We start from the raw sequence: 576,716 nt of genomic DNA, 5'->3' as shown, positions 1-576,716 counted from the left end.
ATGTATATGTGAGAGTTGTCTTGACTCCAGGTTTGAAGAAATTAAAGACACTACACAAGAACTGTAAACTAAAATGTTTGAATTTGAAAATTATTTTCCTGCCTTCCTAAATGTTTACCTGCTATTTTTATTTTGTTCTTTCTTATTGAAGGTGACTTTTTAATAATCTGAATCTCCTCACTGTTTCACTAATATGCTGGGGTAGATGTGTTCAACTTGCAGGAGGCTGCGCTCCTGGCTCTTGGCTATGATTAGTTATGTGGTTGATTTCATAACACACAGTAGTGATGTTAATGTTATAGATGCTAACAAATCTTTGAACCTACACGAGTAGGAAAAGTATAGGTCTGCAATACATTGGACTCTATATTTAACTTGATGAAAATTTTGTCACACAAGAAAATAAAGCAAATAAGACAATTTCTTTGTCTGAAACATTCCATTTTGTAAAAAATTGATTAATGTTAACTCGTTGCAAACACTGGAATTGAGATTCTTTTTATTCTTTTGTATAGTAAAATTATATGAAATTTATAAGCACTGAATCTGTACATTCATACAAACATTAGAATATCTGGCAGTTTTTGTGGTGGTGGTGGTTTTAGCAAATATCAATCTTGTCCTATTCTAGGCATATATGATCTAAAGATAAAAGACATAATTTTTGTTTTCTAAGATTTTATATTCTAGTGAGAAAACAAAAACAACCAACCCTAATATAGTGAGGTGTTTGCTAAATATTAAAATTCTCTGTGGGAGTAGGGTTTGAGTTCCAAATCTCCAGCAGACATAATGCTTGAGATTCCTTTCAAGTAGATTGTATAAAGTGATCTAGGAACCCATGGGAGAAAAATCTCAAAGATGAGGAGACCAGAGAGGTCAGCAGTTGTTCTGATCCCAACAGGCCCTGGGTTCCAAGCCAGGGAGCTTAATATCCTGAATCAGATGGAATCATCAATAAATTTTTAAAGTAAGGGGCTGATATGATAAGCATTGTGTTTTGGGACAATTATTAGTGAAACCACTAAAAAGGTGTGACGGTAAATACCAAGGAAGGAGTATTCAGTGCTTCAGTTAAGAAGGTAGTATTTGCAGAAGATATGCTTTTAAGAAACATGTCAGCATTGTATTAAAAGAAAGTAGTTATTATGTAAACAGCCAGGAGTTTGAGGAATACTGAATCATGATGTTGGGTGTACAGAGACATTCAGACAATGACTTATCTAAAAAGGGCTTCTAATTATCCACTTTGTTTCATGGAGTAGATAGTCACTGGTATCACAAATTTAGGAACTTACAAATTTACTAAATTTTGCTACCTATAAATATTTTTCTCAACTACTTTAGCTCTCAAAGTAATAAAACACATGGAATATACCCTAGTGTCATTTTACTAACTACACACCTAAAATTTCAGAGATTGTGCATCTTTTTCATGCCACTTTTTAAAAAGGAATTTGAATATGAGAGTCTCCTGTCACTTTCCTTGATAAACCAAGGTAGTCATTCCTACTATTTTTTTTGCCTGGGAAAAGGAGTCTCACAAATTATAACTCTTGGTGTTCACCAGAAGCAAAATTCCCTGGGACCTGTTCTTCTGCACTTGCTGTATGATCATCTCAGAATGGAAACTGGATCTTTCATCAGTGCCTCCTGCCTCTCCAGTCTTCCAACAACCAGCAGAATAATAGCCCCCTGTTGATCATCCAATGGTGAGCTGCATAAACGTAAAAGTCTGGAAGGACTGAAGAGCACCTGGTCTAAATCTGTCAATATCATGAATCATGTGAGAGAAAAAAAGCTGAGAAATCCAGATCTTTGAAATGAAGGTGTATCCAGACAACACTGTATTTCTTCTGAGTTAATCCTTTCTGACCTTTCTTCATTTCTCCCACGTGCAAGCACAAACTGGAAAAGCCTCTAAGTTTCAGGTTGATTATGCAATTTCCAGACATGAAGAAGAGATATCTTTTCTGCTTTTCTCCATACTGACATCCTATGTGATTCTCAGATTTGTTCACCTTTCTGTGTTCTTACTTGCCATATTATCTGTATGTATCCGCATTTCACTGCTTTTATATAAAATCTCCTCATATACACTGAGATTAAAAGCACATGCTTTTTCACTCAAGATTTAGGATAACTTGTCCATCTCTTAACACTGTTGGGAAACAGAAAAAGATCCAATTCAGCTGCTTCATATGCAGCTCTGTTGATGCCTGACCATGTTGGTGAGGTGGGAAAAATAGGGGGGACTTCTGATTTCTTCAGCTACAGTTGTCTTCTTGCTTCAGAACCATAATGTATGGCATTAAAGTGATGGTTCTTTCTCAGAGTATTTCATTGGCCTCCTACCCTTTTTCCTTTTTTCTAGTTCTCATATGACAATTAGTTACTTGTTAATAAGACAGATCTTAATCTTGTGGTCAAAATGATATAGGAGAATATAAAAACAATTATAAGTTAATATTTCACATTTGTAATGCATAAGGCCAAACCTGTCAACTCATTTTTATTTCTCATCAGACTATAAGTTTATTGAAAAGCCATCTCTTTTTTTTTTCATTTCTCCGAATGCTCACTTTGTATTTAATATCCCAAAGACATAGAACTAATAAATCATAGAAGTTAGAGAAAGAGTAAATCAACATTAATCAGAGTGGAACTGATGATGGGAAAAATATATATATATATATATATCCAAATATACCCATAGAAATGACTCACAAGTTTCTTATATACCCCAAATCATGCCATCATTCTCTGACAGCTACACTGGTGAACCCACATGGATGGACACTGATATATCCACTCAAACTGTTTCTGCACCTGTGTACCCAAATAAAATTTTCTCTCTTCAACAAAACAGATTCCTATGGATATACCCTGGTCTTGTTGACACGAGAAATATCACTTAAAAGAATCAGTAATTGAAGCATCTCAATTATCCTTTTCTCATTAGCTATTCTCGGGACAGTCTTTTAACCATTACTTTCTCCTTTGCGCTTTTCCTGCTAGTCCAGCAGAGATCTTTTGACTCACAGTTATTATGACAAATTTCCAAATACGATGAATTGACTTCCTTTCTCTTCTTTCTGTCATTCAACAAAACCATTATCTGGTCTTTCCTTACTTAAAATTTTCTAAAATTATCACTATATTTTGAGTAGGAGACACAAAGTCCTTTGTTTTCTTGCTTAGATTAATATGCTACTTATAAATGAACTGAGGTTACAAAAGGTCAGTATAGTTTTAGACTTATGATTCAAGGGGTAGTGTTATATATATATTATAATACAATGTAATATATAAATTGTATATATACATATAATATATAAATTGTAAATATATATATATATATATATATATATAGTGTGTGTGTGTGTGTGTGTGTGTGTATAGCATTATGCCTTAATAGGAAATTAAATTCTGGAGTTGCATAAATTACAAATTTATTGACTAGGACAATAGGCAATGTCAGTAAAGAGAACAAGAGAGATTTTTAAATTACTTAGTAAATGAATATATCCAGTACAGGCCTTAGAAACATTAAGCAAACAAATAAATTGCACTTTAGTTAAAATTATTGACTATACGTGTCAAAAAATATTATTATTTCATATGAAAAGACTTAAGTAAGCATAATGATCAATCTTGATGATTTTTGTTTTCTGGAAACATTTGGTTTTACTGCTTTATATGCAATTCATAAAATTATGTTGTTTTGTGGTTAACTTCCCCCCACACACACATATTTTCTTTCCTCTATACCAATTCTTTCATTCACACACATAATTACATATTGAAAAATTCCAAGCCATAACTAGTGTAAGATTATTAGAGTATACACATGAGTTTTTTTAAAAAATACTCTAGATTGGCCAATTTGTCAAACAGTCACTACTACTTTGCCATTTGCAGATCTCAGCAAAACCATATGCAAATAAGAAATCATCCATTTTCATGAGTAATAACAAAATGCAATGTGATCTCTTAATGTTCACTCCTCCTCCTCATCAACTCAATCTTATCCTTAAGTATTTCAAAGTTTGAAAAATAAATTCCTTTTGGATCACAGAACTCACATCACAGGAAAATAACTAAAGTCTGGGGTAGAATAGAAATAAGCCACAGTCAATGCCAAAGCTGGTTTGTAAGCATCATTTTCAGATTTCAACTGCCTGCTATTCTCTAGTAATTGCTTTTTGTGTTTTTGTTTTTTGTTTTTTAATTGAGGCACTGTTCGCAGAGACTGCTATTAAAATGCATAGGTGATATCTAGATGCTTTTTAATATATATTAATTGATTAAACACATACAGAACATTAAAAGCACATATAAATAAAACCTGCTATACTAGTAGGAAAGTTTTTATAACTTCAAAATTCTCAATTTGTTTACTCTTTCATTCGTTAACAGAGTTTTGAATAAGTGTATGTGCTTGCCATTGTTCTACACTATGCTGACATCAAAATAAATAAGCCATGAATTCTGTCTTCAAGGAGTTGATAGTCAGCGGAGAGAGACGGACAAAGAGACAGCTGTTCATGATACAAATAAAAATCACAACAAAATAAGCATGGAGAATTTAGCAGATGCTTTCCTTGAGTCAAACATGGTTTGCTTCATCTTTATAACACTCCCTTAATTTAAGTTTGATTCTCATTCTCAGATCACAGAGGAGAAATTGAGGCACAGAGATCTATCTTGCTCAGTGTTATATAAGGTCATAAAACAAAACAACAAATGTGAGATTGCAATGCAATTCATGTAAATTTTTAAATGCACGCACGTACACTATATATGTACATATATGCGTGTATATGTACGTATGTGTATATGTACGCATATGCACGCATGGTGGCCTTGGCATGTATGTAGAACTACCTACTAGGAGAGTTTGTGATGGCTGAAGCTAAATTAGGAGCTATTCTCTGAAATATCATAAAATAAGAGAGCTAAGGAGGGAAGAGAGTGGGGGAAGGGTTCCCAAGCTGAAGAAACAACATGAAGTTTGAAAATGTCAACCATTTGGAATTATCAGGGTATAGAAATGAACAAATGAAATAAAGGGAGAAGAAAGGAGAAAATTCCACCACAATCAAACCTAAGAGGCTCCATCTGTCAGAACAAAAAGATGGGATTTTACCTAGAAGAAAATAGGGAGACCTAAGTTGGTTTGTTTCAAGGAATGACAGTGTCACATTGGTATTTTGTTAAAGTAGACATCTTTTCTGAGATATTTTGAGGGGGCCAAGATGAGATGAAAAGAAAAAAGGAGAGCGTTTTGTATATTGTGGTAGACCTGTTGAGTTGCAATACAATGTACACATGGGAAATGTTAATGGAATAGAGATAAATGGATGGAATGTGGATAAATTCATAGGTGGATATTGGAAAATGTAATCGAGGATGTATGTTGGGAGAATAATCATTAAGGATAATTTCTAGGCTTTTCGTTTTGTTCCATGATTCACTGCTTAATTTTCCAATTGAGATTAAAACTAAAAGAGTGATAAACCACATAGGGTTATGAGAGTGATGAATGAAGAATACTTACTTCTGAGATGAAGCATAATGAAAGTAGTGGCACTTCAGGAAAATAAGAAATAACTTACAGGGGAAAAATTGTGACATCATTGTGGGTAAAGGGAATACAGTGTTTGAGCAAACACTGGGAAATGCCATCTTCATTCAAGGAATAGCAAGCAATAAGGTTGGAGTAATGGGAAACAGGAATAAGGAACTGGTGAAGAGAATGCTATAAAGATCATTTGAGGGGCACCTCGGTGGCTCTGTCGATTACGCATCTGGATTGGCTCAGGTCACGATTTCAGGGTCAAGCCCCATGTTGGGCTCTCTGCTCAGTGGCAAGTCTGCTTCTCCCTCTCCCTCTGTGATCTCTCTCACTCTCATTCTCTCTCAAATAAATAAAATCTTTCAAAAAAGATAATTTGAGTAGAATTAATGAAGATTTATCTATCTGGTTAGGGAATGCTTCTATTTAGTTGTGCATTTCAGAGTCTGTATTTTCTAGTTACTAATGTTTAGTCTGGAAACATTTTTCTTTCTTTAAGATTTTATTTATCTATTCATGAGACACACACACACACACACACACACAGAGAGAGAGAGAGGCAGAGACACAGGCAGAGGGAGAAGCAGGCTCCCTACAGGGAGCCTGACGTGGGACTCGATCCCAAGACCCTGGGATCAAGCCCTAAGCCAAAGGTAGACGTTCATCCACTAAGCCATCCAGATGCCCTGGAAACATTTTTCTTTTAAGCCTACAATAGCATAAATAAAGAAAACTTTAAAATAGTTTCCTAGAATGGATAGAGAATTAAGGATAACCCAATAAATTATCACAAAATATCATTTGCATTTTGTGTGGCAGGTTTAATATTTACCATTGATACAATAAAACACTGAACAATACACAGTGTACAAATTAAAGCAAATTAGGGTCTAAGAAGTAAACAAATAAGCAAATTTTTGCTTGTGTGTATCTATCTATATCCCTGTGTAAAAGCACAATTTGTGATGGAAAGATACAATGCACACAGTTAGGGAAGCAGGCTGTAATGATAGAGAATAACAGAGTGTGAAGGAGCCTTCAGTTCTTCGCAACCGGGGAACCCAATGAGATACATTATTCACTGATTGCCTCCCTGGGAAGGTGACATTTCAACTGAACAGTGAAGAAGAAGAAGAAGGTTTCATTCACTTGAAGATTAGAGAGAAAAGTAACCTTCAAGCAGCCATAAGGAGGTGCAAAAATCCTAAAGTGGGACAGAGTTTAGTTTGCCTATAGAATAGCAAGCAGGCCACTGAGCTGAAGCACAGGACTAAAGGGTAGTTAAAAAGAGACAAGGTGGAAAAAACGGGCAGAGTAGGGAAGATGTAGACCCTACATGCTATATAATGATCAAGTTTACCACATAAGGTAGGAAGGGAAGTTAGGCTCCCAGGAGTAACATCTTAGGCTTGAAAGCATCAACGGGACACATGGGATCTCTACGGATAGGAAGGGCCTAAGAAATTCCCAGATCAAAAAGTGCTCAAAGCAGACATTTTCAACATTGACAGTACCTTTTTACTTTTAAAGTACTATCCTTTTTATTTTTAAAAATTGTTTTCCTTTCTTCTGAAGAATTGCATGTCACGTTATCTTCTAAGGTGTGGCTTGTACTCATTGCTGGCCTCAGACCAGGTGGGCAAGGAAAGATTTAAATGCATAGCTACAATAAGGATTGTAGGGGAATTGAAGAGCAATGAGCTTCAGCTAAAAAAGAAAAAAAGAAAAAAATGAAAAAAGAAAAGAAAAAAAGTGATGGAGACATATCATTTTCATTTTTCGAAATTACTAAGTGGTACTTCTACTAAAACCAAAGATAAATGAACACTATAGATATTGTCATTATTCCCCCAGAGAAATACTTTCTCAAAATATTGTTTTAAAGTTTTGATGGGCTCTGATAAAATTGCCAAAACCTACATTTCAAAATCAATATATACTCATAATCTAAAATTTAATAATAACATATTCTATTCATCAATTTTCTCTTTGCAAGTGATGAGCCTTTTGCAGTTTAAAACAGCCATAATTAAATCTCACTTCTCTAATGTACATGAAATTCTACTGCTAGGTATGACAGCCAAAGAATAATTTTTTAAATAGTTTAAATATAATTTTCCTGTGTTTTATTGGAGCTTTAGCCTTGCTAAGATCTTAGTGAAATTTTTCTTTAAATAAAATGGATCATTACGTTAAAAGCATACTTTGCATTGCAAAGACATAATCTTCAGTATATTTTATTCTCATTGATAGCAGTCCTTTTTTGAAGACAACACGCTTCATACAATTTAGTATATTCAATGTGAAAGGTTTATTATATCTATGTCAGTTAGTTAAAGTTTAATTGTAAGTGTGATTAGATAACAAATTGTATCAAGAAAGCACAGGTGAAGACAAAGAGGAATGTTGTTAGCCATATTTTATTCAAAAATCAGCACTTTTTAATTAGGATATTGGATTAAAGTGCTTTACATTGGTTAAACAGTTTCTTAATAAACAGTATAATAAATACTGGAAATGAGTTCAAGGTTCAATAAGAAGTATTTAGGATATGGATTATCTAAAACAGTTTAGGGACACTCTTCCTTCTAATATTTAAGAATAGAGTATAAAAATTCACCTCGATCTATTTTGTGAACTACCAGGGAGTGCATTCATTGATTCTATATCAAGTCTTCTCTTTAAGAGGATTTCAGCTTCTTGCACTAAGAGTGTAGGGGTACCGGTAGCGATCCTTTCTTGCTGGAATTCTAACCTGAACACTTGATTGCCTGATCTTGAGGAAATCACTCATCAAAAAATTTAGAGCAGCTACTGGCAAAGCAATAAATATTAAAATTCTCCTTTGATATTATAATAAATTCTTTGTAGTGATGATTAAAAATAAATTGAATATCACCATGGATTGACATTAGATATTGACGACCTTACTAAAAACAAATTAGAATTTTATTGCAAAAACCAGCAGTCGAATATTCAAACATTATGGAAACACATATAACTTATCTTGAAATTTCTCTTTCTTACATGCATTGAGTACATTTTTTTGTATTTAGTACATGTATTTAACTTTCCTTATGGTCTACTCTCACTCCACTCTTTTGCAGTTACCGTTTTCAAAGAAACAATCAGCCATTGCCCACAAAAGCATGAAGCGAAATTTTGTAGTTGGAATTACTTGGCTTATCTATATTAAATTTAAAAGCTACAATCTAAAACAAACACCATGCAAAAAAAAATAATAAAATTCAGGCAGAGGTGTTTTTTGTTTTGTTTTGTTTTGTTTTTTTGTTTGTTTGTTTTTTGTTTGTTTGTTTTGCAACATATATCAATTTGAAAAACATCAAGGTGATTTAGAAGTCAGAATAACAGTTACTGTTTGGACCAGTGAGTTGTGAATGAAAGGTGACCCCATAAGACTTCTGGGTTTTAGTTAATTTTTTGTGAGGAGCTGCTGGTTACTGAGATGTGTTCTCTTTGTGAAAATCTATCAACCTATACTTTTAGGATTTTCTCTATGTACTTATATTAAACACAGTGTTTAAAATTGAAAAAAATAAAGGTGGAAGTCAAAAAATTTCAACCACTGGGATTGATGTTACAATGTAATTCAGAGAAATAAAAGAATGATTTATAAAGCGTGGGAAACATAGAGCTGTAATGAGGAAAACAAAATTAGAGAGGGAGACAAACCATTAGAGACTCTTAACTCTGGGAAATAAGGAGTTGCAGAAGGGGAGGTAGGCAGGGAGATGGGGTAACTGGGTGCTGGGCACTGAGAAAGACACTTGATGGGATGAGCACCGGGTGTTATATGTTGGCAAATTGAATTTAAATTTTAAAAAAGTAAAAAATAATAAAATAATAAAACTATAAAAACAGAAAACATAATGGAAATCTCAAAGAAACAGAAGTGTGTGTGTGTGTGTGTGTGTGTGTAAGATAATCAAGTGTTCTATGAAGAAATCCAAGTTTTAGTTTTTACATCATTTACTTTTACTTTTCTTGACCACTCTACCTCTAAGTGTCTCTGATTTTCATAACGTACTTGGACATCCTTCTGTCCACTTTTCTCCACCCCGACATCATTTCTCAAGTAGGCTGCTGCAGTTGTCTAGGAATTAAAATCAGACATATCTAAGCATAGAAATGTGTCTAGCCATTTCCTTTTTTTGCACCCTGCTGACTCATCCTGAAAACCCAAACAAAATGACCACTACAAAATTAAAGTCTAATCACATGGCTAAAATATATTTAGTCATATTTACAGTTCTTAGCATAAAGCCATAGCCTTCATGATAATGCACAGGTGCTTCTCACATTCCATCCTATGTTCTATCGGTACTGGCCTTATTTCATCCTCTAGAAGTTACCTCTTTTTACTTTCTTTTTTTAAAGAAAGATTTTATTTATTTATTCATGAGAGACACAGAGAAAGAGGCAGAGACAGAAGCAGGCTCCATGCAGGGAGCCCGATGTGGGACTCGATCCAGAGACCCTGGGATCAGGACCTGAGCCAAAGGCAAATGCTCAACCACTGAGCCACCCAGGCGTCCCCTCTTTTTACTTTCCATACTGCTTCCTTCCTAAGTTTGGATGATTTTCCTACCTTCTCACTTCAAAAGCCTCTACTTTTCACCTAAGAGCTAAATCAATTCCTCACTGGATTATCTTCTTAGTTTTCCTGACTTTTGGGCCAAATCAACAAAAAAGAGAACAAACCCTGACAATTTCTGACCTCAAATATGCTATTTTACAGTAGAAAATGGAGAAATAATTGTAGAATGGGCTTTGGGTTCTTTTGGGATAATCATGATTGTTAGTGATATCAAAACATTATTAGTCATCAAAATTCAATGTCTCTGCAGTCATATTGTGAGTTTCCAGGAATTAATGATAATTTAGAGCTAGTATATGAAATCTCTAGAAAGTTCTGAGCTTTGCTTTCTTCAGTATTCATTCGTTTGTTTATTTTATTTGTTTTAGAGAGAGAAAGAGCGTGCATGCAGGCAAGCAGGGGGAGGGGCAGAGGGACAGGGAGAAAGAGAGAGAATCCCCAGCAAACTCCCTGTCCAGTGTGGAGCCTGACATGGGGCTTGATGCTATGACCCAGAGACTGTGCCCTGAGCCAAAATCAAGGATCAGACACTTAACTTACTTAGCCACTCAGGTGCCACCAGTATATATATAAGTGACTTAGCCAGAGAGCCTTTTAAGTAAGACTGTAAGAAATATACCCATCAACATTATTTGAGTTGTTACTTACACACTCTCTATTCGAGTATACCTGGGCCCCTGTCTGAACTCATCAAACTTTACTAAGTTATGCTTCATTGACATACAAACCCAAAATCTACTAAATATGCACAACAAAAATGTATTTTATTTTTCTCATATTGCATGTTGGCTTTGACTCTACCTCACCTGTTTTCTTCATTCTGGGCTGCATCTTAAGGAAACAGCCCATTTTGAAACATGTCACTTTTGGGTCAGGATGAAAGAGCTATTACCACAAATGCATTTCAAAACTTTTACTTAGAAGTGGCAAATATCACTTCTATTACTATATCACTGGCCAAGCCTGTATAGGCTTCTCAAAGGAAGAGACATCTGGGAGAAGGTGTATAGGCATGGGACCAAGTAGAAGGGAATAGAAAATACATGGACAGAATAATAGAATCTAACATATCTCTTTCTACAAGCTTTTCATCTCTGGTTTGACTCAATTATGGGAGAGAGTTGGGGAAGGAAATCATGGTAGTGTCTATACTTTTACACCATTATAACACTCACTTGCTAGTCTTGAATTGATGGACTTTTAAAGGGAGGTACAAATTTGGGAGTTTAGACTGTTAATCTGTTTATTTCTAAGGAAACCACATAATCACCAAAAATGATTCTATCACCACCACAGACCCCTCTAAATTGCTGCAATTCACATTAGCTTCTCCAGCAGACAGACGTGCCAATAAGATTTCCATGGATGTCAAAACTTCCTCCTACTTAAAGGATGTATAAAACCTTATGTAATGAGACTCTTTTCCACACAATTTCAAAAATCATAGTTAAAGGTTATTTGAACCCAAAATACATGATCCAATAATTCTATCTTTCTAAATATTTATACTTCTTTCCTTCAACATAGGGTGTGGTACTTGTCATACATATGAGCTTATATTTTGTCCCCCACTCCAACTCCAATTCCTAGGAAGGGCCTGGCCCCTGGGTTGGTCTTTTAGAGCTATAAGTAGTCTTTTCTACTTAGGCTGGGATGTCAGATAAATACTAATCTTTATTTTTCAATATGAATTGAAAGTTATTGAGAAAGACTGCTCTTGATGATGTCAGGGCATTTCCACCACCTTTATTTATTTGGACTGTGTTTATTAAAACCAGGCTTGGATTAACCAGTTGAGGTTCTGTGACAACCTACCTTGCCAAATTCTGACTTTGATGTTTGGTTATCTCCGTCCTGAAGGGGTTCATAGTGCCAGACTTTGTTTCTCCACTGCCATAGAATATTCCTGAATTCAGTTTCTGATTTAGGCTAAGAAATTTGAAGTTTATTTGTGGTATGTGTATGTGTGTGTGTGCATGTGTGCTTGGTCTTAAGTTTTTTCTAGCTTGCAGAACACTTTCAAAAACAGCCACTTCCATTCAGAATTCTTGGATTCTCTCAACAATAGATTTTGCAAGAGCTTGTCTCCATGAGCATTTGATTCCAAATGACCAGCTAATTTCCCAGTCTGCTTGTTAACAAGTGTTTATAAACTTCTGCCTAACCTGAGCCACTTAGTTATTTTTCAGTCTTCCACTTTTCCCCACAGTTTTTGTTTTGTTTTGTTGCCGATAAGCCACTTTTCAATAGCAATTTATCTACCAGGAAGGATTCTAAATTGCAAATGATATGACGTGATCTCAGATTTAAAAAAAGATGCATAGAGAGAATTAATTAAAATCAATTGAAAGTAAATTGAAAAGTCTATTTGGGAAGTGTTGGGGGTAGGAGGTAGTGAACCGAGAAGATTCCAGAGATAAAGGCAGTAGCAGCCACAAGCAAATCAGTTAGTCAAATAAGATCAATGTATCCACATGATACAGGACTCTATGCATTCACTGAGAGGTGAGGACTTTAACTTATCACCTCCAATTCCCTCCATGATGGCTTCAAAAATTCTCCTAAATTAACAAAGGTAAAAAGAAAAAGTGATTTGGCGGTGCCCGTGTTACTTAGCCACACTCTGTCAGCACGGGGTGAAGAACGAGATGATCCAGCCATTTGAGCTTATGGAGACAGAGGCGGCGTAGGTATGTTATGACAAGGGATAAACAAACAAAAAAATCAATGTATAAACCAAAATAAAATAGAAGACGTGGGGTCTTAAAAGCAAAATTATTGAATGTACGCTGAGAAGATTTTTTAAATTAAAGTTTATTTAATATTTTGGTAGAGGAAGCATGTAAAATTCATTGAAATTAGGTTTTCTTAGGGGGAAAAAATGTTGAACAGTAGTCAAAGCCAAAATAGTCCTCTAAATCAACACTGAGTTTATTAGTTTATTGGGCCAAGAGAGCCCATGTCACACCAGAATGCATAGAGTGAGTCTTTCTGCGTGTGTAGTCTGGAAGGTAGTCATAATGCAGGAAAGAGGAATTTCATTCTAAATAAGGTTGGATTCAGAAAAATACAATTTGACTAGTTATAGAGGGTGATAGAAAAGTCTCTTTTGTAATTGGTCATTATTGGAGCATGATGTCATTTATTTGGGGATGAAGCCAGGCATGGTTGTCCCATAGATGAGTCTTTTGGGTTCAGGCAGATTTGTGGACCTGAAGCCCTCTAGGCTTTGTGTATATATGCAAGTTTTATTTTTTTATTATTTATTCATGAGAGATACCCAAAGATAGGCAGAGACACAGGCAGAGGGAGAAGCAGGCTCCATGCAGGGAGCCCGATGTGGGACTCAATCCCAGGACCCCCAGATCATGCCCTGAGCCAAAGGCAGACACTCAACCGCTGGGCCACCCAGGTGCCCCTATGTATAAGTTTTAAACAGAACATTTATTGCATATAACAAATCAATAGAAAACTAACACACACATATCTAGGCTTTTTGTCCTACAATATAGCAAACCATTTTAATATTTTTGCAATCCCATATTTCTTTGTTAAGTTTTTGTGGAGCAGATTATATATACAGAAAGTGAGGAGTAGGAGCTCATATTTCAATTATGGAGGCCAGAGTATTATTGAAAAAAATTAATGGAGTCTATGTACTCTGAAATGCATTTCATGTTTCTAAATGTGTTTCTGTTAACAATCTTAAAATATGCAGAGTGTTGAAAAGCATTTTTCTGTATTCAAGAGTATGTAGACAAATTGTATTTGTGTTTTCTTCGAACAAAGAGGAGTCTTATTTTTTAAGTACACTTACTTCTTTGATTGTTCTAAATTCCCTTAGACGATTGCTCTTCATTAAGCAGGTTCATTACTTTTAATTTCAGAGATAGTGAACAATTTTATTGTCTTCTGAGGAATTATAGAATGGTTTCATGTCATCATTGTTTTAAACAAACATTAATTTTTTACTGGCTCTATTTATCTTTATTTCACATTTTCCCCAACTTTTATTAGTGCAATATTGCTTAGTAATATCAGTTTAATACACAAAATTAAAATGTTTAAATAGGCAAATATAAAAATGAAATTTTCCACCATCTACACCCATATCACGAACTATTTTTGTTTAGATGTATAAGTTGTGTATGCATATGTGTGTGTGGTGTGTGTGTGTGCGTGCACACGCACTCACACCCATGCACTACCCTAAACCAGTCAGCTAAACCTGTAAGGGACACAATTCTGGTCTGACTGAGGAGTATGGCTTCTGGTTGAAAACCTGTGAATGACTTTTCAGGCTCACTCATAGGTAATTACAAAAGCCTCAGCAAGAATGTTCCTTACCCTTCCGATTGGTGCATGACCTCCGAAGGCAGCTGTAATCAATGAGTCAAACCCCTCGATAAAGTCCCAATAGTTCATTTTTGCTTTTGTTTCCCTTTCCTCCAAAGACATGTCCAGTAAGAAGTTGCTACAGCAGATGCCAAAGAGATTATTGCCTGTGTTCTCCTCTAGGATTTCAATGGTTTACTGTCTCACATTTAGGTCCTTCATCCATTTTTTTTTTTTAGTTCTTTTTTTTCTTTCTTTCATCCATTTTGAAATTAGTTGTGTGCATGGTGTGAGAAAGTGGTCCAGTTCCATTCTTCTGCTTGTGGCTATCCAGTTTTCCCAACACCATTTGTTGAAGAGCCTGTCCTCTTTCCGTTGACTATTCTTTCCTGCTTTGTCAAAGATTAATTGGCCATATAGTTGTGGGTCCATTTCTGGGTTCTCTCTTCTGTCCCATTGATCTCTGTGTCTGTTTTTGTGCCAGTATCGTACTGTCCTGATGACTGCAGCTTTGTAACAGAGGTTGAAGTCCAGAATTGTGATGCCTCTAGCTTCACTTTTCTTTTTCAGGTTTGCTTTGGCTATTCAGGGTCTTTTGGGGTTCCATGCAAATTTTTGGATTTTTTATTCTAGCTCTGTGAATAATGCTATTGGCATTTTGACAGAGATTGCATTAAACGTGTAGGTTGTTTTGGGTGGTATAGACATTTTTACAATATTTGTTCATCCATTCCATGAGTACGGAATGTTTTTCCATTTCTTTGTGTCATCTTCCGTTTCTTTCATAAGCATTCTACGCTTTTCAGAGTATGGATATTTTACCTCTTTGCTTAGGATTATTCCTAAGTGTCTTATAAGTTTTGGTGCAATTCTAAAAAGGATCAACTCCTTGTTTTCTTTTTCTGCTGCTTTATTATTGGTGTACAGGAATGCAATAGATTTCTGTAACTTGATTTTTTTAAAGATTTTGTTTATTTATTCATGAGAGATACAGAGAAATAGAGAGGCAGAGACATAGGCAGAGAGAGAAGCAGGCTCCATGCAGGGAACCTGATGGGGGACTCAATCCCAGGTCTCCGGGATCATGCCCTAAGCCAAAGGCAGACGCTCAACCACTGAGCCATCCAGGCATCCCTGTAACTTGATTTTGTATCCTGTGACTTTACTGAATTCACGTATCAGTTCTAGGAGAATTTTAGTATAGTCTTTTGGTTTTTCTATGTCGAGTATCATGTCATCTGTGAAGAGTGAATTTTTTACTTTTTCCTTGCCAATTTGGATGCCTTTTCTTTTTGTTCTGTGATTGCCAAGACTAGGAATTCTAGCACTTTGTTAAATAGCAATGGAGAGAGTGGACATCTCTGTCTCATTCCTGACCATAGAAAGAAAGCTCTGTTTTTCCACATTGAGGATGACATTAACCATGGGTCTTTTGTACATGGCCTTTATGATGTTATGTCCCTCTATTCCTACCTTGTCTGATTGATTTGCAAGTATTGAACTACGCTTGTAGTCCAAGAGTAAATCCCATTTGATCATGGTGAATGATTCCTTTGCTATACTCTTGGATTCAGTTTGCTAGTTTTTCACTGAGAATTTTTATCCCCATGTTCTTCAGGGATACTGGCCCGTAACTCTCCTTTTCAATGGGGTCTTTGTCTAGTTTGGGAATCAAGGTAATGCTGGCCCCATAGAATGAGTTTGAAAGTTTTCCTTCCATTTCTATTTTTTTTTTTTTTTTTATCAGCTTGAGAAGAATAGCTATTAGCTCTTCTTTAAATGTTTGGTAGACTTCTCCCGGGAAGCCACCTGGCCCTTGACGTTTGTTTGTTAGGAGATTTTTTGTTACTGATTCAGTTTCTTTGTTGATTATCAGTCTATTCAAGTTTTCGAATTCTTCCTGTTTCAGTTGGGTAGTTTATGTGGTTTGGGGAATTTATCCATTTCTTCCAGATTGCCTAATTTATTGGCATATATTTTTTCATAATATTCTCTTATAATTGTTTCTATTTCAGTCGTGTTGATTGTGATCTCTCCTCTCTCATTCATGATTTTGTTTATTTGAGTCCTTTCTCTGTTCTTTTTGATAAATCTGGCTAGAGGTCTATCAATTTTACTAATTTTTCAAAGAACCACCTTCTGCTTTCATTTCTCTGTTCTACTGGGTTTTGTGTGTTTGTTTCTATATCATTTATTTCTGCTCTAATCATTACTATTCCCCCTCTTCTCTTGGCTTAGGCTTCATTTGTTGTTCTTTTTCTAGTCCTTTTAGGTGTAATTTTAGGTTGTGTATTTGAGATTTTCCTTGCTTCTTGAGGTAGGCTTATATTGCAAAATACTTCCCTCTTATATTGCTGTTACGGCCTCCCAAGGATTTTGGACTATTGTCTTTTTATTTTCATTTATTTCCATGTATTCTTTTTTATTTCTTCTTTAATTTTCTGGTTGATCCATTCTTTCTTTCATAGGATTTTCTTTAACCTCCCTGTATTTGTGGTCTTCCCAAATGTTTTCTTATGGTTGGCTTCAAGTTTCATAGCACTGTGATCTGAAAATATGCATGGTATGATTCCCATCTTTTTGTACTGACTGAGGCCTGATTGTGACCCAGTATATGATCTATTCTGGAAAATGTCTCATGTGCACTTGAAAAGAATGTGTATTGTGCTAGGATGAAATGTTCTGAATATATCGGTTAAGTCCATCTGGTCCAGTTTGTCATTCAAAGACATTGTTTCTTTCCTGATTTTTCTGCTTAGATGATCTGTCCACTGCTGTGAGTGGGGTGTTAATGTCCTCTACTATTATTGTATTATCAGTGAGTTCTTTTATTTTTCTCATTGTTTTATGTATTTAGGTGTTCCCAAATTGGGGGCACAAAATATTTAGAGTTGTTAGGTCTTCTTGTTGGATAGATCCCTTTATTATGATATAGTGTCCATCTTTCTCTCTCATTATAATCTTAGTTTATAAATCTAGTTTGTCTAAGCATCGCTACTCTAGCTTTCTTTTGATGTCCATTTGCATGATAAATGGTTTTCCATCCCCTCTCTTTCATTCTGCAGGTGTCCTTAGGCCTAAAATGAGTCTCTTGTAGGAAGTATATGGAGCACTTGTGTCTTAATTTTGGTCTTTTTATTTGTTTTTATATGTGTGGTAGGTAGAATAAAGATTTTCTAAAGATGTACATGTCCTATTTATCTAAACCTGTGACTGTGTGTACCTTAAATGGCAAAAGGGATATTGCAGATGTGATTAAGTTAATGATTTTGAGATGGGGAAATTATCTTGACTTATTTGAGGGGCCCAATCCAGTCAAATGGTTATATAGAAGAGGGAGGCAGGAATTTCAATATCAGAAGAGGGGTGATGACCAAAATAAATGGCAGATTGGTGCAGACCCAGAAGTCAAGGAAGGTTTCAGCCTCTGGAACCCAGGAAGGCTAAAGAACGGATTCTCTCCTAGTCCCTCCAAAAGGAACATAGCCCTGCCCACCTATTTCAGAGGTCTGAAAGCCAACACTGTGAAATAATGAAGCTGTGTTACTTGAAGCCATTGAGTTTGTGGTATTTTTTTTTTTCCAGAGCAACCGTAAGAAATTGATGTATGTAAATTTGCCTTATATGTAGAAATTATTTGTTTTCTGGTGTGATCTCTTCTTTTTTCCTTTTTAAAATTAACTTCAGCAACTTAGTTTATGTCAATTATTTTTTCTATGTAATTCTCAGTGATTTGATATTCCACTTTCAACATATATTTATAATAGTAGAAATACGTGTATATGCACACATTTTGACATGTGTTGGTACTTTCCTCACCATGTTTTGTCATAAATCCTATAATAGCACCTCATCTCATACCTTTTCTTTCTTCTTTTCTCATAAGAATATATGCACTTCATATTGGGTAGGTCTTAATATTTCTAACTCTATCCCGAAACTACTCCCCATGAGGCAACCTAGGACCTTGTATTATCTGGCTTTATTCTCCATTGTCTCCTTCTTATTAGAATTTAAACTTCTGTAAGTTAATTCTCCATTACCCAATGACTCTTAAAATCAGATATAATTATGATTTTTGGAATTTTTATTGATTTGTATAATAATTGGGAATATTACTGGGTTAATTAATAATGTAATGTTAAATTTTCCTATCAAAATGTTTCTCTTGGATTACAGGACAACAATAATAATTGTACTTGGAAATGGCATTTTAACCATTGATAATCATTCTCTCTTATATTCAGTTTTATAATACTGCATGCGATTGAATAAGTAATATGGTAGTAGCTTCAATCTGTGCTTTAATTTTCATTTAATGGGATTGTTCCTTTCAATAGTGTGGTCTGGCTGTTGCCTTCTGTCAAAGATTCTCAATTTGATATAGTATATGTTCTTATATCATGATTTACTCTTTGGAAAGAAATTGTTATTAAATTTGGCAATAGGGCAGCCCAGGTGGCTCAGCGGTTTAGTGCTGCCTTCAGTCCAGGACCTGATCCTGGAGACCCGGGATTGAGTCCCACGTCAGCCTCCCTGCATGGAGCCTGCTTCTTCCTCTGACTGTGTCTCTGCCTCTCTCTCTCTCTCTCTGTCTCGGTGTCTCTCATGAATAAATAATATTTAAAAAAAATAAAATAAATTTGGTAATAGCTTTTTCATATCTATATATTTTCTCATTACTGTTTTTTTCCTAATTTAAAACATTAATATGAAGACATTTTAAAAGAAACTAAATACTTATTTTTCCTACAATTGATATTCAGCATATTTTATGTAGTCCTTATGCATTATTACTTTAATGTATTTAGAGATTCTATGTATTTATAGAATAATCTATTTTTCCATCTATTTTTATAGATGAGATTCTTTAATTTGATAGGTTGTGGTAATATTTTCATCTTCTCTAAATGGGCAGTAATATTTAGAGGCAAAGAGATTTTGCTGTAAGCTGTATCAATTTTTAATTAATTAATCTTAGTTAAACATAATTTAACCATTAAAATATATTTAAGGGGCACCTGGGTGGCTCAGTGGTTGAGGGTCTGCCTTAGGCTCAGGTGGTGATCCCAGGGTCCTGGGATTGAGTCCACATCAGGCTCCCTGCAGGGAGCCTGCTCCTCCTTCTGCCTATGTCTCTCCTTCTCTCTGTCTCTAATAAATAAATAAAATCTTTTAAAAATAAAATATATTTAAAAATTAATTTATAATTAAATTAAATTTTTATTTTTAAATTTTCCATTTTGTGACGACATCATAAACAGTATACTATAAATTTTAATCTATTGAGGTTGTCATGGTGAAATAAAAGATGATTATGTTTAAATGTTCCATGGATACTTTATATTTCATTGTATATAATATGCATAATATGCCAAATCAAGTTTATCAGTATATCAGTTATGTTCCAGTTATTGTTTTGGGCACATCCTTTAACAAATATTAGGAATACATATTTTTAATTCTTTTTGGCTATCATAATTTTATAAATTTCCTTTTTACTTTAATTTTTTAAAAGCAAGGAATAAATGATTAAAAACATATATATTTGAAATGCACTGGAATTTGGTTATTTTATTTTATTTTGTCTTACTTTTAAAAGACTATAATTATTCTTCTTAACTGCTATTAATATTCAAACATAGTTTCAATATTATGAATACAACTTTTACTTTTTTACTTTCTATTTTAACTTGAAAGGTAACAATGTACACATTTTGCATAAAATTAATATATATATCTGTAATGCTTAAATTTTGACTTAAATTACAATCAGCCGAATACTTTTTGAGCACTGGATTTTAAATACTTCCTCCAATATTCATCAGCTATGTGAGTGTGGGGAAATCTTTTAACACATTGGTTTTGTTTCTCAACTTTATATTCCAAGGTGTATACACAAACACGCATACACACGTATACTCTGAAATATAAGAGGATGTATGTATTCTAATAGATATGTTTATATATACATATATTAGAAGTAATGTACGTAAAATACACATACATATAGGTCAGGAGTTATATTTATACTTTTGAATTCATTCTAATCCTGCAGTGTTCTTTCTCGTATTTCTGACTGATATTTCCCTTCTTCCCCACTGAGGAACCCAGCTGTAAGCAATAATACATTTGTTTATTGCTCAATTCTACAAATTAGAGAATATGGTTTTAACAAATTACTAAACTCATATCATTATCTCAAAATACCAAGCTTTCAGTAGGAGCACCTGTGTGTGTGTGTTTGTAAGTGCGTTTTAACTGAGGGTTTATAGGTAAAGTACTATGTTCAAATGCTACTTGGACAAATTATTTTTATTATTCTCAGTATATATTTTAGTTTATTTGCCTGAAATACCCTTTGATTTATTTGTCTAATTTGCTTTCAGTTTGGGATTATCTCTTCTTATCCCTCTCTCACATGCTCCTCCACCCTTATTAATTACCAGTTTCACTAGTGTCTACTTTTTCATTAAAAAAAAAACATGTGGACAAAAAAAATCCTTCATACATAAAATCTAGAATGCTTGCAAGGTTCCCAATATTTTATAATTATTCCCAGTGTATAGCTTTCTGTAATGTGCATTTTCATAATATCGGAGGTGTATTTCCAAGGTCAATTCCTTAAAGTAGGATTGCTCTGGGAAAGGATAAAGGGAAAACCTAAGGTTTACGAATGCACTAAAAGCCATCTTTGTAGGTGTTGGGTCTTTTTTTCCTCCTCCTAGTAATCTATGCAAATACCTGTTCCCCAATAGCTCCATTAACAGCGTATTGAAGAATATTGGCATTTGGGACAATCGGAGATTTACAAAGTTGTATCTGTGTATGTTTGCATATGCATTTCTCTTGTTATATTTGGGTATCTTTTTCCGTATTTAAGAGCCATCTTGTATCTTTTTTTGTGAAATACGTGTTCTTATGTTTCTCCTATTATTCCTCATGTTATTTTGGTTTTTATATCTTCAACTTTTAAGTCTTTTACTTATTGTGTACTTAGTCCTTTATGGCTGATGACATATTTTACAAATATGTTTTCCCATATCTTTCAGTCGGATTTTTCAATCTGTTCTATTATTGATCATGATCTTCAGTAGTGGTTAGTAAACCTTCCTCTATACCAACATTACAAAAGAATATAAGGGATTCTACCCATGATTTTTCTCTAGTGCTTGTATGATTACATTCTACATTTATATCCATGATCAATTTGAAGTTTCTTATTTTGTGTTGTTTGAATAATGGATCTGTTTGTGGTCTTCTCTCGGATTATTATCCACTTTCTAAATGCTCAATTTTAATTGTGTGTCTTCATGAGTGTATTGCAGATTATAAATTGTGTCTTTGTAAGTTCTACCCCATGTTAACTTTTTAAATCTTTTAAAATCTTATCTATTCTTTGTCCATGTGCCCTGATTTTATCTGAATATCCTGTGTTAATGTGTTCTATTTTCAATGTTTTTTTTTAATTATTTCTACTTACTTTTCTACAGTTTGCTTTACATAGGTGTTCGCTAGGTTTTCGATATACTATGTGGCAACTCTGCAATACAATTTTATTTTATAATTACTATAATTTATGATTATTATACTGCATACTATATTATACTATATTATTCCATGCTATGTACGACACTTTATTATACTACATCACATTATGTATTATAATTTATAATATTCATATGTTGTATTTATTGTATTTCTTTCTCATTGTTTGCAGCTTTTTTTTTTTAAGATTTTATTTATTTATCCATGAGAGACAGACAGAGAGAGAGAGAGAGAGAGAGGCAGAGACACAGGCAGGGGGAGAAGAAGGCTTCACGCAGGGATCCCAATGTGGGACTCCATCCCAGGTCTCTAGGATCCCACCCTGGGCTGAAGGCAGGCACCAAACCACTGAGCCACCCAGGCGTCCCTGCAGCTTTGTTTTTTGTAGCTTGAGGTATTTAGAATGATGAGTGTATTTATTTTGTATCTTGTTTGTATCTTTTATAATGTTCTCAATCCTCTTCTATTAACTATCCTTTGCATATCAAGTTTGTCAAATTACATGATAAAATCTGTCTCCTCTCTATTACCCACACAACAGTAAATGATACTATCCTACCCTTTTTTTCTACCTTATTTTTTCTGGTTTTTTTTTTTAAGCTTTTATTCATCTATTTATGAGAGACAGAGGGAGAAGCAGGCTCCCTGCGGGGACTCTGATATGGGGACTCAATCCCAGAACCCCAGGCTCAAGCCCTGAGCTGAAGGCAGAGGCTCAATCACTGAGCCACCCAGCTGCCCCTCTCTACCTTACTTTTCTACCTTTGTCAGAATATTTCTGTCTTCCATGACACCTCACCTTTATTACTTTTGCCAGTCTTTTTCAATCCTTTCTTGAGTGTATGAGTTTCATTCTCTAGTTTAGGGAACAGCTTGTAAGAAGAGTTTGCCCTGCTAGACAGAATTTGTGCATATATGTGGCTTTTTCATAATAATTGAAGGATACTTTGAATATAAATTTTTTTCTTGCATCAATTTGTATTCAACTGTTGCACTTAAAGTTGAATTTGTTTTTTCTGGAAGTGATTTTGCCTGATTTGTCAAAGACATCTGCTGTTCTATTTTCTTCTCCTCTGACTTTTAAAAGTTCTCTTCCTTTGAGCACCTGGGTGACTCAATGGTTAAGCATCTGCCTTTGGCTCAGGTTGTGATCCCAAGGTCCTGGGAATCAAGTTCCCGCATTGGGCTTCCTGCACGGAGCCTGCTTCTCCCTCTGCCTATGTCTCTGCCTCTCTCTCTGTCTCTCATGAATAAATCAATAAAATCTTTCTAAAAAAATTATTTTTCTCTATTTTCAATATCCAAAGGCTTGCAGCAATGACCTAAGTTCCAGTGGTAACTGTGTTGGAATTTGGCATCTATTTCTATGCCTATGAGTAATTTAAAAGTTGAGATATTCTCTGTCTCCTAGTAATAATGATTAAGGTTTAGATAATGTGGGATTTTTTTTTCTGTCTTGTTGATATCTCATTTGTTATTTTGGATAGAAAGATTTAATTCAAGTGGTCTCCATTTTTTCCAAGCAAATAAGAGCCCTCAATTTTAGAAATTTTAAGTATTTTTTATTAAATCATGCATAAATTTCCAAAATAAATCGTAAAATCAAGTATAATTTATTTTTAGGTAGATTAAATTTGATGTACCTAAGATCTTCATGTCACAAAAATTAACTAATATAATTCTATTTTATATAGCACAAAATATGCAGATCATTTGAAAATGCTTAGTATTATCAAAACTTTTCTTCTTTTGGCTTCTACATTACCTCACTTTACTATTTCCCCTCTACATTTCTGGCCTTTGGTAATCATTTGCAATCTTACTTTTCTGCTTCTCTTTTTCCAGTTGACATCTAAAGGCTGAAATTATCCAAGGTCTAACTCTGGCTCTCACCTCTTCTTTAGTACTTTGTTTTCCTTGAATGATCCCATATTCTCTCAAGACATCAATTATAATGAACATGCCAAGAGTTTCATATCTCTTTGCAGTTGGATATATTTCCCAAGCTCCCTACTAACACATCTCACAACTCACTTAATATTGCTACCATATCTTGTATAATTTGCTGAAGATATCAGTTTTTGGTTAATTAAATTTGAAGTAATATCTAATCCATTAGATTAATATTCCAGTAGGTTAAAATTGTGTACATCAAGCACCCAGCACAATGTCTGGCTAATAGTAGGTGACGTGATTAGCTACTGATAATATAAATTCAATGGGAGTGTTTAGAAACTAAGGGGAAGATAACTGAGAGAGAATGATCTAAGAGAAGAGACAGAGTTGGGAATAGCCTGGACATCTTTGCAGAAGACATAAATAATCTGTCTTGGGTAGAATGAACTCAAATCCAAGCTCTGCTTCTAGCTTTTTCTCTGGTCTTTGAATTTACTACTCTAATGATTTCTACTATTTTATGAACAGCAGAGTCTCAATAATAGCAACTTGAAGACACACAGATTTAAGGAGCCATCCATAACAAAGTCTGGGTAAAAGATCCTTACTATTTGTGTCACATTCTTAGATGCTTCTAAGGTTTCTGTAGTCTCAAACCAGCAAGTGGAAAACCTGAGATTAACTCGAAATCCCCACTCTTTAAATTGTGATATTCTTACTACTTGACACTGTGGAAACTGAGAAGCTCAGCAAGTCACAAGACTTAATTAAATTGTGATCAGCCAGGAAGAAAATGAGATAAAAATGTCCCTCATTATTCCATAGTAGCTAGAATGTGTGTGTATGTTAAGGAAGCTATTTTGTACTATTTGTATCCTTTCTGATTATGTTTACTCCAGTCACCTCTAAATTGTGTTGAAGATCTTTTTCACCCTTGTATCTCACTTATTCAAAGAACATTTATAACAAAAAAGTACTTATTTGTATTTCCATTAGATCAATACTTAATGTTCTCATTGTGTCTTTTATGTGAAAAATTTATTGGAACTTTGACAGTGCATGGTGAGTTCTTGATGTTTTTGAATAGGAGATTAATGTGATTTCAAAATCACTTGCAAGAGTTGAAAACTCACATTTGTACAGATAATATGAGTCCAAGATCAATTGTAATTTTCACAAATGATCAAAATAAAAAAATTAAAGTATAGAAATGGCTTTGATCATAGAAATCAAAATTATGTGATGGTTAAACTAATAGTTGAGACTTAAACTGTAAAGCATTGGTGATTCTTTGAACAAAGGTAGCCATGTATGAAAAAGAAGTGAAGCCAAGATTTCAATTTGCAGATATAGAAACATGATGGTGGATATTTTTTTAAAGATTTTATTTATTTATTTTTGAAAGATGGAGCAAGCAGATGGAGGAGCAGAGGGAGAGGGACAAGCAGACTCCATTCTGAGGCTGAGATCATCACGGGGCTTGATCCCACGACCCTGAGATCATGACCTGAGTCAAAATCAAGAGCTGAAAGCCTAACTGACTAAACCACCAGGTGCTCCTGTGTTGGTGGTTTTAAAAATAAGACAGAAATTAATAATAGTGAAAGGGAAAATAAGGGAAGGGAGAAGAAATGTGTGGGAAATATCAGAAAGGGAGACAGAACGTAAAGACTGCTAACTCTGGGAAACGAACTAGGGGTGGTAGAAGGGGAGGAGGGCGGGGGGTGGGAGTGAATGGGTGACGGGCACTGGGTGTTATTCTGTATGTTAGTAAAAGAAAAAAAAAAGAATTTAAATAAAAATATTTTTAAAAAGAAAAAAAAAAGAAATTAAGAGGAAGTATATTAACTACGTAGGAGAATAAGGATTTTACCCTAAAAAAACATTACATGGCATAGTATACCATGTAAAATAATGAAAGGGAAAGAAATGTATTTTGTTTAGAGTTGCCTCAGTTTTAAAATGAAAGTAAAATACAGGTTCCTTCCTATTTTTCCAAACATCAAATGCTTTCTGCAAGGAAGAAGGCAAGCAATAGGTTTCCAACAATGTGTCAAGAGAATAATTAATTCATAGGACCTTTGGACCACATAGCATCACCACCTACAACAAGAGCAACAGGAGGCCTTCTGTTGAAAAGATCTATGTTGTTTTCTTGTGCCTCTTGTTTTTATCCCAAGATATAAATTTTTATTTGAACCTGACGATTTGTTGTCCTTGCACTTCTATATGAATTCTACACAGAAAAACAGAACAAATGGTGGTATAAAATCAAAAGACAATTGCTCTTTTTTCTTCTATTTTCTTTTATGATTGTAAATATTGGTTTGAGTTGTTTTAAATATCAAAGTTATTTTTATATTCCAAAGTGTGAATTCTATGTTGATTTGCACATTACAGTTCTCTATTTATTTTCATATGGAATAACTAAAAATATTTGTATATTTATAGAATTTATAATTGTATATTCTTAGGGATAACAGGGTTTATCTAATAATCCATGTAGGCAGGAAGAATTAAAGTTAAAAGACAAATAATAAAAAAAAGAATATCATTAAAAATAAGAAGCCATAATTAAAAATTGGTTTGAATAGCAATATATTTCATTGGCACCTAAGTAACCTATTCCTGATTACAATCACTGAATTTGTCAATTATCAAAATGGTGTCTCAAGGAAAATAAAATTGTTAATGCTATTTCAAAAGATTTTTAAATCTATAGGGTAATGTGACTTCTGGGTAAAAGGAAGTATTTTCAAATCATTAATTAATTAAAAAAAAGCCTGGGACAAATGAATTTTATATAAAATCTGACAACACATGATATTGAAATTTTCTCCATTGTCTTCTAAAACATGGTAAACATGTTAATAGTTGATATTGACATAATATTTTTTCCAGGAAGCCTACAAATACTCGAATTCTTTCTGCTCCCAGCCACCATATCCAAAAATTTTCCAAAGACCACATATGAAAAGTATCAAGTGAATGAAGAGCTAATCATCTTTACTAACATGATATTTTGCATCCAAATCCCAACATTAGTGTGGGCTATACATGTCATGAACTCTTCTTTTACTGGAGTACATGCCAGATTAGGTCTCCAAAGCAAATAATCAGCCTTCCTTATTTTCATTTAAAAGATTTATAAGTCAATATATTATTTACCTACTGACAATAAAAATGAGGTAAGAAATATTTTTGATTCAATTTCTATATGTTGATCTTGTCTAGGACTCTTACCAAAATATTCTTCAGGTAGTATCTCCAGTCCAGTGTCAGTTAGTTCTTGTGAGATGAAACAGCATGCAAAGAAAGGGAAAAGGAATCTGTCTGGATAGGCTCCCTAGCAGAAGCACCCTCGATTTCCATACCCCAAGTCACATGGAAACAAATAGAATCAAAAGAATCCCTACAAACTATGTTTAATCTTCTTACTAAATCGTACCCTGAAAAAAACAACAACACAGTTCGATTTATGCCACCAATTCATACCAGCACTTCACTTTTCTAGGAAAGAAATGCATAAACAGGACACTAGAAATTGTGATATATTCCAGGAGAATACAATACCTGAATGAACCCTGAGTGATGCCTGGGAAAGATACCGTATTTCCTGCCTGCATTGTTTTCCCTTACTTTTCAACTTATAAGAAAGATTCCAGAACCCCTTTTCTTAGAGAGAATTGGCTATGCTCCAGGCAAAGCAAATTCTCCCCTTTGGTAAATAGAACCTACTCACTGCCTACACTGCACCTGTATTGTCAATTCTATCCGTATCTGTCGGATCATTTCCATTAAAAAAAAAAAAGTGGCTTCCTACAAATTTTGTAAAATTCTCTGGGGATGTCACTTTTTCCTCCACTTATTGCCCCAGTTTCCTTTTTCAATTTAGAATTAAATTTCTTGGAAAAAAAATCTCTAGTCAATTTTTTCTCATCTAATACTTTTGAACCATTCAAAACTGACTTTTACTCCTGCAGTAAAGGTCAGTAAAGAATTCAGCATGGATGCTAAGCATATTAGTTACTATGCATATTAGTCATTTCTCAGCTTTCCTTGTATTTATCCAGGTTGTTTTTTCCTTTTCTTCAGATAAATGCTTTTTTCATGTAGATTTCAGAATAGTTCACCCTCAAGGTTTTCCCCTATCTCATTGGCCACTTCTCCTTGGTCTTCTTTAAAGTTTCCTCCTTAATTGTTTCTTAATGTAGAAGTGTCCCAGATTCAGCTATCGGAAGACTTATCTTTCATATCTGCATCTTGTGCCTCTCTGGTCTTGTCTAATTTACAGCTTTTTATATACCATTTGTAAACAGAAAATTCCAAATATACATTTCCAGCTAAAAGTCTTGTAAGTTCCCAAATCATACGTCTAACTGCCTGCTTTATGTCTCCTATTAGCTTCTTTGACATATCAAACTTACGTCCAAAAGATCTGGTATTCTAGAGAACACCTGATTTTCCTACAGCCTTTCTGATCACAGTAAATGACAAGCCCACTTTCCCAGTTACACAGATTATAGAAACTTGGAATCGTCTTTGAGTATTCCTATACCATTTTGTCTCACATCCAATGTGTGAGCAAAACCTATCTCTACTTTCAAAATATGTCTAAAACCCACTTAGTTCTTACACATCCACTGACTGACACCCTAGTACAAGCCATCAGCATCACTCTGTTGGGCGATTATAATAGTCTCCCTGCTTTTACTTTTTTCTATTCCTAACTCAAAAGCTAAAAGGACATTGTTAAAATAGAGATCGGATCATGCCAATCACAACTTAGAATCCTCTACTCTATTCACATTTCATTCATAGTAAAAACCAAAAGCTTTAACATTATCTACAATACATGATATATTACTTAATAGTCATTCCTTATGAACTGCAGATATGTACTCACCTCAAGGGCTGTATTCTTACTCCTTCATTAGCCTGAGGGACACCTCTCCAAATATCTACACTGATCATTTATACACTTCCTTGAGGTCTTTATTCAAGTGCCACATTCTCAACAAAAATATATCTTCATAGTACCAAATAATATATCACAAGTTTTGCTAACATAATTTTAAGTTACTTTCTGTAACAAAACATAAACTTCAAGAAGGAAATAATAATAATAATAATATAAAATTTACTTTTATAGTATATAGAATGTTTTCTGGCATTAAACAGACTTTCAGTGTATTTTGCTGAATGAATGAGTGAATGCATTTCTGGCACTTCATATTTCCCCTTACTTCAAGTTAGGAAAGAAATGGTATAGCTCTAGTCTGCATAGAAAGACCTAAAGGAAGATGATCTGATCGTTTAACTTCTAGTCCAATGGCAAGAGAAGACCAATGTCCCAGCTTAAAGACAGACAGAGAGAATGGATCCTATTTTATTTTGATTTTTGTTCTATTCAAGATTTGAATGTATTGGATGAGGCCCATCCACATTATGGAGGAAAATCTGATTTATATAGTTCACCAATTCAAATGTTAATCTTATCCAGAAACTTCCTCACAAAACACACCCAGAGTAATGTTTAATTAAATATCTGTTACTCCGTAGCTCAGTCAGGTTGATAGTAAAATTAACCACCCTGGACATTAAAGTAAAATGTTATATCAGTGTTATGATTAATTTACAATTCAATAGCTCATCAAAACCATTTATCACTTTCCTAACTCTTCAAAGGTAATTTTTATATTCTTCAACATATTAGGAAGGCATTTTCTAAAGCTTTATTCATGTTTTATTTTCTACTTTGTGAAAGTTCATGTGCTCTACGAATGACATTTTATAGTTTCAACAACAGCAGAAAGAAATTATACACATAAATTCTCCTGTTATGCTCATCAATAAGAAAAAAATGAAATGGTAATTGTGATTTCTTAATACAAAAAAGCCTTAGCAAGTAATCCCTGACATTTAAAAGCAGCTGAAAATGAGAAGCTTATTGCTTACAATATGCTTCTAATATTGTAGCATTGTACATCGAAACCATGAGGAAATACCTTTATTTAAACATGCATTTGATTATTTTCCAATAATTTATTTTGAAAATAAATTGAAATTGAATAACAGGAAAAGAATTTTTATACCAAATTAAAAATAAAATAAAGAACAGCATATTTTTCTCCAAGTAGAGCTTTCCTAGAATAACCAATAATTGTTCCAGAATTATTTCCATTGAGTAACTTAAATTCTCACAAATGTTAGGGTTTTAACTTTATTGATGAGTAGAAAATATTTTTTTTTCGCTTTATAGCACTTTGATCTGGAGTTGTATTTAACAATTGAAAGTATGTTTTTAAATAAAAGTATTAAAAACATAATCAACAAAGCAAAGTCAGCTACTTTCAAGATTATAAAAATACCATACCTTATCTTTTGCCCTGATGAAAAAATAGAAAAAGAGTCTTGGGTGATATTTAGTAATCTTTGTCATGCTCCACATTCAAACCATTTTGAAGTCCTCTTGAATTCATCTTCAAAACATATATCAAATAGGTAATTTACTCCACTTCTAATACTTATTCCATGCCAAATTCTTCACTGGCCTCCATTTTCATAACAGGTTTCTAACTGTTCTCCTTGGCAACACTTTTTCCCTACAGTACTAAACTATTAAGAAAAATCAAACTAAACTCCCCCAAAATCTAGTGGCTTAAAGCAAGAATGCTTTTCTTATTGTTCATGAATCTACAGAAAAGCTATATGCTTTTGATAATCTTGACTGGGCTGGGCAAAGAAGTTCTGGGCTTGGCTTAGGCACACTCCCATGTCTGGCAGTCAGCTGGCTGTTGGCTGATGTAAGATAACCTCAGCTTAGTCTATTGGCTCCACTTCATGCATCTCTTCATCCAGCAGACCAGCCTGATCATCTTTTCATGATGATCTAAGAAGTCCAAATGAGAGAAGCGAAGTGTGCCATGCCTCATGAGGCTCAGGCTCAGATCTGAGCACTGTTACTCCTGCCACATTCTATTGGCCAAAAGTTGCAAGGCCAAGCCAGACTAATGGGGTGGAGAAATAAAAATGATGAGAGCTGTTGCAAAGACACATTGCAAGGATTGTGGACATGATACAGGTGCTTGGGGAGATGGCGAGGAAAGAGTGGAGAATTGTAGTTACATTTACAGACAATTTACCAAACACTCTAAAATCTGTTTTTAAAAGCAGTATCCAGAGGCACCTGGATGGCTCAGGCAGTTAAGTGTCCAACTCTTGATTTCAGACAAGGTCATGTTCTCCAGGTCGTGAGATCAACCCCGATGTGGGGTTCTGCGCTGGGTGCACAGCCTGCTTAAGATTCTCTCTCTCCCTATCCCTCTGCCCCTCTCACCTCTTTCTCTCTCTCTCTCTCTCTCTCTAAAATAAATAAATAAACAAACAAACATTTAAAAACTACATATATGAGTGGATAAAATAGTAATGAACTAGATAAATGTTTATATGCATTTTTGCAATATTCCTGCTGTTATAATTTTTCTATAAATTTTATTTTTTTCTGGGACATCTGGGTGGCTTAGTGGTTGGGCATCTACTTTGGCTCAGGTCATGATCCCAGGTTCCTGGGATCAAGTCCTGTATCGGGCTCCCCACAGGGAGCCTGCTTCTCTCTTTGCCTATGTATCTGCCTCTCTCTCTCTGTCTCTCATGAATGAATAAATAAAATCCTTAAAGATTTTTCTATTTTTTCCAAAAAAAAAGGTTTTTTATATACTATAGTAGCAAATCTAGGCAAAATCTCTACTATTATAAATTTGGAGTCCTTCCCCCTAATCTTTTATGCATCATATTAAAATGTTGTTTCTTGCATGCCTTTTGCAAACCATTTACACATATAATTAGAGAGCTATTGTTTTGAGCAGGACTTACTCTTTTTTTTTTTTTTTTTTTTGTAGTGCATCAATAAGGACTAGAATGGGAAAAGTGAGTTGTTTCTTTTTTTTCAATTGCTATCGGAGGGATAATTTACAGTGAGAACTTGATGTAGAGGTGCCTCCTTCCTTGCATCCAATTTTAGTAAATGCTCATATTTCATCTCATTGGAATACACTGTGCTGCTTCTTCCTTTGCCTCTACAAAAACCATTTTACTTGGTATTTTCCTTAGTCTTCTTTATGATATTTTTGTAACCCAGTGGAAGTGCATTTCCACAGTAATACTACAGTATTATATATCTGACCAGACTGAATCCATAGCCTTAAGCTACTTGTAGATCCAGTTAGATTTCATTGAGGAGTATAAAGTGATGTAAATACACTCTGCAAAAGCTTAATAAACTTTAAGCATATGCTGACTTTCTTTAATGTAAGGGCAGATATAAATGTTGGAGTCTTTGAGGAAGTGCTCATTACTATTTTTGAGTATTCTCATCAATTTCTTTTTTTTTAAGATTTTAGTTATTTATTCATGATAGACAGAGAGAGAGAGAGAGAGGCAGAGACAGGCAGAAGGAGAAGCAGGCTCCATGCAGGGAGCCGGACGTGGGACTCGATCTCCAGTCTCCAGGATCACACCCTGGGCTGAAGGCAGGCACCACACTGCTGAGCTGCTCAGGGATCCCTCATCAATTTCTTATTCAAAAAAGTATGTACTTGTTGGCCCCATAAATATATTAGCAATATCATCCTATAATGTATGTCCATGAATCAAAATAATCTGTGCATGCTTAATTTTTCTTTAATATTCCTGGCAAAGTAGAGGGTAGCTGTAGAGCACTCAAACTTTGGAGTCTCTTTTGCTATTTATCATCGGGCTCTTATTTGGACCTAGATCTAGACTTTGGCCTGTTTTTTTTCCCTGACCACTGACTTCAATACAGTCGGCTCCTGTAACAGGGATATCTGTCAGTGGCTATCCTCTTTCTTCTCCTCCAGGTTTATGTTTGTCAGAAAATTGCTTATCCTGTATCATATTATCATCAGTTCTTTTCATCATAAAGTTTCTACTATTTCCCACTATACCCCAAAAATACCTTAGCAGAAGGAACAGTTGGAGAACACAGCTGGGAACAGGAAGCCATGTATCCCTGGCCAGGTTTTTTCTATAGGTGATTAGAGCTAACAGCATGACATAAATGTCCTCTCTATAAGACAATCAAAAGGAAACATTTTTTTGATCCTCAACTGAGGGAACTAGAGCAGAAAAGATTAAGTGGCTAGTTTTCATGCCAAATCAAGATGATCTATAGCTGAGTCAATAATAGAATTGCTGGTATGTAGCATATGTGCCCAAGGCATCCGCTGACCCATAAGAAAAGTTTCAGTTCAGTCTATGACTCCTGCAATAAGGCTAGGCATATGGTTTATTGAAACTATATAATTGAACTGTTTAGAATAGGAAGTGACCTTATGAATCACCCACTCTAATATGTCTGAGATGCATAGATTTAATATATTTACCCGAGGTACTCAATTGTTGAACATGGACTATATGACTATATTGAGCTTAGATCAAATATGCATAAAGTAACTATTTGCGTCCTAATGTAGTGTTTTAAGTTTTCTAATGTTTTGGTGTATAAAATGTATAGTTAGTATTAACATGTAAATATAGATAATTTTCTTCTATAATCTGGCAGCCTTAGTAAGAAATCTTTTATCTTTAAGAAAAAGATCTAGCTAATAGCCTACTCACACAGAAAAAGAAAAAAAAAGTACATTTTAATCATTTTGTTTTATTCTTATAATCTTGGTGCTTTGTACTTTGTATATAGTTGATACATGCTTGTAGTATTAAATTGAATCAACTATTTCAGTCCTATAAATTGATGGTTTTAGTTTTCCAAATGGTAACTACTTCTAATTGTTGAAATGCACAATTACAACTATAAAAGCATTGAAAAGCTAACCAGTTTCTGGAAAAGGGAACATATGTTCTGGAATTTTGACTGTAATTTCATGACATAAATTAATATTTAATCCTTAAGCTAGTAACTATTGAAAACTCACTATATTCAAAATACTGTTTGATTCTATGATACTGATAATTTTTTCCAAAGATTATTACAAGGTAAGCAACATGGAAAGGTGTTTTGTAAGGTCCATTCAAAGATCAGTAACACTTCTAAAAAACTAATTCTTTTCAACCTTTTGAACATGAACTAACAATTTTTAAGACTACCAAACTTAGGATGCCAAAGGACTACAGAAAAAGTAGGTCAGAATAGTGAATACTCTGGATCCATAGTTTCAGATGGTGTTTCCTTTAGAGTGAGTTGGAGAATTTAGACTGATGTAATTATATTATATTCTTTTATTGGCTGGAAAGTGACTGGAGGACTCTAAATACAGAGCCATAGTATGTCGCCATTTTGTCATAGGATTGGTCTAAGTTGAGATTACGAACATTGCCATTGCTCATCAACACCTGGTGTGATTCTCCTTCTAGGAAGCACAGGAGGCTGTTTCCCAGGCCTCTTGCACTTAGGTAGAGGCTAGTTTCTCCTAAAGAACTTTAAACAGAAATAACATGCTTGATTACTGGACTGAATGATATTTTTCTTTCTCTCTCCATGTTAACATGAGTTGGAAGCCACATTTTGAGATGATGGCGCTGTACACTGGACATGGACTAGATCCATGGGTCTCTAAAGAGCCAGCAGGTTCCAGGAGACTTCTCCAGATCAACAAATAATCCTTTGCTATGTTAAATCAATGGGATTTCTTGAGTTCATTGCCATTCCAGGATAATAGATTATCTTGAAAAATCTAAATATTTAAATCTAGTAGGTGGTATTTAAGTAAGATGCTGTAGGTTATGAAGTAGGGAAAACATTTGGAATCTGGGATGTAAGAACTTGGTCCTATGGAGACACACAAAATCAAAAGGCAGATAGACCTAAAGTCTAAAAAAATGGTGAAGGCATGATGCTTGAACATGATAGACGTTTGTTTTTTCAAAAATGATCAAAGAGGAAAATAAGTTTTATTGTATGGCAAAATAATGTTGCTTATACCATAGGTATTTTGTTGATTTGATTGAAAAATGTGTCTAAATGTGCTATTGTCCTTCCTAGGTCAGCTTTCTAGGGTACTTTTTAAATTTCTAAAAACAAGAATCTTTAGGATTTTTTGGAAGCATGCATTATAGATATTTTTATTTGTTTAAATATATGCATTTCTATATTTCATTATCTAAAATGAGATATTAATACTTCTCTAATCAGAAAGTTGTTTTAATATTAAGCAAATTATAAAATGTATTGCTGCTTGGGTGCTTCTTGCAACAAACTCGGGGATAAAATTTAGCCAGCTTGATGTTTGTATTACTTTTAGGATCAACACCTGTGCAAGGAAGGTGATTGAGGTAAAAATGAGCCAAAGGGAGTAGGTCAGCTGAATGCAGGCCTGGCAACAACCTCAACTGATCAGGTAGGGGAACTTTGGAGCAAGAATAGCCTTTCAAAGTTTTCTCTACTTGAGCTGAAATGTCCAGGCCTTTATACCCCATAAAAATCTGTCATTGAATATAATCTGTCAGGGAAGGGAAAAATGGCAGCTGGGACCCACTTTCTTCATTGATCGCCACAACATGTTAAAGTACATGGAACAGACCTAAATATATTGTAATCCCTTATAATTTTTTAAAATTTTTACCATGTAACAGCAAAATTTATATTTCCCATATTAATGCAGTAATTATATTTGAGAACATACATTAAAGTTAAATAAGAATGCTATAAAGATAAATTAGTCACATTTTTTTCAAGTATTGTCTACTAGTGATTCAAAAGTCCTTTAATTATCACTATAAATTAGAAGACGATAGCAGAGGAGGAAGAGGTTATAGTTCATTTCCTTTATCTTTGAAATTCGACACTGTCCTGAAATCAGTAGTTCCTTTTATAGCTCCTTTTCTGTTGGGGTGAGGAGAAAGATATTTTAGAAGAAAAGAGGGGAAAATATATGCACAGTTCATTTACTTTAAAACTGGCTTCAGGACGTCTAAAGCTATTTTTCTCACCTGTGAGGCTCTTTGGTGACCTTGGTTAATTTAAGTCCTTGGGCTCATCCACTGGCAGATATTCACAGCAGGATATGTCTCATCTAGATGGCCATTCCTCTTAGCAATACACCTTTACCCCTGTTTTCTAACATTTTATTCCACAGAAACTTTTTCTGAGCAGTTATCTTGCACCTCCAGGCAAGCCATTGTGGCTACCTTTAAAGTTTAAAACAGCAATGTGTCTCCCTCCACAGACGTTGAGAAAACTCTAACAACCTTACGCTGAAAACCATAGTAGGACAGATCTAAATCCACCTCCTTCTCCCTGTCTCTCACTCTCTAATTCTCTCTCTTACTTTCCCTGTCAGCTACAGGCAACCACTTACTTTTGGAACTTGTCGATTGACAATTTCAGAGATGAAGTCCTCCAAAGTCAGTGATCACATGACACCCTCTTCACTGTGCTTGCAATTGTGGGGAGGAAACTCCCCATCTTCCTCACTGGGCCATTATATGACAAGGATCTTGAAAACTCAACTACCTTTTTATTGATTTCTCACCTACTGTATATCAAATTGGAAAGTGATTTAAGGATGGTAAAACTAAACTGGTTATCAATTTAGTTACTCATTAAAACTGAAGATACAAGGCACATGGTTTTTTTCAATTATGTGTTCTCAACTGAAACACCAAACCAGGAAGAATCACATTTAACCTTCTGCAATCATTTTGTTGTTTTATTTCATTTTGTTTTACTTTGTTTCATGGCTTGAAAGACTGGTAGCTTAAGATATTTGGCTTCTCAGTGCAATATGGAAAGCACACAATGGTTGGGAGAATCTGACATCCTTAAATCTAGAGTAAATCAAATGAAACTACATTACTGAGCACCTTATTACATCTAAAAAGTATATAGACTTTTTAAAAAAGTCTATAGACTTTGATGTAGTAATTCGATTTTTATTAATTTAATCCTATAGAAATAAATGTCATGAAATTTTTAAAATAGTATTTTTTTCTTGGCAAAAAGTGGACAATTGTTTCTAAGCACGGGAGCTTTATTTATTTTAACATATTTTAAATGGAATATTATTTTGTACCTAAAATAAATTAGATATCTATGATATTCAGAAGTAATTGTAAGTGGGTAAGGCAAGATTAACAAATGCAAGGTACAAGTGAATATTTCATTTATTTATAAGTATATACATGCATATGTATAGTACATGTATACATTGCACATATATTTGCATGTAAATGAATTTTCTGAAAAAAAATCGACAAGAAATTGTTAAATAGTGGATAAACCTCAGCAGGTAACATATATTAATAATCAGAAAGAAAGAATATTTTCATGTTATATATATCAGAAGTAGCTTAATATAAATCAATACATATGCTATAATGAATTATTAATCTGCTCAATACTTTATAAAGTTATTAATTGTTGAGATATGCAATAAATATGATTGTAAACAGGTGCAGATTAAATGTACAAAAAATTCTGAAAGATATAATCAGGAAGTATTAGGACTGAGATTGATAGCTAACAAAGAATTTCTTTAGACCTGATTTTTTGCATAATTGGATAAAATTTATGATAAAGCATAAACCATAAAATTAAAACAAATTAAGCCTACATTAACTTTGAATGAAACAATTAGATGACTATAGAAACAGGTTATTGAAGAAAATTACCTTTTTTCCCTTGTATTCAACAAAGAAACAAATTCAATTGCCTAATTTTGATAGTTAAAGGCAACAATAAAAAAATCCTTTCTGAGGGCACCTGTTGTAGCTCAGTCATTTAAGCACCCTACTCTTGATTTCAGCTCAGGTCATGATCTCAGTGTTGAGATAGTGCCCCACATTGGCCCACTGTGGAGCTTAATGATGATTCTCTATCTCTCCGTACTCCCCACCCCACTCACCTTCTTTCTCCCTCTCTCTCTCTAAAAAAAAAAAAAAAAAAAAAAAAAAAAAAAAAAAAAAAAAAAAGAAAGGAAAGGAAAGGAAAGAAAAAGAATACATCCTTTGTGGAAAACTGATCCAGAAAAACATAGGCAAATGCTTAATGAATAGATGAACTGAAAGGACATTTTTTCCTAAAGAGGACATATAAATGGTCAGGGGGTACATAAACAGGAGTTCAAATCACTAATCACTGGGGAAATGCAAGTCAAAACCACAATGAGATACCACTTCACACCTACTGGAATGGCTATCATCAAAAACCAAAAGATAAGAATGTGGAGAAAAGGAAGCCCTTGTACGCTGTTTGCGGAAATGTAAATTAATACAACCACTATGGAACACATTATGGAGGTGCCTCAAAAAATTAAAAATAGAACCAATCCTACTTTGGTATATATCAAAGGAAATAAAATACCTAACTCAAGGAGATACCTAAACTCCTATGTTCATTACAGCATTATTCACAACAGCCAAGATATGGAAACAACCTAAGTATCCAATAGTGGATGACTGAATACACAAACTGTGGTATATATTTACCATGAATTATCAATCATGAAAAACATTCCTAAATTCACAAATTGAGGGCTTCATGCTAAGCAAAATGAGACAAATATTTTGTGATATCCATCATTATATGTGGAATCTTAAAAAAAACTGAACAATGTTAACATTGTGATGGTAATCATAGTGTGATATATAAGTGGATCAAATTAATGTATTGTATAAATTAAACTTACCCAGTGCTATATTTCAATTATATCTCAAAACATGGAAAAAGAAGAAAGGAAGAGATTTGTTTTCTTTATCTATCCTTTCCTTTCTTATTTGTCTTTGGCATAAACTTGTCTACATTTTTAAGGATAAATAAGGATAAACCTTATTTTTTACCTAGGCTATAGCAATGTAGGAAGCCAATAGACTTGAATACAAAATGAAGACTTAAAAACAGATAATTTATGATAGGTACATTTTAGAATGCTATTGAATTGAAATTATAATTTGATAGTTTCTTTGAGACAATAAAAGTACTATGTCAGTGAGTTTTCCTTGATCTCTTCAAGAATAGATCATGTGAACAACTATTCAGTATGACCAAGTATCCTACTAGGATTAAGAATAATTTTTTAAAATACATAAAATAAAAATGAAAAGATAGAACAAAATATTCAGGTCTGTTATATATAAAATATAATTTAATTGAAAAATATCTGGATATAAATAGATGTCAGGCAATGTTTCTCTGGAAAGGTGAATATGGGAGCTAATAATAAAATTAGTAAGTTCTCTATTTTTAAAAACTTAACATGTTATTTATTTGTAATTAAAAATTAAATTACCATGTATGCCACATGCAATTCTATCTTACATAAAGTATCTCTAAACACAGCTATTTCCCATGTATTCCTCCAACCAGCACCTTCAAATAAATGAAAATATGGCAAATATGTATTGACTTTTCAGTCCTTATTTAAGGTTTCTTTCTTTGATAATAGTACTCAGGTTTCAAGTTGGAAAATTAAGTCTCTTCCATTGTTTTAAGTCTTTGTGAGCATAAATATGGGAACTTATCTCCATTTATCTCTTTCTTTGCTTCTCTTCATTTCTTTTTTCTTCCTTTCATTTCTCTTCTCCTTTCCTCTTTTCTTTTTTAATTTTTAAAATTTTTTTCCTTTCCTCTTTTCTTCTCTCCTTCCTCTTCCTCCCTTTTGCTTCCTTTCCTTTTACTTTTTTTCTCAGCCCCCTTTCTCTCAATTCCCCACTCCCTCCCTCTCTCTCCTTCTCTTGCATAATCAATTATAAAAACATAATCTACATATATACATATATGTTAAAGCTGATCTCTAGAGTCCAATAGGAGAAAATAATAATAATAAATAAACTATAAATGAGCATTTACTCCAGTAACTTTGTCTAAACATGACTGTGGAATGGTTATAGTTCTTAAGATGCTGCAGTCCTTGTCCCTTTACTCTTTTTCAGCCTTCCCTTCAATTCAGTGAGTTCTTCACATCTTTACAAAACATCTCAAACATTTTTTAAAAAACTAATCAATGATTTCTGCTTTCAACCAAAATGGAGAGATATACACAATTTATGAGATCATATCTCGATATTTTGGACATCAGACAATGACAGATAATAATCTCTGAGAGCAGGGAAATAAATGAAATAATCCTGGGATTTCTCTAGTTTAATTCCTATATAAATTTGATAGGCCACCTTCAGGGCAGGGAAACCTAGTTGGAGCCAGGCTCCCTGGGATGAGGAGACAGAGCTGGAGAATGTTAAGTCAAAGTAGCTAAAGATATGAAACAAAGTTGGAGATAAGAGAGCTGATTGGAGAGAGAATTCCTAAAATCTGATTCTTCCCTTGAGTTTTCAGCTGATATCAATCAGTACGTGGAGGTGAGGACACTGTTCAAAAATGAGGAAGAAATACCCATAAATGGCAAAAAGAACACACTCAGGAAGGAGAATAGTTCCTGTTCTTTTCAATGAAAATGGATAAAATGGATAAAATTATAAATCATAGGGCAGTGAGTAGAATATTCATGAGTCAGAATTACTTCTAACATATCCACTGCTCTCAACTAAGAAAGTAAGAAATAAAAATAACAGTCATTTAATTTTTTTTCTTAGAAACACCAAGGTAGGGACGTCTGGGTGGTTCAGCAGTTGAGCATCTGCCTTGGGCTCATGGCCTGATCCTGGGGTCCCCCGATCAAGTCCCACACCGGGCTCTCCGCAGGGAGCCTGCTTCTCCCTCTGCCTGTGTTTCTGCCTCTCTCTCTCTCTCTCTCAGGAATAAATACACATAATCTTTAAAAAAAGAAAGAAAGAAGAAAGAAAGAAAGAAGAAAGAAAGAAAGAAAGAAAGAAAGAAAGAAAGAAAGAAAGAAGAAAGAAAGAAAGAGAAAGAAAGAAAGAAAGAAAGAAAGAAAGAAAGAAAGAAAGAAAGAAAGACAGACCAAGGAATACCCAAAGGAATACCCAAAGGAATACAAAAATGTCAACCACAAGATAAAATTCACAGTCAAATATCTAATTAAAACTTGCCAGGCATGCAAAAATAAATGAAAAAATAGTCCATAATGAAAAGAAACATGAGCCTCTTGATGCTTACATATGAATGACACGGATCACATACATAATAAAAAGGACATGATTAGTTTTTATAACTGAATTTCTTATATTCAGAGTCAGAATTAAGATGAACGTATTTAAGGATTTTGAAGATTAAAATAATGGAACTTCTGCTTGATGAGAACTCTAGTGTTTACAGTGAAAAATGAATTGAAGCGATTAGAAATTATGCCAGGAAAGGGTGGTGAACTTGATGATGCGCTAATAGAAACTATCTAAAATAAAGTGAAGAGAGAAATAAATTTTAAAAACTGTAGAGTCACAGTGATATAGGGGATGATTTTAAGTGGGCTAGAGTTATATCAATAAAATTATTGAAGAAGAGCAATAATATGCACTTTCAGAAAAAAATAAAGAAAAAGTGGACAAAAACTTTCCAAATTTGATGAAAGTTATGAACACATATTAAAAGAAGCTCAAAGAACCCCAAGAACAAGAAATGTATCACCAAAATATATTCATAATTAAACAGCTTGAAAACTCTGTTGAGGAGGAAAAAAATACTTAAAAGGAATGAGAAAAGTGACACATTGGGTACAGAAAAAATGAGATTGGCTGCAGATTTCTCATAAAAAACAATGGAAGAAAGGAGTCAGTGTAGCATTACATTTAAAGTACTAGAAGGGAAAAAAAAATCTGCAACTCAAGGTTATTTACCAAGTGAAAACAGATTTCAAAATTTTATGCAGACAAAAGGCATTGACAAATTTAAAAAAATTACCTAAAGAACTGAATTGTAAGAAATACTTAAGATAGTCCTGTAAGCATAAGGCAAATTATGCCAGTGAGACATCTTGTATTTCATAAAGGTATGAAGGGCACTTAAACTTTATGCAGGTGGAATATAACAACTTTTTTCTCTGTAATATAAATCTATTCATGTATCATTTATGTCTGAGAAATTACCACAGCCAAGAGGAAGGAGCCCAGGCCACATGACTATTTAATGTAATATAGTTTCATAGATGGTATCATGGAACAGGAAAAGGTAAAAACTATGAACACCCAAATAAAGTATTACCTTTTTCCAAAAACAATGTATCAACATTAGTTCATTAATTGAACAAATACAGTATAAGGGGACACCTGGGTGGCTCAGTGGTTGAGCATCTGCCTCCAACTCAGGAAGTGAACCCAGAGTTCCCAGATCGAGTCCTGCATTGGGCTCCTGTATGGAGCCTGCTTCTCCCTCTGCCTGTGTCTCTGCCTCTCTCTGTGTGTCTCTCATGAATAAATAAGTATAATCTTAAAAAAACAAGCAAACAAATACAGTACATGAATATAAAAGGTTAATAGAGGAACTATGAAGGGTGGGGACTCTTAGCACTATCTTCTCAATTGTTTTAGAATACTAACAACTGTCCTGCAAAATAACATTTTTTTGGTTTGTTTGAAACAAACAAACAAAAAATGGTATCAAGATTGCAAAAGAGGAAATAAAAATATCTTGGGGAGTTTAGGTGATTCAGTCTGTTAAGCATCCAACTCTTGATTTCAGCTCAGCTCAGGATCTTGGAGTTGTGAGATTAAGCCCTGCATGGGCTCCATGTTCTGTAGGGAGTTGGTTTGAGATTCTCTCTCCTTTCCCCTCCCTCCACCCCCCTTTCCCTTGTTTGCAGCTGCCACCCCTACCCCGCAAACAAACAAATAAATAGTCTTTTTAAAAAAATCTTTATTGTCAGATGCTAATTCCTTAGGGAAAAATATAATGCAATCTACAAAAAAGCTCCTCGAAAGAGGAAGAGAAAGAGAATGAGAATATTAGTTTTGTCAATTTTAGAATAAAAGATTCATACATAAAAGCCACTAATTGCTCCAATACTAGCAATAAAAATTTGTAAGATGAGATTTGGAGAACAATGGCATTAACAATATCACAAAAATATAAAATATTTAAGGACTAAACTGTCAAATTATTTTTCTGAAGAATGGAAACCGTTATGTATGATAAAGAAGACCTAGATAGAAAAAAAAAAAAAAAAAAAAAAAGAAGAAGACCTAGATAGAGAGATTTAACCATGGTTATGGTTGGAGAACTCAACAATTTAAGATATCAGGTTTATTTGAAACTATCTATAGATTTTTTTAAAGGTTTTATTTATTTATTTATGAGAGAGACAGAGCCATAGGCAGTGGAAGGAGAAGTAGGCTCCATGCAAGGAGCCTGATGTGGGACTTGATACCGGAGTGCCGGGATACTCAATCACTGAGCCACTCAGGCATCCCAAAACCACCTATAGATTTAACGCAATCAAAATACTAGCTAGGTTGTAGACATTGAAAATGTGACTCTAAAAACCATTTAAATGCAAAGTCACTAGAGTTACCAAAACCCTTTTGATAAGGAAGTAGGAGGAATTATTCTTCCTTCCTTGACGGGTTACTAAATGCCTGCAGTATTCAAGATAGCATCTTACTGTCAACTCAGACACATCACCCAATGGTTCAGGTGAGTGAGTCCAGGAATAGGCCAACTTGCTCATTTTCAACAAGTTGCAAAGGTAATTCAGTAGAGAGAGTATATAATCTTAAGAAATGACACCTGAACAACAATGAATTTTGCTCCATACCTTGTGTTATACATAACAATTAACTGACCATGGATTGTGGTCCTAAATATAAAACTTAAAACTATTATTTTTCTAAAAGTAAAACTATATCCTTCTAGAAAAAATATTTGTAATCCTAGATTGGGAGAAGATTTTTTTAGTTACAATACCAGAAGCCCATTCCGTAAAAATAAATAGAATTTACACACTGGACTTTGTCAAAATTGAGTATCTGCTCTTTGAAAAACACTGTTAAGAGAATGAAATAGCAATATAGAACTGGGAAAGGTATTTGTGATTCCTATATCTGGTAATGCGGTTATACTCAGAATATAAAGATCTCTCAATACTTAATAATAAGGACAGAAGATTCACATAGACGCATAACAAAGAAGATGTATGGTGGCAAATAAGCACATGGAAAGAAAGTCAACATCATTAAACATTAGAAACATGATAAATTAACACCACAATAAGATGCCATCACCATTAGAATTTCCTAGAAGCAAAGGCACCACACATAGTTTCTTTGTACTGTTTCAACTCCTCACAGCAAGGTGGATTAAGGAAATTAGACTTCTTAAATTGTAGCTCAGCACCCTAAGTGAGCATGTTCCAGTAAAACACAGAAAGCACCTTTTATTTGGAAGTCACACAGGTCACCACTACCGTCCAAGCAGTTACAAGCCCAAACAGATCTAAGGATAATTTTTAGATTCCATCTATTGATGAAGGCCCAGCCAGGGATCATTGTAGAAGAGCACATAGGGCTAGACACATTGCTGTCTCAGTCCTTGGAAAATATAGTATTGAATTAGGGACAACAGGGCTAGGCAGGGCTAGGTAGGGGGTCACAGACGCAGGTTCACAAAAATCCCCAAAATGCTGGGGTGTAAGGAAGCCAGAGATAAAGGAACAAGCCAGACCACCCTGCCCTAAGGTGTGGGTGAGGAGAGTATCTTATTGTAACAGCTACTTGTGACCAACAAAGAATAACCAGTCCCCAAAGAAGAAGTGAGCCATTAAAGATGTTATCACTAGTCCTTACTCCATGGTGACATCAATAGATAATGTTAAAGGGATTTAGGTTCCCTGATTAGGTTCTCAATAAAAGACTGACCCTATAAGCCCTGAGTGGCAACCCTGTGGGGACCCCTCTCATCTCTGACACCTTTCTCTGTATCTTTACTTAATACACTTCTGTCCCTTTACTCACTCTCCTGTGTCCTCAAGATTCATTCTTTGACTCCGTGAGACAAGAACCAAGCTCTTCTGTATCAGTATCTAACATAATGGGAACCACATATTTACAGAGTGTCTAAGAATTTCCCCACCACTTAGTTATTATTGTAAAGGAAAAAACAACAACAACAAAATACCTTTAAACTATCAAGATTAAGAGAGATGCCTAACAATGAGGTGTAATTAAAATGCCAACCTCACCTATGTATGTACATCACAGTCCACCTAGAAAAGATGATTCCTCCTAATTATGTAAATAAGGGAGTTCGGAAAGGCATTCTCCCAGGATTGCCATGTTACTAAGGAATTCAGTCTTCTGTTCTCTGGTATGTATCTGGTATGCAAAGCTTGTCCTTGTAAGATGTGCATCATTTAAGGAGGCTATCTTAAAATATCCAACGCTGACTCCCTACAAATTCCCATTCTCTCGTTCCCCAGTATCACACTATTTTTTCTTTATGGTGCATATATATAAGGTATAAAGCAATATATTACCGCCTCTTCCCTTGAACTCATAATGTTATCTCTTTATTTGAGACAAGCATCCAGTCATTTTCTTCCCTCTTGTCACAAGTGCATATTGTTACTTTCATTCTTTAGATAATTGCCTCTTTCCTTTTTATTACCCTGTTTTTGGCCGACTTCCACATCACAGCCACAATAAGATAACATGAACAACCCTTTAAGTAAGATGATAGTCTTACAGCTGCTGACCAGAAGACTCTACATCTTGATAGGAGTTATAGACGCAGCAATGCCTTTAGGATCTCTCTCAAGAAAGTGGAAAGTGACAATTGTGCCTGGTTATTTGGTGCCTTTTTTTAGACCCTAACTTATACTTGTCCTTATGTCAGGACTCAGAAAGCCATCCTGCTTTCTCTCTGAATGCTAATCAAAGGGTTAATGCCTTAATAGGGTTATGGAATTTTAATAGCTTGGCTATGGAATTTAAGAGCTTGGTTTCTAGTCAATCTGACATTAAATGAGGTATGTTTTGTTTTTGTTTTTGTGACTTCACCTTTCATCTAAATAGGGTAACTAAAACTATTTAAATTTAAAGTTCAATTTATGAATTCCGATCAAAACAAAATACATCTTATCAAATGTAGGAGCTAATATATTATACAAAAATAAAAACTGTATAAGGCAAAAATGCAAAATTAGTTCTATACTTCAGGAGTGATAGTAAAAAGAGATAAAGAAATAAATACTTTTTTCACTAATTCTGAAGAAAATGAAAAATAATCTTCTGTAGTGTATAGAGTTTTTGCAAATTTATCTCTTTGTCACTATAATAGAAAGTTTTGGTGATAGATGAGACCTATTCTCTGAGAAAAAAATAGACTGGACTAATCAATGTGAATCTACATCTTTTATAAGACATTTCCACCAATTCAGTCCACATTATTCACGTCTGAAGAATATCAGAGAACTCTTGCTTCCTACCCAGTCTTGTGCCCATCTCTAGTGCTTTTAATATGTGTCTCATATTACTGATCCCTAAAGGGACACCCTGAGTGTCACTGATCTTCCATGTTCCTGGGAAGCAAGGAAAATGTCAGGTTGGATCTGGTAATACTGTTGTTAGAAAACATGGATGCTATAAAAAAAAAATATATATATATTTTTATATATATATATTTATATATATATATTTTATATATAAAAAAAATATATATATAGATGTAGTACAAAAGAGATCGTTTAAGGGACTCTCATTATCCAATATTTGGACATATTAGTAGTTGCAACGATGATATATGGAATAATAACAATAATAATAATACTGTACCTAGTTAAGTCTGTGAAAGATTGATTTCCTACTGATATTCAAATAAGAAAAGTCCATGTAAAATGCATAAAAAGGAAAATAAATAATTGAAGAAACGTTAAGTAGAATAAGATGTGTTTATATTTAGTTAATTTTCAAAAAGAGAAGGATAAAGTGTTTTCTCTTTTTTACAGAATTTTGGTTTGCAAAATATGAACATGGCTATCACACATATAACAGGGTCAACTTCATGGGCCTGTGACTCGGACAGATGCACAGATCCCAGTATTTGTTGTGACCTTAATGCTCTGATATCACCATCTTGAAATTCTTAGTATTTTTGAAGCTGTGTTTTGCAAGCAAAGTCTGGCATGACCATTGAGCTTGCATGTGAGCAGAGGAGATACACATAATGTGCATTTCCCAGTTCTTTGATGCCTCCTTTGTATATCCAGTAAATACCAGATTCATCAGAATCTGAAATGCAGGGTGGTTCAGTGAGAGTCAAGGCGAGTTTGAGTAAGTTTGTTATGGCAACACACCTTGTGTTCACTTTGAACCTTGCTGAACTACCACACTTTGGACGTCATGTGGATTCTGTGCTCGTTTCATCAATAGCTATGACTGAATAAGCCAGGTCACTAATGGCTCTAAGAGTCTGCACTTTCCATCTGAACTTTTCTGTATTGAACAACCACTTATGCTGAATATCATGTCATAGAAATAAAGGGAAAAACAGAATAACCCATAGTTTTGTTTACTTTTCCATCCATTCATACTCATCAGCAAGCCAAAGGTAGAGAGTTTTGGTAGTATGTACTATAAAGAGGTAAGAGCAACAGTTGAACTAGGATTTCTGAGGTGCTTTAATTTTTTTTTTTTCTGTTAAGAATGAAATTCATATAAATCCACATGTAAGGGTCACAAAATATGAAGTGTGCAATTTTGGTGATTGTACATAAGAGCTAAGTGTTGGGGATCCCTGGGTGGTGCAGTGGTTTGGCGCCTGCCTTTGGCCCAGGGCGCGATCCTGGAGACTCGGGATCGAATCCCACGTCGGGCTCCCGGTGCATGGAGCCTGCTTCTCCCTCTGCCTGTGTCTCTGCCTCTCTCTCTCTCTCTCTCTGTGACTATCATAAATAAAAAAATAAAAAATAAAAAAAATAATTATAAAAAAAGAGCTAAGTGTTGTATCTGCATATAAAGCTGGTATTGTACAGTATAAGTATGATGACAGATATCATGCTAATAATTTAAATTATTAATTTTTCATTATGTGGAACATTAAAGAACAAAGAAAAAAACACCATGATAAGTATTTTGAGAAAGATACAGAAGAAAAAGAAAAGTTGTATCACTTAGTACATGTAAGGCACTCTTTTCCTACTTCATGGGCCTGTTTTTTTATTCTTTTTTTTTTCTTTTATTCTTTCCTTGCTTTTTTGAAGCAAGGGGTCAAATGCTTTCATTTTGCATTGGGTCCCACAAATTATGCAAGTGGCACTGAATGCAGTAAAATGTAAAGATTAAAATATATTGTGATTAAGTGCTGTTCATTCAAGTAATACAGGATTTAATATTCAATAATTAATTGTGGTAATTCACAACATAAAGAGACTTTTAAAAAACATTCTATTATCTCAATACATGCAGAAAATTATGTGAAAGATGAAACTCTCAATTATTAGTATATTAGAAAGAGAACTTCCTTAACATGATTAAGTACATTCATGAGAAAAAAAAATACGCAAGCTAAGATGATATTTAATACTAAAGACTGAATAAATTCTTTTGAGCTCAGGAATAAAAGCGAGGGTATTGGCTCTCATTGCTTTTATTCAACATTGTCTTGGAGAGACCACCAAGTGAAATTAGGTGAGAAGCATGACTACGGGACATAAAAATAGAAAGAATGGTAGAAAGAAAATCCTTTATTGACAAGTTTTTTTTGTGAATAATGTATTAATTTTGTAGCTCATAGCATTGCTAATTTCACTACTTATTTCTAATAGAATTTTTATAAAATCTTTAGAATTTTCTACATAGCTGACCACTGATTTGGGATGATATTTCATCATAGAGTAACTTTCCACATGCATTTAAGTCCATTTCTGGACTTTCTATTTTTCTTCATTGTTCATCAATTTAGTCATGTTGTAGTAGTACATGTTTTTCATCTTTGAGGCTTTATTTTTTTTTCTTTGAGGCTTTAAAATATATTTTAATATTTGGTCAGATTGGTCACACCTCACTATGTTTCTATTTACAAGGTTTCATTGATATGCTTTATTTATTTTTTCTAAGAAACTTATGATCAATAGGTCAGTCTTCCTTCACATTGCATTATATTTCATATAATTTTAATAAAACAATAACTGCTTTATTTCATTTATGTCAAGTTGATTCATTGGAATTTTTCATGGGAATATGGCTGCTAGCCCCAAATAATTCAAACCAAAAGATTAACTATGTTGAGTATTCTTAGAAAAATCTAAAATGTAATATATAAAAAATGGATATTGTCATTAATATAAATAAGTTTATATTCTTAATATACATTTTCTAAAGTAAAATAAATGTTAAACTAGTGACATTTTGCTTTGTTTCTATATATATATGATATTCATCATATATAATATATATGTATATATAATACATCCCAAATTTGGAAGAAATTTGAGATGAAATGGAAAATCTTTTCCTATAAATATAAATTATTCAACAGCAAACAAATTATACTTTTGGTGTAATTGTCAGATTTACGGACTGTCCTAAATTTGAATATCATGTCTGAGTTAGAAATCTTAAGGACAAAAGAATACCTATGAATAATGAGAAACAAACCTGCACACATGAATTATGGCTTAAACCTTGTCATGTTAATAAAGGGTGACAGGAGCATATTATGCTCCTAGATGAAGTTTCAGCCTTTATTACATGATTTGATTTCATTGAGATCCATGGAGATAAACTGAAATGTTTAGTGACAGTCCATTTTTTTAAATCATCCCCTCCTCAGAAACAGATAAAAAAAATGTAGACATAGTTTATTATACTTGGCACCTTAATAAAAATTCTGAATATTTGCACAATTGAATCAGTCCTCAGTTCCTTATCTATCAAAATTAGCAATTCATATACCTAGATAAACAAAACTTCCAACAAATACATAAATATCCTTTTAGTTACAAAGGATATGAGCATGACATTGAAAAGTAAGTAGAACAAATATTTTAATATGTACTGCCTCCAGCACTAATGGAGTTAATATTCTGTCAATATGTCCATTTTACTGTACTTATAATTCAGCTGTAAGAAAATCATTCAAGTGAAAGCATATTAGTCATATTATTTCCCTGCTTTTAACTGGCAATCTTTTATGTTATTTCAACTATTTACAATTCAGTATATATTTAATTCACATTTATATTCATACCTAGAAATATCCTCTATGTCTCCAGGAAAAATAACATGGTTGACAGTATACAAAACTCCTCTATTATCAGAGAAATATTTCATTTTCAATGCTAAAAATTTTTTAATTTAGTATATCAGAGCAAAGACCTCCCTTCCTCCAATTTGTGTGTCATGTATTGCTGAGCATAATAATGATTTACAGAATATGCAGTATAAATAGAATAGTTGGCTCCACAAGCAGATAGTAAATACTTTTCTACTTCTATATTCTCATAAAATTCAATACCTGCTTCATTCTTTTCTACCCTAACGTGTGCATCCCAGACATCCAACAGTGTGACCTTTCTCTTCCAATAGTTCATTGATTTTTGAATTCTTCATGATTTTACTAGTTTCCTTGGGAAAATATTCCATTTTAACTCGAGTGACATATGGTAAATTATGATCTTGATCAAAATCAGTTTTTGTAAAATTAACTGGAATATCTGGGGAAAAAAGAAGAGGCATATTCTTTCCTTTTTTTTTTTAAGATTTTATCTATTTATTCATGAGAGACATAGAGAGAGGGACAGAGACATAGGCAAAGGGAGAAGCAGGTTCCCCCCGGGGAGCCCAATGTGGGACTTGAATCCAGGATGCTGGGACCACAACCTGAGCTGAAGGCTCAACTGACTGAGCCACCCAAGTGCCCCAGGCATATTCTTTCTTAGTATAATTGAAGAGCTGGTGATATGACAGGCCACCAGCGTGACTTCAAACATCCTACAGCTTCAGGTGCCATGCATGTGTTAGTAGCTAGGCCAACCTCTTTACTGATTTTCCTACTTTGCTACATGTCAAATAGAACATGTTAAAAAAACATGTACCATAATTTATTTCCAAGGTACAACCCCCATCCTTGCTTTTTTTGTACATGGGGTCACTATGTGATTGGTGTTTCAAACAAAAAAGGACAAGCATCAATACTTCCTGTTTCTTCACATCTCCTATGTCCATTATTTCATTTTTCTGAGTTTTTAAAAAATTTTATCTAGAATTGAGTAGGAATTTTAAAAATAATTAACAAGTCAACTTATGTTTGTTATAGTTTGTGGTGCTCACAGTGTAAAAATAGCTTTAGCACAACTATAAACTTCAGCAACCTCAGACCTGATTGAGAGTCAATATAAAGGGATCTTGACCTTTTATCCATCCAGTTTCTCCCTAAGTAACCAGGAGTATGAGATGCATATCCCGGTAAGCTGCCAGCGTCCGTGGAGAGAGACTAAAAGATTTAAAACATTATGAAATGCAAAAGGGCTCATCTTATAGGACCCCAATCAGACAATATCTTTGGCATCATGAACTTTTCAATGAGGATTGAAGGGCAGGGAAGCATGTACCAATGCAACTGAGATAAGTCTTTGTGTAGCTAGTCATCTGCTAACAGTGAGCTCTGTCCTCACCAGCTACAAAGAATCTTATACACAATAACTATTCTTTGGTTATGGTGTATGAAAATCAACAACTAAGCTCTCTGCATCATTTTATTTTCCATCCTTTTTGTGACTGAATTCCATAATTTAGTAAAATAAATTAATTTGATCCCTAGAATACTTTTGGTCCTCTTGCACGAGTGTCTTCTTGTCTTTGTTTTAAAAAAATATTTTTTATAAGATGCAATATAGTGTGAGGCATATTCAATTTTTCTTATATAAACAAGATTTGGATGCAAACAGTGGCATAAGTAACGCTTAAAATAATGTTTTACCTTGAGTGTCAGATTCTATCCCAAAAATGGCCACAACATTTCCAGTTTCTATGTCCTTTTTTAGAACTTTAACACACTACTACCAAATGGGAGAAGATATATACCTTCGCACTGAACTATGGCAGGAGTGATAAAATATGACTGTTGAGGTTAAAAGACAATATAGCTTTTCCTGGTTCTCTCTCAGAATGCTCAATTTTGGAACCAAGTCATCATGCTGTGAGGAAGCCAAGCAGGTACATGGAGATGTTCTTGCTAACAGCACTTTGGTGAGGCCCCAGCCAAGAGCCAATGCCAAAGCATCAGACATGTGGGTGAGCGAGCATTCAAATAACTGCATCCCCATAGTCCTTTGATCAACTCCAGGTGATGCTATGTGAAGTAGAGCAAGTCCTTTTCTCCATCCATAACCACCAAAGTTGTAGATCCATGAGTTAATAAAAAAATTATTATTGGCTTATGACCTTACATCTTATGGTGATTTGTATAAAGAGCTAAGTAGTACACGTAAAGTAACATTTTGATAGTCTGTACCATTCACATCCTCTATTTATTCCTGGGGGGAGGAGTTAGATAACACATACTTTACTGAAGTCAACTGTATGGTTATTCCAATTTTTTTGTTGTCTTGCTTCATTCTTTAGCTCTCCCTCTTTTCACCACTCCTATAGACAAAAAAGTGACCAAAATTATAATTTGTCTATAAACAAACACTACCAGGGCTCTTACTCAGGTTTACTCAGGTAAACCTGAGTGCTAAAAAAATAAAAAAATAAATCTTAAATACTAGGATTAAAATAATGTTCAATAGATTTCTTTATCAGACACATAATGCTTTTAACTATTTTTTTTTTACTTTGAAACGAAACAAAAAAAATTAAGTAGTGAAGGGATATTTAAGTAGCACATGTTCATGGTCCTTGGGAAATAGCAAACCATGACGCAAAACAGTGGCTATGTAACATGATGTAGTTCCTTACATTTTTGTTTGTCACAATTCATTTTTACTATATTTTATTATCCCAACATTGAGAAAGCATTCAGATCTACTCCTGATAAAGAATATAATCCAATGTTCACAACTCTCCATTTTAATGATTTTCTATATTGATTTCTCTTGGGAGTCTGTCTATTTGCATATATGGCTTATGACCCCCAGCTTTAATGTTCCACAAATTTCAAGGTAGTCATAGAGTTTTACTCCTTTCCACCTTATACAATTTAACCCTCATCATCTACCAGTATAGCAGTTGGCTATACTTTATCTGTAAAGGGTCAGAGAGGGTCAATATTTTAGCTTTGTGGCCCATATGCCTCTGTCGCAATGATTCAACACTGCTATTAAAACAGAAAAGCAGCCATAGACATACAAAAACTAATGGGTGAGGCTGTGTTCCAGTAAAATATTATTAACAAAAAACAGGTGGCTGACTGGATTTGGTCCATGGACAGTATTTTGCCAAACCCTCTACTAGAATGGAGACTTGATAGCAGTGATTCCTTTTAATATTTGGCAAAAATAAGCCTATTTTTATCTATAATCCAAGTATTCTTCTTTCTAGAAAATGGTTAAATATGTTAATGGATATATTTTAAACGATTTTAACAAGATAGATATTATGTATTTTAAAGTTTAGCAAGTAACACAAATATGCTTTTAACTTGTAACAAAATATGTAAAAACCTTGGGACTTAAAAAAAATGCCTTGATGATGATAATTTGAAGATTATCCTATGAGTGATCTAATGAAAGTCACTTAAATCAAACACCTGGATTAATTAGAGAAAACAGTAACTTCTTCTGGAAGTCACAAAAACGTGTTTCTGTGGGTTTTGTTGTTAATAAAAAAAAAAAATTAGCTTTGGAATTGAAGGCATAGGGAAACACACCCTTACTTTCTAGTCCACAAATAAATATTAAGATGAAATTCAAAATAAAGTTAATGATACTCAAAATATATTTTGTTTCTCCAAATTAAGATTCTTATTTTAAAATATAGTTCAAATTCATAATTATGATTAGCATGCATTTTTAATTTATTTTAGAAATATTCTTAGCTCACTGTTTTAGGAGCCACATATAATATAAGGAACCAATAAACCAAAAATACTTCCTTTATGAAGCTTATATTCTACTAGGGGATACACATAAAAACAGAGATAAACATATGATATGGGGACGATTATAAGACATAAATAAAACAGTATTAAGCTCGTGAGGATTATAGGCATGGAGGATAAAATTTTAGATATTCTAAGAATCGTGAAGAAAATTCCATTTGGCAAATGACCAAGGAAAGAATTGTTACCTGGTTGCGATTATATGGGAGGAAAGATTTACAGCCAGAAACAGGAGTTTGGCTAGTGTATTTTTGGAACACCTTGAATGTTCCACTTGGCCTGTGAGACCAGAGTGGAGTGGGAAACGAGGATGTAGCAAGTTTGTAAGGGTAAAGGAGGATCAGATCCTATGAGAAAGGACAGAAGTCCTTTACAAAGGACTTTGGTATTTACTTTGATTTTGGAAGGTACTGGAGAGTTTGAGGCTGAGATTCACAATAACAGATTTTTTTTTTTTTTTTTTTTTTTTTAAGATTCTTCTAACAAAGCTGAAAAAAAAAGGAGATCAGGTGAAAAGCTATGGGTGTTTAAATGTAATGTCAGCAAGTTGAATGGTAGGAAATAATCAGATTCTTTGATGAGCAGATGCACAATAAACCACATAACAAAAAAAATGTTAGTATAGTAAGATTAACTTAACGCAACTTAAAGCAGCGAGCACAGGATTTGTTTTTAGTATCTGTCTCATTGTGACTGTTAGGTTTTCTGGAGGATATCATTCTAAGTGAAATAAGCTAGTCACAAAAGGACAATACTGTAAGATTCCACTTATAGGAGGTATTTAAAGTAGTCAACTTCACAGAAGCAGAGAATAGAATGATGGTTGCCAAGAGCTGGGAAAAGATGGGAGTGGGGAGTCAGTAGTCAAGGGTAAAAAGTTTGTTATGCAAGAAATCGACTGTACAGTATAGTGCCTACTGCTACCAATACTGAATTGTATACTCGAAATTTACTAAGAGGTTAGATATTACTTTAAATGTTCATTAATAATAATAATAATAATAATAATAATAATAATAATAATAATAAATAAAGGGGGTGGGGGAAACAACTTTGGGAGGTGATAGATATGTCCATAGCCTTGATAGTGGTTATGGTTTTGTGGGTGTATTCTTTCCCTAAACTCATCCAGTTGAATCTTTTCACATGTCAATTATATCTCAATAAAGTGGTTATAAAAGACATTACTAGAAAATGTGAAGGATCCAAATAAGTTCTTCACCTTAGTTAGTAGTATTGTAGTAAGAATGATATCTTAAATTTGATAAATGTTTCATGGTAATGTAAAATGTTACAATAAAGGAAAGCTCTATAAAATGTTAACAGGAGCTCTCTATACTGGTTTTATAATTTTGTAAGTCTAACATAATCTCAATTTTTAAAATGAATATTAAAGAAGATAGACTGCATTGCAGATGCACCTTTTATGAAGAAATGGGTCTGGTGATTTAAATAATTGTTTATGTTCTTTTTTGCATGATTCCCATACCAAAAAAAAAAAAACATTATCCAAATATAAATTTGCATTGACAATACTAACTTTGATAGTAGATAGTAAATTAGGTACATAAAGTCAGACCTGGATTTTAAGATATTGTCCATGGTTTAAAGTTAATATAATAAAATACCAAGAGATATAAAAGTTTTACAGCTCTTTTATTTTTATTAACACCTGAAATTAAACTTTGACAACCTGGGGACACTATATTATTTGATGTTCAGAGAATAATTTTTAGTAAAATATTATCTTAAAATCCTATTTGAATCTCTTTTATGAAGAAGAATGTGAGTGTAGCTCAAATATAAACATTACCAGTGCATAGTAAGAAGATAATGAATATGGAGATACTAATAACAGGATAAATTAGTAACAGATCTATAATATAAAAAATTTTTAAAGTATAAACTTGTTTTGACTATATCTCCTTCTTGTTACTTTTATTAAAATTCTCCATATAAGACTCATAAAGTCTTTAAAGCTGAATTCCACACTTTATTTTCAAGTGACATGGAGTCTTCAGATAACAATATGGATGATATGACTTCAGGATTTTTCCATTTTAAAAACATCGTGGAAATTACCAGGGGGAAAATCCTCAAGCTTGTTCAAATGTATTCAATCTAACAACTATTACCCATAAAAACTGTATCAAGTCATTACTCAGTCTCAGTGATTTCAATTATCCTCAGGTGCTGAATGTAGAATTGATTCTCTATTTCATCTACCTTTCTTGTCACTTTAGTTGTTATTTCTGCTCAGCATCATGGTTTAAACTATGCATTCTCTTCAACATCCAGTTTTTCTTGCAAATCTTTCTACCCTACATTTTATATTTTCAAAGGTTCTGCAAACACTTTTTGCCATGGTTTGAATGAAATGGAATATACACACTAAATTTATTTTTATCTACTCATAACTGTGTTTATGCAGCGAAGAGCACCACTGAGCACACTTAGCTTATACAAACAAGAAATATATAATGGAACATAAATATTTTCAAAGATTCACAGAAGTTTTGTGGATGGAGCCTATACATTGCTGGTTTTTAACAGTTCCCTGGACGATTCTTATGTGCAACTAGGATTAGGTCCAGTGATATTACAAATATGCCTTGACATGTGTCAGCAGTTCTCAAACATTTTGGTCTTGAGAGCCCTTGAATTCTTAAAACTTATTGGGAACACCAAAGTTCTTTCATTTAGATGGGTTATATAGGTCTGTATTTGCTGTATCAGAAATTAAAACAGAAAACTTAAAGCTATTTGTTCAGTTTAAAATTGCAGTAAAAAACCCATTGTATGCTAACAAAATAGCATTTTTAAGAAAAATAACCATAATTTACAATCCAATAAAAATAATGAGGAAAGTAGGCTCATTTTATTTTTTTTCTAATCTCCTTAATGACTGACAATTAGGAGACAGCTGGATTCTTATATCTGCTTCCGTATTTAATCTATTGGGATATTGATGTCATGTAGCCTCTAGTAAACTCCATTATACACTCTTTAGAAAATGAGAAAGAAATGGCAAATATTATCTTATTTTTAGGGAGATAATTTTGATCCTACACATACTTGGTAGTTAAGTGTATAAAGCGATGCCAGAACATGTCAAATAGTATTTGAATAAATATGTTCACATTATTATTTTGATTAGCTGCCAGCATGGTACTTGGAAAGTAGTTACAATACATTTTTAGAAATATATTTATTATATAAAGAGAGGTAACCCCATTCTTTACTATTTTATATATGTATAATTCCCAGTAACTTTTAACTTAAAAATAATTTAATTCACTTTTAAAAGAAGATGTAAAAATTTTTAAAAATAATTTAAAAAATGTATTATGTATGTACTCTGAGTCAGACATTGTACTAGGACCTAAAAAGTTAATGAGTCCTAAAGGAAGATTCTCATGCCCATAAAGAAAAGTTGCTTGGACTGCTGATATGGGCCTTAAAGAATTAATAAAATTTAATGAGGTAAAGAAAACTAGAAAGGCTCCCAAAAGAAAAAAAAAAAAAAAAAAGAAAGAAAGAAAGAAAATTAAGTCTTGGTTACAAGGGAAAAATTTTATGTGTGAAAATAATCACTTTAACATTCCTGATGTGGCAAGAAGTAGGCAACAAGACATAGTAGAAATATCTAATCCCAACAACATGAACACCAGAGAAAGGAGTGAAGGGAAGGTGGTATTAATACTTTCACCCTAGAGAAAAGCAGGGGCAAAAGATTTTGTGATAAATTTAAGAGGCAAAAATTCCGAAAGTATTGACTTAGGACATATTCAGTAAGGATGCTGTGTTAGTTTCTTATTCCTGTGAAAGAAGTAATCACAAACTTAGTGTCTTAAAGCAATACAAGTTTCTTATCTTACAGTTCTGGGCTTCACATATCTAAAAACATCTGCAAGGCGGCATTTTTTTCTAGAAGCTGTAGGGAAGAATTCATTTTCTTGTCTTTTCCAACTCTTGGAGGCTACTGGAATTCCTTGACTTACAACTCTCTTCTCAATCTTCAAAGCTCATGACTATCCAGAGGCCCTGGGATCAGGCCCTGAGCTGAAGGCAGACGCTCAACCACTGAGCCACCCAATTGTCCCTCATCTTAAGATCTTTGATTTAATCATATCTGCAAAGTTCATTTTGTGGTGTAAAGTTATATATTCACAAGTTTAGGGCATTAGGGCATGGACATTTAGGGGATCATTGTTCTGCTATCATTCAAAGGAAATTTTAAATGTTTTCTTAAAAATTCAAAATATAACCACTGAACGCCTATTTTTCAAAAATAACAAGAATGGTCAATGATATCTACTGAGGTTTTAAAAATCTAAATCTAATATTATTCCAATGTGAAAGTTGTATATATAAATAAAATAAATTTAAAAGCCCGTAGTTTGATTTAATGAGGAATGGTGTTTTTCCCACTCAAAACTGCATGTATGTAATGAAACACTGATTATGTCTACTTAAAATTAATTGGATATATCAGTTAATTGCACTGGATTTTACCACATTCCATGCAAGACTAATGCAAATATGTGCATTTTCAGTTTTATTTGCAGCTGATCAAATTGTATTAAATGCAATAATAAATGAAATGCAATTTTACACAATCTTTATCTCACCAGAGAGTGATATTACAACCAACAGCATAAACAATCCACATGTTAAATATTCCAAAATTATTCTACTGACAATGTGTTATCAGTGATTGAAACATTTTATTTTATTAGTATTCTTTCTGTTGAATATGAGTCAGTTTGAATTGTTATTAGTCAGTGGGGAACTTGATGCTCAATTGAATATAATGAAATGCTTCTCTGTTGGTTTTTGTTTTATGACCACCCAGTGGGCAAATTAAAATAAAGTACCATATTCTTGTATACATATGTATAAATAGTAAGCTCAAAGTATTAGTTAAAAAAAATACTACACACTATTTGAGGTCAGCATATCAGATTGTATTTTGAAGATGTTAACCAATTTTATATTTTTTGTAAAATTATATTTCTGTAATTTGGAATTTGATATATGCCCTTGACCATATTGCGATAAAATTTTTTCTTTGAAATTACTTTTTCATGTAATGTTGAACACAAACCTCTTCAGAATAATAGATAAGATTTTTAATATTTTTTTTCTTTTTTTTTGATTTTTAATATTTAAAAACAAGAAAGTAAGGTTATTATGTGTTGAAAATTAAGAATATTTTGGGACACCAGGTTGGCTCAGTATGTTACTCCTGATCTTGGGATCATGAATTCCAACCCCATAATGGGTGTAGAAATTACTTGGAAAAAAAAGAAAATTAAAATATTTAAATGATATGATTATCAAATATTTAATGTAAATGATTAACATAATGCACAGTAAGTTGAAATGATACCATCTACTCAATGTCTTCAGAATCAACATTATGTCCAGCGTAAAATATGTTTTATAAATATATCTTCTCATCCTGGCCTCAGCAGTTAGACAACAAAAAGAAATAAAAGGCATCCAAATCAGCAAGGAAGAAGTCAAACTTTCACTATTTGCAGACGATATTATACTCTATATAGAAAGCCCAAAAGACTCCACCAAAAAATACTTAGAACTACCACATCAATTCAGTAAAGTCACAGGATATAAAATCAGTTTACAGAAATCTGCTGCATTTATATAAACCAACAATGAAGCAGTAGAAAGAAAAATGAAGGAATTGATCCCATTTACTATTGCACCAAACCCCATAAGATATCTAGGGATAAACTTAAAGAAAGAGATATAACAACTCTACTCTGAAAACTATAGAATGCTTATGAAAGAAATGGAAGAGGACATAAGGAATGAAAAAAAAAATCCCATGCTCATGGATTAGAAGAACAAATATGGTTAAAATTCTCTACACCCCAAAGTAATCTACATATTCAATGCAATCCTTATCAAAATAACACTAGTGTTTTTCACAGAGTTGAAGAAACAATCCTAAAATTAGTATGGAACCACGAAAGACCCTGAATAGCCAAAGCAACCTTGAAAACGAAAAGTGAAGCCAGCGGCATCACATTTTGGACTTCAAGCTCAATTACAAAACTGTAGTCATCAAGACATTGTGGTACTGGCACAAAAACAGACACAGAGATCAATGGAACAGAATAGAGAACCCAGAAATGGACCCACAACCATATGGTCAACTAGTCTTTGACAAAGCAGGAAAGAATATCCAATGGGGGGAAAAAAACAGGCTCTTCAACAGATGGTGTTGGAAAAAAATTGTATAGCAACATGCAGAAGAGATAAACTGGACTATTTTCTTGTTCCATACACAAAATTAAATTCAAAATGGGTGAAAGACCTAAATGTGAGCCAAGAAACGATCAAAATTCTAGAGGAGAAAACATGCAGCAACCTCTTTTACATCTGCCAAAGCAATTTCTTCTAGATATGTCTCCTAAGGCAAGGGAAACAAAAGCAAAAACCAACCATTGGGACTTCATACAGACAAAAAGCTTCCGCATAGCAAAGAAAACAGTTAACAAAACTAAAAAGCAGCCTTTGGAATAGGTAAAGATACTTGCAAATGGTATATGTGATAGTATCCAAAATATAAAGAACTTATCAAACTCATCACCCAAAATACAAATAATCCAGTTAAGAAATAGGCAGAAGACATGAATAGATATTTTTCCAAAGACATAGATGGCCAACAGACACATGAAAAGATGCTTCACATCACTCATCATCAGGGAAATACAAATCAAAACTACAATGAGATATCACCTCACACTAGTCAGAATGGCTAAGTTTAACCACACAGAAAACAACAGATGTTGGTGAGGATGCAGAAAAAGGGGAATCCTCTCACACTGTTGGTGAGAATGCAAATTGGAAAACAGTATAGAGGTTCCTCAATAAGTTAAAAATAGAACCAACCTATGATCCAGTAATTGTGCCACTAGGTACTTACCCAAATAATATAAAAATACTGATTTGAAGGGGCACATGCCCCAGATGTTATAGCAGCCTTATCAACAATAGCCAAACTATGGAAAGAGCCCAAATGTGCATTGACTGATGAATGGATAAAGAAGTCATATATATATATATATATATATATATATATATATATATATATAATCTTTATATATATAAAGAGAAAGGCAAACCATAAAACAGATTCTTAGCTACAGAGAATAAACTGAGGGTTGATGGAGGGAAGTGGATGGGGGATGACCTAAATGAGTGATGGGTAATAAGGCGAGCACTTATGATGAACACTGGGTGTTACATGTAAGTGATGGATTACTAAATTCTATTCCAGAAACCAATAATACACTGTATGTTAACTAACTAGAATTTAAATAAAGAATTGGAAACAAATAAACAAATATATAAATGTCTTCTCTACCTATGTTACGTTGAAGATCTTGCAAATTCACTAAAAATAAAAGACAAAAGAGAGCAAAACTCACAATTTAAGAATTTAGAAGAAATTTGATCAGAGAAAAACATACAAACAAAATATTTTAGTTAATAGGGATATCCATGTATAGAATATTTCCAAAGCAGATAAAATATCATGTGGATTAATGATCAGAAGTTCTTGGTGACTTCTGTAAACTTCTCCCTAAATAGACATTTCTTTTTAATATCAATGAGGGGAAGTATTTCCTTACCAAAAAAAAAAAAAAAAAAAAGTGTATTACTGATGGGACGTAGGCAGGACTGAGTACAGCAACAAAATACAAATGGAGAAGGCATATAGAAGTTCATATTGCTTTTCCTCGTAGTTACTTGCTAATTAATTTATCCATTCAATAGCTGTCATTGACTTACAGCCGTAAGCAAACAATCTAAAAATTTTGGATGGATGTAGTTGTTAGGTTTCTGCAGCTTATAAATGAGTACATATTAAGTAAATAATAGAAGTAGTCATTTTAAAATCAATTATAAATAAGTGTTCTGCTTGAAACTAATATTACACTATATGCTAACTAACTGGAACTTAAATTAAAACTTGGGAAAGATAATCAATCCATCAATGCTTGCTCTAGAGGAAAAATATCCATTTTAAGTAATGTTGGTATGTAGTCGTAATGCAGAGATGTCATTTGCAGAGCTAATGTGCGATGATGATGTGTGTTTGTGTGCTGCGTTGGCACATAAGACTTGGTAGAGAGCATATTAAGAATTTAGAATTCTAAATTCTGAATTCTTGTCCAATCTTTGTCACAGTGCATCCTTCTGCATTTATGTATTATTTTATTTCTTTGTGGTTTACTCCCAATTGTTTATACAATGAAGTTCCTGGTGATCTCATGTTTAGATATTTAAACAAATATATTGCCTTGCACAGAGTAAAACTTTGCTCTTATTTTGATTATCTAACAAGTTAGATTAGTGCTATGTAGTATATTTTAAGAACTTGATTTTCGATTCAACATGACTCAATAAGTAAATGAAAGGCACCTTAATGTTACTATGAAACACACTTCAGTAAATCCAAAAAACAAATTCATTACAAGCACAAGATTATCTTTTCAAAAGCACAATTCCTGCCAGAAATAGTGAACTCTGGGAAGAAAATCATCAATGATTACTTATATGGAAATATAAAAGTATAAAAAATAGTAATCATTTTATTATTAAATATTTTTATTTATTTGGCTGTTTGTGAATAATACCATTAAATGCCATTTTTAAATATAGGTTTGATAAAATTAAATTTACTTATAAAATAGCATTAACAAGATTATTAATATATGTTTATATGTCTATGAACACGGATTTTTAATTCTCTCATCTATGCTAACTATGATAAAACAAAATAGAAACTGAGTTTTGATTCCTAGCTAATAATTTTGATCCTGTTTATCATTTGCCAACTCTGACTATCATTTCCAGTGCTACTTATCCATTAATGGTAATTTCACTGACGGGCGAGGGCTACTTCCTTTTAACCACCTCTTTCGTAGAGAGCTTTAAAATTGACTTCAGCCTAAAAACATTTTTGAAGATAATTTGCTTGAATTAATTCTTATGATACCCAGGAACCTGGAGACTACTGTAGTTTATAAGATAAATCCATAGATGCACTTCAGAGTGAGAAAATTTCCAGATCAGAGGCAAGTACCCAGCCCTGATAATCCAATATGGGTTTTTAAGCATCCACATTAATATAAGAACAGTCTATGATTCTTACTTTCATTCCTATATAAAAAAAGCTATCATTTTAATCCATTAATGAAATTCAGATAATTAGCTTTTGACTAGTGGTATATGTATTATATGTGCCTTCAAAATAAAGCTTGTCTGCTTATTAGATGTGAAGCATCTTTACTTACTTAACGTATATGAAAGTGGCAGGAATTTATTTCAGTTACAAATTTAACTGTATAAGAGAAATATCATTATTTACTTTTCTATAACGAAACATATATACTTTTATTCTGATTTCAGTGGGAAAACAAAATATAATTTGTTCTGAGGTTCACATTTATGCTTCATACACCAATACTTATGTGTCAAGTCATGAATATGGGGTAGAAATAAATATTCCTCAATCAATTGTCAATTATTTTTATGTAGTTCTATGCAACATCTTACCTTAAACATGTTTGTTTAAACTTTATTTTTTAAATGTAAAATTATAGAATTACATGATAGCCAAAAATACTTGGTTCAGTCAAATTATTTATCTCTCTATTGAGGAAGCTAACACCTACAGAGGACATCTCATCTCCCTAGGATACATTATTATCCTACTACTCATAGATTTGCAATGACTGATGAAAAAACGTATAGATTGCTTTCAATGTAAGGTTTTTCCATGTTTTGGTTCTTTACTACATGTAGAGAAATTTATACGGCTCAACTTAAGCTTATAAACTTGTATATGGTTTGTGTATAGAGTCCTTAAGAGTAATATAACTTGGTATCAGAGAAGTATGCATATGTCTCACAAAGTTGTGTGCAGGAAATATATGTAGCCTTTTGTTCTACCTTATAATTATACCTTAACAAAGCTGTTTAAAAAATAGAGTAATTGAGCATAAATGATTCATTGCTCTTCTCACTGCATAAGAAAAATATTAATGGTGGTGTGATGTTTATATTTATAATAAGTATTCATTTATTACAATGTGGGATTAATGCCATTAATAACAATAAAACCTAAATTTGTATAACGTTAAAATAGACACAATGGAGTCACTTCATTTCCAGTTTTAAGTAATTATCTGATTTTAGCTTATTTGCTCAAAAATGATGCTTCTGTGTTAGATATGCTATAAATTTGTTAAATTTTATAAATTAAAGAATATTAAAATTGAATTAATGTGTTATGCTGCTTTATTTTATATGAAAATAAAAGCATCCAATGATTTTTAAAAGCCACCTTTTAAAAATATTTGGTGTTTTATTATCACCATCTGCTCTTCATTTTTACTCTGAAATCTAGTACTTTTATAAATTATGCTTGGGAAATCTTGAACTAAATGATTCAAAATAGTCTCTTATGCATTCCTCAGGTGAGTTTAAAATCACTAAGTAAAAACTGTTTTTCTAGTAAAGAAAGATTGAAAGTGAAAGCTTGTTGTATTTTTTTGTTTGTTTTAATTTTAATCAAGGTGAGTGTACATTTCCAGGCACTCAGATTTACTTTTTATTTTTTTTTTCAAGACAATTTCAGCCCCTGAGTCAGTAATGTCAGATTTCTAGTGAAAAAAAAAAAAAGAATAAAATTAATATCACATACTGTCTCAAGCTGTAAGGCATGCACTGCCAAAGAAAATGTCTGGCATATTTAAAAGATATATTTAATATACAGGACACTGAGTCACCCAATAGAAGCACATGTCCTTTTTATATACTTCTTTTGAAGAGCAACAAAATAAAGGTGACCTAAGAATTCTCTTGTAGTTTGCTTTAAAAGGTTTAACTGATTGATGGCAGCTGACAGCAAAAAGACAAAAAGAGGTTAGAAGAGAATTCTCTATAAAAGTAGGTATGCACCAAAATCAATGAGTGCTGTGAATTAGTCATGTTGGATTTCATGACATTGTCCTGAAACTATTAATATATATATTCATCTTCCAAATTATTTTAACAAATTTTACCTCTACTCTATTGCTTTTCTCCCTGATATTTAAATAAGTTCTTAAGTACTCCCACAATGATGCACATGAACATTTTGCATGGTGTATTTTTCAGTGTGAATATATACTTTTTCATTTTTATATGTACTGGGTTTTTTATATATGACTGCCATGTCTATATAATTTTTAGCTTACTTGAAGAACCACAGAAGCCTTTACCCTTGAAAGAATTTAGTATATTAGAGAGTGAAAATTGCTTTCAATATATATTTAAAGCACCACTGTGCATGCAAGTGGTTTTTACCATGATGTTTTTCCTTACCGGTTGGCTAATAAAATCCTCCATTTTAACAAGAGTATTTTATGTAAGAGGACTCTAACAATAGGATATAGGATTTCTTCTTGGTTGTTTTCATAACATGGAATAATTTTTTACTCTTATTATGGGAGGACCTGCTTCATTTTCAAAAAGAATATTCGTTCCTTATTTAGCTCATACCCGATTAGATCAATGTTTATGTCTGTCTGTGTGAGTTTGTAGCCATTTTTGCTACAACCATGCTTGATTGTTTCTCAGGCTGTAGAATTATTGCACACAGTAGGTTTCCAAAGTTTATCCTACTTCTGCAGTTGAGTAGGAATTTTTCCTGTGATACATTATGTCTGATAATCTGGCATCATTATCCCCTTTTGCCTTTCTTGTTGTAAATAGCATATAGTGTCTGTTTTAAAAATGTCAGGTGCACTGTATGAAGGCAAGACACTGAAGAGAAAGTCCTGGACAAAGAGTTTGCAGAGAAGAAATTAAGGAGAATGTTTCTAAGCACAAGCATCACTGTTACCTTTTTAGATTCGAAGAATTTTTCCTCCAACATAAATTCCTTACTCTAAATAATAAGGAGTTATTTAACAAATCTAGGACATGGAGTCTTGTATCTTTTCTTTTTTCAATATAAATATTATTCCTCAAATAATTGGGGAAGTAAATAATGCTATAAGTTATGCTACTGATATTTTGAGAATAAATCGATCATTATCTTATTATAAAAACAAGGTGAACACAGGATCCACCAATTTGGGGATAAAAGTATTTAAGAAACAGGTGGTGGAATCATGTGAGGTTTTAAAGAAATTGTAGGTCATTCTCCATGTGGGTTTTTGTTTGTTTGCTTCTTTTTTGTTTTTTTGTTTGTTTGTTTTTTGTTTTGTTTTGTTTGTTTGTTTGTTTTTTGGTTTTATACATTTGACAGTTTACTACAGGATAGGAACCAACAGCAGGATGAAAAGATACACAGGGCAACATATAGGGGAGGGCACAGGGCTTCCATGGTTCTCCAGGGGCCCCACTCTCCCCCAGATCTCCATGTGTTCAGGAACCTGGAAGCACACTGAACCATGTCCATTCTCTGTGTTTTGACATCATATGATAAGTAGGGAAGGACAGGCGAGGAAAGAGGGCAGACATGACATAAAAATAAATAGGATGGGATAGATAAGGCCTTCTTATATTTACATTTTAATGTAAATTTCCGAGCCACGTACCTCTACTCTCCCGATCTTCAAAGATAGAACCAGTTCCTCAAGAAGTTAGAAAAGGAATATGGAAGATACTAATCTTCTTGATGTAGCTGTCAAGAAAACAATTCCAAAAGATTCATCACAGCTGGGTCCACTTCTGGTAGAGTTATTTGTTGTACACAAATTGGAGTGAACAATTTTTCCAGTTTTCTTTTGCATTCACTCTGGGAACTCTTCTTTAGAAATAAACCTATATTGAAATAAAAATTTGCTAGATACAATCTTCTTTAGTGAGACATCAGAAAGGAAGGAGGTGCCAAGTAAAAACATCTAGGAGGTGGGATAACAGCAAATACAATTCCCATGTTGCAATGATAATCAATTTTCCTGAAACAAAAAAGACTTTATTAAAAAATCTCTCTCTTAGAGAGTTGCAATAAGCTTCAGAATATTAAAACCTACAAAGTTAGCAGTAAGAAAGGAGTTGTGCACTAGAGTCGTACAATTTTTGTAATGCGTGTTATGCTTCAGTACTACAAATAGGTAGAGAGAGATATCTATCTGTATTTTCAACGGGTCATCAATCGTTCCTAACAATTTTCCTTAATATATAATAATAGTATATTACTGTATGTAGTTAAAGTCATAAAAGATGGTTTTCTTTTTAATTATTTTTAAAGTTTGGATATGCAAAATAATTATGTATAGAACAGATAAATTTTTTAAAACCTACTTCAAAAATATGAATAGTTGATTATATCTACCACGCAGTAATTGGTTGTTAATAAATTTGGAAAAAAGGTTGAAATAATAAAGATTTGTCAGTAAGGTCACCAAAATAAGTCACATATACCAACACTCCTGGTGTCCTTTAATTGTGCAGATGCCAAAGTACAAGGCTAAAGAAATATAATTTACGTGCTATAGTAAAATAATGAAAAATGTTAGAGACCATGTTGAAGACATAATGTCCCTCCTCGCGATTTGTAGGAAAAGAAATATTACTACTTAATACTGCCTCCCAGCTGTGACTAAAATGCAAGATATTCCTCCTTGCTATGAAATATTTCTAATTTATTTTTTTTCTTTTTTCTTTTTTTATTTTGAAATATTTCTAATTTAATGCAAAAAGGATATCTACTGTCACTATAAACAACATTAAAATCCCACTAACAATTTAAATACATATTTTACAAAAAATAAGTAAACTGTAAAACTATCACAAAATAAAAACCTCCAAATAAAATATAAAAATAAATAAAAATAAAAATCTCCAATGGTTGCTTTATAAGTCATAATCCTTCTGTTAGTAAGATTGAAGCTATCATGAGAAACTATGTAAGAAATTTAAAAGTCATGTGGGAACACGATATAATATATTTGGAAGTATAAGTGGAAGAAAAATGGAAGGCAAAATATTAGTGGAATATATGCATCTTTACATTTAAAAAATAACTTCACAATTTTGTATGTTCATAAAAGAGATAATATTAAATGCAAATGATAAAAATAATTCTGCCAAAAATATATTGTTTTGTAAAAAATTATTTTTTCAACAAAATGGAAAATAAACACACTTTTGATTGTTCAAGTATGCTAGGAATACTTACCCTATTTTAGGAGAATTAATTATTTTAATTCATTTAATGACTGTCTGATAAGTAGCCCCACTTTGCAGATGAGGATACTAAAGGAAAAAAATTAAGGTACTTCACTAGAATTATATAATCCCTCTTTGGTAGTTCCAGGATTCAAAACCAGGACTATAGCTCCAGAGTCCGACTTCTGCTCACTATGCTGTAATATGCTTCATTGTCTTAAAATGGACATTTTGTAAATCAACATGATTCAAATATCCCAAAAGAAGAAGTAACCAGATCCCTGGTAAGCCTCAGGAATATAGAGGTAATATCATAGAAATACAGAAAACATGGACATTCATAGAACATTAAGTATAAGCTAACTAGCTGATACGTCGAGCAAAAAACTAAATGTAAAACCTAGAGAAACATTAAACTTTGTTTAACTTCAAACTAAATTGTAGAAAGTACACTAAATCTATTACTTTCCTCAGAAACAACTTTTCTAGATACTAATGTCACTGGCTTCAAGCAGCAGTGCATCCTTGAAGGAAAAATGACCATCAGGCAAGAGCACAAATGACCCATGATGGTTTTTAGGGCTCCCCTCTAAAAGCCGATTTTCTCTACCTCTACCTTTTATTTTGTCATCAGTTCGTATTCAGACCTGCATATATGCTAAAGAAATTTAGAAACCCAATGTCAAAAATTTGAAATTTGCAAGGTGGACTAAATGAGGCAGTTAAGGGATGTTTTATAGTTTTTTGTTGCTCTTGTTTCTTTGTATTTTTAATATATATATACATTCACATCACCATCTTTTCCATTGTTTTCACTGCTCTAGAACCCAGCTCTCTGAACAGATGTCCATATTTTTTGGCATTTATGTAAAGTGTTGCTTTTATAAAATGAGAATTCGTATGATATATGAAGCACTGATAAATATTGAAGATATTATCTATGTTTCCTTTACTAGGTCTTGTTTTGCTATCTATTGTTAAAAGCCACTAAAGATTGTGATCTACAGCAGCTTATAGACGATAGTTATTTTTTAGGTGAGATCATTGTGGGGAAAAATCTAAATTAATATAATTATTTTAATCTAAAAACTTAACTTTAAAAATTTTAATCTAAGTTGATTTTAATATTTCATGATCATATTCACTATGTTGTGTCTAAGTATGAAATATGAATTATATTGGCTAAGGGAGATTTTTATTAAAGTAAAGTTTTAAAAAGCAAATACAAGTAATCATGATTTTTAGAAAAGGGATAGAGTAATTGATTAAAATCCACACACACATAAAACCCTTTTTGGCTTCTATATTCCCATGCATTTTTCCAAGAAATACAAATATATGGACGTACTTAAACTTTCACTTCTTTTTGCCCGGCTCAAAACGCTATTTAAGTGATAGCACTAACAAAGATTTAAGATGTACATTCCACAAAAAGCATCCTATCAAATGAAGGTTTGTGTGACTCAAGCAATCATTAGAACATTGCACTAAATATACGTGGTTAGGTTTTCTTCTCATTCTCACCAAATTTCCTTAACATTATAGATGTCTTTAATTCATTTCTCTTTCTTTTTATATCACAAATTATTAGAAAGAAAAAAATTGACGTATTTTTTCTTTTTATTTTTTTCAAGTTTTTACTTAATTTCTAGTTAGTTAACACCTTTGGTTTTGTTTTGTTTTGTTCTTTTTTTTTTTTTTCTCCATCCATTCATTAGAGAGAGAATGAGAGCACAAGCAGAGGCCAGGGGAGAGCCAGAGGAAGAAACAGACTCCCTGCAGATTGAGGAATGCCATGTGGGGCTTGATCTCAGGACCCTGAGATCATGACCTGAGCCAAAGGCAGACAGTTAACTGAGCCACCCAGGTGCCCCAACATAATCTTTTAAAAATTGTTTTAACATATATATTGGAAAATAGTTATAAGCTTGTATACTCTAGGAGTGATGCCAGATTATCTATAGAGACAAACTATGGTCCTTGTTTCCAAAGAAGCCTAGGCTTAAAAAGAACATTTCATTAAAAAGAAACCTTTCAGTTGGAAAAGAAGTAGCCTATGGAATACCAACTTTTACAAGAGATCTAAAGGGTGCAAATAACAGATTTTTTAGGTGGCTGAAACAGACTAAATAAGACAGGATGGTAGACAGCATATAAAAATACCAAGGTAGAAAAGAAAAATACCAAGGTAGATCTGGGGAAGCATTGGGTATCTTGCTAATGTGTCAAACTTTATCTAATAGGCTAGATTTCTGTTCATTTTAATGTTGTTTGGTTTAGAAAACAAATTTTTAAAAACTATTTTATTTATTTATTTATGAGAGACACACAGAGAGAGAAGCAGATACAGGCAGAGGGAGAAGCAGGCTCCATGCAGGGAGCCCAATGTGGGACTTGATCCTGGGATTCCAGGATCACGTCCTGGGCCAAAGGCAGGTGCTAAACCACTGAGCCACCCAGGGATCCCCTAGAAAACAAATTTTATGATTAAATAAATTTAGCTAGGACATCTCAAAATATTCAAGAGGATTAAATTATGCAATTAGATTAGAGGATTAAATTATGCAATTAGATTAGAGAACACTTTAATAGCATCAATTCAAACACACCTTTGTTTAATTGAACATATTTCTGGAAGAGAATAACCAAGTTACGATTTTAAAATATAAACCTTGGGGCACCTGGGTGTTGCAAGAAGTCAGCTTGAAGAATTTCTCCCTTTGCCCCTTTCCCTACTCTCTGTCTCAAATCAATAAATAAATCTTTAAAAAACATATAAACCTCAGTTGAAAGGTAAAAAATAATATCAAATTAAAAACTGAGCAAATGAAGGCACCTCGATGGCTCAGTCAGTTAAATGCCTGACTCTTGATTTCAGCTCAGGGTCATGAGATTAGAGCCCCATCTCCAGCTCGCACTCAGCGCAGGGTCCACTTGAGATCTCTCTCTCTCCCTCTCCGTTTGTCCCACTCTCTCTCTCTGTATCTCAAAATAAATAGATAAATCTTTTTTAAAAATGAGCAAGTAAAATAAAATATAGACCTCAGAAGACTTTGAACAATGAAAAGTATATGAATTAATTATATGTTGCTATTGTTTAACCATTTACACTAGAATTCAATGTTTTCTTTTTACTTCTAAATCTATATTTTGATTATTTTAATTACTAAATACAAATAAATGATATATGTGTCATTTCTAAGTCTTGATGGTTTTAAATATGTAATGATTTAAAAGTTTCTGTATTTCACTATATGAGATATCCCCCGTTAGAGAATAGTTATTTTAGCAAATGATGAATATCAGAATAAAGCAAGGTAGAGGCACAAATAATTACAAATAATTTCCCATTCCTGATTGAAAAACAGCATTTTACTTGTAAGCATCACTGCTGTGTGATTTAAAGAAGCCTTGCAAATACGCCTCTCAAACAACTCTCCCTGACTTGTGAAATAAGTTGGGTTTTTCCTAGAGTACCATTTCTATTTTAACTTTTTGTTTTGAGGCCAAATTGAGCAGTTCAGTTTCAGAATCTATTACACTTTTCAGATATTCCAATGTATAATTTAATTTTGAAGTGCATTTTGATTTTCAAAAAAGCAAATTCAACCTAATTTGAAAACTGACTTACTAAAAAAAAAATTTGGACAGGTAAGGAGCTTCTTGTGGCAGAGTCACTGGTTCAAATCTATGACTATCATTAGCTATTATTATTAGATAGAAATTCATAAAAATATGACATGCACAAGATCCTTACACTTTTAATTCCACCTTTCTACCATCACTTAACCCAGAAACATCTCATGTACTTTTCATTCAGCCAAGACATGTCTAAATGCATTATGTCTGCTAGACTCTTCCAGAAATTTCAATAATTTCTCTCATTAAAAAAAGTTTCTGAGGAATTACATATCTGTTTTAAGTTTAAATGTATTTAAAATGAATTTGTATTATCTTTTTCAGATCTGAAGATTTAAAATAAAAATGTTATTTCTCAGATATGTCATTCCACTTTAACAATTAACATGGATAATACCATGGTATGTAATAAAATTAGTTTTAAAAAATATACAAAATATTAATTCTCTTTCGGCAGAATTTTTCCATAATGTATAATCATAAAAATTTATTTGTCTTTGCTTTATGTATAATTTTATGTTCATTTTCCCTTGATCATTAACTGTATCAACACAGCAATATGTCATTTGTGTTTTTCTAGCATTATCTTAGCATTTAGGAGGGACACGATGTATGTTAATTTATCCACAAACACGACTTAATATTTGCATCAAATTTAGAGATACTTAAAATACTGACGCTTGACAAAAGAAAGAGCATGGCATCACTTTGAAGTAAACCCAAACATGTCTGCTAAGTTTGTGGCCAAATATAATTAATCTTGGAAATGGTCAGCTCCTGAAAGGCACAGCTTCCTATATTTCTGATATTTCAGTCATTTACTCATGAAATAATTCATAACAATTTAGAGTATATATTACCAATCTTGGTAGACCTCTTTCAATATTGCTATCCTCATCAGAAACATACGTCAGAAAACTAAGATAATTTGCTAACTATAGATACACTTGTTCAAATGTCACTCGTCAATTTATAATATTACTACTGTGTGTGGCAAAAATTGGCTGAAATTAAATGCTCATTCTGATTGCTACATAGTGCTCTACAAAGTTAGGTCATAATTTCTGACTTACATAAATTTGTCCTGCAGTTCAGTGTAAACTCTGCTTCTTGGTCACAAATATATATATAAAATTAATAACTCTAGAAATTTCTTCAGGGAGATATGTAGATTATGTATGGACACATATAACAGAGATCTAACTGATCTGCAAGTTTAGGGTAATTTTCCCTGGAAAACTGATGATTCAGAAAAAAAATAATGAAGTATGATTATAGCAGGATATGAAAAGGTCCCCAGGAAATGGCGCATGGCTCAATAAGGAAACATTTCAAAAGTACTGTGTATTTAAGTGATAAAAAGAGCAAAGGAGAGCATACTGTAGAAGAGACAAAATAGGTAGGAGAGGATCTGGGTCCCACCCAGAAAGCAATGGGAAGGCTTGAATGGCAAATAATGGTTGGGGGAGGAGGAGAAGAAACAGTTATTTAGTAGCTATTTTAATAGATTTACTTTGTCTTCATGGACAGAAATGCATTTGGAGGGTGAGAATGTGGGTTTTGTTGGGTCATTTGGAGAGTACTTCAGGTTCCTGAGCTACATAGAGATAAAGGTAATTGGAATCTTGTTGGAGTAAAATAAAGGGAATGGATACATCAACATCTATTTAGAAGATACAATAATAAATAGCTGTTTGACTTTTGGGAGGCTATTTAGACAATGTCTGAATTTAGCTACTTTTAGAAGTTACTGTTCTACTGGCCTGGGTGGCTCAGTTGGTTAAGTGTCTCCCTCCAGCTCAGGTCTTGTCCTCAGGGTCCAGGGATGAGCCGCTAGGCAAGTTCTGTGCTCAGCGGAGAGTCTTCTCTCCCTCCCCCTGCCCCTTGCCCTGCCCATGCTCGCTCTCTCTCTCTGTCCCTCAAATGACATTTTTGGGGAAAAAAATTTGCTGTGCTTATCATCTATAGATTAAGAAAAGTGCCTTTGAATTTTTCACCACAAAGCACCATATATTAAATTGTTTTTAAAAATCTATTTCAGGGGTGCCTGGGTGTTTGAGTCAGTTAAGTGGCCAATTCTTGATCTGGGCTCAGATCATTATCTCAGAGTCCTGGCCTCCAGCCCTGCATCAGGCCCTGTGCTCAGTGGGAGTGGGTTTCAGATTATCTCCCTCTCTCTTCTGCTTCTTACACTCTCCTTCTCTCTCTTTCAAATAAATAAATTTAAATCTATTTTATTTTAGCTGAGTAAAATAACATAATAGACCATCACGAAAATAATGAAGTTGTAAGTTCTTTTTAAAATGTACGTTCTTTTTTTTTTTTTTAAGATTTCATTTATTTATTCACGAGAGACACAGAGAGAGAAAGAGGCAGAGACACAGGCAGAGGAAGAAGCAGGCTCCTTGCAGGGAGCCCAATGTGGGACTCGATCTGGGGTCTCCAGGATCACACCCCAGGCTGAAGGCGGATACTCAACCACTGAGCCACCCAGGCTGCCCTAAAACTTATGTTCTAAAAGACACTCAGTTTTCACAGAAAGTAATCTCATTGTTTCAAAACTTATGCATGAATTTCAGGCTTAACAAAAACATAGTTCTATATGGCATTCTTTCCTTTTATAAGTTAGATTCATACATTATATATGTTAATTTATGATTTTTAAATTGGATTGATACATTGTGAATGAACATATTAAGGGCACTTTTGGGTAGGTAGATTTATTTATGTGCTGTTATTTTTTAAGGGGGCAAAGATGTCATCAAAGGACAGTTTTCCTTTAAATGTGTGTTAGTGTGTATATATGTATATATACATACATCTATATGGGTATAGATACGTATATGGATGTATATATATATATAACTGCATATATAAAACACATACATATGTATTTAAATCTAATTTAAAACCCAGACTGTTATTGTGCTTAAACTTTGTCTAGTGCTGATTTCATCCTAAAGCAGCAAACTTTATGATGATTTAAAAATTAATTAATAATCTAAGTAAGTTCATTATCATTTAAGATCTATTTTAGCTACACATTTTAATATTCTGTTTTTGTTGCAGAGTGATTTAGACAGAGCCATTCATGGATAATAAGTCATTTATTCCTCATTAACTGTTAGGATGGATGTAGATATTCATTACAGCCAGACAACAGACTCATTTAACTGCATACAGGGCATGATTATATACCACACCAATGACTAGAATGCAAATTCTGTTTCACATTAGCTTCATTTTTAACCTAAGTATTTGCCAATAACTCAGATATTCTCCTTTATAGCTGATACTTTCCTTTTAGCTTTTATACCAGAAAATCCCCCAGTTTTTATTTTTAAAAAGGAGAAAAAAAAGTATAGAGAAAAAAGAGGAAGAACCCAAATGTTGTGGACTGAGTAAAGTGTATAATTCAGAATGATAGTTCTCTGTGCTGTGACTCACATGTTCTCTTAAAGTTTGTCTTTGAAACCGTGTTTTCCCTGTTGGAAATTTATGCCCTAGTCAGCTTAACCTTAAACCAGATGAGTTTTAGCTTTTAAAGGCAAAATCTTAGCAAATCTTCACAGTTGCAAACTTTATTTGAGCCTACAGTGAAATTCAGGAATTTACCACCTTTTTTCCCGCAAATAATGGAATACCACTTTACAGTGCATGAAAGTATATTAAACATAAATTCATAATTTTTATGAAATTAACATTTTAAAATTAGTGGCTGGAAAATATGGATTTCTCATGATGTTAGATTTTTTTTTACTGTATAACAATAAATCCACCCTCTAATAATCAACTGCAAATCATTTTGTTAATATACTATGCCTAGTATATGGGCTTTTAACATTAAGGTTACAAAACTTGGATTTGGAAACATCTTACCCATTGTGTAGGATGTACCCTTGCTGGAGAAACACACTATAAAAAGTTTTGGTAAGATATGTATAATTAAATTTTAACTTCTATCATACTGGATATTTAATGCAACCAATGTGTGATTTGCAAAGTCGTCAAAGGAATAATATTTAAGAAAACTTTAGAATGAAAATGATATTAAAATGTTGAAAAAATAAAATACATAAAATAAAATATAGGCTGAAAGATATATAAAATAATCAAGAAATAACAGGAAAATCCAGATAAACCATAGCCACAATATGTGTCAAGTTAAGGATGCACCATAGTTAGGTAAACAAGATAATTGGAAGAACATAATGATAATAATTTGTTTCATGGTAGATTTGGACAAGTCACAAAGAAATACATGGGATTTCAAGATAGCTTCCCCTAACATGATTCCTTTTTAATACAATGGAAACAAATATTTTCAGGCCTAATTATAAATTATAAAAAGGGACATTATATATTTTTAAAAATATCAAGACTCATGTTAAATATAGTTCATCAACAGATCATCTATATGTACTTTACTAACAATTCATTGTATATTGAAACATTATGAAAATGTCTTTTTAAAGTATGCTGCACTAAAATTGAGTAGGCTATAACAGAGTCACCTTATTTAAAAATTCACTTGTTCTACAGAATGATCTCATCAATGTATATTGCATTTCACAATGTTGGCTGATAAAAGAGAGAGGAAGTATGGAGCACATCATTCTACTTCTTTTAACTCCCAAAAGACTGCTAAATTATCCCACTTTCTTTCTTACTGATCCCAGAAACTTTTCAGAGATTTTCTCAACACGAGCTACTAACAGCCATTAACTAAATGAGCAGAATAAACACCTGAATTAAGATCTGTGCACTATGTCTGGTTTTCGACATTTACCTAGACTGGGATATAAAAGTAAATAATCCAAAAAATCATTTTGATTCCAAAATATGAATTGTGATTCTCCATTGTTCTTTATCTTCATGGTTGCATATTATTTGGTCTCGGTATAATCTTTATAGAGCAATTTGAATTTTTTATTTTCATTAAGTAAAATACATATATCAAAATGCAAGTCTAAGTTGACCAGTAAGTGCAAAATTAAAAGTCTTGCAGCCCTCGCATTCTTTGAGGGGTCCTGTCCCCCAGAGCAATAGCCCTCTGCCTATCAATTGGTTGAATATTCACTTCTTTTCTTGTAATATGCTACTACCCTATTTCTTGAATCATCAAATTTAAAACTAATTGAAAAAAAAATAACTAATTGTAATGTCCACCTGAAAAAGTGATGAATTCTCACACCTTCTCTTCTAGCACTTTTTTTTCCCCATTTATCAATTAAATGTTTGGTTCATTATATTTTATACTAGTGTGCAATGTAGGATATAGATATAACTTTATTTTTTCCAACTGGTTAGTCAGCTGCCACATCATACTTCAGAGAATAATCTGTCTTTTCTGCATTGGATAGAGATTCCCTAAATTTCCAAAATAGTTTGTCTAGTTCTGGATTTTTCATTCTATTCCATTGATCTTTGTCTCTACATTCATAAATATCATGCTATTCTAATTATTGATACTTAAAATGTAATATGGCTGAATGCCTTCTCTGTTTATTTCTATTAAAATTCACCTTAAAAATAAAATAATAAATAAAATTAATCTGTCTAGCCCATGGATGCATGATTTTTATATATATGTTTTTAAACTATATATAAACTACATGTAGAAAACTACATACATCTTAAATAAAGAGAATGATTAATTTTCACAAAATAAACATTCCATATAATACCTTCAGATTTAAAAAAAAGGTATATTACCAACCAATCATCTCTTCTACCCTAACCTCTGTTCTCTCAACTATTACCATTAATTTTGCCTGTTTTTAAATAATAAATTAATGCAGAGCTAGAAATGTCTGGCAACTTTTGCTCAACACAATGGTTGCAAAATCCATCCATGCTGTTGTTTCAGGAAGTAGTTCATTCATTTTCATTTTATGAATACACTACGATGTATTTATAAATTATATTGTTTATGAAAATTTGCATAATTTCCACTTTGAGGCTTTTAAAAATATAGCTTCTGAGTTCAATCTTGACATATCTATTTGTGTACAAATATATGCACTTAGGTTCCATATATCTAATTTGTATTTACTTGGTCATAGGTATTTATATGTTTATCTTTAGTGGATATGTAGCCAGTTTTCCAAGTGCATGTGTTGATATGTACTTCTAGCAACATATGAAAAGTGCATTTGCTCAATATCTTTAACATTTAGTATTTACCTTCTTCGTTTCTATCCATTTTTGGATGTGAGCCAAGAATTGTTTGGAGTAATCCTTTATTATTCTCCTAATGCCCATGAGATTAAGTAAACAGGACCTGTTTCATTTCTTTCTTTCTTTTTTTTTTTTTTACATATTTTTTATTGGAGTTCAATTTGCCAACATATAATAGAACACCCAGTGCTCATCCCTTCAAGTGCCCCCCTCAGTGCCCATCACCCGGTCACCCCATCCCTCCGTCCACCTCCTCTTCCACTACCTCTTGTTCATTTCCCAGAGTTAGGAGTGTCTCAGTTAATCATTAATTTCTTTCTTTCTTTTTTTCTTTGTTTAGCCGGGCTAGATATTTACAAATTTTATTGATATCTTGAAAGATACGTATTTTAGTTTCATTAATGTTCACTATTATTGTTCTATTTTCAGTTTTATTCATTAATTCAATTTTTATCATTCATTTACTTTTGCTTGCTTTAGGCTTGAATTTTTTTAACCTAAAATGGGTCATAGATTATTAATTTTAGACATTTCATCATTAACAAAATATGTTTTTAAGTGTTATGTATCTTATAATACTGATTTCACTGCATTGCACAAATTTAGACCTGTTGTATAAGATACTGCTCTTTACAAGTAAGAGCAGTGCATCTTTCCTCTTATAATCCTCACAATGTTTTACTTTTCTTTTTTTTAATTGCAAATTAATGCAAATAATTCATGTAGAGCGGACACTCTTCTTGGTCTCAAAAAATGCATCTGCTATCTCCAATAAGTATATTTGCTGTCAGTTTTTGCTTATAAATATTAATAAGTAAATTTTTTTCTTTGTCTTTATTTGGCAATCATTTTAAATTACAAGTGTTGAATTTATTAAATGATTTGTGTCACCTGAAATGACTGTATGACTGTGCATTATCAATTAATTTTTTGATTTATATTATTAGATTTTCTGATGGGAAAAGTGCCTTACATTTCTGAGATAAATGTTACTTGATCATGATGTTTTATTATTTTATACAATGTCAAATTCAGAATACATAGTTTGTAAATTCAATTGAATTAAGATTCACTTAATGCCTAAGTGAAATGGGCTTCTAATTTTCTTTTATTATAATCTACATAAAACAACTTTTTAATCATATATTTCTAGTTCTCTAGTGTACACTGAATTCATATTAGACTTTCCTACAGCTCTCAAGTTAGAACTTCACATGCTTTGATGCTTTGTGCTCCTAGGTTAATATTTTATTCTACATTTTTTCCCGTGGTTATTTTGGATAGTAGATATATTAAGAATTAATTCACATTGGAACAAACCATGAATTAAATAATGAAACTATTGTTAAATTTAACTAAGGTCAGCCCATAAGCTTTTAACAGTGCATTTTTCCTTTTACATAAATGGATAAGGAAGCTACAGATATCTAACCTTGTTGTGAAAGCAAACAATATTTGAGCTATACATAGTCTTAGGTAGGATTGAAACAAGTAAGGAACAACAGATTTCTCAGGATTAACATTTTAGATTCTCTATAGTATAGCTAAAGTGGAAAATGTCTATAATAAGCATGTCCCATCAACTGAAGGTGCTGGTCAAGTCCTATAGTGATTTGCACTCCCTATCCAAATATTTATTCTTGGATATTTGTACGTCTTTCCTGCACCTGTTTTTTTCTGCCGTACTTTACCCATACAGAAGATAACAGAATCATGCTCTCTAATTGTTTGTAAGTTTATGAAATGATTTGGTTAAGAATGTAATATAAACATAACCTAGATAATCCAATGGGACAAACCCAAAGCTATATACAATACAGCAGTATTGATAACTAAAAAATATTGTCACTGAAAGGCAACAAGAAATGACTAGTACTTCAAATAGCAGTTTTTGTTATAAAGATTATATTTATGCATTAATTTCAGGTGAAGGGGTAAAAAAGTAAAAAGTTGTAAAAACCAACAGTTGACTTTCTAGTAAACATAATCTTAATTTTTTTAAATGCTAGAGGCAATGGAAATAAAGACTCTTGATTGTAATTCTATAGATTACTTGATGCTATGTTGAACTATACAACTCTTATCTGGTAAATACTATCAGGAAATTCAGTGAGAAAAAAATCACCTGATTGTGTGGGAAATAATACATTATGAATGTTAAAAATGTATTTATAATAACAATTTTTACTGAGCCACTATGTTTAAAAAAATGGAAATGGAAACACACACACAAACTAAATTCAATGTGTTATGCTTTAATTAATTCACCTTTTTTCAAAGTTTGCCTTCTATATATTACTTACCCAATTTTCTTTTCAAAATTTGTACTTACATTCTGAAAAAAATGTAAATGTCTTGTTTCTGATTTGCAAATCAAATAAAAATGAGCAAATATTTCATTTGTGTAAATTCATTACTAATAGAAATATTTTAATAGAATTATTAGTACCAAAGTAAAATTTTGACAGAATAATGTATGTTTCATTTACTCCTACCTCAGCAACTCATAGGAAGATGTTAAATTTACTTCGGCTTTGAGACAAACTTTGGAAAAATTCCAACGAGAAGTCAATCCAAGGCTTAGGTCATTGTTGCTATCAACTATAATCTTGTGATGAGCTGCAAAATTGATGCAAGGGAGAGTTTATATGATGAAAATATTTGTTGTCCAGATATTTGTTGGCACTACAAAAATGACAAATCATTTTAGAGGTTTGATTAAGTGCAGTTATATATATATAAATTTGTTATTGTTCTTATTTAACAGTGGGTATAAATAGTGGTTGTGATCAATTTGGTTGTCAAATTTACTATGGAATTTAAATAAGACAGAGAGACATTTTTGTGGCATTGTTTTACAATTATATATCTATTTCTCTCCTAGATCTCATGTTCAAATCTAATGGCATTCCAGCACTATTTAATGCTTATATTAGAGGTACTTCGTGTAAAATATTTAGGACTATTCAAGTCTTACGGTGATCAACAAATACTAACATTATTGTTCATCTTTCTCCTTAAATGTTAGTTGTAGTGGTGATTGGAATAGTCTTATTTGAAGCATAACTATAGTACTAGTACTGTCAAAAGCAAGTTAATACTCAGATTATTTTTATGACAGTTACTTTAGATATAACTATGCATTTTTATTATTGAAAAAAAAGGACAAGTCCCCATTGAATAGATAAGAAAATAACAAGATGATTATAAATGTTCTAACAAAATATGTACTCTTTAGTGTTAATGGAGAAATGACTTCTTGTCTCAGATTTGAATTAACATATTTTATGCTAGGTAAATTATATGCAAGAGTAGAGATCAGGGACGCCTGGGTGGCTCAGTGGTTGAGAGTCTGCCTTTGGCTCAGATCATGATCCTGGGGTCCTGGGAGCGTGTCTCACATTGGATTCCCCACACAGAACCTGCTTCTAACCCTTTGCCTGTGTCTCTGTCTCTCTCTGTGTGTCTCTCATGAATAAATAAATAAAATCTTTAAAAAATAAATCAAATAAAATAAAATTATACAAGAGTGATTACTTGATAGCCTAATGTTCTCTAAATTCTTCCCATTAAGCTATTTAATTATTTCCTATGTTCTCTACTCTTCATTCAGTCTTAAACATTATAAATATTTCTTTTATTACATGTACTTTGCCTTTTTATTGTGGTTTAGGATATTACTTTCTAATTTTTAGATAACCATATTCTGCTGATATTAATATTTAAATATATTTATTATATAAGAATACAGAATAATACAACAGCTATATAGATATGCATGTGTATATATATGTTTTATATATGTACAAATGCATGTATGTATATGTATGCATGTGTATATATATTTTTTCTTTCTAATTCATTTCTAACTAAATAATTGAAAAAAATCCTGAGACAGTTTAATCAGGATCCTACTCTAATAACAGGAAAAACAAGAGTAATATCATATGAACTTTCACCCCTAGTAACAAAAACATCAATGCAAGGATGAAAACGATTTTAACTTATCAGTCATATTTCATTTTTCTCCAATGATAATTTTTTTCTTCCTTCTGCTGACAAGAAAAAAAAGTGCTTGGTTCTAACATTAAAGAACATATTTTATTTATAGCCAGGCAGCCTTGAAATTCTTCATTTTAAATCCCTGCTGAACTTTAGAGAAACCTTTAAAAACTCAATTACATTTATACTAGGCTTTTACCCCAACCTTCAGAGTTCAGAATTCAAATGCTTAGGGAAAAGCAACCAGTGCTAAAAATCTCCAGGACCATATGAGTGTCTTAATGAGAGCTATCCCTAAGCTTTGATTGCAAAAAGCATGGACAGTGTTTCTTCTCCAGGGAGAAAATATTGGGTGGTATTCAAATGAAAATGGTTGCTGGTTGCCACGATTGCCACAAAATAATTCTATACTCAGATATCTTTTTATTGGATTTTTAAAATTTTTCCATTATGGGAATGGTAGTTTATCAGATTAACGTTTTAAGGATACATCCAGAAAATTAGTAATCAAAGTAACATTAAAGCAAACTAACTTCTGAAGTTACTTTTTTTTTTTAGAGAGCATTTTCTAAGAGACAGCTTAGTAGCCATAAGTCCATATGGACACTGAACTTCTATGTTACTTTTAGCTTAATTTAGAGGATGGAGAAAAAGCATATTCCTAATTAATGAAGAAAGTAATTTTTGTGAAATAATTAATCATAGAGTCTCCCAAAAAGTGTAACTCATCATCACAGAAGACATTATTCCTCAAGAGTTCATTTGTTATTTCTTAGAAACTTTAAATGAAGAATTAGTAATGTTTATTTTTGTCTCTAAGGAAAAAAGACAAAACCCATAATTTGATAGGAAAACAAAAAAGTATAAATAAATTGTAATCTTTTTGAAGGTATTTCTCAGTACTAAAGACTTATGTTATGTATACAATATAACTTGAGCATTTAAATAACTGTAATTGTGAAATCTGGTCCTGAAAGTTTATACTGAAAATTTCTAAACCTTTGATTACATTAAAAATAGCATTAAAAAAAATGGCATTTTATGTCACAACAGACATAGAAAAAAAACACGTTATAAATTCAAGATATTAAAGCATATTTAGTTATTTAAGTAACTAATATTTCATGTATGAGTACATATGAATCAATTAAAGAAAGTTGAATTTTTCACTACAGCAACTGCAAGAGATCTTGGTTCTTATTTTTATGAATACAAGTAAATTATTACTTATGTCCAAAGCACGGATTTTAATTACCAAGTTTTTTCCAGTTAATCTTCATGTACAAATAGATCAAACACTCAAATGAAAGATTTTCTTTAAAATTTGTAATCAATATTATTACTAATGGTGGTCTTGATCATTTGATCTTGTTTTCTCTCATAAACATTTATTGATGACTTGCAAGGATCTAGTACTAAGTAATGTGTTGGCAACATACAAGTGAACGAAGTCCATTCCTCAAGTAACTCATAATGTCATAAGAAGACTAGTTTCCCAAACAGGAAATTATTAAATAAAATGTGGTAGGTGCAGTAATAGGTATATTAAAAGCGTATTAAGAAATGTTGCTAAAGGGAAGAAGAGAAAGAAAGAAAAGTGACAAAATATCATGTTAGGGTGGCATCTAGTAGAATGTGATGATGGCACAGCCGTATCTTAAGTAGTGAACAGAATGTAACTGGGGGAAAGTCTAATGTATTTTAGACACATGAAATACTACAGAAGTAAATTTATGGATTCAGGAAACAAAGAACTTTGTGTAGACAACTGTAAGATGTCTACACTTAGAATATAAAAATTCAATAGTTTTGTCAGATGAAACAAGAGATGCTGGTAGTAGTTTTGGAACTCACTGTAAATCCTCTAATGATAAGGAAACACTGGAGAATTTTAAAATTAACATTAAAATTAAATCTCTAAAATCTACCATTTTTTCCTCTCTAGTTACTGCAAGGAGGATGAGTTTGAAGGAAATAAGAAAAGAGACAGGGAATTAATCAGAAGAATGCCCTGGGTGCTCTGGTCTGGCTTTATAAAGGGAAAGAAGGTCGTAGAAATAGATAAAGGTGATTGCTTTATACGTTATTCCTTATGTCACTATGATTTCAGAGAATTATAATGTGATTTTATCTTATATAAAATGTGATTAAATAGCAAGGAATAGAACTCATTGAAATGCAATTTTATTTTTACATGATTATGGCAGACAGGGTCATATATATTGCTGAATATTTTTTCATATTTCTCTCTGTATAATAGAGGCTTAAAATTTTAAAATTACATTTTTGAAGTTCTTTTCAGATAATCTTTATGATGTGTTCTTGGTTCTATCTCATTTGATTCCATATGAGATTTGAATTCAGGACCAGTTCAAGGGAGATGGTTGGAAAATGAGTGACAGCCACCCACTAGAGTTGGAGCAGCGTGATTTTTGGATCTGACATTCATAGCAGTAGATTCTCACTTCCCAGATGATAACTAATAGGGTATGACTCAGAGGTTAACAGTTGGGTTAGCAGTTTTCTGACTGAAGCCAAAGCAGCACATCTTTGGTGGGCTGGTTCTATTGATATAAATATTGTTTAAAAGTAATTCCTAAGGTGGGGGGAGGGCACCTGGGTGGCTCAGTCAGTTAAGCCTCTGCTTTCAGCTCAGGTCATGATTTCAGGGTCCTGAATTTGAGCCCTTAGTCGGGCTTCCTGCTGAGTGGGAAGCCTACTTCTCTCTTTTCCCCCTGCTTGTGCTCTTTCTTGCTCTCACTCTTTCTCTCAAATAAATAAATAAAATATTTAAAAAAATAAAATAATTCCTAGGGGATGCCAGGGATTCTCAGCCAATTAAGCATCTGACTCTTGATTTCAGCTCAAGTCATGATCTCAGGGTCCTAGGATCTAGCTCCACATCAGGCTCTGTGGTCAATAGGGAGTCTGATTGAGATACTCACCCCCTCTCCCTCTGCCCTCTCCATCGCAAATAAATAAATAAATCTTTTTTTTTTTAATGAGTCATTCCTAAAAAAAAAAAAAAAAAAAAAAAAAAAAAAAAAACTATACATGTTCCTCTAGCTTTTGGTGATTACTACAGACATTATATGCTCTGTATTGAATAAGTACTTACTTTTTGGCATAAAATAGTTTGAGGTTTGAGTATAACTATCTGTATTTGATCCTGAATGATATGGTCAGACTAAATTATTTTCTTGAAACCAATCCTAACTAATTTGGGGTAGCAATGTACTCTGCTATAAAACCACAGTCATTGGCCTATATTGCAATTATGGTAACTCTATGATACAATGCGAGTCAATTAGGCACAAGTAGAAGCCTATTAGAAAATTCTGCATGGGCTCTCTGGCCCTAATATGTCTGCTTCCTATTGCCCTTTGCATTATTATCCTTTTAAATTTATTTTACTGCAGGAAATATGTCTTACTGACTGAATCTCTAATAATTATCATGTAGGCCCACAGGAAAAAAGCTAAGAGAAACGCAAAAATCTTGGCCTGTCAGCTTTGAGCCTTAGAATCATTGCAGTAACCTCCTTTTAGACATCTTAGGACATTGGAGGTATGGGAAAGAACCATTTTCAAGTTATTGTTAGGTTTTCTGTCATTTATACCTACAGCAAACACAACACTTTAATGAGTATGAAATTTTTCTATTACATGCAGAAGTTTCAGTTGTAAGCAACAGAAGCTGACTGTCTGTGAATAAGCCCAAATGGATTCAATAAAAAGAATATGAGGTAGTTTCAATAATATTTTTGAGGAATAGAAAACAACCATTAAGAATTGTACCTAAAAATATATATTAAAAATGACCCAAAGACGACACCACTGCTATTTCCCATCTGAAGCTACCTCTTGTTGAAATACTAAATATTTGAAATAAACAGAATACCAGACTGTCATCACTGCTGCCATCAACGCTGATGATTTGGCCATCACTTAAAAGGAATGTTATGAACCTTTATCACACTGCTCATTTCCAAACTTAAATTTGTAGTATTTCTGATTTGAGAGTCTCTTTTCCCAAGTCTGTCCTAGCTGGCAATGATTCTAAGAACTTCTATTTCTGGGATTTCCTTTGGTGTAGAAGGCCATGGGCTGGAAATCTTTCAATTATAACTAAGGATGTTGGGCAGCCTGGGTGGCTCAGCGGTTTAGCACCGCCTTTGGCCCAGGGCATGAACCTGGAGTCCCAGGATCGAGTCCCATGTCAGGCTTTCTTCATGGAGCCTGCTTCTCCCTCTGCCTGTGTCTCTGCCTCTCTCTCTCTCTCTCTCTCTCTTTCTCTCTGTGTGTGTATGTGTGTGTCTCATAAATAAATAAATAAAATGCTTAAAAAATAAAAAAACTAAGGATGTTAAACCTGGTGAGTAATCAGAAGCTTGACAGATTTTTACTACCCTGTATACGATTCTTTGATCTTTAGACCAACATTCATTTACATGATCAAATTTGTGTTTAGATTAAGTATAAAAGAAGTATTGCCATTTCATGATCTTAAAAATATACTATTGATATATTTCAAGTCAGTGTACAGTTTACTAATATTTCAATACTAAAACACTAAGAAACACAGTACCTACATGCAAATATACACATATAATCATGCATGTAAAAATCAAAACCCTGAATTATTAATGTGAAAATTAATTAAAAATGATCTAAACAATATATATGATAATTAAATAGAACCTAAGGTACAACATGGTGACTATAGTAAATCATAATGTATTGTATACTTCAAATTTGCTAAGAATAGATCTCAATTGTTCTTATCACAAAAAAATGGGAGGGGGTAAACATGTGAGTTGATGGTTATGTTAATTAGCTTGATTGTGATAATTGGAAGCAAAGGAGGAAAAAGGAACAATGAAAGGACTTTATTTTTGGATACAGTATCTCTCATAATAAAAAAAATAGATCATACTTTATAGCCTCTAAATAAAATAAAATTATCTAGCTTAAGTGAAATTTTGGCTTAATGCTGAAAGGACCATGAGTTCGTACATTATATGTTTACTTTAAATATAATTGAAATACCTATCCAGTAGCTAAGGATAAAAACTATCCTAGTTTTAGGGTGCCTGGATGCCTCAGTTGGTTAGCACCTGCCTTGGCTCAGGTCATGATTCCGAGGTCCTGGAATGGAGCCCCACATAGGGCTCCCTGCTCAGCAGGAAGTCTGCTTCTCCCTCTCCCTCTGCCCCTCCCCACTGCTTGTGCTTGGTCTTTCTCTCTCTTTTTCTCTCTCATTCTCTCTCTCAAATAAATAAAAAAAAAAATCCTATGCTAAGTTTTAAATTTCTGTGAATATATCTTGGCTTCAGCAATAAGGATATTAGCTTCTAATAGCAATAAAATTTCAATAGGCATTGTTTAGTGTTTCCTTCAGTCTCAGATTAAATCTTAAAGTTTTAGTATCTGAAAACAAGTTCAGGAAATTCATAGAGAATTTTAAAAAGAGAGAAATAACCCAATATTGCATTAGTTAACAGAATTTGACAGTTTCCCGTACTGCCATAAAAACTTATGTCCATAGACTATTCTCTTTAAAGTGTAAATTAGACTCAAATATCTGCAAGAGAAGTCTTCAAGTTTAATCTTAAAAACTTATAAACAAAAAAACAAGTAAACACTAATATTTCACTTCAATAATTTGTTTGGCAAAGAATACCATAAGAACATTTTAAAAATCAAATATTAGACATGGAATGATTAAATGCTAAAATAAAAATTCATTTGTAAGAATAAGCTTCAGTGAACAACAAGGCAAAAAATGGACTTAAGGGATGCCTGGGGGGCTCAGTCCATTAAGCATCTGCCTTCTGCTCATACCATGATCTCCAGGTCCTGGGATTGAGACCCTGCCTAATGGGGAGCCTGCTTCTCCTTTCCCCTGCCCTTCCCCCCTCTGCTCATCCTTTTTCTCTCTCTCTCTCTCATGCGCTCTTTCAAATAAATAAATAAATATATTTTTTTTAATTTTTTAAAAATATTCTTTTATTTACTCATGAGAGACACAGAGAGAGAAATAGAGGCAGAGACACAGGCAGAGGGAGAAACAGGATCCATGCAGGGAGCCCGATGTGGGACTCGATCCTGGGTCTACGGGATCACACCCTGGGCTGAAGGCAGCACTAAAACACTGAGCCACCAGGGCTGCCCAAATAAATCTTTTTAAAAGATGGACTCACATTCCTGAAAACGTGAAGCCTTCATTTTCATATATGGATCACATATTTAGGTTTGTCACAAGTTGTAATTATGTTGAACAGCAGTTAATCCTAATTAGATGTGAAATGCAGCTTTTTTTTTTTTTGATGGGTTAGTTTCTGTAGCTAAAACTGATTATTAATGTCTGATATGTTTTTTCTCTGTGTCTTTTAATTGTTTCTATGCCATACTGATTCTATTTACTTTCTTTGTACTACTAAGAAGTCTTTTTATTGTCTTTTTTAATAATTTTGTTATTTTAATGTTGTCAATATTTTAATATTTTAAAGATTTTTTACTCGGAGCTGAGGATTAATATAGGCTAATTGACTTAGCAGTACACAATGTGTCAGAAAGAATGAGCAACTGGAATGTATGCATTAAACAAAGTCTTATAAAAAATAGTTTATCTATACTCATAGGTGCAGAAATTTGAAATTTATTTGTCCCTTATAAATTTGATGGAGTGGGCTTTTAACATATTCATCAGGAAAATTTCTATTTGATTGAAGATATTTAACTTCACCTTTATAACAGAAGTGAATGGGTTTTTATCCCAGCAAGTATCAAGCTCCTCAATTTTTTAATAAGAAAGGGATATTGAGCTAACTATTTTTATACATGGATACACTTTCAACAAGTAATCAACAATAATGACTCCATATTACTTCCAGAAAATCACATCAAGACTATGTATTTCAGCTTCTATACATGTGTAAAAAATGTATTTGAAAACACTGCATCACAAGAATGGTAAAGTACACTTTAAATTTTACCTTCTAAAGTTACTGCTTGCTAACCTCAAGTATTCTGATTGGGGTGCATGCTCATTTTTAAATATTTTACAAATATGTACATGCTATGAATTAAATACAGTAAATATAGTAAAATAAACTTATGAACCATAGTAAATTGTCAATATTTGATTTATATAAATAGTATCATTTTTTCTTGCTTCTTACTGCTTTTATTGTTTTCACTCAATACTGTGTTTCGATTAATTACTAGTATGCAGCTATTTATTTAGAACTAAATTGGTTAGCAATATGAAATAATTTCAATGATATACAATATATTATTTACTCAGTTTATAATTTATGTTCATTCATGTTATTTTATAATTTACTTTTTATTTTGCAAGCAACTGTGCAATTATTATCTGTATACATGCTAATTTGTGCACATATGTGGAAATGACTCTAGGGTATATACAAAGAGATATAATTGTTATATATACTTATTCCTACTCTAAATTATGTCTTTGAATTTAGTTTCACCACCAGAAGGCTACACATCTGGTCTATATAATTCTAGCACCTTGCAGAATTGCTTCACTGAGTTATGCTTAATGTTTTGTGCCCATCATTAACAGTAGTATATAAAAAACAGTGTCGCGGAATGTACTCAAGCTTCCACTGCAGAAAATGCTGTCACTGCACAATCCTTTAGTGTTTTGCCATACTTTTCACATAAATTATTTCATTTTCTGAATTATCTCTTATGATAATATGAAAGATTTTATAGGACAATGATTATGAATTCAATAATTGAAAGGTATTTATTCCATCATTTTCTACTTTACTTTGTAAATCAAAAGGACAACTGAAGTTTAATTAAAACAATGATGTTGGTTTTTTAGATGTTCATGTTTCCCTAGCCTTACTAATTCTGTCTTATTCTTATCCAAAATATATTAGTCACATGATATATTTATTATTTTATCAAGTATTTAGAAAGCTACAGTGATTTCCAATGATAGGCTTAAATAAAATCAGTCTTAATATCTAATACCTGCCTTTTCTCTTGGTGTGTTGAATAGTATATTTTACACCTAGTGGAATATATATTAATAATTTGAAGGTAAAAGGAAATGCCATTTCTTCTTGATAACAACATGAAGAGCAAACAATATAGATGAGACCGGCTTTCCGCAGGTATAATTTCATTGCAAGTGATGTGTAGTAAATTAGATACTCATGAGGATAGTTTGGCTCCACCAATGTTCTCAAAGGCCCATTAATCTAAATGTAAATTAATATAAAATGAGAAGGATCTCAGAAACCTTTCCAGGTTAATAACAAATGTGCTTGGACATGTTGTGCATTCAGTCTACATAATGGAAAACTCTAGATAACATTTGAGTAATGATTCTTCCAGCATTGTTTAAGGGAAAGAGTGAGAATCTCTGGAAGGCATGGGAATTCTTGAAATTACAAATGACTTTTCCAAAGTATTTTATATATTCTTTAGGAAAATGTATAGTGTCAAATTCAACTGCATATTATGAATACAGGAAAAATCACTTACTAGGGAATGATGTCAATAAGATAGCAGAATAAGAGGTCCTAGACTTCTGTTCCCACACATAAATGATAATCTGGTAGCCATCCACAAAAGTGTACTGATGGGAGCTCTGGAACCCAGATAGGAAGATGCAAAACTTCGGTGAAGCTCAAGAACGAAGAGCGCAGCTTTGAAAGAGCAAGTCTATGATCCAGTGGCAGCCTTGCCAATGTGGTCCCTTCTACGGTTCAAAAGCAGACCTACTTCCTCTATAGACTTGGCTTCAGCCCTACTTGGCTTAGGTTGGCCACCAACCATTAAGGGACCTAAGAACAGTCATATCTATCCATACCCTTGGTGATTGGCCCAGTGGCTGCTGACCTGATTCCAGATCCTGAAATGGCCCTGAGACCTGGCTCTTATACCATCTGTCATAGTCCCACAGGTAGTCCAACATGGCTAGGGACCTGTCCAGGCACTTGGCAGGAACCCACGCAGTGGCCAGAAGGACCCACACCCATCTATTTCCCCAGTAGAAGGTCCACTATCTGTCCACAGCAGCCCCATAACTGGACCTGTTAACCAGCCTGTGGTCTCAGAGGCAGTCTTATCCACCTGGGGATCTTACAGGAACCATGTCTGTCCATGCCCTAGTAACACTTCTGAAACCTGCAGACTGAACTATAGACCTGGGAACAGCCATCGGACCTGACAGACCTACTTGTTTAATATCCCCAGATGCAGGGATCCCTGGGTGGCGCAGTGGTTTGGCTCCTGCCTTTGGCCCAGGGCGCGATCCTGGAGACCCGGGATCGAATCCCACGTCGGGCTCCCGGTGCATGGAGCCTGCTTCTCCCTCTGCCTATGTCTCTGCCTCTCTCTCTCTCTCTCTCTCTCTCTCTTTGTGACTATCATAAATAAATTTTAAAAACTTAAAAAAAAAAAAAAACTTAAAAAAAAAAAAGATCCCCAGATGCAGACCCATCTGTCTGGGGATCTGGCCAACAGGTATGTGAAAAAGTGTTCAATATCACTAATCATCCGGGAAATGCAAATAAAGACCACAAGGAGATATTACCTTATACCTGTTAGAATAGCTATATTAAAAAGACAAGAGATAACAAGGATTGATGACAATGTGGAGAAAAGGGAACCCTTGTGCACTGTTGATGGAAATGAATATTGGTACAGCCACGATAGAAAACAGTATGTATATAATTAAATAATTATAATTACACAATTAAATGAAAATAACCCTTAAAAATGTAATTTTAAAATGCATTTTAAAAAATGTATTTTAATTCCTTAAACAATGTGTTTAACAGCTCCTGTGAGTTCTAAATTCTTGACTTGAGGTAGCTCATAAGAGAAAGGTTATCTTAAACTGCACAGAAGTTTATTTCCTACTAATTCTATTTCTGTTGTCTTTTTCCTACCTTATCAACAGTAGACTGAGTTTTACCACATATTTTCTAAACTCCATTCTTACAAAACTAATAAAATATAAATCAATCTGGCAGTAAAGGAAAAAAAGGACTACCAAATATATGTCAAATATAACATATATTAAAATTATTTGTTGTTTAGTTTCAAATTTAACTGAATGTCCTTTTTTTTTTTCTAAACCTAGAAACCCTAGGAAATATCAACTCAACCAACACAAAAGCAAGTGAAGCTGATATATGACCACTTTCTAATTTGGCAACCAGTACCACATATATAGCCATAAAGTCTAATTTCCATTTTTCCTTTAAAACAACATCCTGTATTAAGAGTGCATCTGCATATATTGTTCCACATGTCTGGAAATCTGTCAAGTACCCAGTGAATTTAGTACTATCCTAAATTTGATCCTATTAAAATGCAGGACTGCTGATATAGTGCTTTTTATTTTAATATGTGAAGCACTACAATATTTACTCCATTGCTTTTAGAATTCCATGAATCTATCTTATGATAACATGAAGCTGATTAATGTATTCACTCAGTAAATACTTATTGAGCATTTACCACATCCCATATTCTTAAAAAAATTCAATATTTCATTCATTGCTTTCTCCTCAAATGTACTTGTTTAACTGACCAGATCCAATTATTTCGGAAGAAAAAGACTCTCCTATATGAACACTGAAGGTTGTTATGGATTGAATTCTATCCCCTAATAAAACTATGTTGAAGTCCAAACCACTTGTACCTCAAAATGTGATCTTATATGGACACAGGATCTTTACAGAGGTTAAAATTAGTCTATTAGGGTGAGCCCTAATCCAATATGGCTGGTGTCCTTTCTAAAGGGGAAATTTGGACACAGACAGACACATAGAGAAGGAAGGCAATGTGAAGAGATACAGGAAGAAAACCATGTGAGGCTGATGGCAAAGGTTGACATTATGCTGCCACAAGCCAAGAAGTGTCTGGGTCAACCAGAAACTGGAGAAGGAAAAATCCTCTACAAATTACAGACAGAACGTTACCCTGTCAATGCCTTGATTTTGTACTTCTAGTCTCTAGAACTGTGAGAAAGTAGGTTTATGTTGTTTTATGCCACTAAGCTGTTGGTACTTTGTTGGCAGTCCTAGGAAACTCGCACAAAGCCCATTTAATAGACAACATAACTTACTCTCCTAGATCTGGCTTTATATATTCTTAGCATTTTACCTCAGGTAATATTTTATAATACTGAATATTATATTTTTTATATAATTGGTTTTATAATTTTATAATTATAAATTATAATTTTATTATATATAATAAATATGACCAATATAATTTTATTGGTCAAGTATTTGCATAACTTGACCAATGAAATATACATAGCTGGGATATTAATCTATAATATTTTTAAATGTTTTTATTTAAAAAAATTATGGAATGCTGATCATATGGCAGTCACTTTAAGGTTTCACAGAGAAAACAGTAATCAACATCACCTCAAGATTTTCAGAATCACGTATCTTTCATTAAAATCAGCACATCAAACAATGGTCCAAAACAAGATTTAGTATAACCAAGATGGGAAGTAAAATTAGACATGTTACTATTTTTGTTACTGCATTTATATCTCTATCCTTATCCTGATCCTTATTTCTATGTCTATATTTATCTCTATCTAAATTGTATCTTTATATCTATTTCTATTTTTTGAGATCTATTACTTATTTTAGAAAGAAAGCATGAGCAGGGGGAGGGGTGGAAGGAGAGGGAGAGTGAGAATCTTGAACAGATTCCCCACTGAATGTGGAGCCCAATGCAGGGCTCCATCCCAGGACCCCGAGATCATGACCTGAGCTTAAACCAAGTCAGACGCTCAAACCGACTGAGCCACCCAGGTGCCCCTGTATCTGTTTCTGTACGCACATCATACAGTATTTAGAAATGGGAGGAAGGCTTTATTTTCAACAGAATAAAATACTATTAATTTGATAGACTTAGAAATCTATGCAAAGATAGTGCCACAATGCATAGTCCTCTAATACTAACACTACAATTTCACTTGTACATTATGCAATGTAAGTGTAACTGTGATTGATTATGTGATTCTTGGGGGAAAATCATAAACTTTGTATTACTATTCAGAAAATTTAATTAAAATGCCAATAGCATTTTAGGATTTACTTTTAGAATAATCAGAAACTAAAATTATTCTATGTTGCATTCAGAGTTGTGCCATAAGAAAATGAAAGCAATTTTAGCAACAAAATAACATCAAGACAATGAGGCATCACAATGTTATGTCATCATGAACTAACTGATTTTATATTAACTTTGTGAATTCCAAAGCGTAAGATATGGCCTCTGTCTAAACAAAAATGTTGATATTGACATAAACATGGTTTCAATTACTTTCATGTATCCAAATATAGGCTTTCTCTTTTAATTAATGAAGTATATCTCTCTTAACCTTAATCATATTAGAAGTTTTATTTTAAACCAAACTTAAACAATATTACTTTTCTAATTTCTGAGGGGTAATATCTCAGTTGGTGGAACTATAGAATATAACAATACATTTTGTAGCACTTATTATGTGCCAGACAGCGTTCCAAACAAAATATATTTATGTAATGTATGTGTTTACATACATGTACCCTCAAATTCTCTTCATTTTTAGGTAGGAATACACCGGTTTTATTATTAATTTTCAAATGAGAAAGCTGTAATTGATGCAACTCAGATTTCAACTTTAGTAATCTGGCTCCAAAACTCATTATTTTAAAAGCCATGCAAGAACTTGCAAAGACATGGGTGGAGCTAGGGAGGGTAATGCTAAGCAAAATAAGTTGGTTAGAGAAAGACAAATACCATATGATTTCACTCATATATGGAATTTAAGAAATAATACAGATAAACATAGGAGGGGAAAAGGAAGAGAGGAGGGCCAGAAAACAGACTCTTACCTATAGAGAACAAACTGAGGTTTACTGGAAGAGAGGTGGGTGGGGAGATGGGTTAAATAGGTGATGGGTACTAGGAGGGCACTTGTGATGAGAGCTCAGTGTTGTACATAAGTGATATAGCACTAAACTCTACACTTGAAACTAAAAAAAAGTTATAGAATTGATACGTATATGCAAATATTTAGCAGATATATATGTATATGTGCACTTATTACATATGTATGTAAAATATTTTAAAACATATCACCTTACTGTTAAACAATGCAAGATAATATATGCTTATCGTAAAACTATTTATATAAAATTACTAAATGTAATAACACAGTGCTGTTAAAATGAATACATGAAAATTTTTTTTTGCAAATATTGAAGCAGATGTATCTGATTTCAGAAAATTATGCCTTTTGAGAGTACAAAAGAACCAATATCAACATGAGCTACTGTCCCCTTAAATTTCTGCTTTTTGTTTTGTTAGTATCTATTTGAATTGACTATAAAAATCATACCTCATTTTATTGCTCTTTTCTTCATAGTACTTTGCAGATAATTGTGGGTTTTTTTTTTAAAGATTTTTACTTATGAGAGACAGAGAGAGAGAGAGGCAGAGACACAGGCAGAGGGAGAAGCAGGCTCCATGCAGGGAGCCCGACGTGGGACTCGATCCCGGGTCTCCAGGATCACGCCCTGGGCTGAAGGTGGCACTAAACCGCTGAGCCACCAGGGCTGCCCCTAATTGTGTGTGTTGTTGTTTTTTTTTTTCACAAATTGAAGGTTTGTGGCAATATCACATTGAGCAAGTCTGTAGGCGCCATTTTTACCAACATTTGCTTACTTTGTGTCTCTGTGTTATATTGGAAACTCTCACAATATTTTAAATTTTGTCATTATATTTGTTGTGATGATCTGTGATCCGTGATCTTTGATGCTATTCTGTTTTGAGAAGCTGTCAACTATACCCATATAAAATAGCAAACTTGATAAATGTTGTGTTCTGACTGCTGTACCCACCACCTGTTCCCTCATCTCTCTCCCTCTCCTCAGGCCTCCCCCTATTGTCTGAGACACAATGGCATTGAAATTAGTCCAGTTAATAACCCTACAATGACCTCTACGTATACAAGTGAAATAAAGAGCGGCACATCTCTCACTTTATTTAAATCAAGAGCTAGAAATGATTAAGCTTAGTGAGGAAGGTACATCACTAGCCAAGAGAGGACAAAAGCTAGGCCTCTTGCACCAGTTATCCAAGTTGTGAATGCAAAGGAGAAACTATTAAAGATTGAACACACAAATGATAGGAAAGTGAAATGGCCTTATTGCTGATTCAGAGGTCAGACGAGCCACAACATTCCTTTTAGCCAAAACCAAATCCAGAGCAAGACTCTAACCCTCCTTGATTATATGGAGCCTAAAAAGGAGATGAATCTGCCGAAGAAAAGTGAAGGCAGCAGACATTGGTTCACGAGGTTTAAGGAAAGAAGTCATCTCTATAACATAAACTGCATGATGAAGCAGCAAGTGCTGATGTAGAAGCTGTACCAAGTTATCTAGAAGATCTAGCTCAGATCATTAATAAAAGTAGATACACTAAACAACAGATTTTCATTGTCCTGAGACTATAGTTTTGGAAGATGATGCCATTCAGGACTTTCACAGTGAGAGAAGAGTCAACACTGCATCAGAGCTTCAAAGGACAAGCTGATTCTCTTGTTAAGAGTGAATGCAGCTCGTGACTTTAAGTTGAAACCGATGCTTCTTTACCATTCTGAAACTTCTAGAGCCCTTAAGAATTATGGTAAATCTATTCTGTGTATGTTCTACAAATGAAATAACAAAGCCTGGATGACAGCCCATCTGTTTCCAACATGGTTTACTTAATATTTTAAGCCCATTGTTGAAATCTATTGCTCAGGAAAAAAAATTATTTCAAAATATTAGTGCTCATTGACAATGCACCTGTTCACCCAGGAGCTCTGATGGAGATGTACAATGAGATTAATGTTGTTTTCATGCTTGTTAACACAATATCCATTCTGCAGCTCAATGATTAAGGAATATTTGTGATTCTCAAGTCTTATTATTTAAGAAGCATACTTTGTAAGGTTATAGCTGGCATACATAGTGATTCCCTGGATGCATCTGGGCAAAGTAAGTTGAAAACCTGGAAACGATCCACCATTTTAGATCCCATTAAGAAAATTTATGATGTATCTGAAAAGGTCAAATAGCAACATTAGTGGAAATTTGGAATATTCCCACTGATGGATTCCCACTTTCGGAAGATTCAACCCTCATGCATGACTTTGAGGGATTCAAGGCTTTAGCTGATGAAGTAACAACAGATAAGGAGGAAATAGCAAGAGAACTAGAAAAAGAAGTGGCTACTGAAGATGTGACCGAATTGCTTCAACCTCATGATAAAACTTGAATGGATGAGGTGTTGTTTCTTATGGATGAGCAATGAAATTGGTTTCCTGAAATAGAATCTACTTCTGGTAAAGATGCTGTGAAGATTGTTAAAATGACAACAAAAGATTTAGAATATTTCATAAACTTAGCTGATAAACTAGTGGCACAGTTTGAGCGGACTGACTCCAATTTTAACAGAGGTTCTACTGTGGGTAAAATGCTATCAAACAACATCACATGCTACGAAGAAGTCATTTGTGAAAGGAAGAGTCAATTTATTTGGCAAACTTTATTGTTGTCCTATTTGAAGAAATTGTCTCAGTCACCCTAACCTTCAGCAAACACCACCCCGATCAGTCAGCAGCCATCAGCATCAAGACAAAACTCTCCATCAGCTCAAAGATTACAATTTGCTAAAAGCTCAGATGGTGGTTAGTAATTTTTAGCAGTAAAGCATTTTTAAATTAAGATATGTACTTTTTAGACATAATGCTATTGCACACTTAATAAATTATAGTCCAATAGTAAACAGAACTTTGGAAAGTACTAAGAAACCAAAAAATCCATTTGACTCTCTTTATTGTCATATTTGCTTTATTGCAATATTCACTTTATTGTGGTAATCTAGAATCAAATTCACAAATGTCTCTAGATATGCCTGCACTGGATGAAATACCTTGATTTTTCTTTCTTCTTGCCTCATTCCCCTCTATGTGTCCTATGCACAGCATAAATCATACCTTCTGGCTATAGAAATTTCTTAAAGAGAATTCTTTCTAATTTCCTCCTAAATAAAGGGAAGTAAGAAATAAATTCTTCTATTGTTCTTCAACTTAAAAAAATGAAAAAATGTTTATATTTGATAGAACTTATGTGTTTTTTTCATAATTTAAGTTTTTTATTTATATCATATAGTAAGACAATTTTAAATTAAAATTGCCTTGAGGATTTTCAATATTTTGTTGAAAAACTACAACTCAGTTTGTGTCTTGAAAAAATTTCTGAAAGGTATCTTGAGATAAATAATAAGTCTTTTTGAAAGGATATTTCTAAAAACCTGACAATAAATTAGAGTATATAAAAGTTAGCCTAAACAGATTTTTTAACAGGCATAAATTTAACCAAAGAATCAGTGATTTTGTTGTTTTGTTTTAAGAATCAGTGATTTTGAACTTAGCAAGGATCTCTAACAAAACCATTTGTTCTAGTCCTCAAGTGCTCAGAGAAAAATTAGATTTTATCAGTATATTGTAAATGAGGCAATAGGAACATTGGAAAAGGGACTCATAGTTTCTGGAGGGGAGTAGTCTGGGAAAATAAAGGGAAAGTTTTACGGTCCTTATTTCTGAACTTCATCTCTGATACAAAATACTTCACTCTATTTTTTATTGAATTAGTGATATTTCAAATTAAATTATGCTCGAAACTCTAGGTACAAACTAGTAGTGCCTTCTTTTAGTAGAATTTGAGTATCTCTCTGTTAAAAATGAATTTATATCTCCAGTAATAAATTAGAAATCTTGCTGTGTTTATTTTATGTATTTAACTGTTATGGTATGAATTAAATTTCAGAACTAATTGCAAGGAAAAATTCAACTTTTTGTTTTGTCAAAATAATTTAGGACTGATCATAGAACACTATTTTTACATTCTAGATTCAGAAAAAGTTTCATAACTTGTGTACTTTAAAGAACAGTAATACTTGGCATTTTTCACTTAAGACAACATAAATATTGAAACTGATTTTTTTTTTTTTAGTTTTTCCCCTCACAGAAATTTAATTCTTGCCAGTGAAAGCAGGCTACATGTACAGGTTAAATGAAACTACATCTAACATGAGGAAATTTATTTAACAAAAAGATATTTTGGCTCACCATACTTTCTTTTTCCTTCTAGTTGCTCCGTAATGTGACCTTCATTTTCATTGTGAGACCTATTTCATTTTTAACTTTTTATTCAAATTTGACTGGATAAGAAATTTAATTTAGTAATTCCAAGGGAAAAAAAGTTTATACAGTGCATGAAAAATATTATACAGATTTTACACTTTACACCAACACTAGAATCCTAGAATTAAGTCAAATGGAATGCCCATATTGGTAGGTCTTCTGGAGTTATATTTTTTTAAGGAATTTTAGAAAAAATTACTTATATAACCACACAATCTTTAAATAGTTACTGGAGACATGGAGTTTTTTAGGCACTGAAGCTGGTGTTCCATGGGAATACAAGGAAGAAACCCATAACGTAGATAACCAAAGCCAGAATGGATAAAATGAAGAATATAATATGATTAGAAAGGAAATTTCTTATTACAGTAAAATTGACTAGTTTATATAGAGGAAAAAAAGGGTTATCAGACTTGAAAACTAAGCAAATGCCTTTTATACAGTAGTTTAAGGCAGAATAAGGGGTAAAACTAATAATACTTTTATAATCACATAAATCAAGGTCTGAGTCTCTCATTTTCATCTGTGTGACTCCAGACAAATCTTTTAATATTTTGATACTTCTAAACCTTGATCTGTTCTGGTTAAGCTCCATGCTAATTTCTAACTGATATTCCATAATCCACAAACCCAGAAAAAAGGGAGTCACTCTCAGTGCTTACTTACATTGAGGAATTAATGCAATTAAATTGCTAAAGTAGATAATATAACCTGGTAGTCATGCATAAAATATCTTAGAATGAAGTGAGAATATTGTTAGAAGGAGTCTGCAATGCTCTGGGTTAAATAAAAAAAAAAAGGTGGGGGTGGGGGGATCCCTGGGTGGCTCAGTGGTTTAGCGCCTGCCTTTACCCAGGGCATGGTCCTGGAGACCTGAGATCGAGTCCCACGTTGGGCTCCCTACATGGAGCCTGCTTCTCCCTCTGCCTGTGTCTCTGCCTCTGTGTGTGTATGTGTGTGTCTCTCATGAATAAATAAATAAAATCTTTTTAAAAAATTGTCTCCTCTCTTTTTGATACTCAGAATAGCAGTACAAAAATATAGTAAAGTCAAAACCCACCCTGATGCTATCCCTATGCTAAGTTTGCTACTTCTATAGCACTGTTCTAAATTAAATATAGGTCATGTTTTTGAATATTCAGCAATTCTCTACGAATCTAGACTCAACACAGCAGCAGGGCAAGAGAGTGAAAACCTATCCGTAGTAAGAGCTTGTGCATAGAGTTAGAGAAGATAAACATTGGAAAAAACTATCAGAAAATCTGACACAATGGAAGGCTGCCACTTCCCATGTTAGAGTAGTCAATGGATACTACTTCCTGTTCTCAGGAGCAGCTTTCTACAGGCTTAGGTTCAGAAGGGGAAGAAGATATGTGGGTGGTGTCTACACCATAGTGCAAAGAAACCCAATTGTGGTATGAATTGCTTTCATTTGCATAGAAAATTCATATTCATTCCTGTTTCAAATCAATGCTATGATTGAAAGACAAATGACTTCGTTTTATTCATGACAAATATTTTATAGTGTAATATTTGTATGATGTTATACCTTGCTGCAAAAGAAATCGTTAAAACAAATACATATTAAAATACTCTTCATATATTTTGGAATTGACAACTTGATTAACGTACATCCATCACAGTGAATGGCAACATAAATGCTATGCCAGGAGTTCTGTAATTACCATGATCTTTCAGAAAATAATTAGAATTAAAGGGAAGGTTGACAGCTTTTCTCTAGAGAAACTTGAAAGTATATGATACATCTTACCAGAGTTTAATTTTGATGGCATGCTTGCTCCTATTTTATTAATGATGGATTTATGCAATGTGAGTCACAAAACAATGATTGACAAAAACCCAAAAGCACAAAAATCAATATGGAGGGGAAGTATGTTTTCACTTGTATCATCTAAGAATGGCTTAACATTCTCACAGGGAACAATATCACATAAAATCAATTTCATTTTTATTCCAAACCCAAATCAAAGGAGGGAACAGTAGCTCTATATATATTGTAGCAGAGATATGAGTAGAAAGTAAAAATTAGTAAAATGAACATTGTAATACCAGAAATAAAATTATTGGTATTATTAGCAACAATAACTACTACATACTGCTCTTATATTGAGTTTGATTGCAATTAATACATAGTAAGTCTAATTTTCAGTATAGATATTTTTCATATTATTTCCTATAGAACTGCAGTCCTAAAAAATATAGTTACAGGGTAACCAACAGCCATATAAATTGGTAGTTAATATTTAGTTCATATGTTTCTAGCTTAAATATGCACATTCTTTCCAGATTAACAAAATGGTCTTAATAAAATGTGAAACTCAAAATTAAGTATGGGGTCGGAGTATTTATAATCGAAAGTGCTTCAATTCTAATTCCCCTAGTACAAACAATGTAAGGAAAATAAGACCAGGCTAACTTAATAACAACCCAATATTTTTTTTCATTTTCTATTTCGCATATGAAATTGAGAAAGGTATTATTTCTGCTCCCCTCTCTAATAATTATGAAATTTTAGATTGATATATGTCCGCTATCCAAATCATTCACTGATGTTTATCAGGAAATCTATGAGAAATAGCTAGAATAATCCAAAACATTATGTTAGTAAGTCTATATTAAATACCAGCAAAGAGATACAGCCCCTATGTTAACAACAAAACATATTAAGTGGAGATAATGAAACTGAGCCTCCATCTCTAAATTATATACATGGCAGAGACGGATTGAGATTATGAATGTGACAAAATTGTTGAAGTCAGAAAAAAATCAACAACCCATTTCCATGAAACAAAATTAGTCACACTAGGAGGCTAGGTTTCTGACCATAACTCAAGCTAATTTGTGGTAGGATATTACTAAATAGTTTTCATGTTTAATTTTAGGTTTTTTGAAAACATTTGAGTAAAAATGAAAATAAAATTTAAGCTAGGAGACTCTAAAAGGGAATTTGGGCTAGAGCTACAAACTTGTGAGTTGTCTGCCAATGGGAAGGAATTAAAGCTGTGTATCCAGGTGGAAGTGCTGCAGAATGAAAGGAAATCAGATCTAGGACTAAGTCTTGATAATGGCCAACATTAAATAGCTGGTGAAGAAGTCTTGTTTTCTGGAAAAAAAAAAAAAAAAAAAAAAACACTGCTATGGAGAAATATCGATGGAAATATTTTGTTTAGTGAATGCAAGGAAAGAAAGTGTTTCAATAGTAGGCTATGATAAACAATATCAGTTGCTGATGAGAACTGCCTAAGTTGAGAAATAAATAATAATTACTTAAAAACAAGGGTTACATCAATATCATTACTAAGAGGAGTTTAAAAGGAGAAGTGTGTGTAAGATCAAGAATAAGTGGGTGAATTTATTGCAGGTAATTAGTTACCTAGGTAGTGGAAAGTCAGAGGTCACACAGGATGATGCTCAAATCAAGATATTATCAACAGCAAAAGCCACTACCATCCTTACACTAGAGAAAAAAAAAAAAAAAAAGGAGGAGGGAGTTACACAAAACACAGAGGGCAGGTTCATAGATAGCAATCTAGAACCATGTGGGCTTTTCTGGTGAGAGTGACAGAGGAGGCCAATCATGGCTAGAGGGCCAGTCTGAGGTTGGGAACGGGACTGTCACTCTTCTCTGACTAGGAATTGTTAAGGATTGCATGGATGATGGTACATGCATGCATACAGGTAGGTAACACTGGTGAATAGGCACCAATGTTTAAGTGTCCCAACCAACAAACTTTGACAGTAACAATTTGAGAGACACTTCAAAATTTTTAGAAGTGCCTGAAAAGTAAAATATTGACTAAAGCAATTATTGTCTTAATAAAGAAAACTGGCTTTTTCCCCTTCTCTGTCTTATTCTGCTTTGTCATCCTTCCTTCCTTCTGGGATAAACTCCCAAATATTTATTTGCTCCGAAATTTACTACTTGGCCCTTGTACCAGACTCAGCTTTAGGGAAAACTCCAAAATAACAGTTTGTGTCAAAAGTAGCCCCACAGAGCAGACTTTTGACGTAGAATTCTTTATCTAGGTCAATGACTAGTCAGATGGCAAGAAATATCTGATTGTTGAAGTGGGTGTTAATAATCCCTGACCTGCTGTGGCATCACAATGATTAGGAACTCACTTGTGGAGGTCTGGAGTGGATTGTATGGAAAACACTGGGTTATGTAGTGCTGTCCCCTGGCATTTGAAAGGTCCAGGGCAAAAGTGATTGTAAGAATTTTTTTTTTTTTTCCTAACTGCCTGTAGCCTTGAAAAATAGAACGGCATGCTCAGGGTAGCCAATTATCAACTCAGTGGAAATGTTGAAATCCAGAACTTCAAAATTATTTAAATAAACCCTCGTCTCCTGCATCTGATTCAGACTGTGGAGAAAATCACATCCAGATGGCAGAGCTGGAAAGAAAACAAAATGAACAATTTTGATAGGTTTCCAATGCTAAGGTTAAAGACCTGAAATGGAGTTTTAGAACCATTATTTTGGGGTTGGAGATTTTTGAATGGACGCATCTAAAAGCCTGTAAATTCCCTACATTAGCATGAACTATCTAGGAGAGCAGAAGGAGCTCCAATTCACTTGCTGGAGGAGATTGGCTTCATCTTGCCTTAAGACTCAGAAAAGATCCAACCTTAAGAAATACATTTCTTGATCTTCATCCATTTCATTTACTCTCATTGCTCTCAGAAGAAAATATTTTATCAACACAGGACTTGGCTCATACTACTGGTAAAAGAAATAATCCATATGGGAGTGGACCTTCAGGTGTTAGAATGAAGAAAGAGTTGATTGAAATTGATAAACAGGAAGCAATATATATATATATATATTTGAACCATAAATTGTCCAAACATAGAAAGTGAGAAAAAGAGCAATAAAAAATTAAAATTACATAAAATTTGAAACCCTAAATTGTTAACTAATAAGTTGGTTCTATTATCTTGCTGAATGTATGAAATAATAACTATTATAAAAATAAATTTCTAGATAAAACAAAATACAACCACACAAATATGTACATTTCAATAAGGTAAAAAAAAACTGTGTTGTTAAATTACAAACAAGATATATCAATCAAATATGAATATTATAAATAAAAAACAAGACATTTAAAATAAATAAGCAGGACATTTATTCTTGATATACATTCGTGTACCATATCTCTACTATACTTTCACTGTAACTTCTGGGGGGAAAAGTGCTTTCCTCAATCTGGCTTTATATGTTAATTTTTAAATTAAAATAATAATAAGCTTCTTGAATTTGCAATTCTTAGTCTTTGACAACTTCAAATGACTCCTCTCTAAGGGAGTAATAGTTTTTTTAATTTACGTTCAACTGACCAACATCTAGTACATCATTAGCCTCAGATGTAGTGTTCAACAATATATCATTTGCATATAACGCCCAGTGCTCATCACATCATGTGCCCCCAGTTACCCCATCCTCCACCCCCCCATCCTCCAGTTACCCCATCCCCCCATCCTCCACCCCCAGCAGCCTCAGTTTGTTTCCTATAGTTAAGAGTCTTTCATGGGCTTTCTCCCTCTCTGATGATTTCCTGTTGAGTTTTCCCTTCCTCCTCCTATGAGCCTCTGTGCTGTTTCCTATATTCCACAAATGAGTGAAATCATAAGCACAATATTTTTTTAAAAATAGAAATATACTTTCCCTGGAGGACAGAGTTACCACATAAACTGAGGGTAAATTTTGCTATGTAGAGCATATTCCCTATTCTGACAGCTTTCATATTAAAATGTATAAATATGCTAGATCCAATATTTTCATGGTATCTCTATTTGTATACTTAAAAAATGTTTTAGGAAAATATTTTTTCCTTTCCTTCTCTTTTTTTATGGGTTCCTTATGCTTTTCATTTGATAGGTCTGTGCATATTATCAAAGTCACCATTCTACAGATTAAAAAAAAAAATGTAGATCTGAGGATAGTTCCAGTGCTAGTGAAGAAAAATTAAAACCCACAGCATCTGACTTCTATCCCCATCACCTTTGATCTTGCTGGCAGAGGTGAAGATTTGTCCTGCCCTGTCACTCTCATACTCCTATGTGAGCTTCTGTGTCCTGTGAACACAGGGTTGGCAGGCCAGGGCCAAGGTCAAGTCTCTGTGTGTGTCTATGAAAGGGAGTGCCCCTCCCACACAATGGCTAAGAGCAGGAGTGAGAGGAACAGGCCCAGGCCGTGGTCTGGCTGGATTGTGTTCTCACCAATCCTACCTTCCACATTGAGTTCCTCACGAGCCTCTGAAGACAAACTTCATATGTTCCTATGCAAAATTTTGAAATATTAAGTCTTACCATAAATGATACACTATCTTTTTCAAAAGAATTTTTCTTATCCCTTAATCCTAAAATAAAGACTTTTGAACTTGAGAATTTAAACACAGAAAGAGGGTGACTGAGCCCAAGTGGATCTGCAACCCTCTAACCCTCTTTCCTGCCCTATGACAGGCAACAGTGGCCTTCATCATGCAGAAGAATCACGAGTGCCCAGGGAGCTCTGTGGTTGCCTGCCCCAGCTGACACTTCCTCGAACGCAGGTGGGCTGTTCTCAAAACTGGAGTCAGTATGGAGAGTTTTGGCACTTTATTATTTCCACTTAAGGCAGAAATATATTTTCCATCTCCACTCTCATTTTCAAGGGTTGGTAAGTTTCTAAGAGTATTACAATCTGGTCTAAGATTTTGTTCTGACCGCAGGGGTGAAGTGTCTAGAAAATTTTCCTCAACAGGTCTGAGTGCTAGAGGGTGCTCTCAAGAGTCATAGCCTAATTTTTTTTTCAATTGAGATATAATTGACATATAGTATAGTATTCGTTTGGGGCATATAAAATAATGATTTGATATTTGTATGTATTGCAAAATGATTATCAGAGTAAGTTTAGTTAACATCCATCACCACACACAATTACATTTTTTTCTCTTATAATGAGAATTTTAAGATCTCTGTCTTAGCAACTAGAAAAAGATTACTATAGGGAAAACTCCTAAAATAAGTTGACTATTATGTTATTTGATTTTAGATACTGAAAAATTATAGGCCTGATATGTTTCATTCAATTGGTATTAAATAAATGTATCCAATTAAAAAGAGCTCCTTCAAAAGATTACTCTCACAAGTTTAAAGCACACTTAAAAAATTTTATAACAAAATCCTATACCGTGTTTAATTTGTTTCTTTTCTTGTTTGATTTAAACTTACATATCAGTTTTTTTCTCATTTGCAAGTCTTATTTTCAGTATTATTTAAAAATTTCAAACCTAAGGTAATGCAACTGTTTTTAATATTTCTCTTTTTTTAGATTTATTTTTTATTGGTGTTCAATTTACTAACATACAGAATAACCCCCAGTGCCCGTCACCCATTCACTCCCACCCCCCGCCCTCCTCCCCTTCTACCACCCCTAGTTCGTTTCCCAGACTTAGCAGTCTTTACGTTCTGTCTCCCTTTCTGATATTTCCCACACATTTCTTCTCCCTTCCCTTATATTCCCTTTCACTATTATTTATATTCCCCAAATGAATGAGAACATATAATGTTTGTCCTTCACCGACTGACTTACTTCACTCAGCATAATACCCTCCAGTTCCATCCACGTTGAAGCAAATGGTGGGTATTTGTCATTTCTAATAGCTGAATAATATTCCATTGTATACATAAACCACATCTTCTTTATCCATTCATCTTTCGTTGGACACCGAGGCTCCTTCCACAGTTTGGCTATTGTGGACATTGCTGCTATAAACATCGGGGGGCAGGTGTCCCGGCGTTTCATTGCATCTGTATCTTTGGGGTAAATCCCCAACAGTGCAATTGCTGGGTCTAGGGCAGCTCTATTTTTAACTCTTTGAGGAACCTCCACACAGTTTTCCAGAGTGGCTGCACCAGTTCACATTCCCACAGTGTAAGAGGGTTCCCTTTTCTCCGCATCCTCTCCAACATTTGTGGTTTCCTGCCTTGTTAATTTTCCCCATTCTCACTGGTGTGAGGTGGTATCTCATTGTGGTTTTGATTTGTATTTCCCTGATGGCAAGTGATGCGGAGCATTTTCTCATATGCATGTTGGCCATGTCTATGTCTTCCTCTGTGAGATTTCTCTTCATGTCTTTTGCCCATTTCATGATTGGATTGTTTGTTTCTTTGGTGTTGAGTTTAATAAGTTCTTTATAGATCTTGGATAGTAGCCCTTTATCTGATAGGTCATTTGCAAATATCTTCTCCCATTCTGTAGGTTGTCTTTTAGTTTTGTTGACTGTATCCTTTGCTGTGCAAAAGCTTCTTATCTTGATGAAGTCCCAATAGTTCATTTTTGCTTTTGTTTCTTTTGCCTTCGTGGATGTATCTTGCAAGAAGTTACTGTGGCCAAGTTCAAAAAGGGTGTTGCCTGTGTTCTCCTCTAGGATTTTGAGGGAATCTTGTCTCACATTTAGATCTTTCATCCATTTTGAGTTTATCTTTGTGTATGGTGCAAGAGAGTGGTCTAGTTTCATTCTTCTGCATGTGGATGTCCAATTTTCCCAGCACCATTTATTGAAGAGACTGTCTTTCTTCCAATGGATAGTCTTTCCTCCTTTATCGAATATTAGTTGACCATAAAGTTCAGGGTCCACTTCTGGGTTCTCTATTCTGTTCCACTGATCTATGTGTCTGTTTTTGTGCCAATACCACACTGTCTTGATGACCACAGCTTTGTAGTACAACCTGAAATCTGGCATTGTGATGCCCCCAGATATGGTTTTCTTTTTTAAAATTCCCCGGGCTATTCGGGGTCTTTTCTGATTCCACACAAATCTTAAAATAATTTGTTCTAACTCTCTGAAGAAAGTCCATGGTATTTTGATAGGGATTGCATTAAACGTGTATATTGCCCTGGGTAACATTGACATTTTCACAATATTAATTCTGCCAATCCATGAGCATGGAATATTTTTCCATCTCCTTGTGTCTTCCTCAATTTCTTTCAGAAGTGTTCTATAGTTTTGAAGGTATAGATCCTTTACATCTTTGGTTAGGTTTATTCCTAGGTATCTTATGCTTTAATATTTCAATTTAAAATGTTTAATGTATTTCTGTAAAAACTTTTTTTACAAAAGAGTCTGTTCAATAGTAATCCAATGCCACTATGGGAACTTAGACTGATTTGATGGTTTTGTGTTTCTTTTATTTTTTTTTTGTTTTGTGTTTTTCTGTGTATTTATTAATATTATTATATTGCACCTGGGCAGCAGAGAGAAAACCGGTTACCATGCTATTTTTTATCCCATTTTGCCTTATCCCAAAATTTAATGTTCCTTTTCTGTAACTAGGTTACATAAGAATAAATCTCTGGTCGAACACAATTTTACCTCAATCAAAAATTTCAGGGTTTTTGCTTTTTGTTTATATTTTTGGTTTTTTTGAAGCAATTATAAACTGTACATTTATATCACTATCAATTCAAAGTACATTTTTGCCTCATAAGTTCTTTAATTTAATAAAAATACTTATTAATATGAATCTGTGTCCAATCAAAATGCAAATTTTCATAGTAACACAAAGTTTGCATTCATATTAGCACAAATAAATTTTTCTTTACTATTAGCTTTTTAGACTGGACCTATAATAACATTTACACAAATGTCAGATTTTTTATTGGTATAATGGATTCCCAAAAGTTTTAATTTGTTTGTATTAACTGGATAGAAAAAATTGCACCATTATTAAATTAATCGGCTTTTCTCATTGAAGTATCTGATAACACTGATATAAAATTAGTATGTTCTCGGAGCTCCTGGGAGGCTTACTCAGTTAAGCAATTGACTCTTGATTTCAGCTCAGGTCATAATCTCAGGCTCCTGAGGTTGAGCACTGTATGGGACTCTGCTCTCAGCAAGGATTCTACTTGAGACTCTCTCTCCCTCTCCCTCTCCCTCTGTCCTTCCCCCCTGCTCTCTCTCTCTCTCAAATAAATATATAAACTCTTTAAACAAATAAATAAATAAAATAAAATTAGTATATTCTTAACTGTTCGTGAAGTATTTCTTATGCTAAGGGAGATAGTGTACAAGAGCTATTGCACATACCTGGATGTTGATTGGGCAGCATTTGGATAAATAACAAAATAAAAATGTATATAAATTATGTTACTATATATTATATTGCCTTAGTGTTCACAAAATCTACTCATTATATTGTGATAAGTTTTTCACATGATTGGGTTAAATCAATGTATCACCAAACTAGAAATGCCTTGAATCACAGTAGTTCTAAAAATTGTCTTATAATTCCAATTTGGAAAAATTTTATATGCTGAGGATTACAATTAGATATGTTAATAGAATTACTGAACAGTCTTTAGATTCAGAAATGAACCCTGAATCTTCATAAAAATGTTTCCTACCATTACCCTTGTTTTAATTTTAGCATACAGAAAATTCACTTTTATCTAACACTGATTTACTTGATTCTAACACTGGTTCTTAAAGTAACATCTAGATCCGTGCAATATTAACTTTCCTTTCAATAGTGGGATGATATAAATACAACTTTCAAAAGATCAGTATGTTGCTCTGTGTTTATATGTCTTACAGTTGAGACTGTACCTTAATTATAGGTTCATTAAATATTTCTTTTAGGTTTAGTTTATGTGAATTTTTCTTTCCATAGTCATGCAAAGGGTTTCATTTATTTGTTCTAATGTATTGGAATACAACGCTGTTGAATCTTTCATAAGCATTTTCTTTCTGCTTTAAATAATTTTTTCTATCTTTTAAAAATATCTAAACCCTAACAAACAAACAAAACATCCATTTGCTTGTCTTATGCAAGTATATGTCATCCTAATATCAAACCATAGTTCACATTAAATGAGAGCCTACTGTGGATATTCAAAGTTTTTCCCAAAAATGGCTATGATTTGCTCCTTTTTATTCTATTTTATTTTTTTTAAAGATTTTATTTATTTATTCATGAGCGACACAGAGAGCAAGAAAGGCAGAGACACAGACAGAGGGAGAAGCAGGCTCCATGCAGGGAGCTCGATGTGCGACTTGATTCCGGGTCTCCAGGATCACACCCCGGGCTAAGGCAGCGCTAAACCACTGAGCCACCCGGGCTGACCAATTTGCTCCTTTTAAAAGGAACTTTTATTTGTCCTGGCAAATCTGTCTAAATTAAATCTAGTTGTTTTGTATTTAGTAATTCTTTCTAAAGTTCAGAAAATAGTTATAAGCAGGTTTTTGAAATATGCTTCATTAAATTATTCCAACTTTTAGAGATTCCAGAAAATATCATAAATGATGTTTGAATATTCTAAAGACTGTCATAGTGATTAGCACAGCTGAGATCATGTTTTCTAGCAATGCATTCAATCACACACCATACATGTTACAAAGAAATCTTAAATTTTAACCAAATTCTGGCTTACATTTTTTTTTTTTTGGCTTACAATTTTTTAAAAGATTTTCTTTATTTATTCATGAGAGACACAGGGAGAGAGGCAGAGACCCAGGCAGAGGGAGAAGCAGGCTCCTTGTAGGGAGCCCAATGCAGGACTCAATCCCAGGACTTGATCCTGAGCCAAAGGCCAATGCTCAACCGCTGAGCCATTCAGATGTCCCGGCTTGTAATTTTTAAAAATTCTTATCAACATATCATTATTACAATTTTAATCAAGGATTCTGAAAACTGATTGCTTCTCAAATTTCATTTAAGTCAAAAGTCTGTGTTTTCACAAATAAATCAATGAAACTGTCATGAGTTTATATTTGTTTTCTTACTCTTATAGTTCTAAAACATATAATATAAATCATAGTTGTTTAACATATTTACCTTGCTACTATCTACCTGGCCTGAGCAACATTTACTTTTAAAACCTTATGTATATTATATTATATAATTTTACTAACCGTTAAACTATAATCTTGTGTGAGTTCTTTATCCTAAAGAGTAGTCATTTGTTTTATCACATTTTTATCTAATATGCTTTGGCATTCAAGCATCAAATTTTGAAATCACTTCTACAAAAGCCAGAAAATTTATATTGTTTCCTGGACATAGTGAATGATTAGTACTATAGGAATTATCATTATGATTGACTGAAGGTTAGACATTATTATATTTTAAGTATAGCATGTCAATGACCTATACCAATATAATTTAAATAACTATGGTGTGTTTTACTCTACCCTTTCTTTTTTTTTTCTTTTTTTGTAGTAATTTTTGTTATATGTTCAAGTAGAAACTGTTACTTCCATTGTTTCTAGTTCTTAAAAATTAATCCAAACCACTTTTAAAATATTTTTCTTTTTGTCGTTTTCTCCCTGTACTTCAATTTCATAATTTCTATATCTATCAAGATTTCACATTTCATTTACTCCCAACCATTCAAACGTTTTAAAAATGTAATCGAATGATATTTATGTGTAAGAAAAGTAAGGCACTGTCTTAAAAGTAAAAGGCTGATTTAACTCTGTGTGGTTTCAGAGTTCCAGAGCCCTTCTATTCTAATGCTAAAACAAATACATGTTGTGATCCAAACAGAAGTATCTACACTAAAAAACAACAGGATGTAGGAGGAAATTTTTAAAATATGGATAAAATGCAAACCCCAGCAGGAAGTTCACACTCTGCACTTTTAATTTCACCCAGAATTTAATTTCATGTCTACTTGTATCTAAAGACTTAGTAGACATGTGGGGGGGGAATTTTTTTAATAGGTTGAGAAGAAAGAAAAGAGAAAGAAGAAAGAAAGGAAAGAAGAAAGAAAAGAAAGAAAGAAAGAAAGAAAGAAAGAAAGAAAGAAAGAAAGAAAGAAAGAAAGAAAGAAAGAAAGAAAGAAAGAAAGAAAGAAAGAAAGAAAGAAAGAAAGAAAGAAAGAAAAAATAATTATAGTATGATTAGTATTCTCTGTAGGTTTAGATCCCCAGATATTTAAAAGTTTAGTTTCAAATACTGTTAAAATGTCTATGCTACCTAGAGCAATCTATATACATTCAATGCAATCCCTATCAAAATACCATCAAGTTTTTTCACAGAGTTGCAACAAATAATCCTAAAATTTGTATGAAACCATAAAAAAGACCCCAAATAGGCAGAGGAATGTTGAAAAAGAAAACCAAAGCTGGTGGCATCATAATGCCAGACTTCAAGCTCCTTTACAAAGCTGTAATCATCAAGACAGTGTGGTACTGACACAAAAACAGACCCATAGATCAATGGAACAGAATAGAGAACCCAGAAATGGATCCTCAGCTCTATGGTCAATTAATCTTTGACAAAGCAAGAAAGAATATGCGATGGGAAAAAGACAGTCTCTTCAACAAATGGCATTGGGAAAATTGGACAGCTAGATGCAGAAGAATAAAACTGGACAATTTTCTTACACCATACACAAAAAATAGATTCAAAATGGATAAAAGGCCTAAATGTGAGACAAGAATCTATCAAAATCCTAGAGAACACAAATAGCAACTTCTATGACCTCAGCTGGAGCAATGCTTGCTAGATGTAACTCCAAAGGCAAGAGAAACAAAGGTAAAAATAAACTATTGGGACTTCATCAAGATAAAAAGGTTTTGCATAGCAAAGGAAACAATCCACATAACCCAAAGACAACTGACAGAATGAGAGAAGATATTTGCAAATGTCTTATCAGATAAAGGGCTTGTTTCCAAAGTCAATAAAGAATTCATCAAACTCAATACCCAAAGTACAAGTAATTCAATCAAGAAATGGGCAGAATACATGAACAGTCATTTCTCCAAAGAAAACATGCAAATAACCAATAGATACATGAACAACTGCTCAATATCTCTCAGCATCAGGAAAATTCAAATCAAAACCACAATGAGATACCACCTCACACCAGTCAGAATGGCTAAAATGAACAAGTCAGGAAATGTCCAATGTTGGCAAGGATGTGGAAAAAGGGAAACCCTCTGACACTGTTGAGAATGCAAGCTGGTGCAGCCACTCTGAAAAACAGTATGGAGGTTCCTCAAAAAGTGGAAAACAGAGCTACCCTACAACCTAACAGCTGCACTACTAGTTATTCATCCCAAAGATACAAATGTAGTGATCTGAAGAGGCACCTGCACCCCAATGTTCATAGCAACAAAGTCCAAAATACCCAAATTATAGAAAGAACCTAGATGTCCATTGATGGATGAATGCATAAATAAGATGTTGCATATATACATATATATACAATGAAATATTATTCAGCCATCAAAAAAAGAAATCTTGTCATTTGCAATGACGTGGATAGAACTAGAGGAAATTATGCTAAGCGAAATAAGTCAATCAGAGAAAGACAATTATCATATGATCTCACTCATGTGAAATTTAAGAAACAAAACAGAGGATCATAGAGGAAGGGAGGAAATATAAAACAAGACAAAATCAGAGAGGGAGACAAACCATAAGAGACTCTTAATCATAGGAAACAAACTGAGGGTTGCTGGTGGGGAAAAGGGTGGAGGAACTGAATGATGGACATTAAGGAGGGCACATGAAGTAATGAGCACTGGGTGTTATACAAGACTGATCATCACTGACCTCTACCTCTCAAAGTAATAATACACTATATGTTAATTAATTGAATTTAAATTTAAAAATACATAAAAATTTTAAAAATAAATATATATTCCTAGAAAATACATTATTACAAAATTAAAATAATTAATTAATTAAAGTTTTGTTACTTTTTAAGTTAAAACCATTGAGTGACATTCACTCAATGTTTGCTCATATACAATTGTATTGAATCTATTACTTTAAACTGTCATATTTAATATTACCTTGATTTTGAAATAGAGATAGGCAGAGGGAGAAGCAGGCTTCCTGTGGGGAGCCCGATGTAGAACTCGATCCCAGGACCCCAGGATCACACCCTGAGCCAAAAGCAGATGCTCAACCACTGAGCCACACAGGCATCCCTGAAGCAGCATTTCTTTTCTGAGATAGAGCCTCAGAATTTGGAGTGAAACATTCTTTTAATTATCTATTAAATTAATTTTCTATGATTTTTATTTAGAATTGTATGTATAGGTATAATGTATGAAGTTATATGTATATCCATAAATATATGAATGTGTAGAGATAAATCTATAATTTAGTTTTATCTATTATCCTTTTCAAGTATTTTCAGAGTTTTGGAATGAAAATTTAGCATTCGTCACAAAATGAATGTCAAATATTCAGTTTTTTTAATCTCAAATATTTTTCACAATTACACACACACGTGCACAAATCATGGCTAACATAGTCTCTGATGTTTTTTGGAACAATTAAAATCGTGTTTAAAAATCAGCTATGGGACACCTGGGTGGCTCAACAGTTAAGCGTCTGCCTTCTGCCCCAGGCGTGGTCCTGGAGCCCCAGATGGGAGTCCCACATCGGGCTCCCTGCATGGAGCCTACTTCTCCCTCTGCCTGTATCTCTGCCATTCTCTCTCTCTCTGGGTCTCTCATGGATAAATAAATAAAATCTTTTTAAAAATCAGCTAGATGGGACCCCTGGGTGGCGCAGCGGTTTGGCGCCTGCCTTTGGCCCAGGGCGCGATCCTGGAGACCCGGGATCGAATCCCACATCAGGCTCCCGGTGCATGGAGCCTGCTTCTCCCTCTGCCTATGTCTCTGCCTCTCTCTCTCTCTGTGTGACTATCATAAATAAATAAAAATTAAAAAAAAATTAAAAAAAAATAAAAAATAAAAATAAAAATCAGCTAGATTGTTGGTGTACTGGCATAGATTGTACTTTGTATTATTTTTTTTTATAGTTTTTCTTCATCATATCACTTGGTATACTGCATTTCTCATTCCAAGTTCTGTTTTCATTTGTAGCTTTGCATTTTTTGTTTATTAGATTGTCAAACACTTATCTATTTTATCTAAAGAAACAAACAAGCTGCTGTATTTTCTTATCAAATCCTATCAAGTTGAGGTTCATATTCATCACTGCTGTGTTGTCAGAGGAAAGAATATGAATCACACACAGAGGACTTTGTGTTGTTTATTTTGTGAGGCTATATGGCACCGGGATAGAAGTCCATGAATACTAGGTAGCATAGACTCTCAACAGATAGAAATGTGCCTCTTTTTGATCCTTATAGAAAGAAATTACAGACGTATTATACAAAAGGTAGGCACTTTTGCAAGGATGCAAAAGACTGGAGAGCTGTGGAAGTATAGCAGAGTAATCTCTTGAGAATGTAAATGCTTTTAAGGTTATTTTGAGTGTTTAGATAAATTTTCAAATAACCACCCTTTCCTGAAGGGTGATGAGGAGGAAGGGAGCTGGATTGTGTTGGATATAACACTGTTATCTGTAGACTATAATTTTTTAGTTTCATTAAACACAATGCTTATAGAATATTTGAACAGAATCCAACGATGTTTCTATAAAGGACTCATTAAGATATAGGTTGGGGCAGGGAGTGGAGGAGAGTAAAATGAAACCAAGATCTATATAGGTCATTCAGGGCACAAAGTAATGTCATTTTGATGTCAATATGATAAGGAGGTGAGTTATGCTTTTTCCATATACAGAACACAAAATAATCTGGTAACTCAAGGAATTGAGAATCAGTAGTAAAGGGTCTAATAATGAACAGCATTGGCAGAGAATTAAGAAAACCCCTTGAATTGATGTAAGAGCAAAGAGTTACTATAAGCAATCTCTAGAGGCAGGATAAAAGCTGGGCAGCACATAGTGACCTTAGGTGAGTGCTATATTACCATACAAGGTAGTAGCAGCAGCAACAGAAACAACTTTCTGGCCACTTTTCCCATAGAAAGTTGGAGTCTTTGTCAGCTCCTCTTGAAGTAGACCTCTGATTTTGGTTAATATAGTGTAGCAGGAGTAGTGCTAGGTGACATCCAAAGCTTCATGTTGGTCTTCTGGCAAACTTGCATGATTAGAATTATCTTTCTGAATGGGCCGCCTCAGATGCTCCTTTTTCTGGCACCTGTTTCAGGCTGTGAGAATTACAAACCACATAAAAATGGCACAAGGTACTTTGATCAACAGTCCCAGCTGAGTCCAGCCTAAGAACAATGCCAGTCCAATCATCAGACATTTTAAAGAAACAAATTTTTAGTTAATTCCATCTCTCATCATTGTGTCACCATCAGGTATTCGAATCCTCTCAGATGAGAACCTATTCACTGAGGAGCAAGAACAAACTATCCCTACTGTGTCCTCCCTGAATTCCAATGCATAGAAACCATAACAGTAATCAAACAAGGTTTCATACCTTAAATCAGGGTCATTTGTTATGTAACAAAAGATAACCAGAACAAAAATCACAAATGTGTATGAGGTTGACAGGCTGGGAGGTTTTGCAATGGGCTGAGAACAGAAAGTACATGTGAGGTAAGAATAGGAAACTGCATTATTAATATATGTATTTATTTACCCTTTTATATTTAGTTTGTAATTTTGTGACAGACACATATATGCATCCATTCACACATAAACATGTAGTGAATACCACCTCTATGCACACTTAAGTTAAAAATAAAATTTGTGATCTAGTAATATATGCCAAATGTTGCCGTAGTTTCTTTTAACAGATATTCTTATTATATTTTCTTGACAAGACTAGAAACCTAGTGAAATATTTCTGTTTAGAAAAAATATGCTATGGTAAAAGTATGTTTCAGCAGAAAAGTTGATAGGTACTTCTTGCAGAAAATCCAATGGGATACATTGAGATTTTGCTATCCTTTAAATAATTTTATCAGTTGTATAATATTCAAATTGTTCAAATATTTAATTTTATTGTTTTTGTTTTCATAAGTTTATGAAAGCATGACAAAAGAAAATATATGTTTCAGTATAAATGACAAAAGGTATTATATACATATTATGTTTCAGTTTCACCAATGTATTAAATTTTAAAGGTTGCAAATACCCTACTACCACCACCAAGATGGAGATCATTTCCATAACCCAGAAAGAGTTCCTTCATTCTTTCCAGTTAAATTTCACCTGCCATTCATTGAACATTGCCACTTACTAATCTTAGCATAACTAAGTTTGCTTGTCCTTTTATTTTATATAAATGGAATCATAGGAGTGATAGATGGTCTCTAACATGACCATTAACAATTCCCACTTCCTAATATCCATGCCCTGATGCATTTCCCCCCGCCCCTTGGTATATGCTGGAGCTAGTTACTGGAATAAGCCAAAAGAAGGTCTCTTCTAACATTAGATTATGAAGAGACTGTGTCTTCTACATTGTGAACTCTTGCTACTTCCCTAGAAGGCCAGCCTTGATGTTCTGAAAGCTCCACACAGCAAAGAACTGAGGGAAGAGTATTGTCCAACAGTCCACGAGGAAACAACTCCTCCCAACATCCGCATGAGTGAGTTTGAAAACAGATCTTCCCACTATTGGGCTGTCAAATACCTCATCCCCAGTCAATATTGACTGCAAAGTTTGAAACTTTAGGTCAGAGGTACCAGTTAAGTTGTGCTCACATTCCTGATGCGCACGGACACTTAAACAGGAAATTGTTGTTTTAACCCATTAGGTTTTCATTTAAATAGAAAAGCAATGACAGATAACTAATATATAGATGACTCATGATTTTTGCCTGTTTTGTTCAACATGATGTTTTCAAGATAGCTTATATTTGAAATTCATTCATGTAACAGCATGTATCAGTAGTTGACATTTATTTATATTGAGGTAGTAGTATATGAAAATATCAGAATTTTTTAATCATCCCCAGTTGTTGGAATGTTTTTTGGTTTATTATGAATAAGGCTGAGTGATATCCTATAGACATGTTTTCATTTCTCCGTGAAAACTGTTCCTTTGTCATGACATATAACTATGTTTCCTTTTTTTTTTTTTTTTTTTTATTTATTTATGATAGTCACAGAGAGAGAGAGAGAGAGAGGCAGAGACATAGGCAGAGGGAGAAGCAGGCTCCATGCACCGGGAGCCCGACGTGGGATTCGATCCCGGGTCTCCAGGATCACTCCCTGGGCCAAAGGCAGGCGCCAAACCGCTGCGCCACCCAGGGATCCCTATGTTTCCTTTTTAAACACAAAAGTTTTAACATTTCACACACCCATTACCAATATATAAGAAGTTAACCTGTTCTACATCCTCTCCAACATTTTCCATTGTAAGTCTATTGAATCGTAGTTGTTCTAGTGGTATTAAAGCATAATCCATTGTGGTTCAGTATGCATATCCTTGATAACTAATGAGGTTCATAATTTTTCATGTGATAATTCAACATTTGTATATGTTCTTTGGTGAAATTATGTTCAAATTTTGTACTGTTTATGTATTTATTTATTTATTAAATTCAGTGGGTATCTTCTAAATACTGATTTATACAAGTTTTTATATATCTTGGCAATAAGTGTTTTTCTCATATATACCTATAATGAATATGTTCTCCCAATGTGTGTCTTATGCATTTATTTTTCTTATGGTGTCTTTCAATGAGCAGATTAGTCATACTTATTCAAGTATTTACCTTTTATTTTTATCTTCATTCCTTCCTATATATTTGGACTTCTGTCTGGTATCATTTAACTTCAGAATAAAGAAATATGGGGATCCCTGGGTGGCGCAGCGGTTTGGCGCCTGCCCTTGGCCCAGGGCGTGATCCTGGAGACACGGGATCGAATCCCACATCAGGCTCCCGGTGCATGGAGCCTGCTTCTCCCTCTGCCTGTGTCTCTGCGCCTCTCTCTTTCTCTCTGTGACTATCATAAATAAAAAAAAAAAAACAAAAAGAAATATGCATCATTAATTCTGCAGTTCTCCTGAGACAAATTAGAGTTCTTCAAATTAATTTTAATATATTTATTTTGCCTCATTTTAAAAATTATTTTCTGCAACTTCTTGCAAGATACATCCTTGAAGGCAAGAGAAACAAAAGCAAATATGAATTATTGGGACTTCATCAAGATAAGAAGCTTCTGCACAGCAAAAGAAACAGTCAACAAAACTAAAAGACAACCTACAGCATGGGAGAAGATATTTGCAAATGATGTATCAGATAAAGGGCTAATATCCAAGACCTATAAAAATTTTTTTAAACTCAACAGCAAAGAAACAAACAATCCAATCATGAAATGGGCAAAAGACATGAACAGAAATTTCACAGAGGAAGACATAGACATGGCCAACAAGCACATGAGAAAATGCTCCGCATCACTGGCCATCAGAGAAATACAAATCAAAACCACAATGAGATACCACCTCACACCAGTGAGAATGGGGAAAATTAACAAGACAGGAAACCACAAATGTTGGAGAGGATGTGGAGAAAGGGGAACCCTCTTGCACTGTTGGTGGGAATGTGAACTGGTGCAGCCACTCTGGAAACTGTGTGGAGGTTCCTCAAAGAGTTAAAAATAGACCTGCCCTAGACCCAGCAATTGCACTGTTGGGGATTTACCCCAAAGATACAGATGCAATGAAATGCCGGGACACCTGCCCCCGATGTTTATAGCAGCAATGGCCACAATAGCCAAACTTTGGAAGGAGCCTCGGTGTCCATCGGAAGATGAATGGATAAAGAAGATGTGGTTTATGTATACAATGGAATATTACTCAGCTATTAGAAACGACAAATACCCACTATTTGCTTCGACGTGGAGGGACCTGGAGGGTATTATGCTGAGTGAAATAAGTCAATCGGAAAAGGACAAACACTATATGGTCTCCTTCATTTGGGGAATATAAAAATTAGTGAAAGGAAATAAAGGGAAAGGAGAGAAAATGAGTGAAAATATCAGTGAGGGTGACAAAACATGAGAGACACCTAACTCTGGGAAATGAACAAGGGGTAGTGGAAAGGGAGGTGGGCGGGGGATTGGGGTGACTGGGTGATGGGCACTGAGGGGGGCATTTGGCGGGATAAGCACTGGGTGTTATGCTATATGTTGGCAAATTGAACTCCAATAAAAAAATAAAACCCCATAAAAAAAGAAAATTATTTTCTAACATCAAGAATTTTGGGTTTACTTGTACCCTGTTAGTGGGAATGAAAACTGCTCCATGTTCTGTGAGAACTCTGTGACCCAGGAATCACACTACTATATATCCAAAGAATACAAAAACACTAATCCGAAGGGACACATTCAGCATCATTTATAGCAGCATTATTTATAATAGCCAAGCTATGGAAGCAGCCCAAGTGTCCACTGGACAGCCCATTCACTGTCCAGCCCAAGTGAATGAATAAGGAAAATGCTATATATATATATATATATATATATATATATATATATATACTCAACAACAACAAATATATATATATATGAAATCTTGACATTTGCAATGACATCAGTGGAGCTAGAGAGAATAATACTAAGTGAAATAAGTCAGAGAAAGACAAATACCGTATAATTTCACTCACATGTGGAATTTAAGAAACAAAACAAATGAGCAAAGGGAAAAGAGAGAGAGAGAGACGAACCAACAAACAGACTCTTAACTGTAGAGAACAAACTGATTTTGGTTACCAGAGTGGAAGTGGGTGAGGAGGGGATGCATGAAATAAGTGATTGGGATTAAGAAGTGCGCTTATCCTCATGAGTACCAGGTGTTGTATGGAACTACCGAATCAGTATATTGTCCACCTGAAACTAATATAACACTGTATATTAACTGTAATTAAAATTTTAAAAAAAGAATTCTAGGTTTATATAATAGGTTATTTTGCCCCTAGCACTTTAAAGATGTAATTCCAATGTCTTCTTTCTCGGATTTCTTTTTTTTTTTTTTTTTTTTTTTCCTGATGAAACTTTAGGCATTAGTTTTCTTTTCTTTTCTTTTTTTTTTTTTTTTATTTGGATTGTGTCCTTCCCCACTTACTAAAGCATTTGTCTTGATTTCCTTTTTATATTTAGTTCACAGCCCTTTGATTGTGATGTGCCTATTTTGATTTCTTTGTATTTATCCTGCTTTGGACAAAGTTCCTTGGATTTCTGAGTTGAGTCACTATGACACTTTGGTAAAATTCTTGGCCTCTGTTTTCTTAAATAGGTCTTGAACCCTGGGACTCCAATTAAAATGTATGCTAGAACATTTGATGTTTTCTACAGATCTCTGTATTCTTTTATAATTTGTATTATTTTTATTCCTCATCTTTGATATTTTATAGATTGGCTTTAAGTTGACCGATTCCTTTTCTTCTATTGCATCTAATTCACTGTGAATTTCAGTAATGATTTTCTAACATTATTATTATATATATATAATATATATGTTATATATTATATATATATATATTCTCCCATTTTCCTTTGTGGTTTTAATAGTTTCCATTTCTGCATTGAAAATTGCCATCTGTTTAAGTATGTAGCAATATTTTCCAAATTTTTTAAAAATATTTTATTTATTTATTCATAGAGACAGAGAAAGAGAGAGAGGCAGAGACACAGGCAGAGGGAGAAGCAGGCTCCATGCAGGGAGCCCGACATGGGACTTGATCTTGGGTCTCCAGGATCATGCCCTGGGCTGAAGGCGGCACTAAACCGCTGAGCCACCCGGGCTGCCAAATTTTCCAAAAATTTTAACTAATATTTTTTCATACTTAATTTTAAGATCTTGTCTGGTTATTTCTAAATCTTCTATTGATTCTTTTCTCTCTTGATTATGGGTATATGTTTGTGCTGTTTTGGAATTTCTTAATCTTACTTATATGTAGGTCATGGTCTATATGAGACAAACCATGGTGGGGGCACCTGAGTGGCTCAGCAGTTGAGTGTCTCCCTTTGGCTGAGGTCATGATCCTGGGATCCTGGGATGGAGTGCCCCATCAGCATCCCCGCAGGGAGCTTGCTTCCCCCTCTGCCTGTGTCTCTGCCTCTCTCATGAATAAATAAATAAAATCTTAAAAAATAAATAGGATGTTTAAAAACTTTAATACTTTCAAAACAATAAATATATAATTTAAGTTCTCAACTATGTTAAGTTTCACCTTGAAGCAATATTTCATTCCCATATTTTCTTCCATGAGATTTAGCCTGTATATAAATCTAGAACTCATATATTAACTTCAGATGGGTAGAGATATCAAAATGCTAAGCCAATTAATTATTATGTTTATAAGGAACTAACTCCAAGGAATAATAATGTAAGAAAAAAGTGAAGTCTTGGTAAAGAAACCAAATATAAGGCCTGGAAGCATATTATGCTTTTTTTTTTTCTTTTTTGCGACCATCATTTACATTTTTATCAACAGGCTAAAATTAGCAAAAAGGACTAATGTAGTTTTACATCTTATCTCTAGTTTTTAATTCTGCATGTTAATTTTCTTTTTTATGTGAGAAATTTTGTATTTACCAGTGAAGTATGTGTGTGTGTGTGTGTGTGTGTGTGTGTGTTTTAGGGATTTTTAAAGTGTGAAATTGTTAGGAAGTTTGTGATGGCAAAATATTGGTTTTAAAGGTTTTTTTTTTTTTTTTTTATTGAATACTTTTCTATCCTTACTACACCTGAAATGAAAAAGCTCTGAAGGGAAAAAATAAGTGTGTGTATGTGTGTGTGTGTACTTTTAATTAAATAATTTATTTTTATTTTATTAAATTTCAAATGCATAGTAAATGCCTATGCAAACGCCCATCCATTTGGCTTCAAACAGATACATAAAATGTTAATTATCTTGCCACACTTGTCCCTCTTCTATCTCTCCTTTTCCCAAATAACTGCGGATGTGAGGACCTTCTACCCCTGAGTCTGTCACCATATAGGTCTCAGGATGAAGGCCATTAGCTTCTATGTAATCTATAAATTACCTATGAAAATCAAGTGATGTTATAATATAACCAAACAAAATATCCTCCTAGTTTTCCTTGGCTGGCTCTGCAATTCCCTTCATTCTTCTAATTTATTAGTCTAGGTTCATTCATTGCATGTTTCTGTGAAGTCTCATTTATCTCCACCAACCTACCTCATTTACATTGCTGCCTCTGTTCTTCATGACAGCAAACTTTTGAAAAGTACCGAGCAGTAGGTACTCTGAGAATAGTGTCCTGCATTGTGAGTCGATCTATTTCCTTTTGACTCAATTCAGTCAATAATTTCTGGAAAGAGCATTAAATGGGTGATGCTGTTTAACACTTGCATACACCATGCATAGCAGATGGCCCCACATTGGTGATGGGAAAATGTAATGTTTAGTTAAGGAGGAGACTGATAGATTTCATTATTATGAGGGTATATTTTTCATTTGTAATTAAGAAGTAAACTATGGGATTATTTCTTGAGACCATGTAAACAATCTGTTCCTTAACATTCATTCACACAATGATTTTTAATAGCTCTAGATTATCTTTGCCTAAATCTTTAAAAAATGGTGATTTTAAAAGGCCACCAATTGTCCATTTGTAAACAGGCCTATCACTACAAAAATAACCCTTCTCCACATTTTCTCTTTCTTCTTATGGTTTCATGTAATTTTTTAGTTAATTCAGGTTGCTATAAACCATTACTGTCATGATTCTTCTTTATACTCAAATTGTCAGCTTTTTCATCCCTCTTCATTTCAGTCTTACATCTTATTTTTTTTGGAAATGTTATTGAAATATGAAACACATAAAGAAAAGAGCATAAGCAATTTTACTCCTTGATACATTTTCACAAAGGGCATGAATATTTTTATCTGCTAATCGGATTAAGGAAATGAACTATATAAAAATCTGAACAACTCTCATGATATTGTTTCCCAATTACAGTCCTCCAGACAGCCACTGTATTGACTTCTAAGCTTTCCAGAAGGGTCAGAAAAAGCCATCCTGTTGGCCCACAGCCCTGGTCCTCATTATTCTTACCATAATAGGCAGGTGCATCAGTACTTGGATCATCCAGACTCTTGCCTCATAATTAATTATTCATAATGCTACCATATGTCACTAGTTGCTAATATCCCATTTCTCATTGGCTGTTACTGATATCAAGTCCAAGTATACCTGGAAATGAATTCCTAAATCTCATTTTTAAGGGTCGTTTTCTGGGACCACTGTTTGAACCTATGCTGAGCGAGCCAGGCCCCATCCGGAAAGCAAAATCTGAGTTAGGTATGTCAAAACAGAGAGGTTAATATGTGGATTTAATGAGCTATTAGAGAAATGGACATGTAACAGGGATATGAGAGAACAATGAAGTAGTAACTTCGGGAAGAAGTTACTGCTTGGAGTAACAAAGAAGAAAGCTTTCGGTTGTTAGTATCTACAACTTGAAGAACGGATATAGTGCTTAATTGTATATGCCAACTTTAGTATGCCAGATATTTACTTCAATAATTTTTGGATGTTTTTGTGAGGATGTTTTTTAATGTGTTTAAGGTTTACATGGTAAGTTGAGTAAATTGGATTGCCTTTCCTAGTGTGGGAGGGACTCATAGAATTAATTAAATATCTGAATAGAACAAAAAAGCTGAATGAGAGGGAACCCCTGTCTGACTGCCTTGAGATGAAGCATTGGTCTTTTCTTGCATTCTGACTCAAACTGAAACACCAATTTTTCCTGGGTGTCTAGTCTATAGGCTTTTGAACTGGAACTACAATTCTGAGTCTTAGGCCTTTGGACTCATTTCTGAGTTTTAGACTCATTTCTGAGTCTCTCTTAGGCCTTTGGACTCATTTCTGAGTTTTAGACTCATTTCTGAGTCTCTCTTAGGCCTTTGGACTCATTTCTGAGTTTTATATTTTATTTTTTTTTTTCATTTCTGAGTTTTAGACTCATTTCTGAGTCTCTCTTAGGCCTTTGGACTCATTTCTGAGTTTTAGACTCATACTGGAAATAGCCCAATAGGTTTTCCCAGGTCTCCAGCTTGTTGAATGCAGATCTTGGGATGTGTTGGACTCTATAATCACATGCATACACAACGTAATGATGCGATTTCTGGAAGTGCCAGAAAAATAACCTGAGGTTATTCAAGTGGTTATTCAATCACTGCTCGGGTAAAGAGCCATTTCTATGGTAAGTCTGTTAGGAAAGCAAAGAAAAAAATTGGAGCAAATAATTTCTCCTTCTTCCTGCTTTCCAGTCTTCCTCTGGTGCCACCATCCTGTACTAAAATCTCACAATAGAGTCAACTGATAAAAGAAAAATACCTTTCGCAAAGATCCAAAACTAGTATCAAAGAGTAGCTTAATAACCCTGACTTCTGAATTGTAGATTAGATTTATGAAAATTTGAACTTCATATAAATGAAATAATTTAGAACAAATAGTATGTACTATTTTACAAACTATCCATGTGTCATTTACAGATAACTCCATCCTATTTAATGTTAGTCAATACCTATATTTTCTTTAACAATATTTATATTTAACTCTTTTAATCAACTTGCTTTTAATTTGCTATCTGTAATTTCTGCAATGGTCAACAAAACTCCAATTTATGCTATCTAACATCATTCTATATGAAAAAGCTTCAAGATCACGCAGCCCAAGGATCAGACTGTGGGTCTTCAGAGTATGAAATGTAGTGGCTGGAATCATAGCAGGACATGTGTTTAGAAGGTTTCTTCCCCTGTTTGACCGAGTTTTAGTTGCAAAGAGTATAGCCTCTACTGTAGCCAAAGAAGGGATTATGCTTCTAGAAAAATCTCAAGGAAAAGTATTGCAAGCAACAGTAGTAGCTGTTGGATTGGGCTTTAAGAGAAAAGAGGAAGAGATTCAACCAGTTAGCATCAAAGTTAGAAATAAAGTACTTCTCCCAAAATATGGAGGCACCAAAGCAATTCTAGATGACAAGGGATATTACTTATTTAGAGATAAGTAGTGGTGACATTCTCAGAAAGTATGTAGACTGAAATAAATCATTATTGAAAGAGCATACATGAAGCTGAGTATTCCACTGAAACAGTGAAATCTTTCATCATGTAGATAATCTCCATGTCTCTCTTTTATAATAAATTAATGGTATTCCCCCCTGCCAAATAAACAAATAAATAAATAACTTCAAATTTCAGTTTTCTGTGGTATGTTATCCTTTTTTTATGAATATATTCCTATTTCGGCAATATTTATTTCAATCTCAAATTGAATTAAAATGACTCAGATTTTAACATTTCAGATTTTACACTGTACTGTAAAGATGGTAAAATTATCCACAGTAAACTTTAATGGACAAATTTTTCATTTGTCAATTTCAAAAGTTTTGATAGATAAAAATAAAAAGTATCAAAAAACATATAAACAATTGTATGTCATTCACAAAAGATAGTGAAATTCATTCTAGATTAACTGCTTAAGATGTTTTATTATCCATGATTGCTTTATATATAATTATATACAGAAAGATAAGATGAATTTCTAATTTTATGTACTTATTAAGTTTATTTATTTTTTTTAGTAATCTCTACACTTAACATGGGGCTACACCCAAGATCAAGAGTCACATGCTCTTCCAATTGAGCCAGCCAGGCACCCCTACACTGTCACCCTAAAGAATGAATCATTAAAAAGTAAATTTCACAATTTCAAGGTAAATTTGCATATCTGATATTCATTATATGGTCATTCAACATGTTTCTGGTACAAAGTAAAGGTATTTTAATTTTCAGAACTAAGTAATATTAATTTAATATCTTAAACACAGGTTACCTAATTTTGTATAATTATAAAATAAAATGACAAAATTTATATATAATATATTCATCAAAACTTTAAGCTATTCAGAAGCTTTATTTAGAAAATACATTTTAAATATTTACTTAATTATTTTAGAGATAGAGGGAGTACACATGGGGGTGGGAAGAGGGAGAGGGAGTGGGAAGGAGTGTCCTAAGCAGACTCCATATGGAGCGTGAACATTGCTTGGGGCTCGATCTCACAACCCTAAAATATAACCTTGAGATCATGACCTGAGCCAAAACCAAGAATCAGATGCATAATCGACTGTGCCACCCAGGTGCCCCTAGAAAATACATTTTAAAAACAAATGGCAATTTCCCCATTATGAGATAGCAAGTATCTTTCATCAATATTTCCATAGTTTTTTCTACATTCATAATCAGGGTATTAATCTGATAATTTGGTAATATAAACAATAAAGCCAGAAAGTGATATTTCTCACTATATATCATCCATTCTATACTAAATTTCCATTGCTTATTAGAGCTAAGAAATTATTTTACCTGAGAGAAAGTTGGTAATTTTATTTGCTTGATTGAAAACCTTTTTATTATTCCTTATTGCCAATAGATTAATGTTAAACTAAAAATCCAGGAATTTTTGTAATAAAAAATTAAAAATAAATTATAGTGTGTTGGTTGCTTATTATCTATTAGAAATTTGAAAGCTATTCCTAGTGTTATTCTACACTTTAGTTAGTAGCTATGATTATTACTTCCATTATATAAATGAGAAAGGAGAAGATTTAAAATGTTTAATGACTTTCCCAAAGACATAGCTGTATCCAGAAATTCACCCATGCTTACCAAATCCAGAGTCCAGGTTGTCCATTTTCAGGACTGCTATATTCAAGGTAAATGTTCTTCCCAAAGCATCCAAGAGTATTTATTTATCTTTTACATTTTATGCCTATTCTCCTTAAAAAATATAAAATCATAAATTCATTCCTGTAGAGACGGCTGTGACCTTTTTTCTACCAATCCAAAATGTTGGTTACCCACCCATTTCAGGTTCTATTACTTTCTAAAACCTTTCTTGCAATTCACTAGCCAAAAGGTTGCTTTCTTTCTTCTTAACACCTAAGAATTTCTTATGCTCACATAATTCAGGTTCAGAAGATTTCCTGTTTCATCAAGTCTGTACTTTGTATACGGAAAATATTTTAAAATGGCTCTTTGTGTCTAGATTTATCTCATTGCCTTCTATTTTCTTTTCCACTGCTTGAGAAAGGAAAGGTTTTCTCTACTTTCAAATTTCATAGCCTTTTCTCTCCCCTCTCTCCTATCCTGCCCAGGCAGACATCTATTTTCTGTCTGGGAATATGTTTCTCCTGTCTAGTGTTTGAGCAGTATGTTTTCCGTGAATTTTCTCCTGCCATGTGAAAATGTTACATAAGGCTGTGTTTGGCATCAAAGTTGTATTTGCCTTCTGCCCATTTACTTTGTGAACTGTGCACACAGGAAACTAAATGTCTCCATGGAAGAGGGAGAAGAAGGAGCCAATGGGAAAGTATTAAAATAACAATGTCTTATGCTAGACACAGTCCCTCAAAACAACCCTATCTAATAAATAAAGTTTAATTACTTTTTATTGTGTCTTCCTTCTGTAGAGAATCTTAATGTATCTTTCCAAACAGTAGTGCTTATCTGCAAAGCACCAGCATGGTAGGAAGGTATTATTCTCCTTCTGGTCCCCAAGTGTTTGAAGAATGGATTTAGATATTGGCTAAATATCTACAATTTTCTATATTTATGTTATTTTCTTTCTCACTGAGATTTCCCTTAGCACAGGTGTAACCACTCCCCAAAACATATGAGCTCCATAGCAAGTACTAGTAGGTGAACAACAGGAAAATGCTTGAAAAGCTGACTAGTTTGGTTTTTAGATATTGCATATAGTCATCTGGTTCTCCAACCGTTATTCTAGCCATACACAATTTCTCTTCTGAGACATTATTCTCCATCTAGTCTCTGGACTTAACAAACAAGATGTTCCCCGCTGATGTATTTCCACAGTGGTTGATTAGACCATGTAGAAAGCTACTATGTGAGCAGTACCTATCTAGTGTAGTCACAAGATGAAATTTCTTGTTCCTCTCTCTTCTCTTCTAGACTGTGCATACCTGGCTGGGGAATGGAGATGGGTGCTGATTGATTACACGTGTTTGCCTGGCCGGAATGGCACCAAACAATTCTACTTGTCTGATTTCCAGGGCTCCTAAGCCTTGTCCCTACTCAGTGCAGTTTTCCTTATCTCCGATCTCCGCAGAACTAGGGGCTCCTTAATGGGCCTCACTTACCATGAACTCTAAAAAAAAAAGAGGGAAATGTTCTTTCCTTGACATACAACAGATAACTTAGAATTCAAACCCATCATTTTCCCGACTAACCAAAGGCTGGACACGCATCTCTTTGAACTGTTTACTCTTCTACAGAGTTTAGTCTTCTTCTCTAAAGCATAGTCTACTTTCACAGTTGTCTATGCTACAGATGATTAATAGACATATGTTCCTGGTGAAATGCCATGGCCCATTCGTGTTGTAATATTGCTCTTGAAATATTGTGTTGTGACATAGCTGGAGAAAGGATGCCAGCATTATTACATCACATAGATCGTTAGCTTGAATACACAAAAGAACCAGTCTAGATTTATAAATTGCATGTGCACTTGTCATGCTTGAGCTTGAGCTGTGCCCTATACTTCTAGGGAGATTTTTACTCAACTGTAAAATTCGGACTCCAAAGTTGGGGTCTTAGAAAACTAATTCTGGGCCTTCAGATAATTTTCCAAGATAACCAGAAAATGTGTTCGTACTAACAAATCTAAACAATTTGCTTTTTCTTGCCTTCACTTTCTCTCCCTCCCTCCCTTCTTTCCTTCCTTCTCTCTCTCCTTTCTTTCCTTGTCTCTTTCTTTCTTTTTTCTTTCTTTCTTTCTCTCTTTCTTTCTTTCTCTCTTTCTTTCTCTCTTTCTTTCTTCTTCTTTCTTCTTTTTCTTTTTTCTTTCTTTCTTTTTTCTTTCTTTCTTTCTTTCTTTTTCTTTCTTTCTTTCTTTCTTTCCTTTCTTTCTTTCTTTCTCTTTCTTTCTCTCTTTCTTTCTCTTTCTTTCTTCTTCTTTCTTCTTTCTTTCTTTTTTCTTTTTTCTTTCTTTCTTTCTTTCTTTCTCTCTCTTTCTTTCTTTCTCTTTCTTTCTTTCTCTCTTTCTTTCTCTCTTTCTTTCTTCTTCTTTCTTCTTTCTTTCTTTTTTTCTTCTTTCTTTCTTTCTTTCTTTCTTTCTTCTTTCTTTCTTTCTTTCTTTCTTTTCTTTCTTTCTTTCTTTCTTTCTTTCTTTCTTTCTTTCTTTCTCTCTTTCTTTCTTCTTTCTTCTTTCTTTCTTTTTCCTTCTTTCTTTCTTTTTCTTTCTTTCTTTCTTTCTTTCTTTCTTTCTTTCTTTCTTTCTTTCTTCTTTCTTTCTTTTTCTTTCTTTCTTTCTTTCTTTCCTTTCTTTTTTTCTTTCTTTTTTTCTTTCCTTTCCTTTCTCTTTTTCTTTTCAAGTCACACTGTACTTATTCAGGGATTTTTAAAACATGATTCATTAGCTCACAACATTGTAAACTCAGTCCCAAAGTGGTTCACTGGTCTCTCCACAATGGCTATAACTTATAATGACCTTATTACAATACATCTGCTATCAAAAAGGCCCTTGACTGTTACATCAAAAGTTATTAGTTGTAATTCTAGATGTTAATATGCTCTTTGTGTATATATGTGATCCTAGAAATTTTTGTCTGTGATGTGCCAAGTCTCCACATGAATTGGGAGTGGAACCCTGATTTCAAATTTAGAATCGCAAGAAGTAAGCTTATATAACATGTGTGTGCAGACGTGCGCGCACACACACATATACATATATATAACAATTGGATTTCTTACTGCATCACCATTCTGATGGAATGGCAGGAAAAACATTAAACCAGTTTTTTCTGTGAACCATCCCTCCCACAGAGGATTTGGAGCCTCTGATGGATGGGTTAGTAATTACCAAGAAAATGAGAATTGATAATCTAGAATGTTTCCTAATACACGTATTCTTATTCAATACATTCTTTAATATCTGTCTCTTCAAATATCTGTTAGATCTTTGAGAATCATACTGTATAATATTTATTTTTAGGATATCTCAGGAAATTTTGGTTGAATGGATTATATCCTTTATTCTGTATTTCTTATCTTTTAAAAAAGAGCATATAATGAGCTATTTGAGGCAAATTATAAAACTGTGCACAGTTTTATAATTTGCCTCAAATAGCTCATTATATAAACATGCAAAATCAGTTATACAGAATGATTTTAATTGTTCTGTCTGAACCAATATATAAATTCTTTAATAATATTTATATAGGATATATTTTTAAACACATTTTGAGGCTAAATTTTGATTAAATTTAGTTTGCTCTATCAAGTTAATTATCCCATTTCAACTTCTCACACTCCTACACATACACATAAACATACATGTGCATATGCAAACATAATTTCAGAAAATTATTTGATGGGTATTAGAGTTGATCAGTTGATGCCCCATATCATGTCCCGTGGGAAATAATATATATTATGTGTGCGAAACTGTGTTTATGTATGTCTGAATTTGTTATTGGTATAGAAAATAGATAAAAATATTTGAAGGAAAATAAGGGTATTACTAATTTGGCTAGTTTTTGCTAACTAAAGTAAATATTTGGATTGTATGAAACTTTGAGATTAATTAGATCAATCTGTGTTTTATGTTATCCACATAAATATATTTGAAAAAACAAAATTGCATATATTCCTATTATAATCAATTACATTTTAACCTCTTTGTTTATACATTTTATGATATCCAAGTGAGTATGCATGTAAACTACTCCTACAAAAAAGAAAACATTGGCTCTGCTTTTAGGAAGATAGAGTGAACTAGCTAATTGAGATATTGCAAAATGCCCAAGACTGTTTTATATATTTTAGAACTAAATTAAAAACAAAAACAAAAAAAAAAGAACTAAACTTAGGCTAATTACCAGGTATAGAAAAAAATAAAAGACAAATAGGAAAAGTCATTAATATATTTATATATTTTGCTTGTGGTTCTTAATATTGAACTGTTAAATAATTTCACATGAAATTGACAATATTAATATTGGTTTCTACCAGAAATAAAACAGTAGATAAAATTTAAAAATGTGTTTCACTCAACATTTTCACACTTGGCCATTCTCATTCATTTAAATTAACATATGGGTATTCTTTAAAATTAAATAAAAATAGTTCTTGCTAATGTCTCAGAATTCCCTCTTGGATGGTATAACCTAGACTTTAAATGACACATAAATCTAACCTTAATCAATAATGAACTAACAGGTATATTTTACAATATAGCTGAAAACATTTTTCCGCTGCTTCACTAATGGTAAAGATAAGAACAGTTGCATTCTTGATTAAGCTAAAAATGTGTCAAGATATCACACTTTATTCATCATTTACATAGAGACTATTGACAGTTCACAACTAAAGAATCATGCGCAAAGATAGTAACATCATGATTCAGTGCTAATTAACTGTTTCTGCTGGAAGTCTTCCTGTTAATATTATCATGTCATGCTTGAATATTCTGAATTATATTTTACAGGGTATGTTTCATATAGTTGCAATTAATCCATCATTTTTGCTTATTATTGGTACTAGATAAACAACCATGAGCCTTTAGCATCTTTCAATTCAAATGTATTTAAGTACAATGTAATATCAATCTAAACATATATGAAATATTCAGATTAATCACTATTATTTAAAATAAACTGTATATTTTTATAGAGAGCAAGATATTCAAATTAGAATTGACCCCTTCTTGGGGACATTATTTCTTTCAGTAAAAAAATAAAAATATAAAAATGCTTCATTTATATACCCAGAATTGGCACCAACATAATAAATACAGTGTTTAAGTTCACCTACCTACCCATAATAGTTGACGTATTTTTCCTTTTAAAATTAAAGGCATTAGCTTTTAAAGTTAAGATGCTGTAAACAATTTCTAAGAATTCTTTGCCTAGAATTCCATACCACTGTTACAATAAGTGTGTGGCCCAGTGTGTGTTATATATGTGGTGGTGTGTGTATTCACATATTACCCATTTATTCCATCATGCATGCTTGCTGAAAAGCCCATTGTGGTGAAGAAAAATAGGTCTTTGATGTTCTTAGCTCATCTCCTGTTTTCATTTCAGTGTGGTGTGTTGATCAGCTTTAGTGTTCTGTTGATAACCTCTTGGTTTCACAGCAGGTGCACTGATAACACAATGTTAGAGCTCTCAATGGCAAATTTGAGTCTCCAGAGTAGGAAATTTCCTCAACTGCATTAAATGTCATATACTTCTAAGCTACTCATAAACCCTTAAAATTAAGTAAACATATATCTCTGCCCCCAAATTATTCTAGTGTGAAGGATCCCAGCATCCTGAGACTTTTCAGGTTCCCAGTATCCTGAGACTTTGAAAGTCCTCTGAATGATAGGATATATAGGAATAATTTTTGTCATTCCACATTACAAGGAAGACAGTCCTTAGTCCACTGCCAGCAATATTTAAGGGCCCCACACTTTATTATTATTTCCAATATCCCAGAGACACAAAATATTAAGTGGATGAATCTATTTGCTACTTAAACACAGTTTAAGTCTTAGCTATTGATGCCAAAATATAGTTAGTAACAGCTATAGCAAAGACTGTAATAAAATTCAGGTCACCTAAGAATTTAAAAATGAAAAAAAAAAAGCATAAAATTAAACATATGCTTACTACACGATTTAGCAATTTAACTCTCACATATATGTCCTAACTAAATGGAAACACATATGCACACAAATACTCACATCAAAGTTCATAGTAGCATTCTTCATGTTAGCTAAAACTTGGTAATAACCCAAATGCTAATCAATAGGTTAATAATGGACAGACACATTGTAATAAATCCAATACATTGGAATACTAATCAGCAATAGAAAATAGTGAACTGCTGATAAATTGAAAAACATTTAAGACTATATAGTATGTGGGGCAAAACAAGCCAGGGACAAAAGCATGTAATGTTCAATGACATTTATGTGATACTGTTGAAGAAGAAATTAATCTACAGTGTCAGAAAGCCTATCAGTTATTACCTGGGACTAGGGAAAAAGAGCATAAGGACACTTTTAGAAGTTAAAAAAATGCTTTCTATTTTAATTAGGGTGGTGAAAACCATGGTATGTGCATTTATCAAATTCTTTAAAAGGATACACTTAAAATGGATGTGGTTTACATGTAAATTATACCTCAATAAAGCAGACTTAAAATTTCAAAAGTACTAGTGTTCATTGCATATGCTTCACTATTTCATAGCTTTGCAAAAGAATGCATATTCTTTTACTTTCATTTGGTGATTCAGAATGGTATTAAAAGTTATTTTAATGTTGCAAATTTTGGTATAATGTTTTTTTAAGGATTTATTTATTTGAGACAAAGAGAGACAGAGAGAATGAGCAGGGCTAAGGGGCAGAGGAAGAAGCAGGCTCCCTCTGAGCAGGCATCTCTATGTGGGGCTTGATTCCAGAACTCCAGCATCATGACCTGAGTCAAAGGCAGATGCTGGCACCTCTGGCATCTTATTTTCAACACGAGTTTTAATTGTTATAAAATGGATGAAGAAAATCACGTAAGTAGGAGTAAAAATGTTCCGGTCAATCCTGTATTCCCACTTTATATTATAGAGTATAAATTTGAAAACTAGGGTAGCCCGGGTGGCTCAGCGATTTAGTGCCACCTTCAGCCCAGGGCGTGACCCTGGAGACACAGGATCGAGTCCCACCTCGGGCTCCCTGCGTGGTGCCTGTGTCTCCCTTTGCCTGTGTCTCTGCCTCTCTCTCTCTCTGTGTCTCTCATGAATAAATAAATAAAATCCTTAAAAAAAGATAAATTTGAAAACTAGTATTTTATTTAATAATGCAATAGTTGGAATAAAGCCCACTCTATTCTATTTCCACCCTGTAGTGTAGTCTTTTTGATATATTTTACAGGTTATTTAATTTGACTGCTATAAGTCTTTGATGAAGGTTCCTGCCTATAAAGTGGAATTTGACCAATTCAAAAGATTTTTAGAATTATTTCAATTAGAATGTTTTCAATATCTGTTTAGCAATTGCATTCTCATGAGAAAGGGTGTATTTCATTTTAGTCAGCAAGTCAACAAGTATTTATTGAGCTCTCACAGGATGTCTTCTATTGCACTAAGCAAATTTATTACTTCCTTACAAGTACCTATGAAACATGGGGATGTTTTCCCAGAGTTGCTGTAAAACATATTTCACAGTATTGATTAAATAAGGATGAAAGAAAAGGGAAGAAATTGGCATTTCCATGTAAGCTTTTTTCTTTTTATGGCATAGTATATGCTTTCAGAGAAATGTCTCCCATTTGAGTATAAAAGACAAATTGTATTGTATTATCATACATACATCAGAAATTGACATGAACTTTAAATACAAAACTCTTTGAGAAAGATTTTTGCTGTCCCTGTGTGTATCCCTATGAACAAAGGGGTGGAAAATGAGATATGGAGATAAATAAAAACTCCCTTGGGCCTATTTATTTCAAATAAGTTGCTGACGTGCAAGATCCTTTCCAATGCTAAATTCTACATTATAATTTTCAAATTATGAACTGGCAACTCCCCTGAGCCTTGATCCTGTGCTTCTTTCCTGTAACAACAGTTGATTCCACATCCGTCAATCACATGCCCACACCAAAACTTAATTTTAGACTGCGCCAGAGAATATCTTCAACCTTAGTTACTTTATAAATTAATGTAATTAGGGCAGCCCGGGTGGCGCAGCGGTTTAGTGCTGCCTTCAGCCCACGACGTGATTCTGGAGACCCGAATTGAGTCCCATATCGGGCTCCCTGCGTGGAGCCTGCTTCTCCCTCTGCCTGTGTCTCTGCCCCTCTCTGTGTGTGTGTATTTCTCATGAATGAATAAATAAAATCTTTTAAAAAATAAATTAATGTAATGAGACATATAACAATGTTTTTTGGAAGATCACATGCTGGTTTGGGAACCAGAAGTGCAATCATTCAGATGTGTGCTAACATATGCACGCAAATCTCAGTGAGATTTTACAAGCATTTTTTTCTTAAATCAGAAATCATTGGCTATTTTCTGAAATCCTAAATACAGTTTTCCCCAAATTATAGGTTTTTTTGTTTTCTTCCTAGTATCCATTCAGAAAGTGATATAAATGTATTCTTGAAAATGTCTCCCCTCCAAAAGTGGACTGGTATAGTTGTCCTTCTCTAAAGTATTCAATTGTTAAACTCTATAAAATGATCTTAGTGAGAAGATGCAATGACTAGCCAGTGGGTATTATTTTAAAAGATATGAACTTTTATATTTTTTATGAATGTTGTGAATAAAAAGATTACAAATACCTATCTTGTTGATCCATATTATACTTAGTCTACCTGTAGAATGAGTACAAAATAACAATTAAAATGAAAACAGCATGCCCACTACTTTTTCTTTTACTTTACACTGGTTTAAATGAAATAATATAGCAAAAAAAAAAGGATACTTAAATGAAAACAATACACATGCTATTTATATAAGATGTTCAGCCCCTTTAGCTCAAAAGAAGGAATAGAACAATGTGATTATTCCTATTAGAAGGAGGACTCCATTCATTTCTATGAGTGGTTGACTTCAGGGTAAGTTACAATTTAAAATTTCCTACTGGGTTAATAGCAAGTACCAAAAGTTCAGAAGAGCATTAGTAATTACTTCTCCTAAAAGCCAAGATTTATTGGGAATATCATGCAGTTTAGCATTACGCATATCCTTTTCTTTTCATTGTGGCTTAAAATACATGCAATTTAATGTTTCTGTTCCTAAGACATTCAAAGACTATGTAATAATCAGAGTAGCTTATTTGACTATTTAAAGTTATTATGTATATATATATATATATATATATATATAATTGTGATTCTTTGTGAAATGCATTAAAACAGTAAAAAGATGATCAATTCTCAACATCTCTGATTTATGATGAATAGGTCATATATTTGAGAGATTTCTCTGAAATGAACTGGTTTGGCTGTAGTAAGGATCATAGGGTGATTCAAATGCTGTCTAAGTTTTTAAGGACCACCATTAAAGGTTCTCTTCCTTTCCTGGAGACCAGGTCCTTAATAACATAAATGGCCTCTTCAACTTCTGAGATCACTTGTGGATTCAATCCACTGACATGCCAGCAAATTCTATATTAGCTTTTTTTGTTTGTTTGTTTTCTTCTTCTTCTTCTTCTTCTTCTTCTTCTTCTTCTTCTTCTTCTTCTTCTCTCTGCTCCTGAGAGCATCTACTTGCCTTGCTGCTCAGATCATTGTCAGTGGTATTGTGGCTTCCGAGTCCACTGTGTCCTCCATCCTTCTCATTGCCCAGCACTCTGCTCCTCTAACATCCTCATTCTGTTCCTACAGTCACTTCACTGAACTAGAGCAAACCCTTTTCTTCCTGGCTTTTATTTCACTCTGTTACAGTGACAACAATTTGGAAATTGCTCTAAGCGCTCATTATCTCACAGTTATTTTAATGATCTATTTATTTATTTCTTGTTAGAGATTTCTCAGGCTTCCTCACAGGACTCAGGAGGTAGGGAGCAAAAGAGAAGCCAAGAGAGAGGATTGCCTCAGCAATTAGCCATGGCGTCCTAAAAGCCAGCCAGTTTGACACGAAGCTCAAGTGCCTCTGTTCTCTCTTCCTAAGACATTAATTCCTCACTTTGAGGTTCCTAGGTTTTCTGTGTGAAGAGATATAAGTGACTTGCTGGCTTTCCACATTATATTGAATAAAATGGCCTTAACAGTCCCCTCAGCTTGACTGAATTTTAGACAGATTTCCTTCCGGTTACAGGCCCCTGACCTCCCTTGTCTTAGAGCACTTACTTTAAAAACAAACAAACAAAAAAACCCAAAAACTCTCAATTGCAATCTTTTCCTCTGCCCCTTTGAAATGTAAATCTTCTCCCAGCCTTTTGGCAGTTTTACAACTGAGGGTTTTTTTGTTTTTGGTTTTTTAAGGACATAGGCACTGTCTCTGTGAAGCCTAATCATCAAGTTAGGGGCCTTACCTCCTCTAAGTCTCTGTCACAAGGCAGGACCCTCACTTTGATCAGCATCAATTAACAAAACACAAAGTAAACTGTAAGATTCAATAACTGCTGACTAATTTCTTTCAGGGAGGATTCCTATTCTGTTTTGTACTAGAAATCAAAATTATATTAATTATAAGGATATACATAATTATATATTCTAATAATTGATAATGTACTGTTATATTAGTATATAATTATTAGTAGCATATTAGAATTATATAAATATAGTATATACTCTACTAGATATATATTATAGTTTTATACTCAAAATTGAGTGTGGTGTTCTTTTAATGTGGCAAACCGAGATAGCATGAGCTGATAGGGAATCAATCTCCAGCACTGAAATAATACATTTGGAAGTTGGGCTGAGAAAAGAACCTACTAATATGGGCAGTGAGAATTTTGTATAAGAAGATTAAATCCTATGTACAGACCTGAGCTGCTTCGAGTGATATCTTCCTTATTTAGAAGACACTAGGGGATCCCTGGGTGGCACAGCGGTTTAGCGCCTGCCTTTGGCCCAGGGCGCGATCCTGGAGACCTGGGATCGAATCCCATGTCGGGCTCCCGGTGCATGGAGCCTGCTTCTGTCTCTGCCTGTGTCTCTGCCTCTCTCTCTCTCTCTCTCTGTGACTATCATAAATAAATAAAAATTAAAAAAATTAATCTTAGAAGACACTAAAACATACCTGGGCTCAAAACAACAACAAAAAAACATATCGTCGCTCTGAATTCTCTGCAGCATCCTAACTCCCCAACATAAATGACCAAAGTGGAGTTTGAGCTAGATTAATCAGAGTTAAAGTAAATGGCCAAACTAAAAAATCCATTATATGAGTGGATGAGTGGCACTATTTATGAATTAATGCACTGTTTCCCCAATAAACGAGTATCTGCCTTAAGAGATTAAAAAATAAGGTGCTTATTTCTCTCAGGTCCTGTACTTTCTTATTAGAGTGTGGGATAAGCCTCCGTTACAAGACATGAACTCAGAACAAGTGAGAATCTTGAGAATCTTATAACTCTCGAGGATTTCAGATGACTTTTGAGAATAATTACCGTATTTGGGGAAATGTTACTTTTGGGATGGAGAAGAGAATAAAATTGAGAATCACAGAAAGAGTTTGGTCTTTACATTTCCTAAGTAATAAAGATAAATGTGGGAAAATGCAATAGAAATAATTTTTGCAGTAAAACCAGAATGAGGCTAAATTATTTCATTTTTTAGAGACTATTAATGAGATGAAGGAGGGAAATGGTGATATAGTTAAGAGAAATATAGACTCCAGGCCATACTCTGGTTCTGATCATGGCTTCTCCATGTACTGTCTGTGGGATTTGGGTAAGTTACCTTTCTTTCATCTCAATGTAGATATTTGGAAAATGGGATAAAATATTACCTAACTCATTATAGTTGTATAAATTTTAAATAAGTTGATATTAATAAGGTCCTTAGAAAAAACACAGCTCTGGCATATAGTAAACATTGTTAAAATTGTTAAACATTGTTAAAATGTTAAATAACATAAAATCTTTTAAAAAAATCACAAAATAAGTTCACCATGAATAACTACAGAAGAAATGATGCTCATTTCTATGTAATATAATTCAGAGACTGGAGATTAAAAGAAAGAAGATGGAACCATCATACTAAGGATCCTAAAAGTGCCTCATATGGAAGTGGCCCTGTGACAAAACCATTAATAATCTTGAATGTAGTGAGAAGCATACTGAGTGGTAAAATGTATACTTTCTCTTCCTTTCCTGGAGACCAGGGGAAAGGTCACTGAAAAGACTGAGATGTGAGCTGGGTGGGTACCTTGGTGGAAACAAGGGTGACCTAGAGAGATAATGTGTAATGCGAAGGAGCAGATTCAAAGCGGACAGTTTCCATTTGGAGATGGGATCAAATACCGTAAATTTAGATTCTCTCACTCACACCCTCAAGTGGGGATCTCAATGGGGGCGGGGGGGGGGACCACTTTCATACAAGGGAAAGAGTAGGAGTTTTCTTACTCTAAATATGTTGTATCAGTTCTTGATTACTAAATAATCAAAAGCACTCTATCTACTTTAAGTGGAAAAAGAAGTCATTAATGATTGTAGGGAACCTGCAGATTTGTTTAGAGGAACAGAGAAATTCTGATTCTGTTTCCCTTCCAGATACCTCACCAGAAGCACTCAGCAAGAACTCACCTGGGGATAAAATGTTACCTCTGCTTTTATGGAGCGTAAAACAGGTGTTCATTAGATGGCAGGCAGTAGCTACCGTCACTAGACAGATAGTATTCTGAAACTTGGTAACCATTAGGAACCTGTGCTGCAGCAGACTCAAAAGCTAACATCATTGCTCACATCTGAAAAAAAAAAAAAAAAAAAAAAGGAGAGAAAGAAAATCCTGTCCTGAGTTTCTTTCTTTATTCATGCTGTTCCTTTCAGGGGAGAAGTCTCACGTGGACACATCTGAGTGATTGAGGACTTAGTTCTAGCTGTAGATGCAACTGAAAATGTTTTCTTGATTCCCTTTGCCAGGATGGTGAGATTCATAGCATAAAGATATAGAAAAAGAGTATTCAAAAGACATCATTTTCCATCCCTTCATTTGCATTAAGCTTCCAATAATCAACATAAATCAACAACAAAATGTGTAACAAAACCTCATTTCATCCAAACAAAAAGACACTTTGATTGATGGCAGGCTGACTGTCCTGGGCCAAGTTACTTTAATTCAATTTTTGAACTTTCAATTCAAAGATCCTTATTGGTAAGGATATCTACTGGGGAGTTTTTGGAGATCAGAAACGGATAATATATGTGAAAGGCTTCTGGGGATAAGTTGATAAGTACATTCAACTTTTAATTTTTTTATTGTATCAGTCTGCAAGAATAAAATCCTATATTCCTCACCTGCTCTTTTTATTTTTTCATTCCAATTTTTAAAAATATAACATAGTTGATTTATTAATTGTACTTAACTTTATTGTCAATTTCCCCTGCTGAAATTTTAGGACTTAGGGACAAAAATTTTTATTTTAGTTGAATGATATTTGGCAAGAGCTTACATGAAAGCATGCAATAAGTGGTATACCCTTAATAAATATTTATTTATGAATACGTTTCTTTCATTTTCTTTTCTCAATGGTTCTTTCTCTTTCATATAAACATAATAACAATTTGTAAAGTATCCAGGACACTCTGAAAGGTTAACTTAACATATAAATGGGTAAATAAAGAAACAAATTATGCACAGAATTAGCTCCCCCTCAAAAAAGAAGAAGAATAATACTTAGCAAATAAATGACCTTCAGTGTGGCTTTCTAGAATAAGCTACAATTTTTTACTTAAAAAAATTCCTGTTATGAAATAAAAGATGGAATATAAAAGATATTGAAACAAGTACCCTCCAGAAGTAGTCTGTAAATATTTTTATAAATTTTTATAATTTTATAAATTTGAATATATTTATTCAGAGAGATATGATTAAGTAGAAAATAAATGGGGTGTCCCAGGCAGTTTTCAAATGTTGCTTTTCACGAATATTATTTGAAGCACAAAATTGTGTTCTTTAGTCCAGTTATATCTGTTCTGAGGGTTTATCCCATTATGAAAAATGGGGTGTAATAGAGCTTGAAACTGAATGAGACTTTGACAACTTGATCTGATATTTTTCATGTTCCTCATTTCTGGAAAAAAAATATTCTCCCGGAGTAAAATGTATATTTAGGCAAAGGTAAGATGAACAGCTTACCTCCTCAAATGAAAGATGGAATTCAACTTGAAATTCTTACCATCATTTATGCTCAACTTTCTTAGAATATTTTATTAAATCTCAAGCAGTTATACACCTTAAAAGTCAGCCAACTGAGGCTTATTTTTCTTAACTATATATATCATTTTTATTGTGTCTCTCAATATAGTAGTAGGCACTGTCGGGATACAGAAGTAAATGGATCAAACATTTTGATGTGTGTGTTATGTATCAGGTTAATCATTTTATTTTATATTTTTCTCTTTCTCTCTCTCTCTTTAAAGATTTATTTAATTATTTGAGAAAGACAAGGTGAGAGATTCTCAAGCAGACTCTGTGCTGAGCATGGAGACCAACATGGTACCTGATCTCATGACCCTGAGGTCATGACCTGAAACCAAACCAAGAGTCTGATACTTAACTGACTGCAGCACTAGGCACCCCTATTTTATATTATCACTTTATCTTCACATTTAACTTTGACATTGATGTTATCATTCTTATTTTACAGATGGAAAAGCAGAAGCTGATTAAGGGTGGAAGCTGATTATTCAAGAGCAAAACATTCATCCTAATTCACCATTCTCGAAAAAGCAGCTAGAAATTAGCTAGAATCTAGTCTTTCAAGCACACTATTTTTTAAAAGCTCTCTGAAATCTATCCATGACTATTCCTTTTTATTCAAAAGGACTCAAATGTCAGTCCAAGATTTCACTAATACACACCCTGTAAACCCCAATAGGTAGTTGGCTTGTCCGTTTCCTTCTACTGTGTGAACTTAGAAAACATGGCTTTCTCTCAAAAATCTTTCCTGCATACAGGCAGATGCTTGATTAAATAATAATAATAATAATAATAATAATATAAAATAAACAATATGACAATATTGTATAGTTTCTTCTCCCAGCTTTCTAGGATTTTTGCTCCCTAATCGACCTGGACTTCAATTGAGAAAGTCCCATCATAGAATAGTAAGTCAGATTATCATCTTCCATATTGAGAAGTATTCTCTAAGAACACTGTATAAATACAAATCAAAGTGTACTATATACTATTTAGTATGTATGTGTATATAAAGCTACAACCATACATCCCCAGATATTATGTAGCTATTTTTTCTGTAGCACATTATAAAAGCAAAGAGATTTCAAGTTATGTAAATATTATATTTTATAGTTCTGGAGGCCAGAAGCCCAAAATGGGTTTTACTGGGGCAAAATCAAGGTGTTTGCAGGACTATGCTCCTTCTGGAAGCTCTAGGGAAGAATCTATTTACTTGCCTGTTCATGCTCACAATCCTCAACTTTATCTTCCATCTTCAAAGTTGGCAGTCACTTTTTTTTTTTTAAAGATTTTATTCATTTATTCATGAGAGAGAGATAGGCAGAGGGAGAAGCAGGCTCCATGCAGGGAGCCTGACATGGGATTCAATCCCAGGTCTCCAGAATCACTCCCTGGGCCGAAGGCAGGTGCCAAACCACTGAGATACCCAGGGATCCCCAAGTCATTTTCTCACATCACATTACTCTGACATTGACTCTTCTGTATCTTACTTCCATTTTTAAGAAGTTTTGTGATTTCATTGGGCCAGCCTGGATAACCCAGGATAATCCCCCTACCTCAAAATTCTTATAATGATCACATTTGTAGTGTAAAGTAATACTGAAGTGGGAGAGCTTGGTTCTTCTCATGGAGTTGAAGAATGAATCTCACAGACAAAGGAGAGCAAATAAAGCGATAGAATTTTATTAAGTGAGAATATAGAAAAGCTCTCAAGAGTGAGAGGGATCCCATCTGGGGTACCATATGATTTAGGAAAGATGTTAGGGTTCAAAGCCAATGGCCAAGAAAGAATTCTTGAGAAATCATTGGTGCAAAAAGGTGACTTTATTAAAGCACGAAGACAGGACCTGTGGGCAGAAAGAGTCACACTGAGGTCATGATGAGTGGCCCATTATAGGTTATAGATTATATTATTATATAGTGGGCCATTATTCAAGTTGGGAGGGGTTTAAATATACAGTAAGCCTCTCAGTCAATTTTGGAAGGAAAGTTTCTAGGACCTTGAGGGGGCTAGCTATTGTTGGGAAAAAGTCATTTATTACTGTCTAATAAAACCTAAGTCATGATGTATGTTGGTGGGCCATGTGCTTGGAAGATGATTGCCAAAATGAATCCTGGGGGTGTAGAGATAAAGGAAATGTCTAAAGGAATTCTTATATGTTAAAGTAGGCTTACAGGATCCAGGGGTAGGGGAGAAAGAAGTCTGGCTAGGACTACCTTTTGCCCTCAGCAAAGTGTCAACATCAAGGCAATTGAGTCCCTAGAGAAATGTTACTCTGCCTGTTTCAAGGACTTGTCAATGGGCTATAGGTAGAAATAATTTTTCTTATGACTTTGTTTCCCACACCAATATATTCACAGATTACAGGTATTAAGGAATCCTACGGTCCTGGAAAACATTTTTCCAAAATTTCTTAGGGCCTTACGCCATCCCTAACTCCCTCCCAACTCGACGCATATAATCACTACCCCTCACAACCCCAATGTAGCTGTTTTTGCCCACAGGTCCTGTCCCCATGCTTTAATAAAACCATCTTTTTGCACCAAAGACGTCTCAAGAATTCTTTCTTGGCCATAGGCTTTGAACCCTAACGTCTTTCCTACATCATTATGATGTGGACATTTTATAAGGCAATATTCTATATGTGTGTGTTTATCTATAATACATTTTAAAAATACAAACCTGCAAATTGGTGGCATTTAATGGGCTACAGTTGTTGTGTGGAGAATCTAATTCTTGCCTGAAAGTAAAAAATTTGGAAGAAGAAGTGTGTTTGGTTTTTAAGTCCACAGGGTGCTATTTTATAAATGACTGCTCCAGTAAACTGGAAGGTCCACCTTTAAATAAGTATTAGTTCTTTCAAACTATTAGAATATTAGAAGATAATTTTAAGAAAAAGTGGTGCTCTGGGGTTGAACATTTGAATAAAATACATATAAAAATATGGCAGTATAAATACTATATTAACCTTAAAGAAAATGTTATACATAAACAAATATTTCATTCACAAATGTTTTTCTACTACAATTTAAACAGATAATCAGATTACTCTTCTAAATTGCTAAGTAAACAAAAGCATCTTGTGTGTATGTGTGTATATTTTTTCCCCAAGAATACTTCAAAGAGCAGATGTACAATGTTCTCTTTTTTAAAAATTTTACTCCTGTGTATGAGAACATATTGTATAATTTTCCCAATGTCTTTAGTAATTCATTATTTCTTTGACAAAATCATACATGAAAAATTTGTAGTCAAGGGCATTTTTATTTCATAAAGGCTATTAAAAACACACCTGGATCAAAAAACAAAAAACAAAAAACAAAAAACAAACAAAAAAAAAACCACACCTGGATCCACCTGGAACAGATAAATACTGAATTAAAATCAGTTTTTAAATCATCAAGACAAATATAGGTGAATAACTTTAGAACATTTTAAAAGGTTAAAAAAAAAAAGGAACCTAAAACTCTACAGGCAGAGAAAGTAACTTAGCTAACCTTCTAATTAAACAATAGAAAATTATAGTTTGCATGCAAAATTACCCATTTTGCATATGTAATTACATGGTGAGTTTTGGGGGGTTTTTTGTTTTGTTTTTGGGGTTTCTTTTTGCATCATTAGACATAACTGGAAATTTAACCTTAGGATTTGCCTTTCTTTTCATCAAAAATATATAAATATATTGGAAGGATTGCACTAATACTTATCATGCCTCAATTTTCCTTCAAAACACACTGCTTCTTGACTATTATTTTCCTTTCAAATATAAGCAATGGAATCGTTTTATTTTCTCTCATTTTTGAAGTTTTATTCTGCCTTTCTTCCCAAGCAGCCTCTTTTCCTCCATTTGTTAAGTATAAAGGTCTTTTTGTGGATGTTGTTGACCTTGTTAAGGGTCATTAGTACTGAATTTGGTATAGTTCTAACTGAAGGGGAGCAGCACATATTTCCCCCAAAATGCCTCTTGGGCGTATTTTTTAAAAATATTTATTTATTCATGAGAGACACACCGAGAGGGACGCAGAGACACAGGCAGAGGGAAAAGCAGGCTCCCTGCAGGAGCCGGATGTGGGACTCGATCCCAAGTCTCCAGGATCACGCCCAGGGCTGAAAGCAGGCGCTAAACTGCTGAGCCACCCAGGGATCCCTCTTGGGCATATTTTGGGTTGGTTGTTTTTTAAGAAACAGCAGACAGTGGAGAAGTTCTGAAGACTGAGTAGATGTTACCCTTTTGTAATAGACATTTACATTTACAAGGGAAATTTCCATTCATAAGGATGTCCTCCTCTACATACCAGGAAGAGAAGGATGACTCTCACTTTCTAGAAACCCAATGAAAAAGAATAACAAATCTGCATGACAACCATACTCTTGTTTACAGTGGTTTTCCCTGGAAACCTTCCCAAACTAGCCTCTTCCCAACCTCAACATCCCTTTTGTCTTTAGCTGGAGATGTTATTTAAGATGGTATCTTGGGCTATTTCACAGAGTTACTCAGCTTTTCTGAGCAATGTATCTCCCATGGATATGGGAGGTATACATGTTATTAAATTTGTATTTGTTTTTCTCCTGTTAATCTTTCTTTTATTAGGTAGGTGTCTCAGCCGAGAATCTAGAAAGGTAGAGGGAAAATTATTTTCTGTTCTTTTACATAACTAAGAAATGACTAGTGCAATGAAGCAACAATACCAATTTGCTTTGCATTAAGTCAGTGATTTTCAAATCTGACTGTAATTTATAATTATTTGAGAACTTTTAAATAGATACCAGTGCTTTAGCTCCTCCCACAGAGATTCTAATTTAATTAGTTTAGGGAATGACATGCTATTTCAACATTTTAAGAGCTCTCAGGTGCTTCTAGTATGCTGCCCAGATATAAAACCATTGAAGGAAGCAGTGACTATCTCAATGCCTAGACATTTTTTAATTCCCTTCTATATCAAGTATATTGTCACTTGTTTAAAATAAATTCTCTTCAATTCTCAAAGTGGCTCAAAAAGAAAGATGTTATTATCCTCACATTACAGATGAAACATATTAAGAAAATCAAAGTGTTCAAAGTCACACATCTAGTACTTTTAAAAACCAGAGTTTAAAAAAGGTGTGTCAGATTATAAAACTCATTCTTTGCAATCTTCTATCCTCTAGAAGCTAGCACAATCTCAGAGATTTAAAAATGCAAGTTAATTATTGCCTGCAAACCTGCTTATGCTAGTATTTTTTTTTAAGTACAGGCAATACATACTTATCACTAAATTCTATACAAAAGGAAAATATTTAAGTTTGGAATAGCATTAAAAATTTAGAATAAAGCTCAGAAGATATTAACTGATTTTCATATATTTAAAGCATGTATATTTATATTTAAAGAGATTGACAAACATTTCTTCAAGAATAAAAACATTACAGAATATACACTTCTACCTTTTGTATGCTTTCCTAACTGAAACATAATCTCCCAGAATCTTTAACGCAAAATATTCTTTTAAAGAGACATGCCGTCTACCATTTCTAATTTATATTTGTAATATTCAATATAAAAATATAACTCCAAAATCATCTCCAATTTTTATTTGAATGCAAAGTTAAAATTTGATGTGCTTCATTTTAAAGAAATATTTGAAAGATTATTGAAAAGAAATATTTTTCTGGAACAATTCCCTGTATTCTCCCCTCTAATTGTTTACAGACTGAAGTCATGGGATGTAAACCTTGAAAATATTTGGTAAGTTAATTTATCATGTTGTATTTCTTTCTTTTTTTTTTTAATTTTTTTTGTTGTATTTATTTCAAGAGAGCCTGAGGATTACCTTCCTAAAATTTTTTCAAAGACATAGTCCAAAATAAATCACAATCACTAAGGTAGTCTGATAAAGGAGCAAACAAAATTCATGACCTGCAGACAGCAAGTTTTAAAATCTGACACGGACACTGTGTTTATGACACCCATGATGTGTCTTTTCATCATTCAAATTCTGCCTTCTTTTTTTCCTGAAGCTAGTGACTCTGCCATAGTTGTATAGACAGAGATTTGTTTTTGTTTTTTTGTTTTTTTTCTTTTCTAACTAAAACCTTTGGAATACTTACAGGCAAATTCATTTAAGCATAACTGGAATAATATTTATTTCAATGCTGAGTACGTGTGGCATGTTAGCTCTTTTGTTAAATTTGATATCCCACTGCACATTCTTTTTTATTTTTATTTTTTGTTCTTCTTGATTTCAATCTCCAAACACAAGAAGTTGGGTCTATATCTTAGACCCAACTATATCTTCTTAGGTTCCCCCCTCCCCCTAATTAAAAAAAAAAAAAAAAAGGAATGGGTATTGTAAAAAAAAAAAAAAAAGGACTGAGGTGTTAAAGAAAATTAGACGATTATCAATAATACTTGGGAGAGAATAACAAAATGAAAAACGTGTCTGATTGTAGGATCGAATTAAAGTTAGTAGCAGTTCAGCTTTTGCTAAGATCATATTTTAAAAGAACACTAAATAGGCATTTTTACTACATGTGGTTTTAATCAGTGTGATATAATTTTCAGTTCCTTTGATTAATGAGTACATTCTCAGCTCTTAGGTGTTACCTATTTGTTCAGAAGCCATAGAAACACTTCGATTTAACTGGCTTAACCACAATTTTTGACTTACTTAATTAGCTTCTCTAGAGTTGCTAATAACCATACAGCCTTGACTGTGAACCATGTAATTATTTTGACATTAATTCTCTCCCTGGGATATCTTATGCTTGATGTCATCATTTCTCCACTTCAATTCCTGGCTAGTAATTTTACGACTGTAATGAAACTACTACTGGAAGATGTGTGTGAATATTGTACCTTAAAATTTCGTGGGATAAATAGGTGTCAATTTTAATCTCACTCTAATAGCAACTGTATGCTCCTTCATACCTGAGAAAACTAGTTATATGCCATGCCTTAAAGGAAGAAGAATCAGTATCAAGTTTACCAAAACATTTTTTAAACATTTGATTCTTTATATTAAATAACCAAGAAGTTGACATAGCAAAATTACAGGTTTAGGCATTTTATCAACCACGAAAAGTTCTCTTTTAAATTATGTTCTTTTTGAATATTGTGAACGCTTGAGAGGGAGAAGAAAGAAAGAGAAAAAAGCGATGGAGCTGAGAAAAAGAAAGAGGAGATAGCTAGTGGTCAAACAAAAGAATGGTAAAAAATGTTAGGTTATCATGTCAGATTGATCCTGCATCACATATTTTGCCTACTCTAAGATATGATAATATGGTAATTTTAAATTAAGAAAAAATAAAATTATTAACACCAACCACACGCACAAAGAAATGAAGCTAGTCAAATGCCAATGAATAAAGATAGACCTACTGGATTTGGAAGTAAATATGCACAACAAAGGTGGTGCTCACTCCCTCTTTTACCACAGTCCTCAGGATCTTTCTATACCCTTGGAATCTCCACTACACTGAGAAACCCAACTTTTTCTCTTCCACAGTTCTGTGGGATCATCTTGTCCCTCCTTATCCCAATCAAAATCTGTGGTCAATCATTACGATTATTTTTCCTTGCTCCTTTTGCTCTATCCCACTTGCTCGGAAAATCACACCATGGGAATATATCACTTCCACTTTTTCTGAACCTCCATTAGTGCAGCTCTTTGGAATGCTGGAAAATACACTTCAAATGTAAAATCTGGTTCCCAGGCATCTTGACTGTATTTTTTATTCCATTAATTTCCTTCTATCTTAGACAACTTTTCCACTCTTTTTTTTTCTCCTCCAGTGATCAATACCACCTTCTCTGCCCTTTGTCTAAATTGATAACCTTACTTTTATTAAGGCAGGTGAAGCACTTGAAAGAGAACTCCAGATTCCTCTGCATATTCGCATATTTCCTACCTCCCAAGTCATGTAATCTGTTTCACGCAGGTTGTTATACATGAACCATTCATGATCCTCCATACAGGTAATGTCCTAACTCAAGCATTAATTTGTGTCTCTTTTTGCCTAATCCAGTATATAGTTCCAGTAATCTCCTATTCTTGCAATGCAGACTGTTTTTCTAAATTTTTTTTTAATTTTTATTTATTTATGATAGTCACAGAGAGAGAGAGAGGCGCAGAGACACAGGCAGAGGGAGAAGCAGGCTCCATGCACCAGGAGCCCGATGTGGGATTCGATCCCGGGTCTCCAGGATCGCGTCCTGGGCCAAAGGCAGGCGCCAAACCGCTGCGCCACCCAGGGATCCCCAGACTGTTTTTCTATCAGATCATTTTCACTGCTATCAAATAAAATATTCTCCTTCCAAATTAAAAGAAGAGGAGGAGGAAAAGAAGAAACAAGAGGAAGCAGTGGAGGGAGGTGGGGGGAGAAGAATTTCCCAGCTGGTACATTTTGTTTTCTTCCTTTCAAACAAAACTTCTCAAATGAATAAACTAAACACATTTTCTCCAGTTTCGTTTTGTTTCTCTCTTCCAACCCTTTTTTCTCACCAAGCCATATGACTTGGTTTTGTCAAGGTTACCAAAACGGTATGTCGCTATTTCCAAAGACCACTTCTCAGTTCTCAGCATCTTTAACCTAAGGGCAATAGTTGTTAGTTACTCACACGCTCCTTAATGAAATTTAATCACTAGGATAATACATAACATCAGTTTTTGTCCTGTTTTTGGCTGCCCTCTTAAAGTCTTCTTTATTGGCTATTCTTCATCTTCCAGATATCTTAAGTTTGGAGTATTTCATGACTTTGTGATGTTCTTTTTCTTATCTATCCACAGTGAGGCCATACATCAGGTGACTGATGTGCTCTTATACTGAAACACCTCTTTATGGAATGCCTCCAAATTTATACCTTCAGTGCAAATTTCTCTCCCAACTTCCACACATATACTCAGCTTCTTTACCTGAATTCTTCTCCTACGTATCAAGTAATTGCTTTTCTAATGTAACACGTCCAAGACAGGGGAACCTGAGTGGTTCAGTTCAGTTGAGCATCTGCCTCTTGATTTCAGCTCAGGTCATGATCTTGGGGTCATGGGACAGAGATTTGTGTTGGGCTCTGTGCTTAGCATGGAGCCTGCTTGAGATTCTCTCCCTCTTCCTCTGCCCCTGCCCACATCCCCTTCCGCTTGCATACACACACTCTTTCTCTGATAAATAAATCTTAAAAAAAAAAAAAGTCCATGATAGAACTCTGATCTTCTGCTCCAAATCTTTTCCACTTATAGATTTTCCTATTACATTAGATGGCAACTCTATTTTTCCAGTTAGAATTCTCCTTGAATCCTTTATTTTTTACATATGAAACTCCATTTTTTAAAACCCCATTTAGCCACTTCCCTTTGTGTTTCGTACCACCCGGCCGGTGTTTGTCACCCTAACCACTCAGATATATAGTTATAGTTGTCTTCTATCTGGTCTTTCTGCTTTTATCTTTGCCCAACTCCCCAAAACTGTTCTCAAAACATCGAGAGTGGTCCTTCTAAATATCTAAGTCTGATGCCATTCACACTTGTATTTAGAATCCTCCTCAGAATCCTCACTTCAGAGTAAAATTACAAATACTTATAGTCACCTAAAAAGGCCTTCCTGATTTTAAAACATGATCCATTTCTGATCGTATCTCCTATCATGTCCCTCCCTTAATCCTTGCTCCAAATCATCCCAGCCTCTTCTTCTCCAACCATGCTTGGCAAATTCCTATTGGGAGCCTTTCCGGCGCCTGTTCCTTCAGCTTGGGATCATCTTCACGAAGGTATCTGCACAGATATCTCCCTCATTTCCCTCATGATATATTTTTTCAATGTCACTTACTCAAAGCAGATCACCCTAACTGCTGCCTTGCCCTGGGTCCCTCCAATCTTACCTGACTTACTCAGTCCCTGACCCACCATCACCTTCCATTAACGGTATCATGTACTTATTATCTCCAAGGACTGTACTCTTTCTTCTTCCCATAGATTAAAGGGTTGGCAGGGAGTAGCCACCTTTCTCTCTACCATTTATATGTCCTACACATTTAGCGAAGTGCCTGACATCGTAAGATTCAACGTTTGCTAGCAACAAGCAAAACTGATTCCCATTTGTTGTATGTAATACACTCTTTATCTTGTAACTCTTAGAGTTTTATGTTTATCCCTAAGATATTGAACTTTCATTACAATACCTAAATATTGTTGCTGGAATTTTCATGTATTATTTTATTGATGTTGCTGTAGCTATTGTGTGTAGTAGTATATAATTCTGAAGACTCCTCCATTTATTATGTAAAACTTGAGACCTTTATTTTTTTATAGGTTGCCTCCCTTCCATACTATTTTTTTCTTTTAAAATTTGAATTAAAAGTATTTTGATGCTTTGGGGTTGACTTTTTGCTGTAGTGTTTTCATAGTCCCCTTCCTTATTTCTTTTGGACTATACCATGATACAAGTCAACACGATTTGGTGTCTACTGTGTCATTTCTACTCCTCCTCTTAATGATTTGTGGCTGCTTTAGTCATTTTCATATTTATTTTTTAATTTCCCAGATCTCTGACTTTTTGTGTTTTATAACAGATGTTCATTTTACACATCTCATATCCTTTTACATTACATTTTAATTCTCTAAGAATTTTAATGATTTATTTATTGGAGAGAGAGGGAGAGAGAGTACATGCTCACAAGAAGGTGGTGGGGAAGGCAGAGGGAGAGAGAGTACATGCTCACAAGAAGGTGGTGGGGAAGGCAAGAGGGAGTACATGCTCACAAGAGGTGGTGGGGAAGGCATGTTATTTTGTTTTTCACCTTCAAGCAAACATCTCACTGAACAGAGTTCTAATGTAAGGCTTGATCTCACAACCCATGATAGTGAGCAGCTGAAACCAAGAGTCAGTCACTTAACTGAATGATCCACCCATCGCCCCTTTCTAAGAGTTTTAAATATAGGAGTTTTACAATTTTCTTTGTAAATATTATCTCTTTTTGCTGGTATTAACCATTTTCTATTTGTTTATATTTAGAAGTAGAACTTCCTTGGATGAATGCTAATTATTCATTGATTTTATATCATTTTTGGTGGGTGGGAGAAATTTCTTCTGCATCAGTTCTGGATTATTTGTGCCTCCTTCCAAGGCGTCAAATAGAACTACATCCAATTCTATATTCATTGTAACCTTAAGTACAGAGTTTCAATTTTCTTATCTGTAACAGAAATATGTACCTACCAGTTTGTGAAATGGATTTAAATGATTTAAATGAGATAATATAAAAAAAATATAAAAAAAAAAAATAAATGAGATAATATATGAACTTTCATATATAGTGAATAATATGTGATTAGTAAGTATTATTAGTAGACTGTGAAATTCTTGAGAACATATTCTGAATCCTGTTTCTTTTTATTCTCAGGAAGTACCTTAATAACGGTCATGCCATATATGAAGTTCCTATTTGTGGAGTGAGTAGATGATGGAGAGGAGGAAAAGTTGCATGTTATTTTGTTTTTCACATTTATTTAGGAGTGTCAGTCTTTCTAACTTCTTGAATTATGATTTTTTTTCCTGCTGTATTTTAAAGGATACTTAAATATCATAGTTGAAAGTATTGATAATTGGTTGTCAACTCCATGTATTAGAATCATGAAAAAAGACAGAAAAACTATTAAATTCTGGTCCTTGACAGTTTTTGATTTAGTTGCTTTCAGGTATATTTAGTTGATTGTATCTAATTCGAGTGGGCAACATTCTTTAAAATAATAAAAAAGATAGGATTAAAAAATTAAAACAAGGGCCACCTAGATGGCTCAGTAGTTGAGCATCTCCTTTTGACTCGGGTCATGATCCTGGGGTCCTGGGATTGAGTCCTGCATCAAGCTCCCATCGAGGAGCTTGCTTCTCCTTTTTGCCTATGTCTTTGCCTCTCTCTCTCTCTCTCTCTCTGTCTCTCAGCAATAAATAAAATCTTAAAAGAAATTAAAACAAGAAAAATACAAAAAGTCTACATATTGATTGTTAATACACATGACCAACATTTATCTGATTATTTCACAGATACATCAGCATAATTTGATCAATATTTAATAGGCTATAGAGCTTAGACTAATTAGATTTTATTTACAATAAGTATAACAAATATACAGCAGTTGTAATATAAAGTTGTTAAACTTACAAATATAAAGTTGTTAAAATGATGAGATAAGAAATACTATGTTAATTATATTGCAGATTTTAGATGGGAAAAATTGTTCTGAAGACGTTTAAATTGGCAATTTATTCTAAAATGTTACATATACCTGCATTTAGAACTTTAATCATTTGAATTTATAATTCTTTATAGTTATCTATTCAATTTTTTTACTTGAAACTTTGTTATTGGACAACTGATAATATAGTACTACAGGCACTATATTATGTGTACTGGTGGCCCGTACTTGAGACTGACACTCCTCTCATACACTTACATACTAAAAGTAATGATAAATGTTCCACACAATTGTAATCAGTCTTACTAATTTTAGGGTTCATGTTTTATCAGTTGTCAATTCTGATAATTATTTGAAAGATACCATAATAAAAGATATAATTATTTGAAGGAACAGAGAAATGATGACAAATTAATTTTCCCTTAATAATAGAAACATCTTATTCAGCGTATGAAATGAAGGGATTAAAGTGGGTTCATTGTTGGTGTGCAACACAGTACATAATTATATATTGTTTTTTATGATAGAGTAAATTTTGTACAATTCAGAAAAAGAGAACTCTGAGAGAATAATCTTACAGTTTCCGATGACATATTTGGATCTTAAATCTGGAGCCAAAAACCAACTAATTTGGGTAACTGGATAGCATTCTCAAAGTGTAAGAGAAAATGATATTTGGAGCAAAGTAAACCTGTGAAATCAGGGATAATTCTGTTTTAATCTAGTTGTATATTCAATTTAACAGATTCTCCTATCATGATTCTTCTATTATGAATCTATATGCCTATGTCTTCAAACAGACCTTAGGATCACCATGGATATAGTTCCACATTATTACACAGTATTTAAGAAATGCTCTCTGATTTCCTAGACTTGGGTGCTGGGATAGAATTCTTTTTTCTTTTTAAAGATTTTATTTATTTATTCATGGGGCGGGAGGGGTGGGGCACAGGCAGAGGGAGAAGCAGGCTCCATGCAGGGAGCCCGACATGGGACTCGATCCCGGGTCTCCAGGATCACACTCTGGGCTGAAAGCAGCGCTAAACCACTGAGCCACCCAGGCTGCATCATAGAGAGAATTCTATGAAACTCCCCCCTTGGCTCTTTCCTTGTATAATTGCCCTTTACCTGTGGGTGGAGGTTATGAATATAACTAGATGTTACTCCATGATCATGTTACGTTCCACGGCAAAAGCAATTGTGCAGATGTGATAAACATGGTTAGTCGACTTTAAAATAGTGAGATTATTTGGGTTGCCCTAATCAAATCACAGAGTCCTTTTTTTTTTTTTTAAGATTTTATTTATTTATTCTTGAGAGAGAGAGAGAGACAGAGACACAGGCAGAGGGAGAAGGAGGCTCCACGCAGGGAGCCCAAAGTGGGAATCCATCCTGGATCTCCAGGATCACTCCCTGGGCTGAAGGCAGGCGCTAAATCACTGAGCCACCCGGGCTGCCCAGGGCCCCTTAAACACAGGGTTTTCTCTGGCTGGTGGCAGAATGAAAATCAGATCGTAGGTATGAGAAGTCTGCTCCACTGCTGCCCTTGAAGGTGGTGAGGGCTGTGTGAGAAGCCTCTAGGAGAGGAGAATGGCCTCTGCAGGCAGCTGGCAAAACAAAATGGGTACTGTGGATTTATAGCCACAAAAAACTGTATTGTCAACGATCTTACTAAGGGTGGAGGCAGACTGCTCTCCAGAGCCTCTAAGCAAGCGCCTGGCATCGCCAATACATAGGTTTTAACCTGACCGTAGGAGAACTCAGTCCCTCTGATCCCATCCCGACCGCACTGCGAGACCATAAACGGGTATCGTGTTTATCCTTTCAATATGTGATAACCAGTTATAGACCAATAGATACCTGATGCAGGTGTCAGTCCAGCGTCTGCCACCACTTGGATGCACAAATAGGGTCACTTAAGGAGGAGAATTCATGACGTCTTGCTAATATATTAGGCAAGAGGGAGGGGGGTGGAATGCAGAGAGGGGACATGCATATGGTGGAGATGCACAGCATAATGTCTGCAACACGATGCTAAATAAAAGGAGCTAAAGAGAAAAACAGGGACCTTTAGTTTGGATGAATCCTTTTTTACTCTTAAGAAGAAATTATTTTAAACTAATGAATCTTGAAACTTGTTTTAATGCCAAACATTTCCTCTTTTTAGCAGTTTATGTATATTTTGAGAGAGCCAGTGCACATGCATCAGAGCTGGGGACAGGGTGGGGAGAGAGTCTAGAGCAGGTTCTGCTCTGCAGGTGGCCGGGCAGGGGCTTTCACCTCAGACTCGACATCATGACCCGAGCTAAAAGCAAGCGGAGGTTTAACCAGCTGAGCTACTCAGGCTCCCCAACATGTCTGCCCCCCACCCTTATTATTATTTTTTTTTTTGGAAACGAAGCAGAGTTTAATGTATGTGAAGGAGTCACATGGAAATGAACTGTAATAGCCAGGAACAAAGAAAATACCCATTTTGCATATTTCCCGTCCTGCTCCAGAAGAGGCTCACCACTCACTCTTGGCTCTCATGGACCACCATCCTGCTGGAGGTGAAGTCGCGGGTCTTGGCGCGAAGCTTACGGACCGGAGATTCTGCAGTATCAGCACATTCTTCTGCCTCTTCCGGCTCATGCTGAGCTTTACCGGGCGGGGATTCGGTGAGGTGAGCGTTGGGTTGTTCACAAGCCTCCTCCGCCTGCCTCGGGTAGGACTTGACTTTCACTCGGAGTTTATCCACCAGGTCCTGCAACCTGGGCACGTTCTGTCCTCTCCACTCTGGTAGGTTAACGCCTTCAGCCGCCGCTCGTCTTTCCTCAGGCCCTTGACAGACTCTGTGCTCTTCTGCTCCCCTTCGAGCTCCAACTCCAGCTCCCGGATCCGCGTCTCTAGTTTCTGGATCTGCTTCTCCCCGCCCTTCAGGGCCCGCTGCTCAGCCTCGTCCAGACTATGCTGCAGGTCCTTCACGGTCCGGTCCAGGTGGGCGCTGGTGTCCTGCTCCTTCTTAGCTCCTTGGCCATGGCGGCCGCGTCTGCGATGACCTTTGCCTTGTCCTCCGCATCCCTCGCATCCCTGCCGGCGTCTTCAACCTCGCTCTGGAGCTGTGTCCAGTCGGCCTCCAGCCAACACTTCCTAGGCCATCGCTAAGCTCATCTACCGTGTGTCAACTTTGACCTCCCATTTAGCCCATCTAACGTGTGTCAACTTTGACCTCCCGTTTAGCCCATCTAACGTGTGTCAACTTTGACCTCCCGTTTACCTCATCTAACGTGTGTCAACTTTGACCTCCCGTTTACCTCATCTAACGTGTGTCAACTTTGACCTCCCGTTTACCTCATCTAACGTGTGTCAACTTTGACCTCCCGTTTACCTCATCTAACGTGTGTCAACTTTGACCTCCCGTTTACCTCATCTAACGTGTGTCACTTTGACCTCCCATTTAGCCCATCTAACGTGTGTCAACTTTGACCTCCCGTTTAGCTCATCTAACGTGTGTCACTTTGACCTCCCGTTTAGCCCATCTACCGTGTGTCAACTTTGACCTCCCGTTTACCTCATCTAACGTGTGTCAACTTTGACCTCCCGTTTAGCTCATCTAACGTGTGTCAACTTTGACCTCCCGTTTAGCGTGGCGATCACAACTTGCTTCAAAATCTCCGAGGAGCCCCTGATTTGGAAAAGTGCACATGGTAATAATACACACAAATAAAACCCACATTAAGAAAAGAGAAAAAACAAACAAAAAAACAAAACAACAAAAAAAAACAGAAGCACGCTTACACCTGCACAGTCAACTTACCTATGTCTTTGCTCCATTATTCGCGCCCTCCACTCATTTCGCGCTTTCTGCGGATCAACAGCTAACAGCTTGCTGGGGTGGTCAACGGTAAACGGCGGCATATTAAACATTTTACTTTTTATTTATTTTTTTAATTTTTTTATATTAAACATTTTAAAGACTCTGGTTACCTATTATTTAAAACTGGCGGTCACCTCCCGGGTCTGACCTCGGGTGGCGGGTACTCGCCCCGGCTGGAGGCGAGATGCCTTCTGAGAGAAAAGGCACGACCGCAGCAAGGACATCGCTGATTGGCTACGGCTTGAAGCCTAGATGGTGGGCTGTGATTGGCCGCCCTCAAGTTCCGGGGGCGTGTCTTTGAGGCGCATGCGTGCAGGGTTGGTTTCTTTACGTCAGCCGCCGAGGTGCCTCAGGTAATGGTCCTGTTTTGTTACCTTGACGGCGGTGAGCGCGCTGAGGCGTGATTTAAGGCGGAGGAACCGAGGCGCTGAGAGCCTTGAGGACGTGAGGCCTGCGCACAGGTGAGGTGCGGGCAGCCCCTGGCGGTTGACCTTTCCAAGGCTTCGTCTCCTCACCTTAAGTTGGGTCTTGGATTGTTTTCCCGGGGCTGAGAGGCACCTACTGGGTTGGAACCGAGTTAAGTCGTTGTAGGCCGCCCAGCTGGGTTTGCAGAATTGCTTGGTTTGGGGGAAAAAAAAATAAATAAATAAATAATAAATAAATAAATAAATAAATAAATAAATAAATAAATATCATCACACATTTGGCCCGAGCAGGGAATTGCTTGGTTTGGGGGAAAAATAAATAAATAAATAAATAATAAATAAATAAATAAATAAATAAATAATAGATAAATAAATAAATAAATAAATAATAAATAAATATCATCACACATTTGGCCCGAGCAGGGACGTGTTGAGCGTGGTCGTGGAGGAGAAGCAAAGAAGGGCATTTTTTCCTCTGTGGTATGTTTGATATTGACCTCGGTGCCTAACAAAGTGTTGGTGCCTTCTAGGTTCCGGTCGGTCATCGAGGCGTTTTAAGGTACGAAGTAGGTGATGTAGTGATTACTATAAAATCACTCTAAAATCGGATGCTTCTACATCGATAGACACTTGATAACACGTATTTCAAATAATGAGATTCTACCTCTGTATATGAACATACACGCTCTGTGTCAAATTTGAAATGGCTTATCCCATTAAAATTCATATTTAAATACAGGAACACGTAAAACACAACAATAATTAAATAGTGACATAGCTTAGAGACCGCCTTTGGCTCTATTTTCACAAGTCCAGAAAAAAAATAAATAAATACTGCACGAGCTGCTTTTTCAGTACTAGTCTTAAAATATAGTACAGGGTGAAATAGTAATGAGAAAGACATTTTCAAGATGAAAATATTTTTTAGCTGACAGACATTGACAGTTTGTAACTGCAGTGTCTGTTTTTTTTTTTTTTTTTTTTAAGAGTTTATTTTTTCTTGAGAGACGCAGAGAGAGGCAGAGACACAGGTAGAGGGAGAAGCAGGCTCCATGCAGGGAGCCCGACGCGGGACTCAGTCCCGGGGTCTCCAGGGTCACGCCCTGGGCCGAAGGCGCCGCTTAACCGCTGAGCTACCTGGGCTGCCCTGCAGTGCCTGCCTATTCTAACTTGGGAAAGAACACCCTGAAATGGTTGGCGTGATGGCGTCACGTGTATGTGCAGGTTAGGCACCATGCGGCCGCTCAACTAGAGGGGTTTCTGATCCTACCTAAAATCTTAGGTCGTATTTTATATTACATGATAGTAATAGATGTTGTAATCCACCTGACTTTTCTAATTATTGCATCTCAAGATAAAACACTCGTGATGTAGTAGTTTTGCTATATGTTGTCATAAATGCTGTTAATACAGAAATCGTTCTAGAGAAAATGTCTAATAGGCTACTTGATGTTTTTTCCTATTATAAGGCATTATGCTTTCCAGATTTGTGATTATGTACTCAGCATGTTTCATAAATGAATTTTGGTGAGCATTTGTGCCAAGTACTGAAGTTCTTCCAAAGCACTTTTTTTTCCTCCCCACATACAGTTTGGAAATCTCTTCATTATTGTTTTCAGTTGCTAAGCAACACCCCCCCTCTTTGCTTGTTGCCATGGTTGCTCATGAATCAGGGATGACACAAAGCCATCTGTTTGAACCAACATCCCAACGTTCTCTAAAGTATGACCCGCTCTGTTCATCTAGAGGCAAGATGGAGCAAGTTAAAAATGACTTAGGGTCTGGGTAGTTGTAGGGGTGAAACTCCTGGAAGGTAATTTTTGTCCTTGTTTGTTTGTTTGTTTGTTTGTTTGAAAAGTAATCATTTCTTAATAGAACATAAAATCAGTATGCTGCCAAAATGCTATATTCACAATAGATTGAAAGTACGCTCTGAAATAATAAAGAAGAAACAAACAGCAAAGCCAAACCAAACAAAATAGCTTCAGGTATTTTAAAGTATTGGTTTTATTTCCTTTAATTTACTGTGATGTTTACTGTCTATAAATGTACTTCCTAGAATAACATTTAAAGAACGTTTGAATATGGAACTAGGACAGCCAACTTGTTTAATCCCATGGAATCTTTGAGAGAGAAATGAACAAATTGTCACTAGGATTATCCTGAATAAAAATTGGAATTTGTCTTTGTTTTTATTTTCCCAAAGCAAAACTAATACTATTGCTTGGACTCCTAAGTAGGTGGTTTCGGAAGGTGCCTGGGGATATGGCTTCATAGAATTTGAAAGTTTTACCAAGTACCCTTTATAGATATATGAACATTTGTAAACAGAATGCTATTCTCAATTATTTGTTCAAAGTCTGTTAAACTAAGTAAAGAAATTAACCCTTCACTTATTTGGGATGTTAATAGTTTTGGAGTTTACCAGAGTATTTTTGAGCACTGTAAATGTAAACAATGCCCTTCATAATATTCTATTAACATATTGCCATAATTATGATACCTTTGTTTTTCAGTTTTGTCTTGTTACTTTTCATTTTAAAATCATTTCAGAAGCTCATTCTTAAAAACAGACTGTTAAAGTGAGGTCTGGTGATTCACCTTTGCATGACTCTCTTTTGAACACTTGGCAAAGTGGGTCAGAAACTCCACTGACTTGGCGCTTGGGGCTACACCTGAAAATGCCTTTCTTCCCTCTAAAAATATTGTAACGTTCAGAACCAAGCAATTTTTGGTTACTAATACCCAACTTGATTATACGAGCATTTTTGGGTGCTTGCAAGAGTAGTAATACTTGCTTTTACTTGGACTTCAAGTGGAGTGTGTCAGTTACTATGCTGCCTTATTAATCCTGAGACAAAAAGTTAAGGTCAGTATTACAATGTTAGAGTTGTATGATGCACAGATGTTTTTAACCTGGTACGCATTTATCAAGGATAAAGAAAGGCATGTATTTCAAGTGAATTAGATAACAACTAAATCTGTAGCATTAGTCCTCTTAACACCTTATGACTTTCCTCATACTTTTTGTAATGCTTTCATGTACTAGTTCTCACAATTAAATTTCCTTAAGCACTTGCAAGTAAGGTAAAATAAAACACTATCTACTGTAAGATCATTTTGATTACACATAATGCTTTAATTAGATAAATTTCCAGTGTTTTAGTGAATATTTCAGATTAATGCTCTGGCCTTTTGAACTATATATTGTATTATTCATTATACAACACGCAATTCCAAATATCTTAAAAAATATTTTTTCTCTGGACTTGAAACCCATTTTAATGTGGGCTTTTCTGCTTGTAGAGGACAATGCAGAGTATGTACCTTTTCAGATTTAGAGATTGTGTTTTCCTCCGTGTTCTGTCACCATTTTGTGGTGAGTATATTATGTGTTTTGTTGACTCTTTATGTATACTTAAATGTTTATGTAAGCCTTTGCATCTTCAGTATAGCCTTTTTTTTTTTTTTGAAAACTCATTACAGATGGGTTTTGGGTATTTTATATGCAAAAGGAATCTGTGGCTAAATATGTCGTTACCTTCATCCTTCAAATGAAAGTGTGCCTTTTTTTTTCTTAAGATTTTATTTATTTATTCATGAGAGACACAGAGCGAGAGAAGAGAAGCAGAGACACAGGCAGAGGGAGAAGTAGGTTCTATGCAGGGAGCCCGATTTGGGACTCGATCCTTGGTCTCCAGGTTCACGCCCTGGGCTGAAGACGGGTGCTAAACCGTGGAGCCACCCGGGCTGCCCCAAAAGTGTACCTAATGAAGAATATAATAATACATAGTATTTCTTCAAGTATTGAAATGAAATGTTTTGACATATGTGATCCCTATGAAATCATCACCAAAATCAGAATAATAAGCATATTCATTAGCTCCCCTAAGTTTCTTCAAACCTGTTGGTACTCCCTTTCTTTTACCTCTCCCTGGCCCAAACTGCTCCTTTGCCTAGCTAACCACTGTTTTCTGTCAATTATACATTAGTTTGCATTTCCTGTAATTTTATACTGAAGTTACAGAGAACATCCTCTTTTTGTTTGGCCTCCTTAACTCACCATAATTATTTTTGGACATTCCTCCATGTTTCCATGTGCATACTTCATTCATTTGTATTGTTGAGCAGCATTCCACTGTATACCACAGTTGTATTCATTGGCCTATGGATGAAGATTTGGGTTATTTTCAATGTGCGCTGTTACAAGCAAAATTTCTATGAACATTTATTTATAAGCCTTGTATGCACATATGCTTTTAAAAAAAAAAAATAAATACCTAGGAGTGGGATGGCTATATTATATAGTAGTCCATGCTTAACTTCTTAGGAACATGACAAAATGTTTTCCAAAGTAGTTGTACTATTTTCATTTCTGTTTCCACCAGAATTATATAAGAGTTTTAGTTCTTATATATCCTCACCAGCTGTAGAATTGTCTTTTTAATTTTAATCATTTCAGTGACTTTGGAGGGGCTTTTTTTTTTTATTTTATTTATTCATAGAGACACACAGAGAGAGAGAGAGTGAGGCAGAGACACAGGCAGAGGGAGAAGCAGGCACCACACAGAGTGCCTTACGTGGGACTTGATCCCGGGTCTCCAGGATCATGACCTGGGCTGCAGGCGGCGCTAAACCGCTGCGCCACCGGGGCTGCCCTGGAGGGGCTTTTGACTTAGTTTTCCTTTTATGTCATTGATGACAAATGATGTGTAGCACCTTTGTGTGTGCTCCCTTGTCATCTATATGTTTTCTTTGATAATCATGTCTAGAATACATATTTTGTCTATTTCATTTGGTTATTTTTTTATTGAGTTTTTAGAATTCTTTTTTTAAGATTTTATTTATTAATTTTAGAGAGAGCAAGAGAGTGAGAGAACACATTCACAAGTGGTGGGGAGGGGAAGATGGAGAGGGAGAGAAGCAGACCCTGTACATTGAGTGCAGAGCCTAGTGGGGCTTAATCTCATGACCCTGAGATCATGACCTGAGCTGAAATCAAGAGTCAGATGCTTAGCTGATGAGCCACCCAGGCACCTCTGAGAATACTTTATATAGTATGGATACAAGTCTTCTATCATGTATGATTTGTAAATATTTTCCTCAAATCTGTGGGTTTGTTCTTTTCATTTTGTTTTTAATTATGATCAGCCCAGTAATCAAATTGGTCTTTTGGGGGCCATTTTTCTTGGTGTTTTGTCTGAGAAATCATTGTTTACTCAAATGTACAAGAGTTTTCTCCTAAAGGTATCTTCTAAAAGTTTTACAGTTTTAGATTTTACATTTAAGTCTATGATACATTTGAGTTCAATTTTGTATATAGTGTTAGGCTAAGTATGGAACACAGTTAATCTTATTACATATGAGTATCCTGAAAGTTGCAGCTCTCTTTGATGAAAATATTTTCTATCCATTTTACACTGAATTGACTTTATGTATTTGTTGAAAATCAATTCTCTATCCATTTCTGTTTCTGAAATCCATATTTTGTTGATGAATTTGGATACGTACTCCAGTACCAGCCTTAAATATTTCTGTTTCATAATGTCTTAAGATCAAGTAGTGTAGTTCATCTTTTTCAAAGTTGTTTGTAGTTTTGTGTCTTTTGTATTTTCATATGCCTTTTAGAGTCAGCTTGTCAATTTCTACAAAGAAAGCAGCTGGGATTTTGGCTGGTTTTATCAAATCCATATAGATAAGTTATGGGAGAATTAACAACACTCTTGAGTGTTCTGATCCATTATGATAAGACACATCTCCATTTATTTTGGTCTTCTTTAAGTTTCTGAGCAGTATTTTGTAGTTTTCCCTGAAAGACTGTCAGAAAAATTTTCACATTTTTGTCAGATATATCTCTTATATATTTTGAATTTCTTAGGTAATATATAAAAATACGGTTGCTCTCCATATATTGATCTTGTTTTCTGCAACCATACTAAATTCTTGTATTACTTCAAATTTTTGTTAATTTTATCAGATTTTTCTACATTCATGGTTTTTCCTCTATAAATAGAAACAATTTTTCTCCTTTCTTTCCAATCTGGTTGTAATAGTCTTTCTTTTTCTTACTCATTTGCACTATTTTGTTCAGTATAGTGTTAACGGGGATGCTAACAACACACATTCTTGTCTTATTCCTGATATTGGGAGAAAGATGCAATCTTCAATCATTAAAAAATAGATAAGCTGTAGATTTTTTAGGAACCCTTTATTGGATTAAGGAAGTTTCCTTCTATTCCTACTGTGCTTAGAATATTTATCAGAAATGGATGTTTGATTTTGTTAATTTTTTTCCTGAATCTGTGAGGATGATTGTATCTTTTTCCCTTTTAAAAACATTTTAATATGGCAAAATATATTGATGGCGTTTTATTTTTTTTTTTTTTTTTTTTTTTTTTTTTTTTTTGATGGCGTTTTAAATGTTGGACCAAACTTATATTTATGACATAAACTCCACTTGGTCATAATATATTTACTACCATTTTTATATGTTGCTGGATTTGACTACCTAAATTTTTGTTTAGAATTTTTGCTTACATGTTCATGAAGGATATAATATATATATATATTTTTTCTTATAATGTCTTTGTCTGGTTTATGGCTATGCTCATAGAATAAGTTAGGAAATAGATGGCCTCCTCACATTTGTGAAAGATTTCTGTAGAATTTTTATTACTCCTTCTGTAAATATTTGCTAGCATTCACTGTGAAGCCATTTGAATCAGAAATTCTCTTTGAAACATAGTTTTTAACTACAAATTCAATTTATTTCATAAATATAGGGCGATTTTCCCCCTATGCTGTTCATATTCTTAAATATGTTCTTAGAAGTTCTCCTCATACCCATTCTCTACTATCTATTCTAGAATTCCCACACCTTAACAAACATCTTTCCTGGTGTCAGTACCTTCACTGGTAGTGTGACCCTGAACTTCTGCTTAGGGTTCTAACCATTGCTAGGCTAAGATTACTGTACTTATCTTTTGACATCAAAGTGGGACAACTGAATATTAACATCCAGGTAACCAGAATGGTACCAAACATATTTCCCCCTGCCTGCAATGTGTAACAGCAGCCTTAAATCTAGTTAATGATCTCTATCAGTTAACCCTTCCTAAATGATGCTTTACTTTCTTGTCTGCTGGTTCCTTGGCACAAGTTGTCCAAAGTATCCCATGATCACCTGTTAGCTTTTGATGAAGATGGGCTGGTCAAGATGCTAGACTTTAAGAATGCTTGTATATTTCCATTTGTATTTTAATGTCTTGGTCTTTGACAGAACTTTCCACGGAGATGTTCCCTGGACCCCAGTCTGAGCCTCACATTATACACATTTGGAGTACACTTGCATCCAGAATCAAAGAAGAGACAAACCCAGGTAATCCGTAGCTTGAAGCAGAGTCTCCATCCTAGGCTGATCCTAGATCATCTGACCCCAGCCAACCCAAAGTTTCATAAGTAGTAAATGTGTTTAATGCTATAGAATTTTGACTTGGCTTGGTAAACAGATAAAGCTAACTTATCCAAAAATTGATATCTGGCAGTGGGGTGCTGAGGTAGCAGAAACCTAAAGTTTGTGGCAATATTTTTGTTTTTTTTGGAGCTGTGTGGAAAAGAGTGGGAAACAAATAGAAGTCCAGAAAACGACCATGAAATTGTTATAAGTGCTTGGAAAAATGGCTAACCAAAACATATGGAAAATTGTCATTATATTTTTAAAAAATTATCATTTTATTATTATTTTTTCCATCATGGTAAGTGTACTCTTTAAGTGTAAGTGTTCCCTCTGGGAACCATCAGTTTGTTCTCTATAGTTAAGAGTCTATTTCTTGATTTTTCTCTTTTTTTCCCACTTGCTTGCTTGTTTTGTTTCTTAAATTCCATGTATGAGTGAAATCATATGGTATTTGTCTTTCTCTGGCTGACTTCTTTTGCTCAGCATTATACTCTAGTTCTATCCATGTCATTGTAAATAGCAAGATTTCATTCTTTTTATGGCTGAGCTATATTTCAATAAATAAGTAAGTAAGTAAGTACACACACACACACACACACACACACACGTACACACCCCACATCTTTATTCATTTATTGATGAACACTCAGGATGCTTTGGTAATTTGGCTATGGTACGTAATGCTGCTATAAACGTAAATATGTATGTGTCCCTTTAAGTTCATGTCTTTGCATTTTTTTGGGGGGGGGGTAAATACCCAGTAGTGTGATTCCTGGATCATAGGGTAGTTCTGTTTTTCAATTTTTGAGGAACCTCCATACTGTTTTCCACAGTGGTTGCCCCAGTTTGCGTTCCTACCACCTGTTGTTGATTTCTAATGTTTTTCCATAGGGATCAGAAAACATAGTTTATCTTCCTAAATTATTTTAAATTTATCAAAGTCTATTTTATGGGTTGCAATATGGTCTTCTCGGTAAGTGCTTTATGTGTGTTTGAGTGTGTATTCCAAACTCCTTTGGGGTGGTGTTTTACAAATGTCTATTAGATTAACTTGAATGTTGACTGTATCCTTTGCTGTGAAAAGCTTCTTATCTTTATGAAGTCCCAATAGTTCATTTTTGCTTTTGTTTCTTTTGGCTTCGTGGATGTATCCTGCAAGAAGTTACTGTGGCCGAGTTCAAAAAGGGTGTTGCCTGTGTTCTCCTCTAGGATTTTGATGGAATCTTGTCTCACATTTAGATCTTTCATCCATTTTGAGTTTATCTTTGTGTATGGTGCAAGAGAGTGGTCTAGTTTCTTTCTTCTGCATGTGGATGTCCAATTTTCCCAGCACCATTTATTGAAGAGACTGTCTTTCTTCTAATGGATAGTCTTTCCTCCTTTATCGAATATTAGTTGACCATAAAGTTGAGAGTCCACTTCTGGATTCTCTGTTCTGTTCCATTCATCTATATGTCTGTTTTTGTGCCAGTACCACACTGTCTTGATGACCACAGCTTTGTAGTACAACCTGAAATCTGGCATTGTGATTCCCCCAGGTATGGTTTTCTTTTTAAAAATTCCCCTGGCTATCCAAGGTCTTTTCAGATTCCACACAAATCTTAAAATAATTTGTTCTAACTCTCTGAAGAAAGTCCATGGTATTTTGATAGGGATTGCATTAAACGTGTATATTGCCCTGGGTAACATTGACATTTTCACAATATTAATTCTGCCAATCCATGAGCATGGAATATTTTTCCATCTCTTTGTGTCTTCCTCAATTTCTTTCAGAAGTGTTCTATAGTTTTTAGGGTATAGATCCTTTACCTCTTTGGTGAGGTTTATTCCTAGGTATCTTATGCTTTTGGGTACAATTGTAAATGGGATTGACTCCTTAATTTCTCTTTCTTCAGTCTCATTGTTAGTGTATAGAAATGCCACTGACTTCTGGGCATTGATTTTGTATCCTGCCACACTGCCAAATTGCTGTATGAGTTCTAGCAATCTTGGGGTGGAGTCTTTTGGGTTTTCTATTTAGAGTATCATGTCATCGGCGAAGAGGGAGAGTTTGACTTCTTCTTTGCCAATTTGAATGCCTTTAATGTCTTTTTGTTGTCTGATTATTGAGGCTAGGACTTCTAGTACTATGTACAACAAAACTAAAAGACAACCTACAGAATGGGAGAAGATATTTGCAAATGACGTATCAGATAAAGGGCTAGTTTCCAAGATCTATAAAGAACTTATTAAACTCAACACCAAAGAAACAAACAATCCAATCGTGAAATGGGCAAAAGACATGAACAGAAATCTCACAGAGGAAGACATAGACATGGCCAACACGCACATGAGAAAATGCTCTGCATCCCTTGTCATCAAGGAAATACAAATCAAAACCACAATGAGATACCACCTCACCCCAGTGAGAATAGGGAAAATTAACAAGACAGGAAACCACAAATGTTGGAGAGGATGTGGAGAAAAGGGAACCCTCTTACACTGTTGGTGGGAATGTGAACTGGTGCAGCCACTCTGGAAAACTGTGTGGAGGTTCCTCAAAGAGTTAAAAATAGAGCTGCCCTACGACCCAACAATTGCACTGCTGAGGATTTACCCCAAAGATGCAGATGCAATGAAACGCCGGGACACCTGCACCCCGATGTTTCTAGCAGCGATGTCCACAATAGCCAAACTTTGGAAGGAGCCTCGGTGTCCATCGAAAGATGAATGGATAAAGAAGATGTGGTTTATGTATACAATGGAATATTACTCAAGCATTAGAAACGACAAATACCCACCATTTGCTTCGACGTGGATGGAACTGGAGGGGATTATGCTGAGTGAATTAAGTCAATCGGAGAAGGACAAACATTATATGGTCTCATTCATTTGGGGGAATATAAATTATAGTGAAAGGGAATAGAAGGGAAGGGAGAATAAATGGGTGGGGAATATCAGAAAGGGAGACAGAACATGAAGACTCCTAACTCTGGGAAACGAACTAGGGATGGTGGAAGGGGAGGAGGGCGGGGGGTGGGGGTGAATGGGTGACGGGCACTGAGGGGGGCACTTGACAGGATGAGCACTGGGTGTTATTCTGTATGTTGGCAAATTGAACACCAATAAAAAATAAATTTATTATTAAAAAAAGATTAACTTGAATGATAGATTTGTTTAAAATAAAAGTTTTCTTTTCTGATTTCCTGTCAATGATTCGAGAACTTTATTTTGAATATAAGTATTCAGTGCTGTAGGACACCCCAAGGACTGTTTTAGTGCATCTCACACATTTTGGTATGTTGTGCTTTCATTTTAGTTACTTTCCAAAACATCCTTCTCTTTTGATTGATTTTTTTGCCCATTGATTTGGTTAAAAGTGTGTATTTACTGTCCACGTGTTAGGGCATTTTGAGATATGTTTATGTTATTGATTTCTAAGTTAATTCCATTAGTCTCAAGGATCATATCTCATATTACATGAAATCTGTTAAATTCATTAAGACATGCTTTGTGGCTCAGAGCATGATCAGTGTTGATTAATATTCAGTGGCCTTTGGAAAAATATGTATTCTTTTATGGAGTATTTTATATATGCCTGCTAGGTCATACTGGTTGATGGTGCTATTCAGGTCTACTCTTCCTTTGCTGACTTAATGGAATATCTGTGGTTGTATTAAGCATGAGAGAAGGATGTTAAAATTCCTCAGTATTATTGTTGATTTGTCTATTTTTTTTTCAGTTTGTTCAACTTTTGGTTCTCTGTTTAGTTCATTTTGAAACTGTGTTATTATGTACATACATATTTTGGGTATGTTAGATGGGGCCTATGGTTAAACATTGAGTCTGGCTAATTCCTCACCACTGTGAATACTCAGTGACATAGGAAATTTGAAGTCTGCTAGTAAGGTTGTGGGGAATCAGCACTATCCTTAGCCCTATTCTCATTCTTCTATATAGTTCCAGCTCTTTAAGATAGTTATTTACCCAGCCTTCAGTCATTTCCACATTTGCTGATCAGAATTTGAACACCCTTTGCATGTCTTTAGGGGTTCTCTTTGTGCACCTTTGTTTCTCTTATTTTGTGAGACTAGTTTCCCTGGTGTTCCAGCGCTCGCGCGCTCTCTCTCTCTCTCTTTAGTTTATCAGATTGACTCCTCTTGTTCCACCTTTATTGAGGCATTATTGATATACAGAAAATTTCACATATATCATATGGGTTTTGATGAGACAGATATATGTACACACCTGTGATTCTTATGTGAGGTATATCAAATAGTCGAACTTATAGAGGCAGATAACATAATGATGGTTGCTGGGGGATGGAGGTTGGGGATACAATAAAAGGCGAACAAGTTACAGAAATTGGCTGTGCAACACAGTGCCATTCTTAATTTCATCTCTTCAGCTGTGGGAGTCTGCTGTTGTCTATGCTGGTTCCCTTCTGTACTGAATTCTAGAAGCCCTCAAGGTATGAGGCTAGACCACTCGTAGGGCTTATCCCATGCATTTCTCATCTTTCAGGAATGTCTTTTGCCTGTTGTCCAATGCACTGAAAAATGTAGTTTTGTATGTATTTCTTCTGTTCCTGTTTGTTTAAGGTAGGAAGGAATATCCAGTCAATATCATCTACTTGCTAAAAGCTTCTCTATTCATTTTGAATTTTTTTGTTTTCCTCTTTGTTTCCCCCTCTTATTTCTATTTGCTCTTTTGTTACTTTTAGTTCATCTTCATTTTTAAAATGATTTTCTTTGTATCTACTTCTTTTTGTCATTTCATTCTGAGCTTAACTAATTCTGATTTGTGTTGTACTTTAATGTTTTTGCTGTTTTCTTATTTTTACTAATTTTGAGAGACTGCTAATCTTTGAAATCATTTTTGTGTGACCATCTTTCTGGCATACTTTTATTGTTTGTAGGGAGGTAATTCTTTTACTCCTTTTCTAGTACTTTAAGATTTTACATCGGTATTATGTTCCTGATTTCCATTTGAAATTAGATTTTCCAACTTTTAGAATGGATAAGGTTCAGGACATTTTTCTGATGTCACAGAGTTTCCTACTTATAGTTTGTGTAGTTTTCAAAAATATTTTTGCTTGTGTGCTCAGATTTTTCTGGGTTTGTTACTTGACCCCATTTGGTCTGGATCTCCTCTTTCCTTCTGTATAGAGAGGAGCCTAGTGGGGTCAGATTTAAGACTTCTAAGGTGTCACAAGTGTCTACTTCCTTCAGTTCTTTTGTGATTCTCTTGGATTCACATAGCATTGGAAAAGGTAAACCTCCTCGTTTTCACCTGCTTTTTAGTGAATATTTACTGGCTATCCTAACATTTTCCTTTTCTCAAGTTCACCAGATTCCATCTGTATGTTTTCTTCTTTAGTCCACAAATGTCGTTGTAATGCACATCTTGTGTGTGTTGACAGTTTATCAACATGTTCTCATTCTTTAGGGAGAGGGCAGAAGGCTGTAATAATATTTCACTTAGTTTTGTTGTAAATGTTGTATAGGCATTTTGGATTTTCCCTTTTTGTTCTGTAAAAAATTCATTGTTTGAAAAAAAATGCTTCTGTGTGGTCTCAGTGTCATCTTTCCCAAATTCCTCTCCAGCAACTTTTAATTTCTGCCTTTACATTTATCTTAGACTTTTCTCCTCCAAAATTTTCCATCTGGAAATAAGTGAGGAAACTTATTCTGCTGACTTCCATGTGCTTTTATATAATTTATGTCATAATTGTGGATATTATCTGGCTTAAAATGCAAGGTTTATTATATTTTATTCCTTTGTCTGTTGTGATCATCTACTTCTGAAGAAGATTGGTGTGTACTTCCTCACAGTGTCAGTAAAGTAAGTCAATAAGCAGAGTGGAGTGTTGAGACAAGGAGGGTCCATCTGTTGTTAGATTTCATATCCTCTCACATCATTAAAGCAATCATATTTGCTTCAGTGTTTTCCTGGTTGCATGAGAAATTGCTCTCAGATTTTTGTGTTTACTTCTTACCCACATTCAATAGAGCCTCCAATCTCATGCTTTCATAGATGTCTGGAGGGTATTCTAACTCCTGTAAACCTTTTTATCCCTCTCATCTTAAATCATTTTGCCTATAAAACCTGATATCAGTTGTTGTAACAATGAAAGTATTAGATTTTAAGGTAAGTGAAATAAAAGTCTGTTCTTATCCTCAAGTAGAACATACTCTACAAGGAAATGAGTCAGGATAGGAACTTAATAGAATGGAATTGAGAATTTTAATGAGAGGTTGAAGCACAGGGTACTATGGGAACAGAGGAATCTTACACAAAACTCCCAATTCCACATAATGCACGAGTCTAGGATAATGGCTTTATCAAAGAACAGAATGGAGAATTCACTTTATATATTTTATATATACTATATATTGATACACAGAGAAGCTGTTACTTAGATCTATCTATGTTACTTTGTAGAAAATACATATAAAGATCAATTAACTAAAATTAAATCTGAAAACGATTTCATCAGAATATTTCATAAGTTTATAGCAATGTAATATACTATTTACATATTGTATTTTTATTTCTTTTAGATAAAGCTCTAGTCTTAAGTAGAGTCAATGTGTTTAAAATTAATTTCCGGGACACCTCGGTGCTCAGTGGTTGAGTATCTGGGTGCTCAGGGCGTGATCCTGAGATCCCGGGATCGAGTCCCACATTGGGTTCCTTGAGGAGCCTGCTTCTCCCTCTGCCTATGTCTCTGCCTCTCCCTCTCTCTCCCTCACATTGTGTCTCTCATGAATAAATAAATAAAATCTTAAAAAAATAAAATTAATTTCCTATAACATACTTGAAAATTTGATAACTTTTTAAAAAATGTGATACTGAAATAAAAATGATCTTATTCTCCCAAATTTACTGATAAATTAAACCAGCCTTATTTTACTTAAATTATACTTAAGTAATTATTTAATTTTGCCCTAAGTTTCTATAGAAGTAGAATGTTAAAATATGAGAGTATAGAATACACCCCAAACCTTTATTTTATTTCAGTGTCTTTCAGGGGAAAGGTAGCCAGAAGGATAGCTTTGATAAGTCATTTTACCCAAAGTTCTTTAAGTGCATTAATGTATTAAAAGTAATGTTGAAATATAAAACCAAACCATATGTAATGATTAAGCAAATTAGCACATGAAGTAAAATCATGTAGTCTTATTTAAGATTCAATCATTCATTCATTTCACAAATATTTATTATGCTTTTACTAAGTAAGAGCAACTACATATAATAAATACATTCCTTGCAGTGATTGACCATACCTAAATGTAAATATAAGGGGTTAGCTAAAAAACCAAACAAGTTTGAGGAAAAACTGTAAAGTGCTGTGAAGGAAATTTTGAATGGATCCTAATCTGAATGGGAGAACAATGTTGACTTTTCTGAGGAAAAGACATTTCAACAAAGCAGTTAGGTGGAGAAGAAAGGTGAAGGCATTCTTATAAATTGAACTACATACACGAAAGCCTCAGACAGAGAGATAGAAGGAGATTACAAGAAGGCAGAAGGCCAGCATAAATGAATCATGTTGAGAAATTCAGGGGGGAAGCAAAAGCCTCTGCTGTATTAGAATTATTAAGAATCAGGCAAATCTAATACTTCGAGCTTTAGTTTAAGAACAATGTGTCTTTTAAGAATGATCACATTTACATTTTAAGAAGAGATCGGTGGAACTTCTATCCCCAGTGAGGGCTGAGTAAGGTCTTATCAGATAGACCTTGCAGATAACAACTATAAATTCTGAATATAGCATAAAAAGCAAACTCCCTGAAGGCTCTGGATAGTGAATAAACCAGATTGTAGTGGGGAGTGCATGCTGTGAGGAGATGAGCTATATTTGGTGATTTGCTGTTTTTCCTGATTTTATTCCATATAGCTACTCGTAAGATAGTATTATTAACACAGGTAAGATTGTCTGGCATAGATATTCTTATAGCTTTTAAGGTTATTGAGATAGAATTTCTTAATCCAAACCAAATAATTTCATTTTATAAGGGTTCAGTCTTCAGGGAGCCTCTATACATTCAGGACCCAGATAATTAATTTTTGTAATCATTTATAACATAAATTCTATTCTGATATTTCATGTACAATACTGCGGTCTTCTGAGTACCTGTAAAATGTATTCCTTCTTTTCTCTAGTTTAGAGATAAAATCCTAAGTCTCAGAAGGGTAAGCTGTTCAGTATAATACATTGACAGACAAGTAGCAAAGCTGTGGTTTAAACACACATTTCCATAGTCCCAGGTGCATGCTCTTTCAATGGTGGACTTGTTGAGGAGAAACATTTAAAGTTTCTAAACACATTCCATTATGACAGAGATTTCATATGATCCATATTCGGTTCAGCAAACTCAATTCAATATAGATTTTTTAAATGACTTTTATGTTGATTAAAAACATATGAGGATGAATTATACAAACAGTTTTCTAGAAAACTAAAACTATCATCTGGGAAAGATTCTTGGACATAATTTGGATCAACAGCCTCAATTATAAAAGCGTAAGTGAGAACATGGAGGACTCCTTTAGAAATTAGCTTCAGCTACTTCTAGGAAACAGGTGGCCTTGTTCAATTTTTATTCTGTAACTTTAGGAAACAGGTGGCCTTGTTCAATTTTTATTCTGTAACTTTAACTTCCTCAGGATTGGCCTAATTTCCATACTGCTGCTCCTTTCTGAAACACACCTTAATTGATTAACTGGTATTTCAGTGTGATTTATATTTTAGCAAATGTGAAATTTAGGATAAGTACTTATGTTTGGTGGTACCAAAAACCACTAACTGCTAAAACCATATTCTTTCATAAATTTTAATGGATAACATTCTGTCTTTGTTCTGGGCTAGGCATGGATGACTTCTGTTGTTAGGAAGAGAATACTTTACATGAGATATACTCTCTTGACAAATTTTAACTGTACAGTACAGTATTGTTGACTGTATACATAGTGTTGTACAGCAGACACTTATAACTTACTCATTTTGCATATCTAGATACCTGTTGAACAGCATCTGCCCATTCCCTCCTTCCCCACCTGTTGCAAACCATTGCTCTAACTCTGTTTTTGTGAGTTGGAAAATTTTAGATCACTTATGGTAAGAGCAGTTTTTCCGAATTTGTCTTGTGAGTGGCTTATTTCACTTGGCATAATAATCCTCCAAATTCATTCATGTTATCATATATGGCAGGATTTCCTTCTTTTTAAAGTCTGATTTATATTCCATGGTATGTGTGTATCGCTTTTTCTTTATTCATCTGCTGATGGCATTTAGTGTTTCAGTATTTTGGCTACTGTGAATAATACTTTAATGAATGTGAGAGTGCAGATAACTCTTAGAGATTCTGATTACAATTTTTTTTGGAATATATCCCAGAAATGGGTGCTAGATAATATGATAGTTTTATTTTTTATTTTTGAGGAACCTCCATACTAATTTTCACCATAGCTGTACCATTTTTCATTCCTACCAACAGTGTAAAAATGTTCCATTTTCTTTATTCCCTCACCAACTCTGTCTTTCTTCCTTTCTTTTGCCATTTTAACAAGTGGGAAGTGGTGTTTCATTGTTAAGATTTGCACTTCTCTGATGACTAGCCATATTTAGTACATTTCACACACTGTGGTCATTTATATGCATTCTTTGGTTAAATGTCTCTTTATGTCCTTAGCACATTTTAAAAATAGAGCTACTGTTTTTTATGATATTAAGTTGTAGATGTTAATTATGTATTTTGGAGATTAATTTCTTTTTTTTTAAGATTTTATTTATTTGAGAAAGAAAGAAAGAGAGAGAGAGAGAGACAGCATGAGAGAGAGAGAGAACACAACAAGGGTGGAGGGGCAGAGGGAGAGGGAGAAGCAGATGCTCCACTGAGCAGGGAGCCCGATGTGGGACTTGATCCCAGGACCCTGAGATCATGACCTGAGCTGAAGGTAGATGCTTTATTGACTAAACCACCCAGGTGCCCCTGGAGATTAATCTCTTGTCAGATATATAGTTTGCAGATATTTTCTTCTATTTTGTAGGGTTTTCTTTTTTACTCTTGATTGTTTCTTGTGCTGTGCAGTAGCTTTTTAGTTGACATACTTTCAGTTGTCTATTTTTGCTTTTGGTCTTTTGCCTTTGATGTTGTATCCAAGAAATCTTTGCCAGGACCCATGTCATGAAGTTTTCTTGATAAATTTTAACGGATAACATTCTAGGAATTTTATAGTTTCAGGTCTTAATTTAAATCTTTAATCCATTTTCAGTTGATTTTTGGGTATGGTGTAATATAAGGACCCAATTACATTCTTTTGCATGTGGATGTGGAGTTTTTCCAACAGCAGTAGGGAAGACACTCCTTTTCCTCATTATGTATTCTTGGTATTCTTGTCAACAATTGGTAAGCCATATATTCATGAGTTTTTTCTATATTCTATTCTGTTCATTGGTTTATATGTTTGTTTTTATTCCACTGCCATGCTGTTTTAATTATTGTAGCTTTATGATATATTTTGAAATCAGAAAATATGATAGCTCTAGCTTTGTTCTTTTTTTCCTCAAGCTTGCTTCACCTTTCTTTTGTGATTCCAAATTAGCAAATCAAATTCACCAGTGCATTAAAGGACCATACATCATGACAAAGTGATGTTTACCCCTGGGATACAAGGATGGTTCAACATAGGCAAATCAAATAATACAATATGCCATGTAATAGAATATAGGATAAAAGACACAGTCATCTCAATAGATGTAGAAAAAGCATTTGACAAAATTTAGCACTCTTTTGTGAGAAAAACTGTCAACATATATATATATATGAGACAGTACACAGTTGATGTCATACTCAATTGCTGAAAAACTGAAAGCTTGTTTTCTAAGATCAAGAACAAGGCTAGGATGCCCACTCTCACCACTTCTATTCAGTGTAGTCCTGGAAGTCCTAGCCAGAGCAACTAAATTAGAAAGAGAAATAAAAGGCATCCATATTAGGAAGGAAGAAGTAAAATTGCATGTTTACAGGTAACATGATGTTATATGTAGAAAGCATTAAAAATTCCACAAAAATATTATTTGAACTAATAAACAAATTCAATAAATTTGTAAGATGCAAAAATCAACATACAGAAATCAGTTACATTTCCATATACTATGACCTTAACCTAAAAATTATTAAGAAAACAATTCCATTTACAATAGCATCCAAAAAAATAAAATACTTAGGAATAAACTTAACCAAGGAACTGAAAGACTTGTATACTGAAAATTACAAAATTTCGATGAAAGAAATTGAAGAGGACACGAATAGGAAGACATCCATGTTCATAGATGGGAGGACTTAATATTATTAAAATGTCCATACTACCAAAAATTATCTACAGATACAGTACTATCCCTATCAAAATCCCAATAGCATTTTTGACAGAAATAGAACAAAAATCCTAGGGAAAGAAGATAATGAGCACAATAAATATCCTTAATACAATGAAATAAAAACTGAAATTGTAAACAAATGTAGGCTTAACACATAAAATGATTCACTTTTAATGTGTTGAGGTGCCTCAGACAAGATTTCAAAATATTATTGTTTCCCTTACAAATATATGTATACAGTTGTGAATAATATTAGATGATTACTTACTGAATAATTATTCAGAGAATATTACTATTTAAAGATTATGCCATCATTTCCTTGCAAAAATAGGTGCATGAATGTTCAAAGCCCTAAGAACTGAGAGCAAAAGATGGACATTAGAGAGGAGTATCAGTCCAGAAAAACTTACTTCTCACATATACTGACAAGTGAGGGATAAAGAGAAACTAGAACTAACTCAATCTAAATCTGACATCTTCAAAATAATGAATCGTCTCTCATGGGAAATTTACAGAACCTATCTTTATGTTCTTTTGGCATTACACTAACTCATTGGTTTCTAGACTCCAATTTGACTCTTAGTATAGAGCACAGTCATACTAAAGTTAAAAGGATTTCCCTAACTTATTTCCCAAGATTCTGTAACCGTTGAGGAATTTGACATGATCTAGTGTTGTTAAATCTCTAAATAATTAGCACCTTATGTAGCTATAAAAGTGGACACTTATTAAGTTACAGACTTCAGTGGTTTGGTTTCAGAATTAACGTGAGTTATCTTTTAATTACTCCCAAAGTGATGTCCCTTAATTACTTGGATTGGACTTTAACCTAGTTAAACTTTTCATATTGACAAAGATTACCAAAAAATCTATTATCATTTAAAAGAAAACAAAGAAGCCATCATTCATACTTAATATCTTGATGAAAAGATTTAGCAAAATAAGTGATCAAAATATTCAAAGGAATACGTGAGTTATTATATTAGATTCACACATTATTATAAGAGTAAAGAAATGCCTTAAAAATAAGTATGTGTTTGGAAGTAGGTACTTTTAAAAAGTAAGATTTTTTCTTTTGCAGAATACAGATAGGAATAATAATCTTCATTTCTGTGGAGGTGAAACAAAATGATAATGTGAAAGGAGGTTGAAAGCTGTAAGGTGAGAATATTACCTTTGGATCCTCTTCATGGAAATATCTGCCCTATTGCTTAGGCACAATGCATGTTAATGGGAGAGTGATAAGTATAATCCAAGAGATTTATTAGAGGTTTATTTATGTGGCCTTGGAGAAAATTAAATAATGCATGGTAGGTTGGGGATGCCATAAGACAGGAATGAAGATTAGCTCTTGTGGAAAGATGAATAATTAACTGAAAATTTTAATCATGCTAACTCAAAAAGATGGATAAAGTAGTTAGTCACTATTCAATCAGTATTTGTTTAGTGTAAGGACATAGCTAGCTTCTACTAAATAGATGATTTTACAAGCTAGGGAGGGGAATATGACAGTCATCTGAAATTAATTAATAGTGAAAAGTATAGATACAAATGTGAGGATAATTTGGAGAGGCCTCCTAGAACTACAAGTTAACGGTATGGCTTCTTTGGAGGTGAAGAATTGGAAAACAGTATGGACTCTAAATGAAAGCTTAGGTACCATATGTTTAATGCTGGCATATTTTCAGTCAGGATCAGTACTGCAGACTCCCATGGTGAATTTAATTTGTGTTTTCCTGGTTATTAATAAAGTTAAGTGCCTTTTCAGATGTTAAATGATCTTGTAAAATGATATTTACTCTTTAATAGCAAATAAGCAAAATTATTTTGTTGTGGACTATTGGTCTTCTCGCTCTTGTAAATAAGAAAAAAAATTCAGTATCAACTTTTATGTGCTGGATTTTATACTACTGTGAAATGTTAAATATTCTTGTAGATTTTATTTTGAAATACTTGTAGTATAAATAAGTCTAATAATCATTCCAATCTGATCAAATGCAGCACTTGATTTTTCAAATACATAGGGACAAGATTCTTTGAGGAATTGCAGTATACCAAGAGGTGGTTTCACCATAATACTCTCTTACTTCTTTAATTACTATGCATGCTAAAGCTCTTAAGTTGTTTCTCAGTAACATGGAAAATAGGAAGAAAGTACAAGAAGAAGACAAAAATTAAAGTTGAATATGTAAGTACATAAGCAAAGGAAAATGAAAAGAAAAATATTTTATACAAAGACGTAGTACGAGGGACGCCTGGATGGCTCAGTGGTTGAGCATCTGCCTTCGGCTTGGGTCGTGATCCCGCAGTCCCAGGATTGAGTCCCACATCGGGCTCCCTGCATGGAGCCTGCTTCTCCCTCTGCCTGTCGGCCTCTCTCTCTGTGTCGCTCATGAATAAATAAAATCTTTAGAAAAACAAAAAAGAACTAGTACTAGTCATTCTTAGAAAACCTTAAAGGCAAAATGAAGAATGCAATAAAGAATAAGAGGATATGTAAAACAATAATAAGGATGATGTGGGTTAGTGATGGGGAAAAGGTAAGGATGATAGTGTTCTGTTGTTGATTTTCTTATATTATCTCCATCTATCCATCATTATCCTTTATCCTCTACCTTACTGCATTATGACTATAAACCTTGTAAAGTGAGGACTTTTCACATAAGAGTTGGGGTAGTGCTTCAATTATTTTGCAGCTTTACATTATATACTTCATATTGTTCCTTTTCTCTGTTCTCCCATCCATCATTGATTGGTGTCTTGATCGCCTCAGATACAAAAGAATCAAAACTAGTTGTCTATTTTTATAGATGATGAAACTAGGATTCATTGAGGTAAAAGCCTTACTCAAACCCCTATAGTTAGTTGCTGTGCTGAAATTCAAAATCAAGGCAGTGTTAATCCAAAGGTAGCAATATAGAATTTACTGATAAAAAGATGCAATGACTTCACTTAGACCAATGTGATTGAGGCAGAATGTTTTATCATTCAACAAATATTTACCAAATACCAATCTGCCAAATGTACCTTATGCAGATAATGTAAGAATTAGTATAGTTCATTTTCCATACTATCTCAGTCTAGTGATATAAATAAGCAAAAAAAAAAATAAGGAATCCATACAACGTTTTATCACTATTCTGGTATAAGTATGGAAAGGACATTTAATCAAAATTTATGAATGCAAAGTGAAGGAAGAGTAAAAGTTAGCCCATTAAAGCACTAGTCAAGAAATAGACAAAATACATATTCTGGGTGAAATCAGTGACTAGAAAGATGAGCTAATTTTGGCACAGGTAGGATTCATATTAGTGAAAAAAGACAGGTATACAGTATCAGGAAGATAATACGGTGTTCTTAACTTACTTTATGGAGAACATATATCCTAATAGTAATCTGATAACATTAAATAATACTGTAGTCAGGAATTGCTTGGTTATAAGGCAACAATTTTTAAAAAATTAAATAAATAGTTCTTTGTTAGGCTGATGATCTCTGATGACCAAGCTTTACTAACTTTTAATGAAGATGTATTTGATTTCATAAGGTCCGGTATCCCTGTCTATGGGATCCTAAATGTCTCTATGTCTCATTGCTATAACTCTCTAATATTCTCTTATGGCTAATTAGTTACACTAAATGTTTGCACCTGAAAAGAGGAGGCAGGTTGCCAAAAAACAATATTTTAAGAGGAAAATGTAGCTCTTAAGCCTTGGCGTTTATGGCATGAGGCTGGCTGGTTAGGCAGCACATTGTGAGACATAAATCAAATCTGGCTACAAAATAACATATTCATAATAGAGTGGACATCCAAAAGCCTCAAAGTCAAAAAGCTATTCAGCTATATCCCCTCACTGGCTGTAGCAATACTGATATACAGCAGGGGAAACATCAATGTAAGTGAAACTGGGAACATCTTGCATATCCTCAGATGGGTAAGTGGACAATCGGCTCATTTGTGAAATGGAATTCTGGCGTTTCACCAATAACATGAAGGAAACAGCTTAAGCCAGACTTAATGACAGATTGGTACACGAAACTGGAAAGCAACCAGAAACTAGAGAACCAGCTACGATTTTTCACCTGCTTAGCAAAACTCTCACTCTTCCTTCTTTCTTAGTCGTTACTACATTGTTTTTACAGTCTGAGGATTGGGTGTTGGCACAAGATTAAAAAGGGAGATACTGTTCTGAGGGTACTACTGTATTAGTACCGTTTAATATGATGTTTGGCACATTTTGGCTGCTCAATAAATATAGTTTAATGGTCTAGTGTTTCTCTATACAATAAATGCAAAGTGCTTACTCCAGGTTGCTGTATGCCCTCTGAATATTCATGAGACAGACTCGAATTGCTGTGACCAAATTACTAATTACTGGTAGAGAAACACTAGCCCTGTTGGAATCCCTTTGTTCGGTAACTCAATAACATAGTGAGATGGATTCTTGAGAAGCAGATTTGGCAGAAAGGATTATGGAGGCATAGAAAGTAGGCAGTGCCTTTATATGCAACTCTGTTTTGCACTAGAGTTGATGAAGAGAGGATTTTTTTTCTTTAATAGTATATAAAAAACCCACTAAATGTTTCTGAGAGATGAAATAATTCAATACAATCATTATGTCTTTAGAAATGATCACTGGAGGCATCAGGATTACTTAATGTTAGGGAAGATAGGATCCTGAGAAATCCGGAAGAGGGAGTTAGTGTAAGGTAAAACGAAAACTATCTGGTGCCATTATAATTGGAAGGGAATCTTGCTTTTAATGGAGGAACTTCAGAAGGTTATAATAATATCTTGTTAGTTTATACTACATTTTTTTTCTGATCATGATTTAAATTTTTTAGTCAAATACTTTGGCTTTATCTTTGATAATCTAGGTATCCTATGTACCACATTGTAAATACAAGTTTACAGAAAATAGTTATTCTTTGGCAAATTTAGGCAACATTATAAATTCTATTCAATATTTCATTTCTTCCTAGTTTTATTTTTGTGTATTTCTTTTAATTTTGATGAACAATAGACAAATCTTGGCTCATAGGAATACCTTCTTTCCCAAAACCCTTCTGAGAATTTTACGTATTCCAGGATGCCTGGGTGGCTTAGTGGTTGAGCGTCTACCTTCGGCTCAGGGCATGATCCTAGAATCTGGGATCTAGTCCCACATCGGGCTCCCTGTGGGGAGACTGCTTCTCCCTCTGCCTGTGTCTCTGGCTCTCTCCCTGTGTCTCTCATGAATAAATAAATAAAATATTTTAAAAAAATTTTACATTTTCCTTGGATGATTCTGTGGGAATAAAAAATATGAAAGATTTTTTTTTTCTAAATGGTAGAGCTTTTTTTCTTATGGAATTATGTACTGTTAGGGTGTTCAAAATATATTTTGATTCAAACCAAAATTAATATTAGGCTAAATTGGGATCAAAATAGAGCATAGTATTTTAGTAAAATATATCCCTGTCATAATCCACAGTGAGATATTGTAATGTCAAAACATCTAATTAGAGTAGCAGAGACATAAATCATTCTTTAACCTGTAATTACATAATAATGTATGCATGCCACCTGGTGACTAGGGTCAACTATCTACCCTACTTGAAAGTAAGACTCTGACGTAACTACAGAAAGTTAAAACCAGGAGGTCAGGTTGTATCCATTAGTATGAGTTTAGGTTTTAAAATATATAGGATTACAGAGGTTACATATTATCATTTATGTTAAAAGAAATTTAAATAACTGAAGAATAAACTATACAGATTATTTTGAAGTAAAAACCCCCTCTTATTTTATTTTTATTTTTTTAATTTATTTTTTATTGGTGTTCAATTTACCAACATACAGAATAAACCCCAGTGCCTGTCACCCATTCACTCCCACCCCCCGCCCTCTTCCCCTTCTACCACCCCTAGTTCGTTTCCCAGAGTTAGCAGTCTTTATGTTCTGTCTCCCTTTCTGATATTTCCCACACATTTCTTCTCCCTTCCCTTATATTCCCTTTCACTATTATGTATATTCCCCACATGAATGAGAACATTCATGTTTGTCCTTCTCCGACTGACTTACTTCACTCAGCATAATACCCTCCAGTTTAAAAACCCCCTCTTAAAATCATTTCTTGTTACTTGTGTTTGGATGTATTTGATCATTTGCCATTCAATCCTCATTTCTTTTCAAATTTAAATACCAAGAATCTAAAAAAAATAGTAATTAATAAATAAATACCAAGAATTTATCAAGTGGAATTATATTGTTGACTCAAACGCTTGAAATCTGATCATTTTGATCAAAAGTATAAAAAATATTTAGAATGCTACACCAAACCTCTACAGTATAACTATCATGTAAAGTGATTTTTTGTTAATATATTCAATAATAATATTCAATAATATTTACATATTGTCTTTAAATATTATTAGACTTTCTTATGCTTCTACCTTTATGTACTAAATTCTGTGATCTGGATAAATAGAATCAATCATTGTCCGCCTTCCTCCCAACTGATTTGAGTCAAGCGGTATGAAAGGACACCTAGAGAACACGATTCATCAGACACATATTTATTTGCTACCTTCATACTAACTAGAACAAAACTTACATAATTAACTCCCATAAGAAAGATTCTGATGGCTTTGTTTCTTTCAAAACCCAAAAACTGAAGATTAAGTGCTAAGAAAAAAACAAGCACAACACTGGATCCCAGATGACAAAATATCTATTTCTTACAAAGTTTCTCATGAGTTTTTCTAGAAGTCCAAAAACAACTCCAAAGTCAAAAAGGCTGAAGGATTTTTTTTTTTTTATGTGCACAAAAAGAAACAAAATTAGGAAGGGAAGGAAGTTTTATCACCCCCTAACCTGAGTTAATATGTTTTAGGTTAGTTTCAGTGTTTGTCAGTGGACAAGTACAGAATATACTGTGCTTGGCACTTTCAGAATCCAGTCATTTTTCATTTCTGTGGTGGTCTCTCTCTCTTTATTTTTAAGATTTTATTTTATCTTTTTGTTTATTTTAGAGAGAGTGAGAGAAAAAGCATGCACAAGCCAGGGAAGAGACAGAGGAAGAGAGAGAAGCAGACTCTCCGCTGAGCAGGGCGCTGATGTGTGCTCCATCCTAGGACCCTGGGCTCCCAACGTGAGCCGAAGGCAGACGCTTAACTGACTGAGCCACCCAGGTGCCCCTCACCTGTCTTTCTTAGGATGCTTATTCTTTGAACCTAGACACAGTTGTATGAGGAAACTTAAACTAGTCTGCACACACAGCACACGTGGAATAGCTATTTGTGGTTGTTAGGGTTCACAGCTTACTTGAGTTTGCAGATTCCATCACATATACAATTTATGACATATTAAAGACAATTCCATAGGATTCTGGTACTAAGGTGATAAGTCATGGTGCAGAGACACATTACTTTAAAATCCAGGCCATAGAATTCATAAGAATAATCAAATGTTGATTTGTGATGCTAAGTTTGGGGTGGTTTGTTACACATACTAGTGAGTAGAGTGCTTTAATAACAGAATGTTGTTAAGATATGTCACGATTAACAGTGATGTTACTTGATCCATAGCTCCATGCTTGATTTGGGTTGCCTGGACAATATTAGTTGAAGGGAACTTGCCTTTCACTTCTACAGTCAGAGAACATGCCCATTACTTCTATTTCCCATATGTCCTGTGACTTTCACATTCTGGGAGGAGGGCTTCAATATCCAGTGATCCCCAAGACTTTCAGGATGTGGGCAACAGCTGATGCCAGACAACTCCTGTGAACTGCTGGTACCTGAACCTATAAGAAGAAGCTGGTACCGGGTTTACTTTCTTTATATCAAATTACCTCAATCCTGACATTTCTCTTTATGGAAACAATGGGAAAGTTGGGAATATGCATCTTTTCTTTATTTAACTGACTCTATGATTTTCTCTTGCCCTAAGTGAACCAGTTTCTTAACCCATGATATGTGACAATGTGGAATTTACCAAAATGCTACTGTGTATAGATAGTGATATAGAACTGACTTTTATGATAGGAAGTCTGTTGTTTATTATAATTCAAGATACTTAAATTCAATATCACATTTTAAAATTTCTTAAATTACACGACTTCAAAGGAAAAGTAATTCAAGAATTCCAAAAGACTCAGGTCTCCTAAGTGGCTCAGTCAGTTAAATGTCTGACTCTTGATTTCAGCTCAGGTCATGATCTCAGGGGAATGAGATGGAGCCCCATGTAGAGGTGCTGCTCTGCATGTTGGAGCCTGCTTGGGATTCTCTCTCTCTCCCTTTAACCCTGTCCTCCTCTTTTTCTCCCTCTCTAAAAAAGAAAAGAGTTGAGAAGGTTTAAAGTTTAATTTTTTGAAGCCATATTCATAAATTGATTAATTAGGGGCCCCTGGGTGGCTCAGTTGGTTAAGTGTCTGCCTTTGGCTCAGGTCATGATCTCAGGGTCCTGTGATGGAACTGTGTGTTGGGGTCCCTGCTGAACAGGGAGTCTGCTTCTCCCTCTCCTTCTGCCCTTCCTCCTCCCCTTCCCACTAGTGATTTTTCTTTTTCTTTTTTTTTTTTTTTGATTTTTCTTTCTCAAATAAATAAATGAATGAATAAATTAATTAGTGAAATAAACAAATATTTAAAAAGGTAATTAAGGATTGATTAATGAGCTATTTCAGAATTAACACTTATTGAATAATCAGGAATATGTAGTACTCATGTATCAAGCTAACCTTAACCCAATTGCATTTGATTTTCCAGGTATTGCTCAATTTTCAGAATATTTTATCTGTTGTGATACAGTTTATAGTTCTTATTTGGTAGTTTTTACTCCAATATTATTTATATTTATGTGACCATTTCCCACTGAAAATTTTACTTTTTTTTTTTTAATTTTATTTATTTATGATAGTCACACAGAGAGAGAGAGAGAGAGAGGCAGAGACACAGGCAGAGGGAGAAGCAGGCTCCATGCACCGGGAGCCTGACGTGGGATTCGATCCCGGGTTTCCAGGATCGCGCCCTGGGCCAAAGGCAGGCGCCAAACCGCTGCGCCACCCAGGGATCCCGAAAATTTTACTTTTAAGCCAAAAAAAAAAAAAAAAGTCTCATGGCTCAGCTCTGTTACTTTCACTGAATTATGCATGTTGTATATATATGACACTGCCTAAATTTTTAAAATCCAGAAGTGCTCCAAAATAAGTTTTTATTTTTTTATTATTTTTTATTTTTTTATTTATTATTTTTTTAAAATTTTTATTTATTTATGGTAGTCACACAGAGAGAGAGAGGCAGAGACACAGGCAGAAGGAGAGGCAGAGACACAGGCAGAGGGAGAAGCAGGCTCCATGCACCGGGAGCCGGACGTGGGATTCGATCCCGGGTCTCCAGGATCACGCCCTGGGCCAAAGGCAGGCGCTAAACCACTGCGCCACCCAGGGATCCCCAAAATAAGTTTTTAAAAAGCAGTTCAGTTTGATGTATATAAGTACATCAAATCAACTCATTGTACACCTTAAACTTACACTGTATCTCAATAATCCTGGAAAAAATTTACAAGCTCAACACTGTGCTTTTTCATGAGCTTACAGTCTCTGTTAAATATTTTTGGTAGATAGCTCAAGAATGTTTGAGCTTCCAGTTTAATGGAAGGAAGAAATTCCTGAAGAATGTGTCCATGGATGAAAACCATGAGTGTCAAAAGTTGTAGGCCAGATACCTGTGCAGTGATTGAACTGCAAGTGATAAGATCTATTTCCAAACCTACTAGGACTTATTAGGATATATTAAGGGTCCTGGAATATTTCTACCAAGAGTTTTCAGTGATGCTATCTCTACCTTCCAATCAAACTGGGCTATGCACATATCAAGCAGATAAAAGCAAGTCCTTGATTAAGACGCAGAGTGTTTTTATTTATACATTTACCAAAAATAGTGTTATACTTCTTTCATTTCTCTCAGCATATTTGCCTATGTCATTGAGATATTTTTCTTGCTTCTTAGATACTATTGTAGAGCCTGATGTCCATTATGGAGTCCAAACTTCAAACACTTAAGACATGGCTTTTCCAGGCCTTTCTGGTTAAGGCCTGGTTATATTTGTATATATATGTATATCTGGTTATATATACATATAAACTATATCTCTATATATTTTTTCCTATATGTATTCCAGATGCAAACTGTCTTTCTTGCCAATCAAAAAGATAGTTCCTATAGGTTTATAATCATTTTAAGTTAAATGACTCACATTTATTTCACCATAATTCACATTATTTCAACACTGAGTTACAAAAAAGGCTATGTTAGGGTTTGCTTAGATTAATTAGTTTTCTTTTGACTCAGCCTCTTTTCCAAGACAGATGTACTGGAAAGCAGAAACAGAACCAACAATTGAGTGTCAAACAAGAATAGGAGGAAAAAATAGCTAGATGGGAAAATACACTATTTAATATCTACTGCACACACGGTATTCTAATTGAATGTTACCATTTTATGTAAATCTAATAAACTTTTCTTTTTCTTAAAAATACTAATTTCAGTGGTGGTTTTGCTTTTACTAACCAAAGTAAAAAGGACTCAGCCATGGACAATCACAAGAAATGAATCCATATTGAATGCTACTCTTGGTGAGAGGGATCGTCACTGCTCAGATATGTGAAAAAATTAAAGAAAGGAAGTATAATGGCCAAGTCTGAAGAAGCACTATCTTGAGTAAAACAATGAAAGGGAAAATGATTTTTTAGTACAAATCATATAAGTTATGTCTGTCTTTGAGATTTTAATCTTTGAATCATAAAATGAACCATTGAATATACTATCTGACATGGATAAGGAACTCTCTTCTGCCATTTTATAGAATTTTATAAAAATTCTAGCATGGTCAGCCTGATAAGATTGTGATAAATTCAGTACTTCAAAGTAAAAGTGTAAGGCTTCTTTTGTGAGAACATAATCATTGTGTTGATACATGGTAGGTAAAACATTTGGTCATTTTTCCCATTTCCATTTTCCCTTGTTATACTTGCTGATCTGCATGTAATTTGAAAATATGTTGTAGTTTATTATGGCATACTGAAATTCGAAGAAAAAAAGATATTTTGCATTCCAAATAGGTTAAGCAAAGAGTCTTTCCATAAAATGAGTAAGGTAAAATTCTGCCTCTATGCAGAATTACCATTCTATCAGGTAATAAAATCTGATTAACTTGTCAAGTTAAAAATAGTCTGTGGTTCTTAATTTGAACTGTATAAACGTAATATTAATCCTACAGAAGACAACGGCCCAAATTCATCATAGTGAAATGGACATGCAGCAAATGGTTGACTACTGTTTTTAAAGTTATTTTAAATCAGTAGCTACTTTTTTTTTTTTTTTCTTTTCAGGGTTTTGTTTAAATTCTAGTTAGCATCCAGTGTAATATTGGTTCGAGGTGTAGAATTTAGTGATTTATCACTTCCATATAGCACCCAGTGTTCATCACAACAAGGGCCTTTCTTAATACCCCTCACCCATTAATTCATGCTCCTGCCAACCTCCCCTCTGGTAGCCATCAGTTTGTTCTCTATAGTTAAGAGTCTGTTTCTTTTTTTTTTTTTTAATTCAATTTAATTTTATTTTTTAAAATATTTTATTTATTTTTTCATGAGAGACATAGAGAGAGACAGAAAAGCAGAGGGAGAAACAGGCTTTATGCAGGAAGCCTGATGTGGGCTGAATCCCGGGTCTCCTAGATCACTTCCTGGGCTGAAGGTGGTGCTAAACCGCTGAGCCACTGGGGCTGCCAAAGAGTCTGTTTATTGGTCTACCTCTCTGTTTTTTACCCCCATATTCATTGGTTTTGTTTCTTAAATTCTACCTATGAGTGAAATCATGTGGTATCTGTCCTTCTCTAACTGACTTAATTTGCTTACCATTATACTCTCTAGCTCCATCCATGTCATTGCAAATGGTAAGATTTCATCTTTTTATGGCTGAATAATATTCCATTCTTTATCCATTCATCATTCTTTTTTTCTCTTTTAAGATTTTATTTGTTTATTCATGAGAGACACAGAAGGCAGAGACATAGGCAGAGGGAGAGCCAGACTCCTCACAGGAGCCCGATGTGGGACTTGGTCCCGGAACTCCAGGATCACACTCTGAAGCACTGAACCACCCAGGCGTCCCTCCATTCATCATTCGATGGGCATTTGGGCTCTGTCCATAATTTGACCATTGTTGATAATGTTGCTATAAACACTGGGGTCCATGTGCCCCTTCCAATCAGTATTTTTATATTCTTTGAGTAAATACCTAGTAGTGCAATTGCCGGGTCACAGGGTAGTTGTATTTTTCACTTTTTAGGAACCCCTGTACTCTTTTCCAGAGTTGATACACCAGTTTACATTCCCACTGACTGTAAGAGGGTTCCCCTTTCTCTGCATCCTTGCCAATACCTGTGGTTTCCTGTGTTAATTGCAGCCATTCTGACTAGTGTGAGGTAATAATCTCATTGTAGTTTTGATCTGGACTTCCCTGATGATGACTAATGTTGAATACCTTACTTTTTGTTGTAGAAAAAACTTTTATGTAAAATCAAGGAAGAATTTATTATTAAACATTAAAAATCTTAGAAGAAATTTCATAAGGCATTTTCAAACAGGTGAACTTCTACAACCTTAATCAAAGCTATTTTTGTTATATGTAACTAAGTTAATATTTATACATATAAATCTATAAAAGTTTTTATATTATATATATATGCAAAAAATGTAGAGTTCAAAATCTGATATGAAGAGATCATTAATGTTCAGTACAAAAAGCCACATAAAGTTACCACATAGAATGGAGAAGGGAAGGCTACAATTTTCCAGTCTGAACTTCTGCATTTATTCTTCTCTGGACATTTGCTGTAAAGAAGAATGATTTGCAGCCACTCTGGAAATAATCTCAGGCTGTTCCTCTAATTACCAAAAAAGCTAATTAAAAGACAAATTACTGGAAAAGCTTCAATTGTAACTCACCTGTAAGATCATGATCTATCTGTAACACAAAATTCTGGAGTATTTATATACTCTTAGTCATTAAGATTGTGGGATAAACATGAAGAACAAAGCCAAGATAGATTTGAGGGTGATAAAAGACTTCAGTGAAGAGCAGTCACCATTTGTCTTTCCAAACAGGAACTGCTGGATCTCTCCCACTAAAATTAAATATAGAACTTATTGGAGGAAATTTACTGCTTTAATACAAGACTTATAGGAAGTGGAGGTAACCTTTAATAACACTGCCTCGTTTCTATTTATCTCCTTTTAACTTACACAATTATTTTTTTATTTTTCTTTTATTAAATATAATATGTTGAATCTCTCCAGTAGTTAGTTTGAATTTTTCTCTCTTCTGCATGTTTCAATAAAAACAAAAACATTCATTTTACTTTTTTCTGTCTTCACAATACAATGACAGCTTTTGGCTATATCGGTATTTATTATTTGTTTTAAGTTTAAATACCGTTTACTGCCAACTGAAGTAATATCATAACTGAAGTAATATCATTTTCTTGTACAGTTACTTGGAGTGAATCATTCCCCTATGTAGTCATATACGTATACATATTTTTTTCACGAAGTTCTCTCTAGCTCTTTGATAGAATTTTGAGACATCTATGAAATAGTCTATATCAAGTTTTCTTTTTTTTAATCTCTTCTAAATTTCTTTGTCTTTCTGTTTTCTGCATGGGTTGATCTCTATGTATTTCTCCAAAATACTCTTACATTTTTGTAGGATATTTCCCTCATTTCTTTTCCCAATTGTTTTTCCTTTTCCTGGGTATCCTATATTTATCTCTCTTTTTCTCTCTATTTTATTATAGCACACAAATACATGGAAAGGAAAGATTTCAAGAATATTCAGAGCTAAAGGCAAAAGGTTGCAAACGAGTGAGTCTAAAACGAAGTAAAAATTTTCATATTGTGGAATCTCTATAACCAATTTTGATTGACACTATTTTAATTGGAGGAACATTGGCAAATTGTTCTAAATGATTTTACCTACATCATCAGCTTCTCCCTCCCTTTAATGAGAAATAAGTCATCCTCTGTTTATAGTTTAAACTTAGTTTAAATTTTCCTAGAGGCTTTAAAACAGATGGTAGCATCTGCTTAAAGCTGATATGGTTATTAAAGTACAGAAGTACCTAACCACTGAAGTTTTAATTCAGTCAATATCAATCCTTCATGTATCAAAAAAAAAATGCTTGAAAGTTATTTGTATGCTATGAAAATTTAAATAACATAGAAGTATAAAAAAGAAAGATAAAAGCTGACAATGCAAGCTTTCTTTAACAAGACCAAAAATTTTTGACTTAATTTGATTCACTAATATAGGTACATTTTTCCCAAACTTCAAGAAATTTTCTTTTCAGCGATTTTTTTTTCTCTCCTGTTTTCTTTTTCTTTACCACAGAATTGCCTGCCATTGGTACTTTATGTCGTTCTCTGACTTACTTTTAGCAATATGACTGAAGGTTCTGTCAAAACTAGCTGTTCACCTGTAGGTTTATGTATATCCCTTAAGCTCTGCAAACTAAAGATCCAGAGAAGAAAACCCGTTATTCATTAGTCCACCTTACTTTATTATTAGGTATATGTGATAGATGATTTTATGTGTTAATTTGATTGGGCCATGGCATCTAGACATTTGGTCAAATACAGTCTGAAGGCATTTTTTTGTTTGTTTGTTTTTGTTTTTTGTTTGTTTTTTGTTTTGTTTTGTTTTTTTAACATGAGATTGGCATTTAAATCAACCAACTTTCAGTAAACCCTCCATAATGTGAATAGGCCTTATCCAATCAGTTGAAAGCCTTAACAGAGAACAGATTGAGATCCCCTAAGGAAGAGAGAATTCTGCTTCCAGATTGCCCTTGGAATCAAGCTACATCAACTTTTCCTTGCATCACTAGCCTGCCAGCCCACCTGGCAGATTTTGGACTAGTTAGCCTTTACAATCATGTTAGCCAATTCCTTAAAATAAATTTTTCTCTCTGTATGTATACATACCCTGTTGGTTCTGTTTCTCTGGAGAAGTCTGAATAATACAGGACAGCTAGAGTCATACTGCCAATTTAAAGACCAAATCTGGAGATGTAGGAAATTTTTCTAAAGAAGAGTATGTGTCAGTGTCACAGTTTAAACTTAGGCCTCTTTTCAGCATTGTCTCTGGAGGATAGTTATTCAGATAATACTACATTTGAAGAGAATTTAGTTCCTTTCCTCCTGGCTTCTAAGTTAGTTTTATTTTATGGTTTCTGTAGTTAACGTGAGTGAATTGCAATGCCCTATCAAAAGCCCTGTTTATACAGGATCAGAAATAGCTAGAGTAAATATCCCTTCACTTATTTAAGTGGTTCAGGGTAAAAGAATTGAGTCATTGCGTTTCCATGCTGTTTTCCCATTCACTGCACTAAAAGTGGAAAGTTGGAGGCCCTGTAAAGAACCAGGCCTCAGAGCTAAGGAAAGTGCATTCAATTATACTGTAAGTTGAGTATCCCAAAGAGTAAACTAATTTACTTTCCCTTATTTTAGATACACCTCCCTAGTGTCTATAATCCTTTACTTTTTATTAATACTTTACTAAATTATCAAAAGATTCTAGATATCTAGTACTGTTTAAAGGCAACTCAAAGCTTGAAGCTATAAAAAGTTTAAAGTCTTAAAAAATTAAAATTTTGATTTATTCTGATTTTTAAAGTACATGGTTGTTTTTGTACAATAATGGAAAAATTAAATTCGCATACAACAGTGGAATATTTTGGAGAAAAATGTGATTGCTGAACCATCCTTTTTGCCTGACAACAAAATCTTCCCGTTCCTCACAACTTCTACCTAGACTCAACTTCACATGGCACTAAAATTAAAATTGCTTTTTCTGGGTATTTCTAAGAACTTACTAAACATGTGGTTTCCTAAGCTCATGCTGCTTTTTTTTTTTCCTCTCTTTTTAAAAGATTTTATCTATTCATTCATGAGAGACACAGAGAGAGAGGCAGAGACACAGGCAGAGAGAGAAGCAGGCTCCATGCAGGGAGCCCGATGTGGGACTCAATGCCAGGACCAGGATCACTCCCTGAACCAAAGGCAGACGCTCAACCACTGAGCCACCGAGGTGTCCCCTAAGCTCAAACTGCTTGATGCCTTTACCCCAAACATGTATCTCCCACAACCTGATTACCACCTCTCAAGCATGTTTTATAAATGAAAGAGCCACAAAGAGATGGTTCTCTGCTGGACTCTAGAACCATAGTACACACACTTGTTTTCAAGTCGAAGGATATTTCTTCACAGGATGTTGAGAGAATGGTATCCATGTACTCGCTAACTCTTGCTGGTGAGTGACAGCCTAATTCTTTCATATGAAACTTGTCGGTGGTATTCATAGGCAACACGCAGTGACTGCTCCTATGAAGCGGAGTCTATGCCATTGTATGGATGGCTGAAGGAATTGAACGGGCCCCCATGATAATTTGTTCAGAAAAGCCAGGAATGAGATGGGTACATTGTCAGTGGGTGATTAATGCTTATTGAGAGGACAGGTTAGTGAAAATTAACAGTTCTTGTGGTTAGGTGGCTGGATTATATAGACTACAGGTTACCATTAGCAGATACAGAGTTCACAGAACCAAGGGCCAAAAAGCTCAAAGTTAGATGGTCATTTTTCAGCTAGGTGACTGTAGAGTTCATGATCACTGATGCCTGAAAATCTGAAAACTGGAGAGGTACAGAATGAGGATTGTTAATAATTCATCTAGTTAATCAAATGGGAGGAGGGAGGGGACAAACCACTATTTGCTATCTTTCTTTATATTTCTTTTAGCCATTCCAGTGAGCCATCTCATCGTGGTTTTGATTTGCATTTTCTTTAAGACCAGTGATGTTAAATCTTTTTATGTACTTTTTGGTCTTTTGTCTATCTTCTTTGGGAAATGTCTATTCAAGTTTTTTGTACATTTTTAATTTGGGTTGTCATTTTGTTGATAAGATATAATACTTTATAACTTCTTTATGTTATATTTTTACCAGATACATAGTTTATAAGTATTTTACCATTCTCTGGGTTCTTTCCTGTTTCTTGATAATAATCTTTGATGCACAAAAATTGGAATTTTTTTTTTGCCATCCACTTTATCTATGTTTTTTCTTTCTTTCTTTCTTTTTTCTTTCTTTCTTTCTTTCTTTCTTTCTTTCTTTCTTTCTTTCTTTCTTTCTTTCTTCTTTCTTTCTTCTTTCTTTCTTTCTTTTTCTTTCTTTCTTTCTTTTTCTTTCTTTCTTTCTTTCTTTTCTTTCTTTCTTTCTTTCTTTCTCTTTCTTCTTTCTTTCTCTTTCTTTCTTTCTTTCTTTCTCTTTCTTTCTTTCTTTCTTTCTCTTTCTTTCTTTCTTTCTTTCTTTTTCTTTCTTTCTTTCTTTCTTTCTTTCTTTCTTTCTTCTTTCTTTCTTTCTTTCTTTCTTTCTTTCTTCTTTCTTTCTTTCTTTCTTCTTTCTTTTCTTTCTCCTTCCTTTCTTTTTCTTTCTTTCTTTCTTTCTTTCTTTCTTTCTTTCTTTCTTTCTTTTCTTTCTTTCTTTTTCCTTCCTTCCTTCCTTCCTTCCTTCCTTCCTTCCTTCCTTCCTTCCTTCCTATAACTTGGTGTCAAATTTACCCTTATGTATTCTTATAAGAGTTTTATAGTTTTAAAACTTATATTTAGGCTTTTAATCAGTTTTAAGTTAATAATTATATATGGATTTAGATAGAGGTCCAATTTCATTATTTTGAATGTAGTTACCAAGTTTTGGCACTATTTCTTTAAGAGACTATTTTTTCCCATTGGTACCCTTAGAAAAATTCAGTTGACCATGCCTGTTTTTCTTATCTCTGCATTCTGGAATTGAGGCTTAAGATTGCAATATCAGCTTCTTCCTGAATTTCCAGCTTGCCAGGATGCACCTGCACATGTGCTAGTGCCCCCCATCCATCCCATCCTGAGAAAAATGTCCAAAAGATCTCAATATTTAGGCAGATATCATATGTTTATATCTATATCCATATCAATATCATCTCTTGTATCCTTTTTTTTTTTTCTTTCTGGATAACCTTGAGTAAAGTATCCTGTATTTATTGAATCACCTCTCTCTTGATTCTTTTTTTCTTTCTTTTTAAGATTTTATGTATTTATTCGATAGTGAGCAAGAGAGCACAAGCAAGGGGAGGAACAGTCAGAGGGAGAGGGAGAAGCAGGCTCCTTGCTGAGCCAGGGACTCCAGTGCAGGACACCATCCCAGGACTGTGGGATCATGACCTGAGCCGAAGGCAGGCACTTAGCCAAATCCCCTCTCCCTCTTGCACCCCTCTTGCTACTTTCAAGATGCACTCTGTCTTTGGCTGTTAAAGTTTCAAACCATCATTTCTTCAAATGTCCTGCACCCGCCTCACCTTTGAAACTCACATAATATGTATGTTGGTACCTTTAAAGATATCCCATGGGGTCCAGCTCAGGTCATTTTTCTCTTTTTTTCAAGATTTTATTTATTTATTCGTGAGAGAGACAGAGAGAAAGGCAGAAACACAGGCAGAGGGTGAAGCAGTCTCCATGCAGGGAGCCGGATGTGGGACTCGATCCCTGGACCCCAGGATCACACCCTAGGCTGAAGGCAGGTGCTAAACTGCTGAGCCACCCAGGGATCCCCTATTTTTCTTCATTCTTTTTCTCTTTTTTTGTTTCTTTGTGTGCTTTGTAATTTTTTGTTTTTGTTAATAACTAACATACTGAAAATTATATCTGGTAATGTTGGAAATCAGATTTTCTCAGTCCCTAGTGTTTGTTGTTGTTTTGTTGAGAGCTACAGTCATCCAACTTCCCTTGGTTTAGTGACCTTTCCAAACTATTTTTGCAATAACTATGTTCCTTGTTCTTTGTGGTCACTCAAATATCTGTTTCATTAACTTGGCAGTCACTTAATGACCTCAGAGAGATCTCCTTAAATGTCTGAATTCAATAAGAAAAGCTAAACAAAAAAAGTGCCTTTTTAAATTATTTTGATAGATGCCTTCCAACAAGTTAGTTCAGCCCAGTGTGGTTGAAACAATGTCCAGCCTGCATGCCAGTGAACCTTCAGGCTGGTCAAAACACACAACCCATATTTTTGGAGGACAAGGTCTTTAGGTTCACCATGGCAGTAGCCAACCACAGGAAGAATGCAAATTACCTTCTCCAGGACTGTCTGCCATAGGCTGGGAATCAGGAAGTGGTAGGTGATATGTGAAACACCAAAATTTGAAATATACCAGTTTCTTTCTTCATTAAGCTCTCCCCTGGACACTGCAAGTATTCAGCCAGACAACAGAGTTCTGAAATGGTTTATACTGACAGTTCTTGCTAGCTCAATAGTTATTTCAGTGGAGAAACTGATTCTTAGAACTTCTTACTCTGCCCACTTCTAGGACATCATCCCATTGTTTGTAATTTATATCTGTTAGACATAACAGATGATTATTACATATACTATATATATATATAATTATAATATGAAACATTAATGTCTGTAATTATTATATGGCTGTTTCATGATATAATTTTTGTGGGTTTTAATTTGTATCTCTTGTACTATTTTTGTTTTTTGCCCAGACTTCTACATACATACTTCCTCACTGCATGATCTCCATTTCTAGTTTGTAATTCTCATCTCTTAACACTTTTTCTTCATATATAATCTGTTAGAATTATGTATTTTCTTGCTTTATAGGATATGTGGCTTTGTTTTCTGCTTTTCCTTCATTTCTTCATTCATAGTACATTTTAGCCTGGGAGATGGGCAGAAACATCAGTTCTCTTCTATCTTAATTGAAATCCCAAATAAGTCTTCAGTACTGGGTTTTTAAAAAAAAAAAAAATTCCCTTGGCATGTTTTAATAAAACAGAAACATTATTTTGGGGAACTAAAAATGCGATACATTTAATATATAATACTTTTGTCCTTGAAAATATATAGAAATCATTATCTATTCATTGTAATAGTAATTTACCCAGTAGATAATGCTTTTCCTACATGCATATAACATAGATAAGCATACAGAAGTTACAGTAATTTACTTTAGGTATGGACTTTAAGGAATAAATTATAGTGTCAGAGTTTCATTATGATGATATAGCTGTATAAATTATCTTGTATTTTCATTACTCATATATAATTTATTTTTTCTAAATAAGACAAGGATCCACTGAAATCCTCAGACTTAATGGAAACACAACTTTACCGTAGCTACCACAGGCTTTTCTGTGGGCACTCCTAATTTAACTTCTAAATTTATGTTAATATTAATTCATGTTTCTTTGAAGGTAAGAGAAAATACCTTTTTCAATACCTTTTCTACTCAACCAGTCCAACATGGATATTGAACAAATTTGTTATAGATCCATTACCTTGAGATTAGCATTTCTTGAATTTATATGCTACCACAAATAGATTTTTTAAAGACTTATGTTACTAAAGTTATGATTCTGTATCTTAATCATTCTTCTTGTCCAGTTCTAAATCATCATGGCTTATACAGATAGTTAGTTGGTCCTTAGGACAGCAAAACGTAGTCTGAAACAAATATACAATGTTTTGGGTAGATGTATCTATATAGTCAAAGGATTTGGTAAAAATAAAAAGAAACATTACTTACTTTAGGAATTCAGACGAAACCTGTAAAATTGAGCATAATATAATGTTAAAATGCTTTGATTACATGGGGAGATTTATAAGTTCCTGCTTCCATTATTACCATAATTCCTTGATTTTAGATAAAGTAATGGTAAATTATAATGTGCTATTCTCAGCATCTTTGGAAAAATAAATGTTGAGACTAAAACTCAAATTTTAAAATAACTTTTAAAGAGGGACAGTATATTTTAAGAATAGATTATAAAAGAATAAGATAAAGTCTTTATGAATTTATAGAAAAATATAATTTCAGCACACAATCAAATGCAGTTTCAAAAGAAGAGTGTTGCCATACACCTTTCTGAAATAATCCTGTAATAGTGAAATCCCCTTGTGGTATCAGTAAATGATGTTCCTTACCTCCTAAAAACAGATAATGGTTGAGGTCAATACTTCCCTCAAGTCAGAGGATTTAGATTATCAGTGGAATTAATAATGATATTTATTTATTTATTTATTTATTTATTTATTATTTATTTATTTATTATTTATTTATTTATTCCTGAGAGACAGAGAGAGAGGAAGAGATAGGCAGAGGGTGAAGCCGGCTCCCTGTGTGGAGCCTGATATGGGACTCAATCCCAGGACCCCTGGTTCATGACCTGAGCCTGAGTTGCAAAAAATTTCTCCTGATGCTGGGGAAATTGGATATTCACATATAAAATAATGAAACTAGACCCCTGTCTTACATCACTCATAAAATTTTACTCTAAATGGATTAAAAGCAGAAATATAAGGCCTTAAACAGTGAAACTCCTGGAAGAAAACAGGGAAAAAACATCATGACATAAGTTTTAGCAATGATTTTTTTTAGATAATAACACACCTATAACACAACAAAATTTAAAATCAAGGATTACAATAAATTAAAAAGTTCCTGTACAGAGAGGGGGGAGGGGCGAGATGGCGGAAGAGTAGGGTCCCCAAATCACCTGTCTCCACCAAATTACCTAGAAAACCTTCAAATTATCCTGAAAATCTATTAATTCAGCCTGAGAATTAAAGAGAGAACACCTGGAATGCTACAGTGAGAAGAGTTCGCGCTTCTACCAAGGTAGGAAGACGGGGAAAAAGAAAGACACAAAGGCCTCCAAGGGGGAGGGGCCCCGCGAGGAGCCGGGCTGAGGCCGGGGCGAGTGTCCCCAGGACAGGAGAGCCCCGTCCCGGAGGAGCAGGAGCTGCACCGACCTTCCCGGGGGAAAGGGGCTCGCGGGGAGGTGGAGCAGGACCCGGGAGGGCGGGGAGGCCCTCGGGCTCCCCGGGACACTAACAGACACCTGCGCCCCGGGGAGAGTGCGCCGAGCTCCCTAAGGGCTGCAGCGGGCACGGGGGGACCTGGAGCAGCTCGGAGGGGCTCGGGCGGCGGCTCCGCGGAGGGGGCTGCGCGGTCCCAGGAGCAGCTCGGTCGGCTCGGCGGCGGCTCTGCGGAGGGGGCTGCGTGGCTCGGGAGCGCGAATCCACCAGCGCAGGCACCGGAGCACAGGGCGCACGGACACAGCCCAGGATCCGACCTCCCCCGGGACAGGCAGAGGCCGGGAGGGCCCAGGACAGCGAGGACGCTCCTGCCCCAGCTGAGCAGATCAGCGGCCCCGCCCCGGAGCCTCCAGGCCCTGCAGACGGAGAGCTCCGGAGTTACTGCGGGACCCATCTATTTGCTGTCTACAAGAGACTCATTTTAGACAGAAGGACACCTACAGCCTGAAAATAAAAGGTTGGAGAACCATTTACCATTCGAATGGTCCTCAAAAGAAAGCAGGAGTAGCCATCCTTATATCAGATAAACTAAAATTTACCCCAAAGACTGTAGTGAGAGATGAAGAGGGACACTATATCATACTTAAAGGATCTATTCAACAAGAGGACTTAACAATCCTCAATATATATGCCCCGGATGTGGGAGCTGCCAAATATATAAATCAATTATTAACCAAAGTGAAGAAATACTTAGATAATAATACACTTATACTTGGTGACTTCAATCTAGCTCTTTCTATACTCGATAGGTCTTCTAAGCACAACATCTCCAAAGAAACGAGAGCTGTAAATGATACACTTGACCAGATGGATTTCACAGATATCTACAGAACTTTACATCCAAACTCAACTGAATACACATTCTTCTCAAGTGCACATGGAACTTTCTCCAGAATAGACCACATATTGGATCACAAATCGGGTCTGAACCGATACCAAAAGATTGGGATCATCCCCTGCATATTTTCAGACCATAATGCCTTGAAATTAGAACTAAATCACAACAAGAAGTTTGGAAGGACCTCAAACACATGGAGCTTAAGGACCATCCTGCTAAAAGATGAAAGGGTCAACCAGGAAATTAAGGAAGAATTAAAAACATTCATGGAAACTAATGAGAATGAAGATACAACCATCCAAAATCTTTGGGATGCAGCAAAAGCAGTCCTAAGGGGGAAATACATCGCAATACAAGCATCCATTCAAAAACTGGAAAGAACTCAAATACAAAAGCTAACCTTACACATAAAGGAGCTAGAGAAAAAACAGCAAATAGATCCTACACCCAGCAGAAGAAGAGAGTTAATAAAGATTCGAGCAGAACTCAACGAAATCGAGACCAGAAGAACTGTGGAACAGATCAACAGAACCAGAAGTTGGTTCTTTGAAAGAATTAATAAGATAGATAAACCATTAGCCAGCCTTATTAAAAAGAAGAGAGAGAAGACTCAAATTAATAAAATCATGAATGAGAAAGGAGAGATCACTACCAACACCAAGGAAATACAAACGATTTTAAAAACATATTATGAACAGCTATACGCCAATAAATTAGGCAATCTAGAAGAAATGGACGCATTCCTGGAAAGCCACAAACTACCAAACTGGAACAGGAAGAAATAGAGAACCTTAACAGGCCAATAACCAGGGAGGAAATTGAAGCAGTCATCAAAAACCTCCCAAGACACAAGAGTCCAGGGCCAGATGGCTTCCCAGGGGAATTTTAACAAACGTTTAAAGAAGAAACCATACCTATTCTCCTAAAGCTGTTTGGAAAGATAGAAAGAGATGGAGTACTTCCAAATTCGTTCTATGAGGCCAGCATCACCTTAATTCCAAAACCAGACAAAGACCCCACCAAAAAGGAGAATTACAGACCAATATCCCTGATGAACATGGATGCAAAAATTCTCAAAAAGATACTGGCCAATAGGATCCAACAGTACATTAAGAAAATTACTCACCATGACCAAGTAGGATTTATCCCTGGGACACAAGGCTGGTTCAACACCCGTAAAACAATCAATGTGATTCATCATATCAGCAAGAGAAAAACCAAGAACCATATGATCCTCTCATTAGATGCAGAGAAAGCATTTGACAAAATACAGCATCCATTCCTGATCAAAACTCTTCAGAGTGTAGGGATAGAGGGAACATTCCTCGACATCTTAAAAGCCATCTATGAAAAGCCCACAGCAAATATCATTCTCAATGGGGAAGCACTGGGAGCCTTTCCCCTAAGATCAGGAACAAGACAGGGATGTCCACTCTCACCACTGCTGTTCAACATAGTACTGGAAGTCCTAGCCTCAGCAATCAGACAACAAAAAAGACATTAAAGGCATTCAAATTGGCAAAGAAGAAGTCAAACTCTCCCTCTTCGCCGATGACATGATACTCTACATAGAAAACCGAAAAGTCTCCACCCCAAGATTGCTAGAACTCATACAGCAATTCGGTAGCGTGGCAGGATACAAAATCAATGCCCAGAAATCAATGGTATTTCTATACACTAACAATGAGACTGAAGAAAGAGAAATTAAGGAGTCAATCCCATTTACAATTGCACCCAAAAGCATAAGATACCTAGGAATAAACCTAACCAAAGATGTAAAGGATCTATACCCTCAAAACTATAGAACACTTCTGAAAGAAATTGAGGAAGACACAAAGAGATGGAAAAATATTCCATGCTCATGGATTGGCAGAATTAATATTGTGAAAATGTCAATGTTACCCAGGGCAATATACACGTTTAATGCAATCCCTATCAAAATACCATGGACTTTCTTCAGAGAGTTAGAACAAATTATTTTAAGATTTGTGTGGAATCAGAAAAGACCCCGAATAGCCAGGGGAATTGTAAAAAAGAAAACCATATCTGGGGGCATCACAATGCCAGATTTCAGGTTGTACTACAAAGCTGTGGTCATCAAGACAGTGTGGTACTGGCACAAAAACAGACACATAGATCAGTGGAACAGAATAGAGAATCTAGAAGTGGACCCTGAACTTTATGGTCAACTAATATTCGATAAAGGAGGAAAGACTATCCATTGGAAGGAAGACAGTCTCTTCAATAAATGGTGCTGGGAAAATGGACATCCACATGCAGAAGAATGAAGCTAGACCACTCTCTTTCACCATACACAAAGATAAACTCAAAATGGATGAAAGTTCTAAATGTGAGACAAGATTCCATCAAAATCCTAGAGAAGAACACAGGCAACACCCTTTTTGAACTCGGCCATAGTAACTTCTTGCAAGATACATCCACGAAGGCAAAAGAAACAAAAGCAAAAATGAACTATTGGGACTTCATCAAGATAAGAAGCTTTTGCACAGCAAAGGATACAGTCAACAAAACTAAAAGACAACCTACAGAATGGGAGAAGATATTTGCAAATGACATATCAGATAAAGGGCTAGTTTCCAAGATCTATAAAGAACTTATTAAACTCAACAGCAAAGAAACAAACAATCCAATCATGAAATGGGCAAAAGACATGAACAGAAATCTCACAGAGGAAGACATAGACATGGCCAACATGCATATGAGAAAATGCTCTGCATCACTTGCCATCAGGGAAATACAAATCAAAACCACAATGAGATACCACCTCACACCAGTGAGAATGGGGAAAATTAACAAGGCAGGAAACAACAAATGTTGGAGAGGACGCGGAGAAAAGGGAACCCTCTTACACTGTTGGTGGGAATGTGAACTGGTGCAGCCACTCTGGAAAACTGTGTGGAGGTTCCTCAAACAGTTAAAAATAGACCTGCCCTACGACCCAGCAATTGCACTGCTGGGGATTTACCCCAAAGATACAGATGCAATGAAACGCCGGGACACCTGCACCCCGATGTTTATAGTAGCAATGGCCACGATAGCCAAACTGTGGAAGGAGCCTCGGTGTCCAACGAAAGATGAATGGATAAAGAAGATGTGGTTTATGTATACAATGGAAAATTATTCAGCTATTAGAAATGACAAATACCCACCATTTGCTTCAACGTGGATGGAACTGGAGGGTATTATGCTGAGTGAAGTAAGTCAGTCGGAGAAGGACAAACATTATATGTTCTCATTCATTTGGGGAATATAAATAATAGTGAAAAGGAATATAAGGGAAGCGAGAAGAAATGTGTGGGAAATATCAGAAAGGGAGACTGAACGTAAAGACTGCTAACTCTGGGAAACGAACTAGGGGTGGTGGAAGGGGAGAAGGGCGGGGGGTGGGAGTGAATGGGTGACGGGCACTGGGGGTTATTCTGTATGTTAGTAAATTGAACACCAATAAAAAATAAATTAAAAAAAAGTTCCTGTACAGAAAAATAAATAGCAAAGTGAAAAGATATGGGTGAAATGGGTGAAAATATTTGCAAATCCTATGTCTGATAAAGGGTTAATATCCAAAATATGTAAAGAACTTACACAACTCAGTTGTACTAAAATTCCCAAATAATGCAATTTAAAAAATGGCTAAAGGACCTGAAGAGACATTTTTCTGAAGAAGATATTTAAATGGTTAATAAGTACAGGAAAAAGTGCTCAACATCTCTAATTATTAGGAGAATGCAAATAAAAACCACCATGAGATAGCACCTCACGCCTGTTAGAATGGCTACCATTAAAAAGACGAGATAGCACATGATGGTGAGGATGCTTTGTGCACTCTTGGGAGGAATGTAAATAGGTGCAGCCACTATGGAAAACAGTATGGAGATTCCTCGGAAAATTAAAAAAAAGAAATACCATACGATCCAACAATTTTACCTGTTGCTATTCTGCTTATTCACGTAAGTGAAGTAAGACAAATATTGTATGATTTCACTTATATGTGGAATCTAAAATGAAAGCATACTTACGGAAAAAAAAAGGTTTCAGATTTGTTGTTGCCAGAGGTTGGAGATGGAAGAATTAGGTTAAAGTGGTCCAAAAGTGCGAACTTCCAGTTGTATAATACTCAGATATATAATGTACCACATGATGACTGTAGCTAACAGTGCTGCTTTATGGTATATTTGAAAGTGGTAAAAGAGTAGATCCTAAAAGTTCCCATCACAAAGGAAAAAAAAATTCAACTCTATGAGGTGATGGATGTTAACTAAACTTACTGTAATTATTTTGCAGTATATATGCATGTCAAGTCATTATGCTGTACACATTAAACTTATACAGTGTTATATGTCAATTACATCTTAATAAAATGGAATTAAAGAACATTCGAGAAAGGAAGAATTACCTTTCTTTAAAGACAATGTAGGTATTATACCAACTTGGTATAATAAAGGTAAACTTGCTGGTAAATATAGCTTCACTTTTGTATTTATGTATTATATCACTGACTAGTTTTCAAAAGTATCATGGAATGTTGATCAACTAAAATTATTATATTCTTTAATTTTGTCAATCAAAATACTCATCTCCACTGCCACTGCTCTATTTAAAATCAATCAGCAGCTATGAGAACAATCTAAGCTAAGTAATTTGACATAAAACTTTCCACTACTTATTCTGGTATCCTTTTTCAGTTTGATCTCCTACTCCTCCTTATCCACCAATGACTTGAAGAACTAATAATTTTTCATTTTTAAGAATAAGATGGTTCATTACTTCAGTTAGGCAGACTTTTCTAATAATTATTGATATCAGGAGCGGGGAGAGACAGAGAGTGAGAGAGAGAGAGAGAAATACAACTACTATATATTACCATGATATTTCTCAGGCTACACTGCATATCAGTCTTTTCTTTGTGTGTGTATGTGTGTTTGTGTGTTTAAGATTTTTATTTATTAAAAAAAAAAGATTTTTATTTATCCATGAGAGACACACAGAAAGGCTGAGACATTGGTGGAAGGAGAAGCAGGCTCCATGCCGGGAGCCCAATAGGGACTCGATCCAGGGACTCTGGGATCACACCCTGAGCTGAAGGCAGGTGTTTAACTGCTGAGCAACCCAAGCGTCCCTTCTTTGTGTTTAATTTCTATAGTAATATGTTCATTAAATAGGAAGATAATATGATCTTATTTCATTATCATCTTCATTGCTATTATTGTAAAATCATCTGCATCCTCTAGGTCAGTCCCTGAAAAGTAACAAATAAACCATTAAATATTAAGATATGGTCAATGAATTTGTGGAGTTATTTTAAAAACAGCATTAGCACCAGCAAAAACAAAAACATAAGTTGTCAGAATCTAATTGTATTAGTGAACATACACATTTTTGTTCATTCATGTTCTCCTTCCTGTATAAACATATATTCAACAAATGCTTTAAAAATATCAGGAACTATGTTTAACAAAGGAAAAATAATAAGAGATGGTTCTTATTATTAAAGAGGGAGCATATCTAGGCTAGGAGGAGAGACCTCTGTTCTGAGTATATATAATACCACAACTTGTGCTTTCACTGGTTCATATATCATACAACTCTGCCAAGAGCTCATGGGGGGAGGAAAATACATTGTAATAAACTACAAGAGTCAAGTATCTTCCAGAGCTTTGAAAGAGATAATTAAGTAGAAAAATCAACTAAAATTAATTGAGGGATGGGAAAGTGAATGAACACCTGCAACTTCATTTTGATACTCAAACTAATGTCATTCATTATAATTCATTAGCCATAACTGCTTGTGTGTGTATGTTTGTGTGTGTGTATATAATTCCACTTACTGTTTTACTGACCCAAGATATTAAGTCTTTTTTTTTTTTGCCCATTACAAAAATACATTGAGGGATTAATAAAAATGTAACCATGCAGAGACCTTCATAGAGACCTGCTAAAATCCATACTTTCAAATGATGTTTCAAATAATGTCATTAACAAAATTATGTGAAAAAGATCAATTATGAAAGAAATGAGTAAGACACAAAGAGATGGAAAAACATTCCATGTTCATGGATTGGAAGAATGAATATTGTGAAAATGTCTATGCTACCCAGAACCAATTTTCACAAGCAGTGCAGTCCCTATCAAAATAACATGGATGTTCTTCAGAGAGTTGGAACAAATAATTCTAAAATGTGTATGGAACAAGAAAATCCCCGAATAGCCTGAGGAATGTTGAAAACAGAAGCCAAAGCTGGGGCCATCATAATGCCCAACTTCAAGGTGTACACAGTTGTGATCATCAAGACAGTATGTTATTGCCACAGACACAGACCCATAGATCAATGGAACAGAGTAGAGAACCCAGAAATGGACTGTCAACACTATGGTCAACTCATCTCGACAAAGCAGGAAAGAATATCCACTGTAAAAAGGACAGTCTCTTCAATAAGCAGTGTTGGGAAAATTGGACAGCCACGTGCAGAAGGATGAAAGTGGACCATTATTTTACACCGTACACAAAGGTAAACCCAAAATGGTTGAAAAATCTGAATGTGAGAAAAAATCCATCAAAATCCTAGGGGAGAACATAGGCAACAACCTTTTTGAACTCAGCCACAGCAACTTTTGCAAGACACATCTATAAAGGCAAGGGAAACAAAAGCAATAATGAACTATTGGGACTTCATCAAGAACAGCTTCTGTGCAGCCAGGGAAATAGTCAACAAAACTAAAAGGCAACCTGCAGAATAAGAGAAAATATTTGCAAATGACATATTAGATAAAGGGCTAGTATCCAAGATCTATAAAGAACTTATCAAACTCAACAATCCAGTCAAAAAATGGGCAGAAGACATGAACAGACATTTCTCCAAAGAAGACCTACACTTGGCTGACAAGCACATGAAAAAAATGCTCCACATCACTTACCATCAGGGAAATACAGATCAGAACCACAGTGAGATACCACCTCACACCTGGGAGAATGGCTAAAATTAACAAGACAGGAAACAAATGTTGGCAGGGATGTGGAGAAAGAGGAACCCCCTTCCACTGTTGGTGGGAATGCAAACTGGTGGAGCCATTCTGGAAAATAGTGTGGAGGTTCCTCAAGAAGTTAAAAATAGAGCTATCCTATGACCCAGCAATTACACTACTGGGTATTTACCCCAATGATGTAGTGAAACAATGGGACACCTGCATCCCAATGTTCATAGCAACATCCACAGTAGCCAAACTGGAAAGGAGCCATGATGTCCTTTGACAGATGAATGGATAAAGAAGATGTGATCTATCTATCTATCTATCTATCTATCTATCTATCAATCTATCGAGAGTATTACTAAGCCATCAAAAGGGATGAATACCTACCATTTACATCAATGTGGATGGAACTGGAGGGTATTATGCTGAGTGAAATAAGTCAGTCAGAGAAAGATAATTATTCTATGATTTCATGCATATGTGGAATTTAAGAAATAGTGAAAGGGGACCATAAGGGAAGGGAGGAAATTGGTGAAAAATTAGAGAGGAAGACAAACCATGAGAGACTCCTAACTCAGGGGAACAGAGTTGCAGAACAGGAGGTGGGTAGGGAGATAGGGTAACTGGGTGACAGGTATTAAGGAGGGCACCCGATGAGATGAGCACTGGGAGTTATAACAAGTGTTGGCAAATTGATTTTAAATTAAAAAAAATCAAATAGTTGTATTTATAGTTACCTCTTGGGGTATTAAAATAGTGTATGAACATAGTTAATCATTGCTTGCTGCATTTCTACTTCATATTAATGTTTCGGAGACATCAAATTACTTCTGTAGTTTGTTAGAGTTTTTCTATTTTAGCAGTGTTTGATAAATAATCCGAACATGTATATTATGATATAACTATCTCTAATATATTAATATAAAGTTAAAACATATTTTATCATTATACAGAAATAGATTGCATATTTGTTGTTGAATTATTTTGAAAAACATAAATTTTGTCTCAACTATATTCTTTTTCTATTTTGAAGTTGATCTTTAGAATTAAAAACTTTTATAAAATTTTATTTTTTCTACACTTTCAGGTGCAAAATACATATCATATAATGATAAGGTACATTTCAAGTATCTCCTACATGGTATTAATTATACATCTTATGAATTTCTTTGGTCAAGATAGTGTCAACTTTTCTATGAGTACTAAAAAAAAATCCTGTATTTAATTACTTCAAAATGAATAGAGCCACAATTAATTTGAATGATAATTATTGGACGTAGTTACCTCTGTGTGGCTGGATTCAAAGTTTTGAAGTAATATATTAATATTTGGAAAAAATTGTGATCAAGATATTATTTAATTTTATTCCCTTTTGTATCTTAACTGGTGAAAAGAGTGTCCTTTTTAGCACAGAGACAAATCTGTGTTTCTTAAAATTGGTGTCATTTAAGTCATAGTAATCATCTTGACTGTTACTTTGGGGATTAATTTTCCTTGGAAAACACAAAATACAGTTTAATATAGGAAAATATATTTCAGAAGATAGCACTTTCCCTGTATAACAATAAAAATAGTAATTAGAAGCTGAGAACTTGTAGATGTTCATAAAGATGTATTAAAATGAGTGTGTATTGCTTAAAAAACTTGCATTTCTTAAAATGGAAACTGAAGTTGTACTAAGCCATGAGAGAGGACAGTTTTTTTCCCCTTCCAGAAAACACTATCACATCCTTAAAACCTCTTTCACTTCCATTTTAAAAGATATTTCACTCATCATTTCAACCAGATTGAGAAAACCAATTCATAAAACTTCTTGTAGAAAAAGTTTATTTATTGTTTTGCTCATTTTTTAGAAGATATGTTTGTTGCTATTTTTCTTCCACATAAATGTATATTTAAAGTTCAGCACTCTTCCACTTAGATTTCAATAGCTTTAATGGTTTCTATAATTTTATATTTAAAAATAATTTTATATAATATTATAATTTTATTAAAAATAATTTTCCATTTACTAAGAATTGCTTGCTTTATTGACTAAATTTTTTAAGTAGTCTCATTAAATGTATGAAGAAGTTCCCTTTTTCATTGCTCATATTGGTACTTTGTGTTTTTTAAATTTTCTTCATAATTTTTATGGAAGAATTATCAAAATTAATATTTTCAAATAACTATAATCTTCATTTCAGTTTTACTATATTATGCAGTTTATTTGTCCTTTTAAGTTATGTGCTTTTTTTATTTCCTCCATTTTGAATTTTTAAGGTTTTTTTTTTCATCTTGAGATGGTATTTAGTCCATGAATTTCTTCAGCATTTTGATATAAATACATGCACGAATGGCTATGAAGTATCCTCTGAGCAAAGTGTAACTACACCTGATAAATGTCTATATGGTGTTTATTCATTGTCCGTTTAATTTTGTTTTAATATTTCTTATAACTCACAATTACGTAGAAGCGTTTGTTCCATGTACACGTATGAGTAGAATGATCAATCGTGCATGCATGTATTAATAAATTTACTAGGCAATGCCAAATGATTTTTCACAGTTCTACTGAAACAATGTATGAGAGTTTAAGTTGCCTCATACCCAACATCTGTTGTTTTGGGGCCTTTATATTTTGTTAACTGTGGGGTATGTAATGATATCTCATATTTTTCATAATTTTCATTAATGAATCATGAATTTTTATTATTTTTTTGAAATTTTTGTCAGTGCAATTGATAATAAAATGAGGCATCTTTTCAAACGTTTGTCATTTGTATAGAGTGTTTAATGAAATGTCTAAAAATCTCTTGCATGTTTTTCAATTTTAACGTCTTTTTTTCTGTTGATTTGTAAAAGTACTTTTATGTTTTCTGGAAAAAAAGTTCCCCTTTAAATTTCACTCTTATAATGATGGTTTTTGATAACAAAAGTTGTTAATTTTAATGTAACTCAATTATTAATATTTTTTATGTTGAGTGTTGATTTGTGTTTAAAAAGAGTTTTTCTTCCCCAGATTAGTTAGGTATTCTGAAAGTAGTGCTCTAATATCACAGCATCCCAGTGTTCAGTGGCTTCAAACAACAATATTTAATTTATCCTAACAAGTTTACAGGGGAATTAGTGTTGATAGGGTGGCTTTGTTTCTCATCAAACATATGTGGTACAGTTGTGTCTGCTTTAGGCTTCAGCTCAAATGGAATGGCTCTCCATGTGCCTCTCATCTTTGTCCCAGGACCAGAGGGCTTGCTGGCCCATGTTCTCTAGGCAAGAGCAAAGTGAAGAGGAAACACTCAAAGCCCTCTAAGTCCTGAGCTTGCAAATGGCACCCTGTCATTTCTGGCTTATCTTAATAAACAAAATAAGCCAAATTGTCACACTAAAAGTTAAAAGGGGACAGTAGGTCAATATACTTCACATCTTTGGGGAAGAAATGCAAAATCATACGCCAAAAGGTTGGGTTAAAAATATGTATTTCTCAAATTAGTGAAAATATTCTTATATATCATCTAATGTAATCTTTACTTTTTAAAATTCTCTATTTTTTTTCAGTCAACACAGTAACTCTTTGATTAACTCTGATTTCTCTGTATTTGATTAACCAGCCTCCTCATTCCCCAATGATAAGAGAGTTTACTGTTACTTATGGAAATTCAAATGTCGTTTTCTATTTAGCTTAGAAAGATCCACAGGGAGACAGTTTTACATAATGTTGTCACTAAACTGCTTGGTTATCTTAATTTTCTCACTCCCTCAACTGGATTCAAGAACCCGATTAGTGTCCGGGAGTAAAAGGGCTATTAACCAAGATTACAAAGAGAACGTCCATGTTATGAGTGCTAAGTACCCAGGGGGCTAAGTGCTTTGCTTACATTGCTCCCTGAGCCCTAGTAGTGGCCCTGGGTGGCGGGAGGTGTTATTTCCCTTTTACAGATGAAGCAACTGCATGGAGATGAAATGCATAGAGATGCAGCAATCCACCAAAGGACATAGGGTTAGGTTAGGAAGTGGTGAAGATGGGATATAGACACAGAGTAGTTCCCGAGCTCTTCATGCTAGGAGGACACGCTCCCAGCTGGCACCCAGGACACCCCAGGTCAGACTCCAGCTCTGCAACTCCGGACACGTTGCTTCTCTTTATTTCCAATGTGGAGACAGGAGAGAGAGGGATCAGCTTCATCTTCCCTTCCCCTCTCTCCCTCTCACCATTGCTATTCAACACAGTATTGGAAGTCCTAGCCTCAGCAATCAGACAACAAAAAGACATTAAAGGCATTCAAATTGGCAAAGAAGAAGTCAAACTCTCCCTCTTCGCTGATGACATGATACTCTATATAGAAAACCCAAAAGACTCCACCCCAAGATTGCTAGAACTCATACAACAATTTGGTAGCGTGGCAGGATACAAAATCAATGCCCAGAAATCAATGGCATTTCTATACACTAACAATGAGACTGAAGAAAGAGAAATTAAGGAGTCAATCCCATTTACAATTGCACCCAAAAGCATGAGATACCTAGGAATAAACCTCACCAAAGATGTAAAGGATCTATACCCTCAAAACTATAGAACACTTCTGAAAGAAATTGAGGAAGACACAAAGAGATGGAAAAATATTCCATGCTCATGGATTGGCAGAATTAATATTGTGGAAATGTCAATGTTACCCAGGGCAATTTACACATTTAATGCAACCCCTATAAAATACCATGGACTTTCTTCAGAGAGTTAGAACAAATTATTTTAAGATTTGTGTGGAATCAGAAAAGACCCCGAATAGCCAGGGGAATTGTAAAAAAGAAAACCATAGCTGGGGGCATCACAATGCCAGATTTCAGGTTGTACTACAAAGCTGTGGTCATCAAGACAGTGTGGTACTGGCACAAAAACAGACACATAGATCAATGGAACAGAATAGAGAACCCAGAAGTGGACCCTGAACTTTATGGTCAACTAATATTCGATAAAGGAAGAAAGACTATCCATTGGAAGAAAGACAGTATCTTCAATAAATGGTGCTGGGAAAATTAAAATTCTCTTTTAGATATAAATTCTGCCTGTATCTGATTACTTACTGTGAATAGTTAAGGTATGTGTCATTACATTTTTATATGGATGTTTCATTTAATAATTACCCTTTATTGAAAAGACTGGCTCTTTCTTATGCTGCTCTGAAATGACATTTTTATAATATCAAAATATTCATACTTGCTATTTTACTAATCGTGTGAGCTTGCCTATGAAAGAGACTAATGTATTCAGAGCTGAAGTTATTTGAGAGTTTAGTTTTTATCTTATTATTTGTAGGTAATTATAAAAACTCCCTATAGAATTATTTACAAAAAGCAACCCGAAAACATCTGAAGACACACAGACATATTCTGTGTATACACACACACACACACACACACACACGCACACGCACACGCACACAATGATGGACCTAAAAATAATAGACCAACTCATAAATATTTTTCTCTTATTCTCAGGGATGAGCTACTAATAATGGGACTAAATGTCAACAGCTGGGGCATCTGGGTGGGGCTCATAGGCTGAATGTCTTTGGCTCAGGGCGTGATTCCAGGGTCCTGAGAATCAAGTCCCTGCACTGGGCTCCCTGCAGGGAGTCTGCTTCTTCCTCTGCCTATGTTTTGGCCTCTCTCTCTCTCTCTAATGAATAAATAAAATCTTTAAAAAAATGTTAACAGCTACATCTACTATCCTAGATTTAAATCTTACCTCAACTGAGTATCTTTAAACCTGTTACTTAAGGCTATTCACATTTACTTCTATACTTTGTCTACAATGATACACTGGTTGTAGATATAAAAATTCTTAATCATATAAATAATTTTTATATAATTCTTATATAAAAAGCACATATTTTGTATGATACTTGAGTCCATTTCTTTTTTTTCCATTTCTTAACCTTGAAATCCATATGCTGATTTATCTTCATTATATCATTTTTATAAATATTGGTGTCCTTTTGGTCTCTTTATGTGTTGGGCTATATAAGTGTATCCTTGTGACAAACCCACATTATTTCATTATTATAACTTTAATAAAATTTTGTAGAGTAAATCCTCTATTTTTTTCAAGAATATTTTGGCTCTTTTTAGAGGAATATAGTCCATATAAATTTTAGATTCAAAATCTATCAAATTATTTTGATGGGGTTATGGTTGGGATTCAGTTGAATCAATAGATAAATTTTTTTTTAAAGAAACACATATTTATAGTGATAAGACTTAAAATACTTTTAGAACCATCCAACGGAGGTGAATAGCTAAATATCAAATCATAGAAGTAAAAGAAGGATATAACTCTTAAAAATTGATTTTTGTCTTATATTACTTAATGGAACTTAATCTTTATTTGATTATACTATTTCAATACCTGTTCTCAATGATAAAGCTCTTTAGCTCTCCTTCAACCTAAATGTACTTTACTACTTTAGTTGACAAATTTTCTAGGAGTCTAACATGTCAAGTACTGTGAAAACTACTATAGATAAAAAAGATAGTTCATTTTGTGAGGAGATCCAAGAGCTAGGGGGAAACATACATGTAAACTGCTAAGCGCAATAAAATTTGTTAAATTGCAGAGGTTACAAAATGTGCAATGGGAACAGAGAGAACTGAACAATTATATACCTAGGAAACTGAGGAACACTTTATTGAGCAGGTAATATGTAGATGTTCCCTGAGGAATCAGCACAGAATCTTCTCAGCTGTAAAGAACGAGGAAGATAGATTTCAAGGCAGAAAGAGCATGGAACATGAACTGGACAAGGAGCAGCAAGGACCGTTTTATCTTCTAATATGCAATTTTAAATTTCTCAGCATGCCACATAATGAACTATAACATGGTAAAATACCGTTCATATGCTCAGAGAGCCCATATATCTGTGTTTCTATCCTCTTTTTGTGGGTATCTTCCCTTAGGTATCAATATTATCATTAGGGCATTCTTCTGAGCATATCTTACTTAAATGTTATAACTGGTTTAATAAAGAGACTATAAAGTCTCCATGTATCATTCTCATGAGTTTTACTGGTTAAGATAAATGAATAAATTGAGCCCAAACAGTATAATGCCATTAATTTAATTATATTCCTTTTTTTTTTAGTTACTCCTTAAATACTTTGTGTATGTTTAATTTTAATTCCAGTATAGTTAAAACACAGTGTTATATTAGTTTCAAATGTACAATATAGTGATCCAATAATTCTGTACATTGCTCAGTGCTCATCAATACATAATTTTTTAACATATACTGTCTCCCGGTGCATTATGCTGAGTCTGTGGATGAAGAAATTTAAAAAAACTAAGTCCCTATCTTAGAAGATTTGTATTTGGGAGCTGGTGGGGAGGTGTGCGTTAAATTAACCTTGAGAAATTATTCAGTCAGAACTGTGTTGAGTACTACAGAGGCGATGCACATGTTGTTTTAGGAAAACATAAGTGAAGCTAAACTTTCTAAATAGGGAATATTTCCCAGAGAAAGATAAAATAAAGACTGATGGAACCTTAAGAGAATATAGTCTCTCCTGCAGCTGCTGTTATTAATATTTAGTTCAAACTAATTATCAGAGTTTTTTATCTTCCTTACGCTGATCACTATTCAGTTTGGCTGCATTTAGTCATCAATTTTAATGCTTTAGAAAGTAATTGTGGTCTTGGTTTTAGATTCATTACCACTCCCTCCTCTTGCCTGACATCTAGTGGAAGAGATACTCAGTGGGCGAATCATCACTGTACTTTATAGAATGAGTAAGACTGTACACATTCCATTATTATAATATGCTTATCTATGCTTCCACTGTATATTCTACTGTGATTTTAATGTGTTTCCCTACAAATTGCCCTAGTAATTAGCTGACAGTATTCTTCACTGATGTTGCTCCATTGGCTGAAAAGTAGCTTTCTCCTCATTTTGGCTTTCTTCTCTTGCTAATCCTGAAATACAACATGCATTTATAATTTAACATGACCTCAAATTAGTTTATTCAGGCTTTTCCTAGACTATGAGGGTACTATTTAATGGTGTTTAATTTTTTTGTTAAATATAATTATCAGACTCCTATAAATGAAGATAAATCAGCATATGGATTTCAAGGTTAAGAAATGGAAAAAAAAAGAAATGGACTCAAATATCATACAAAATATGTGCTTTTTATATAAGAATTATATAAAAATTATTTATATGATTAAGAATTTTTATATCTACAACCAGTGTATCGTTGTAGATAAAGTATAGAAGTAAATGTGAATAGCCTTAAGTAACAGGTTTAAAGATACTCAATTGAGGTAAGATTTAAATCTAGGATAGTAGATGTAGCTGTTAACATTTTTTTAAAGATTTTATTTATTCATTAGAGAGAGAGAGAGAGGCCAAAACATAGGCAGAGGAAGAAGCAGACTCCCTGCAGGGAGCCCAGTGCAGGGACTTGATTCTCAGGACCCTGGAATCACGCCCTGAGCCAAAGACATTCAGCCTATGAGCCCCACCCAGATGCCCCAGCTGTTGACATTTAGTCCCATTATTAGTAGCTCATCCCTGAGAATAAGAGAAAAATATTTATGAGTTGGTCTATTATTTTTAGGTCCATCATTGTGTGCGTGTGCGTGTGCGTGTGTGTGTGTGTGTGTGTGTGTATACACAGAATATGTCTGTGTGTCTTCAGATGTTTTCGGGTTGCTTTTTGTAAATAATTCTATAGGGAGTTTTTATAATTGCCTACAAATAATAAGATAAAAACTAAACTCTCAAATAACTTCAGCTCTGAATACATTAGTCTCTTTCATAGGCAAGCTCACACAATTAGTAAAATAGCAAGTATGAATATTTTGATATTTCCCTTTGGGGAGTTTAAAAGTATCTTTTAATCATCTTTAATCTCCACATATTCGCTTTTTATATTGTATTTTCTCTGACTTTGCTTTTAAACTCCAATGTCTTTAGAAAATTTCGTTATTTCACTTTGCTTTATGTTTGAAGTTATTGCCTTATGTTTGTCACTGCTCTTTTGTTGTTTTTTGAAGAAGGAACTCAGAAAATGTTCTCAGTGGCAGTGTGTAATGATCACAAGAAAACTATAATCAAAACATAAAAGGGTTATCGGTCAAGTAGGTTATACTGGGTTAAGAGATTTTCTAAAATTGGCAATTTTCTTTAACTTATAAAGAAAGTGTTTTCAAAAACTGATGAGGCATTTGCAAGGAAAAACATACAGCTAATAAAAAAGGTACAGTGAAAAAAGAAATGAAAAAAGCTTTAGACAGGCAAAGGTTACCAGAAACAAATTTAACTGAATACCAATTACAACAGTAGATTATATCATTATGCTAAATAAGCAAATCTATATGAAACTAGTATAAAAACCCACATAATTTCAACATTTTAGATAGCTAACATACTCACCAAAATTTGATTACCCCAATAGGGAATAATAAGGACTAATTGTCATCAATACAGAAGAAGCTAGCAAATTATGTAAAAATGCCTGTGAATTGTATAGTATTTGGGGGATAAAGAAAATGGCTGAGCCTCCAGAAAATAAATATACTTTAAAAAATACCCTCTAACTTGAAAAACTTTGATGTTGAAAAAAATGAACTGAAAGCAGAAATACAGGAGTCCTTTTGAAACCTAGAGGCATATGGTAATTTTCTAAAAATAATTTTAGTCATATGATACTTAAAAATAATCCTGCAATTGAATACAAAAACTACTTTGAGGACCTTGATCTTTTCTATTTGGCCTGAGAGCATAGAACTATAGCATATTAGAAGTTGCAAAGCTTTTGAACATATAATGTAACTTTTATAGCATGTACTAAATTGATACAAATTCCATGAAAAGATAATATATTAATTCAACATATTGTATACTTGTCATGGAAAGCCATGCCTACATATGTGCAACATGATCCAGACCCCATGTGAAGCCATGCAAAAGTCTTTTGGAATGTTGTGTCATTGTAAAAAGGACCAAGTTCTCCCATGAAATGAGAAAACATGTGACCTGACTTCAACTGGTCTGACATTTATCAAGGAAACCACAAAGCATATCCACCATACTTGAGTGGACTTGAGCTTTTAAGGCATTATTATTAGTGGAGTCTAAGCAGGAACACTCTCAACTGAAGCTGAAGAGGAATGCTGTAAAATTCTTGAAGATGTAGATTGGTATAGATTTGTTGCTATACTGATCTCCAGGCTGTTTTCTCAGACATCTTTGCAAAGGAGTGTCTAGATCGGGCTTGATACATGTGAAGTGACAGGGTGTGGAGTTTTACAAGAATTACTCTGGTCAATACATTTCATGCCCTTATCTAAGCTGCTTAAATAGGATTACATACTCCTATTATTTATAATAACTCTGAGATCTATCGAGACATGGAAAATCTCTAAAGATCTTCAGCTTGTAAATGCAGCATGTCCGTTACTTTTGCAATTGGTTGGTTTTTTCATTCTTCATTCACTGCCAAATCTCTACCATACTCTGAGAATATTTTTCTTTATCATTTATACTGTGAAAACAAACAACCAACACTTTGTCTTACATATTGTGATCTGTAAGTGTTTTTTACTTGTTTGACAGAATATTTGATTTCTAGAACATGTTAATTACAGTTGGAACTGCATGGACGATAATATCATCATTGACCATCCCATTTTACATTAACATCCACTCTTTAAGAAATGGAACCTTTAGAAACTAGCACTATGCTAATTCAAATATTTAAAATATAGCACTAGAAGAATTTTTCTAGAAAATAGAACTCATGAACATATATTTGATCTTCAACTCAATATGAGCTAAATAATATTTTCAAAAGAATACTAATAAAGGTGAAAAGTGTTTCAGAATGATTTTACAGATCAACTTAATTACTCTTTTTCAGGAGAAATTAACAGAATATAATGGAACCCATTACTTACATAAATAAAAAATAATCTTTGTTATTAGGAGAGTTCTACCCTCTTACAGTACCAAATGTTTCTTGAACCACCTGTGGTTTTGCATGAGTTTTAGCATTATTTTATTTAAAATGGTAAAGACTTTACCACCAGAAGCCAAGAGTTGCTAAAGCATAAGACTTTTATGTATTAAAAAACAGATACTTCCATAATTTATATGAAACTAACCTCTCTTGCCCATTTTAAGCCTTAGGTGTTAACAAGGGGTATAAGAATGGATCAAGGAATCGATGTTGTGTTCATTTTCTGTCATATAACCCCATCACATGATACCATCTCAGCGTATCCTAACTCAACCAGTGCTGGATTCAGCCTTTAGTATGAAAATATTGTGGGTTACTTAACATTTACACACATGTATGAGAATGAGAGGGAACGTGGGTGCACAAAGGCTGAAGCAAGTTAAGTTTCTGAGAAGCAATAGTAAAAAAATGTTGGAGATAGGTTAGTTATGGTGTGTGCGTGTATTTGTGAAGCTCTGTGTGTGGGGAGGAGCAAGTTGTACATCTTTCCCAGCCTAACAATCTGTACAAGAGAAGAGAGTAAATATCAGACAATGTGAAATTACTATGGTAAAGATAAAAGATTATTCAATAGTTTCTTGAGGGACACTTCCCTAGTTTATTTCACTTCTGTAAAAATGTAACAACTGTTTATGATTGACTGATTCAAACTTAGGTTTCCTAATAATGGATCAGATAATGCATGTGATCTTAGTATAATTAAGCCTTGCAGTCAAGGTGCTTATCTTTCATCCTTCCATTGGCACCACTAGGCTGATATTTACAGTTACATTACACTATTCACTTTGGCTCTCATGCCAGGATTCTTTCCATTTTTCTTCAGTGGTCCACAAAATACGATTGGTCTTCCTTCATATATAGTGTTTATAGGTAAACTTTTCTTGTCTACACTCTTTTCTTGGGTTCCTCATGCGGTCAATTCTGAATGTGTTCTGTCTTTCTGTATGTCAATGGAAGAAACGTTGTTTATCTTCCTGAGTACTTTTAGGTTATCTGAGGATTTTCCTTTAGCACTTCTCTCTCCACTGCAAAATACCTATATTTTTGCCTATCTTAAGTCCCTCTTATTTGACTCACATTTGTTTCTAGCCTTCATAAATATCTTGTTTGACCAATTAGTCACTTAATACCTTGTTCTTGACCCATCACATTTTAATCTGCAGTGAATCAAACTCCTCCTCCATCAAATGTATTTAACAGGCTTGTATCTATGATTATACTGTTAATTAACATTCCTCCTTCTTGCTAATGAACTGTAGTTATGAAACAAATAGTATTGATCCAAGTTAACCACTTACACAAACTATTCAGAATGTGTATTATTGCCTATCACTATATTAAAGTTGTTGTTCTAGATGTTACATTTATGTAGAAGCCACCAAAATGGCACCATCACTCATTCATGCATTCAATAAACAGCTTAGAAAACTTACATTCAAATGAGGTGGGTAGAACTTGAGCAAATAGAAATTATCTTTCAGCTGATAATAAGCACTATAGATAAACAAAACCTGGCCAAAAAGTAGAAGAATGGATGGTTCTCTTGTAAATAGACCAGAAGGCCCCTCTCTTGTGGCAATTTTTCAGCCAAAATCTGTGGGAAAGAATGTTCTCCTAAGGGAAGGTAGAGACGATGTGTCTAAGGCACAAGCAAGCTTGGTCTGTTCAGGGAACTTTCAGAGAATCCAAGTGTTGAGAGAATGTTGGGGATGAGGCCAAGTTACTTGAGCTCAGAGAAAGAAGAGAACAAAGGAAGAATTTTGGATTCTATTTTGAGTGAAATAAGTCATTTATAGGTTAAGCACAATAGACCTCAATCTGACATAAATTATGAAAGATGCCCTCTGGATGTTGTGTGGAAAATAAGTAAGTGAGGACAAGAGGTAGAACTTACTGTTGTATGAAAAGTCTTAAGCTAGGTGGCCTTGGAAAATTTGCCATGGCTCCCAGAGTGCTGTAATGTACTGGTTCTTCTTTGCATTCCTGTGTCATTACTTACTTGATTATTCTCCTTTCTGTTCTCTAAGTATGAATACCAGAGTTTTTCTTCATTGGCTAATCACAACATTTTCCTGTTTTCTTTTTTTTTTTTTTTTTTCATTTTCCTGTTTTCTGATACTGTTTCCCTGAAGATACTTCAAACTTTTGTGGTGTTTACCTCATTTACATTCAAGGACGCCTTTCTTGTGAAATGCATAGTGATTTTAAGTGAAAGATAACCAGTGGTATTTTTATTGGTTGACAGGTAGGGAGTTTCTCTCTCTCATGCTCATGCACATACAGGCACATACACACATGGGTATAATTGCATTTATATGTACACACATATTTATTTGGTTGGATGGTGTGTTGGTTGGAGAAATGAATGGACACCTCCCTTGCAAAGATTCAGTAAGAAAAACCTACTCTCACTGAACTCTGTAGTGTTACTTCAAAGTATAAAAGTAAGTGCAAGGGTTTGAAAGGAATATTGGAAAAGGGAATATTTAAGAACTAGAGGCTTTAGTAGATCAGAGTTGAACCCTGTCCAGGACAAGAGGAAAAGTTGTCAAGTGTAATAAGATGACAGGAAATATTTCTACCAGTGCCTTATTCAATGTAATTACAAATAAAAGATTATATACAATAGGTGTCTGACAAAGTAGACCCTGTACAACTTAAAATTTGTGTGAGGAGGGCAGCCCCGGTGGCTTAGCTGTTTAGCGCCACCTTCTGCCCAGGATGTGTTCCTGGAGACCTGGGATCAAGTCCCACATCAGGCTCCTTGCATGGAGCCTGTTTCTCCCTCTGTGCCTCTGCGTCTCTCTCTCTCTCTCTGTGTCTCTCATGAATAAATAAATATATAAACCGTCTCCAAAAACAAAAACATGCTTTAAAAAAAGACAGCACCAGGGTGGGGTGTCTGGTGCAGTTGGTTAAAGGTATGACTCTTGGTTTTGCCTCAGGCTGTGATTTCAGAGTTATGAGATGGTTATGAGATCGAGTCATGCATCAGATGCTGTGCTCAATGTGGAGTCTGCTTGAGATTATCTGTCTCCCTTTGCCCCCCCCACTCATACTCATTTTCTCTCTCTCTCTCTCTCTAAAATAAATAAATCTTAATTTTTTTTCTAAAAAGACAGCACATATAAGAATGTAGTACTTATTGATAAAAAATTCAGATTGTTAAAGATGTCTAAGATGTCTCTGTACAGAAACAACACATATAGGGATATTTAAAAGGTGAAAACTAAGTAACATTCAAATATATAGCAGAAAAATACAAAAATAGGGATCATACTCTTCATATTTGACAAAATAGAGTTAAGTATAGTATCAGTAAAGGAGACAAAAGTGGATTTTTTATAGTATAGGATATACACAGTGAAGTTCATAGAGAGAATATGAATAATTACTTATCTATTAAACCAGCTCCCCAATTTTCATAAATCTGAAACGATAGGAGATGCAAAGGAAAAAAAAAGTAACATAGTAGCAATATACATCTTCATTACACTTCTCCCAATCTGAATATGAAAAGTATGGGAACAAATATATGGGTCAAGTGGACCTACACCACATAATCATAATTGTTAAAGGAGTCTTACGTATAACTATGGCACTTGGACTCTGGGAAGGTTAATTTTACACTTCAACCTGGCTGGGCCATGGTACGGCCAAACATTATTTTAGGTGTTTCTGTGAGAGTGTTTCTGAATGAAATTAACATTTATATTGATGGATTTTGAGTAAAACAGATTGTTCTCTAATGTCAGTGGGCTTCATCCAATCACTTGAAGGCATTATAAATAAAATGACTAACCCTCCCCTGAGGAAGAGAAGGTTCTTTAGCAGACAACCTTTGGATTGGAACATCAGCCTTTCTGGGTTTCCAGTTTGCTGGACCACACAACACATTTTGTATGTGCCAGCTTCTGTAACTGTTAGCCAGTTCCTTATAATAAGTCGGCTTCTGTATTTATACACCTCCTGTTTGTTTTGTTTCTCTGAAGAACTCTAATGCTCACCTCCAGTAAAAGAGAATACTCCTTCTTTTTAAGGATCTGCAGAATACTCACAAACAGCAAAGGAAACCTGGTATCCTTTAGTCCGCAAATTTAATAGTATTGAGAAAAATGGCAGAATTCAAAGATTTCTCTCATCATAACATTTACATGAAGGATAGGATAGGAAGGCGCCATCTTTGCAAAAGTTGTTGGAAACACACTCTAGAGAAGTAGTAGTTTCCCTTGAATTGATAAAGAAAATCTTAACACTTTACAGTAACAAAGAAAGTTGGGCTTGAACAGTATGTGGAAAGTAGACAATGACCTAGAATGATAATGTAAGGGGATTTAGCAAGGGCCAGGCCACAAAGATCATACTGGAAAAAAATAAATTACTCCAAGATGAATCATTATCATGGGGATTTTTTAATTATTTGATAGGAAGATTCCCTTGATTTTTTTTTAATTGTAGATAGTATTTGTAGAGTTAAAGTAAGAAATGGAGCAGAGAGACCAGTAATTCAGTCATAACATTTGGTGACTTGGTTCAGTTAGAAACAGTGGATAAGCAGAGAAGTGAAAACATTGAACTTGTTTTACAGGTAAGATCAAGCAAGTTTACTAACTGAACAGCTGTAGAGTTAAAAGATAAATCAAGAATGATAGAGACAAGTGCTTAGGACCTTGCTTTGCAGTATAAGTGATGAGGTAATTATAATGTGCTATGTGAGCATTTGGAAAGGACAGATAACCAGGACTTGGAAGGCCAGTTAATACGTCCTGCAGAAAGGGGCATCTGAGCTAAACCTAAAAGGCTCATGACTGGGCATCAGTTATTCCAGCCAACAAATAGGATATGTAAACATCCAGTGACTAACAGAGAGAAAATATTGACTACACTGCATTAAATTGAATCAGTTGAAAGGCTGATGAAGTTATCAGTTGCCAAGTTACAAAGAACCATATGACACATATTAAGGAGTCTAGACATTATTTAGAAGGTAATAACTCTTAAAAGTTATTAAACTTAGGAGTGACATGATCAGATCTGCTTTTCAAAAGACCACAGCAGGTGCTCTTTAAGTAGAAGATTACAGAAAAACATTACCAGAGAAGAAAAAAAAAAAATAGCTAGCCATCTGTTTCAGGAAACTAAGTATAATAATGGTGGTCCAAACTTGGGTGAAAAATAGAAGTCAGAGAGAACACTGTGGGAGAAATTACATGATTTAGCTGTTAGCACATAGTAAATTCCTTATCAGGTAGATAATTCATTTGAGGCATTTATTTGAATAACAAAAAAAGTCACGGGCTTGCTTTAAAAAATGCCAGCACAACTGCAAACCACAGAAAGTAGAACAAATAAGATGATTATACTGTTGGTAAATCTTGGATTAAATGGCAAGCATATAGATGCTTGGTATACTATCTTTCCATTTTTGTCTGTGCTTTTAAATTTCTATTTAATTAATAGAAATACGGAAAACACTCCCAAAACTATAAATGTATAGGAAAAAAAAAAGCTGAGGGTATTCATGTCATGTATTGGTAGTAATAGGAGCAGTATGTAGAGGGAATGATTTTTTCTGCCATGTAATGACAGCACAGTTATGGGGGTTTCTCTGCACACCCCATAATAGAATGTGCTAGCTTTCAAAGGGAGCACGGCCTGAAGTCGGCCTGAAGTCAGCCTGGAGGCAGGAAGGAAAGTTGCTTGTCCATACAGCTGCCATGACTCTGTTGCCTGTAGTGTGGGGGGGGGCTCCTCAGAGGAAGAAATCTAGGAGGAATTGAGAGTGAGCAAATTTTCCAACCACAATTACAACAACTTTCAGTTTGTTAGGTTCAGACTTAATAAAACTTCCTGATAATTGTCTATTCTTGAAGAAATCAAGGACTAGGGAAAATGTGTGCTTATTAATCAGACGGTTGCTATATATCTCAGTAACATCCTACAATTAAGTAAATAGGGACATCCTATATAAACTAAGTTATCGGTTTCTGACACTGTTTAAAGTGATTATACTTTAGAGCTTGCTTACTTATATTATTGGATATAATAAAGAAAAGCATTTCTATGCAGTCTTAATTTCTAAAGAGTTAACATAGTTTCTTTTCACTGTAACCAAGCACAGGAGGGAAGATTGGTGGAATATAGCTGGTCAAAAATACAGTGCTTTGGAAATGTTTCTTAAAAAAAAATATGTACACAACTCTATTGTATTTTAAAGAACAAATGGGAAGATTAGAAGACATTTATGAAAATTATGTTTATTTTGTTTGTATATCTATGCATTAACATTATATACTTCTTCCCTTATGTTTTATAAAGATAGATTTAATCATATTCATAAAATGTAACTGATGAGTAGGAATCCAAATACAGTTTATAGTTCTTTAGAATAAGACCTTAAAATTATAATATGCAATATTTTAATAAAGATAGCAAAAACATATCAATTTTTATTCTTTTTCTATATTTTTCTGAAAACAAATTACAAAATTAGAAAAATCTTCCATATTATAAATGATACAACTATAAAGAATAAAGCTTAATAATAGCTATCAAATAACTGAAATTCAGATGAAATTAGAATAAAGCCAAGTGAAATGGTCCTGAAAAGAAAAAAAAAAAAAAAAAAAAAAGCAAGCAAACACCAATGATGCTCTTTGGTTCAAAGATGTGGTTGGGACATGGCAAGGAGGAGGAACTCTTCTAGTTTGACCCATTACCACATCATGGGCAAGATAAACCAAGAAAAATGGCCTGGAAGTGAGATCATGGAAGAAAAGAGATCAGTTTCCATGGCCTCTGTAATTATTTCTGCAACTTGGTTGAAGAATAATAAATGTACTCTACATCACCAAAGAGAGCACTCTGACTACAGTTTGTCATCATGATGATCTCCTACCTGGAGCATATGCTCATCCCAAAAGGAGTTCTTGAAGTGCAGAGAGACATATGGCTCCAATGAAGGAATAGCTGAATGATGAGAGATAATCTATTCTAAAAAATAAACCAAAATTAAACCTGCCAGCTACCTTGTCTCCTACCTGCGAGGCCACTGCCTCAAACACAGATATTTTCCTTGAGTGAGTAGAGGTGTAGACAAATATGTACCCATTCTAATATTGCTATTAAGCAAAAAGTATATTCATGCATAGATATTATAAAGAAAATGGAATAAACTACAAAAATTTTAAAAAGTGCTAGATGAACATATAACAGGAAGAATGTTTTCATGACTGAAAAAAATTTCAAGCACAAAATTATAACTCGTTATGAAGAAAATAAAATAATTTACAAATATCTAAGTAAGATATGTAAGAAACAATAAATAATAAAGAAAAGAAGTTAAAATGCACTGAAAAGATTCAAAAAAGGAATGGAAGATATGCCTATTTTAGTTATTTAACAAAACCACATGTTCTAGAAAGAAAGAACAGACTTGGCTAAAAATAAATTCATGGCCATAAAATGTTTCAGAATTTGGTGTAAAATGAAAAAGGAACAAAATGGAAAATTATTAGAAAATAACTGTATTCAGATAAATGGGCATTCCACATGAGGAGAACTGGTATTCTTGAAAAATAAAATAGCATTACATAATATATGAAAATAGTTTAAGATGTAATTTTAAAATGCTTTCTTGAAGTAAATGAATATAAGAGGTGCAATTATATTTTCTAAATATGGAAACACTTAAATGAGTTAGGGAAATATAAGTTAAAAGGTTAATTGTTAAATTAAGGAAAATAACAAACTTAAAAAACTAAGGAGATAGTATTTTTTTTTCACAGAAGAAGCAAATCTCTAAAAAGATAGAATGCATTCTAGAAGACCGTATGTCCCTGTAGCAACATTTAAATTCAGAAAATAAGGATTGTAATGGCATTTGAAAAAAATAACTCTTCAAGAAATATTGTATAGTATGGTGTTCTTTTGTGATTAAGGAGCAAAGAAAATAAATTACTTTAATTCCTTTTATGAAGTGAGGATAACGATGTTATAAAAATCAAAGTGAAACATTTTTTCTGGATTAGAGACAATCTACTTCAGATTAACTCTCTAAATTACTAAATTATTAATTTTATAAATAAATGAGAAAAATATGAAGTATTTAACCCACATCCTTGGTAAAGTGTATGCTTATTTTATGTAGTTAGTAATAATAATAATAATTTTGTGATATGGTATTATGGGCTGAATTTTGTACCCCTAAAAATTCAGACATTGAACTCATAATCGCTATTAATTTCAGAACAGAGGTAATTAAGGTTATTTGTAGTCATTACAATGGGCCCTAATCCATTATGACTGGGGTCCTGAAATTCCTGAAATTATCTTGTTTGTTGACATCACACATTTCTTTACGCAGTATACTACACACATACTGGCATATGTAAATATTGTGAATTGAATTTTGAGGGTAGTATAGGGAAGTATACACCTATCAGGCAACCTTCTGAAAAATGTATTCTGTGGCTTCTTGAAATGATGATAAATTTCAGGATCTTGGAATAACTGAGGAAAAATCCATGACAACACACTCAGCTCTGGAAGCACAGCTATTATGGGTAAATATTCCAGAGTAAGGAGTGCTATCTTATTCATACAATTGTGTTTTGTTTTACATTAGAATTTCTAAACCAAATCTCAATTACTTGTCTTTCCAGGCTGACTAATGCTTTTCAATTTCTTCTTGATATTCAGACAGATGGGATCAGTTATATTTCTATTCAGTTATATTATATTATAATATATGTGCTCCTAAAGGTCATCCTACTATGCACAGTTGTGCACAGTGAAAAATCGGGTGGGGGCCAAACCATCAGAAACATTTTCAGTGACACATGCAAAATTGAGTGTAATGTAATAAAAATGATAGCACAGATTTATACATGTTAACAGTTAAATGCTTAAATATGATAGATACGGCATTTCACCTTGAAAAAGCCCTTAAATTTTTTAAGTACCAGAGAGTTGTGTCTTTCTAGTTGTTATGAAAAGGTGGTAGTAGGGTTACCTGAAATCGGAAGGAAATTGTAATGTCTGATGCCCATGGGCAGGGCTTATTGCACATACAATGAACTGTGGTAAGTGGTAGATGTTTGTGTGTGTCTGTGTCTGTGCATGCTTGTATGTGTGTGTGCTTTTATATTCCTAAAAGGCTCAGTTCTGCTGGGTGCATTTTTATTTGATCACCAAGTGGTTCTTGGATATGAAATCACACACACACAAATTTGAAATTAGCCTTGTGCTCAAAATATTCCCTAGTATATCAATACTGTTAGAGCAAATTCCTGTTTGAAGAAAGCACGGTGGTAGAATGAACCGTGTATAGAAAATCGTTCATTTTTAAACATTAAATAATCTAATGTGTGTGAAAAATGTATTTATGGGAAAATCTCTTTGAAAACAAGATGATAAAAAGATGGTATCTATTTAGGTTAGGATGAGACAATATAAAAATAAAAGGAAGCAGTTCATATAAACCTGCCTATTCACTCAAACTGTTCCTCTTTATCTTTGACTTCTTGTTTCACTTTAAAGAATCAAAGTTTGTCAGTTTTACACTATCAAGTTAATTTATATTGGGGAAAAAAGGCATACTAATGGAGAACATCCATTTTTCAAGAAAAGAAATTGAGCCTTTATCTTCCAATAAATAGATACATTTTTATATGTATTAGTTAATGTAAAATGATTTATTTATTTTTTTCTTTTTAAACACTTTTGGTGGATACTGATCGATACTTGTGTCCATTGGGTTGCCTAGGTGGCTCAGTTGGTTAACTGTCTGGCATCGACTCAGGTCTTGGTCTCAGAGTCCTGGAACTGAGCCCTGTGTTGGGCTCTGCACTCAGCAGGGAGTCTGCTTCTCCCTCTCCCTCTGTCCTTCCTCCCTGCTCATGCTTTCTCTCTCAAATAAATAAAATATTTAAAAAAAGGAAAAATATTTGTGTCTATCATACTAAGTTAGATGTCTTGGTATTGTGTAGCATAATTAGCAATAGTAGCTCTTTGTAGCAAATACTCCTCAGTCTTGGTAAAGAAATCTCAACAAAACTTTATTTTTGCTTCACACCCCTTTACAAGGCAAGTTGAATCACTGTCCTTTTTGGTACTCCTCCAGTTAGTGTATTTAAATTCTCTAAAATTAGATAGGTAATTGTGACCTCTTCCATCTTATGATACACAGTTCTTATAGTCATTGAAAAATGGGGAAAGGGAGGGTGGTGGTGGTACAATGGTTAATGAGGGTATCCTGGTTCCATGGCCTGGAAGTTCTGTACATCTCTTCCACCCTCATCTCATTAGCTAGGATTCACTCAGTCAAAGGAGTTTAATCTAACCAAAATGGGAATGAGAAATACCATCTTCTCTGACACCTAGTCACTATCACAAGCCCCTAGAGAATTTTGTTACAGTTTATTTTGTGTGTTCAACCTTTCGTTTGATACAAAGAGCTGGATCTTCCTAAAGAGAAGAATCGTAATTTTTTTTTTGACAGCAATACCAAGAATAGTAACACTGATTTATTCATTCTTAATGGAATAGTCTTTGTAGCATACAGATGTTCTTCCTGTACTGATCTATAGAATGTGGAAACAAAACTTTCACTTTATTTCAAAATAATAACTAATAATTAAGACCAGGGAGTAAGATATTTTTTGCCATTATTTGTTTATAAAAATTAATATATACATGTACCAATAATTTCATTCATAATGAACAGGAATGGTAGTACACTATAATGCTTCTCATTCATATGGTTTAGTACTATCAAATGGTAGTTTAATATATTATCAAATAATAGTTCAATAACTAGTGGTGTTGAACATGAGTGGGAAAAAGATCCCTGGGTAGACACTAGCCAAAGAAGTAATGAGCAGGAATGGGAGTAGAGGAGGATAGATCTCAGTGTAAGCAAGTGATGATGTACTGGCTTGTCAAGTGAACTACTTTGGGGTGTTTCTGATCTCTTTCACAAATAATGTTGTTGGCCTCTATGCCATTAACATTATTATTTAATCATACTTCTGCATTTTAAGTCCAGAGCCTATATGACATAAGTTTTAAATTTTTATTTACTCAGCAAACAATCTGTCCTTACTACGTGCCAAGCACTGCTCTGAGACTTTTACAATTCATTTTCCTAACTAATTCTCATAAAATCCCATTTTATGTTGTGATAACCACACTACCACCCCCACCATCACCACCCCCACCATCATCATCAACGTCATCATCTCTATTTTATAGATGAGGGAAATAGTACCAGTTTGTATTTTCAGAAGTTAAACCCAGAAAGTTGATTCCAGAATTTGTCATCCTAACTATTCTACTATGTTGCTGATTTTCAGAAGTCTCTAGGCTATCAATCCTCAGACCATTTTTAGCTTTGGAATACTAAATTATTTAATCCAATTTATAGACTTCCAATTCATAAGTTATAACTTTTGTTCAATTAACTACTCCATTTCTATTTTTTAGAAATTAAAAAAAATTGACTTTGTATTAAGCTACCCTTGTATAGATGAACTAGAACCTACTTAGTTAATTGTGTTTATTTTTCCATACAATATGTAATTACTATATTTTAGTTATGTTAAAATACAGTATATTGTATATTATACTGTACATTATTGTATTGTACATTATTGTATATTATTGTACATTAATATTGTACATTATTGTATATTATAGTGTATTATATATTATAGTATATTGAATATTATAGTATATAATATATATTGTAATATGTAGTATACATTACATAATATACACTATTGTATATTATATAGTGTATTATTATATATTATAGTGTATTAGCGAATTACTTAATTTTTAATTTGATTATTTAATTTGTGAATAAATGCTCATTAAAAAAAGAATAGAATATTCTCCTCTTGATACTAACCTTAGTATATTTTAAGAAAAATTCTTTGCTGGTTTCTTAAAAATTAAAAAAATGCATATTTCAGTCATTTTTTGGATTTACAAAGTCATAAATAAGAACAAATAAGTAAGTAGAAATAAAATATTGGAAATTTTAATAAAGTCCATTTATACTGTCATTGATTTCTAGTTTCAAAAAAAGTAGCTATCTAGTATTAATACATATAATAACAGTATATATGTATATGCCACTTAATATATGCTGATCTGTTTTAAGAACTTCCATATACTAACTCATTTAATTATTACAAAAATCCTGTGAAATTGATGCCATAATAATCACTATTTTTTCAAATAAAAAAACATAGAAGATTGGATGGGAGAAATAAGTTGTCTGAATTTACAAAGCTTGAAACTATTCCCTCAGGAAAAATTATAATCTTGGGTTTTTATTTATCAGTATTTATATTTTGGTCAAAATTTACTATTGCTTCCAGGATTTCTAATTTTTCCAGAGTTGCTTGAAGTATTATATTAGAATTCTTTTTTGTTTCCAATATCTATGTGTTTTTTCTCCTTTCCTGTATTTTTCATTTAATCAGACTTCTAAACGTTTCATTAAAAAAAAAAAAGTTTTATCAATTTTACTGGTGCTTATTACAAAGAAAAATTATGGCTCATGTATACAATTTACAAAGACATTTTGAAATTTAGAGATATCAGGATGCCTGGGGGGCTCAGTGGTTGAATGTCTGCCTTCAGCTCAGTGCGTGATCCTAGAGTCCCGGGATCAATTCCCACATTGGGCAACGTGCATGGAGCCTGCTTCTCCCTCTACCTGTGACTCTGCCTTTCTCTCTCTCTCTCTCTCTCTCTCTCTGTTTCTCATGAATAAATAAATAAAATCTTAAAAAAAGTAGAGATATCTATGCACCAAATAGCATACATATTCTTAATATAATAAGGACAATAGGACATGTAAGAAAATTTAACCTAGTGTATGCTAATTTTTAAAACATTTTCTAAATTCAAGGGAAATGAAGTGATAAAAAAAAGCATGAATAATCTAAACAGGTAAAAATCATATATATATATATATATGCATTAAAAGCTGTAATTTTCATTAAAAAATAAACATTTTTGGCAAAGAGCAATGGAAACTCATGGAGATTTTCCGTATACTAAAAAGGAAAACAGAGCAATTTACTAAGTCTATTAAATTAGAAAAAAAAATATGAACAGCATTCTATGACTACTTTGGGTTAAAAACCAAAACACACACAAGACAAAACAACACAAAAACTCTTATCAAATACACCTTGGACAGGGGCACCTGCGTGGCTCCTTTGGTTATGTGTCTCCTTTGGCTCGGGTCATGATCTCAGGGCCCTGGGATCGAGCCCCACATGGGGCTCTCTTCTCAGTGGGGAGCCTGCTTCTCCCTCTTCTGCCTGCCACTCTGCCTGCTTATGATTTCTTTCTCTCTCTGTCAAGTAAATAAATAAAATCTTAAAAAAAAATCTTGGGCAAAACAAATTATAGAATTTTTTGAAATAATCATATTGAAAATATATATTAATGCATGTGTGAAAAAGATAACTCAGTACCCAGGAATATACTTAAAGCTTTAAACACTTAAAGTCAATGCCAATATTATATGTATTAATTATTTTATGTACATTATATTTATATATTACATTTACATTATGTATATATGAAAAAAGTTAAGTGAAGAACAACAATGTAGACAGAAAGAAAAGAAAGAAACGATAAATACATTTTAAGCAGATATCAATGAATTAGAACACAGTAGAAAGAGATTTCAGGGGGAAAAACCCAGTATTTAAAAACAACTTAAAAAAACCTATGAGCTCATCTAGTCACGAAAAAGAAAGCACACATATTCAAAATAAGATAAAACAAGGAGAAAATAACCACTAAAAGAGGTACAATTAATCATAAATAATGTGATTAATTGGTGCCACCACATTTTAAAATAAATTTGGAAGTCTGAAGTATACATTTTAGAAAATATTTTATCAGAATTCACAGTAGTGGAGGTATAGTCTAATGGATCTATTACCCTATGAAAAACAAAGTTTTTTAAAAATAACTCCCCAAAAAGAGCAGCCTAGAATATTTTAGATCATTCATCTCAGTTTGTTAATGGCAAAAAATCCCACTACATTTACACCATTTTTGAGAGTAGTTAATGAAGGAATCCATATAAATAAATGCCAGTTGGAATTAAAACAGCAACCAATGTCACATATTAATATAGACATAGAAAGCCCATATTACTCTCAAACACAATAAACTGCATTTAAAATTATCACACATAATCAAGAATGTATATTCCATGATTTAAAAGATTAGTAACTATTAGATTATTAGAAAACCTATTAACATAAATATTCAGATGAATTAGTAAAAGAATAGAAATTGCATAGTCTATCTCAAAGATGTGGAAATGTTAATTTAATCTGTGCCTCATAACATAACCAGACTTAACTAAAAAATGAAATATTTGAATGTAAAAAATTTAAACCAAAATTACTAGATGAAATTTTTTCTAACTATGATTAAAAAATAAAGCTACAAAATAAAAGGTTAACGAATAAGAAGCTTAGAAAAAGTATGTACAGCTTATATTACCGAAAAAGAGAGGGAGAAAGACATATCCTCTTGAATATATAGAAGACTCCTCTAAACCACTTTGATTATATGATTCAGGGATCTGCTTGCCATCAACATCTCTCATCTCACAGTGTCTCTAGAGTTGCCACTAGGGGAGACAAGGAGATGAGCCATTCACACTGACAGTAAGCTCGCTCGCTGACACAGGAGGTGACTATGTAGACTTAGCTTGCTGCCTTGGCATCTAGCGGCCTGCAGGGGTGCTTTAAACGGACACCGGCCTCCTCTTGCCAGCAGGTACCCAAAGAACAGCCTGAAGAAGCACTAGCTAATGTAATTTTCTCACGTGACTACAGCAGACCTGTGATAAACAGTCTCCTCCACCTCCCAGCACCTTCTCCACGTGCACTTCTTAGGTAGGACCCCCTGAAGCTTATGAAAACCCACTCTTTTTGGTTTGAACTGACTTATCTAGCCTAGCGTGGGAACCTCAAAGCACTCCACCTTGGGTCCTAATCGAATCACATGCCCCCAGTTGTGGGCCTTTATGCCTGCACCCTACTTCACCTGCCCCTGTGGTTCCTCCACGTGTGCCATTTACTGTCTCTGAGACTCTGTGAGTCAGAAAATTATTATTTCAGTTTCTCTTGTGTTTTTTGTTGAGTTGAGGCTCACCATCCTGCACAGTGTGTTTCACTTACAAATTTTAATTTAATGAAATCATACAGTGACACAGATCTCCTAACCCTAGAGTTCGTTAGAAGAATGACAAATAAATGAGAAATTATTGAATCATTTTGAAAATCTAATGAAATATTATTTCACACAGGTATTATCAATTGATATTAAATCCAATATGTTTGATGAGGAATTCAACAATTTTCTCAAGGGAGAAAAAATTACACCTTTCTAATAAATTTGTTAGGACACAAATAATGGAACAAAAATATTAGTTTTTCTGTGAGCAGCATATGCATAATATCACATGAGATGTATTGCCAAAAATGTTTCACTTGGATTTAAGAATGCTGGCAAAAAAAAAAAAAAAATATATGCTGGCAGATACAAATTTTGCTTAGTAGGTAATAGAGGTGAGAGAAGAGTAGCTAAATGACTCCATGAGTACAGATTGTAAAAATTCTGGAACATGGTAAATTACACCAGATCAAGTATCTGCAAAGAAATGTATTTTTCTAAATTAAAAGAGACTCAAAAGACACAATGACAAGATGAAATGTTGTTCTGAATAAGATCTTTGTTTAGATACATCTATTACAAAGGAAAGTTCTCAGTATATTAGATAAATTAAAACACAAATAATAATATTAAGTAATTATTAATATTTTGTTAAATATTCCCTTTACATTCATATATTCTTATTTTAACACATTGAATATTTTCATTACAAATTATTTTATATCTAAACATTAGAAGTTACTTACCTGAATATCTCATAAAAATGTTTCTATTATTTTTTGATGCTAATTTTATATCATAATCTCAACAATTATACAAAATATGACAGTAACAAGTTACTCAATTCAAAGTATATAGTTTGTCAAGATAATTTTCTTTTTCCCTAAGTATATCTATTTAAAATGTTACGGAGTTTGGAGAATGTAAATGTAACCTCTTCATGACACTGGCTAAAGAATGAATGATTAAATTAGGAATTCATATTGATGTTTCATAAATTGTGTCACATAAATATATAAAAATATGTGTATATTCAAGCAAGCATACTATTCAGGGATATTGAAAATTAATGGATTATTTATTATATCATTTTTTCAAAGTGAGTACATCTGATAATCACATAGTGATTAAAGAGTTTTCTTTAGTTTTTGCATATATGTGTTATTCAGATAATACAAAGGAAAACACTTTATGTACTAAAAGACAATCAGGATTATTCTGTTCAGCAGAAAATATTCTGTTTCATACACAAAAAACCTCATCAACAATCTGTTTTCTTGTACCTTTGAGAATTTTGATTTCCTTTTTCAGTATTAAATTGGATTGCTTTATGAATATAAAATGATAGTGAACAGTTCTTTTAAAAGGACAGTCTAAGGAAACTCGGTGAGTTATCTCATTCTAATTCAAATTTTAATCTGGGAAATCATGTCTTCATGAAATTCTGTTTAATATTTTTTTTTCCTCCCCAGTTTTTTTTTTCAAAAAAAGGATGACCCCTTCAGGAATAAAAAATAATTTAAATATGGTTAAACTTTATTGTTTGATGATATCATATAAATGTTTTTAAATGTTCACAATAATCACCATTTTATGCAGATATATTCTATCTTCACTAGCACTTTACAAGTGTATCCTTCATGAATAGTATAGACATTTTACTAAATACAAGTGTTGCTGTTACTAATAGCAAGCAATGTAAAAATACACTAGACCTAGGAAAAATGCCTGCTTAACAATTCCTTAAAGTCAAAGCCTACCAGCTTAATTTGCACGTGTTTTGAATATACCAAGAGAAATGACATACAAATATTTAGTATAACATTCTGTACTAAATGTTTTAAGTGTATTATTGCTTAATATCTTAACAGTGGTTATGCATTATTGTCCTTCCTTTGTAAATGATACAGGTGAGGCAAAGAAACTTTCCCAAAGACATATTGTAGCAAGCCAAAGGATTTGAGACTAACCCTGTAATTTCCAGGTGCAATGTACAGTAGAGTGGAGTACTGAAAGTTGCACAGTACTCAAAAGGATATTTTCTTAGATTTTTTTTATCTGAGTAACTGACAAGACAAATATTGAAAGAGAACTAAAAAAAATATTTACTAGCTTTTATCTGTTGCTAATTTTTACATAATACTGTATAGAATATTTATATTTTAGATATATTCAGTTGAAGGTAGTACTGCGTTAAAAAACACATTTTGGCTTAATAAATATTGTATAGTATTTGTTTCTTCCATCATGTCAATAAGGGGAAAATCAACTAAGAAAAATAATGAAATATAGACTTATATAAATGTTTTGATTATTTCATTCTATGGCCGTCTTTTCTCATTATAAAGCTTATCTTAAGTGAAAAGTGTGTAATTTCCACTTTAAAAAATCATGTACATAAACAAACAGGTTGAAAGTTTTAATAGAATACAAGATGTTGATTAAGTTAAGCAACTTTTTCAAAGTCAAACATGGTAGATTATACATATCATTTTATTAGCTTTTACTTTTTATTTGGCATATCAGTTCCAGAATGATTGTTCACAAGCACTTATAATTTCATTAATTTTAATATTTCACTTTCATGCTAAGTACAAGTTAATTTCTAGAAATCATAGACTGTTTTAATAAGTGTCACATAAATATAGATTTTATTGAATTATAATTATGTTTTATAAATCCTAAATCTGTTTCCAGAAGCCTAATTGCATTTTCTTTATCTTCAAGAACTTCTACGATTATTATACTTCTTATGAAATGGATCACTACTATTCAGTCTTCATTTATGTTGATTTTAAATGTATTTATGTGTGTGTAAGTATATGTACATAAACATATACATAAACATCGGTTTCTTTGCTTCTAGCTGTGTATATGTTAATATGCTCTTAATTCTTTTTTTCTCCTTTTCCGTGGCTTGTCTTATTTCTACACATTCAGTTCTTTCCCAGAAAGTTACCATTTTAACAATGTGAAAATATTTTCCTAACATTAAATAGATCTTAGAGGCGGGAGAAAAATGGAGATGGTTGGTAAATGTCAGGAGAATTTGGCATTCACAGGTAGCTATGAAGGTAATTCTGTATGAAATATTAAATAAAGGAGATATACTCAATATTATATATTGAAAGAAGAAACATGTAAAGCCCACATGGAAATAAAATACTATCAGTATAATAAAAAAGGGACAAAAGTCTCTAGGAATAAAACAATTATGTGTAATAAGAGGTATGCAAAGCATTTTCAAGAACTCTTATCTTAAAATAAAAGCAAGTGGAATATACTTTAGTGTCTCTCAAAACTATTTTCTTCAAATCAATATTTTGAAGTGAAAGAGATGAGAAGTTTAGCCTCTACTGTAGCAACATTTTTAAAGTGTAGAAAGAAAATATGTGTGTATGTAAGCCTCACTTTTATGATAAGTGTTATTTCTGTTTAATAATATTTATGATCCTTAATTTTTCCTAGAAATGGGATTTTTGTACATGTATCTTAATCTGCTTAGAGGAACACAACAATCTTTGAAAATCTGTTTGGTCAGTATGTAAACATAACAGTTTGTATTTTTCTGTTCATATCTTCTTGGAAGTGTATAAACACCAGTGGTTAGTAAGTGTAGAAAAATTAGTGAGGAAGCAAAAATTGTCAGAAGTTACCTTCTAAATCTCATTTGCCTAAGCACCTTTTATCCTGTTACTATGCTTGATTTGAAGATCAGTAATAAAACCAGTTAAGTGTTTTGGGATTGAGTAAGGACCGTTTAGTTTCTAATTTTTGAACTCTTCTTAGCATATGAGATGGTTGACCATTCTTCCCTTGAAAAGCTTTCCATCATTTCTCTGTTTTTCTCCTTATTTTTTTAGTTACCGAGTCTCATTCTTGTATGATAGCTGCTGTCTTTTGATCTATCCCTGAATTCCAGAGGTTTTAGGCAGTGCTGTCCATTAAAACATTTTGTAGTGATGGAAATGTTCTATAATCTGTGCTATCTAATGGGGTAGCCGGTAGTCACATGTGGATATTGAGCTCCTAAAATGTGACTAGTTCATCTAAGGAAGTAATTTTTAAATTTTATTGTTCTTAATTAATTAAGAAAATAACCACAGATGACTAGTGACTACTGTAATGGACAACATGAGTTTAGAGGTAATAACTTGTCATTCCTATCTTTTCAAATAACACACATTCCCAGGTCATTTAATTTATTCCCATTGCTTATTAAATACTTATTTTTCTATTAATTAATTTCCAAACTATATCTTCAGGTAAGATTTTGCCACAATTTTATTTTTTGACACTGCAAGATCCCTCCCCCACATCTTCTCATTCAAAAATGTCTATTACATCTCCAAAATCTTTTTTTTAAAGATTGTATGTATGTATGTATGTATGTATGTATGTATTTATTTATTTATTTGACCTTAGAGAAAGAGTACACACGAACTGGGGAGAGAGGCAAGGCGGGGAATAAGCAGACTCCCAGCTGAGCAGGGAGCCCAAATGTGGGGCTCTATCCCAAGACCCTTGGTGCTTAACTGACTGAACCAGGTACCCCTCCAAATTTTTTTTAAGTTACTCCAGCTCTTTCCTTTATTGTCATTACTTCATTCAATTTGTAACAATCTATTATCTAAATGAGAGTAATGGCATTCAAATAAACCTTCCTGATCATAGACTTGTTTTTATAAAATCCATCTCAATGATGTGAGAATTAGCTGTTTATTTTACAAATACGTTCACCTGATTCTTATACCTGAAACACCTCACTCACTCTTTATTGCCATTAGAATATAACTTCTTGATATGTATTAATTTGTTTTTTTTTTCTTTTTCGCCCTAGAATTCAGTCATGTCATTAAATGCCATCTGATACACTCAGAGTGAAATTCTTTCAGTTACTAATGCATGGCATACCATGGACTCTCACACAGGATCACAGCATGATTTGGAGGGCTCGGCGCAAAATGAAAGAGTGTGGTAGCCTTCTTCAAAAGCCAGTGAACAATGCCCACTGATCGTATTAACATATAAACATTTTTCTTTTCTTCTAAGGCCTCTCTCTCAATCCATCATGATGTTTTTCATTTGCTATTTAAAATCAAATTGCCTCACCCATGGGCATCTCCCTTTCTTATGATTCCACCTTCCTGTACACAGAGAAATAACCAAGAGATTGGAAACTCTATGCCAGGACACATACCTGGGTTGGTGATGGGTGACAGGCCGACTTCCACCAAGCAACTCTGGGAATGTCTGTGTCACTGTTATTCCATGGCAGAGATGGCTGCTATCAGCATGCTGTGCACCTTGGCTGCAGGGGATTGTCCCCTTGCCAATCCCGATCCTTCCTGCATGAAAGCCCTGGCCCCCACCACAATCTAAGCGTGGAGAATTCACTGGTTCAAGGCTGTGAAAGGGAAGCTAATTGAGGTGTCTTGGACTCTGGATAGGGAAGTAGCATTGGGAGCCCACATCAAATGTTAACACTGTCTCAGCAAACTTCTCTTAAAACAAAATTCAAATACCAAATTATTAAACATTTTAGAATGATAATGCTAGATCACTAATAACCAATTGTAGGGACCTTTTAAGAACATGTCCCTGAAGCCATTCTTGCTTTCTTGAGTTTCCAACTACCTGGAATACTTATCCTCTTCCTTCCTATAAACTCCAATACTTATTGTAAAATTTGCTCTAGCCATACTTTTTTTTTTTTCAAATATACAGGCTAATTAATCTATGGTATATTTTTCAGCTAGCCTTTTCAAAGCCTCTCTGCATCTCTGAAGCACCTTGTGGCATTGACGTAGTAATGATATAGGTTCTGGGATCAGAATAAGCTGTCTGGGTTCAAATCACAGTACCCAGATTACTGACCTTGTGATGTTTTATAAACTACTCAGTTTTTTAGTGACTCAATTCTGCACCTGCAAAATTTGAATCATAATTGGATATCATCAGATACATGATTATGACCTTAATTAGAATATTATATAGTAATGCTTAGGGCTAAAACAGGACTGGCTGGAGTAACTGCTCACCGTATATAGACTAGCACTAACAATAATGAGGGTGATGATTTCCTTTACTGACGTAACTTTTAACTTTGAATTGCAGTGTTCTATGCATGTGTCTTTTTCCTTTGGAAACGAGAACTAAAAGTAAAGACAGGACTGTTTTTTCCTTATTATATATCAAACACATAGCATGTAGTATATATATTTAACAAATATTTCTGTTAAATATTTGTTAGATAAGTAAATGCATGCATAAATGAATGAGAATTTTCAGGGGACTTACAGGTGTGACTGATTAAATTGTTTAGTAATTTGCATACTTAGTCCTTTATATTTCTAATAAAGCATTTAATTTTCCTGTCAGAGAGAGAATAAACTATTAGATAATCATTTGTTGTGTACTCATCACACACACATACACACAGACACTTACACAAACACGTATATTGTTTGGAGGTTAAATGACCGCCTCATATTTGATGATTTACTGGAAGACCACACGTGATTCTATATAATAGTAAGTTATACTCATGGCCAAGGTTTATAAAAGCAACAGATATTGAGCAAAAGCAGCAGAAAACAAATGCACATTGAATGGAGTCCAGAAAGAAGACGCAGGCTTCCCACTTCCTCACCTAAGGCTACACAGAACAATCTTTCTAGAAGCATACTACAGGTATATGTGTGGAATGTCTCTGCTTAGAGAAACTCACTGAAGTCTAAGAATCTGGGGATTAATTCAGGGCAGGTCACATAGACACATGGTGTTATACTCTCAGCCATAGCAACAGAAAGTCAGGACCCCCAACAACCAAACAAAGTAGGCATCATCAATCTTGAGGTTTGTACAAAGCAAGCCTGAGAAACTGGTACAGCACGGTATATTGTTCCAGTTAAATAACGAAATCATCAATCACTAGCATTAAGAACTTTCTAAAGGCCACGTTCCCAGAAGTTGGCCAAGGGCCAATCATGATTCCAGGTTCTCTTGGAGATATGCAAGGAGTGAGCAATCATACCTACTATATTATTTTTTTCCTAACATGTAAAGAAATAATTGTTAGTATAACAGCAAAAGGCTTAATATAGAAAGCTTGGATTTTTTTTTGAAAGTTTGGAAATTATATAAGGATTTTACATTTGAAAATATCCTAATCACAAAACCTAAGAGGTGGTTAGCACTTTCAATGTTATTTTTACAGGTATGTATTGCTAGGTACAGTTTAGTCATATCAGTTTTGAAGGCCATGTTTTATTAATATATGAGTATGTCTTCAGATTACTGACAGAATCATAATTTTCATTTTAATTTCTATATTCGATTTAAAATAAATGTGATGATTGCTTAACTTCTTATGTTCAAATTATTATTTTTTAGTTTTATAAAGGCTACTGTATTTATGAATTTTTTTTCTATTTGTGGTCATTTCTATAGTATATCTTCAGAGAATAGAAGATCATTGGTAAACCTTCACACAAATCTGATAAAGTCTGACTTAGACTTTGGGTTCCTGGTCTGGCTTACAAGAACTTGGAAGTCCTCACTCTTTCCTAATAATGCTAATGTGTAAAACTTTGGTCACAAGATCAGCAGTAATACTGCTTTTTTTAGAAATGTAAATTCTTGGGTCTCACCCCAGAACAAATAGGCAGACACTCTGGGATGGAGCCCAGCCATTTGTATTTTAATAAACCATCCTGGTGATTCCAGTATAGGCCAAACCAAGCAGTTTGGGCAACTTCAGGTCCTCAAATGAACAACCAGTTCTTAGAAAAGAAATGAATAGGAAAATATAAAGTAAACACTTTTTTTTTAATTATGGATTTCCAGATGAAGTATAAAAAGGAGAGAGATGGGAGTTGGTTCATATGAAGTTATGTGAAGGTATTAGGATCAGTGTTTAGGGCAGTTCCTTTTAGCACCTTGATTAGATAGGTACCTAGCTATCTAGCTAGATAGGTATGTAGGTTGGTATGGAGGAAAAGAGAGCAGGACAAGTAGTTTACTGGCTTCTTGTAAGTAAAATACCAAGAGCTAGCTATATATATTTCAGGGCTCAAACTGCATCTGTAGAAACCATTGCTCTAGAGAACTGGAATTCAAAAAGACTGCTGTGAGTTCTATGTCCATTTTTTTTTTTTTTTTAAGATTGTATCTATTTATTTGAGAGAGACCAAAATAGAGCACTAGCAGGGGGAGGGGCAGAGGAAGAAGGAAAGCAGAGTCTCTGATGAGCAGAGAGTCTGATGTGGGGCTCGATGTGGGGCTTGATCCCCCCTGGGATCATGACCTGAGCTGAAGGCAGACGCTTAACCAACTGAGCCACCAGGTGCCCCACTTATATGTCCATTCTGGTATTGGCTATAGCTGACCGTTTGACTGACTGCCTTACCAGAGTGATGTGTTCTGGGAGATAAGATAGCCATGGGGAGATAATGAGCAAAATACAGTGCTACAGATAGCTGTTTTATAGGAATTGAGCAAATACATTTGTCCTTTTGGAAATTTTTGAGGTAAACTAGCATATGAGGCAAATAGACTTAGTCCTAATTCATTCTTGGCACAAAAAGTTAACTGGGTTTAGTCCCAGAAGCTTAAACAATAATTTGGAAGCAGTCTGACTCAGCAGCTTTTATAAACTTCTTTAGGTGCTGGGACAGGATTCTGAACTATTGGAGAGAATTCAAGTAAGATAAAGACTAGTGTCCATTCAAATTAGTGACAAAAAACCATTGGTGACCTTGGCAACAAAGCTACAATGGATTGACAGCAAGAAAGCCAGATGGCAGTGCATTGAGAAGTGTGAATGATAAATGAGGGAACAGAGACAGGGGGAACAAAATGCTTTTAAAACATTACATCGTAAAGCAAAGTTAATGAAAATAGCAGTTTTCTCAACCTACAGAAAATATAACAGTTATTATCACTATGTTGTAGAATTACAAGTAACTATAATTTTGTTCATATTTTTCATACATTCTAAATTAGCTACATTGAACATGTATTATTTCATAGTCAGAAAAAAAGAAACATACATTTAAAAATAAACAGACTAAAACCCTGAAATGCTATAAGACAAAAATACATCAAACTCACAATCCAATTTCCGGCACAGTACCAAATAAGGTGAACATCTGGATCTCCTGAAGCAAATGGAGAGTTGTGTGCTTGGCCCTGTGGCTGCACAGAAGTTCCGGTAAATTCACAGAAGAGTTCAGGTTTATACCCTGGAGCTGTTATGGTAAACTGTACATCTAATTGACAGCTTTTCTGCTGAAAACATCAATAATCATTCATTGTGGGCTCTAGATTCTAAGCAAGACTCTGAGGGCTCATTTCAGCAAGTTATAGCTTTGCAGGTCACCTTCACAGATTTATATAAGGATCTTACAGTGGAAAGGACAAAGTAGAAGGGTGTTTAGGGACATGTTCTTACTCTCTGAAAACCTGAGCTAAAGCTCTGCCTTAAAATACATACACACACACACACACACACAACCTAAAAAAAAACAAAACTTTCTATCATTTTCCATTTGTTCTTAGCTAACATTTACTTAGTCAACCACCTACGGAGCCATTGGTTGTTTAGTTTTCCACTGCCTAAGAGTGTAACACAATGACAAATTAAAATCTCAGAGAGCAAATTATTGATATAAAGATATCTTGATGGATCTTTAAATTATTTTTGCTGTTGTTTCTCTAGTGAATATAGTTTGAAGGGTTACCTTTATTGCCAGAGGCTGGCACATATTTGAGGAACTTAGTCCCTTTATTGGGAATATCTAGACCTGCATTGTCCAGGAGTGAAAGCCACCATCTACCTGAGACTGTTTAAAGTTGAACTAGATATAAATAAAGAAAATTAAGTTATCCAGCCAGTCTAAATACATTCCATGTACTCCGTAGCTGGATGTGGCTGGTGGCCACCATGTATTTCCATCATCGTAGACCGTATCCTTGCATAAAACAAGGATAGAAACCTTCTTGAAATTAACATAGACTGAGTAGGAATGATCACATTTGTGTTAAAAAAAAAATGGCTGTGGCAGAGACCCTACTAGGGTTCCTCAGACCATCAATATTCATTTATTAACTGATTTCCAATAATCAAGACTCCATTTCTCATCCTCCCTTGAAGTTGAACATACCAAGTGATTAAATTTAAGGTGAACATACCAAGTGATTAAATTTCAACAACTGCAGATAAACAGTAGTGCTTTTTATTGGCTTGGAGGAAGCTTCTGAAGGAGAAAGCTGGCACTTGGGCTGTTACTACTGCTGCCTTATCAACCCGGGATAGAGTAACTGAAAAAGAAATAGAGCTGTATCATGTTTAACCACTGTATTTTAAGTCTTTATAAGTCAGACCCAAACCATATAATAAGGAATTTTGTGTAGTTGTACACATGGGTTTCCATGATGGTCATTAAAGTATATATTGCTAGGACCTGGGTCTTCCTGGCAAGTGACTGTAAGAGATGGATAGCAGGTAACTTCTTTTTATCTCCAGAGAGTTGTACAGATACAGCCAGTTACCAATTCACATTTTTTGTTGTTGATGATTAAATAAAAAATGCTATGGTTAATGAGAAAACAAGTACATCTAACTTTATAAACCCAATTTCTTACAGCTTTATCTAGCCATATGTGCACTTATGCCTAATGATATGTAAAAACAAAAGTACTACCCTTTCTATTTTTTTTAATTAAAAAAATTTTTTTTTAATTCATTTATGATAGTCACACATTGAGAGAGAGAGAGGCAGAGACACAGGCAGAGGGAGAAGCAGGCTCCATTCACCGGGAGCCCAACGTGGGACTCGATCCTGGGTCTCCAAGATCGTGCCCCGGGCCAAAGGCAGGCGCTAAACCACTGTGCCACCCAGGGATCCCCCATACTACCCTTTTTAAACCATTCAGTTTTTCCATATAAAAAGGAACAGAATTCCCTTTGCATTTTTATCTTCACTTTTTTCCTGATATGATTTGAAAATGGTACTTAAAGGTGGAGCCAGCCCCCTTACAGTTATGAAAAGAAATTGTATGTTAAGAAGAGCAGAGAGGGAGGCAATGTTATTTTTTGAACAGCTGTAGGTCACAAACTGTTGAACACAGTGAGAGAAATCAAGTTTTATTTGGTTAAACCACTCTAGTGAGATCTGATGTATGTAAATAAGTAAAATGCTAAAGGATCCGAGGGTTCTGTAGAAAAAGCTCTCGATATGACAAGGGCTCAGACCCTTAATATAGGGCCATCTAAGGCTCTATTTCTAGGATGATACATGAAGAGGGCAGGGACTCGTGAAGAAGCAGGGGTACGCCAAGCCTGTAATGACATTTCTGGTTTCTGCTTACTCATTAGTAACTGAAATGGTATTATCTGTTCTTCCATGTGGTTATAGTCAAACTCTTAGCCAGATATCTTCAATGGACGATCTATTTCTGTGCTTCAGAGACTTCATTTAATCTCCTTGACCAGATCATGATTTAACATTTTGCTTACTTGTGTACTTGAGCACCTCTAGAAGATTTCACCAGACATTGAATGTACCAGAATTTTCTTCTGTTTCAAATCAAAACCCTTTTATCCATGAAGCTCTGTAATAGACGTATCTGAAACAGGCTTGTATAATTTATCTGCTGGTTAAAGTTTAACTCCCTCTGCTGAAGAGAAATAGAAACTTATATGGCATCCTGAAATGACACAGAGAAGTGTCTGGGAATATAGAAAATCTGCTGTGTCATTAAAACCAAGGCTGATTATTCTAACATATGAAATAAATACATAAATATATTTGACATTATTTATATTTATAAAATTATCCTACGAATTTACTTCTATACTCTAAAATGCATATATTATACTAACAGTTTGTATATTATTTAAATTTTGCCTGTCACTTCCATAGATTTAAACAATTACTCAATATCATTTATCTATTTTAAGTACCTTTTGATAGGTGCTAAAAACACGCCCCACCCTCCAAAATTAACTTCAGCCTCACTTTCTATAGGTTACCCAGATATGCAACAGATTTGTTTTTAAAGATTTTATTTATCATGAGAGACACAGAGAGAGAGGCAGAGACACAGGCAGAGGGAGAAGCAGGCTCCCCACAGGGAGCCCAATGTGGGACTCGATCCCCTGACCTGGGATCACGACCTGAGCCTAAGGCAGATGCTCAACCACTGAGCCACCCAGGCATCCCAGCAACAGACTTTTCAACCAGGTTTATCAAAATATTAATAATTTAATAAATTTGTGAGAATTTAATTTAGAGGAATAATATTTAGTCATAAAAAGCATAGCTCTAACCCAAAATATTTTATTCCAGTTTAATGTACAGACAGTCATTGTATATTCAGGACATTGCTATAGCTGCTCTATTTAAAATAATGGTTCTAGGATCCTGCTACAGTAATCTTTGCTGAGAGTTATAAAAGGTAAAACAAAAACAAAAAAACCCAACCTAATTGTTTATAGGTATCAGAAACAATTAGCATACCAGGAAATTCCAGGAATAAATAAAAACATGATGATGATTTGGACCCTGCATTCGAAATAATTTTTTTTTTCCAGGGAACTTTCTGATTCTTATTATGGCATAGAGACCAAACTAAATTGGTCACCAAAACATATGGCAGAGTCTTTAGACTAGGTAAATAAAACGTAGAATACACAGATACCAAAAAGCCAGTACACGAAGACACAAGTTTCTGAAGAACATAAAGCTACAGATAGGTAAGATTTTATCCTGCTTGCAATTTCCCCTTGATAAAATCATTTACACTAAGCAATACAGCCCTTGGAAAGTTGTGAAAGCTAAGGTAGTGCATGTTGCTTAAAGGATAAATGCTAAGCTTCATGTGCCTTGGGCAATAAAAATGTGGGCTCACGGATTTCTAAGAAGCCTAGAAAACAATCTTGTCATTGGAATACTTTTGAGACTCTTTATGTCTTAGGCCCTTAGGATGCAATTCAGTAATTTGGGCCAATCTGGTAACGTATCACCCTCCTCTGGTTTTCATGTCTCCCTATAAACTTATCTCAAATCATTATAATTGGAAGATAACACCATCCAGAGAGTCCGTACTTACTCATTCACAATTTGTGTAGTCAAAAATTTATCAAATGTGATATGAAACACTACCAATGAACATACATCTCAGGAAAAGACAGCAGATAGCAGAATACCATAAATAGATTCTCAAGATATGTTATTAAATCCAGATTGAAAAGTAAATACAAATTATATTTTCAAGAAAGGAAATGCAAAAGTAGATAATTTCACCAGAGCATGGAGTCAATTTTTTAAAAGCTAATAGAACAATATCCAAAATACTGTAATGTAATATAGATTGTAAAGTGTGGCCTAAACTGCAAATAAGACCTTGGAGAAAAGAGAATAAATCAGGAAATATGTAATAGAAAATATAAAGATGCAAGCACATAGGGTGGGGCAAAAAGGGAAACATAACAGAGATTAAAAGATATGTCAAAACAGTGAAATATTCTTAGCATGTGATAACTGGATTCCCAGGAGGAGAGGAGAGAGGAATAGAAAGAGTCTGAGAAACAATGAAAACTAAACCAAATGAAAAAACAACCTTCTGAAATATATCACTCTATGTTTTCCTGATTCTCCACAAACTCATGGAGTTTAAATATAAAAACTGCATCAAGAAAAATTGTTTTTCTAAAGGTTTTCACAACAAATTACCACAAACTTAGTGGCATAAAATAACAGAAATTTTTCTTTTTGTCTCTCAGTTCCAGAGGGCAGCAGTCTGAAATCAATAGGCCAGCAGGGTTGTGCTCCCTTTGGAGGCTGTGGGAGGAATCCATTTCTCACGTCTTCTAGCTTTGGGTGGCTGCCCAGCATGTCTTGGCTTTCCTTGGCTTGTGGCCACATCAGTCCAGTCGTGGCCTCTGTATTCACATCATCTTTTCCATGTGTCTGTGTCAAAACAATCTCTGTCTCTCTCCTATTAGGATATATATGATCGCATTTAGAGTCCACCTGCATAATTCAGGATAAATTCTTTCTCTCAAGATCCTTAATATAATCTCCTTACTTGCCAGAGAAGATATTATTTACAGATTCTAGGGCTTAGAAAGTGAATTATATTTTGGATGATTGGGGGAGCATTTTTCAGCCTACCACATGAATAGTAATACTGCTATGGAAAGACTTAGGCAAAGAGGAAATCTTTATATCAACCAGAGGAAGCAAGACATGGTACCAAAAAAAAAAAAAAAAAAAAAAGCAGTAAGAGCAATAATCTTATTTTTCAACATAAATGTTATAATAAGATGATAAGATGAAGTTGTTAGTATACTTAAAAATCAAATACCAAACCAGAATTCTGTAACAAATGAAAATACCCTTTATAAGTAACAGTAAAGAGAGTCATGACTAGACAATAAGAACTAAGATACTTATCAGCAAAGCAATCCTAGTGGTGCCTGTGTGGGTCGCTCAGTTGATTAAATGTCTGCCTTCAGCTCAGGTCATGATCCTGGGGTGCTGGGGTCCAACCCTGCTTCCACCTCTCCTCTGTCTGCCACTCCTCCTGCTTGTGCTCTGTCAAATAAATAAAATCTTTAAAAAAAAAAAAGGCAAAGCAATCTTAAAGGAAATATTAAAGTTCTTTAGGCAAAATTTAAAGTATATCACATAGCTGAGCAACAGGAGGTAGTGAAAAGCATAGGACACATAAAATGCGTGGATGCATTTAATATGATTAATTGTTACTAATGCTATGCTGGAGGATTAAAAATATATTGTATTAAAATATATGACAACGATATCATTATTGGTGAGAAGGGAGTAAATAAATGCAGAATATTATGGTTCTTGTATTACTTGGCTGGAAGAGCCAGGCTTTGTATGCAAAGTAAAAGAACTGATTTAAGATTCAGCACCAAAAGTCAAGGACTCAGGGTGTAATCTCTTGAATAATGGCTAAAAGTAATGTATAATTATCATGTTAATAGAGAAAATGGGACAATAAAAGAAAATTTTTAAATTCATGATGGTCACAAAAGGAAAGAAAATGAACAAATCTCAGAAAGGATAAAAAGGAACAAATACTTATATGATAGATTTGAACCTAAATGTCCATGACTATATTAAGTGAAAATGTACCAACTGCTCTATATTTCATTATTGCTCGTTATTGTTTACTCTTTCTTGCATCAGTCTCTTATCATGTGTCTTCATATCAGTCCACTACAGATAGTATTACTTGCTCCACTAATGAGCAGCTTGGTCAGGTGGTGGTGGTGTTTTTTTAAGGCAATAGAATGGGAATCTAGGCCAGTGAGTCTCTTCCATGTGATATTTAACAGTGGACACATGACACTTTGTCAAAACCCATGAAACTGTACAACATAAAGAATAAATTTTCATACAAACTATGGATTTTAGTCAATAAGATCAGATTAATATTGGTTCATCAATTGAAGCAAATGTACCATACTGATGCAAAGTATTAACAATGGGAAACCATGAGGGCCAAGGGGGAAGGGAGTATGTGGGCAGTCTGTATTATTTACTCAATTTTTATGTTAACTAACAGAAATTTAAATAAATACTTAAAAAAAATAAAACTTACTTGCTCTGGAAGGGAGAAGAAAATTAAAAAGATAATATTGAAATAATTTTATATACTCAATGAAAGAATACTACACAGCACGTTAAAACAAAATTATAGTTACAAAGAATAAAATATATTTCATAGAAACTTATAAAATGAAATAACTGCATTATATACTCTTTGATTCAATTAATATAAGTTTAAGCACAAACAAAATAAATAAATTTTGAGGGAAGCTAGAATATGTTAACTTGAGGTGAATATTGACTGTGATGTCAAGAGGCAGTCATCCATGGTCCTGCAATTATTTTTACCTTCCCCCTTTAAGGTTTTTTTTTTAAAGACTTTATTTATTTATTCATGAGAGACACAGGCAGAGAGAGAAGCAGGCTCCCTGCGTGGAGCCCGATGTGGGACTCACTCGACCCCCGGACTCCAGGATCGTGCCCCGGGCCAAAGGCAGGTGCTCAACTGCTGAGCCACCCAGGCGTCCCACCTTCCCCCTTTAAGTATGATTACATGTGTGTATACAAAATAAAAATTTCAGTGTTAAAGTTAGTGCACTTTACTCCTATTACGCCAGTAAAAGAATGAAAATCTTTATTAGCTCACAAAATGCAATGACAGTAGATCATGGTGTTACATATTTTATTTTATCAAATTAATCATTCATAAACACCACGTGTTTTGGGCAGCAATGCAGCAGATACAGAGTAGCATAGAAGAAAAACAAAAACAAAAAAAAAAAGAAAAGAAGGGGAGGACATGCTTGCGTTCAGACATATGCATCAAAAATAAATCACTAGTTTTACTTCTGAGTGGAATGGTGTGAAGAAGTTAAGGTCATTCTGAGTTTGCATAGACCAGTGGGAAAATAGTGCCCAAATGTATTTCTCTTATTACAAGTTTCCTCTATTTCATCTTCAGAAATGGCTGTCCCTTGTCACTTTGTTTGGTTATCCCCTGAAATCTTCAAAATCCTAAGTTCTTATATGACTATATGCTAAATTATTTATTAATGGGATTCCATTGTAAAACTAGACTTTTGGAGAACAGTATGAAAGCCAACAAATGAAAAAAATAGGATAATGATAAAACATTTCAGGACGGAAAGCATCAAATTTGTGTGGAAACACCATATTCTCTCATCTAAGCTGGGCCTCTTTAGCATCATATTCAAGAGAAATTGTTAAATACTGGGATATCTGATAGATTGCATTCTTTGAGATATGTCAAAAGTTAAATAAAATTTAAAAGATCCTATAAACATATTAATGATAAATCCCACCATTTAAAATGTCCCTGCTTAAGAAGCATATTTGAAGATGTCTGCTTAGTAATTCTTGTTTTAGGCCTATATATTTCTCTGGCACTTATCTAATCTGTCACTATGGAACATTGTGACATTTAGTCGGCTCTCTTGATACATGGCCTATTTGATCTGGATTCTCAAGTGTCCTGCCCAAATAGAATTTAGATGGTGTTTTTAATCACCCACCCAGTACTGACATTTTATTATGCGATTCCAGTGAACTCTTCCTCCCTCTTTTTGAAGAGTGATATATGAGGTTTTCTTATGGCAGAGAATGAAAGACTCTTTATAAATTTCATCTTCAATAGAAGACTTCTCTGTTAATACATATTTCATAGGCTGTAGCAGGCAATGTACTTTTCCTTGGAGCTCTTTGCCACATTCACATTTGGAAGTTACTTTGGTGGTCTCCTGTTTTCATGATGTCATAATCCAAAAATTAGATATCCATATATGGACTGTCAAACATATCATCTCTCTTCTTAGACTGTGTCTGCAGCTTATATAGCTTTTAAGCAAAACTGTTAATGCAAAGTAATAATCAGAAAGGAGGAATGACAGAAAACTGGCATCATATTTAAAAGACAAAAAAAATCCCTACTACTTTGGAGTCATGATTATTCACATGGAAAACTATATACTTTCCACATTGAATTTATTTGAAGAATAACTAATTTCTCAGCACCTCATAGTAATTTGCCTATTATTATATTCTATATTCACTATTTATTTTTAAACATATTTTCCCAGTTATTTCTTGGATTAATTTTCTTTTTCCAAAGTGTAAATATAATTTTAGAAATAAGCCTTGGTTCTCTGTCTTTGAGTTAAATATATAGGCTATTATCCACATTTATATAATTTTAGGTATCCTGAAAAATGCCAAGAAACATTCAAAAGAGATTATGAAGGTGGTCAACTTAAGTGCAATTTTCTCTGTATAATTTTTGAAAATCCAAGTGAAAAGTGAAAAAAATATAAATGGATGTACTTAAGACATTTTAGTATGTACGTGAGTTAGTATTCCATCTCAATTCAATAAATACTTCTTGTACTCCTACTGATTTTAAAGTTACATGATATGATCTGGAAATGATAGGGAAAAACCCATACCAAATACATTAAACCCAGTGCTTGGTCTCCATTTCCATGACAAAAAGATTCATCCTCAAGGATAATCATCAAAGCAGATTTTTTAAAGTTAAAACATATGATTTTAGGATTTATAATTCTCTTTCGTAATGTACAACCCATATTCAAGCCTTTCTGCCATTTTTAATTGATTTGGTTGTTTGCCTCTCAGGTATTCATGGGAGTTGACTTGCATGTTATGAATTAAAACCTTTTGGGATGCCTGGATGGCTCAGCAGTTGGGCACCTGCCTTTGGCTCAGGTTGTGATCCTAGGATCCAGGATCAAGTCCCATATTGGGCTCCCTTAGTGGAGCCTGCTTCTCCCCCTGCCTGTGTCTCTGCCTCTCTCTCTCAGTCTGTGTCTCTCATGAATAAATAAATAAAATCTTTTTAAAAAATGAATTAAAACCTTTTGCAGATACCTGTATTGCAGATATCTCCTCCATTATTGTGACTTGCCTTTACATTCTTCTGATGGTATATTTTAATGTTAATGAAGTTCAACATTCTCCTTTAAAGTTAGTCTTGGGTGAATACCTAGAAATGGAATAGGCAGGTCATGTGGAACTGTTTATTAACCTTACAAGAAACCACCAAAACTATTTTCCTAATTGGCTGTTCCCTTTTAATGTCCCACCAGAAGGACTGTTCTGTATTGTCACCACCACTTGTTATAATCAGACTTTTTAACTTTAGACTTTCCAAAAATACATAGTAATATCTCATTGTATATTATATTTGCATTTCTCTGATGACTAATATAGTTTTACATTTTGCAAGTGCATGTTTGCTGTCTCCTTAACATCTTTGCTGAAGTATAAGTTCAAACATTGTGCTCACATTTAATTTTGTTTCTTCTATTTGAGATTTGATACTTGCTTTTATATTCTGAATACTCTATTGGACGTGCAATTTCCAAATATTTCTTTCAAGTCTGATTCTTGCATTTACATTCTTTAAAAGTGTCTTTCAGACAGTAAATGTTAATTTTGATTAAATCTGAATTATCAGTTTTTTAATTTTACAGACTTGTGCTTTGATGATATTATTTTCTTTCTCTTACTATTTTGGATTAAATTTGCTCTGTTTTCTGTGTTGTTTTTTTTTAAATTATATCATTGATATGAAAAAAATTTTTTTTGGTCCTAATAGTAGGAGCTTGTTGTTATAGACTTCCTCTTCTGTGTGGCTTTGGTAGAATCCCTCAAACTTTGATATGTTGTATTTTCATTTTAATTCAGTTCAAAATACATTCTCACTTCTCATTTTTTTAAAGATTTTATTTATTTATTCATGACAGAGAGAGAGAGGCAGAGACACAGGCGGAGGGAGAAGCAGGCTCCATGCAGGGAGCCCGATGTGGGACTTGATCCTGGGACTCCAGGATGACGCCCTGGGCCGAAGGCAGATGCTCAACCGCCGAGCCATCCAGGCATCCCTCATTTCTCATTTTGATTTCGTCTTTGACCAATGAGTTATTTAAAGGTGTGCTATTTAATTTCCCAATATTGAGGCATTTTCCATATATTGTCATGTTTTTGATTTTTAACTTAATTGTGTAGTGGTCAGAGAACAAACATTAGAATATTTGCATCATTTTATATCTAATGAGACTTCTTTTAAGACACCAAATATAGTTTATCTTGGTAATAGTTCTGAGTGTACCTGAAAATAAACTGAATTTTGTTTTGGATAAACTGTTCTAAATAATTTAACTAGGTCAACCTGGTTAATAGTGTTGTTAAACTGTTTTGTATTCTTACTGATTTTTCTATTTTTTCTTTCAGTTATCCTGTGCATCTGTTTATTTCTTCTAGTAGCTATATCATTTTTCTTTACTTCATATAATTTGAAATTTGGTAGTTATGTTCATAATTCTATAGTTATGTTCACAAATGCCTAGAATTGTTGAGTTCTCTGGAAAACTTGATGACTTTGACATTGTGAAATTATTCTTTGTTAATATTTCCTTAGCTGAAATATACTTTTTATGCCAGCAATATAGTTATTGCAGCTTTGACCTATCAGTCAACATAATCACATTTTTCTCTTCCTTATATTTTTAACCTGATGGAGTCTTTATATATAAAATTGGTGTTCTTTAGTCAGGATACAATCTAATCTTGTTTTTTTAAATCCAATCAGACAATTTCTGCCTTTAATTGGGCACGTTAAGAATATGTACATATAAGAGCATTATTGATATCATTTAGCTTAAATCTACAATCTTACTAATTGTTTATTATTTATCTCATCCATTCTTTTTGCCCCCTTTTCATCTTCTTTCTTTTAGATTGAGTTTTATTGCCAAAAGTGAAATTGCTACCCTTCTGGTATGAATTATATAATAATTCTAATTGAATTTACACTTTATTCAGTAGTTTACTGAAGTTTCTATTTTTACATGTATCTTGAATAATTGATATTGTCAGACTTACAATGTATTCCTCTGGTTAATGTACAGTAGTGTCACATAGTGTGTATTGTGTGTATTAATTTGGAGTTTCTTGATTACTAGTGCATTTAATTATTGTTTTCAAATTGATTATTGGAATTCAGGGTATCTCTATGGTAAATTTTTCATTTATATTTGATCATCAATTTCACTTTTCCACTTTAATTTTATTTGTAGTTTTTATACGTTATAAATACTAATCTTTTCATAGGCACATGAACTAAAAATATAAATTTTATGGGATACCTCTGTCTTCGATTTTATTGTTTGACATAGGCCTTTTATTTATTATTTAAATATAGTTAGATATTCTAATCTTTTCAAATGTAGACTGTACATTTTGTGTTCAAATAAGCTACTGTAAACTGAGGTCATGATAGTAATACTCATGTGTTTTCTTCTATACTTTAAAAAGCATTTGTTTTCCATATTTAGATCCTTAATCCAATCAGTGTGAGTTAATATAGAACTTTTTAAAGTTATACATCTCTTAGTAATACCGGGACTTTAAACAATATGGAATGAGGCTTTACTTTAATTCCTTAGGAAAATGGAAATTCCTATAAAAGTCATTCAGCTTCATCTTTTCATAGGATATGTTTCCTTCTGGGTCCTAGATATAAATATGTTTCTATGCCATCTTGTTAACAGAGTTGCTTTATTCAGTCATTTGGTTAAAGGTCTCTAACTCTACTTTTCCAATCAGAATGATTCTGCATAAATACTATTTAATTCCTAGATATTGAAAGCAATACTTGAAGCAACACATACCTTAGTTTCTGTGACTTTCACTCATAAGTTTCTTCACTGACTTTATGGTCATTCTTTTGAGTCAGAACCTCAGAAATTTTAGGTTCATTTATTTTGGCTCAATAATGTGTTTACAATTATTAGTACTATTTATTTATTGTTGTGAACTTTTATGTATAGATCTATATTTTCTTTTATCAGACATTTGATGGATATGTTTCCTTAAACTCATCAAAATAAAGGAGGGTTCATGAAACTTTGCTTCATGTATTTCAGAGAGCTAGTTTGCAATATTTATACAATGATATAATTGATTGCTATAATTTCTTAGTGGATTGTTTCTTTTAATTCATTAGCTTCATATTAATAGCATTAATAATTAATGGACAATTATTTTGTTATTAAACTCCAATTAACTACAAAGTAATTGATCACTTAATCATTAAAATAATTATGAAATCCATCTCTAATTAATTACTAAATTCCCTTAATCTCTATTAATGGACTTCATATTAAAACATGTTGACCTATATTTAGTGTTTCTTTGTGGGACTTGTATTTTGCATGGTATCATTTTTCATTGCCGTATGCTCAACCTTTCTGTGGCATTGTATTTTAGATTTGCTGTACTTAAAAAAACATGCAATTGAACTTGAAGCTGAGTGACAATTAGTGGATCTGTTTGCCCTATTTACGTTGATACAACTTATTGATATATTTAGATTTATGTTTACTATCCAGTTTGTAACATCCTGATTTCTCCATGGAAGTGACTATTGACTGACTAAACCAAAACCGGTATCTTATCCTCTTTTTCCCTTCAAAGCAACTAAATACTTTGATTACTACTTTTTTAAACCAGTAGATGAACATGGGCCCAGCCATCTGAGAAGGGGAAACACATGTAGCCGGTGCTACCCTTCCCCTTTGCTTCTCATCCTCTCCAGGGCAGAGCAAGAAGCTGTGCTAACCCTCGTGGAGCTGTAACAGCACAGCACACAGTGATACAGGACTGCCTGCTGAGGGACCTGTGGCGAGGGGGTTGGATATGTATGCACTGAACAGCCAAACTAGTGCCAGCACCTTCTATCCTCCAACCTGCATTTTCATTTTCTTTCCACATCCTTTTTTAATGACTCTACATTATTTAAGCCTAATAAATTTTAGCTAATTAAAACTTGAATTGTACTTTTAAATTTAAGCCTAATAAAACTTAAATTACACTTTTCTCTGGAATCTGTTCCTTTTCAGTGTTTTTCCTATCTTACTGGTGCTAATATCAACTCATCCCACAAGCCAGAAACCAGAGATCATTTGTGGTTACTGACTCTCATTATCTACCCATACAGTTAGTTTAGTTCATTGTATTTCTACTCTTGAATTCATCTCTGCATTCCGTTCTTATGTCTATAAAAGTTTTCTAGTTTACTCTCCACTTTCTAGGCCCCTTCATATGTATCTGACATTGCTCTGAGGAAACTGGCTAAAATTCTACACTAATCAGGCCAATGTTGTTATTAGAATTATTACATGGACCCCAAGATTCCAATATAATTTTCATACTCCTTGTCTTAAACACACAATTCCTCAACAATCTGTTTAACTCCCCCCCCTCCCGCTTTTGTTTTTTATAAATTCATCTTGGTAAGAGTGATTCTTCTTCTGGTTATAATAGTTTACAGAATGTGAGAGGCTTTGTGGTTCTATTTCTACACCTATGTTGTTTTGACTAGCAATGAGCAATGGTGTTGTTGTTGTTTTTTAAATTTTTTCCTTGTTTTAAAGATTTTATTCATTTATTCATGAGAGACACAGAGAGAGAGAGAGAGAGAGAGAGAGAGAGAGGGGCAGAGACACAGACAGAGGGAGAAGCAGGCTCCATGCAGGGAGCCCGACGTGGGACTTGATCCCGGGTCCCCAGGATCACACCCTGGGCCGAAGGCAGTGCTAAACCCCTGGGCCACTGGGGCTGCCCTAACTCCCTCTTTTTAAGCTACCTGTACTCCACATGCTGACCCCTCTCTAGTCATACTGAGAATTATCTTCTCTGAATGTTGGGCAATTTGACACTTCTGCATCTAAATATAATTTCAAAAATATACTATCTTCTCTTACGCTCTTAAAAAACAAAACAAAACAAAACAAAACAAAACAAAAAAACTGATTCAGTCTTTCTCCAAAACTCGGCATCATTGTGAATTTCTGCAAGCTTTTCTCAAAACTCTCTTCATAGTTCTTTGATGCCCTGTCCATACCTTAAGTTAATTTTGAAACTGTCAAAATTGCATAACATTTCTGTCACTTGTTCTTACTGGACAACATTCATCATAGTGCAGTCTTAAAATATTCTTTTAATTTATCTCTCACCTGCATATTAGAAGAAACCACTAACTACTCTGAATCTTCTGATCGCCTGTCCACATTTTCTCAAGTCACTTTTGAGAATCATGTTGAAATATTTTCATACATCTGAAATAAGTCACCTCAAACCAGATTATTTCTTTAACAGTACAGGCTGTTCTTTTTCTCAGTTTTATTTATAACAAGCAAAGAAAATCTATAGTAGGTATTAGGTGACTTCATGAAACATAAGCGGTTAGTCCACATCTGGGTATTTTCTTGTTCATAGCAAGTTTCTACAGTGCCAAAATTGGGACATTGACTATGAGTAAGTTTCTGGGCTTTCTAATACCTGGAAGTTAAAATCATGTTTTGGAAAAAAAAAATGTTTATTTAAATAGGAAACAAATTGTGAACTACTTGAACAATTTTTTTCTCTCTTAAGATGATACTAAACATGCAATTCCGATGTATTTGCATTTTAACCCATTCATAGCTTCTAGGCTTACCTAAGAGCAAGTTGGTATGTCCTCTATTCATGGGTAACAGGATAGCGGTTTGGCTGACCTTCCTTCAAGTTTATGTGTCCTTGTTGCTGTTCCACATGGCAGAGAGAAAATGGTAGCACCTTTGAAATGCAGACATTTCATCAGTTGAAAAAATAGGGTATAATTTTAAAGTTATTTCCCTGTTGTATCCGGACACATTAATACATGTATAGTGCTTGGCATGTTGTAGAGCAATGTTATTAGTCAGCATTCTGGAATAAAAGGGATCTAACTCAAATGAGCACATTTTGAGAAGAGCATAATACAGGGACTATGGCATGGCAACAGTATAGGGAAGCCAAAAGGGAAAGTGTAGGACCTTAGGGTGCCGTAATTACCCAGAGTCCTTACAGTGCTACAAGATAGCAAGGTCACTAGAAACCAGGGCAAGTAGCTGTAGGAGAGAACTGCCTCTTGAGAACCTGAGATTTCTTGTGGGGTCACAGCAGGCCTGCAGCAACTATTAAAGCAATGAGCCAAGAGAGTGAATACCACCAACTGACTTTTCCATGCCTGCTAGATCTCTCAATGTTCCCAGCATTCTAGCCATCAGATGCCATGTGGTCCATACAGGGTAGCTTCCCAGAGAGGACAACAGATGAAGAAAATGGAGAATGTATGGAGTCACAAAGGAAAGAACTTCAGAACAGTGTACTCCATTACACCCTCAGCATTCATTCTGACATTTTATTTGGGTTAAAATGTAATTTTCATAACACAGGAGAACTTGAGGTCCCAGATGCTACCACATCAACATTTGCCAATGTCAACTCAGTTCAACTTCCACCTGAAACTGAATATATTAGACATCATTAGTGTTCTCCATATAAGGCAGTGGGGTTAAGGTGGTATACTCATTAATACAGTACAGTCTTCACTTCAGCTGGTGAGAAGAACTGAATTTGTAATCATGCCTCTATATTATTAGTACTTCCTACCACCTCTCTTTCCCTCAAGTAGCTGCTCAATTGAATGGACATTTTAACCAATAGGGTGAACCTTCATCTTTTGGAGTTATTTCTTATTTGAGTTTACCTCCGTTTTCTATTAACCAGAATTATAAAGTGAGAATCTAATAATAGGGATCCCAAATAAATAACCAGGGTTCCAGGCACTGTCCTGCTGTCTTCCATAGTGTCGCAGAAACCAGTTTTCTTCTGGTGATTGAGATCGATCTTCCTGGCTAGTACATAGTCTCCTCTTCATATTCATTCAAACAACATGAGAATCCCAGTCTAAGCAGATGACAGTCATATATTTTTAATTCAGTAGAATTCTGACCCTATCCCTCAGAGAAAACATTTCTTCATTGAGCTCAAAGATGTCCAAGCTAACCAAATCAGAAATTGTGAAGTTGAAAAAAAAATTCTCCAAATAATTTTTAGAGATAATCATATAATTTGTCATCCTTATCCCTTGGTTCCCAGTATTATACATTCTGATTATGGAAGAGATGCTGGTTTATGGCAGTTGCCATATCCTAAAGATTGACATCTTTGTTTTGCAAGCACTCTTTCAGATTTTACCACCCTTCCAATTGCTAAGGTTTTTTCTGGGTGATGGGACATAGAGGATCAGTTAATTCTGTGAGTGTGAATCCTTTGCCACATTCATTTCCTCTAAAGCATATCCAGTGGTCAGAGGAAATATTGTGTGTGAATCTACAGAAATAGATAGGGCGGTTGCTATGGAATCAAATTCCTTCTCCATGATCCTTCAAAGATGATTTGTGTAATCAGACATCCACCAGGTGGCTATTTTTTCCAGGTAAATGGGAATGCCTCATGGATTCAGCACTGCTTCCTGCTAAAACATGTTGCACATTCAATAATAGTACTATCCATATTAGTGTTTATAAGAAGTTCATGTTGTTGAGCTCCTGCCTGTCTGCCTCTCCTTGCTTCCGTTACAGGTTTATACACGAGGCCATTGTGTAAACTCAGAGAGCCTAGGAAAAGAAGCTGATATTTATACTATTGGTCATCTGATATATCTAATAACTGCATGCTTTCTTTGCATTAAATGCTTTGGTAAGCATTTTTGTGCAACATAAATATCTTCACACTCCATTTTCATGTATCCATACATCATCATTCCCATAGACTTTCTGTACCACGTTCCAATATTTGTTTGTTTGCCACTGAACACCTAGTCAAAGTGCTAAATATTGTTTATGAGTTTCAAAGATCTATCCATAAAGAATAATTTCCCTTCTCTGCTGTCTTTTAGGGCTCTTTTGAGTGAGGCCATAGGGAAGAAGTCCTTCACTTTTGACTGATAGCAGCAGAATGTACAGACATATTCACAAATCAGGTTCTTGCTGTTTTCTGTTCCATTAATTTTGAGCAGAAGCCACAGGTGTGAACTTGGAAAAAAGAAAAGCAAAAGCAAAGCAAAAAAGCAAAGCAAATGGAAAACAAAAGCAATGGAGATCTAGTGTAGGAATCTACGACATCTGCACATGTAGCCTTTATTATTTTTTTTTAGATTTATTATTTATTTGTGAGAGAGAGTGAGAGCTCATGCATGTGAGTGTGGGGAGGGGCAGAGGGAGAGAGAATTAAAGCAGAGACTGTGCTGAGCACTTAGCTCAAATCATGACTTGATCTCCTTGATCTCACAACCCCTGATCATGACCCAAGCTGATATTAAGAGTCGGATGCTTGGGGATCCCTGGGTGGCTCAGCAGTTTAGCGCCTGCCTTTGGCCCAGGGCATGATCCTGGAGTCCCGGGATCGAGTCCCACGTTGGGTTCTTGGCATGGAGCCTGCTTCTCCCTCTGCCTGTGTCTCTGCCTCTCTCTCTCTCTCTCTGTCTATCATAAATAAATCAATAAATAAATAAGTCTTAAAAAAAAAGTCAGATGCTTAACTGACTGAGCCACCCAGGCACCTCCTCTCCTTTTTCCCCCTAAGATTTTAGGAACTACTCAAGCCCATGATTTTGTCTCATTGTATTAGTTTCCTATATCTACTCTAACAAGTTACCACAAACTTAGTGGCTCAAACAATAAAAATTAATCTTCTTATAGTTTTAGATTTTAGGATTCCAATAATCTGATACTGACTGGGATACATGTTTTTTTTTGGAGACTTTAGGGGACAGTTTGTTTTCTTACCATTTCCAGCTTTTAGAGGGCACTTGCATTCCTTGGCTCATGGAACCATTCTTCATCCTCAGAATCAACACTGACCTCTAATTCTGTCATCTGATTTTTCTGACTTTGAAACTCTTGGCTTCATTTTATTAGGATCCTTGTGACATTCGGCCCACCTGGATAATTCAGGATAGTTTTTCAATCCCAAGTTTCTTAATGTAACCACATGTATGAAGTCCTATTGCCATGTAAGATAACATATTCATAAGCAAACTTCAGTATGAGCCATACAACATTTTAAATGGAGAATAATTTGTCAGTAGAAGAGTTCATGGCCTTAGTCCCAAATCTATGATTTAGGATTCCTGATCTCTCACTGGGGATTATCAAAGCTCCATGAAAATTATCTCTCTAACACAGACACTTTAAATAACAATAGGTTTCTGGGTCATAACGCCCATGTGGAGGGCAATTGCACGGCAACCTGGATCTATTACAGAGCCCTTCTTGCTCTGGGCCAGCTCAAAATTAACAGCCTTTCATATTACCCAAGAAGTAGATTGGAATAGGATGGCCAAATGTGATACATATTGCCTTCAGAATCCATAAACAATATTCCATTGTGCTTATGTGTTGTGTGTATTGTCCCTATTTGTTGATGGTGGTTGTTGAGAGGTGCCACACTTTTTCTTTCTTTCTGCAGCATTGGAAAACATGCTCCAGATCATTTGACTCCCAAGACAATTCATCGATTTTACAGATCCCTGAATATTGAGGGATTTGTTACCCTTCAGCATCCTCTGTTTTTATTAAGGATATAGGATGCTGGCTATTTCCTATGCATCTGTTTTGGAATGACCATACAACCAGAAATGAAATGGACCAGGGTTATACTCTGTATAGTATCAAGACAACACATGTTCCTAGTCTGGAATATTTTATGACAGGGAGCTGAGGAGTTGACATAGCCCTTAAAAAGACAGGAAGGGTACACTCTTGTATTTATCATGTGACAGCAGTCTGCTTATGTTTTCCTTTGCTGGCTGAGATAGGGCAAATGCATTTCTATTTCAATAGCTGTAAACCAGGTGTCAGGGTCTGTGTTAATTTTCTCCAGGGGAGATACCATATCTGGAAATGCAGCTGTGCTTGGAATCACTACCTAATTATGTGGGTGATAATCGACTGTCATTCTCCTTGACACATCTGGCTTTACACTGTCCAAATAGGCATATTAAATGGGGATGTGGTAGGAATTAGCACTCTTGCATATTTCAGGTTATTGATGGTGGCACTAATCTTTGTAATTCCTCTAGAGGTGTGATATTTTTGTTTTGTTTTGTTTCCTAGTAAGTCAGGGTTGGGCAGGTGCAATTCCAATGGCTTCTACTTGGCCCTTTCTTCCACAGCCGTCCTCCCTTCATGGATTGAAGAACGAATGTGGGTATTCTGACAGTTATTTCTTATGTTTGTACCCTCTATTTATTTTGAGGTGAGAAGAACAAGTATAGAATGGGTCTAAGATTGTATTGAAGGTAACTTGGGTTTAGACTCCATTTATCACCTGACCTCCATAAGTCCTCCACCTGATTAGTTTCCAGAAACAGTTCAAAGCCAGGCAATAATAATTCCTGCAAGATTTATTACTTATTTTCCTCTTGAGAGAGTTTGAAGGAAGATTCAAGTATGTATCTGTGATCATATTGCAAGATTCTTCGTCAAGTGGATTCTGGCTTCCCCTCAATCCAGATGCTGTAGGTCTTTAACTCTTCATCTTTTAAATGGGTTAAGAGCATGAAGCTGCACTATATAATTCAGGTAAAGTTTCTCCCTCCCAGTTATAAAACTTTTTCTTATTATGTATGTCAGTTTTACCATATTAGTTTGGTAATCTCATTCATTTTTAAACCTCCAGCCATTAAAGTCCCCAGTGCCCTATATCCTTGAAGACCAAATAAGGAAGTAAGTAAATAGGTAACCCATACTATGTGGTTTATGGCTATAGTGTTTTTCATCATGTGGCTAAGAGTTAAAGACTATCACTCAGCCTCTACTTTTAAACAATTCCATCAATCCCACTGAGGTTAAGTAACTCAATTCCATTTTTTTTTACATCTCCCACCATCATCTCCATCTTAACAGAATTCAGTAACCTTAGAGACTTTGAAGAATTCTAATGGCCCCTCATCAAAACATTTCTCCTCATAAAGAGTGGATTTTTTTTTCAGTCTATCTGAAGGGTAATTGAGAAGATTGCATATAATAGATCCATTTCAACATTCTTTTTCCCTAAAACTTTGGCCCATTTGCATTAGAGTATGGAGTGATATATTGGGATTTCATCATTAACTATAGGCCACTATTGAAACCAGGATTTACTTAGCAGATTTTTAAAGTAATTTTCAGGTACTTTAGCCATTGCATTATACCATGAATTCCAGGTGAAAAACCTATAATTTTCCCAATCAGTCCTTCTCCTTTATCTAAACCCCTTATAATTCTCTGCCAAATACCCCCTCCGTCTGTGGAGCAATACAATTTGTTGAAGTCTTATAATTCTTATGTGTATAGGTTATATCTTATATTCTACTAAAGTAGACTTTCTACCTATTTTCTTTTTCTTTTCAAGACATTTTTGTATCTGTAATATAGTCTTTTGTTTGTTTTGTTTTCTTTGTTTTAATGCTATCTTGACCTAGTTTTGAGGCCCTGCCAGAGAACTATTAGTTTCCTTTTTTAAGTAGCTAAGATTTAATCAACACAACCACTTTTCTTATCTGATTCTCATACTGCAGGCAACTATGCACTCACCCCAGGACCGGGTACTATACAAGTCAGGTTAGGCTTTATGCCCAGGAGTTCACAAAATTGTTTTAATTAGCCAATCCATAGGGACCCAGGGCCAGCCCCACCTCACAAATAATACATAAACTTCCCCCAAAGCTCCAGATTACTGTTACCCTGTCACAGCTCATGGTGTGGCCCTGCCTAGCTATCTTCTCTGTTTGTAGCTAAATAATAGCGTTTGGCCCCACATATACTTTTGAGTGTTTGTGTGTCTGTTACACATCAAAAGATTCTTTAAAACTTATAAAACTTTGGCGCTATGGCCAGTGAACAGAATGGTGTGGCTATGACCACTGACTCAACCGTAGTCTATTGGAGGTTAGCTGTTGAATTACTAATTGTGGGTCTATAAACCTCCACAAGAGTGGTTTGGGAGGAAACTACCATTAAGGGCAAGCTATTGTCCGAGACTTGTTGCTTGTTGTTTTGTCTACTGGTGGTTGCTTGTCTTCCTTATACAAATTTCCTTAACATGGAAATATTCAAAACATAGAATGCTAATTTCTAAATTCCAACAGCTAGATGCTTACCCAGATGGGACCACCCTAGTCCTGGAGGAGTGATGAGCCACTTGAACCACTCTTTCCAGACATAGCATTCCAGTGGGTTTTGGTCACAGCATATATTTCATACAGTCCCTATCCCAAGGACCCTCATATCTTTGGCTTGGTATTTCTTTAATATTATTTAAGGCAAAACCTCATTTGTCCATTTGTTTCTGGCAACCCCTATAGAAGAAGGTGTTGGTTAGGCCATTCCATGGTAGTGAAATGGTACCCTGATCTCATTGGTGATGAGATACTTAGTTGATGGTAGTGGCTACCTGTCTCCTTTGTTGCTATCTACCTTGCTGCTGTCACCAGCAAGATACAGACTCTCCTGTAACATAGGCACCGTACTGTGTACTGTGAGTTACACCCTAAGAGACTAATGGCCCAATGTTTAATCCAAAGGGAGCCCTAGGGCAAGGGAATTACCTCATTCTTTCACCTCTCATCCCAACCCCAACATCTGCCAAAATTCCCCAGTTGCTTGACAATGTAAGACCCATAGCCTGGATGCTTAATCCTTAGTGAATGCCTCCCTATATTAACATACCAAGGGAGTGAAGAATGCAGACAAGAGGGCTACCTGCACTGTCCAAAGGAGAGCATGCTCTAGTTCTCTAAGTGCAAATTTTAATGGAAGGTGGATTGGAAAGATTTAGAATGAGAGAGACACCTGCATACTCCTCTCCTCTCCCTTTCCTATAACCACCTAGAAGTTCTGCATAAGAATAAGTTAACACTAAAATATTTTTTTTTAACAAAACACAAAAACCTAGATGTAGGTGGAGGATATTTTAAAATTAAAAATAAATCATAATTTGGCCCAATCAGAAATCCAAAATTTTACTAAAATAATTTATATAACATAAAGTTAATAAGGGCACTGATTAGGGGGTGCCAAAGTGGCTCAATTGGTTAAACATCTGACTCTTGATTTTGGCTCAGGTCATGATCTCTGGGTTTTGGGATCAAGCCCTTTGTCAGGCTCCGTGCTGGGCAGGAAGCCTATTTAGGATTCTGCCCCTTTCCCCTCACTGCCCCCTGCTCTCTTTCTCTCAAAAAACAAACACACACCGAAAAGGCACTGATAGGCTTTTGTGCCTCTACAACAGAGGTTGTAAATTACGTTTGGCATGTGCTAAAATGTACCAGGTGATAAAGCTTCATGGATTAATAATACTGGGGTTCAAATTATGGATATATCTGAGAGCTCACTGAATTTAAACATGATACCTTCTATAATTTGAGAAGAGTAATTAAATATGATAGAGAAAATTCAGTATATGCCATTTTATAGCTCTGCCTAAATTTTCCATAGTCATAATACCCATTTCCTATAATATTCCATCCTGGCTATACTTTGGCACAGTGAACACTAAATTAAAATTAAATTAAGCCTTTGACAGTTATAAATTTGCTTGCCCAAATAAGGCTCTGTGGACACCCCCACGTAAATTAGTTAAGATGGCTCAGTGTAAGTTAAAATAGGACCTCCAAGTATTAGAACGTATTATTTCACAATATCTAATTAATAAATAGGTGATTACCCCCACTGCTTCTCCATTTGACAGTTCAATTTTGCCTATTCTTTTTTTTTAAGATTTTATTTATTTATTCATGATAGATACAGAGAGAGAGAGAGAGAGAGAGAGAGAGAGGTAGAGACACAGGCAGAGGGAGAAGCAGGCTCCACTCAGGGAGCCTGATGTGGGAATCGATCCCGGGATTCCAGGATCATGCCCTGGCCCTAAAGCAGGTGCTAAACCACTGAGCCACCCAGGGATCCCCCAACTTTGCCTATTCTTAAGCCTAAAAGACTGAATGGTGTCTTACAGTCAGTTACTACAAGCTTAATGGTGTGGTCTGATTCATTAAGGTCTCCAAACCCAATACCTAGTATTACTGAAGTTACTAACTGCAACTGGTAAATATTTTGCTACTGTAGATTTAGCTAATACATTCTGGTTAGTGGCTATTTTAACAGCCTCCCACCTGCAGTTGGCCTTCACCTCCAAAGGGATATGATACACTTTTCTCAGGCTACCCATAGGCTATCTTAGCAGCCTTGCCATTGCACGCTATATTAGTAGGCAATATTTTAACTGCTTCCAACTTTGTACAGGAGCACAGGGGGGCATTGCATTGATGACATTCTCCTCCAAAAAGTTGCATTTGATACTCATTAAGGATTCACATGTCCAATATCGTTTAATCCTTTTTGAGTTCTGGTGGCAATAAATTAGTCATTTATAAATTTTACTTAAATTTTACTTAATCTCACTGATGTTGCTACTTATAAATCCAGTATAAATGGAGTTCTCTCAAACAAAGGCTGTAAAATCTATGCAAATCAAAATCAACAGGCATTCCCATTAATTCCCCCAGAAGCTCCTTCACTGTAGAGACTTTCACAACCTCTTGTTACACTCCCTGGAATCTCTGGACCACCTGTGATGACTGTAAGTTGTTGATGGGCTTCTGACTCAAGAGACGACCTTTCTCAACCCAGTGCTATATAGCATTAAGGTGAAAATTGCTAGCCAGTTGTACTGGATCTTTTGAGAGAGGAGACTCTCATAGATTCTGAGTCTGTGACCCAATGTACCCAGCTACCCATTATGTTTTGGTCCATGGAATTAGAACCTCCCGCATAAGCTTGGCAAGAGTGTAAAGGCCTCCTGGGTCCTTTGGCATTTTCCACCTGCAGAAGGGATGATTTCCCCTTTTCTTAGTCAATGGCAAGACATCATGTGCTGAAGGAGGTCATTCCTCCTCAAGACCCCTTGGCTACCTGGAAAATCTCTTGGGATTAACGGAGTCAGTATTAATGGGAATCCATAGAATGTATGAATGGCATTGCCACCATCAAAAAAATTGATGGAGCTTAAGTGAAATGTAGCTGCTTTCCATCCCTAATAAAAATTCTCTGAATAAAAATGGGACTTAACGTGAGCACAGTTGGCTAAATTTCAGAGTGCACTATAGCACTGGATGCCAGCAAATGACCCCATTTGCATATTGTTTTTACAAAGTTTTGGGCAAATGCCTAAAAGTTGTCTCCTTTAGGATTAAGACAAAAACAACAACAACAAAAACACCAAAACAACTCTGGGAATCTCTTGCCCTACAGATTTATGGAAATGTAAATCAAGACCACACATCTTTACGTATTCTTGGGCCACAATATATAGTCTCAGAGGACTCTCCTTATCCCCTTGGAGTTTTAGACATTGATAATAGTAACCAAGGCACACATGTCACTTCTCTGGGTTACAATGGTGTGCTCTTTAAAAGGCATTCAATAGAATGTTCATCTCCCTAGTAGGTCCCAGGCAGCCAGTTTAATTGAGACACATAAAGATTTCCTCAAACAATTCTTATTTGCAGTCTGACAAAAGGATTCCTAAATGGATCTCTGTCTTGCTCCAAGACCTCAATTTCTCTTAATTCAAGACCTCTTGGCTGATTTACACCTCACACCAACTATAAAAATAACTTAGCCCTTCCCTCTATTTAAAAGGGGGATATGTCTTATTGCCAAGTATAATAGAGAGTGATTATATATGAGGTTCTTTAATAACATCTGTTTGTGGATTTTTCATTCTACTTCCATTCTACATGAGGCTGGAGGTGAAGTCAAATATGCTTTCCCTCCTGGGACCTGTTACCCACAGACCATCCATCTAGTATGGAACCCATGTGAACCTAAGCTTCAACCATCTCAATAGACCCAGTGAACTATCAAAAGGGGAGAGCTAAAAACCCTGATTCATAAGTAAAAATCACATTCAAAATAATAAAATTAGTACCATATCCCATTATTATAAAACGATACTACCTTTCCCTGGTAATAATATGTGTTAGAGAAAATCAGTGTCAGACAACAAAAACCTTGTTGGTCATGTTACTTATATGGTCTGCATGCTTTCATTTGGATCTAGAGGTCTAAACCCCTGAAAAGCCATTATCTCAACCAAATATGGCAAGTGCTAAGGCCCACATGGCATCAAGTTATTTATTTATTTATTTATTTTTAAAGATTTTATTTATTTATTCATGAGACACACACACACACACACACACAGAGGCAGAGACAACAGGCAGAGGGAGAAGCAGGCTCCATGCAGGGAGCCTGACGTGGGACTCGATCCTGGGACCCCGAGATCATGACTTGAGCCAAAGGCAGATGCTCAACCGCTGAGCCTCCCAGGCACCCCTAATAAACACTTTCATTAGTTAAGGTTCTCAGTTACCTACAACAACATTTACTCTGGCTAGTAAGGCAGGATGGAAACTTTTCAAACACCTAAAAACAATGTAAAAGATGTTGAGAATTTCAGAGACTCCAAGATATCTAGAGAGAAAGCAATAGTCATTATGTGGGAAACAGTCCAGATACTCATAGGGCTTTGTAACAAGAACAACAATTAAACAAAAAAAAAAGGACGTTCATATTCTAATACTTCCTTTTTTCTTAGACTGGGAGTAACTGTTAAACGTCAGAAATACATTTTTGGTGAAATGCTTTTTATAAAATTAAGCTTAAGGGATCCCTGGGTGGCGCAGCAGTTTGGCGCCTGCCTTTGGCCCAGGGCGTGATCCTGGAGACCCGGGATCGAATCACACGTCAGGCTCCCCGGTGCATGGAGCCTGCTTCTCCCTCTGCCTATGGCTCTGCCTCTCTCTCTCTCTCTGTGTGTGACTATCATAAATAAATAAATAAATTTAAAAAAAAATAAAATTAAGCTTAAAAAATACCTCAAACCCCCCACCCCTTATTTCCAGCATCAAGGAACTCCACCATCTTTATAATAAGTAAGACATTTAGGAATATTCTAACCTACATAGAATTAGTAAAAATATATAGGGTAGGGATGCCTGGGTGGCTCAGTGGTTGCGTGTCTGCCTTTGGCCCAGCGCATGATCCTGAGCTCCTGGGCTCAAGTCCCTAATCAGGCTCCTTGCAGGGAACCTGCTTCTCCCTCTGCCTATGTCTCTGCCTCTCTCTCTCTGTCCCTCATGAATAAATAAATAAAATATTAAAAAAAAGAAATATACAAGATAACATTTATGTAAAAATACTTTCCAACCAGGAAAATCTAGACGATATATATTATGAGATTTTTAAAATATTCCTAATTACAGATGCAGAAAGTAGCTTTATATACATTATAGTAACTAATAATTATAACTTTAACTATGAATTTATGGAATTCAGACTCTCAGTTTACATGTTTAGAGAGGTAAGTATATGTGGCTATATATTTTGGGTCTCAGTATAGGAAAAAAAATCAATTCCAAACCTGTAAGCCATTAGTTTGAAATAATTTTTCTCCCTTTATTTTAAGATTCTTAGCACATCTGCCTTTTGTACCAAGAATTGAGTTATGATCTTTTCACATTTTGCATCATAGTATAATTCAGTGCCTGGTTTTCAGAACCATAATTCCTAACCCTGTACTTTGCTTACAGATTCATTTGAGAAATCTCATTCTTTTCATATATCCTGCATTGAAACAGGCAGTTTGCTCATACCTACAAACAATGTATTAATACTAATAAATAAAACATCTAAAAAGGAAAACATTCCAAAGTAATATTTCTTGGGAGATGAATTAAGTTATTAGTAGGTTGTTAACAAGGACCAAATTTCTTCATCCTTACCCTATCTGGGAATAGAGCAGTGATAACATGCCTTCTGTGGTTCAAGAATAAAGCCATATATTTTTTTAAGAGAGTCAAATGAGTCTTAACCTATGTTTTTCTTCAAACTTGCAGGATAGTGGCTTGACTTGTAAAGAGATGGGATAGATTCTGTAAAAATAAAGCAAAGAAAACCTTCTTCAGGCATCTCAAGAAAAATTTGTATAGTCTGGATAAACTATCTGATAATTATCTTTGCACCTGGTGAGAAGCAAAAACAAATTTATGCTTCAAATGAAATAAGGCAGCAGGGTGTGTGTGTAAACTTTTGTAGTACAAAACCTCATGAGAATGACATGAGCAAGGAATGTAGTGGTATCACAAATAACCAGGTTGTCTTGTTTGAGATACTTGATCTATGTAAAATTACCAGTTTGTGTCTAATTATACCATACAACATTCAAATGTGACATACCAAAGTTCACTTGGGCATAATCATCCTGTGCTAAACATGGGCCAATGTGTAGTATGATAATGTAGCTTCATCATTATACTTAAGTTTGGCAAAACAGAGGGAGTGCCTATTATAGTTTAAAATGATTACCCTGTGAAAAAATTTTTAAAGATTTATTTATTTTAGAGAGAGAGAGAAAGAAGGAGCAGGGGGAGGGGGCAGAGGGAGAGGGAAAAAAACTTGGAGCAGACTCCCTGCTGAGTGCACAGCCCAACATGGGTTTTGATCCCAAGAACCTGAGATCATAACTTGAGCTGGAACCAAGAGTCTGATTTTTTTAAATTTCTTTTTTTAATTTTTTAAAAAAGCATGTATACGATTAACAGCCTTTTTGCTTTATTTTTTTTTAAAGATTTATTTATTTATACATGAGAGACAAAGGGAGGCAGAGACACAGGCAGAGGGAGAAGCAGGCTCCATGCAGGGAGTCTGATGCAGGACTAGATCTCAGGATTCCGGGATCATGCCCTGGGCCAAAGGCAGGTGCTCAACTGCTGAGCCACCCAGGTGTCCCCAAGAGTCTGATGCTTAACCATCTGAGCCACATAGGTGACACACCCCTTATAGCATGGAGCCCAGTGCATGGCTCAAACTCACCACCATAAGATGAAGACCTGAGCTGAAGGGTACCTGGGTGGCTCAGTTGGTTAAATGCCTGACTCTTGGTTTTGACTCAGGTCATGATCTCATGCATTCTGGGACTGAGCCCTGTGTCAAGCTCTAAAAGCGCTTGGAGGAGTACTAAACCTCAGATGAGACAGCAGCCCCAGTTGCTGCCTTAATTTTAATTTGGTGAGAACTTGAACTGAGGACCCTGCTAACTCATACCTGGACTTTTGATCCATTGAAACTATGACATAATATGTATGATTTTCTCAGCTACTAAATGTGTGATAATTTGTCATACAGCAGTAGAAGAAGAACACAGTAATGTCTTATAAAACAATAACTAGAGTTCTAAAAATAACTGATAATATCACAACTCAATTTCTTTCACAGAGTATGGATGAAAATTTTAATTTCTGCAGATCCAAGCTAAGTAACGTAACTGAATAAAGAGAGCAGACTATAGAAAACAGTAGAGAATTGTAAGGTATGTGCCGAATTGAAGGGCCAACCCTAATTAAGCAAGTGGCAATGATGATAAGTGTGACCAAATATTACATTTTTTATTTTATTTTAATTTTTTTTAATATTACATTTTTTAAAACAAACCAAAGAGATCTAGGTTTTTGTTTGTTTCTCTGTTTATAACATGAAGTCAGTTGGCAACAACATGCCCCACTCACAGGGGAAAAAATAATCTGATTGGACCAAATAAACAGAAGAGGCCAATATGACAGCTTTTTGTAACCTGTAGTATAAAGTTTAAGAATAAATATATTTTCTTAAATTCTCCTTTTTAAAATCCTCTTTGTGTATAAGTTTGTCCATATGTAAACCCTTCTACTTTATATCTCATTCACTTATTTTTCCCCTCTATATTCATTTATTTATAAAAGACATATTCATTGGGCATCTCCTATGGGACAGACACTATTTAATACATAATGTATAGAGAATAAAAAAAAATTTCCCATCCCACATGAGGTTTATTTCCAGCAACACTATACGTGGAAAAAAATAATTTAAATGTATAAAATGTAAATGTTAATAAGACCTGTAAAGGGGGAAAAAAGTGAAGAAATTATGGAGAGAATGCAAGATTAGAGATGGATGATGGGGTGGAGGAAGACTGTTTTGTGTGCCTGTACTTTATTACGGTTTCCTATATGCTAGACCTATGTAAATAAAGAGGATACATATAATGTTTACTGTCAAAGAGCTTATTATTTGAAGTTGACATACAGGTAATCAGACTATATTCTACTGCGAATTTGTGATGCATGACAGCATACAGCATAGGATATTAAGCAAACATGCAAGAATGCCAGAAGGAGACCGAATGGTCCTAAAATGTATGTAAGCTTTCAGATATTTGTTAGACATTTTAATTTAATAACCTGTAAGTGTCCTTTTACCCTTTTGAGCTCCTGTGATTTAAATTGAGGATCCCCTGCGGCCTCATAAGGAAAATCTTTTCAAATTCTATATGACAATTCAACCTATAAAACTTGAGATCTCTACAACATTCCATGAATCCTTTACAACATAATTGTCCCCATGAACTTTCATATAGAGTCAGCCTAGGAAGACTTTTGATACGTGTAAAACATGGAGACTGTTTGGTTCTGAATTTTGCAACTTTTCCAGGAACACAAGAGTCCTAAAAATCTCCATTTTCTGAGTCACTAGAAGACAGAGGTGACCTTAGATGCTTCAGACATGTTTTCATGAAAGTTGAAGCGGCACATGAAGTGAGGAGCCTTTAAGCAGCGATAGGGAATGAGGAGATAGGAAGGATCTAGTTGATCACATCTAGAAAGGAAATAGCTATATCCAGGATGGCAGTGGAACACGGTTTAGGTACTAATGAAATTCAGTAAAGAAGGCACAAAGTTTGCCTAAACATGTCAGTTTTCAGAAAGCTCTACTGAAAGTTTACAAAAATAAATTCAATGTGTTTCTCCTTGGAAATCAAGGGCTGTGTCTCTTGTGGCCCATGAAGTAGTCTGAGAAAGCAAAAGGGAAGCTCAGGAGCTGCACCAGCTGCCCTGCCCCAGGTTGGCTCCTTTGTGTCAAGAGTTGCTACTTAAAGTGGCTACACAACATTGGTGCTATAAAGAAACATTCTCTACTGTAGCAATAGAAGAAGGGGCCATGGTGTGGCAAAGCTTGAACACTTTCTATCCTGAGGAACCTCTTGAAATAGTTCAAGCAAATTCAATTATTTCAAATTTGAGTAACAAAAATAGAGTATACTTTTCTGTAAGGATAAAGTTCTATGGGCAAAGATTTGATGAGAAAAAAAATACAAATTGTGAATTTGTTCTTGTCCCTTATACACTGCTTTCCAACTTAGAAATATTTTCTTTCAAAGATGGACCTCGCCATAAGCTATAGGGGATATTTTCAACCACAGTGTTTAACAATAGATGAAATGTAAGTTGGTGACTGGTAATCACAAAATGCTCTTTTTAAGAGATAATTTATAGTAAATTGTGACCCTGTTAAAAGTTATCATGTGTTTGTCTCTCAATTTTACAGTGTTGTTTACACTTTCTAAAACACTTTTGGTATCTTCTACAAATATCTGAAGTTTTCTGACCCCAAAAGCAAAGAGGAAATTACTGGTCTGTTGAAAGAAAAAAAAAAAAAAATACAGAAGGCTGAATTAAATTGCTTTTCTAAAGGACAACACAAAGTAATTACATAGTAAGGGGTTAAGATCTGGAACAAATTTAGCAGGACATAGTAGCTAAATGTTGCCCTCTAAAACCTACAATGTTGGGGATTAAGATAAAAGTAAGCCATTCATTATCTATAATTGGTCATTTTTTAGAAAATGAATTAATGCTTTTTTTAAAGCTATTACTTGGGTGCAACTCTTAAATTTTGTTTCCCTGTTTAAAAAAAAAAAAAAAAATGAGTTCCAGAGATGGTAGAAATAGTAGAAATAGGCTATCTCTTTCTTCTCTTTATGTAATTTTCCATGATGAAATTTTGAATATTGTTTGAATTCCCTTGATTTGGAGTTGATTCTACACCTAATGAGACAGTACATTTGGATTGATTTCACCAATTAACTTGGTGAAATTACCAGTTGATCTTTGTCATTCAATTGACTAATTTGTCAGCCAGTGACTTATATTGTTGAAACTTTTTACTGTGAAGAGATCAAAACTGTCTTTTCCTTCATGTTATCTCATTCCTATTAGTAAAATACATTCAATTCATATGCCATCCTCTTATTTGGGGTATGTCCAATCTTTCCTCCCAGGGACAGTACCCTCCTAATGGTAGAGGTAAAGACTGTGGTCTAAAACCATGTCTTCGTTGAATTTGCTGCCCAGGGATGGGTCTGAACTGCATTCTTGCCATTTTGCAGTGAGGAGTCTCATCGTGTGACCATTATTACCAGATCTTTTGGATATCATGTTAACACTCGACTGCAGAAGCTTGTCTTTTTCCTTTCACATGAGGTTTCTATATTTTGTGACCTCCCTGGGTGACCTCATGTTATTGAGCGGCCACGAATAATTCTCTCTGCACAGTTCTGTCCTCTCAGTGGCATATGGTCTCCGGCACGCCAAAGGGAGGCTATGGGAGATCAAACTACCAGTTGGTAATTATTAATTAATTAGTCTCCACCTTAAACTGTTTTTTTTTTTTTTTTTTTGGGGGGGGGGTTGTTGTTGTTGTTAACTCCAACGCTGCTGGATGCATTTGGGACATGGATTCCCAGCTTATATATTCTCATGTTTTTTCCTCACCTAACCAAGTGTCTTTGAGTACTGTAATCATGTTATTTCTTTTATTTCCAAAGCCTCTCTCCACACTGCTGTGTATACCTTTCCTCTTTTGCTCTGCTTCTGGAAATGTCCTGTACATTAGAGTCTCCCTTTTTTGATTAGTGCCACACAGAGATCAACTAACCCAGACATAATACTGAAAAGACTGCAAAGAAAAAAGAATCACCTGATTATAGTAATTTTATAACACATCAGAGTTCACTATTTCAACAAGATTCCCCAAGTAAACTTCAAATTTTCACTGGAAATTACCTTACCTCAAGATTATTCGACTCTAATAATCCATATTCTTTCCTTATTGCAGTAAGGTTGCAGTGCCCAATTCCTGAATTTAATGGTAAGGGATTGAAATGGAGCAGAAACACACTAAATAGGAGAAAAATATGAATGTCATTATAATACATTGTGTAGTCAAGGAATAATAGTTATTAGCCATGTTTTCTCTTAAATTCAATGCACTTTTTTGGAGTCATTTATCTTAATGAACCCAGTTTAAATAATTATCAGATGATATCTGAGGAGGCTCAATAACTCAGGATTTAGAAAGGCAATACAAAATTTGTTAAGAATGACAATTATGATTAGGTAATAAATGATACACAATTTACTAATGATTAGCAAAACCCCAAATTAATAAATGTCAAATTAAAATTTTACACGTGTGGCTCTGCTAATAACATAAAATCCTTAAACATTAGAGAATTGCTAAAACTTCGGTAAGGGTGTATATAAATATTGGTTTAGTCGGGGTCCTCTCCTCTTGTTGTTCTGAGTTGCAATATTTATTCATGTTTTGAACCCCTTGTGTTCAAATCTTATCTATTGATTCCTATCTGCTATTTCTTTGTATTAACCCCTTCAATAACAATTGTAGAACATACTGTTCTGCCCTCATTTACGTAGAATGCATCTCTATACTATATTGAATTGCTAATTTTCTAAAATGAAAAATGTTCTTTTTTCCTTGTAGTTAATATGCAATTCTTTTCATTTAATGCAGAATAAGAGATCAGGTTACTTTAAATCAGCCCAAAACTTGAAAACTACTAACCACAGCTGCCTCTTACTAGGAAGTTAGGCATCCAACTTGCCCACATACAATAGTTCAAATAAACTACAGTGACTAAGTGGAATGGTCTGGATCTCTATCTTTTAATATCTCTCTAATCTGTTCTTTAAAAAGAATCCCATTGCAGACAGACTTTTGGCTCTAACATGCTTGCAGTAAAGCGGTATTTAATATTTCCTCTGGCTCCAGGAGCTGAGTTAGATTGTTCAGATTGCTTGCCTACTTTCTGACATTAAATGCCTAAGGTAATTTGGCAAATATCTAACATTTGGCATACTGTCATTTTTATACTTGTTTGTGTAAAGAAGTATATTTGAGCTTATATGGCAGTGACATTGTTAATAATTGAAGCTTTCAATTAGTCAAATATATATTGCATATTAGATGGAAACATATTTTAGGTTTATATATTTACTTTTCACATTAAACTCTTTTGATGTCATGTACAATGCATGGGATGGACTTCAAATATTTCTTTTGAATTTTTATTTAAACTCACAATAAGTGCATAGTTGGCCATTTTCATAAAAAAAACTGATGAGTTTGCATCTAATTTATCTGTTTTCCTGTTTGAAATCCTAAAAATTTATTTTTATTTCAATTTTTTCAGTGTTTTCCAAATGAAAGAAGATATAGCAAATGTAAAAGAAGCAGTAATAATTGAAATATATATGTACTAGTATGCATTCATATTTCAATTCCTAAAATTAAATTTTGATTGTGTCACATCTAAAACTGTGTGCCTGACAGTTTCTGGAACACTTATTTAAATTAGTAGCTGTCTGAAAAATACTCTGTTCTAAGTGTTTCCACAAATAAAAAGTGCCAAATCACCTTTTTGTTAGTCATTAATTACCATTAATACATTTATTTAAGGGGATGGAATCATCTAAAACAACTAGGAAGTATTCTAGGAAGTATTCTGAAGCTAGTGACAGATAGTGATAATTCACTGTTAATATCATGCCCTGAAAATTATTAATTCAATTTATATTTGACTAGAAAAACACTTTTAAATGTGATTCTTACTTTCAGGAGTGCATTTAAATTCATCCAAAATGTTGCAGCAGAGGAAATTCCTAAAGTGTTGAAAAAATATTGGAAGTGTACCTGACAGTATGAACTGCCTTGAAGACCAGTTTATGTACAAAGGCTGTTGCAGAGATTCGTCAAATACCTATCTATCCAACTAAGTTTCACAGAATTTCTTGTTATAGGATTACTTGAAATCCAATCTTTAAACAGGGTGGTAGAGGTAAAGATCCACATTCAGTGATTGAAAGAGATTATTTTCTAAATTTCTGTTCTCTGTTATGCAGCAATTTTTGGTTACCTTGCAATGACAGAAATTCTACAGCAAAATGATTCTTGCATGAAATGGAATGCTAAAGCATTTTGGGGAATAAAAGAATTCCTATAAATGTTTAAATAAAAATTTTATTGTTACAGAACATTTTGCCCATATTAACATCTGTTCCTGTTTGGGGAGAGTTTCTTCTTGGCAAGGTATGACCTTATCCATCCAATGGTTCTCAACCAGTCCCAGAATGCGTGGAGAGCCGCCCAAAGAGCTCATCACTCTGCACCTGTTCAGGCTGCACAGCCCAATTTTGAATTGCAGAGTGAAAGCAGAATAATACACACAAGGTGCTGTAATTCTGCAGAAAGGAATCACATCATATGTCCCTTGCTGACAGGAGCTCATGAATACCCCACATAACCTGATAGTAAAAAGAAAAAAAGTATTGGATTTATCATTGCAGTCTTTAAATCTTTAGGGCCATATAGCCATATAGTGCTGTTAGAATTTTCTAAAGTGAACCTGTAAGTATAATTAGTTATTAACCTAAGTTATATGCTTCAGATACCATATTTTCTACGTATGCAAATCAGTCTTTTTATGATAGACTACCACATCTGTCTTCTGTTAAGGAATGCTGGTTGCTTCTACTAACCCAGCAGATTCTTGTAAGGCATTTAGCTGTAGATTCCCAATCAATTTTGCTTCCATCTTTAATACTGAGGCTGCTGGAATCAAGGATAGAATTTGCGTCAGAATTCAGGAATTCAAAGAGACCTTATTTATTAGCATTTATGTCCTAGGAGACAACACATAAAAGGCTAATTGGGCTTAGTCTGAGAAAGCAAAGCTCTACTCTTATAAAGTGCAGATTTACACAATTCCATGGATTCTCGAAGGATACCTTGGACCTAAAAAAGGCTCTGTACCAAAACATTCTCCTTTCCGCACATCACTATTCTTAGTCGCATAGTATGAGGAAACCACTGTTTGATTTATTTTCTTGAAAATCTTTTATCTTGAAAAAGTATAAAGATTCAGGAGAAAATAGTTTTTCTTCTTTGGAAAGGAATTTGGCTCCTACAACCCCATTTAAACTGCCAATCTTTGGGAAATACACAATGGTTAACATGTAATACAACAAATTCAGATATTCACAAACAGGGCCAATAAAATACACATTTTAAAAATGGAATCACTCATTTGATTTTCCTAGCCTAATTTTAGAATTTATCTTTAATTCTATTCAAGCAGAAAAGTGAGGTAACCAGTAGGGACAGCCAGCAAGACTTACAGAAATCTGAATATTGCTGCTGCCAAAGCTTACTTTTAATAAAATTAGCTGAAGGCTAAGTTTTACAAAATTCCCATTAAATAACCTTGAGACTTGGAAATCCATCTTGATGTTGATTTTGAGCCTATGTGTCTCTCAGAAATTAAATGATTTGTTACTTAGGATAGCTAATATCCTGCCAATAAAAGCAGTACTGGTGTTGGTAATGGGGGTCTAGGTACCCCCCAAATATATATATATATATTTGTGCCTGTGCATTGTCCCTTCCTATCTATACTTCTATTTTGTGTTGTCATTATTTTTATTGAATAAATGAATTAGTGCTAGAAAACACTTATAATTTAACAAACATATAGAGTAATAAAAAATAATTGTGTAAAAATATGTTTAATTACAACAATATTTTTGTTACAAATAGAACATTTATAAATAGTTCTTATGTTATTGTTGGGCCAGGGAATTAGACTATAATTATAAAAGTATTTCTGGAGACCTCCATGCCTTTGATCTCTAGCATTCACTCAAATCCTGTTTATATCACACTGTGGAGCTGATGGCAATTTTGTGCAAGTATGAAACTAGCATTAATAATCACTCTTTGCTGAAAAAGAAAAAAAAAATTGAAGCAAAAATATCTGTATCTACCAATGTAGCATTCTGCATTTAAAAAACATTTTTAGATGAATTATCTTTTTTCATAATTAGACATGAAGCAGGCAGTATAGGAATTATATAATGATTTAAATAAAAATAATTGAGGACACCAAGGCTTGTAATTAATAATTATATGAACCACACAAGTATTTCTTTTTTTTTTAACATTTTATTTAAGTAATCTCTGTACCCAGTGTGGGGCTTGAACTTACAACTCCAAGATCAAGAGCCATATGCTTTACCATCTGAACCAGCCAAACACCCCCACGTCAGTGTTCCTTAATGCAAGAATTAAAAGAGTGAACTTACCATACTGTCACTTCTAGACTAAATCATGTTACTTCCCAGTGATGGAAAATAGCTATAACTATGGAGATGTATAAATGCTTAACAATAAAAAATATAGTTTATGTTGCATAAAGCCATAAACATATTCAGTATTCATATTTCATTTTTATGTGCACTAGTGGCATTATGTATTTACTCAGCATAATCTTCATTTACAGGTGAATAGGTGAGGACACTGTCTTTCCATATGCCTCCTTTATTTTCTGCAGCATTCACTTTATGGCCTGTTGGCTTTAAAAACATAAGACTGTTTTGGGTGCTGTCACTGACACTTCTCTTTTAGCTATTGATTGTAATTTTGAAGACTGTATGGTCTTCCTGTTACTGCACATCATGTTAATGCATATCATGATTCTTTGCTGTTAGACAGATTCATAAACTCTTAGGGTATTACCGACATCAAATGTTTCTCTAAAATATATTTTTATCTAATAATTTAGAAGCATTATTTTACTTATTGTATAGTTTGATTTATGTAATTATAAAATATATAAATTTATAACTTATGTGGATTATAATTTAACAAATATTAATTAATAGTAATTAATTTTAACATACAGTGAATTTAAATTTTGCTGAGGCATTTTGAAAGCATGCATTTGCAACAAAATCTGCTCACATTTACTGAGCCGATTAATGTGTATTTTGTACAATGGCCATTTTATAGCATTATTTTTCTTAAGTTAAGGTTTTAATTTTCTTGAATACATGTTGCAATGTATTTTATTCTTTTATTATGTAACTGACGTAAGCATCCCCAATGAATCACTCATGTGTTTACAAGTTTTCTATCTAATGAGTACATAAGGAGTCAGTTTATGTGGGAATTTGTTGGAAGAAGAATAAGACAAATTTTTGGTGCATTAGTTTAAAATGGGATTGGGTAGGAAACATGTTAAGTGTCTCAGATTGTAGACATGGATAAAACTGTGTCCCATCTCATAATTTTAAGGGGTATTCCATTTCCTTGATGAAATTTATAAGACAAGATTTCAAGCTGCACTGTTTTGTGGGTAAAAGAAACATATTCCACACTTGTGGAGTATCAAATGGGCTGGCAGAGGAAAAAGGAAAATCATTAAGAATATCCAGGAAAGGTGATAACAATCAACAAGCTTATAGATGCACAATGGCAAAAGATGGGGTGGGGGTGTTACGTAGCATTAGAGGAAAGATACCAAGTCAGAAAACCAGGTAGCTGAATAGACTTTTTTTTTGTCTGTTTTCGATTTTATTTATTCATGAGAGACACAGAGAGAGAGAGGCAGAGACAGAGACAGAGGGAGAAGCAGGGCCCTCACAGGGACCTTGATGTGGGACTGGATCCCCAGACTGGGATTCCGCCCTGAGCCAAAGGCAGACGCTCAACCGCTGAGCCACCCAGGCATCCCCTGAATAGACTTTTTATAACATAAGGACTAAATCAGGCACATTCTGATGCAGAATTTCACAAGGTGGTTAGAATTCTGCTTCCTTTTCAATTCTTTGTTTCTGAGTTTTTTGGGTTTAGTTTGAGGCTGTACACCTTACGGCAGCAAAAATGCGTGAATTTTAGTCCTTAAAACACTGTATCATTCTGTCCCTAGAACAATTCCTACCTTATCAGAAAATGATTGAAACTTACTATGTTCTACCCCATAAAAATGCCATGTTGTCAGGTAAGCAGACAGTTCTCCTTAGCTTAATCTAGGTAAAGGTCTTCACACCTTGGACTAGCAGTGGAGTAGCTTTTCTGGAAGATGTTTAGTTCCCAGAGTGAATTTGTTGGGGGAGTGAGGGTGGGTACCAAGAAGACAAAGAGGTTCACTGTTGCTAAGAGGGCAACCATCAGTTATCTACTGTATTGTCTCATAAAGGTTACTGTAAAAATTAAATGAGATAATGCACGCAGAGTCATTTACATACACAATATGTGGTCACTATTAAACAATTACTTTTCAGTGACTATGATGTGATAGTCTCAGGATGTGAATTTACAACATAGAAATGCATTTTGTAGCTAAACCTAGTTCTAGGTAACTAGGGACTTGAGTATTGGTATCTAATTCTGGCCTCCTTCCTAACTTAATATAGGAAACGTGGATTTTATATGACAATAAGAACAATAATACATATCTGTGCTGGAAGTATATGTTGGAAAATGTTAATGCACTCATCCACAATTTAGAAAAACATCTGCCAAGGACAATTATCTGAAAGAAGAGCTAACATGATCTGCAATTATTCCCAAATGCCTTCTAGGAAGTGCACAGAAGATACGAGATACTACACTAACCCTTTTCTTTTTTTTTTTTTTTTTAATTTTTTTTTTCATTTATTTATGATAGTCACACAGAGAGAGAGAGAGGCAGAGACACAGGCAGAGGGAGAAGCAGGCTCCATGCACCGGGAGCCTGATGTGGGATTCGATCCTGGGTCTCCAGGATCGCGCCCTGGGCCAAAGGCAGGCGCTAAACCGCTGCGCCACCCAGGGATCCCTACACTAACCCTTTTCTAAAGGGAGTGAGGAGTATAAGCCAACGGGCAGCTCTTCAGTTTGGGGTACACATGGGTGGTGTACTAATGTCAATGCCATACCGAGCAAGGATATTGTGTCTCATCTTTACCACAGGAAGGGGATCAATGAAAAAAATATAGTACCAGATAACTGTTAACCACTATGCAACACTTTAAATAGTTCTTCATCATAAAGAGGATTGTTCTGCTTCAAACATCCCTGGAGAGGGTACTCTACTCATTCCTCTTAGCTAGTTCTCTGAATTGGCAAAATTAAACTGCTCTGTATTTTAACATTTTCTGTATCCCTGGCCTAGTACTCAATGAATTGTACAACAATCAGATCACTAACAAACTTTATCTAAATTTTTTATAAATTTATATTTTATTGGTGTTCAGTTTGCCAACATATAGAATAAATACCCAGTGCTCATCCCGTCAAGTGCCCACCTCAGTGCCCGTCACCCAGTCACCCCCACCCCCGCCCACTTCCCCTTCCACCACCCCTAGTTCGTTTCCCAGAGTTAGGAGTCTTTCATGTTCTGTCTCCCTTTCTGATATTTCCTACTTATTTTTTCTCCTTTCTCCTTTATTCCTTTCACTATTTTTTATATTCCCCAAATGAATGAGACCATATAATGTTTGTCCCTCTCCAAATTTTTAAATGCTGATCAAGGAGGGCATTTCCTTTGAAAGGATAAATAAGTAAATCAATCAGATGCCTTAAAAATACTGTTTCAAAATTTAAAAAAAAACTCCAAGGAAATAGATCAAAAGTTGAATTAATGCAAAAAATTAGGATGTTTAGGAAAGTTTGATGATTTTTATTATAAAAATTTTGAAAGAACTTATCATAAAAGAAAAATATATAATCAGAGAATAGCATAAGGATAAAAAAAATATGACCAGAGCATTAAATACACTCTGGAGATGGTGAATAATCAGTGCAGTAGTGAAACAAAGTAGTGAAGTTGCAAATATTGTTATTTTTTTTTCTAAAAGGAGAGGTATTTTAAAATGAACAGAAATAAGAGGAAGAATGATATAGTGAAGCTAAAATTTGTATAATAGTACTTTAGAAGGAAGTAGATTACAAGAATCAAAGTAACTTTTTAAAAAGGACATGAAAAAAAATTTAAAAATAAAAAAGCATTTATGATGTGGAAACAAACTAAACTTGTAATTCCAAATTTAAATAAAATATCACAAAAGGCAGAGTAATATGAATGAAATGTACTCCAAAATTTTGAAAATCTGGTTAGTAATATTTAAATTTCAAAGACAAAAAAAATTCATTTGCATATGGAAGAGGAAATGGTTTATAAAAAGGAAGAGGGCCACCTGATGTATTGGTTAAATCTCAGACTGGACTCTTGATTTTGGCTCAGATCGTGATCTCAGAGTTGTAAGATTGAGCCCCTTGGCTGGGGGGGCATGAGGGAGGTGAGGAGGTCTGGGGTGGGGAGTGGTAGGAGGGTGTCTTCACTCATTGGAGAGTCTGCTTCTCTCAGGACAATTATCTGAAAGCATATGCATTCCCCTGAGCATATGCATTCCCTCATTCTGTTTCTAACATAAATCATAAAAGAAAATAAAAAACAAAAAGGAAGAAAAGTAAATGTACGTGAGCAAACACAGAGGATCAGATTGTCAAATCAGATTCATACAGATCAGTTCTTATCCAGGATTATACTTTACTAATAACATGAAAGGCAGATAAAGAGGCTCAGGTACAGCTGGGAGATTTGGAGGCATTTTGCATATATCCTCTTCTTGCGTTGGGCATACTTTCTCTGTCCCAGAGAGAAAGAAGCTTGAGACTTGTCTGTCCTCTCGTACAAGGACCATTTAGGTTATGAAACATCTCCATTCTTTACCAAGATTGCATAAGATTTTATATGATATTTTCAAGGAGTCATGTATACTGAGAAGGAATCCTAAGCCAAAGATACTTGGCTAAGAATTTTAATAAATAAGGACTCTACTTCCTTCTGGACAATATTGATAGACTCCTGAGTAGGGCTTTCAGTTAACATATTTGCAAGATTAGACCAGGTCACCCTTCATTCCCCAGAACATTCCTCTGGTATTTGGGACAAGAATGAATCACAGTCTAGCTGCTTTAAATCTTTCCTCCCGTTTATATTCCTCTCAGTTTAATATTCCCTTGTGCTATATATTTTTCAGGTTTTTTTTTAAATATTTGTCTTAACAAAATTTTCTCCAATATCTTTTTATAGAATGCTAAGCCAATTAACAAAAGACCACCAAGATTTGAATCTTTCAGTGAGAAATAACAACTTTCCTTACAATTTTGATCATATACTTTCTCCCTTCTCCCTAATTCAGACTTTCCAGCTCAGCAGATTGTACAGTTTTCTACAAAGCTAATAATAACAGTATGTTCACTAGAAATTGCTGTTGGCCCCTACTCCCAGGCATATAACATTGGTTTTTGACAAATAAAGAACCATGGAACTGTCTCTGCTGCTTGGTAGTGGAGGGATTCACAATTAGCCTTAAAGAGGTTAGATGAGGTAAATGTATGACCCAACCTAATGTATCTCTAGAATAAACACTGTCAAAAATAAAGTTATTGATACGATGTTTCACGGCATCAACCTACTTGAATGCTTATTTAATATCAGGCCTGGGAACACTAGAATAGGAAAACGAAAGAAAATAAAATTGTATTTAGAAGGCAAAATTATAGAGTTAAGCACTTGCATCCTCCACCAACCAGATTTTAAAAATCTCACTACCTTTCACAATCCAATTTCAAGGCACATTAATTTAACTAGCCAAACTTTTTACAGACTTATAAATATCTATGTATAAATACTATATATCTATATTTATATCTTATATCTATATATATCTATATCTATATCTATATCTATATCTATATCTATATCTATATCTATATCTATACACAGTGTTACCTTAGTTTTGAATGCACAGCACAGCTATTCACTAAGTCTGCACATTATGTTGTGCTCACGAGTGTAGTTACTATCCATCACCATGCAACTCTAGTGCAATACTGTTGACTATATTCCCAATGCTGTACCTTTCATCTGTGTAACTTACTCATTCCATAACTGTAAAACTGTTTTTCCCACTCCCTTTCACCCATTTTGCCTATCCCCTACCCCTACCCTCTGCCTACCATCAGGTTTTTCTTTGTATTTATGGGTTTGTTTCTCCTTTTTTAAAGTAGCAAATATCTTCATTTTTATTCTATTTTCCATAAGGTCACTGTTCTAAGAGCCAATAAGGTTTATGGTATATGCATATAATACTGTCTTTTGTTGTGTATTTATATAAATTGATAGATGTGAATTATTCATCTTGATGTATAGTGATCAAAAGAAATTCATCTGGGACACCTGGGTGGCTCAGTTAGTTGAGCTCCTGTCTCTTGGATTTGGCTCAGGTCATGATCTCAGGGTTTAGAGATTGAGCCCCACATTAGGCTTGTGCTCAAAGGGGAATCTGCTTGAAGATTCTCTTCTTCTGCCCCTCTTCACCTAATAAGTAAATAAATCTTTAAAAAAAATATTCATCCAGATATGCCAAATTGATAGAATTTGCTATTGAAGACCTTAAATCGTAGTCTTCAAGGCTGGTTCTCTTGCCACATAAGGCATGGACAGAATAGATGTCATTCTGGTTAATACATGACACTAGAAGAGAAGTCTAATGTAGTCCATTTGACATCTGTGCCCTGACTCTCATTGTTGGAGAGTTTTATTTACAGTTATTTTTTTTCTCCTTTCTAGGGAGGGAGGGAAGGAGGGAGGGAGACAGAGAGAGAGAGAGAGAGAGAGAGAGAGAGAAGAAGAATGAATCTCAAGCAGACTCCATGCCCAGCAGAGCCTGCAAGGATTGATCTCATGACTCTGAAATCATGACCTGATCCAAAAACCAAGAGTTGAATGCTCAACTGACTGAGCCACCCAGGCTCCCCAGCTTACAGTGTTTTCAAGTGATACCTTTCCTGTGTACATGGGGCACACACAGTTTTTTGGCACAATGACCTCATAGTTTGATTTGTGTCATCTCTTAGTCCACCAGATGCAAAGCCTAATTACTGACACAACTAGCACTAGGTAAGCTACCTTTTGGGATCTGACCAAAGCATTGGATTTAGCCTGCAACTATGTTTTATTTTTGTTTTTTACTTTTTGTGAGTTCTTTTGGTGGTAATTTACATTATCCACTTTACTTCTTCAGATTCCCATAAAGATTTCCATTTATCCTTGGCCTATTTGCCTAATTATTCATAAGTGCTATTGGTTACATCCTAAAATTCTGTGTTTATTATAATAATGCATTGAGATGGGACCCTAGTGTTCTTTCTGCTCCTATATATATTTTTTTCCACTTCGGCCACTAAAAAAAAGTGAGGTTGCCTTCCTCCACCAAGATTGTTCATCTTCAAGGTGTATTTTTGCTGATTCCTAAACATTAAAGTGTCCCTTAATACAGAGAGTCTCATCAATGAGTCAAGAGGTGAGCATTTCCTTGGCTGGGATAATCTGTGACTCTGACCAGTGATGGGACCAGAAGGTCTTTGGAAGCTTCTCCCCTCTACTGTTTGGGCAGTGAATCAGCCTCCCCGTGAAGGTAGTAAACTCCCCTTCAATTCCGGTCACTCTAGTATGTTCTTTTTTTTTTTTAATTTTTATTTATTTACGATAGTCACGGGGGGGGAGGGGGCAGAGACACAGGCAGAGGGAGAAGCAGGCTCCATGCACTGGGAGCCCGACGTGGGATTCGATTCCGGGTCTCCAGGATCGCGCCCTGGGCCAAAGGCAGGCGCTAAACCGCTGCGCCACCCAGGGATCCCTCTAGTATGTTCTTTAATGTAATCCACTTTATGAGTGGGCTTTGCTCCATTGCTCCCTCTCTTGTTTATTACTAGAAAGCCGTTCCCCCAAACTATTAAATGTAGCTTATTATTCTACTTTGATTTCACTCTCAGTAGGAGGCAAGATATTAGCTTTTTATTCAGGTTTTTTTTTTTTTTTTCAGATTCTATGGCTTTAATTGAAGCAATAAATTTAGCACCTTATTTGAGAATTATCTGTTATAAATCATGATCCTCATAATTGGATTTGAGTCCTTTCAGACATATAAAGAGTGAATTTGCTAAGGTGTTTGAGGAGCTTGGAGTGGGACTGGAGCTGCTCCCTTCACCAATCAAACTTTGATAATAAGCTGTCAAACTTTTAATAGAAAAATTCCATATATTTCCCTTTTTTCACTCCATTTTTCAAGGCTAAATAAACAAAACCACCCAGCTGATCAGACTGTCATTTCCTCATAGTCCTTTTCAAGTCCTCTCTTCAGGCTCCCTTTCTTTTGTAATGTGTGGATGCTTTCTGTAATTATGCAGTCCTTGTACACAGTGACTGAGCCAGTTAACACCTACTGAATATTTCCCTGGCTTCTCAAGTGCAAGTTTATACCAGGCACCCAAGATTGAGAAGCCTACCCTATCACTGCATCTATCAATATCCTTGTCAATGGCATTGGTTAAGTTTGTCTCTAACATTTCACCCACTTAGGAAGGATTCCGTTTATGTGTTGGGAAAGGTAGGGCAGTTACCCTTCTCAGGGTAGAGGTGCCCAATAACGTTGATCTACTGCTACAGATTAGATGGCATATGCCTGGAAACTCCTATCTCGAAAAGTTTACAATCTGTTGAATATCTGTATCAATTTAAATAATCCATTTCATTCAGTAGGGCCAAAAATTAGTGATGTGCCTTCTAAATATTCTAAGAATGTATGCCTGTATGACTCACCAGGTTTCTCCTGAAACTGTTTCATAAAACAATCCAGCTATTTAAAAGAATACTCTTCTTGGCCTCCAGATATCTGTATATTCTTACAGATAATGTAAGACCTTAATTGAGTTACTTTGTAAGTGAATATCACATCTCACCACAGCCATAAAGCTTTTTAAGCCAAAGGCTTAAGAAGTCTTTCCAGGGATAGGAAAAACTAGTCTTACATATAAATTTTTTCCTCTCCATTTCATTTCTTCTTCTTTTTAATTTTTAGACTGGACCAGGGCTGTTAGCAACAACCAAGGAAGAGAAATTTTGCTACCTTTCTTTCAGTCTTATACTGCTTAACAATCATTTAGTTAGTTCCACTGGCTCTCTTTTCTCCAGATTCCATTAATAAGATTCCCCACATGAATTTTCCCCATCATTTCCCTCATACAGAGTATGGGTAGGTAGTAATTCTGTCATGAAAGTCTCATTACATTTTTCTCATCCTTACCCTTTCCTTCTAAAAAGTACCCTAGCCATTATGATTTATGAGTCTGTAAAGTGTCTTGTTGAGAATGCCAGTGAAAGCTAACACAAAAATTGAATTGTCAGATCTGACTCACACAAATCAGAGACATTACCCAACACTAAGCTTTACTAATAATATGAAATAATCATGCAAGAAGCAAAGACAAAGGTGGGAGAAATCTGCACATTCTGCATAGTTCCTTGGTACTTGTCCCACATTGCACACATTCCCTCTGGACCCAGTGAGATAGATGAGGTCACTAAGTGTAATCACCTGACAGGGAGAGCTTAGGTTATGAAGCATCTATGTTTTATACCCAGATGATTATAAGGCTTCTGTGACATTTTCTGGGGAGTCATGCTTCATAAATATATAGATTCTAGGTTTGTTTACTGTAAGCAATCCTAAAAGCATGGTAATTCAGCTAAGACTCATCTATAGACATTACTCTCCTAGCAAATATCAGAAGTTTATTTATTAGCAGATCAAAATATATTTACAAGGTGATAAAACCAAGCCACCAACCAACTTTCTTTTCCCAGGACAACTTTCCCCAACAACCTTTTCTTATAATTTGGGGAAACATAGATTCCAGACAAACTGCTTAAATTCTCTATGATCCAGAATGTGTTTGCCCTGTTCTATAACTCTAAACTGAAAGTTAACAGGTAACAAACAATATCAGGAACTTGGTGGAAAATGAGTTTGATGTAAAATTCCTAAGTCCAACAATATGTGTTAAACATGCAAAATATATATATGTAAGTATAGCTATTTAAAAAAATGCTGTCCATAAAATTATTATTTTTATAAGAATATTCACCCAGGTTTTTTAAAACCAATATACATAAACTAATATCTCCATTTTCTACTTAAACTCCTACATAATTTTTTTAAACATTAGATTCCATTTGAGTTTATTGTGGTGTATGTTGGTGATATGAATCCAATTTACTCTTTTTCCAAAAAATAAAAATAAATAAAATACATAAACTTTTTCCAAATGACTTCCTGCTTCCCCAGTATCTTTTATGAAGCCATCTTAACTCCACTGGTTTCAGATATTCTTTTTAATATATAAGTCTCCATAATAGGTTGATTTTATTTCTGGATTTCTTTTCTTTTTTTTTTTTTTTTATTTCTGGATTTCTATTCTAGTTCATTGGCTTTCGTATTCATCATGAATCAATACCAAAACATTCCTTTTACTGTGAGGTGTATTAGTCTACTTGGGCTGCTGTAACATAATATCACAATGTGGATGGCTTAAGTGACATAAATAAATTTCTCACAATTTTGAGGCTGGGAAATCTAAGATCAAGGTGCTGGCTGATTCATTTCCTGCTAAGAGCTATCTTAATGACTTAAAGATAGCTACCTTCTTGCTCATAACCCTTTCTCTGTGCATGTAGGAGAGACAGAGAGACAGACCTGCAGACAGATAGGGAACATGCTGGAGAAAGGGAGCTTTCTGGTGACTCTTTTTTTAAGACACAAATTCCATCAGTTAAAGGCCTTATGATCTCATTTAAACTTACTACTTCCACAAAGTCTGTATCTCTAATAAAGCCACATTGGAAGTTAGAGCTCCAAAATACGGTTTTGTGTGAACACAAACAATTTAGTCCATAACATGGAGTTTTATCAGATACATATATTTTATTTTCTAGTAGAATTTCTCCCAACCCCTCACTATAGCACATCAGTTTTATGGTTGTTCTTGCTATTTGTTCTTATTTATTTTCCTATATGAATACTAACTCAATTTCTCTCATTCATATACACAAACACAAGACTACTTAATATGAATGTAATATAAATTATCTTAACATAATAAGGTATTTCCTATATGTGTATATATTTATATTTATGTTATATGTATATATATGTGTTTGTATTCCTATAAAAAAAAAACAACGTGTTTTTCAGGAAACTTGAACATTTACAGAAGCTGTACTCATTATATTAAATCATTTGTTTAAAAAAGTCACAATATACCATAAAGTAAATCTAATAGAATGTAGTACATGATCAAAATAAAAAAAAAAAAGAAAAAAGAAAATAAGAAAAGAAAAGAAAAGAAAGGAAAAGAAAAAAAGGAAAAAAAGGAGACATTTATTTGGAAGACTAATGGATTTTCCACTTAAACACTTTAGGTCAAAGGCAAGATAAAAATAGACAGAAAGTGCTTTTTAAAAATGTTAATGAATATTATAAATACCAGAATTTAAGAGACACAGTAAAGTTAAAGAGTAAAAGAGGATTTTTGGCTACTTCCATTTTGACCTCATTCTGTATTCTCTAATTGATTAAGTACTTCTTTCCAGCTTATCTGTTAGCTCAAGCAGAAGACACTGCTGGCAAAGCATCCCCTGGTGGGAACTGAAACTACTCCCTCAACTAATAAAGACTGCCCTGATTCAGCAAAGCCCCATGGGATTGACCCCAAGAAAATGATGGACCTGACCTTTACTGCCCATAGCAATGTACCCACTGACCTTTGTCCTACATTTTCCTTATATAAACCTAGAAGTATTTTCAACACTTTGGAGACAGTCTTTGAGACACTAGTCTGCTGTCTTCCTGGTACTGGCTTCGTTGAAATAAATTCCTTTCTTGTTTCACCATTTATTTCTCTGCCTTTGGATTTTTGACAGTGGCAAGTGGTGGAATCTGGTCTGTTTAGGATCCCCAGCCAGATGCTCTTGCATCCCTGCATCCTGGCGACAAGAGTAGTGTTAAATATTTATATAAACAAACAATAGGCCCAAAATGGTGTCACCTAAGTCAGTAAACCAAGATTTAAACCTAACCTAATGGCAGTTTCAACCCTTCAAAAATGGATCCTTTAACCGAATATTAGAATTCCTTGGTCAACACTATGAAACTTATTGATAGCCCTTTTTTATTCCACTTAAGAGGATGATCTTAAATAAAACAATGTATTCTTTGCTAATAATTTCCTTTTTTCCACTCACTATTTTTAAAAACTGTTCTTTTTCTGTAGTACTTTGGAGTTCCCCTCTATGTGCTAGACAGGATGCTACCCAGTTCATACATCAATTAATAAAGCTACTTAGATCTTTAAAATTTACTTGGTTGAAAATTTGTTACTTATAAACAAAATGAAAGAAAAAGTAAAGAAAGAAACAACTTCAAAAATATATAAAAGTTCAACAAAGCCAAAGAAAGTAGAAATAGGGAATAATATAAAAATAAAAAATTAAGATCTAAAACATCCATAAAATGGAGCTGTCAAATGAAGAAAAATAACAAATATGCCCCCCAAAATAAAATTCACAAACCATTCACTAACCTAAAAAAGGAAATATTAGAATTATGAATAAAAGCAATTATACCACAATGCTATAAAGCTAGATATTAACCACAAGAAAAAAAATCTGGAAAGAGCACAAGTACATGGAGGTCAAATAGCATGCTACTAAACAATGAATGGGTCAACCAAGAAATCAAAAAGAAAAGCAAAAAAACACATGGAAACAAGGGAAAATGAAAATACAATGGTTCAAAATCTTTGAGATGTAGCAAAAGTTGTTTTAAGAGGAAAGTTTATAGCAATATGGATCTATCTCAAGAAGGAAGAAAAATCTCAAGCAACCTAACCCTGCACCTAAAGATGCTAGGAAAACATAGACAAAATTTAAAGCCAGTAGAAGGAAGGAAATAAATCTTTGAGTAGAGAGAAATAAAATAGAAACTAAAAACAGAAATAGAATAAAGAAATAGAAATAGAAGAAATAGAAATAGATTATGGATCTGTACTAAAATAGAACAGATCAATGAAACCAGGAGCTGATTCTTTGAAAAGAATTGATGAACTTTTACACAGACTCATAAAAAAGAGAGAATGAGATTCACCTAAACAAAATCAGAAATGAAATAGTGAGGCTCCTGAGTGGCTCAGTTGTTTAAGGGTCTGACTTCAACTCAGGTCATGATCTGAGACAGAAATCCCAGGGTCCAGGGATCAAGCCTCATGGTGGGCTCCATGCTCATGGGGGAGTTGGCCTATACCTCTGCCCCTCCTCCTGCTCATGCTGGAGAGCCCTCTCTCTTTTGCTCTTTTCTTGCAAATAAGTTAGTAATTTTAAAAAGAAATGAAATGAAATAGAAACATAACCAACATCACAGATAAAAAGGATTATAAGAGAATTTTTTGAAAAGCCATACACCAACAAATTGGACAATGTAGAAGAAATGGATACATTTTAAGAACTATATAATAGCCTTTCAAAACCGAGTTAGGAAGAATAGAAAATTTGAACAGAATAATTGCCACCAATGAAGTTGAATCAATAATCAAAAACAAAACAGGGGATCCCTGGGTGGCGCAGCAGTTTGGCGCCTGCCTTTGGCCCAGGGCGCGATCCTGGAGACCCGGGATCGAATCCCACGTCGGGCTCCCGATGCATGGTGCCTGCTTCTCCCTCTGCCTGTGTCTCTGCCTGTGTCTCTGCCTCTCTCTCTCTGTGTATGACTATCATAAAAAAAAAAAAAATCAAAAACAAAACAAAACAAAACAAAACAAAACAAAACACCTCCCGACAAACAAAACTCTAGGAGTAGGCGGCTTCACAGGTGAGTTCTACCAAACATGTAAGGAATTGATACCTCTTCTTCTCAAACTACTACAAAAAAATAGGAAAGAAGACGCCCAAATTCATTCTATTCCAAATTCATCGATTCATCACCTTGATACCAAAACCAAATAAAGAAGTGTAGTCCAATATTCCTGGTGAACATAGATGCAAAAATCCTCAACAGAATACTAGCAAACCAAATCCAAAAATACCAGAATAACCATTCACCATAATCAAGTGGGATTTATTCCTGGGATACAAGGGTGGTTCAATATATATTTGCAAATCAATCAGTGTTGATTTGCAAAGGATTCAAATCATATGATCATTTCAGTAGATGGAGAAAAAGCATTTGAGAATTGACATTGAGAAATCCTCAACAAAGTAAGGTTATGGGGAATATACCTCAACGTAATAAAGACTATAATGGAAAAACCCACAGCTAACATCATATTCAATGGTGAAAAACAGAGCATTTCCCTTAAGGTCAGGAGCAAGACAAGGTGTCCACTCTCACCAGTTTTATTCAATATATTACTGGGAGTCCTAGCCACAGCAATTAGACAGAAGAAAGGAATACAAAACATCCATACTGGTATGGGAGAAGTAAAACTTTCAATATTTGCCAGTTACAAGATTATATAGAAAACCCTAAAGACTCCACCAAAAAACTACTAGAACAGATAAATGAATTCAGTAAGGATGCAAAGATACAAAATTAATGAACAGAAATGTGTTGCATCCCTATATATCAATAATGATGCAGCAGAGGGATGCCTGGGTGGCTCAGTGGTTGAGCATCTGCCTTCGGCTCAGGTCATGATCCTGGAGTCCTGGGATCGAGTCCCACATCAGGCTCCCTCTCTTCTCCCTTTGTGTATGTCTCTGCCTCTCTCTGTATATCTCTCATGAATAAATCAGTAAATATTCTTTTAAAAAATGATGCAGTAGAAAAAGAAATTAACAATTCCATTTAATAATTGTACCTTAATAACAAAATACCTAGGAATAAACTGACCTGAAAACTGTAAAACATGGATTAAATAAATTGAAGACAACAAATGAAAAGCAAAAATAAATCATTGAGACTACATAAAAATAATATGCTTCTGTACAACAAAAGAAATAGTTAACAAAACTAAAAAAAAAACCCACGAAACTATTGGATGCAAAAAGATATTTGCAAATGACATATCCAATAAATGGTTAGTATCCGAAATATGTAAAGAAATTATATAACTCAATTCCAAAAAACAAATAATCTAATTTTAAAATGTGCAGAAGACATGAACAGACATTTTTCCAAAGAAGACATATAGATGGCCAGCAAACACATGAAAAGATATTCCACAATACTCATCTTCAGGAAAATGAAAATTCAGGAAAATGAAAATCAAAAGCATGAGATACCACCTCATACCTGTCAGAATGGCTAAAATCAAAACACAAGGAACAAATTTGGCAAGGATGTGACTCCCTGAGCAAGGGTGGGTGGGCTTCTTTCATTCAAGGTTAAGATAAATATCTAGAGAAGGAAGCCTTGTCATCATATGTAGAGGTAGGCATAAGGGCTCACCTTAAGGATACATGCCTATACATACATTAGATGTTATGTAGATAAGGCTAATGCTTCTCCTTGCCCGGAGATTTTAGTTTTATAATGATTTCAAAGTACCTGTTGGTCACCCCATGGCTCACTCCATGGTCCAGCTGTGCAAGTATGAGTCAGGGGTTAAGTGCAAACTGGTCTGGTTGGTGTGGGCCAGTGGAACTTTTTGTCAGGGGAGTGAACTTAGGAAAGGCCATGTGAGGACTCAGTGAGGAGGAGGCCATCTGCCAGCAAGTAGGAGAGCTCTCACTAGGAGCCAAATTGGCTAGCACCTTGATCTCGGACCTTCTAGTCTCTACAACTTTGCGAAGTATGTTTCAGTTGTTTAAGCCACCTATCTACGTTATCTGTTATGGCAGCCTGAGTAGACTAAGACAATAGGTGTCATCATTACATGAATCTTCTCCCCTGCTATCCAAGAAACCTCTGATGAGGTGTATTATTACAGCCATGGTGAAGAGTAGAACTCCTCCAAAAAAGCAGTCGCTGTAAGGAAATTTTGGGCAGCCCTGAGCACTGCTGGAAATTGCTACTTACGTTACTAGCTAGCAGTAACAGGAGCTGTCACTGTTAGTTTCACAAGCTGCCAGGAGCTTCTGTCTCTAGGAGGCTTTGACAGCTGATGGGGACACTGGTGGTAGGCCTAGCCATTGAGGGTCTGCATCAGGAAGTGTTTCTGTCAAGAGTGTCTATATTTGCCAAGAGGCACTGCTGTCAAGTAAAGCCCTTAGGACAAAGCAGATCCTGTACTTTCACTTTTAGAGAGAAAGTGACTGGATGGTGAAGGTATTAAGAACCTTTTACATGATAAAAAGCTGAAGGACTAGAGAATGTTTAACTTAGAAAAGTTAACATTTTGGCGATGTGATAAGTCCGTTCAAATATCTTAAACTATCCATCATGGAGTAGGTATTAACTGTGTTCTGTAGTTTCTCAAGAGATAAGATTGGAATGTATGGGTAGAAGCTTCAGGAAGACAAATACTGGCTCAGTATAGAAACTTTTTTTTTTCTTAACTTTTAGAACTGTCCAAAGATGTAATTGAACTACAATGACTCTTTTTCCTTTTTTAACTTGTGAGTTTGAAATAATGGTAGATTTACAGAAGAGTTGCAAAAATATAGAGTTCCATACATTGTTCACTATTAATATTAACAACTTATGAAGCCATAATAATGATCTAAACTAAAACTAACAACAATATTGATAGACTATTATGAACTAAACTACAAACTTTATTTGAACTTCACTTTTTCCACTAAAGTCTTTTTTTTTACCCCCTGTTTCAGGATCTAATTTAAGATTTCACATTATATTTTGTTTTCATGACTCAATGAATTATAATATCTGTTGAAACCTTGCTTTATTATTACTGAAGGCATGAATTAAAACTTTATTAATGTTAGCTGCATTTGTTCTTATTATAATTTCATATTAGTTAATTTGTGACTATTTTGCAATAAAACAAGTTCAAATTTATTTGGATAGATCAGTTTGGGATTTTGATTGAATTTGGCATAGTAAAATTATTACAAAGGATATTAGCAATAATGTACTTATGTAGAATTCTCTAAGATGCTCTGTTTTTGATGAGACTAGTGATTAAAATACATGGTAATAATAAGAAAGTACTGACGCACAAAATTTTGTAAGAATCTACAAATCTCTGGATTTTGGACTTTAAATATGAATTTCATATATCTTAATGGTTATAAAATGTTTCACCACTTCTATTTAAACAGTCAGGCTAACTATACCCTATTTATATAATTAAAGGTGATATAAATAGGTGGAGAAAGTTTATAATATAACAAGCTGATAATATATTTTAAAAATCCTTATTCATTAATGGATATTTCCAAACTTTTCTGCCTGAGAACTTGCATTGTTTCATGTGTTATTGAAATAATAGACTCAAGCCTCATTGCCTTTTAATCTGTAACCTTGTTAGGTGGGTTGGAACTATATGGGCAGTCTAACCATATGCATTTTTCAATATTTGGTTGCTTTTTTTTGATTTGGCCAAACATAAATCAGGGCTCTAGAAAGAATATTAAGATAAAATCATTATTAAATAGTATGGCAAACACCTAAGAAATATGAAATTTGTACAACATGCCTCCAGAGTGTTCCTGCCTGTTTGAATTGCGGATGTTAGATTTGGGGTTGGTTGATTTGTTTATCTTACTTTCTTTTACCTCAGTGCATGTTGAATGCTTAAGTGCTTTTTTTTTAAGATTTTTATTTATTTACTCATGAGAGACACAAAGAGAGAGGCAGAGACACAGGCAGAGGGGGAAGCTGGCCCTATGCAGGGAGCCCAATGTGGGACTCTATCCTGGGACTTCAGGATCATGCCCTGGCTGAAGGCATGTACTAAACCGCTAAGCCACCCGGGAATCCCGGTTAAGTGCTTTCATGACCAAGGAGCAAACTAGTCATATAGGACGGAAGATTTGAACAATTCAGAGAAGTTATTTTTTTTTTCTTTCTCTCCCATTATTCATATACCTTTTATTCTTCTAGAGTATTCAGGAAAGTCTCCTCTCTTCCTGGAGTTTCTTCTTATCTCTTTTTATTTTATATATTTGGGTCAACATAAGTCTGTAGTTCTTTCATTGGTGACAATTTTATCAACCAAAGCAAAAGGACCTTAATATAATACTGAAACTTTGGGGGGGTGCGGGGAGGGGAGAGTCAGGGCCATGGACTCAGGTGTTGACTCAGGTGTTCTTGTCCATGTACAGAGCTTTTTTCCAGGGATCATACTTTGATGAATCTTTGCTTTACCTAAATAACTTCTGTCATAAAAGCAGAATAACTGTGACGTTGAAGTAGAATTAGCTGAAAGTTGGTAAGTAAAATTATACTGATAATAATACAGTTTTACAGTCTGACTAGAATATGTTGGGATTTACCAAATGAATTTTAGTCAAAAGGGAGATATAGTTAAACTAATAATATCACACACTACTGACTAGGTCTTACATGAATATATTCCTGTGGGAGCTAAGCTTCCAATTTTTTTATAACAATCTTGGGAGAATTAAAATAAAAATCCACGTTCTGAGATTTCTTTGTCATGCAACATGACCTTATTACTAGAGAATTTACTTAATTGCTATAAAAATTGTTCAAATAAAACTGTTCTCCAGAGGGACATTAAGAAGTAAGATGAACTTTTTTGCACCCTTTGGTACAGAAACCCCCAATTTTGAGAGTTAAGGCAATTTTCAGGATGGGTAGTTGAAATAGTTCTTATTACATATCCATTTACTTATTTTCTCATTAACTATTGCTTCTGTGGTATAATTTACTCCTTACATGGCATGCTTTACTTCTTCTGATCATAAGCTCCATTTGCTTCTACTTTGTAGGCAGTGGAATTCAAGTTAAGTGCTTAACCCCCAAAATTGGCCATCTGAAACCATAGCTTAAAATCTTCCACATTCCCCTTTTGTAGGTCTTCTGTTCATATTCTAAGCCTGCTCTTGCCTTCTAGTAAGATATCTGGATAATCCTGACTATATAGCTCTCTATGATGAGTTCTGAAATATAATATCTCACTTCGTCTCCAATTTTGTTCATTATGACAGTTTTTTTTCCAGTAAGAAACTATGAGATGGTCTGTCATTCAATTCCATTAATGTATCCTCCTTCCCCATACCATTCTTTATACTTCCCATAATTTTGCTATACTATTGCAATACTTGTTGTATTGGAGCTCTACAAAACCACCTCCAATTTGAAGATTTGTTAGGATGACTTGCAAGACTACATATATATTTGTATTAATTACTAAGGTTCATCACAGTGACATAGTAGGTGTATAGTTAGATCATAAGGGGAAAAGACATAGTGAATCCTGGAGGAATTTGTATTCAGGCTATCTTATGCTCTCACCCTTATGAGTGGTTACAGAGAAAATTCTTTAAGCCGTGAAAATGCAGCAATATGTATATGATGTTTCTGCCCAGGGAAGCTCATTAGACATTCAGCGTCAAGGTTTATGACTGGGAGCTAGTCACATAGGCACCTTCTACCTAAATTTATCAAAATTCCAGACTCTGAAATGAAAGCAAGTACTGGAAATAAATCACCTGCACAAACAGCCTATGCATGATGAAACATTATCATCATTTAACACTCTCAAAATCCTGGTTCTGAGATTTTGACCCAAGGATCAACCTTGCAAGCAACCTAAAGCCTGCCGTGTTAACTCTTTTCTGTGTGCCCTCCAACCTGTCTCACTCTCTGTTATATTTTTTTTTTTCTTCCAATCCATTTTCTACATAGCAGAAAAATGGTTTCCTAGCCATGAATTGAATTACGGTCTTAAATCCTTGAAGGCATTCCAAAAATCCCTTCCAGATGTGGGAGATAAGTTTGGTAGCATCCTTCTCAGGGAATTGTTTTGATGTGTTCAGGTAATTTTCACCACTTAAACCGTGATCATTTTTCAACCCACACATCCTCTACCATTATCAGAGGTATTTTATGAATGTCTGCATGCCTGTGTGTGTGTTTGTTTAATTTTCCATTTAGTACAGAGTTGACAGACTTTCTGTAAAGGGTCAGATAACCAGTATTTTAAGCTTGGCAGGTAATACAGTCTGTCACAGCCACTCAACTCTGTCACTGTAGCAGGAAATCGACCATAGACAACAAATAAATGACCGGGAATGTGTGTTCCAAAGTTTTGCAAACTATATTTGCAAAAACAGCTGATGAGGTAGATTTAGGCCATTGGGCAAAATGAAAGAGGTACTGAGAATGATTACACATATGGTTCTGGAATTATTTGTAAAGTCAAATGAATTGAGAAAATATATTAAAATTGATAAACAACAACCGTGTCAATATTGTGAACTGTTAAACAGTTTACTTGTTGTATCTAAACAACTCTACTGGTAAAGTAGTCCATATTGATTGCTTAGTTATTTGTGCATATTTAAAATAATATCTATAGTAAATGTACAGTGAAACTAAATAATCATGAATCCAGACTCACTAGTTTGCTTCCTGAATCCTAGAATTTGCAATCAGTTAGTTAGCACTTAGGCTTGCTCTGTTCATTTCAGGACCTCAAAATTTACACCAATGATGCATTGAGTCCATGTAGAACAATCTTGAGAGGCTTTACCATATCTTTTTAGCATCTGGGTCAGCAATCTAGAAATGTAGCGTCTAAAACGTTTTACTAGTATGACACATTTCCTGGTCTGTTTGTATTCAAATACTGAGAAATTTAACGTTCCTTATATTCACGAAATTGGTTATATTTCTCTTCACTTAAAGGATCTCCCATCCAATAATGCTTATAATTATTATTACAAAGTAAAGGATAAGTTACAAGGTTCTTGCTAAGCAAGAACTTAAGAAGACAGACAATGACAGGGAAGTAATTATTTAAATAAGTTGATTAAATATATGTAAATCATTGTACTTTGGCAAAGACAGCAAGGGGAATAAGAGTCCAGATGCATTTAAATCATCATTTTGGAAGGCAATACTCCTAAAGGTATTGCGCTTATTCTGCATTTGCCCAACCTGAATATAGAAAACATTCTACTTTGGATTTTTAACCTGCACAAAGTGGTGAAGAGAAGAAAGTTTTTTTCATAATTGAATATAGAAAAAAAAACTTGTGATAAGTAATTGGAGTTCCCATGTTATGTAGTTCCTTATAAGGAAATCTTTAAAAAGGTCAAAGAAGAAAAGGGTAGTACAGAGGAAGGAAGAGAAAGAACAGACAGATAAAGAAGTAGATGGTCTAAGTTTATAGATATTTGGAGGAAGAACAGGATATCCAGTCAATCATAAGAAAGTAGAAACAAAATGGACATTATTCTGATGCTATTTTGAAGGATCCTGGGTATATAATTCAATGGACCAGAATGTGTTGTCGTTAGAAAGTATCAACTCAGCATTCTCTAGAAGAAAGGGTAGTAAAGTTACTAATAGAATATGAGTTTGAAATTGGAAAAAAACAGATTGTTCTGCTGGTCCTTACTAGATTCATACCTTCTGTTAAAGTTACTTACATAACCATAAAGGCCCAGTTTCCACCCTTGTGAAAAGGGAGCAGCAATTTTAATGTATTAAATTCTTAATTTATGAACTGAGAAGATTGAATCAGATCATACATATAAAATGCTTTTTAGTTACTCATTTCATTTATTTCTGCTTCTGTCATCTTTTCTGACAGTGAAGTCAAGGCATCCCTATGACTTTACCAAAAGTAAAGTATGGATATTTCTCAGAACCTATAGTCTCTAAATCTAAGCAGAGAGAGAGAGAGAGAGAGAGAGAGAGAAAGAGAGAGACTCTTAAGCAGGCTCTACTCCCAGTGTGGAGCCCAACTCAGGGCTTGATCTCATAACCCTGAGATCATGACCCCAGCCACAATAAAGAGTAAGGATGCTTCACGGACGGAGCCACCCTCATGCCCCTGAGCAAAAAGAGTTTTAAATGTGTTTCATCAAAAGAAAAGAACTTTCCATCCAACTATGTACATTGAAAAATTTTCTTTCCTGGTTGTACTTCCTGTTGCAAGTAATTCTATTCTTACAGCATTGCCAAATTAGTGATACTATGTGATATACCAAAATGATGCCATCTCTGTGTAAGAACCCGTTGGTAGCTGCTAGGGTCAGAAGAAACTGTTGTATTTTTTGTTTTGTTTTCTTTTTTTGTTTGTTTGTTTTTTAACCTGAGAGCAATATGTAGGCTCAACATAATGAGGTGAGATTTTATGAGAATTTATTCTGGATGAATTGTGGTGGGTAGAACAAAGGAAGGCAAGCGTGAAGGCCCTCTTCCTGCACAGCTCCTGTCAGCACTCCGTATCAACCTCTTCTTTCAAGAACAAATTTATTGATGATAGAGGAAAGGCAGATTTCACAATTTTTCCCCAAGTTTAACAGGAGCTAAGCTTTGGAATTATATGGAAATACAATGTTGATTTTTCTGGTTTCTTGTTGAGAGGGATCAGAAGTTAGGCTATTTTAGGAAAAAAATCAATATAATAAATCATTCAATTTAGTGTGGCCATTTTCCTTTACCTCTCACATTTGTGGTTCTGTACTTTGTAAAAACTGTGTTCAATTTTGTATCATTCCCTTGCTAACTTTATTTTTAAACCTTATCTAGAGGGTGATATTATGCTCATTGATTCTACATAACATAGAGCTGCAGAGAAGGTAAAAGAAAGTTTCAGTGTTAGAGTTGTTTTAAGTAAGATCATATCTTCACAGTCATTTTGAGTGATGTGAAGGATCTCCTGTTCCGAAAGTTTCTTAGAAACTCTTTTACATTGCCTTTAGGATATTAAGGAATAGAAAGGGGGGTAGTTTTGCATGGATATTATTATAGACTGTGTGCCCCCTCAAATTCATATATTGAAACCCTAATTCCCAATATGATAGTGATAGGAGATGGTGCTCTTGGAATGTAGTTGGGTTTAGATGAAATCATGAAGATAAGCCCTCACAATGGAATTAATAACTTTTTAAGAAAAAAAAAAAGTCTCTTATATGTGAGTACACGTGGTGAAGACTGCTCTCTGCAAGTTGAGTGCTCTCATCAGAAACTGAATTAGCTGGCACCCTGATCCTGGACTTCCCAGACTGCAGAACAGCAATAAATAAATGTTGTTTGAGCCACTCAGTCTCTGGTATTTTGTTACAGTAGTCAGAGATGACTAAGACAAGTATATAACAGTTGTGAACTTAAAAAAAACCCAAAACACCCAAAAACAAAACAAAACAAAAAAAACAGTCCTGAATTACAGAAACGTCCTCTCTTGGCACACTGAAAGATTTAATTTTTAAACAATGTGAAATCTGCTTTTCTCTCTGCCTTATAATCTTTCTTAGCAATAAATCAAAGGAGAACAAAAGTCAAAACTCCAAATCCCTATATATAGAGTATTTAAGTAAAATCTTCCCATTTAGAATGTTGATAACAAAATCAAGCACAGTGTACCTGTGGATGAAGTCAGCCCATGGGCTAATATGATTTTTTGAGCTAGAGTACTTGATAACTTTTATTCCTTTCGCATCAAATTCAAGCTTCTAAATTTAAGCAAATGTAACTTTCAAATTGAAATATATATTTAAAGAGATGCATATCTATGCATACATATAGCTATGTATATATACAAATATATGTTCAATAACCTGGAATATAATAAGGAACATCAAGAATTAGAACTGCTTTAGCTTGAAGTGAGTATAGCAGGATATTTAAAAAATACCCATACCAATATTTTTGACCCAGAGAAATAAACAACTGGAAAAATTAAGAAATTTGAAAAAATAAGTACTAAGATTCCAAAGGTAGAATTTTTTAAACTAGATTATAAATTAGTAAATAGGTAGGAAAATCCTCTCAAAGAGTAATCTTTAGTTATTTCAAGATTTGTTGAAGTGACTGTAACTCAGTAAGAGAGCAAATAGTCGGGAAAGCTAAATAATTTCCTTCAAAGACATTAACTTGAAAGGAGTATGAAAGGTTTTTATTTCCATAATAATGTAAAGAGCTTTTTGTCAATGCAAAAAGAAAAAAAAAAGAGAGACTTTATGCAGCTTAAGCACAAAGATACACTCCAGGCTACTGAGAAAAGTCTACTTAATTTTATTGATTTTTTTTCCTTCAGTTTAAATTCCCTAGTCTCCATAGTCTTTTATAAATTTTATCCAGAGGTGAATATGAGGTCAAAATTCAATTTTACTGTATCTTTCATATTATCATTTATAATCATAACGTGGAATATTGAATATCATTAGCTACCCATTGAAAGTTTTAACCCAAGAAGCCAACTTAGAATATTATCTAGAAGAAATTGAAGTTTTCATTTATTTTATACAGCTTGTATGTCTTTAAGCAGATACAGTAATTTCTGAGGGAGAAATGCAGTAGCAGGCACAGTGTTTTTACTGTTATTAAGCTATGAGTTGGCTTTAAAAAGCATAAATGACTTTCGATTTACATTTCTTTATAATTACATAACTGTTATAGAATGATGGAGATAACTCTTCCCTATGCATACATTGTGCCGCATTCCACAAAAGGTCATGCTATTTCCAAAAAACTTCAAAATGTGATATATGAGGGCAAAAAAGTCATTTAAGAGAGGCCACTCCCTTATTACTTGAGTCAGTCCCATTGAGAACTGGATTTAAGGATTGGCAAAAGTCAGTATTCCAAGGCACTCATAAAAAACGCATATAATGAGTTTTACTTTGGTTATTCATAGGTTTCAGCCTGAGGAATAGTCATGAAAGTACATTCCTCTGTTTCCCTACCACATTCTCTTAGGAGCAATCACTCTGCCAGCATGAGGAGAGTGGGGTCCATGATCTAAGCTTTTCTTGTAGCCTACCCATGTTTCCAGGTAGTTACAGTATATTTTTTTAATATAAATATTTTTAAAAACATTTTTTGAGGAGCTATTTTACCCACATATAGCATCTAGGTCCTGGTTTGAGAAGTCTCTTACACAGTCAATGCCGTGTCACTACATTATTCAGTCAAATGGTGGTGAATCAGCCAGTCATTATATACTACAAATATATAATGTAGGTTTTAACAATTAGGAAGGATGGAAAATGAAACAATACAGGAAAAAATCACTTTTGGGTAAAAATCCAAAGCACAAGATAAGACCAATGGATTTTATCATTGATCAGACTCTACATCACATTCAGTATAGGATCAAAAATATCCACAGTTATTTCAGAGTCTTTGAAAAAATCTTGCTCTTTTCCAACTACACATCGCTGTGGGAATGGATTTTTTTAATGCTACTCCACTAAAATAACATGGCATTACACTGAATGCAGGAGCAGATATGAGAATCTACCTGTCTTTAATGACTGGAGACATTAATGTAAATGAAGCCACTCCTTTCACTTTTTTTTTTTTTTTTTTGTATTGGAAATGTGTCTTAAATGAAAATATGTTAACATATAATGGGCTTATTGTTATTTTTAAGTCAGTTAATAAATATAAATAAACATCTAGTTTTAATTTCAAATATGGTAATATTACTGAAAAAAAAAACAGATCACCAAATGATCTTTGGATTCTCAATTGTTTTTAAGAGTATAAAATATTTCTGAGATGAAAAGTTTGAGATCCACTGCCTTTTTACCTGGAAAACAAAAAGATGGTATCTGTTTTAGTAATATAGGCTGGAATTATATATACTGCTCTTTACTGTTTTTTTTTTTTTTTTTTTTAATCTTTTCCATTTGATCTTTCCAGGCTTCCCTTCACTTTTTTTGGGAGGGGGAGGGCAATCTGCTTTTCTTTTTCTCTTTTCTTAATTATGCCAATGCAAATTCCATCTTATATCTTAGTATTTCTTCTCTGATCAATGTACAAATTAACTTTTGAAAATCTTTGTATAGGATACAGATTCATTATGGTTTTTGTGTAATGATGACATGTTTGTTCACAATATTGCTTCATACTTAACTTGTGGGTTTTTTTTAAGATTTTATTTATTTATTCATGAGAGACACAGAGAGAAAGGCAAAGACACAGGTAGAGGGAGAAGCTGACTCCCTGCAGGGCTCCCGATGTGGGACTTGATCCCAGAACCCTGGGATCACAACCTGAGCCAAAACAAAGGCAGATGCTCAACCACTGAGCCACCCAGGTGCCCCATACTTCACAATTTTTTAAAGTTCCATTTTATTTTTAAATTTGTGTCATTTTTAAGTTATTTATTGAGGGCTTTTTTTTTTTTCTGAACCAACTATTTAGAGAAAGTTTGTGTTGTAGGGAGGTAAGAGTGGTGTTATTAACTAGTTAGGAAATTTTTTATTTTAAAAATCTGTTTAGTCTTTATTTCTTCCCAGCCATTTGACTTTATGAGCTCTTTTTTAAACAATACAGTTTCTCTTTTCTCTTAGTGCCACAGCAAGAGACTGTTTTTCTATAAGTATATATGTCTGTGTGATTACTTGTTTCAAGATACTTTTGATTCAAATGAGTGTCATTTACTTATAATCTCTGTTTCTACATTCTTAAAGAAAGAGAGGATCCAAAAAAGAAATTCACTGTAATTTTAGAAAAGTGTGATCAGTTATGGTGATTTTTGAAGTATATAATATTCTTACACATGGCTATTTTCTACCAAAAAAAATGCTACACTTGCACTTGAGGTGTTTTTCAATGGTTATATTATATTTCATTCATAGATTTGGCTGGTAAAGCCAATATATGAAATACACTTACATATACTTAAAGTATGGGTATATATACACATATCTCTCAATTTGTTGTTTCATATTTTTTCTATATAATGAGATATGGTTTTGAAATGCACTTTTGATTTCAAAGGTCACAAATGTATCAAAATATTATTGTAAGTCTATTTGTGGCATTTGAGTTTATATTTATTATTTTTGTTCAGGTAATTGTATGTCAAGTGTTATGAGGCACAATATATTTCCTGAGATTTGTTTTTGGATTTGAGGTCATTTCAACCTTTTGTACTCTCCTAACAGATACTCTATTTTATATTTAAGTTTATTAACCTATTACATATTATTTATAGTATGGTTATATCATATATAATATTTCATATATTTATAACTGTGTATATAGATTTTACACACACAAAACTTAGATTTTATGTATCTACATAAGTATATCTTTTTATATATTTATCCTAATATTTCTATGTATCTATTTATATGTTAATCAACTGATGGTTATATTTATGCTTTTCACTTGAATTCAAAATTTTAAAAATTCAAAGAAAATGGAGAAGTATATAATGAAGATTAGTAGACCTTAAAGTTGCTCATTTTGGGGGCTCCTGGGTGGCTCAGTTAGCTAAGTGTTGGACACTTGAGTTCAGCTCAGATCATGATCTCAGGGTCCTGGGATCTGATCCCATGCACAGGGAGGAGTCTCCTTCTTCCTCTGCCCCTCCCCCTTATCACACACTCTAAAATCATTCTAAAAAAAAAAAAAAGTTCCTCATTGATTTTCTATAGATATTTGAATCATAAAAATAAATATTTCTTGGTTAGTTGACATTTTCTTCTTTTTGAACCTGCCTGTCATATCTATGCTTTTAAGCAAATACTCCCACTTTCTTTATTCTTCTAACATAAAGCATACAGATACCACACCTACTCCTTTTCTTTCATTAAAAATTCTTGTCTTATTTGGTACTTCTGCAAAACCGCAGCACTCTCTGCCTTTTTAATCTTCAGATGGCCTTAATGATGGTTCCTTGTGATTTCCTGTCAAATATAGAACATGTTTGGTCAATTCTTAGATAATTATGTTTCAAAGTCGTGTATGTAATGTCCACATCAGATACAAATAACAAAAACCTCCAAATAAGTGGAGTCTCTGACTGCTCAAAAAACCATTAACTTTGTTGGATAACATGTTCTGCCTCCTGCCATTTTGAAGGTCATGCTGATTTTATTGATCTGGTTTGCTATTTTTTCCCATTAACTTTCTTTTAAAGGCAATTGTACTGAAGAAGAAGCAGTATTCACTGACAGCTCTCAGCTCCATGTCACCCATGGAAATCTTTAGTTCTCTGTGGTGTTTTCGTGGTTTAGGTTGTTAATGAGCTGTCTTCTTCAGGCTGAGTCAGTTCATAATACTATGCTGATTCGGCAAAGCCATCCCTAATCTCCTTCTCTGTGCACTTGTAAGGAGTGGTTATCAATTTTCTAAGTTTCTTTGTTACTAATATTTAAAGAAGTTGTGGTGATGCCCTTGGCTTATTGGACTAGAAAGTTCCCTTAGACAAACTAAGAAAAGGAAATCTATCATGGCCTTCTGAATATCTTGTTGCTTTTTTGTACATAAGTTCATAAAAATAATTGATCAAAATCAATCTTACACAGCACTTTTCTAAACTTTCTGGGTGAAGAAAAATAGTTTGCCTCTGAATTCATATAAACTCAAGGGATGAGTACCTAACATAACACATAGAAACATGCTTTTAGAAGTTAACAACAGGCTCTCCAAAGATCTTTGAGGAAAGTACATACGAAGATGCTTTGTTGATTAGAGCCAGTATCTTTTACATCCCACTATGCATTCAAGGCAAGGAATAGTAACTCCTTAAGTGTATTGAGATTTTGTTTTGCAACTTTGATATCACATTTATTGCAAATTTGATTGTATACTTGTATGAATGTGTGAATTTTGAAATACCTTTAAATAATTTTAAAATGTATTCAGCATACAGTTAACTTTAGGAAACATGTATATATGACTTCAGCATCACACTTTCTACTATAAACACTTTATTTTATAGAAACCTGATTATTTGAGTGAATACATTTTAATCTGAAGTCTGAAAAAATCTTCCTCATGGAATGTGTAATTAATTGATATTTGGAAGCCCCACTATTCACAGAATTAACTTATTTTAAAAAAAAGATTTTATTTATTTGAGAGAGAGAGGAAGGGAGATAGAGAACATAGGCAGGAAAGAGCAGAGGAAGAGGGAGAAGCAGCCTCCTCACTGAGCAGGGAGCCCTATGCAAGGGCTAGATCCCAGGACCCAGGTATCCTGTCCTGAGCCTCAGGCAGATGCTTAACTGACTGAGCCACCCAGGTGCCCCAGTAATATTAACTTATTAAAAACAGATGCATGACTACAGGCATTTCAGGATAGTGGCTGGTTTTTTTTAATAATAAATTTATTTTTATTGGTGTTCAATTTGCCAACATACAGAATAACACCCAGTGCTCATCCCGTCAAGTGCCCCCCTCAGTGCCCATCACCCATTCACCCCCACCCCCTGTCCTCCTCCCCTTCTTCCAACCCTAGTTCATTTCCCAGAGTTAGGAGTCTTTATGTTCTGTCTCCCTTTCTGACATTTCCCACACATTTTCTCTCCCTTCCCTTATATTCCCTTTCACTATTATTTATATTCCCCAAATGAATGAAAGCATAAAATGTTTGTCCTTCTCCGATTGACTTATTTCACTCAGCTTAATGCCCTCCAATTCCATCCACGTTGAAGCAAATGGTGGGTATATGTCATTTCTAATGGCTGAGTAATATTCCATTGTATACATAAACCACATCTTCTTTATCCATTCATCTTTCGATGGACACCGAGGCTCCTTCCAAAGTTTGGCTATTGTGGACATCGCTGCTAGAAACATCGGGGTGCAGGTGTCCCGGCATTTCATTGCATCTGTATCTTTGGGGTAAATCCCCAGCAGTGCAATTGCTGGGTCGTAGGGCAGGTCTATTTTTAACTGTTTGAGGAACCTCCACACAGTTTTCCAGAGTGGCTGCACCAGTTCACATTCCCACCAACCGTGTAAGAGGGATCCCCTTTCTCCACATCCTCTCCAACATTTGTTGTTTCCTGCCTTGTTAATTTTCCCCATTCTCACTGGTGTGAGGTGGTATCTCATTGCGGTTTTGATTTGTATTTCCCTGATGACAAGTGATGCAGAGCATTTTCTCACGTGCGTGTTGGCCGTGTCTGTCTTCCTCTGTGAGATTTCTGTTCATGTCTTTTGCCCATTTCATGATTGGATTGTTTGTTTCTTTGCTGTTGAGTTTAATAAGTTCTTTATAGATCTTGGAAACTAACCTTTTATCTGATATGTCATTTGCAAATATCTTCTCCCATTCTGTAGGTTGTTTTTTAGTTTTGTTGACTGTGTCCTTTGCTGTGCAGAAGCTTCTTATCTTGATGAAGTCCCAATAGTTCATTTTTGCTTTTGTTTTTTTTGCCTTCGTGGATGTATTTTGCAAGAAGTTACTGTGGCCGAGTTCAAAAAGGGTGTTGCCTGTGTTCTCCTCTAGGATTTTGATGGAATCTTGTCTCACATTTAGATCTTTCATCCATTTTGAGTTTATCTTTCTGTATGGTGAAAGAGAGTGGTCTAGTTTCATTCTTCTGCATGTGGATGTCCAATTTTCCCAGTACCGTTTATTGAAGAGACTGACTTTCTTCCAGTGGATAGTCTTTCCTCCTTTATTGAATATTAGTTGACCATAAAGTTGAGGGTCCACTTCTGGATTCTCTATTCTGTTCCATTGATCTATGTGTCTGTTTTTGTGCCAGTACCACACTATCTTGATTAGATAGTGGCTGTTTCAATTGGGAATTGTCTTCCTTCATTGGGTTAGGAGAATTTTCTCAGTCTCCTCCCCCTTTTTTTAAGGAATTATTATTGTTATTATTATTATTATTATTATTATTATTATTATTATTATTTCCATTATAGAGAGTGCACATACAAGTAGGGGGAAAGAGCACAGGGAGAAAGAGAAACTTTAGCAGACTCCATGCTGATTGTGGACCCGAAGATAGGGCTGATTCTCACTACCCTGGGATCAGGGCCCTGTGATCATGACCTCAACTGCAACCAAGAGTCAGACACTTAATCAGCTATGCTACCCAGGTACTTCAGCCTTAGAGAAACTCTTATAGAATCATTTTGATGGACTATTAAAAACTGAGGAGGATGTTTTCAACTAGATATTTCTCATATTAAAATTATCCATGCATTTCTATATAGTTTACTTTTATTTTTTTGCTCATTGTCAGTTACTATTTCTGTCTTAATTATGTTCTGGAAGTTAGAGTTGTTATTTTGTATGTGTTCCTAATTATTGGATGTTATATTTTGTTTTTTCAAAATAGATTGAACAATCAGCCTGTTGGGGAAACTAGCATTTTTGGAGATGTATTATCTGCAGAATGCATTATGCAATGTATCAAACAGCTAGTTTCATAACAAACAGTGCTATAGATCACATTTCGTATTATTTTGCTCAGGATTTTTATATAGTTGGTATGTTATGGTATTGGCTGTTCAGTTGTCCTTCAAGTGCTGCTAATCATTGTATGTTGAATTTCCATTTGCGTAGTATGTGTTTAAGCTGCCCAAAACACTTATCTTTGCCACAAATAAGGGAAGGAGTGTTTTCTTCTATGTTCATTTCTAAGTCTTTCTTCTAAGCTAGGTTCATGTCTCCATCATAGAGCCACCTTATAAATAGTAAGCCGTTACCCTCTTGGCTGAACTAACTCAAGTTCATGCATTCCAAGAAAGAAGGTATGGCTACTCATAACGGAATTTATTTGTCTTTTAGGATATATGCTTGTTCATGGCTATCATGAAATTTTGTGGCTCCTGGCATAAAAAAATAAAAATATTGGCAATCCCAACATAGGGGTTTTGTGATCTCTTTGGGGGAAAGAAAGAAAACAAATTCATAAATTTACCATAAATAAATCTCTCAGCACATAATTAAAATGTAAATATGGTTAGTAATTCTTCATTTATCTCTTGCTATGACTCAGCCAAATAGTAAAAGAACATGCACTCTCTTTGTTAAAAGCCATTGAACATACTCCTGATAATTCACAAATTATCCAAGATTTTACTAGTTTTGTTAGGAAAGGAATGGCAATATCATACCAGATTAAGGAGTAGGATTATGAAAAAAAAAACTAGTAGGATTGTATCTTTGGTATGGTAAATTAAAAAGGAAATCAAAATTTAAATTGCATGGTTATATCTCTTACATGTGGCAAAAAAAGAGGTGATAAAATGCTACCTCGACTACACTAGTAATGAAAGACAAAATTACTGATGGAAATACCATATGCATTATATGCATTTGGGAACAAAATTGAAATGACCAGGAGAATGTTTTTACTTGAAACATTCAGGTGTGAAGCAAATTCATTCAAAGGAAGTACTAGAATATGGGTATTGAATTAGAATATCAGACCCAAATACACTGATTCATTCTTGGTTAAAAGGAAAAGAAACCACAGGTCACAAATTTCTTTTGCATTAGAAGGTAAACTTGGGGGAAAAATGTTTACCTAATACTGTGAACATGTAAAGTGTCAAAGTAATTATTATGCTTGGTTGCACAAGTAAGGGAGAAGGTTAAAAGGATGATGACATTAGGATAACTGCAAATGAGATTCATTTTTTGAGTTAAATCTATATGTGTTCTGTAATCATGGTCATGAAATTGCCTTAAAGCATTTATTCCAATAAAAAATAATAAGAAAAAAAGCTTTCATTTGATATTCTGCAGTGAAGTACAAAAAAAAAAAATGTGTGGAAAGATTCCATGGAAAGCAGCCATTATCTGTAAAGATAAAATTGCTTCACTGTTTAATTCCAAATTTCCTGTCATCACAGTATTTGCAAGGATGCCTGTTAGAAGAAATTTAATTGAATCAAACATAGGACATCTCTGCATTTGATGGATGACTTACTAAACGTAAACTTATATTGATTACCTTGATAACAATTATACATTTTCTTATTCTAAACAGAAAACATTTAGACACTGGCTTAAGTGTATCTTTAAAATTAAAGGCAATAAATGGATGCCAAGTAGGTATATGTTGTCAGTGTGAAGCTATTTTTCTAAATACCCAGTGTCATACTGAGAAATGTCTCCTCTATAGTTAGGTTGCTAAATATAACTTATCATGAATAGATGATGAATTTTTATCATTAGCATTTTTTGATTCAACTAAGAGATGCATGTGTTTTATCTCCTTTAACCTGTTAAAGTGTTCAATTTTATATAGAATCCCTGTTCCATGATAATTTATCTCCCTGATATTGATGGAAATGTATTTAATGCATTGTTTGTCCTAATATTTAAAGGGAAAATATAGAAGGGATTATGTGTTTGATTGAGATTGGCCTACCCTTTTCCTTTGCAGTGGTGTTCTTATCCAGTTGGATAAAAACATCACATAGGTCTCATATGTTGGGCAGATTTCCTGCTCTAAACTCGGCCGGATATAAGAAAATAGATATTTCATTAATGGTTGGTAGAACTGACCTAAAAAAAATATTGGATTTAGTGTGGTTTGTGCATATTTTTTTCCTCGGGACATGTGCAGTGGTTTGGAAAATATATCCCAAAATTCAGGCCCCACCAGGACCCCAGAAGGTGTCCTTACTTGGAAATAGAGTCTTTTGTAGTTAAAATTAACTAAGACAAGGTCATATTGGATAAATGTGAGTCCTAAATCCAGTATCATTGATATCCTTATAATATCACCTTAAAAGCATTAGTTTTATAAAACTCTTACATAACCTACTATATCCCAATTTGTTTTCATAAACACTAAAATGAAATTATACAGTATGCATAAAAATAAGGCCATTCACATAAACTTAAAAATCTACTTGCTTTTATTTGAAATGTTATTTAAGAACACTGATTCTTTATGTTGATTAACATGAGAACACATGGTTTAGACAAATTTAAAACAAACTAAAAAACTCATATTGATAAATCTGATGTGTTTGGTAGATAAGACCTTATATAGAAACTATGCAGGAAATTGTTAAAACTGTTGAGTAGTGAAAAGGTTGTGAAACTAGTCAAAAAAGCAAGCTGTTCCTTTTTTTTTTTTTTAAAGAAAGAATTATTTAGTTGAGAGTGAGGGATAATAAATGGTGGTGGGGGGGAGCAGAGGGAGAGAGAGAGAGAGAGAGAGAGAGAGAGAGAGAAGCAGACTGCCCACTGAGCAGGGAGTCCCATGTGGGATGCAAACCTGACCCCAAGGCAGAGGCTTAACCAGCTGAGCTACCCAGGCACCCCAAAAGCAAACTATTCCTAAACATTTTCCCCCAATGATTATCATATTAGTATTATAAATTTTGATATCTCCTATCTAGTTTCCTGAAACTATGGACTACACAATTACACCACTAATAATATTTTTAAAAATTAGATTTCTCTTGTATTGAATGGTGAAATCTTTACTAGTTACTTAAATGATCACAATCATGAAATGACCCAAAATCCTTAAGCATGTTGTGGACAAAGAAACAGTTAATTTTGTTAATATTAATGTTTTGATTTATAGAATTTAATCTACATTTAAAACAATAAATGATACCAAATAAAAGTTATAATTTTCTTCTAGTTTTTTCCAAATATTTTCTACGAAGTTTTAATAGTAGGTTCAGTGAAAAACATCATGTGAAGTCTTTATTGTGTAAAGTTCTCTTTAACTCAAATTTTAGCCTTATCTTAGATCCTATAGATGACTTTCTGTTAAAAGTTAGATTCTGAAAATCGATCCACTTCATATAAACCACCAAGCAGTCATTAAATTGAAACCTATCTATCTTTCATTTTATTTTGATGTCTTAAAGTGACGTTTCTTTGAGCAATTTTTTTTCTTTGAGCAATTTTAGTTAATATTTCCCCCTTGACAACTTTTAGTTTCAGTCTTTGAAACTTTATCATTGTTAGTTTGCAATTCTTCTTTCTGTCTTTATTTCAACTAAGTTTTAGGATCATTTTGGGCTAATATTCCAAATAATGCCTGGAGAAAAAAAATAACACTATAATACAACAAAACAAAAATATATCTCAATAAAGACTCCTATGTTCTAGCGATACTATTCATCTTTTCAAAACAACATTCTATAGAGAACTCATTCTCTTGAGGGAGCAATTCTAAAGAATTCCTGCAACTTACAAGCTAAGTTTCAATATTTTATTTTATAGCAAGAAATAAGGTTACAAAAAGTCCAAATCAACTTGTATCAGCAAGTAAACTACTGTGATGTGCAAAACATGGCAAGGCAGACTTTTTCATCTAAAACTTTTTGTATAATAATAAAGTAAAACCAGATCTAAATAACTGAGCATTTTTATCTAAGTACAGAACCAATTATAGCATTTTGAGGTTATAAGAACCTTTTGCTTCTTTAATAAGTAAATATTACTTTTAAAGAAACAAGCTCAGCATTATTTGTTTTATATTTTTTTATAATTTTAAACTTGAGATTTTTCTTCCAAAGTTAGTATTTTCAGCTATATATGAATACATGTAAAGGATTATTATTATAGAGGGAAGAGATCATATAATTCACATCAGACATACAAGTGAATATGAACACATTAATCAAGAAAAATATAATTGTCTAATATGTCACAGGTATCTTTGGCTGTACACTACTGTCTCTCTATTGCTCTACACATTCACCCCTCATACTCTTGCTCTCTCAGGATCTCTATCATATAATCCAATATTTATTATAATAAATTTGTTAGGAGTTCATAAATAAGACAATCTTACATTCTCATGGAGCATACAACCTGGTAGAAAGGAAAATTATTCATGTTAAAAATAAGTAATATATAGCACAATGATAAGTAAAATTTAAAAAAAAATAAAACATGGTGATGATTAGGGAGGGGAGAGTTAGGGAGCTTTAAAGAGATGTTTAGGAAGGATTTTTGAGAGCTGAGACACGAATGATGACAGTAGATAACCATGTAAACTATGGGGTTAAAGAGAATGAGAGGATCCAGGAAACAAAGATGAGAACTATTTTACCTTAGGGGACATGAAGAAGCTAGTGTGGTATATTCAGAATGAGGAAAGTAAATAATGATAAAAGGCAGATTATGCATTGGAATGGGAATTGTGGATGGTCTGAGGCAGAAAAGAGGAGTTGGTATCAATTTTTTTTGCCTTATGAAAAAATGGAACACATCAGATCAAGAAAGCTGTCAAGGAGCAATTAACAAACATATTCCTGATCTGTTGGCTTCAACTGGAGTGACAGTTATGGATATGAAGAGAAAGATACCCAGTTCAGGCCAAATTTTGGAAGTATAAAAGAAAGAACTTTCTGTTAAGTTTAAATACATCAAGTTAGAAAACAAAAAGCCACAAATTCAACCCACTTCCTAGATACCTGGATAGTGTCAGGTACCTCAGGTTCTATGAAGTGCTGTGAAGATAGAGGTGCTGACATGCAACTCTACTGGGAAGCTGGTTTATCTAGTGTTTAGCTCTTGAGCAGCTGGCACCCAAGCCCAGGATGCCCCCATCCTGTTTGGTCAGGTCATTAGAATGCTAACAAAATCCACCATATCCACTCATCTGTTATGAAAAACGTAGAGTAGCAATGGGTTAGGAAAGCTTTAATGAAGAATAATATGTATCATGCCCATGTGGTAAGAAGCTTCTTTGTGCTTCTGTCTCATTATTCCACTGGAGATCAGATAAAGGAATGAAATGAAAATGCTTTCTGCCTTGACGACTGTCCAAGTGGGTGGATTAACTGAAACGAGGACAGTAGGAGGATTGTGATCTTTGTAGGAAGGGTTCTATAATGAATTTTACTTTTTAAAAATTATTTTAAAGCTCAAAATAACCATATAGATTATCTAGTCAACTCACTCATGATGAAAGTAAGAAATATGACTCAGAAATGTGAAATGACAACTTGTCCAAGGTTGTGTGACAAGTTGTTGCTGCAGCTGAGACTAGGATGCAGAATAGCCATCAGTTCAGTTTCTTTCCACTGACAGCACAATGCATTTTAGTTTACCACTTATCTGCCAAGAAAATATATTAGTTAATAAGTGCTTAGAAGCTAACTTCCTGGAAAACATCATGGTATGCCTTTCTTGTGTACACTTATGTTTAATTCAAATCGTAAACTGCCCTTGGAATGTAAATGAGTGTGTTCTTCTCAGGTTAAGTGGTAACATTGTGACAAAGAATAATTTAAAATGTAAGCAGTTTTATTAGTTATTATGCACAGTGTAGAACAGAGATACCATCTTGTGGGTATTAACATTTTATCTTTTCTCTGAGTGGAAAAATGGCTTGCATTCTAGAGATCATATAGCACAATGAAACATACCTACAGTTTGGAGACAATTAATTATACCTTAGCTCCGCCTCATCTTGGCTAGAAAACTCACAGATGTATTCCACTCCACTGAGCCTCAGTTTCCTTTTTGTGAATTGCGAATAGGCTAAAAGAGTGTTATTATGAAAATTAAACTAGGTTGCTCCTAAGAGACTGTCTAGAGCATCATACGCATTCATTAAATGTTAGGCTTAACCGATTTTAGAATATAAGGTGACATGCATTTTAATTCAAAAACAGTTGTTCCTTGCAGGAACTTTAAAATGCTACCTATATCTTTCCAGGCATAACTACTCCTATAGGCTCTTTTACAGATATTATTACATATATACCTTTTCAGAAATATGATTATTCACATTTGAATCACTGGGAGAAACTCTAAAACATATTAGAGATGCTAGAGAATACTTTTAATGATTGTTCAGCAGAAGTTTTCCTTGGGGAAAATTTAATCATTAAAACTTCCCAGGTATTTTATTATCATCTCATGAAATTCCCTGAATAACTGTATCCCTTGTTAATTCACTAATTTATTCTGAGGCTGGTCCTACGGACTAATGTCCCCTGATGTCTTTTAACTGAGTAGAAATACTGTCAATTATGGAGTTTCTTTTGACCTTTTGACCTTTCTATTTTCCCCCTAGTGTTGATTATTAATATTGGGAAGGTATTTATTATGCAGAAAGCATTTTTTTTTTACCTGAGTGAACCACTAGATAAAAATTAATGTGGAAGTAAGTTTCCCCTATCAAACCATACTGAGTGTGTGATTCCATGAAGGAGTAGTAGTTCTGGACAAATCTAGGATAATATTTTTTTAAGCTAAAGATCTAACTATTTTAAATACAGAGCTTTCAGATGTATGTCCTCCAAATTCCTACAGAGTTGGCATGGGTAGTGCTCAGGGTTAAATATTGATAAGTGGAAATATCTGACAGAAGTGTTTTATTTTCCAAAATATAAAACCACTTCACATTGTATAAGAATATAATGAAAATGCATAATAACACATATGTGAATAATAACAAATTTAGTGAGTACATGGAACTTATTTATCCGTTTCTTTCTTATTGATTCATTTCACAAGTATTTAAGGACACCTTTCACCTGTCAAGTTCTTTCTAAACTGGGGAAATAAAGAAAAAAGAAAAGACCTAGTTACTGACCAAATCAGGTATACAATCTATAAGGGACAGAGATTAATCAGAGTATCACACAAATAAATATAAAGTTAAAATTTGTTTATAAAGTGCTGAATAGAAAGGCCTTCGGTGTTATTACGAACTGCACTATGAAGACTATCTATAGTTAGGCCAGAAGAAGAACATTTAATGAAATAGTGGAGCTAAGATTGAAGACAGAATAGAAATTAAAATGGCACTTAAATAGAGGAATGAATGGGAGAGTCCTAGGGTGAGAGAAAGAGTGAATGCAAAAGCCCTGTGCAGGAGTGAACATGAAGTATACAAGGGAATAATATCAGTATAGTGTGTCTGGGGCACCAAGATCAAGGTAGAAATATGTTTAGATGAGGTTGGACAGGTAGGTAGGATCAGAATGTCTATCTTGTTTTCTATTTTAATACGTTTTGCTTTTTGTTTGAGGACAGAGCATACTAAGATACAGTAAGTGGAGGGCAATATAATCAGATCTAAATTTGGATGAGTAGACTCTACTTGACAGAGGAAATAGCTTAGTTAGGTCAAGCCTTGTATCTATTAGAATCGACTGAATTATCCCACTGTGTATTTCACACCAAGGATTATGGCAGCTGGAAACTGACAGTAGAAGAAAAAAGCTAATAGATTCAACGAATATTTAAGTAATAAAATGACCAAGAAATGTTGATAGCTTGGATAAGGGTAGAAGAGACAGGGAAATATTTAATTTGTTCCTAGATTCTCAAGTTCAAATATTTATGACAATTCTATGTATCAAGTTGGGGGACCTTACTAGCATGCAGAATCATGGAAAGGGAGTTCATGACTTTTATTTCGGACTTGTTAATTTCAAGGTGAATTGAGGCTTCAAAAGAAGGTGTCGTAGAGATACACAGTATAAAGTTCAGATAACAGAATTGGGCAAGAGGTGTTAAAGCAAAATAATCAAAGTGGCAATTGAATTCACTGACATAATGTTGTTTATTGTGAAAAAAATAAGGAGAATGATGTTCTATATGAAAGGATAAGAGGAAAAAGTAGGCATGAGGAAGAGGTAGTCAGTGACAGAGAAAAGAGGATGAACTCAAAGAAGCCAAGAAATATGAAGGTTTCAAGAGTGACTAGCAGTACTGCTGTAGGATTCAGTGTCCCATAAGTCACTGTCCCATATAGTTTGTAGGAATAAGTGGAGGCAGCTCAAATTATAATGAGGTAATTAGTGATTAAAAAAATAGTTATGGCAACTTTCATCAACCCTTTGAATTTAGCCACATGGGTGAGTATAGGAACATGTAATTGCTGACTCAGATATGGAATGGACAATTTAAATTACATTTGCTTGGCTTTTTTCTTCCCCCCTATGGAAAATGAAAAATAAATCTTGATCATCTAATAAAGTATAATGCAGAGAAAAATAAAGATATTAATTTGATTTGAGAACTAGAGGTAGGGAAAAAAACTCAGCAAAGTGCAGCTTTGCAATAAAAATGGGAGACATTGATGTTACATGAAAAACAAAATTGTTCAACAAGAGAGAGTTTTAGTAAATGCAGATAAATAGGGGGAGCTGTTGCAGTACAATAGTGAGTGTGGAGGTGACCGGATTTCAGTAAGAAAATGACAAGGAATAGATATGGGATTTTTTTTTTCCTTTATTATACAAGGCACTTCTGCAGGTTTGCAAATTAGTGAGTTACATGTTCAGCCTGAAAGAGGGTAGGGGAGAGAACGCTGAAGTCCAAGCCACATAGTCAGGTTACTTTATATTTTTCCTAAAGTCAGCAAGTTAAGCACCTCCCAGTCACTTTCCCCAGTCATTTTCCCCATAAATATTTGAAGATCATTCAATTGATTCACTCTTCTTTTTCAAGCCCAGATTATCTCCTCCTGGAGGAAAAAAAGGTTTTACTCATATTCTGGTAGTATTTTAAATTGTAATAAACAAGTCTCACTTTTGAAAGAAACACAATTTTAACCTTTAAAATCGTAAAAACTTCCAGATTCTCTGGAAGGCAAATGTTCAGAGGTATGAATCTATTACTTCTTATTTGATAAAGAACAAAACTTTCAAAGCATCACAATGTAATTTCAGTCCATGAAGTAACTCTGTTTTTTTCTAATGGTCTCTTCTTCTTCTTCATATTTTTGCATCCTAAATTTTCCTAATCTCATTTCTCCTTTGCTCTAACCTGCTTTCTAAAATCATCTTGTAATTTACATAATGTTGGTAAACTTTTAGGAACTATTTTTATTAGTTACTGATTATTCTCAAAACTAATTACTTTTGTATAAGTAATGCATAATTAAGATTAGTTAAAAAAAGCAGGTACTACACAAGCTTATGAGTTGAATATTAAAAAGACTATTTCTTTTCAAACTCCCCCAAAGTGATGAGATGTAACAAGGTACTTATTTTACTATTTATGTTCTAGGAAAGTAAAATCTACACACAAAAAACCATATACATACACACATTCACATATGTATATATTTATATTTATGTATATATAAATATATAAATAGATTTTACATAACGTGTTCAATTCACAGGCTTACAATTCACAGACAGTACTGTAGTAGATTTTCTATTGAATGTTTTGTTAAAGTATCACAGATATTCAAGTAGATTTTATCCTAATAAACTTCCTTGCTTTTAAGGCTAGTTGCCTGAAATTAACATAGCTACTCCTACTTTCTTTTGATTATCAAGAGCAAGGGATACTTTTCTTCATGTATTTACTTTTGATCTATATGTGTCTTTATATTTAATCTTGTAGACAACATGGAATTGGGTCTTATTTTTTGGCTAACATTGGCAATCACTTTTAATTGGTGTGTGTGTGTGTGTGTGTGTGTGTGTGTGAAGACCCTTAATACTAAAAGTGATTATTGAAAGAGTTGGATTAATGACCATTTGGTTACTGTTTTCTATTTGTTTTCATATTCTTTCTTCCTAGTTTTATCTTTCATCTTTTTCTATCTTTTGTGCTTTTATTTTTTTATTTTTTTAAGATTTTATTTATTTATTCATGGGAGACAGAGAGAAGCAGAGACTCAGGCAGAGGGAAAATCAGGGTCTCCCTCAAGGAGCCCGATGTGGGAATAGATCCTGGACCCCCGTTTCACGCCCTGAGCCACAGGTAGATGCTCAATCACTGAGCCATCCAGTCCCTCTTTTGTGATTTAAATTGAGCATTTAACATGATTCTTTATTCTTTCCTTTTTTGCAGCATTAGTTACACATTTTTAAAAATTCTTTTTAGTGTTCCCATAGAGTTAGCAATATATATTTACAGCTAATCCAAGTGCACTTGAAAATAACACTATATCACTTCACAAGTAGTATGAGTACCTTATAATAACAAAAAATTCTAATTTCTTTCTCCCATCCCTTGTATTACTGCTGTGATTCATTTCATTCATAAATAAGCATATGTATTTATATATATATGCACACATATAATCAAAATTCTGTTGATATTATCATTTTTAATAATTTAAAATGCCATATACATGCTGGTTAATGTTCAACCCAGACTTCTCTTGAGAACTAGATTTTATTATTATTTTGAACAAACTATAATCTGTTAGATCAGTTCAGAATAAGAAAATTAAAGTTTTTATTTTACATTTACTCATTTTTTGATGCTCTTTGTTTATTTAGCTCATATTTTCTAGCTATTATTTTCCTTCTCTCTAAAGATCTAACATTTTTTGCAAGGCTGGTCTACTGGCAAATTTCCCTTGATTTTTGTTTGTCCGATAAAGTATTTTTCTTTCACTTTTGACGGATACTTTCACAAATTCCATAATTCCAAGTTGGAGTTCTTTTTCTTTTAAGATATTAAATATTTCGCTCCATTCCCTTCTTTCTTGCATGGTTTTGGGGAAAGTAGATACAGTTCTTTGTTTCTGTGTTAGTAAGGTATTCCCCCCCCCCCCAAGTTCCCTTCAGGATTTTTTTAAATCTTTTATTATTTTTTAATTTTTTTGTACTTTGAAAATCATATACCTAGGTGTAGTTTGATTTCTTTTTCCTTTATTTGTCTTTGAATTTATCCTGTTTGGTGTTTTCTGTACTTCATGGATCTGTGATTTGGTGTCTGACATTAATTTGGAGACCTTCTCAGTCACTTTTTTTTTTTTTTTTCAAAGTATTTCTTCTCTTCCTTTCTCTCTTTCTTCTGTTTCTGGTATTCCCGTTATGCATATGTGATGTTTGTCGTTGTCCCACAGTCCTTGGATATTCTCTTCTGTTTTTAGTTTTCATTCTGTTCTCTTTGTTTTTGGTTTTTAAGGATTCTATTGATGTATTCTCCAGGTCAGAAGTTCTTTCCACAGCTATATTCAGACCACTAAAAATATATTTATTTCTATTACAGTATTTTTGATTTCTAGGATTTCTTTGTGGTTCTTTTTTTGGAAGATTTCCATCTCTCAGCTTATATTGTCCATCTCTTCTTTTAATGCTGTCCATTAGAGCTCTTAGCATATAAATTGTAGCTATTTTATTTTTTTTTAATTTTTTTTTTAATTGTAGCTGTTTAAATAGCCAGTCACAATCTAATGTCCTTGCCATGTTTGGTACTGATGTTTGCTCTGTTTTTTCAAATTGTATTTTTACTCTTAATAATATTTGTAAATTTTTCTTGATAACCAAACATCATGTAACACATAAAATGAACTGCTGTAATGAAGCCTTTGGGAGTGTTGTGGTGAGGCATGGTGGGAGGGGAAGCATTCTATAGTCCTGTGATTAGGTCTCCCATTTTTAATGGACTTCCCTCTGGACTGTGAACCTCACAAATATTTAATTTTTCTCTCCTCTTAGGTTAGGCAAGATGGCTAGTACAGGTTGATGTTGGGTAGTTCTCTTTTATGTAGAAGGCTAGGAGTGGCTGGAGTTGATTATTTCCTTTCACCAAAGTAAATTAGGTGAAATAATGATAATGCCCCAACAGGTTAGGCTTCTGGTTAACTAGTTCCCTTGAAAGCAAGTTTATGTAACAAGGACAGAGTGCTCTGGCATACTTCAGAATGGTTGGGGGGGGGGGTGGCATTTCTCTGATATTTTCTCAGGAAATCTGGTTGAGCTTATGGGAATTAATCTCAGAAAAAAATGTGTGGCCTCCTATGACTGGATCCCTCTGGAGTTTTTACTCTCCCTGAAACTTCAGCAAGTCATTTAGCAAGTTCAGGTTTCCTACTCAGTCAACTACTAAACATAAGTTTATACCTGTCTGCAACTCTAATACATTACCCATCAACTGGATCACTTTAGCCACTCTCCTTGCTCATCTGTAAGTTCCCATCCTAATGGAGAGAAACCTAGCTCCTAATTATTCACCAGCCATTTACTCAATTGTACAATTTCAGAGTACGTGTATAGCAGTATCAGAAATGTTAACTCATACTCCAGAGAAGCAACTTTTATCAGCTAGAGTGCCATACTGATGGGCAGTTTCTTTTGTAATTAGTACAAACGACTCCATTCAAATCTAAAGTTAGTTATATTAGCACCTTTTTTCTTTTTTATACGTTTATCATGCAGGTAGATTGGCTTTTAAGAGTGTGTTTTTCCTCATATCATTCAAGTTCCTAATGATTTATTAAAGAAAGTTTATGTACTTTAAGTTTTACTCTTTGTACTTAGAGATATCCATAATGCTGCATATGCACCACACATAATATGTCACACATTGTCAAAATCCTCTAAGCTTCATCTACTGAGACCTTCTTTTTAACCCCCAAACCACTGACAACCATTGAACTTTTTACTCTCCCACTAACTTTGCCTTTCCCAAATGACATTTAATAGCATACAGCATACAGCCTCTTAAAACTGGATTATTTTATTTAGAGGAAGACAGTTAAGATTTGTCCATGTCTTTCTATGGCTTGATAGTTCATTTCCTTTTATCACTGAAAATATCCTACTGTATGGATATGCTGTGTTTATTTATCCATGCAACATATTGAAGGACATCTTGGTTGCTTTGAATGAATCTGCTGGAAACATTTATGTGCAATATTTTTGTCAAATAATTTAAAATTCACTTGGATAAATACCTGGGAGCATAAATGCTGGATTGCATTATAAGACTATTTTCATAAGAAACTGCCCAATTATCTTCTGAAGTGGCTAAAAATTTTGCAGTTTTGCATTCTCACACAATGAAAAAGTGTTCATGCCATTCATTATCCTTGTCAGCATTAGGTAGTGTCAGATTTATTTATTTTTCTTTTTAGTATTACAGATATTCTAATAGATATACAGCAACATCACATTGTTTTCTTTTTCAATCCCTAATGATAAATTATTTTGAGTATGTTTTTATCTGTCTTATTTTCTTTGGTGAGGTGTCTGTTCAGATCTTTCGCCCATTTTTTTTTTTTTTTTTAAATAAGGCTGTTTCATTTTCTTACTGTGAGTTTAAAAGGCCTTATATGTTTTGGATACAAGTCATTTATCTCTTTTTTTTCCCCAAAAAATTTCATTATCTGCGGTTTGCTTTTCATTCTCTTAAAGTGTTTTTCGCAAAGTAAAAGAGTACTACTTTCATTTTTCGTTTTTTAAATAAATCATGATTTTGATGTTCTATGTAAAACCTCACTGGCAAACAAAAGAGCAAGTAGGTTTTCTCCTATGTTTTGTTCTAGATGTTTGGCCAATTTTGCGTTTTACATTTAGGTCTGTGAACCATTTTGAGTTCAAATTTTCCTCTTCTTATAAAGATACCATGATAGGATTAGGGCCCACCCATTGTAGTCCAGTATGACCTCATATTAACTTGATTACACCTGTAAAGACCCTATTTACAAATGAGATCATACTCATGTACCAGAGTTAGAAATTCAACATATCTTTTTGAGGATACAACTCAACTTACGGCATTATGTAATAAGAACGATGCAAATAAGTATTTCATGTGAGTTATTATGTTAATATGGTTAACATTAGGTGGAACATTATAGTTCTCAAGGGTCTCTTGTTTTCCCTAAGCCCTCCTTTTTCTTTTTTTTTCTATTCAAAGAGTATTTTTAAACTTTTTATTTAAATTCTAGTTAGTTAAAATATAGTGTAATATTAGTTTCAGGTATACCATATATATATACACACATAAAAAATATATATATATATATATATATATATATATATATATATATATCCTTCTCTTAAATAGAGGCTTGCAGCTCTTTGGGTTATAAGCCTCACTATATTTGAGCCCTGGTGATGCAGTGGTAAAGAGTAGGACACAGAAACCTGTCTATAATATTATGATTACATTTTAAGATTTCAGTGAGTCTGTGTTTTTGTTTTTAAGATTTTATTTATTTATTTTCATGAGAGATACAGAGTGACAGAGGCAGAGACATAGGTGGAAGGAGAAACAGGTTTCATGCAGGGAGCCCAGTGTGGGACTTGATCCCGGGTCTCCAGGATCACTCCCTGGGCCGAAACAAGTGCTAAACCACTGAGCCACCCAGGGAATCCGAGCCTGTGTTTTTGGACTGCAATCTTTACAAATGATTCCTTCATTTTCTCCCTTCCTAAAAATAGGAAGGCTGGAAGGAGATGGAGCCAAGGAAATGCCCTTCCACCAAATGGAATAAGGCTCTTGAAAAGTCTTTTTTTTTTTTTTTTTTTTTTTTACTGGAAGTAGGAATTTGTTAAGGAGAACACTCTAGGCATATTTCGAAACGGTTGCTTTCCTCTCTTCCTGCCAGAGGTAGGAGGTGAACTAGCTTGCTTGCTTTTCTTTCTTTCTTTCTTTCTTTCTTTCTTTCTTTCTTTCTTTCTTTCCTTTTCTTTCTTTTTCTTTCTATATATCTCTATTTTTTAGAAACTATTGGAGTTCTTAGAGGTAAACCCCACAAAAATGTGGGAGTTTCCTACGACTGAAAACTCCATGAGGTTTATACACTCTCACTCTGTTTCACACACATTCTCTAGCACTTTGTCAAAATTACCGTTTATGTGTTCCTACCAGCTTATGGCTCCAGCCACGTCTGCTGCAGGTAAGCTTTATCTGTGATTTTTCTGTATTTGTCAGGCTCTCCAGATTTCAGAGTGTCATTTTGGTCTGTGATCTCTTTTCTCTGATGGGTCCAGGAAAATTTATTGATTCTTAGTTTTAGAATTTTTCTTGTAAGGATGGGATTGAAAACTTCCAAGCTTTTTCATGTCAGGGTTGAAACTAGAATCCTGTAGCTTTCAATTTTTGAAAGATAGTTTTATCATTTATAAGATTGTTGTTTGGTCCTTAAACACTGTGATTATGTCTTTGCACTTCCTTCAGACCTCCATTGTTTCCACTGAGCAGTCACATATTTGGGTTTCTTTTGTATTTTATGAGTAACTGTCTCCTTTCAAAATTTTGCTGTCTTTGGCTCTCAGCATTTTTACTATTAATGTATCTGGATGATATGTTGACTTAAGATTTTTCTGCTTCTCAATTATACATTGAGTTTCAAATATTATTCTACATAGACATTTCTGGTATGAAAATAACTTAGCTTTGGTTTATCTTTTTACGTATTATTGGATTTTATTTTCACATATTTTTTTTTACATTTGTGCATATATGTTCAGGAAATAACATTCCCTTCCTGTATTGTCCTCATTTGGGTTCTGTACTGGGCTTGGTAAATCTGGCTTCATAAAAATATTGGGAGATATTTTCTTTATTCCTATTAAGAATTAATATAAATTTATTATTTATTATATGTTTCAAATATTTTACCAATGAAGCTATAAATTTGTGCAGATTATTTGGGGATGGGATGATCCTTAACAATAGATTTACTTATTTAATATGAATCAGTAAATCTATAATCTTCATTCCATCTTATTAAGTTGTGCTTTTGAGGATTTTTTTTACATAAGTCCAATTTTTATATGTATTGGGGTAAAGCTGTTCTTTATATCAAGTTATTTTCTTTTTAATCTCTAGAATATAACATTTATCCTGCTATGTGATATGATTCATATTTTTACTTCTTTGTTTATTAATTTTACTGTGGTATTATCATTAAAAAATTTTTCCTTTGTTGATTTTCTCCATTGTATTAATATCAGTCCATTTTCTGTCACGTTTATTATTTGCTTGCTAATAATTTCTTTTAGTTTGATTTGGTTTTCTCCTAAATTCTTGATATGAAGAATATGTCACATAATTTCTGACATCACTTTTCTCATATAGAGATTTAACTATAAACTTCCCTCTAAGCTCTTGGGCTCAGGTACATGATTTGAAATCTTCTTACTCTATTATAATTGTCTTTTTTTCTTATTTATTGTATGAATTTCCTTGATTCATGTATCATTTAGAATTACATGTTTTAGTTAGAAGTGGCATCGAGTGGGTAGTTTCAGACTTGGCTCTTCTTGAAATAATGGCTAGAACTCCACAGGTCACAGAACCAGTGTGAGTATTTTGCCTGTTGCTATTTCTATCTCAGTTATGCAGGTTAGTGTGGGAAGTAACCACCAGCTATATATATATATATATATATATATATATATATATATATATATATATAAAATCACTGTGTTTTGCATTTGAGCTGGAATTTCATCATTTCTCCTAGCCTAATTATAGCCAGATGCCATTCAGATGGCAGTGCTTCAAAGGTATACTCATGTTCCATGTTATCTCTCGTGAAAAAATATCACTAATTGCAATACTCCTATAGTCCAAAGGTTTCATCACCCTACATACGAGCATCAATAGTTCCTTATCACCACTTTAAGAGAGATGGAGGTCATATTGTAAAATCCCATTCTGAAGATCTTTCTAGGGCCACCCCTGGGACCCATTGTATTAATTTTGGTTTCTCCAAGAAAGTAGAGACTTCTGTGCATATCTTTTAATGTGAAAAATTATTGGAGGAAGAAGACATCTGAGGAAGAGTAAAATAGAGAAGGAAAACTAATACAAAGTTATTATTGTATTGTCCTTATTTCTTCTGTAGTTAAGTGGGGGCACAATTCTGCTGAGATAATTGGGGGGGATTGCATGAGAACATCTAAAAGGTATTAACATTACAGGCAGAGGGAAGCATATCTCCACTGGTTCATTTTCATCCTTGTTCAAGGGTCCTAGCATGGAGTACAATTTCTACATGACATTGGGTTTTTAAATGTTCAAGGACCCTGTGTTGCTGTAAGATTCAGACACCATAGTGCCTGAAGGTGCAGGATAGAAATTTAGAATGACATTGTGGCATTGAAGCAAGGTGCTGCCAGTGTTGACCTGCAGTGTTGGTTACCATAGCATGATTAAGCTCAAATATGGGCTAAGAGAATTTGAGATGATATCCAAGACGGGTCTGATCCAATAGTGTATTCTAACTCTTAGAGTCGTGAATCCCAAAAGAATGTTTCAAAAATGGAAAAAAAGAGGTAAGTATGCTAGTAGACAAGTTCTCTCCTCTAGTTTAATATTTATTACATTTTCTAGAAAGAGATACTAAAATGTAATGGTTATGAATACCTTCTGTGTCATTATAACTAGGCTGTAGTTTCCAGTTTTTCAAACCAATACAGATCTGTGTTTGGTAGTATAATGTGTTAAGGTAGTTTGTAGATGTGATTAAACCATGTTTAGCTCATTTTAAGGGGGAACTTATCCTTGATAATGTGGACCTGATTTGAGTGGTTGAAAGGCCTTATTATCAGAGCAGACTTCTCTGAAGAAGAATAAATTCTTCCTTCTTCCTCTTGATAGCAGCTTTAGTTCATATTTGAGAATTCTAGTTAGCCTTTCCATATGCCTTGCCCTTGGTATTTCAGACTTGTGTGGCTAGAGCATACAATTGTGTTAGCCAGGTATTTATAGAATTACCCTTAATGTGTATCTCCTGCTGATTATCTTTCTCTGATTGAACACTTTCTGATACTGATTTTGTTACCAAAAGTGATTCTAAAGAAAATAATTTTAAGAACGTGATTTCTGAATTGGTTCTGTGTCTTCTAAAATTTGTTCCCTAGTCAGATTAGATATAAAGCCACTAAAGTCTGTTTTCAGGAGTAAATAGCACTAGTATTTCATGATGTGATATGGAAATATCCATGAGAAAAATATTTTCATTATATATTCTTAATAAAATATATATAGTTGTTGAGGTTCTGTTGACTTATTAAACATAGAACATTTTAGTCAAACTAAAGAGTATTATGGGATTGACTAGTTGCTCATAACTGAGCTGGAAAAACTAAAAAAAAAAAAGAGGCTATCGCATGGCTTCAGATTACCAATTTAAGTTCCACATAACATGACCTGAAACTTTCTATATCTGTGCCCTAATAAACCCTATGTCTTGGAACCTCTGGGCCAAGCTTTCTGAAAGTCAAATTCTGTGAGCAAACTAAAACACAAATCAAGTTTCCAACCTAGTAAAACTTATGTTAAAGTTAGGGCATTTATGGGTGGAAGGTGGAAATGGCATCCTGAAAATGGAATGGAAACATATGCATAGGTGTTGATAAATCTGGAGACATTGACACCTAGATTCTATTAAGTCTTCTTTGCCTGTAAAAATAGCTCTTCCATCATTGGTTATGGAGTTTGACACTTCTTTACCCAAAGAAGTGGTCTCCACTGAATTAGTTACCATCTGTGGAACTGCTAATCCTTGTTAAGATCTACCCCCATCACCCTTCGTATTTCCAGACCAATAACACCCCTAATGCTACAAACTGTATGAAACAAAGTGTGTCCCACAGAGAGTTCTTCTATACACCAAAAGAATTACATGTTTTTCCCCAATTTATCCACAAAAATCTGAGAAATAGGTATACAAAATTATCATAAGGGTGTAGGATCATGGTAAAAGGAATATAAACTTGGATCAAGACAAACTTTTGATTCGTGCCCACTAAACAGATTCCACATTCAGTGTTTTAGCTTAGATTTAGAAAAGACTAGAACAGTTGGTGTAGTATGCTGAAACATGGACCCAAAATAAATAAGTTGAAATACCAAAAATTTCCTAGTCTATAGAGAAAAACATCAAAGCTCAGGGAGGTTGGAATATTAGAGTGGATTTAGCTTATAAGAATTGTTCACCTACCCTAGTAAGGTCCAGAGGACATACCTTTGACTACAACTATGAGGGAAGCCCCACAATCCTTCAGGAGCTCTATGGTGTCACTCTTCTGAAGGTCAGGAGTTATAGTGGGAATTGCTGCCCCTGAACTGGAATCCCTAAATTCACTGGGGTAATTAGATCCTGGGGTGAAAAGGCAAGCTGATGGCATTTAATTACCAAAGACAAGGAAGGTGTGGCTACCATAATAGACAGTTGAATCAAAGCAGTTGACTAATTGATCATAGCATCCCTAGAAAAATAGGACAGTTTATTAATTTGCTCCGTGTAAGCAAAAGAGTTAAGGATTGAATGTGCAGAATTCTAATGTAGTTATCTGAGTAGTAATGGCTCTTAAATCAATTCTCAAACTGGAGGCAGTTCACAGGTATAGAACTCTTCGAAGGGAAGGGAATCTGGGTCCACTTGAAAAAGGACCCTGCTAAATTGTCAATTTGTATTGCTAATCTATCTCTCAGACTTTTCCAAAGGCACTATGGAAAGTTACCAGTGTAATTGTGAATTAAGGAGAGAGAAATAATCATACTTTTCTGAGATTACTAGACACTGACTCTGAACTGGTAAATTCCTGGAACCCAAAATGTCAGTTGGAGCCCATCAGTCCCAGTAGGGATTTTTGAAGGTTAGATGATGCAATTTTAACTTAACTCTGTTTCACAGTGGGCCCAGTGGGACTCTGAACCCATTCTGTGTTTATTTTTCCAATTCTAGAAAGTATAATTGGGAAGAAAACCACACCAAACCAAACCAAACCAAACCAAACCAAACCAAACCAAACCTATTCAGCAACTATGAGAAACTCCACACTGGTTTCCTGACCTGTGTATTGTGGACTATTAGGTTACAAAAGACCCAAAAGAAGGCACTAAAACTGCCTCTACTGACAGAAATAGTAAACCAAAGGCAATGTCACATTCTTGGAGTGATTGCAGAGGTTAGTGCCACCACTGAGATTTTGAAAGATGTAGGAGTTGGGACTCCTCATCCCATTCAATTTGTTTGTGAAGAAAATAGATGTGAACAACGACCATAGTCCTAAAATTAATTGGTTGGTGACTCCAATTGCAACTGCTATTTCAGGTGAAGTTTTATTGCTTTATCACATCAACAGATACCCTGGTACCTGGTATGCAGTTATAATTAGTCAAATGTTTTTGTTGATGTGGTTGTTTATTAATTTTTCCCCATACCTATTAGGAACAATCGCCAGAAAGTTTGCTTTCACTTAGCATAGCCAGTAATCTACACTCACTGTCCTAAATCAGAGGTATATCAAGACTCTCCTGCTCCATGTCATAATTTAGTCTTCAGAGAGTTTGATCATCTTTCCCTTCCATAGAAAATCATGTTGATCCATTACATTGATGCTGATTTACACCTCAGGTGCAACTAACTCACGTGTGCTGATTAAACCTCATGTGTAAGAGTTAACAGCTACACATATTAGTAGGACATGTCAGAGGTTGGAAAATAAATCTAAAAACAAAGAAGAGCCTTATACCACAGGGGAATTTCTAGTGGTCCAATGATATGGGGCATGCCAAGATATCCTTCCTTCCTTCCTTCCTTCCTTCCTTCCTTCCTTCCTTCCTTCCTTCCTTCCTTCCTTCCTTCTTTCCTTCCTTCCTTCCTTCTTCCTTCCTTCTTCCTTCCTTCCTTCTTCCTTCCTTCTTCCTTCCTTCCTTCCTTCCTTCCTTCCTTCCTTCCTTCCTTCCTTCCTTCCTTCCTTCCTTCCTTTTTCTTTCTTTCTTTCTTTCTTTCTTTCTTTCTTTCTTTCTTTCTTTCTTTCTTTCTTTCTTTCTTTCTTTCTTTCTTTCTTTCTTTCTTTTCTTTCTTCTTTCTTCTTTCTCTTTCTTCTTTTTTTTTAAGATTTCATTTATTCATTCATGAGAGACAGAGAGAGAGAGAGGCAGAGACACAGGCAGAGGGAGAAGCAGTATCCATGCAGGGAGCCCGACGTGGGACTCGATCCCGAGTCTCCAGGACCAGGCCCTGGGCTGAAGGCAGTGGTGCTAACCCTCTGAGCTACCCAGGCTGCCCAAGATATCCTTTCTAAGGTGAAGAATAAATTGTCACATCTGGCTACTTATACATCTAAAAAAAAGTGGCACAATGCCTAGTGGACACCTTTCAATTTCAGAAGCAACATATTTCTCATTTGGATGTTAGTCTGCTCCAAGAAGCCCCAAAGCTTCTACTTTTAAAAAGGACTCAAGAGAAGGCTGCACAATAGGCTTAGACTATTGTGTAAAATGCTTTTCCACTTCAGCTTCATAATCCAGCAGATCGAATGATACTTGAACAAATAGTCATACTCTTTGGAACCCTTGGAAGGCCCCTGTAGGTGAATCATTGTGCTAACTCTTAGGAACAAACTCTACTAACCTATATGGATAACCACTCTCCTTTTGAGAAACAGCTTGGGCTTGCTACTGGAGCTTAGTGGGGTCTGGAGAGCCAGTACTCACTAAACAACCTGAGCTGCTCATTATCAACTGAGAATCATTTGACCCATCAAGTCATAATGTTGAGTGTTCCCAGCAGCACTCCATTATCAAATAAAAGTGGTATATATGAGATCAGCCTCATGCTTTCAGGGTCAGTTTAAGAATAAGGGATACAAATTTCCATGGCCCTCACTCCTATATTACTTTCTCTCTTCTAATCTGTATCTATAAACTCATGGGGCGTCCCTCACAACTAGTCAACTGAGAAATGGAACCTGCTGGTCTGGCTTATAAATGCTTCTGCACAGCCTACAGGCACCCCTGGAGCATGATAGCCCCTTTCTAGGATAGCTCAAGGGACAGTGATAAAATTCTCTCAGTAGGCCAAACTTCAAATGGTAAAACCTGACTGTTCATTTATCCTATTAGGATAAGTGGCTAGAGTAGTGGCCTCTATGTGCTGTGACCAGTAGTTTGGCAGGATAGCCAGGGACTGAGAAGAAATATAAGTGGGAGATTGATATCAAGTAGATTTGAGGAAGGCGTATTTGGATAGTTCTTTCTGAACTTGAAATAATGAAACAGAGATATGTGTGTACCATGTGAATTGTCACCAAAATGTTATCTAACAAGGGAGAGTTTTAGTAAGTTTATAGGATGATTCATTCTGAACACACCCAGTCATACTCTAGCCACTGTTGAGTGAATACCAGTACCAAAGAACAACACTAGGGGCAGCCCGGTGGCGCAGCGGTTTGGCGCCGCCTGCAGCCTGGGGTGTGATTCTGGAGACTGGGGATCGAGTCCCACATCGGGCTCCCTGCATGGAGCCTGCTTCTCCTTCTCCCTCTGCCTGTGTCTCTGCCTCTCTCTCTCTCTCTGCGTCTATGAATAAGTAAATAAAATCTTTAAAAAAAAAAAAAAAAAAAAAAAAAGAACAACACTAAGTCTTCACTATGATCCTCATTCCCAGAGTTGGTCAGCCAGCTATATCTGGTGGCTAGTTAATTACACTGAACTCTTTTTTTTCTTTTTTTTTTTTTTAATTATAGAAGGGGTAGTGCTTTGTATTTCCTGGATTAGTTACTCTGGATATGTATTTTTTCCTCCTGGATGTGAAATTTCTGCCAAAACAGAAATCTACACATTTGTAGATTTAAACAATTCATTATATTCTACAGAGCATTTCTCGTGATCAAATAAATCATTTTGCAACAAATGAAGTATGACAGTGAGCTCATGCTAATGGAATTCACTGGTTTTATCATGTTTCCCCTGCCTCTAAAGCACTTGTCTAGATAGAAGAGTGGAATGGCCCTTTGATGACTCAGTCATGGCATCAACTGGGTGGCAGTCCCATGTGGGACTGGGAAACAATTCCCAGGATGCTGTATATGCTTCCAACCAGTCTCCAGTATTTAGTGTTTTATTCCCATTGCCAAGAACTGCAGGTCCAGGAATCTGTGTGTGGAATGTGCTAGGCTCCACTTTTTAGTGATCCACTAGTAAAATATTTACTACTTCTTCCCACATTACGCTTTATTGGTCTAGAAGTGTGTCAGAGGGAAAAATGCTTCCACCATGAGAGACTCCATTAAAGTTGAAGTTTAAAAAAAATAAAATAAAATAAAATTGAAGTTTATTTGTCATCTGGCCATTTCTGGTCCTAAACCAACAATCAAAAGAAGTTATTGTACTGAATGGATGATTTTTTTCATGATTATCAAAGGGAAATTGTGTTATTACTATAAAATGGAGATGAGGACAAGTATACGTGGAGTTTGGAAGAGTCCTTAGGGATCCCTTACCATCATGGGATTACAGTCAGTGAAAAACATCAGCACTCTAATTGATACAGGAATGCTAATGATCCATACTTTTTGGATTAAGGTTTAGTTCACCACCACCCCTCCCTGCCACCAAGGCAATGATCCATAACCAGCTAAAATGCTTGCTAGGGGTAAAGGGAATATGGAATAGTGTTGAAAAAAGTTAGTTATAAATACCAGCTATAACCAATGAGTTGCTGAAATGAGGACTAATAGTTATCTGTTCTTAATTTTGTTATGATGTTTTATATTAATAAAATATTTTTATTTCCTTTAATGTCAAACTTAAGATATATTATTGATTTAATTTAGTCATAATATTGAAGGTATCAAAATATAGGATATCAAAAGGAAGGGTAAACATCAGCGAAAGCATTGCATCCTTTTCTGAGGAAAAGAACATGTTTTTAGTTGTTTATAGGATACTTTGTATATTCAGTGCAAATATTAGATTTTGGTATCCTTATTTGGAGATTAATTATGGATCAAGGAGATGAGTATGGGTGCCAATTTGAGAAGATGTAGACTGCGATGGTCAGTTTTATGTGTCAATTTGGCAAGGCTAAAGTCTCCAGTTCTTCAATCAAAGACTAATCTAGGTGGTGCTATGAAGGTATTTCATAAAGATGATTAAAGTCTTAGTGAATTGACTTTAAGTTATTTTATTTTTTTTAAATTTTTTAAAGATTTATTTATTTATTCATTCAGAGAGAGAGAGAGATAGGCAGAGACACAGGCAGAGGGAGAAGCGGGCTCCATGCAGGGATCCCGACGTGGGACTCGATCCCAGGTCTCCAGGATCACGCCCTGGGCCAAAGGCGGCGCTAAACAGCTGCGCCACCGGGGTTGCCCAACTTTAAGTTTTTTTATTTTAGATAATCTAGAGAGGCCTGATTTCATCAATGAAAGGCTTTAAGAGTTGAACTGAGGTTTCCTTGAAAAAAAGTAAGTGTGCCTGTGGACTGAAGCTTTACCTGTTACCTAACATCCCCTACAATTTCGGACATGAATAGCCAGTCCTGACATTCATATATGACAATCCTTTGCAGTAAATCTTAGTTTTTATCTCCTAATGGTTTTATTCCCCTGGTTGACCCCTGAATGATACATGTTGTGGTACCAGGACTGATAGTGTATCTAAGCAATACACAGAAGGAAAGTAATCAGCTTTATTCTGTTTTAGCACACAGGCTGATTAAAAACACAAACTGACAATTTTAGAGGATGATTTCCCTTTACACATTGAAATTTAAAACAACACATTAAATAGCTTCCTTAAAAAATTGCACAGAGCATGAACTACAATTTCTAATAAGCAAAAGGAGTAGAAAATGAATTTGATTCTTTTTAATATATTTACTGTCATTAAATGATTTAAGCTGATATTTCTGCATTCAAAGTAAGTTTTCCCTTTGGTGTTCAGGTATGTATTTAATCCATTAAACAAATTAGCAAGATCTGTATAAATCAATTTTGCCTATATTTTCTAATAGACTCCATTTTAAAGAAAGTTTTACCTATTTGCCCACTAAGAATGAAATGATATAAAATTCATGAAAGAAATTTAGAAACGGGCTTTTATCACGTTAGATATGTTGGAACTGATGGGAAATATTTATAATAGTTTAATACATTGTTATGCATGGATTCATGTCATTGTCTTTAGCTATATTTGGTTACAGAATTGGTAATGATAAAGAACAATAATCTCTGGTAGGAAAATTTTTAAATGTTTAATTGCATGCTAATCTATTTAATATATCCTTACTTGGGGGAGAAGATGTATTGAAATAGTCTCCCCTCCCTAGGTAAAGGAAGAAATCTACCAACGTTCTTTTGTAGAATAAATTCATTGATTAAATATTTCATACAAATATACATGCATTCAATACGGCTTTGCTTCTAAAAATGAGCCTTTTATCTTTTCTGCTAAAAAAAAATATTGGGAGATGGGTTCATTTCATTACAAGGAAACATTGTAAAAGGGCATATATAGAAGATACTTAGTTTATAACTTGTTTCTATCACCATATTTAGATGACTAATGACATTTTCTGTGTTCCATCTTGCGGTTCACCTTAAGATTCATCTTTTTGCAATATAATGTGAATCACACCTTCCTTCGATTCACACAATAATAAACAAATGTTGAACATTCTACTCTGCAATGATCTATATTACTGGTTTACAGATTTTTTTGGTCTGCTGTTTTGTACTGTATTCTCACATAAATCTCAACGGCCAATACATTTTGATTCCATTAGTTTGGTCGCAAATTTGCCTAGATAAACATTTTTTTTTTTTTTTTACCATGCAATTCATTAGAAAGTTGATATATTGACTTTCTAGAAATGGAATGACTCTTGACTGGAATTTAGAATCTTTAATATTCAATCAAGTGTTATCACACTCAAACTACTTCTAGATTTGTTATAGAAGGACCCAGTGGCAAAGGTGAAACTTAAAAGAAGATTTTATTGGTTGATTGAAACTATCAAAAGAAACCAGTAGCTATTCTATAATATATTGCTATATTTCTTCAACATACATACCAGTGTATAAAAGTGTGTATTAAATAAAAATAACTTTTCATGGAGATTGCTTTTAAAACATTTTTACATGACTCTAGGAATTTATATTTTTACATCAATATGGAGGAAAAACTATCTTAATTTTTGAATGATACAATTTTAAAACAATTTCTAGTCAATATCAAAAGTAAAATTATTTTTTTAAAGATTTTATTTATTTATTTGAGAGAGGAGAGAGAGAGAGAGAGAGAGCAAGCACTAGCAGGGGGAGAGGGAGAAGCAGGCTTTCTGCTGAGCAGGGAGCCCCACGAAGGGCTCAGTCCCTGTACCCTGGGGCGATGACCTGAGCTGAAGGCAGATGCTTAACCAGTTGAGCCACCCAGGTGCCCAAAAGTAAAACTCTTCTTAGTTTTATGTATCTAGTTCCCTGCAAAATCCTTTACATATATTTATAAAAGTTATACCAGGTTAACAACATTAGAAATAGAATTTGGTAGATTATGGAATTAAGGTTTATTAATTTTTAATATTTTATTTTTTTATTCATGAGAGACACAGAGAGAATCAGAGACATAGGCAGAGGGAGAAGCAAGCTCCTCATAGGGAGCCTGGATCCCTGGGACTGCAGGATCGTGCCCTGAGCCAAAGGCAGATGCTCAACCATTGAGCCACCCAGGCATCCCTGGAATTGAGGTTTAGAGAACATGTTTTACTTTCTTAAGGTCTCAAAGTTAATTAATGGTAGAAATAGAACTTATGTATTTTTTTCCTGAGACCATGGCACACATTCTTAGGTATATTACTGGATTTATTTTCAGTGTAATCATAAAAATAGATTACAAAATGATTTATCGAATATGAAGCAACTAAACAACATAACTGGTGATGGAAAATGAGGTTAGGGAAAGGAAAAGATAGGGCCCAGCTCTCCCCGGCTTTTTTGTTTTAATGATGTTCTGAAAATTTAATAAAAAACAGGTCTTAGGTCTTTGACTCTTAGTTTTAGCTCAGGTCTGATCTCAGGGTCATGAGATTGAGCCCCACTTTAGGCTCTGCACAAGATATGGAGTTTTTCTCACTCCCTCTGACTTTCTCCCACTAAAATGAATAAATTTTTAAGAAAAAAAGAAGTTTTACTCTTCTACCACTCTCCCCCAAACACACACCCGCTAAAAATCAAAGATCTAAACTTTTAGAAGAAAACATAGGGGAAAATCCTGATGACACTGGACTTCACAGTGGTAGTGATTCTTTGAATATGACACCCAAAGCACAGGTAAGAAGAGAATAGTAGATATATTGGACTATTTCAAAATAGTTTAGGGAAAAAAGTTCGCAAATCTTATATCTGATTGAGGGGTTAATATCTAGAACATGCAAAAAACTCCTACAACTTAACAGCAGCGAAACGAAAAACCTAATTAAAAAATGTGCAAAAGACTTGAAGAGACATTTCTCCAAGGGTGATATGCAAATGGACAGTAGCATATGAAAAGATACCTAACACTACTTATTATAAATGCAAATTTTCCTAAACCATAATGACCTGCCACTTCATGTTCATTAGGGAAATAGAGCGGAGGGAGAGAGGGAGAAGGGGGAGAGGGGAAAGAATGAATAATGAAATGATATATTTTCTATCTCCATAGTTATTTCTTGAACATCATTTAGTTAGAATCAAGCAGCCTTTTTAAAATTGGATTATTTTACTTAGTAGTATGTATTTAAGGTTCCTTCATGTTTTTTCATGGCTTGATTGTTCATTTCTTTTTAGCATTGAATAATATTTCATTGTCTGGATGTAAGACAGTTTATTTATCGATTAATCTACTAATGGACATCTTTATTTCTTCCCCATTTTGGCAATAATGAATAAGGCTGTTATAAATATCTGTGTTTAGGTTTTCATGTAGACCTACATTTTCAGCACATTTGGCCAAATACCATGGAGCTCAATTGCAGAATCAATATAGTAAGAATGTGTCTAGTTTTCTAAGAAACTGTCTTCTAAAGGATTAGAAAGCAAGATTTTGCATTCTCATTAATGAATAAGAGTTCCAGTTGCTACATATGAACCATAACTAATTTTCTATCATCTCATTGTTTTATAGCATTCTGTTGAAGAATTGAGGTTATATGTAGAAACATCAAATTGCTGGCCAAGCATAGTTCATATTCCCTTCTTTTAATTTTCTGGGGGAGTTAAAAGAAGTATCTTGCTCCTTCATATTCCGTATTAATGCATGAAACACTATGTTTCATTAAGAAATGGAAAAATAGGAAGAATGTTAGAATATTATTCAGTTAAAAGTAAATGAATAGAGACACAAATAAAAGTAAATAAAGCACCTAAACAATATAATCTGATAGTGTTAAATGACATACTTACCTCTCTCTTCTTAGCTTAAAAATGGTGACATATTAGTGTCTGTGTAAAGGGCTATTGTAAGAAATACCTGACCGATGGCCCAGTGACCATTTTTTGTGTTTTGTAAATATCACATTTATTATGTACTATTTTTATTTTTTTATTTATTTATTTTTATTTTTTTAAATAAATTTTTATTTATTTATGATAGAGAGAGAGAGAGAGGCAGAGACACAGGCAGAGGGAGAAGCAGGCTCCATGCACCGGGAGCCCGACGTGGGATTCAATCCCGGGTCTCCAGGATCGTGCCCTGGGCCAAAGGCAGGCGCCAAACTCCTGCGCCACCCAGGGATCCCTATTATGTACTATTTTTTAAAATAAATTTAAATTAACTTTGCATGATAGATACAATTCTGTTTAGAGATAAAGAATCTGAGGCTTAGATAGTCAGTGTTTTCCCAAGGTTTCATTACTAGAAAATAAGAGAAACTGATTTTTTTTCCCCCCTGGAGAAAAAAGAGGTAGTACAGCATTGTGTGAATTTTCAGAAGTGTTAAAATTTAGAAGAAATCATTCTGATGGTAGAGGTGGATGCATGATATAAATTCAAATATGCTCTATCCAATCATAAATCTTTATAATACTATAATATAAAGCTATATTGTTAGCTATTAATTATTAATATACTTCGCTGTCTGCCCTACTAAATTTTGACTACATACAGGCTTAAAACAAAGTATATTTCAATTAATCACTAAGTCTTAGAGTCCTCAGCATGGAGCTCAATTTCCAGTGTTCAATATATATATTTTTTTATTAAAGATAGTGAAGGGGCTTATCAATTCAAATTACTATAGAATAGTAACAAAAAGTAACATGTTAACTGAATATTGGACATTTAACTTACTCAGTTGGAGAAAAGTGTCTGCTTCAGTACATTCATGGTCATGATGAATTACATATATAAATGAACATGTTATGTATGTATATCATATACCACACGTGTGTATATATGTAATATATGTATATACATTGTATATACGATAAATACTTCAGTGTAAAATGTAGAGTGAAGACTGCTAATATGGAGACAAGAAAGAAATGTTTGTAGCAATTGAGTCTGTTGTGGAGCTTATATCTTATGATCCTGCTGAGTCCATAGTTCTAAAAGGATGTCTTTCCTGCTGAGAGCAGGGCTTGGTGCACGCATGACTGGGCTTTTTGAATGAGTGCAGCATCCTGGAGCAGAGAGTCATAGAGGTGCTGAGAGGCCCCGATCCTCATTGATTCAACTGGCATACATGGAAAATTGCTTCAGTTTATTACTTTACTATTCTTTATCCAGTCCCAGATTATTTTATGAGTGCATATCACTAAACCAAATAAATAAAAATTGATTTATTGTTGTATTAAAAGTAGGAACATTTTATACATACTGTAGCCAGTAGTTTCAGTGATCATTCCTAGAAGAAAAAAAGCTCAAAATAATTTTTCTTGTTTTTCAGCCTTTGCAGACTTTGAGAATCAAGACAATTCTCATGTGCTTTATTTATTTTTTTACAGCAACAAGATAAATGCATTGCTTAGTTTTTTTTTTTTTTCCTGGGCAGAGAAAAATATGAAGGTAACAACAGATTGATGATGAATTTTAGAAGTATTTTTTGTGATTGATTTCTCTGTAAAGGAATTGGTATGAGTTTGTCATGCATTTATTGGTTTTTAATAGAGAAGGATATTTTTTACTGACAAAAATTATGAAAAGAATTTTCAGTTTCTTTCTAGGCCAGGATATTTAGAAATATTGACTGACTTAATTGAATATTTATTTATTTTTCTTTGCTAATATCAATAATTTTGATATAATAATTTAATTATAGAAGAATGAATGGTATGATCATTTATCAAATATAATTACATGTCTATTTTTCCCAATTGCTGCACAAAGAAGTAGTGACTATGATGCATCTGAAAGATTTAGTGGGCATTAGGGGTTCACTTAGTTCTTCGATAGTGAATGTTTTTAAAGTTACAGTGTGTTCTTAATACTTAGTAACCTGGCTTCTGTTTTTAACCTATCCTATAGCATCACCTGTGCTATTTTCTTCAAGTCAAATACAACTTCTTTCCTCAGGTTACATCCCTTTTAACTTTTCTTCAGTATTTGATGCTCATTAGTTATCCCAGCTAAACCTAGCCCACCTTCTGTATTAATATAGTATTTCATTTCTCTATTTATAGCACACCATCACTTTGTGTGTTTCCTTTAAGTGTCTCTTTATTTTGCATTCACTGATATCTGAGACATTCTCTCTTGTGACAAAGTGCTTACATTTCTCTAAATGAATCTTCATTTTAAATTTGATTCCACATTTCTAGCTAATATAACTCATGCCTACTTTGATGCCCCACAACTGCTTCAAATACAATGTATATAAATTAAATTTATTTCACAGCCCCATCTCTATAACCAGAATAGGTCCTTTTTTGTATTTTACCTCTTTTGAAAATCCACAGAATAATTTCCTCTGCCTTGTTTCTCTAAGAACCTTCTGAATTATGGTATATATATACCACATCTTTGTGTATCGAATCTCCTCATGAGGTTATACTTTGTCACTCATCCTTAAAGTTCTTGTTGACTGGAGTCTGATGATAGATATGGTATCAATATCAATAAGAAATAAAGGAGTGTAATAAGCCAAAGTGTAATAAGCCATATTACTACCTTAGGACGTTTATGTCCTGAACCCCAGAACCTGTGACTGTGTTACCCGATATGGCAAAGGGACTTTACAAATATGATGAGGTTAAGGGCATCAAAATGGAACTTTATCCTGCAGTTTGTGGAGTGGGACTAAGAGGAAACAAAAAGGCTAAAATCAGATAAGGACATATGATGAAAACAGAGTCTAAGACTGAAAGATACCACCCTGCTGTCTCTGAAAATGGAGAGGGCTCTGAGCCAAGGAACGTGAGCACCCTGTAAAAGGTGGAAAAGATAGGAAACATATTGTCCCTAGAGCTTCCAGAAGGAATGTAGACCTGTCAACGTTTCCTGTAATTTGTGTACAGAAATCATAGGAAAGTACTATAAGGGGATACATCTTGAAGAGAATCATCAGTATTTTGCAAAGCACTTATTTCAAAGGAAGTTATAGGCTTTTTTAGGCAAGGGAAGATTAACTTCATCTAGGGTATAAAGAGATGCTTCTGCTTGCAAAGGAGGATCAAAACAAGGTAGAATGGAAATTTCTTGGTTTTATTGGAATTTATCTGTAGACTCATTCTGGTTTTCAAAGTTCTGCTACTACAAAATGGATTCCCTAATATAAGACACCTCAAAAATTCTGGAATTTCTTTTTTGTTATAACTCAGTCACAAGTAAGATTGGACTCGGAGATTTGTTTTCAGATATCTAAACCTTAGCACTATAAGAGTTTCTTTCCGAGCATTCAGAGAAGCAAGACCTCACCTTGGTAGTTAAAGTCCTGAACTCATCTTTTCACTCTAAGTTCTCCAGTGTATTTGGAAGCAGTTGCCTAACTTTATTACATTCTTTATTTCCAGTATATTTTTTACAGCAGCAAATAATTTGTCACCTAATTCTCTTCATAGACACTTGATTACACATGTCCACAGGTGATACTTAAGTCATTGTTTTGTCACTTTTCATGTCTTTCCACATTTCATGAACTACTAGCACGGTCTTTACCACTGGAAATACTGTCATGAATGCCTTGAAATATGATTCTATAAGATAAATCATTGCAGATGAAGTGTACCCAGTTTAGATCATCCATTCTGAAGGTTTTGTTCCACTAGAAACACTCCCTGTACAAAATTCTATTATCAGAAAATATGGATAAGAGCATTTATTATGGACAGCTGAGGGAATAGTTAAAAAGTCAAGGTGAGATGGTTGCTTCTAAATCTGGAACCAGATACTAAAGTCTGTAGGGCCGTCAGCAAGGAAAGACAAGCAGGAAGTAGGGAAAGCGAGGAAACCCCTGAGCCAGTGTGAGTGTGCTGGCACTCACAAGGAAAACCTGGGATCCTCCTCGTTCTCCAATTACCTGGCTCTCTAAGCTTCAGTAACAGTGTTCCATGGGAGAGGATGATGCTATTCATCATGAAGCAAAACGTACATCTAGTCCAGGAGAGGGACAGTCTTAAGGAAGAAATCCCTCAGGAACTAGAAGTGTTTTGGGCCTGCTTGCTGCCTTATATCAAGAGCAGATGAGACAATTATGTGATAAGAAACAATCTCTCACACCCTGCACTGACTTTTTGAGTAATAAAAAGAACTTGTCTGCTGCTTCACTTCTATCTTCAACCTGTCAAACAAAATACCTGTGTTTCACAATAACATCAGACTAAGCAGGGGAGAGAAATCTGGGAATGTAGCTCTAACCTAGCTGTGTTGTCCCAAGACAAATCCACAATAGTAAATAAATGTTTAAAACCAGTGTACTCGTGTTGGCTATTCACTGTAGATAAAAATGAAATGGTGTCCTGGAGATTACCAGTTTTCCTGGATTTGAGCCTTTCATTGTGGAGAGTTTGGGGGCCCTGGCGTGTTGAAGAACCCTCGTGGGAGGGTTGGGACAGTGACTATAAACCTGAGAATAAGTATTTTTTAATTTTAATCACTTGCATGACGTACTCTTATCTTAGCACGTGTAACAGTTCAACCAATAGATGAAGGATGAATGAACATTCATATGGTCCTGTTGTTTCCTATCCTTGTATCTTACAAGTTCCTTTCTCTTTTTAAACTCTTAGCTTAATGTGCTATTTCTAATCTCACTTAACATTTATTTTAAGCTAATTTGCATCTGGTTATGGCAAATGTACATTTCAAAGATTCTCTAGGTCACAAACTTAATGAGAACTTAATTACGTGAGTGTATTATTTAGTTTATTTAATATGTATTTCAAATACAGGCATTGATTTAAACTATTAGGAAGATGATATAAGGAATCGGAAAGTATATAGTGTCTTAATTTGTATATATATATGTGTAATTAATAGATGGAAGTATTTTGTTTTTCATTTTATGCTTATTACCTTGCATAATTATTTTGTGAAAGCTTAAAAAATCAGTATTCTTTGTCATATATCAGAATAAGTCATTCCATATTCCCAAATTTTATAACAGGATTAAAAATTGTAATTTCATCATTTACATATGAGTATTTTACATTTATAATCTCACAAAATATTTACATAACTGAATATAATTTTCTTATTCAAAAATATTCTAATCCAATCTTTATATGATTTAATGTTTTATGATAGTAGCTTAAATATTGTATTTTTCTAAATTCTGAGTTTGATGTTTATACACATTAAAATTGGAAGATATGAAACTTTCTCAGGAGGAAACTAAAGACTATTTGACCCTTAAATCTCATTTTCTTCCTAAAACTCTAGAGAACCCAGTTCATTATTTCTTCATCTCTAATACTAATAGTATTTTTCTGAGTGTATAAAATCTCCATTAATACATAAACATGATTTCCATTTTTATAATATATTTTTGCTTTAGCCAATATGCTGTTAATATATGCAGTAAACCTAAATGACAGAAAAAATTTAAATGCCATTTATTATTTATAATTAGTATCCTTTGATCATTATAATAGGTTATATTTTAAATAAATCTGTATTTTTAAAAATAATGATTTATTCGTAAGTATTTTTAGGCAATACCAAAAGTGTGTGTATGTGTGTTGCGTGAGAGCTATGTATGGAAACCCAAGTACCTAATGGCTCTGTCCTTTGAAGTGAGCAAAATTGGGGTTGATATGTATGGTTTTTGTCCTAATATGTGTCATCTGTGTTCACTAAGAATATTGATATAATAGAAGCAAAATGATGCTTAATATTTACCAATTCAGTAGATTTTACATACTTGGATATTCACTCATTTTTATTGTGGGCCTTGGGTACTTTCATGACAGGATGTCATCCATTCATTCACTGAACCCTGGCTGCATGGTAATAAATAAGCCCCTGGGCGAGATAGCTCTTATTTGGTTTCCTATCTCACATGTAGGTCTTGCATCCATTTTGAATTTATTTTTGTGTGTAGTGTAAGAATTGGTCTAGTTTCATTCTTTTGCAGGTTGCTGTCCAGTTCTCCCAACACCATTTGTTGAAGAAACTGTCATTTTTCTATTGCAAATTATTTCCTGTTATGCTCTTTTGATTTATTGTCTATTTTTGTGCCAGTACAATACTGTCCTGATCATCACTGTAGTTTTGTAATATAATAGGATATCCAGAATTGCAATGTCTCCAACTTTGCTCATCTTTTGCAAGAATGCTTTGGTTGTTCAGTCTTTTGAGGTACTATACAAATTTTAGGATAGTTTGTTCTAGCTATGCTATGTGAAGGATTCTGTTGGTATTTTGATAGGGATTGCATTAAATGTATAGATTGCTTTGGTTAATATATACACTTTAACTGTATTTGTTCTTCCAATTCTTGAGCAGGGAATTTTTGCATTTCTTTGTGTCCTCTTCAGTTTCTTTCAACAGTGTTTTATAGTTTTCAAAATATAGATCTTTTACCTCTTTGGTTAGGTTTATTCCTAGGTATCTTATAGTTTGGGTGCAATAGTAAATGGGATCAATTCTTCAATTCTCTTTCTGCTGCTTCATTATCAGTGTATAGAAATGCAGAAGATTTCTGTATGTTGATTTTGTATCCTGTTTCTTTACTGAATTCGTGTACCAATTATAGCAATATTTTTGGTGTTTTTTTTTTTGTTTTTTTTGTTTTTTTTGCGTTTTCTACATATAGTATCATGTCATGTGCAAATAATGAATGTAGTTTGATTTCTTCCTTGCTGATTGGGATCCCTTTTGTTTCTTCTTATTGTCTGATTGCTGAAGCTCAGACTTCCAATACTATGTTAAATAACAATGGTGAAGGTGGACATCCTTGTCTTATTCCTGACCACAGAGGTAAAGCTCTGAGGATTGTATTAGCGGGGGTCTTTCGTATATGGCCTTTATTATCTTGAGGTATGTTCTCTCTATCCCTACTTTGTAGAGGGTTTTTATCATGAATGGATGTTTTACTTGGTCAGATGCTTTATCTGCATCTATTGAAATGATCATATGGTTCGTTTATTTTATTAATAGGGCATATCACATTGATTTGTAAATGTTGAACCACCCTCGCAGCCCAGGAATAAATCTTACTTGATCATGGTGAATGTATTCTTTCAATGTACCGTTGGTTTTGGTTTGCTAGTATTTTATTGAGAACTTTTGCATTCATATTTGTCAGGAATATTGGCCTATAGTTCTCTTTTCTAGTGGAGTCTCTATCTGGTTTCGCTATAAAGGTGTGCTGGCCTCATAGAATAGATTTAGAAGTTTTCCGGGATCCCTGGGTGGCGCAGCGGTTTGGCGCCTGCCTTTGGCCCAGGGCGCGATCCTGGAGACCCGGGATCGAATCCCACGTCGGGCTTCCGGTGCATGGAGCCTGCTTCTCCCTCTGCCTGTGTCTCTGCCTCTCTCTCTCTCACTGTGTGCCTATCATAAATAAATAAAAAATTAAAAAAAAAAATTTAAAAAAAAAAATAAAAAAAATAAAAAAAAAGATTTAGAAGTTTTCCTTCCTTTTCTATATTTTTGGAATAGTTTGAGAAGAGTAGGTGTTAACTCTTCTTTAAAGGTTTAGTTGAATTCACCTATGAACATCTGGGCCTGGACTTTTGTTGGTTGGGAGTTTTCTGATTACCTATTCATGTCTTTGCTGATTATTGGCCTATTCAAGTTTTCTATTTCTGACAACTGAATAGAAATGAAGCCTATTTCATTTCATTTTGGTAGTGTATATGTTTGTAGGAGTTTATCCATTTCTACCAGGTTGTCCAGTTTGTTTGCACATAGTTTTTCATAATACCCTCTTAGAATTGTTTGTATTTCTGTGGCATTGGTTGTAATTTCTCCTCATTTGTGATTTTGTTTTTGTTTGTTTGTTTGTTTTTTTCTCTTTTGTTTCTGATAAGTCTGGTTAGGGGTTTATCAATTTTATAAATTTTTTCAAAGAACCCATTCTTGGTTCACTGATCTGTACTATTTACTTAGTTAATTAGTTTCTACATCCTTTATTTGTGCTCTAATCTTTATTATTTCCTTCCTTCTGCTGGCTGTAGGATTTGCTTATGCTTTTTCTAGCTCCTTTATGTATAAGGTTAGGGTGTTTATTTGAAATTTATCTTGCTTCTTGAGGTAGGTTTCCAAGTATTTTTTTTAAATTCCTGTTTGATTTGTTGGTTGGCTCTTTCATTGTTTAATAATATGCTGTTTAACCTCCATGTATTTGTGGTCTTTCCAATTTTTTTCTTGTGGTTGACTTCAAGTTTCATAGTATTGGGATCAGAAAATAGGCATGGTATGATCTCAGTCTTGCTGTACTTGTTGAGGCCTGATGTGACCTACTGTGTGATCTATTCTGGAGAATGTTCCATGAGCACAGAAATAAGTCTAAGTTACAAAAAAAAAAGTTAAATGATTTTTCACTGTGTGTACACACACACACACACACACACACTCAACAAATCTTCCTCTTTACAGAACTCAAAGTCAAATGCCCATGTGAGCACCCAATCTTTAATGATACCTATCTGTTTAACTGACAGGTTTTGTTTTTTTTTTTTCCCAGAGAGATCTTGACATCCTGACTTCTCTTCCATTTCTCTTTTTCCATGAACAGGTTGTCTTACTCTAAATATATTTTCATTTTCTAACTGTATTTGATGTCTGTTCATTTAATGTCTTCCTTAAAGTCATATCTTTGGCTATCTTCTCTCAGGTTCTCTGCAAGAAAGAATAGATATCTTTTATATCTGTGACACATAGAATTCTAAACAGAACTATGTTGCAGTTACTACTTTTATAATAATGTCCAGTCTGTTTTCACTCCTAGGCATACCATTTACTATATCATTATCCTAGTATCCTATTGGTTCCTCTCATCCCAGTCCTTCATTTTGAATATTACACAATATAGAGTAACTGGAATCATTGAAGTGTCTTGAGAAATCCAAATGGAAATATAAATTAGGCAGCTACTGTGATGTAAGTATCAAAATAAAGCTTGGTTGCAGGAACTATCTATTCATATCCTAGAATCCATGATGCTACAGAAACTATGATGTGGGCATGGTTCCTAAAATCCCCTAAAACAGACTGGCCCTACTTACCTTTAAATTATCTCCACAGATTCTCAGGGCCCTTGGACAGCTTAGTCAGTTGGGCATCTGCTTTCTGCTCAGGTCATGATCCTAGAGTCCTGGGCATCAGACTCCCTGTTCAGCATAGAGTTCACTTCTCCCTCTGCCTCTTCCCCCAGTTGTGTGAGCACTCGCGCTCTCTCTCTGTTTCTCAAATAAATAAAAAAATAAAATCTTTATTTTTTAAAGGATTTTATTTATTTATTCATGACAGAGAGAGAGGCAGAAACACAGGCAGAGGGATCCCTGGGTGGCGCAGCGGTTGAGCGCCTTCCTTTGGCCCAGGGCGCGATCCTGGAGACCCGGGATCGAATCCCACGTCGGGCTCCCGGTGCATGGAGCCTGCTTCTCCCTCTGCCTATGTCTCTGCCTCTCTCTCTTTCTCTCTCTGTGACTATCATAAATAAATAAAAATTAAAAAAAAAAAAGAAATGTATTGCTTGGGACGCCTGGGTGGCTCAGTGTTTGAGCGCCTGCCTTTGGCCCAGGGTGTGATCTTGGGTCCTGGGATCGAGTCCCACATCAGGCTCCCTGCATGGATGGAGCCTGCTTCTCCCTCTGCCTGTGTCTCTGCCTCTCTCTCTCTCTCACTGTGTCACAGCCTATCATAAAAAAAAAAAAAAAAAAAAAAAAAAAAAAAAAAAACACACACACACACACAGGCAGAGGGAGAAGCAGGCTCCATGCAGGGAGCCCAACGTGGGACTCCATCCAGGGTCTCCAGGATCAGGCCCTGGGCTGAAGGCGGCGCTAAACCGCTGAGCCACCGGGGCTGCCCCAATAAAATCTTTAAAATAAATAAATAAATAATCAGTCTCCAGAGTCTCATATCAAGAGACCACCACTACTGCTTATTGGATAGAGGCACAGTTACAAAATACATCATGTTTATATTTTTCCTAGAATTGGACACTATTATCTTTTTGAAGTTATACCTATCTTTATTATTCAGGTTATCCTGGGGTTAGAATGAACCGTGTGAAAGTATTTAGAAATCTCAACATATAGTAAAATCTCCCTTATCTGTAGTGTGAAAATGCTGTACCACATTCTATTTTTTTTTCAAATTAACATAAATCTGTATAACTGGGTTTCTTAGTGTGAAATATGTATAGTCTTCGTCTCCCCTCTACATTGACTATTTCTAGTTAAGAGGACATATATAAGCTTTTTATTTTTTAGTGACAGAGTACCCTTACTACAATGAAATAGAAATTATTATTGTAAATCTTGACCTACCCAGTTTAGTGACCTGATACTTTATACAGTTCCAAAGGAAATCAATCCCTTTGACTAATCAAAAGTTAGCATATCAAAATGTTATTTATATAAACTATGTGTTAAATGAGGTAACTAAAATTGCCAGATAGGTACTTTCAAGTATATCCAAGTATATTATCTCAAGAAACTCATATGCCCAACCCTTTCACAAATAACAATACACAACTCCTATGCAGTATGCTAATTTCAAAAGATGCAGATGAAAGGAAAAATAGTCACTATATTGATGAACTGTTCATTCTTTCATAGCCCCATTGTGACAGTCTCTCCTCTTGTTTTATTAGATCCATTATATTCTTCAAAAGAAATATTGAGAATATCTACTCAGTAGTGATTTATAAGTGATCATGAATCCTTGGAAATTTTCCATATTTAGTGGCATACAAATTAAGATCTTCTGCAGTTAAATATGCTGTTTTATCAAAAGAAAAGGTGAACTTTACAGGTAGATACTGGGTGCTATGGACACAGTAATTTGAGGAGTAATTACTTCTTTAGGATACAGTTGTAAACTTATTTTCTATTGGAAATATTTAGAAGTAGATGTAGAAAACTTAAATCTATGATAATTTGAAAATCTCTTCAGGAATTCAATATTTGCTTCCCCCCCCCAATAACAATACTGTGTTTTATTTATATATTACTGCAGTACAAGTATTTTATTATGCATTATACCTTAAGGATGCACTAAAATGTGAGCCAAAAAAAGTACTATTGAAGGCATTTTAAATAATTTGAAGCCATGTTTTTAAAAGTTAGAGTTCTGAGAAATTATCAACTGATGGGAACGTTCCCCAAATTAGTTTTTTCCCAAAATATTTTAGAACACTTATTAGAATAATTTCTAGAACATAAAAATTGTATCATTGATGTATTTTTATAGGGATTTTTCAAGTATATGAGGTAAGGGTATTCACACAAAGACACCATGATGCTCTAGCTTACCAAGATCAGAAATAAAGTGCTATGTGTACTTTATCATTATTTATGAGTATATGGAAAGCCCAGTAGTGGAGATGAGTCCTAGGGTGAGTAATGAAGGTAGCTATGTTAAGAAGGAAAATATTGGACAGTCTATTTTATTCTTTTAAACATGGTCAGTGTTCTAAAATAACATTTTTAACCTTATTTATTGGTTTTGGTTTTAGAAAATGGTTTTATTTTTGCAAGTGCATTTACTTCTTGTATCTTTTTGACAAGCAGAAGTTGTAACTTGGAGCCAAGTGCCTCAGCTAAACTCCCACAGAGAGTAGATTACAGGTTGCCATCCTCTTTGATATTCATATTCCAAGACCCTCAAGAAAGATAACCCCTGGAATGCAAAACTGGCAAAAGCTTCATTTATCATTTTTTAAAATACACATATTCCAAAGATATAGAGAAATGATTTACAAATACAGTATTTTTTCCTCTTTCCTTTTCTTTGTTCTTTTCTTTTCTTTCTTTCTTTCTTTCTTTCTTTCTTTCTTTCTTTCTTTCTTTCTTTCTTTCTCTTTCTTTCTTTCTTTCTTTCTTTCTTTCTTTCTTTCTTTCTTTCTTCTTTCTCTTTCTTTCTTCTTCTTTCTTCTTTCTTTCTTCTTCTTCTTTCTTTCTTTTCTTCTTTCTTCTTTCTGCAAAAGTCTAAAAGAAAAGAAGAAGTTACCTTTCTCTTTTGGCACTAGGACAAATTTATTATTTTTACCTAGTATTTACCTTTCTGATGTGTCTCCCATTTGTTTCTATTTGATGTTAACACTATAATTCTTATCATTATCATCGTTACTAGTTCTACCTTTCTCTGGACAATTAAATAAAATTTTGGTTAACTAAATATCTGGTCAGTCTCTAATAGAGTGCAAAGCAAAATAATTATTGGAATTGTAATAGTATGAATTAAAAAATTTAAGTACAATATTTGCCTTGGGAGAATTGCCTTTATATATATTAATAATGAATGGTTAAAGCAGATTCTTGACAGCAATGTGATAAAATTGTTCTTTATCATACTTTAATTACACAGACTGTCATAATGTCTTTATTGTTTGACTCTGGAGCTTGATAATCTAAACTTTTATCTAAATATTTTTTTGTAAAGCCCAATGCATTTCTGTTGAATATTTGTTAATCACATAAGTTACATTACATTTACACACCAATCTAGGTGCTTCAGTACTTATTCTGTCTTCCCAAATCATTTTTTTTTCCCAGATGTGAAACACGGAGACCCTCATGACATTATTCAGTTTCAAAGTCTTAGGTGGCTTTTATTGAAGATTTGAAATTCCAGTGTTCAATATACAGAGCTTTCATTATTTTAAGTCATTAGGACAAACATCCTATAGTCCATTTTAACATTGGTCAAAATCAGTACGTGTATTGACGTTAGTTTATCTTCATAAATAACAGAGATCTACCTTTGTTTATCTACCTATACTCTTACTGGAGAGAACATCTATTGTATTGTTAATCAAGTAACCTTGGGTATGTCTTTTGCAGCTTCTGCCTGTAAATGCTAAGTTTCTATTTGTCTACTAATTATTATTATTTTTTCTTTTCTACAACCTCTTTCTATATTTCCCGGTGTAGTAGTAGGCACAGTACGTAGTTGTTCCCTTTCATATGTATAGGAATAATTACTGGGACTATAGGGAGAAAAAGTAGGGCAATGGATTAAATGTTCATCTTCTATTAAAAATATCCATAAAGTAATCTAAGTTACTGTGAATAAGAAAGCAAAATAAAATAATGAGAAGAGGAATAAGTTCTCTAGAATACCTCCTTTCACTTGAGATCAATGCCAGTGTCAGTTAGTCTGGAAAACTTAATTTTCAAGTGATTTTGGAAGTCATAGTCCTCCTAATGTGCTGGCTTCTTATGAGACGCATTATTCCAGCTGTCCATGCCCCTTTATAGCTTTCTGAATGGCCAACAACACTTGAAAGGGTCCCTATCAGTGTGGGGACAGCTCATCTTTCCTCTGGAATACTTTTGTGTAGATGAAATCCCCAGTAGATAGAGGTCACAGATTTCTTCAGGTGAGTCCTTTCAGATCCTTTTGACTTTGTCTGTTTTTTCTTGGGAAGAGAGAGAGATACTCTTTTTAAATATGAAAGTGACTATGAGAAGTTTCAATTAACTTGGGCACAGGACACAGATTAAGACTCATGTTTATAGACAGGGTAGTTCAGAAGTCCAAAAGTCTTGCATGCCGGATTACTTAGTTCTTAACAAAAAAGCTAATATTAAATCTCTAGGCCATTTTGTTGAATTGAGCTTTTTTTTTTTTTTTTTTTCAGTTGTAGTTGTTGTGTTTCGTTCATCCCATTTGTCCAAAGAACTGAAGATCAGGAAATAGGAAAATAACAGGACTCTGTAAACATTTTTGTAATTTCTTTTTTTTTATTTAAAGATTTTATTTATTTATTTATGATAGTCACACACACAGAGAGAGAGAGAGAGAGAGGCAGAGACATAGGCAGAGGGAGAAGCAGGCTCCATGCAGGGAGCCCAACGTGGGATTCGGTCCCGGGTCTGCAGGATCGCGCCCTGGGCCAAAGGCAGGCACTAAACTGTTGCGCCACCCAGGGATCCCCCCATTTTTGTAATTTCTAGATTCAGTAGATTAATCCCATTTGATACCAGTATGCTTTGATATTCCAGATGTGGGAATTTTGTGTATTAAGAGAAATGTTAACCACTCTCTGATAATCAGCTTCTGAAGAGGGAAAGACTTTAGATCAACTGAATAGCATACATTTCATAATTAAACCAAATTTCTTATCTTCTACAGGTGTTGCTTCTATGAAACCCATCTGCCACCAGGTTCCTTGAAAAGTAGATGGGAACTTCCTGCACATAATGAGTTGACTATAAACAATTCTGCTGACAAATAACATGTTTTTTTAATGTATTTTGAATAGTTTTGTCTTTTTGATAAGTATAGTTAGAGTCTAGGTACTCACATGGTCATATTGGTGGCACAGCAATTTTAACCAAGTAAATAAAGATTGTGGTTTAGGACTCACTTCATCAGATGATTCCCATTATTCATTATTTTCATCTGCTTTCTAAATCTACTTGTTCATTTCCTTTTGTGACATTTTTTCACATAAATGAAATTTTATTTGTTAAAAGTGGGCCTTCTAAGTTTGGAGTCTGCCATATTTTCATAGTTTTTTCTTAAGTTTGTCAGCCAGATTCTTGTCTTTAGATGTATTATTCTGCCCTATGTGAGCTCTACGATTACTGATATCTAAGCAGGCAGTTAGTTGTAAAGCACATTTTAGTTCCCATCAAGTCAAAAATCCCGTTTTTTCCAAATGTTCCCTGTGTTTTGACAGGCACTGAACACACACACAAATTCACTATGTATGTGTGTATAAACTAATTTTTAAATCTTAAACCAACAGTTTTAGTTCCTGTAACTGCCATAAATGTAGCTGCTTGTACTTTTAATTTCAGACAAAAGATAAATTTTTAAAATTTCAAGAGAAATAATCACAGCATTGGAAAAACTTAAGTTGTCCATTTTTTATCCCAAGGATGTGACTCGTAAGTAAATAATGCCATATTTGCCATAACTATATTTGGAATAGGAGTATCAGATATGTCCAGAGAGGGACTGGTGCCTTCTATTAGCATGATGCAGTCATGATCATTTATTTGATCAGGATCTGGTTTTAAAAAGACAGAACAACAGTGAAAAAATGCAGCAAAGTTTAGGGAACTTTGTCTACCAAGTACATATCAGTATTAGAAAATAATGCTCATTCATAGCATGCCTGATAGTGCACTGACAGATGCTGGGTCCTGTGCACTTAGAAGGCAGCTAGCTAGCTGTCCAGTGACCCAAGATAGGGTTTGAGCTTTTTCAGAAGTTTGGGTTATTGGCCTGCTTGGAGCATCCAGGCATTCCCAATGAAGAAAGATACAGTTGATCTCTAGTGTACATCCAGCTTTTGAGTTAAAATTTCATTAACAGCACTTTTATTTTCATAACAAAACAAATGGAAAGATTTTTCGGAATCTAGAATTTCCAAGCTGAGAGAGAGAGAGAGACTATAGCCAATTTCAGTTGTTCAAAATCTCTTTAGCTCCTAGGAACTACCCCAGGGATCTGGAGACTTACCATTTAGTTGTTCCATCAGTGGTTTTACTGCTTCTGCAAAAGCTGGGATCCACAATCTGCATATCCTCCCAGTCCTCAAATTGTCTATTGGGTTTTTGTTTGTTTGCTTTTTGATTGTTTTTAGTGGGCCATCACATTTGCAGGCTGGTAGATTGTAACATCGACTGTATTAATTAGCTAATTCCTCAATTGTAACACTTGCTGCCTTCAACAGATGCCCTAAATATTTTACTTCACTTTGGCAATATTGTAATGTGTCTAGTGAGGTCTTATGTCCCTATGAAGTAAGGAATTGTGGCCAAGTTGAAGTATCAGTTTTGCATTACTATTTTCTTTCTAAGGGTACCAAGAAGTCATCTACATAGTAAAGAATTCATGGATCCCTCTGGTGAGACAAATTTCTCCAAGTTTTCCTATAAATGACTAAATAAAATAAGAAGAGTCCTGAAACTTTGTGGAATCCTTTGCCATAAATACTGAACTCCTTCCTAAACAAAAGTCAGTAAGACTTTGAGTCATCCATTAGAGGAAAATAGAAAGCTGAGAGTATAGATCAACTATAGAAAAAAAAAGTTTGCAGATGATGGTACCAAAGTCTGAATAATTACAAGATTAGAAACTACAGTAGTTATCAGAACAACACATTTATTTACTTTACTAAGATCTTGAATAAATCCATATAATGGTCAAGTGGTGACCATCTTGATCGAATTTACCTCCCTTTAGTGGAATTACAGAATAACTTCCCTTTTCACTTTTTGTTTTCTTTTATAACTATTTAAGTCCTAATTGAGCACTTGAGAAAGGGTATTATTTTATACATGGCCATGGCATATTGTTTTAGTTATCTATTTTTAGTAGTCTTCTCTATCAAATTAAATCAGTATCATTATTCTTCAGGGTCCAAAGTAATATTGATTTCTTTTCATTCAGGACATTTTCTCCAGTACAGTGTGAGACTGACACTGTTGTACTCTTTTTCTTTCAGAAAGGACAAAATAACCAAATTAGATGCCTTCCTCCGTAGCCCCCCCAGGGAACTCCATAACCATTGCATTTGGAGTAGATAATATGGATGGAGAGCTTTACTTTGCATCACAAATGTATTCCCAATTGGTTTGTAGGTAAATTAGGAAAGAAAGCATGTCAGCTAGTAGAAACTATTTCCATGAAAACCATAGAAAAAAAGGAAAAGTAAAAACAAAAACCCTGGAAGTCTGACTCAAAATACCAACCAATATTGATTTATCATCATACCAAAGGCAAAACATTTTTTATGAAACAAATAACACCAATATTTACCAGAAAATGTAAGGATAGGGTAGCATAAAAATTATTGAAACATATTTCACCAGTTCCTACCCCTGAGATTCCCTCAATCCATCAACCTAAGCCATTTGACAATTATTTTCTAGCTGAGAGTTTTATCCTTCTGGGGTTTCCTGAATTCCCTGTTCTTGCCATTTTTGCATTTTCCAGAGTGTCTTTCTACAATCCATCTTCTAGTGTCCTGGCCTCTTGCAATAATAATATACAGTGTTTGTTTCTCTTTTTTTTCCTGCCTTCAGATGATGCCAGACTAAGTGTTATATTGAGTAAATCGTTCCAACTCAAGCAGCTAACACTGTATGTTTATTTGTTTGTTTTTATTTCTTTTTGTCTTACCCCTATTGTCCTTAAACTGAGCAGCTGCTAATTTTTTAGTAATAGTCTGTCATTGCCATCCTACTACCTTTTCACTCACTTGAGTATAATAGTTGGAATGAGAGTGCAGGGGGAGGGGGAAAAAAAAAACAACTTTAATAATATCAGCAGGTGGGGAAGGCAGGTGAATTACCTAGGAGGCCTAGGGAGCCCTCTCAATGGCATCAGCTCTGCTGGCAATTGGAATAAAAGGTGCTGTTTTCCTTCTTATTGAGATGAGAATAATGTAGAATTTATGGTATTTTGATTTTTTCTCTGTGTTAGTATTTTTCTACCTAATAATTCTGTTTACCTTTTTCCAAGTGACTAATAGAACTACTGTCCACCTGATAGCCTTCATGTAGGAACACAATATTTTATCCAAATTCTCAATTATTCTCTGATCATATCTCTTTCATTTCTGCTTCATCATGATGCATTGATGACACAGAGAATTCTTGTAGGTGAAATTGGGTGAATATATTGAAGTTGACTTAGAGCTAGGGAATGAGATTCATATACTTATAAACCAAATGATTCATTACCAGCTAGAGATATTGTGCACCCATCGCCCTTTGCAGGGAAATCCACAAATGAAAGAAACCCACTCATCTAAAAGGTCATTCCTTCTTCTTCCTAGGAATTGGTCTGACAAATGGACAGAACTAACAGATACAGCTGGATGAAAGGGAGTGGGGACAGTAGGGAAAGGAAGAAGTTCTGTAAATATTAATTTTAGTTCTCATGTTTCTATTTTTCTCAAGATTTTCTACTGGCTATCAAATTTTAACTTTGCTCTTAGATGATGTATATCACACAAATATTCACCTTCTATTTACTTGAGACAGATTCCTTCTAAGAACACCCATAAATACCTTAATTTATCCAAATCAGAGGCACCTTCCTTAGCTTACTGCAAGACTGGATTCATAAATGTTACCTATTTCAAATGTGACAGAGATATATGCCAATTTATGAGAAAGACCACAGGATACGTTCCTAGCTCACCATATATATATACCATCAGAACTAATGGAGATCCTGACTAGATTTAGGAGCCTGTATTACCTATGCTGACTTAATCATAAAATCTTGAATATGGAGAGAGTGTTTTGTCTGGCTACTATTCCAAGAAGCAGAGTGCCAGAAGGGAGATTTTTTTTTTAATAATTTGAGGTATCTTACTTGGTTGTTATATTGCCAAAAGACCCTCAACTGGATCCCCTCGCATCAGGAACTGCCAGACCAATTCCATCCTCATTGTCAAGTTTTTGAAGAAATATAGTTAAAAATGAAATATCCTGCCAATCCAATAAACCTAGCCACAAATTACAAGAAGTAAGCAGTTTTATCACTGAATAAGCATAAAACCAGACTGTAATATGCATCACAAGTAATCTGCTAAAAGAGATTACAAAGACCAAAGAAATCTCACCCTAATATATAGCCAGACAGACAGATACAACCTCCTACATATATGCTGTATTTTATTCAAAGGAACTATAACACTTCTTGTGTCTTTTCAACATCAGACGATACTACTTGGAACCAAGTACCAAAGCTAAACTACATCAGAGTGCCACCCTCATTCATGGTAACATTTCGAATAGTTTTCTCCAAGATGCCCTGAGAAAGACAACCTCGGAATTCACACTTACGAAAGACTCATTTAGCTTTTAAAAATGTTGAAATATATCCCAGAAAGACAAATAGTCTAAAAATACGATTTCTCTAAAGAAATGCTGAGAGAAAAAGAGGGTATCTTTCTCTTTGGGTACCAGGAAAAATGTAAAGATTTTTGGCACAACAATACAGATTTGAACATAGGCACAACTGGCAAAACATTTTTTTCCATGAATATGTGTAATGTATGATTAGCTTAATGACAGTTGTAGAAAAAATAATTATTTCTCTGTGATTTCTGATGATTTTATGGTTATGTCCTTATGAGTAACTAAAATAGTACATCTTCATTAATTTTATTATTTATATATCAATTAAAATTAATACTAAATAATACTACTTGTGAAATTATGATATATATTCATTATTTCATTTACAGTAACTCTATTGTCTTTTAAATTTTATAGTGAGGAAACTTGAAATTAAATAGAGACTATATTAGAATATTAAATAGAGACTATATTAGAATATTCTTTCAGGGGTAGGTAATTGATATTACAGGTAAGGGTGACAAATATATAATCTATTATAATTCCTTAATGTCCACATACATCCTTCACCAACTGGCCTTCACTGTCATGATTTATTACTAAAAGTAGTTGGATAATTAAAAAAAAAAAAACAGAACTGAGTCACTGCCATTTTGTGGATAATCTTGAATAGATAGGTAGTGTGTAATAAATCAAGTGAATCAGTTCCAGTTCTTCTCCTGGTTCACCTACCACTTTATAAAATGTATTTAAATAACCTTAGATTAGTTTGTTTCGACTACAAATAGGTTAATGATGTCTATGTCTCAGAATACGTATGATATATCCTAAAATACGTTAATGTTCCTGAAACATTGTAGGTGATCAATAAATGTCAATTTCCTCCCACTTAATATTTTATTGATACACATACATCCATACCCAACTATTCTCATTGCAAGGTAGTAAATAAATTACACTTTGAAATCAAGTAGCATTCTACCCATAAGGTTATCTCTCTTCTATTTAAAATATAGCAGCAGTACTACCTATTTTGGTGCCTTGCAGATGTTCTTTGTTTTCATATAGAAAGCAGGTCCAATGACGTATCGTCTCAGTAATTCATCCAGAAATACCATATCTTTGATATTTTTGCCAGGTATAACTGATAGACATCTAAACTTTTTTTTTCTTTACTCTCTCCAATGCAGAATTATCTATTGAGTTGTTTTCTGTGTTGTTATAGTTGAGCAATCTTATACAAATGAATAAATTAGAGATTTATGTAGTTGTCCAAGGAAAAAAATAAGTTAATCATTCCCTCCTCTTTTTTCTTTAATACCTTTTTGGTGATCAGTCCCTAATTGACATTATGTCTTGTGTTTCATGATATTCTCATGGTCCTCATAGTGTAGGAATCAAACTTTTTTCCACTAAATGCTTCATCATAAGGTGTAGATACTTAACTTTATGGTGCAACATGGCAGTTAAAATGTAATTTCAACCATTCCCTCTCTCATTTTGGTGAAAAAAAAATGTTGGAAAGGACAAATACATGTCAAAGGGCACAAGCTGTGTTACCTATAAGGGAGTTTTTCTGACATCAACCATACACCATTTCTGTTTACATATTTGGCCAAATTTAGACATATGTACATGCCTCAGGGAAAGGAAATGGGATGTAAATCTTACTCAAAGAAGAACTATACCCTATAAGGAGTTCTGTGGAGAAAGGCAGAGCTGAAATCTGGTGACGGCTTAGCGGCATATCTGTCACAAAACATAATATTACCAATTTCTTCTTGAAGTGTCCTTCCTTCCAGTACTTTTTATGACTATATAATTATTCATATCTTAGTATATATATGACTTTGTTAGAGAATTCTCCCAAATTAAACCAATCTACCTTTATCGTTTTCCTCTTACCATATTACTCTATGTTAATTATTTGCAGAATATGAATCACAGACTCATATTTTCCAAATGTGTATTTGATTATTCATTCATTTTGTGTTTCGGTGTCTTTGTTTTGTTTTGTTTTGTTTTGACTCTTCACAGGAGAATGCAGGCTTTCTTGGAAGAGAAAACTCTCTTGTTCAGAGATGCATTTTGAGAGCTTCAATTAATGCTTGGCATATAATAGGCACTAAATAAACACAAGTGGATTGGATACATGCACATAAAGTCAGTTATTTCTAAGTATTTTTAAACAACTTGAAAAGACTCCATGTAAACTAACACCTACCTATTTTGTCCCTCTAACCATATCAAGTATTTTGAGGATATATTACATTAGGAGCCATAAATATATTTCCATTGTGTGAGGACAGATTTCATGGTTTTGCACACCCCCATGTTTGAAATAGGCTCTAAGTGGAAACAATATAGACAAACCATGAAAATATTATATAATTGCTATAAACTGAAATTTATTGTCAGAACATTAATTCATACACAAGAGAAAATGATACTTTGAGGATACTGAGTGCATTTTTCCATCAAGCTGAAAAATTGTTCCATTTCAGCATAAAGACAACGTAGGCTTAAATGTAGTTATAGCTAATAGATCATTTTGCACAACATTAAGCCTGCAAATGCTTTTAAGAATTTTTGATTCTGAGACAGCTGAAAACCATTGAGGCACCATCTAGGCAGTTAGAAAATATAGAAATGGCTAACAAAGTAAATTAGAATTGAAAGAAATTTAGGGTAAAACCATCCCGGTTTGCATGATTCAACAACACATCTTCTCTTGATTCATTTCCCAACTGATAAAAGTTGAGGGAAAAGCTTATTTTAAGACATGCAAACTAGTCTTTTATCAGATTCCTATGGTTATAATTAACCCAGTATCATATTTGTAGCTATACAATTCTTGAAATTTGGTGATTTTCCTGATTCTATGGCCAGCCTTGGAGATTATGGTACTGTGTAAACTACTTATTTTTCTTTTCATTCTTTAGGGCTGCATTTTTGTTGTTTTAGTCGTCATACATCATTTTTTCTTATACTCAAGATGAAAGGGACAATGTCCCATTTTTTTTCAACTTTGATAATTTTTTTATAGATTATTGACATATTACCCAATTCCCATCAGTTTCTCACTTGTCTTTTAATGTAATGCCAGCCCATGATCCATAGAGCCTACTTTAACTTTTAAATCTTCATCTGAAATACATCTTGTCAAACTGTTCGATTTTTATTTTACCTAATTAGGTTTGGATGTCTTGAAATGATCAAGGATGTATTTTCATACATTTTGGAATAAAATACTTTAGGTTAAAGGGTTCAGAACTTGAGAAAATGTGAATTCACTAGTTCAGTTGTCAGCACCTTTTTCCATTACATAATTTAAAAATATATATATATAATAGTAACTCTGACCGAATTAGAGATTCTTTGTGCCATTTTAAAAGTGGGTGGTTTCTTATAATTGACGAAGCCTAGTGGGAAACATTGCAAACTATGGAAAGCAGCTTCTCTGGTATGTTTTGTTACAGGGCACTTCGGATCATTTGCCTGGCTCTATCTCTTTGGTCACTTCCTCTGAACAAATTGGATTTCCTCGAGGAGCTTGGCCTGTGTGCAGCTGATAAGTAGTGCGCCAGGCTATACTCATATTTGGTATTCCTCCTAGAACTTTGACTTCTTTCTTTTCATCCAATTTTCTGTTTGTTATAGTTTGTACTGATGTTTTTCCTCTTCTGCCTTTCCTTTCCCTTTCACTCAAATACAATTTCTTGTTCCTTTCAGTGCTTAAATAATAAGTTGCTTTGTCAAGCAATACTAATATGCTGTCTCTAGTCACAGTCCTTGGAGTGACTCATCCTGTACAAAGGCATTTTGTACTGCTTTCCTCCAAAAATATAGATAAATAACTATAAAATCTTCAAGAATGTGGATTAGAATTTAGCATAAAATACAATGAAAAAAGTCACATTAACCTCATAAGATTTTTTTTTTATTTCTGCATTCAGTAACCTAAACTGTATTTGATGTTAGAAAAATTGTAAGAGATTTATAGATCCATGAACTGGTGAATATTAATCAGAAGGAGCCACATGTGACTGAAATAAACAACAACCAAAAAACCTCCAAATACAAGTGTATACAAATAAATATGATAGCAAATCTTACCTGTTACTTATTCTTTGTATTAATAAAGTCCCTAGAATGAAGAAGGTAGAATGTTTGGAATTGGCAATTCTGGTTATTATCAAACATATTTGAATTAATGAGCATAGAAGTATACTTTCCATCAAAAATTTTAAAATAGTAATTATTCAGCATAATGCTGGGATTGATGAGGCTAAGTAAAGGTTACATGTAAACCTTTCACAATGTTTAGAATCAACTCTACAGGTCAAATAAATTTGCATTAAAATGTGTTATAAATAATTTAATCCCAAAATATAATCAAAACAATAAAAAGGCCAAATGGATAGCCTCTCCTTTGTATGTATGAATCAATCTACTGCAACAGTGGGAAAGTCACTGAGTCACTTCTATGTAAAGTACTTTCAGTCCAGACTAGAGTTAGCTTAAAAACCTCAATAATGTGCATTTAAAATAATAAAAATATACACAGCAATGAATCACAGGAGAAAAATATATTTTCTATTTGTTTTATGTGTTTATTTTAGATTATCTAACGACAAGCCACATATAACAGCAAAGATTGTTTAAATAGTTTAATCAACCGTAACCAAAATATCTTACTTTTAAACTAGGCAATTTTCCAAAGACTATAATTCCAATGAAATATTGCTATGTCAACTCTACTTTTTCCTACAGGGTAACGTTTTAGTAAGCCTGATAAATTGTATCGTTAAAGAAATTGACCTAGATAATTATTTTCTGACTCTTTTTTATGCTACTTTCTCTGCTATGGTACATAGATGGCACAATTTAAAATTTAGTTAACCTCAGATAATATTTAAAAAGCAAATACAAATTTAATTTAATTTGTTCTTTCTAACGTTTTTTCATTACGTATTCACTGTAATTCTTTGCACCAATATTAGCAATCAGAAATAGAACATACTGATGCTTGCTCAAATGTTTTTCAGGCTTTGAGAATTGCATTTTGTCATTTTGAGTGTTGAAATACCCATTAGGAGATTCTTAAAAAACAAAAATATAAAAGAACCAAACAAAAACATCAAAGAAAACCCTGATCTTTAAAAATTGAGATATAATTGACATATGACATCATATAAATTTAAGGTATACAGCATGTTCATCTCAATATGATTACCATTGTGGCATTAGCTAACACCTTTATCACTGCATGTAATTATCATTTCAATTTTGTAGTGGGAACAATTAAGATTTAGTGTCTTAGCAGCTTCGAAGTTTGTAATGTAGCATTATTATCTATCATCACCACGCTGTGCAGCTGTGCATTAGATCCTCAGAACTTACCTATTGTTTATAGGTTTGTGTCCTTAAACATATCCCTAATTCCCGCACTGCCCAGCACCTGATAACCACCATTCTACTCTCTGTGTCTAGGAGTTCCACGTTTTTGTTTTTTTTTTTTTTTTTTTTTTTTTAGATTCCACATATACATGAGATCGTATGGTACTTGCCTTTCTTTGTCTCACTTATCTCACTTAACATAATGCTCTCAAGGTCCATCCATGTTGTCATAAATGGCAGGATTCCTTTTTTCTCATGGATGAGTAATATTCCGTCATGTGTATGTATGTGTGTATACCACATTTTTATGCAGTTATCCAATTCACAGATACTTAAGGTTGTTCCTGTATCTTGGTTGTTGTGAATAATGCTACATTAAACTTGGGAGTGTGTGTATCTTTTGATATTGTCAGAGAACTCTGATTTTTAAACCAGTCCTTTTCAATGCTCAGGTAGCTAGAAAATAGTGTATTTTTTAAAAAGATTTTATTTATTTATTCATGAGAGGGAGAGAGAGAGAGAGTGAGAGGCAGAGACACAGGCAGGGGGAGAAGCAGGCTCCATGCAGAGAGCCCAATGTGGGACTCGATCCCGGGACTCTAGGATCATGCCCTGAGCTGAAGGCAGATGCTCAACCGCCGAGCCACCCAGCGTCCCGAAAATAGTGTATTCTTAAGGGAGCAAATAAACTAAACATCTGCTTAAACTATATTAAAAAAATAAACTATTTCTTTAGTATCTACCTATAAAAATGTTTTGTTAGCTTTTATTTTTTGAGTCTACGAATTCAAATTTTTCCCTACATATGTAACATAGCTCCACATAACAAAACATTGAGAATACTTGAAATTTATTTTCGGTCACCAAAGTGTATTAAGTACCTACTTTATATCACATGCTAGACTAGCCATTAGTGGCAAACCAGTGTGTAAGATCTTTTCCCTAACTCATTTAGTTTTCTACTTAATGTTAGGGACAAAACATTATTTTTCCAAAAATGAAGTTAGAACTACAGTAAGGAGAATGATAACCTATGGAAGCACCAAAATAGTGGAACTAGGTTCATTTGAAATAATAAGTGATACTAAATCTGAGGCCTCCAAGGTAAAGGAGAAGGGAGTGATCATTCACAATATAGAGAAAGGATGTGCAAAGTCCCTGCAGCAGTAACAGCCATCAGAAAAAAGAGATAAAAGCAGCTAGAGATTAATGAATGAGGCAGAGTTCCATGAAATTAAGTCGAGATGAAGCAAGAGACTCTGCTAGGCATGTTGAAATTCATTATAAATTTAATAGGAATAGAGTGAGAGATATTAAGTGAGAAAGCAACAAGAATAAATTTGCCTTTTAAAAATACCACTCTTGCTGTCATTTGGAAAAGAGAGTAGAGGTGACAAGTTTAATAGCAAAGAGGGGATCATTTAGGAGTTTATTTAAATGGTCCAGGCGAGAGATGATGATGTTGTGTTGGAAAACAGAAAATATCTGCCCAAAAGGGCAGATTCAATATTTTTATATAATTTATGCAATCCACAGATTGAACATTAATCATGTCTTTTTAAACCAGTATGTACTATTGTTTTCTAATATACTTCATGTATAATACACTCTGTACAAATAGATTGTTATGATCAGCTTTAGCATAAAGATATTTTGAAAATTGAATTACATTTCATTTTGGGGGGAATTGAATCACATTTTACATAAACCAGAAGATCTAGTATTTGAACAAATGATATACATTTGAAATATATTTTATTTACCAAATTATTTTAGTCTATCAAGTCATATGTATACATTATATATACCATACTTTCTCTTACATATGTTTTATGTGATTTTACATAACATATGCATTTTAATAAGGTTTTTACAAGATAGATGCATCTGTATGAAAAAGTTAGAGCAACATTTGGGCCCAACTAACATTTACTGACTTAAGCATACAAAGATGCCGAGAATAGATTTCTCTATTAATTTCCAAATAAAATCTTGCTGTTATTAGACCTTCTGAAAATAAACTTTAGGACTCAACCTTTCAAAATGCCAAGTATAACATGTACAGAAAACAAACCTGGGTATGAGAGCATTCAAATTCCCAAACCTAAGTAAGAAAGATTTTCACTTACCACTTCTAGAGGATTTTGATTTTGTTTTGTTTTTGTTTTTGTTTTTGTTTGATGGAGGAGCTTGTTGCATTCAGTAATCAACAAATATCCATTAAACTATTTTTCAAAAAGCAAAACCTAAAATATTATATGCATTAAAACAGCACTGCCAAAGAACAGTGAATTCTTAATTCCTCAATACAACCTTGACATTAAAAATATATTTTTGTACATACTGTAATCACTATTGGATTTGAATATAAATTCCTTAACAAGTAGTTGACAATTAAAAAAAAATTACTGTGTGCCTCATAGAAGAGATAAGTTTTTGGTTGTAGAAGGACATTAATAGTATGCAGTGAAATGGAAATGAGATTGCTTTGGCTGTGTGTCCACAAAAATATCATTAAACAATTTTGATTTTTTTTTAAGATTTTATTTATTCATGAGAAACAGAGAGAGGCAGAGACACAGGCACAGGGAGAAGCAGGCCCCGTGCAGGGAGCCCGATGTGGGACTCGATCCCAGGACCTCAGGATCAGCACCCAAGCCAAAGGCGGATGCTCAACTTGAGCCACCTAGGCGCCCCTTTTTTCCTCTTTTTAATGGGAACAATTATACTTGCTTTTAAAAGCTGGCAAAAAAGCTTGAAAAAATACTTGATTATATTTGTAAAGGTATAATGGGCTTATATAAAGTTAAATTATAGTTATAATCAATATAGTAAGCTTCAGATTTTAATTTATTTTCTTAATTTTATTTATCTTTTTCATAAAAGTATTATATATAAGCACTTACAATATTATTTTCCAAAATATTTTTAGTATTTTATTGTTCATCTGTTCACTGTTTAAAACAAATTTGACAGTTGGTTTTACCATGCATCATCAGTTTAATATATTCATTATAAATTCCTGACTACTTCTTACTTGGAGTTGGAGTCTTATTTTTTGTTGATATAGTTCATTTTTTTAACTTCAAAAAAGAATTTTTTTAAAAGATTTTATTTATCTATTCATGAGAGACACACAGAGAGAGAGAGGCCGAGACACAGGCAGAGGGAGAAGCAGGCTCCGTGTAGGGAGCCCGACCTGGGACTCAATCCCGGGTCTCTAGGATCAAGCCCTGGGCTGAAGGTGGTGCTACATCGCTGAGCCACCCAGGCTGCCCACAGAATTTTTTGTTTTGAATCAAGTTTTGATTAAGTTTTCTCCAACTACTTCTGTGGGTTCAGATATTTTTGTGATAGGGAATATTAAGTTTACTTTCACAGAAAGTTTGAATTCTTCATAGATGCTTAAGTTTAAAGAAAATTTTATGGCAAGCTAAAATATAAACATAATTCAGGTTTAACAATTTCACATAACCTGTCTCTCCTTCCTCTTACCTACTGCTGGATCACTATAAAAGGGCTCTAATTCAGCCATGTCATCACAAAAACTCAGCGAGGGCCAATGTGTGGTGTTATGGGGGTTTGTTTTTAATTTTTGAATTTCTCCCAATTGTTTCCATCTTGTTGAAAAGGGAGATTTCAGTGTAACAATACAGAATGTGATGCTGAGAGGTGTGTAACACAAAGAGTATTCTATTTTCTAAGTAGTTCACTTTCAAAAATTTAAGAATTTACTGTGGACTTTCCATGATTGGGCACTGCTTTACTGTCATCTGGCTTCATTCCCAATTAGAAGTGGAAAATTTCAAGGAACAATCATTCCTTTTTGAGTATGCATTGGACCATTTTGAGTAATGCAAGCCAAATTTCATCTATAAGACAACTCTCTAAATATTTGAAGAAGGATATCGATTATTTTAACTTCCATGTGCCTTCATTGAGTCACTGAATGTGATTATTTTTAGTCTTTCTCTTCTAAGAAATATTTTATATTAATTTTTTAAAGATTTTATTCATTTACTCATGAGAGACACAGAGAGAGGGGCAGAGACATAGGCTGACAGAGAAGCAGGCTCCTTGCAGGGAGCCTGATGTGGGACTTGATCCCAGGATCCCAGGGCCACACCCTGAGCCCAAGGCAGATGCTCAACCACTGAGCCACCAACCTGTCCCTATATGCATTTGTTTTTAGTGTTCTTTTGCAACTTAAGCTTATCCTTTTAAAAATATAATATGTAAAATAGTCTATAACACTCCAGAATTAATCAAAATATGACACAGTATAGCATCTTCATTAATATTTATCTTCTGAACTCTGCTAAGCAGTCTAACAACTTGTTAATAATTGTATCACTTACATTTAAAAATGGCTTATATTTAGCATAGAAAGGTAAATAAAATATACCTTCTTTAAATTGTACTTAAATATTAATGCTTTTACATAATCAGTATATATAATCATTTAAAAGTTAGTTTCCAAAGCTCATTCTCTCTTCCCTTTGTCTTCCTTTCTCTCTCTTTCTGTGTGTGTGTCTCAGCCTCCCTCTCTGTCCCTGTACACACACTCACATATGTGAATTTTCAATTACCAGAAGCATTGCCTTAGAGTAATGTAGCCAAATTACTAAGAACTGAGTCTTGACAAATAACACATCATCAGTGAATATACCAAATATTTCTTGATAATAAATTGGAATCCTTTTTATTTAAAAAATGGTTTTCATTACATTTTGCAGTGCTTAAATGATGCAAATATAAGATTGTTAAGAATTAAATTTTCCTTTGGTGCATGTAATCATGGGGAGTTAAGTGAGTAGAACTATAAAGAATGTGAACATTAATTAATGTAGGAAAAAAAGGTATGAAACTTTGCCATTTTGTATTTTCATAAACAGAATAAATATAATTCTTGTATTAACAACTAAATTGTTACTTTAAAAAAGAACTTCAAGTGCCACAATCTATCTCAAGTCTATTTTCTCCCTAAAGACCATATGATTAATACAAGAAGTATCATATATAACTTCTGTCTCATTTTCATTCTTACTCTTCCTTTGGTTTACTGTTGTTTTCTTTCTCAATGAAAGCATTCTTATTAAGAACACCAGTACTTTTTATCTTTCTCCTCTCAGCAGGATTTGACTAAAAACCTCCCTCAATTTCTTGAAAAACCTCCATTCCCAGGCATCAGGGATAAAAGAATATCTTGATTATTTGCTTCACTCCCCAGCCACTGCTGAGACTTTACTTCTAGGCCTCAAGATACTTGACTGCTTTTGGGCTTCAGCATGGGCTTTTTTTCCCCCTTATTTTATTGCGTAATGTCATCTGGCCTTAAGGCTTTGAAATAACCTGTAGGTGATTGCCAGATTGATATTAACAGTCTCGCTATCTCCTGTCCAGGCATCCAACAGACTACTCAATCTTCTTTTGGAAATGTAATAGTATCTATATTTTGCATGTATGAAATAGGTTACTTCAAGTGCTCCCTTTTCACTCCCTTTCATCATTCACAGTTGATCCATTTTCATGTTATGGAATCAGCATCTTGGTACAGCATAAATTATCCTGGATGTATCTATTCATGTACTGCTGTCAGAAAATTCATTCTCTTGGTTCTACTTCCAAAATATTTCCCAAATGAGCTTTTTTCCCTATGTAGGGAGCACGTGTAACGCGTTTTCCAACTCCAGTGCCGTCACTATAGCTTCCACGTTCATTCCCCAGTACTCTTTGTCCAGCTTCTTAACCAGAAGGCAAACCTTAATCTTATGCCCATTCAGGAATCTTATGAACTGCCTTGTGTGTTCTTTCTTCACCTCAGCGTGGTCTTGGAAAAAGGGTGCATAAAGAGGTGCATCTGGGTCTTTATTGAAGTAACAGACTATAGATAAATAAGGAAATTCTATTGCCTACTACTAATTCTATTTCTCCACTAATTCTATTTATTATACACCCATTATCTCCTACCTAGATTAATACAAGCGCCAAATAATTGGTTGGATTTGGATTGCTGTTTTAAATAGATTCAATCAGGTAAACCACCTGATTAAAATCACCCAAAGTCTTTCTATTGGAATTTGAACAAATCCAGCCTTCCTGTCATGACTTAAAAATCTGATCCCTGCCTCTTCCTTCAATGAGACCTCTGCAACCTTCCTCACTATGCTGTAGCTACATTAGCATTCTTCTTTTTAGTTATGTCTGGCTTATTCCCATCCCTTGTTTCTGCTGTTTTGTTTCTCGTGTTTCCTCCACATGGGAATATATTTCCCTAGGATGTGTATGTGACTGGTTCTCCTTCATCATGAAGCCCGTAGTTCAGATGTTACATCATTGTCCTGAACATTCTATTTAAGGTAACTTCCCAGTCATGAGTTTTCTCATGCTAATTTATCACCATATTGTTCAGTTTCTGAAATAACATTTTAATTTATCTTGTGTATAACTCATTTTCTGTACTCCTGCCTCTCAGACACACACTGGAAAAAAAGAAGCTCCATGGTGGGCAAGCACTTCTTTGCCTTGCTCAGTTATACATCTCCAATGCATACTACAATGATTGACACGTTAGAAAATTATTGGTAAATATTTTCCTGAGTAAGTATTGGTGAAGTGTCAGCTAATTAAGCAAAATAATGGATGAACAACAAAAGCATTCTTATTTCTCAGAAATAAGACTAAGTTGCAACTTTATAAAATGGTATTTCATTACTTAAGCTATTAAAAATTATATGGTTATTAGTTTAATTACTTTCTTGTGCCAGACATTAGTGTTAAGGTTTACCTTATGGACCTTGGCCTTGACTTTGTGAGAAAGATGATATCATCTTTATTTAATGTCTGAAGGAGTAGTCACAGAGAACTAAATTCATTTTTGAATATACTATTGGTAAGTTATGGATCAGGTAATTTAGTGTTTCTTAGTTGTCTTTCAATATAGAAAGTCCAATAATGAAAAAAAACTCACAGATTTACACACAGTTTTCAAAAATGTTCTTTTATGTTAATGTCATCAATAAATATACTCACTAGGGATCCCTGGGTGGCGCAGCGGTTTGGCGCCTGCCTTTGGCCCAGGGCGCGATCCTGGAGACCCGGGATCGAGTCCCACGTCGGGCTCCCGGTGCATGGAGCCTGCTTCTCCCTTGGCCTGTGTCTCTGCCTCTCTCTCTCTCTCTCTGTGTGTGTAACTATCATAAATAAATTTTAAAAAATCAAATAAATAAATAAATAAATAAATAAATAAATAAATAAATAAATAAACTCACTAATTTCTGGGGAAGTCGCACTATTTACTTTTGGGGGCAGGCTTATGGCTTTCTCACATGATAGAAATATGACACATTATAAGGAAAACAAAATACAATTTAAAATGATAAAATGTGAGACAGTCTTCAGCATCTGTGTCTTTATTTTTATAGCAGTCACTATTCAAGAAGCTATTATAGATGCTATCAAGCACATACTTCATTTTGACATGTTAACATAAGTATTGATATAGAAATGAATCGGTCATGAAAACAATAAGCAACATTCTAAGGAACTATATATACATTTAACCTATTTTCCTAACAACAGAAGAGACTTGTCATAAAATAGCCAATTATATTCAGGTCAGAGGGATCATATACCTCAATTAAATCATTATCATTAAAACGTGAAAAAATACATGAATCAATAGCATAAGTATTTATATCATTTAATTCTGTTAATTATTTAATCCTAAATTAATTACCTAACAAGTCATTCTAAAACAATTTACAGGGATGCCTGGGTGGCTCAGCGGTTGAGTATCTGCCTTTGACTCAGGGCGTGATCCCAGATTCCTGGGGTCGAGTCCCACGTTGGGCTCCTGCATGGAGCCTGCTTCTCCTTCTGCCTCTGTCTCTGCCTCTTTCTGTATGTCTCTCATGAATAAATAAATAAAATCTTAAAAAAAATATTTACATTGGGATTTTTAAAATATACAATTATTTTAGTTTAAAACATTCATCATTATCCATCACATTCTAGAAATAAAATACTCTGCTCACCATCCCATTTTGCATTATGTGCATATTACTAAGTCATATTTGAGATTAAAATTATAAATAAATAATTATAAGAGAAATAAATGCAAAACATAAGTAAGCATGATGTTCTATGGAAATAAATATGTGCGCAAGCTTGTGTCTATGAATGTGAAAATAAAAATATACACTTAAAATATTTATTTAACTAGGGAATTTAAGTATTGTTATAATACTGTAATACCCAAATGCATGCAGAGTTACCCTCCCTGCAACCCCCCCAAGCCACAGTGAACTTAAAACGTTCCCAGGCTATTTTCAATTTTCAATGGAAACAGACATTTGTCAAACATCATCTAAACTGTTAAGTGGTTCAGATTGAACTGTTTATTAAATTGAGTAAACCAGGTGTCTGGGTGGCTCAGTTGGTTAAGCGTCTGCCTTCTGCTCAGGTCATAATCCTAGTGTCCTGGGATAGAGCCCTGTCCAGGTTCCCGGCTCATGAATTCATGTATTCAGGTCTGTTTGCTGGTCCCTCTCCCTCTCCCTCTGCTCCTCCCACTGCTAGTGCTCTCTTGCTCTCTCTCTCAAATAAATAAAATCTTTAAAAAATAAATAAATACATAGAGTAAACCATATGCTTAATACAAAACAGAACATTTAAGTTTTGTTTTGTTTTGTTTTTAATACTAGAAAAATAGGGAAAACGGCCTGAAAATCTTACACACTAAGATGGCACAAATTTAAAGCATTTAGGAAAACTCTAACTTGTCTTCAGAGATAGTTTTCAAAATCTATTATTATACCATAAAGTTATATAAGTAATATATGGTCTCATCTTCAAGAATTCAAATATCTTGAAAGAAAAAAAAAAGGGGACCCCTGGATGGCTCAGCTGTTGAGCATCTGCCTTCGGCTTAGGCTGTGACCCCGGAGTCCCGGGATAGAATCCTATATAGGGCTCCCTGTATGGAACCTGCTTCTCCCTCTGCCTATGTGTCTGCCTCTCTCTCTGTGTATCTCATGAATAAATAAATAAAATCTTGAAAAAAATAATTCAAATAATATCAAAACACAAAAGAAGTGAAGTGTGCCACCAAGCTTTTATTTAGCCCATGACTCATTAATCAGTAACAAGTATTTATCAAATGCTTAACTTTAACAAGGCACTGTTGCTGGAAAAGAAAGCATACAAGATACAGTGGCAACTTTTATAAAGTCTTTTTATTTGGCCCATCAGGTGGAAGTTTGATGTTTATTCTACTATTCTTTGTTCTTTTTAGAGCACTTGAATAAGTATATAACTACAGGAATTTTTTTCCATATAAATAGAATTTTTTTTTCTCTTTAAGTGTCTCTCTCTTTCTGTGTTTTTCCTGGGAGACAGTCTCCCAATGTGAATAACACAGGCTGGGAACAGACTCCCTTGATTTGTTTTCAGTGCCCACCATTCACTAGTCTTGCAACCTAATGCGTGTCCCAAGGAGACCTCTCAGTGATTGTTTTCTCAACCGTAAAAAGGATTATAATTATATCTACACTGCATAGTCATTGTGAGAATGTAAATGTAATACGTTTGAGGTGTATATAACCATATTCCACATGGAGAAAGAACCCAATAAATATTTGCTGAGATAGTAATGTCACTGTGAACTTCTGCCACTTAACTCCATACCCTTTCAAGTCTTCCTTGCCAGGAATATTTCCACATAAAGTTAATTCATATGTGACTTATTAAAAAGCTTGGTAGTATTTTATAGAATGATATCTCATTTATTTTATTATTCTTTTGTTTGCTTGTTTCCAGTTTGTATTGAAATTTCAGTTAGTTAACATGCAGTGTTGTATTAATTTCAGGAGTGGTATTCTTCTTTTTTTTTTTTTTTAAGGTTGCTTTTCATTGCTATGGAGCAAAAGTTCTTGTCAAAGGTCCTTCTAGCTAGACTAAGAAGCAAATTGATGTGAGACAGATTGTTTGGAGAAAATCAAATTTAATAGTGAATACCAGGGAATCCTCACAGATGTGGAAATTCTAAAGACAGGCAAAATGAGATACCTATGTGTCCTAAACTAAGCAGAAACGGGTAGGGGTCTGAGACTTAACAGATGGTTGGTAATTAGATGTCTGCCCTGCCATTACAGATGGGTCACTCAGATAACATTTATCTCTGTTAATAACCTTTATTCTGGGACCTCTCTCTCCACTTTAGATTCTTCTGTGTGGTTAAAGGAGGGACAAAAGTTTCTCTTGAGCACACAGGGTCTCCAGTGCCTTCAGCTCAAAAGAATCTTCATGCTAGTGTGGCATATTCTGGGGGAGAGGGCACTGTCCTAAACCCCTTCATGACATGTGGTATAAAAAGCAATGCAATGTTGAACATCTTCATACATTTTTCTACAAGTGTGCAAGACCTATTGGAACTAGTGCAATGTATAGTGTGGGAGTTTTGATTAAAAATGATGTAATTAATTCCAAACAAACAATTTAACAGTTTATGGCAAAATGTTGCTTAGTGACAAAAAGTTTTCCCTGCATATTATTTTTTTTTACCTCTTATTAAAGTTCTGATGTTGTAGTACATTTGTAGCTTTGTATTTCTTTTTCTGTAAGGAATATATAGTTAAAATTTTTAATTTTTAAAGTCTGTTTGGGAGACTTTCCAATCAATATATTCCTCTACCCTTTTCCTCTCCATTTCTGCTGCTTACATGGCCCAATCTCTATCCATAATGGTTTAGCTTATTAATGTAATACACACATGTGTTTCATAATTTCTTCATTTCTTACCTTTACTGGAGGCAATTATAATTTAATATTGGATACCAATTATAAATTTATTTGATAATTTATAAAATGTATAATTTATAAATTATATATTAAGACTAGATAGATAATGATTTATAATTCTTTTTATATAAGTACAGAAAGCTTAGTGTTGTGGGGGCTAAGGAAGAGCATTTTTGGGAAAACTGCTTTCAGCTCTTTCAGGAGAGCATCTTCAATCACAAAACAGATAATTTCTTAAATTTCTGCCGCAGAGGGGCACCTGGGTGGCTCAGTCATTCAGCATCTGCCTTGGGCTCAAGTGATCCTGAGATCAAGCCCCACATCAGCTCCCTGTGCAGCAGGGAGTTTGCTTCTCCCTCTCCATTTGCCACACCCTACCCCTGCTGGTGGCTGCGCTCTCTCTCTCTCTTTTTTTAAAGATTTTATTTATTTATTCATGAGAGACACACAGAGAGAGAGGCAGAGACACAGGCAGAGGGAGAAGCAGGCTCCATGCAGGGAGCCCAACGTGGGACTCCCATCCTGAGTCTCCAGGATCAGGCCCTGGGCTGAAGGCAGCGCTAAATCGCTGAGCACCTGGGCTGCCCACTCTCTCTCTCTTTCATAAATAAATAAATAAATAAATAAATAAATAAATAAATAAAATCTAAAAAAAAAATTCTGCCACAGTGATCTTGAGAAAATTGTCTGGAATAATTGTGAAAGCGTTAATGTATATTATGAAATTCAATTTAGTTAAGCACTTACTCTTAGACAAATCAGGATACAGACATGTAAATGTAAAGTATAATTATGCATATTTGCAGCACTTCATTATATTTCAAATCATTTTGCCTTTTAGCATAGGAACATCCATATTATAAATTGTGACTTCTTATTTCCCTTTATCTCTTTGTGCTGAACAAATTATTGCAATGGCCAAATTTTTTTCCACACCATATTTTCTTGTCTTCGTTGTACTTAGGCAAAGTCATATTTCTTATTCTGACCAGTGAGCTCTGAATGCTCATGATGTAGGTCACTCGAAGAGGACACAGGGAGAAGTAAACATTCAGTTCTTTGTCTTTCCCTGTTCCAGCAACTGAGGTAGCCCACATGGTCCACATGTTGTTATGACAAGGTGCTAGATTGCTGTCAACCTGGATCCCAGGGTGTCTTAAGAACAGAGTCCCCTGCGATAGAGATCTTTACATTTCTTGTCACTATAGTATGTCCTTTTTTACCCTAATATCTGGTCCACACTTTTAAAACATGAAACCTTACCTTTTTAGAGACACGTTAAATTGTAAAGGTTCTTCTTCCCCAGAAAAGGTCAATTCCATTGTTAAATAATTCAGCATCCTAAGATGAGAGAACCTTGCTTGTATTGAATGCTACAAAAGGAATACGGATATCTTAATACAATAGAGATACCCTTTTAGAGTTCCTTTTTAAGATAACACATTATATCTATTTAATTATATAATGAAATCAACAAAACTTATGGCTTAAAATTGTTAAGTACTAGTGTCTGCTGATTAGTGGATGCAGAATTTTATATTCACCAAACCTGTAAATTGTAATTTTATGCAAATAAGAACTTGGGCAGTCCGCAGAATAAAGGAAATTTCCTTTAAAGCTGACTACCCTCATCTTAAAGCATAATAAAATCTTAACAGCATCTCTGGGTATAGTATTCTAGTTGAATTAAATGTGTGTTGCATTCTTTCCTCAGAAAGCATAGTTATTTACAATGACATTTGATCTCTCTTTGTGTGTTTTTTTTTTTTTAACCATGAGAAAAGAAAGATTAAGTTACAATTGCTGTTCATTCTATAGGGTCTGTTTTGTTTATTTAAACCAACCGAGTTATTCAGTCAGAGGGGTGTAAGGGTAGGGTCAAGGAAAGGATCACAACCACAGTAAAATTGAGGTTGTGATCTTTGTGAATATGTTGATGGAATTTAGCTGCATATTATACATATTTAAACATAATTATAATCTAAACTACTGCAACAAATTAAGGAATACTAAAATTGCATGTTAGTTCTCTACCGGGAAATGATTCTATGAAGTATCATGGTGTAAAAGCTAAGATGTGAGTCTAAAAGACAGAATTTGGAGAAATATATTGAAAAATTATCATAGTATGTAAATTGTTTGGGTTTTTGTTTTGTTTTGTGTTGTTTTTACTATTTTCATTTTTAATAAATCCCAAAGGACAGACCTTGTAGTAATGCTCCTTTGCATTCACTAGTCTTAGAATATACCCAGGAAATACTCCTGCAATGACAATTAATGTATTAATCTATATTTTATCATGGCTTTTTATTCTATTATCGCATAAATTCACATCCAAAGACATATCATCTGTTAGAACAACTCACTATTATATTTACTTACCTTATTTGTTGGAAACCTAGATGACTTACACCTACATATAAATCTTATTATTGGTAAGAGATTTTTAATCTAATTCATTGAAAAGTTCAGTGAGTTTGAGTAAATATTTTTAAGATTTGGAAAATAAAAATTCAAATAAATAAATAGCCTGTTAATTGACCTTTGTTATTACTATCCCAGAACTAGATTCACTCATTATAACCTTGTTCAAGAGCACCTTCTCATAATCAAGCTGAAGAAAATTACTTTTTTTTTGTATTTATAAAGCTAGAAAACTTTAGGTTTTTCAAAAATACATCATTTAGGATTTCTAGAAATTTAAAAATATATTTAAATTGTACTTTATTGATGGAGAAAGGAGAAAAAGCAAACTCTTTGATTAGTTGCTTGGAATAAATTGAATTTTCCTTTTTTTATGCACTAACTTACTCATCACTTTGTATATGTATTTGAGGAATATTGACTGGGCATTTGGCAAAATATAGAAGAGAAGTAACATAAAATGATCTGTATTTTCCTTTTTCTTTTCTTTTTTTTAGAGATTTATCTATTTATTTATTCATGATAGACACACACACACAGAGAGAGAGAGAGAGAGAGAGGCAGAGACACAGGCAGAGGGAGAAGCAGGCTCCATGAAGGGAGCCCGAAGTGGGACTCGATCCCTGGACTCCAGGATCATGCCCTGGGCTGATGGTGGCACGAAACCACTGAGCCACCTGGGCTGCCCAGATTGATCCTTTCTCTAACTCTCCTTCTGCACCCCCCCAATATTCTCTTTCTCTAAAATAAATAAATCTTTAAAAAAGAGTGTTATGATTGATAGACTTTATTTAGATTATGTTAGTTATAATCTGGAATTAGTCATAATTCCAGATCATTAAACATGCATAAACTTCATCTTCGAGGTGGATCTGATATAGTACTGATGGAAACATGACATCAGCTATAATTAAAATATAGGTTTCATTTATGAAAGGATATAGAAGCATATTTGTTTGTGTTGAGCTATATAAATCGAAAGATAGAATAAAATGCTATCAGATGGGAGATAGATGGGAGATAAAATTTCTCAGCCCCCTACATTCCCATTAATGCACAATCACCATTGATACCGTATGTGTGGAGTGGGAAGAAATTTACATCTTCTTTTTGTCAGGTGTCTCTCTGGCTTCCTAACTCCCCCTGGCTGGGGGATGTTCTGGCTTTGGGTCCACTTGCTCATCATATCAAAGTAGCTTGAATAATCTAGCATTCTTCTCATGAGATTGAGTGACTCAAAGGTCAATTTCCTTCTGTGAAATTCTCTCAGAGATGAAACTTTAGTCCTCCTTGAAACAATTTATGAGTTCAAAATAAAATAAAATACCAAATATATACTTTATATAAGCACTACGGTTACAATGTAGTTCAATTAGAAGGTATTAATTGTGAGATTTGGCATTTTGCCACCATTCTTACCTGCATGTGTGTTTGTACACACACAGGCATGAATTCTGTCAGAGAATTTGCTGCATGCATGTTAATTACACATAAAAATTTTGTTTTATTTAAACAAGATACTCTCCACCTAAAGAATCATTCACTTTTTCACTCATATCAAAGCATGAAATCACCCCCACAAATTTCAGATTATTAAATTTTGATTTAAAATAATTTCAGAATATTCCATGCATATAATGCAAGTTATATGAATAATATAATATTTGACAAATAAAATGTTGAGAAGTTAAAACAATTGTGTCCCATTTGAAGTGGAAGAAAAATCATCATTCACCCTCCTTTTTATACTTATTTTAACAATATCAAGTCCAAAATGATGAAATAGCTTGCACATCAATCAGGAAATCACAGAAGTCAAGAGGAGCAAAAATCACAAAAATCTAGAATATTCTAATTATAGAAATTTTCCATTCTTTTCCGTCACATCATGTGTTTTGCCTAGATATGTATTAGAAAACCCTTATCTTTTGACTTTAAACATTTAACCAAAGATAATTTTTTGTTAAAAATTAAAATAACATAGAACACCTCTCCAGGGCAGCCCGGCTGGTGCAGCGGTTTAGCGCCGCCTGCAGCCCAGGTATGATCCTGGAGACCCAGGATTGAGTCCCACCCATGTCAGTCTTCCTGCATGGAGCCTGCTTCTCCCTCTGCCTGTGTCTCTGCCTCTCTCTCTCTTTCTCCATGCCTCTCATAAATAAATAAATAAAATCTAAAAAAAAAAAAAAAAAAAAAAGAAAAAGAAAAAAAGAAAAAGAACACCTCTCCAAAGTTTTTTTTTTCCACATAATCATGGAATATACTTATCAACAGACAATCATAAAGAAAATTATTAATTATAAAGAAACTAGACTAAAATCAGGTTATTAAAGTTTTTTATTTTTCCTGAAGAAGAACTCAGCACTAGACAAGTATTATAGGAGACACAAGGCTTTATTTTCTTCTCCTGATTTCAAGGTATAGGTTATCCTAATAGTTTTTCACTGATAATGGAATATGATAGGTTTTGGATACAGTGCTTGAAATACCAATACATTTCTAAAGAAATAAGGATAAAAGCATTATTATTGTAGTCTTTCAAAAATAACAAAATTCACTGAGCATTACAACGCTTCCCTAAACAAACATAGGACACATCTGTAACTACCTCTCCATCAGTGGGAACCATGACCTGCTACCATTTATCCAATTACATACATTCCAGAGGTAATGGTATTCTTAAATCATTTTATTAGCTTTCAAGCAGTACTCATGAGAAGAATAATACGGAATCAAGAAGAACTGAAAAATGCCTCTTTTCTTCTTCAACCATTCATCTCTGTGGGCAGGCATCAATATCTATTACATTATCAGTGTGAATGCTTGCCACAGATACAGTAGGATGCCTGATTTCCATTTTTTCCTCAACTTACCTCAGTTCCAAAGTTCATCATCTCCAGGGAAGTACAGTTACTTCCCACTGAGTACTCTTTCAGTCCCTTATCTGACTTGAATTTCTGCCATAAAAGCATAGTCATTATTCAGTGAATTAAGGCATGCCTGTGAGCAACCCATTCTCATTCTGACTAGTAGATTTTCATTTTAAGGGGAAGACAAGCAATGCCTTTTGATTCTCACTCCATGAAATTTCTTCTCACCATGGGTGATTATGATGGAGTGGCCATTACACATCTCTGATCACATTTGTATTCATCTTATGTTATTCTGTCTTCTATGAAAAATAATTCAAATATGAGTATCTTTAAAATTTACACTTACAAGTCAATGTAAATTATATTCATTAGACATCTGTAGAATTATTAAAGCAAACCAGATATGGTGGACACAGCATATACTTTTACCTCCAAAAAGTTACTTTCCTTGATTTTGAATTGTAAGCATAGTATATTATCATTTTTTTAAATGAAAACAGCTATATTGCACAACTTTCTAACATATGATAATTTGCCTTCTAGATTCTTTTTTGTGGTAATAAAATATAGTTAATACAATCATAATTATCTCTTGCTAAAGTGAAATATTAAGGATAAGATTAATGACCTGGATTACTTTCTTTTCTCTTTTTCACAAAGAGATTTTATTTTTAAAGAATTCTAATCCATCATCTATTGCCAATTGAAAATTTAAAGTCACTCTAAAACTGTTTGAACATATCCGTTACATGATTCACCAACTACTTACAAAGCAACATATGTTAGATTTATTCTTTGTTTTTTAAATTTGTAGTCATTATAAATGTTCTATCTTTTAGGTAAACCAAAGGACAAGCTAAATATGCATAAGTAAAACTAATTGTGTCAAGTAATTGGCGCTTGATAAATGAAATTCTGTCTATATTGAAAGCAAGGACATGGTCCCGGCACATAGTAGGTGCTTACGACACATTTGGTACATTTGTATTAATCATACGTATTTCACACAAATGACAGCCATTAGGTATGTAACAATATTATAAAGCCATGGTTTGTTTGTTTTTTTTTACAGAAACAGACATCGCATCCATATTTCTACTCAATTAATTTATATATTCCCCAATTGAATCCTTTCTTTAGTAAATATCTCTACTGAAACATTGATTATTTTTTATTTCTTTCTCTAAAGCAACACTGGCATTCTACTACCGAGTAAGGTCAGAGAACTTATTAGAGAGTAAACATTGGGTTTAGAGATAGAAAAAAGAATAAGAGATCAAAAAAGGAAAAGAAATATCTGTTTTCTGTTTATAAGTAACATGTGGGACAGACCTAGATTGCAGTCTCTTAGAAACTAGAGACAACATTGCATGTGTAACATGTTGGATGTGTGCACACACGTAAAGAGGTTGCAGAGTTTGAATGATTGTATTTCATGTTCTCCACATTGGAGGGTCCCTTCTCCCAGGTCTTTGTCCCAGTGGTGTAGACTCTCTTATTAGCTCTATTCAATTCCAATTTGTGATTTTCCATTCATAGGTTATTTGAATCTTCTGTATCCAGAGGAATCCCTATTGAATTTTAACTCCACTGGCCATCCAGTGCCCGTTACAATTCTACCTCTGATATCTGACCACACATACTATCTGTGGATCTAGGAATCTTGCCTGAAGAATTTAAGTTGAGTCTCACCAGGAAACTGAGCATAGAATATTTTCTAGAGTATAATCTCCAATAATTAAACAGGTGTTTGTTTATACTGTTAATAAAAATTCCAGTTCTTTTAGTTTTTCTTGTGTCTTTCATTCATTCAACTTTTGTTTATTCATTCATCTCTTTATTTAAAAAGTAGTTACTAAGCCCTCCATTATATCATGAAAATGTCTATAACATTATGCATATATTAATATCATTATTCTATCAATCTTCATGGCTTTATAATTTATAATTTAGAGTGGCACAGATAACAGACACTAAGTATGAGTTCGCTGGCTTTTACAAAATGTATGCTCTCATTTTCAGGTTTACTTAACTATTTGGGTCATAAAGAAAATTAATTTAACATTTGAAGGGGAAGTAAACCTATGCTCACAGTTTGGATTCCTGACAACTGGAATTCCCTAGCTAGTGTAATGAGATTATTATTCCTCCTATTTTGGATCATTAAACAACCTAAAATACTAGTGTCCACTCTTTATTCATTAACACCTTGATGTATTAATACTTCAACAAACATCACATTTCTACTTTAAGTGTTAGTGATAAAATGTGAATGCAAAAGATCCCATAGCCTTTGTCTTTGTGGAATTAAAAACCTTAAAAAAACCTAGTGAAACTTATTTTAAACCACATTTTATTAAATAGACTATATTAATTAGGTAAATTTCTCTGCAAACCTAAATGGGAGAATTAGTGTTAGGGCTTCCTAAGACTCTATTGGAAGTCAGACTAAAATTGAACATTTGTCATCCCAACGAAACAGTTTTCTAGATACAGATTCTTTTGCTATGTAAAATGGTAATTTTCTCAGTAAACATATTTCTAAACAGACTTGCCGAATGTTAGATACCTGAGTTGATGGTTTCAAAATATTTATTCATGGGAATCTTTCTGCAAAATCACAGCACAAAGGAGACCAACAATTCTGCCTATTTAAGTAGCTGAAACAGTTCTTTAGAGTCATATAACAAGAATGAATCTTTGCTGGAGAGGAAGTCTTGCATTCAAACAGACTTTTGGGATAATGAGTTGGTTGCTGGAGTACACTGAGTAGCTTTAAAAGTCATCTGCAGTCATTTCACAGACTGTTAATGCCTTTTAGATTTGCCTCAAATTTATTTTTTTTATATTTTAGACTTATTTCTTCAACTAAAATAACAAAAGTGCAGTTAACTGGTTATAAAGAAGGCTTGAGATACATTTAATTGACATTTTTGTAATGCCTATAACATTCCTACATGGTAAATTCAATGCATAAAATAAAAGATGAAGTCCATTTTATTTTTTTCTTTCTTCCCTAATATTCACTCTCCCATTATTCTCCACTTAAAGCACCATATTAAAATTTACTAGGCATATGACCACCAAAAATTTAAAAAATAAACCAAACTAGGTTTCCCGTCCTCCTTGCCACACTTTGTCCTTATGATAATCTCATTCCAAACTATTGAAAAGTGTCTTTAAATGGAAGACAGTTCTTTCCCCTTTCTCATGCATCTTCTGAAAGTTTATAAAGCAGATCTAACAATATTTGATTGAAATGTCTAAGTTGTCTTTTGAACAAAATAGAAAATAGAAAGAGAATTTATCCATGATGGTAATATATATATATATATATATATATATATATATATATATATATATCAAGTATCCCATAGATAATGTGAGAGAGAAATTTGATTTTTTTGAATCCTCTTTTGAGTTTTTTGTCACCCTCTGCTAGATCTAATTACCACTAATACACTCTCCACGGTGGAAAGTACAGCACATATTTATCACTCATCCATATTGAATTAGTGTGCTTCAGTTTTGGGAGAAATAAAGTACAAATTAATATCATTGTTTCAAGTTCGGTTCCCCAGAAAAACTTTAGATGAATATTCTTTTGCAGGGTTAATAAAGAAATTTCCTGCCAGAGAAGAACATGTAAAGGAGTAAGAGAAGGGGGTCAAGAGAGAAAGACACCAATGATACATGTGATTTTAGCAGAGTCCCAGCTCCAGCATAATCATGCAGCAGAACAGTGCAGTGTAATTTATGCCTCAGAATTTGATCCGGCTCCAGACGAGGGAGCTGAGCTTTCCTGCTCTGGCAGCAGCTGGTCATTGGAAACTGAGTGTAGACTAAACTCTCAGGTAGTTTGGAACCTCTGTCCTTGTGAGCAAATGATTCCAGTAGTCCAAAGGTAATTGTAGAAAAGAGTTTAGGTGCCAGACTTAAGAAATGAGTACGTCAGAGCTTGAAAAATGGTTGCTCAGAAGTACCTACAGACCTAGAGAAACATAGTGCTACAATTAACATAAGAGAAACATAGTCCAGAAATAATTTCACTAAACTAATTGCCATATTTTTTGGTGTGAATATGATATAATTAAGGAAAAATAACAAAATCCATTCATAGGGAAAAAATTCAAATGCTAAAGCAAGACCTAAATGAAGTTTTACATTACAAAGGTATATACTTCAACTCTTCATATCTTAAAGGGCTACATTTTGCATTGTACTAAGATCAATTGTACTTTCATGGATTTATTGTAAGAATGGCAAGATAAATCAAACATCTAACTTACAACCCATTATTGGTTCTGCTTTTGACTTAATTTTGCCATTACCCATTTCTTTCAAAAAGCCAAAGGCAGCTATACAAATTCAAGTTTTTTTTTTAATGTAAGCTATTTAACTGAATTTATTAACTTGGCAAAACTAAAAGTATCACTTTAGCTAATGAATTACCCCCCAAAAAATGAAATTATAGAATATAGGTAGTGACTTAAAAATCCTGAAATAGTCTTTCTGCATCTAGGAGTGTATCAGTATCACTAAGGAAAGTTACAATCTGAAAAATCAGTCTGGAAAGGTAACACGGAGAGAAGATAAATATATATAAATTAAAAAAATTATTAGATCTGAGTCCCATATAAATCAATGTATATTGGGAATGCCTGGGTGGCTCAGCAGATGAGAGCCTGCCTTTGGCTCAGGGCGTGATCTTGGAGCCCGGGGATCAAGTTCCACATTGGATTCCTTGTGGGGAAGCCTGCTTCTCCTTCTGCCTGTGTTTCTGCCCTTCTCTCTCTGTGTGTCTCTCATAAATAAATAGTCTTTAAAAAAATAAATCAATGTATGATTTTTTTTTCAGGAAGAAATAAAACACTTCTACTTTATTTTACATTTTTTTCTTTCAAGAAGGAAAAAATTCTAAAACAAGGACTCTAAGGATCTAGATAGAGTACAGTTGTCTTATTAGCAGCAAAAATTTTTATGTCTATTTCATCTAATATTTTGTGAGTTGATATTAAAATTAGCTACACTTGCATGGATTTCTTTGAATTTATTGACATTAAAGTTCTAGAAAACAGTAAAATACCAAGGGATATATACCAAAAGTAGAAAACACATTCAGAATTATTTTCTACTTTATCTAGAACTAGTACTGTAATAACAAATAGTAGTATAAAACATTTCTTCTGAGTCTTATTTCCATAGATTTTTGAATTCAGCTTCACAAAAAAGTTAACAAATAACATCTTCTGAAATGACTCATATATTTATCTCCATTTTAAATGATGGGTTTTCCATAAATTGGATGATTATTGATATATCTTCATTAAATCAGAAGGATGATTATTGATTCAAGCTCTATTTCTCTGTGAAAATCATAAATTTGGAATAATGGTATTCATTGTACTTTAGAAGCCTCAAAAGAGGAGGAATCAACTTAATGGTTTAAAGATATCTATAAAGAAAATTGAGATCATTTTCATCTTTATTAACTTCTTACTGTTCCAAGTTATCTTTCACTTTGAAGTGTCAAGTGAAATCAATGTAAGAGTCAAGTACAGCACTATCCACCTGAGGAAGAGTCAAGTACAGCATTACTTCTCAGAGCATTAGTTAACCTTGTTTGTATTTAAAAAAAAAAAAGTAGGTAACTTCTATATTAAGGGTTTTTAAAGGTTATATGAGATAATGAATATAATGACCTGAAAAAAATGTAGAGCAAGTGATAGAAGTCCTTAAAAGTGTGTAACAGATCCTAATATTTGGACATTTTCCTACTCTTGATATTTATGGCTGGCTTAGGATTTGAATGTTTAATTCAAATAAGGCAAAAGCCAACATTTCTCAAATAAATGGCTTCTTAGTCTTATATTTGGAATATAGCCAAATACCAACACTTGAAAACCTTCACTTCTTGATAATTGACATTTAAAATTTTATGATAAAGAATGAATTAGTTGATGGCAACATTAGGTCATCAAAGTCACAGAATTATCTCCCATCACCTTTTTTTAACTTCGTATCTGGATGAGATTTTGATTCAATTGATGATTATAATGCAAAATATTCAGATTTAAAATAAACATGTCTTTAATTCATTCAAATTCTGTTGACCTCTTTTATCAATGAGAGAGTTGAATTCTCAAATAAAAGGTACAATTATAAAGGCTGGAAAGAAAATAGTCTTGGGATAGTAAGTCCAAGTTTTTGGTGAGCCTACTTTTCCTTTTAATTGAATCATATATTAAGATGGGAAAAAATTGAGAGGAAGAAAGGGAATGTATTTATAAGAAATCCAAAGTGTCTATGCTGTCTTTGAGGTCTTTTTGTTGGAAAAGGTCTATTTTAAGCACCCACGTTACAGCGGATCTATGTTTATGAAAATAGTTTATAACAAGCATTCTGATTTAGGAATATTCTCTACATGGCACAAATTGAATTTTCATTTAACTTAAATTAATTTCTTTAACTTTTTTCTCTAGTGACGTACCACTTATTTTAAGAATATTTATGAAAGTTATGTTTTGTTGTCGTTATTTTAGTTTGATGAAATTTTCCTTGATGTTATATTTCCTTGAATAAAACTTTTCAGGGGGTTCCCTGGGTGGCTCAGCGGTCAGGCATCTGCCTTTGGCCCAGGGTGTGATCCTGGAGACCGGGGATGGAGTCCCACATTGGACTCCTTGCATGGAGCCTGCTTCTCCCTCTGCCTGTCTCTGCCTCTCTCTCTATGTGTGTGTCTCTCATGAATAAATAAAATATTTTAAAAAATGTTTTCAGGTATTTATTATAAGGTATATTCGAAGGAAGTTTATTATTCCATATTCAGTGCTTCTTACCTGTGAAAGGCAGAATAAATACATATGCATCATCCAGATATGTTTTCAAGATTCATCTATTCACCATATGATTATTTGTCATTTCAGATGCCTCCAACCTTGCACCCAATGTGGAGTTTTATATCATGTAATACATGTGATATAATGAGACAGACCATATATAATCAACTTTTTTTAAAGTTGATTTAAACTCGGGGAGCCCAATGTGGGACTCGATCCCAGATCCCGGGATCATGACCTGGGCCAAAGGCAGGCACCCGACCGCTGAACCCCCAGGCATCCCTCAACTTTTAAAATAAACATTATTTCATTTTATCAAAGCACCTTTGAATTCATCTTCTATTTACCTATGCCAAAGCTGAATTCATCAGACTTCATGCAAATATTTTCAAATTGTCTTATTTAAAATTTTACTTAATAATTAAATATCTAGCTGCTGTTTCAGGGTATGCTTTTCTAATTCATATTTTTTTACCCATTCATTTCATATAAATATGCCACGTTTTCCTGTTCAAAGCTCATCATTCTCGTATTACACCTGCCACATTACTTCAGGGAATTTTCTCTATTTCAAATATATTCTCTATACAATGCTGTTTTCTACATGAATGACGACTTTTTGTGGTCACAGTAATAGTGGCTTCCTGATTCTAACTTTTCTATAAAACTAATTAAATCCCTGATTTTTATGTAACTGGACTTAGAGCTTCTATCATCTGATGAATTGATCATTGTATCTCTGTGAACATACAGATGATTTGGAATGACATGTTACAGAAAATGTGGTTCACTACCACGAAAACAGTGACTTTGCTTTAAGGCTATCATAGTCCGGACAAACGCATTCACGAATGTTATATATCACTGATACAATAGCATTATTTCAGGGACATTTACCTATAGTTGACTTCACAATTTTGACTAGTTCTAAATTTTCAAATAAAACAAAGGAAGAAAAATGGGCCTGTTTCCAGAAGGCTTGACTCAAACAGTGAATAATTTTTGAAGACTCTAGACTACTTAAACTTCTAATGAATGCTAGGTTTGTGTAAGTAAAGGAATATGAAAAACAGTCCTCTCCAATTGTATTTACTAACATCTGCACTTCAAATTTTGTGCCTAGTGTTATGGCAGACAAAGTAAAAATAAAAATAAAAATAAAAAAAAAAATAATAATAATAATAAATTTAAAAAAATAAAAAATCAACGTTCCTTCATGGAGCTTGTAGAGCAATAAGCAAGTGATTTCAAGATAGTGAAAATAAAGAGCTTAGATTGAAGAAGCACAGTGTACTAACTCTAGTAGATGTTATGGTTCCTAATCCAGATTTAGCAGAGTGGGATATTTAAAAAAAAAAAAAAAGTAACTCCACATCTGAGGTATGTGTATAAGTAACAACACCTCTTTTCACTGCATTGTATGGGGCTGTTAATGGACCAGAGTGAGTGGAAAGCTGAGTTTTCTTACTCGAACTTTTCTCTAATAGAGGAGCCAACTACCACTTAAATAAAAAAAAGAAAAAAATAACTGGTTTAAGTATGTTTGGCGCTTGTCCCAAAGTAGCTAGCTCACTCTCTAGCCACAGAACTTGAACATGCTTCTCTCACGCATGTTTCAATGGGTCAAACACCGGCCTCCAACGAAAGGGTTGACATGGCTAAAGTGTGCAGTTGAAAAAGATGGCTAGGGATCCCTGGGTGGCGCAGCGGTTTGGCGCCTGCCTTTGGCCCAGGGCGCGATCCTGGAGACCCGGGATCGAATCCCACGTCGGGCTCCCGGTGCATGGAGCCTGCTTCTCCCTCTGCCTGTGTCTCTGCCTCTCTCTCTCTCTCTCTCTCTCTGTATGACTATCATAAATAAATAAAAATTAAAAAAAAAAAAAAAAAAAGAAAAAGATGGCTAGGAAATCCCCATTAGATTCACACACTAACTGGAAGAAGGACTGATCAGCTGTCCAATAGCCATTAATATGTGATCATGAATTTGTTTACATGGTGAATAAACATGCCATTGAAAGGAAAGCGTAGGCACACTGAATACTCTGTCAGCTAAGGCAGTATTTTGTAGGAAAATAATGGGGCAAAGGATGTGGAGAAAAAAGTTGAGAGGTGTGAAGAGTGCCTAGGGCTACTCAAAGGAGGAAATTTTTTAAAATCGACATTTGGTGGTGTAACGGCTATAAAAAAAAACTTTATCTGGTCATTTTTTTTTAATTTGTTTTTTATTGGTGTTCAATTTACTAACATACAGAATAACACCCAGTGCCCGTCACCCATTCACTCCCACCCCCCACCCTCCTCCCCTTCTACCACCCCTAGTTCGTTTCCCAGAGTTAGCAGTCTTTACGTTCTGTCTCCCTTTCTCATATTTCCCACACATTTCTTCTCCCTTCCCTTATATTCCCTTTCACTATTATTTATATTCCCCAAATGAATGAGAACATATAATGTTTGTCCTTCTCCGACTGACTTACTTCACTCAGCATAATACCCTCCAGTTCCATCCACGTTGAAGCAAATGGTGGGTATTTGTCATTTCTAATAGCTGAGTAATATTCCATTGTATACATAAACCACATCTTCTTTATCCATTCATCTTTCGTTGGACACCGAGGCTCCTTCCACAGTTTGGCTATCGTGGCCATTGCTGCTAGAAACATCGGGGTGCAGGTGTCCCGGCGTTTCATTGCATTTGTATCTTTGGGGTAAATCCCCAACAGTGCAATTGCTGGGTCGTAGGGCAGGTCTATTTTTAACTCTTTGAGGAACCTCCACACAGTTTTCCAGAGTGGCTGCCCCAGTTCACATTCCCACCAACAGTGTAAGAGGGTTCCCTTTTCTCCGCATCCTCTCCAACATTTGTTGTTTCCTGCCTTGTTAATTTTCCCCATATCTGGTCCTTTTAAAAACTAGTGCATGATTTACTTGAAATGTAGATGAGATGAAGGAAAAATGAATAGATCAGAATTTTTAATTTAATGTTTATCTAAAATCACATTGTAGAATGACAAAACTGGCTTTAATATATTATTTGCAGTAAATGAAAAAGAATGTCTCCTACTAGAAATCTTGAGGTATATGGTGACATTCCAGAGTCATGCAATTGAGAAACTTGCTTAAGATCTCTCCTGAATTGCAGGTCTGAATTATGGATGGCAAAAGTTATCTCTTTACCTTAAAATAGTAAAGCTACAAAAGAAAAAAAAATACATTCATTTAAAATCCAGGTTCTTCTTTGTCACTGGAATGTTTGTGTTAATATTTACAGCCTGAATCATTCTGCATATATTTCTCAAAATGTTAAATTTATAAAACAAATACTGTATATATGTGTATATGTATATATAGTGTGTGTGTATATATACAAATATATGTGTGTGTGTGTGTGTGTGTGTGTGTGTATGTCACAGAATGTTTTGCAGAGTTCATGAATTTTCTCTAAGAAATTGATCTGAGAGGATCTGTCCATTTTATTTACACTTACAATGTTTGGTCAACATTGCCAATTTTGGGGCTTTTTCACAACAGCGAGAGCTAATCCTAATCCATGTGAGCTGAAACATGGACATGCAGGCAGTATGAGGGCCTGGTGACCATTCTCCACATCACTCCACCATCAAGACAGGTCACTTGATTTTCTCAAGTTGGCTTACTTACTCCAAAAGCAGCTTAACAGAATACAGTGTGTTTCGCTTTTAGTTCTTGTAGATGATTGATATAAAATGAGTTTTTTAAAATTCTGCATTTTAGTATGATCTCAAAGACTCTCCCAGTCATCTTTGCTACGTATAACCTTGTAACTCAAATTTATCATTTGTAAAAATAGGACTAGTAATAATGGCCTTATAGGAATTAAATCTGATCTAGTATATGAAGGCCTTACAAAAAGAATAATATGTTAAGCATTCAGCATACTGTAGCCGTTATTAACATCATTGCAATACATATTTTCTTGATTTTTAAAAAAGATATTATTTATTCATGAGAGATAGACAGAGGCAGAGATATAGGCAGAGGGAGAAGCAGGCTCCTTGCAGGGAGCCTGATGCAGGATTTGATCCCAGGACCCCAGGATCACGCCCTGAGCCACCGAAAGGTCCCCCTTTTTTAATTACTTTAAATGTGGCTTTTGGGGATCCCTGGGTGGTGCAGCGGTTTGGCGCCTGCCTTTGGCCCAGGGCGCGATCCTGAAGACCCGGGATCGAATCCCACGTAGGGCTCCCGGTGCATGGAGCCTGCTTCTCCCTCTGCCTATGTCTCTGCCTCTCTCTCTCTCTCTCTCTCTCTCTCTCTGTGACTATCATAAATAAATAAAAATTAAAAAAAAAAGAATTTAAAAAAATAAAAAATAAAATAAAAATAAAAAATGTGGCTTTTGTTACACAATAATGCCTTATTTATATGCAATGAGTAATATGAAAAGGTTTTATTCTTTTAAATATAACATATATTGAAATTGAGTTATTTTAAGATGCCCTATAATCTTTAATATATTGGGTGTGAATTCTCACATTCTTTGGAGTGACTACTTTTTAATGATTTTTCAACTCTCTCACAGTGTGCGCAAGTGTGTGTGTTTCTTTGCAAAGTGTGTCTTTCCTTGATATTATATTTCCCAGGAGGTGATTGGCACATCCCTTCATAGCAGTGGATTATAGTTAGTCTGTGTGTGTGTGTGTGTGTGTGTGTGTGTGTGTATTAATTTGTCCTGATCTTATTCTCCACCTTGAATCGATTATTCCATTAGAGTAGATGGTGAGGAATGTATTTTTTTTTTTCCTGCAAACATGCTAAGGTTGAAAGAGTTAGCTTGGTTCCCATTTGTGCATAATCCTTCTTTGATGTGCAACAGGAGGCCCAGAGTAGGCTGTCTGTAGAACTCTGGGGCATGGCCCTAGCTCCCACCTAACAATGGCTTTCAAACTACAAGTCCTCCTGTATGCTTTGAGGTCTGCACAGCATTTGCAATTTTATTTCTCCTGCATTCAGTGTTAGAGATTTTCTCTTTTTTCTAGTTCTGGAGATTTCTCTTTGTTACTTTTGTAATTGGCAATATATTTAGAAGAATTTTTTTCATTTCAATAACACTGGCCATGTTAATGTCTTTTGAGCAATAAGTAGGTATATGTTCATATGTGCTCAATCTTCTACCCTGACCTTGAACTTGATAGCTACAGTGCTTCCCCCCTGCCCCCAAACATATCATGGATATTCAGGGCCTATGACAGGCAAATTAGAAGCACAATTAGGATGGTAATTTAAGGAATTGTAAGATCTATCTTAAATTTATTGACTGCTTTGATTGTTAGCTTAATGTCAAGACATGGACAAAACTGAATTTAAAAGAATCAATGTAATTGTAAATTGTAAAGCAGTGTAGTTGTTTACTAGTGCTCTGTGGCTAATCACTTTATTATGTACTACATCCTGACAAGAGGGTAATAATAACTCTAATATTGGTAATAAAAGCACCTAACGCTTAAGAGCACTGATTAGGTGATAGATGCCCTTCTGATTGCTTCCAATTTATCATCTTGAATTCTCACAGCCATTATATGAAGAGTTACTTCTGTTATCCCCATTCCACGGATAAGGCAACTGAAGGAAGAAAGTGAAGCAATTTGCCTGAGGTCACATGGTCATATGTTGAGTGTCGGGGATTGCAACCCGGGCAGCCTGGCTTCAAACTTGATTATTTCATCTTCTGTGCTATAACTTATGAATATAAAATCACTTTGATAATAATGCTGATTAATTGCATATGATGACATGGACAAACCAGACTCCTGCTTCCAAGACTCAGAGGACATGGCAGCATTTTTCACAGCTTTGACTTTCATCGCCATGTGCCCTGTCAAAAGCTGTAACAATGAAACTGGTACTATTTTAAAGTAAGAGGATTGATAGGCTACATGGATTATTTCTATATAATCGCTACATGAATTATATTTTAATTTTTGTAGAACTTCCTAAATACAAAAAAAAAAACATATAGCATTGGTCTCTTGGAAAAAAATTGTTTCATTGAACAATAAACGAGATAATGGAAATATTACTGGGAAGAGGTACTGTTTATCAGAGGCTGTTTGGGGCAATTTTTAGCCTTTTCTATAGATAAATGACATTAAACACACCCAGTTGTCAGATTGCCATTTTGTGGTGAATATTCTGACTGTGAGAGTTTTGAAAGCATGAGACCAACCACGGTAGCATTTAGATGGGGGCGTTACTGTCCACCAGAGGAGGTTAGCATCCTTTTTGTTTGCTTGACATAAATCTTTGTACAACAACAAATGAGCCTCTATTCCTGCTGTTTTTCAAATTCAAGCTTTGTTCCTTTTTGCTCTTTCTGAGGCAGATGTATCACAAGAGGGGGTGGGAAGAGAGAGGGTGAGACCTTAGAGTGAAGATTGCTTACCCAGAGACAGACACCACAACCATATTGCATCAGTAACTCAGATATTCTTGACTTTTTAATTAGATTCATAAGTCAAGAAAATGGGGCGTAGTGTTAAAATATAGCTTAAAACATCACTCTAATTAAATATCATTTTAATAGAATTCCTTCTGAATATTAATAGTGAAATGGAACTTTTGTTTTATTATCTATTTTACCTGACATATATATACTAAGATGTATACATGTGATTATAAATAAGTAGAATCCTCTGTCTGACACACACAGGAAAAGGGAGCAGTGTTCTACACACTAATTTTATACTTGACTACTTGGCTGTATTCTTTTGTTTATAGTAATTTCACTTGATTCTGAAACTTTTATTCCAGGAATTTCATTTCATAATCAGATCATTGGTGATTAGCAGCAATTTTACCTGTTCTTTCCAATTGTTACATTTGTAATTTCTTCTTTTGTCTAATGTAAGCTGGTATTTCCAATAGGATGATAAATAACAGGCACAATAGTTGGCTCCTGTGATTGTTTTGGTCCTGGCTTTAGAGGATGTATGTGTCTCAGGTGTTTGTTTCCCTATTGTGTATGATGTTGGCTTTTGGGCTGTAATGTGTGTCAGTTCATTAAGGTATTTCTTGTTGATTTGTTAATCTTTATTTTAGCACACTTACTAAGTTTTGTCATATGTTTTTTCATCTTATTAATATGATGAGTGGTTGTTATTTATTTTCCATCATTGAACTCTTTTTGTATTTTAGATATAAACTAATGTGGCCATGTTTTTGACCAGTCTGCAAAATTCCGTTTGCTACTAGTTTAAGAATTTTGCATTTGTATCAATAATTGAAGTTGGTATGCAGTTACTTATTTAGGAGGCAATCTTTGTTAGGTTTTAATGAAAATGTTGTATATGATTCAAAACTAGGGTCACCTGGGTGGCTCAGTCGGTTAAGCCTCTGACTCTCGATTTTGGCTCAAATCATGATCTTAGGGTAGTGAGATGGGACCCCATGTTGGGCTGGGTGTGGAACTTGCATGAGATTCTCTCCCTGCCCCTCTGCCCCTCCTGCCCCACACTAACACATATGAGAGTGATCTCTCTCTCTCTCAAAAAAAAAAAAAAAAAAAAAAAATATATATATATATATATATATATATATCAAAACTACTTTTAAAGTTTTCCTTTTTTCTCTGTTTTGGAAGTATTAATACAGTTAAAGAATTACCATATCTTTAAATCCATATTTGAATTTACCAGGGAGAAAATGTCTAATTTGGAGACTTAGGAAAGTTAGTTCTCTGAAAAATTCTGTCATTGTAAATAAGCCTGTGATAAGTTGCTTTTGGCAATACATACATATTTTTCTAGGAAATTAACCCTTTTTACAATTTAAGAATACATTTTCATAGAGTTAAGTACATTGTTATGATTTTGCCGTTTGTACTAGTTATTTGGTGGTTATTTTTATCTTTAAAAATGTTTTTATTTAAAAAATGTTTTTATTCAGTCATCACATTATCCATCAGTTATCTGCAAAATTTTAAAATAATTAACTTAAATTTTATGACCACTAATTTTCTTTTTTCAAGTAAATTTTATTTTATTTTTATTTTTTTAAAAAAGATTTTATTTATTTATTCATGAGAGACACAGAGAGAGAGGCAGAGATGCAGGCAAGCCTGCAGGGAGCCTGATGTGGAGCTTGATCCCAGGACTCCAGGATCACACCCTGAGCAAAAGGCAGATGCTTAACTGTTGAGACACCAAGGCGTCTCAAGTAAATTTTATTTTAGAATAATTTTAGGTTTAACAGAAAAGTTACAAAGAAATTATATAAAATTCCCATATAGCCTTCATCAGTTCCCATCATTATTGTCTCACATTACCTTGATCCATTTGTCAAGACTATAAAATTACACTGTTACATTGCTACTAAGTGGTGGATTTTATTTGGATTTCATCCTTTTTTCTATATGTTTTCTCTTTCAGTTCTGGGACCCAGTCCAGGGTACCATACTACATTCAGTTTTCATATTTTATGGCTTTTCATTATTTATTCATATATAACTTTTTATTTCAGTATAGTTGGCATACAATATCACATTAGTGTCTGATATACAACGTGGTGGTTCACCTTCTCTATATGTCTTGCTCTGCTCACCTCACCACAAGTCTAACTACTATTTTATCACCACCACTGAAAACAGTATGAAAGTTCCTCAAAAAATTAAAAATAGAAATACCATACAATGCAGTAATTTCACTACTGACTTTTCTAAAAGAAAACAAAATCACCAATTTGAAAAGACGTATGCATTCCTATGTTTATTGGCGTGAGATTTACAGTAACCAAGATATGGAAGCAACCCAAGGGTCCATTGATAGATGGATAGATGAATGAATAAAAATGTATGTGTGTTACCACATACACAAGAATAACAAATAGAGATCTTGCCATTTGCAACAACATGGATGAACCTGGAGTATATTATGCTACGTGAAAGAAGTGAGATAAAAGACAAATATCACATGATTTCACTTCTATGTGGAATCTAAAAAACAAAACAAATGATCAAATTGGAAACAGAATCATAAACACAGAGAACAAAATGGTGTCTGCCAGAGAGGAAACAATGGGGGGAATGCATGAAATAGGTGAAGTGAATTAAGAGGCACAAACTTCCTTTTATAAAATGAATAAGTCACTGGGATAAAAAATACAGCACGAGGAACATGTAGTCGGTAATATTTTAATAATGCTGTATGGTGTCTACCCTTACAGTGAATTGTTGAGTTATTATATTGAATACCTGAAGCTAATATATATTTAGTGTATTTTAATAAAAATAATTTTTAAAAATAAGTTAATAAAACCAATTATTTCCTAAGTCTTGAAAGGCAATCTATTTAATATTCAGAATGTTTTACTAAAGAAAAAATATTTTTCCATGACCATTTCTTCATGGAATATTGTAATGAATATATTATTTTGACTTTGGGCATGTGCCACTTGTTCCTCTTACAGTATCTTTTTTTTTTTCTTTAGTTAAACATGTTTTCATTCTTGTTCATTTGATTCAAGCTGATCTGATTCTATCATTGTATTCCAGCATTGAGCATAATATCTAGGTTTGCCCATTAAAAGAATTCTTCTCCCTGGGAACAAAGATCCTGGTTTAGGCATGGTCTGGTAGATCACTTGACCAAATTAGATTCAGACTGTTGATTTTGAATAGAAATACTGGCATCATACTATTTGTCTATTTCTGGTGAAATAAGTAGCAATCTTTTCTGCGATGTGGGCATAGTTCACCCTGATACTGAAGCCAACACATCAGAAAACAAAGCTAAAGGGTATAAACACAATGTCTTGATGACATTCACTATGACCATAATCCAGAATGTTTGACATCAGACCTATTTCTGGAACTTTTAGATTCATAAACAACTAAGCTTCCAGTTGTGCTTCAGTCACTTAGAACTGCTTTTCTATGACAAGCCACATAAATAGTACCAACAAAGAAAATATTTATCAAGACTCGTATGTGAATATCATATTACAAATGGGTACAAATACAGAAATAATGCTCAAAGTCTGTTGGCTCTGTAAAAATGGTACACTCAGCTCATTTTTATTTGAACGTCTACTGTGCAATGAGCATATTCTATCACTGCCTTTTCCTATTTGGAACACCATAAAAACTCTGTTCCTGGTATATCACATCACAGAATTACTTGGTATGGATGCATCATTTGCATAGTAAGCAAATTAATTTTATTTATTTCAATGAAAGTATATTATTTCTTCACATTTTTGTTTTCATTTTGTCAAAACAAATTTCAATAATACACTTTATAGGATTAAAATGCAAATATTTTTCAGTCAGGTTTATCAGGGTAAAGCCACAGCAGAATTCTCTATTAACCACAGGAGAATTTCAGTTAATGTTAGTGTCAGGACAGGAGTATCAGGTAGCCAAATACATCACATTATGTAGCAGAAAACAGTCATAAGCTTCTTAATAAGTTTTGATAAATATTTAAACACTACTTAACATTTGTATTTAACCATATCTCAAATGTAGTTTGGAAAAACTCAGTTTGAGTAACATATTTTTACATATTAATATAGGTAAATGATTGTATTGATGACTTTTTAAAAATGGTCAAACGTAAATAAAAAGAGTAAATAAAAACGTAAATAAAAACGTAAATAAAAAGAAAATTATCACAGTTTCAAAGTTTAATCTCAATAAAATTTTGCTTCATTGTTATTAGTAATATTGGAAACTATTCTAAAGAGGTTTATGGTTCATCTATTTAAAAGCATCCCTTAAAGAGTCTGTAGTTTTCATTCCCATTGTCAAAAGTAATGCTACTTCAGAAAACTAGTATACTTCTGCTTAAACTTTGAGCCTGAAGAAAATAACTCTGTCTCAAAAATAATAATAATAATAATAACTCTGTCGCAATGCAAACAATAATAAGTGCTTCATTGCTTTACCCTTGCATAATACAGCCAGATATCATCAATGGAAATTTTCAAAAAAATAGGTTACAATATGTGGGGAAAAAAAAAAAAGACGACGAACAAGATGTGTTGGTTGTAGAAGAAGAGGCAATAGAAGAAAGATGAAAAAGGAAGAAAGTTTAAAAGAAAAAGTGAAATTAGCATGAAATGCCAACTTTACAAGACATATCTAAGAAATCTAACATAAATAGTACAGGTTTAGAATATCCTGACTTATTTAATGGTGTCAGAAAAGTTTCCTCAAATTATATTTCCCATTTCTTTCTGTTAATTTTTTTTTCCTTTTGGGGATGCCAATCCTAAGCATATGAGACATATATATTCAATGAGATCACCATGAGCCAAACACAAGTGTCCATATTAAGCATATCCTAATAAAGTTTATGGAAATCAAATCTAAAAAATATCCTTTGGAGAGTCAAGTAAAGTTTTCTACTTTAAGTGGCAAAAAAAAAAAAAATCTAGGCTATCAAATTTTCTATGAAAACAATGAAACCAAATGAAAACTTAGCATTATCTACAGGATATTGAGTGGGAAAAAAGTGGAAAATGAGAATCTTATGACGACAAGCTGTATTCAAATATAAATTCAATATTTTAAAATAGCCATATTGTGATGGGAATTAAGGAGAGCACTTGCTGTGATGAGCACTGGGTGTTGTACGGAAGTGATGAGTCACTAAATGCTACTCCTGAAACTAGTATTACACTGTATGCTAACTAGCTAGAGTTTAATAAAAACTTGAAAAAAAGAAACAAAAACAGTAAAAAAATAAATTAAAAAAAACATACCAAGAAATATTGTTCCCATGACCCTTCTTGAGGAAAATATTTGCAAGATTAATGATCTCTCAATAAACATAACTTGTGAAGCTGCAGCAAGAGACCAGAGGTAAGTGTTGATACATTTAATTGCAGAGCTAAGATGAAAACCGGTGTGGTATAAGAGTGACAAAACAGAATGTGTGTGTGTGTGTGTGTATGTGTGTGTGTTTTCTAGCCAATATCAAAATGATGCAAAGGGGGAAAAGAAGAGAAATATAAGGGAGACCATAAAGTAAGCTTACTTAATTGCCTCTTTTATAACAGTTGGAAGCCATCAATGATCATGTAAATTTGGCAAATGAAGTAGGTTATAAGGATATCTAGAAGTTTGAAGGTAAACACAAAGTAAAATAATAGTTTTGGTTAAAACTGAGTGGTGACAGACCATGGGAAAGAATAAAGAAAAAGTTAATAGAAAAGAAAACATATATTATTATAACAGGTCAGTTATATATTATATAAACACACATTTTGTGCCAGGGGTTCTCATCATCACACTCAGGTTCAATGATTTACTAGAAAGGCCAACAGAACACAGAAAAGTTGTTATATTCATGATTATAGTTTGTTACAGTGAAAGGATACAACTTAAAATCAGCAAAGGTAAAAGGTGCATAAGGCTTCAGGAGACCTCAGTTGTAAGCATTCAGTTGTCCTTTTCCCCATGGAGTCATGAGGTAGCACTTAATTCTGCCAGCACTGACCCAGCATTGCCACCAAGAATGCTCACCTGAGGCTTGGTGGCCAGGGTTTTGTTTTGTTTTGTTTTGTCTGTTTGTTTGTTTTTTGGAGTCGGTCATGTGTGCATGGGGCTCCCACATGACTGATCTTAACTACTCAGTGTTCAGCTCTCTCCATCTCCTGTGTCCAGATGCTTAACTGATACAGCACAGCCAAGACCACAGGTGAACAAAAACATTCATTCATCATTAATCACATCGTTACTGCAAATTTTCTGTCATAGCCAAATGCCCTACATACGTAAGTATACAGACACACTTCAAAAGTGTTCTTATCATGCAGAAAATACCAATGTTTTATAGAGTATCTCCCAGAAGTCATGTCAAGAGTATGTCCTTTTTTTGGATGTGCAGTATTAGAGAACAAAAAGCTCCCACTAAATTAATGCTTTACTGTAAACCCTTTTCTCCACATCCTTACAAACATTTGTTGTTTAATTGTAGCCATTCACCATTACACAGGTGTAAGTTGATACTGTGGTTTTGATTTGCATTTCCCTGATGATTAGTAATGAAGACCATCTTTTCGTGTGTCTGTTGGCCATTCGTATGTCTTCATTAAAAATGTCTATTTAGGCCCTCTGCCTATTTTTATTCAGATTATTTGTGTGTGTGTTTGTGTATGTGTGTGTGTGTGTGTGTGTGTGTGTTGAGCTGTACACATTCTTTATATACTTTGGCTATTAACCTTTTATCAAATATCATTTACAAATATCTTCTATTCACTAGGTTGCCTTTTTGTTTTGTCAATGGTTTCCTTCACTGGGCAAGAGCTTTTTATTTTGGCATAGTTCCAATAGTTAATTTTTGCTTTTGTTTTCATTGCCCCAGGAAACATATCTAGAAAAATGTTACTCAGGCCAATGTCAAAGAGATTGCTGCCTATGTTTTCTTTAAAGAGATTTATGCTTGCAGGTCTCATATTTAGGTCTTTAATCCATTGAGTTTATTTTTGTGTCTGGAATAAGAAAGTGGTCCAGTTTCATTCTTTTGCTGTCTAGTTTTCCCAAAATCATATATGGAAGACTGTCTTTTCCCCATTTAAATTCTTGCCTCCTTTGTCAGAGATTGACTGTGTAAATGTGCAGTTATTTCTGGGCTCTCTATATTATTCCCTTGACCTATGTATATCAGTTTTAGTGCCACTAACATACTGTCTTGATTACTATAGCTTTGCAGTATATCTTGAAATCTTAGATTGTGATTTCTACAGCTCTGTTTTTCTCAAAATTGGTTGGCTATTTGGGGTCTTTGTGGTTCCATGAAAGTTTTAGAATAATTTTTGCTAGTTCTGTTGAAAATACTATTGGTATTTTGATAGAGATTGCATTGACTATTGACTCTGTAGATTGTTTTGTGGAGTATGAATAGTTTGACAGTATTCATTCTTCTAATTCATGAGCATCGTATAGCTTTTAATAGTGGGCGCATTTATTATTCTGCAATGATAATGTTGATTAATGTTATGGTTCATCACCCTCAAAATAAAATCCAATCAACAACTAAATATAGAAAATACAAATGCATATTTTTTCTATTAAACCCAGAGTAGAGAATTGAGCCAAACAAGAAAATTGACTTATAATATTAAAATATATTGAATTAGATTTAGTAAGTTTCATTTTCTTTCATATAATTTATAAACTGATTTTTGAATGAAAATTAAGACAGGATTTTTAAGAACAAGTTATGTTAGTAGATATGTAATTTAATGATTTTTTAAAAATCATGTCAACATAGGTACATAAAAATTGTATTTCCTATTTAAAGGGTATCCTGATATTTATTAAAGTTTGAGATATATTATTGATATATTACACAAATGTCCACAAATTCGTCCTACCATTCTATGTATACCCTTTGAAATATGACTTTGATATTCTTACTATCTAGAAAAAAGTTTTATTTCTCAACTACCTTGAATTGTAGTTTACCTTTTGTCTTGCTTTTTATCAGCAGAATGCCATAAGATTGATGTCATAGGACTTTTAAAAATAATCCTTGAGAGATCTTGCTTCTTTGGCTCTCATCCACTTGTCCCATAGCCCTTGAAAGAGCTATGAAAATGAGTTCCGTGTAGTCTCTGTGAGGATGAAAGACCACATGCAGCAAGAGGCTCAGTAATAAAGCATATATATATTTATAATGGACTGGTATTCAGTTATGAGAAATAAGATAATCCTTCCATTAGTGATAACATAGATGCACTTAAAGACATTATGCTAAGTGAAATGTCAGAGAAAGACAAATATTATATGGTATCATTTATATGTGGAATTACAAAAAGCCAAACTCCTAGAAACAGAATAGAATGATGGTTACCAGGAACTGGGGCAGTGTGGAAATGGGGAGAAGTTGATCAAAGAGTACAAGCTTCCAGTTAGAAGATGAGTAAGTTCTGGGGATCTAATGCATAGCATTTTGATTATAGCTAATAGTAATGTATTATATACTTGAAAGTTGTTAAGAGAGTTAATTTTAAATATTCTCACCACAAAAAAAAAGAAATGATAATTGTATGATGTGATAGGAATGTTGCTAACTCAATGTGTTAATCATTTTGTAATACATAAGTGTATCAAATCAACATATCGTACACTTTAAACTTACACGGTGTTTTATGTTGATTATTTGGCAATAAAGCTAGAGGAAAGAAGTCACCATTAAACACTAGACATATGAATGAGGGCGTCTTACATGATATCACACCACAAGAAGAAGGCGACTTCACGGAGTTCCAGGCCAAGGCCAGCAGAAGGCTTTGAATTGAGCACTGAATAGACAACGAATCTGCCTCATAGGACTGTGAACAAATTAAGTACTGCTTTCAATTTTGGAGTGATGAGATACACAATAGATAACTCACACACTCTTGTTTTAGAGGTGAGTGAGATTTTTTGTCAAAATTACTCTTTTTAAAAGTTCTTTTGTAATAAACATAAATAATGAAAGGTGTAAAGGATTTGAGATACAAAGTTTCCTTTTTATGCATTTTAATTTTAATTTTATTTTTTTAAAGATGTATTTATTTATTCATGAGAGACACAGAGAGAGAGGCAGAGACACAGGCAGAGGGAGAAGCAAGCTCCCTGCAGGGAGCCGATGGGGGACTCGATCCCAGGACTCCAGGATCATGCCCTGGGCCGAAGGCAGGTGCTCAACCGCTGACCACCCAGGCGTCCCCAGAGTTTCCTTTTTAAAGTTTAGAATTAGATATAAGGTTTTATAAAGCTACTTATAAATCTTTATGATTTGCAAACAACTGCATATATATTTGGTGTCCTAGGCTAAATTGATACACTATTTTTATGCCTTACCATTATCTGTTTGATATACTATAATAAAATATTTAAATAGATTTTCCTCTCATCCACTCTTTCATCCATACTTAATTATCAGTCTATTTTCAATGGTCAAGTAGAATACAAGTTTACTGAGTAATGACTGACAGGGCCTAAAATAAAACATTGGAGGAAAAAGAATGACAATTTAAAATAGTTGAAAAGAAGTGTGCAAATTAATTCCACAGACTGATGAACTTCATTAACATGTAGTTTCCTTTAAGTAGATATGCAAAAAGAAAGCTCATTGATAGGGTGGAGAAGGTATAAGCAAACGTCTAAGATCCATTTGGCTTTAAGAATTAATTTGTGATTAAAATGTCTAATAAAAGTGATAGTTTTTAAGTTCTCATCAAGTCAAACTATTTTTAGAAAGTGTGGTCTGAGTCACAAATGTTAATACAGAGTAGAAAAATTTTAGCTGATAATGCAGGGATTACTTACTACACTGGGAATCAATAGATCTTTGTAATGTTCAATAAACATACCAAAAACCACATTTTTTTTCTTAACAAAAGAAAATACTGGCAAATTTGAAACAATACTTCTCAAACCATAGATCAGAAAGTTATACTGATGTTACAACTAGCTGTTAAAAAATAAACAAAATGGAATAGAACAAAATAAAATAAGCAGATTTTCATCAAACTGTTGTTCCACGTTTACTGCATTTACCTGTGTGTATGTGCTTTTGCAAAAATTTTTAACATAAAATTTCTTAATGTGGATTGCAATCAAAAGTTGAAAGTTCGGGATCCCTGGGTGGCGCAGCGGTTTGGCGCCTGCCTTTGGCCCAGGGCGCGATCCTGGAGACCAGGGATCCAATCCCACATCGGGCTCCCGGTGCATGGAGCCTGCTTCTCCCTCTGCCTGTGTCTCTGCCTCTCTCTCTGTGACTATCATAAATAAATAAATAAATAAATAAATAAATAAATAAATAAATAAATAGTTGAAAGTTCACTGAGTTAGTACATGTTTTTCTCATGTCTACGAAACCAACATAAAAATGATTTTTTATTTGGGCAAATAGAAGAATACAATGGACTTCATAGTAGAACTTGTACAAACTTTGTTTTCTCAACATAAGATTGGAAAGTAATAATAAAACTATGATCCCAGCCTTATATTTATCCACAAATACTTCTACAAGATAATGCAATGACTTGTCCGTTTAATAACTAATCTCTTAAAAGTATGGTTAAATAACCATAAGTTTACAAAATTGAAATTCTAACTTATTAAAAAATGTAGGAGGGACAGTTGGGTGGCTCAGCAGTTGAGTGTCTACCTTCCGCTCAGGGCATGATCCCAGGGTCCTGGGATCGAGTCCCACATTGGGCTCCCTGCATGGATCCAGCTTCTCCCTCTGCCTGTCTCTGCGTCTCTCTCTCTGTGTTTCTCATGAATAAATAGATAAATTTTTCTTTAAAAAGTAGGATATTGCTAAAGCATAAATCAGACAAAATAAATGGCATGCAGTATTTAAGTGTCATAAAATAAAAAATGAAAAATTAATAAGTGAAATATTTAACTCAAGTGGTTAAAAATAGCAGCTGAAGGAAATGTGTGAAGTAGTTAATAAAGCTAAAAATAGTTATTTAAATACAAAAAAAAAATAAAAGGAAGAACTGATTCATTATGGAAAAAAGAAACTTTAAAAATCTCCTAAAATTAGTCAACCTAATGGGTATCTCAAGAAATCACTAGATATCCCAGATGTTATTTCTGATCATTTAAAATGAGAATAATGAAAATAATGATTCACTACACTTGTACAAAATTGAACATAGACACATTATCTGATTTCATTCTTACAGTGCCATTTCAGAAAGGCTATTCAAGCATTCCCATCTTAAATTTATAGTGGAGAAAGCTAGAAGGTAGTCTTCAGAGATTCAGATGTTAGGTGATATCAAGGAGTCTGCTAAACTTCCTTTTTTTTTTTTTTTTTGCTAAACTTCTTATAGTCACTAGCAACATGAAAAAAGATCATATAGAGTTTTAATTATATTCCTTCTAAAATTTCCATATAATGAATTAATAATCATCACAACCATAATAATCTCATCTGCCACTTAGAATCCTTAGTCCATCCCTTTTGTTTATAGTAAAAGTAATAATTATTTGGAACAGCTTCAAGATGTTGTGTTTATAGAACAAATATAAAATCAATCATGTAACATCATATAAGCCTTTCAGCTATAATTTTAGTGTGTCATTTTTTATTATATTTTAAAAGCTTTTATGAATAAACATACTAAAATATCACTGAAAAGGACTTTATTTTTAGATGTGGAATGAGACCTTTTTGTATATAGGAATACTAACTTATACATAGAACCTTTATAGGTTACAAAAGCACTTAATATTATCATCTTTATTTCTCCATATGACTTCTGTGAGGGAGACATTTTCATTTTAAAATCAAGTTATAAATACTCAGAAAGGTTAACTTTTTTACAAGATCATGGGGCTACACAACTTCAAGATGCAGAAGTCAAAAAATACAAGGCCTCTAACCCTTTCTCCAAATTCATAGGACATGAATTCTTTTTTGCATTAACAAAAACAAGAATCCTGTTGTATTTTTTATGCCTAATATCTTTGAAAGTATCCGAAAAATATATAATTTTGACATGATAACATTAAAGTAACTGAGCCTGGAATTATTATTTAGAAATAAAGTCAAAATTTTCTGGACTTCTTGCTATGTGTTCACTCACTTTCCTTACTTAAAAAGGAGTTGAGGAGAATGTGTTTTATCTGTAGATTCATTACTTTTTCTAGAAAAAAACTTAGTTCAAATTCATTTTAAGTTTCCTCATAAATGAAGTAATAATCACTGATGGATAATATTTAAATTCATCATTACTAAAGACACAAAGCTGAATTTCCTAATTTGTTTGGATGTCAAGTTCCTATGTTAAAAGAAAAGTAAAACTGAATTTTAGTATTATTAGTCTCATAGTTAATTACTAAGTAGTTATATTTTTAATCTTTTATTTTTCTCCGATGTTGTTATACAATTTTAATTGCCTTCTTGATGTCTTGATAATGTAGTAATTGTGCCTGCTGGGGAAATAAACTAAAATCTAAAATATATCACATATTTTCTCATGAAAATGAATGACCTATAATTTCTTTCTTTGAAAACTAGTTTCCTTTTACCTAAAATAAGCCAAGAGTTTCCAGTCTTCTTAAAATGAAGAAGTCTTATTATTAATTTTACCAGAAAATTCAGCATCGAATTTGATATGTGTTATGAAATATTTTATTTTCTATAGATTATTAGCTAAAATACATATATTTTCTAATTAAGTTTTAAAGCAAATCAATATCTGATATATAAAGGTAAAAAAATAAATATAATAAATAAAGGTAATATATATACAGTCAAAATCAAATTTCTTTTTCCTTGTGGAACATGATCTTAGATAAAAGTATGATTCTCATGGAATTCTATCTTCCCCTCCTCCAGCATAACTTTATAAGACAAATTCTCAACTTTCAAAATTAAGTAGCTCTATGATAGGACTACTAGGAATATATAACAGATTCCCAGATCCAAGAAAGATAGTGTAGCTAGGTTCTAAATTTCAACTGTTGAACACAAAGAGAAAAGAAAAGAAATGAAAACAGAAAAGAAAAGAAACGAAAAGAAAAGAGAAACACAAAAACTATTGTTAAACAGTTTCCTCTCTAGGTGAGTTTGCTGATAGCTGGAAAACATTGGAGCACAGTTTCTAACAGGCACAATTATATGATAATCTCAATGAAAAAAAACCTGCAAAGATTGGTAGAGATATTTCTCCTTTCACAGATCAGGTCCTTAGTCTTCAGTTAAAAAGGACCTACATAAGAAGACAAGTAAGTGCAAAATATTCCACAAGAATCTCTACAGTCAAAGTATCTTTAGAAGAACTCAAATATAACAAATCTAAAATTTGAATCTCCAGATATTTTCTTTCAGGTAAAGAAAGATTCATTTCACAATGAATATACTACTGTAAAGCTTGTGAAATCTATCCTTCTCTGTTGAAAATCATGTTAAATGCATTGCTTTTCTTTGGAGCACTTTTGCATAGTCGATGTTCCTTGCCTTAGAGTTTTTAAGAATCAATTATATTTTGCGTTGTATAGCTTTTGTTTTTCAGAGGAAAACATATAAGTATGTTTATATATGTATATGTATATGTATATGTATATTTATGTGCATATATAAATATACATATTTTGGTTCTATATTTCTGATTTGCTTTTCTTAACCAAAAGCTTCAGTGTTCACCAGACATCCTGAACAGTCTCAGTTATCTAGGAATTGCCTATGCAATAATGCTATATACACTCTTCAACTGAAAGCCTGGATTAATTTAATAATGACATTTTAATCACTGCGAAAAATGTTTGATGAAAATAAGTGTAATAGTGTGAGTTAACAGATTTCCAGAGGAGTGAAAATTACTGCTTCTAACCAAAAAAATGCTTTTTAACTTTCAACATTTAAATAAAACGTTGGGACTAATTCATTATATTTACCAAAGGAATCCTTTTATCTTTTCTGAGCAATGTGATATAGTAATAATGTTCATATGTCAACTACTCTATGGACCCTCAAATGCTGTGGTGGCAAAGTTTTAGGTATCCAAATAATAAAATATTTAACAACTAAACTTACACACTAATTTCCTTAAAATATCTTCATATTTTCTATAAAGTAGTCTTCAAATATCAAACTCAAATGGATTTAATTCCAATTGGTTAAATTATTAACGCAGAATTACACAAATGACTTTGTTCACACCATTGATTTAATTATAGTAAGTTCCTTTCAACATCTGATCAACAAGCTGGCTTGGCAGAGCAGAGGCAAACATCTCTGACTCCTCTTCATTCTTTTCTCTAATCTTACTTATCATGTTTATTATTATAACTGGATATTCTGAACTTCTTGTTGTTTAGCTCTTTACAGAAGTTAGTGGGTAAAATGTGCTACTGCATGAAAGTCCTGTAAACTAACAAATAATGTTCCTGGAATACAGCCTCTAAAGGAGAAAGAAATGACATCCTGTATCTCCTCTCTCGGTATGTACTAAAGCTAATGGAGGGTGAAATTTGTTTCTTTAGATAATTTTCAGTGAGCTGATTACCATCATCAATTTTATTTTCATGATTTTAATTTTTATTTCCTGTTCTTTCGTTATACCCTTCCATTTGTCACTGCAGTGTCTCAGTCACATAATACTCCATACCAAAGGGAATTGAAAAACGGAATTTAAATTATAGGTAACTTAAAGTAATGCAAAACTGCTGATTTTTTCCATTTTTTAAGTGAGTCAAAGATAAACTACTCCTCATTTTGAAAGCCACAATTATTTTTAATTTACTCTTATAAATTTAAAATAGAGAAAAAAATAATAATTAACTAAAACCAAAATGAATCTTATTTTATTTAATAGTGGTTTTAAAACAAAACTTGAAGCCTATTTGTGGCAAGTTCCCTGAACTTATCTGTCTTGCAGAGTGTTTGTCATTATTAATTTTAATAGTAGGAGATCTCTTTGGGAGTATTGACTTATAAACCTATTGAAGAGTCAGAGAGGAGAGGTGGCAATGTGTGGCTGGGGTAAGTGCTTCAAAATGGAAATAAACTATTTAGCAAATACAAAGCATAAAGAACTTAATGGCACAAAGTACTAACAATAACATGTATGAATGCAATTTAGCTGCTTAATAATGCTCAGCTGCGTTTCTCTTTTCTAACAATTAAAATTCTTCTAAATCTTTATTAAATTTTTCCTCATCGATACCAATTTCCATGACATGGATTATCACAGAGCTGTCACTTTAGCATGTCTTGAAAGAATGAATAAGTGAAATTAAATAAGGAATGGGAAGAAAAAATCTAAAAACTTTGGTGCCCACTAATTAATGTGCCAGATATTGTTCTAAGTTATCTTGTATATAATCTTATATTTATTTTCTCATTTAATCTTCATTAGGTTCTTTCATGAGTTTTGTGCTAAGATTATTCTCATGTTACTATTGAGGATAGTGTAGATGGGGAACTTAAGTCAGAAGAAGTAAGCGGCAGAGTCTAAGTTCATACTTTTAACAATTATTCAATAATGCATCACTTCAACTTTTTTAAAATGCCAGTATAGTTAGCATACAGTGTTACAATAGTTTCAGGTGTACAATATAGAGATTCAACACTTCCATACTCAGTAATGCATTATTAAAATGAAGGATTTCAGAAATTTAGATTGGAATTGGAAATATGTCAATCTTTTATTTATTCCTGACAGATGAATCTAAAAAGACATTTTATCAAAACATTTAAGAATTCTGTTTCGTGTATTGACATATGAAAATATAAACATTTTCTTCTTCATATTAGATTAGAAAGGCATATAATTTGCTCTCATATTCCAAAATGGGGTTATCAATTATAGCTAGATACTAGAGAATATTTTACTACCTAAAAGAAGATTACTTACTTTGGTTCTGACAGTAGTACATAAACATATAATTGAGACCCTTTAGTAATATTTGCCTATGGAAGTATTTCAAAAATTAGAATGCATTAATAGTAAAAGTATTAAAATATGGCTATGCAGATTTGTTTTCTCAGGAGAAAAAATCCTCTCTATTAAAAAAAAAAGACATAAAGCACAATGCATGAGTTTTATGCCATATTTTGAAACACACCTAGTAAATAATAAAAATTGTGCTGGGGATATTTTGTTGTTAACCTAGAGTTGCACTTTCTGTGAAGTGCATTTCTGAGATGTAAAATGAGCATTCTACAAGCTAGAATGGATTTCCAAACATTGAAAAATCCATTTTAGTTTTAGTAATACTAAAGAATAAATGGCTTATATCACTTATTCATGAAGTTTATGGAACTGTGATATGCCGAGTTATTACATATATAGAAATGTGAAATTTTAGAATAGGAACCATTTATAATTCATGAAATGTATTGGTCACCTCAAATTAATCCCAAAACCATCTGTATTTTTCTAGATTCTATTAAAGTCCAAAGACTTTGAAAGCGAAATATTTTAACAGACATTCTGGAATAAATAAATACAATTTATTCAAATCTTTATTCAATATAATTTTATTTACCAACAGTAGTAGTGTGTTAGTAAATTACATACTCTCTCACAAGAAAGCAAAAACAAAAACTCTGATCTGTAATATTTTCCAAATTACATGACTTAAGGAATCCCATCATGGTGAATATCGAGCTATTATCATGACATCACTGAAAGTGGAGTCAGGAAGAGATAAGCAGAATCACCTCTCTTAACCCTATTTGGGTCCTCTCAAGCACAGCACTGATAATGCTCATTCAATTGTATGAAACACAATGGGAGACATGAAAACCATCATGGATTCCGCTCCCAGAGAAACTCAAAAAGGATCCATTTTTCTTTTTTTTTTCTTTTTTTTTTTTTGTGATTTCAGAGTGCATTTTATGTTTATTCATATGTTCCACATTTTTATTTATTTTTTTATTATTTTTTATTGGTGTTCAATTTACTAACATACAGAATAACCCCCAGTGCCCGTCTCCCATTCACTCCCACCCCCCGCCCTCCTCCCCTTCCACCACCCCTACTTCGTTTCCCAGAGTTAGCAGTCTTTACGTTCTGTCTCCCTTTCTGATATTTCCCACACATTTCTTCCCCCTTCCCTTATATTCCCTTTCACTATTATTTATATTCCCCAAATGAATGAGAACATATAATGTTTGTCCTTCTCCGACTGACTTACTTCACTCAGCATAATACCCTCCAGTTCCATCCACGTTGAAGCAAATGGTGGGTATTTGTCATTTCTAATAGCTGAGTAATATTCCATTGTATACATAAACCACATCTTCTTTATCCATTCATCTTTCGTTGGACACTGAGGCTCCTTCCACAGTTTGGCTATCGTGGCCATTGCTGCTATAAACATCGGGGTGCAGGTGTCCCGGCATTTCATTGCATCTGTATCTTTGGGGTAAATCCCCAACAGTGCAATTGCTGGGTCGTAGGGCAGGTCTATTTTTAACTCTTTGAGGAACCTCCACACAGTTTTCCAGAGTGGCTGCACCAGTTCACATTCCCACCAACAGTGTAAGAGGGTTCCCTTTACTCCGCATCCTCTCCAACATTTGTTGTTTCCTGCCTTGTTAATTTTCCCCATTCTCAAGGGGTGAGGTGGTATCTCATTGTGGTTTTGATTTGTATTTCCCTGATGGCAAGTGATGCGGAGCATTTTCTCATATGCATGTTGGCCATGTCTATGTCTTCCTCTGTGAGATTTCTGTTCGTGTCTTTTGCCCATTTCATGATTGGATTGTTTGTTTCTTTGGTGTTGAGTTTAATAAGTTCTTTATAGATCTTGGAAACTAGCCCTTTATCTGATATGTCATTTGCAAATATCTTCTCCCATTCTGTGGGTTGTCTTTTAGTTTTGTTGACTGTATTCTTTGCTGTGCAAAAGCTTCTTATCTTGATGAAGTCCCAATAGTTCATTTTTGCTTTTGTTTCTTTTGCCTTCGTGGATGTATCTTGCAAGAAGTTACTGTGGCCGAGTTCAAAAAGGGTGTTGCCTGTGTTCTCCTCTAGGATTTTGAGGGAATCTTGTCTCACATTTAGATCTTTCATCCATTTTGAGTTTATCTTTGTGTATGGTGCAAGAGAGTGGTCTAGTTTCATTCTTCTGCATGTGGATGTCCAATTTTCCCAGCAGCATTTATTGAAGAGACTGTCTTTCTTCCAATGGATAGTCTTTCCTCCTTTATCGAATATTAGTTGACCATAAAGTTCAGGGTCCACTTCTGGGTTCTCTATTCTGTTCCACTGATCTATGGGTCTGTTTTTGTGCCAGTACCACACTGTCTTGATGACCACAGCTTTGTAGTACAACCTGAAATCTGGCATTGTGATGCCCCCAGATATGGTTTTCTTTTTAAAAATTCCCCTGGCTATTCGGGGTCTTTTCTGATTCCACACAAATCTTAAAATAATTTGTTCTAACTCTCTGAAGAAAGTCCATGGTATTTTGATAGGGATTGCATTAAACGTGTATATTGCCCTGTGTAACATTGACATTTTCACAATATTAATTCTGCCAATCCATGAGCATGGAATATTTTTCCATCTCTTTGGTCTTCCTCAATTTCTTTCAGAAGTGTTCTATAGTTTCGAGGGTATAGATCCTTTACATTTTTGGTGAGGTTTATTCCTAGGTATCTTATGCTTTTGGGTGCAATTGTAAATGGGATTGACTCCTTAATTTCTCTTTCTTCAGTCTCATTGTTAGTGTATAGAAATGCCACTGACTTCTGGGCATTGATTTTGTATCCTGCCACGCTACCGAATTGCTGTATGAGTTCTAGCAATCTTGGGGTGGAGACTTTTGGGTTTTCTATGTAGAGTATCATGTCATCGGCGAAGAGGGAGAGTTTGACTTCTTCTTTGCCAATTTGAATGCCTTTAATGTCTTTTTGTTGTCTGATTGCTGAGGCTAGGACTTCCAGTACTATGTTGAACAGCAGTGGTGAGAGTGGACATCCCTGTCTTGTTCCTGATCTTAGGGGAAAGGCTCCCAGTGCTTCCCCATTGAGAATGATATTTGCTGTGGGCTTTTCATAGATGGCTTTTAAGATGTCGAGGAATGTTCCCTCTATCCCTACACTCTGAAGAGTTTTGATCAGAAATGGATGCTGTATTTTGTCAAATGCTTTCTCTGCATCCAATGAGAGGATCATATGGTTCTTGGTTTTTCTCTTGCTGATATGATGAATCACATTGATTGTTTTACGGGTGTTGAACCAGCCTTGTGTCCCAGGGATAAATCCTACTTGGTCATGGTGAATAATTTTCTTAATGTACTGTTGGATCCTATTGGCCAGTATCTTGTTAAGAATTTTTGCATCCATGTTCATCAGGGATATTGGCCTGTAATTATCCTTTTTGGTGGGGTCTTTGTCTGGTTTTGGAATTAAGGTGATGCTGGCCTCATAGAACGAATTTGGAAGTACTCTATATCTTTCTATCTTTCCAAACAGCTTTAGGAGAATAGGTATGGTTTCTTCTTTAAACGTTTGATAAAATTCCCCTGGGAAGCCATCTGGCCCTGGACTCTTGTGTCTTGGGAGGTTTTTGATGACTGCTTCAATTTCCTCCCTGGTTATTGGCCTGTTCAGGTTTTCTATTTCTTCCTGTTCCAGTTTTGGTAGTTTGTGGCTTTCCAGGAATGTGTCCATTTCTTCTAGATTGCCTAATTTATTGGCGTATAGCTGTTCATAATATGTTTTTAAAATCGTTTGTATTTCCTTGGTGTTGGTAGTGATCTCTCCTTTCTCATTCATGATTTTATTAATTTGAGTCTTCTCTCTCTTCTTTTTAATAAGGCTGGCTAATGGTTTATCTATCTTATTAATTCTTTCAAAGAACCAACTCCTGGTTCTGTTGATCTGTTCCACAGTTCTTCTGGTCTCGATTTCGTTGAGTTCTGCTCGAATCTTTATTAACTCCCTTCTTCTCTTGGGTGTAGGATCTATTTGCTGTTTTTTCTCTAGCTCCTTTATGTGTAAGGTTAGCTTTTGTATTTGAGTTCTTTCCAGTTTTTGAATGGATGCTTGTATTGCGATGTATTTCCCCCTTAGGACTGCTTTTGCTGCATCCCAAAGATTTTGAACGGTTGTATCTTCATTCTCATTAGTTTCCATGAATCTTTTTAATTCTTCCTTAATTTCCTGGTTGACCCTTTTATCTTTTAGCAGGATGGTCCTTAACCTCCACGTGTTTGAGGTCCTTCCAAACTTCTTGTTGTGATTTAGTTCTAATTTCAAGGCATTATGGTCTGAGAATATGCAGGGGACAATCCCAATCTTTTGGTATAGGTTCAGACCCGATTTGTGACCCAGTATGTGGTCTATTCTGGAGAAAGTTCCATGTGCACTTGAGAAGAATGTGTATTCAGTTGAGTTTGGATGTAAAGTTCTGTAGATATCTGTGAAATCCATCTGGTCCAGTGTATCATTTAAAGCTCTCGTTTCTTTGGAGATGTTGTGCTTAGAAGACTTATCGAGTATAGAAAGAGCTAGATTGAAGTCACCAAGTATAAGTGTATTATTATCTAAGTATTTCTTCACTTTGGTTAATAATTGATTTATATATTTGGCAGCTCCCACATTCGGGGCATATATATTGAGAATTGTTAAGTCCTCTTGTTGAATAGATCCTTTAAGTATGATATAGTGTCCCTCTTCATCTCTCACTACAGTCTTTGGGGTAAATTTTAGTTTATCTGATATAAGGATGGCTACCCCTGCTTTCTTTTGAGGACCATTCGAATGGTAAATGGTTCTCCAACCTTTTATTTTCAGGCTGTAGGTGTCCTTCTGTCTAAAATGAGTCTCTCATAGACAGCAAATAGATGGGTCCTGCTTTTTTATCCAGTCTGAAACCCTGCGCCTTTTGATGGTGTCATTAAGCCCGTTCACATTCAGAGTTACTATTGAGAGATATGAGTTTAGTGTCATCATGATATCTATTCAGTCCTTGTTTTTGTGGACTGTTCCACTGAACTTCTTCTTAAAGGGGAATTTTAAGAGTCCCCCTTAAAATTTCTTGCAGAGCTGGTTTGGAGGTCACATATTCTTTTAGTTGCTGCCTGTCTTGGAAGCTCTTTATCTCTCCTTCCATTTTGAATGAGAGCCTTGCTGGATAAAGTATTCTTGGTTGCATGTTCTTCTCATTTAGGACCCTGAATATATCCTGCCAGCCCTTTCTGGCCTGCCAGGTCTCTGTGGAGAGGTCTGCTGTTACCCTAATACTCCTCCCCATAAAAGTCAGGGATTTCTTGTCTCTTGCTGCTTTCAGGATCTTCTCTTTATCTTTGGAATTTGCAAGCTTCACTATTAAATGTCGAGGTGTTGAACGGTTTTTATTGATTTTAGGGGGGGATCTATTTCCTGGATCTGAATGCCTGTTTCCCTTCCCAGATTAGGAAAGTTTTCAGCTAGAATTTGTTCAAATACATATTCTGGCCCTCTGTCCCTTTCGGCGCCCTCGGGAACCGCAATTAAACGTAGGTCTTTCTTCCTCAGGCTGTCGTTTATTTCCCTTAATCTATCTTCATGGTCTTTTAATTGTTTGTCTCTTTTTTCCTCAGTTTCCCTCTTTGCTATCAACTTGTCTTCTATGTCACTCACTCGTTCTTCCACCTCGTTAACCCTCGTCGTTAGGACTTCTAGTTTGGATTGCATCTCATTCAATTGATTTTTACTTTCTGCCTGATTAGCTCTAAATTCTGCAGTCATGAAGTCTCTTGAGTCCTTTATGCTTTTTTCTAGAGCCACCAGTAGCTGTATGATAGTGCTTCTGAATTGGCTTTCTGACATTGAATTGTAATCCAGATTTTGTAACTCTGTGGGAGACAGGACTGTTTCTGATTGTTTCTTTTGAGGTGAGGTTTTCCTTCTAGTCATTTTGCTCAGTGCAGAGTGGCCAAAAGCAAGTTGTATTGGGAAAAGGAGAAAAAGAGAGGAGAGAAAGAAGGAAAGAAAAGAGAAAGAGAAAAAAAAGGAAGAAAAAAAACGGAAAAAAAAAAGAAGAAAAAGAGAAAGAAAAAGAACGGAGAAAAAAAGGAGGTGGGGGAAGGAAACAAATCAAAAAGCAAAACAAAACAAAACAAAACAAAACAAAACAAAAAAACAAAAACAAAAACAAAAACAAAAAAGAACCACGGGGGAGTATCTTCTGATTCTGTGTTCTTTAAGTCCCTTGGCTTCTCCTGGAAGTTGTCCGTCCAGCTGGTGTTCTGGGGGAGGGGCCTGTTGTGCTGATTTTCAGGTGTTAGCAGTTGGGGGAGCTGCTGTGCCCCTGCCTGGTGCAGGGCTCGGTGGGGGTTGTTTACCCCGTGAGGCCGCAGGAGGAACAGCCCCAGTGGCGGGGCAGCTCTGGAGCCCTGGATTCAGCTCCGGCAGGAACTCTGGAGCTCTCCGTCTGCAGGGCCTGGAGGCTCCGGGGCGGGACCGCTGATGTGCTCAGCTGGGGCAGGAGCGTCCTCGCTGTCCTGGGCCCTCCCGGCCTCTGCCTGTCCCGGGGGAGGCCGGATCCTGGGCTGTGTCCCGGCGCCCTGTGCTCCGGGGCCTGCGCTGTTGGATTCGCGCTCCCGGGCCGCGCAACCCCCTACGCGGAGCCGCCCCCGAGCCCCTCCGAGCTGCTCCTGGAACCGCGCAGCCCCCTCCGCACGGAGCCTCTTCCTCTGCCCGAGCCCCCCCGAGCTGCTCCCGGGACCGCGCAGCCCCCTCCGCGGAGCCGCCGCCCGAGCCCCTTCAGCTGCTCCGGGTCCCGCCGGGTCCCGCCGTGCGCGCTGCAGCCCTTAGGGAGCTCGGCGCACTCTCCCGGGGCGCAGTTGCTGTTACTGTCCCCGGGAGCCCGAGGGCCTCCCCGCCCTCCCGGGTCCTGCTCCACCTCCCCACGAGCCCCTTTCCGCCCGGGAAGGTCGGTGCAGCTCCTGCGTCTCCGGGACGGGGCTCTCCTGTCCTGGGGACACTCGCCCCGGCCTCAGCCCGGCTCCTCGCGGGGCCCCTCCCCCTTGGAGGACTTTGTTTCTTTACTTCTTTTTCCCCGTCTTCCTACCTTGATAGAAGCGCGAACTCTTCTCACTGTAGCGTTCCAGCTGGTCTCTCTTTAATTCTCAGGCCGAATTCATAGATTTTCAGGATAATTTGAAGGTTTTCTAGGTAATTTGGTGGAGACAGGTGATTTGGGGACCCTGCTCTTCCGCCGTCTTGCTCCTCCCCCTCTGGATCCATTTTTCTGAACAAGAAATTGTGGGTGACTACTGCCTAAAATTTTATATTAATAAATAATCCTTATGTAAATTATCATGATGACTTGATTGGAGATTATTTCCACCTAGTTATTCACAAACATATATTCTTCCTGTGGTCCGTACTTCAGTACATAAATACTTTCCTGTCATCTGCTTAATTATCTTTTTATTTTTTTTTTAATTTTTTAATTTTATTTTTTTAAAGATTCTATTTATTTATTCATGATAGACACAGAGAGTGAGAGAGGCAGAGACACAGGCAGAGGGAGAAGCAGGCTCCATGCAGGAACCTGATGTGGGACTCGTTCCCGGGACTCATGCCCTGGGCCAAAGGCAGGCGCTAAACCACTGAGCCACCCAGGGATACCTTAATCACCTTTTTTAATTGAAGTATATTTAATATATAATTGTATAAATTTAACATATACATGTTAATTTCTTACATTTATATACTATAATATGAATTCCATTGTAGTAATAATTAGCAACTTTATTACATTTAATAACTATCAATTTTTTAGTAGTTGGAACAATTAAGTTCTAGACTCATAGCAAGTTTGTTGATTATAATATTGTTGTCTACATTCACTATACTATGCAATAGATCTCTAAGGCTTATTTACTACTCATTGTAAATGTTTTACCCTTAAATGAGGGTAGCCCCCTAACCCCTTTTTGCTCCTAACCATCTACTCCCCCATTCCCTTATAACCACCTACCCCTTAGCCCTCCACTCCCTTGTAACCATCATTTTACTGTTTCTACGACTTGGGCTGTTCTAGATTTCACATACAAATGATAACATACAGTAAATTTTTTCTGTTTGATTTGTCTTACTTAGCATAAAATGCCAAGGTCTATCCATGCTATTGCAAATGATAGAATGTCCTCCTTTCTCGTTGCTAACTAGTATTCCAGTGTGTGTGTATGTGTGTGTATGTGTGCACGTATTCCACTCTTTATCCATTCTTCTTTATCCATTCATCTGCTGAGGGACACTTCATACCTTGGCTATCGTGAATTATGATACAGTTAACATGGGAGTACATGCATCTCTTTGAGATCCTGATTTTACTTCCTTTGGGTATATACCCAGATGTGAACTGGTGGGTCATATGTTCGATCTATGTTTAGGTTTTTGAGAACCTCCTTATTGTTTTCCATAGTAGGTAAATCAATTTGCGTTAATGATATTGGGAAAACTAGATAAACATATGCAGAACAATGAAATTAGATCCCTGTCATACAACACTCACAAAAAAGAAGTCAAAATGAATCAAAGACATTGAAATAACATTCATTATTTTACTGATACTGTAAAACTCCTAGAAAAAAATGTAAGGAAGAATCTCCTCTAAGATGCCTGGGTGGCTCAATGGTTGAGTGTCTGTCTGTCTTGGGCCCAGGGCGTGATCCTGGAGTCCCAGGATCCAGTCGTGGGATGGAGTCCCACATCGAGCTCCCTGCATGGCACCTGCTTCTCCCTCTGCCTATGTCTCTGCCTCTCTCTGTGTGTCTCTCATGAATAAATAAATAAAATCTTTAAAAAAAAAGAATCTCCCCAACATTGGCCTTGGCAGTGATTTTCTTTGAATAACACCAAAAGCACAAACAGCAAAAGAAAATCAACAAATGTGATGGCATCAAACTTAGAAGATCATGCACACAAAAAGAAACAGGAAAACGAAAAGTCAGTCTACAGTATAGAAGAAAATTTTTTGCAAGCCATATATCAAAGGCAAAAAAAAATGTAATTATCCTTGAAATGAAAGAGTACCTAGACACTTATAAAAGGGAAAATTTAAAAAAAAAGGGGGGGGGAAATGATTAGATACAGTTGGAGCTGGCAAAAGGAAAATAATTATAATCCTGTTGAAGTCAACTGAATTTTTATTCACTTCCTTATTTTGATTTTTGAAGGAATTTTATTGTGAAGCTAGTTTGAATGATTTTTAGGCTGTTGGATATTTATTTTAATAATAGCTTAAACAGAAATCACAATTACCTTCCAGTGAGTGAACAACATTAATCTGGGAATGTATGCTAAAGTTTCTGCATGCCAAAAAAAGTCTTTTAAAAAAATATTGCTCTTTGAAAGTAATGGCAAAAGACACAGTTTGCATCCCCAAAGGATGCCTGTTTATTTTTTAACAAAACAATCTAAGTATTTGGTGTTTTCCCATGAATAATTGAAGAGTAAAGATACAGGATTAATATAAATGTTTTGAACTAAAAGCTAAGCAAAAATGCCAACTTTTTATATTTTTATCTTTATTTGTTCTTCATTTGCATACAGTTCCTTAGCTGAGGAAAAATAACTTAAGTAGTTATTGTGGAACTAAATGTGCTCGCACAATTGAAGTAGAAGTTTACCACGATTGCTCACCAGTGACTAGCATTATACCTGAGTTTGAAAAATTATTTATTAGGAGAATGTATTCAGGACTTTCAAGCTCTATTTTGTTTGTTTGTTTGTTTGTTTGTTTTTTGTTCATCAGAGAGTATAAATGACTCAAGCAGATGGATAGAAAAATCCCTATTAGCAGAATGTGGTTTCAGAATGGATTTTACATCAGTTCATTAAGACCCTTCTTGGTTCGTTTCCATGATTCAGCTTGATGTGTGTGCTCAACACCAACCCTTTGAAATAAAGAGCTAGAGTTCTATTTAATGGGTGTTGTAGCAGAAAGAAGGGACAGCACATATCTAAACTCTGTACTGTCTTCCACTTGAAGACCTAGAATAAGCTATTCAGTGATCAATGCTTACTTTAGTTCACACAATGCATTATTAAAGAGTTACTGCATGTCTAATTTTGACTTGTTCTGAGGATGCAACAATACAAAAGGAAAAAACTTCTTTAATGAGACATAGAATTAATAAAAACAATAAATATAAAGGCAGCCTGGGTGGCTCAGTGGTTTAGCACCGCCTTCAGCCCAGGGCCTGATCCTGGAGACCCAGGATCAAGTTCCACGTGGGGCTCCCTGCAAGGAGTCTGCTTCTCCCTCTGCCTGTGTCTCTACCTCTCTCTCTCTCTCTCTCTCTCTCTCATTCTCTCTCTCTCTGTCTCTCATGAATAATTAAAATCTTCAAATAAATATATGGTAGTAATATTTTAAAAAGGAAAACAAGATGGGGGAATAGAGTATATAGGAATGACTCTTTTATGTTGGTGGCTTTAAAAAGACATGAATAAAATGAAGTAAGCCCTGTAGATCTATTGAGATGCATATTTCTGAGAAACTGGCAAGTGTAGACTTTGTGTTGATAGTTAAAGTGGTGTGTACAAGGAGTGAAATGAGGGAGTAGCAGGAGATAAGAATGGAGAAATTGCTATTAGCTGGAATTGCTTTTAATTGTATTCTAAGTGGAATTGCTAAAGGGACCATTGGAGATTTGACTAGAAGAGTGACAAATTAGATTTACGTTAAAAAATAAGTGGATGCTGAATAAGAACACAGTGGGGAACAGGAAGCAGATGGATAGTGAGAAACAGGAAACTGTTCCAGTGGACTAGGCAAGGGAGTGTGGCAGTGATGGAAATGATGAACGTTATTTGAAAGCCGAACCATCAGGACTTGTGTATAATTTGAAATATAAGAAAATCGAGGAGCCCTGGTTTTGCTACTTCTTTTGGCCTGATTATGTGTTGTGGTTCATTTTACTGAGACAGAGAACCTAGAGCAGAGTGTGTTTTAAATGGTAGAGTGAATTACCAGCTTAATCTTCTTAGGTAAGGATGCACTGAATAAGAATAGAGTTTTAATTTCCTCATTAGTTATAATACGACTAAGCAAGGTATCCCACAAATTCCTGGGCAAAGATAGTCAAGGCAGTCTGTGGTCAGACATCATGTAATATAATGTAAATCACAGTGTTCTTGTACAATATTCAGAACATGAATATGCACATGTGCATACACACAACTATCAAGTCGTTTTCTGACTGAACCTTCTTGAAAGGGTCTTTGGTCATTTACCCCTAACATCCATGTGGAGGAGTGAAGGACTCAATCACTCTAGCGATAGCTATATGTGATTTAACTTTTTTATTAATTTTATAAATTTCAATAAATTACAATAATCAAAATAATTCTGTGGCTATCTGTAATTGACCATTATAGTGCCATCTCTAATTCGCTTCATAGTCTTAGAACCCATAGATGTTCTTACGGGTTCTTAAAAGGAGAGGATAAGTTGTTCTTTAAACATAACAACTTGCAATCACTGAGACTAGTTTTAAACCTGTAAATAATCAATTTAAACCATAATCAATCAAAACTTTTCATGAGTAATTGTCGTCAGGCAGCCCCACTCTTCTGAAAGGAAGTACTTGACCTATACATTTCTTTTAACCCTAAGTAAAACAAAAAGATACTTTTCTCAGATAGTGTTTTAAAACCGTATGTTCCTTCATTGGCAATTTATAAGCACATTTTTTTTTTGTTTCTGATACTGGATCTTCAATAATTGAAGCTTCCATCAAGATTACTTTGAAGACTATCACTTGGAAGCATTCTGTAGAAACTTTGGACATGCAGACATGATCACTAAGTACCTTGGCCCAAATTCAGATTTTCTTACTACCCAATAAATGTTTCAATAGCAATCTCAGCTCTGAATTATTTAACTGAGCTGTCTTTATTGAGTTTTGTTACTTTAGGGTTTTTATACAAATAGTTTTGGCCTTGAAAGAAGGCCAGAAAGAAAGAAAGAAAGAAAGAAAGAAAGAAAGAAAGAAAGAAAGAAAAGAAAGAAAACCCAAACCCAAACCAAAACCTTGAAACTAAATGATCTACATAAACTGTTTCAGGAGTTTTCCTTAAGGACAGATTAGAAAAGATTCAAAATTCTGGGGAAGGTAAGAGCAACCTTCAGGGAAGCTAACCCAGGAATATTTCAAATAATGCTCTAAATATCCAATATCCAAAGTAAGGAAACACTGTTTTTTTGTTTGGTTGGTTGGTTTTGTTTTGTTTTTGTAAATGGGCTCAGATCTGAAAAGGAGATTCAATTGGAAAATTAAATTAGAGTAGGTAATTACTAAGTGAGAAGATCTTCATTGAGTGATAAGCACTAAAAGGTAAAAAAAAAAAAAAAAGAAAAAGAAAAAAGCAAACTTGACACTTCAAGTAAAATTACTTACTCTTCTCTGAAAGAACAGTGGATTGATTTCTCTGCTGTCCTCTAAAAACTAGAAATCTCTGGATATGGACACCTATAGAGACTACAAGCAGACACCTGTAGAGATTACAAGAAGAAAGGTCATTGGCAAAGCTAATGTTCACTATTAAGAAACAGGAAGACAGATGTTAAAAATTTGTAAAATAATGCCACTCTGTAGGAGATCTTGGCCCTTAACAATTTTGTATACATATTCTAAATTCCCAAAGAAAAATTTCCATAAAAATAGATGCACAAAATACAGCTTTATCTTTGGCATAATTGCTCTTCTACCCTGCCATTACTACATCAGTGTCTAAAATGCTAAAACCACTGGTGAAGTGGGAATGTTTGCCAATACTAAGTTCTTTCACATGTCCTTAAGTATATTCAAGACCGCTACTGAAAAATACTCCTTTATTTTCTGTGACACAACTCTGTAGGTTTAATAGTGAATTAATTTACAAATGGAATGGCCATAAAATGTCCTGCAGGAAGACTGTTAATAGAAGTTCAGATTTTTGTGTCCTCACAAGTTCAAACTGACCTTGATATTTATATCCATACATTGTGAATGTCTTAAAAAATAACCCAGTAATTAAATATGAATTAGAGAACCCCTACTGAAAAGAATCTATGATTGGGATCCCTGGGTGGCTCAGCAGTTTGGCGCCTGCCTTAACCCCGGGGTATGATCCAAGAATCCCGGGATTGAGTCCCACATCGGGCTCCCTGCGTGGACCCTCTTCTCCCTCTGTGTGTGTGTGTCTGTCTCTCTCTCTGTGTGTCTCATGAATAAATAAATAAAATCTTAAAAAAAAAAAGAATCTATGATTGTAAGTATAAATTTGGAGCAGAATTTATCATCTTTCAGATTAGGTTGTCCTCAATTATTATTTAACTATATTTTATGTGTATGAATATTTAGGTCTTGTTTTAGGAACATTAACTCAACAACATAGCATACGTCAAGAACCCATTGCTCATCATAACCTGTCCCTTTATCCGAGTGCCAAAACATATTCTCCTTGCCTCAGCACAGTTGCTAGCTGGGATAAAGTAAGCATATCATCTTCAGATTTTATAAAATCATTTGTGTTTATAAAGGTATCACATCAGTTCTTATTAAATAAAAACATCTGACATTTTTCACCTTGCACAGATCATCATGCAGCCAAGACTGCTTCGATAAAGCCCTTATTAAAAGGGTATCGTATAAAACAGTGGAAGAAATCTGTAGAGAATTTCAAATATCTCAACATATATGCATAGTATCTGTCCCAATTTGAAGAAAATACTGGAAATGATTGGGTTGTAAAATCCATGAGGATACCACCTGGAAAAGCCTAGTAGCATCAGATAATTTCATGGATATTTTCTAAAATTCTCATGAGACAACCTTTAACAACAGGAATAGATTTGATAGGATATTAAAGAAATAACCACTAGGGAAATTTTTTCTAACTTAACAGATGATATGGCCAGTTCATGCATCAATTATGTCTAATATAATTCTGAAAATAATGACAAAGATGGAACATAGCAATTGCCCATAGGGACACTTTTAGCACATCCAAATGGATTTTATACAGTTGCTTCCTCTGTGTTGTGAATGTGATTATGTAATATTCATAGTGTTATTATTTTATGGATAATTCACCTATTTGAGTCTAAAGATAATTCTTAGGCCTTTTATTTTTCTGTACCTCAAGGTATCAAAGAGTTGGTCATTACCAATTTGGGATAGACTTTTGGTGAATATTTTTCTCTATCAATGTTCATGAAGATGACTGTGTACAAAGAATCGTTAACAAGGGTTAGCAACTTCTGCATTTTACATTGATAAATTAAGGGACAAGTAACCATTGTACATCTACCTGGTAAACGAAAATGTGGAGATCATAGTTTAAGCCAGGAGGAATCTTTCTGTGTTTTTCTATGTATTCCTCTCTGAATCTCAATCTTCCAGGTGCAAAGAGTACTTCTACTCTGAATTATTCACCTAATTACAGGAAAAGAAAAACAGAAAAAGAGGATAACCAGGCTTAAGTTAATGGAGAAAAAAAATAGTCCAAAGAATATTTTGGTGTTTATCAGTTAAACTTTTTTTTTGAAAGAAGCTAAAATGGAGGTAAAAATACAGTGGCGTGTTCCCCCTAAAATCCTTAGGTGTTCCTCCTTTCCATACATTGCCAAGCTATTTCTTTTACTTTAGCATTTGATGATTGATTTTATTTTAACATTTAACAGCTAACCCCATGTTCTGCGTACCAGCATGTTCAGCGGTAATCCTAGAGCCAAACTTGATCTGCTAAAATTTAGCCGTTCTCTCAAGAACAGGAGTTTGAGTATTTCTATCATTGTGCACAGACCTTTGACATTGCCAGAAAAAATTACGTTGAATCTGTATTTTAGAAAAAAAAATAATAACCTCAGAAAATGATGACCATATATATTGTGACACACAGTATTCTAAAAAATGTATGTAAAAAAAATTAACAACCTCAGAAAATGATAACCATATATATTATGTGACACACAGTATTCTAAAAATGTATGTAAAGTGTTTAACGTGTGTGTGTATGTGTGTGTGTGTGTAGGCGTAGGAAGATAACTAATAACAAACATCAAACTTCAATAGTAAATACCCCTGGAAGATAGTAATATAGTTGGCTTTTATTATATATTTCTCGGGATTACAGTTCCTCCGTGCCTAGCATATATTGTTTTTATAAGCAGAAAATGTAAATAAATGTTATTTAAGTTTAAGTGTAAAGTATGTCATAATGATTCTGAAGTATTTCAGGTTTATAAATTAATACATTTCAATATTAAAGAACTTATAAAATATTTAATATTTTACTATATTCTACAGCACAAGCAATTCTCAGTTATAGCAAGTGGTTCTTTTATAGTGGAAGATAAAATAGAGGAAGATTTATACAGTTTTGCAGCAACTTAAATACTAAAAGAGCAAAATGGAATATATTACCAGTTCCTAGTCAGCCAAAATTTAAACATACTGTTTAAAAGCTTTATTTTACTTACTTTGTTGTTGAACAGGAATCTATATATATGTAGATGGAGAGTGTTTTGCCTTCGTAAATGATAAACTGAAGAAATAGCACCAGAGTAAACAATCTCTTCTTAGAAAAACCTTAGGGTAAAGTCCAGTTAATATTTCCTAATGAAAATTATTGTTACATTTTCACCAAAATTTATTATGCATGAATACTTTATTAGTATTAGATTATATAGTTCAATATAAAAAGAAAACATTAAAACCTGATGTGCTTCTGTATGGCATGACATGCATTTTACTAATTTCAAGTGTTATCAGTTAATGTAAGTTTACAGATTATATAATAACTTGAAACGTTTACAGATTATATAATAATGTGAAACTCAAAACATTTTTCTAATATACAAATTATAAGTTTTGTGAGAAGAGTTTAAAAGTGTGAATTTTGGATATTTCTGTATGTTGTTTGGCTGTAGGGCTGAGAGGGAGGAAGAGAGAGAGATGGTGGAGAGTGAGAGAGGCAGAGAAAGAAGAAATATCTGTGTGTATGTGGTGGCGGGGGCAGGGAAAGTTGCGATTCTTACCCAGTGAGTGTGAATGTGCCTGAACATGAATAAACATGAGTGTGTGAGGGTGCAAGCCTGAGTAAGAGGGCAGCTGTGGGGATGCATGTGTTATTCATTCCACTATTTTGTAAAAATTAAATCTCTGGCTAAGTATGAGAAACACTTCCTCTTTGAGATTCAACATATGTATCAATATGAGAGGGTCTTACTAAATGAATCTGTTTTAAGTTTTGATCCAAACGTATTTGAACAAGGGATATATTTTTTTAAAGATTTTATTTATTTATTCATGAGAGACACACACAGAGAGAAAGAGAGAGAGAGAGAGAGATTGGCAGAGACACAGGCAGAGGGAGAAGCAGACTCCATGCAGGGACCCTGACGTGGGACTTGATCCTGGGTCTCCAGGATCACGCCCTGGGTTGAAGGTGGCGCTAAACCGCCAGGCCACCAGAGCTGCCCAAACAAGGGATATTTTTATTCATGCCATATCTCTCATCATCCTACTGAACTGGAGAGGAACATACTTTGGTAAACATGTATACCTGGGTAGGATGTTAAATCCATTAGCCACAAAATATTATTTTCAACTACCCTGTTCTGAACAATGTTGTTGAATCAAGATAAAGAACTGTGTGTAGTTCTCAGAATATATGATTCTCTTTCAGTGTATATCACGTATATATTGCTGGGACCAAGTGAAATTCCTGTCCTTGTCTGTGAGGCACATTTGTATTTTCAATGCGAGTCTCACTTCAATTTTATAGAACATCCTACATCTCTGATATTTGTAGGAATTCTTGCATATCAACTATCCTATAATCCCAATGTGCCCTGTATATTAGTCTACCATTACCTTTACTGTATATACTGGTATTATTTAGTTACATTATTCCATACATATTGATATAGTTATATTGACCATAAAAATTACTTTCCATGAAGCAAGAACTCTTGCATCTCATCTCTGTATCCCCAGCCATTGAACATACTACCTGGCAAACACAAGGCATTCAAAAATGTTTTTAGAGTGAATGATGAATGAGTGAACATTCTTCCACAAAACTGCTTGCATAGACAGAAAGATTAGTTGACATTTTATTTTTCACTAAGGTTTCCAAAAAATGGAACTTTGAGCATTAGTAATTTCAAAGTCAAGAAACTACTAGTTATCACAATACGCCCATATCATAAATCAGAAGAGTCAACATTCAATCATAAACTTCGGGAGAGTAGATAGAATCTTGGAGAGAGTCAAATAAGTAAGACAAATAACAAATTCCAAGGTGTCTGCTAAGATTGCACTCATTTTAACAGAGACTGTACAGTTATGGAAAGAATACTAATTGAATTTTCGCCAAAAGATTTGAGTTCTTTTAATGACTTAGTAACTTATTTGCTTTAAATTGTGAGCAAATCTTTACCTCTCACACCTACAATTTTCTTATCTGTTAAAACAGGTCAAATATTAGTCCCGACCCCGTAAGTTCAAACTGTGTGAAATAAAGTAAGAAATGTATGTGTAGGTGTCACTTTTATACTTGTGTTGTTTGTATGATTTCAGTGTTTTTTCTATGCCTATTACATATACTGAACTGTGTGAGTCAACCTGGAAAATTACAGATCTCTAATGTGGCAGGAAGTTTTTAAAAGAAATAATTATTATAAATTATTTTTAAATACTAGAAAAGAGAGATTATACCAATTACTATAGGCCATGCATCATTTTTAACATAAATTATAAGAAAAGAAAAAATGTTGGCATGTTAACATAAAGAACTGAGTAAATGATATTGAGACAGTGTTCTCAATATCTTGGTTTTGAATAGAAGGGCAAATAAAAATATCATATTACTTTTAAGCTTGGGATAATTTAGTAGCAACTTTCCAGAAAATCTATAAACAGAATATTGAAATTCAGCCAAGTGCAAATTGATACTACATTAGGAAAGGAATATGGTATAATTGTGAAGCCATAAACACAACCAGACTGATCCCCAAAATTTAAAATTGTAATACCATTTGTCTGAAGTCAACTTATTTATGGTGTTGATATTTGTTAAGATATTTATTGTAATAAGGAATTGCTAAATGATAGAGTGATGAATGTGCAGCCACTAGAAGGCTTTATGACATCTATGAATAAGTTATATAAAATTATATAACTTTTGAGTACCTAAAGTGATAATACTTTTTAATGGAAAAGGTGAAAATGTATAAATATATCTTAGTGAATTCTAAACACATGGTAAACTTGGTATACTTGAATGAAATTTAGAAATTTTTTAAAATGTCAGAAAAAATACATGTGGGAGTCTTTCCATTTATGCATCATAAATACAAGATACAATGGATAATTTTTAAAACCTGAAGAATAGCATGTAAATAATGTTAAATTTTTTTATCAACAAGAATGCAAACAGATTTTTTTTGCACTGGAAACCAAGCAGAAAATTTAAGTCACCAGACAAAATATTCCCTGAGTAAAGCTAGACAACTTGACTTTAGGCTCTTCAGCAAGCTAAAATTTTCATCACACTAGATAAGCAATTGGGAGGAAACCAGTCCTCCAGTTAACCAGGAAAGAGTCTGTCATATTTTGACCCAGATGTGAGAACTGTAAATTATTCATAGACCAATATATCAGAACCAACAATATAAATTTTAATTATAATCTATAAACTCTGAGTCTATGGGTGAGCTGAGTCACTGCAGAGCTATACATTTAAACATTAAGAGAAAAAGGAAAAGAAATTCAGTCATTCACAATGAGCACTCAAACAGGAATTTTTCAACACATACAGGCAACTAGGCAAAGTTAACAAAATGGATAATTCAGACCAAGAGTGCTATTATCTAACTATATGAGTAGTTCTCTAACAAATAAAAATTTAATGCTCAAAAAAAAATATAAGGGAACCACAAGTAGTGATGTATAAAGCAGAAATCTTGAACATAGTATGACAAAGGCTAAAAGATCAAATCTCCATTTGACTGGAGATTTAATGAATTTGAGTATGGAAAGGGAATCAATCGTAACACATGGAGTAAGGGAGATTGGAAATAGAAAAGAAATTAGGAGGTATGGAGGACAGAAGGTAAAAAGAAAAAAAATACATCTGAAAAGAAAGCAGAAGACAATGGAAAAGATGAGAAGAGACAATATTAAAAACACCAATGGGTGGGATTTATCTAGAATGAAATAGAGACATGATTCACTAGATATATAATACAAGAATTAACCGAGATTGATGTTGAATTCAGTAAACTAAGCCACAGTATTTAGTGCAAAGATCAAACAATAAACAATGACACCTACAATTGGAAATACCTTGGTAGAATTTTTTCACTTGAAAGTAATTGTAATAATAATGTAAGTATAACCTGGCTGGGTAGCCTGTGTCTGGACTAGCCACTGTGGGTAGATGGTTCTGCACCTATGCCAAGGAGCAGGCGAGGAAATGGCACCCACTGGCTCTTTTGTCGGGGGAGAGGTATCTGCAAATTGCCAACTCTCACAGATGTGCCCCAAGAAAAGTGAATGATGTTTCCCTTGGAAGCCTTAGGCTCTCCTCAGGTCACACCCTCGGTCCCAGTGTCGCTTGCCTGCGTTCTCTATAGAAGTAGGGCAGTGTCCTCGGGGCTCTAACCCAGCCAAGCCCTGTCCACCTTTAAAACTCTCGTCTTCCTCTTCCACCATCTTGCACTGCTGGGGATTTACCCCAAAGATACAGATGCAGTGAAACCCCGGGACACCTGCACCCCGATGTTTATAGCAGCAATGGCCACAATAGCCACACTGTGGAAGGAGCCTCGGTGTCCATCGAAAGATGAATGGGTAAAGAAGATGTGGTTTATGTATACAATGGAATATTCCTCAGCTATTAGAAATGACAAATACCCACCATTTGCTTCAACGTGGATGGAACTGGAGGGTATTATGCTGAGTGAAATAAGTCAGTCGGAGAAGGACAAACATTATATGGTCTCATTCATTTGGGGAATATAAAAAATAGTGAAAGGGAATAAAGGGGAAAAGAGAGAAAATGAGTGAAAATATCAGTGAGGGAGACAGAACATGAGAGACTCCTAACTCTGGGAAACGAACAAGGGGTGGTGGAAGGGGAGGTGGACAGGGGGTGGGGGTGACTGGGTGATGGGCACTGAGGGGGACACTTGATGGGATGAGGACTGGGTGTTATGCTATATGTTGGCAAATTGAACTCCAATAAAAAGAAATTAAAAAATAAATAAATAAATAAAAAGTTACAAAAAAATTAAAAAAAAACAACAAAAAAAAAAAACCTCCAGTCTTTGAGCCTTGTTCCTTGTGAAAACTCAGAAAAATCAGCCTCTCTAGTTTTCCTAGCAAATGGCTTTGGGCAAGTGTTCTTCTTATGCATTTCTGTGTGCTTTCCACTCTCTCTTGCCTTTGTCTGGGATCAGGGCTTCCTCCCCTCCACACACCCAGAGTCTATTTGTCCTCTAAACCACATCTCCACATTTCCTACCTTTTGTAATGTGGCCTCTTCTGTCCCTCTAGTTGTGCAGTTTGTTCTATCAGTCCTCAGGGCGATTTTATGGGTATTCAGAATGATAGTTAACTGGTTGTGTTATACGGACTAGATGAATGTAGGGTCCTCCTAGTATACATCATCTCAGCTCCCCTGCTTTTCCAATTCTAATTTTGTATAAAATACTAGAAAAACTCACACTTGAAATTACTAACAAAACAGTATGATTACAGAAAATAGTAATCTATTTGGAGAAGAAATTTTATTCCATGATAAAAAGCTTTGTTTGAAAGTATTTTAAATACATAACTTTTAGTTAGAAGTCATCTGAAGGGGTCTTAAGAAATAAGAGAATGCACATGATAAATAATATAGATTGGAAGATATATATTATTTTCTTCAACTTAATTTATTAAAATTGCTTTCCTTAACTTCTCTTACTTTTATAAAATTATCAGTTAAGTTATAGTTATGCTTTCTATAACTTCTTTTCCTTTCTGGTTGAACATTTGTATAATCTGGTTTAAAAACAGTTGAATTTAAGTGGATTTAAGTAAGAGGAAAGAGACTGACATTATATGGGAGACTGAGACACATTATATGGGAGACTGAGACACATATATATGATAGATAATATCCCATAATTACTGAGGTAGAAATGAAATACAGCATGAACAGTGAAAATTCAAGAGTATTAATACATAATTAAAACTTTGAAATATAAACCTGACATATTCCCGCCGGAGCCGTCTCTGCCAGCAACATGTTCAAGGTAATTCGGAGGTCTGTGGGGCCAGCCAGCCTGAGTCTGCTTACCTTGAAAGTCTATGCGTCACCTAAAAGGGACTCACCTCACAAAACTTCTGTGAAGGTTAATGAGCTTTCACTCTACTTGGTTCCTGAGGGTCAATCTAAATATGTGGAGAAGCCAAGGACCCAGCTTGAAGAAAGCATTTCACATCTCCGACATTATTGCGAGCCATATACAAGTTGGTATCAGGAAAAGTACTCACAAACAAAGCCCAAGATGCAGAGCTTGGTTCAGTGGGGGTTGGACAGCTATGAATATCTCCAAAATACATCTCCTGGATTTTTTCCAAGACTGGTTTTGCTGGTATTGTTGGACTTCTTTTGGCTAGAGGGTCAAAAATAAAGAAGCTGGTGTATCCACCTGGGTTCATGGGACTAGCTGCCTCTCTTTATTATCCACAACAAGCCATCGTATTTGTCCAGGTCAGTTGGGAGAAATTATATGACTGGGGTTTACAAGGGTACATAGTCGTAGAAGATTAGTGGAAGGAGAACTTTCAAAAGCCAGGAAATGTGAAGAATTCACCTGGAAATGAGTAGAATGTTCCATGCTCTGCCCATTTTAATCAGTTATAGGTAAACATTGGAAACTCCATGCATTTTCTACAGAAAAACAGTAGAGAAGTCAGTACTGAATGTAGTAAATTGGCTTTCTTCTTCAGGAAAAACCATACTAGGCTTCTTTGTTATCTTGGGTGATGCCATACTACAAATGGACTAATCGGAAATCCTTTCAACTAGAGATAATGTCCAGCATTAGAACTCCTGGTTCTCATGTTGCTATTTATATACATAATTAAAACTCTGAATTAAAAGAAAAGAAATATAAACCTGACATATTAAAATGGTGTTAGTTATAAAGCATTTTATCTCTGTTTTAACTTTTATTTCTACAACTTTAAGTTTTATTAATAAAAATAATACCACAAAAAAAATATAGAGGGAACTTCCTCAACTTGAGAAAGAATATATATAAAACATTTACAACTAACACTCTGCTTAATCATGAGAAACTAGAAGCTTTCTCTCCGTGATCCTGAACAAGGCAAGAATATTCCTCGCAATTCTTCTTTCATCATTGTACTCTAGAAGGTCTAATTGATGCAGTAAGTCAATAAGAAGAAATACAAGCTATACAGATTGGTAAGAAATGTAACTCTATTTGTTTGCAGATGACATGACATAGGAGAAAACCTACATGACCTTGAGAATGATGATTGTTTTATTAAATATGACATCAAAGAAATATCCATGATAGAAATAATTGAGAAGCTGGACTTTGTAAAAATTTAAAATGTCTATTCTATGAAAGAAGATGCCAAGAAAATTACAAAAAAAAAAAAAAGACACAGAAAATATTGACAAAGTACACATCTGAAAAAGGAATGCTATCCCAAATATGCAAAGAACCTTTAAAACTCAACAATAAGAAAACACCCTGATTAAAATGTGGACTAACGACCTTAAAAGACACTTCACCAAAGAAGATATTCAGCTGCCAAATAAGCATTTGAAAAGATGCTCTTCATATGTCATCAGGATAAAGCAAAAACAGTGAGCTACTACTGTATACCTGTTAGAATGCCCAAAATCTAGAACACTAACACCAAATGCTAGGGAGGATGTGAAGCACCAGGAACGCTCATTCATTACTGATTGGGATGCAAAATGGTACAGGCACTTTGGAAAACATTTTGGCAAATTTCTTACAAAACTAAACATACCTTTACCATTTTATTTGGCAATTGCACTCCTTGGTATTTACCCAAAGGAGTTGAGAACTTATATACACATAAAAACCTGCACGTGAATGTTTATAGTAGCTTTCTTTATAATTACCAAAACTCAGAAGCCACCAAGATGTCCTTTAGTAGATGAAAAAACAATCGATGGTATAACCAGCCAATGGAATATTATTCAGCGCTAAAAAGAAATGAGTTATCAAGTCATGAAAAGACCTAGAGGAACTATGAATGCATATCACTAAGTGAAATAGACAATCTAGAAAAACTACATACAATTTGATTCCAACTATATGATACTTTGGAAAAGGCAAAATTATGGAGACAGAAAAAGTTCAGTGATTCCTTGTGTTAGGTTGGGGGAGGGCAGAGGGATGGAAAGGGGAAACACAGAGGACTTTTAGGGCAAAATCTTTTTATGAAACTATAATGATAGATATATGTCATTATATATTTGTCGAAATTCATAAAATGTAAAATGGAGAGAGTGGTAATGCAAATGATTAACTTTGATTATATTGTGTCAATGTAGTTTCATTAATTGTAGCCAATGTATTAGTCTCTTCAGTGATGTTGGTAATGACGTTGTCTCTATATATTGGAAATACCTGTGCCTTCCCCACAATTTTGCTGTGAAGCTGTTCTAAAAACATAACACCACAAATGTGTGGTAGTAAGTGTTTTTCCAATTTCCAGATATAATTTATAGGCTCAGTGATACGAGACCAAGTGTATTGCTGATCATTGCATCTTCACAGTCTCCAAACACCCAATTATTACTGAGCATTATTAAGAAATGTAAGTGAGGATGAAAAAGCTTTTCCTTTATCGCTATGTGCTAAGGTAGCTTTGAGTAAGAGCATATTTATGAAAACAGATTAATGAAACCATTGAAGTTTAAAAACATGTTTTCTAGGAACTTCCTTTGACTTAAATTCCAGTTGTGGTATTTATCAGAGTGTAATCTTCATCACTAAGTAGTAAAAAGGAGTTCCTAATATTTACCTCAAAAATAATATAGGTCCAATTTTAAAAATTACTTTGTGAAACTTCTTTGAAAAAGAATATATGGTATGTCTGTGGACTCCTAATGTCGATTACAAAAGATGTGGGGTAGTCTTTTGAATTCTGACTAAGGATTTTTCTCTGTGAGAGGAATGAAAGGGTTTGTTTAGAGTCTACATACAATCACAGACTATATATACATATTCTAGAATATTAAGTGCAGCTATAATAGCATGTTGTATAACAATATATGAGAACCTTATGACTCTATGACCTTACAATTCAAGAAGACATGAGTTATAAACCCTTAATTTTAGCTATCTTGGGCACATGAAGAGCTTGCTGACCCATATTGCATTATTCAGACAAAGATATATGTTTTGTTATTTGCCCCTAGCCTTTGGCATTGAGATCTTGAATATAAAGCATTATCCTTTAACCTTCTAATCTGATTACCTTATTACTTATTTGTTTTTCACAACAAAGTATAAAATCACTAAGAAAATAGGCATTTTGTGTAAAATAGTTTGCTTATGAATCTCCTATGTATAATCTAACCAAAATATTTGAATACCATTATGAACATGATACTTCATTTTACAGAAACTAGTTTTTTATCCTTTTAATTTACTTTTCAAAAAGTGCCAAATCACCACCGCAAACTCCCTGCCTGACCCCACCACACACAAACAGCATAAACCTGAAAACATAGTAGAAGAGAGTATGCAGTAGGTGAAAGTTTGTTGAAACTGTGTACTGTTGAAACTGTGTGTCTTAAAAAAATAAATATATCAACGTTCTTGATATATAGACATATTGATACAGATAAGCATTGATATACTGATATTTGAATTCTATTGTTTTTTTTTAAAGATTTTATTTATTTATTCATGAGAGACACAGAGAGAGGCAGAGACACAGGCAGAGGGAGAAGCAGGCTCCCTGTGGGGACCACGATGTGAGACCAGATCCCAGGACTCTGGGATCATGACCTGAGCCAAAGGCAGAGGCTCAACCACTGAGCCACCCAGGTGTCCTGATACACTGATATTTGAGGCATGGGTATTGCTCAGGATACTTTGGCTACAAAATCATGGGAGAAAAGTGTCTTGCATGGAGAATGATTCAGAGGTAGACGTAGTATCTTAGGCATAAACTTGAGTATTTCTTCTTAAGCCATTAATTAAATGGCAGTCTAAGACACATTCTCATCTTGACACTGTGCCTAGGAGTCTTCTCTCTTGACAGGTAAAAGGTGTGTGATTGTGAATTGAGATCAATATGGGATTCATTTGCTTGTGGAGAACTGCTACCACTTTTGACTTCTCTTTCTCTTCCTTTTTTTCTCTGTCATAGGATTAGGAGAAGTTGAAGGAGATAGTGGTGAGTCAGGTCAAATCCCCAGCTGAGAAAATCACTAATTGTGTTACTTTCCTAAAGAGATCCCTATCTCAGGCCCTGCCAGTGCCCCTCTCTGTGGTAACGTTTTTGACCATAGTGTAAATGCAAATCTTTTTCAAGAAGCCCAGTGTTGTTTTTACCTGACAAATTCTCTTATCCTAAGCATGGTACAAAGTTGACACTACATATCCATACTGAAATAGTCTACCTAAGTGGCTGCAGTGCTATATTATCAGAGAGCCCAAAGAGCTGTGGACTGAGCTGCTTTCATCATAGCAGCAAATTCAAGAGTGGCTTCTTTCTTTCCTTGTGGCAATCAGACATTGTTGCAAAAGCTCTGTATGATACAGTCACCAAAATCAACATATTTTCTTCTTGGAGGGAATTTGTAAGACATCTGTAATTTTGGATTAATCATCATTTATAGATGCAGATGACCATATCTTTGGTGGTTTATCTAGATGCATGTACTCACTCATTATGCTCTTCCCATTAGCATCCTCCTTCCTCAGGATGGGATTTAGTTATTTTTACTAATTCACCTCCAAACTCCCCAATGATGACACCTTTAAAAAGAAGCAAATAGGGATACCAGGGTGGCTCAGTGGTTGAGGGGCGCCTTCATGATCCCTAGATCCCGGGATTGAGTTCTACATCGGGCTCCCCACATGGAGCCTGCTTCTCTCTTTGCCTCTCTCTCTCTGTGTGTCTCTCATGAATGAATAAATAAAATCTTAAAAAAAAAAAGCAAACAGGCAAACTTCTCTAAATTTGCACTTGAGTAGAATCTAAGAAGAAATCTTAATTTCATAAAAACATACCAAGGAATTTGTATATCTGGGTAAAGTTTGAGTTACTTCTTAATTATGGACACTAAGTTTTATTGTTAACCATAACAGGTGAAAAGAGTTGAAGTACCTTTTTAATAAAATAGAAGATAGGCCTGCTTAAACCTGTAACAGGAAAATGAAAGTACTTTGCGTTAGTGTTTAAGGCTAGTATGCAAAATTGAGAGTAACATTAAAATTTACATTATTACCAATTTTATTGTTGTTTTGGAGTCTGTAAATACTCACATAACTAAAAATAATGATCAGTTTTCTATTACATGATTCCCAGTACAGTAAGAAACAAATACCATAAGGAGAGTGACAACAACGTTAACTCTTCCATAAATCTAGGTTACTCAAGATTTAAACCACTATAGGGAAAAGCCACTACAAAATAAATTTAAAGGCTCAAGGAGAACAAATCTCTAGGGTTAGTTCCCACTAGGAAGAATAAAAATTTGCAGTGGGTTCTGGGAAGTTCAATTATAGGAACAGACAACAAGAGGTTTCCAGCCAATTTGAAACTAATTCAGTATGTTCTGGAGGAAAAAGGCAGTTGCACAGATAACATCAGCTTGAAACTGAAAGTTGTTGCCTTAGGACAGACACTAACAAATGGGCTTTGTAGTTTGAGCTCTAAGGGAAGAAAGAGGATAGTGATAAAGAGAGAAACAAAGAAAGGGACAAAATTATATTCTATCATGCTCACGCTCTACTGCTAATACAGTAAATGGGAACTACTTGGATAACTTAGTGGACACTTGATATGTTTTGATTATTACAAATAAAAGGCAATAAACAAGGGCATAGAAAAGAATCAGGAATATTGTAAAAGAATAAAATCATTAAAGTAAGGTATGCATTCTAAAAGAATGAAGCAAATGTCTGCTAATCAGTATCATGGCAGTCCCTTGTTCATTTGTATCTATGTTCATATTCCATGTGTTATGCTCCTCTTCTCAATCTTTTTTTACTAAATTGCCCCAGATCTGTGATTGTAGACATATAGGTTTTACGTAATAAAAAACATCATAATATCTTACATATATCTGAAAAGAAAAGAAGCTAACATCAGAGCAAATTTTTCTAAAAACAATGGGATGCTGCAGAAAAATGAAATCTTTACATTTATGATATAATACCATAAGCTCTGAATAATTTTAACTTTTCCAAATGTGCTCTGAATAGTATCAATATTATGACAAAAAAATAACTTTTTTATTCTGTTAGGTTGAATAATGTTTTACTTTTTGATCAAAAAAGGCGATTTCATAAAATTTATTCTAATACCATTTTAGTCGTTCTATTCTCACATAATAAGATGAATAAGTACATAGCAGTTTCTAACCTTTGAGCTGTTGTTTCAATTTTTGAAATAAGTTCTCTTGTATACACATCTCAAATACCTAGAACAATCTTAGAAATTTCTTAAAGTACACATTTATAATTATATGTCTTGATCTAAAAACTTATTGTTACTAATGTTCACCTGCTTGAAAAACATAAAAAGTCTTTGCTATATCAAAGAACATATTTTCTGAGAAGTCAGAGTATTTATAAACACTGTAATTAATTTTATAAGTATTAGTTTTTTCAGTATATAAATTTAAATGATCTGTCTTCCATGAAAACAAGTCTATATCATTAATTAAAATTATATTTCTGAATTCTAAAATTTAAAAAGTAAAATAATATTTGTCCACAGGAGCAAAGAAAAATTAGTTAAATTTTCATACTTCTGTCCTATAGAAAGTCTAGAGAAAATTAACCTTCTATATTATATTACCCTTCTGGACATATAGCATGAAACCATGTTCACAGAGTCTCATATCATTAACCCCTTTGGGTCAGAAAATTTTTCTTATAGTTAATCCCTGATATCTAGGATAATAACTCCTGCTAGTTATTGGTAACTCTTGAAACAATAAAATAATGGAATTTTCCATGGTCCAAAGTAGTTAGCCTGGATATTAATCTTTTATGTGATAAAATATAAAAAAATCATACTTAGGACATAGAAAGCCACTGTTGATTATTGGTACTTGATAAGCAATAATAACATGCAGATATTCTACAATATCATAAATTACATTGAACATTAGCCAACTCAAATCACAAGAAATTCAAGTAAACTGAATCCCAAAGTGACACAAGTCCCTCAGAGGAGAGATGGAACATACAGACTGCTCTGACTTTGGCAGAGTATTGGAGGGAGAATAAAATTAGTTAAGGCAAAACCAGCTAATACTTTAATAAAGTCCAGAAGGTCAAAGATTCTCAATTCAGGGGAATTGGCAATGTCCCAACACATTTTTGGATATTGCAACTGTTGTGGGGTATAATGGACACCCTTGTGTTATCCCCACTCTTCCTTTAGTGTGGGTGGGACTTTTGGCTTATTTCTAACGAGAAACATGGCAAAGGTGATGGGATGTCCCTCTCATGATTATGTTTCATCACATAAGACTCCATGTTGCCCATGGAGTACAGGTCTCTTTCCCTCTCGCTGGCTGTAAAGAAGTGATGTGAACAGCGTATAAATGGGGCCACAAAGCAGGGAACTGTGAAAGGTCTCTAAAAACTGAGGGTCTCTGTCTTACCACTGCAAGGGAATAAATCTCTAGACATGTAAGCTTGGAAGAGAATCCTTAGCACCAAATGAGAACACAGCCTAGCCAACATCTTGACTGCTTCCTTATGAAACTCTGAGCAGAGAACCCAGCCAAGCATGCCTAGATTTCTGACCCACAAAAACTGAGATAGTAAATGTGTGTATTAGTTTAAGCTCCTACATTTGTGATGCTTTGTTCTGCAGCAGTAGAAAAATAATATAGAGTACTACTGGCATCTAGTGGGTAGAGATCAGGGACTTTGTCAATCGTCCTGAAATGCACAGGATAGCCCACTACAACAAAGAATTATCCAGCTCAACAACATGTCAGTAATGCCAAAATTCAGAAAATGTGAACCATGAAAATTCCCCTCCCACAGCACCCCCTCTGCTCTGGAGACATCCCCATGTAGGAAGTGATAAGCCACAACCGTGGAACAGATGGCAGCTGCTTTCCCTTGTATCATTCTCTTTGAACTGAAAACCCTAAACTGATGGGGATGGGGCAACAGACCCACACTACCCTTTGACCATAAAAAAATTCTCTGCTTCAGGAAGGGACAGGAAGAAGAAATATATCTATTACCATAAGAGACATAAGAAATATTCCTTCCCCCGAGACTCAAGGCACTGCTTATGGGAGAGGCTTACAGTGACGAGAGAAGTGTACAAATCCTCGGGCTGAAGAACCTGCCCCAATTTGAAGGACAAATAATACCAGGAAGGGGCAAAAAAACCTCTTTCCCACCCAAAACCCTCCCCAGAGAGCAGGCAGTTTGGCTGTTGAATGGAAAATGTGGAAGGCACTGCCCACAGGCCCAGCTCCACAGGACCTGCCTAAGATTGAGGTTGGCTGAAGCTGAATAATAGCCCCACAAAGATGCCCACGTCCTAACTCCAGGAACCTGTGAATATCCTACTTTGCTGGCAAAAAGGACATTGTGTATGTGATTAATTAAGGATCTTCTGATGGCAGGATTATTCTAGGTTATCCAGTGAATCTAACGAAATGGCGCAAGTCCTGTGGAGGGAGACAGGAGGGATGAAGCAGGGCAGGTGATACTTTGATGGAAGCCGAGGGCCTACGAGTGGAGGAATGCAGGTGTCTGTAGACACTAGCGAGAGCAAGCAGATAGATTCTTTCTTAAAGGCTCCAGAAAGAGCCAGGCCTGCTGACACCTTACTTACGCTCAGGGATATGAAATTTAGACTCTAAAATTTCAGAATTGCAATAAAAAAAATGTGCACAATTTTTGAGGCACCAAGCCTGTGATGAGGAAGAGGAAGCTAATACAGCAAAAGGAAGCTAATGTCAGAGTCAAACCAGAAGACCCAATAACCTCATCTGCCCCATCAGGACTCGTACTGAATAGTCAGCCTTAGAAATCCACGGAAACAGAAGAAGGGGGCGAGAACAGGAGATAGATATTTCTTTGTGACAGGAGTGTTTCGAGGAGTGATGAGAGCTGAAGCTGTAGAAGAGCACTAAGTGAAACACTCCAGCACCCCTGGCTCCACACTAAGCATAAGGTAGCAACAGGAAGTTAATGAGCATTACGATTCCTGCATCTTTGCACACAGAAAACATCTTTTTCTGTATCCCTTGACTGGGGAGCATGGTTGTTAGGTTGCAGTTCTTTTCATCTAGTAACCAATAAATATTATTCGGGAGACATGTTTAGTAAACAGAGTCTTCTGTCCTGTTTTCCCTATTGAGTTCAAACAGTTTGAAATGTTGAAATTAAATCTTTCCACATCAGTACTCCTTGAAATAATCTTGGGTTTATTTCCGAAATTTCATTGTAACATCATATACTCAGCCACAAATATTTGGAATATCTAGAAATTCTATGATCAGCTTTAGTAAGACAAAAATATGGTTATTTTGAGAGGTGAAATTATCTTTTTGAAATGACTGGTAGAAAAGGAAAACAGTTAAATGTTTATTTGCCTGTGATTTGTATAAGCATCTTTATTGTATATAAATTCTAAATTAGTATCTCCCTTTCATGTTAAATACAAGTTTCAAATCTTGTTTTCTTCTGTTTTTCTTAAGATTTTATTTATTTATTCATGAGAGAGACAGAGAGATAGAGGCAGAGACACAGGCGGAGAGAGAAGCAGGTTCCATGCAGGGAGCCTGATGTGGGACTCGATCCCAGGACCCCGGAATCATGACCTGAGCCGAAGGCAGACGCTCAACCACTGAGCCACCCAGGCACCCCTCCCCTCAAATGTTGTTTTGAGAAAGAAATCCTTCTTTTCTCATGTATTTACTTCTCTAGAATTAATGTTAAAATTTCTTTAAAATTTTAAGGACATTAAAATATCTGACAAAAAGAAATTTCTCTGGGAAATTGTTCTTTATGTATCTTGCTAGTTTTCTTCAGTTGTTTTATTGATTTATTAGTTTTAACTTTTGATATAATTTAGTTCAAGTCTTTGATTGTACAGAAAACAAAAACTAGAAACCAAAATAATAAAGTGATTGCCCTTTATCACATAGCAGATCAGTAAATGAGTCTACATTTGTTGGCTCACAGTGGTCTTTTTCTACAGCATCATGTTCCCTCTTTCATATGTAATTTAGAATTTTAATTCTGTAATTATGATGAAATCCATTTAGATATTAAAATTTCTCCTGGGTGTCCCTGGGTGGCTGAGCAGTTTACCACCTTCCTTTGGCCCAGGGCGTGATCCTGGAGACCCAGGATCGAGTCCCACGTCGGGCTCCCTGCATGGAGCCTGCTTCTCCTTCTGCCTGTCTCTGCCTCTCTCTCTCTCTCTCTCTCTCTCTCATGAATAAATAAATAAAATATTTTTAAAAAATTTCTCCTAATGTTTTTATTTCATTCAATCCGTAATGAAATACCTATTTAATGGCTTTCCTGTGTGTAGTTAACCAGATATTCTGTGGATTTATAGCACAATACATATGAAATCCATTTACTTCAGTGCTGCAGCAATATGTGGAGAAAGCTTTAATCCAGCAGAAAACATGTCGCAGAATTGTATAGAAATGTAGAATGGTTGCCTTGCGAAATTATAACGCAGGAAATCAGTGTATAAGCACATTTTCCCAGTGACACTTAAAAAAATGTGGTTATTTATAGTAAGTGTTCAACAGAATCACGCTGTGAGAACATGAACCATTGATATTATTTATATTCATTCTGGCTATTCATGCTGTCTTATAATTAGCTTGTACGTGGGTTTAAAATTGTTGCAATAATTGAACTGAGAGTAAGAGTTCACTGAGTCCTTATGATAATGAAAAAGCTTTATCTATAATCCAAATGATAGGGTGATGACATCATTGAGATAATGAAAAGTAAATCACTATTAAAGACACATAATGATAATTCTGATTAGAAAACAAATGTGCCCACCAAAATTTTTGAGACATTTCTTTATCTCCATTAAGGTGTCTTTGCATTGAGTGGCAGTGTTTTTTGTATATTGTGGGAATTTAAATGATTAAATAGTCACTTGAGTTTGTGTTATTTACAGCGTTAGTAACTGTTAACAATTCACATGATTTATTAAGTCTCAAAATCCTCTATGGTTTGGTTGATCAATGATAAGTCCATTATCACTTAATCCAATCTGATTCTGTGCAATATAACAATTAAAATGTAAGTCCTATTAATTTGTTTAATGCAATTGCTATTTTCAGAGGTCTCTTTTTAATACCAAAATAAAGCACCATTCAGAGTTTTTACATGAAGAGAGTTTTAAATTGTATTTTGAGATAGAGGAATCAAGTGAGCCTGTGTGATAGGTAACAGTTATAGTATCATTTGACTGAAGAAATTCATTGTTTTGGGCTTCTCTAGAAAAGGAAGGTTCTTTGAATCGTGTGTGTGTGTGTGTGTGTGTGTGTGTGTGTGTAGAGAGAGAACTGAGAGGCTTTGTGCTCTTTTTTACCAAGCCTGTGTGCCTTTCTCCATAACTCAACAATCCATAACAGCATATTAGTGCAACTGCAAAAATCATTAAAATAGTGATTATTGTGCATGCATAATTATAATTTCATAACTTTCTAATGGATGAAAGCTATACCAATTTATATTGGTGAAATCAAAATGATTGAGAATGGAAATTGAAAGAAATTAAAGTTATGAACCAAATATCTTAAAAAGATAAATTCACAAAATATTTAGGAAAATGTAGCTTAAAAATAATAATCCATGAACTCACATTTGAAGTCATGTAAGAAAATATGATGGCAGAGATATAAACATTCCATGATGGTTAGTCTCTTCTTTCTCCAATTATGTATTACAACTGTATGTTTAAGGTTATAGCTGTGTGTGTGTATTTATGTATTATAGATGTAAATTATGTAATACTTATAACATATTATCCACATATATTATAAATGCTTTTTAATACAGTTTGATATTCAACAGGGCTGATGTGAGAGCCTTAGAAATATAGTCAGCAGAAGACAACCCTTCTTCATTTTTAGCAGCAAAGAGGGTATGAAGAAGGGAACTGAGTTCAAAGTCCCAGGACTAGCATTTGAGTGTTGCCTTTGTCCTTACAGTCCAACGTGACGGACAGAGCCAACCTATTTTGGGTAAGATAAACTCTCTCTGTCTTACACACACACACACACACACACACAGTTTCTCCATCTCAGGACGATTAATATTTTGGTTCAGGTAATTATTTTTTCATAGATATAGTTATAGATGTTTCACGTATTGTATTAAATTGGAAAGCTAGGAGTACGTGGGTGGTTCATTCAGTTTAGCATCCTACCCTTCGTTTGAGTTCAGGTCATAATCTCAGGGTGTGAAATCGGGATCCAGCCCCATGGTGGGCTCTGTGCTCAGCGCAGAGTCTGCTTGTCCCTCTCTCTGCTCCTCTCCCCACTTGTGCTCTCTCTCTAAAATAAATAAATAGATGATAGATAGATAGATAGATAAATAGAATGTGTAAAAAATAAAATAAAATGTAAAGATAAGTTAAATTTTGATATAAATAATCTCACAACCATGTTTTCAAATGCTTTCTATTTGCTCTTGAGGTTATTATTACTGAATATTTATTACTTTCATAGTTATATATTTAATAACTTATGGATATGTTTGGTTTGCATATCTCTTCATATATATATTTACACATAATGCTAGAGTATTTTTATTTACTATTAGCGTGAAATGAGATATTTTAATCTTACTCTTATAATAGAGGTATAAAATTGAAGATGCAATTAATAAAGGCAAATTTAAGAAATCATTGGTGGAGTATTTCCACATCAGTATTAATATTTTTGTTGAAGCATGCACATACATACACACACACAAATTATTTACATTGAGTAAAAGATGTCCATAGTGTGCATTGCAACATTCCCAATTAAACTACTTAAGAAAGCTTGATATTGCTAAAAACAAAAGAATTTATGGATGAATTAATGTATTACCTTATATTGCCTGCATTACTTTGGATCCAAATTGATTGATTTCAATATCTTCTAAGATGATATTTTTTTCTAATTTCGGCAATGACACAATTTACTTTGATATGTTTTTGCAAACAATGGAAATAAAATATATACATTTAAAGATAAATCAAAGGGACACTCGGGTGGCCCAATGGTTGAGCGTCTGCCTTCAGCCCAGGGCGTGGTCCTGGGGTCCCGGGATGGAATCCTGCATCGGGGTCCTTGTGTGGAGCCTGCTTCACTCTCTATGTCTCTGCCTCTCTTTCTCTGTCTCTCATGAATAAATAAATAAAATCTTTAAAATAAATAAAAATAAATTAAAAATTAAAAACATTTTATTACCCAAAATAATTATACATCTTCAATTTGATAGATTATGAAATAATATTCAGCTTTTCTACATCAGTGAAAAATGAGTACATGCATTGCAATTTCTTTTAACATTGGGAAGTTATGTCTAACACTTGAGGAGTGTTGACTCTGTGCTCCAGGCACTGTTCTTAGTGCTTTCATTTATTATTTAGTTCTCTTTACCTCTCTAAGAGGTAGGACTATTCTTATCTCCATTCTACAAATGGGGAAACTGTGCCAAAGGCACTAAAATTAGTCATTGATGCAGACGGGACTTCAGACCAGATAGTTCTATTTGAGACTTGGTGTTTTTTTAATAAGTGCACCTGTATGTTATTATTCAATTGTATGTTAATACTCAGTAAATGTTTCCAATATATCTCTAGTTTTAAAAGGTAAGTTCAAAAAATAGAAAAGTAAAAAATAAATTCAAAGAGCTTTTAGATACAGTCATAATTTATTTGTTTAAACTGATATTAAGCTATTCAGTATATCATTATTCTTTCGCCTTTGGCAAAATATCAAAGTATAAGAGTATATCTTTGATGATTAGTTTTATGCATATTCAAAGAAATCTTGGATCTTTCATGTTCAACATAAACTTCTGATCTAGGATCTGTCTGTGTTCTTGGACATGCTTCCACCTGTTTTCCCACATAGCCTGGTTCTTTTTCTGTCTTTCTTGATACACTAACCCACGTGTCACATCTTGCCTATCATTCCAATTTGGCTTGAATTCCTAGAATTTAGCCTTACCTTCCGCCACTGTTTTATGTTTTTATTGACCCATTTGCTGCACTAACTTGCAGACTTTATAGATTAAAGTAATGTGCTCTTGACCAGACTTGCCACCTAGAATTCAGGCCACCTATATATTTGACTTCTTTTTTTTTTTTAATAGTGGGCCTAATGATATATTTACCGTGCTTATCCATGAGTTATAGCTCATATCAGAGCTTATATGTAATACTACTTTCACATATGTGAACTGCTACTCAGTTTAAACTTATTATTTTGATTTTTAAAGATTTTATTTACTTAAGAGAGAGAGATAGTGAGCAAGAGAGAGAACATTAGCAGAAGGAACAGCAGAACCAGAGGGAGAAGCAAGCTCCACGCTGAGCTGGGAGCCTGATGCCACGTGGAGCTGGATCCCAGGACCCCAGGATCATGACTTGAGCCAAAGGCAGACACTTAACCAGCTGAGACCCCCAAGAGCCCTAAAATAACTGACTTAATCCCTTGTCAATATGATGTACATGTATCTTTCTCCCATGTCCTGGCTCCTGGTTATAGCCCCTCAACATTAATTTTCTTTGTGTTACCTGAAACCTGTCATTGCCACAATGTTATGACTTTGCTAAGAAGATGATGACTTTGTTGTGATATTTTGAGGGCTAAGGAGGTCCTGCTGAGTTGAGTAGAAAAAGCAGAATTTCTGGGCGCCTTGATGGCTTTGTTGGTTAAGGTCGGCCTTGGACTTACCTGGAATGGAGCCCTGTGTCAGGTGTCCTGCTCAGCGTTAAGTCGACTTCTCCCTCTGCCTCTGCTCCTCCCCCAGCTCCTGCACGGAGCTTTCTCTCTTTCTCTCCCTCTCTCTCTAATTCTCTCATAAATAAATAAATAAATAAATAAATAAATAAATAAATAAAATATTTTTTAAAAAAGCAGTTGTCTTGCAACAATTCATAAGAGAAAATTCTGGGTCTCAAATAGAGCCCACAGTGTGATGGAGCACTTAAACCCTGCAATTCTCTTTTATGAATTACCTTTCTTAAATTTTAATCTGTTTAATTAAGGATTTGTCTTATTTTATTTTCTGCGATAATAATTCTCTTTCTTATTTTTCTTTTTCCCCTGAAGATTAGTGTTTTTTTTTTAATTTTCTGCATTTTTCTAATTTTATATCTTTCTTGAACCATGTATAAGTTTGAAATAAATACTTTAATCTTGGAATATACTTTTTTAAATTTTTTATTTATTTATTTGACACAGAGAGAGAGAGAGAGTGGGAGAGCACAAGCAGGTGGAATGGCACAGGGAGAGGGAAAAACAGGCTCACAGGGAGCTTGATACGTGGCTTGATCCAGCATCCTCAGTTCATGACCTGAACTGAAAGCAGATGCTTAACCAACTGAGCCACCAAGGCGCCCCTGAAATATACTTTTATTTTCTACTTATATTGTTGTTCTAACTTCTAATATAATTCTATTGTGGGTAGAGATTATACTAACTAGAACACATCTCCTTTGAAAACTATTGAGATTGGCTTTATGCCCTGAAAGTGGCCAATTCAGTTATGGTTCCCCTTGAATGAGTTTTGCTCAGTTTTAATGGCATATATCTCGATTTGTTATATGTATTGATCAAATCTCCAGTATCCTTCCTGTCTGTTTGTTCCATTAATTTATAAGATAAGTCTATTAAAATTTTTAAAAGATATTATTTATTTATTCATGAGAGACACAGAGAGAGAGAGAGAGAGAGAGAGAGGCAGAGACACGGGCAGACGGAGAAGCAGGCTCCATACGGGGAGCCCAACGCAGGACTCAATCCCATGACTCCAGGATCATGCCCTGAGCCAAAGGCAGACGCTCAACTGCTGAGCCACCCAGACGTCCCTAGTCTATTAAAATTTTATTATGATTATGAGTTTGTCTCTCCTTGTAACTCCATCAGTCTTTGCTTTATATATTTTTAAGAATACGCTATTAGGGGCAAACAAGTTTGGAAGATTAATCTGCCTGGATTATAAATCACAATTATGTTTCTCAAATGGCCTCCTTTTTCTGGTATTATTTTCTATCTGTCCAATGTTGATATAAATGACAAAATTTGTATTAGTGTTTACATGATTTTTTCACATCATTTTTTATTTCAACCTTTCTAGATTCTGATATAAAAGAAATATTTTTAAGCTACATGTATATAGGCTTATTTTTTATCAATCTGACAATCTTTGTCTGTATTTTGAACAATTTATCCCTCAATATTTATTATCTATGGTTTAAATATAGTGTCTTAACGGTTCATTGTTGTTTTTATTTGCCCCTCCAGTTATATGATCTCATATTTCTCCATCTGCTCATGCATTTGAGTTTATTATATTTTATTCTTTCACTTTTAGTAATCAGTTTGGGAATAAGAAAGACTACAATTCCGATTTTTCTCTCCTATCATTATTGCCAGCATTTATGTTTGTGACTATGTATGTGTGTGTGAGTGTGTGTGTGTATGTGTGAATGTGTATGTATATATATATATACATATATATATATATATATATATATATTAGAAAGAATGAGTTGATTAGTATTAGGCTGATCAATTGAGTATCCCAATGCATTTCAGGAAATCTAAAATGAAAGGGATGTTTCATGACTTTTTCTGGAGTTTTGGGAAATTAGACCCCCTCTATGTGTTTCCATTCCCATTAGATATATTTGGAGTCTTAGGTTGAAAGTAGTAGATGAGACTCCTAACAATGATAAAGCTAAAAAAATCCTAAGGAATGTCAACATGCCCTTTATGCCAAAACTGGAAGGTTGGGAAAACATAATATGTTCCTATAGGTCCAAAGTTTTTTGTTTTTGTGATTTAAACCAGTCGTTCTCAAAGTGTGGTTTGCCTGCATCACTGGGGGCCTTTTTAGAAATTCAAATTATAGTTCACTTCCCCAACCTAATTAACTAGGTATATTGTGATAGGGACCAGCAAACTAGGTGATTCTGATGCCCACTACAGTTTGAAAACTAGTATCTTAAAGATTTAGCTGCATCAGCCATATGTATAGACCTACAACTATGGACCCATTAAAAGAAGATATACCAACAGTGTCCATGTGGGCGAGATATGAGTTTACCATACATTGGAAACCAAGATAGAAGAGATTTATTTAGTCCAATCAATTTGTTCCTACATATTTTGTTGTTTTGCATAAATTCCCACTTTTGAATAACTCTAGAAATCAATGAAAAGACTCACTTGGCTCAGTCTAATTTATAAAAGGGCCGAAATTATTTGGAGCTGACTAGAATAGTTGAATAGACCTTTGGTTAGAATGAGGAAGCCCACAGCAGATGGCACCATTCAATGAAGCCTTTGAAGGTTGGTTAGTCTTTCTGTACTGCAACGTATGTAATGTCTACAGTCTTACTACTGCACTAAGCATGGAAGCTTCCTTGAAAACTGAGGCCATGGTTTATTTCTGTTTTTAACCAGTGACTTGAACAGTATTTGTCATAAAGAAAATACGTAGAGATTCTACTGGAAAAAAAAAATGAATGGGTTTGGTCTTTTCATTAGGTACTATTCTAAGAAAAACTCCTGGGTGAAAACATTTATGGTTCCTACTCTCATAAAATATTTACACCCACTGAGAAACCCATCATTGATCAACTGCACATTTTAAAATATCACACTGCTAAAATGTGGGAAATGGAACACAAGCCAATATTTGAATGAAAATAGAAAGATAAAGAATTGCAATAATTCCACTTAGAAGATTACAGTTTAGATATAGAAATCTTATTTAAAATCTGGCTAAAATTGATGGAATTAGTAAATAAAATTGACAGAATATATTAATGATTACTAATTGAATTAAATAAAAATATTATTAACTCTTAAGTTTATAACCTGAAAACTTGATGGATATTTGACTGTTACTATATACAGTTTTTAGATAGAATATACATAAGTGGGAGTAAATTTGGAGTTGGAAGAATAATCCAAATAATAACTCCATTTTGGAAAAGTTGAGTCTGAGGTTTCTTTGGACATCAAATAGAAAGTTTAAATTAATGGTTGATTATTTGTGTTCAGTGGTCTAGGCTGGGGATAAGACAGAGTCATCAACATAATGATGTCCTAGGAATGAATGACGTTGCCTAGAAATAGGAACTCATTTAGAAAACAAGTGATTTCACTGCTGAGCTTCAATAAAATCCAACATTCAGAGGCAGAGAAAGATGATCTGAAAAAGAAATGATAAAGGGTATAAATAAGGAGTAATTTTCACTGAGTGTAGTGGGCTAATATAGACAGAAGTCAGATTAGAAGACACATATCTGGATCCTAAAAGATAGCTTAGGAGAAATAGAGACTAAGTGTAGACCGCTATATGATGAAAGTTGCTTATAAAAGAAAGAAAAGAAATAAAATGGCATCAGGGGAGGTAAATCACACACATACATGCATGTGCACGCACCCACATATGAGCACACACACCTCCCCTCCCCACAATGGGAGCATTTATAGATATGGGAAACAGAAAGAATTATCAATAATCAACTAACTTCTTTAGGCATCTATATCACACAAACAATGAGCAAAATGATGAAGTTATAAAAATGAAATCAGGGATGCCTGGGTAGTTCAGTGGTTGACTGTCTGTCTTTGGCTGAGGTCATGATCCTGGGGTCCTGGGACCGAGTCCCACATTGGGCTCCCTGTGAGGAGCCTGCTTCTCCCTCAGTGTATGTCTCTGCCTCTCTCTGTGTCTCTCATGAATAAATAAAATCTTAAAAACATAAAGTAAAATAAAAATGAAATCAGGAAGCGTTGTTTGGAAAATATGAAGTAAAGGAGATTAGAAGTGCTTTAAAACTTCAAAAGTTTCTTATAAAAAACTTAAAAAATATATCTAGAACCTAAGGGAAAAACAAGAATAGGTACAAACATTCAAAGTTAGAAATGAAAGGGGAATAATACTCCCTGACAGAGGAAATTAAAAGTATTATAAAACACTTTACAAATTCTTATGCAAGTGAATTTTAATATCTCATCGAAGAGATGATTTTCTTTGAAAATGTAAATTATAAAAACATATCTCAGGAGGGATCCAAAATCTCAACAGATCTTAACAGCAGAAGAATTTGGGACAATCATCAAAGTACTATTTTCCAGGCCCTAGCCTAAAGGGATACATTCAGATATATTCATGGATAAAGTATTTCAAACTTCCAGGAAAAGAAAAGACATTTCTTATTTTTATGTAAACTATAGCAAAGCATAATCTCCTTGTTCTGCACATCTTGCAAACGGAGGCACTCACTACCTTTTTATACCAAACTAAATTCTCAAGTTTGTATAGTGAATAGCCTGGGAAGCTACAATGTCTGCTTCCAGAACATGGGGCAAATCTATTTGCTGTCCAGTTATAATAGATAAATATATCTCTCTCTAAGGCAAAGGTTTAGTAGATGGTTTGTATCCCCTAATTAAAGACTGAAGTGTTCTAAGCTTAGATTCCTCACTTGACATACAACCCCATTGCGTGAGCAGCATCCCTAAAACTCTCTCCCCCATGAACTTTAGGAGGTAAGGTGAGAGAACATGACCACGGAACTCATGCTTTTGCTATAATAGTTGTTTTTTTCACCCCCGATCTAGGAGTTCTGGTTTTGTTTTTTGTTTGTTTGTTTTTACCATTTGTGATATCACAGTAAGCTAATTTGTTAGCTTGCAAAAGGGGCAAAATCTCAAACCCTTCATGGGACTTCCCACTTCTGATATATGTTTTCCTTTATCTGGAAACATTTCCCCCCCCCTTGTCTCCATCCCTGGCACCCCTATACTCCTTACCTTGCCTAATACTTACCCTTCAGACCTCATCTGATACCTCATACATGGGCTAAGTGACCACTTACATGCTCATGGAACATTTGAATATTGTGTACTGGAGTTTATTGCAGTAGATTGTTATCTGTGTCACCAGTTGTATTTTCATTAGTGTCAAGTTGGAACTTCTGTCTATGTGGTTTAGTTTCGCATTTGTCATCTAACATAATGTCTATTATAAGCACTCAGTAAAACTTGGGAGGACTGGTCTAAGTATTCAGAACTATATCTGATATATTAGGTGTTTAATAAATTATATTTGTTCTTATCAGTAGTGGTAAATTAATGCCCCTTTTGTTTTACTCTCTGTGTTTATTTTGCTTAGTGAAAGCTGATTTGGTTTATCCTTTTATTTTCTGATTGTCTAGATACATTTCTCCTTTATCTGCAAAGATAATTATTTTTTTAAGTATGCATTTGAGATGGACAGCGCTTGGATACTCCTAGAGGTTGAAGGTTTACTCCTTGATTTTTTTTCCTTTGTTACCAGTATTTTATAACATGTCAGAAAAATCACTAATTGAAGTAATAAGCTGAATTTTTAAAAAGTTTTACTAGAGTTAGTTAATTATTAAAAATAATGATAAATAGGGGATCCCTGGGTGGCGCAGCGGTTTGGCGCCTGCCTTTGGCCCAGGGTGCGATCCTGGAGACCCGGGATCGAATCCCACGTCGGGCTCCCGGTGCATGGAGCCTGCTTCTCCCTCTGCCTATGTCTCTGCCTCTCTCTCTCTCTCTGTGACTATCATAAATAAATAAAAATTGAAAAAAAAATTAAAAAAAAAAAAAATAATGATAAATAAAAATGTGGAAATTTTATACTATTTTAATTATGAAGGTAGTATTAAATATTTATTTTCATATACAATACCAAATAAAACAGTTTCTATAGAAAACATGTTAATAAAAAGGTAAAAAAATGGTCTTCACTTAGGAAATTTTTGGTAATAATTTATCTTTCCTATAGTTCCCTCACTTGATCTTGTTTTTTCCATTCTTCATGATCTTTAATGAAAATACACTGAAAATTAAGGCTAGTACTTTAAATAATGGCACAAGCAGAATTCAAAAGAAGACACTCAGGACTAGCTTACCTAACTAAATGAAAGCTTGAGAATATCAGTTATATGTTAACCTAGAGAAAATGCTTTTTTCAGTTGGAAATGTTATGTTAAAGTCGTTGCCAGAGTGCAGAGTTTATTTTAAAATCACAACTGTGGCGTTGATAATCACAATTTTATAGGCATATTAGAGAATTACCAAAGAAATGATAGGAAAATTCCCAGAACTCCAGTTTGAAGTAATTCATAGGAGAAAGAGTATGACTGAAGAGATAGATAGAAATAAAGGAAAATAAAATAAATATATAAGCACAGATTTCTCTGATGGTAATGGACTCATATGATATTACCAAAATGCTTTTCAGTTTAACATCCCCAGAAGGATTTTGTGTGAGATCTATATATAGTCACTGAATGATAATGAATAAGGTAATTTTATAGTGCATGAAGAATACTTTCCTAGAATTCCAAAAGGACTCTTTCACATTTCCACTGCTTTAATGATTCTAAAACATTATGTACTCCTACACCATACAGAGAAAGTGCTGGCTACAGGAAAAGATTGAGAGCTTTAGCTCTTTTTGAACAAAAGCTTTGTCTCTTTTGTGTGTTCTGAGAAGCCTGTTCTTACAAGCTCCAAATTATGGGCCTCAATGGCGTCAGTATTTTTATCTCTACTATTTCCTTTTAGTTTTCTTGATTGTTGAACAATGATAACTGCACTTTGTGACCAAGGTTTACAGTTTTTTTTGTTTGTTTCTATGTAGATGTTGAAAATTATCCCTCTTCTTACTTAGGTTTTTGAGGAAAATCAGCAGTAAAAATACAACCATATATACCAAATATGTAAGAATGTATTTTGTCATATTTCAAAAGTAAGGTTCTAATACTAAGGAGCATGTTAAATTCAAGTTTTTTTCATTCATCTTTAAGGCTGATACAATTTTTACTTTCTCTTCATATTTGTGGAACATTTGGCCTTCTACTGCAAAATCCATGTATGTAGAATATTAAAGAATCTAAATATATCTTTTAACTCTGAAATTTCCTGATACTCATTATAAAAGTACCTGATCAAAGCACAATTTTAAAAAAGTGGTGATTTTCAGAGTATTGGTGATACAAGTCTTATGACTCATTTTTCTTTCCTAAAATAACAGTGATTTGTTCAAAAGTGCAGGAAGGTGCTCTAAGGACCCTCACTTCACACAATATGTATGTGGCTCACCCAAAGGAAAATCAATGCAGACACATCAGCTCAGACAGGCTGTTATCAACATGTTACAGAACCTAAAATCAACCTGAAAGATGACCTCTTGAAACCCAGAGAAAAACACACTCTTAAATTTCCCCATCATTCTCTCTCAATGGAAACAAAGGTAGAGAATATGTCTTTAAAACTATATGGTCTCCTATGAATCATTTCAAAAATTGAATGTCCTATTGGAAGGAATATTTAAGAATGAAACAAAGATTTGGACTGCGTTGTTTGATAAAAATGTGGCATAGTCACATATTTGTTCTGTAAGAATGATCTAATTTCAGAGACTTAGTCATTACTAATTTATCACTCCTGATGCTGATGTAAAGGGACCTGTAGCTACCCAAACAAGTAGATAGCATTGTTTGTCTATTTTAATTTAACACCATATGGAATATTTTAATTTGTTATTTTTTTTTAATTGGCTATTTTTTTCTGATCCAAATGCGTCAGAAAACTTATTTTATAATAACTATATCCAAACAGGCTAGGCATTTATAACCCTCATCTTAGAAAACTAAGAAACTGTGGTTTAGAGAAGTCAACTAACTTTTTCAAATTCACATACATACTAAGTGAGAGCATTCTAATGTGTAAAGGTTGTTTTTTGAATGTCTGGGCTAATATCCTGACACTCTTATGGTCTTAAAGAATTGCTGTATATTGGAACATACCCTTCTAGGTGTGATTAGTATTAATATTTAGAAATAGGTACTTGGAAGAGTATAAAAACCCAATTTGAGCATTAGTTCGAAGTTACTTTAAAAATATGTCTTTTATAGTTCTGAGTATTTTTCTTACTATAACTAATGCTTAAGCAAATATTTTTTTCAGTGCTTTTTAAAATCTTAATGTTTTACAGAAATTGTATAGAACAACTATGGAGTTCTCTGTCATGCCCTGCCTTTGAAAATATAGAAGCAAACATATTTCCTTAGGTGGAGGGAGAACGAGACAAAGTTTTTGTATATGAGTGAATCACATAGATTTCTATGTTCTCATCCTGAAAAATGTTATGGGTGGTATTCTACAGAAAAAGAAAAAATATGTAAGCAGAGAGGCAACATTGTAAAACAAAAATGTAACTTTAGGGTTAAACCACCTGGCCTATTAGAGCCATTTAACTTTTATTTATTTTATTTTATTTTTTAAAGATTTTATTCATTCGGAGAGAGAGAGACTGAGAGAGAGAGAGAGAGAGTAGGGGGAGGGGCAGAAGTGATTGTCAAGCAGACTGTTCTGAGCAGGAAGCCTGCTGTGGGCACTATCTTACAGCCCTCAGATCATGACCTGAGCTGAAACCAAGAGTCAGGAGCTTAACTGACTGAGCCATCCAGAGCCGTTAGCTTTTAACTTTTAACAGAGGCTTAACTAGGATGAAAGAGACATTTAGTAATAGGAGACTTGTCTATATGTGCCCCTGTGTATGTATGCAATATCCACAGTGTTTACACCAAAAAAAAAAAAAAAAAAAGATTTTAAAGACATGGGAAACATTGACACTGTATTTCTTTTTATCAAAAAGACTGGGATAAAGAGGAAAAAAGGACAAGTCTTTTTATATATATAGAAGAGAATGCAAGCTTTTCTAGTTGTTATCAGAACATTTCTGTGGCAGTAGACAGACGATAAAAATTAAGACAAAAATGCAAGAATGTCTTACTGAATCATGACACAAACATAGACCAACTGTTTGTTATGAGTACACAATTATATTAATGACTGAGTGTCACCTTCAAAGGGCCCATAAATTCAGTTGTTCTAGTGGGGAAGATGGCATTTGAAATGAGCATGGAATGTTCAGTAGGATTCCCTAAATGGCAAAATTAAGGAAGGTCCTCTCAAATGAAATGAATAAACAAAAGTGCAATGTGTGACAAGTGATTATGTATTTTTGTGACACAAGTGACAAGCCTTCTTTCTCAGTTGCACTTAAGGGCATTTCTATGTATCCTCTGAAAATAGAATAATTAGGAATTTTGCACACCATGTGTCTCCAGATCATCATCTGTAGGTAGTGATTTCTACCACACAGTTGGTCCATTTTGTGTGTGTAAGAGATGACTGTCGGATGTCTACAGATACCTGAAAACATCCAAATAATTTCACTACTCATATCTGAACCAAAAATATACTATAATCCACTAGACATTAACCAATCAATGAATGAATAAATAAATTTTAAAGGAATGGATCCCAAAGTAAAATAATGGATACAGATAGATGTCAGGAGAAGGAAAATGTCCATGTCTGTAGTGCTTTTAGTGTGGATTCCTCATGCTTTTTTTACACTGTGAGATCTAAGTGCCTAGGCCTTTTGAAAGTGATTTCTGTGGATGTGCTCCAGGCTTTAAAAGGTTATTACAAACAGAGTGACCACCCTCCTCCTTCTCTTCCCCTGACCATCACACTTCCTGAAATCCTCTCTTTTGGTCCTTCCCTTTCTATTACTGCCCCTCCCTCACTACATCACACAAGTACACTCTCAGGAACCACTTTTTTTGTGTGGAATAAATAAGTTCATATTACTTCTTCTGTTTTGTAAAATACATAGTGTCAGATATTGTAAATTTATGGTTTCTTTCCTTTTGTCCTCTGCCCACATAAAAAAAAATATAGGTAAGGGAAATAAAGATGATGCTTTCTATTCTGGGCTTTGGGAGGTTTCCCGCTTAAGAATCTAAATTCTTGGGGATCCCTGGGTGGCTCAGCGGTTTAGCTCCTGCCTTTGGCCCAGGGCATGGTCCTAGAGTCCTAGGATTGAGTCCCACATCGGGGCTCCCTGCATGGAGCCTGCTTCTCCCTTTGCCTGTGTCTCTGCCTCTCTCTCTGTCTCTCTCTCTCTCTCTGTGTGTGTGTGTGTCTCTCATGAATCAATAAATAAAATCTTTAAAAAAACAGAATCTAAATTCTTTTAGAGCTCAATGACTGATGATTTAATACCTTTTTTCCTCTAATACATGTGTTCATTTTATTCTATACTTACTCAGTTATCGATGTTCTAATCCTATTTTATAAAATAATGTTTTGTCTCCTTAACACTAAGGCAGGATAAATATCTGAGGGTACTATCATATGTCCCTAATCCCAAGACTACTCTCCTCACTATGGAGGTGGGAAACTAATTTTACATGTAACATCATCATAAATGCATAGAACTACTGAAAAGTGATCTAGCATTGGGAATACATTCAAAGATCAATACAAGTAGAGACCCTACATATAAAATAAAAAGTTTTATTTTTGTATATATATATTAAGATATTATATAATTAGAAGGTCCCAGACTTCTGATTTATGCACTTGGTATTCACAGATGACAAATGCCATTTTGATGCAAAATTTCTGGGGTCAGAACTTGACCTTTCTTCTTTATAGTCCTGTTATCCAAGAATTCACCTTACCTACTTGGAATACCAAATATACAATATTTTATATCCATAAAAGTATTTCAATTTCAGTAAAACAAATAAGTGTGTTTTTATAATAAGGATATTATACATTAGGTTTTATATATTTAGATGATTTCAAAAGCCAGTTAGTAAAGTATTAGCTGCTTAGAATGAAGAAAGGACCCCGTTGTAGTTACAGTAAAATAGACAATGGCAATCCTGACTTAAAGGCACAAATTAATTAATACAGTAAAATAAACCACTACAAGCAAATAAAATGCAGTGATTCCATTTAACAACTATATATTGAGAACCTATTTGTTCTAAGCTCTTTACAACAGTACTTGGGATGTAGCATTGTATATCGTTGTCTCAGTGCACTTGGTGTGTGGACATAGACAAAAGAAACAAAGATCTCTTCTCATGGAATTTGTAGAGTAGTAAAGGAGAATAGATAATTCAACCTAATAAGTCAATAATATATGAGTAGGTGATGCATGCTATGGAAACTAATAAAGTTAATGAGGATCAGGGAAGGTTGGTATGGAGATAAGTTTTCAGTTTTATATAGAACGATTGTAGAGTTAGCTTTATTTGAAGGTAATATTTAAGTCATAAATTGACAAAAATGAGAGGCATATGAATATGTTTGGAAAAAATTCAAGGGAGAAGAAATAGTGCTTGCCTTAAGATAGAAGCTTGCCCGGGCTCACTTGATAAGCTGCATGGGCACAGTATGGCTTGAGGAGAGCTAGCCAGGGAGGCGGTAGTCCCAACATACTGAAACAGCCATAAGTGGACCAGACCTACTATGGCGTTATGAAAACTCTGGTTAGAGACCCAGAGCCTGTTGTTTGAAGAGAACTGGTTTCTTGAGGAAGGACAGTGTAATCCAACTCTAAGTGTATTAAACATGTAAAACATGTTGTGTAAAAACAACATGATTCTTTCTCAGATTTTCAGCTATTTAGGAGGTTTTCTGAAAAAAAATAAAAATTATTATATTATCTATTTAATAATAATTTTTAAGAACTATATATAGGGACACCTGGGTGGCTTAGTGGTTGAGTGCCTGCCTTCAGCTCAGGGCGTGATCCCGGGGTCCGGGGATCAAGCCCCACGTCGGGCTCCCTGCATGGAGCCTGCTTCTCACTCTGCCTGTGTCTCTGCCTCTCTCTCTGTGTGTCTCTCACGAATAAATAAATAAAATCTTAAAAAAAAAAAAAAAAAGAACTGTACTCAGAATCTGAACTAACAGTAATACCAGGTGACTCCAAACCCCATCACATTTCTACAGTTAAACCAGGAACAGATAGATTGTGTGTGTGCAGTGGTGTTTGAGTTAAGTTTACCTTCCAGAGGGTCTAGTGAGTCCACGAACTCATCTCAGGATTGTTTTTCAGTCTCCAGTGAGTAGTTGCCACAGATCCTTAACCACCGCGGAATCTTCACGTTGGTTTCCAGACCTGAGGAGCCATTATGGTAGGAGGGAACCATTTGGAAGACCAGTCACTTCACCACAACCTAAGAAGGGAATTGTAAAATGTATTAGGGCAACAACCATACACATTAAGGTTTCAAGGTGGTGGACCCCATCATATGTCACAGCTTCCCTGTGTCAGGCTCTGCACAGGCAAAATGGACTGTGGTGAATGTGGGTACAGTATCATAAACTTCATAACTTCCTGATGGCTTCAGTTAGGCATCTTGTGTTGGAAGTGGTATCTTTACAAGAACAAATCTACTTAGTATATGATTCTTTTAAGTATCAATCATGAGGTTAAAAATAGTTCACTTTCATGTGCACAGGACAGCAGCACACATTTGTAATCATAAACCATGAAACTATATTAATTCTCTTGCTCTCTCTCCACATAAAGCAGGTCTTAAATTTTTGACATTCTGCACAATAGCCACACTCTTCACTATAGTGATGCCATCATGCTAATTAGGAATAGCAAACAGAATGTAGCAATTATAAGAAGATTCCTGTTAAGATACATGCTTGTCAAGGTGGAAGGAAAAAAAAAATTTCTGAACTGATAAAATATTTTAGAGTATCAGTGATTTTGGCCATTCTGTAACATTTCCTCTAAGAAAAACTTTGAATTGTATACCTAACACTAAGAAACTGGCTCTGCACTGGTTAATGAATAGCATTCTTTGGGATACTATTTTTTTTTTTCATTCTGATGAAAGGCTGCCAATTTTGAGTGGATTCCAAAGCAAAAAAATAATGAATGATGCGATCAAGATCAGTTTTAACTAGATCTCTTGGCTCAATTAAATTATATGATCGGTGCTATGATCTGAATGTCTGTGTCCCCATTATTTATGTGTTAAAATCCTAACCTATGTGTGGTAATGACTTTAGGGAGTGACTGGGTCATGAGGGTGTACCCCCCATGAATATGATTAGTGCCTTTATAATGGAAGTCCCGGAGGGTTCCCTCACCCTTTCACCGTGTGAGGACACAGCAAGAAGATAGCCACTTGTGAACCAGGGACAGGCTCTCACCAGATGCTGAGTCGGCCAGCATGGTGATTCTGGACTTCCCAGACTTCTGAACTGTAAAAAATACAGGTCTATGGTTTATCAGCCATCAGATTAATGGCGAGCCAGTTAGGTATCCCAGACTCCTGTGGCATTTCTCTCTGTAGTATTGATACCTCCTCCTCTCAGACCTGTAGCCTTGTGACAGTTCTGCATGATCAACTGAAGGAGGAAGAAAAATCGTACTTTTTGTTTAGAGGTTTCAAAGTAATACATTGAGGCTAACAATAAATAGACTGCCATTGCATTTAAAAAAATATATTTAAGATAAGACATAAAACTCATGCTGTGTGCAAGGGACTGCAATATTCACCCTGTATGGAACAGGACAGAGAGAATTTAGGAGTGGCGAGTGGCACAACTGTTCGACCAAAGTACAGAGGGAAAATAGTTCTCAGACAAAAGGATCTGTGGGAGAAGCATATATATAGGAACAGGTGAGTAGAAACAAAGTATGTACATTTTAATGTCTCAGGGTATTACCCATCAGAGAACATTTGCTACAGAGAAACATTCAAAAACCAAGTAGAGTGGTGCTTGGGTGGCTCAGTTGGTTAGGTTCAGGCTCTTGATTTTGGCTCAGGTTATGATCTCAGGTCGCAGGATTGAGCCCTGCATCAGGTTCCATGCTCAGAGGGAAGTCGGCTTGGAATTCTCTCTCTCCTTCTCCCTCTGCCTCTCTTTCCAGTCCCGCTCTCCCTCCTCTTTCTCAAAACTAAATAAATCTTCAAAACCCAAGTGAGAGCATGATTTAGCCTTTGGAGAGCAGCCTCTCTCTAGCCTTGATGCTCTTTCCCTGAGAACATGGAACAAGACGGAGCCTCTACATGGACCCCACTATATGATGGGCTCCCTCTTCCCACATAGTTCTGGGTTAAATGCTATCCATTGCAGTTCTCCTGTTCTGCAGTCATGCTGTATGAGGATCACACTTCTAAATAAATTAACCTCATGCAAATATCATGGTTATCCAAGCCAAGACAAATACAAAAATTCTGTAGGTGGTACAGATTGTGAGAGCGAAGATTACGGGGTCAGTTTTGAAAATGCAAAATTTGAACTATCAGCCATATAAGGTTTCTGTTCAATAAGCTATCAGAGTTAGAAAGCTCCAAGATAAAGTTGTACATGTAGTTGGCTTCATAATATGAGTTATTTAAACCCATGAGGTTAATGGACCACATGATTTTCAGCAGCAGAGGGGCCTCCAACATTCAAAAGCTTAGCAAACATGGAAGGAATGGTAAAGAGGGCAGAGAAAGGAGGTAAGTTAAGATGAGATTAAAACCAAGGGAACTTGTCCTGGAAATGAAAGGAAAGAGATAACAAGGATAAGACCCATCTACAACAAATACTAGAGATTGATCAGGTAATACGGGAACTGGGAAATTGCACATTCAAGTAAGTGCCACCCCTGAGCAGTGCCAGAAGAAAAGCCTGGCCAGAGTGCTTTGAGTGGAGACTGAGAAGAGAAGGATTAAAATCTGGGAATTCAAAGCATTTTGTTATAAAGGGAATCTGAGAAGGAGGGCATAGCTGGCGTGGGAAGAGGAGATAAGAACTGATGTTTCCAATGTGGGAAAGTTAACAGGATTATTTGTGGGCAGGCAGGAGTGAACTTCTAAAGAGAGGAATCGATGCTGCAAGAGTAAATGGGATCATAGCTTGAATAATGATCTTGAGTTTTGAGAGGGGCCTTCTTTGACTCAGGGCAGAAGACGTGGAGAGGCACAGAGAACAGCTGGGTTTGGCTGGCAGCCCCTTGAAATTCCTGTCATTTGGTGTTACTTTTATGATTTCACTCTGGGGAAACAGGCATTAACTTTGCCAGCTCTGCTTGGTATAAGCACGCACATGCAACTTAGCTGTGCCTTTTTAGCTGTGAAATGTATTAATTTTGCAAAGGCTGCCAATGTTCCTTTATATTGTGATCGTATATTCATTATTTTAAGTGCCTTCGATCTAACAGATAGATTTATATGTCCTTGGGTATACATAATATATGCACAGATATGGATATAGATATGCAATATAGGTATGTATCTGTATGATTAAAACTGAGAATGATCAAGTAAAATGTACTATAAAATGAGGGAAAATGCCTCTCATCTTTTCTTGTCTTCAAAGGCAATTAACATATAATCTATTGCAAGATGATTGTAAGATAGCGAAAACCTCAAGCATTATATAGACTTAATAGATTTCTAATTGCTAAGTTAACACATTAGAACAGTTTTACTGCTATGATTTTCACCCCTTGAAAAAACCTGCTCCATTATTTATATGTTAACACCTGTAAGTTCAGAGTAAGACTTTCTGCAGTTTTATTTTTTTAAAGATTTTATTTATTTATTCATGAGAGACTCAGAGAGGCAGAGACACAGGCAGAGGGAGAAGCAGGCTCCCTGAGGGAGCCCGATGTGGGACTCGATCCCAGGACCCCGGGATCACACCCTGGGCCGAAGGCAGACGCTCAACCACTGAGCCACCCAGGGGCCCGACTTTCTGCAGTTTTAAAACAGAAACTATGATATCAAATACAATTTGATATTTTTTTTTACAATTTGATATTTAAAAATGAGAGATAACTGTCGTTGTGTGAACTGACATGTTGCTTTAAGAAATTATGTTCTGTCTTAGTGTCAAGACCTGTAGCTGTCAAGGAAGCATAATATTTACTGAAGCTAAATGTGGTTCCACCATATTCATACAGTGTAATTGGGAAATGAGTTGTCCAAGTTACTACAATTATATTTATGTATCAACACAATCTAAGTACAAATAGTGACCTTTGTGTTTATTTGATCCAGACTTCTTATTTTTGAAATTAAGAAACTGAATTTCAGAGAGATTTACTGTCCTGCCTGTAGGTCTCAGTCAGTGTCTAACACAGGTGTTATGGTTTTAAGTTTCAAGTCTATTTGATGTTAATTAGCTTATTAAATACACTGTGGCAGGAGGATTCTAAGATGACCCCCTTCGGTATGGGTGAGACCCATAAAAATGATGGAATGCCATGCCAGTGATAAGTTTACTTTGTTTGATAAGGAGGTAAAAGTCTTGCAAATATAATTAAGATCCCAAACTGGTTGATTTACACTTACTCAAATAGGATATTATACTGGATAAAATGGAAAGCCTTCACAGTGGGGGTGGGTCCTCCTTAAGAGGGAGAGCTTCTCTTACTGGCTTTGAAAAAGTAAGCTGCCAAATTGTAAGAGGGGTTCAGAGACAGCCATGTGGCAAAGAGCTGCGGTAACCTCCTGGAGCGGAGCAGCCTCCGGCCAATGACCAGGGTCTTCAGCTGTAGAGCTGCGTGGAAATAAATGCTACCGATAAGCTTGGAGGCACAGTATTCCCTAAAGAAGCTTCTAGGGGAGAATACAGCCTCCTGGGCTCTTTGGCCACAGTCTGGTGAGGCCCCAGGAAGAGGACACAGTTTGGCTATGCCAGCTGACACTTGACTCATGGAAACAACGAGATAATAGATTTGTGCTGCTTTAAACGGCCACATTTATTTAAAAAGGTATGTCTTACAAAGTTAGGAGAAATAAGTGCTTAGTTGCAAAGTTATTAATTACAAAGTTGTGAATGAATGATACGTTGATTTCACTTTTTAAATATATTTTTTGTCAAATCAGCTTGAATTTCACAGCTTTAGTTCACATGATTTAGTCAGAATCAACTGAGATAGGGAATATTAGATCTGAGACATGATCAGTCTTTGCTTTCCTTTCTTCATTTCTTCATCCTTTCTTCCTTTCTTTCTCTTTCTTTCTTTCTTTCTTTCTTTCTTTCTTTCTTTCTTTCTTTCTTTCTTTCTTTCTTTCTTTCTTCTTTCTTTCTTTTCTTTCTTTCTTCTTTCTTTCTTTCTTTCTTTCTTTCTTTCTTTCTTTCTTTCTTTTCTTTTCTTTTCTTTTCTTTTCTTTCTTTTCTTTTCTTTCTTTTCTTTCTTTCCTCTCCTTCCACCTCCCTCCCTCCCCTTTCTCTCTTTCTTTCTCTTCTTTCTTTTTTGCCAATTATTCCCAAAATCTTCTTTATAAATATTTCCCTCACATACTGTCTAGTCCAGTATTCAAATTAAGAATTTAAAAGTCACAATTAGGTAGTTTATTTCTGTTTAGAATTCTTATGAGGAGTGACTGATGAATTTTTCAGATGTTTTTAGTTATGTGTTTATAAAATCTCTTGTTTCTTCTCCTTCAATAATTGATGCACTGAAGTATGTTGGTAGATTTCCTAATGTTAAATTATCCTTGGATCTTGAAAAAAAATAAAATAAATAAATAAATTATCCTTGGATTTCTGAAATAATACTTATCGCTTATTTTTTTAACACACTGCTGGAATGCATGTGCTATTACATTTAGATGTTTGCTTCTATGATCACATAATAAAACTGGTCTGGAGTTCACGCATGTACACAAGCAAACGTTGCCTTTATTAAGTCTTCTTAGGTTGTGTTGGCTTTATAAAATAAGTTAGTGAGTTTTTCATATATTTCTGTGTACTAGCATAGAAAAAAATCTCCATTTTGTAAGTTTGCTAATCTGTGAAGCCTAATGTCTATTTTAATGTTAGATGCTCAATAGCCTTTAATTGTCTTAAGTATTGGTCTATTCAAGTTCTCTTTGGTAAGCAATCTTAAATGATGATGGAAGACCTTCCTCAGTTATTTGTCTTCACAGCATTCATAAGTGTGAAGCTCAGGAGAAGAAACCAGATCTAGAAATCAAACCAGAGAAGAAAAATAATGTGTCAAAATAAAGGCTTTGAGTTAAAGTAGATTTGCCTCAGACTATTAAATAAAAAAAGGATTGACTGGCAGAAATCTAAATAAGAATCTCGGGATCCCTGGGTGGCACAGCGGTTTGGCGCCTGCCTTTGGCCCAGGGCGCGATCCTGGAGACCCGGGATCGGATCCCACGTCGGGCTCCCGGTGCATGGAGCCTGCTTCTCCCTCTGCCTGTGTCTCTGCCTCTCTCTCTCTCTCTCTGTGACTATCATGAATAAATAAATAAAATCTTTAAAAAAAAAAAAAAAGAATCTAGCCAGCACATACCTGACTATGTGGCCTGACTTGAGTATTCTCCAGGAAAGTAGTATTAATGTGGATTTACTAACTGAGCTATGATTGCTTAACAGCAGTAGAGAGAAAGCTTTGTACGAGGATATTTCTTTGTAGTGTGGTCAAAAACAAATCCTGTAAGTTAAGAAAAAAAACATATTCAGTAAACTTGCTCTACCTACTAGGTTAAGGGTTACAATTTCTCTTTAACATTCCTACTTTTTGACAGGTTTAAAAGTAATATAACCACAAAACAATAACAAGGCCATGACAAATGTGTAATTATTACAAAGAGATGAGCTCATTGTGAAGACTTGACTCTTAATTGTCTTGGTGTCAAAGTCAACGTATGGTATCAATATTCCAGTAGGGACTTTTTTTTTAGAGATTTAATGAGAGTCTTATTGGATGAAAAGGGAATGGCAGAGGTCTATGGTAGCAAAGTCAAGGTTTAGACTTGGAAAATTAGTTTTGAGCAGATTATGAAGCCTTTACTAAATAGCTTGTGTTAGTTCTAAACAACTATATCCTGTGTTATATAAGATGACCTGATAAGGCTACTAGATAATAATGATACAGGAGAGCTTGGTTCTTGTATGACGGAGTTGAAGAATGAATCTTGTGGCAACACAGAGTGAGCAAAGCGATAGAAGTTTATTAAGCAGAGATACAGAGAAAGCTCTCAAAAGTCAGAGGGGTCCCGACAGGGTTGCCACTGAAGGCTTTTAGTGACAGTGTTTTATTGAGAACCTAGCCAGGGAGCTCACGGCCTTGAGATTCTTGTGCCATCTTGGTTTGAGCAGGGACTATTGATAATATCTTAATGACATATTTCTTTGTGATCTGATGAGTTTCTGTGATTACTTAGTAGCCATTAAAGGAGGATATTCCCTAATATTTTGGAGCTAGGGAGCCAGGTTTATTTTTTCTATTTTTGCTGTCTTATCTCTGTTTCCTTGGGATGGATAGGAGCCTGACTTTGGGGCCTTTTGGTGTCCGTGGTGTTTATGTAAGCCCACAGATTCCTGGGAGCCTGACTCTGGGCCTTTTCCTTATCTTTCCCTGCCTAGCCCGTCTGCCCCTAACTCATTCCTGCATCAGTATAACTATAACAAGTATACTAGGTGGTGGCATTTCTTCATATTAGGCAGTTAGCTGTGTCATGGTTCTATGATCAGCTTATTTTTTAGCACGTCAAAAAATAAGAGTAAAGATTTGGGTCCTCTAAATCCTAGGTAAAAACTTTGGAAAGCATCAGCCCTAATACAATCTATTAGTTTTTAGTTGTCAAATGGAAACTAGTTAAGTCATCAGGAAACTGAGACAAGATGTGGGTAAACAGATAAATTTAGCAGTGCAGGCTGACTTTATAAGTTTGAGGATATCTTGGCATGCTTGATTTTAGGATAGAAGAAACAAGACCTTATGATGTCTAAATAGAGTCTACCTTAAATTTTAGCAGTGTGTAAATGGGACTTTGATTGCTTTGTACCGAAGTTTGTTAGAAACTGAATAGTTGAGATTATTAAACCCAAAATTCCAGAGTTTCTCAGGAGAAACTTTTTGCAATATATTTAAATATAGTGTAGTATAAATATAGAAATATATATATATAGTAATATTTCCCTAGTAAATGGATATAGTTGGTTAGTTGAGAGCAGTAATGTCACATTAAGTTGCAAAACCATGCTCAAGTTTTTGTTATCCTCCTTTGCCAGCCATATGGTTTGATTTTATATAGTTGAAATGTTTCATATCATAGACAACCATGGTCAGTGGACAATAGCAAAAGCCATAGATATTAAATTCGCCAAATCAAACATATGTTGCATCATAAATTGTTCACATTCCAATTCTGATGATCATGTTATAGTCATTGAAGTATAAGCCAGAATTAATGGATGTATTTTATTGATAACAGAATCAGGGTCTCATTTCATTATTTTTATTTAAAATAACTCTGGCCTAATAGTCATCCAGTCAGAATTTCAAATGCGTATACTTTGGCTAGGTATTTTATGGACCATGATTTCAACTGTACAGAATATGTTCTGTGTTCTTTAATAGCAAAATTTCATTTCATATTAACCTAAGCTTCATGGTTATTAAAACAAACCCAATTAGTTCAGGGATTTATACTTTTTTCCACTGTCCAACTTTCCATCCTATTCTGAGATCCTCAAATTGCATCAAGATATTGAGACTGATAGGAGGAATGTAGTTAGAATATTTGGTCATTGATTGTCCTCTGGCACAATAGCCTACTACTGCTCGCAATTTGATGTGCTGATTTCTAAGATATATCCACATAAATATGAGATTTCCAGTTTATGGTCTAGCTAGCAATTTTTCTTCTAAGTCCAGTATATGAACATCCAATATACCTAAGTTTAGGGTTGCTATGTGTGGTGCATCTTGTTAAACATTGTAGAGTAACATATAAGGGTTGGGGTTTTTTAAAATATATATTCATTTATTTGACAGAGAGAGAGAGAGAACACAAGCAGGCGGAGTGGCAGGCAGAGAGAGAGGGAGAAGCAGGCTTCCCACTGAGTGGGGAGCCCAATGGGGCTTGATTCCAGAACCCTGGGATCATGACCTGAGCTAAAGGCAGATGCTTAACCAACTGAGTCACCCAGGTGCCCAAGGGTTGGGATTTTATGTGCCAATAGTAACTAGTGTGAGAGCAAAGAGTATCTGTATTATTTTAATTTCCCAAGTTTGTTTGTTTTTTAATAGACTAAATCACTTATGTGAAATTCCTTGAGGTTGGAAGTTTTCTTTCTAAGCCTTCCACAACATTCTCAAGTAATTCTCAATTTATTTATTCTTCTACATTACCTGTTGCTAATATTCTCCAAGCCAAAGTAATCTGATATTCGTGTTTAGATGGACTAGTAAAATAATTAAAATAACAGATTGCTGTAAACTTTATATAGTATCTCAGTGTGCTGCCAAATGGATTTCATTAATCTGTTTAATATGGGTTTTGAATCCTGGATCAACTGCAGAAGTTTCTTTTTTTCAGGATGCCAATAAGACTCTACATTGAAATGGCAGTGTTCTGCATTTCTGATACTACGTTCGCACCCTGTGCCATGCAACTGAACTATAAAAACATCTAGAGTGCCAACTGTCCCCCTTTCCCTAGTCATATCAGCATGGTGTCATCCGTAGACGAAACCAATGTAACGTCACTCACAATGATAAGATGGTAGACATCTCTGTCTATTACTTGGGAAAGAGAAACAAATCAACGTCTCTCAAAAAAGACACTTTAATCCTTGCCTGGTGAAACCAATCTTCTACTCCTTTCTGCTTGTTAATATAAGCCAGAGATTGATACACTCGTTCAGTAAGGGACTAGAGAATAAGCATTTTTAAGTTTTGTGAGCCATGAAGACTTGCAAATACTTAAGACTTCCAATACAATACAAGAGCAGCTATGAACAATGTGTAAATGAATGCATTTTTTCTGTGTTCCAATATAAAGTGTTCCACTTTATTTACAAAACAACAGCCAGATTGCCCCACAGCTGTAGTTTGCAAACCCCTTCATTGACCAAAAAAAAAAAAAAAAAAAAAAAAGAAGCAGCAGCAGCAGCCAGCTGTTTTACCAGCAAGCTCATTTACTTGGGAATGGCAAAGGAATTGCAATTCAGGACAAGCAAACTATGGGGAACCACAGGCAAGTCTGGAGAGCAGAGGAAAAGGGGCTTGCTTTTCTGAATGAAGCAGCTGGGAGAAGCTGTTTGGCCGAGTTCTTGTTAGCAGGGCTGTTGCTGGGCCAGGAGAAAGTCTTCCTTCCCCTTGCTGGGGTGTGTGAAGTCAGTCTCTCCGTGCTGTGGAGCGGGAAATGATGGTGTTCGAGAACCCCCCCTTCAGGGCCTCCTGACTCCATCTTAAATGAGGTTTCCTTTTTTTTTTTTTTTTTTTTTTTTTACACCTGCTACAGAGAGACCTCCATTTACCAGATGCATAATAGTATTTCAGCTTTCAGGGATGGTACTAGTTTGCTCTAGTAAAGAACATATTCAGAGCCGCATCTACCACGGAAGACATAACTTGGTTAAGTTAACCCCTGCGGTGTTATTCTCCAGCCCTGTCATTTTAAATTTTTATTTGATTTCATCAAAAATAATTAAAAGGGGCAGCCCTGGTGACCCAGTGGTTTAGTGCCACCGTCACATCAGCCCAGGGCCTGATCCTGGAGACCCGGGATCGAGTCCCACGTCAGGCTCCTTGCATGGAGCCTGTCTCTGCCTCTGTCTCTCTCTCTCTTTCTCTCACGAGTAAATAAAATCTTTTAAAAAATAAAAATAAAACTTAAAAAAAATTAAAAGAGATCTATAAGGAGCCAAAACACCCATGTTTTCCATGTCTTGTACTGCGGCCAAGTTGATATTAAGTGTAGTCAATACACGGTTAAGCATAGGCACTAGACATTCAAATTGAGGCTGACAGATCAAAGCGGATGCAAGGCCATTAGAGTGCTGTGTGATCTATACCACGGGAGTATCAGCTCTGCTGCTGACAACATCTACCAGGTGGTTGCGCGTTACAGGTAGGACATGTGACATCACATTTCTGCGATGAGGTGTCTGGCCGCATGGTTCAGGGTGCTGATCTCAGGATTCCGCTGGTGCTGAATATATCAGTTCCAGTATTTTCTGAAGCAGAATGGTACAGCCAGTGTGCCACCCCACTCTGGGTTGCTGTGGCCATGTGACAATGTCCTGTGATACTCATTCCCTTTGACCCAGGGAGCACCAGAGGCTTTGGAAGACAGTACCCCCAGCTTGTTACCTATGGCTACACGAGACTTTATTGTTCCAACCTTAAATACTATACCGATTTTGTCATTTTCTATGGATATCATAATGTAACATAATTTCCCCTTCAGGGAATGAGTAAATATACATAGATTGATTTAGGACAATGTAGGTTAAGCTGAGGTCTTCAGTAGGAACTCCATTTATTACCTGATAAGGCTTCATTCAGCCTCGTGGATTAAGGTCACATGCTGGAGCTGGGGTTAAGTTGGGGTCAGTTACTTGGTTAGTGAGTGACAGTTTCCTTTGGGAAAGGATCAGATCAGTGGTTCCTGCCAACATGAGTGATGCAAAAGAAAAATTCCTTAGGAGACTCGTTTAACCTTCTTTTCGGAAGGCTTGGATTTTTCGCATAGGTATGAAAACAGGACAGAGTCATAATTTTTAGAGCTTCGTGGTTCACTTGGTGACCCAGATGTTTTCAATTATAAAATCTGAGTTTTGCCAGTTACTTGGTTGCCTGTGGTTTAGTTACTTAGCTGCCTATTGATTTCATCTTAGGAGCCATATAATTCCAGTCAAATCTGCATTTTAGACCACTCTCTGGGTTCTGAATGGTCCATCTGCTCTTCTGCCTTTCGTAATGACCATGATATTTTGATTTTCATGGTTCCAGCTAGCAACTGCTCATACTAACTCTGTGTTTCTACCGTGGCTGCTGGGAATGTGGACTCCATTTTATCTCCTCCCGCTAGCATTCCAAGTTTAGCAAGCATAACTACAAATATTTTTTAAACAATTGTCAGCAATTTCTGATGGCAAAAGTAAAGTGCCTTCCCAAAGATGTCCACAGCCTGATCTTTAGACACTTGACTGTTACCTTACCCGGCAAAATGGACTTTGTAGACGTTACTACAAAAAGGATTGTGAGATGGGGACATTATCCTGGATTATCCTTATCTGCATGGGACAAATCTCACCATATGAGTCCTAAAGGTAGAGATCCTTTATCAGCTGTAGCAAGTGACAGAAGAATGATCAGAGAGATGCATGCTGTTGACTTTGAAAACGGAAGATCAAGCCCAGCAAGACATCTGATTCTATATACAGACCTACGTAAGATCATGCATTTGTGTTGTTTTAAGTCATACATTTGTGCTAATTTATTACACTTGCAATAGAAAAAGAAACCCTCTGATATAAAAGAGGTATTTGTGATCTTCCAAAAAGTTAAAGATAAAGGTTTATTTGGTTAAGATTATATCTCAGTTACAATTTAATATTTCCACCTTCTATAGTTTTTAAATTTCTCCTGCACATCATGAAGTTTTTCTCTTTCCATGGCAGCCTACATGGTCATTTGATTTTTCTGTGAAGCACGCATAAGACAAGCTAAGACGAAGGCCTGTCTGATGTGACTGTAAAGAGATAATAAAACAATTAGTATTGCATAGACAGTTTATTGTTTACATAAACCATGAAAAGAAAGATAAGCCTAAGGTGCCAGCTCCCTGTTTCTTGTCCCGTACAAAACAGGATGACACAAAAAAAGAGGCCGAAAGACTGCACTGAGTGGGTGCTGGATAACCCATCACTGAGGAGCCCATTCTAGAATACATGCTAAGTGGTTTTATATTTTGAAGCTTTATTCTGAGGAGGGTGGGACAGAGAGCCCCAATCACATCAGAATCTGGATGTGGTGAAAAATTGTTTCAGGATAGCCTCACAGATGACGTACTGAGGGAGTGAGAGTTGGTTTTTGAGTTGCTTCTCGCAAACCTTTCGTCTTCTGTTCTGGGAGGATCATAAGTTATTCTACCAAGACTCCACCTGTGGTTCAAGCCCTTCTCCGTGTGGACTATGTGTATGTGTGTAAGACAACCAGAGCAAACAGAGCCATTACTCTACATTCTGAAGTCACAAGAAGAAAATCTTGCTTCTTGGAGATTGCCAACTTTAAGAATGGATCATTCTTAGAGTCTGGAAATGCTGGCTGTAATGAATAAGATTTCTGTGGGCTAAAACCAACAATAAAAAAGTAGCAAGGGCAAGGAATGGAGAAACAGAGCTCCATCAATTATATAAAATCACTTATTTAAAGATATTACAACCACTAGACCTTCTAGTAGGAATAGCCATAATCCTTCATATAAAGCTAATTTTATATGCTTTCCTCTTATATATGAAAATTATTGTCTTAATATATGAAGTTAACATCATATGAGGTGCTTTGCACCTTCATTCATAACTAAACAGTTAAAACTACATAAAAGATATGCTAATTACTAATGGCTTTGACGTTATTTAATTTCTATAATACTTTTAATTAGTGACATGGACCTAGTAGTCAATTCAAAGTCATCTTTGTATTATATTTTGAAGCTGTAGTCTGCGATTTTAGACATGTGCTGGAGTACTCCTTTGTACTTTGGATTAAATCTTTACCCTTGAAATGAGTTAAAATGTATCTTTAACAGCAGCCTTATTGTAATGTTTGTGTCATTGAGAGCAGTTCAAAAACATTGTTGGTACAAGTGCTCTTTGAAATCCACTTAAAATAAGAGAGTGATTGTGTAAACTGTGGACAATTCTGTTACTCATGTAGTTTCATGTGTAGACACCTGTGAAATGCTTATAAGTCCAATATATAAGAGCTCCAGCCTTAGGTTGAATGCTCCTTGGAAATGATGATTCAAATTAGATAATTGTTTATGAAACTTGACCAGATTTACTGTACCAAAGAAAATCCTTTGCAAGGCTCTCCATTGGGAAATAACGAAAGTATCCATTAGTTTTTATACCCACAGTGCAGGAAACCTTAGAGTCATTGGAAAAGCTGGAAAAAAAATTAAACATACATGTTTGAAGGCATCAGAGAGCTTTAAAGTTTACAGACTCAAGATATGCATAATTTAATTTTTATTTATTTATTATTTTTTTTAAGATTTTATTTATTTACTCACGAGAGACACAGAGTGAAAGGCAGAGACACAGGCAGAGGGAGAAGCAGGATCCATGCAGGGAGCCCTATGGGGGACTCCATCCCAGGACCCCAGGATCACGCCCTGAGCCGAAGGCAGATGCTCAATCGCTAAGCCACCCAGGCATCCCTGGATAATTGAATTTTTAAATGAAGTTTTCAGTTTTAATTTTCATTTGCTTTATCATACTATTTAATCCATATTTTTGTCCCTTTCTTAATAATGGCTTATCTGCCCTTTGTCTTGTTTGATAATGAATATTTGAAATTTTAGCTAATCATTGGCCTCCTTCGCCTGCATGAGCATTAAAATTTTAGCACTTAGTCGTTATTGTCTGTTTACAGATGTGAATTTTCTTTTTTCTGACATATCAACCCCAAATACTTCTCTGTAATTTTTCTCAATTCATATTTCATTTCTGTATTTTTCCTTTAATTTTCTAAAGATTGCATCTTTCTCAGATCATGATTAAACATAATCTGTGTTTGTAGTAAGAGTACTGTCCATCCTCAACACTCCATTTTTCTTTGTTGTAAGAAGTCAACCACCAAATTCTGCCATATGCACATTGGAAGAATTTTCTTCACTGAAACTGGCAGGGCATAGACTTCTGAAATTAGGTGACAGCACAGTAATATAGAAGTCAGTATATCAGATTGCATATTCAAAACATTAATATACACTTCAGTTTTGTTTTGAGAATTTGACAATATCTATTGTTCATGGTTAAACAGATAAAACCAGTCATTTTATATCTAAATGTTTTTCCCATGGCTCTGGAGAAAGCAAGGACAACTATCCCAATATTTTTTCACTTAAGCCAACAAAAAATATGAAAAGTCTTTTCACTATGTTACATAAAGTATGAAAAGTCTTTTCATTATTTTACGTAAAGACTTCATAAAGATAAGTCTTTTCTTTATGTTACAAAATTAAGAACATTATGGAGAACTATCTCTCCATATATATTGAGGTGGCTTATTGGCTGCATCTAACATATAATATTTGTTCTTGCCAAGCATGATCATGGATGGGTCCGACACTGATGTATGCAGTGATAACAGGAAAAGAGATTCCAAGGGGCCATTACTTTGATTTAGAGGATGATTATGGATTTGATTCATAGATAATTTCCTCGTTTCCTTTGCAGACTCAATTTTATATCTTTTTGGTTTTGGTTTTGGTTTTCCCAGAAGCTCATGATCAGACAATTGTTAAAATTTCTTCTATTTCAGTAAGGAAGGTATATGGAAATTTTAGCTGTGTTTAGAAAATTCGTCAGCAGGAGATATGGGATGATCAAGGGAGATAGATGATCATTTATAGTGATTTACATCATGTGTTATAGAGAAGTGGAATTTAGGACTCTCAGAGAACAGAGTTTGTTTGTTTGAATCCATCACTGTCCTTTTTATTGAGACATTTCTCAAGTTCTCTTTGGCCTGAAAATAATGACCTTTTCCCATTTACAAAGGTAGGGCAGATGCTGTTCTAGATATCTGGATATAATGCTACCTATTAAACTATTGTTTGATCTACTTGTATGCGATCCATTTGCTGCAATTCAAACCACTGCTGTTACATATATCCTTTGTACTTGTAGAAGAGGTTGCTAGTCCTTTAAAGCTTATAGAATGTCAGCAAATTGTACCTGGGAAGCACCTGAAAATAGTGCAAAGTTGGAGCTGTGAGAAAAATAACACATCATATGAAGATAAGACTCTGAGAACTTTTACTAAGTGATTTGTCATTTATACTTTAACCACTCAACATTATTTATTTTGATAAACATGGATATTTCCATGTGAAATTACTAGTGCTAATAACATTAAGAGAAATAGGGAAAAAATGTGTTTCCTTCTCAATTTGTAGAGTAGAAACCAGTATATAAAAGGGGAAAATATAATTCTAAATATAATGACAGTATTTCTGAGGTATCCACAAAACATTACTAGTTTCTATCAATTAGTGTCAATTCTATTATAGATTTATTTAAATAGTTACAACATAATTTTCTTTCAAATGTTAATATTTCATTTTTTGTCATCTATAAGTGAGTAGAACTAAAAACTGAAAAACCAAACAGAAATAGCGAAATAAAAAATTTTGAGTATCAAATACACAAGTTACGTTGGACAAAATTTACATGAATCAGAGAAAGAATTATCATACGATCTCATTCATATGTGGAACTTAAAGCAAAAGATCATAGGGGAAGGAGTAAAAAATAAAACAAGATGAAATCAGAGAGGGAGACAAACATAAGAGACTCTTAATCATAGGAAACAAACAGGGTTGCTGGAGGGGAAGGGGGTAAGGAGTGGGGATAACTGAGTGATGGATATTAAGGAGGGCATATGATGTAATGAGGACTGGGTATTTTATAAGACTGATGAATCACTGACCCCCTACCTCTGAAACCAATAATACATGAGATGTTCATTAATTGAATTTAAATAAAATTAAATTAAAAAAATAAATTTGTCTTTAAAAAAAAGTCACTAATTCCACTTCCTTATTTTTTTTTTAAGATTCTATTTATTTATTCATGAGAGACACAGAGAAAGAGAGAGGGGCAGAGACACAGGCAGAGGGAGAAGCAGGCTCCATGCAGGGAGCCCCACGTGGGACTCCATCCCAGGTCTCCAGGATCACGCCCTGGGTAGAAGGTGGTGCTAAACCGCGACTGCCCTCCACTTCGTTATTTAAGATAACTTTGCTGGACACCTGGGTGACTCAGTGGTTGAGCGTCTGCCTTTGGCTCAGGGTGTGATCCAGGGTCCTGGCATCCAAGTCCTGCTTGGGGCTCCTGGAGGGGAGCCTGCTTCTCCCTCTGCCTGTGTCTCTGCCTCTCTTTGTGTCTCTCATGGATGAATAAATAAAATCTTAAAACAAAACAAAACAAAAAGGTAACTTTGCATATGTATGAAATAAAATACTGTGTTCCTAAAATGATTTGTACAATATTATTGTTAAAAGTAAGGTTTGAATTATTTAAAATTAGGAAAATATGTTAAATATTATTTGCCAAATGGAATTATTTTCATCACTTGCACTTAGTTTTACCTTGTGTCACACTCCTTGTTATATAGTTAAAATTATATATTCTCACAATTTCACTTTTTGTGATTAAGTAAATTCCATTTTTCTTTGTGATCTGATACCTTAGGTTTTATTATACATTTTTCAGAATATATGGGGTTTTTTTTCTTTGTTTTATTGTTCCCTTGTAAGTTACCTACAGAGTGAAGTCCTGCATTTGTACCATAAGTAAAAAATATTTTGGTAAAATGATTAAATGGATAGGTTGTCTTTTTTATTTCATACAAATATGCCAGGTTTATCTATATCAGGGAAAGACATAAGAGTGATCCGTTATTATAATGTAAAGTTTATCACTGTAGAAAAAACCTAAAAAGCACAACAAAAGAAAATGAATTCTTAGGACAACACAGGTTGAGAGGAACGCTAGTGCCCCCAAGTGCCTGCCTGGAGATGGATGATGCCTCATGGGAATCGAAAGTCCCTATGCTGCTCATCCGTGTTGTATAGTCATCAGGATAATTTAACTACATAATTACTCACCGTTGTTTGGGTTTGGTGAATTTTTAAGTCTTATTGTGCTATAGGTTTTAAGTGTGGATTTTTAAAAGTTTGGGTTATCTGCTTTTTATCATGAGGAAGCTTAAAGGACAAATCAGTATCTTATTTTTAATTTATTAGTATCATATTTACCCAAAACTGTAGTTTTGAGAAAGAATTTAAGAATTAAAAACAGATATCAGATCCAATCTCAGCTTCATCATTCAATGCTTGACTCTCTGAATATTATGTAACTAGCAGTCATATGTTTGTAGTGTGTTTAATTCTACATCACAATTTTATTTTGAATATATAATATGGTTACAGTATGATTGTTTAGAGCAGTCATTTATAGCAAGTAAACATTCATGGAAGTTTTCTCCATTTTATTGTCCAACATAAATGTATGAGTAGCAGATAAGTGATCTAATTATATGGTTGCCTACTCACGTTGGTATCTTGCGTAGTCATAATTCAGCACCTTTAGGGATACAGGTTTTTATGGTAACTTCAAAGAGATCCATTATGAAATATTAACAGCTCAGTAATTTTATGAATCTCCTTTAATTACTAACATTGAGTTGGTATCATTGTCCCATATCAGGGTTATTTTACTCGTAATAAGAGAAATTTCATTTTTAAAGTTAATTAGAGCAAGCACCATAAAATAAAAAACAGAAAGAGATGTAAATTTTAGTTCTGAACCTTTAGCTTAATATCTAAAATATTATGCACTACTTGACTCATTTGGACATTGAGTAAACTACCCTGAGATGCCATTTCTGACCTGTTATTCTGGCAATTAAATTTGAAAACTCATAACACACTCTGTTGATAAGACTATGGGGAAAAGGAAATTTAATTCGTCAGTAGTTCAAAATATAAAATAAAAAAAAAGTATAAATTCTGTGGAGGAAAAGTTGGAAACATCTGAAAAAATTATGTATGCATTTATCCTATAAACAACAATCTGTTAAGAAATATTATAAGTAGAAACAACATATGTACAAAGTTATTGTAGCATTAGTCATGATACTTGGAAACAGCCTAATTGTAGCATTATTGGACAGGTACAGTTTGAGGGGTTAGGGAAGGTACTAAAACCTCTCTAAATATCTCATTTTTGTATAATTTAACATACAGACATTTTACATATTCAAATATAAAACTGCATTAAAAGGGAAATTTTTAAAATTGAATACAATTAAATGAAAAGGAAATTGAATAAACTTAAATGTATATCAAACTAAAAAATATAACCACATTTAAAAATGGATTATTGGGATGCCTGGGTGATTCATCAGTTAAGTGTCTGCCTTTGGCTTAGGGCATGATGCTGGAGTCCCAGAATCGAGTCCTACATCGGGTTCCTTGCATGGAGCCTGCTTCTCCCTCTTCCTATGTCTCTGTGTCTCTCTCTGTGTCTCTCATGAATAAATAAATAAAATATTAAAAAAATAAAATAAAAAAGGATTATTTTAAGTAATTTAGAACATGGGGTTCTGAAGCTATATCCCTCATATAACCTAAGTTCAAAAATTTCTTGTACTTTTCAGGTTTATTTATATTAGTAATATCCATATTGCAATTTTGAACCTAATATAAAATATACAAATGTATATGTATTTTAATGCCTAAATTTGTATTATATAAAGTATTATTTTCCTTTTCCTGATTGTAAATATACAAATATAAGATGAAATTAATTAGAACAAAGCTCTATGATCTGAATTGCACATTGTCATAAACTCATATTCCCAGCCTTGTTACACTGAAAAGGCCTGGAAGCAATGACAATTCGGTAATAATTATAGAACTAGCACCCAGATTTTGTGTTTTAATACCATTGTCTTTAAATACCATTGTGTTTAAACACCATTTGTGCTTAATTACCATTACCTATTACAAAGAGCCATTTTTCCCTGAGGTAATGACTGGTGCTAACTCTGAGCACAAACAGTACAATGCAAATCTGAATCCATAACGGAAACAAACAAACAAAGCACAAAAAAAAAAAAAAAAAAAAAAAAGAAAAGAAAGAAAGAAAGAAAAGAAAAGAAGAAGTCATATAAAAATATGAATAAGACACAGGAGCAGGTTTAGAGAGGCTCCCACAGTACACATTTGGGATATTTTGAGCATTGAGAGTAAGTAATTTAATTCACTTTAAAACACATGAAAAAGTAAAAAAAAATCATTGAGCCTACAATGATATGACTTACAGAATAACAGGTGCTGTAAGTGTGAATGAATGAACAAACTTGGAAGTTACCATTTTACAACCCTCTGTAAAATCATAAATTCAGGCAAGGTTGTTTGGTAAAAATTATCAGTAGAAAGCGTTGTGAGGCATAAGTGATTTTATGTTGTCAGATTATGACCTTATGCTTTAATGACTAATTAAAGATGGAAAATGAACACTCACAGTAAATATATCTAGCTGTCATTAACTTAAATATGATGAAACATTATCTCTAAGGTTAAGACAAATGAGCATTTAGTGTCCTCTGATATAATGTGTTATGAAGTAGAAATCTTCACTTACAAAGAATTCTTACCAGCAATTCATCTCTCTATAGCCACATCTCTAAATCTAACTTAGATGTTGCAGGGAATAGAAGAACACACTTAAATGACACAATGAGAAGAATAGTTGAACAAATCCAGAGCCTACTATTACCTTCTACATAAAAAAATGACTTGATTTTTTTCCATAAAATCAATGTTTTGGAGGAAAAAGAAAATGTTAAAAGTGACCTAAAAAAAAAAAATAATAACAAAAAGTGCAAGGATAAGCTTGATTAGATTTCAATTTGAAAAAACACAGAAACTGTAAAATATTTTTGGAGACATTTGAATATGAACTATATACTAAATTCTATTTAGGGATTATTGTTAATTATCTTTAAAAAGATAATGTTGTTAGGGGCACCTGGGTGGCTCAGTCAGTTAAGCATCTGCCTTCAACTAAGGTCATGATCCTCGGGTCCTGGGATCGAACCCTCTTTTGGCCTCCCTGCTTAGAGGGGAGTCTGCTCCTCTCTCTCCCTCCCCCCAACTTGTGTGTGCTCTTTCTCTCTCTCAAACAAATAAATAAAATCTTTAAAATAAAATTTTTTAAAAAAGATAATGTTACTATTGCTCTGTAAGAGAATACCATATACATATATACAGAGAGAGCATGCAAGAGCACAATTATGATACAATATTATTATCAAAATTTTGTATGTTTTAGAATTTTAAAATTTTTAAAATCAAAAAATTTTAAAAATTATCCTCACATAATCAGAAATTTAATATGTATGTTTTTATTTTTTCTGTGGAAATGAAATTTAAAATGTATCCACTAGACCAACTGGACCAAATTTCAGTTCACAAGGTAGTGGTAGACTGGCCATGTTTAGCTACAGCAAAAATAACAGTTTATCCTTTTCACCAAATCTTTTGATATAGCAGAGTATAATATGAAAACTTATTTGTACTTTATTTTCTTTATTCTTTATAACTCACTATCAGAAAAACTAAGCTATAGTTCTGTTCATATTACAGATACAAATAAGAGGAGAAATTAAGTCTTAACAGATCTGTGGGAAAAAGTAAATAATGCAGAAAAGGCAAGGTTTTTCTCATATTTATATGATTCAAAAGTGAAATATACACAAATACAAAAGTGAAATATATACAAAAGTGAAATATATACAAATGATTACAAGATTAATAAATACTGTAATAGACATAATATTTGATGAACTGAATATTTTTAACAGCTTCGTCCTTTTAGTTTTTTCAAAGTCAAATGCAAAGTTAATCTTGGACTAATTATGTCATAAAATTACATAATTACTTAAGAGCATTGTACATATACTAAAGTATATTAACAATACTGCCTCAAAGTGTACATGATAAAAAAAGATATATTCACTTGCATTTCCAAGGAGAATTCTGTATTATTATTACATTACTGTATCTGGTATTAGATTGAGAGGACAAATTAACTTGAGATATTGAGTGCATTTTTGTTATATAAGTATGATATTCCACCAACAAATTACATCAGGGAATGATGTGTCAGGGTAATTTTGAACTATTCTTTCTATATAATTTAATCTTTAAAGGTCATAAGGGTAAGGGCAGCTTATCATATGTCTAAAACCCAGGTAGATTTTTCTGCTTTTGTGGCTAAGAATTATTTTCCTCAATCCAAGTCCCAAATCCATTCTGACAGGGAATGTCATCCACTCTGTTTTATGGGCACTATAGTTAATCAATGTCAAAGGAATTGTTTTATTTTCTTTTTCAATACCTAACATTGATTAACTGTAGTAATAGGTTTCATAGTTTCTCTTTCTCCAGATGCTTCTTCCCTTTTGAATGCAAATAGTTCCCTTTTCTGATAGTATTTAGCTCTGGTAACTGACTGAATTTAACTTAACTAGTATGAAAGAACAAAATAATATCTGGCATAGATGAAAAAATCCATTTATAAAAGCTAAAATGGTTTTAACAAGTATAATATATTGTTATCCTCTTCCATTTCAGATTAGAATGCATTTCAAGAGTATAAATCATTCAATTTCTATTTGTCTCTCGAAGTATAATCACTTAAGGGGGTTTAAAAGCTCCTGTCGTTTTCCACATTTGCTTCTGCTTACCCTTTCCTCCAAGAATGGAAAAGGTAATGCAATTGGGTCAGAGTCCAACACTCTAAAAAGAATGTTTTACCTAGTAGGTGGTACATAATAGATAACATACAAGTGTGTGATAAAAATAAACTATCAGATAATTTTAATACATTGAAAAATATAGAGAAGCCTATTTTTGACAATGATGGAATCTTACACCAGTATCCCATTTCTCAGTACAGTAGTTGAAATATATATATATATATATATATTCAGAAATATATATATATATTTATAAAAAATATAATTATAAAAGACATCGGAGAGCTGCCAAAACAGCCTGATATTGAGAAATTGTAACCCCAGAGGGGAAAACAGAAGTAGAAGCACATAGAAGAGAGGCTGATATAATTATATAATCATTTTTCTCTTGAACTCTTTGCCATATATTAAGCTATCTAGGAAAAGAAGCTATGTCATGCTTAAAGAAGCTGCAATTTAAGGGCAGGTATTTTGTTGTTTTTCTGAGGTTTTTTTTTTTTTTTTTTTTTTGGTTTGTTTGTTCTTGCTAATTTAACAATGTTGATAAAAAAAGATCTGTTCAGAGTATTGCACAAGAAGATGAAATGTATGCTGAACAAAGTTTTCCGTTGCTTGACTCTTTCTTCATGAACAAATATTTTGCACACAGCTGGATGTGTTGTTGGGGAACATTCTTTAACTGTCAGTACATTCAGGATTGCCTCTGCTGCAGAAAACCACCTCTAGGCCCACTCACAAAGACTGATCAGGGTTCAGTGAAAGAACTCTGATGGGATATTCTGCTCCAGGACTTCTTTTGGAGCTCACTGGGCCAGATGGGCCTTCCTCAAAGCTTATGTTCTCCTTTCACCCGTTCCTCCTCCCCCATTGACCCCCACATTTGTTAATACTAATGGTAATTCTTAATAAACATCCCATGTCCTGGAATGTATCTCAGAGTCTGCAAAAAACAACCTGTGGCAGTTGGGTTTTGGAGCTGGATCACCCACTGCTTGTCTTACAGTTAAGACTAGAGGTAGATGTAAGGCAGATAACTCTAGGCACAGAGTGGAAGGTCAGTATTGATACCTTTCACCATTGGTGAATTTGGATTATATACCAGTGGAATGAAAGATACTAGCTGGTACAGTGTAGCATCAGAGGTTTGAAATGTTGGGGGTACCAGGGTGGCTCAAGTGATTGAGCGTCTGCCTTCGACTCAGGTTGTGATTCCAGGGTCCTGGGATGGAGTTCAGCATCAGGTTCCCCACAGGGAGCCTGCTTCTCCCTCTGCCTGTGTCTCTGCCTCTCTCTATGTGTCTCTCATGAATAAATAAATAAAAATCTTAAAGAAATTTGAAATGTTGATGAAGGCAAATAAGTATAAGATAGAAAAATGGATAGAATGGCCATTCTAAACTCGATTAACCTCTAGGAAAAAAAGCAGTAGTAGATATGAAAATGAAAGCCAAGTGGGACATCCAGAGAGAATCTTTGATGATGTAGGAAGACACTCTCATTGTGGTAGCAGTGGATAAAGAAAGCTAAGGAATGGGTGTAATATTTAATCATTTGTGTAGCATATCTCCAGTGATGAATATCAAACACTGATGAATATCTAAGAGTCACTAGGCATTTTCAGAAACTTTCTCAGTTAACATGTACATAAGACATGGAATACTACACCCTCCACTGTTTTTAAACTTCGGACTGGACATGAGTAAGGCAAGGGAAAAATAAACAGAAAGATTTGAGAAGTAAAATATTCAACATAATTAGACAAGATAATTGAGTGTGTGTGTTTATTTATTTATTTATTTATTTATTTATTTATACATATATATATTTAAATACAGGATATGTGAATTTAGAAATTTGCTATACACAAGATAATATGCAAAATTTGGTTGCACTTATCAATAGCAATGGCTAACAGAAATTTAAACCTAAAAAGAATACAATAGCAATGACATCAAGAACACCTACATACAAATAAGCAAAAAACACTAGAACTCCTGTGTAAGAATTTAAGAATCTGTATTTCTATATTCAAAACTAGAAAACATTATTAAGGGCTATTTTGCAAATAAATAAATGTAAAAAATATTTAAAACTATTACTATTTACAGTGGTATAAAAAATCAAAATCTTATATAAGTTTAATAAAACTAAATGCAACGTTACTTATTTGAAGATTATATAAAATTAATGACAAAAAGATATCCACAACAAACATAGGGATGTATCGTATCTATCAGAAAGCTCAATAATATAAAGATAACTTATTTTTAATGAAAGTATAAACTTACTCATAATTATTGTCAGAATTGACAAGCTGAGGGGTGGCTGAATGGCTCAATTGGTTAAACATCTACCTTCAACTGGTCATGATCTCAGGGTTCTGGGATCAAGGATTGTTGTGCCTGGCTTTCTGCTTAGAGGGCAGTCTGTTTCTTCCTCTCTTTCTCTATCCATTGTCCCCACTCTCTGTCTCTCTCTTTCAAATAAATAAAATCTTTCAAAAAGTTGACAAGTGGATTCTTAAATTAATATGGAAATACCCAAGACCAAAAATAGCTGAGGAAATCTTAGGGGGTGGGATGGAAAAAAAAACCAAAAACAAAAACAACTAAGCTTGAAGATTTACTTAACTACTTAACCATATCTTGCAAGATCTGTCAAAATCTAACAGAATAATTGAAACAATGTGTCATTGATGCAAATATAGACCAAGAAGAGTAGACCAATGAAATGGAATAGAGTTCCAGAAACAAAATCTCAATCACCTTAATATAGTAGAAGGCATTGGTTATAGAGAGAAGATAGGGTATGAACACTATACTTGTGTTGAGAATTGAGCACACAAAATCTAAAGCACAGGCAAAATTAAATTTCCTCAGAAGGAAACATTGGTTTGGATGCTTCAGAGATGAATGAGAATTGAATGGGTTTCTTATATGATGGTTTCTAATTTCTCTATTAAACTAAGTATGAGAAGGGTGGAATCAGACATAATGGACTAATTCTTACTTCAATAAGGAAAGAAGCACAAATACCCTTGTCTAAAAATGGCAAACTTTTATTTGCCATTGGTGCTACCTATCTATGGTTCTATCTAGGGTTGTTTGGGGACCAAGTGGGAGGTCTTTTCACTGTATACACTTAGGAACCGAGCCTGATAGAGCTGCCATATTCTAGAATGCTGTCAGTGCTGTACCAGGAGAGGTAATTGGGAGGGTTTCAAACCACCAGTAAAATATGCTGGCCAATGTTTTATTCACACTTTCTGTCCAGAATGATTATACAGATTTGCCTAGAGTCAGTCCTATCCTGTGCCTGGAACAGAAAACAATCAAATATTTGACTAATACTAGTGATGGCCAAAGGAAGCATTTTAGGGATTTATAACAGCTGCAGAGAATGGAAAAGTTCACCAGGAAACAACAGTGTTAGAGCCAGCAATGCCAACCTACCTAACATGGATCTATAGGGACAGTTGTCTTCCTAAAGGGGTTATATTTGTCTGTTGCTTCTTAAAAAATTTTACTTAAATTCAATTAATTAACATATAATGTATTATTGGTTTCAGAGGTAGAGGTCAGTGATCTATCGGTCTTATGTAACACCCAATGTTCATAACATCATGTGCCCTCCTTAATGTCCATCATCAAGTTACCCCATCCTCCCACTCCCCACCCCTCCAGTGACCCTCAGTTTGTTTCCTATAATTAAGAGTCTCTTATGATTTTTCTTCCTCTCTGATTTTGTCTCGTTTTATTTTTTCCTCTCTTCCCCTATGATCCTCTGTTTTGATTCTAAAATTTCACATATGAGGGGGATCATATAATTGTTTTTCTCTGATTGACTTATTTCATTTAGCATAATATCTTCTAGTTCTATCCACATTGTTGTTGCAAATGGCAAGATTTCATTTTTTTGATGGCTGAGTAGTATCCCATTGTATATATACCACATCTTCTTTATCCATTCATTTATTGATGGACATCTGGGTTCTATCCACAGTTTGGCTATTGTGGACATTGCTGCTATAAACACTGGGGTGCAGATGCCCCTTTGAATCATTACATCTGTATCTTTTTTTTTTTTTTTTAACATCTGTATCTTTGAGGCAAATATCCAGTAATGCAATTGCTGGGTCATAGAGTAGCTCTATTTTCAACTTTCTGAGGAACCTCCATGCTGTTTTCCAGAGTAGGTGCATGCCCATTACCTCTTAACAACATGGTGAGAGAATGGAGAAAGAATATTGAATATTGACATCCTATGAACTTGGTTCAGAAAATGATAATATTATTGAGAGGAGAAACACAAGCAAACTACAAATCCCCATCTATGAATTTATGGTTTTAAAAATTCATAGACATAGAAATTTAAAGTTACCCACCTGTTAACAATTTTCTTGAATTGTCTAAGTACATTTAGAGAGAAGTGAAGAGATATATGTTTTTAATCATTTGTGTTTGTACAATGAGAATTAATTAGGGGTACTTATTAAATATAACTTCCAAAATTTTTGTAGCATTTTAATTCCTAATTATTTAGGGACAAAATACAATTTCAAAATTTTCCTAAAAAATAACAAATTACAGGTAACTTTGTGGAAAAAATATATAAAATTATTTATTTAGGATGACATTTACCCAAGAATAAGATTTCTTCTATGATTTTTTTGAAGAAGTATTTTTAATGAGAAATAATCTTTTCTAAATACTGTGATAGAAGGCAATCAGTATCTGTAGTAGCTGAAGCCCACTGCTCTGCCAGTAAATCTTCCATTTGATCCTCTTGAAAAGCACTTTTTTCTTCAATAATCCTACATGAAGATAACCCCATTATTCCCCATTACTGAATGACTTCTTTAATTTCACTTTCCTGATTACAGAGTACATAAGGAAAAATTGAACATGCTGAAATACAACTTGTATAACAGAGTTTTGTAGATCAACACCTGTGAGACGTGGTTAAGTATTTATTATTAAAAGATTTCTCTCTACCAAGAGATATTTTCTACTTATTGCTTCACAGACTTTGAGCTTTTTGATCAATAATCATTATACTTTTTGCTCTAAGTCATTAAGTTTCCTTTAATTACAAATAGATATTATACTGTTTACTTTACAAAATAAGTATTTAGAATGGAAAACTTGTCAAAGTTTCTCTACCTATACGTGCACAGTTTCTCGGTATAAAACTGTGCTGTTCTTTCATCACTATCTGATTATTGAAATAGATGCAAATAAAAACAATTGGCATGTTACAAGAAGTTTGGCAACATGTTTGATAGAGAGACCTTGAAACAGTTTAGTAAGTGTTCTAATCTATATTTCCAAAAAAAATTTTTAAGATATAAATTTAATATTTGACTTACATTTAAATAAACTTAAATAGGCACCAAAATGTACCTTGCTTAATTTTCATTGCTCTAACAAAATATTAGTTTCTAAGATGTAAAAATAATTTAAAAACTCTCATAACTTAAAAAAAGTTACTTAAACTGTTTACACAAATACAATAGTGATGAAAGAGAGGAGCTGTTACTTACAACTTGAGAAAACTAAGGAACATTTAATATTTGGGTATACACGGGATCCCTGGGTGGCGCAGCGGTTTGGCGCCTGCCTTTGGCCCAGGGCGCGATCCTGGAGACCCGGGATCGAATCCCACGTCGGGCTCCCGGTGCATGGAGCCTGCTTCTCCTTCTGCCTATGTCTCTGCCTCTCTCTCTCTCTCTCTCTGTGTGACTATCATAAATAAATAAAAATTAAAAAAAAAAAAATATTTGGGTATACACTTTTAAGTGTAGCAAGATTTTGAGTAAGATTTACCTCCTCATGCTTAGAATGTCTAAGTTTCCGGTGTGTTGATAAATACATTGATGATAAAGAAACATTTACAGTTCTATCAAGTGAATCCAGCATGCAGACACCTCTGAGAAACATTAAAAAAGCACATTTGGAAAGAAGGATGTGAGTTAAGAAATGCTACTCAAGTCAGTTTTATTTTTTTATATTGAAGTATATTTCTTTTGCATTAAATCTATCAGGTGTAGTATCAGTTAAGCTTTCTTTATGATACCAGCAACGTCTCCTTCAGAATTTCAGAGACACTAGAAAAAATGTATTTTAGTTCCCCAAATATTTCTTTCTTTCCTTGATGATCCTTTACTTCCAGAAAGCTCATGAATCAAGATATGTGTATCTTTGATATAAGAGTGATGTGAAAATAACTTTAACAAAATAGGATAGTAATCCTTTCTATCACATTATGAAATCTGCATTGATATCATTGTAAGTGGGCCTTGGATATACTCTCCAGGAGGTCCCAGTACCTAGAAAACAAGGTTCTTAAGGAGTATTTTTGAATGATACGTGTAAATGGAAGTAGAATATTGGAGAAGCAGAAATATTACAAAAAAATTAAATCAGCCCAAGAAATGTCTATGTGATGGTGTAAAGTAGAAATACAAATTGTTACAAATACTTAAATTCAGATATTAAAGAAAATAGGAAGAATGAAATATAATTTTTGAATAATTGTGGCATAATTGTTTCATATAAAAGAAATAACTAGAGGATAACATGCAAATCGCAACCTCTGAAAAGTGTTGTTTTTAAACAAATAGAACAAGTAAATAAAATCATTTTATTGTAATTGGGAAAATGGCAAATCATGTTACTTTTAAAATATGCTATTCATTGAAGTAACAAAATTGAACATTTCTCTTTTGAATTTTAATACCCACATTTATTATAGGTCTCAGGTATCTTATGTGTAGACATGTGATATGTAACCATACGTGGAGAAATAGATTTCATTCAACAGTGTCAGCAATAGTCTGTGGTTTCCTAGCAGTACTTTAGGAAAGTAGTGAAGAAAAATCTGTCTCCCCTGGCACCCCCCAGCCATACATGCTTACCTTGCTGTCAAATTTTTCTCTATAGTGGCCTCGGAAAGGCTAGAACTTGTGTTTTAGATAAAGGACAAGATAAACTCTTCTACAAAGGGTTACATTTCACTTTGCTACTTTTCACTTGTAAATAAATGGTAGGTACATCTTGATAAAGCCTCCTACCAATTTCTTAAAAATAAACCATTCAGGTGGCTACATTCTCAATCCTTTTTTTTTTTTTTTAAACCATATGTCTAGAGAACCTTTAGTTTCAGAGTATAATTGAAGTAGGGTTAGAGATTTCTTTTATTCCCTATCTCCACACATACATATTATTTCCCATTGGTGACATCACTCACCAGAGTGGTACATTTGTTAAAACTGATGAACGTTCACAGACACATCATAGTCATCCAAGATCTCTAAGTGACATGTATCCATCACTATGGTATCATACTATTTTTGATGCCTTAAAAATTCTCTATGCTCCACCTATTCATCACTCCCCCTAGAACCTGGTAAGAAATTATCTTTTTTACTATCTCCATGGTTTTACCTTTTCCAGAATGTCATATAGTTGGAAACATACAGTATATAGCTTTTCAAATGGCTTCCTTCACTTAATAATATGCATTTAAGTTTCATCCATGTCTTTTCTTGGTTTAGGAGATCATTTATTTATTTGTGTCATCTTCAGTTTCTTTCATCAGTGTTTTATATTTTTCAGAGTACAGATCTTTCACCTCTTGGTTATGTTTATTCCTAGGTATGTTATTGTTTTGGGTGCAATTATAAATGGGATTGATTCCTTCATTTCTCTTGCTGCTTTGTTATTGGTATGTAGAAATGCAACATATCTGTATATTGATTTTGTACCCTGTGACTTTACTGAATTCATTTATCAGTTCTAGCAGGTTTTTGGTGGAGTCTTCTGGGTTTTCTGTATAGAGTATCACGTCAAAGAGTGAAAGTTTCACTTCTTCCTTGCCAATTTGGATGCCTTTTATTTCTTTTTGTTGTCTGATTGCTGTGGCTAGACTTCCAGTACTATGTTAAATAACAGTGATGAGAGTGGACTTCCCTGTCTTGCTCCTGATGTAGAGAAAAAACTCTGTTTTTCCTCATAAAGGATGATATTAGCTGTGTGTGGGCTTTCATATATGGCCTTAATTATGTTAAGGTATATTCCCTTAAACCTACTCTGTTGAAGTTTTTCTTTTCCAAGAATCAGTGTTGTACTTTGTCAAATGCTTTTGCTGCACCTATATAGCTAAAGTTAACATTACAGGAAACAGCAGATGTTGGCAAGGATGTGCAGAAAGGGGAACCCGATGCAGTGTTGGTGGGAATGCAAACTGGTGCAGCCACTCTGGGAGGTTCCTCGAAAAGTTAAAAATAGAGCTACCCAACAATCGAGCAATTGCACTACTAGGTACAATAATACTAATTCAAAAGGACACATGCACCCTAATGTTTAAAGCAGCATTATCTACAATAGCCAAATTATGAAAACAGCCCAAATGTCCATCAATTGATGAATAAAGAAGTGGTTTATACATACAATGGGATATTATTCAAACATAAAAATAAAGAATGAAATCTTGTCATTTACAGCAACATGGATGTGGCTAGAGAGTATTATGCTAAGTGAAATATGTCAGTCAGAGAAAGATACATATTATATGATTTCACTCATATGGGGAATTTCTGAAACACAACAAAGGAACAGGTGGAAGGGCAGCCCGGGTGGCTCAGCAGCTTTGCGCTGCCTTCAGCATGTGGTCCTGGAGACTCGGGATCCAGTCCCATGTCAGGGTCCCTGCATGGAATGGAACCTGCTTCTCCCTCTGCCTGTGTCTGTGCCTCTGCGTGTGTGTGTGTGTGTGTGTGTGTCTCATGAATAAGTTAAATCTTTAAAAAAAAGAAGGAACAGGTGGGAAAAAAGAGAGGGGAGCAAACCAAGAAACAGACTCTTAACAATAGAGAACAAACTGATGGTTACTAGAGGGGAGGTGGGTGGAGGGATGGGTTAAATAGATGTGCACTTGTGATAAGCAAAGAGTGATGTGTGGAAGTGTTGAATCACTATATGGTACACCTGAAACTAATATTATACTGTATGTTAACTAACTGGAATTTAAATAGAAATGAGAAAAAAAAGAGCTCATTTATTTTTTAGTGCTGGATTATATTCCACTGTTTGGATGTACCACAGTTTATCCATTCACTTACAAAAGGGCATCTTGATTGCCTCCAAGTTTTGGCAATTATGAATAAAGCTACTATAATCTACATGCAGGTTGTTGTGTGGACATGTTTTCAACTTCTCTGAGTAAATACTAAAGACTATGATTGTTGGCTCATATGGTAACAGTAGCTTTGGTTTTGTAAGAAACTAAAAAAAAGAAAGAGAGAGAGAGAGAGAGAAAGAGAAAGAAAGAAAAAAGAAAGAAGAAGAAAGAAAAGAAAGAAAAGAAAGGAAAGAAAAGAAAGGAAAGAAAAGAAAGAAAGAAAGAAAGAAAGAAAGAAAGAAAGAAAGAAAGAAAAAGAAAGAAAGAAAGAAAGAAAGAAAAAGAAAGGAAGGAAGGAAGGAAGGAAGGAAGGAAGGAAGGAAGGAAGAAAGAAAGAAAGAAAGAAAGAAAGAAAGAAAGAAAGAGAAAGAAAGAAAGGAGAGAAAGAAAGAAAAGAAAAGAAAAGAAAGAAAAGAAAAGAAAAGAAGAAAAGAAAAGAAAAGAAAAGAAAAGAAAAGAAAAGAAAAGAAAAAAGAAAAGAAAAGAAAAGAAAAAAAGAAAAGAAAAGAAACTACCAAACTGGCTGCATCACTTTGCATTCCCACCAATAATGACAGTGCTGTTGCTCCATAATAACATCACCAGTATTTGCTGTTATCAGTGTTCCAGATTTGGGCATTCCAGTAGGACTGTAGTGGTGTCTCATTGTTTTAATTCTCACTTCCCTGATGATACATGAAGCAGACCACCTTTTAATATGCTTATTTTATTAGCCATCTGTATATCTCTTTTGATAAGCTGTTGAGGCATTTGACCCATTTTTAAAAACAGAGTTTTGTTTGTTTGTTTGTTTGTTTTTTTGTTTTAAGAGATCTCTTTGTAAATGTTGGGTAACAGTCCTTTATCCATTGTGTCTTTTGCGAATATTTTCTCCCAGTCTAAGGATTGTTCCCTCATTCTCTTGACGTTAACTTTTGCACAGCAGAAGTTTTCATTTCCATGCAGTTCAGCTTATATATTATTTCTTGCATGAACCATGCTTTTGGGATGTTATCTAGAAAAGCATCATCATACCCAAGGTCCTCAAGATTTCCCCGTTATTCCTAGATGTTGTATACTTTTGCATTCTACAGTATCTTGGTCTATGATCAATATCATGTTAAATTTTGTGAAGAATGTAAAGTCTGGCTCTAGATTAAGTTTTTAAAAGATTTTATTTATTTATTTGACAGCAAGATAGAGAGATTAGGCCGAAGCAGAGGGAGTGGCAGGCAGAGGGAGAAGCAGACTCCCGACTGAGCAGGGAGCCTGATGCAGGGCTCAATCCCAGGACCTTGGGATCGTGACCTGAGCTGAAAACAGATGCTTACCTGACTGAGCCACCCAGGTGCCTGCCCCTAGATCAAATTAATTTTTAATTTTTTAAAGAAGTGTTAATGTCTACTTATTCTAGCACTATTTGGTGGAGATACTATCTTTGCTGTACTGTATTATCTTTTCTCCTTTATCAAATATCAGTTAATTATACTTAGGTAAGTGTACTTATGGGCTTTTTATTCTATTTTCTTGATCTGTTTGTCTCTTCTTTTGCTAATACCACACTCTGTTGATGACTATGGCTAATTAGTAAGTCTTAAATTCAAGTAGTATTTCATTGAATCTATAGATTACTGGGAAGAAATGACATTTTGACAATATCGAATCTTCCTATCCACAAACACAGAATATCTCTCCATTTATTTGATTCTTCTTTGATTTTGCTTATCAGAATTATATAGTTTTCTTCATATAGACTTTGTACATATTTTGTAAGACTTATCCCTAATTATTTCTTTTCTGGAAGGTGCTACTAAATTATGCTACTATTATGTTTTTAATTTTAATTTCCAGTGTCCATTGCTGTTGAATAGGAAAACTATTGACTTTTGTATATCAACCTTGTGTTTTGCAACTTTAATATAATCACTTACTCCATCCAAGGAGATTTGTTCTTGTTGTTTATTTTTCTGGCTTTTGTACATCAATAATCATGACATCTGCAGGCAAAGGCAGTTTTATACCTTCCTTCCCAATTTGTATAATTTTTATTTTATAATAATAAAACAACTAAAACAATAGCAAAATGCAAAGAAAATACATCCTGTCTACTATCCCAACAAAAATAAATAAATAAATAAATAAATAAATAAATAAATAAATAAATGTTTTATGACCTAGAATGTGGTCTGTTTCAGTGAATGTTCCATATGAACTTTAGAAGCATAAGTATTCTGTTGTTGTTAGATGAATCAGTCTTCTCTAGATGCCAATTAAACCTGTTTGATGATTTTGTTGAGTTCAACAATGTCCTGACTGATTTTGCTACCTTGACCATTTCTGACAGAAGAATGCTGTAATCTTCAACTATGAAAGTGGCTTCAACTATTTGTCTTTGCAAAGCTACCTGTGTTTTCTTGCATGGCTTGCATCTCTGTTGCTAGGTGCATACACATTAAAGATTGATGTTTTCTTGGAGAGTTAGCCCTTTATCATTATTTAATGCTCTTATTTATTCCTGATAATTCTCTGTGCTTTGAAGTACACTCTTTATGAAATTAATGTAGCTACTCCTTTTTTTTTAAATTAATGTTAGCATGATATATATACTTCTTATCATCTATTTACTTTGAATCTGGAGATTCTTTATATGAGAGTTTATATTAGAGTTTTCAATTGGTTCTTAGTATCGGTTCTGTATACCAATATCTCTTAAATTGTGGCTGATCAATGCTTGATGGGATTCATTGGAGTGGTCATTTGAAATGCAAATTCATGCAAGAAAAGATGGGAACACCTACAGAATGTTGAAGATGAGGACAAATTACCTGCATTTTTAAATAAGAACTCCAGGTAATTATGATACACAGTAAAAATTTGGTAATCAGAGCTGTAAAGAAAGGTTATTTATGTATTTTTGTAGACATTCACTTATATGAAAGTTAAAACATATTAAAACTTTCTTAGTCAGATTTTTTAACAGGTGATTGGTTATTTAAAAAAAATGAATATGGGACGCCTGGATGGCTCAGCAGTTGACCGTCTGCCTTCAGCTCAGAACGTGATCCCAGAGTTCCGGGATCGAGTCCCACATCGGGCTCCCTGCATGCAGCGTGCTTCTCCCTCTGCCTATGTCTCTGCCTCCCTCTGTGTCTCTCATAAATGAATAGATAGAATCTTTTAAAAAAAATAAATAAAAACAAAGATAAAAAAATGAACAGGCTCTCTGTAGCTTCAGTATTAAAGTGATATCCCCAATTTTAAGAACTTTTGACAGAAATATTGAGATTTTAATTAATAGATTATTTTAGAGAATAGCAACCTCAAAAGTTAGTTTTACCTACATTCTCCCTTGTGAAGAAAAGCAGTTACTAATAGTTCTCAACTATTGAGAAATAAATTTTCCAAAATCGTCAAGTGTTTATTCTCTTCTTGCATTCTAGTTAATTTTGATCTTCAGTTCTATGGTAATGTGCTTTGCTCATGTTGTGTGAGACTTGTATATGTCTATTAATAATTTCTAAATATATGAGGGAATTCAATAATCTCATGGCACTGTGTTGCTACAGATGTGTTATAATTCTCCATCATATAACTTTTATTTTTCTATTAAATTTGTATCACTATATAATAATGCAAAATTCAATTTTTATTTAATCTTCAATATACAATTAAGTATTTAGTTGTGTGTGTGTGTGTGTGTGTGTGTGTGATGCCTCTCAATGAGGTTACCATAGTGGTTTGGTATTTCCTTTGTGTGTCATAGATATTTTGTCAGCAACACTCTATTCCTTGATGGATTTTCCCTGCAAGCTTCCTTCTTGATTTATGTGATATCTAAATTTATATCCTGAACCACTTTTTGATATCTACTTCACTATATGCTGGCCTCTCGGACTTATGCTACTGTAGATGTAGGGTAATCATCTTAACAACGGAAAGGTAACAATCTAAATATAGTGTCTTAGGCAACAGTTGTCTTGAATTCCCACTACTGCTGCTTCTTTACCAACTCTTTTCAGAGCAAGCTGTCAGCTAAACGTGTCTTGTGTGATGAAACTTCATGGATATGTGTCAGATGTTTGAAAATCTGGCATTCATATAATATTTTTCAATATTGTGAAAAGTCTATCCTCACATGTCTCTGACATATTTAATGAACCTGTCAAGTATCAGGCATTATTTTTTCTTTATAACATGTACAGAGAATTGACAGGTGCCAGGGGCTACAGTAGCACATATAAAATGTGCTACTTACAAAAAAACATTACTTATATCAATAATCATAGGTCTAGTATTTACATTTATGCTCTACTTATAATCCAGTGAGTGTTTTAGGTAAAAGCAGACATTAACTGGGTAACATTCTCTAAATGTCAGTAAAAAAAGTTAGTGTTAAAAGAAATTGTATGAGCTCTTCATAATCTACATAATACTGTATCTGTATTAGAGGGGAAAAAATAACAATTACCAGTTAAAAAAAAAGAAAAAGGAAATCAAAATGAGACAAGAAACAGAAAGTTGGTTATCTTATCTCGTGGTGGGAGCATTTCTAAAATTTGTAGCAAAAGATGAGTTTAGGAACCAAAATTCTGGTATCAGTATCTTAGGCAGGTTTCAATTTTGTCATTTTATTTTATTTTATTTTATTTTATTTTATTTTATTTTATTTTATTTTATTTTATTTATCTATCTTTTTATTTGAGAGACAGAGAGAGGAAGGGTCAGAGGGAGAGGGAGAGAGAGAATTCTCAAGCAGACTCCCTGCTGAGTGCAGAGCCCCACATAGGGCTCATCCTAGGACCCTGAAATCATGACCAGAGCAGAAATCAAGAGTTGGCTGCTTAATCGACAGCCATTCAGGCACCCCTGTAATTTTATTTTAGAATTAAATTTCTGTATCTTTTGCAGTCATTGAACCAAAGCTGTACACAGAATTCCACAATCCTAATCATTGTATCTTAATACACAGGCTTTACTGCTGATGACCTCAACTCCCACACCAGAAAATGTGGGGCCTCCAAGGCTAATTTATTCCTAAGGGTTTGAAAGATATATATTTATAGGTGAAAAAAAAGCAAAGATTCCAGATGAAAGACTATGACTAAGATTTTGTTTTTGTTTGTTTATTTTTGATTGGGGGTGTAGTTGTGGGCACAAACCTTGGATCTTGAGGTTGAAGCAGTGGAACAGGGATCATTACATTTTTAGATTTTTTTTCAGAAAGTGCCAACCATCTATGGGTATAACAGCTACCAATTATTTTCATCTTTCAGTTCCGTAAGTCCCATTGCATTAACATAGAAAATCCTCTTGAATTTTGAGAAGTCACCATTATACCCCAATTTTTACTTCATAGTTTTTTGAGATATGTATCATTTTATTGGCCATTCTTGGTTGATTTACCCAGCGAGTAATTATGTATTCTTTCACTTTTCAGGTTCAACTCTTCCTCTCCTTCAAGCCTCTCCCTCTTTCTTTCCCTTCTCCCTTCTTCCCTTCCCCTTCCCTCCTTTATGTTTTCTTTTTCTTTCTTTCTTTCTTTCTTTCTTTCTTTCTTTCTTTCTTTCTTTCTTTCTCTTTCTTTCTTTCTTCTTTCTTTCTTTCTTTCTTTCTTTCTTTCTTTCTTTCTTTCTTTCTTTCTTTCTTTCTTTCTTTCTTTCTTTCTTTCTTTCTTTCTTTCTTTCTTTCTTTCTTTCTTTCTTTCTTTCTTTCTTTCTTTCTTTCTTTCTTTCTTTCTTTCTTTCTTTCTTTCTTTCTTTCTTTCTTTCTTTCTTTCTTTCTTTCTTTTTCTTTCTTTCCTTCTTTTTCTTCTTTCTTCCTGCTTTTTCTTTTTCTGGGGAGAGCAGGATTTTGATTGTTTGCTCTGGGATATAATCCAGGATCATGCATTAAATTTCATGGCCGTATCTCTGTTTCTCTATATTCTAAAACAGTTCTACATTTCTCTTTGTGGTTCTTAAGACTGACCATTTTTTAAATTAAGTTCAGAAATATTTTATTAAATTACAACTTTACCTATTTATCTATTACCTTTTTATTGTTAGTTTTTATATTTTTCCTTCATTTGTTTTTCTTGTTATAATTAATTGTTTTTAATTTTGTCCCTTTCAATTTAGTCTTTATATCCAAAAGGATTTTATGAATGTATCTTAATAATTTTTAGAGTTCTTTCAACTTTGCTTGAACTTCTCTCTATTCTTCAGTCATTTCATACTGATCACTGCTGTGTTTTCATAGATTCCTTTTCCTAATTTCTTTTTAGTTTTAAAATGTTGGCCACAGTTTTCAGGTCTTGTGGTTGGTATGTCTTTCTATTAATTCTTCCTTATTGTTAGGTATAGATTTGGCTTTGTAATTTAATTTTTCCAGTTCTAAGGTTCACTGATTTGGCAATACCTTCTGTTGCTCCAGTTTATATCACATGATTTTCCTGTAGGAGGAGCAGATCAGAACAAATGTTCCAGTTTCATGATCCCAGAGCTCCCTCTCCTGTTATTCCTGTGAAGCTGTTATAAATATGGCACTCCGTGCTCTTAGATCAGCTGCCTCTGCTTCCTCTCACACATTTTACTTCACATCTCTAATTCCCCATTTGTTCTATTCATGCATAATTTGGATTCTATTTTCAGCAGTTTCTATTCAGTACAGGAGTCTTTGTCCAGGAAGGGAAATCAATTTTGTTAATTTACAAATTCAGGCTTCAGACAGCTTGATTCTTTTGCAGCTTTTCCACCCACCCCTTATATTCATCTTAGTGTGCGTAAACCCCCGCCCCTATGATTTAATCTCACCTCCAGTGATCCCACCATCTTTTCCTGTTGGTAGCATCTGACAAACGACAGAGTTGTCTGATTTGTATTTCTCCCACAGTTATTGGTCTGTCACATTGATCTTGTAGCTGTTGGTGGTTTACAATATTCCTTCATGGTTGAAGAGTTGGTCAGGGTACTTTTTACCTTTAGACATGTCAGTGGGTTACTGGTTTTGCCATCCTTGTTATCTAATCTCATGTGAGAATTTGGAGAGAAATGGAAAGAGAAAGGAAAACTATATTGCTCCTATCACCATCTCTGGATCTCCTGTTTTCTTTTAAACCAACTCCTAACTGATTTTCATTCTTCCAAACTACTAAATATGCTTTTGTCAGATATATCCAATGACGTGTACTATGGATAGATTTTATATTACACACTCTCTTAACACTTTTATCATGTGCCTTTTATGCACATATTCTGTATTTTCCAAGGAATAAAGTATATCAAAGTTTCACTTAACTCACTAATGAGGAAACCACCAGGATGAGAAAACAATGTTCAAGGAACATTTGGAAAATTGAGTATTTGTAGGCATCAAAGAAAGAATATTGGCATAAAATCACAAGGTGAGAAACAAATCTTTAATATCCTTCAGGCAATAACAGGCCTGAATATGCTGTTTTTTTTTTTTTTAACTAGACAGCTAGAATCTCTAATGAACAGAAAGCTCCATTTGAATATGTACCTTCAAGGAGTAAATAGCACACAGAAGCATATCCCTAGGGAATTAAATAATCCTTGGATTCACCTGTTAGACAAGGCTACAGCATGACACTGTAGACTCCCTCAACCATTTTCTGTCCTCATCTTCCAGTTACTGAAATATTTCTAACAGTATGGACTCTTTTTATGCACATGGTAATATTACAGGAGCTGAAAGTATCGGGAAATTGAATAACTTGCTAAAGAACGCATTCTAGAAAGGGTCAGAGCCCATGATCCAACCCACAGTATGGCTCCAAAGACATTTCTCTTAATAACTGCACTCTGCTCATAGAATCTTATAGCAATAAGACAGCATTACTGAATAAGTGAAGTAAGGATAAACTAGGGAAGTAGCAAATCTGAAAAAAAATGTAATGTTTAAAGAATAACAAGTTAATTTCTTTCCCATATAAGTGTCTAGGCAGCTGATGTTGGTTTCAAAGTCACTCAGGTTGTTGCCCATCTAGTTACTTGGAAGAAGAAAAGTTCTTGGGGAACTGTGTCTATTTATTTGTGAGATTTTTTTCCACCAGTCAAAGCAACATGTCATCGCAATTATTTAATCAGATGAAATTAGTAGGGACACCTGCGTGGCTCAGTTGGTTAAGCATCTGCCTTTGGCTCTGGTCATGATCCTGTGTTCTGGAATCGAGTCCCACATCAGGCTCCCTGCTAAACGGAGAGCCTACTTCTCCCTCTCCCTCTGTTGCTCCCCCCTTCCCGCCCCCACAAGTGCTCTCTCTCTCTCACTCTCTCAAATACATAAAATCTTTAAAAAAGAAAAGGAAAGAAGTGATAAACGGCCTTACATAGCTGTAGATACCAGAGATGTTACAGTTTAGCTGTATACCCAAAGTGGGATGTGGTGGTAGTTGTTGTTTAACAGCTCTTGGTCTAGGTTATGCTTGTATGTATTGACTTAAAACTTGTTGTTTAACTTAATATGTTAAGATATTTCTGTTTATCTTATCTTTAAAGATTTAATTTATTTATTTGAGAGAGAAATAGAGGGAAGCAAGAGTGAGAACATAAGTGGGGGGTGGGAGGGAGAGCAGCAGAGGGAGAAGCATACTCTCCACTGAGCAGGGAGCCCTACTCTGGGGCTTGATCTCAGGACCCTGAGATCATGACCTGAGCCAAAGATTAAAATGCTTAACCAACTGAACTACCCAGGCGCCCCAATATATTTCTGTTTATAACTAAATGTGTTTATATTATTTTAATGTGCTTATGTTTTATTTCAAAAAGCTTTAGGTTTTTTAATCATAGTTTCACTTTTGATCATATATGTTTCTTCTGGATTTTATCATTCTATAAATCCTGCAAAAACTATCCCTATAACTAAACCTTAGAACCCATTCTTAAAAATGTTTTAATATAATTTTTGAAAACTTTGATATTGTTGGACAATATAGTGTGCATATTTATATTTTATACATTTTGTCAAATTACATTCTTGCTATTTAAACAAGTATTCTTCTTTTATAATGTCCTCACTGAAACCACACAGAACAATTTTTAAACGTACTTTTTACAACAATGACATTAATTATTGATCTTAAAAACTGCAGTTGTTTACATTCTCATTTTATGATTTTATGTTGTATATTTTACAGGTGATTTACAGGGCATTTGACAGGTAATTTAATACTGGGTCAATGTAAGTTGGCACAAAATCCAAAAGTACACTCTTACAAAATATAGAAAATGAATACTTACTAAGAGTAAGTAAATTATATCACTTAAAATTTAATCACAAAATATTAAAATTATTTTCATGAATATCAATATACATGTCTATCATGAATTACCTTAACAGTTCTAGTTGTTTATCTCTCCTTGTATCCATGATCTTTACCATATAAGCATTGGCTATATATGGCATATTGGATTTTCCAAAGATGTCCATCCATGACAATATCTTTTATCTTACATACTCTGGTACAGTGTGATTTTGTCATCAGCCAGCGAAGTCTCATTTTGCTCCCAATGAATTGGGTCTCGCCCTACAACTTGCGTGTAATTAATAGAGTATGGTGGGATATGTGCTGCACAACTTCCTGGGCTCAGTCAGAAAATTCATTCAGCTTCTGCATGGATCTCTTTACATGCTTTCTCTGGAGGAAGACATCACTATGTAGAAATCTGACTACTTGGGACCATCATGCATGAGTGGTCATATCTAGGCATTCTGGTGTCATATAAGAAACAAATTTCATCGTTGTCATGCCAGACAGGTTAATGTAGCCAACTTGGACCTTCTGGACTAACCTACTTATTAGGTGATAATCACTGGGTGACCACATCCAATGCCATGGGAGGCAAGAGAAACAGCCAGACCGCCTAGCCATGCTGTATAGTAAAATGTTTGTTTTATTAAACCATTATGATTGGGCCTAGTTTGTTATGCATCGGTGGTAACTGGAACACAATATCCTCCCAGTTTGACTCTATTTAACCTGTTGTTAGATCACTGTGTTTTTAGCTGACATGTAAGATGTTTGACAGTACTTTCATATTTCTGCTTGTTTCTTGATCTTGTGTCATCACCATGACAAGGCTGGCCCACTGTTCTCAGTAGGTTAATGTGCTTAGCAAAAACACAGGCAGCAAGGTTGGTCTAAAGAGACTTCAAGGGATGATCCCAGCTTAGAAAATAGTCTCAGTTAAAGAGCAGACACATGAGTGAACACTGGATCCCACAGACCCTTGAGAAAGCCCTACCAAAATCAGCTGAACTCTAGCCACTGCACAGGTAAATGCTGTAATCTAGAAATAGCTGACTGATATATACATACTCCAATAAAATTTCTCACTAAACAAACAATTAATTAGGGTCAAAGAGTTTGGTGCTTTTTTGTTTTTTATGTCTCACATACTCCTTTGAGCAAAATAAAATCCATTAAAATTTGTGTAACTGAATTTACAATGTCTCATATTGCTATGAATTTGATCTTAAACATCTAAAATTCTCCAGTTTTAATAGCAAATCAATACATATGTTTAGTTATACCCTTGGTTTTATTCAAACAATAGAAGTACATGTTTCTCGATATAGTTAAATTATATTTAGAGTGTACAGACAGCGTTAGCTAATTATTCTTGATAATGTAGAGCAACAGAAGTCAGCAAAAATTTGCAATCCAATCAGCATACTATGTAAAGAAATGTTAAAATTCACTGAAATTTTCAAGAGATTGTAATGATAAATAGAATCTAAATACAGCTTGTGTGTAACAAATATTCCATTTGGAGACATAAAAGAGCTAAAAGATTTTGGATTAATTTTCACTATGGGGCAGCCATGGTGGCTCAGCGGTTTAGCGCCACCTTCAGTCCAGGGCCTGATCCTGGAGACCTGGAATCAAGTCCCACGTCGGGCTCCCTGCATGGAGCCTGCTTCTCCCTCTGCCTGAGTCTCTGCCTCTCTCTCTCTCTCTCTCTCTCTGTGTCTCTCATGAATAAATAAATAAAATCTTTAAAACATAAATAAATAAATAATTTTCACTAGGGACAAAATAGGAATAATTTTGGCAAGTTATATAGTACTTATTTATTTTTTATTACCTTTTATAATACCTTCTCTACCATTTATACGTTTTTATGTGTGTGATCAAGAATGAATGAGTAAAGACCGTAAAGCAGACGTGCATCTTTCATTGAAGTAAAACAGACATTATTAAGGAAAGTGATAATTTGATTGAGAAGCTGGTTCTCCTAAGTAATGAAGGTTTTGCATGTCATTTGTCTTCCAAGATTGGTATTTCATACATTTATTAAAAATAAGGAGTCCCAGGATCTATCACTTTATAATGACACCTTACAATTAACGAAGAAATCTTGACACAAAGTGAGAGCTAGCTATTGAAGTCACCTTTATTCATATATTATGTGATGTAGGCATCTCCCTCCTCCTTTTACTTTATTTCTTCAGTTCCACTCAGCATCGGTCAGAACATTCTTAAAAGCTGCCTGAAGGAGATTTTTTTTCCTCTTCTTTAGCACATACATCATGTGAAGACCTACAGAGTTAGAGGTATAGCATCTTCAGACATAGCAAAATGAATCTGTATTCCCACTAAGTCTGTGTTCTAATTGACCAATTCTTCAAAGCTCAAAAGTTCAACAGAATTGATAAGACTATTTAGCATTAACTATGAGTCCAGGAGCATCAGTCAACATATACATAATACAATCTAGAACCAAGTTTTCATACCACACTACAGACCACAAGATAATATAAATATGCATTGGGGAAGAGATAGACTAGAAATACATGTACATAACTAAAATTTTTAAGAAACAAAGACTTAGTAGTTTCTACTTTTCCATGATTCCAATAATTTTTGTCAGTGTTCCAAAATCCATTTGGAATAATTGAAAACCACATTTAGAGATTATTTTAATATATTTGGGCTGCTATAATATAATACCTTAGGCCAGATGGCTTGTAACAACCAATTTATTTTTCACTGGCTGAGAGGCTGGGAAGTCGAAGATCAGGATATCTGATCTGGTTCATAGAGAGTACCCTCTCAGTGAGACCTCCCGTGGGGCCTCTCTTCCAAAGGCACTAATCCCATTCCTAAGGACCTAATGATATAATCACCCTCAAAAGTTCCACTTTCTTTGTGTACAGAGCATATACTATTTATAATAGCATCTACCCATGCTAAGTTAACTTCCTTCCATCCTTGATTTCCATTCTTCCACTCTTATCTCTGCATTTTTATATCATTAACTTGATTGCAAAAATTTTTAGAGCTTTTCTGACTTTGATATCACAAGGAAAAAAATCTGTGGTCTGTTGTTCTAACCTGTATTTATTCTGCTTCACTAGAGAATCTGCCTTAATGGAACTGGACTGTAGCTGCATTTCCCCAAAGTTGTTTCCTCAATTTATTAACAGTTAATATGTTGATATTTACACTAAGTTTATAATCAATATGTATATCATAGCAATATTTAGCAATATATTCTCTATTTTTAAATATTTTCTAGATTCTTCTAAATATTCAGTCATTTGGGGGGAACCAATGCTTTAGACCATCTTTCTGATAATGTGGCTATCCATTATAAAAAATAAAACAAAACAAACAAATACATAAACAAAAAGCTCTATTCAACTTATTCAGTTGTGTAGCTGAGTTGGTATCTCGTTTTCTGTTCCATTTCCTTTCTATGCCTCTCACCTCTGAATCAAGATTATAGACAGAGAAACAGAAAAACTCAATAAGGGAAAAAAAAAAGAATCAAAGCCTTAGATTCTTTATTAAAACACACTTACCAACTTTTACCTAATTCCTTTCATATTATATAATATGTGTTTGCCAGTACTATGTGTGTTTGTGCTTGATTTCTTTTCAGGACCATCTTTATTTCAATAGCATGTCTTTGGAGATGAGCGTGATTCCACCCCCCAACTCCTGTACCTTCATCAACCTACTACAAATTATAGTGGTAATGCTTGCCCTAATCATAGTATGCTATGGGTTAAAATAAAGTGACATTTTTCCTTTAATCGGCAATCCTTAGCCCATGTATTGAAACAGACTACTAAAATGACGTCATAGTTACCTGATTGATTTTTCAGCATTGGGCATCATTGAAAGAAAAATATTTGATTGTTCTGTGGCTAAATCGTTTTTATTTCTAGTTTTGATGCAATCTCAAACCCACTTAATGTTCTTCTATCACTTGGTCATTGTGTAATTTATACTGAAAGATTTATTTTGAATTTAGAGAGCAAATCTTTTTCTACATTATTTTCTCAAGTAGAAATTTGGACTCTGACTTACTTTCATTGAAATGTATAAATCATTATATAGAGAACCATGAAATGTATCATGTATTGACCCCAGAGTATAGCTAAAAGACACAAGCTATATTGTCAGCAAATATGTAGGATGATGATTGAATTTTACTGACATCCTTATTATCAGAAGACAAACATCTATTATTGAATATTTTACTCTACCTTTCTCTCACTGAATTATAATAAAATAATTATTTAAAATCATATGTATTCTGTATGTAATTATAATTCCCTGAAAGACTGAGTAGGTATATCTGAAGATGAAAATAATTCGACTATTTTTAATATATGCTTTGATTTAATCTTCACTGCCCTGCATTGAGAATTATACAATTGTGGGAACATCTGCATTTGGAAAATTTATTATTTTTCCACAAGTCAACACTATTTAAAAAAGAAATATTTTGCATATTGTATATTCAACTAAACAAGCTATCATTCTGTGCTTCCTTGACACTCATCACAAAATGAAACCATTTGTTTTCTTAAAATCAAACAATCATTGTAATTGCAGACTAGTTTATGACTATCTTCATCAAAACTGTGAGTATATTAATTTTTGAGTGCATAAGCAACTTTTCACAAAGTGATTGCATTGTTTAAAATATAATGAGCAGAAATGGCATTTCTACAGATAATAAACCTTGTTTATCCCCCTCAAAACAAAAATAATGCTTTCTGATTCTCATTATAGATATGGAATTGCCTATACAAAAGAAGTGGGGATCCTTTCTTTCTTTACGTGCATACTTCATCACTTTAGTTCCATAAACTTGAGTTCACTTTTGAGGCTATTAGTATTTGCATACCTTTTGGAACTTAAACTTTGTAGCGGCATGTTTATTATATACACATTCAAAAAATGGTTTAATTACTTAAGCCTAGTTTATATCAAGGGTTTTTGCTATAGCAATAATCACATAAGCTACTATAAATTACCAACTCCTATAATATATACATAGGTCAAATTTATAGGGCACCGCACTTCTGTGACCCATTTTAGATAAGAAAAAATATTACTGAGGTTTGGGAACTCAATTAATAAGTGAATATGAGATCCAAGATTTGAATATAAACCAGCTGTAAAATACTGTGATCCACTGAGGCACACTGCTCCCATCCTCTCTATCTGTGGATGTTATGGAATAAACTGATATTGTAGAATGGCACATAGAACATACTAGAACACTCACTTATTCATTCCTGTTGTGCGTCAGGCACCTTAAATTAGCAAACTGCACACCAATAGTACAACAGTAAAAGTGAAAAAACATAGAAAAAATAAACCTGCCCAAGGCATTTTTTAAAATAAAAGAACATTGGGTTCTACTATCCACAGAGTTCAAATCAATTCTCCGTACAGTAAATTTAATTACCTAAAATGCTATAGGGGGTATGAGAAATCTTGGTTAATTATTATATTTTCTAGAGAATACGAGGATTAGTTATTTGAAAAGTCTTGGAGCATAATAAAATTAGCTCAGTGCTAAACATATTAGTTCTTCAAAGAGTCAAGAAGTACACTGAGTCTTGCAGTTCCTCGAAGTTATCATTATAAACGTGAATTATCACTATTGAGCATGTATGGGTTTGGGCTAAGAGAATTGAGGAAGGTAAAATTCTAAATGAGCTGACTTTTACTGAAGATAGTTGAGTTAATCACTAGGCCTCTAGGGTACAATTGAGCACATTTTGGTTACAATGGTAAGTTAAAGAAGACCTCAGCAACCCTTTAAAGAAGCTATAGTCTTCTAAGTATAAAAAATTCTGTTAAGAGGTACTTGGAAACTGAAAACATAAAGTCATTATTTTTATACCCACTCCCAGTTTGGTCAGGATAAATTCTGCACCAATATTATCTACTATCCAAATAAACCCTCGCATACAATTATACACTGAAAAAAAACCAAGTCCATGATATCTTATACTGTTGAAGCGTGTTACATTTAGGATTTAATTTTATGTCTGTTTCTGTCTCTGACTCTATCTCTAGATCTCTATATATTATATCTGCATATATAAAAACATCTGTGTATCTAGATCTAGATTATATTTAATTCTCCATATTTATATATATATAAATATATAGGTACAGATACAGGTACAGATATATTGATAGGTATATATTACCGATATAATTTCCATTGTGGAAATAGTTGTCATTTAGTAAACAATCATTCCAGGTAAGGGATCCCTGGGTGGCGCAGCGGTTTGGCGCCTGCCTTTGGCCCAGGGCGCGATCCTGGAGACCCGGGATCGAATCCCACGTCGGGCTCCCGGTGCATGGAGCCTGCTTCTCCCTCTGCCTGTGTCTCTGCCTCTCTCTCTCTATCTGTGTGTGACTATCATAAATAAATAAAAATTTAAAAAAAAAATCATTCCAGGTAAGTGATGTGGTGTATTTTGTTAAGGTAGTAGGTAAACGAACTGGATATTAAAAGCCAGTCTTTCTTAACCTGTTTGACACATATTCTGAAAATGTTTCTTTATATAAGCTCATAATTTACAATATATATATATATATATACACATATATGGCAATCTATTTTTCCATTTGCCATTTAAAAGCATCAAATTATATTTAAAAACAAATTCAAATATGAAAGGAAAAAAAGAATGATAGTAATGACTGCTATTTATTGACTTTTTTTCCCACATGTACTTTATATGCATGAAACTAATTTGAATTTCATAACAACCTTTTAGGTAGCCAAAATAACTCTCAACCTATTTTCTTGTTGGTGGCAACTGAGATACAGAGACTGGTGGTAACTATCCTAGGGGTGCATCTTCTAAAGGAGTAGAGGGAGAAAATTGTAAGTAAAAACAGTCACATTGATGGAAGGCAGAAAATTGTGGAGAGGGAAACTAATTAAAAGGCAAAGTTAATAAAAATAAAATCTATTGCTTGGGTCTTATTCATATTCATTCCTCGACTCTCAATGCACCAAAGACAGTACATCTTTCTCGTCCCCTTTCAGGATGCCCATTCTGTGCCCACCTTGTTCTTCAGGGCTTTATTTCTTTTTTATATTCCAGTCCTGGTACAGCAAAGCTTGCTATAGAGACTGGAACTTGAGCCTGCAGATTTGTGAGCCATTTTCTGCTTCGGTATTTATTTGAAAAGGGAAAAATTGCCCTTGTCAAGGAGTTGATGGGGAGAAAAATATACTGGGAGTCACACAGATAAACACTGTGAGATATGATCTGGGCATATTAGGCACTCTAATTTTCCCTTCACTATTACTAACCATAATGCTTATATTTCTCATCATTTTTATCTCCATCCTTGGTCTTCTACATTGGGAAAACACCGCAAATGCAATTTTCTCTAGAGTCAGTTCTACTCTTTAATAAGCTAAAAGCTACTTAAAACCTCCTTTTACATTTATAGTTTATTTTAAATCATTTATTGATCTCACTCATCTCCCTTTTCACTTGATTTAAAAAAAAATAGCTTAGCCACTTGTCTCTGATTTTTGGCTCCTGTTTTACAGCTACATTTTCTGATCCGCTGATAACACTAAAAATAATGACTAACATTTATTTTGAAATCATCTTTTGTCAGACACTATGCTGAGCATGGGTTCATTTAATCTCACAACCATATGAAGTATTACGTGTTTATTTCATAGATGGCACCAGAAGATTTAGTAAATTGTCTAAGGTCATTCGCTGAAATTGTAGAGTGATTCAACCTAGGACATCTGATTTTAGCCACTGTGGACAAATGTACAATGATTATTTTAAAATATATTGCTTCTTGTAATAATTCATTTCCAAACGTCTGCATTCTTGTGATGATTTTCTACAATTCTGTTTGTCTAATTCTGTTGATCTTGCTTTGTTTATCTCTGAAGAGAGATATATTTTATCAAAACTGTTTATGTTTCTCTGTTCCCTATATTTCATCCCTGCTCCTTCTTCTAAAGCCCTGTCTATATATAGATTTCAATGTATTGCTGAACTATGATGGATGTTTCTTTGCATTTGTTGCTTGGATCACCTTAAAGCTGCAAAATTACACTTGCCATTGTGCAATTTTTCTAGAAATACTCCTCCCTCAGCCTGAACCAGTCCATCCAGGAAGCAATACAGTTCTACTTTATGTGCAAAGTGAAAATAATTTTTGTGTTTGAGAAGATATCTGAATATTTCAGCATACAAAATAACCACTGATTGTTTGTTCAAAAGAAGTTTCTAATAGCTTCATAAAATGGTTTTACCCTTAATATATACCACACTGTATTCTGTGCATGTTTCTCTATATAATTTTATATAAATATAATTATATAATACTGAATTCTGTCAGTATTATATTCCTTTTTATTTATTTTTTTATTTTATCTTATTTTCGGTATTCTATTCCCTAAGAAAAAAGTATTTCTTACTATCTAAAGAGATTCAGGACTTCTATATAACTTCATACATTTAAACTCAATAAATAAATATTGAATTAGTGTTTTTAATGCAAGCATCTTGAATTTAATTTTATTAAAAAATTGAGTTATAACTCTCCATTGTTTTATGTCATTCAGTGACCCTTGTATTCTTGTTTTGGAAAGAAAATTTTACTCTTTTGTTTGAAGAATAGCCTCTACAATTTATTTTGCTAAATATTTTAGTGTTTTGTTTTTGTTTTTGTTTTTTAGAAGATATAGTTATAGTAGATGAGTAAACCAGAAAGACTATTTGACTTTAAGTTAATCTTTCTATGCAATAGGTGAGTTTATTTTAAAAAGTTTATTACAGAATGTATAACCTTGATGAGCATTAACCAGGTGTGTTTGAAAACAAAATACGCAAATTATGCTCACTTACCTTTATTAAACAACTAAAAATTAATCCAACCTTCATTATTTCAACACTAGTTATGAACATGTACACTGCACCAGAGATTGTTTAGATGCTGGAGACCCAGAGTAAAGTGGAGATAGAGCAGGGAAGGATATTTTTATACTAAATAGTAATTTAAAATTATGCATATATGATATATATATATATTCCTATTTGTATTTTGTATATATTCCTATTTATACACATAAAATTACTATCTTTATCCATTTTTATTTTTTTATTTAAAAAAATTTAAGATTTTATTTATTTATTCATGAGATACACAGAGAGAGGGAGAAAGAGGCAGAGACACAGGCAGAGAGAGAAGCAGGCCCCATGCAGGGAGCCCGACAAAGGACTCGATCCCGGGACAGGATCCCGGGTCTCCAGGATCACGCCCTGGGCTGAAGGCAGGTGCTAATTCACTGAGCCACCCAGTTGTCCCTCTTTATCCATTTTTAAGTGTACAGTTCAACGGTATTAAGTACATTCATATTGTTGTACACCAATCACCACTATGCATCTCCAGAAATATTCATCTTACAAAACTGTCACATTAAGCAATAATTCCTAATTTTCCCTGTCCTTGGCCCTTGGCAAGCATTATTCTTCTGTCTCTATAATTTTGAGTACTCTAAATACCTCGTGTTAAGTGTAATTATACAGTATCTTTTTGTGACTGCCATATTTCACTTAGCATAACTTCTGCAAGGTTCATCCATGTTGTAATAGATGTCAGAATTGTCTTTGTTTTTAAGGATGAATAATACCCCATTGTGTGCATATACCACATTTTGCTTACCCCTTCACCTATAGATTCACATTTGGGTTGTTACCACACTCTAGGTCGTGAACACTGCTGCTATTAAATACATGAGCATTGAGCAGCCTGCGTGGCTCAGCAGTTTAGCACCGCCTTCAGCCCAGGGCCGGATCCTGGAGACCTGGGATTGAGTCCCATGCCGGGCTCCCTGCATGGAGCCTGCTTCTCCCTCTGCCTGTGTCTCTGCCTCTCTCTCTGTATGTCTCTCTCTCTCTCTGTGTGTGTCTCTCATGATTAAATAAATAAATAAATAAATAAGAGTCAAAATGTCTCTTCAAGACCATAATTTCAGTTGTTTTGAATATATACCAAAAAATGGAATTTCTGGATCATTTGGTAATTCAGTTTTTAATGTAGAACTGCCCTGCCATTTTCCACAGAGAATGGCTATTTTACATTCCCAACAAAAGTGCACAAGGATTCCAATTTCTTTACACCCTTGCCATTTTCTGTTATTATTTTGTTATTTTCTTCTGCTGTGCACGTGTGGCAATTTTCCAATTCCCCCCATATATGTGATTACTTTTGAAAGTCTTAGTCTTTAATGTCTGACTCCCTAGTGGAAAAACAAAGAAAGGATGGGGGAAGTCTTTAAATTCACTGGAAATCTTGTAAGCTAGTGCTTGTGGGAGGGGAGTGCATGATAGGGCGATAAGCAAGAACAACAGCCACTGCCACTTTATGTGTACCTCTGTGGCCAAAAGCAGCAAATAGTGATCAGAATAATGATCTTCAATATTTGGAGGACCGAGTCCTTTTTGCCCACTCAGGCTCATGCAAGCAAAGCAATCTGCTCTAAGAACAGTTGTGCAGATGATGGCCGTGGGTCTCAGAGGTGAGGAATGAGTAGCTGCTACTGTGCTAAGAGCTGAAATTGATCACATTTGACCATCCAAGCTTTCCCTTGGGAGATGCAACCCCTCCATAGACTCCAGAAAGGCAAAAGAGTTACATTACACAAAATCTGTCAGTGCATCACTGTCCAAGTAGGGAGACACATTTCTGGTGCTTCCTACTCCACCATCTTTCCAAAACCACTACGTTTGTTATCTGTTTATCAATGTAGTGATTAATAACCTTTGAAGGTGACTTCTCAAGGACACATATTTCAAAATAAAGCATGTTTTCATTCAAGAATGCACAACCTCTATCTTGGGTGAATCAAATAACTTTTAGTTTGTTGATATAAAACGTTTTCTTTGTGATTGTTAACTTATTGAGACCTATTTGCTAAAGCAATTTAAGTAAAACTTCATAGGTTATTAAGGACTATGATTCCAGAAAAACTGAAAATATCCCTAGCCTGGGAAAAATAGCATTAAATTCCAGTTGTTTTCTAAAAATAATAAAAAGCTAAGTGAATTTGGACCAAACTATATATTTTAAGTAAGTTGCTAGTTTAAATACTGAGTTTAAAGAAAAAATTGAGATAAAACATGGTAATTTAACATAAAAATTTATGAAATAGATATCTGTTTCAACTTGTATGAAGTGCACAGAAAAGCCTACTTGTTTATATTTGCTTAATATGTATTATTGCAATTCAAGTTAAAATTAGAAAACTCCTAACAGTATTTCTTGAAAGTCATATAGAAACACAAGAAAGAAACATAAGCACATTTATATAATTAATAAATATTAAGAATAAGTGAAGTTCCAAATTGTCTTAATCTTTACCTGTATTTGAAATATAATCAAGACAATTTGGAAAAAAAAGAGAAAAAATACTGATTTTAGGGGAAGATCATCTCATAGATTCCTAGTACTAAGAACAATGGCACATTTCAGTTGGGATAACTCTAGGGATGCAGGGTGGCTAAGTGGGTTAAGCATCTGACTCTTGATTTCAGCTCAAGTCATGATATCAGGATTGAGATTGGCCTTGCATGGGGCTCCACACTCAGTATGGAAACTGCTTAAGATTCTCTCTCCTCTGCTGCTCCACCCTGCTCACGCACGCAGGCTCTCTTAAACAAACAAATACATAAATGGGGTCAGCCCTACACTAGCATTATTTTGTAATGATGAATGTCCTTATTAAACATTTGAGAATCACATCTGGTTGAGGAATTTTTTTCCCTCTTCTCTTTATAATAAAACATGTAAATTATAGGAGATATTTGATAATATACTTTCAGAAGAATTATCAGATAAATATCATACTATTCAGCTAAATATCAGACATTCTCTTTTTATTAATGCGTCTCCCCTGACCTATTAATATGTAAGTTCCATCAGTAATTTGGCCTAGACAGCAGGCCTGCCACATTCCAGCCTCCGAATTTGTGCCCTTGCGGTCTCTCTACCTTTTCTCTCCTCCTGATGTCTCCATGATCCTCTCACCTCCTTCTATCTGTTTGATGTCTCCTCCTTCATTAGGATTATCTGACAAAACTATTTAGAAGTGTAAGTCATGCCTCACATCTTAGCTCCCTAATTAGTCTCAATTTTTTACCATTCTTAAGAAACAGTCACCTCATATATCATTTATATATTTATTACATATGTCAATTTTATTTCTTATATATTGGAAGAGTTCTTAATATATCTTAAGCTTCTTAGAACAATATCTGAAATATACAAAAACTATTTAAAATACCTCTTTCAGAAAAATAATTACTACATAGTTTAAACAAATCTTGTGTAAGTTAATTTATATACACATTGCAAAATACTAATGTTGGACTTATTCACTTTTGCCTTGAGTATCATTTTATTTTTAATTATATATTAGAAAACTAATGTAAAAAGGTATGAATATAATATTAGATTGTTATAAAACAAAAAAAATATTTTAATGTATGGTCCCTATTAAGTTATCTATAATAATTTAAAAGGGATCACAACTATCATCTGAAACTTGGAAATAGACAACAAAAACAAAAAACAACTAGATGCTCTTTTAGTGCAATATTGGGCTTGATTTCCTACTTCCTAACCTATTTTAGAGCTCTGTAGGAACAGAGGTTAACTTGTAGATCTCTGACTGGTAAGGATGCAAATAATCTCTGTCTAGTGTAACAAATAACCTTCAAGGTTTATTCTCCTATAAAACAGGAAAATAAATCATTTTTGTATTTAACCCAACAATCTTAAACGTTTTTTGTTAAAGTTCTCTCTCTCTCTGTATTTATATATTTGTTTGTTGATAATATAATTATTCATATTCTCAGGAACTTCTAAAATTGATCATGACAGCTTATTTTCCCTCCTTTAAATAATGAGCAAAATAAAATCTTTAATGTATATATATTTGTAAACGTTTATGATACATGTATAAACATTTTTACATATATAATACTTAATTTAATACTTATATATGGTTAAGATATTAACTCCACAAATTAGAACTTGATCCAAGAAGAGCAATATGAATAATCCATAGAACATTTAAAAACATCTTTTGGATTCAGTGTGGTGTAGTGCAACATATTGCAATAAGACTCTATTCTGTGAGGATTCAGAAATGTGTTTCCTTGTTATGCTTGTCAAAAGCAGAGTCTTGCTCATTTCTCTATCCTACTGAATCATAATATATGTATTTTTAGTAGATTCACCATTTCTTTTAACTTAAAAATTATAAACTACTCTAGTAAGTGTACCTGTTATCTTTTCAGCCTAATTTGGCCACAGAAATCTTGAGTATGTTAGATACTAGGGCTTTAACTAAATTGCATAGATACCCATCTATGCTACTTTCAGTTTTTGTCAGTAAAAGAGAAATGTTAAAAACATGCAAAAAATTACATGAAATTTTCAGAACTGTGAACAATATTAATAACTTTGACACTGAGTTATCATAAGAACACTTGATAAACTCTTAAGTGTATATGCCTTAGTATTTCCATGAAGTCATTATGTAATTGAATGATCAATGGTTTACCTGAAATGAGTTCTTGAATATATTACCTGCGTTCCTAATTTTGTAAGTCAGTTTTGTGGCACACAATTTAACTTATACTTTAGATGTCTTGCAGTCATCATTATAAATTTTATTATTGTACTATGACTGAGAAGTGTGCTTTGGAAATAATATATTGTATAAGCTATGTTCTCTGACATTGAAACATAATTTTGGTTTTGAATTTATAAGCTTCCATTTTTTGTTATCTTTATTTTTTTAATGTCAGAATTCCAGGCATTAAATCTTAGTATTACTTCTGTAGATGTTTTCCTAAATCCTTCCCTTTTCTAATTTTCCTTGTTAAGAAAGGACAATAGTTGGAAAATAGTTAGACTTCTAAACATTAGAAATGCAATAAAAATAAGGTCTTTTGCTGATGGATAATATATATTTCACATAGAAACAAAATAAAATCATATTCATTTAAAGAACACTGATTCTCCAATCAAAATAAATTGGCTGAATGAATAAAAACAAGAGCCAACTATATGCAATCTTTGAGAGACTCCCTTCAGCTTCAAGGACACACATAATCTAAAAGTGAAGGGAGGAAGATCTTGCATACAAATGAAAAGCAAGAGAACAGGGGTAGCTATAATTTTATCAGATAAAATAGGCTTTAAGTCAAACCCCATGAGAAAAGGAAGGTCATTATAAAATGATAAAGTAGTCCATCAAGACAATATAACAGTTGTACATGTGTATGTACCCAACATTGGAGCACTTAAATATACGTAAGCAAATATTAACTAATCTGAAGGGAGTAACAAACAACAATACAATAATAGTAGTAGACTTCAGTACCTCACTGTCAACAATGGATGATCATCCAAACAAAATCAATTTAACCCCCCCCCAAAAGAAAAGATACTGGACTTGAACTGTACTTTAGATCAAATGGGCCTATGAGAAGATATATATGGAACATTGTATCCAACAGTAACAGAATATACATTCTTTTCATTGACACATAAAACATTCTCCACAATAGATCATGTAAGGTCACAAAACAAGTCTCAAAATACTTAAAGATTGAAATCATACCAAGTGCATTTTTCTACTACATTGGTATGAAAGTAGATATTAATAACAGAAGAAACACTGGAAAATTCATAAATATGTGGAAATTAAACAAGACATTCTTGAACAACCAATGGGAAAAGATGAAATCAAAAGGGAAATAAAATTAGGAAATAGGAAAATATTTAGGAAACATTAGGGAATAGAACATAAAAAAATTAATGAGATTTGGCAAAACAATACCAGGAAGAAATTTTATGGGGATGAACACCTATATTAAAATAAAAGAAAGGGCAACCCAGTGGCTCAGCGGTTTAGCGCCGCCTTCAGCCCAGGCCCTGATCCTGGAGACCCAGGATAGAGTCCCACATCGGGCTCCCAGCATGGAGTTTGCATTGCCCTCTGCCTGTGTCTCTACCTCTCTCTCTCTCTCTGTCTCTCATGAATGAATGAATAAAATCTTTAAAAAATAAAATAAATAAGAGAAAGATCTCAAATAAACAACTGAGTGTTACACCTCAAGGAAATAGAAAAACAAATAAGTACAAAGCAGAAGCAGAAGGAAGGTCATATGTAATAAAGATCAGAGCAGAAATTTATGAAACACAATGGAAAAACAATAGAAAAAATCAACAAAACTAAGATTTAGTTTTGCAGAAATATAAACAAAATTGATAAACATTTAGCTAGACTTACCATAAGAAAAAAAGATGAAATTACAAATGAAAGAGGAGACGTTGCAACTGTTACCACTGAAATACAAAGGATCATATGAAATTACTAAGAACAATTATATACCAACAAATCAGGTAACCTAAAATAAATGGATAAATTTCTACAATCTATCAAGTCTGATTTGTGAAGAAATAGAAAATCTCAAAGAACATATAATAAGTAAGGAGATTAAATTGGTAATCAGTAAACTCCCACCAAAAATCTTTTTTTTTTTTTAACTTTTATTTATTTATGATAGTCACAGAGAGAGAGAGAGAGGCAGAGACATAGGCAGAGGGAGAAGCAGGCTCCATGCACTGGGAGCCCGATGTGGGATTCGATCCCGGGTCTCCAGGATCGCGCCCTGGGCCAAAGGCAGGCGCCAAACCGCTGCGCCACCCAGGGATCCCCTCCCACCAAAAATCTTAAAACCAGATGTCCTCATGTGTGAATTCAACCAAGCATTAAGAAAAGCTAATTCCAATTCTTCTCAAATTGTTCTGAAAAAAGTGAAGAAAGGCAGCACTTTCAAAGTTGTTTCACAAGATCAGCATCACCCTGATACCAAAGCCAGATAAGGATACTAGGAGAAAACTACAGGCCAATCCAATATCATGGCGAATACAGATACAAAAATTCTAAACTTAATACTAGCAAGCCAAATTTGACAGCATATTAAAAGAACCATATCAAGTGGGATTTATCCTTGGGATTCAAGGATAGTTCAACATATGCAAATCAATAAATGAGATAAATTGCATTAATAGAATGAAAGAAAAACCATGTGATCATCTCAGTAAATGTATAAAAATATTTAATAAAATCCAACATCTTTTCATGAGAAAAATTCTCAACAATTGGATATAGAAGAAACCTATACCAATGTAATAAAAGCCATATATGACAACCCCACAGCTAACACCATACTCAAGTCTGAAAGGTTGAAAGCTTTCTAAGATCGAGGACAAGGTAAGTGTACCTATTTGCTCCACTCCTCTTTAACAATCTGGAAATCTTAATCTTGGCAATTTGACATGAAAGATTTAAAAGCTATCCACGTATCAAAAGAAAAAGTAATAATGTCTCTGTTGATCACATGATCTTGTATATAGAAAATCTTAATATCCCTACCAAAAAACAGAAATAATAAATTTGGAAGTTTTGGGATACAAAATAAATCTCCAAAAATGAGTTGCATTTCCATATACTAACAAAGAACTATCTGAAAAAGAAATAAAATATTCCCATTTACAATACTTAGGAATAAATTTAAAATTAAAGGAAAGTGAAATTCTATATCGCCAAAATTATAAGACATTGATGAAAAATTTTAAGAAGACACAAAGAAATGGAAAAAATATACTGTGCTTATGGATCGGAAAACTTAATATTTTTTAAAATGCCCATACTACTGAAGCAATCTTAAAAAAGAACAGGTTTTCATCCCACACCTGTTAGAGTGGCTATAATTACAGACAAAAGAGAGCAACTGTTGGTAAGGATGTGTAGCAAAGGGAACCCTTGAGCACTATTGATTGGTTGGAATGAAAATTGGTACAGCTACTATGGAAAACAGTGTGGAGGTTCCGTCCAAAAATTCAAACCTGAACTACTATATGTCCCAGCAATCCCACTTCTAGGTACATATCCAAAGGCGATGATATTAGGATATGAAGAGATGTTTGCACTCCTATGATTATTGCAGCATTATTCACAATAAGCAAGATAAAGAAGATGTGTGTGTGTGCATGTACAAATACACAGTAGAATATTATTCAGCCATAAGAAAAGAAGGCAAATGGGCCATTTGAGACAACATGGATGAACTATGAGTGCATTATGCTAAGTCTAATAAGTAAGAGAAATCGAGACAAGTACTGTGTGATCTCGCTTATATGTGGAAATATAAAGTCATCAAACTCAAAAGCAGAACAGGGGCTGAGGATTGGGGGAAGTAGGGAAATACTGGTCATATATTAAAAATACCTGGAGGAAAAAAGGAAATAACATTGTAATGTCAGAGGACTGTTAAGAAGCACATTAATTTGAATGACCATAAATTATTTATTTACAGAAATTAAGAGATGTGAATTTCTTCAGATAATATTTTAACCTGAGTGTTCAAAATACTAGGCAGGATTTGTTTCCAGATTTAAAAATTACATATTTTAAATAATTATAATTAAAGACTTTATGCAAATAGGCATAATTACATATGTAAAAATTCAAGGATTTATAAAATCATTCCATTCTCGTGTGTTCCAAAGTGAATGCTGTACATTTCTAGATAATCATTGGTAATTCTCTATACTTTAAAATAATGATGATATTATCAAAAAAGACTATTAAATATATAAAATATAACATGTGAGCCTATTTAGAGAAAACCAGTTATATGAGAAATGTCACCATTTTATAGTTATAATAGCTTTATTCCAAAAACTTCTCAAAAGGGAAAACTCATTCATTATTATGAACGCTTTCTTTGTGGGTTAACAACTTGCATTCATATACACATTCATATTTGTGTATAGTTTAAGGGACATCCATAATTTAGGGACTTGTATTTTGTTGTATCTACTAGAAAACAATAGAGATTTTAGATCAGGTTCCTAAACTTTTACCATTTAAAATTTATTTTTTTTATGTTTTGTGAAATTTTGTGATTATTTATTGAAAATCACCTGCATGTTAGAAATTTGACAAGAATTAACAGATTTCATATATCTACATGATGAAATATACAATTAAATGATTTATAACTAATTTTATTTTCTTTTTCTTTCTTTTTTAAGTTTATATTTAAATTCCAGTTAGTTAACATACAGTGTGGTCTCAGTTTTAGATGTACACTATAGTGATTCAATTTAGGTATCTTGGAAATAATCTTCGGATAGCACTTACAGGATAATTTTTTTCTAACATATACACAGATTTTATTTTGCTAACCAGGGGACACCATTCTGTTAGTTCTCCAGAACAGCCTTTCCCCCCCATATAAATATGTATTTCCTGATTATATTATATGTATATAGTGTCTTACATGTATAATATAAATTCTATACCTACATGTATGCAGCATGTAGGTATTATAAACATATATGTATGGATATTTTATTAGGCTGATAATAAATCTGTTATTAACTTTCATTTTAAAAAGGCATCTGCATGCATTCATCAATTTGTTTGGAATAGAAGATTTTAGGGAGAATTTGTACTTACAGGTTTAAGTTTATGGGTATGTGTACATTTGCCCCATATTTCTTTTTTTTTTTTTTTTTGCCCCATATTTCTTAATAGGCAAATGCACTGGTTCAATTCAAAAGTTAACATTGGATGTTGTAAAACAGAGAGCCAAACAGATGTTCCAAAATACCCAGATGCTTGGTGTAATTAAAATGAAACATCTGGATTATTAACAGAATGCATTTTTTAATTAAAATGGCTAGAGGTTTTGAAGTAACGGCATCATGTTTTAAAATGACATGATTTGCTATTAGCAACATGAAAATCTTAGCTTCTTTTCCAGTTATAAGTTAAAATATGTTACTACACAAATTATATTCTGTATGTCTAATACTTCTAGCAAATTTATTATCATTGTACTAGATGACAGATTGCTTTTTTTTTAAAGTTTCCTGTAATGTAAGATCCCTAAATTTTGTCCCTAGGTGTATCTAAATCTGTATTTTTTAAAATACACCAGTTTTCAAGCTATTTTAAATGATAATTATGACTTGTCATCATATATTAATATAAATTATTGTTTATTATTAGTATTTAAAACTAAAAAATAGATATGCTTTATTCTGATACATTTGCAAATTTATTTTGGCCTCTTGATTAAAGTAAACAATTATACAAAAGTAGGATTTTTTAAAAAAGATTTTGTTTATTTATTCATGAAAGACACAGGGAGAAAGGCAGAGACACAGGCAGAGGGAGAAGCTCCCTCCATGCAGGAAGCCCGATGTGGGACTCGATCCCAGGTCTCCAGGATCACGCCCTGGGCTGAAGGTGGCGCTAAACTGCTGAGCCACCCCGGGCTGCCACCAAAAGTAGGATTTTTAGCATCATCATTTTTAATGACTGGTTCAAATAGCAAAATTTTGACATTTTGAAAATAAAATTTACATATAAAAATACGTTTAAAAGTTTACTTCTAGTGTGTCTCTCCCAGAGATCTCTCATACATTATAACCATACAACCCTACCAATCTGAAAATCCACACTGATACAGGACTACCATTAAATTCACAGACCCTATTCACATTCAAATCTTCCAGCTTTCCCAACAACGGATCTTTCTTACACCATGCAGGAATCTATCCAGAAACATGTGTTGCTTTAGATTGTCATGTTGCATCAGTAAGTATAAGACGCACACCAAATTTTAAAGTCTTAGAATGAAACCAAGAGTGAAAAATATCTCACTAATAAATTTTATATTGGGTTAAATAAAACACAGTATTAAAATTTAAATAACTTCTAATTATTTTTTAATAATAATCATATTCAAATTTATTAAACAGATACACATATATATCAGAAGAAGAAAAAATATATATATGTCAAAAAATTTTCATTGGTTGTGTCCTAAACCGGTATGTACTTAAACTGCATCACATACAATTTAAATTCTGAGATAGATCAGATTATTCTTCATTAACATGCATTCCCACTTCCTATCTTTTTGGGGAAGTAATACTTCAAAGCCATTTTAGTTAGGCTTTGGCTAAAAAGTGAGCAGATTGTTTATCCTGAGAGCTTGCCTATGGGCTAGGCTATATGACTTGCTTTGACAAATGAGATATTATCCAGTGTGATAAATGCAGATGTTTCTATTGTGCTTTGATGGTTAAACTCATCCACATGTGCTTCTCCTGTCACTGAAAATAGGTTTTCTTGGGTAGCTGCTGTTCCTCCAGCCTGGGTCCCTATTGTTCCACACTGATAACTAGCCTGGAATAAAGAATCAAACTGGGCCCCTGGCTAGAAGCAGAGTCCCCAAACAGCTTTATTTAGATTAATTCATCTGAAGTAGATCTGAAGATTCATGAGTATGAGAAGAAAGAAGTTATTTTTGAAAGCCATTTCCTTTAGTTCAGTTGTTGCCCAGCACTTTTTCCTCTCAATGCCTATTGATGTAAGATGCCCTGACTATTTGTGCATCTGTAGTAATCCATTATCTTACAATAGTTTTAGATATAGAAAATAATGACAAGTTAGTTCCGGCTATGAATATGAACTGTGGACTTGCCTCTGTATGGCCTGTCCTCTAAATCAATACGAAACACATTGAACAATACAGGATATAGACCACAAATTTTATCAGCTACTTTATCTGAACATCCTTAAATAGACTACATAAAAACTATCCTGGATGTCGACATTTATTTTGTCTTTATTTTATTTTTTTTTAATTCTTTTTTTTTTTTATTGGTGTTCAATTTACTAACATACAGAATAACCCCCAGTGCCCGTCACCCATTCACTCCCACCCCCCGCCCTCCTCCCCTTCCAACACCCCTAGTTCGTTTCCCAGAGTTAGCAGTCTTTACGTTCTGTCTCTCTTTTTGATATTTCCCACACATATTTTGCCTTTATAATAAAATCTGTAATTTGTAAAAATAAAAACAAAAAAGAACAAACAAAAACAACAAGCCCCACTATCACTAATTCTTTAAAACTTGGGATAAGAAACTTATGTGATAATTTGACCTGACTCATGCCAACATGATGGCATGGCATGATAACAAAGAAACTACATAATAGGCAGAGACTACAGAAAGTAAATTGGCTCTCACTGTGTAATTTGAGAACTTCTGGTAAATTCTTCAGTGGGATAGATTAGCCCATAATTAGTCATATCTTGAGGACTCTGCTTATCTACACAAAAACATTGTAATAGAACAAATTAAAGTAAGATACTGTACAAATTTACTGACCATGGGAGATGTAGTTTGAAAAGTCTGCATTTCCATCCTCATCTGCTTAAATAATTAAAGGTCTTACTAAAAAGCAATGCCCCACATAGTGCAAAAAGGCTGGCTCTCTCAACTAATTATTAGAAGGATATAGAAATAAGTCAGAGAAAGACAAATACCATGTGATTTTACTCATATGTGGAATTTAAGAAACAAGACAAATAGAAGAAAGGGGAAAAAAAGGAGGGAGGGAGGCAAACCTTAAGAGACTCTAATATCGAGAACAAACTGAGAGTAGCTGGCTGGAGTGGAGGGGAAGGGGGAATGGGCCAGATGGTGGTGGGTATTAAGGAGAGCACTGGTTGTGTTGAGCACTGAGTGCTATATGTGAATAATGACTCACTAAATTCTACTCTTGAAACTAATATTACACTAATTATGTTAACTAAAATTTAAGCAAAAACTTGAAACAAAAAAAGATAAAAAGAAGTGCACAGCAAATTAGAGGAGGGAGATGGAATTGCTTAAATTTGGAAGGTCAATGCTTCCAATCTCCTCTGACTTCTGTCCAAATGAATTGTCCTCTTAACCTTTGGATATACCCATTGTTTGCAAATATAACTAGCAAATAAAGCATTTACTTAGTTAACCAGCAAAACAGAAGCAATAGGAAAGAGAATGAGAATTAGATTGAGATAAAGTTAGGACGTTTTTAAATGTGAAAGAGAAAGGAGCTATTTTATTTTAGCATATATGTAAATTTCAAATACTAAAAAATAAAAAGACATATTTTGAATGATTAGTAGTAAATTGTTCCTTACATAATATTTTTAGCACATAGAAAAAAATGAAATACAGGAATCAGAAGCTACAGTTCTAAAAAATGAATTTTTGTGTGAATACGGTCCTTCTAAGAATATATGGAGGTATGTACATCTGTGTGTGTGCCAAATTTAGAGGTGCTATTATAATCCTGAGGTAGGTTGTTAAGCCAACACAGAGATATTGCCTCCTTCAAAACTAGATTGTTTAATTTGTAAGGTCAGTATTTAAGATGGAGCTCAGGGGATATGTCCAAGGACTAGAAATAAAACTGCTCTGTAATCATTCCAATCACCTCTTAGATGTGAGCATGGCTTTCTAAGAAGAGCAGACAGCTAAGGGGAACATGTTTCCTGAAGATCCATCTGTGTTTCAGTCTTCGCCTTGGCTTTGGGTATAATTTTTTTTTATATTTTGTTTATTCATGAGAGACACAGAGAGAGAGAGAGAGAGAGGCAGAGACACAGGCAGAGGGAGAAGCAGGCTCCATGCAGGGAGCCGGACGCGGGACTCGATCCTGGGTCTCCAGGATCATGCACTGGGCTGAAGGCGGCACTAAAATGCTGAGCCACCCGGGCTGCCCTGGGTACAAATTTTAGCTCAAGATATCAACACCTAGGGTATAGAGTATATTGTCTTATTTTTAGAAAAAAGTAGCTCTTCAGTAATATGAAGAGAAGATTTGCTTTCTCTCAGAACCATCGGTATTCTTTAGGAATATTGTACAAATGGTTTTTGTGTTTAATTGGGCATTACATGTATTGCATTTATGTATGTGTATGTTTAATTTAAAAATATCTGTTTGATGAAGTGCCTGGGTGGTGCAGTTGGTTGTGTTGGACTCTTGGTTTTGGCTCAGGTCATGATCTCAGGGTCCTGGGATCCAGTCCTGTGTCAGACTCCCCACTCAGTGTGGAGTCTGCTTGAGATTCTCTCTCCCTCTGCCCTTTCCACTTATGCTCTCTCTTTCTCTAAAATAAATAAATAAATCTTAAAAATATATATCTGCTTGATGGTAGGAATTAATAAGAACTTTGATCTTCATTTTACACCAAAGTCCAGATACCAGATTATGGGTTGCTGAAGCCCCATATTAGCTGCTTTCTGAAGGCTTCTGGGATATTATATAGCTGTTTCCTTTCTGTCACCCTTGTTTCTTCAACCTTGGGGTTAGAACTGTACTGTTGTGAAGAGCCCAGTGGTTCTGTGCTCTCCTTTGTGGCTTCCTGCCCCAGCCCACATGACTGTGTGGAATTGATTTGTTAAGCTTTCCTGAAATTACCTAATTAAAATGTGGACCTTGATTGATAAAGAATTCCACCTGGAATGAGTATTTAGTGTGTTTTTACTTCTTTTATATATGAAGCTCAGATATCATTTAAACCAAAGCAAAAAAAAAAAAAAAGAGCTTTGTGTAGTTATAGACATCTCAAAAGTTTGAAAAGGATTTAAATATTCACTAAGAAAAACACTTTAATTTTTTATATAAATAAATAAGTAAAATATATAGTTACTTATTGTATGTATATATATTTTATATTTGTTAAATATGTTCAAATATGTTAAATTTTATATATAATACAAGTTAAATTTATATATGTGTATATATATATGTATATATATATATATATCTGTAGTGATGAAATTGTTTTATACCTATACTTCCCAGTATGATAGCTGCTAGCCACATAAAGCTATTGAGCACATGAAATGTGGCTAGTATGATATAGGAAACTGAAGTTTTACTTAATCCAATATTAACTTAAATTTAAACTAAAAAAATGTGCCTCATAGCTAATGGCTACTTTTTTGGACAGTGAAGCTTTAAAATCTTTCTGACTTAACAGTGTTTTCTGGATGGGTACCTGAAAAACTCCACCCTTTTTAACAGTTGATATTATTGGAGTTGTGCTAGGTGGATTTTCTTGTATTATTAATTGAATAATACCATTTCATAATCTGTATAACAAATCAGCATGGCAAAGTGCATCATGAGTGTTAAATACATATGTATATAAATAAATGCATGCATACATATATATATGTATAGACATATATAATATATATAGCTATATAAAATTTTTTAAAATTATCAGAAAATACCATTTTTACAAGTAGAAATCTATACATGAAAATGATTAAAAATATATAAATCAGCACAAATAGCTTTCTAATTATTTTTTTGTAATTGAGATACACTTGCCTACAACATTAAATTAGTTTCAATTGTATAATATTACGATTTTACATTTGTATATATTGCACAATGATCACCAGAATAAGTCTAGTTAACATCCATCACCACACGGGTTCATTTTGTTTTCTTGTGATGAGAACTTTTAAGGTCTATTCCCTTAGCAACTCTCAAAAATGTGAGATGATATTGTCATCTGTAGTCATCATGTTGTACATTATTATCCCAAACTTATTTATTTTACAACTAGAAATTTGTACCTTTAGATCACCTTCACCTGTTTTGTCTCCCACCCCCAACCACTTTTAAAAATTAAAAACATAGAAAATATCATTACTGGGGAAGAATTAATATATTCTTTCATGAAAGTATACAATATGTATCATAGAATTTTTAAACATTATTTATTTTAGAGAGAGAGAGCATGAGCAAGAGGGGCAGAAGTAGAAGAAGAGAGAATCTTATGCAGACTCTACACTGAGCATGAGCCCGCTGCAGGCTCAGTCTCACTACCCTGAGATCACGACCTGAGCTGAAAGTAAGAGTCAGACATTTAACAGACTGTGCCACATAGGTATCTGTATTAGAGTTTTAGAATGGCTATGGGATAATATAGAATATATCTATAATTTAATAATAAATAAAAGAAAGACAAAATAAAACCACCATCTTAAACAAATGTACTTAGAAAATGCCAAAATGCTATTACTCAATTCATGCATGCATGCACCAATTCATTCATTCTTTGACTCATCTAACAAATATCTATTTACTGCCTACTATACATCAAGAAGATGAGTTAGAATTTTGCAATTCAGGGGGAAAAGATCGCCTTAGTTTAAAATTCTGAGGTAAATCAAGGTATAATACTGAAATATACACATATATGCACATATAAATATATAATTTAGTGATACGATGGAGACTCTATAATAGCCGGTTATTCACAGGAGGTAGTAAAAGTATGAAAAAAACAGATATGATAGATTTTACTGTTGTTCATTAGTGTTTATTATTATTCAGACATTTTCTTCCTTCTGTACTGGGCTGGGCAAACAGGCATCTGGCTGAATTTGATGACCCTTGTGATAAATAAATAAACTTCTATCTTATTTAAGTTGCTGTGATGATTTTTCCCTTATTTTTAAGGAAAGCCTTAGTATATATGCTATTTGATAAAACATACAGTAAAGATAGGAATGAGGGGAAAAAGGAAAGTGAGGTCAAAGGCAGCCAGTGGTTTTAGGGGAAAAAAGTAAATATGAAATAATATTTTCATAAGACCAATAACAAATGTAGAAGAAGCATGCACATGGAAAGCTAGGTTTATTGAAAATGCACTCATGGTTCATTATTACTGATTACAACATTTGATTTAAAGACTTTAGTAGGCCAGTTAGTGTTTTAACAAGGTTTATACTAAGACTATTGCTATAAATATTTGACTTTTATGAAAAAGTCGGAGTTGTGAAGGAAGTGAATGTATTTAATGATTCAGAATTAATTCATATATACATTAAATCTAGAGTGTTGAAAAACCAAGAATGGAGAATAAGACTGCGAGCAACATAACGTCACTTGATGATGTAGGGGGAAAATTATATGACAACAGAAAAATATTATTTGGGAAAGTTTCTGCATTCTTAGAAAATGTATTATCTCCCATTTTAATGAAATGGTTCATTGGATTGTACAATACAGAAATTCTCTGCTGGGATAGCCTCAGAGGAAGTTGAGTCCTCAGGGAACCTATGTGAGCATTCATGATAATTATCAAGTTTTTCCCTTGAGCAAAGGAGAGTATTGTACCATGAACAAAGAGAGAAAGATAATAGGAGAAACAGAATTGTGGTCAACGGATATCATGAGTTCTTCATTAGCCATACTAATTTTGAGATACTTTTTGGTATTCAAATAAACTCATCAATTAGTGAAATATATGGTTTAAAAGAAGCAAACTGGTATTCATTCAGCCATAGGCAGGATGTCAGGAATTCTACAAAAAAAAAAAAAAAAAAAAGGAAAGAAAAAATAAATAAATAAAATGATGGTTATATGTTAAATGAAACATATAACCATTTGCTTGATATCTGTTGACAATATGATGTCCATGATTTTTGGGGGGAGAGGGGCTTTGAACTCAGGACCCTGAGATCAAGACCTAAGCTGAGATTAAGAGTGGGACACTTAATCAACTGAACCATGCAGGCACCCTGCCTGGTTTTTCTTTAAAATGCTCGAGTGGAGAAAGGAAGGTGGAGATACAGAATATTGACAGTTTGGGCAGCCCCGGGTGGCTCAGCGGTTTAGTGCCGCCTTCAGCTCAGTGCATGATCCTGGAGACCCAGGATCCAGTCCCATGTCCGGCTCCCTGCATGGAGCCTGCTTCTCCCTCTGTCTGTGTCTCTGCCTCTGTGTGTGTGTGTCTCTCATGAATAAAAAAAAAAAAAAAATCTATTAAAATATTGACGGTTTATATAAAGATGTGTTACGGAACCATATAGGTTTCTTATATTGTTCTCTCTACCTTTGTGTACACCTAAAATGTTTCAAATGAAGTTAAAATTTATGTGCAAATAAATATTTCTAATAATGAGAATCTTTAAATGGTTTCACAGGACCTATTTCTATTATATTTGCTCATGATGTTATATACTACACTGACACATCAAATGCTTAAAATTTCCTGAATGATAATACTCTTCTGATCAAAATCAGACGTATAAATACTTTTGTTGTTAATGTTGTTCCAATATGAGCCTAACTTCCCAAAACTTTCTTCTGGATTGCTTGATCTCTAAAATTACATGATTGATTAAAACAGCACAAATATACTTCAAAACTGGATAAACAGCTATTAAACATAAAAGGGTTTTAAAATGAAGTTCTTAATGAGCTAAGATTGTATTTTTCATAATTAATACACATTTGGATAAATTCCATGTGTTGCGATGAGAGAATTTAGCAACAATTGTATTTCTACTTTTTTAAATGTTTCTATCGATCTAAAAGCTTAGTGATTTTGTTAACTTAAATAAGGACACAGGGAGTATCCTTTAGATATTGGAATTACTCATAAGTAAAAAAAAAATACAGTGTTCTTTTATCTACAACTATTTATAACGATCCATTAGCTGACAAGGGATTTGATTTGTTCTTTAAATGTGTAGAAAACAAAGAATAGAAATCTAACTAAAAAGTTGAATTGCGATGGAGTCTTTAGGATTATTTTAACATCATAGGACCAGGATCAATCTCAGTCTCCTCCTAGAATAGTTAGTTATCCTAGAGGGGATCAGGTCGGTTTTGTTTGTTTTGATTGAATCCCAGGACCCTGTATGATAACAGCATTAAGGATTTGTGAGAGGTTTGCCTTTTTTATGTAAAACTAGAATGTGATAGTTTTGAAAGGAAAAAATGGGAATGGAAAATCTGCATCTTCTCAAAAAGACCATCTCATGCAGATTGATTTTAAGAGAAGCTTTCATTTATGAAGTTGAAGTTATTAAAACTGCCCACACCCAGATTCCTCTTGAAGGCTTTTTGAATAAGCCGCATGAGCCATTTGACTTGTTTTGAAACCACTTCTCCAAAAGGTCTAGGGAATAGACATGAGAGGCAGTATACTCCATGCAGCAGCCCTGGAATTCTTTAATACCCCTCGTTGTCTATCATCACCTCGATTCTGTTCCACACACTTACTCATCTATCCTAATTCTCTACCTTCCCCAACCTCTAAGACCTTCTGTTGTGTTGTGTGCTGCCTATAACTGACAAGCTGTTATCAGCAATGCCCCTTCATATATTCTCACCTGTTCCCTGGACATTCCTCCTTCCCACCTCCTCTAACTGAAATCTGACAGTTCCCCGAGGACACCGTCTTCAGGGCAGATTTCCCAATGGGAAGCTGTTTATATTCTCTCACACTTCACCTGTGTTATGGGCTCTGTTAAAGTGTGGTAGATGCTCTCCTTTCTTCCTATTTTAGTGTCCAAACAGTTCCCCACTATTTTGTTAAAAAGTCTAACTCTCGTATCTTGTACCAACTATTCATTGCCTCGCTCTATGGTTTTTGTATTAGCATGTGGCATGTGTCAGGAAAATCACCTCTGGAGTGGAAATTCTGGCTGGGTTTTGTGCAATCAGGAGCTCTGCCATAGACTTTGCTTAAAGGCAGCAGGAGATATTGGCAGGCACCACAGCTCCAACCTCCAGCATACTCTCTTCTCTCCCAAAATTGTAAGCCAATCTCTGGCCTTGCCTCTGTGGCTTGGAATAGAAAAAGGTACTAGTCATACAACTTTTATAAAACTAGCTCCACTGATGGCTTCCTGGAGCTGATCAAACTGACCTTGGCTTCCACATCACTAGCAGTGGTCTTTTTCCTGATTTGAATATGGAGATCCATGTCTTAATCCAAAACATGGTTTATGCAAATATGCCTCAAGCCACTTTTGGCCTGAGTTGCCTCAGAAATTTTGCTTCCTTCTTTCAAATATATATAATCTGACATGAGTTATAAGCTCCTGCCTACAAACATTCTCCCTCACATAAAACACTAGTCTGTCATTTAACAAATTAAAACATATATATTAATGATAGCTATTACTAAGAAGGAGAGAGGTAACAACAAAGTTTTTAGCTCCTATAAATGTAGGTAAAATATCCCACCTAAAGAAGATTGCAGACCATTGGGTGGGAAGTACCTAAATTTAGGAGATTATTGCCGGTCTAGTATGCTGTGCTTACGACATAGAAAGGAATTGTGGGAGGAGTTATGGGAACCTATAGCAAGGGAATTTTACCTAGTTTAAGAAATCAAGGATCATTGAAATGATTTATAAAATTAGGTGTGAAAAATGAATGGGAGAAAGATTAGGGTTTGAAAGGAAGTGGTTCTGAGCAAAGAACAATATATAAAAACATTCTGAATTGATTGACAGCTTGGCAGTTCACTGACCTTTAAAAAATTTCTATATTCTGGGAAAGCTAGTGACAGAAATTTCTTTGGGAGACTTTATGTATCTAATAATGCATTTTATAGAACTAATAAATATGAGAAATTGATAAAATAAAGGTTTTTTTTAAAATTTATTTATTCATAGAGACACAGAGAGAGAGAGAGGCAGAGACACAGGCAGAGGGAGAAGCAGGCCCCATGCAGAGAGCCTCATGTTGGACTTGACCCAGGTCTTCAGGATCATGCCCTGGGCTGCAGGCAGCGCTAAACCACTGTGCCACCAGGGCTACCCCAATAAAGGTTATTTTAATCATTAGCAACAGTTAGGCATTCTTTTTTTTTTTTTTTTTAACATGTGTTGATTCATTTGAGAGAGAGAGAGAGAATGAGGAGAAGGAGAGGGAAACAAGCAGACTCCCTACTGAGTGGGGAGTCCAACATGGGACTTGATCTCAAGACCCTGAGATCACGACCTGAACCTAAATCAAGGGCTGGATGCTTAACCAACTGAGCCACCCAAGCACCCCAACAGTTAAACATTCTTAAAGATGGCTTTTTATCTCAGGGCACCTGGGTGGCTCAGTCGGTTAAACATCTGCCTTCAGCTCAGGTCATGATCCCAGGGTCCTGCGATGCAGCCCCATAGAGGGCTCTCTGCTTGATGGGGAGTTGACTTCTCCTCTGCCCATCTCCCTGATAGTGTTCTCCCTCACTGGTGCGCTCTCTCTCTCAAATAAATAAATAAAAATCTATTTAAAAATGGCTTTTTATCTCAAAACTAAGCACATAGGAGTCCAGAGCAGTGAACGTAAACAAAACAGAGGGCAAGATCCGCATCCTGGTAAACAACTGGAAGCAACAACTCTATTGATTATATTGTTGAAGTCATCTTCTTTAATCATGACTTTTAAGAATCTTACTCAGTTTCTACTTGAATATGAACACATAAGCATAATGTTATGAGGGTAAATTATAAATTGTGAAAATTACTGCATTCTTATTCTGGAACAGAAAGGCAAAAAATGCACTTAGTGAAGAGAAAATTAAACAAAAGAAACTTGTCTTTCAAACATAGGCAAAATTCAAATGCACAAGTGCAAAGAAATAGTCCTGAGTTATCAGAAACAGGATGAATAGAGAGGGAAAAGTTCCATCAAAACACATTTCGAAGTGATATTCCTTTTTTTGTAAGATTTTCTACAAAATTGGCAATTAGCAACCCTTGTTTATTGTGCAACTGCAAGTCTATTTTAGTCTTGTTTGGAAGCCAGCCCAAAACTGGAATTGCATAGTTAAGATCCTTTAAAAGAAAAGTAAGATATTTTGATAACCTTGGAAAAGCATATGTTATGCTTCAGATGACTAGATTAAATGGCTTTTTATTTAAAGGGTTTATGAAAACAAAAATAAATGTTCCACAAAGTAACAGCCAAAAGGCAGATAGGGAACATTGGCATCTCGAGAAAGGATAGGCAAAATTATGGAGCACGTTTACATCTTGCAGTCGGCATGGAGCATTTTCTTAGTTTTCACATGCAAACTCAATGTTTCCCCAAACAGTGAGAGCACATCTAAATGAATAATACGTGAATGAATGTTTCTTAATTGCTAAAAGACTTTTTTGTTGTTGTTGTTCTCTAAAGTACAGGCTTAAGTTGAATAACACTTAGGCCCTTTCATGCTTGTTTTGCCTTCCCAGGTTGTTCTTCCAAAATTTCCCTACTCTTAAAATCTACTAGAGTCAGAAAAAAAGATAATCTCAAATGTATGTACTTTTAATTTTGGTAAAGGAAAACTGTTTCGTAACTTATGATCACATTTGCCTTCAGCCCGGTCTTCTTCATATTGCTTTTGAAATATTTTTATTGGGGATCCCTGGGTGGCGCAGCAGTTTGGCGCCTGCCTTTGGCCCAGGGCGCGATCCTGGAGACCCGGGATCGAATCCCACATCGGGCTCCCGGTGCATGGAGCTTGCTTCTCCCTCTGCCTATGTCTCTGCCTCTCTCTCTCTCTCTCTCTCTGTGACTATCATAAATAAATAAAAATTAAAAAAATATTTTTATTGTCATTAAACCTAAATAAATAAATAAATAAATAAATAAATAAATAAATAAAGTAACTTGGGACCATAGAATATATACATGACTCTGTCTGGTATTTTTAGTCATGTCTGGAGGAACCAATTATATTTGTTCCTCAAATTAAAAAATGTAAATGGTGCTGAAGACAATATTACCAAAATATAGTAGGCTACACTTTGCTTAAGCCTAAAAGCAAGGAGAAAATGGTTTTAAAAGTTACTGCATATGGGACGCTTGGGTGACTCAGTGGTTGAGCATCTGCCTTTGGCTCAGGGCATGACCTCGGGGTCCCGGGGTCAAGTCCCACGTCAGGCTCCCTGCAGGGAGCCTGCTTCTCCCTCTGCCTCTGTCTCTGCCTCTCTCTCTCTCTCTGTCTCTAATGAATAAATATTTTTTAAAAAAGTAACTGCATATGTATGTTTTTAGCTAGTATTATGCTTTGGGGACATAGCCAGCTTTATTTCACATGTGGTCATTGAAGTAGATGTCCTTTTACTCTAGCAACATCTATGCTGTTCTTCCTCTGCTTCACCTCATTTTTGTTTCTCATGCTCCAGTTTCATTATTAAGTATAAAGTTTTAATTTCAAAGTAATAATAACTCATTCTCTTCATTGAAATTTTGAAAAAATCCAAAAACTATTAAAAGGGGAAAAAAAGTGAGGTACTTCACTGATGATAAATATACATCCTAATTTTGGTAGACTTTTTTCAAATTAAGAAAAGAATGTGAACAAATCTTAAATGTACAGCTCCATGAAGTTTTCCAAAGTAAACTTGTCCTTGAAATCACGTCTTCATTAAGACACACATTACCAACATTCACATCCTCACTTGAGACTGTTCTAATCATTACTGCATCTGAGAAGAGCCAATATTTTTACTTTGAAATCTAAATTTTCCTACTTTTGAACTTTATTTAAATGGAATCATGCTCCAGGTTCATTTCTGTGCCTGGCATCTGGCTTCTTTCAATATCATTATCTTTATTGTTATTATTATCTGAATGCCATGCAATCAATAAATATTCAAGTCACTTTACCATTTGCCTTTTATAAATTATGCTACTCTAAACATGCTTGAGTAAGTTGGTAATGTGTACTCATTTCTTTTGGAGAAATATGTGGATGAATCATAGCTATTTCCATGTTTGTTTTTTAAAATACTGCCAAATGATTTTCCAAAGCAGATGTCCCAACTCAGACTCTAACCACCTGTGAAAGGAGGATTTCAGTGGCTTTATACCTTGATCAGTACTCGGTAATACCTATTGTTGATATGTCAGTATTTGCCTCTTCCAATTTAGCCATTTTGGTAGTATGGTAATTATGTGTAGTATGTAAGTTTTCAACCCTATATAGTTTTGTTTTTTTGAGGACTAATTATGTAACTATGTTGTTACATGTTATTTACCCAGTACCATTTATTAAAAATGTCTTAATCTACCCAGTGTCCTGTAAAGTCGCTTTGTCAAATTCAGAGTCCTTAGACCTGTTTTGAATTTCATATATCATTTTTTTGTTCTATAGTCAGTCTTGAACCACTACCAAAATGTCTTAATTATTGGAGCTTTATAGTAATTTTTGGCATCTTGTAGTTTAGGTCCTAAACTACTGAAAATTGTTTCAACTACATTTTGGTCCTTTGCATTTCTATGAATTTTTAATAAGTTGCTCGATTGTTTTTAAAGAAAAAAAAAATAAACTTCTGTTTTTTAACTGGATGCCAGACATTTTGTATGAAAAAAAATTGGAAGCTATAAATGCTGTTACACCATACAGGAAGTATTCACTTCATCTCTGATAATCAGCATGGGAACAGATCGCTTATAAATAATCAGCATCTGTACCTAATCAAGGCAGATTTGTAGACTAAAGACACATTACTTAATCTGGTTTACTCCAGTCTTTAGATGTAGCTGTCATCTCAACTTGGAGCCTTGTTTTGACTTTCTAGCTTATCCTTGACTGACACAGAACTTAGATTTTGCATTACCTTGGTGCTAGAATACTTAAAAAAAAAAAAAATCACTGAGTTAAAACCATTAATTGGAAAAAGAGAGTGTTCTGTGGAGGTCTCTGTATGTCATGTCCTTTCTCTCTGGCACTTTGGTCCCTAATATTCTGACTGTTTTTATAATCCTAAAATGCAGTTTTTGTGGCCACAAGTCCATGAGATAGTCTAAAGCACTTGTTCACCCTTATGCCACACTTCTTAGACTTTTTGCCCTGAGCCAAGCACCACCAAATACTCCGGTAGGAAAGCAGGTGCAGAAAGTTGAACTTGACTAACATAAATGAATAATCCTTTCCACATCTAGTTCTTCAAATCCTGGCTGGCTCAGCAGATCTCATGTATCTTCAAATAGGAGACTGTTGTTTGCTCTTGTTGTTCATGTTTAATCTGCTTTTCTAATTCTCATTGGTACTATTTTTTGGCTACAAGCTATTTGATAACAGTGAAAATGACAAATGTCTCATCTTTTCAAACGGAATATATAATTTGCAAAATTTGGAGGACAGTATAATATATGGCAAGTGAGTTTTGCAGATTTCACCAATAAAAATTCAGCCTGTATGATACTGAACTTCTTAGATATTTCCTTCACTCTTAAATTTTTTTAAAGTACAATATATATTTTTGAATCCTACTCTGCTCTAAGAATATACATCTTCCAGGCTTGTTTTCTGATTTGTTTTAGGTTTAAGAATCCTGGTTTTATTTTACCAATATTTTTACTGCTTCATTTGTAGCTCTTCACTTCCGGGGTTCTGGTTATTTGTAAATTCGTGTCTGCTCTGAATTATATGTGCCTATCACTGTCTCTCATACCATCTTTATCCTTTCCTTTTCTCTACATTTTAAAAGTATATTTCTCATTTGGTTTATACATTAGCTATATCTAATTTTTCCAAGATGGAAATTTTGTCATTGATTGTACCTAGTCAGTGTCATTTTTATAACATTTTAGATGTTCATGTGTATTTTTCTCATGACTCACTAGTTTTTCTTTCTTAAAACACACTAGTTGTGTTTTGTTTTTTAGGATACATTTAATTTTCAAAACAGATCCCTTTTTAACAAGTTCTTCAAATTTCTGCAATAAATATGTCCTGTAGATTTTCCTTGTATGTTTATGTCACTATTTTTTATGATACTGAACGTTCAAATGACATGATATTTAAGGTTTATTTTCTATTTACTATTCTTGTAACACAAGTATATGCATATATATTTTTCTTTGATTTTTTTTACTGTCAATCTGAGTGCACGCAGTCTTTTGACATTTTAAACTGAAGTAGATGCATATAATCCAAAATTATTTTCTAGCCATTGTAAAACTCTATGTGTGTGTGTGAGAGAGAATAATCTACACATGTTAAAATTCATCAATAGATGGATAGTGCAGAAACAACCACAATAACTTAATTTTTAAACCACTTTATTGAGATGTTTGACATGTAAAAACCATGTATTTAATGTGTATAGTTAGATGAGTTAGATCAACAGAATTATTTATCTCACATTACTGTAACTGTATCCTTTGACCATCAGCTCCCCATTTCCCATTTGGCAACACCTTTCTACTCTTTGCTTCTATGAATGTGATTATATTAGATTACACACATAAGTGAAATATATTATTTTGTCGTTCTGTGTCTGGCTTATTTCACTTGGCATAATGACCTCCAGATGTATCCATATGGTTGCAATGACAGGATTTCCTTCTTTTTTGAAGCTAAATAATATTCCATTGTATTTATACACTGTATTTTATTTATATATTCATCTGTCAAGGTACATTTAGATTGTTTCCATAGCTTAGATATTGTGAATAAAGCTGAAATGAACCTGAGAGTGTAGGTATATCTTTGAGATCTTGATTTTAATTGCTGTGTAATTATTAATATGTTGAAATATAAGAAAATTTAACTGGTAAAATTCTACATTTTTCTCTTTTTATAGTTCAATAGCATTATGTTAGTACTATGGTTATTTTAGCTATACATTTTTTTTAGCTATAGTAAACATCTTTAAAAATATGGAGTTAAATCAACTGCAAATATTATTTAATGAGGGACCTCTGTATATTATTATACATATACTTTTAATATTTAGAATATGTAAATATAAAAAATTATAGTCACTGCAAAGTGTACTTCCATTTTCCTATGATTAGATGATTGTTTAAATTAGTCATATAAATTTCAAAACTAAGGTGATACAGTGAAATTATATCTTTTTACTACCAGATAAAATTCCAGCATTTATAGAACAAATATTTGGAAGAAATGGAAATAAATAGCACATCTGTAAACATGTAATATTTATTTTATTTTAAAAATTACAAGGATAATATTAGACTACTTAAATGCCAGTGAAAGATAAATGTTGAGGAAAGTGGCTAAGGTCCTGGAGCAAAATGCTGGTCAGCCTTAAATTACAACATTAGCTCTTACTAAATCAAGACTACCTGCCTCAACTCCTTTAATTCCTCTTTTTTTTTGTTCCTTCTTCATTACAGGCATTCATTCCTCTTTCATACTCTGTAAGCCTACATCCAAAGATCCTAGACTACAGATAAGCCTTCAAGAACTGAAGACTTATCTTGTCACCCTAATGGTGCCTAGTTTACTCTGAACAGTGGTGTGTCTCATTTATAAATTCAACTTATCAGACTCCTTTAGCCCCCAAAACATACATTGTTGATTGGAAACATGGTAATAATTGATGATTTAATTGTTTTATATTCAGTATACAGAATAGCAGCAGTTCTAAGAAATAATTTACTTCTCTATCTCTGGAGATTAAAAAAAATCATTTAGAAGTTATTAGCTTAAATTGAGAGAAACTGAGAGAAAGAGAGAGAGAAAGGAAAAGAAGGGGAATATAGGCAATAAGTGCAGAATAAAGAAAGGAGAAAAGCAGAAGGAAATTGAAAGACAGACAAGTCTCAAATGAAAATATAGTGGTACAAGCAGAAATTTAAGATTGAATCTTGAGTCTCTTGAAGAATGAAAAGAGGAAGTATTTTCATATATCTTTATGTTAATTTTATAAAGTATTTTTAATTTTTAGCTCTCTTATCAGTTAAGGCTATTTAGAAAAATATGTCATTCCCATGGCCAACCTCAGCGTAGCATGTAAGAGCATTACCAAAGGTCCAGTATATAAAGAAAGGAATGACTTCTGGCCATATTTGCATTTTACCAAACCCGCTCTATCTTACTTGGAAGTCCTTCATATCCCCACAGCCCTTAATTTGAACAAAAATGTGTTCCTCCAGGAGGGCATCTGAGTCTGCTTTCCAAAATTTTACTCAGGTTCTGACCAACAATGACATCAATCTTAGATTATACTTAACCTCTCCAAATAGTGGTCATGTGTAATACTAAATGTGAAGGAACATACAATTTACCATATTTGTTTTTTTTTTTTAATTTTTAAAGATTTTATTTATTTATTCATGAGAGATGCAGAGAGAGAGGCAGAGACACAGGCAGGGGGAGAAGCAGGTTCCATGCAGGGAGCCCGATGTGGGACTCGATCCCTGGACCCCAGGATCATGCCCCGGAGTCAAAGGCAGACGCTCAACCACTGAGCCACCCAGGCGTCCCATTACTATATTTATTATACAGTATTTCAAACTGATTAAAGTCACTGGGAATATTGTAGTTATTGTTGTTTAATTTTTTTTTTTCATTTAAGACAGGAAATACTTTATTCAAAGCCCCCAGGGAAATGGACAGCTTGGGTCTGTAACAAAGTGGTGTGTTTTAAAGCATAGGATAGTGACTGTATATGAGCATGTATATACACTGCTACATACAAATTAACTGATCAGAACATAATTTTTCAATGTTTAACACAGAATAAGCTTCCTTGTAAAAGCAGGACCTTTGTGGCGTTTTTAACTTTAGCATACCTCTTCTTCTTCACCCGCTCCTTTGACAGAATCCACATTAACTTCCTCATAATCCTCAAGGGCGGCCATTTCCTCACGGGCCTCAGAAACCTTTCCTCCTCCATGACTTCTCCCACATACCAGTGAGCAAAGGCATGCTTGGCGTGCATCAGGGCAAACTTGTGGTTCAGGCAAGCCCAGGCCTCAGCAGTGGCAGCAGTGTTGCTCACCATGCACACAACTGTACTTTGCCCAGGTCTCCACCAGATACCACGGTGGGAGGTTGGTAATTAACGCCAATTTCGAAGCCTGTAGAGCACCAGTCCACAAACTATATGGCCTTGATGGTAGCCACAGCAGCACTGACATCTTTGGGAACCACATCACCACAGCACAAGCAGCAAGCCATGTGTTTGCCATGTTGAGGGTCACATTTCACCATCTGGTTGGCTTGCTTAAAGCATCCATTGGTGATCTCTGCTACAGAGAGCTATTCATGGTAGGCTTTCTCAGCAGAGATAACAGGTGCATATGTGGCCAGAGGGAAGGATAGGCCACCAGGTTGGTCTGGAGTTCTGTCAGACAAATATTCATGGCTCCATCAAATCTGAGGAAAGCAGTGATGGAGGACATAATCTGACCTATCAACCTATTTAGGTTAGGGTAGGTTGGGCATTCAATATTGTGGTTCTTATGACAGATGTCATAGATGACCTCATTGTTTACCAAGAAGGCACAATAACAGTGCTCCAGGGTGGTGTGAGTAGTAAGGATGGAGTTGTAGAGCTCAACTACAGATGTGGGAACCCGGGGGCCTGGGTAAATGAAGAATTCCAGTCTGGACTTGCTCCATGATTGACAGGGGGGTGAACCCAGAACTAGTTCCCCCTGTAAAGTTATGGAAAACCAAGAAGCCCTGAAAACCTGTGCACCGGTTGGCTAGTTTCTGAATTCAGTCCAAGACAAAGTCAAAGATCTTGTTGATTGTGTAGTGCCCTCTGGCATAGTTATTGGCAGTATCTTCCTTGCCCATGATGAGCTGCCCAGGGTGGAAAAGCTGGGGGTAGGTGTCAGTGCGAACTTCATCAGTGACCGTGGATTCCAGATCTATAAACACTGCCCTGGGCACGTGTGTGCCGGCACCTGTCTCACTGAAGAGGATATTGAAGGAGTGTTCTCCTTCCCCAGTGGTCTTGTCACTTGACATCTGACCATTAATTAGGCTGAATGCCATGTTCCAGGCACTAAAGCTTCCAACTGGCATTGCCAATCTGGACACCAGCCTGGAGATAGAGATGCATTCACACATGGTTGTTGTTTTGCCCCTGCCAAGGAGTTGGTGGTGAGGAAAAGGAGAGGTTGTTGCTTCTTACAGCATGACTCTCAGACAGTCGATGTAAGAGAACCTGCTAGAGAATATTTCCATGGAAAACTATCTTTCTTCTAGCTTAAGGAATAAATATTACAAATAAAATAAATCTCTTTGTCTTGATGGACACATTTCTTCCCTATGAAGATATATGATCACTATACTGATTTTGAGATTTATCATTCCCATACAAGTTTTATATAGTTCATATATATCCTATCTTTGTATTTTTACTGACACAAAATTGTTCTGTCAATATATATTAATTGCAAAACACTCTAAGTATATTTTTACAGGTCTCTTTATTCCCTAACCTCTGTGATTGTTGTGTTAATCCATATTGATAATGTATATGTGGTGCATTGATCACTAGATGATTGCTATCGTATTCTATTTTATATGAATACACCATGCTTTGCGGAATGCTCTGTGGATGGATATTGTTGTGCAATGATTATACATGGTGTGTATCTATAATTTTAAAAACAAATGAACAGTTTATACTTGTTGAATTAATTAGAACTAGATAATCTGTTATTGTTAATGTGTTAGGCATCATCTTATCAAATAAAACCTGCCTCCTATATAACCATAGATTAGGATAATGAATACATATCTAGAAACTCATTGCAAAACCCAAGGTCACACAGATTTTCTCCAGATATTTTATAGTTTTACATTTTATTTTAAAGTTTATGATCTATTTTGAATTAATTTTCATTTTTTAAAATTCATTTTTGTATGAGGTGTGAGATGAGGCCTGAAACATTTTGCATTCAGAAAACCACTACCATTCCACTACCATTAGTTGAGAGATTCAGATTCTTCATTGAATTACCTTTGCATTTTTATAATGAATCAAGTCACTCTGTTGGTGTGGATTATTTTGGGTCTTATTCTGTTCCATTGATCTATGTATTTATTCTTTCACTAATACAGCCCTGTCTTCATAGAGTAGTTTATAGTAAACATAGTAAAATATGTTAGTATGGCTTTTCCAACTTTGTTCTTTTCAGAATTGTTTGGAGGTATTACAGTTCCTTTTTCTTCTGAATAAAATTTGAATCCACCTTGCAATGTCTTTGATTTTTCCGGGGGTATTTCTCCTTCAGGAGCAGACAATTACCTTCTCATAGCATCTTTACATAGTCTTTATGTACATATCCTGTCTCTCCTTTTAAGATCTGAAGTCCTGTTGAATTAGGACACCACTTTTATTACCTCATCTACCTTTCTACTTAAAGACCCTGTTCCCAAATGTAATCATATTAGAGGTTAGGGTTTCAATGTATGAATTTTGGGGAGACATAGTTTAGTCCATAATAGTGAGAGACTATTCAGTCTCCCACCAATAAGTAAGATGTTAGCTATACATTTTTAAGAAATCCACTTTATTAGGTAGAACAAGGAAAACATTCTTATTTTCCTAAGAGACTTTTATCAGGAGTGGTTGCCGAATATAGTTGAATAACTTTTCTTCATCTATTGGAATGATCAAACAGTGTTTCTTATTTTTCTGTTAATGTGATGAATTTTACAGGTTGATTTTTGCATGTTGAACAACTTTTGTATTTCTAGGATGAACTCTACTCAGAATGTATTATCATTTTATAAATTACTGGATTCAATTGGATAATATATCTTGAGGATAATTATAGCTGTGTTCATGAAGGATATTGGTCTACAGATTCCCTTTTTCCAATGTTTTTATTTGGTTTTGATGTTTCATACTCCCCCTGTACAGTAGTTCTAAGAATCTCCACGTAATAGTATCCAATGACTAGAGCAGACCTCTCTCTTAGTAATTTGCTGCTAACTAAGAGAACAGATCAGCACTGAAGGATGCCATCTGTGATTAGGTTACAGAAGATTATGGCGTCCATGATGCTAATAGACTCATTTATTCCTTATTTTGGTGAAGCAGACTGTCATGTGGGAGAGTCACATTTCACAAGCACTAAGGGTGGCCTCTAATAATTCTTTTTTTTTTTTTTTTGCCTCTAAAATTCTAATGAAAATCTTATTGTCAATTTTACAAGTTGACAATAAAGGGGAAAATAAATAGGGAAGGAAAAGTTAATAAAATCCTGAAGAATCATGATGGGGTGCCTGGGTGACTCTGTGAGTTAAGCAGGCCGACTCTTGATTTCAGCTTAGGTCATGATCTCAGGGTCCTGGGATCAGCAGGCCCTGTGCTCAGTGGGGAGTCTACTTGAGGATTCTCTCTCTCCCTCACCCTCTGCCCCTTCCACCACTTTCGCACACGTACATGCACGCTCGCTCTCTCTCTAAAATAAGTAAATCTTTAAAAATATATATTCATGGCAGTCACATTTTGAAAAATATGAGAGATACACATTTATGAATATATAAATTTAACATATAATAAATTTAGCTTTTTGAATCACTCATTGGACAGTAGCGATAAGCAGTGCTTTTTATTTAACCCATTGCCTAAACAATTTAAACAATTTCAAAAGCTTCATATAACAGTAACATACTTATAGATCAAACCTAAAAAATGTATTAAAAAGAGGAATGGTGGTGTCTTGGGAAAGTTTTCTTGGTGTGACACCAAGCAAAAATTGTAGATTATAAACTCTCACTGGAGAATAGTTTCCATTTAAAAAGAAGAAGAAGAAGAAGAAGAAGAAGAAGAAGAAGAAGAAGAAGAAGGAGAAGAAGAAGAAAAAGAGGAAGAAGAAAAAGAGGAAGAAGAGGAGGAGGAGGAGGAAGAAGAAAAAGAAGAAAAAGAAGAAGAAGAAGGAGCTACATGTCAAATTTACGTGATTATTTTCATACATGTTAAAAGAAAATAATGTTCATAGCCAACAAATAAATAACAAAAAGCAGAATATGTCTGCAAAGATATGAAAAGGCAATTTAAAGCAGAAGAAAAAATGGTAAATAAACATGGGTAAAGAAGTGAACTGTGATGAAAAATAGAGACAAAATGATAGCATTCATTTTATATATGTTTGAGTATCATTTAGAAAATATTAAAAAATATATTGCTAAATATCAATAATGAGTGGAAAATACACTAACAAACTACACTAACAAATGATGAGATTTCTCATTGCTATCATATGCTTTATGGGGAATTTGGCAATATCTATCTATTTATGGAATGCACATAAACTGCAATTTCATGATTAAAATGTGTCCTATGTAAGTACAAGTATTTCTCCTGAGTCACACAGATTAATATAGATCATACTCTGAATGAATAATTAATGTCATAATTTTTAATAATAAACTCTAATAATCTAGTTGATTTAATTAATTGTATTTTCACATATTGGAATACTATGTAGTAAAAATACTAGTTGTAAAATCACATGCCCTTGCATGTGTGTGTATATAATAGGAAATATTGTAGAAACATACCATGAACGTTATTGAGAACTTATTTTGGGAGTAGTGTTTTTGCTGGGGAATTCCACTTTATATTATACCTTTTATATTTTATTAAATATTGGTAAAATTTTTTAAAGTTTTATTTTGTGGTAATTGTGTTTTATATCTTATATTATGAGAATATGGAAAGTGTTTATGATGCAGTATTTACTGACTATAGAGAGGTGGCCATATTTCCACTGTGGGTTTGTAAAATACGTATATCGTGTATAAGTATAAAAACAGTTAGTTTAATCTTACACGTTGCCCTAATTCCGTAGATCACTAAAGCAGGTACTTCTAATATATAGAAGTGTCTATTTCTGAAAATAGCAATTTAACCCAGTTCCTTTCATATATAGTATCCCCTTCTTTCTTTCTTTCTATTCAATTCCTTTTGGGTCCCATTGAATTCTCAGAATATTTATGCAAATATAACTCCATTTATTACCACATCTTTTATCTAAAATTACTGGATGTTCCTTTGGAAGCCATCACTTACACATTTGCTCAATTACCCATAGTACCAGGGCCACTATTATGTAATGAATACTTGCCTAATATTTGCTTAAAACAACTTTTATTTTCTAGTGGCTTAATTAGTGATTTCTTGTAAACCCTACTGATGGTTATCCAGCTAAGCACTAAAAATACAATAAAGTTGGTTAATGCACAGAATTATTGGAGAAAAATAATCAAATTCAGGGTTAGGAATTTAGATAAAGTATAAAAGTCAGATCTCTACTTTATCAATTACTAATTAATAAGTAAGCTTATTAATAATTAATAAGTAAGGAAAATACAAGTCACAATCTATCAGAATAATTCACAGAAATGTGACTATGTATATATAAAATATTACTATATTAAAAATTTTTTGTAGAAAAGGACAAAGCTAAATTTACAGTTATTTTCATAACAGAACTTTTCCTTTGAGTCCTCTCATCAATTAGGACAAACATATATTGTTAAACCAGTTTTATAAACCAATGGCTTAGAGTTCATGTAGTTTTAATTTCCAGCTCCTTCATTTATTTCTGAAATAATTCTCTTTTTCCTATCTTAATCCTCTTCTCTCTTACATCTATTTTCTATGGCCTCTTATACTAACTATTATAAATAAAGAGAAGGAGACTGAAACAGTTATGTGCCTTATCGAAGGTCATAGACTTCAGTATGTGACAGAAATAAAGTGTAAATCCAAGGATGGCTAACTATGAAATTAGCAACTCATCTGATATTCAGGAAAGACTGATTATGGACAATATTCATCTACTTATTTGGGAAATAATTAGGCCATTGGAGAAATATTAGGCTATTTTTCATGCAAAATTTTTATATTTACTGTTTGTTTGAAATAATTGGAATATAGCAGTGGCTACACAGATCCAAAAATACATACATTTGATATGTTTTTAGTTCTCATATTTAGGAACTATTTCATCACATTATGTTTAACATATTAGAAGCACTGTTGTTAAATGTCTCAAATAAGAATCTTAAAAAAAAATGTTATAATACCTGGAGTATCTAAGATACTTGCTAGTAACACTTTGTAAATTATTGCACTTATTCATTAAGTAGTTTTAAAGTGCTTTTCCTTTTTTTCCTATAAAGCCCATTTACAAATCCATTTTATAAAAATAAGGTTTTATGACTATTAAATCACTCTACTCTTATAACAGATTTAAAGGGTAGTCAGTAAAAGCATTATTTTCTAATAAAATTATCATTTAGTGCTCTTAAATTTCCATTTTTAATACCTGTTGGTCCTGGCACCAAAATGCCAGTCATTGGATGCCCCATCCTCTTCTTTAACATCCCTGCTACAACTGTTAGCCAATCAGAACTTAAAAGAGTACCCAAGACAAAAGAAAGAAACACACAAAGCCTTTACATCTCACAAACAATTATTCAAATCTTTATTTCATAGATTCTGTGGCTCATAATTTTTTTTTGATTTCTGAAATTATCCAGGGGCAATAGTGTAGGTAGATGTATTTCCAACTTGCACGAGATGTGGTCTCTTATTCTAACTTTGGCCTGTTGATGATTTGCAAGATTGTTTTATGCTGTATGCTATTAATAAACAAATAAAATTATAGTTGTATGAAGGGCTATGATGAAAGTAGAAAAAATTGCATTATATTTTTAGGTATTTGAAAACATTCCCTGAGAGTAATTCTCTGTTTAGTCAAGCTGGAAAGATCTTTTTCACTCCACAGTATTTTTTACCATAAGATACTGTGTGGCCAGGAATCATTTCCCTAATACCTATCTTACTAAAAATCAAATGCATAGGCAAACCTTAAAGGAAGATGCATATTATAAATAAAAAATAATAATAATAAAACAAAAATAGAACATTTCTAGGGTGTTTAAAATACCAGAAGTAAAATGATATACCTGTCTAGTTAACTTAATTCTACTCCAAATCTTTAGATAGCATTTTCAAACTATTTCTAGGTTTATGTTTTGCACCTGCATGTAAATCACACTGTTATTCACCTGAACAGCTTCTTTTGGATGGCTTCCCAGATTGGAGCCATTTATACACAAAATGTTTGTTTGGCAGGAGAAGTTCTACGTGAAGTAAATAGTCTTGATTGGTCGGTACATAAAACCCACAAATATACAGTTAGAAGGGAAGAGTTGGTACTGTAATTGTCCAAAAAGCAGTGCTTGGCATTTGCAGAATGAAGTATTTTTATTGGATCTCTCTATACTAAGAAGAAGACAACATTGTAGTTTTCATTTGGTAAATGGAATAAATCCAACCTTGTAATTTTCCATTCACTTGGAGATTCTTGCTGCCATTAGAGTGATACTCCAAATTGATTTGTATGACTACAGCTGAACCTTACCAGGCTTTAGAAAAAAAAAAAGTACTTATCGGTTCTGCTCTGTATTTATATATTTATGAATATACTGAGGGTTTTGTTTTTTTCAGTATAAGTTAGAAAGGTCATAGAAATGATTAAGCTACTAATAAAGAATCTTCATATATGTTACACATTACAGTTAAGGATAAAGATTTCAAACCGCATGCATTTAAATTCTTGCTCAAAAGGTAGAGTTTGGTGTTCAAGAGCAACTTATATGATCTCAATAGAATTCATATTCATCCTTTGTAACAAGCAAAAATACAGAACATGCCTAAATGTATGTATGAGAAGAAAATGAGGCAATTAATGGAAAGTCCTAATAAATTATCAACAATGTGTGTTGCTGATTGTAGTAGTAGTTGCATGTTAAAATTATTTTTAATATTTTTATATTCACATAAATCTTTTGAAGTTATCTTTATAATTTTATATATTTAATTGTATAGATAAAGAAACTACAATTCAGGAACATTTAGTGACTCCTTACTTGTCAAGTAGAAGAAGCAAACCCAAAAAACTACAAGTTCTTTTTTCTCCTATACCTTAGGATATGGATAAATGTTCAACATTTCATCCATTGCCCATCTTTCTTCAAAAAAACCCCCCCAAAAAAAAAAAACAGTAACAGAAAAACAAAACCCCCAAACCCACCACACATTTTTTCAGGATCTTGCCATTCCTTAGTTTATCACTGTGAGCATCAGTTATGATTCTTTAGTCTTACAGTAGGACTGAACTTTTTTATGTGTCCTATATTTTGTTGGTATGTTTTTCAAGTTTCATGTCATATAATATGCTTAAGCTTAAATATGTTATTTAATCACATCTTTTCCATGAATTTAACTTTTGTATATTTTATTTATATAAGAATTTATTTTAATAACCAACAAATTTGTGGTTATTTGAACTGGACAGAGTAATAGGTAAAGGTGAGAAACTTGGACAAGTTTAACTTATTGAGACATTGATAGTATACAATACTGAAAAGAAAGGAGTCTCTCATATAGTAAGTCACAAATAAAGAAAATAATACTAAAATTGGCTTTTTTCTACAAACATATCTATTAGTTTTTATCATAAAAAGCAAGTTAGTAAGCCTTAAGAAAATGGAGACATATTGTCAGTAGAAAGATTTTTTGAATATTAATTTGAAAGGAATTTTTCTAAAACCTATTTGTGCCCACTGAAAATTTTGCTCACTAAAAGTAAGCTTATTTTCAATATTTTCCAGTATTGGATATATATTATTAAGTTGCCAAGCTTAATTTAAACTACTCATTTACTTATTCAACACATATTTAAGTTCATGCTATGGTTATGACAAAATAAACACAGCTGTGGCCAAGAGCTTACAGTTTACTTGAGAAGATATCTATCATGATGGTTATTACTGTGTGTGTTAACATGATTGAGCTGAAAGATGCCCAGATAGCTGGTAAACAAGTTATTTCTGGGCATATTTGTGAGGGTATCTCTAGAAGAGATTAGCATTTGAATCAGTAAACTGAGCAAAGGTTTCCTTCACCAATGCCTATAGGCATCATCCAGTTCATGTAGAGTCTGAATTGAATGAAAAGGTAGAGGAAGGAGAAATGTGCTCCTTGTGCTTGAGCTTAGTATTTAATGAAAAATGCTAAGCTGCAAATACAAGGGGTTCAACAGACCCCAAGTTGGTAAACTCAAAAGACACTCTTAATTAGTCACATTATACTCAAACTATTGAGAGATTAAGGGACATTCTTGAAAATAAGAGAAAGATGATTGATTCCTCAGATTCAAAATATACTCAATAAAATTAAAGGAGACTTACCAGAACTAATGAAGGCCAAAAGTGATAGATGGCATACAATAACTGAAGGAAACAGACTGCCAGTCAAGAATTTTATGTCCAGCAAAATTGTATGTCATACCTGAAGGAGACTTTTAAGTAATTCCTAGATACACTATTGAACAATACGATAAACCTCTTAGACCTAACATGTCTATAGAACACTCTTCCCAGCAATGGCACAAGACACATTTTTTGCAAGTACATATGAAACATTCTCTGGATCATAGTTTAGGCCATGAGACAAGCCTTGGTAAATTAAAAAAAAAGTGAAAACACAAAATATTTTTTCCAAACATAGCATAATTAAACAAAAATAAATAGCAGAAGTTAAGTTGAGAAATACACAAATATATGGAAATTAGAGAACAAGTTCCTAAATAAGAATGAATCAAGGAAGAAATAACAAGATATTCAGAAAATAGTACTTTTTTTTAGATGAGAAAGAACCGCTTGTGTGCATTCTCTCTCTCTCTCTCTCTCTCTGTCTTGTTTTTTTCTTTCAAATAAATTATTTAAAAGAAGAAAATATTTGGGATGCTTGGGTGGTTCACCAGTTCAGTGTCTGCCTTCAGTTCAAGGTGTGATGCCAAGATCTGAGATTAGGTCCAGCATTGGGCTCCTGGCAGGGAGCCTGCTTCTTCCTCTGCCTATGTCTCTGCCTCTCTCTCTCTCTCTCTGTCTCTCATGACTAAATGTAAACTTTAAAAAATATATTTAAGGCTCCCAGTGCTTCCCCACTGAGAATGATATTTGCTGTGGGCTTTTCATAGATGGCTTTTAAGATGTTGAGGAATGTTCCCTCATTCCCTAAACTCTGAAGAGTTTTGATCAGGATTGGAGGCTGTATTTTGTCAAATGCTTTCTCTGCATCTATTGAGAGGATCATATGATTCTTGATTTTTCTCTTGCTGATATGATGAATCACATTGATTATTTTATGAGTGTTGAACCAACCTTGCATCCTGGGAATAAATCCTACTTGGTCATGGAGCCTTTCCCCTAAGATAAGGAACAAGACAGGGATGTCCACTCTCACCACTGCTATTCAACATAGTACTGGAAGTCCTAGCCTCAGCAATCAGACAACAGAAAGACATTAAAGGCATGCAAATTGGCAAAGAAGAAGTCAAACTCTCCCTCTTCGCCAATGACTTGATACTCTACATAGGAAACCCAAAAGACTCCAACCCAAGATTGTTAGAACTCATACAGCAATTTGGCAGTGTGGCAGGATACAATCAATGCCCAGAAGTCAGTGGCATTTCTATACACTAACAATGAGACTGAAGAAAGAGAAATTAAGAGGTCAATCCCATTTACAATTGCACCCAAAAGCATAAGATACCTAGGAATAAACCTCACCAAAGAGGTAAAGGATCTATACCCTCAAAACTATAGAACACTTCTGAAAGAAATTGAGGAAGACACAAAGAGATGGAAAAATATTCCATGCTCATAGATTGGCAGAATTAATATTGTGAAAATGTCAATGTTACCCAGGGCAATTTACATGTTCAATGCAATCCCTATCAAAATACCATGGACTTTCTTCAGAGAGTTAGAACAAATTATTTTAAGATTTGTGTGGAATCAGAAAAGTCTCCGAATAGCCAGGGGAATTTTAAAAAAGAAAACCATAGCTGGGGGCATCACAATGCCAGATTTCAGGTTGTACTACAAAGCTGTGGTCATCAAGACAGTGTGGTACTGGCACAAAAACAGACACATAGATCAATGGAACAGAATAGAGAATCCAGAAGTGGACCCTCAAATTTATGGTCAACTAACATTCGACAAAGGAGGAAAGACTATCCACTGGAAGAAAGACAGTCTCTTCAATAAATGGTGCTGGGAAAATTGGACATCCACATGCAGAAGAATGAAGCTAGACCACTCTCTTTCACCATACACAAAGATAAACTCAAAATGGATGAAAGATCTAAATGTGAGACAAGATTCCATCAAAATCCTAGAGGAGAACACAGGCAACGCCCTTTTTGAACTCGGCCACAGTAACTTCTTGCAAGATACATCCATGAAGGCAAAAGAAACAAAAGCAAAAATAAACTATTGGGACTTCATCAAGATAAGAAGCTTTTGCACAGCAAAAGATACAGTCAAAAAAACTAAAAGACAACCTACAGAATGGGAGAAGATATTTGCAAATGACCTATCAGATAAAGGGCTAGTTTCCAAGATCTATAAAGAACTTATTAAACTCAGCAGCAAAGAAACAAACAATCCAATCATGAAATGGGCAAAAGACATGAACAGAAATCTCACAGAGGAAGACATAGACATGGCCAACATGCACATGAGAAAATGCTCTGCATCACTTGCCATCAGGGAAATACAAATCAAAACCACAATGAGATACCACCTCACACCAGTGAGAATGGGGAAAATTAACAAGGCAGGAAACCACAAATGTTGGAGAGGATGCGGAGAAAGGGGAACCCTCTTACACTGTTGGTGGGAATGTGAACTGGCGCAGCCACTCTGGAAAATTGTGTGGAGGTTCCTCAAAGAGTTAAAAATAGACCTGCCCTACAACCCAGCAATTGCACTGCTGGGGATTTACCCCAAAGATACAGATGCAATGAATGCCGGGACACCTGCACCCTGATGTTTATAGCAGCAATGTCCATAATAGCCAAACTGTGGAAGAAGCCTCGGTGTCCATCGAATGATGATGGATAAAGAAGATGTGGTTTATGTATACAGTGGAATATTACTCAGCCATTAGAAATGACAAATATCCACCATTTGCTTCGACGTGGATGGAGCTGGAGGGTATTATGCTGAGTGAAATAAGTCAATCGAAGAAGGACAAACATTATATGGTCTCATTCATTTGGGGAATATAAATAATAGTGAAAGGGAATAGAGGGGAAGGGAGAAGAAATTTGTAGGAAATAGCAGAAAGGGAGACAGAACATGGAAGACTCCTAACTCTGGGAAACGAACTAGGGGTGGTGGAAGGGGAGGAGGGTGGGGGGTGGGGGTGACTGGGTGGCAGGCACTGAGGGGGGCACTTGACTGGATGAGTACTGGGTGTTATTCTGTATGTTGGCAAATTGAACACCAATAAAAAATAAATTTATTATTAAAAAAATATATATATATATATACATTTAAGAATAAGATAATAAAGTCAAGACTTTTTAAAGATGTTATATATTTATTTGTTTGTTTGTTTATTTATTATTTATGAGAGAAAGAAAACAAACAGGGAGAAAGAAAGGGCAGAGGGAAAAGGAGAAGTAGACTCCCCACTGACAGGGAGCCTGATGCGGGGCTCAATACCAGGACCCTGGGATCATGACCTGATCCTAAGGAAGACACTTCACCAACTGATCCACTCAGGAGCCCAAAATCAAGATTTTTAAACTAAAAACTATGAAACCTTGTTAAAAAATGAAGGAAGTTCTAAATAGAGCATACCTGGTTTTATTATATTTCATTCTATTTTATTTCACAGATGTTGCTGTTTTTACAAATTGAAGGTTCAACAATTCTATGAAGGAAGGAAGTGCAGATGTAGTGGAAATAGTAGGAAAACTAGAATTAGAAGTGGAGCTTGAAGATGTGAATGTCTTGCTGCAATCTCATGATAAAACTTTAATGGATGAAGAGTTTTTAGTGGTTGAGAAAAGAAAGTGGTTTCTTGAGATGAAATCTATGGTAAAGATGTAATATTGAGATGATGACAAGGCATTTGGAGCACTACACAAACTTACTTGATAAAACAAGGGCAGCATTTGAGAGGATTGTCTCCTATTTTGAGTTTTACTGTGGGTCACAATATTTACCAAACAGCATCACATGCTATAGAGAGATCTTTTGTGCAAGGTAGAGTCAATTATGCAGTGAGGTTTATTGTCTAATTTTAAGAAATTGTCACAAGATGATTCCTAGACACATGTAACCTACCAAAAAAGCAGGAAGAAATAAAAAATTTGAACAGAAAAAGTACCAGCAATGATATTGAATTAATAATTTTAAAACTCCTAAAAATCTGAAGTCCAGGACCAGAGGGCTTCACAGGTGAATTCTTCCAAACATTTAAAGAAGAACTAATACGTATTCTTCTCAAGCCATTCCAAAAAAAAATACAAGAGGAAGGAAAACTTCCAAATTCTTTCTATAAAGCTAGCATTTCCCTGATACCAGAATCAGATAAAAGACACTACAAAAAAAGAGAACTACGGGCCACTATCTGTCATGAATATAGATGCAAAAATCCCCAACAAATTATTAGCAAACCAAATCCAACAACATATTAAAAATATAAAATGCCATGATCAAGTGGGATTTATTCCCAGGATACAAGGGTGGGTTCAATAATAGTAAAACAGTCAAGATGATACGTCACATCAGTAAGAGAGGGTATAATAACCATATGGTCATTTCAACAGATTCAGAAAAAGTATTTGACAAATCACAATATCCATTCATGATAAAAAAAAAAAATCCTCTATAAAGTGGATCTAGAGGGAACGTACCACAATATATGAAGGCCTTTGATGAAAAGCCAACAGTGAACATCATACTCAATGATGAAAAACAGAGCTTTTTGCCTCAGGTAGGAAACAGGACAAGATTTTTCACTCTCACCACTGTTATTCAGCACTGTAGTGAAAGTCCTAGCCATAGCAATAAGACAAGAGAAAGGAATAAAATCATCCAAATTGGTAAAGAAGAAGTCAAATTTCACTATTGGCAGATGACATGATGCTATATGTAAAATCCCTAAAGACTCCATTTAGTGTTCTCCACTAGAACACATAAATGAGTTCAATAAAGTATCAAGATACAAAATCAATGCACAGAAATCTGTTGCATTCCTCTGTTTCTCTTTCCAGAAGAAAGGGAAGTTATGAAATCCCATTTATAGTTGCACCAAAAAAAAATCTAGGAATAAACATAACCAAAGATATGAAAGACTTTTACTCTGAAAACGTAAAAACTCTGATGAAAGAAATAGAAGAGGACAAAAAGAAATGGAAAAACATCCCATGCTCATGGATTGGAAAAACAAATATTGTTAAAATATCTATACTACCCAAAGCAATCTACACATTTAAAGCAATTCTTATCAAAATGCCACAAGTATTATTCACAGAGCTAGAGCAAACGTCCTGAAAATTTGTATGGAACCACAAAAGACCCTGAATAGCCAGAGCAATCTTATATTAAAAATAAGTGTTAGAGGCATCACAATTCTGACTTCAAGTTATATTACAAAGCTGTAGTGATCAAGACAGTAAGGTTTCTGACACAAAAACAGAAATAAGATCAATGGAGCAGAATAGAAAATGCAGAAATGAATGTACAACTGTATGGTCAATAAATCTTTGACAAAGCAGGAAAGACTATCCAATGGATAAAACACAGTCTCTTCAATAAATTGTATTAGGAAAACTGGGCAGCCACATGCAAAAGAATGGAACTGGACCACTTTCTAGTGCCATACACAAAACTAAATTCAAAATGGATGAAAGATCTAAATGTGAGACAGGAAACCATCAAAATCCTAGAGGAGAACACAGGCAGGAACCTCTTTGATATGGGCCTTAGCAACTTCTTACTAATTATGTCTCCTGAGGCAAAGGAAACAAAAGGAAAAATAAGATATTGGGACTTCACTGAACTAAAAAGCTTCTGCCCTATAAAGGAAACAATCAGCAAAAGTAAAAGGCAAATTTCAGAAAGGGAGAATATATTTGTAATGATATATCTGATAAAATATTTTTATTCCAAAATATATAAAGAACTCAAACTCAAAACCCAAAAACAAATAATCCAGTTTAAAAATGGATAAAAGACATGAATAGACATTTTTCCAAAGAAGAGATCCAGATGGTTAACACACATTTGAACAGTTGCTTCACATCAGTCATCATCAGGGAAAAAGAAATCAAAACTACAATGGGATATCACCTCACATCTGTCAGAATGCCTAAGATCAACAACACAGGAAACAGAGGGTGTTGGCCAGGCTGTGGAGAAAGGGGAACCCTCTTGTACTGTTATGGGAATGCAAACTGGTACAGCTACTCTGGAAAAGAGTGTGGAGTTAAGAAGTTCAAAATATGCCAACGTACCCAAAAAATACAAAAATATTAATTCAAAGGCATACATGCACCCTGATGTTTAGAGCAGCATTATCTACAATAGCCAAATTATGGAAAGAGCCCAAATGCCCATTAGCTGATGAATGGATAAGGAAGTGGTATATATATACACAATGGAATATCTTGTCATTTGCAACGACATGGAAGAAACTAGAGTATATTATGCTAAGCAAAATGAGTCAGAGAAAGACAAATGCCATGACTTCACTCATATGTAAAATTTAAGAAAGAAAACAAATGAACATGGGGGGAAAAGAGACATACCAAAAAACAGATTCTTAAACTATAGAGAACACACTGAGAGTTACTGCAGGGGAGATGGGCAGCGGGATAAGTTAAATGGGTGATGGGTATTAAGGAGGGCACTTGTTGTGATGACCACTGGGTGTTGTATATAAGTGATGAATCACTAGGTTCTGCACCTGAAACTAATATTGCAATGTTTATTAACTAACTGGAATTTAAATAAAAACTTGAGGAAAAAAAAGTCCCCATATTGCAGGGTTCCATTTACCTGAAATATCCCAAAGAGGCAAATTCATTGACACAGGGGTAGGTCAGTGGTTACCAGTGGCTGCAGGTAATGGCACTGGAGAGTCCATGATAATGGGCAAGGAGTTTCTTTTGGTCGTGATGAAAACTTTTTAAAATTAGATGCTGGTGGTGGTTGAACAACATTGTGAATATAGTAAAAACTACTGAATTGTACATTTCAAAATTTGAATCTTTGAAATAGGAATTATACCTCACATATTCTTCTCAACTTTTAGTTTGCCAACACAATTTATTAATGAATGTTTTGATGAGTCAGGATTCTTCATATTAATATAATTCAATTTAGTGTTTTTTATCATCATGGTTATTTTACTGTTTTGTGTACCATTTAAGAAACTGTTACCTATAGCATGATCAAATAGAGATGCTCCTATATTTTCTCCTAGAATCTTTAGAGATTCAGATTTTTAATTTAGGTCTACGACCCATTTTGAATTAATTTTATTTGAGACATGATGTAGGGTCAAGATGCCACATTTTTACAGAGACTTCTAATTATTTATTGATAAGATCACTTTTTACCTATAATATCATGTTTGTCACAAATGCAGTGATACATATGTGCAGATCTATTTGAATATTTTTTTTCTATACCACTGATATATTTGTACATTCTCATGTCAATATCATGGTACCTTACTTATAATAACTTTATAGTATTTCTTAAATATAATATTGTAAGTTCTCCAATTCTGCTATTTTCATTCAAGATGATCTCATCTTAAGTATATCACTTAACAAGTTCTTGCCATTTCAAAAAAGTTATGATTCATCTGCTTAAATTCACATTGCTTCTAATCTATAGATTAACTTGAAGAAACTTACATCTTAAAAGTATTGGGCTATCTAATTTTGTCTTCATAAAAGGCCAGAAAAATCCTAGCTTCATGAAATCACTAGGCAGATCTTTCCTATTTTCTGAGTTTTTCTCTTTATATTTGGTGTGAGTGTTGTTTGTTTTAATCTGGTCTGATGCTTTTTATCTTTTATTTCACATTTAGACCATTTACATAAAAAGAAGTTATCATTTTGATTGGGTGTAAGTCTGCCATTTAGTTATTTATCTTATTTGTTAATTTCATAGTTTTTCTGTTTTCCTACATTCTTTTGATCTAGAGCATTCTTGAAATTCCTTTTTAACTCCTTGATGCCTTATTAACTACACTTCTTTGTTTTAATTTTTAATGATTATTTAAGGTTTTACCATATGTATCTTTAACTTATCATAGCCTACTTTAAATATTAAGCACTTCATGTATGCTATTGCACCACCTAGGCTTTCTACTACTATCTTAAATATACATGGTGAGATTGACCATCCTTGGCTTGTTCTTAACTTCAGTAAGAAATAATTTAATAATTCACTATTGAATATTATATTTAATGTAGATTATTTTTGTATATGTTCTTCATCACAAAATATGTCACTTTAATTCCTAATTTGAGTCATTTTTTTAAATCCAGAAAAAATGTTGAATTTTATCAAACATTTTGATATCCTGCATCAGAATAAATGATTGTATTTTTATGCCCTGTACTGTTTTGTGGAGAGTTATACTCAGTGATTTCTAAGTGTCAAATTAGCCTTGCAATTCACAAATAAACTTCAGTTATGATGTAGTATCCCTTTTTATATATTGATGGGTTTTATTGGTAATGTTACTTAAAATTATTTACTGTATGTTTGCAATTATCCTCTCTTGTAGCACTCTTAAAATTTTGGTGTTCAGTTTATTCTCGATTAATAAAAGCAGTTTGGAAATATTTTCATATTGTGTATTCTTCGAAAGTTTTTTTTTAAAGATTTTTATTTATTTATTCATGAGAGGCACACAGAGTGGGGGGGGACTGGGGGGCAGAGACACAGGCAGAGGGAGAAACAGGCTCCATGCAGGGAGCCCAACACGGGTCTGGATCCTGGGTGTCCAGGATCAGGCCCTGGGCTGAAGGCAGCGCTCAACCACTAAGCCACTGGGGCTGACCTTGAAAGGTTTTTTTATGAATTGTTGGTATACAACCTTATTTAAGCAAGACCATCTATAGCTGGGGATTTCTTGTGCACAAGTATTTTAAATTATGAATTCAAGTTTTTTTTTAATATTCATAGATCCCTTCCAGTACTGTAGTTCTGTTTCTGATAGTACTTGCAAATTTTATCAGGGAACTTATGATTCATTTAATCTTTAAAATTTAATTAGGAGAAACCTTTCAGAATATCCTATTATTATTATTCTGGTATCTGTATTGTGTTAGTGATATCTATTTTTAAAAGAATATTGATATTGGTTACATAGGTTTTGCATTTTTATTTTTTAAGGGTTTATCTAATTTATTAATTTATTTGGGGATACAATCTTAGCTTTCTTTGTTTTGTATGGTTTCTAGTTTACTTATTCCTGCTCTTATCTTTACTATTAAATTTCTTATATGTATTGTGATCTACTTTAGTGCTCTTCACTTATGTCAATGCTTACATATTTTGAAGATATGTTATTAGTGTAGGGGACATGATATGTTTTCATTAAGTGACTTCAGTCTTGATTTTTTGTAGTATCTCTTGTTTTTAAATATACTTGCTTGCTATTAATATAGTTAAGCTATCCTTCTTTGGTTAGTTGTTTTTTTTTTTTTTTATTAAAGATTTTATTTATTTACTCATGAGAGACACAGAGAGAGAGAGAGAAGCAGAGACACAGGCAGAGGGAGAAGCAGGCTCCATGCAGGGAGCTCGTCGTGGGACTCGATCCTGGGTCTCCAGGATTACATCCTGGGCTAAAGGTGGCACTAAACCTCTGAGCCACCCAGGCTGCCCTTGTTTTTAGATGGCATATCTATCTTTTCCATATTCTTTTTTCATCTTGTCTATGATTGGTTGATTATTTCTTTAAATTTTAGAGTTGTCTTGTAAGCAGCACTGAATTGAGTCCTTCATCCAGTCTTTTAATCTCGGTCTTTTAACTAGACTATTTATTTTGATGCAATTATTATCATAATTAGGTTTAAGTCCAACAGTTTTCTTTTGGTTTTCTCTTTGTTGAATCTGTAATTTTTTAATTTAATCTATCTCTTGGCATTTTTACATTAATCAACAATTTTTATTTCCCATTTTAGCATCTTATTATCATCTAAGAGAGAGTAATGGCAAAAAGATGAAATTTATAGAGAGATACAGTGTCTTATGATCTCCAAGTGACCAGAGTATACCATCGACAATAAAATTAAATTTGCTCTATGGTTAAAAGTACATAGTGTCACTTTCAACAAGTTTAACAATTAGTTATTAAGTGTAATCTGTGTTTCCATATTCTACTTGAATTGCATTATCTCTGCATATTGCAATCAAATAAATGGTTAAATATAATGATAAAGAATTATAAATATTTTAAATTATGATCCTTATAAGAAAGCCATTTGTCATGATAAGCACAAAAACACACAAAGATTTAGCATTTGGCTATTTAAATGTCAAAATTTGAGCTTGGAAAGCTAAGTTATAGTTAAATATAGCACCACATTTTTAGTATTGACATACATTTTATAGATGATCTAGTTAAATCTGTAACATTTGTAGAGAAATTTGAGATCTGTGGGGGAACTTTTTTTTTGTTTCCAAGGATACATAGTTAGAAGCGAACTTTGGCCTAAAATTCAAATCTTGTATTGGCCTAATTTTAGCCCATAGAAAATTTTCAGGTGGCATAACTCAGATATTGCTTTAAAAATATTTTGTTTTTTAATACAGAAACTTCTGATCCAGGACAAAGTTACACAGTTTTTAAAAAATGTCTTTTGAATCTTTCATGAAGTGCTGGGGATAGTTTTATATAAAAGCAAAACTTTAAAAATTTATTTTCATGATTCTTTGTTATGAGAAAATTAAAATATACCATATTTGTACTTCTAACTTTATACAAACATCAGAATACAGGCTAATTTTAAAGTTAAGAGGATCTGTTTTTAAGTTATTTGTTTTAAATTTAGTTATTAAAAAAGAAATTGAAGTATATTTCTGGTTATTTCCTAGGAGGTGTAGGAATTATCATATCTTTAAAAGATTATAAGGATTTTTTTTTCATTCTTGAAATTCACATTTGCATTAGGTAAAAATGAAAAGTATGTTTGAGGGACACTTAGGTGGCTCAGTGGTTTGGTGTCTGCCTTAAGCTCAGGGCATGATCCCAGGGTCTTGGGATCGAGTCCCACATCAGACTCCTTACATGGAAACTGCTTCTCCTTCTGCCTAAGTCTCTGCCTCTCCGTCTGTGTCTCTCATGAATAAATAAATAAAATCTTTAAAAAAAAGTATATTTGGGAATGTAGTGGGGAAAGATTCTATAAAAAATGTCTAATTTGTTTTGTGGTGAATATAAAACTCTAAATAAAACCAATGCATATGGTGACTTGGACAAGAAAATTCCTTGTGATTTTTATTGCTGTGGTGATTACTAAAACTTGACCAGTTTTTTTTTTTTTAAGATTTTATTTATTTATTCATCACACACACACACACACACACACACACACACACACACACAGAGGCAGAGAAACAGGCAGAGGGAGAAGCAGACTCCATGCAGGGAGCCTGATGTGGGACCCGATCCCGGGACTCCAGGATCACGCCCTGGGCCGAAGGCAGGCACTAAACCACTGAGCCACCCAAGGATCCCTTTGACCAGTCAATATTAATTAATACTATCCTAAATCTAAACTGATCTATCCATAGGTTGGATTTTTCTATTAATATTATTGTGATACTATTTATGCTCTTTGATTACATTCTGTTTTCTTTTTTTTTTTTTCTTTTCTGTTTTCTTATCTAGGGGAAAAATACATAACATAAGCATATAGTGCTCTAAATGGTTATTTCTAAATTAACATATTTTATTACACTTATGAAAATTTTTAACTTGTGGATTTAAAGAATTTTATGAAATTACTGCAAACAACGATATTCTTCAAAAATTTACATATTTTTTTAAAATAACATATAGATCTAAGCTTAATAATGTGCTGAGTTTGTGTTTTGCTTCTACACGCCTCCCAATTACAAACTGTTATATATGGATATAGGCATAAATATAGATGTAAATGTAGACAAAGTTGATAATATAGACTTAAATAGAGTTGTATGTATAAGTATAGATTTATATGAGATGGAAAATGTAAATAGAATTTGTTGGGTATTGATAGTTTACATGCCATTTGCTAAGAACTTCATATTCTTTTCTTCTTCTTTTTTTTCTTTTTAGAGAGAGAGAGCATGAGCAGAGGGGCAGGGACAGAAGGAGATGGAGAGAGATAATCTTAAGCAGACTCCATGCCCAGCACAGAGCCAGGTGGGGGTTTGATCTCATGACCCTGTGGTCATGACCTTAGCCAAAATCAATAGTCAGATGCTTAACCAGCTGAGCCACTCAGGCACCCCTAATTTTTAAATATTTCTGAGAGGTATGTAGTATTATTCTTATTTCCTCTAAGCAGACACTGAGTATCTCCAAGGGTTTAGAATGTCCAGTTCTAGCAAGAAAATGCTGGATCCAAGATTTATTTATTTATTTTTTTAAAGATTTTATTTATTCATGAGAGACAGAGAGAGAGGCAGAGACACAGGCAGAGGGAGAAGCAGGCTCCACATTTTAATGTTCTTAATATTTTAACATTAAGAACTAATATATGAATTTTTATATTCATAAAGAGTAGGAATGTATATATATATATAATTATACAAATATAATGGCATATATGGTATAAAGATGGTAAACCTCAAAATTATGGTGAAGACTCAAAGGGCAAATACCTCCATCTTCTAATATTTGAAGAGTTTAAAAGAAAGCCATATTCATGTAATTTGTTGTGTCAGAAGCAAAATTTGGACTAAGAAGTAGAATTTTAGGATCATTACATAGAAATTTTTCTAAAATTAAGGTATATCCAAAAATGGAATAAAATATCTTGGAAATAAATAAGCCTTCAAAAGTGAAATAATATGGGCAGCCCGGGTGGCTCAGCGGTTTAGTGCCGCCTTCAGCCCAGGGCGTGATCCTGACACCCGGGATTGAGTCCCATGTGGGGCTTCCTGCAGGGAGCCTGCTTCTCCCTCTACCTGTGTCTCTGTCTCTGTCTCTGTCTCTCTCTCTCTCTGTGTCTCTCATGAATAAATAAATAAAATCTTTTTTAAAAAGTGGAATAATATAATTATAGATTAAATATACAATATTTAGGGATATTATGTAGCAGTTTAATATAGCAGTAAGGAGATTAGATTAGATGATCTATAAAGAATGTATTTAAAGATTTAGCTGCTTGCTTAAAAGATTCTAATTTTTTACAAGTAATATTAAGGTTTTTGTTTAATATGGCATTATTGAGGAAATAAAATATTTTAATTTTTATTATTCATAACATTTGCTTTACTGTTCTTTAAATGTCTTTTGGAGCCAAATACTATGTGCTTTCATGAATTTCATTGTCCAGACAGGACTATAATGTATGTGTGTGTGTGCGTGCATGTGTGTGTGTGTGTGTGTGTGTGTGTCTGTAGAGCCTTGAATCAAAATCTCCTGTAATATTGCTACAGACATTCAACTAAGGAATGAAAAATTTTGTAAACCCTACTCCCTTGATTGAATCAGTTCTTCAAAATTCTCATTACCACTACCTTTCAAAAACACCTCTTTGTACTTTTTTTTTTTAAGATTTATTTAGTTATTTATTTTAGAGAGAGAGCATGTATGAGTTAGTCGGGGGAGGGCTGAGGGAGAGAATCTTTAATTCCCACTGAGCTGGATTCCACAATCCATGAGATCATGACCCCAGCCAAACCCAAGAGTCAGATGCTTAAGTGACTGAGCCACACACTCACACTTACAGATGGAACTAGCCATCTGCCTGGCTGAGATGAATAATGTGTTCACATATGACTTTGAAAAAAATGCTTAAAGGAATTACTTTTTACTGAATAGAGAACACTCTCGTTTTTTTTTGTTTGTTTGTTTTTGTTTTGTTTTGTTTTTGTTTTGTTTTCATTTCATAAATAGGTTGACAGCTACGTCACTTTAGGAGCAGTCTTGTATCATGCTTTGGCATTCCCCTTCAATGACATCTTACCACAAATGAGGCACAGAACTGATTGGTTTGATCCTTTTCAGCTTTAAGCAAGGACCCACATGAATAGCTGGAGTTTTATCACCTCTAAACATTTTTAGGCCTGAAATTTTTACTTCCTAACTAAATATAATTGTCTCAGTTTTTATTGTTTTTACTTCATATTATTCTAAGGCTGATAACTTCTTGAACTTCTTACAGTCATTATTATTTGGAAGATAAAATGAGCATTCAGTTTAGTGTATGGTACATAGACCCACTGAGAATGTATGTGATATCAATTGATCCTACTTTCTTCCAAACATATTTGAGAGAGTAAATGGAGTTTCTACTTGACTCCAATAAATTCTAAATAGATGGCACTGTTTTCATTTTTACAGAGTACTTTACATTAACAAAATTATGGGGTAGCATTCTTCCTTCTAACACCCAGTAGTACTTGTATCAATCCCCATTTAGTCTTTTGTGTGGTCTGAAGAGAAAACTATTTACATTCCTGGACTGTTTATTTATTTTTTTATTTTTTAAAGATTTTATTTATTCATGAGAAACAGAGAGAGGTAGAGACACAGGCAGAGGGAGGGCAGGCTCCATGCAGGGAGCCTAACGTGGGACTCCATCCGGGGTCTCCAGGATCAGCCCTGGGCCAAAGGCAGGCGCTAAACCACAGAGCCACCCAGGCTGCCCTCCTGGACCATTTAGTGAAATACTTTATGTTACTCCTTGGACTCTATAAAGAAGTTATAACAGGTCCAATCTGAGGCTCTTCTGTATAATACTTTTAACCTTAATCTTCCACTTGCAGAACAGTCATTTATTATGGGAAGAAAAAGGCTATAGTATATGAAGGGGCTTGTTTATTGAAGTTTCTCATAGCTGTGCTTTTATTAGTCTCCCAACTGAGGTGAGTGGTGCCGAGAAAGCAAAGATGACTGCCAACTCGCAAAAGAGAAAAGACAGATCTGCAGATTTAGACTCAAGGAAAATGTAAACAACATATCAAGAGACTAGCAAAACTGTAGTAAATCACATACGTGTAAATATGCAATATTCAGGCCTTAGGGAGTGGCTTTAATAATAGGTAAGATAATCCTCCCCTATCCTGTCTCAATCCCTTTGGGGATTTGTTATCTGGAAAGTGATCTTGTCTAAAACTGAAAGTTCTGTTACACAAGGAAGCGCCAAGAAAATCACATCATAAAACTTTTTTGAGGTGTATTGCCACAAAGGTTAGCACAGGACAAGCTCAGAGTTGTATAGAGAAAAAAAATTAATCTTATTTCTGTTCACTGGCCTGTACTGCCTGAGAATACTGATTACATTTGAAAAATAAAATATAATCTTGTAACACAGCGTAAACTGTGCTAAGGACATACACAGATTTGAATTTTTCATATGGATTTTAAAAATAATTTTAATACATTTCAGGCTTTGATCCAGGAATAATCTAATCCTCACATGTGAAGCTTGGGAGTATTTAATATATAAGCACCTGGAAAATTATCTGTTTTCAGAAAAAATTAATTTCTAGCACCTCTAAATGAAAAGATCCTTTGAAGCAGAAAATAGGAAAAGATTGTGTGTGTGTGTGTGTGTGTGTGTGTGTTTAGAGAGGCTAAAAATTAATGTATATAATCATGGGGAGACACTTTATTTTCTAACAAGCTATTACCAAAATTTCTTGAACTAGAGACTAGCTTTATGGAGAAAATCTTTTAAGGATTTCAAACTCTAGAACTTGGTTCCTAACTCAAAAGAAGAATGAAGAAACTGACTAATAGCATGGGGAGAAGAATATGTTGTTTTGGATGATGAGCAAGCAGTTTGCTATGGTGCTCAAGGCACATAATAATTAAGACATTTAATGCTTAATACAACTTAGAATCAATTTCTGGGGATATGTGATGAAATCTATTTTGTTGAAGTCAAGTGCTTTACAAAATCGTATAGTAAACTCAACATTGCACAGTAATGTTGTCTTGCATTGGTCTTTCCATCTAAACTGAAAAAGACCTTCTAATTCTACACATAGATACATCTCGCATAAGTAAAGAGGAAGTGTATTTGGCCAGAGAAAACAGAATTTGAGAAGTCTGCTCATTTTGTCCTTATATAAAATTTATAAAGTTTTCTCCACTTAATGTCTGATTCTGGTATGATAAAACTGTGCTCTAATAATTGTGTTCTCCTGTTCATAATAGAGGCCCAAACAAGGTACCCTCTTTATAAAAATTCTGAGGTAAATAAATAAATAAATATTCTGAGGTATAATCTTATAACCTTTTTACCTGAAAGGGTGGAGGGTGCTTCATCTAAATATAATTATTGGTTTCTCTTTTGTCCAATTGTTATTATTATTTTTTTATTTTTAAAAATTTATTTATTCATAGAGAGACACACAGAGAGTGGCAGAGACACAGGCAGAGGGAGAAGCAGCTCCCTGCAGGGAGCCTGATGTGGGACTCAATCCCGGGACCCCAGGATCACGCCCTGAGTCAGAGGCAGGCACTCAACCACTGAGCCACCCTGGCGTCCCTGTCCAATTCTTTTTATTATGTATAGGACTTTATCAATATCTTTAAGTGATAAAAATAAAGTTTAATTTGTTTTTCTTTTCTTTTCTTTTCTTTCTTTTCTTTTCTTTTCTTTTCTTTTTTTTCTTTTTTTCTTTTCTTTTCTCTTTTCTTTTTTTTTCCTTGAAAGATAGAGTGGGTGGGCAAGGACAGAAGGAGAGGGAGAGAGAAATCCTAAGCAGTCTCCACTCAGCGCCCAGCCACAGTCAGGAGTTAGGACTTGATCTGAGAACCTTGAGGTCATGACCTGAGCTGAAATCAAGAGTAGGGTAGCTTAACCAGGTGAGTCATTAGGCACCCCCAAAATAAAGTTTTATTTTAAATCCCTAAAAAATTAAAATTAAGTTAATCATATGCCTGAACTCTGCTATTGTAGTATGAAGAAAACTATTAACAAGAAAACAAATGCCAATTAATTCCTTTTAAAAAGAACTATTGTAGGGACGCCTGGGTGGCTCAGCAGTTGAGCATCTGCCTTTGGCCCAGGTCGTGATCCCTGGGGGTCCCGGAATCGAGTTCTGCATCGTGCTTCCTTCAAAGAGCCTGTTTCTCCCTCTGTCTGTGTCTCTGCCTCTCTCTGTGTCTCTTATGGATGAATAAATACAATCTTTAAAAAAAATTGTACATGATATTGTTTACTGTACGTGGTTGATTTCAGTGCTAATTCACAAAATTTGATTAAAGTTGTCAGGATAAAATGTCAACTGAAAAGAGTTTCATTTTTATAATGTGAATGTTTTAAAAAAGTGCACATAATTATTTTCTAATAGAAAATCTAATGATATAATTATCTAAGATAATCCCCTCTTTAAAAATTAGGAATGCTAAATTATACTCAGAGTGTCATATTTAAGTAAAAGATTAACTGAGATTTTTAAACCCTTATTATAACTTATATACTTAATAATTTCAACTTTATTTATTTACATATCTAATAAGGGCCTGAAAAGAAATTGAGTTTTATCAGCAAATGCTTGCTTTTTTACTAATTATGGTCTCATTGCTGTCATTTCACATATTTCTTTTTGTCCAGAAGATGCTGCTGCTGCTGCATAGATGCTGATACAACTTTAGCTACTAACTGTTCTGTAGTCTCACTGTCACATTCATCCTTGACTAAAAAAGAGATTGATGCCTTTTTTTCTTACTGATTTTGTTTTTCATTCCATCCTCTGATTACTGCAATCTTAGAAAACAAGGTATTATAAAATGTAAAGGGGATTCTAAGAAATCTATTTATGCTATCTGATCGAAGAGAAGCAAAAATGAAGATTGGATTAAGATGGGATCAGGCACTAAAGATTTAGGATATGAAGGGTAAAAGTGATAACTGATGTGCATTTGCAAACAGTAGCAAACCTAAAGAAGTCATTTTAACTGAAAAGTTAGTGGTCTACAATAGAATACACTGTAATAAATCAGATTGACTTATTCCAAGAAAGAAAAGAGGGAAGAACGGAAGGGCATATAATGGTTTAATTAGGAATAAATGAAATCAAAAAATAACTTTTCTATTTTTGTTTATGTTAAGGCATGCAAACCTAATAAAAATATGTATCTCTTACCCCAAATTCCACATATATTTTAAAGAGCTACTGCACAATGCTGCTCATGTATATGTTCTATTGTCTTCCAATTACAGAATTAATTAACTTTAAAAAAACTAAAGATGAATTCTAAAACAGTATAGCTATACTCCTGCTCTGGGATGATGAAAGGATCCTTGTAGTATTGCACTTGTTCAATCTCCTGACCTCCTCGTTTGTAAAATTGCTAAACAAATCACAGTGTCTCTAAGTCTCTTCCACAGATACACATACTCGTGCATGTGCACACACACACACACGTACACATTTAGGTAGATGTTTTTGATTAGTTGTTATATACTGCATTTTAGGGAAAATTTATATGTATTTATATGTGTTAATAGGATGGGTATTAGAAAAATGTGCAAGTATGGGTTATGAATATTAAAGATGCTGACCTAGCATTTGTGTCTGTATATATATATATATATATATATATATATATATATATATACACACACACACACACACACACATATGTACATAAGCACAGACACATATTTAGAGATTCTGATATGGCAAAAAGTTTAATAAGTAGTATGAAATCTCTTTCTCATACACATAAGCTTATCTGGAAAATACTCATTTCTTTCAAGCACGTGAACACATGAAGTGGAAGTTGGCTGCGTTCTCTTCTACCAAAAGAAGCCCCAGGAAATGCTAAATAAAAAAAATCATACATGTCTCCTTTTTAGCCATGATAAAAAAAGAATAAGATAGCCAAAATAACATAATTTGGGAACTACACATACTTCAGAAATGTACATATGTAGAGTAATAAATCATTAAGAAAATTTTGATTTATTTAGAACTGAAACAAGAAGAAAAGATAAAAAATACTTTGAATAAGGATGGAAATATTTATCTCAGTATATACACTCCTGTACAGCATATCTAGTATTGAACAACAAGCAAAAAAGCTATAAGGCATAGAAAAAGACAACAAAAAGCAATCAAGAGAACTAGTTTCAGACATATCATCATGTAGAATGGACAGAGTACTTAAATAACTATAAATAATATGATAAAATCTTTAATGGATTAAAATATTAAAAAAAAAAGTGACGCCTGGGTGACTTAGTGGTTGAGTGTCTGCCTTCGGCTCAGAGTGTAATCCTGGGATCTGGGATCGAGTTCTGCATGGTTCTCCGTGCAGGGAGCCTGCTTCTCCCTCTGCCTATGTCTTTGCCTTTCTCTGTGTGTCTCTCATGAATAAATAAATACAATCTTTAAAACAAACAAAAAAACCCTTCAATGAAAAAGATAGATGAAGAGTCAAAAACAGATGGATATTTTCAGCAGTGGAATGGAAATTATAAAAAAGGAATACATGGAAATGATAGATTTAAAACGGTGGAGATGAAGAATGCCATTAATGAGCTCATCAGTAGATTTAGCACAGCTGAGGGAAGAATCAATAACAGGGTGATTAATTTACTGAAAAAGAAATGCAAAGAGAAAGATTCAAAAACAAAACAGAACTAAAATCCAAGATCTGTGGTACAATGTCAAATGTTCAAATATGTGTATAATTGGAATCCCTGAAGAAGAAACGTTTGAAGAAATAATGGCTGATATGTTTCCAAAAATAACATGACAGACAGAAAATCGTTGTTTAGGAAGGTCATATAGCACAACCTAGATAGATAAATATCGAAAACACATGCTTGCATATATGCATGTGCACACGTACACGCATACACCTAAGCATAGTATATAGTCAAATTGCTGAAGAGCACAAACTAAAAGAATACATTTTAGACAGCCTGAGAAAAGGTATTTTACAATCTGAGAAACAATGCTGAAAAATACAACAGACTCATCATCAAAAACAATGCAAACAAGGCAAGAGTGAAATATTTAAATGTGCTAAAGAAAACCTTTTCAACTCTAAATTCAATATTGGCAAAAAATGCCCTTCCAAATTACAAGAAATAAAAAGACTTGGTAAGACAAACACAACCTGAAGGAATTCATTGTTAGCAGAATCTCCTTTACAGAAAATGTTAGAGGAATTTCTGAAGAAGACAAAATATTATACAGTCAGAAACTTGGATGTGCTCAGAGAAAGGAAGAGAATCAGCTTTGGAATAAATGATAATTTACTCATTATAAATCAAAACTGGTAATACACATATGTATTTAAGCATACAGGGCAGTATACGTACATAAAAATAAAATGTGTGACAATAATAGTCTATGGAATGGGAAGACGATCTCAAGACTGTAATTCATACATTACGTGTCAGCGCTGTAATAAATATATTAATATAAGCTCTATTATTTACAAATATGTACTGTAAATCCTTGGGAAACTGCTGGAAAAGTCAAACAAATAACAAAAGATAATAAATAATTTGAAAATAAAGGAGATGCAAAAGCTATAAAGCCATAAAATGCTGAATTAAAACCAGAGAACAAAGCGGTGAGAAAATAAAGAGCAAAAGAAACAAATAGGATACTGCTAAGAAGATGACAGGTTTTAATCCGAATATATTTATAATCAGCTTAAATAAAAGTGCTCTAAACCCAATTGCTAGAATAAATAGATGGTTGAGTTGAATTTTTCTAAACAGCATATATAAGATATATCCTGCCTTTAAAAACCTCCATAAACAAATAAACAAACAAACAAAAAAAATGGAATCAGACCGATAAATACTGAGAACAGACTGATGGTTGCCAGAGGGGACAGGGGGTTAGGGATGGGAGAGGAGTGAAGGAGAGTGGGAGCCACAAATTTTTAGTTATGGAATAAGTCACAGGAACAAAAGGCACAGCATAAGAAATAGAGCCAATGATATGGGAATAGCATTGTATACCGACAGATGGTAGCTACATTTGTGGTGAGCATAGCATAATGTATAAATTTGTCAAATCACTATGTTGTACATCTGAAACTAGTGTAACATGATGTGTCGACTTACTCAAATTATATACATATATATATATATGGCTTATAAACCAATGGAAAAAAAATTTCCCAATTTAAATATAAATATATAAGCTGATTTTTTAGAAAGATAAAAAAAAGATAGACCATGTAAAGACAAAATCAAAATGAAACTAAGCTGCCTATATTGATTTCAGACCAAGTAGACTTCAAAACAAGGACATTAAAAAAAAAAAAAAAACAAAACAAGGACATTTATCAGGGACACAGATTGTAAGGGGATCAATATTCTAAGAAGATATACAAGCCTAAATGAATATGTTTAATGACTTCAGAATATATGAAGTTGAACATGATAAATCTGAAAGAAAAAATAGACATATCCACAATTATAATTTAAGATTTCTTTTTTTTATTTAAAGATTTTATTTATTTATTTGACAGAGAGAGAGAGAGACTCAATCAGGGGAAGCTACACAGGGAGAGAGGGTAGCAGATTCTCTGCCAAACAGGGAGCCCAACACAGGGCTCCTCAATCCCAGGACCCTGAGATCATGACCTGAGCCAAAGGCAGCTGCTTAACTGACTGAGCCACCCCAGCACCCCATAATTTAAGTTTTCACCCAGTTCTCAGGATACAATAGATCAGAGAAGCAGAAAATAAGTAATAATAAAGCCTGATAAACCAACTTGATCTAATTACCATTTTAGAACATTCTATCCAATAAGAATAGAATACACATTCTTCTCAGGTGGACGTTGACCATTTACCAAGATAGATTACATTTGGGGCCATTACATAAGCCTAATGCAAATACAAGAATTGAAATCCTCAGAGTGTGCTCTAAGACCAAAAGGAAAATAAAATACACATGAATAACAAAAAGAGATCTGGAAACCCTAAATGCTTGGAAGTTAGACATACTTGTAAATAACACAGAGATCCAAGAGAAAGTCTTAAGAGAAAGACTAAAATATTCAAACTAAATGAAAATTTAAAAAATCAAAAATTTGTAGTTTGAACTGAAACCCACAGCACTCAGTGTTTATATTAGAAAACAGTTTTACTAGCTTTCACGTGAAGAAACAAAAGAAATGAAAATTAACCCAATGCAAGAAGAAGGGAGAAAATCATCGTGATTAGTGCAAAAAACCAACGAATCTAAAATTAGAATAATACAATCAATTAGCTGAAAGGATGATTTTTTTGCTAAATTTAATAGAACTGGTAAACCTTTAATAAAGCCAATGAAGAAACTAATCATCTGCCATGGGTTTCAAAACAGTCCCTCAAAAGATATCCACATCCCACTCCCTGGAATTGGTAAACATTAATTCATATGGAAACAACGATTTACTTCTGTGATTAAGAGTCTTGAGATGCTGAGCATATCGTAGATGATAAGGGTAGGTCCTCACTGCAATCACATGTATCATGATAGGAGGGAGATTTGAAACAGACAGAAGAGGAGAAGGTGATATGACCTTGGGGAAAGACATTGCAGTGATAGGAACACCGGTCAAGGAATTTGGGGAGCCACCACCACCAGCCAGAAGAGGAGGGAAGACTTCTCTGGAGCCTCCAGAGGGAGGACAGCCCTGCTGACACTGTGACTTTGGCCTGGTGATCCAATTTCAGAGTTTTGACCTCTATTAGAGAATCTCACTAGTTTTTCTCTCATTCTAATTTTTATTTCTTGCCTGTTTAATAAATATGAGAAGACATTTCTATTGCTGTATGTCACCGAGTTTGTGGTAATTTGTTATAGTAACACAAGAAATTAATACATTCCCAATATCGAGAATAGAAGAAGGCACATTCCTACGGTCCCAGTGATATTAAAGGAATAGATAGTTATATGGACAACTACCGTATACCTACAAATATCACAATTTACAAGAAAGAGACTATTTTTTTAAATTGGCACATTACACAAAAATTAAGCTTTAGGTAAAGTAGATATAAATGAAAATATAAGACTGAGATTTAGATATAAATGTTATATGTACAATGTAATATTCTGGAACAAAATCTGGAGCATAAATAAGACAGTAAACACTTGAAATGCAAGTAATATTTGTTACTAAGTTAATGGTATTATACACAATTTAGTTTCTTAGTTTAGACAAATATATCATGTTTATAAGATGCTATTATGAGAGGAAGCCTGGTGACAGATATATAGTTGCTTTCTATACTGTTTAATTTTTTTAGTCTATAACTATTCCAGAAGAAAGTTTATAAGTTTATAAAGTTTATACACATTAGTTATTAGATGGTCAGGAAGTATCTAGCAGGCAGAAGGAGTATATTTACACCCATTTGCCATCACAGATGTGGTAAGAAAATTTAGAACTATTGTCTTTTTAAACAAACATACAAAAAACCTACACAGCTCATCTTTAACTTTTTAAAATGTATTTTTTGCTAGATAAATAGTAGTTCTTTTCTTTTTGTAGCTTCTTTGTAGTTTTTATTTAAATTCCAGTTAGTTGGCATACATATTGCTTCGGGTATAGAATTTAATGATTTAATGATTCGTCACTTACATACAACACCCAGTGCTCATCACAAGTGCTCTCCTTAACACCCGTCACCCATTTAACCCATCAGCCCACCCACCACCCCTCCACCAACCCTCAGCTATAAACTATAAGTGGTTCTTCAAATATAAATATCTACAACTTTTGTTTCATTTTTTTTTACAAAATAAACAGCATCAATAATGGCAGAAAAGAATTCGTAATCTATGGTATTTTCATTTTCTACAATTATTATTATTTTTTTTTATTGTTGGTACTCCATCCCCCCCTTTTCCCCAATCCTACCGCCCACGTCCCCTCTGGTAAACATCAGTTTATTTTCTATGGTTAACAGTCTGTTTCTTGGTTTGTTTATCTCTCATCTACTTCCCCTTGGCTTGTTTGTTTTCTTTCTTAAATTCCAAATAAGAGTGAGATTATATGGTATTTGCCTTTCTCTAATTTATTTCCCAGAGCATTATACTCTCTAGCTCTATCCATGTTGTAGCAAATGACAAGATTTCATTATTTTTATGGCTGAATAATATTCCATTATGTATATATACCACATCTGCTTTATCCATTCATCACTTGAACAGTTGTGCTGCTTCCATAGTTTGGCTATTGTAAACAATGCTGCAGTAGTCATAGGGGTGCATGTATCCTTTTGTATTAGTATTTTTGAATTTTTACTTTGTATTTTGTATTTTTACACAATTGTGTAATTCTTGGATTATAGGGTCATTATTTTTAATTGTTTGAGGAATCTCCATACTGTTTCCACAGTGACTGCACCAGCTAGCATTTCTACTGAAAGTGCAAAAGGATCCCCTTTTCTTCACCCACACTTGTTTCTTCAGTTTTTTATTTTAGCCATTCTGACAGGTGTGAGGTGACATTTCATTGTGGTTTTGATTTGCCTTTCCCTGATGATGAATGATATTCCCATGTCTGTTGGCCATCTGTGTGTCTTTTTTGGAGAAATGTCTATTTTTGTCTTCTGCCCATTTTCAATTGGATTATTTGGCTTTGGGGTATTGAGTTGTATTAGTTCATTATATATTTTGAATACTAACCCTTTACTGGATATGTCATTTACAAATACCTTTTCTGATTCAGTAGGTTTCCTTTCAGTTCTGTTAATCATTTCCTTCATTGTGCAGAAGCTTTTTATTTTGATGTAGTCCCAATAGTTTATTTTTGCTTTTATTTCTTTTGCTTCAGGAGACATATCTAGAAAAATGTTGCTACAGCCAATGTCAGACAGATTACTGACTGTGTTCTATTCAAGGATTTTTATGGTTTCAGGTCTCATTTAGGTATTTAATCCATTTTGAGTTTATTTTTGCAATAGTGTGTGAAAGTGGTCCAGTTTTATTCTTTTGCACTTGGCTGTTCAGTTTTGCCAGTTGGTGAAGAGACTGCCTTTTTTCCCATTGTATTTGCTCCTCTTTTGTGGAAGATTAATTGATCGTACAATTGTGGGTTTATTTTGGGGGTTTCTGTTCTATTCCATTCATTTATAGGTCTGTACTATACCATAGTTTTAATTACTACTATATTATTACTACAATATTATACCATAATATGACTTAAAAGCTGGAATTGTGATACCTCCAGTTTTATTCTTCTTTTTCAATATTGCTTTGGCTATTCAAGGTCTTTTGTGGTTCCAAACAAATTTTAGGATTGTTTGCTTATCTTTTTATTTTGTGTCATTTTGAATTTCTTTCATCAGTGTTTTTTAGTTTTATCTATCTTTCACTTCCTTGGATAAGTTTATTCTGGATAACTTACTGTTTTGGGTGCAATTATAAATGGGATTTTTTTTTTAATTTCATGTTCTGCCTATTCATTACTACTATATATTTATTACTATATATATTATATTACAATTTCTGTACATCGATTTTGTATCTTGAGACATTACTGAATTCATTTCTGTTCTAGTTTTTTTTTTTTCTGTTCTAGTTTTTTAGTGGGGTCTTTAGGGTTTTTTATATATAGTGTTATGTCATCTGCACATCGAGAGAGTTTTACTTCTTCCTTACCAATCTGGATGCCTTTGTTGCTTTATGTTGTCTAATTGCTGTGGCTAGACCTCCAGTACTTCCATTACTCTATTTTGAATAAGAGTGGTGGGAATGAACATCCTTGTCTTATTCCTGACCTTAGGGAAAAACTCTCAGTTTTACACCATTTAGTGTGATATCCACGGTTGGCTTTTCATAGAAGATAAGGCCTTTATTATGAGGTATGGTATGTTCACTCTAGACCCACATTGCAGAGGGCTCTTATCATGCATGGATATTGTACTTTGTCAGGTGCTTCTTCTGAATCTGTTGAAATGACCATATAGTTTTTATACTCTCTCTTACTGATGTGACATACACACTGATTATTTTACAAACATTGAACCACCTTGCATCCTGAGAATAAATCCCACTTGATCTAGGTATTTGATATATTTAATATGCTGTTGGACTCGGTTTGCTAATCATTTGTTGGGGATTTTCACATCTTTATTCATGAGAGAGAGTGGCCTGTAGTTCTCTTTTATTGTGGTGTCTTCATGCGATTCTGGTATCAAGGAAATGATAACCTCATAGAATGAATTTGAGAGTTTTCTTTCAAAATCCAAACTACAAAAATAGTTTAATTATTTTTATGTTTCAATGTGTTTACTATTTAATCAAATATAATTATTCATAATTTGTGTACATATCAATAAATAATTTCATACAGAAGCATTCATCAGGTATCCTTTTATGCACAATTTTCTAATGGTGCAAAATTAACTGCACGATGAAATTTTCCCAGTAAGCCTTGAAATAGAAAATGTATTCGGTATATTTCTCAGAATTTTCAATCTGATGCATTGTAATACCAAAAATAATCAAAGTACTATATAGGATTATAGCACAACAGCTTATGAAAACATAAAGCCAACTAATGAAAGTACTCTCATTTCTCTAGATTTCCTTCAGGAATCTTTCTGATATCACAAATCATGTTTCACCCTATTTTCTGTTTCATGGAAATTCAAAGTATAACTTCAAAGATTCTGCTTATTTGTCCTTCAGTTCACAGTGATAGATTTCTACTGTGCCCTTGTTCAGGTTGATCTTTGTCATTTTGAACAATAAAAACCCAAAGATAAAAGGAAAATAAAGCTAGGAAATGTAAAATAATCAGTGAGATAGTCTGTGGATCATTTATTGCCACTGAGCATTTGCTAATGGTTATTTGTAAGCTACAGTTACAAAATAATTTGAGTATTGAGGAAACTAAATAATTTTACACACTGGTGTAAAACGTAGTGAGTTTTTACAATTGCCTGTAAAAATATTTTAAACCATCATAACATCAACAGTGACATTGATATTTTACGTAAAATATACTAGATCCTTCAAATCTCAAGTGAAAGTGATTGAATTAAATACTTACAGATGAATTTTAATGGGTCAACTTTTCACTAAACATTTTGTGTACTCATCCTATTGAATCTACATGATAATCTTGAGAAGTAAATGCTTTTACCTATACTTTATAAAGAAAGTGTCATACTGAGATTTTTCATATATATAATATATACACATAAGACATGTTTGCATATATACATTAGTTTTGAAATTTTATCTTGAAGATAATAAAATTATAAAGAAAAAGTGTCTTAGAGATTCTTTATCATGATATTAGGATAAAAGTTGTATGTGTCCTTCTACATTTAATGACAAAATTTGAGTAGAAATTGTGGCAAAGGAAACAAAGAGAAGTAGATCTGAATAGATATTGCATATTGTAAGGATGAAGAGGGAGAAGACAGGATATGGGACATGTCTTCTTCTCTACCTCCTCCTCCTCCTTTTCCTTCTTTTGTTGGTTGCTAGTTGCTACCCTATCATTAGATGAAAGCAAAGGAAGAATGATTAGGTTTGGGGAGAAAATATAAAGAATTCTACTTTTTTAGCATTCAATTGGGATATTTATAAAACATGAATTTGAAAATATTAAAAAGGTATTTGGGGTTTTGAATAATCTGAAACTCACAGAATATTAGAATACAAAAGCTAACCCAGGGTGTCTACAGTCATTAGATAGGATAAGACTCCCAAGATGAGAAGATAGTGAAAAGTTATTCTTTTGAGAAATTCTAGGAGCTGACTTTTATAAGGGTGAGGAGCCAAATAAGGATAATGAAACATATTAACTTGTAAGAAGCAGCAACGTGGAGACGGTAATAGAAACAAGAATATTAGTGTTATGAGAATGAGATCAAACTGAATAAGATGAAAATGAAAAATGGAATTGATGGAGAAGTCTGAAAAGTGAAAGTTCCATCAAATGGTGAGAAGACAGTTAAAATGGTTTGATTATAATGAAAAAATAAGACAGTGTACACATTGCTTTGTAAAGCAGGACATAAAAACAAATTGCTCATTTAGTGGGATAGTGAGGATGGAATGGTATTTAAATACAACTTGGGTTGGTTGGTGTTCATGTTGTTTTCCAGTAATGTGACTTTGTGGAACATTGCTAATTAATACAGATATGTAAGTCATTTTGAAGTAGGAATATTAGGGTGTCTGTTTTAAGATGTGAGATATCAAAAAAAAAAAAAAAAGATGTGAGATATCAGTAGGTGTGTGGGGAGGGAATGACAAAAAGGTAAACTAATGAAATAGGCAAGAAAATACCTTGGGATTGCAGATAGCTTTGGATTCCAGTCTACAAGAGACTGATCCTAGGCAAGAGAAGTAAAATTCCTTCTAACACAATAGGATTAAACAATAACGAGAGACATGCAGTTAGAATTTCATATTGGTTGTTGGGAAGATTAATTGAATACATTCAAATGGATATTTTCCTGACAAAGTATAAGGCAAGGTATTAGTTAACAACTTCAGGAGTTCCTGAGTGAAATTTGAAACTGGCCCCTGTACATGGAAGACATAGGAAAGACTGTAGAAAGAGGCAGAGCAGTCCAGATTGGTAGGCGACAGTTTTAACCAGGAAGGAGATTTACAAGGAGGATGTTTTGGATGGCCTCAAGACAAGCAGACCTCCATACTGGCCTGCCAGTATCTTAAGAGTTTATGAGAACTTAACAAGGTTCAGTCAGATATATAGTACAGATGATCTCAACCACACATAACTTTCTCAAAGCTGCATGCTTCTAGTATGGGAATGAACAGTGGGCAGAAAGTACACTCCGAAAGTAGGGGAGGATGCTAGAAGCCTCCGATTGCCCAGGTCTATTTTATGAGGTCAACCAGTGGTTAGGTTCTTTCAATAACCTCCTCCAACACAGGACCATTTACTGATATGGGAATGGAGAGAAAAGATGCCATGTGGGAATTGTGGAAAAGGATAGAGATGAAGTAATCATTTCAGAATGTAATATATTAACATAATCACTTCATTAGTGTCCATTTGAAGTTTGCAGTCATGAATTTTAAGTGGATGAATTTCAAAATTACTTTGTTTTAAGCATGTATGAATGGGAGCAGGTAACAGCTATATTTAGTTTTTCTGTATCATTTCTAATAATGTTTTTTAAATTATTTATTTATTCATGAGAGACACAGAGAGAGAGACAGAGGCAGAGACACAGGCAGAGGGAGAAGCTGGCTCCCTGTCATGTGCCTGATACAGGACTCAATCCCAGGACCCCAGGATCACAGCCTGAGCCAAAGGCAGACACTCAACCATTGAGCCACCCAGGTGCCCCAATTTCTAATCATTTTTTAAAAGTACACTGGTATCTTAGCTCCAGCAGATATCTTATTATTCTATAATTTTCTATGAAAATATTTATACTTATACATTTAGAAGGAACCATCTCTTTGTTATTAACTTTTTTGCAGGTTTTATCATCAATACCCATTAATAATATTAATTATAATAATAATATCCCACAATGCATCCTTACTATTGGCCAAGCAGTATTATAAATATCTTAGTATCTTAATGTCTTATTTTTTTATTTTTTTATTTTTTTATTTTTTATTTATTTGAGAGAGTGAGAGACCATGACTGAGAGAGAGAGAGAACGAGTAGGTTAGAGGGGTAGAGGGAGAAGCAGACTCCCCATCAAGCAGGGAGCCTGATGTTGGACTGGATCCTTGGATCATGCCCTGAACCAAAGGCAAAATGCTTAACCAACTGAGCCACCAGGCACCCAGTATCTTAATATTTTAATTCTCACTAAATAATAGAAAGTGGAATAATATGAATAAAAGTAATGCTACAAGGATAAGGAAATAATATCAGAAAGATTTAGTGATACAGTGTTGGATTTAAAGAAAGAGGAAATAATGCTTATTTAAGTAATATAAAACTTTAGTTATGGTAAAAAATATAGTGTGAAGTATACCAGTAGAAAACTTATTGGAACAGTTTTCAAAAAATATTGGTGTTTTCCTGATCTGCTTATTCTTGATATCAAATTCATAGCCAAAATTAGTATTTTTGGATTTTCTAACTGCAGAGTCTTATTAAAGTAGCTAAATGTACTTCCATTAAAATGGATAAAATTACAAAAATATGTTGAGAAATCATACACTACAATGCAAATTATGAAATATATTTAATGTACCTTTAGAATTAAACATATTACATACATAGCAGATACATTCTATTGAACATTTTTCGAATATTGATTTGAACATTTCTTCTCTACAAATGAATGATAGAAAAAAATAAATTCAAAATAGATTAAAGACCTAAATGTGAAAATGAAATCATCAAAATCTTAGAGAAGAACATAGGCAGTAACTTCATTAACATGGACCATAGCAACTTCTTACTAGATATGTCTCCAGAGGCAAGGAAATCAAAACCTAAAATGGACTATTGAGATGTCATCAAAATAAAAAGCTTCTGCTCAGTGAAAGAAACCAGCAACAAAGTCAGAAGGCAACCTCAGAATGGGAGAAGATATTTGCATATGACATTATCTATCTGATAAAGGGTTAGTATTCAAAATATGTAGTTTATAAAACTGAACAGCCAAAAAACAAATAATCCAGTTGAGAAGTGTTGATAATGGAGGAGATATGCATATGCATGTGTAGGTATCACTGATATATGGGAAACCTCTGTACCTTCCTCTTGAACTTGCTGTGAACCTAAAACTACTCCTAAAAGTCTTTAAAAAAAAAAAAAAATGAGTGATAGAAATGAATAAGGACATTTTCTTTGTTGTGATTATCATTTCCTTTTTGGTTTCATCATTTTACCAGAAGTCTTTTTCCCAGGTCAATGTACTTTTGAGTAGCTTCCCCCTAGAATCAAGGTCTTCACTGACCACCCAATATAATTCCATTTATTTTACTTGGCAATTGCCTGAAATCTTTAGTGGTCTTCAATAAATATATGTAAGCACAAAACCATGTCTTCCATTGCTTCCTACTCAAAAGCAGAGTGTATCTTAGCAAGAGAACAAGGGCAAGAGGCCTGAAGCTGAAACTAAACTATCTGGATAACCTTGGATAATTTGGATAATTTGGATAATTGTTGGATAATTTGTTCCTTCATAAACCTAAGATATTATTATTTGTAAGCTGTGTCCTCCAGAAATTATTAAACTTGGAAAAATGTACATCAGCAAATATAGCTTGTAATATTACCTAATTTTGTCCACTACTAAAAAAAAAAAAAAAAAAAAAAAGAAAGAAAGAAAGAAAGAAAAAAAAAATAACTAATGGACCTTACTCTAAGGTTGATTGGGAGGATTTCTGAGTTAAATTTGTAAAGTGCTTAGAAAACTACCTAGCATATAATAAATAATTAGTAACTAATAGTCATTTTATCATTATTAAGATATTTTCGTTAGTGCCATGTTTGGCTCTAAGCTTCTATCCCACTTTCTGCTATAGATCAGTCTTGCAAATCTCTTTAGATGTGTGATAGAAATATTCTTTCCAGTGGTTTACAAAGTCCTGGCAAACGCTATTAACAATAGGCTGAATCTAAATTGAAAAAGGTCAGATTCCATCTCCTAGAAATATAGACTTTGTTAATTCCCACTAAAAAAAAAAAAAAAAATTCCCTTTCCTCGGAAGGTTTTATTGCTTATATCATAGCTTCTACATAATTATTTACAAAGCAATTGGCTTAGGAAATTACAAGAAAATTATATATTGCTTGAGGATTTTCCTGGAAATTCAATTGTGATTCTGTTAAAATATTTGATTATATCTGTACTGGTTTTAAAAAATTCTATGAATCAACATGTGTTTTAAAATTAGACAAATTGTTAATACATAATAATATTATGTATTCATAATAATTAAATATTATGTATTTACAATACTTCAATGTTGATATATAGCGGGGCACTTCATGATATTTTTTTTTAATTTTTATTTATTTATGATAGTCACAGAGAGAGAGAGAGAGAGAGAGGCAGAGACATAGGCAGAGGGAGAAGCAGGCTCCATGCACTGAGAGCCCGACATGGGATTCGATCCCAGGTCTCCAAGATCGCGCCCTGGGCCAAAGGCAGGCGCCAAACCGCTGCGCCACCCAGGGATCCCCTTCATGATATTTTTTAATTGAAAAATCTATTCAACTATTCAACTTAGAAAATCAAGCTTAGACTCTATTTTTGTTTACTATCCACTCAAGTTCAGAAATTTTAAATACACACATAATTCTCAAAGTTGTCTAAATTTTATCAAGTTATTTTGAATTTAAGTAATAAATTTGTTTTAATTAATTTACTATTCATTTAAGACTTCTAGACCCACTTTCTTTTTCTTTTTTTTTTCATCTTTATTTTTTTTATTGGTGTTCAATTTACCAACATACAGAATAACCCCCAGTGCCCATCACACATTCATTCCCACCCCCCGCCCTCCTCCCCTTCTACCACCCCTACTTCGTTTCCCAGAGTTAGCAGTCTTTACGTTCTGTCTCCCTTTCTGATATTTCCTACCCATTTCTTCTCCCTTCCCTTATATTCCCTTTCACTATTATTTATATTCCCCACATGAATGAGAACATATAATGTTTGTCCTTCTCCGACTGACCTACTTCACTCAGCATAATACCCTCCAGTTCCATCCACGTTGAAGCAAATGGTGGGTATTTGTCATTTCTAATAGCTGAGTAATATTCCATTGTATACATAAACCACATCTTCTTTATCCACTCATCTTTCGATGGACATCGAGGCTCCTTCCACAGTTTGGCTATTGTGGCCATTGCTGCTAGAAACATCGGGGGGCAGGTGTCCCGGCGTTTCATTGCATCTGTATCTTTGGGGTAAATCCCCAACAGTGCAATTACTGGGTCGTAGGGCAGGTCTATTTTTAACTCTTTGAGGAACCTCCACCCAGTTTTCCAGAGTGGCTGCACCAGGTCACATTCCCACCAACAGTGTAAGAGGGTTCCCTTTTCTCTGCATCCTCTCCAACATTTGTGGTTTCCTGCCTTGTTAATTTTCCCCATTCTCACTGGTGTGAGGTGGGATCTCATTGTGGTTTTGATTTGTATTTCCCTGATGGCAAGTGATGCAGAGCATTTTCTCATATGCATGTTGGCCATGTCTATGTCTTCCTCTGTGAGATTTCTG

At 34.3% G+C, this 576,716-nt stretch overlaps 6 long non-coding RNA genes and 3 pseudogenes across 36 annotated transcripts; 4 read left to right on the top strand and 5 right to left on the bottom strand.

Moving 5' to 3' along the window:
- Positions 1–47,408: 47,408 nt before the first annotated feature.
- On the bottom strand, positions 47,409–80,535 carry LOC140632719 (uncharacterized). Of its 2 annotated transcripts, XR_012030402.1 has the most exons (5): positions 80,412–80,535; positions 66,522–66,884; positions 52,359–52,439; positions 50,311–50,509; positions 47,409–47,737 (listed from the first exon to the last, which is right to left on the bottom strand). It is a non-coding gene; the product is annotated as an uncharacterized lncRNA (long non-coding RNA). The 2 variants fall into 2 exon arrangements; XR_012030401.1 differs by lacking the exon at positions 80,412–80,535 and having other exon boundaries at positions 66,522–67,562.
- Positions 80,536–115,050: 34,515 nt separating this feature from the next.
- LOC140632721 (uncharacterized) lies at positions 115,051–139,995 on the bottom strand. Its single transcript, XR_012030404.1, has 3 exons — positions 138,449–139,995; positions 118,694–118,925; positions 115,051–116,167 (listed from the first exon to the last, which is right to left on the bottom strand). It is a non-coding gene; the product is annotated as an uncharacterized lncRNA (long non-coding RNA).
- Positions 124,101–143,084, top strand: LOC140632718 (uncharacterized). Of its 3 annotated transcripts, XR_012030399.1 has the most exons (6): positions 124,101–124,250; positions 126,535–126,666; positions 139,243–139,356; positions 139,627–139,751; positions 140,178–140,254; positions 142,274–143,084. It is a non-coding gene; the product is annotated as an uncharacterized lncRNA (long non-coding RNA). The 3 variants fall into 3 exon arrangements; XR_012030398.1 differs by lacking the exons at positions 139,243–139,356; positions 139,627–139,751; positions 140,178–140,254; XR_012030400.1 differs by lacking the exons at positions 139,243–139,356; positions 139,627–139,751; positions 140,178–140,254; positions 142,274–143,084 and adding an exon at positions 128,927–129,713.
- On the top strand, positions 125,049–125,992 carry LOC140631684 (10 kDa heat shock protein, mitochondrial pseudogene; annotated as a pseudogene).
- Positions 143,085–155,073: 11,989 nt separating the features above from the next.
- LOC140632716 (uncharacterized) lies at positions 155,074–158,283 on the bottom strand. 2 transcript variants are annotated; one of them, XR_012030370.1, is made up of 5 exons: positions 157,960–158,283; positions 157,790–157,861; positions 157,250–157,657; positions 155,854–156,041; positions 155,076–155,600 (listed from the first exon to the last, which is right to left on the bottom strand). It is a non-coding gene; the product is annotated as an uncharacterized lncRNA (long non-coding RNA). The 2 variants fall into 2 exon arrangements; XR_012030369.1 differs by having other exon boundaries at positions 155,074–156,041; positions 157,960–158,273.
- A 1,269-nt stretch (positions 158,284–159,552) lies between these two features.
- Positions 159,553–500,799, top strand: LOC140632717 (uncharacterized). 27 transcript variants are annotated; one of them, XR_012030371.1, is made up of 8 exons: positions 159,553–160,087; positions 161,581–161,653; positions 165,554–165,652; positions 190,247–190,334; positions 190,936–191,002; positions 193,069–193,448; positions 237,525–237,647; positions 237,940–238,150. It is a non-coding gene; the product is annotated as an uncharacterized lncRNA (long non-coding RNA). The 27 variants fall into 27 exon arrangements; XR_012030384.1 differs by lacking the exon at positions 159,553–160,087 and adding an exon at positions 160,094–160,262; XR_012030376.1 differs by lacking the exons at positions 237,525–237,647; positions 237,940–238,150 and adding an exon at positions 255,315–255,603 and having other exon boundaries at positions 159,554–160,087.
- LOC140632720 (uncharacterized) lies at positions 249,403–257,875 on the bottom strand. Its single transcript, XR_012030403.1, has 4 exons — positions 257,759–257,875; positions 257,217–257,335; positions 251,585–251,699; positions 249,403–250,550 (listed from the first exon to the last, which is right to left on the bottom strand). It is a non-coding gene; the product is annotated as an uncharacterized lncRNA (long non-coding RNA).
- On the top strand, positions 429,012–429,969 carry LOC140631636 (MICOS complex subunit MIC26 pseudogene; annotated as a pseudogene).
- A 33,494-nt stretch (positions 500,800–534,293) lies between the features above and the next one.
- Positions 534,294–535,590, bottom strand: LOC140631438 (tubulin alpha-1A chain-like; annotated as a pseudogene).
- Between the last annotated feature and the right edge of the window lie 41,126 nt (positions 535,591–576,716).

This window comes from Canis lupus, chromosome 4, assembly GCF_048164855.1.
Source record: "Canis lupus baileyi chromosome 4, mCanLup2.hap1, whole genome shotgun sequence".
NCBI classification, from domain to species: Eukaryota; Metazoa; Chordata; class Mammalia; order Carnivora; family Canidae; genus Canis; species Canis lupus.
The sequence above is the reverse complement of the archived record's forward strand: the minus strand, read 5'-3'. Positions and strand labels throughout refer to the sequence as shown.